General features: G+C 37.4%; 14 protein-coding genes and 3 long non-coding RNA genes across 37 annotated transcripts in view; 7 read left to right on the top strand and 10 right to left on the bottom strand.

The window, feature by feature from the left end:
- Positions 1-1445: 1445 nt before the first annotated feature.
- px (MAP7 domain-containing protein plexus) lies at positions 1446-95400 on the top strand. Of its 3 annotated transcripts, none has more exons than XM_011060772.2 (16): positions 1446-1861; positions 3531-4416; positions 5951-6207; positions 6291-6678; positions 6766-7021; positions 7102-7293; positions 7612-8296; positions 8415-8511; positions 83887-84137; positions 86090-86334; positions 86504-86662; positions 86836-86981; positions 90006-92537; positions 92612-92818; positions 93006-93389; positions 93475-95400. In XM_011060772.2, the coding sequence occupies exons 2-16, from the start codon at positions 3642-3644 to the stop codon at positions 93672-93674; spliced, it is 6774 nt and encodes a 2257-aa protein (XP_011059074.1). In that variant the 5' UTR covers positions 1446-1861; positions 3531-3641; the 3' UTR covers positions 93675-95400. The 3 variants fall into 3 exon arrangements, with proteins under 3 accessions (XP_011059074.1, XP_011059075.1, XP_011059076.1); XM_011060773.2 differs by lacking the exon at positions 1446-1861 and adding an exon at positions 1942-2276; XM_011060774.2 differs by lacking the exon at positions 1446-1861 and adding an exon at positions 2301-2691.
- A 1125-nt stretch (positions 95401-96525) lies between these two features.
- Positions 96526-109214, bottom strand: LOC105148828 (putative peptidoglycan muropeptide transporter SLC46). Its single transcript, XM_011060771.2, has 6 exons — positions 106740-109214; positions 101717-101818; positions 100405-100542; positions 100200-100283; positions 99255-99411; positions 96526-98773 (listed from the first exon to the last, which is right to left on the bottom strand). Exons 1-6 carry the CDS (start codon positions 107737-107739, stop codon positions 98569-98571), a joined length of 1686 nt encoding a protein of 561 aa, XP_011059073.1. The 5' UTR covers positions 107740-109214; the 3' UTR covers positions 96526-98568.
- Positions 102491-118417, top strand: LOC105148831 (DDB1- and CUL4-associated factor 13). Of its 3 annotated transcripts, XM_087413607.1 has the most exons (9): positions 102491-104177; positions 104569-104766; positions 114289-114385; positions 116527-116918; positions 117004-117175; positions 117265-117412; positions 117488-117788; positions 117881-118044; positions 118125-118417. In XM_087413607.1, the coding sequence occupies exons 1-9, from the start codon at positions 104148-104150 to the stop codon at positions 118210-118212; spliced, it is 1590 nt and encodes a 529-aa protein (XP_087269733.1). In that variant the 5' UTR covers positions 102491-104147; the 3' UTR covers positions 118213-118417. The 3 variants fall into 3 exon arrangements, with proteins under 3 accessions (XP_087269733.1, XP_087269734.1, XP_011059078.1); XM_087413608.1 differs by lacking the exons at positions 102491-104177; positions 104569-104766 and adding an exon at positions 112053-112185; XM_011060776.2 differs by lacking the exons at positions 102491-104177; positions 104569-104766; positions 114289-114385 and adding an exon at positions 116073-116272.
- LOC105148830 (pfs47 receptor) lies at positions 110871-114383 on the bottom strand. Its single transcript, XM_011060775.2, has 4 exons — positions 114305-114383; positions 112841-113040; positions 112015-112158; positions 110871-111140 (listed from the first exon to the last, which is right to left on the bottom strand). The coding sequence occupies exons 1-4, from the start codon at positions 114309-114311 to the stop codon at positions 111054-111056; spliced, it is 438 nt and encodes a 145-aa protein (XP_011059077.2). The 5' UTR covers positions 114312-114383; the 3' UTR covers positions 110871-111053.
- Positions 118330-183219, bottom strand: LOC105148897 (EGFR adapter protein). Of its 5 annotated transcripts, none has more exons than XM_087413604.1 (10): positions 182420-183219; positions 175278-175358; positions 147472-147546; positions 140390-140536; positions 126213-126359; positions 124850-125032; positions 124122-124558; positions 123783-124001; positions 123340-123511; positions 118330-121486 (listed from the first exon to the last, which is right to left on the bottom strand). In XM_087413604.1, the coding sequence occupies exons 1-10, from the start codon at positions 182456-182458 to the stop codon at positions 121277-121279; spliced, it is 1710 nt and encodes a 569-aa protein (XP_087269730.1). In that variant the 5' UTR covers positions 182459-183219; the 3' UTR covers positions 118330-121276. The 5 variants fall into 5 exon arrangements, with proteins under 5 accessions (XP_087269730.1, XP_087269731.1, XP_087269729.1 ...); XM_087413605.1 differs by lacking the exons at positions 175278-175358; positions 182420-183219 and adding exons at positions 132054-132218; positions 161518-162796; XM_087413603.1 differs by lacking the exons at positions 140390-140536; positions 147472-147546; positions 175278-175358; positions 182420-183219 and adding exons at positions 132054-132218; positions 136303-139118; positions 139278-139891.
- A 6401-nt stretch (positions 183220-189620) lies between these two features.
- LOC105148898 (cadherin-88C) lies at positions 189621-207023 on the top strand. Its single transcript, XM_087413600.1, has 25 exons — positions 189621-190737; positions 194530-194790; positions 195658-195809; positions 196709-197089; positions 197551-197680; positions 198641-199008; positions 199163-199301; positions 199434-199689; positions 200023-200297; positions 200366-200691; positions 200850-201161; positions 201221-201494; positions 201622-201922; positions 202138-202333; positions 202529-202686; positions 202827-203008; positions 203186-203409; positions 203495-203683; positions 203774-204067; positions 204158-204397; positions 204488-204673; positions 204853-204989; positions 205313-205704; positions 205996-206260; positions 206519-207023. The coding sequence occupies exons 2-25, from the start codon at positions 194592-194594 to the stop codon at positions 206628-206630; spliced, it is 5688 nt and encodes a 1895-aa protein (XP_087269726.1). The 5' UTR covers positions 189621-190737; positions 194530-194591; the 3' UTR covers positions 206631-207023.
- A 99-nt stretch (positions 207024-207122) lies between these two features.
- On the top strand, positions 207123-225922 carry LOC105148899 (uncharacterized). 2 transcript variants are annotated; one of them, XM_087413598.1, is made up of 17 exons: positions 207123-208814; positions 212021-212226; positions 212328-212569; positions 212754-212837; positions 212913-213038; positions 213127-213267; positions 213453-213576; positions 215302-215494; positions 215760-216003; positions 216222-216380; positions 216520-216846; positions 216958-217342; positions 217464-217689; positions 217887-218127; positions 218542-218761; positions 218945-219311; positions 219679-225921. In XM_087413598.1, exons 2-17 carry the CDS (start codon positions 212022-212024, stop codon positions 225173-225175), a joined length of 8781 nt encoding a protein of 2926 aa, XP_087269724.1. In that variant the 5' UTR covers positions 207123-208814; position 212021; the 3' UTR covers positions 225176-225921. The 2 variants fall into 2 exon arrangements, with proteins under 2 accessions (XP_087269724.1, XP_087269725.1); XM_087413599.1 differs by lacking the exons at positions 207123-208814; positions 212021-212226; positions 212328-212569 and having other exon boundaries at positions 212755-212837; positions 212923-213038; positions 219679-225922.
- Positions 225923-227734: 1812 nt separating this feature from the next.
- Positions 227735-236355, bottom strand: LOC147907414 (uncharacterized). Its single transcript, XM_087413612.1, has 3 exons — positions 235996-236355; positions 228310-228464; positions 227735-228181 (listed from the first exon to the last, which is right to left on the bottom strand). The coding sequence occupies exons 1-3, from the start codon at positions 236149-236151 to the stop codon at positions 228106-228108; spliced, it is 387 nt and encodes a 128-aa protein (XP_087269738.1). The 5' UTR covers positions 236152-236355; the 3' UTR covers positions 227735-228105.
- On the top strand, positions 230392-234728 carry LOC147907415 (odorant receptor 85c-like). 2 transcript variants are annotated; one of them, XM_087413610.1, is made up of 8 exons: positions 230392-230499; positions 231897-232319; positions 232639-233014; positions 233089-233160; positions 233405-233516; positions 233633-233761; positions 233894-234088; positions 234647-234728. In XM_087413610.1, the coding sequence occupies exons 2-8, from the start codon at positions 231932-231934 to the stop codon at positions 234707-234709; spliced, it is 1335 nt and encodes a 444-aa protein (XP_087269736.1). In that variant the 5' UTR covers positions 230392-230499; positions 231897-231931; the 3' UTR covers positions 234710-234728. The 2 variants fall into 2 exon arrangements, with proteins under 2 accessions (XP_087269736.1, XP_087269737.1); XM_087413611.1 differs by having other exon boundaries at positions 230393-230499; positions 233633-233740.
- Positions 236356-237456: 1101 nt separating the features above from the next.
- On the bottom strand, positions 237457-337735 carry timeout (circadian regulator timeout). The gene is made up of 28 exons (XM_011060778.2): positions 337464-337735; positions 336957-337072; positions 336721-336874; positions 336373-336553; positions 336174-336305; positions 335989-336084; positions 335651-335814; positions 333331-333448; positions 332797-333059; positions 332015-332147; positions 331786-331940; positions 330637-330770; positions 330394-330544; positions 330201-330281; positions 324031-324128; positions 247805-247876; positions 247582-247678; positions 246958-247156; positions 246402-246639; positions 246019-246119; positions 243675-243774; positions 242338-242472; positions 240019-240243; positions 239195-239479; positions 239034-239135; positions 238286-238468; positions 237987-238079; positions 237457-237900 (listed from the first exon to the last, which is right to left on the bottom strand). Exons 2-28 carry the CDS (start codon positions 337054-337056, stop codon positions 237674-237676), a joined length of 4017 nt encoding a protein of 1338 aa, XP_011059080.1. The 5' UTR covers positions 337057-337072; positions 337464-337735; the 3' UTR covers positions 237457-237673.
- LOC105148833 (uncharacterized) lies at positions 297107-302511 on the top strand. The gene has a single exon (XM_011060777.2). The coding sequence runs from the start codon at positions 297866-297868 to the stop codon at positions 300614-300616; it is 2751 nt and encodes a 916-aa protein (XP_011059079.2). The 5' UTR covers positions 297107-297865; the 3' UTR covers positions 300617-302511.
- A 50-nt stretch (positions 337736-337785) lies between the features above and the next one.
- On the top strand, positions 337786-340662 carry LOC147907416 (uncharacterized). Its single transcript, XR_015547506.1, has 4 exons — positions 337786-337880; positions 337961-338120; positions 338598-338847; positions 340107-340662. It is a non-coding gene; the product is annotated as an uncharacterized LOC147907416 (long non-coding RNA).
- Positions 340663-364542: 23880 nt separating this feature from the next.
- Positions 364543-371486, bottom strand: LOC105148900 (mitochondrial sodium/calcium exchanger protein). Its single transcript, XM_011060934.2, has 8 exons — positions 371239-371486; positions 369434-369759; positions 367400-367480; positions 366882-367001; positions 366098-366424; positions 365539-365657; positions 365251-365404; positions 364543-364998 (listed from the first exon to the last, which is right to left on the bottom strand). The coding sequence occupies exons 2-8, from the start codon at positions 369723-369725 to the stop codon at positions 364637-364639; spliced, it is 1455 nt and encodes a 484-aa protein (XP_011059236.2). The 5' UTR covers positions 369726-369759; positions 371239-371486; the 3' UTR covers positions 364543-364636.
- Positions 371487-371501: 15 nt separating this feature from the next.
- On the bottom strand, positions 371502-378206 carry LOC147907417 (UDP-glucosyltransferase 2). Its single transcript, XM_087413129.1, is given in 8 exon segments — positions 371502-376608; positions 376611-376749; positions 376751-376790; positions 377492-377552; positions 377555-377602; positions 377605-377791; positions 377824-377952; positions 377955-378206. Coding segments are annotated over 8 exon segments (1014 nt in total). The 5' UTR covers positions 378090-378206; the 3' UTR covers positions 371502-376333.
- Positions 378207-379654: 1448 nt separating this feature from the next.
- On the bottom strand, positions 379655-390969 carry LOC147907418 (uncharacterized). Its single transcript, XR_015547329.1, has 2 exons — positions 383176-390969; positions 379655-382835 (listed from the first exon to the last, which is right to left on the bottom strand). It is a non-coding gene; the product is annotated as an uncharacterized LOC147907418 (long non-coding RNA).
- A 7506-nt stretch (positions 390970-398475) lies between these two features.
- LOC105148835 (uncharacterized) overlaps positions 398476-576716 on the bottom strand; it is a 231977-nt gene continuing 53736 nt past the window's right edge. For 4 of the 11 annotated variants that reach the window (XM_087413062.1, XM_087413063.1, XM_087413061.1 and 1 more), the window contains 6 exons: positions 536860-536940; positions 488450-488573; positions 439513-439729; positions 433472-433626; positions 428164-433206; positions 426758-427969 (listed from right to left, as the gene is read on the bottom strand). In XM_087413062.1, coding sequence (XP_087269188.1) covers positions 427079-427969; positions 428164-433206; positions 433472-433626; positions 439513-439729; positions 488450-488573; positions 536860-536940 — 6511 coding nt within the window. In that variant the 3' untranslated portion in view covers positions 426758-427078. Of the gene's footprint in view, positions 398738-415959; positions 422028-423434; positions 423685-425240; positions 425446-426150; positions 426299-426757; positions 427970-428163; positions 433207-433471; positions 433627-439512; positions 439730-488449; positions 488574-536859; positions 536941-576716 lie in introns of those variants that run through there. The other 7 variants (XM_087413066.1, XM_087413065.1, XR_015547299.1 and 4 more) reach the window with 7 other exon arrangements.
- Positions 481043-488117, bottom strand: LOC147907419 (uncharacterized). The gene is made up of 2 exons (XR_015547300.1): positions 481323-488117; positions 481043-481241 (listed from the first exon to the last, which is right to left on the bottom strand). It is a non-coding gene; the product is annotated as an uncharacterized LOC147907419 (long non-coding RNA).

A 576716-nucleotide genomic window follows, 5' to 3' on the forward strand; every position in this document is an offset into this window, starting at 1 on the left:
ATCCTGCTTTTTTTGCATTTTTCAATCTAAAATCGGGACACAAGATGTCTTTTAGACAATTCTCGCAAAACTTTTAGACGTCTTCCGATTTCGAACTTTGTGTTATCTGTAGTATTGAATAAAAATGAAGATACATATAAAAATAAATCAAATAAAAATCAAGACGTAGTATCGAGATAGTCGTATTTCCACGAAACGCAATTCTTTCGCAAGACTAATCAATAAGTTCTACGGTTTATACTATCGACATGAAATCGCAGAAAAAGGGACAACTAATAATAGCGAAAGAATGGCGAGTGTTATTTTTACCGTTTCGATATCATATATTTATCCTCTCAGTCAATACATGTTCTTATTGAAAGTAATAAATTTGATTGATCTTTGAAGCACAATCATTTCCAATGAATGCAAAAAATAAATGATCATATTTATTCTGAAGATAGGATTAAACACAAAGTACATATTTTTTCTAATTAATCTCAATATTAAATTCTCTTGTTAAATAAGTCGATGATTCGTCTTTAATAATGACAATCGACGAAAGGAACATTATCTTGATCAAACTTTATGTTTCAAAAAATCAGTTTTAATAAAAGAGAAAACAGTTATTAATGATAATAAATTCCATGGCGATTGTTATGAGAAGAGATTATAACAAAAAAGATTTTTAACTCATCAGTCAGTTTTCGAAAAATCTAAAAGTTCGAGATGTAAATCAATTCGCATACGGCGAATATTGTAAATCAATTCGCATGGATATGAGATAGATGCGATTTTACATCAGCATGTGATTAGGATTACTATTTGAATTACAAGAAAATTGTACGTTAAAAAATTATCTGAGGATAGAAGAGAAGGGGATATATTTTTTTATACGTTAAATGTAAGTATTTAATAAAATAAGATTTCTAATAATAATTTTCCGAAATCTCGGATAGAAAAAGAAATTAAAAATCCCATTTGATCACATGATTGTGATTAATCACAATTCTTTCTTCATCCGAAATCTTTTTCCGATCGATTTCTAATATCATTAACGCAAGGCTTTAAATACAAAAAAATTTAAGCAGACTAAAGAAATTAACATGTTGGAATTGTTACTGCTTATGTTATCGTCTCTACTGATTGGCCAGTTCGCTTACTGTTTACGTTATAAATATTTTTGCGTGCCATAACTAACTCTAGGGACACGATTGACTTAACGCTACAAATGCTCCTGACCAATGAGAAGAAAGAATTTTACAAACTGACCAATGAAAGAATGTTTGAAAATATTTTCAGCGTAAAATGTATCATCGGCCCGATCGCAATGAAGCCAAGGTGCGATGTAAAATTCAAATTTCGCGCTGCTCTTTCACTGGCGGCAGTTCAATCGCTAATTCGCGACGGCGCGCGTGCACCGCACGCTCCCATTGGCCGTTCCGGCGGCGCTGTCATATGACGGAGCTGCGTGGCATGATGGGACGAGCGGATCGCGATTTTGCAACATGGCGGTGAAGTGAGGGCGAAGTCGCGGGTGCTGTGCCATCGGAAAATGTATCTTTCCTAGTCGCTCGTAGTAGCGATCCTGTCGTTACCTCGCAGTCACGCGCGACAGTGGAGATACGTGTTCAAGTGCCCGGTATCGGTCGTGTACCGGCTGCGTTAGCGCGTGTAAATATGAAGGGGACGGCCGGCAGCGCGACGACGAAGGTGACACCCCGCGGCATCGTGCGCCGCTCGAGCACGTATGGCAGGGACTAGGGCTCGCGATAAGGGAGTCCCATTTTTATCCGAGCAAGAGCGAGCCGCGGCAGCCGCCGAAACAGGAGCAGCGATTAGCGACGCGATGTTGTGGCCAGCTCTGCCGAACTGTGAGAACGTGAGTGTCGTGCGCCGCACGCTTTGGGCACAGGCGAGCGATCTTCGATGTACGGATGCAGGCCGCGCAGCGCGCGTGCCAACCACGGCCGCCACTATTGCGCGTAATTTCGGTAGCGAGAGAGGTTGGTCGCGGGCTCGCGCGAATCGCCGAGATCTTGGAATCGGCGAGACTCCGGATCGCGCGGTGCGGCGCGGCGCGGCGCGGCGCGACGAGACGAGACGAGATTCATTCGACGGACGCGAGTCGCGATGCAACGCCGCACCGCGCCGCCCAGCTCGTGCTGGCTCGTCCGCTCCGTCGTCTCGGAATCTCCGGAACACCTCGTACACGCCGTCCTGAGATCGCGAACGCCGTCGGCTACGTGCGATCGCCGAGGACGTGCGACGCGACTCGCGAAGGCGAGCTACAAGCAGTAAGCTCATCACCACCATTGTGTGCGAACCACGTTTCGTCGATTCTCGCTGCGAGCATCGCGCTCCGCTCCGTTCTGCTCCGCTCCGCTCGCCCCGCTGTCATCGGCGGCCCGACCGCGACAGCGATCAGCTCGTCGAGTTTGTCGAGACGCGATCAGGAAACGCTTCCACGCCTACGTTTGCGTTTCGCCCGCATTCCAATTTCCCTTCTCTTCTTCCCCGCTGCTGAAAACACACACGGGTGACACACACGCTTCTCCTTGAACGACGATTCCTTAACACTTGCTTACCGATGTACCGAGAAATTGATCTCTGGTCGGGCTCGGTAAACGTCGATGCTCCAAAAATATACCACATGCCTGCCGGCGGTGGTCTAAATGCATCATATATAGATGCTGTGGATAAAATGCTGTGGTATCGTCACGATTTTACGAATGGTTCTTTTCAACGCGCCAGTTGATCATCGCCACTTTGTGGGACTGTCTGTTTACCAGATGCTTGCGCACGAATTACTGCTCTGTTCTTGTATGCTGCTTGATAATGAGTTATAGACGTATTGATATTGAGAACATTGTGCGCGTGCAAAGGAATTGAAAATGATAAAGCTTACTTTCAAAATGTATTGCAATTTTATTGTTGCAGCAGTGAATGCAACTTATTATCAAGTAGTATAAACAACAAATTATTCAGTGAACCGTGGCAGTGATTACAACTAGACGGTTTCTGAATGTGAAGAAACTAATTCAAAAAATTCTTGTTCTCTCCTTGTATTTTTACAGAGAATTCTTGTCGATTGTGCTAGGATTCTTTGAATATCGTAAATAGTTTACTGTTCAAACCAACAGTTATGCTTAAAGCATAATTACTTTTAAAAGTTTTGATGTTATTGAAACGAGACTTACTTTATGAATTTTAAATATATCAATGACTGTTGCAAATTTGCTGTTATTATTTCGTAAGATATTTAGTGATATAATCTAGAAAATTATGTCACATTTGCACTCGAATAATCTTATTTGCATATAATGTGCTCGATATGCATTTGTGTAAGTTGACAGATACACAGAGAAATGCATGATTTCCTAATTTATCAATCGCTTACTATAAGTATATATATATATATATATATATATATATATATATATATATATTTTATATATATATATTATATATATAGATTGATAAATGATATATTAGAATCACAAATGTACACCATATATAATTTATTTATAAACCTAATTCTGTATTTTCAGATATACACAAAAGATAAAAGCTCTATCAATCACTGTGATTTCTGATCGTACATGCGTGCCAAACACGAAGATATAAGAGGGCGTTAAAAAAGGATCCAATGGTTTCCTGACATGATGGAAAGCAAATTATATGTGAAGAATGATTCGGGACTTGAGGGGCAATCGCTCACGAATGCACAGCCTAATCCGCTCGAGGACGGCGGCGGAATAAGAATCTGCTTCGTCTGCGGCGCCGTGGGCCACAGCGAGCAACATTGGTTACGAGTGAAACCAAGTACAGGTGGTTCACCCAATGAGCCCTATTTTCCGTTTCTTGAATCACATGAGCCGCCAAATGGCTATCGCGGCGATGGTGTTAGAAGCGGTGCTGTTAAGGCCTGCAATCTATGTTACATTCTGCTGTTACAACAGTGGGAGAGCTATGAACGAGAAGCTAGACCTCACAGTCAGCGAATTTATTGGTTGAAGAGATGTGACGGTGGGCCATTCACAGGAGCAGAAATGGCACTTCAGGGCGAGTACGCTGCCCAAGTCCTGGGCTTGACGAACGATCAGACGCCACAACTCAGACAGGAAAGTCGACCGGTTGGCGTCTCACCTCGATTACCACCCTCGCCCTCGCCGAGAATCGAGCAGACTAGACCGCCATCGAATTCGATTGTCGAGGTGTCAAGGCCGCATTCTAACACGGCAGAACATAGGCACTTGGAACAAGCAAGACTCACAATGGAATCTCCCCACCACAGATTGCAATCACCTCATCAAAGGTTACAGAGCCCGCGACAGCCCGTGGAAGACGCTAGAATATCCAATGAGGCGGCATTGGATCTAAGACACGCACCTAGAAGCTCACCTGCGCCACAACCCACCTTACCACCGCCTGCAGGTTAATTACTATTCATCAAGTCACGTCTATTAATCTATATTTGAAATTGAGAGAAAGAAAATGTGTATCTAACTTTTATGTATTTATTTGTAATTTTTATATTTTGTTTTACACATTCCAAATTACAATAAACATTATTGTTTATCTGAAACAACATATTAAAAGAGTACAAATATTTTTTTAATTACAAAAATAACAAATAAATATTTTTTGTAATTGTCTAAAAATATTTTTACTTTTTTTTTAATAAATTAATTTCGGGTGATAATATTATTATCGATAAGAAGCATTTCTTTAAAGAAACGTGTATATATAAAACAAGACGCGAAAGCAACTATTGGGATCTTCCTAATTATTAAATTGACCGAGGGAGTTTAATTGGATCTTTATCTGAGGTCAACTTACTGCTTTTATTCCTAACTTTGAGAGAATCAAAGAATGTACTGTTCATAGCATGGTAAATTGTGGTATAATCGTTCAAGAAATTATTTCAACGAAAATAAAAGAAAAAATAAAATTGGTAACGAATATGGATTATGAGATTAGTATTTATTAAATAGTAAGATACTTGTCTTTTTTCTGATACTCAAATCCTCGATAAGATACACATCACACTACTTTACCGGTTATTACGATTTATTACAACTTACTGGCCATCCTATATTAAGAGACCGACATCTTTAACAGCAGTGTACTTACAATTAGATATAGATAAAGTATCGACGAGAGAGATATATACGACGTAGTGTGAATGAAAAAATATTTAGTGGCAATCGTGCTGAAGCGTTTTAATATTTATAAAACGGGTCCGAAGTGTACACTTAACGAAATAACTTGGATGAAATCACCTTGGACAAGCGCTATTTGATAGGAGTAAAAGCTGTTTTTTACTCTTATTACGTTATCTCGTTTCAGAATGTGTACGCAGTAAATATACGAATCAGGTCATTATTTACGCTGGCCTTAGTCCTTCCGTGCGCTAATGTAAACATTTGAAAGTAAAGGTTAACAGTTTTGTAGATAAGAATTATATGAAAGTTGCGGCAAAGAGTCGTCCGATTCATTCAATGTGCATGTCTGATCTGAGTGATGATTCTAGGCGATTTTCCTCCCGTGCTCCGTCCGCGTTCGCGGATTATTGAGCTTTGGTGACCTCTACAATTTCGATCCGGCCGATATGATATTCATTAGTCAGCGGGTGCCCCGATAGATAACCGGGTCGTTCGAAATGGAACTATTGAAGCACTATGTTCGCTATCGTATATGAAAGCGCGAGAAACTATCAACACTCTCCGTATTCGAATATAGCGTGAATATAACATGGAGATAAACTCACAAAAAAATACAAAAAATAGTTTCTAAGTGGGCCACGTGAAGCGCGATGATAATGTCGAAGGCGTGTGCGATTCTCGGGACAAATAGGATAGCCAGTTGTATCGCCGCGCGTTTCACAGATTTTACGCGACGTCGCGTAAATTGCATTCGTCGACAATGAACGAACTGTGTAATCAATTGTCTGACGTTGCGATTGCAGCTATCTACAGCGGTGGATCATCATCTAGTGTCGGCACGGACATCCTGGATCTATCGATGCCAGACAAAAACTCGGTCACAGAAGTCTGTTATGTATGCGGGGACGAATTCAAGAGAGGATCTCTCAGTCATATCGCTGCGAAGCCACTGCCAACTCCACCGCATCCTGCTTCCAGTCCACCGCCATTTTTTCCATCATTGATGCTTCATCCTAGACCGAGCAGAAGTCGACCCATGGACAGTGCTGGACGAGTACAGGTATATTTTCCGACATATTTATTTTCTTGGTAAAAAATTATCTTTAATATTTTTATAATAATTCATATATTTTGACTTTTTAGGCCTGCTCAGCGTGTCAGAATCATCTTTTAATACAGTGGAAAGCATATACACGGCAAGGAGTACCGCATAGTGATAGAAATTATACCCTTCGGAAGCGGCAAGCACCTACAATGGATACAACCACATTTATTTGCTACACTTGCGCTCTTGAGTACCCTTCATCCAGTATTAGACTTCTGTATTGCTGTCCTAATCCAGAGAAGGAGGTGTACTTCCCTTTTATTTATTCTCTGAGACCTCCGTCAGGAGCTAGTCCTATTAGTCCTCAGGGAATGGTGCAGGTTTGCTCCATTTGTTACAAAGCTATCCCGCAAAAGCAGCAAGTGTTTGGCGGAGAAAATAACGAGGCACAGCCAGCCGGACAAAATGTAGATTTCCGTCAACAAGGTTAATTTTCATTAATCTTGAAAAATATTTACACTTTATATTGATGTTTACAGATGTGTCTAAAATAATTGAACATTTTTGCTATAGGTCCTTCGCCACGGCCTGCTGTTCCAAAATCTCCAGCCAATTTAGCTGGTAACGATATTCGCTTTAAGCCATACGACTTAAACAAGTCAACGGTTGCTACAAATAAGCAACGAAGCAGTACCTCCGTGAAAGCTCCCACGCCTGGGCAACGAAATTCACCTAGCAACGGTCCTGCAGAAAATGGAACTGTTGCGCTTGGCCAAAATTATAGGTGCTATATTTGTGAAAGATTATATCCTCGTACTCATATGGAATGGTAAGTTCTACTATATAAATATCACTGAGATTACAGTTTTGTAGCGAAATATCGATAATTCTACATTTTATCTTTATCAGGTTATCTACGAGTCCGGAGGGAATGAATTCACATGCTATGCATTTTCCTTGCTTACGAGGAATGGCACGTACGTCTGAAAACGCTTGCATGGATAGTCATGGAAGAGTATTGGCGTGTAGTCACTGCGTAAATCATCTTGCGCAACAGTGGGAAAGCATGGATGCTGAACGGGTTCCCTTAGAACGTCGCAGGTTAGTCCGCCAATTTACATTAACTGTTAATCAATCTTAATAAATCTTAAATGATTTGCATATATTATGCATGTTAATAATACCGCAAGAAATGTTTTGTGTGTTGATTAAAATGGCTTTATCTATAATTATATCTATCACATTTGTATAAATATCTATAATTTTATCTTTATAAAAAGATGAACAGTTACATAATTCTGTGAACAATTTACATTGAAAAAAAAAGTAATTGTTTCTAAAATTAATATCTTCATTAAATGTTATATTATGAGAATTAAAAAATGTATTATAACATTTGTAATGTCTGTTAAATTCCAGGTATGATATTCCTAGTCCACATCCAAACGGTGATGTGAATCGATCAATTGCTACCCCACCGAGCTCCAGTTCGGATCGAACGTTCGGAAGCAATCCAGGCACATCAAGCAGCTCGATTTATTGTTTCTTATGCGGTTTACACAGTGATTTAACTTTAGCAAGAGTCTTATATGGCCGTCCTCAGGGTCGAAACGCGCCATTTTTCCCGGAACTGTTGCGCCACCAGTCACCACCGAACGCCGAACAGCTCCGTGAGGACGGCTCCGCCCTGGTCTGCACGTTTTGTTATCATTCATTGTTGGCGCAATGGCGTCAGCATGAATCTCTCTCCGGTGGTCAGCAAGTGAACGCCGCCGAGCGCCAATATAACACCCATGATTATTGCTGTTATGTTTGCGGCATTGTAACGTACAGGAAACGGGTACGAGCGCTGCCAGTAAAGGACTTTCCGTTTCTGAGGTATCACAGGCAACCAGAGAAAAGCCTACTGTTAGAAAACGGCGATTTTGCGGTGGTGTGCTTGGATTGCTACGAGACCTTGCGTACGCAGAGTCTCGAGTACGAAAGATGGGGCCTGCCTGTTGAGAAACGAGAATACAATTGGATTGTGCAACCTCCACCGCCTGAGGACAGTCCTGATGCGGCCATAGCCAGATTACCGTCGGGCGAAAGGTCCGAGAAAGTGGTGAGTATATCCTTTACATGTTCGCACTTCGATGGCATAACACGTACATAAATAAACAATAAGCCTATTATATCCCAACAAAAATGAATCTACAGTTATGTTTGCTTATCTCTGACAGGTTCCACCGACATTAACTGTGAGGCCAGCGCGAAAGAATTGTTCACCAAAGGCACCCGAAAAGAAGGTACCTGCAAAAATTCCGGAGAAGGAACAAGGTAAGTGATAATTCAAATGAAATGTGCTTACTGTGCAGTGAGTTTCGTATTATGTATGACGCTTACGAAAACATTTTTTTTGTATATATCGACGTTTTTTAACTTTCCTGTTTGGAGATTAAAAAACGAAATAAAAATTATTACGTTATTCCGTCTCAAGACGACGATTAGTGCACTTGGAACATTTTTAAAAGTATATTTAGCGAGTTTTAAACTTTTCTCGTCTCTTGCACAGTAATGCACTTACTACTTCTTAATTAAAGAATCGACAACAGCTCTCGGAAGATTTTCTCTAGCATCGATAGTTGAAGCATACTTCCATTATTTAGATAATACTGAATTGACTTTTATTTAACCTATACTTTTTAAACTATTCTCTTATGAAATTGCGCGGAACGATTAATCTCTTTAAACTTCTCGTTTTATAAAAATCTTTTATTCACGTGTTTAATTGAAATTATACAAAAATATAAGGTCCCTTATAACTAGCGATTCTTGATTGCTTTAAATATCATGAAAAATTTGTTTAAATATTGGTATTTATTAGATTTATTATGATTTTATATACATATATATATACACATATACAACTAAAATTATGAGTATATCCTTAAGCAAAACTAGTAATGGCGAGAATATACTATATATATATTTTTTCGTCACTACTACTTTTGCTTAAGGATATACTTGTGATTTTGAGATTTGAATTGGATTGCTTATCTTTTTCCGATCAAAAACTTCCTCTTATAAAAACTGAATGAAATAATTCTCTCACGAGTTCGCTATATCCATCGTAATATCCATCGTAATGTTTCTGAAACGCGAAGATTGCGATCGCACAATTAAACACTGTTAATCTTTGGATTTAATTAACTCATTAATGACAATTATATTTCTTGCACCCCGCGAATTCTCGTTCGTTGAAATTTTATCTTTATTTTAAAGTGAAATGAAGTGGTTAATGAAGTGCAGAGATGTGCATCGGTCGGTGCTAAAACAGAAGGCAATGTCTTTTGATCTCACTACTCCGCACGTTTAAAGCGTAGCAAATATATATGTGTGCGCGCGTGTGCGTGTGTGTGTATGTGTATACATATACTAATGCGCATGTACATTTGTACAAAGACTCGGCAGGGCGGAAGGTACGATGGATGTGGAAGGAAAAGGAAGGATGGATGAGATGCGAGTAGCTCTAAAAATCCGACAGACAAAAGGAGACTGGCTGTGAAGAGCTATAGTCCGAGAATATAGTCTGATGGTTTGCGTTCGAGCGAATTTCCGCTTTTTTTCCATCGTTCTTCTGATTTTCTCTCTTCTTCCTTGTTTGTATCTTCTTTTTCTGCTTATATATCTCCATCAACCCTTCTTAAGTGTGTCTTGAGTTATAAGCAGTATCTCTCTTGCTGTAAACATACCTTGTATACGCTCTATAATTACATCTTGTGACATTTCTTTTTTTTTACGCATATCCTAAAGATTAATTACATTACATTTAAACAATAATTTGAATTTATATGTTTATACATATTAACTGTACGATTAAATTTCAGAATGCAAAAGATTATAACGCGAGAACATTGCGCTCGAGGTGTGGTACATTTCGTTACATTTTTATTCGCTGACACCGCGCGTGTTCGCCCGAGAAAAGCTTTCTCGCCGCGAAAGGTTCCCTTGTGGCTTGGTTGCTGTTAGCCTGTAACACTTTCGCTTTGTTCTCTTCCTTTTTCGTTCTGACTTTAGCGGCGGCGTGCACGCCCCTGTAGCACGGAGGAAGGTACGTCTCCTCGAGTTTACGCCGTTGGACGCGTGAGACCACCGTGCAAACCTGCCATTTAGGAGTCGTAAACTTGCACTCGAGCAGGCCGTTGAAGTCGCCTTTTTAATCCGGTCGCTAGACAAGCTTGTAAAAAATATATTAACCAAGTAACCTTCTCGTACAGGGCGTTTCACAACGTTATCACGCCCTCTTTTATGAATTCTTTAATTCGCTCGATTATCGGAAAAACTTTATATATATATATATATATATATATATATATATAAAGAAATTTCTATTTGCAAATATCGCATTATTTCGAATCCGTAGGAGATAACTGGTGATTTCCCATTCCGCAAATATCGCGATTATTTTGAATCCATAAGAGATAATTCCATGAAAAAATTTATCATAAAATAAAGAGATTATTTAACTTTACGCTTCATTTGTTTCCCTATCGGGAATAAACCGGAGATATTGTATGTACATATATCGGAAGCACTGCGAAATATCCCGGAAATCCTATTGTTTAATGTATCAAATATTTTAGCGCTATTATAATTTCGCGCTGTGCGTGACTCTTTCGAGATGCTTTAGTATCATTATCGTGAACGATACGTTTTATGGGAAATCATTGTTGGCAAAACGATAGATTTCTTTATTTCGAATTTCCGTTCCGCGAAACTTTTGCAATAAAGCCTTGTATATAATCAAACGGTGTACCTGGTATTGTCGACAGAATGTTGTCACGTTCGTAATATCTATAATTATCATAAAAAATTATAGGTCAGGCAAAATGATATCCTTCTTAACCGCTTATAACATGGTTCAAATTTTTATACTTGAATAATGACATTTAATGAACTGGAAACTAGAAAGTAGATTTATTTAATTTGCCTACATTAAAATTTAATTGAATGCTGTTCCCATAGCTAGCTCTCAATGTTTCTGTTTTAAGTATTAACTAGTCTGCACTGCGCGTAAAAACGCAAATATTTTATATTAATTTAATTAAAATGTTAAGAATCTTTTTTTAACTACTTTCGTAATTGAAATTTATCCATTTTTTAAATGTATTTTTGTTAAAAAAATATTTTTCAAATGTGCAAGCAACTAAATTCACGACGGAAGTTCAACGCGACGGTAATTTACTACAGCTGGAGAAGTCTTGAAAATATAACAAGAAAACGCAGAAGTCATTGGTAACTCCGAGTATCGCGTTCTCGTTGAGGAAGGAAAGGAGGAAGGAAGTGCGCGCAGGCAGGTATAATACGATCGTCGAGATCAGGAGGTCGATTAAGGTCGGTCGATCTGGCTTAGAGGGTACCGGGGGTGGCGCTCGAGGTGTCAGATGGGACTTAGCGGAGGGCTTAGCGAGGAGCTTGCGCTCGTGGATGGAGCAAGGGGGTTAAAGCGCGGAAGGTGGAGTATCGTGGGTGAGGAGATGCGGAGGAGTGAAGGCGGATGACGGGTGGCGGGTGGCGGGTTGGCGGAGGCTTGGAGGGGCTAAAGGAGAAAGAGCAAACGCCCGCAGCGTGACACCGCATTGCGCCCACTTGCCAACCCGCCCAACACCTAAATTCGAATTAGGGAGCCAGCCCCATCGTTTCTCGTCAACACGCCTGCCGTCCTCGTCCCGATCCTCGTCTCCTCCTCGACTCTTCCTCGCCCACTCGCCCATCGACCCTCTTCACAGTAAACGTACGATGTGAGATATCAGCCCTCTCACCCCGTCCGTCTGCGTGCACGACGTCCATCTGCGACCCTCCTCCTTACTTTTTCTCTTTCTTGCTCTTTCTCGGAGAGAGCAATCGGCAGAAGAGTACTCGCTCAACTGTGTTGCCTGCCTGTCGTCTTCCTGCGGGAATCGATATCAATGTCATCGACGACTTACCTCTCACATTTCTTATCCCTCGATAACCGGCAGCATATATACTCGTAGCTGTTCTAGTCAGGCACGTGGCCAAAAGGCTCGATTTCGCTCGTGTGCCCACCGCTGTCTCGTGGAATCAGTGCCAAGGCGCGATCCGATCGACTCTCCAGCTTCTCTTCCAGATATTACTTTGTAACGTGTGTTACTATATTTCTTTATTAGTATTATATGCATCGTTTAACTACTAAAATATGATATACAAAGAAAAAAAAGAAAAAACATTTAATTCATTTCTTTAATTCATTTCTAGTGGATTTTTCTTTAATAGAACATTAGTTTGAAATTTATTTATTAAAATATTTTTAGTATATAAATTTGAAAAATATTAAAAAGAAATGATATCTAATTCAAGTTTAGTAACTAAAGGAAGAATTTATAATATTAGCTAGGCACGCACTATATCGCTTAAATAAGTAACGCCTTGTACACATATAGGCATGTCCAACACTAGCGAAACATTAAGCGTTCATAAGGGCGCATTGTTTCCGAATTGAAAGGGTTGAATTCAATTCGGATGATGTCGCGGTTCCGCGAGCAATTTAATCGGATATCCGTGGTGCGAAACCTACGTTTAGACGCCTCGCGAGCGGATGCCGCGAATTCATGTAGCGAGGTATACCTCTCAACGCGTTCTCTTAACAGAGTATGCTTCTGGCTTGGCGCGTGTTAATAATTAACCACCGTTGACTGCCTTACGAAGTAGTAGAACCGCTTGCAGGCGGCTCCATGGCTCGTTTCACCGTGAATAAACCTGCCTTCCGGTTAGCTCCCCTTTTCTGCTTTCTGCTTTCTCGTACATCGGTCATTCCTTCTTTTGCTTCGATTCGTCCGTCAAAGTCTACGTGCTCGACAAACGATTCTTTTCATGGAACGATGTTTCTATCCGTTACTATCGGCACATGACTATATTTTAGCTTTCGTTTTCGCAGAAATTTATATAAGGAAATTATGTTTCGTGAAATGACGGAGAGAGAGAGCAAGAGTATAATTTCCCAGAGTATAATTTAAAAATATAGCTCGACTTTACTGTTAGATATCAAAGGAACAATGGCAATGCAGTCTCTTGAATTAAAAACCATTTTGTTATTTTTAACTTCCATCTGTGTCAAATTATAAATCAATCCATTTCTGTAATTAGTTTCAAAGTAAACAACGTTTATATTAACGTATGCACTTAGTAAATAATAAACTAAATTTGAATCAAATTTAATGTATGTATTTTGATTTAACTTCATTTAACGTCAAATTAACGATATATTAAGTAGACGCAGCGATGACCTATAAAAACATTAAAAACGATAAAAAATAACTCAAATTGCTTATAATTTGACATTATGAATTTAACAGAGTTCTTCCAACATAATATTTTTAGTACGCGGTTAGACATGGTTATTTTTTTCTTTATCACGATCGTTAAGGGTAAATTGCGTTCCGCAGCACTTGCGTATGCGGGGTTACTCTCGTTCGAGCGCGATAAAAATAATACAGCTTATTAACCCCCTGGAGAATGTCAATGTGCTATTATAGAGAGTGGGTGGCGGTTGTGAATGACGAGGCAACGAAGGCATGGGGGCGAGTAGCGAGAACGCGCATTCGTTCGGCGGTGGAGCGAGAGAAAAAGTGAACGGCACCCCGAAAGAGGATACGGGGAAGCAAAAGAGCTCGTCGACCGAGACGCGGAGGTTGGAGATGAAAGAGGATAGTCAAGTAGTCTAGGGTAAAAGGAAGGGACGAGGGGAAAGTTCCCTGTCGCCGCCACGTATTGATTTTGTCCGACAGACAGTCGGCTGTTGGACTGTCTGCCTCATAAGCCTAACTCACCACTCTGTGGGATGTCGCGTGGGCCCTACATGGGTAAACTGTTCCCATAGGTCCCAGCTCTTTTTTGCTCTTCTTCCTCATGGAGTGGGCGATGACACGGTTCCGAGCGCATGGAGAGCACTCCTGGTGTGAAGGGCATTTTCTGTTGATCGCTGCAAGGCGCCGCATATTCTTCGACGACAGTTAGAATAGAAACGGTTTGTTTAAGATAACGGAGAATTCCAGGAATTTTTGCGTCTTTCAGAAAACTGACTTTTGCCGACTGCTGATTGCTGTCTCAAAGGATTTCCTTCGCGCGATTTCTGAGATGCGTGAGTTTATAATTAGAATTTACGTTCGCGAGGAATACATAGATTTCGTAAGGAAATTTCTTTTAGACAGCAATTCTTTCATTTCACAATTTCACGCGCGCCTACTTGAGCCTAGTAAAATGTCAAAGCGTTACGCGGTGCCGTTGCGTGTTTGTCAGTTATGCGCGGTAAAATATCGCTGTCAAGGCTCTCAGAGAATAATGTTGCTGTTGCAATAAGGAAATAAACGAAAAAAAAAATAAATCCAAACACGCAGATTAATATCTTTTTTTTACTTATTTCCATCTTGTTTGTTCTCACAATTTTTTTTTGCTGAACATCAGAAAACTCAATTATAAAATCCATAACAAAGTTCCGGATTTCAAGTCTTTCTTTTTTCTCCATTTTATCCTTTCCTTTATTCGCTGTCAGTTCGTCTCCAAATCGTATCCGTGATAGACGTGTGTCCTCTTCGATATCGATTGCCTGTTACCCTGGCTTGCACTCGTCGAGTACGTTGTCACTTGGTCGCAGCAATTGGTCGGCTTATCTACATCGCGTAGTCCGACTCTTCCGGGGAAGTCCTGAGGAAGCTATAAATATCGTTCACCGGCTGGTACACTGGAGCTGCTGAACACGCGGTATACCAAGCGTGCGGTAATACAACGGCGGGTGAGCAACAGATATATCGGAAACATTCGTCACTGCGTGAACATCGTATACAGGATTGCGTCGACTTACGGGCTAATTGATCATTGAATATGGAACACCGTCCTGTCCGCGAAACACTCATGCAAGCTACCATGACAACTGCCGCCGCCATTCATCGCTGCGGTGCTCCTTGCGAGAAGCTGTTTCACACGACTTGCATCTGCAATAAATCGCCCATCGCGAATGATGGTGTAACGCTCCCTGAGAATTCAGTGACTCCGGAGGAGCTCGTTTTGCCATCTTCAAGTTCGTACGTCCACGAGGATCGTTTATCATTGATAGACGATAGTTTAATCGAGGATCCGCTGATTGATTACGTCCAAAATATAGAAGATATGATATCGCAGCTGTTTGAACGAATTTTTATATTATCATTCTTACTCAAGAACTACAAGACATTCATCAAGATCGCGATGATCTTTTAAGTGACTCTTTTAAGATGTTTGAAATTATATCAAATTATTTTACGAGAATTATATATTATTATAATATCGACTTTAAATTGTACTGATGATAAATGAACAATAACAGTTTTATTTTTTGTCCATTCAAATCAGGTATAATATTAATTGCAAAATAATAATGTAAAGAATTATTGGTATGTAGTTGACATGATAAAAATTCGCGCGTTAAATACGTAGAATTTTTCCAAGTGTTAACGGAAACTTGTTGCGCCTAGAGTCCTAGATACTGAACGATCGATAGCTCTCAGCTTGAGTTCTTTCTCGGCAATTATTTTAGATTGATATTGCGAGACTAGCGCATTTTGCTACCGAAGAAAGAGAGAAAGACCTTTTAATTATTCCCTTTCTTGCGTCCGACACGAGCGTAATTTGCAGCAAAATCGATAACGGGGGTATATTGCTGTAATCGACATGGACATAGCGTACGCGTTAATAGTTAATTATCAACCTACTGCGAAGCAATTAATGCAGCAAGCGCTCGCAAATGCACAAAGCGTGTACATGCGCTTGACGATATTTGCAAAACAGTAAAATTATTTCCGAATAACTCGCATTTCAATCTGATGTTTCGATATCGTATCAAATTACTTCGCACGATAAATCCCCCAAGTTCTCTGTTGGAATAACTACGACTCGAGCGCATATTTCTGTATATAACTGTGCACGTGGTGCAAAGTACACTCATTATTTTACTGTCGTTACATATCTATACATGAATACCATCCCGATTCCATTTACTTGCTGTTAGCGCGAGGCAAATGATTTTTCATCGCAAAAATTGAGTCTTATATTATATATTGGTCGGATCGATTGGCGCGCTGCTTTTAATATACACATACGTGGCTACTTTGAAAGAGTACGATACGTTGTTATCGGCTTAACGATCAACTTTAATGGCCACATCAGTTTATTGGATTGCTCGGCTACAATAGCCGCGAGTGTGTTCCCCGCGAAAAGGGGAAATTAATCGCATCGCGGATACGTGAAACGTGTATCGTGCACGCGGCAACGGGAGGATATTATTGCGGGAACGTATTTTGTCGGTGGCATGCCGTAAGCCGCGACGCGAAGTTAATTACCCGTTTACAAGAATTAGCGTATCGGTAATTTTGGCCTTGGGATCGAAATAGATCGATGGCGGTAATTGTTCCCGTGGCTAATAGCCACGGTAAATTATACGCGGATAAGATAATCGTGCCAAGCTATCTTGTAACGACGAATAGACATGTTGGGTAAATATTGACGATGTCGTTGCGTTGGAGTTCCTTCGTTGGAGCGATACCAAGCAATAAAATGTGTACGAAGACTTTACTGACAGTGTAAACGGCACGTGTCTAACTGTCTCACATTTTCCAACGAAATGAACAATTTTACACTCTCTTACATTGTTAAATTCATACTGTCAGTTGTATTCAATTTGAGTTTTTTTTTTTAATCATATCTGTAGGAGTCGTTGCTCCTACTTATTATTTCGATTAAAACTAGGAGTTCAATTTAACTCAAGATGGTGTATTAAATTTGGCTCAAATAGTTTATTATTTACCAAGTATACGTTAATATGAACGATGTTTGCAACTAACCAGAAATGGATTGATTTACATTTTGGCACAGATGGAAGTTAAAAGTAACAAAATGTTATTTAACTCAACGGATTGAACTGCCATTGCTCCCTTGGTATAATGTTGTAGGAACATTAGCTTGAATATTTTCTTGTGGAAATATTTAGTGTTTGCTTTCTCACACGCTAAATGTTGTAACACACAGCCTCAGGATCGTTGCACGCATGACCTCGCATAAATGACTATCTATCTTTATTTAACAACGATTGACCATGACGGTTTCACGGATTGTATTTTGCGACTTCGGCGACTTGTGCAACTTTCATAACCAAGCGATGACACAGGGACTCTAATCTTTCCGAGTGACGTCCGTTAAAACCGCATTTTATGGAGAGCTAAATTACCTTCGTCCGAGCGAATAACAACAGCAGCCTTGACCCCGTAATTAAAACGCAATGGGTACACAAGAGAGATCGTAAATATTTTCTGAGAAAATGCACGAATGATATTTCATTTCACAATAAGAATGTGAAATACTAATGTCGTGTGTTTACACGGATCGATCAAAATTTCTGTAATTGTTATTAAAACAGTCTCGAAGGAATATCGTGTATACGAAATTATATATTTGTAATAAAATCTATGCAGTATTCGGTAAACTGCTGGCGGTTGTGAACGGTCTTGCGCGACGTTTATAAGAAATGAACGATTAAATAATTTTCTGAATGATAATAGATGAATCTTTGCATTATTAACCTTTAAGTAGGTAAGTGGGATGCTTAAAACACCTCAAAAAAATTTTATTTTTATAGTTATATTTTTTAATGGTATGTATAAAATTATATTTACATTATTTGTGGTTCTTAAAGAATAGAGGAATGTAAAAATAATGAACTTTAAGACTTCTGGACAATACTTTTTATTTTCCTTTCCCAGAATAAGGTTTTTAAGATAACTACACATGAGACGCGCTGCAACCACCTATCTACTTAAAGGTTAAAATATAAGATAAACCGTCTGGTAAGTCAACTTTGCATAGCATGTGACAATGGAATTATACGTAGCAGCCAGACTAGAGGTAGACATGCGTCAAAGGGCTAAACTGATAATGGCACACTGAACGCGCGGATGTCGTTGGCCGATTTCGCCGAGTTATCTTGCTTCGCGGAAGTCAAATTATACGATAACGGCGACGGATATAGACGGCACAGATCCGCATGTATGTCAAAGTGACGACACGCGCGAATTATTTAGGAAGCCACCGACTTCGTAATCGTTCCATCCACGTCAGGGCTTTCGCCCTCACCGTCATCCTTGCCACTCGCCCACCTCTCAATCCGTCTCTCGCGCTTACATCGTTTCGATCCCTTTAACGTTCGGGTTTCCGGGTGAAGTGGCAGCGACGACGACGACGACGACGACGACGACGACGAGGAAGGGGCGGGGGAGAGGATGACGGCGGCGTCGGTGGCGCAAGCGGAACCTCCGACGGAGTGCAGAGTGGTTGGATTTCAGACCTCGGTGGAGGGTAGGGGCGTATGGCGAGGAGGTGGATGTGACGGTGAGAGCGACTGCGGTGGTTGAGAGATTGGCAGAAGAGGGGGTGGCTTGTGCTGGTTGAACAGCGCGTGCCGCTTCAGTGCCAGATGGCCCCGAAAGGACGAGCGAGCGAGATAAAGAGATAGAACGAGAAAGGGGGAGGGAGAAGTAGAGATAGAGGGAAAGAGAGAAAGAGACGAAAGACTCCGCTCGTCTCTGGCGTTTAGCTCGAGGCTGCTGGTTGCGTAAGATGAAAAGAATGGCAAGGAGGAAGATGTCGGGGACAGCACTCGGGGCCTGGAATGAACGCGGAGTCGTCCTCTTCTTTTTTCCTACCGAGGGGATTTCGTGAGAAACGTTTAGCCCTATAGATTTCGGGGTATCCCGTTCTTGTATAGGGGCGAGGTGGTCGCTTTCCGTTAACGTGGGTGGGCATAGGGATTGCCTACTCACCGGGATCCGTTGAACTCTCAAGTGGAACGAGTTAGGCCCCGACGCGACGATTATATTTTGCTTATCTAGTTTCTCGTGACGAAGAGGCTTATTTTGCAAACGATCGATGTTGAGAGAGAGAGAGAGAGAGAGAGAGAGAGAGAGAGTCTGTGGCGATAGCTCGCGTGGAGAGATGCTAATGGGAAACGTGCTGGTGTGTCCATACGAAGCGAGTATTGTTATGGGTGCACGCGGTGTAGGAAGAAATAAGGCTGACGTTGGGTTCTCAGAACACACGGGAACACACAGAGGGACGGGGCTAACATTCGTGTCGGGAATCATTTATTCATCCGCAGCGTCATATAGCGACCGTCGGTTACGTGCCCACGTTCTCCTTAACACTATCTTCTTATCACATCGAAATGCATTTCGTCGTTCCGATGCAGCGCATTTCCATGCTCAATCGAGTCTTATATCGAACGAGAGTTGTATATTTAGATATGCGAATAATTTACGTTATATTTTCAAACATTTACAAAAGGTGGAATTCGCTGACGGTACATTGTACAAGGCATGAAATACGGATCTCACATGATCAATAATGCTGTCAGTGCCAACAAATACTGGTTATATTATTGATCGTGTGTTAATATTGGTGCATTGAGGTAGAATATTGACGATAATTCTGATTTCTTCATTTCAAGCGTTACAACGATGATCGAGAATCAAGAAATCCTGTTCATAATGTTAAATTATGTCCAATTTGAGTTATTATATTATTTTCGATCATTTCTAGAGGTCGCCATTGTTCTCCCAATATGTCATTAATTTGACTAAAACAATGGAGTTAAATAATTTAACTTAAGAAAATGTATTAAATTCGAATTTATTTATTATTTAATAAATATGTTAATTTAGACGATGTTTACTTTGGAACCAACCACAGAGGCTTAATTTATACTTTGACATACTGTGGAAATTATGTAACAAAATGCTCTTTAACTCAAGAGATTGGATTATCATTACTCTTTTGATATCTAACTGCGGATTACTGTCAATAATATTGTCAGCATTTGTTGGTACTGCAATATTATTCATTGTAACTGCAATATTATTCATGTAAAGTAGTCTGTAAATGAGTAAACTTGCACAATCATATACACAAAACTAATCTGAAATATTGGATGCTTCCATTTGTAACTATTTATAACCACTGTAGATTAAATTTAATCTTGATTTAACTTATCATGTTTTTTAAATTCTAAGAATTCAAAAAGAGTAAAAAATAAGTTAAAGTTAAACAAGATTAAAGTTACTCTACGTTGGTAAAAATAGACATAATGACACAAACGTTTTATCTTGACACTCCATGAGTAACAAAGAACGATAATTATGTTGACTTGTGTCACCTAAATGAAAAGAATTCATTATCAATAACATTGTTCGTGTAAAGTTGCAAAAGTATTATCGCGTACTATACGGATTATCGATTCAATATCATTGATCCGTATCATTAATCGTGTAAAGTCCGTATAAGCATTTGAGTTTGCAAAAACGAATAAAAAAAAAACAGGCACAATTGCTACTTCTGAATTATGCAATATCGTGAAATTATGCAAGATACGATTACTCATGTTTCTTCGTAAGAGATATCCGATTGAGAGATTCTTTTAAGCTCAAGAACAAAAGAAAGGAAAAAAAAAGAATTCTACATGATACGAGAGTCGATGCATATCGAGCGTTATTATGTGACTCAAGCGGAAATAATGAACGGCCCGAAAGCGAGAGAAAGAGAGTCAGTCGTCGTCGCTGTCTCGCGGTGTGATTCGCGAAGATGCATGTAATAACGTGTGATGGCTCGTCGCTCTCGCCGAAAGCGAGCCGTCGTGAGATGAGGGTTGCGATGGGGAGAGGGAGGGGGGGGGGAGAGAGAAAGAGAACTGCCCCACTCTCTGTCCCGGCGGCAATTCGATCTTGGTCGAAGCGCGGCGGACGCGTCGTCGGCCGCAGGTGGTAGGGATCGACGAACACGGCGAAAGCGGGCGAAGATGAACGAAGGGCAACGACGTCTCGCCGCCACCGCACTGTTCTTCAGTCCAGTGCTAGCCGCCGTCGGTAGTTGATCGCGGCGGTCGTTACGTTCCGTGTGCCACATGAATGAGCGGGAGAAGGAAACGGAGAGTGAAGAAAAGGAAAAAAACGCGCGTCTCGTATGTGTGTGATAGCGGCAGGAGCAGGCGGGACGTGTGCCGGCCGGGGGACGTGGGTCTCGTTAATGATGGATTTTCTCTCGTACGCCGCGTAGGCGGGCCAGACGGTGTACGTGCAAACGGGGCGCACGCGCCGCACGGAGGAGAGCAACGTTTCAAAAGAGAAGCTCTCTCTCTCTTTCTCTCTCGTCCTACACCATCGTGGCATCGCTGGAACCCATCCGGCGCGGTGTTCGCGCGCGCGCGCGCACCCCCTCGGCTCCGGCTCCGCGTGTCGCGCTGCGTCGTGTCGCGTCGCGTCGCGTCGCGACGAAAGACGCGCGCGTGAAAATACGCTCTCGCCGTATGGCGGCGGCGCCGAACCGTTCAGTCAATTAGCCGTAATGGCACGACCTGCCGCGTCGGTCTCGGTCAATTAAGTGGTAATTAGTGCGCGGGCTGTGCCGTCGTTCGTGCTCCTCCTATCTCTCTTTCTCTCTCTCTCTCTCTCTCTCTATCTCTCTCTCTCTTCGTTCCACAGGCGCGCATATACGTGCCGCTTATCCATCGAGTCGCTTTTGGAGTAAACGTGGAGTAACGTAGTGGAAAAAAAAGACTCTCTCGTCATAAGGACGAGGGCAACGCGCGTCTCGGTGCGAACGTTACCGTGTCGCGAGGTTGGAAGGTGGACGACGAGTTCGACGGTGCCTCTGTTCACGTCGGTGCGTGCGCGCGCGCGCGCCTGCGTACGGCAGTAGAACGAACACCCGCGGCGGGCCCGAGGCCGTAAATCACGCGTGGACGAGAAGAGACGAGGAGAATAGTCGGTGCACACACCCGGCGAGAATGTGCGCCGGCCGGTGATATTCGACCGATCGGTTATCGCTCCGGAAGGGATTCCGCTCCGCACACGCAGCGTTACACGTCTCGTTAGGATTCACGCATTTCGACAATTTCGGTTTGCATTTCGGATGGTGAGCGAGAATCCTCGTCGTCGAACTTGGATCCCTCGTCGCGTGGATTCACGTGATTTTACGAAGTGTATGGTGTGAATTAGTGAATTTGCCGAAGATCCGGAAGAAACAAACTTCGCGGCCTTGCTTGAAGGACAGAAGGATGCCACGACTCGCGAAAGAAACTTGTCGGCGTCGTCGCGCCGCCGGAACTATCGCCGTCATTGTCACCGTTGTTACCTTGGTGTAGTTTATTACGCAAACCGCGTCCGCGTTCGTCGTGTTGCCACCGCGCGGCGAGAGACCAGCTGTCAAAATGGACTTCCGGGCGCCACATCCGCTCGTGCACCCTTTGCACGTCGGACACCCTTATTACTATCCAGGTATACTTAGTGTTTTTTATTACCAATTCTTTTCCTTCGGAAAAGGCTCAGTATTTCTCTTTTTTTTTTTAAATATAAATTTAATATCTGCGTTTTATATAAATTTAATGTCTGATTTAATATTTTTTGGAGAAAGAAAGAACAAAATTTTGACCGTTAACCTTTAAAAAAATAAGGTAGCTACAGGTATAATTTTCTTGAAAAATTTTGTTCTAAGAAAAAAAACGGAAAACGTTATCCAGATGTCTTACAGTTCGTTATTTTTATATTCTTATATTTTATAAATGTTCGTTTTCATTGAAATCGGATTGTGCCGGCATACTACTTTCTTTTTGTTTGTTATAAAAGCAAAAGAAGCCAATCGATCGGCTTTAATCCAAACGAACCTTTAGGGTGTAACTAATCAAGGATAAATTTACTTGTAACATATATAATGTACTAGCAAAAAATGTAACTTTAAAAGTAGAATTCTTTTGAGATATTAATCAAGATTTTCAATTGTTTAGATCGTTACGAATTTCATGATATTCGTAACAATCGTATAAAAAGTATCTGAATTATTTTTATTTGTCGGATCGAAAATTATTAGAAATTGTTGGAAATGTTTAAATTATTCTCTTTTAAAAAGGAAAAGGATGATGTAAATTCTGAGTACTGACTTTGATACTTTTCGACCGCTCGGCTCTTGATTTTGAAAACATGAATCGCAAACTCGCGCGAAGACGTTACGAGTCGCGAGAGCCTCAGGACGCAAAGATCGGCGACGTGACGAACGCCATTCACGCGACACCAGTTAACACGCGATGCACGTTTAATGCGCGCGTGATGTCGAGATCGTGTCGCGCGTGCAGTGCATTGTGCGCGAGAATGGTTTCGTGCATCGAGAATACGCGATTAGGCTCTAACGGAGAAATCGATGCTGAATTATTTCGATCGCGTATTCTGAATACACGTTGCAGCTTCCTCTGAAATTAGTGATTTTGGAATCGGTAAACGGAGCGGGAAAGCCGGGGAACAAATCTTGGGGTAAAATGCTTGACCGCCGACATACATCCTATTTTCTTTATGCAGCCGTAAAATTCGTTCGTTCAAGCACATATAAGGTCGCATCTCCCGAGTTTCCACTTCATTCCCTGCTGACAAAAATGTGTTTAGAATTCGTCTCGCTCTCTCAAAGCGGTCTATTCTCTTTTCGGCAATCTGTTCTCTTCAAATTGGTTTTCCGGGGCATTGTATTAAAAGTAGGGTTGACGTATCATAATTTTTAATGCTGGAACTTTATGAGCCAAAAATCTCGGGCATTTTGCTTGCAACACCGACATTGTAAAAATACGAATTTAGTATAATTGTTCGGAACAATCAATGAATAATTATTTCACCTTTAATTGTCGATTATTCTTCTTACCTTCGATTGTCATTAGTTTCTCATAGCTTAAGGATTATTATACTAAAAAATTGTAAATCAAGACTACAAGATAGCGCGGGAGGGATCAAAGAAAAATATTTAAAAGTTCCTTAAAACCCCGAATACTCCTAATTATCCCAGACATCTTTGGAAAATTCCTTCAAATATCCCTGGACGCCTCTAAGAAAAAGAGGACGGATGGCAACCCTAAAAAAGATAATTTAAAGTGCTATTTCCAGTTTCGATCACTCACTCGAAAATAATCGAACTTATCGAACAGAATCGAACGTATCGTATAAATAAATTCATAAATAATCGTCTAAAGTAAATTCATGTCTCGGCAAATTTTTTACCTCTTATCTCCCGGAAATCCTCCTGTCTCGTGATATGTCGTTTCAAAAAATAATCGAACTTATCGAACAGAATCGAACATATCGTATAAATAAATTCATAAATAATCGTATAAGTAAATTCATATCTCGGTAAATTTTTTACCTCTTATCCCCCGGAATTCCCCCTCTCGTGACGTGTCGTTTCAAAGTCGAGATGCATTCCTTTGCATATTTCGTATCCGAACGTCCATTGCGTCGAATCCATTTCGCGTCCGAATAGATAAATACCGAACAATGTTTTTATATATAATGTTTATTATATACCGCCAATAAATTTGTCGGCGCGAGTTAATTATAAGCCTCGTAAGTAGCGCGTGGATAATGCTGCGTCGGAAAAACATACTCGATTAAATTAACCCCGTTCTCGCACCTTCGCGTGTGCACTCACGTGATAAGAAGTTGCAGCACCGCGTTGTTGCATTTACCAGGATTGGCCTTCCGCGCGCGCGATGTCTTTTTGCACGGTAATGGACAGCGTTGATGAGAGGAGAGCGGAAAGGAAGATGAGGAGGGATGCATCGCGACGCGGCAAACGCAGGAAACGAGCGTGCAAACTTGACTCGCTCACCGCGCATCCAACCGAGTGTCGGCAATTTCCTTAACCACCTCGCTGCACTTCGCAGGCGCGTTTGCTTACGCGTATAATTTCGATATGCAGCAGAACGAGCAGTACGACTCTGCGTTGTCCCGCGATTTACCGATCTACGACCGCGAAGAGGAAGTATCCCGCACAACGTGACATCTTCCCCGACTGCATCCGGAAAAGCACCCGGTGACGCAGCGTGTTGGTCGACGTTTGGTCGCGGAAATATTGATTTGTTATTAATACTGCGTATGAACAAACAATCGAAGATGTTCGGTATGTTAAAAGATGCATTGTATACGTTAAGGACGCACAAATCGAAGGAATAGGAAATAAAGAACAGAGAAAGATTAACCTATCAAAAATCATGTACCGGAAAATACAGTTCCTGCCGTTTTATCTTTCTTCAAATTTCATGAGTAGGTATATAACAAAGACAGAACACTTATGTATCGACTTGTGTCACCAAATGTGAAGCACTTAATGTTTCCTCAGATCCAGATGATTTTTTTCGCTAGAGATGTTTTAGAAAGAGTCGAAGCGTACAGAGTCCGCTATGGTTTACCGTTTCACGTCTATTAAGAGAAATACCAGTCAATCCCACGAAATACCAATAAATCCACGTAGTACGTGGTCCTTTACCGAGCGGAAAAAGAGAATCCGCTAAGCGTCTGCCGTCGATAGCGTGCCAATCTCTCGGAACATCCTCCGTTATAGTCACCAGGTTTTTTCCCCTGACACACACACACACACACACACACACACACACACACACACACACACACACACACACACACACACACACACACGCACGCCATCGTCGTATCGATTGGAAGGTCGATGGCTCGTTTCGGAAAAAAACGTGCGAATTAACTGCTCGGTGCTTATACCATAGCACAGGAAAATGAAAAGCGACGATATGAGTAGAGCCGGCCGCGATTGCAATTTCCAATTCTCTCTCCCCGCTTCCTCTCGCTCGCCCGAGGGAATCGGTTGCGAGCTAGTCTTTATTAATGCAGCATAACATCATTAATTGCGCGGGTGCGACTTTTTTATCGAACGTTCAGAGATAAATATTAACGCTGCGAATTAGTTATTTTGGCACATCGACTCGCGCCACAATCGTGTACATGCGTGCCTGTGTATTCATTCTCATTTATCAGTTTTTTTCTCTCTCTCTCTCTCTTTCTATCTAATCCTCACTTTAATATCGAGAACCGGAGATAACAGCTATACGAGTTGTTTATTAAATCAAAATCGAAACATTTCGGCGTCGAGTGTTCTCTTCAAGTTTGAATCAATATATTTTTAATGACATGATGACCGTTTGACTTTTGCAATCAAAGGAAGCTAATATCAGGGGCAAAACTAACGGATAAAATTATTTCGTGCGCCATTTCGATATTGTAACAGGTTTATGCTTCGATATTACAAATTTTCCATCGTGATATTTTCTACCTCGCGCTGTTGGAGAAGCAGAAAAAAGTTTAGCCTTGGGTTACGACGAACGTTTTTCCTATACGTATTCGCATGAATCGCTATCTCCGTGCAACGCATGTCGATTTGAATTCGCTACCTTTGATACCGCTCGCATATTATCACATACTTACGTTAGCACTGAAATACTTGCAAGTATTTAGGTAGCATTGAGAGAGAGCTGCATCTATTTAACGCCGAACCGATAACGTCCCACGTTTATTTATGTAACACGTCAATATCTATGCTTTGCAACTCCCACGCATATTTGCCATGGTTATTATTTCTATATAAAAATTCCCACGCCGTTAGAGCGAACGACGGTTCGCGGAAATCATCGAGATTCACTTGCGTGATTACAATCCTCTTGCAGCTGGTTTGTACAAGGAAATATTCCCCGTATATATCGAAATCGCTCTCTCACGTCGGAAAAGGTTAACTCCACTTTATTCGAGATTTATATCTTTCTCGATGATCGTTCAGCTTGCACGGCAAACGACATCGTTTCTTGCCGGTGAGACAGCCTGTCGCCTGAACCGTAAATCACTTCGCAGCCGAGCGACGGACATTGTCCCTTTGGCAATAATAAACGCTTCTTCCCTTCGCCATCTTTCCTAACGATTTTCGTTCTTCCGTTATCTACCCACCACGATCGATAAAACGATCTGACGTACGAGTGACGTCATCTTTTTCGTCTCCCCGCTGACGTTTCGCGCGAAAAATTAACTATTTATCAATATACCGAGATTTTTAACGGTTATCTAATAATAATAAAGCCTCTCTCCGTTCTGCGTCTAGTCGTTTTCACTCCCAGCATTTTCTAGCCCAGCTTCTCGATTATCCGTGGACGAACGATAAAATGAAGGACGTTCGAGTGACGCCGCCACTTTTCCCACCGCGCGAAAAATTAATTACCTATCAATACGGCTGGACAGTGAGCCCGCATTTTTTGCACTCAACGAAGCTGCGATATCGTATTCCCAAAGTGGAAGCTGAAAAAAAGCATGACTGATTACAATCCGGATATCGCATGCCGCTAGATTATCTCGGATTCTCCACGAGCGCGATGTGTTCGCTTCGGTTTAGATTAACGAAAGTAATTCTACCTGCGATTAAAACGCGATTAACACACGACAGTTGTTGATATTGCGTAATTACCGTGATCGGTATGGATATTCTTTTTCTTCTTCCTTTCCAGTATGCATTACTGTCGTAACTTGTTTTCTCACGGTCGTTCACGCAGGATGTAAAAGCTATACCTTTTAAATACGCGTTTAGATCGATGGGTCATTAGTGTCCTGCGCATTTTTTTTTTATGCTAAAATCTAAAATAATGATCTATCCTTTCCTTTTTTTTATGCATTTTTTTATCCATTCTTACAAATACTCAGGATGTTATGTGAAATCACTTAATAATTTTTGTATTCTGATTTTTCATTTTCTGGTTAACTTGTGGTTAGACTTAACTCGATGATGATGTAAAAAAATTATTTTTTCTAGTTACGTTTAATTACTAAACTGATGGGTTTTATAATGGTAACTTCCAAAGTTACTACAAAATCATTACTTTAGTAATTAATTATAGATAAAGGAAACAATTCTTTTATTACTATCAAATTAAACGAAGTTAAAATGATCACTGTGTCTACATACACAAATTAACTAGAAAATGAAAAAGCTGACCTAAACGTGATAAAAATTCACCCAGATATAAACGACTCATCGTAGTAAAGGATTGGAAATTCATCATTTATTTAGATTTCACCAACTTCTCCATATCAATGGAATAACAAAGTCTGTAGAAAGTAGACATTTTTTCTGACGGACGCAACGTGCAATGATAATTTGCGTACGGTTTAACAATGATGGAGCACCGGTCGGTACTTCCAATTCCGCGAATGCGGTCGTAATCGATCCCCTCATTAACCTCGTGCAATTGTTTAGAGATACGCGCACGCTTCTGGCCCGCCCGCAGGCTCGCTCTGCAAACCGTCATCGTGTTTAGTCGCGTCACGCAACTGGACGTGTGTGCAATCGTCACGCTTGCTCGCACGCTCGCAGGACAGGCCTTGTCGTTAAGTGACCCGTATTGATTATCGAGCGGCTAATTTAGCTGATATTTGCGCGGCTTCTCTGTCCGCGTGCATGCGTGCGTGCGTGCGTGCGTTACGGCTCACAGCCCGTCTCTTTTATCGCTCGTCATTGTGAACGCGGTCTCATGCCGCGCACGATGAAAATAAATAACTCGTTCTTAAAGGCGGCGACATTTAACCATGCCAATTCTCGACACATGATCATCGTATACGGTAATCGCGTATACACGCGTGATCAACGGGTTATCTTTCCGCTTCGTTATTAATAATGCATAAAAGAAACAACGCTGTCCATTAATCGCCGCTCCACGTGTTATGCGGCCTCGTATGAACCTTTCGTAATAACGGAGCTCCAAGAATGAACCAGAAGAGTGACAAGTGCGCACAAGAAAAGATTATCTCTTACCGGAGAACGATCAGAGTTCACTTCAATGATTCTTTTTTTGTAATTAAAAGCCTAATCTGGCTCGTCTACTCGCGTGAATAATATTCGTGTTCGATAATTAGCGGAGGGTAAAGAAAGCAAATAACTTTCGCTCCGAGTTTAACACTTTGCGAGTTAATCCTTCCTGAAAGCCGTCGGCGGACGAACACTGTTCGTGCGTTAGCTTATTTACTGATGCACGGAGCGCCTTACCGCGAGATCGGCTGCGGGAGTCTCTCGCATGGTATGAAGAGAGAGAGAGAGAGAGAGAGAGAGAGAGAGAGAGAGAGAGAGAGAGAGAGAGAGAGAGAGAGAGAGAGAGAAGCCCCACTGACAGACCCTGGGGTTAAATCCAGTTCCATTACGGGATCGCCGATCCGGGTGGTCGACTAACAGCGTCTAACTCGGCTAATTCTCATGTCCTCTCTGTACGCGCACGAGTTCTCTCGCCACACTAAGTAATACCGAAGCGAAACACGGTTTTCTTCGATCGCATAGGAGATGCGATTCCCGATCAGAGCCGATCCGCAGTAAATTGAAGACAAGTCGGTTCTGCAAAGGCATTATTATGACATGGTGTTTTTCTTGCGACGTATTTTTGGCGTTTGAAGACGATATCCTGAGAGAAATTAATTTTTTGTTGCACACATTTATTTTTATGTTATTGAAGTTTTTTTATTGTAACCGTTTTATTAAATTGCTACTACGACAAACGCACAGTATATACGATTTTGACGGGTTTCTTTTTGCAAAATGTCCTCAGAAGCGACACGTTCGGCAAGGCACGAACGCAGGTACTCTTCCGCTTTTTCCCGTTCTTTTTTTCCGCTATCCTTCTCGGCTTTTTATCCGGCCCACCCGTGCGGCACCGCAAATGTCTCGCAAGGCCTGCCCGGCACTCGGACCGTAACGAAGTGGAACGGGCGTAAAAATGAGTGGAAGACAATTAAGGAGGGGACGGAGGTGGGGGAAGGAATACACAGTTGGAAGGAGCGGCGAAGGATCAGAGGAAGTAGTGGAAGAAGGAAAAGAGGAGGGGAGAAAAAAACGGAAGGTCGACCACCTAGCGGCCTGATAAAGTCCATTACCTTCTCCTTTGGATCTTGCGAGCGATTCGCCTTCTCCTCCTCCTCCTCCTCCTCCTCCTTCTCATTCTCGTCCCTTTAGCCTCACGCCAAATTCGCATAACTGTTCCTTTTTCCCCCTCCTTCGTCGCTCCTCGTCTTACGATGGGTTGTACCCCTCCCTCCCCTCCCCTCCTCTCCCCTCCCTGGTTTCTTCGCGGTCAGCTTCACCGCAGTCGTTTATTTACGCTTATTTTGATCCTTCTACCTGCCGCGTCCGACTCTCCGTCGTAGGAAACCACTTCTTTCTCTGCCCTCTTCTCTGCCCACCTTCTTTCTCTCTCTTTCTTTATCCCTTCTCGGCATCATCCTTCCCCTCATTCTGTCCCGCTGGGCCACTCTCGCGCTCATTCTCCACAAGTTCGCTAAATAATTGCGAACCGGCGGCGTTACTTTTTCTTCTTCCTGCTCCGCCGCACTCGACAAAAGGCTGTTAAAACAACCCTTTGTGCTGCTACCCCCGACCCCTTTTCCGGTTCTCCTTTTCCTGGAGGGTACACCACGCGCGCTATCCTTCTGGCCCGGCACACGATGAACCGACCGCGTACATCGCCCCCTCCTCCCCACCCTTTCCCATTCCCCCTCCCCCCCTCTCCCTTTCTGAGAGTCTGCCCGTACCCCGCTTCGCTTTGGTGCACCCTTTGTGTCTCGGCGTTCACGGTATTTACAAGCACCATTCAGCATCTGTCGACTCTCCTCCTCCCTCTCCCCCTCCCCCTCCCCCCTGCTCTTCTCCCATCTCGTTCCAGTCGCCTGCCTCCCCCTTCTACCTTGCCTCTCTAAATAAAAAAATCGTTATTGATTGCACGTAACCTGTGGGATTCCGCTCCCCATTGACTTACGTCGAGTTTCTTTATCTGTTTATTTTTACGCTTGTGTTTGTACACTTTCCTTGTACACCTGCGTTTGCACTGCTTTCGCATTCTCTTCTTGGAACGGACTTCGTAAGCGCGTCGGCTCTTATTACTGTTCCCTTGCAAATTACGTATACGTATCGTTTGTTGCGTGTCTTCGATGGCTTGGCCGTGAAATAAATGTTCTCTTCTTTTCTCTTCCCCTGTTCCTCTTTAATTCTTCTTCGTTCTTCGTACGTTTGCCTGTGTACGTTTTGCAGATTCTAAAGGCACGTTCACAACAATCTTCGATGGGACGATGGGAGAACGTATTCCCATCCCTTTATTTCTCTGCCGTGGCCGATGCCGCGTATACCCGGTTTCTCGCGTGACAAAATGCACTCGTCGCCACCCTCCATCATCTGCGCGCGCGTGTACCTGTCGCCTCTCTGTCCTTTGACTGCTTCGACGGCGACTACGTCGAGGGTTCGAGCACGCTCGAGAGTCGCCCTCGCTTCGACCTTTCCTCCATTTCCTTTTTCCCTAAAAAGGAAGGAAAAAAAATGCGACGCAGCTCAAAGCGGTATTCCTTTTCTTTTTCTTTCAGGTCTTCTCGTTCGGGCCTTTTTTTACGGTATGTAATAATGAGGACACGCGTTATATAAAGAAATCACTGCGGCGTAAAAAAAAGGAAAGTGTTCTCGCTTGAATAAATTTCGAATATAAATCTGACGTTAAATTCAAATAATTAAATTGTTTCCTTTTTTTTTTACGAATCAAATTACGAACTGTAAAGTTGAAGTAAGAAATTGCGAGTATTTTCTGTTATGTAACTTGCGTTGAACCTCTCGAAATTATTCCACTGGAACAGGATTGTTTTATCGTTCGAACGCGCGTTTATCCCTCGCGGGTGTAAAACATTTGTCTTCCGATTATTAACGTGTCTCATTGATTTTATTTACGTACGAACAGAACGACGTTGTGACGGCTGTCGCAAGGTAACGATGAATTTTACGGAAAGCGCGAAGACGCACGTCGTAAAACTCGCAAATATTACTCCCAGGCTGTCATACCTCGACATACTGCGTTTCGTCACGAGAGTGCCGAGCCGTGTATCAAGAAGTGAATAAAAGAAATAAGAAATAAATTGCGCGAAATATATTCACATCGGTGCGATCAGAATTTTAGTTACCTTGGCACTTTTTGATGATGAGAAATTTCAAATACTGCGCACAGAAATAAACAAAAAATTCTTAAATTAATCATAATATGCTCATAAATAAGCAAAAATATTGTAATCTTGCTTCAAAGATTTTAGTCTTGGTTTGATTGAATTTTGATTGATGTAAGATTTTTGATTGAACAAGCTTTGAATTAAGTGCAAAGTAATATTTGCATCAATAATTAAAATCTTTGAAGATTACAATATTTTTGTTTATATATTATTAGCATATTAAGGTTGATTTAAAGATTGTTTTTTTTTTCTGTGGAAGCTGTAAATTAGAGAAGTGATGCGAATTGTTTTTAAGTATTTAAGAAGTAAATCTTCTCTTACCTGCTTGAACGTGACCGTGACGCGTACTACGTTGTTCTCGTAAAGAAAAAAAATACGAACATAATGACAACAGCAAATAATGAACGGTATTTGCGTGATTCCGCGTTACATCATCACTCGACCAAATGTTAATATATTCGTCGCATTTGACATTCGCGTTTGCGGTACAACAATCGGCGGTGCAATCTTACGAGTTAATTGAATATATGCTAATGATGCAAAATACCGCTAATACGATCGCGCACGAAAAAGAAATTACGTCGTTGTGTGTTATATGGGATGTTTTACATAACTACTCGCAATCCCGCGTTCATTCAGTCATGGTGACGATTTTCAGATTCTCGTTATTTTCAAATACAGGACACATCGTTGTTCGGATGCACTACTCGCTAAGTCACGCGAATTAACGGTTCTCTTTGATTTCTCAATCGACTTAATTGAATGTCAGACGTAGTCAAGCACGAGCTAGGATATATCGCCGTCGTTAAACCGCGAGCCCGTGCAATCGGAAGGGATCAGGTGCGAGTTTTACCGGCTAATCGATAGCGGCGCGGAGTCGTAAATTGCCAAGGTTACGGAAACCATGGGCAGAGGAGAGGTTAAATCGTCATAAATTGCCGCTACATTAAGCACTGCCCCGACGGTTTTTGCTTCGTCTCTCTCTTTCTCTCTCTCTTCATCTCTTCCATCGTTCCCGCTTTATTTGTCCATTAACGACGCATCGATAGCTGCCGCCGCTGTTCGCCAGAGACACCATTCGTATCGCGTGTTGTGCAAGGCGGAAGAGACGTTTTCTTCAACAACTGTCTCCACCTCGGGATATCTGACTTGTCCGGCTGTATCATGTTTCTAGTTCAAGAATGAAACAAAGCACGATATTTTCTTTTGTTTCTCAATAGTAATATTTTTTATTTGTATTTATATGTGATATTTTTAATTACAATAATATTGAATTATACTTTTAAATTATGAAAAACTAAAAAAAAAACTAAATTTTAATAAATATTTGTTTGAATTTTCTTCTAACAATAACTAAATATTTACTAAATATAAATATATTTGTTTGATACAAAAATCATTAATTTGATTTAACATTTCATTTTTTTATAGTAAATATTTATTTACTGTAAGAAAATGTTTACTTGGTTCTATTCAAAGAAATATGTATTGAGATTTAATAATTTTTTCAGTGTATCTGAATTAAATTATATTTTAATCAACATTTGAATTCTGTTTTTTTACTGGTCTTGTGTAAAACATTGAAAGAAGAACCCACACTGTTAAATCTATAATATCAAATTATTCTAATTTAAGTTTCACTATTACTCAATATCGTTATTTTATATATACTGAAAAACAATAAACAAATTTGACACTATAGAATGTTAAATTGACACTGTAGTATCAAATTTATTCATTACTTCAGTATAAAATAACGATACATTGTGTAGGCGTAATGGCAACTTAAATTAATTAAATTTGACACTAAAGATTTAACAGTGATTGAAATGTTAAATCGGGAAATCCAAATAGGTGGTCTCTCATTTTGAAAAATTGAAACGAATACAAGATTGTTAGTTCGTTAATTTCACTATCGCCATAGTGCCATAACACATAACACACGGTCGTCAGAAAAATGTTACGGGTCGCGTTTCTCGCCGCGAGGTGAGTCTGCATCGACGCGTGTCGACACGATCTGTTTGGATCGTGAGGTTCTGGACGAAACATCGATTTCCGGAGCGGAGTGTGTGTCGTTCTCGTTGTCCTTTCTCTTGCTCTCTCTCTCTCTCTCTCCTTCCTATAACCACCGTGTTGGACCCTCCCGTTCGCGGTGAAATAATCGCCGCGAGGGGTTGGAAGAACCCGGGGACCATGAATTAGGTATGACCCAACCCCGCACACATCGGAAACTCTCCCCTTCGATTTCGATCAATACACCAGGCGTGGGCAAATCCAGGTAGAGGGGATGAAGTGCTCCGACACACAGCACTTTCTTTCTCGTCCCTTTCGGGACGACCACTTGAGAGTGCGAGCATCATCCCTCTCTCAAGGCTTCCTCCAAGCCGACCGGAGATACCCTCCGTAGGTCAGAGGTCGGTGATGTCGGGGGCATAAATCAGGAGGACGTTCTTGCCAAACAAGGGGAGGAGCAAGTTCGAGATCCCCTCGAAATTAATTTATCAATGTATTCTGTGTACTGGCTTCGCTCTTTCGCACTCTTCCGTCTGCCCTTTTAATGCAAAGTAATAATGTATAATCTTCATATCGCGTGAAATTTTAACGAGGTATAATTTGATATAAACTTCAAGTCGATCTCCTCTTGAGAAGAAAATTCTTTCACGAAACACTGAAATAATTATGAAAGTATTTAACTTCGAAAACTCGAGTGACGTTAACAGAGTGTAAATAATTTCCTCGGTTATAAGATCATTAATCTAACATGAGTTTTTAGAAGAAGTATACAGTTTGTAATGTAATTAACAAGATAGTACGCATTTCATATATTTTAATAAAAAAAGTTATATACACACGTATATATCAACTTGTACCCTTATATATTTTCGAGATCGATTAAGACTCGGTTAACATCGCGTGCACGTGAACGGCTCATGTTCTTCCACCTTTTTCTCTCTTCTTCATCCCCTCGTCAATAGCATCCCCTTTCATAAGCCGGGCACGAGGAAACTGCCTTTCCGACCAGCAGCTGCGTTACGTCGCACGCGCGTGTGCGTGTAAAATAGTGTAAGGCGTGTAAAACAGCCCCCAGTAAAGCGGCGCGATATAACTGGAGTCGTAAAGCGGCAGGTATATCGCAATCTCCTCGCTTTTTTTTTAACCACTATCGTTTCGCGGCGGCTTCGTGCACCATCGAACAACCGCACGTTTCGCGTTGATGACAAAAAATCGCATTCCAACAAATGGAATACCGCTCCTCTTCTCTTCGTTCACAAAATCACTTTTATTCACGATCCTTCCTAGCCATCCGCTTTATGAAAAGCGACGAAGATTCGCTGGTTGCGCATTTAAATCGTTGATTTCTCGCTAATTTGACGGTAATGCGATTAAGTGATTATGCAACGAGAATGAAATCGGGGACTGCACGCTATCCTGCTCCACGTCTCTCAAAGTCGAGATATATACGTGTACCGCTGACGCAATTCTCTTTGTGATCGCTACCTGGTAAAAAGCGTGTCGTCCGTCAAAATAGGGTTAAACATCCGCTCGCGCCCTCGCAGCTTCCGCAACGTCGAGCGGAACGCGCGCGTGACGCGCCCGATGCGTGCGATGCACCGTCGCACTCTTGGTCTCTTTTTCGTTCCTCCCGCTTTGTAGCCTCGGTAACCTCGCTCTTTGTGCAGTCGTCCATCTCCTTCAGCGAACCATTTTCTAACGTGCGTTAATTAAATTCCGATCCCCTTTCGGCCCGTTGTGTGTTGGCACATTCTTTTTTTTTTTTCCTTCATCTCTCTTTTTCTTTTTCTATTCTCGTTCTCAGTCTCTGTCGCTTGATTCAACATAATTTTTTTCAGCTTTTATTAGAATAGCTGGAATCTCGAATATATATCAACACTTGAAAAATTTACGTAAGTTAATCAAACAATTCACAGCTTAATTCGTTTTTACACCGGGAAAATTTATATTTTCTCCTATTATTTTTGTACTCGTATTATTTACACGCACGTTCGTCGCTACTAACTATTCTGATGTCGCTTGTCCCAGAATAGTAAATAGATTTCTCTCGTTCGCTTTGCATCTCAATCGTCGAGCGAGTGACGCGAGCTTTCGAGGGGCTTTCAAACCGGCTGAGGACGTGCATTAACTTTATTGAAGAGGGGGATAACTTCGTTCGATCGTGATGCGGTCGAAATGCGAGACGCGCCTCTTTTTGGCACGCATCGCGCTGCTGGATATATATCGCGTCTTTTTTTTTTTCCCCCGCTCTTCTCGCAGAGATACGCGCTACGGGTTATATTGCGGTAAATCGATTTTTAGACTGAAAATAGATCAACCCAAACCTGATTTTCGCCCGTCGCATCACGTTCCACTCCGCGAATCAGCTACGGTCGTGATTAAATGCGTTCGCTCGACACTTCTCCACACGTGAGCTGCCTTCGTACGCGAACGCCGTCCGAGTTTGCTATTTCGATACGCCGATAGCTTAAGTGATATACATAGCGCGAATTGCAGAGGTGTCGACCGATAATTAGGTGCCGGGTAAAGAGAATTTTCAAGGCACCCGGGGGGCTGTTATCAAGATTTCCTTCTCGCACGTCACCTCTTCGTTCTCGTTCCTCGTCTATTTTCTGGTCGCCGCTGCCGCCGTCGCCGATCGCAGGTCGCCGCTGTAAATTACCGGGCGCTTTACATGATCGCGCGATTTATGGCTAATTCGTAACCATTAGAGTCACGCGAGCTGTTATGAGGAGGATGGGTGGTGGGCCCCTCTCGCATGCGGACTTCTCGCCGCGAGCTGATAAACTCCTCGCGCACCCCTCGCGATGGTGACAGTAGTGGTTTACGGAAGAGAGAAGCGGACGGTAGTCACGGTATATGGCGGTCGTGGAGGCAACCCCGCAACGAGCTGTATTTCATTGGATTAACGTAACTGGCGAACGGCGTTTGCGTTTCAATTACCGCGTGAATTTACGTTTCGATCGCGCAAACGCGTCGCCGGTGGTGGCGGCTCCAGTAAGGGGAACGCGGGAGGGAGGGGGAGAGGGACGCGTCGCGGCCCGACTGGGAACGAAATGGATTGGAAAAATGGGGAGGGTGAAATCATTGTAATGAAATTAGCGCGACTCCCGCTGTCAGCTTTTATGGGCGTCCTGCCGGAGGGTCGGTGCTCGTTGCGCGCTTTTCCATCGTGCCGATTGTTATTGGCTGATAGATGTCGATAGATTTTTTTTCCCTCGCGACATTTTCGCCTGCGGTATTCGATTGTATGAGAGGCGTATGCGAGATATTGCCTTTGAACTTGTGCTCGATTGTGCGCGCGGTGAAGATCGACATCAAAAAGTCATGTCTGGCCGTTTTCATCTCAGTGATCATGGTTGATCGAATACTGGAATCGATCTGAATGAATCGGATCGTGAATAGTATACTATACTCGGCTCAAAATAAGATAACGGTTATGACATGAATCGTAAAGTACTGTCGCAGTATTAATCTTTCGTTTGCAATCATACTCCTTCCGTCCAGTTCAAGTTCTTTGTTGTTTTAAACTTTGAAAAAATGTAAATAAATTGAGAATTACTTGTCAACATCTTTATTACATTATCGAATATTTTTTTAATGAGATGTTTTAGGGAGGGCAACCAAATTCTGCCCTCCTTTGGAGGAATTTAGGAAAAATGAAATTTCGTTTATAATAAGAAAGATCCAGATTGCAGATGAAGAGTGATAAATGCAACTTTATTTTTTTTTTACTGTTATTTTAGTTCTCTATTTATACATTTATTGTTTTATTATCTACAGTCTGAAATTGCAAGGATGTACGTCAGGAAATGATTAACATTATTGTCAACAATGTGCAGATTATACATCACATTGTTGCGCGTATTTTTAAGCGTCTCATGTTTATACAGGTGAAGCACACAATTCGTTGTCGCTCCTTATCTCCGTTTTTACATTCATATATTCTTTAAGCCGGCATACGTGACACACAACGAATGGATAAGTGTTCGCTAATATACCAAGGAGACTTGCATGAACGCTATTGTTTCCAAACCGTATTAGCGGATAATATCCTGACCTGTGACTTCAGCATAAGATTAATGTTTTGACAATCTCGGATGTATTTACAAAGTTAGAAGACACTTGAAGAAAATGTATTGCAAAATGAATCGATTAATAGTGCGTATAATTTTATCAATGACTCAAAATAAATTCTGTATTTATTTTTATATTCGAAACAAGTCAATATGAAGAATATGAGGTAGATACTAACTTCCGTTGATAACTTCGCGCGACTGAAAACGCTTTTAGTTGCGCAGAAATCTGCATATCTCTCCGACGTAGATAATTCGACGTGAACATAGTTCGTGTTCTTATGCGAATAATATGCCGATAATGCGCTAAAACGACGATCTTCGTGTCAGCTATTGTCTCGCAAGTATGAGGAGGGCAAAATAGCTGGCGAACTGGCTCCCTAACTCGGGGTATAGGATTTCTCTTATAGCTATAACTTACTAAGACGATTTGTGTATAGCAGAGAGGAAGAGATGAAATGGAAAGCGTAATAAAAGAAAAAAGGCTATTTTAACAGATAAATTTTCTATAAAAATACAGACACGCGAAATATGACATTGTAAGCGAATTTTTGACATTGTAAAGAAATAACGAGAGATATTTTATTTCATATACCACAAACGTTCTGACGTTCTGTATTAATAAAATTGGTATTTGTGTTTTTCATGCCAGAAAACAATAGCTCCCATTAACTTTTACAGGATGGGAAAACCAGTCGCTATCTATTATTATATAGTGGCACTGAAACAATATTATATTTTGAGGCAAGGAATACAATGAGTACATATGTACCCAATATGACCTAAATACATGTTTCTCTCTCTCGCGTTAAAAAAAATGTTAAAAAAATGGAGAATGATCCAATGTTACTTTTACAAGATTATAAGTTTAACATATTGACATGCTTATCGACATATAAGAATACATAAAGAACTACTTCGCACAAACAATAGACTTATCTATCTATTTACTTATCTACTTATATACTTATTTCCACGATGTTTAGCAGGTAAATTAGAATCTATTATTTGGAATAACAAAAGTACGAAAAAAAGAATCGTTACAATTAATACGTGTTTTTACATTCAGTATATCTAAGCTGGCCATATTTTCTAGCTGACGAAGAGTTTTATCTCTTTAATTATAAATAAAACGTTACGTCAAAGATATAAATTAAATATATATGGTGTTGTAAAGTTTGAATGTAGAGCTACAATAACATGGAACTACTGAAATTAATAATCATCTTTTATTATAGGAAACAATTATTTACCTACGAAATATTGCAACCACGACATTCTGCGTTTTGCTTTATTGGCGATAACAGAGTGGACGAATTAAGCGATAAATTGATGCAATCGAATCAGACGAACAACCCGCACTACTACTATTGCTATCTATTGAATTAATCTGTAATTATCTACAAACAGCCGAATAGGGTTTTGAATATACGTCCATATTGGCTCTAGTTACCTTATTTCTTCCACTGTATGCAGCCCCTTTAGGCTACGCATAACAATTTGGAATAGAACCATTTTGCTGTTATACCGACGAGATAGATATTCATATATTGAAGCAAGTTATTTCACAAAGGTAATTGTTTTCACACGTATCCGAGTCATACATATGTGACTTATTAATAAAGTACTTTAGCGAAGATGAGTTCTTTTGCTTCGTTTCAACAAAATGTTTAACGAAAGTTTAAAGAACTAGGTACTTCGAGGTACTTAAAGAAAATAAAGAAGCGATATGAGAAAAAGAAAATTTTAATGTTTTTAATATAACAATCTAATTTCTTCAAGAATTTTCATAGAACCTCTCACCTTTGGCGCGCTGATTTCAGCAAAGGTCTTTCAACCACGACTCGTTTTATCCATTGTATACTCACTCCTTCTCACTTTCTTCTCATTTGCGCGACTTATTAGCCGCTTGTAGCAGCAGATGCAACGTGTCTCGCGGCTGCATCTCGGCACCGTGCCAATTTTCGGCCAATTTAACTTGCGCGGGTGCACGCGCAGATGAAAGAAACGCCGCGTACAAAGTAGGTGACTTCAAAGTCGCGGCAATTAATTAACACCACTGATGTGTCGTCCGGTTATTTTTGCTCTCGCAGATCGTGTCCCTTGAACCCAATGTAGAAATGTGCAGGTGTTATTTAAAACAGCTCAATATTTCACGATCATCGATTTCTTCATCTATAAGACTTTTTTCTTATGCGCACATCGTTATCGTCGCGATAAGAGGCGATATACACAAGTGGAAGATAAGAGGGAAACAATGTTAACAGCTTGTTGCATCAATGCATCGACGTTAAACCTACAAAAGCGCATTATCTAGGAATGTATTAGCGAATACGTATGAGGGAAATACTGAAGATAAACGCACGTCGCATGTTAATGAGTTCTTACATGCGACATTGTTAATAAGCCACTAAAGCGAAGTAGAAAATAGACAACTGCGTCAATAGCAAAATATATCGTACACGATGGCATAGTCGACGATCATCAGGTCAATTGGAATCGATTGATTGCCCGATCTCGAATCTCCAATTTGAATTCTTTAATCCAAGTTGGATTATACATAAGCATAAAATATAGCTTTGCAAAGAATATAAATAAACTTAAGATAAAGTCAAGATTGGAAGATTGCAAAAGAGTGTCAGAGTGTTTGCGCCGCCAAGATAGGAGCACGCAAAAAGACGACCGGTTCTTTTTTTTTTTTTTTTTTTCAGTGTTCAACGACGGCGTATGAATACTTATGACTTGATCCACTCGAATCGATTTCGACGAGAGCGCTGCATCTCTTAATAGATCGTTTTCCATTACTCGAAACCGGCCGCGAATTGAATGTGTGACGACGGATCCTCATTTTCTAGATTGGAAATTGGAATATAAATGGGAGCTGCGCCCCGGTGTGACTTCTTTTGATTTCGCGATCTCGTTTTTTTTTTTCTCTTTTTTCCTCCCCCCTTTTCCTCAAGACCTTGTATATCCAACAGCGAATAAACTCTTGACTGACGACTACACTCCTCGACTCGAAGCTGCAGCTTTCACTCGTAATGAAAATTGATAGCCCGGTTAACCGCGTTTCGCGTCGGTTGCAGCTGCAAACGATGCTTCCGGCCGCTTCCTACCGACATGCTGCTGACTACTCGTTGCAAGGAGTCGCGTAATCGTCTATCTCTCGTCGTTGCTTTTTATCGCTCGTCTTTACGGCTGTTGTCGTCGATAACAACGATCGCGAAGTACGCCCTGAAGCGTAGAAAGGACGAAACACCATGGAACGTTTACGTAATAATGTTTCTCGATCATTATTGTTGAAAAAACACCTTAAATGGACAAACGTCCATTCTCACGATAATCGTTTTCGCTTCCTTTCTTGCCTAATGTATTTATTCCGAAAATATAAATGTCGAATCGATAATAAAACTTAAACTCGACGGTTGTCGCTTTTCTTTCTGGAACTCTATTTTTTTTTTATCAGACTTATTGGGTCTTTTATTTTATAAACTGTATATTTTTATAATTAAAATTCTTCTAGAAATATATTTTTTTCTTTCTGCAAAGAATCTAAAGCCGCTCAAAAGATCGCATCTTTAGCTCGTTTTGAAGTCCTCCGTGCTTAAAGATTCATAGCTAAGATATCGCGTCGCTCAAACGCCGGCTATCAGCTTTCAAGAAAGACTTTACTGCGCATCGAGGCGTTAAAAGTTTCCTGCGATCGCGGATTCCTATCGTAGAAGTCGGATATCGGCGGCGATGACGGAGCTGAGAGAAAAAAGGCGTCGAGAGAGAGACATTGAAAAAGCGAGAAATATCAAGAAGGCTCGACGGCAGTTCGATCTTCGATCGAAGCAACAGCGTGGGAGAGTTGTAGGGGTTGCACACCTTACGTGTATACCCGTGATAGTGGTGTCTCGACGTAGGGTGGACTTTTATCGTTCCTCGAACTATTTCCGTCCGATCCGCTCGCAATAGTCAAGTGAAGTAGCCGTGGATACAGTGAATGTATAAAGGCAAGAATCAAAAAGGGATTTGTTAAAGGGACAGGTCTCGAAAGGACGCTCTTCTTTTCTTTCGCGATATCTCGCTTATCCTTCTCTCTCTCTCTCTCTCTCTGTCTCTCCAAAGGGAGTTGTAGCCCTCGCCTCCGTGATCCTGCACATAATCCAATGGCCATCTGCCGTCGTCGTGTTAACGTGACTCGGGAAATAATAAAGTCGAGCCGCGGCACCCGCGCCGCGATCTCTGACGACGCTGCTCCCGCTTTGCATATCAAGTGACCTTATCCGCATAGACGTCGCCTTCGTCGTCATGGCACGCGCACGGGTGCGTGAACGGCGCGGTGCATATAAAGGCGTGCCAGGCGTGTGCACGCACATATTTCGCGATTCGGTGGGAGGGGAGGGGGGTGGGGGTTGGGGTTGGTTGGTTGGTCGGTTGGTTGGTTGGTTGGTTGGGTGGAGAAAAGAGTGGAAAGGGAAACTATCGAATGATAACTTGTATGGAAACTGGATTTCGAAGTCGTAATCGAAGAGCTCTTTTCTCCGAGGGTCGCCTAAAGAACCGATACAATTCGAATCAGATTTACCTTAAAAGGAGAATCTCAGGGATAATCACCTGTCTTAAAAAGAACGTTGAGAGTTAGACTTAAGACACAATAGAAAAGCAGGACAGGCAATTTGAAAAGAGAACTGTGTTTCAGTTTGGAATTGGGCGTGAAAAAAGATTTTCGACACGCGACGCGTCAAATGGTCACCGAGGAGAGATCTTTTTCATCGAAGACATGTCTCTAATGTCGTGGACATTTTGCGAATCACGTAGTCGGTCCTGGGAAAATGGTCGATTTCCCCAAGGGTCCTGGTGTGAAGTATGACCGACGTTAGGATAGGCCGAATCCCGCGGGTGAGGATCCGCCATTTCGGACCTGTTCGTCCCTAAAATATTCATGGATGCAGACTGCTCCATGGCATCGCCAAGCAGAAAGGAAGAAGACGACCGGGACGATTCAAAGGGAGGAAACAGCTAAAGTCGATTCAGGAAACGTTTTCTTTCGAGCGTTGTCGAGCGGTGAACATGATACTTTTACAGAGACCACATAGCTTATTTCCGGTATTTGAAAGATCATAGAAATATGTCCTGATCTTATTCGTATCGACGAGACAATATTACGTGATTTTCTCTTTTTAATTTTAATATCTTAAGTAGGAAGAAAACAATTGTTGCGCTCGCTTTAGAGATCTTTTCACGTAATGGATAACAAAATAAATTTATCATCATAAATTTATTTCGTTATATGTATATTTAAAAATCCTAAAAAGAATTGTTTGTATTAATGACATTCGACTAATTTAATTCTTCATGATGTTCTTAACTAAAAGTCACACAGGATTTAAATTTAAATTGGGATATAGCCGAAATTTTAAGAGTTTGGCTCACTTCCAAAATAAACAGGATATACAACACTCGCTTGAGAACGCAAGTGAACTTATTCCACGCGTCTGCTATTCAATCTTCGCTTCTTTTCCCGTGCGCTCTTTTATCCGGAGGCCATATGAGTCTCGTGTACCTCACGGCAGTGCCGGCGTAAGAGGAAGCTGCGAATGTATAAACATTTATGCAAAGCGAGAGGCGGTGCTTTACCGGTAAACTCGAGCCGCTTTGCGACAAAGTCGCCGGTCGTTTTTCACAGGTCGCGGCGAGTGGCGTCATGAAATTTTTGTCACTTGCCTGACGAAACGTATTAAAGACCGGAAGGTATTTTGTAGCTTTGAAAGACAGAAGTGATACTTATATAAAAAAAAAAAAAGACAGAGAGAAAAAGGAAATGAAATACCGAGAAAGCGTGGAAATAAAAGAATTTCTCTTTATTAACAATTATTATTGATTAAAAGAAACAATGAGAATTTGTCACATATTATTTTGATGTTTGATTACAGACATTTCTCTGTGATAATTACATTTTGATGTTTCGCGATTACGGCGATATTTACGGTAGCATCGCAATATTTCGGCCGCTGTGGATCTTTTCTCGCCGCCACCGGCAAGCAAATTATCGGAATAACCGGGTAGAAGGCGAGTGACTGAAGCGCAATTCCCTCGGCAATTTGCTTAAGCCGAGCGGGATCGCCGCGAGTTGGAGAGCAACGAGAGTTGTTAAAATCTCTCCTCGCCTCCTCTCGCTGCTTCTAACTTGCCTCCCATCCTCCTCGTGTCCTCGCAATTCTCTCGAGAGAGGCATTCAACCTCGAGAAGATACGAGCATAAACGGTCGGTTATGATCGCGTCATCCTTCCTCGCTTATGATCGTAGCAAGCAGAGAAAGAAGGAAAAAAGCCAAAGAGAGAAGGGGTTACAAAAGTTTTTCGCTGACCAACTAGCCCACGAGCTTCCGTGGCTTATGAAAGCTCCATAATTCCCGTATCATCCGCAACGGTCGCGTAGTTATTGGGTCCCGGTTTTATTGGATGATATAAAAGCATCGTCGTCACCAACTGTTCATCGGCGAATCCCGGGATCAGAGGTGACATTCCTGGGATAGTAGATACTTTGCTTGACCAAGTAAAGTTCCATTTATGTTATATTTGTACGATCATTTTTTCAGAAAACAAATTGGCATCAGATCGATAAATTTATCTGTCCAGTGGATCACGGATAGTGTTACATTTGATAAAATTTGATATTAAAATAAATATACGAAGGTATATCTAATTTATATATTTAATAAAAGAATTTATCTTTACTAAGGCTCTTTATTAATAAGTTCTAACAATTACTAATTTTAATGGACTTTAAATGGAGAAGACATCGCGGCACTTGGAAAAATAATGTCGTACTGATAACTTATCGCAATTCCAGCGACATTTCTCTCGTTTTAGCAGAATCCTATGTTCTATAATTATTGTTAGAGTTCCGGCTGTTCCTTTTTCAATTTTTATTTTTTGGGGCCGATTTTTGTGTATCCGTACAGTTGGCACATTTTATTTATGTGAAAAAACAATACAATTCCAGTAGCAAATTGAAAATATACGTGTTAACTTTACAGATTCTTATATATCTTTACATTGTTCAATCAACTAACACAAAAGCTGTTCTCTTTTTGAACAAAGAACGCAAGTATTAGTATTGATATAAAACGTTGGAATACTTGGAGTTGTATAAAATCGAGCATTTTTCGTTATTTCCAAAAAAGCTTTGTTGATAGAAGAAAAAAGAAAAAAATCGTAATCCTCTTTAGGAAAAAATGAAGGCTTATTTTTTATGTTATACAATGTTGATTCTCCTGAAGTATGATATTATAAGAAGGAAAATATATTCTATGCTGTCTTTGTTGTGAATCAAACTTAATTCCGAAAAGTTCCTTTAGTTTCCCGACTGTTTGTTCTGCTTTCTTGGGGCGCCCGCACCACAGAGAGCAGCTTTTCGGCTTCTCTTATGGATCTTTTCTCTGGTTCTTCTCTAGTTTTGCTCGCTTGATCGACTCTAGTCGAGAAACGCGGTCTTGTCAAGGCATGTAAATTCCTTTTCTCTCAGCTTTTCATCTCGCTGCCCTTTGTCGGCTGACAGAATTGTGGATTTCGCTCGTTTCTTGTTTTATATTTCTATGATATACACATATACGTTTATAGTATCAGATATACATATGCATATAATATATTAAAAGTTCTTTCTAAATTTGAGTATTTTTAATATGGTACAGTTTTTTATTTTTTTATATTTTTCATATTACAATTTGAAACAATTACTAATATCTGAGCTAATATTATTCTAAGTTGTTTGAAATATTTAATGAAAAACAATTTTTCCGCATTTGTTAAAATTACGGGAAATTCTTTTCGGAGCATCTTGTTTAGATCCGGATTGCAAACTAACAATAAGTCTTCACTAAACTACCTTCACTAAAGACAACGAAACTTTTCTAATTCCAACGAATTTGCAGTTCATCGCATTTCTCTCGCTCTGCGCATTCTGCTGAACAGAAAGATTCGTTTCGACGAGTCGTTTCTGCCTGGAGCGTTTCTACCGGAGCGGTTACCACGCCTTTCCGTTCCTTTCGAGCTTGATCGACTCTAGCCAGTGAACGTGATCTTGTCGGGAAGCGTCGTAAATTCTCCTCGTCGCTTTTCATCTTGCTTTTCGTATTGCAATCGTGTCATCGTCTTTATTTCGCGAATGCCGCGAGTTCTCGAATCGGCCGGACAGAATTTTAATTATCTCAGTAACTTACAAACGATCGATTTGCAATTTAACCCTTCCGCCGCCGGATTCTGCACGAATCCGACACGAAGGTCACGTTCCTCTCGTACTTCCCTTTGGCTTCGACCTACTTTCGCTCGGAAACTTATCTTCTAGTCCGGAGAAGACGTTCTCTTCTCGCAATTACGCATTTATCAATCGTCAGGATGAAAAGAAGGGAAGACGCGGCCTTGTTCGAACGCCTCGCGTTCTTTCTTTTCTTCCTCCATCATTCTTTCTCGAAAGAAGTTCTCCTTTTCGCTTTTTCTCGTTTGTCGGCCGTTAGACGCGCAGTTAGGCGCGAGTACGCGTCCTTACTTTTATGGCCTCGTAAAATCACACCGCGCGAGTGCACGCGCGATGCACTTATTAGGCACACGCGAGCAAGAAAGCAGACAGGGACTTCTGACCCGTTAAACCGGTACGCGGAAACGAGCGTGTTCTACTTCCTGTCTTCTCCTTTCCCTCGTCTACAATTCGGATCCTCTACAACTCCATCTCCGGCCTGAAGAGCTGGCTGGCTCGTCTCCATTTACCGGCCGGCCGGTTATGGATTCCTACCTGGGCGACAGATCTTCAAGGTTCTCGAACACGGCGATTTCTGTCCGGATATTTCAATCTGATGGGAAGAACCGTTGTTCCCAATCGATCACTACGGCGGCATTTTCCATCGTGATAATACCGGTCTTTCTTTAACGTCCCAGTTACGTACGTGCGATTTTTCGAATACTCACGATCATTACCGACTCCATAAACATAATTAACGTGGAACTGTTACTTTGCGTTTCTAGTTCATGAAACCCACGAATTTTTCCCACGAATAATACATGCTATTTTATTGTAAGCTGTAACTGTAAGTTTACAGTAAGTCATATTTTCATGTGTTAAATCTTGTAGGAAAGTTCGACGTTTTAATGCGGAAATTTAAAAGGAGTCCGCAAAGGTCGCATGGCGACTATTATTAAACTTTACTGCGTCCATAGAGCGGAGTGACAAATTGCCTGATTAACTGAAATTTCATTGACATGAAATTTCAGCTGGTCACGAACGTTTACAATCTGCAGAAATTGCTATAAAATCGCTAGATATACATCATGGATATCTACAACGTACTTATTATAATTTCACGAGGAAATCAGGATTTATTATTCTCGCACGGTAGGGCAATAATTACAGCCGACTTCTGGCGTTTTACGCGACGTTAAATCGTTAGCAAGTTTCGATAGCATCTTTCGTAAGGTGAGGAGATAGCTCTCGGCGTAACGGCACATTTTACGATACTTAAGCGGTCTCGCGTGCGCGCCTCGGCATCGCGTGTGATGTGTATGCGCGAACGTATACGCGGTGAACGTATACCTTGGAACCTGCCCAGGATTTGGGATTCCGCAGTGCTACCGGGCACCGTCTAGTCCGCTTCCTGAATATAAGCTCCGGCCCGTAATCTCGCTCCTTACCACCACGTACCGACGAACGTATACGCGAATGTACACGATATTCGAGACACGTTCCGCCAGTCGTCTCGCTCGTTTCATCCACTGGCGGTGCAAGTGACGCACGCTGCATCCCTGCGCTATCTGATCCTACGAAACGATTCTTTTCGTTACGTTTAACTTTTATTAGAAAAGTAGATCTGATGAAATCAGGATGGTAACGAACGTTGTACACCGTGTGTACCGTCGAGAATCTTGATTATTCTACAGGATGTTTCATTTTAACCTTAACGAGACGAATATTTCGAAAATATGCAATTTTGCCTAAAAACGAATAAAAATTGCGAATAAAAATTGTATGGTATAAAGGGGTATGTACAGTGGTGATACACAACTTTGGAATGTTGGAGTAAAATTGAATATTTTTGAAATATTCGTCTGTTAAGATTAAAATGAATTACCCTGTATATATACTGCGAAGATCTTTTAATAAAATGTTATACGAATAAACTAACTTTTTATTTTTTCGTAAAAATGCTTTAAAGCGTCCCTTTACTTTATAACGCTTTTCGTAAATATATCGAGAAAAGTTTTATTTTGCTAAGAAAATTTATTAAAAATTAAGGTAGAAACTATATTTGTTTCAATCATTCATGTTTGATAATTTGTGTCAATTTCCGAGTATCTTTTTCATCGCGAAAGAGTTCGTGTTTATAGACAGGTGGTTATAGAGTTTTTGACTCAAAACACAAGTTGGTGGGAAAGAAAACTGATCTCAGACTGTACCTGCATCGAAGTTTACGCTGAAGTGGATATTCAGCGTACTTTGGCGCTTGAAGAGTCAAAGGAAACTTCCATTCGAGGTTTCCGTTTACAAACTCTACGATGTAACTCGGATACTCGAGAGAAACATGAAAGCTTGGCTGTGCATGTTCGAATATCTCGGAAGATAAAATTCGATTCTTTCAAGACTCTGTCGTTCGTGAAAAAGAATGATAGATACTTTTGCATATCTCTATCATAACATTTCTAATAATTTACTATTCTTACCGCTTCACCGCTTTGCCTCTTTGAGGCAATTTTCTTATCTATTTAAAAACGATTCATCCTCATAAATTATGAAATTAAAGATTTTATTTGATAAAATTTGTACACATCTTTGATTTTCATTATTTTTCGCATGATATCAGGTTTACCTCTTTTATTCTTCGAAGAGTTCAGAGTTAAGATTATCGGTGGCGTTTGACGCCTCGATCAAATCCAATTTATCGATCGGCACTCCTCTCGCTATCCGGTTAAGCGAGATATTTCGCGATATACGGTACATCGACGCGGCGACGATCCGCCCTATAAATCCTAAACGGATTAATTAATAATAATGCGTGGTCCTGCCCATGCATGTTAACCGGTCCCTGACCGTCCACGTACGAGCTGCGTGCGAGTTCTCGGTTATTTTAATGAGCATGAACGTGGCCAATCGATTACATAGCCAGGCTATCCGCCGAAATTAATAATCTTCCCCCTCCTCTCTCTCTCTCTCTCTCTCTCTCTCTCTCTCTCTCTCTCTCTCTCTTTCTTTTTCTCTGTATTCTCTCTCCCTTCTGAGATGTAAATGCCACCGACACGGAAGCTGCTCAACCGGCGTTAAACGAAAATGTTTCGGCTCATCCTCGTTCTCGATTTCACCGCAGTTGAGTTAGGTGGACAGGTTGTCTGGCAAGTTTATCGGTCATTGTTCAATTAAATGTTACAGTATCTATTTCAACCCGTAATTCCCAAGATAATTCTCATCAGATTTTCTAACGTACGTTAATCGATCTTATGAATTAATAAATTTGTGTCTTGACGATAATAATTTTTTATCAAAAATTTCAAGATTAAGCTTGACAGAAATGATCAACTTATTTGTACAAATATTTTTATGTAGACCCTTGCGACTTTTGGAATTGAACTCCTTCAGTGTTGTGTAGAGCATTGAGAGCCTGAATTAAAACTTTTTTGTGAAGCGCGCCGTTCGAAATGAAACGCACATTTCCTAGAAATCTCTCGATTCGCGATCAAGTGTACATGCGGACCGATCAACGAGAATTTCCGCGGCGGCCGTTGCGTTGCCATTGTGTTTGCATTCTGACGATGAGATTCGCCCTTTCGCCAATGTTTGTTGCTCTCGTTGGATTATAGCGGTTGTTATAGCCGCTCCGCGCGCAGTTTTTGCACGCGGTGATTTGTAATTTATGCAACACGTGGAAAAGCGACGACGCCACGATAATAACGCACGCATTAATCCGATATTATTTGTTACGCGTAACGATCGGATCGTCATTGTTTTGCACGGATATGATAAAAACATGGTTGCGCACCGGGATTGCATTTCATAACGGCCGATGATTTATAATAAACGAATTTATGAAACGCTTCGTCGCGAGCAAATTTTTAATAACTTTTCATTGAGGCGGAGCGTATCTCTCGTTGCGCGATTATTGTGCAAACGACTGATTGGCTCGTTTGTTACAAACTGTCGATACATTATAAAGCGCCGTTGTTTAATGGATATGGATCGATATATAATGCAAATTATTTTCTCGCCACGACTAAAATCACAAAAGTCAGAGAGGAGACAATCAACACATCGAGAGATCTTTCTTGGCAGCGTGTATTTCGTCTCTTCTTTGAACGGATCTTGAAGAGGGACAGAAGGAATAATAAACTAGAATAGGGCGCTTTGTGAAGATTCAAGGGTGAAATCAAGAGACTTGAGAGGGACTATCTAAACGAACTGTCGTTGGCAGATAAACGACAGATAATTACTTTTACTGGCTACTGGATTAATATTGGGATTCTCACGTTACGGAAGAGTCTCATCTCTCATTTCTTCTCGATTTTTCTTTTGTTTCTCGCGTCGCTATTTTCATTGCACGCTTTTCCACATTCCTTTTGATGCTCTTTAATTTTGCTCACATCACATATCGTCATAGTGCCGCTTTTCAATTAACGTATCTATAGTTTTTTAGTTTTGTATCGACAATTTTGAAATATTAATACCCATCATATAATATTACGAATACTGTATAGAATGCTTTTGAAAATGCATGTAATTAAAATATATATTACAAAAAATTCTTTCCGTTTTAAATATACATTAAATTGTATATACGGAAAGAAGAAGATTTTTCTGAATCATTACAAAATTTAGCTTTAGATACGGATCTAAAAATAATTTTTTGAATCATCTGAACAATTGCGTAGCAATCTCAAGCATGATGATGCAGTAAAAAATTTTCCAAGAATCAGTTCGAGCGTCTTACTATAATTTTAATGTTCATAACGAAATTATTTTCAATTCTGTATGGGTAAATTTTTTTTACTTTACCAAAACCATCCTTTCTATACTTTGGTGGAAAAGTAATCCTTGATACACATCAATGTTTCGCAATTGAAGCAGGGCTTGCTAAGGGTGAATTCGCGAGCCCTTTCTACCGAGCAAAGCCCTTATCCGTCGACGGGAGCGTGGAGAACGGAGTGTCGCGAGGAACCGAGCACGACGACGTTTGTTTCCCAACAGCCTATTGCCGTCGTTTGACACGGTTGGCCCCAATTGGCACTCGTTGACCCCGCTGCGCGCGTTGTCATGACTCCGAGTCATCGGCTTGCTAGCCTGTTAAACTTGCTCCCTGGCCTCATCGCTCTCCATAATCATCCGCAGCCGTGCACACGCTTGCGCGCTCGTTCGGTTCACACGCATTCGCGCGCGCGAGTCCTTCGGTGTACTCTGGAAGTGTAGCTGGAAGTCTGTCTCTTTCTCTTCTCGGTCGACATCTACCAGATAGATTTATCCACTAAATTGCAATTTTAGGCCATGAATTTGTTCGAGCCCCCGCTCCTATCTATTGGGTCATCTAAAAAGTATCCGCGGTATACTTTGTCACTAGATATATGACCAACATACATCTAGTGACAAAAAACCGCGGATACTTTTTAGATGACCCAATATTTTCATTTTTCTTTTCCATTTCGCAAATATACGCGTTAGAAAAAGAAGGGAATTGGTAGTTCAGGGTTGATTGCAATCCCAGGGAATTGTCAGGGTAGTTGAAAATCGTCCAGAAAATTTTGCAAAATTTTCTGGAAAATTTAAATTATTCGCTTTAAAGAAGTTTAATATACGTACGTCATACTTACGCTGATTTGGAGAATACTACAAACTTAACAGTTAAAAATGCAGTGTCAGCGACATTAATAATAATTAACATTACTAAATTGATCTCACAACAAAATATTACATATAAAAAAGTATAACAAAATACAATACAACAGAACGAAGATATAAGAAATTTTAAAATATTATTGAAAGTCAGGGAAAAATTGGTGTGAAATTTTATCTAGAAATTGGAAAGTTATGGAATTTTAAACTAAGGAATTTATGACAATCGTAAAATTTGTTCGGCAAACGTAAAATTAAAAATAAATGACCACTATAGTCATATCGCGTGTTTCCTATTCTATTTTTTTTAACGATATTTGGATTCTTCATCGTCTCGTTCCTCTTTCATGAAGAATAATTCGTGTTATTCGTGTAAATTTCCGCCTCTTCGTAAGTAAAAGAGTCAAAACCGCGAGCGTACAGTCCATCGAAATAAAACTGGTCGAAGACGTGTGTGAGAACGCGTTAAATTTAATTCAGTGATCCCTTTTACTCGTCGCGTATACAGCTGTTTCACGCCGCAAAACAAACGCTGACCCGGTTGTGTTCTCGCTTCAGTCGTTCCTAAACGTAATTGATTGTAAACGTATGGCTAGTTTCGCGCTTTTACGAGCGACTTGGTTTAGACATGCTTTCCCGGGAATTCTAGTCGCGTGCTGTCCCTATTTTGTTGAATTTAGCCGTGACGATCGACCACGCGACATCGGCCTTTCTTTCCGGCACATTCATGGCTAGAGAGAAAGAGAAGTTTTCTATGAAGTCGATAAAACGACGGAAGATAACGGTTACCACGCTCTTTGGGTACCGCTAAGAACGTCTCGTTAATACCAAGTTTCCTCGTTCCCAACGCTCGCCGGCCGAGTTTCGCGGACGAGTTTCCTAGTGGAAAATGACGACAGTAGTAACGATATTGCTCAACTGATAATGATAATGATATTAAATTAGTTTTCATTTGCGTAAAGTAGAACCAGTAACCTCTAATGACAACTTAAAACGAATAAATTTTTCGTTATCAATGGTACTTAAGATAAGAAATACCGTAAACGCTTCGAAAATTCTTTTCCTTATCTTCGTGTAAATTTTCAGTTGATGGGGGACAATTTAATGGTGTTGCAATGACAATGTTGTTGCAACAGCATAATAAGAATGTTCACGAGCACAATAAGAAATTCACAGTTTTAGAATAAATGACTAAGTATGAAAAGAGAGAGTTGAATCGATCGATGTATTTTCCGCTAGAGCTCAAAATTCGTCGCCTTTTCCTCGTCGCTTCGTACAGCCGATCTATCGAGTTTCAAGACGTCGCCGGATACCCCTGCAATTTACATCGGGCCGCGTCGTCGTCTTCGATAACATTGTCCTTCGCCGGAGACGTCGCATTTCCACGTGGAACGTCAACGTCGACGACGACGACGTCGAAGGGGCGGGTCTACATCAAAGGCGCGCTATATAAATCAATTACCGACGACAAAGCGTCCGCGACCGTGGCAGCGGAGCAGCGGCGACGTCCGCGCAAACTCGATTACCTCGAATGTCGATGCCTCGTCTACTACGGCCGGCGAGAGAGAGAGAGAGAGAGAGAGAGAGAGAGAGAGAGAGAAAGAGAGAGCAGAGTCGGATGCAGGATGAATGGTAGTGGAGAAAGCAACGTGTGCGCCACATAATCCAGTTATGACCAGCGCGAAATCTCTCGCAGCGAAAGAGCAGCTTAACTCGGCTGTGGCCGTCAACCCGACTTTAACCCTACAAATATACAGCGACCAGATTTCCAATATTTTCCCCATTTCACCGAAAGTGCCTGATGACGTGATAAATTTTTTAGTATATTCGGGATTGACTTTTTCCCCCCCCGCACATTTTCGATGCATCTGAGATGTTTTTCGGTTTATCTTTATGCTCGCCTCTTGTTCATTTTAAATAAAATAATTCAGTTTACTTTTAATTTCACTGGTAATACTGCAGAATAAATTTTTACTCGAAGATTTTTATTATTTCGTCGTGGAAAAGAGCTGCGTAAGGCAATGTTCTCGGGCTGAAAGTAATCGAGAAAACTCTGCTCGACTCGTTTAAAATTTCAAAGGTCCGCACGGGTGGTAGACAAGGTTTTCATTATGAAAGCTCATTCGCGCTGGAATTAAGGGCAGGATCTCGGTAAATATTTTGGTGCACGTCGCGCAGTGCTGGCAAATGTTCGGAAACGAATATTAAACTGAAGCTCTAAAAACATTAGTGAAACTTGAGAGAAGTGAATAATAAATTTCAAAGGAACATGAGACCACTGTTAAAATCAGAACGAAATCGTTCTAATTATTATAATATATTCTATTAAAATTAATTATGAAAGTATTTTGTAATTAAATATCCAACGAGATATTATCAATCACTGATCAATGCTTATTTCTACGTATTGACGATTTCTCAGTTAAATCGGCATTGTGATTATTTATTTTGCACGTGATTCGCATGCCGACGACGGAGAATTTTTCGTTTGAGAATTCTGTGGTTTCATTGATCGCGGGTTAAGTGCCCAGATGACATCACTTAACTTCAGACGTAACACGCGTAGAATCGCGTCACGCAACTGCGCTCGCCGAGTACATTTGCTCTCTAGATTCTTAACTTTGTATTGTTTCTCGAAATTGTGTATCGTAAATTCGACGCATGTTCGCAAGCGCTACTTACGTAAGTAATTCTTACGCAAGTCGAACAAAATTTACACATTCACGGCGGCCATATTCCGGAGCTCGTTATAAAGTAATATAAGAGCATTGGAAAAAACATTTGAAAAAAAAAACGAAGCACATAAATCGAATTATGCTAGCTCAATAGATCGAATACTTTAACCTTTTCTAGATAAAAAAGTTATTGATCTTTCAATTTTTTTCCTTAATAATTACGACTACATAATTATATATATGCTTGTAACATTAATTATTAATGTACGTACGACTTACACATTATAACTCTATTTTCTATGTCTATATATTATGATCTTTAGCCCCAGCTACTCTATTATGTGTATAATATACATACATATATAATACATATTTCATAACTGGCTGAAAGAATTGAGCACTTTACTATTTTTATTATTTAACTCAAAAGTTGATTTATAGCATTTGCTATGAATTTTATGCTTTGTTTCAAAAATTTTTTAAACGTATATAATAATTTTAATATATATTTTAATATATAGAATGTTCCAACATCAAAAATCGCAATTTAAAGTATTATAACAAGAAAATTGTCGAAAAATTAAGCGAAAAAAGTTGTAATTTTTCATTTTAAGCAATAATTTTCAAGTTAAGAGTTTAAATAGGACCAATTACAAATTATTAGACAGTTACTTATAAATCACTAAACTACCGCAGGCACAGGATTTCATAGATAGATGGCTATCGAAACGTAGACCTGTAAGTGTCATATTTAAACTCTTACATTTCAAAAAACTACTGTTTGAAATCAAAATTTACAAATAATTTGTTACTTAATTTTTTGAAAACTATTTTGATATACTATTTGGAATTGCAAATTTTGATACACCCTGTATACATGCATTGTTCTCTCTTATAATAACAAACTGATAATTTACATTCCGAACACGTTAGTTGAGAGCTCTAGGTAGAAGGTAAACTGTAACACACATGCATCACGTAATGAATAATGTCGTACTGTATGATGCTAATGCTCTCACCTCCTGCGAGCTGTAAAGTACGTGGCTAACAGACGCGTTAACTCACGCGATCACGAGAGGGAACACGCGTGTTAAGACAGATGTGCACGCGAGTTATATTCGGATCTGGCCCGACTACATAGCGCGTACACCATCGCGTTTGTTTTAGCGTAAAACCAACATTAGCACTTCCGGTTGGGCTATTGAACGATTATTCTCTGTGGATTGGAAGTTTTTTTTACTTGCAAGCGATCTTAGACGCGATTTAACAACACGTTAGGTCACGTCATCCCATTTGATGAAATAACGATTTTTCTTGTTTCTTCGCGCGGTCATGACATTTATATCCTCAGACCTAATCTCACTTGTATACAATTTATAAGAAATGTAATTTAGTATCATCAAAATGATTCATCAAATACGATTCTTTTTCCTAAATGAGATAAAAAATTCATGAATGAACGTTTATGATTATCAATGTTCTCCTTTTTTTGTTGCAGGTACGTAACAAAAATTCTTGGAAGATGACTGGGTCACAGTGAGTCATAAATCTTTACATCTATAATAAACATACAGTGTGTCGTTGGACGCACGTATTCTTTTTTAACTCTATTTCGACAGTTCCAAAGTATAAAATTCTGTATCATTTATTCAAAACTGATGGTTGAAAATCAATACAATTGGTTACACCGTGTGCGAAAATATCCATTATAACGTCCATGGCAGCGGCAAGTCAAATTGCAAATCGACGAGTTCGAGGTTTTTTTTTTTTGGTTTTTAAATGCTTCGTTAATTCCGTGATACCATGTCCCGGTACAAACGGCGATACTTTTTCACCCGCGTTTATGTAAATTGCGAAATATGCATTAAACAGGAAACGTACAATGTCGATCGGTTCATGATGCAAATATGAACTTTATCATGAATTTTCAATATTTATGCTAGTCATCACGGCTATCGAGTAACTTTTTGCGCTTAATGACAGTATGAATTTTTATGAAGGTGACATTTTCAAGCTTTGAATTGCATAAACGATCACTACAACGCGTCACTTTTTATGATATTAAAAAAGGGAACATGCGCGTCTGAGAAAACATATCACATTTTACATGTTGTTTACGACTCTAGCAAATATTTATGAATAAAAGATGTTGCATGTACAATCAAATGCAGCGCCACGTACAATTAATAAAGCCGTAATTTACAATTTACTTTGAGACAGCGAGATTATGATATTAAATCAAGATTTTCTATAGATACGTTTTCTCAATTTAAGCTTATATTTTCTAGATTTATCTTACAAATATCCGTATGATTTTCAATACATAATATTTCCGTGGCTTCTGGCAAAAAAAAAAGGCTACGAAAAACCGTAACGGCGGAAATCACAGTGTTCTCTTTCAACGTACGTTTATCCTATATCGCGAGATTTGTATCAGAATTATAAACCGCTTCGCAACACGCATATCCTCTCGTGCTAATCGCGTGTTCTCCAAACGCGAGTCAAAGACAGTCGAGCCGATGGGAATTAATGAAGGGATTTCGTCCGCGTTAAATACCCAGACGTAATGATTTCACGGCCGAGTAGCCGCTCGCAAGCTTGCGCAAGCTCGCACGACGATCTCGCGTTACTGGGGGTGGAGGTGGTGGAGGTGGTGCGAGCGGCACGACGGTAGAGTCGTCGAACAGGGTGCTCTCTCGCACGCACCGTCGCCCCGTAATCGTGGTTAATTAACGACTCGGGACCAGTAACGAGGCCGCCGATTGCTAGCCGAGAGCAACGACCATGATTATTCTCGCCCCCTGGGTCGCTTCCGGTTCGCCGATCGTCGGTCCGATTGTCATCGTCGCCCTGAACTTCGCCCTCTGCATCGTTCCCCCCCTCCTACCCTTCTCGTTTCCACTCGGCTTTTTTTTAAATCGCCGTTTTCATCAGTTTTCCACGCTTTTTCCGACGTATCGTCTCCGAGGCGATTATTGTTGGCAAATTATCGCCGTTTTTTCTTTTTATGGAACGATAACGGAACGGTAATGGGCATTGGTTACGATAACTCCTCGGAAAGATCGTAACTCTTTAAACTAGAACGTTCAATAACATTTGGTAGTTTGAAGCACGTTCTATATAGATTGCGCATAAATGACATTATTGCTCTACTTCTCATGGCAGAACAATGTTGATTGTTCTGATTGCGAAGTACCCGATATATGCTCGGTGTATGTACCGTAGAAGAAATTGGAACGCGATATTTGAAATACAAATTAATCGCGCGCGACTCTCTGCTCGCGAATATTGGCGGTATTGAAGCCTTTAAAATGGTAATGAAAATGTTACAGAAATGTCAAAAGGTACAAAATGTCATTTTGAAAGCTTGCGGAGAGGGAAAAAAAAAAGATAACATAAAGTCGTAAATTGAGGATCACGGGATAGTGTGCGCGAGCGGAAGTACGGCGCTTAAATTTCCAGATGCGGGATAAATGCCGGGATTTCCTGCTGGAGTTTAGCGGATAAATGTGTTTCCCGGGAGCGCGCGACGACGAGTGATTAAGACCTCGCGTTCCACCCTCCTCCGCCGGCGCATCCCCCGTCGCATCCCCGTCGCATCCCCGTCGCGTCGACGCGGAGACGCGAACGGAGCTCTTCTCTATCTCCCCACGAAATGGAAAAAGGAGCAAGCTTGAAAAGGATCGCGAGTAGCGCGTTTTTCTTCTTGCTCGCTTTAAGCAGCCGGGCCGCTTTTCTTCTGCGGAAAATGCGGCTTTTAAATCTCGATCCGCGTCGTTTCCCCATCGGAACAGCAGCAGCCGATTTCTCTTTTTCTCTCTTGAAAAGAACGGGTAGCTGAGAGAACGAATAAACGGCGATGTGCAGAAGATAGGAAGAGTCGTGGAAGGGAAAAGGAAAGAGCACGAGGGCGAGGGTGAAGAAGAGATGGTCCTGGAGTGTTGTAGGCATTTACCTCCGGTCGAAGCGGTGGATAAGTCGAGGTGGTCTCAGGCGGGATTCTTTATTAAAAATGTCTTTTAGAAACAGGGGGAGAAGGAAGGAGAGAAGGGTCTTCGAGATGTAGGATAATGCGAGAGTTCTCGCGAGGGTGCGATGGAGTCGGAACAGAAGTTGAAATTCTTCCCGATTTGCCTCGTCTCCGGATTAATCTCGCAGAACGACCCCTAGACCGTGCTCTTTTCCTCATGTTCTTTTGTCTCCTCACCCTTCTTTTGCCAACGGATCAGACGTTATTAGAGAGCATTAGAACCCTCTCAGCGTAATTATGTCCATCCCTATTCTACTTTATTCCCGCCTTAAAAAAAAAAATCTTATCTATATGTTAAAATACGATATCTAAAGCTTTAGATATTTAAAGCGATTATTCGTGTTAAATTAAAAATCATTTTACTTTTCTGTTCGTTTACTGATCTATGAGAAGTGTAAAAGAGAAGAATAAAAAAAAATTATAATCTAATTACTATTAAAGCAAGCTCTATTAAATCTTTAATAAAAACATGATGTTCTCGTAAAAATTAATAATTTACAGAGATAGAGTTTTTAGTATCTATTTTATGCTGTGTTTCTTTTTACTGTTTTTGCTGGAAAGGATTTACTTTGGTTGAATGGTCTTTGAATCTGCGATATCTTTTTTTTTTTTTTTGAGAAATGACAACATGACAAATTAGAGACTTAAAGACACGAGTCACAGCGAATCACTAGTTCGAGCTTCCTCGTTCTCTCTGAACATTCAGGGTCGATATTTACTCAACGTGAGAAGTTCTCGTGGCCGTTAATCTTCGCCCTCTAGAGGTTTATCGTGCGTTACTTGGAAGCGGAGTGAATTTTCCCGCGGGAAGAGTGTCAGGAGAGGGTCGGTGAGGTCTCAGCGGTTTCTTTACCTTGCCTATCACGCTGCTAGCGCGAAATGACTCGCAAGCGCACGAAAGCTCTTTTTAGACGAGCAAAAATGTGGCGAAACGCGAGCGAGAAACGGAGAGCTATCGTACGAGGGCGGACGAAATTCACACGAGAAATATTTTCCGACAAGATTTTTCCCCATGATCGTGCAATTATCGTAACGTTGAACATCTTGCTCGCGATAATCGGAAAATACCGATTATCTCTCGTGGTCGTCGCGATGATTTATTACCCGCAATGGTTTAACCAAATATTTCGATTTGTCGAGAGAATAAATCTTTCGTTACAACGTATAGTAAAATACACTTGGCAAGCGTTTAAAACGAGCGTGTAGGTGTATACAATGATCCGACGATATCGATTGCTCGGCACTCGAGACGCGGTCGAGTGCCTTCATTCTCAGTCGACTTTTGTTATCGAAAGAGCAGCGCTTGGCCTCATATTTCTTTCTTTCACCGTAGCCTGCATCCATCCACCCACATGTGTGTCAAGATAAGCACGAACGCTGACACGACATCGTGTCGCGAGTGTATACTTACTTTGTATGCGTCGTAAATTGATGTCAATTTGAGCTCAAGCTTTCAGGCATGGCGAATGCTCTTCTATCGCTTACAGTATGTTTTACATATTCATTGCACGCTGGCAACACATCTCATTATCATCTTATTTCTAGACGGTCCTTTGATAACGGACTAATTTGCGATATAGAATTTCTACCGATCGAAATCTTTTTATTTTAAAATTCCCTGGCAATGCACGAGATATTATCTATTCCCACGACGGATAATGTCAGTATTCACGTTTGAATTAACAATTCAATCATTCTAACTATAAAAACATGTGGGAAAGATTATTGCGATTTAAATTCAGTTATAAATCTTTAAGCGCTCAGTACTCGCGTGCATTTGTTCGTGCAAAATAAATAGATACATTTCAAGATGTATTCCATCTCCGGGGAGTACGAATTTATTCCGGGAATTTATAGCGCAGCATCGGTTAGTCTGTCTTTCTCGATGAGCCTTATCTCTTTTCTGACTTTACAAATTCACGAATAGTCGGAGGAAGATATACTCTATCCAGAACGGAATAATCTATCTTCAGCTTTACGATCGTTCGTACAGTCCTCGACGGACTCTTCGAGTCGAGGGAACTCGGAGAGATCGGTTAGTGTTTGCAACCCCGGCGACACACCGGATCGTTAATATTAATTAGTGTCGGTGACATCACGGACCACCTAAATATTTGATTACTCGGGATAGTCAGTGAGAGAGAGAGAGAGAGAGAGAGAGAGAGAGAGAGAGAGAGAGAGAGAAAGCGGAGAGAAGGGGAGAAAGCTTGCTCTTTGGCTTTTCCAGATCATTAGTCACTGCTAATCACCCTTTAAATTCGTTCCAACGTCGGAAAATGACCTTCCTTCATTCGAGGTTGCCCTTCAATTAAGCGTGAAATAATGAGGTTAATGCGAAATTTTCAAAAATTATCTAGCTGGCGCTATCTGCGTCATTTTCGTAATTCGGTATTAAGTCATCTCGCGAACGAGAATTACACAATTTTTATATAAATTGTTACGCAAATAATTCTTACAATTTGAGATTTGTAAAAAATTATTTCGGTTTTATATATTTGAATATTTCATTATTTCTTTTTTCAAAATCTTTGAAATGCGAAATATTCTTCAAAAGGGAAAGGAGGAAGAAAGGAAGTATCTGTCGGTAGTTTCCAAAACGCGGATGTCATGACGGGGTTGTGTGAAGGAAATTGGAGGCTTCTCGGGAACATATTGCCCTCTCAATCCTCTCCAACTACCCCACATCCTCGCACAGAGTTCTCTTGTTGGAGGGGATGTAGGATGAAAAGGAAGGAAAGCCAGAGGTTTGGCACGGAGATCTGGCTGAGTTTAGAGCCGGGCGACTAGTTTCGTAACCTCTGTATTATGCTGCAGTAAAAGGAGAGAAAAGAGAAAAATAACTTTAACATCCTACGACAAATTTTTTCACATATAAAAGTATTATACGTATAAAAATATTTTGAAATAAAACATTGACTGCCGTAATATGCCGTAATATTATAATTTATCAATTTGTAAAATTGTAAATTTATTTGATACAAGAGAACCATCAATTTCATTTAATTATTTTTCTGTTGAATAAATATTTATTTGATGCTATTGAAAAAAATATATACATTATGATTTATGCCCAATTTCTTCACTTTCAGATAAATTGCGAATAATCTTATCCAGGAGATATTCTGAAAGATATCTCTTGAATAAAGTCATCTAGAGATGAAGAAATTGGGCATTAGTAAATTTTTTCTCAGTGTGTATATCCTGTTTAAACAAATCCAAATAAGAGTTATTAATTAAATAAATAAAAACTATTTGGGGAGTATTATATAAAAGAAGGGAAAATATAAATAGCGCAGCAAAGTGAAAACGAGTCGACTTTTCTTAATTATATGCATTAAGCCCCGTCATGGAATTATTTAATCGAAACTTATTAAGATCGTTTTCGCACGAAACGGATATCGGGCTACGGAATAAAATAGGTGAGAGGAGGGAGTACCGTTTAGCTCGTAACTTGAAGGGTGAAAGCGTGTCGTCGTCGGCATCGACGACGGACCAGAATTGCGCTATCGGAAAAGGGTATCGATCCCACTCGCTTCCGGCTCGCTCGCGTACGGAAATGAAACAGGTCGACACGCTCGTATTCACCTAGCCTCATACCCGCGACGCGCCGCGCCGCGCGCATTGACTCGATCGGGATGAACTTTCGTAATGAAAGTTCTCGAGACTATATAGCGTGAAGGGGGAAAGAGCGCCGATCCTCGGAAAATTCGCCAAAGGTTTGTTCTCGGGTGCAAGGATTCGGAGAGAAATCTCGGATTGCTGGCGGTGGCGTTAATCGATCTCGGAATTGAATTTGTTTTAGTCGGAATTAACGTTCGTAGATACGGGATATTTCGCAATGGTGAAATTTGAATAGTCGATGGTTCAATCGATATCTTTTTCAAATTTTTTTTCCTCACGAAAAGCTCAAAGAACACAAGTCTTCCTTTTAATTTGTATTTTTATTCCTTTTTGTACCGCATGTTATCATGAAACGAAGATTTTAAAGATAATAATTGTGTTACTTAACTAAGACTCAATAAATTAATTCCTTATTTATACGTTAATTAATTTTTATTTTGAATTATATATATATAAAAGGAATTTTTCAATGATTTCTTAGTGGATTGGGTATTCTAGCAAAGCTTCAGCGCAGCGCGTTCTTTATGGCAATCGCCGGTGCAACAAGGAAGGCACACGGTCATAAAATCGGCACTTCGCCGTGACAGAAGTGTGAAATCGGTCAACCGGTACCAACCGGTTCCCAGCTCCCTCGTCCGACAGAAAATTGCTAATGGTTTTCGCTCGAGCGGTCTGGAAAGGGCGGAACCAGCGGCACTGCTCCAAGAAACGTTACTTCCTTCCTTAGAGAGAGAGAGAGAGAGAGAAAAGAAGAAAGTAGCAGTGGAGAAGGAATAATGTCGTTTCCCGCCGTTCATCCTCTCACCGCGTGTCTCCTTTATCTGCCAGCGCGCTTAGCTTTATCAGGAAATCCCTTGCACTGAAGCTTGCGTCGTAAAAAAAGGAAAACTTGCAAAGGAGAAAAATTATCCTTCCCTTTTCGCTCGAAGGGGCCGAGCACGAATCAACGAAACCGAGCAGAGACCTTTCGCCATATTAAATAATGCTGGAGCCGGGGAATTCATTCCCTGGATATCGCGGCGGTAACTTCCAATTTCATTAAATGATTTCGCAATTGTACGAATGCTGCTGCAACTAATTGCCTCGCGTGACAGGATGTATTTTCCAGGAATTGCCACTGAATGCAAATTTAACGCGTCTATAAATAAATTCACAATGGATTGATGAACAAACAGTGAATCAAGTTTCGAGACTTGTCTCTCTCATTCAGCTAACTTTTCTTATAGGATATATATATAATTTATTTGCTATAACAACAGTACATGTAAAAAGAAAACAGAATTTTTTCAGAAAATAATTTTAAATACTTTGAACCGTTAGAATTTTGCAATATTAATTTGAAAGTATTAATTTTATAATTTTACTGTGATAACTGATTGCAAGGGGGAATAAAAGTATCATACATATCTTTCTTTTTTTCTAAGCAACTCCAAAATGAAAATTTTTTAATTATGTCATTGTGTAGTAAATGACCTATATTAACAAAAATACTGTGCCAAATTTTACCATATCAATTTTTTCATTATATATTATATACATTACATTTTATGAATTTCGTTCCGCTCGCATCAGACCTATTCAAATAGAAATGATAGATACATCGGCGCTTCTTTGAAGGTTTCCAGAGTTTACACACACCTGATGTACAATATGTCGACGGAAACGTCGATGAAAAGTGTATGGAAAGGATTTCTTGGAAAGCGATGCACGCGCGTCGCGAATAAGATCGGAACGTAACAATTACATGAAACAAGCGGGTGTACTGTCTTTCTTTCTCTTTTTTTTTTGTTTAAGTCCCGATGAATAGTATTCGTGCACATAGTAGCGACGTAGTCCAATGAACTGGCCCCTTCAATCTGGTGCCGCCTTCGTTGTCGAGAGCACGTCGACCTCGAGGGGGGGAGGGGAGGCCACGACAGTATCATTCTAATAATGAGACAGAACGGAAATGTCGCTCACGTTCGATTCGTTCGCGACTGCGATACGTCGTAGAAAATAGCGTGCGACGGAATCGCGAGATCGATGATTGCAACACCGCGAGCGAGTGTATGAGGTTCCGTGATTCGCGTGACGGTTAGCGTTTTCGCGAATTAAGCGGATACGGATTTGTACACAACGGAGAATCATCAGATATTATCTCACTATTTTTAAACTGCATGGAGCGAAATGATCCGTCGGTTCTCATTATGACTCGAGACTTAAGCCACGTTTGAGTAACGTGCGTTTTTGCTATCTTTCCAAAATTAATTACATGTAAAACTCCTGAAAAAAACAGGCAGATAAAATATGGTACTTACGCTATTTTGGTCGTCACTTTTCGGGAATAATCGAATTATCTCTAACAATAATATTTCTCTACACCGGAAAAAGTCTTGTTGCTTCAATTAAAATTCTAGTAGATTCAAACAGAAAGGCACAAATGAGGCACTTATGGTTTTAAATCTATTAAACATTCTAATCGAGACGATCAGAAATTCACTTCAAGATAATCATAATTCTGACTCATGTGATTAAATTAATTTGCACATTTTCTTCGAGCAGCCAGAATATTTTTTCAGTGTAGATATAAAAGAAGCGATCCCGGAGAGAACCGCACTGAACCTATATAACCGGTTTCGATTTCTAAGACCGGAGTCTCAATCGATTCGTCTTTGTCTCGACTCGGTCATCGCGCATAAAAAAAAAAGCTATAAACGAACGTCATTCGACATATAGATACATGTATGCGTATGGACGATTTGCATCGTCAGTCCGCATTCGCAGGCTCCGAAATGCCGTTGTTCGCAGCGTTTAACAGCGGATTGACCGGCTACCGTTCCATCACGCCGGGATTAAACCTGACCGTGTAAAACGATCGGGGTCCGATCCGGTGTGTAAACATACGTGTAGACCCGGCGCGCGGACCTCTCGGGTACACGTCACCATACGTGTTCCTCGGCGGTGCACGCGTGCACGCGTGCACGCGCATTCACACGCGCGCGAACATCATCGACGCGCCGCGTCGCGCCGTCACTTCACAACCACATTGCCCGTATCATCGACACGCTATCGTCGACTGCGACAGCGGCTCTTAACTGACGGGAGAGTAACATGACACTTGAATTTTTCAATTTCAAAGGCCGTTCGGAATGTACAGCCCACCTCTTTCGAAGAGACAGAGAGAGAGAGAGAGAGAGGGGGAGAAAAAATAATGATTCGCAAGCGTGTATAATATCGTTTTACGAAGTATGCATTCGCTTCAAATTAAAACGGCAATAACGGTAATAACCATTTATCTCTTGCGTTTTTTTATACTCGAAAGTGTAATTCCTATCGTACGGATTCTGCCCCGTCCGAAATAATTTCGGAGGTAATCAAATTATACTAAATGAATTTCGTATACAACGGTTACGCGCGCATCGATGCGAAATGAAATCGCGTGAATTTCGAGGCTTGCCGGCCGATCGCGCTCGACCAGAGAGATAAACCGTATTTCGTTCCCGCGAGGTTTTGACAGAAATAAAGCGTCGCGATGGGAATTTCTCATAAATCCAAAATCTGTTTGGCTCGCGGATCACTCGCGAGCCTCGAGGGGGATTCGCGGACGGATTGTATGAATGGAGAACCTCTGGGTTCTATATACAGCCGTGGTTATCCAACACACATACACACGCATACCCAACGGCGGAAACCCTCGAGGGCAGGCAGGAGTGCAGGACGAGAGAGAACCATTCGCCGGGGATCACAATCAGCTCGCTCATGCATCGCGCATTTTGGCCCCTCTTGCTTCGATTCGCGTGGCGGTGAATACCCTGTATTTGTATGTGCACCCTGCGGGGGAAACTAGACAGTAATAATGCCTACGTATTAACTGGTCGCTGCATTATGCAAGCATATACGTCCGACAGCTGCATTAAAAAGAAAAAAAAAGATGCAACACGTGGGATGTTATCACCGAGATTTTTAGGCGACTCGCGCGAAAGCTGCACGCGAAATGCACGCGCGGAAACATGTAGATGTATTTTCAGCGTATATACGTCAGCGTTAGCCGAAAGTGTTTACAGTGTAGGAGCAATCAATAATTATACAAGGGGTGGAATGTTGGTGGAGTGAGACGGTGAAACTCCATTGAAATAGACAGACTTCGTGCAGTTTGCCACGTGTTGCTGAAAATTGCCGGGTTCCATTCGGTTGCGCGGGAGAGAGAGCGTTTCGATGGGATATTGTGGGAGATAGATTCTTTTGTAATATATTCGAGAGCCATATCGAACCGGTCCTATTATTGCCACGCGACCACTTGTGTCAAGTGCGAGCGATAATGAACGAATTTTGGACGATCGTTACGGGTATGTTCTTTAAAGCGAGCATGATCAGTCGTTTTGTTGGGAGGGGCTGCGTCTACGGACTATGACGGTTACCCTTCTGTTTCTACCTCGCGAAATAACGTTCGAATGAAATGGTTTTCGTCGTGAGATATTGAATCGCGAATGTTAAAAAGCCAGCATAATTATTGTCGCGTTAATGTCGTGGAAAAAGCGGACTCGCGACCGCAGCTTGGAAAGTGCGCTTTACTCTTTATCCGCATCGCGTCTGAGGAAATAAAAAATTACAAACGAAGCCGCGAGAGCTGAAGAAGGAGGGAAGGGGGGAATGGGAACGAGAGAAAGGGAAGGAAGTTGCGCGCCGTCGGTATAAGGTAGCCTCAACTATTTTCCGCAAAGAGCGTGGCGAAATGAAATAACGGGAATCCGGGTGGTCGCGCGAAATGGAATGAAAATTCGCGCGGAAACGGAGAAGCGAGAACGCGAAAAATTAAACTCGGCCTTCCCGTCCCCGTTCCCCTCGTCGCTTTCCATCCGTTTTCCTTTCCGACTACTCCACCACCACCGCCACCCCCGCCGACCGCGGCTTTTTGTCCCGTCCGGATGGGAAGGAGAGAGGGAGAGAGAAAGCCGATCTGTGTTTGCGAGCCGAATGTGATTGAAATCAAAACGCTGCACTGCGCCCGCGGGGAATGGCAGGAAAATCGGAAAAACGGCCGATCCGCAAATCAACTATGTACGTAACGTCGCCGCAGTATCGGCGTATATTGTTTTGCTTCTCGCTCATCCCTTTCGCGCTCGGTTAACCGGCGACCGGTTGCACTCTCAATCGAACGAATGTAAAAGCTGAACTCTCGCGATCTGTGATTTCTTTAAAATCGCTATGTTATGAATTTCCCAAATTAATTCGCATTTCGGAAAATTTTGAAAATTTCTTAATGTTAATCGACGGCTCGCGCAATTTTTATTAGCGCTCTAAAGGATTATCCTACGAAATTATAATATTGTGTCTTCACTGTTATATATCAACCAATATTGAGTTGATATTTTATCATCTTCAACTTCCACGTGTGTCAAAACGTAAATCAATCCATAACGTATCAACTATGACTCGATAAATGGACTAAATTTAAGTGAAATTTAATACATTTTCTTGAGTTATATTTTTTAATTCTATTATTTTAGTTAAATTAACGAAGTATTAAGTACAGAGGCGATCTATAAAATGATGAGAAATAACTCAAATTGGATATAATTTAACTTTATGAATTTAAGTTTTATTACAAAATTTCCAATGTGACTTTGTTTCAAGGTTTACGTTTCAGCGAGCCGTAATTTGTCAGCGCGACGGTTTTTCTCGCCAAAGTATAAACTCCGTAAACGCCGTAAAGAGTCGCGACGGTAAATTTAAACGAATAACGCGAGGCGGGAAGAAGATTGCGAGCTGTTAGGCGCCGCGTGGGTATACATTGTTTCACGAGCGTGCGCGGCTCGGTCGGTTGCAATCACGGCGTCGTTAGGCGATCTACAATTATTTTCGTGGCGTGTTATTATTGTGTTCAAGGATGAAAGGGTGCCCCCGGACTCCCGCGCCACCCCCCCATTTCACGGCACGAGGAATGCCCGGGCTGTCTTCTCTCCGCGACCTGCCTTCCGACTAGGCGGCGTTAATTACGAGGCCGGTAAAGTGCGCCGTGCATAAACTTTTATCGCCCCGTTAATGCTCTCCAGCGTTTATTTTCTTTCTCGTAATCCCGTAATCGACGAGTGCGATTCGCATAATCGTGAGGGCACCTCACGATTATCGAGAGAAAATTCACGTTTCTCTTCTCAAAACAGTGGTTCGATGCTGCTCTTTATAGACTCGTTTGAAGTCTAGACGAATACGATTTTGCTAATGAATATGAAAATTTAGCTAGATACAAAGCTGGAAATAAATTTGTTGAATTATTATAATTTTGTAGGTTGCTAGAATGCTCAAAATTATTCGCAGTATCGTTCCTCGTGCTTGAACTTCCTACATTATTTCGAGGGTTCAATAACATTATTTTAAGATATGCATTTACTTAAATTTTTAGATACTTTAACAAAATTGTTTTTTTTTTTAATCTAGAATCCAATCTTCATATTATTAATAGTATTGTTTTTAAAATTAATTAATTAAAGAGCCGTCACTTGTACATAAAACTTAGAGTACACCTTGTACACATTATCTACAACGTTCTATCGCTGATCTTTTCTACATTTCGCGACATCGAGTATGTTTGATCCATGGGGACGTGTCTCGAGGAGGGAATCTCGGATATCTCAGTAGCAGCAGTACGTCGAGAACTCCAACAGGTACACGGCATGGTCCCTCGGGACGCCACGTACACGGCGAGCATAGGGACCAACCCTTTTAGCGATTTTCTCACCCCCGTTGTACACGTTTGGTGCCGCCGACCAGGGAGGGGTGCGCGCACACGAACGTGAATTACTCTCTCCCGAGTCACGAGCGTGGAAACAACGTGAGGCCTCCTGGCAGAAGGGCGGCACACCAATGGGGGAAGGAGAAAGAAGGGGCACGAGACGAAGTCGATAGAAAGGGTGCTCGAGAACCATTTGCCGATACCGGGCGTCGGCAATTAGCGCGCCCCGACGCAAATCATCCCCTAATCCGAAGCTTATTTCCTTTGCACCATTGAACTGCGAACCGACCGAAGAGTCCCGTATAGGTATGACCGGTTATTAAAAAAATGTACAAGACGTACATTACGAAGCGAATGTTGCTGTGTCGATTCGTAAACATTACTCACTTTTAGATTGACTTACAATATTTTCATTCTATACGTAGAATGCATTCTGCAATAATTTTCCTGGTAGAAGAAATTCGTGAAAGATAAACGAGAACAAAATCAAGTACAGAAATAAGAATTTCAATCGGAAAAAGCTTAAAAGGAAAGAAATACTTGATATTGGAGACTGAGAATCGATATCTCTGAGAAATTAATACTAAAATATGTACTAATAATGTACGAATGCCTAAAATACTTGGATATCGATCGTATGCCAAAGTATCGTTTCCCAACATATCCTTAACTACTTCGCTACGTATTAAAGAGGTAAACGTCCGGCGCGTATATTCGCGCGCACGTTCACGCTCACGTTCACGTTCGCGGATCATGTTGTACGTGCGTGCAAAGGCAGACGACGGGGAATATTTTCCATGGCGTGCGCATTCGTTATTCGACCGGTCGATGCCGGGTAATTGAATACGCGGCTTTTATACGCGGCCAGAGGGTGGTGTGTGCGCGGCTCATGTACAAAGCGGGAAGGGAGAGGGTTGATTTCTCCCTCTCTCTCTCTCTCTTTCTCTGTGACGGGACAAAGGGTGGGTGGCGGAAGTGAGGTACGGGGAGAATTTAGCACACGGCTCGTACCGAAACACGTAGGATGGCGAGTAAGCGAGAAGGATGGGAATCGGCGGCAACGAGAGGGGATGTAGTAGTGAGTGTAGGGGGTGAGAGACCGCGGGGAGAGGGATGGCTCGCTCGGTGTGTTCCGCTGTTCCGGGGTTTTATAGCGGCGGTCGGAATTAATGAGGGACCGTGTTTTCACGGCGACCGAGTGGCGGTGCAGATTTCATTTTACTATTTACCCCGGGGAATTTATTTGGCAACGAGCGGCGGGCAGGGTGCGGTACTGCTCGTGGTTGTTGTCGAGGTGGGATACTATGGTGCGCGACACGATGCCGCGTTTGACCGGCTATTTCGACGATCATCCTGTTGGCGATCATTCTAATTAGTGCAAATCTTTTTGCAGGTTTTAAATAAATTTGTTTCTGCAAAATATTGTTTTTGATGGGGAAATTTTTTGGAAAGATTCCTCGTCACTTCTTTCACCAAATTCTCTTTTTATCAACTGTTGAAACGAATAGAAAAATATTTCTAAAAAAAATATATATATATATATATCAAAAAATCAAATAGTACAAACAGGGCTCTATGCGCGATAACGCTAGAAAGTCATTCCATCTAAATACTCCTTTAGTCGCTACCACGTTTTCATCCGCTTCCCGTTCTCCCTTCACCCTTGCCATAGCGAACGGAGGGCCGACCATGGGGGTCGTTGCGATCCCACCGGTGCCAGCGAGCAAAACGTTATTAAATCGCGGATTCGCGTCACGTTTCACGATCTAACGAATTAATATGGAAATTCCAAAGCACCTTACGAACGAACGAACGACGTCGACGCGAAATCCCACAGATACTCCCGGGAGTAACGGGAGTAGCAAAGAGATCGTATCGCATTGGCGTCGACATCTCGAATTTATTCGCATTCTCGAATTTTTTTTTTGTAATTTTAAAATCTACATTTTTTGTGTTATCATCAAGCACACGTGGAGAGAGGCGAAATATGTAATTCCATGAAGAGAATGTTATATACGAAATATGACATGCACACAATTACATTACATGTTAGTAAAAAGCTAATGTTTATAATAGTAGGGACGTCAACTGAAGAGTTCAAAGCGAGAATTCGGTAGGTTATCATTAAAGAGAGTTTACTTTGAACATAAAGTATTGTATTTGAAAAATTATAGATTTCTAGCTCGCTGATTCTTTGAACCCATTAATTGACACAGTACGACGGTTTATTATCGACGTGCACCAGCATTGGGGGTTTATATAATTGTAAGTTTTCGGTGGTTAGATTTGAATCACTCGGGGAAAGTGTACAGACGTAGTGAAATTCTACGCCCATGATTACGGGACTAAAATGAAACGTATATTTGGGGTTAGGGCGGATCAGGGGTTGGAGCTTGGCGGGCCCTGGAGTCGTTTATATGGTGATTCAATGGGGGTGCTTGGCAAAATGTCAAGGGACCCGTAAGGGCGGCCCTCGAGTTTCGACGCCGCCGCCCTTGCCTAGTGGTTATTCGTGCAAAAATTTCACGTTTGCAACGTTTCATGCGTTTCGCGAACGTTGGAGAACGAACTTTTCGTGATAACACCGACGAACTTTCCAAGAAGTTTCTCGAAAATAAGATTCATCAACAATACGATATCAAACGCGAAATAAGAAACGTTGAATATCACGTTTTATAAACATGTATTTATAATAACGTATCCATTGCGCTGTTAATCGTTCAATTTATAACAGAAGTGGTAATATTGAATAATAATTATTTCACCGTGCGTTTTAATTACGTCCCGCGTACATAAAATGGCAGATAAATATTTGATGTAGTAATCGTTCCGCCTTTCAATGCGCATTAGAGGTTTAACGCTAATCAGTCGAAGCTTTCTATCGTTTGCCGCGGTATTGTGTTCCTGACGTTAATTGATGCGGCTCACGATAACGGGAGCACCATCATGTTATGTGGTGCGAGCAATTTAACGCCGAGATGCTTTCCAACCTTGATACTATCCGAATCGATGAATCGGCTGCCATTCGTACCGCACGTAGGACAGATGTTCGTCCAACCACGGTGGCCTTTGTCAAGGCTGCAGTTTGCACACGCTTGTTACGCAACGAAAAATATGGACGAGCGAGAGTGGGTGGGTTGAGTTCTGACGGTCGATTGTTCCCGTACGCGTACAAAGCGTCATCGAGAAACGAAAGCGGATTGCAAACGGGAAAGATTGCGTTGCCATCAAAGTAAACGAATGCAGGGGAAGAATCGATGGGAAAACTCGTATGATTTTGGAAAATCATAATTCGATACCGCTTAAAATTCGATGGCGCTTAACCCTTTGTGATCACACCTCTTGAAAGTATAATGGTCATATCGGTTAAAATAACCGCAGAGCACATTTAACCGGTTGCCGTATTCATATTTTCGTTCTTTGAAGTAAAAGTAAATTACTGAACGTACTTTAAATATTATAGAACATAAAAACACAGCGGTTTTATAAAGATTTTAATTTTAATATATTTCTAAAAAATCGCGAAAGTATGAGCTTTTTATTTAAAAAATCATAACTTTGTAAATTTTTTAAATAAAAATTTATGACTATACACGTATGGACTCTACGCATACTTTTAGAAAAAAAATAGTGCGATATTTCGCATTCCAAAAATAGTATTTATTTTGAGAGATGAAGGAGACAATATTTGGTGGGAAAAAATTATTGTATAAAATATTGATTATTATATTAATCAGAGATATATAAAAGTCGGGTTGTATTTATTTATTTGTTACACATTTATCTATTAAAATTCACAGTCAAAGTATCGATGCCTTCAAGGATCCTAATTGCCGGCGGAGAGTTAAAAGGCATTGATAAATCAATTCGTCTCGAGATAAATGCAAGTGGATGCATAGAATCCTATCGCTATCCGCTACTCGCTTCGGCGGAATTTTAAATCGCGGTTTAATCGCCGCGAGATTAACAATCGCAGGTTAAAAAGGTGCGGATGAAGATGCGGCGTACAATCACAGTCTCGCTAAAAAGGATCGCCCTCCGAGCTTCTCCCGTCTGTATCTCGTTCGGCCGCAAATCGATTGGAAACGGTCCGCGAATACAAATCGCCGGCACATATAATCCGCTTTCCTCGCGAACCGCAATTTGTCTTCCCGGCCCTTTCGTCGTTTTCTGTTAGACGCTGCCGAGCCGGTCCTTCTCCCCTTCGGCTAATCCGCCGCCCCGGTTCTTCCGGCATCGATTTTTCACGCGAGACCCCGACTTCCGTGCGACTGAGGGTGCTTCGTACATGAGAAGGAGAGAGAAACCGAGAGGGATAGAGGGTTACGCGAGGAGTCAGGAGATTAAATAGGAAAAGGTCAACCACACGATCTGACACGAAGGGCGGCCACTGCTGTGTTACATCGTTCTCTACTGGTCCTTCATTTTTCATACTTTTTCATGCTAGTGAACTAATTCTTATATTTTTTTGCTTTCTATTTTTATTTTATTTTTATTTTTTTTTTTAAATATATAATAATTTTTGATAATTTTATGATTTAATTTTTTACGATTCACTTGTAACAAATAACAAGAATATATGACTACTTGCAATCAAACACTCTATAACACTGAGTGTTAAATCAATTTTATTTGTCAACATATATTTTTATGTTAACTTTATGTTTCATTTTTTGTTTGCTAACGGTATTAATTTTTACACGTATTAAATAACCCTTGTGTTCTTTGGGGAATATGCCAAGAACAAAACAAATTTTCTCTTCTTTTTTTTTTTCTGCCATCCACGTTCGCTACTGTAAGGCACGCGAGAGGGAGAACTGCAAGCATCGACCAGAACGCCCCTCTCTACATCCGCGATTCTCTCCCCCAAGGGTGTTCTCGACTGGTTATCGAACGTCGACACGACAACCACCGAGTTACGGAATCACGTGAGACACTCGACCTGGAGCCTCATCGAATTATCGGGGATTTCGCCGGCCCTTTTGCAGCAACTTGCGCTCGATGTCCCGCTTCTTCCACGAAAGTGTGGATCAGTTATCGCCACGTGCAACTGACCGGATAAATCAAACAAAAACTAGGGGATTAATTTTTTCTATATTTTAATTGAATTATTACTAGTTAGTTTGTTATCTTTATTCAATTAAATTATTTTCTACATAATTACATGTATTTCATATCACGATTTTTTTTTATCAAAGATCTTAATAATAGTTTTATGTGTGTATGGAGGTTAATAATATATCCGTTATATGAATTAAATTAGAATTTTACATTTGAATTATTTCTTTCGTTTAAAAAAAAAGTATTTGAGAAAAGAGATGGAAAAAGAAATATTTTTCTAATATATAAATTAATTTTACACTTAGATTATTTCTTTCGTTCAGAAAAAGTTGGAAAAATAGAAAAATCTTCCTAATAAATCATAATAATTTTGTATAATATAATATACATATATAAAATAAGAATGAAAACGATGTACTAATGTACAACGTTATTACGTGCGATACTGCTTGTTTTTTTAAAAGCAAACATGGATACCAATGACATTTTTTCGCAAACCAATATCGGTCACCGTGTGTGTATACGTTGCGTAGGGTCGATACCCTTCCGGTTCTGTCCGTAAACTGGTAGCATCGTCGCCGGAAATTTAATATCATCAACGACAACCCCGGCGTCTCGTCGGTCGACGCGCATCGTATCGTATCGCGACGCTCGACGACAGGGGTGGTTAAAGGGAAAACTTTGCCAGGCAGAGGCAGAGGCAGCTCTTTCTCTCGACTCTTTTTTTCAGCGCTTTAATATCGAGGGGTTGGTCGCGCTCGCGACATTCCCCGGCCACAGAGGAGGCCTTCTTGCTCTTCACCCTTGCACGCCGCCATGTTTTCCAGCCACCCTGTATTTACGGCGCAGATGTGCCCCTCGAAAAAGATTGCCGCCACCCCTCGTGTCGAATTTCTCCTGAAACTTATCTTAATTTTGCCTTGTAATTATGGTTGGTATAAGATTGCGCCAAACCTATTCCTCTCAATTTTCTTTGAAACTCTTGAAGAATTTTAATTTAGCAATTTTTATCTTACAATAATACCTAGAGTGAAGTCAAGCTCTAGTCACAATTAATTATTGTTTCATGTTTATTGTGCCTTTAAATATTCTGCAAGATAAAATTAAGCGGATTTTATCGAACGAATTTTATTTTCAATTCTTTTTTCCAGTCCTTGTCTTAATTGCATTTCAAAGCTAGTATAATTTCTCAAGATTGTGTTATGTTACGTATCGATTTCTTCGATACTGTTTCCATGTACAACCCTCGGCGATTACCTCGTCTTACAGACCAATAAAAAGCGAACGTACGTGATTAACATTTCATAACGTGTACACGTGTGCCAACAGGAACTAAGTATACGGAGTGACTTTTATACCCCAAGGAAAGGGGCGAGGGCTCGTATAACAGCCGACCAACTGAGTGTACGTCGCAGAGTAAATCGCCCGACGATTTGCCGTTAAAAATAATGTTAACTTTCGCCTCGACGGCACGCGATTTCGCCGCAGCCGGCTATTATCGACCGTGTTATTTTTACCCTGAAAGCTAGACCAGTCGCCACGACCCGCGTTAAGATTTCATGGACGACACTCTCCGTAACGTACGGAAAGTGCGATGACATGTACGAGGACCGTGAAAATTTATTTCAACAGTTTCCGAGGTGACGAGGACACGATCGGCAGACAAATTGTTCGAGAGGCGAGAGATGAGAGAGCAGGTGCTCGTTTCCGATACGAGTCAAATTTCTTCACGAGGGGATGTTCGTAGCACGACTGACTCTAAAATCTTTCGAGTGGAATCTAATTCTTCTGTGGAGTGACAGAGTGACAGTTGAGTCAGTGTTAAAAAAGAATGGTTCAATCGTCGATTTTTAAGTAAGATAATTCTACTTTTTAGAATTAGATCCCACTCCAAAGATTTTAGAGAATAGAGGTTTAAGCACGAATTAAAATAATTTAATTACAATAATATAATTTATTATATACTTTTCAATCAGTCGTGAAGATTATCGCGTATCTACGTCCCATTGAAACTTCATAAGTCACGTACTTATATATCATAGCTTTCCCGGTGTCGGACAACGACATCTCTTCTTCTCTCTCATACCTTTGTTTACGTTTCCTTCCCTTTCGATCCTTCCCAGGCATCCCCTTTCACGCGTCGCTTGCTACTGAATCTCAGTGAGCAATTCCGACCCCGAGCACGATCTCCGTCAATGTTTTACTGCGCATACCGGAAGTACCCTGGGGAGTTGGACGTCGGCGAGGAACATCTCCTCTTACTCGGTTTGAGTCATGTCTTATGCATAAAAGTCTCATGCATAAGACGCAACGCCAGCGTGATGATAGCAATGCAGCGGTAGAGCACTCAGCATATACCGTTCGGATGTTTTACGCAAAGTACTCAAGGTATCTGGTTACAATGGTGGCTCGCGTGAAATAGTCACATTGTTCGCCAAATACCGGCCAGTGAGCTGCAAAATATTAGGAAGATCGATTTCGTGGATTTTACGATATACCAGACATCTTCCTAGATAAATCTTGAAGTCTCTCTCTCTCTTTCCACGGAGTTTTCGATAACAGAATTAAAGCGCGAACGAATGCGAACATTCATCGTAATAAAATTCCACTAAAAAATTATAAAGCCGAGGTTAACCTTTAAGTAACTAGATGGTCATAATATCTCACACATAATTATCTGAAAAACCTTGTTCTAGAAAAGGAAAATAAAAATTATTTATTGCCCAGAAGTTTTAAAGTTCATTATTTCTATATTTTTCCATCTCGCGAGGATGTAAATAATGTAAATTTAACTCTATATTATTAACTCTATATAAAAAAATATAACTACAAAGATACAATTTGTTCGAGATATTCCGAACGCTTCACCTACGTAAAAGTTTTTCTTTGCGCAAAAGAACGTTGTTACACAAAAGTCGGAAGTCGTCGTATTAATAGCGGAAAAGGCTTTCCCGAGCCTCGTGGGCGGGAATACAATTGAACTATATATTTGAATCGTTGAAAACTATTTGTAATTCATTAAATTCGTTGCGAATTATGCCATCGCGTGGCGATTGGAATTTATCGAACGCGCGAAGGCGGCCATGAATAAACGACAAGTCACATCAGGTACACAGCGTTTTAAATAATTCATGTCGCGCGAGGCATCAGGTACGTACACGCGCTTTTCTCGCGGTCCAGCATTTTCGCGACGAAACCGCTCTCTCACGCGACGCCCGGCGTCGCGGCGCCCCGACTCTCGGCGGGGATTTATGCTCCCGCCGTCGGAACGATACCCCGTTTATCGCGACGCGAAAATCGATCGAACGTTCGTCCCCTCGTGCGAACCAACAGGGAGAGGTACAGAGAGAGGGGGAGAGAGAGAGAGAGAGAGAGAAAGAGAGAAAAAGAAAAAGAGACGAGAGCCTGTAGGATGGTCGGGATTTTGCTTCGCAGATGGTAACGACTACGACGTATTTCCCCTGCCCTGGCGTCTCCCGTTATATTTCGTGCCTGCCATTCGCGTCGATGATCCTGTCACCTTACAGAAATCGCTATCCACCTGTTGTCTATCTGTCTCTCCGGCTCTTTATATCCGTGAATGCCAGGTCTGTATATTTTCCGTCGCGACTTCATTTTACGCTTTTAACATAATTAAACACAGAGTAACTAGGAAATACGAACGCGGCTTATTAATTAAAAGTTATTATAATTAGCGATATATTTAAATGTGATAAGCAAACTCGCGCTGATTTTAATACCTGAAAATTTATATAAAAAGATTTAATTTAAAAAGTTATTAGTTTTAAAATATTAATGGAACTCAATTTAATGAAAAAAAAAAAAAAAGATTTGACATGATCATTTTATGCTTTATGTTTAAAAATTAGTTTAATGTAGAATTTTAATAGATTAAAAAGTAAACACTTAAAATTAATATATTTATGTTATTACTGTGTAGTACTTTCCAAATATTTAATGATGTTCCACGTACTGAAAAAAATAATGCATCAACAGCATTATTTTAGTTGAAAATAATCTTATTGATTCAATAACAGTATTAATGAAACAAACAAAATTTTATTAAATCAAGAGCATGATGCATTTGTTTCGTTAATACTCTTATTGAATTGACAAAATTATTTTCAATTAAAATAGTGCTATTAATATATCATTTTTTTTTTGTTCAGTGTAAAATCAGTATATTGATAATACATTTTGCGGCGGCTGTCGAACGTTTAATTCGCGTCGTTGCGTGGTTTATAAACACCGTATCCTCCATGATAGATCGACTATGCTGCTTTGCTTCCATGCCTCTGTGCTCGTAATGAACCTTTTATTATCGTGACCGGTCCGTGACTCTATAAACGATATAAAATGATGATCGTTTCGCTCGCGCTCTTTTCAACGATGCGACAATTATCTCTTTGTTCGGTGCATCGTCGATTAATATCTGTCATACGAATGGAAGTATTTACTTTATCGATAATATTAAATTGTGGCATACCTCTTCTTCGGAATAATGTGGCACACGCACAGGATTTCCTTTGATCTGTACAAATATTTTAACCAGGACATATTTTATCCACCCAGCGTGTGACCTCGGCATATTTTGTATATTTTCGTTCGTTGTGTTTGAACAAAATTTCATGGCGTAGAAAAATAAATGTTATTTCGCGAGTACGATTGTAACGCGTTAAAAGCGATTCGCAAGAGGGGAAGACGTTTCATTCTCCTCGGGCGAGAATCGCCAAAGTCGACTACCTAACGCAACGTCGCAACTTCGTCGTCGGCTCGTTAACATCACTTGTACTCGTGATCCGGGGACTTCGTGTTCCTAAGCACTTGCGGTGAACTTCCCGACAAACATGACATTCGAGCCTCGCCGAGTCTTATCGCGCGAACCCCGGCTACGCCCAGCCGCCCCTTTATAATCCAGGATCTGGCGTGCGTAATAGCCCGGTAAACGCGAATCGCAATAACTTCATCGCGACTCGGCGCGACGAGGTGTCGCGAGCGACACGCGAGATGAAACGATATTCTCTCGTCTGCGCGCCGCCACACGTAATGCTGAATACGGATCATGCGAACGAACGCTAATAAACATGAACAGCTTTTCTTTAAGAGCACAGAATCTTGCATAACTCATAATACGTAAGAAAATGAACAATCGAGTCTTCGTTTTTATTTTTTCCGTGAAAACAAATCTGGTTGGCTGATTTTTTTACGCTTTGTGGATTATGCAAAGGTCCACGTTCTTATCCTTATAGACTTTCTACTAATAAGCCGTTGAAATTGACCAATCACAGTCGATTATTTTTTTCACATTCGATTGTGGCTGATCAATTTCTTACAGCTACGAGACTTAAAGTTTTAGTAATGGCTCATTATAGAATATGTGTTAGTATTTACTCATATTTATTTAGGTAAGTCGTTGCGCTCATACGTCTGGTCCGAATTGATATGCTTTAAACAATATTTCACGTTTTGTATTAATATTAAAATTATACATATTCATTAATTTACTTTCCATTATTATTATTATTATTCTCATTTTTATTCGCGTCGCAGCTTATCTCGACCATTTTATCTTCACTCCCACGGATATCTTACTTCGAGAACTAAGAAGCGCTAAGGAGAATGGCAGCGGGTCAACTTTCCGCTAGAAGAAGATCCTTCGCGACTTGGAAGATTTAAGAGAAAGGAAGGAGGGAAGGCAGATGCGATTTACGCGACGACCCTGTATATCGGAAGCGCTCGGTGAAAACACTTCGGTGTAAAAACAGAGTTAGTGGCGTAATCCGGTCGCCACCATCCCCGTCCACGCGCCGCTCGTCTTCCCCTTCTACGATCTCTAGCCCTCTCGTCGTCGTTCTCCTCCCTTTGCTCTTTCGCGGGGATATGAGAGAGCGCCGTTGATGGGGTGTACTGAGAGAGAGAGAGAGAGAGAGAAAGAGGGGGGGGGGGCAGGGACCGTAACGGGCCGGATTCAGGCTCTCTTCCTGTCTTAGTGGTGTGGCGTTACCATGGTAACAGACTGTAAGCCGCTTAACACCCCCTCCTCCCAGTAGCCCCACTCTGCTCTCACTCTTCCTCTCTCTCTCTCTCTCTCTCTTTTTCTCTCCTGTCGCAACCTCCTCTTCCTCCTCTTTCAAGCCCGACGGAATCCTCGTGGCACCGACACACGGAGTCAACCCACCCCGTAGTGATACTCGTGGCAGAACGGGCGGTAGTAAATGTCGTTTTCCCCTCTCCATTCCCTCGCATCCCCTTTTCGCCATTCTCATTCCCCGCTCTGCGACCAGGCATGTTTTCGCACACCCTCATCCGTAACGAGCGGGCGAGAAGTCCCTCGACTCGAAGAGGATATCTCTCGTCTGTCATCGACGACGATCGCTCCTTCGTGAAGATGTATATCCAAGCGATGAGGAGGTGGAGAACGACGATTAGCGTGATAGAGTGTCATAGAGGATAGCGACGGGAAAGGAGGGATGGAAGAGATAAGTTGGCTCGTGTGAGAAACGGGAGAAACTTGCGGTCGGAAGTTTCGGCGACGAAGTGCATGAACGCGGATTCTGTCCGGACGCGACATCTCGCGGTTTATTCAAATGAGAGCAGGGGTGGGTTATGCAGTAAGGGATGAAGGAAAGCCAACTGTGAGTCCGTGAGAACAAAGGAGGCGAGAAGAAAGAGAGAGATACCGCGCCGTTAAATGAGAGCACTTTTCGCAAGAGGACAAACTCACCCTTCCTCCGAGGGTGGCGCGCGACATTCTCCGCTGCAGCATCGTGGAAAAAGAACCGATGATGGATACTTCTTTTTTTGTCTTTGTCTTTAACGACCAGGAACGTGACATGCGTTGTACTTACGTTACCAGTTGTTCCCCATTAACTTTTCCCTTTCCTTGTTCCCGCAACATTGACGAGTAAGAGATGGAGGATTAAACGGACACCGAAATGTGGTGGAAATCGAGCGACGTGAGCGCAGCGGGGGTGAACAATACGAGCGGAAAGGAATCTGATTCCGGTTTCGGGGATGGGAACGGCAGAAGAAGGGGATGCAGAGAAGATGATAGACTGAATAGAGATGAACAATGAATATATAGCCCGGAGAAAGAGATAGGGAGGACTGGGCGCGCAGAGTAGTGCGAAGACGTCTGCATTCCGTTGATGAAGAATTCAATGGCGGGATAGACTACTCTTCCTTCGAGAGGGAGGCGAGGGCCATCGGGCATTATCTCTTCATTTTTTCGTTTTACCTATAGACTTTTTTTTCGTGCGAGGGAGGAGAGGGGTGATTTTCTCGTTCTCGGCCGTTCTCTTTGCGAAGACAAAAGACCGTTCGCATACCGACGTGCGTCGCTAACTATGAAAGAAGGGAGCTTGAAAAGAGATAGCCACAATTCTTCTCCGTTAACGTCGCTTCACGATTTCTGCCCTTTTTACATGGCTTTTTTTATTCTCGTCTCTCGACTGAGACTCCGTGATATCGATATCTGCCTGGTAAAATTCTCTTTGATTTCCTGTGTTTAAATTACGTAGGTAGTAATGATTCATACTGCTCGAAAAGATAAAATTAGGAGTGAATGAATTTCATCAATTTTTCTGTAGCAATTTTTGAAATGTATTAGAAATTCTATAACTTCTTGGAAGAATCACTTCAATTGTAATTTGACAGCAGTGTTACACTGTAGTATTTATGAAATGATTTCGATTAACCTATCGAACTTGTTCTGTTTTAATTTAAATTTTGCAAAACGGATATTGAAATATCGATGCTTTATGCGATATCATTGCAACTTTATATGCAGCGCTATATACGCGTGCATATGTATATATATACTTATAATCAAAGATACGCAATACTGCTGGGTCAAACCTAGAAAACAATGTCATGAAAATGCAATACATTCGGGAACTTCATCACATTGATGTCAAGGATAATGTATCATAACGCTTTAATTAAACTATGGAGAGGCGTGTAACATTTTTTAACACAATGAAGTACACAGGTCGCACAAAATATTTCTGCACATGTTAATTGAAAAATGTTTTAATTAATAATACTAGTTAAATAGTGCAAAAATATTTTGCGAGTTTACTCACGTCGAATGGTGTTTTTGTAATACGCTCTAGATTATCTAAGATAGACTATATAATTCTCTTTTAATGATATTAGCTGGGGCTATATTTTTTAGTGCATTACTTCAACATTTGCTTTCGATACACGTTTTCCTTCGCGTTGCACCTCAAGTTGCGGCACAAGTTAAAGCTTAAATTAAAACTTGCATTGCAGCTTAATGCCTCCTCGCTCGTCGCGTGTATTTTGATAATAAAAGTACTATTCGTTCCATCTATTATTATGCGCTTATTTTATCGAAGCGTAACATGATCGATTTATAATTATGTTTTGAAATTAAAATTATGTCTACTTTTGTCGATTACCCAGCTCGCTTTACCAACCGCGATTAATTGTCGCCGTCGGTTTGTCTAATTAACGAACGCTGGTTCGCGCATAGCTGCCGACGATATTTTATTACCAGTGTTCGCTCGACACTCTTCGCCGTAAATTCTAATTATTGCCGCCATTACAGCGGCCTAACGCGCATCGTGTTTTATCACTCGTCACTTCCGTCGTAAAATCAGAAATTCGAGAAAGGAAAACGTACATATTTTACATTCAAACATTTTGACATTCAATCGCATTTTGTCAATGATAATCGTTTTTCTCGTTGCAATTGATCTCTGCAAAAAAAAAAGAAAAAGAATGCAAGCATTATCAGCGACATTAATAATAATTTATATCACTACGTTAAATTGGTGTCTCAATAAAATATTTAACAAATTAGGTTTTCAAATTAGGAAATACAAAAAAAGTTCAAAACATTATCGAAAGTAAAAATTATGAAATTTTGTCTGAAAATTTGGGAAAAGTTACAGAATTTTAGGATGAGGAATTTATCATAATTAACAATCCTGAAGTAATTCATTGAATCCCTGAAAATTTGTATATTGATAAATTTGGGGTCACAAGTTAATCAACCTAAAGAGTACCTTTGGGTCGATGCGTCTGGTTTGCGTGTACACGTTCGTTGATACTTATTCCCTTTCTTGCCTTACCTCTCGCCGACCGCCTCGCAATTAATCTCCCACGAAGTCGATCATGCTCGGCCGACCTCCCCGGCGGGTCACGTCAACACGAGCGCGACCTTCGATCCCGCGAGGAGAATTATGAGGTACGCTCGTTACCGAGCACGAGAGAGAGAGTGAGAGAGAGAATGCACGTGTGTGGAGACGACGGGATCGCTCGTTAATCTTCGCCCGATAACGCCTCTTCCAGAATGAGAGTATGAAACGTACACGTTTATCGAAAGTTTGTTACCGCAAGCTCCACGTTATGCGAGATTCTCATACGACATCGATAGGTAGATTCGAGTAAATGGCGCGGTTAATCGAATTCCTATTCAGGATAATTAGGCATGCGACATATGTATCCTTCAAGCGACACACGTGTATCCCTCGAACCATCACGAACGGAGATTGATTCAGCAAGTCGCTACGAAAATCCGAGCGAGAGAAGATCGTTGCATTTCAATGACATTGCGATTACATCTGACGCGCGACATTTATTCACGTCAAAAACGATCCGCGCCATGTTGACGTGTTTCCGACCATCGAGGTCAAGATCTACGTTCGTAGATCTTAAGTTAAGTTATGCGCGAGCGTAAATTTCACACGAACCCGGACGTTGACCTCTTCCGTTCTCTTTTCAGGTCTACAGCCCGTCAGCACCAAAGTTCAGCCAACCTCGATTGGCAAGTCCCACCGACCCAGTTCCGGCGTACTACCTCAGGGTCACACCCCGGGACCTGGACCGGGCGGGCAGCAAAATAGCAGGAGCTTCGCCGCTGCCTTGAGGAACCTGGCCAAGCAGGCAGGTCCGGCACCTCAAGAAGAGGAACCGCGTGCCAGCCCGAAGAACCGGGCGCCACCGCCTTTGGTCAGAGGTCCTTCCCCTGCTAAGGTGAGTAATTGCACCAGCCGCGTTATACCTTATCCCTCTCCCTCGGCCTCTTTCGCTCGGGACAGAAATGCATCCGTCTCGAAACGCGAACAAAGGTACCCCTCGACCTCAGACTCGGTGGTCCCTATGATCGGAATAATAAACGACCGCTTAGGTACATAGCGGGCGCGGCTGAGAAAAATCGTTGACATTGGTCGTCTTGGCTTCTTCTTCACCTTTGCGATGTGACGATGCGTTTTTTTCCCCTTTTTTTTTCCTTTTTTTCCTCGTACGGTTGGGTCGACGAAGAATATCGTAAATAGATGTAGAAGAGCATGGGCCAAAAGAGGGTGCATATATTTGCGTTCTCTTTCGAATCTTTTGGAATTTGCTTCCATTGATGACACGATTTATTTTACGATATTACCGAGACTATTGCGTTCACGATATACTCAGGAAAATTGAAATTGCACACCTTTTACGATTCTCGTATATTATTAGGTGTTGGAATTAATTCGTAGCGTTTTACAAGTGATGGGAAGTACTTTCATTAATGTATTTTTTAATGCTCATGTGAAATAAATAACATTCTTTCATTAAAAAACGCTACGAATTAATTCCAACACCTAATATAAATCGCACGGGAGAAAGAAAGACTGTGTACGTGTGAAAAAATATTTTTTTTTTTTATTCATTCAAGACGGAAATTCAATTCCAGGCTTAACGATCTGAAAATGCAATGTTGGAAATTAGAAAAGATTTTAATAGATGACTTTTCATCCGATTTTTACGGCGGAGAGTCTGCAATTAAGAGAAAGCGTGTGAATTCTGGAACATCTTGCGCGTGATCGCGGTTGATCTCGGACTATTCTTTAAGAGTAATTGCTACCGGAAATTAATGTCTCGTCATCAAAGGTGAAAGTGTCGAAACGGGATGAAATTACCGCTGCCGAATGGCGCGGTAGGAAGAGAGAATGATTTGGAAGGCATGCGAATCGAACGGCTTCGCAAGATTGCGAAGTGTCAAAGGTTCAGAAATAGATGAAAATGCAGCCAATCTCGGTAACGAAATGAAAAAGGTGATTATTCTAGCGGAAAGAGAATAAGGTAGTTCCAATTCTCCAATAATCGGAGAGATCAAAGATCCTTTTCCTATCTCGATTGTATATCGCCCGCGCTATTGCATTGCAAATGCGAAACTTTTCCGAACTTTGACTCCCGCTGACAATCTGGGTTAAGTATTCTGAACTGAACCGTACGTTTCTCCTATTTTATTTACAATATTAATAGAAAAATTCAAATTTCTCATACATCATCGTCAGCAGAAGCGTCTTTTTTCCGATAAACAGAAATAAGATTTTGCTAATAATTGAATAAGTCAATATCGTTTGAGTTTAAAAATTTTGCAAAGCCCATCGGACTGATCTTCTTAACAGTACTTAATATTTATATCTATAATAGTAAATTCTTTGTCTTGACCGGAGGTACGCGTTCCTATCAATTTTCATGGCAAAGTCATCCGAGCGGCAATTCATTGCCGGTTCGATGCACGACTTCGTTACAACGCCCGGCAATAAACTGCGAGACCGCTCGTAATATCTAAGTGGCGGAAGAGACTATAAGCTGAAGAAAATTTCAGGCAATTTGCGTCTTCGGCCAGCGCCTTCCAGGAAATCGTCTTGGAAATATTATTAACTCTCGGAACAGAGCCGTACCTTACTCTAGATTTTTTTTCCCACGAATCACAGTATTCGCGCATTGCCACTTTTTAAACTCTTGCCTCAATGATGACGCGATCTACTATTTTGAAGATTAGAAAACGCATTAAATTATTCAAGTATATTAAAAAAAAATCGGTGTCACACATCTAATGTTATCGATTACCGTCCATTTACCGTGTAAAAAAAAAGAAAGAAAGAAAGCGTATGCATTTGCCGCATGGATTAAGGAATGTCGTTTATTTATTTTTCTAGGAGCGATCGACGCACGAACGAAGACCTGAAGAGATTCCCTCCTTGTACACAACTGCCAGACCTGTTGAAACCAGCAAACACAGCGTAACTGCCGCGGCTACCGAATTGCTGGCTCGTTCCGGTTTTCAGCCGTACCGGCCCGAACACCATCCAGCCCATCCACCGGCATTCGCCTTGGATCCCGCGACCTATAGCGCCTACCATCCCAGTCTTTATCCACCACCGCACCTGCCGCACGCTTATAGGTAAGCCACAATTGCTTTATTAACGGTTTAGCATTAAAGAAATCAAAGCAGAAAAGAAAAAAGAATCTCATGTTGAAGAATTTCACATTCTATTATCACAATATCTAAATCTTCTTTTCAAAATAATTAGCCAAAGTTTTAACTAATTTTTCGTGTCTTCTTATTACAGGTTAGAGGAACAGTTGTACTTGGAGCGATGTGGAATGATAAGACCACCGTTGTTTCCCGGACTGCCATCGTATCCTCTGTACGGATTGAGATACAGTCCCGACATGCTTCCTCCGCCGCCCGCTTCCCTGGGCCTTATGCCTCCCGCGATACACGAACGGTAAGTAAAAAGATTCAGAGAGAGAGAGAGAGAGAGAGAGAAAGAGAGAGAGAGAGAGAGAGAGAGAGAGAGAGAGAGAGAGAGAAAGAAAAAAAAGAAGAAGACTCATCGAGCGAACGGTTAGGAATGCCGAACTTCTTCATTAACGCCGCATCGCGCTTCTCCTTTTTCAGACTGAAGCTGGAGGAGGAGCATAGGCTACGGCAAGCACGGGAGCAGGCTGCGTTGCGGGAGGAGGAGGAAAGGAGAAGAGCAGTGAGAAATTCTGCTCCCGCTGCCCCGGTACCCGCGCCTGCCCCTGCATCCGCCGATACTGCAGGTGAGCGAGTCGCTCCACCCCCCACTGCCTTTCATTAAAAAAAAAAAGAAAGAAAGAAAGAAAGAAAGCATCGATCGAAGCGCGATCGTGATCCGCCTGCGATCGCTCGTTAAAGCGCGCGAGCTCGTTCTATCTCCTTTTTTTTTTTCACTACTACGAAGTTTTCTGCAGCGTCGTCATAATACCGCTGAAATTGTCGCGTATTTCTTTCTTATGGCCATATCCAGTAAATTTAGCTAGCATCTTCTTGAAACAGTGCCGAGAATAATAGTATATGCAATATCTGCATAAATCGCGTTTGTCACGACTCCGTAGTCCCGCGCGTTGTCTTATTTAGTTTTAATTCCCTCCCCCTGAAACCGAAGTCGCCAAACGAGATCGTATTCTCAGCGGTGATCGTTGTTCACTTGGCGTTCGGATGACCTGTATTGCGAGCCAAAGTTCTTCTGTAGATAGACGGACTGGCGGCGCGAGCGAGGAGAAGTCGTTGTAGAAATATGACTGTGACCCAGTGAGAACTCGAAAAGAAAAGAAACAAACGGAACAAACAACATACTACGCTTCTAATTTTAATCTAGATTTAATGAAAATTATAGTCATAGTTATACTCGTTTCTTATGCAGGTAGCGTTGATATCTTTTAGGTAAGCACGCGATTTGGTGTCTGAGCGGAGTCTAAAGATGGATTAAGTATATACTGCGAATGAACGAACATTAAACGAGCAGTGATTGTATATCTTTGGAACATTCGTAATGTTTGACATATATCAGTCCTGTTCGATCGCAGAGTGATGCATTGAAAAAGTTATTTTAAATAAATTGATATGTATAAATTGAATGAAAATAACTTGATTTCAAGTTCGCTTTCCTTTCATTGTTCGTTCATCCAGTATATACTATGTTAATAACATTATCTTTTGGCTCGACACTCACCGAATTGTCAAAAGTGGGCTTAGCGGCAAAAAAATTAAAATCCTAATTTTGATCTAGAAACGCGATCCAATTTTTCGAGATTTAGCTGTTTTTATTTATCTATTTACGGACCGAAGTCAGACTCTGATCTTCTGCTGTCGCCTTTTGTTAATATCATGTTAACATTAAGTCGGCCTTCGGTTGGCTATTACCACTGTTGTGTACACAATATTCTTCGCATACGTATTTCAAATTGTTTCTCCATTGTTTTAGTACTCGAATGTGAAACTATTTACTGTGCGACGACAGGTTGGTTATGTAGTTAATCGTTTTTGTAATTAATAATAGCGAAACTTAAACATAAGAGTGCACGCCTTCTAAACGAAAGAATTTGTTGAACTTCGACATTAAGTTTCGAAAATGCTTATAATTAATAATGGAAAATTAAGTGTGAATGAAATTGGTGATAATTTTCAAGAAATTACAGGAGATATATTAAATAGAGAGAGATGACTACTGTTATATGATAAACCATACATACAGTTTAGATTATTTTCAATTTTCTTGTAAAGTTATATATTTTTTTTATATATTATTATTGTTAAGACGTATGAGCAAAAATGTATGTTTATTAATATTCTATGAATGATTTGAGCGTTCATTTATTTGTTAGTGTTTTATTTTTATTAGATATCATAAATTACATTTTTATTAATTAGAGTCGTTGAACAAATAAAATATATTTCATCATTTGATGAAACGGAAAATATATTTTATTATAAACATATTTTGTTAGAATGTATAAATAAAATATATAATAATTCAAGGCGTGGACTTATATAGATGCGTGAATGTTATAATTTAATAGATTAATTATTTCGATACCAAGTGTTCTTTTGTCAGGCGCAATGCACTCTTGCGTTAGTTCCCGCAACTGTTTTAGAAATTTTGCAATTAACCAATTAATGTCAACATAGTTTCCCTTAATTGTATAGTAAACAATGTTGCTCCTCATACTGACTGAATCAACCGATGTATATAAACTATCATACATGTTCTTTTGTCAAAATTACACCATTTTTATATATATAATTTATTGTAAACATGTATATTTGGACTATAAATGAAAATAAAACTTGCAGAAAATGTGATTGCAATTCTAGTGGACTTGGAATTCTTGACCCTCGAATCATTTTCTGAAACAGTTTTGGGGAAGATTCCGTATTCGTAGTCCGATTGCTTTAATATCTATTTTACTACAATTATTATGAGAAAAGTCGCTATATTGTTAATACATTAAGAGCAACAGTGATAGCTATTGCCCCGATAGTGTAGAGAGAGACAATTGGTTTACTATTTATTTAATTTTTTTTCGTTTAGCTTTATTAAAAATATGACAGTAATCATCCCCAATACTTCGATGCGAATATATTTAAGGATTTTTTTTTATAACGCTGGAATATATAATTAAGCGAAACGAAAGGTAAGTTGGAATAGATAAACTAATAATTACGAAATAAATTTTATATTGCATACTGTCATTGTGCATATTAATTGCGTAGGCGTTTTTAATGCGATCATTATTTAATGCGTAATAATTTACAATAAATCTATTGCGTATTAATTGGAAGTATTGTTAAAATGCGAATTAATTTAGTCGTAAATCACACATAACATTATACTTTATGAAACTTATATAATCTCGAGACAATAGAAATAAATATTTTCTTAACGCTTCTCCTCGCGCGCGAGCTTGTTATAAAAGCTTATCTCAAAATAATAATAACAAAACATTTAAATCATATGCAACTGTTTTATATTAGATGTGCTGAAGATATATCGAGAATTTTGGCTTATTTATACGAGATGGCGAAATCTGGCTATAGTGATATGTTGGGTTTTCTTTATTCTTAAAAATATCTCTCGAAATTTTTTATTCTTCTTGGACTCATTTTAAACTCCAAAATTATTTCATAATTAATACTGAATCTTTATGTATATATAAAGCATGTTATAAACAATACAAGGAAAATTACAACGTATCGCCATTGTCAAGATTTCTTTCATTGTAGAGTGGAAGATCACCAAGCACTGTGTTCGGGATTTGTTCCAGCTAGGAAGCCGCCCATAGCGATTCAGTTGCATAGCGACCGGGATCGAGAACGCGACGGGAGAGAACGACAGAGCGGTAGCGGCGGTGGCGGTGGTAACAACAGCGGTGGCAACGCTAACAACATCTGTGGGAACAACACTAGCAACTCTGGTAACTGTAGCAGCAACATTAGCGGATCTACCGTTATTATTGGTAGCAATCATCATCAATCCCGAAAAGAGGAGCATCAGTCCTCTGTTCCGCCAGCTGCACCACCGCCACCGCCTTCCGATTCAACAGTAGCAGCGGCAGTCACCATCTACCATCCCCGTCTGGCACCTTTTCCCAATCCAGTACCCATTGGACCGACCTTAGGCTCCACTTCTATATGCTCCGTTAGCTCTGCGCCCATTCCACCCCCTTTGGGTTCTACTTTGCCCCCTTTGAACCTTGGGCCGCCACCACCGGCGGTTATAAACTCGACGCCGATCTGTCCAACACCGATACCCGCTATTCCATCCTTGACGGCTGGTGTAATAGGACCACCGCCACCTTCGTTGTCCTTAGGTATGTCCCTTCCATCTATCATCTCCATTCCCTCTTTACATTTACCCTCCATGTCGTCGAATACCATTTATTCTAGTCAGCACACAGCCACGATAATGAGCAGTGCGACCACCACGGTCAACAGTTCCATTTACCACCAACAACAGCAGCAACATCAACAACCCCCGTTACAACAACAGCAACAGCAACAACATCAACCACGTGCGAATAGTACAAGCAGTACAACGACTACGAGTTCTTTGTCCGGTGCGATGACTACGCACACGACGCCAACGCCGCCAAACAGTTCCTCGTCGACATTGAACGCCATGAATCACATGGCTCATAAGTCCCCGCCATTGTCTCACAATGTTCATGTGCCTAGAAATAAGGAACCGCCAATAGCCACGACGACAGCAGGAACAATGCCTACAACTGCGACATTGACTACTACGACGAGCACCACGACAACGTCGCAGCCGGTTTTCGTCAGGCCGTTTGAGGATTCGTTCCGCTCCTCCTCAACGAAGACACAACAGAGACAACCGATAATAAACAGTCACAATCATAGTATAGCCAATCAGATCGGCCATCACGAGCCATCATCCTTGAAGACTTCGTCAATGACGCCAATTGTTTCTCAACCTGTAGGTAGTCAAGTGGTGCAAGAGAATTCCTCGACGATAGACAACAAGTCCATAAGCAGCCAACAAGTGCTTTCCCAACCGATTCCTTATCCACCACCTCAACAGTACCATCATCCTCCTATACCCGTTTCGCACGTGCCAAGTGTCACCAAACCGCCACACTTTTCGACGTCGTCATCATCGTCGTCGTCGTCGTCGTTATCTCATCAGCAGCATCATTCTCAATCCAAACTCAATGTACCAACGATAAACATCAGCAACAGTAGTCATAGTAGTAGCAGCGGCACAAGCACCATCAATTCAACTAATTCAAATATCACAAAGCAGCAGAATGCGCATCACATTGCCGAATCTCATCAAACGACAACCACGACGATCTCACGAAACGATAGCTTGACCAACAACTGCGTCTCTAGTGAGAAGACAATGACCAATAGCGTCATTTTCAACGCTAATAATCAAGTCAACAGCGGTGGTAAGATTGCAAATCATACAAACGCGCATCATAAAAGCAACTCGGATATCGCACCGAAGGACAACAAGCTGAACGCATGCAACGAAAAGACCGTAAGCGAAAATATAATCAGGCAGCCACAATTGTCGAATCAGAATCACGTCGCAACGAATTTAGTTCAGGAGAAAACCGCAATTCCACATCTGCCTTGTGAACAGCAGGGAAAGAATTTGAAATCCTTTCACCCGGTGAATCATAACGTTGCTGAGAAGGAATGCGAGAAGAAAAATGAAATTGATTGTACTTCGCAATGCGATCAGAATAACGTCTTGTCCACATTACCGTTTCAACCGAGCTTTAAGTTTAGCATAAACGATATTGCACAGAAGCCCATGGACACGACACAGCTGATGCAAAGCATCCAATCTGAGGAAGTGTTGCGCACTTGTCAGAATGTCTCCAATGTGCTCTTGCAGATCCCGAAGTATCAGGAAAAACTCTTGAACTTCTCGACAAGCAACAACGAGTTGAAGACGACCGCGTTTTGCATTACCGACAAGTGCAATAATTTGACTGAGATTTCCGTGAGGTGCGAACCAGCGGTACTGAACGTGCCTGACCTCAGTAAAGCTTTGAGTAAGCAAGATGTCACCAGCAACGAAAAATCCTTCTTGATGCCTGAAATACCGAAGGAAATATCGACCCTTGATTTAGCCGAGAAGAGGCGTAAGCGAAGGAGGGAAAAGAACACAGGCGTCATATGTAGCTCCGACTCGGAGGGCGAGGAGGAAACCAAAGACATGGATTTTTGGATCACGAAAGGTCCACCGGCTAAATTACAATTTTCGGAAGACAAATTAGCCTTCCTAGCCATATTTGGACTGACTACACTAACTATTAAGAATGGTAAAAGAATAACGCTATTTTGTAATGTGTTTTAATGTTGATTTACTGAATTGACATTGTCATTGTTTTTGTAGACATAGAATTGTCCAAGGTCGAAAAAAGATACAGAATAAATCCCGATCCACCGGAAGTACCTTTGGAAGTAGAACCTATGATAGAGTCTGTCTTACCGATTCCGCGTGAGCATCCGGACTGTTTGCTTCACACGCCAGATTTCGAGCCAAAAGTTGGATTTCTCAGGAATATAGGTCTCGATATTATGCCTCCGAAAAAAAGAGATGGTAAATATATCATATCAATCAAATTGATATAATATTTTATAATTATATAGATATAAAAAATATCGTAATTTTTTGTCAGTTATAATAAAATACACATTTCTATGTTGATTATTTATTGTAACAATATTTCTTCTATGAGACATAATCTAATAAGACAATAATTTGTATTGCTATTTTGTGATTGCAGAGGCAGAAGTGACATGGCAGCACGTTCTGGCAGATCGTAAGAAACGGAAAAGCGTGAATTCCGTTACTGCCTACTGTGAAAATAGAGCCAAAGTTTATTCTAGGAATCCTCCAGCTTTACCAAAACTTCCGAAAATGCGTCTTTTAGACAAAGTTAAAGCGAAACATATTCCGGAACGACCATCACCGCTACCACCTTTAGTTCCTGGTGAGAATGGTGTGAAGCAATATTATAAAACTACAGACATCAATGAGAGTACAGACATCAACGAGACTACAGACATCAATGAGAATACAAACACTGATGAAATACGTGAGAAAATAAAAAAGCCGAGATGGACTGGAATCGTGGATGTTATGTTTGCCTACAGCGAGTATTTGAAAGGTGAACTTTTTGTTACATATTAGCATATGATATTTATATGATACAATATAATAATATGAACACGTATTTTTTTTATCTTTTACAGAAAAGAAATTGGAGAGGAAAATTCTGACAAGCGAAACATCAAAATTGATGACACAGTCCAATAACTTGCGTTCCGAGACTGCTCTATTAGAACGGAAAATCTACGATCTCCTGTGCGCCAGAACAGCACTTGATTCCGAGAGGCGAAAGCTCAGCGACAAAATTGAGAGGATCAAGGCACTTGTTAGAAACCTTAGATAGCGTTGCGTAACGCACAACACGGAAACTCATTCATCTGTGATATTATCAGCGGGTTAAGGGCCGTTAGCGTGTATATGCATTGCTAATAAACGTAACATTTAGATAAGTAATGGTTAAGGACAAACTCTTGAGTGACCAAATGTACAGCGATCGTTCGTATTATTTTGCATACTTTATTATATAGTATAATACGCCCCTTTTTTGCCGTCGACGATCGATCGTGTCGAGAAAACGGAAATCTTCGGCTCTTAGCTAGTGCATAAGAAACAGCGATCGCGTCCGGCTTGAACACGTTACCGCACTAATTAATAGATATTTTTCGCGCGCATTGTTTAACATCGGCGAGCGTGCCGATTTTTAATTATAAACGCGGAGTCATATCAACCGTACCTTCAAGGATATGTATAAAGCTCTAATTGTACAAATCGAATTGTAACCCATCCGTGGAAAGACAGTTTTTACACCACGAATAAAAGGACGAAGGCTTTCTAGTTTCACAACTAACGGCTCTTACACTCCAAGCATAAATAATTGTAATTTGTATCATATTTTAATGAGAAAAAAATAGACAAATCGTGTAACTTATTTTATTCTGCGTAATGTGGACTTTAACGTCGAGTACTTGGGGGGAAATAAAACAATGATATATCATGCAGTTTGTATGTCGACCGATTGATAAAGTGATAAGAGGACATTTGTAATAAGATCGAAAGGTGTGGCACCGACTATATCGGACTGACAGTGTCGAGAAATCGCTCGCATACAACAAATACTACGTCCTTATTTGTACGTTTAGCACAGTAGCGCGTGTGGTGAAACGGATTTAATGGATTGGAATTGAAATCGTGTAATCGTCGAATATTGCGAGCACCGCGCCTACGGATATGAGGAGGAAAAAAATTCGGACGATAGGACGTTTTACGCGAGTTTTACGTTTTGATTCAAACCAACATTATAACGACACGGGAACTCTAGTCTACCGACATGCCCAGGTTATATGGGAAAAAAAGATCGCGCGTCGATACGTGTAAGATCAGAGTATTGAGCAGTCCTTCCTTTCGAATGTGTCCACGCCGTTCACCGTAACGAATATGAAGGCCAGTGAAGATACGAGGAGGAGCGTTATTAACGTATAACAACACTGCGGTACTTAGATAATGCGACTTAATTTTTAAAGGAAAAAAAAAAGGAAAAAATAAAGATAATCGTGAGACTTCGCGCGGAGCACATTCCACATAAGAGAAAATGCTTGTTGCCCGACCAACATTCCAACACGTCATTTCACCGCGACAATCGGATCTTGGGACTCGATGCAAGTCGAGTGGCGAACGAAATTTGAAGAGAAAAAAAAACAAAGAAGCCGATCGCACTGTTGGTTTTTCTTTTCTGCCGCGTCTATGTCGCGTAATTGCGCTCTATCTTTCGCACTTTGGTATCCTTAAAACTTGTCTCCCGCTCTCTGCTCTCCGAGCGCATCATATCTCATCGATATAAAAGTCGCACATCGTAAAAGAAACACCATCTGCCCATACGGTGTGCGCGACAAAGCTACCATTTATAGTTTCGCCGTTCTGTTCATTGAGTGCCTAACATTTCTCCCTACATTTGTATATACCATTATTTTTATGTATTATGTAATTAACAAAGGGGGGACCGCGAGTGCGCGCCGGTCTCAGTCTCAACTGGCCAGAACAAGAGCCTAGGAGTAAATTGTTGAAAATATGAACTACATGAGTATTTCTTTTCACACCTTCCATCATCCAAGCGTACTGTCTCTCACGAATCCAATCTTTGCAGGTAAGCAAAGTATACGCCTTTGTATTAAATTTTATATTTTTTCTCATTATATCTTAAAAATATTGTTTTTTCATACTTTTTTATATCTTGAAATAATATTTTATCGAATCGTAGCTTCTACTTATTGACATGATATCTTCATGATTATTTCAGTGTTAAATCCATCTATCAAATACCTGTTTTTTTGTTAAATCAACGCACACTGTTATTAATCGCATTAATTTAAATTCATACTTTTTAATTTTTTTAAAACAAATGTGAAGATTGCTGATAAAAAATATCATGCGGACTTATATATATATATTATATATATAGGTAAGTATATTTTTTTATACTAATATTTACATCTTAATGATAATTTTATACTATATAAAATTATATTAAAGCAAAGCATTAAGAGATTGTAGAAAGACAAATTCTTACAAATTATTAGGAAGTTATTAAAAAATGCTGAAAAAGGACAAATTTGAAAAAAGTTAATCATCGGAAATTAATCACGCAGAAGAATTATTAGAGTTAGAGCATTAGTGGATTTGTGAATTTATCAAGAGAAACGAAAGTTCAATGATTTATTCTTTCGATAAGAGGAAAAATATGATGAAATAAAGATGATAAATTAAAAACTTCAACTTTTATAATTGAGTTTTAGCTTTATTTGCTTATTTCTGTTGCACATTATGAGCAAAATTTAAAAAGAAAGGACGAGAAAAAAAAATTATATAACTATTGCTCTATATTTACAACACAGTTTCAGTCTTTACAAATAACTGTTGTACAATTTACAGCTATTCACAAACGTAAAATATAATCGATTTACGTTCTTAACTCTTTGTTTTGTGAAACTATGATTTTACGCTTATTACGATTAAAAAAATTGAAGAAGGATAAATGAATTCATATAGTCGTTGAGTCCATTAAAACTTTGTAATTTGTGCGATTAGTATGACGCATATACATACATGTATATACACATCATATGTATATTTATATGCATTAAATATAATTTTACTTAAAACAAAGTTACGTTTTTTTATTAAATGCATAGAAAACTTGCTGCTTTTATTTTTCAACTTTATTGATATTCGTAGAATGTAAAACAATATCGAGCAATATATTTGTTTTTTGTATTACACAGCACATATGTAATAAAGTTAAACAAAATATTCGGAATCTGACGCGAATTATAGATCGCCTAAAATGGGCTTAACCATTAACAAAATTGTTATAAATAAATAAATTGTGTCGGAATGTGTAGACGTAGACACGGAGAGCAATCAGTTTTTTATTTATTTAGCATAATCAGTTTATTATTTAAACAGATTTATGAAATTAACGTACGCAACCGACTTTTACATTCGTGTTATACAGGTAATAAAATTATCGCACTTAAATTTATCACACATAAAATTACAAAAATCTGTGCAACCTGTGTAAAAACTTAATAGGTCTCCATACAACACACTTTATTCGAGAGATATTCTGGGGACGTCCTTAGAAGGTTCAGAGGACATAGAAATGTCTTCTGGAACGTCTTTAGGACGTTTCTTGAAGGTCTGTGTTGTATGGAGTCGTAACAGCTGCTAAAAAAAAACGTGTATATGGAAAATATTACGCTATCGGTACAACAAATACATTGCTTTATCAATTTTGAATTTATATTGCATATATGCGTGTACATGAATTACATCTCAACATTTATAGTAAACTCTATTTAAGATTGATAAAAAAACGATTATACGCTGATGTAAAGCTTTCTTTTGACAAAATTCCTTAATCATAATGTTAAATATCACGCGATCAGCATGCTTGTTACGAAACTTGCGCTAAAAAGAAAGTAGGTCACATTTTGAATTTTTCAGAAGTTTTAAATATTAAAATAGAGAGATAGAGAGAGAGAGAGAGAGAGAGAGAGAATTAGAAACTAATCTACCCAATAATGCAATATGAATATCTATAATGCGCATATTCTTTTCACGCTGTCGTCGTAATCTGTTTAAGTACGGTTTCTACTAGTATACCCGAAATAAAGGATATATATGTATATATAGCTTTTTTTTTTAAATAAAAATTTGTATATCGTATTTGACACTTTGTCCAAATACGATGCTTTTGTTGCATAATGAACGTTTTTAAACAAATACTAAATTAAACACGGCGAAAAAAATTACAACGAATTATATGTATATGTATATATTACATACACACACACGCGCGCGCGCGTAAATATAATACACAAACACACACACACACACACGCATGCACGCACATACATATACAATATATATTACATGTAACTAAATTATTCATTTAGAAAGGACTTATAGCAAAGATATTGAAGAGAAATCTTCATTGTACGTATTTCTAAAAAATAAGGTTCTTAAAATAATGTCCTTTTTAAAATGATTGCATTAATTACATGTCGTCAAAATCTTAAAAAAAAAAATTCTTTTAACTCTTTTGTTGGATACTGTTTTCATCTAAAATTGTTAAATTAGAAATAAACTGGTAGTTACCCTTTATTCGGAGTATCTCTACATCTTGAGAATACTTGAAACAAGATCTACAAGCTGCAGTAAGTGAAGTCATGGATGGCAAAGAGGAAGTCTCAATAAAGTGCACCTTGATGCAGTATGAAGGTGATAACAGTTAGCAGTTGCGTAGGATTTGAGAAATATCATAATTTAGAATCCTAATTCATTTCTCACTGGATACTAAAACTCCGGAACAAGAGTTCTGTTTTGCACATTATTTTGGGGAAGCATTCTCTACATCTCTAATAAATCACTATCATATTGTCATCTTTGCTAAATATTGAGATTCTCGATCATCTTGAAATGTAATGAAAGGTGATTCACCGGAATCTTCGTACACTTTGAGTTTCAACATACCGTTTAATCAGTATTTGATAATGAATACCGATTGCCTTTGGTATCCTACTCGTAAAACAAATTCGCTAACGCCTTTATCAGCAACGTGACCAGCATTTATCGCAACGACTTTAAGGTATTCTTTCAGTCCTTTCTTTTTGTGATGAGGTATTATTGATGTATCATACGACTTTGTATTAAAAAAAAAAAGGATCACGTAAATCGTGAGATCACAACTGTTCAGATTCAAAGGCCGCGTTATCTATGCCGTTCATCATTTCGGTTTTCTGTGCGTTCTTCTGTGTGTCCACGATCCGAGGAGTTGATGCCTTCAAATTATAATCTGTCGCATCCTCGCTTTTATGATTCATCATAGCTTCGGGTTCTTTCTGCTCCTTCAGCATGCGATCCTTTCGATGTTCCGTGTACAACCAGCTGAAACAATTAAGAAATACTTAACGTCATACAATCGCAATTCGCAAACTTAATTCAATTATCATTAAAATTTGAATATAATGACGTATGAAAAGAAGAGGATAAAAAAACCACCGCACAAGATATTGTTTGTGATATTTAATTATCATTAATAAAACATTAGACGTTTCGGCCAAAATATGGCCATCTTCAGTAAATTCACAATATTCTTAAAACGCAGAATTACATATAGCTGACATTAAATTCATCCGTCGTGTGATATAATTATATATAAAACGTGTTCTTTCATCATGTGAAGGTGCCTCGTACAAGGTGAATTTTTATGCTCTTCTTTTCATACGTTTTGATTTATAAACCACGTTCGTTTTTATGATGTATTTTGAATATAATGTTTCATGGGAAGATCATAGTGTTTGGCAAACGTAATATATCATTAACGTAACATATCACATTATAATCGTGACTTGATCATGCTACTCACAAGAATGCAAACACCGCGGGCATTGTCATGCATCCTCCGGCGATGAAGAACGTCCCCGGAAATGTATTCATGGTCGCCGCGTAAATGGCGCTGTACATTGGCCCATAAACAAGCGGCATCAGGGACTCGCATACGCCAAACAGCGAATTCACCTTACCTACAAAATTACGTAACGTGTGTATGTCTTAGCTTCGGATAGAGAATAAAAATTGCGTTGAATTTTCCTTGTCGTTAACCGGACAGGAAGGCCTCGTTAGACTTTGTTCGTGATGGAAAAATTAGTAGCGTTGCCACGTAAATGTAATTTGGTGTCCAAATTATCCGATTTACGCGGTTCCGCGAAACACGCTGTTTCGTAAGGTAAAGACTGAGCTCTCAAGTCGAAAAACATTTTTAAGTGGCACTAAAGTATTAATATAATGATCGTAATGATGTAATTCTTTTGTTTGAGTTCATTTATTTTATGCGCTTCTACGAAGAATTCTTCTAAATATGAGAGATATATGCATGTCCGTCTGATGTTACGACGTTATCACAGCTGAAGCATCTTTTCTCTGCGATTTTACACAGGAAGTGTACGATCCGCAAATTGAACGCTTCTAAGAAACTTGTATGATATATATATATATATATATATATATATATATATATATTAGGTGTTGGAATTAATTCGTAGCGTTTTTTAATGAAAGAATGTTATTTATTTCACATGAGCATTAAAAAATACATTAATGAAAGTACTTCCCATCACTTGTAAAACGCTACGAATTAATTCCAACACCTAATATATATATATATATATATATATATATATATATACACACTTCAATCATGTACATAATATACGAAGTTTTATAATACTTAATTTTTTTGAAATTATAAAATTCTGAGATATAAAAATATAATGGCGTAAGGAGAATCATTTTTTTATTTATATTCTCTTACCGAGCTCATCGGTGGGCACGAGTTTAGAAGCTATCGATCGCATGGCGATGAAAGATGTGCCGTTCACGATCTCCACGATAGCGGCTGAAATAAGTAATTGATCCATTATTAGATACACTCGCGTCGGGACTCGGGCTATACTGTGATATATATATTTTATATACGTAGTTGTTACCCTGATGTTAGCCGTTTTAAAAAGACTGACCTACGTAGACCATCCAGGCGGACGTGGCGAACGCGTAAACGAAACTTGCTAAAATTTTACTCGTGCAGCTCATGATACCCACGATCGCGTCGTCTATCTTGAGAATGTGACTGAAGATACCGACGGAGATCGCGGTACCTGCGTATTAGAGGGAAAAATCTTTTACTTTTTCATGCGAGACGAATATCGGACGATCGCACGAATAACGATTCTAAAGGATTAGTAAGCGGACGAGCGCTGTAAAATTCCAGGTGATCCGTTAGTCAAAAGAAAAAGAATATTAGAAAGTCGTATTTTGCGCGTTTGCAAAATTTGTAGAATAATCTACATCGACAAATAGAAAGTTTTTGTCGACGAATAGAAAGTCAAACGAAGACATTCATACGGTATTCGAATTAGGGCTGATGATTTGCTTCGAAGGCTTCGACAATCGTGAAGATTGAAATTTCGAAGCTTCAAAGAATCAAAATTATATGATTAATAGTAACAAATATATTTTCATTAAAAAATATGTAAATATTGCTATGAATAAATTTTTATTTTTACTATTTACACAAATATATTTTTCGAAACTTCAACGCTTCGAAGTTAACTTCGAATTTCAAAATTTTGGCATCTTAAAGTTTTAAGTTCAAAATTAACTTTGAAGATTTGAATTCTATCGAAGCTTCAAATTTTGTCAAATGTTCAAACTGTCAAACGTAACAGTCCTAATTCAAATAGGGCGAACATTAAAGTGTCACGTTCGTAAGACACAAATTCTAATAGATTTTATCTTGCATGCACACCATTGGCAATCTGCCTTTCTGTTGCAAAATATTCTTCTAACGTTTTCTACTTTGTACTACCAGTTGACTGCTGCAACAAGCAATTGCATTTTCAAGGCAATTCCTTCTATAATCAGCTAGAATAAAAGCGACAGTTGATGATTCCGCTTAGCAACGATATTCATTCTTACATAAGATACGTCTCCCGTTTGCTTTCATCGACCCATGGACACAAAAAGCCTTGATTAACCCGATGTATGTACAGCATCATTACGAGAATAGAGCTAACGGATACCTTCGATTTGCGTGAAACGGCAATCGGAGGAGATTATCTGCTCCGACCGACTCGTATGCTGCGTCCGCGTTTCTACACGAAGCAGAATGTACATTTCTACTTCAAAATTAGTAGTTAGAGTCAGTGAATGAACCGGAAGAATTCATTGCGCACAAACGTTTTTCACGAGCGCTCGCTTAAATTTCTATTTTTCTTTTCTCCCTCTCGCTCATTAATTAACGTGCGAGACATTTTCAAGTGATTTTCTTACCGATCAGATTAGTTACCATGCCAAACGTGGAGAACATGCTGAACGTCACTTCGTTCCAGTTGTATCGGAACCGCATGTAAAGATAGAGAACCGCCATTTCGCCTGTGAAAGAAACAAACTTGATAAAACCTTCACTCGCTCTTGTTGCATAATCGCTGTCTACCTCTATCGAGTAATTATAAGGTACAGGCACGATGAATCAATCAAACGTATGCAATAATAAAAACTTTGACCTGACTCGCAGTAAATTGTCCTCCGATCTATAAATGACAGCTATTAAGTTTTATACTTAATGCTTATTCATTAAATATACTAACGAGTATATTCTTATAATTCCTTTGATGCATCTAAGAATATACCTGTGCACAATAGATTATCTCTCGGAGTGTCAGTTCTTAAAAAAAGATTGATTCGTGATAGGCTCGCTATTGTGTTACTCATTATTGAATATTTATAGAATTCATTAACTCAAGTTGAGTTTAATAATTAACTCTCGTCATGAATAACTATTCTTCGGCTCGTTTATTTACTTAAAGATAATTTTTAAGATTTTTAAGATTTTATTTTTGCTTCGGCTCCAAGTATCTTTTCACGATTTTAATTATAATTACTATTAGTATAATTTGTATTATTAACACGTACTTTGTCACGGTACGTAAACAAAAACAAACAATCGCTCATACTCACGGTTGACTTGAGGTAATATATCGTATTTTGCGAGGTCATTATTGTTAAGTTTCATGCTGTATAGGTATGGAGATATTTTGCAGATTCACCCAAGCGCAACGGTTTTCTGTTCAATTACAAACGATTTTCACGATTACATCGGCTACAATTAGACCGACAATTGCTTCCTGTATAAGTAATGCCAAGTTAACTACGAAGGTCAAACGTTAGTATTACGTAAAACGAATTCTCTTTTCCAGAAAAGAGAAGACATATTCAGTCGAGAAGCGTGCAGCTGTCGAAGATATATCTAAGTCCTTCAGCCTTACGAAATGCACGCGCGTGCATTCTGGCGACGCGCGTTCTCCCATGAAACTGCAATGACACGTTTACACGATTGGTACGTAATGTGAAAAGTTACGGATTCCGTAATTCATCCCGCATTAAAATTCGTCGCATGTTCTTTGTGCCGATGCGGTATCCTCGATGCCGCACACTTCACTTCAGGATTATAACGAAGATATACAACGTACTATATAACGTAATAGTCGCTTTCACCACGTATATCTCTGACAAGCAAAGATCTGAAATTACATCGTGAATATACAGCCACGTTCGCGAATCGCGTTGGCATGCTGAAGGAAATTGCATACAAATAAGCGTGTAATGTTGCGTGCGTTTGTACATTGATATATTTTACGTATATACGTCTATAATTTGGAAATTTCAATATTAAATTATCATAAAGAAACAGGAAAAAGTAAATAGATAAATAAAGCCTCTATTAACGTTCTAGAGCGAGCTCTTTAAGAACGCACAAAGCAAACAAATAAAAGTTATAATGATTACAAAGAGAGAAAGTATAATTTTAAAATTATTTCGTTTGTCAATGTATTTTAAATGTATGTAAATTTTATGTCTGCTTCTTTTTTACGATTGCATTTATTATGTATATTGGAAATTAATTTTACGTGTGCGTATAAATTTGCGTATAAATTTTTCTTACTCTTATCCGAATAAGTAAAATGTGTCGAATTACGTAAATACTATTCCTTCTCGTTAATAATTAACATCAATTACAATAAAAAGACCTTAAAAGGAATGATAAAAACGTGTAAATAACTGAATAAACCTCTACTAGATATTTTTTCATGAACTTAAAATTTGAATTTTAAAAAGTTTTGCTTTAGTTTCTATATTTGCAACTGCCAAATCTACATGCCGATCTTGTATACTCGTTCGCGCTGCAACATTAAGTCGTCAGGATAAATTATCGCGCTTACGAGACGTCACCGAGCGACTATGACGGCAATGAGAGAGTCGAGAAAAGTAACGTCTCAAGAAGAGTCTTACAGGTATATCCGCGTTACAGCATTCGAAATCAGGAAGACGCCCATTACACGAAATTGTTATAAGCGTGACGACTGCCCGCGTCACTTAGCAGCTGGGGTAATATGTGCTAATGCGTACCCAGACATTGTAACGACGGGGCTACCTATATAATTAAATTGTGACAAGGGCATCTGCGAAATGTGCTGGAATTGTACGTCGTCGCTGTACGAGCGCGCACGATCGCATTAAAGTCGCGATAGCGCGCTGTAACAAATGCACGCTAATTGAAAAATTGAATGATTCGTGTGGTCGCGTGCTTGCACGGGCTACTAGCAGAAACTGGAGGCTTTATTGTTGCCGATACCGTCCGGCACTGAGACTGGATGCTCGTACTAAGCGCTGACGTCTGTATCGATATCGTAAATTTTTATTTATGTGCTCCCCGTCTAACAAACTCGACGAGGTATGCGTTTGTTAAAAAAGATCGTAAGAATAGTTCCCGTCTTTTAGAAAAAAAACTCTCTCGGTACACTGAAAGAAATCTACTTAACATTTATTTGTGAGATATATAATGTTTATTTTGTTGAAACAAATATTTATTTAAATACTGCGTTCCTAATAAAGAAATCATTTTATTTTTTTGCAATTAATAAGATACATTTCACAGAAATGTATAGTTTGTCATCGCAATCAAATTTTTTTATGACCAATAAAAGGAAATATCATATGTAACATTTGCTTGCAAATATTTTGACTTTTTTTCAGTGTACAAAAGTTAACGATGTAATAAATGTTTGTTGTTTCGCTTGTTGAACTTTTGGTCTTTGCAGATTTATAACGTCCATATCTTGTAGATTACGCGCAATATCAGTGATTCCGAATGCCAAACAAATGCAGTTGCAGTAAGATATTTTATTGACGCTTTAAAATACGCGGATTATTTGGATACCTCAAGCAACGCTACACGTTCGCGTTCGTATAATGTGTGCCTAGTTTTACCATATCTTCTCTTACTTTCCCTTGGCATACGATGTATGTTCACACCGTCGGACGTAAGTAATTACTGATGGAAATGCGCACAGTTACCGCAACACGGTAGCAAGATTAACGAGAATTACCGTGAGTTTTTATCGTGCTACGAATGCACGTGAGAAATGATGGCTGCCTTTTATTTTCAACTGTTTTCCAGCGGTTTTACCAATTTTTTTCTTTATTGTGTGAGAATTAAATTGTTTGTATATTTGAGTCATTATATGTTTATTTTTCATGCATTTATGAGCTTTTTCTGGTTTACATAATGCGAATAAATAATAGTTGTAAAAATTTTCACTTATATAAGATCGATTCAATGAATAAATAATATCATGAATATTATATGTATACAAATATACAGGATGTTCCCAAAAGGTGTATATTGTTATATACAATGAATATATATATTATACAATAAATATATATAATTTTAATTGAGAATAAAGCTTTATAAGTTTTTAAGGATGTATTAAGTATGAAGAATACATGAAGTATATAAACACTTTTTAAAATAAAAAAAATGTGAAAAAATTACAGATTTTTTAATGTTAAAATTCAAAAAATTCGGCGACAATTTAGAACTTGATTCAACAATTGTTTCAACAAGGGGTAAACATGTTATAAAATAATAATTAAAATAAAATTTGAGAAAAATTTTATGTAAATTATAAAATTGTATTATTAAATATAAATATTGACCCTCTTAAACTATATCATATACATAATATTTATTTTTATGTGGAAGGTATAAATTTCTTATTTTAATCATATTTTGCAGAGACTAAACAAAATGATACAATAATCTTTAACAATAATAGTATTATTAGATCACACACTGTATTAACAACTCATTATTTACGTATTTGTAAAATTGAATATTAAATAAAGTTATAATTAAATAAAGCTATATTAAATTAAGTTATAATTTAATTAATGTGAAAATTAAAAATAATTAGAAAAATTACTGAAAGAAAATGCCATGTGAGTAACATGTCTGAATTAACACCTGCAATTATAACATCTTGAATTATATAGAAGGTCTATTTTAGCCTCTTTGTAATTCAGAATTCACACAGGGGTATTATTCGGTGTGAGAATTCAAGATTTTAATTATCACAATTAAAATCAATTGTAGAGTTAATAATAAAAATTCAATTATGCAGCTAATTAAATACAAAAAATATTTCTTTTCCATTGAAACGGATCTTAGTACTTAAACACATACCTTCTGTGTGAATTTATGTACACTCTGATTCTGCATACCGCGCGTCGAAATCTTTTTGATTGGTCTTGAAATGCACTCATGAACAAAACCAGAATAGTAATATTATTTATTAAATTGTATAAATAGTTTAATAATTTTTGGTAATAAACATCTTTAATAAGAATTTATAATCAGATGTTAAAGAAAATCTTAAATCTGCGAAAGATATTAAGACCTCGGCCGGGGATTGAATCTCTTGCATTCCGTGCGAGCGTCCTCATGATTAGACCACCGAGGCTTCGACAACATTCATCACAATAACCAATAATTAGTAAATAAACGTCGTGTTTCAAAGTGACATATGTTAATATATATTGAGAAGTAGGATCAATAAGGACAAATCAAATTAAATATGAAAAATTCTTATTTTCAATCGAAACGGATTTTAATGCTTAAATACATACTTTTGTGCGATTGAATGAATTTGTGTGATTAAATGAATTTATATAAATTCACGTAGAAGTTAATAAGAATTAATTAATAAGTGTTAATTTCTCAATATATATTGTTGTTAATATACATCACCTTGAAGCACGATGTTCATTTACTAGTTATTGTGACAAATATTGCCGAAGTCTCGGTGATCTAACGATCTAAGAACAAAAAGTTATTCCCATAACGTTATTGTTGTAAATAAGACACGTTACATACAACTGTCGAATAACCTTGCTTAACACTTGGGAAAACATTTCTTTAAAGGCTCTCGATTTATTCGGGCCATTTACTCACCGTAAAGGGGCCCGATCACAATCATAACAACGACCATGAGCACGATGACCCTTTTCTGGCGATTGTTCGCCCCTTTCTTGAATGCCACACGAAACGTTTCCTTGATATGTTTCAACGAGAAGAAGTCCAAAACAAAGGCGCACAACGAGGTCCGCTTACCTTCGCTTGGAAGGGACTTTTTCCGCGCGCGTTCCGCGAGCACCCTCGATGGTTCCTTGATAACCACTAGACCGTACACAAAGCTCATTATGTAACACACCATCGCGATACTAAAGACACCATAGAAACCCAGCTTTGTGTAAAATATCCCTGATAGGGCCATGCCTATTGGCACGCCCAAAGACAGGAAGACGTTGGCCGCGCCAATCCTAAGTGTTCTTGATTCCACGGTTGTGATGTCCGCTATATAACTGAAGATACCCATAAACATGGTAGACCAACCGCCAGCTAATCCAGGCCACACTGACTCCAGTACAACCACCTCCATGGGTAACTCGTAGAACCAGTAAGTGCAAGCAATGAGGGTAACACTACTGAAGAACTCGCCGATGATCGGAAGTAGCATGCAAGGCTTCCTTAGACCAGTGCGATCGCTCCACGCACCCATAAACAGGATCAGGATGGTCGGCAGGGCGCTCTGCAGCGGCGTTTTCCAGGTCTGCATACGCGCCACCATCTGCTGAACTGCAAGCTCCTCCGCCTCGTAACCGGTGGTGTTCCTGGCGGACAAAGCTGAGCATACTTCATCTGGATAAGCCAGGTTCACTCGGCAGGCCTTCTCGAGGATCAGATTCTGGGTGGCCAGCTGGGAAAGTACGCTGGGAATCACATAGCATGCGACCATCGGCTCGACGGTGATGTTGCTGGTCAAGAAGGACCATTTCTGCCGGATGCTCATGGACTTCCAAGTGACGGCGCTGTCAGACTTTTCGGGAATTGATTGTTTCTTCTCCGATGTGAGCCCCGCGGGCGTGACGATTGTTGTCGTGATCTCTGACATATTTCACGTCAAAGAAGAAATAGGATTGAACTGATTTCTTTTAGAAAAATCACAGTCTCTTTCTATTGTCCAGGTATATGATCGATTGAAGAACATCAAGCTGCCTGTAGCAGTCCAAGGAATAGCTCGCGAAATGCCTCGAAGGCGTCCAGATTTTGGTTCAGATCGTTCGGTGCGCGCTCGAGAGAAATCGCACGGTGGTCCCGCGACTCCCGGCTAATGCAACATCGTGCATTACGAGACGCAGCGGTGTTATCTGTCTCCTTCCTTCGCTGGTCACCACCAGCACCAGCACCAGCGTACCTCGTACCACCTCTTTCCCGGGCCGCGCTGTCGCCGCTCACTCACCGCTCTTTCCTATGATCGGCCTCCTGCAGCGCGCAACGAGTTGATCCGCCTTCGTGTACATCCACTTAGGGACTAAGCACACGCGGTGGCCCCTCGGGGCAACGTCGCCGACGTTCGCGCTTAATCGGTTCCTCCGCGGTGCACGACACGCGGCTAATGCTCCACGAGCGCGATTATCAGCGCTCCCGCGAGTCGCTTCCGATTCCGCCCCGCAGGAGTTTTCGGGTCAAGGTCAGCCCCCGACGACGGTGCCCGAGGCCTCCGAGGGTCCTCCCGCCGCGCTACCTGAATCCTATTCTTCCTCGGCGATTGCCCCGCTTGTCCCGCTCGTTTTCCTTTCTTGATACGCGAAAAACATGCTGATCACCTTGACACGCGAGTGTCTTCCGCGATGGAGCATAACGAGCTACCTTATGTCCGCCAAATCTCTTCACGTAGCATAAAGTCTAATCCAATGGTCTCAACATTGACATGTTGATGAATGAACGACGTGTCATGATTATCGTGTTCATTTTCCTACCCAGGGAGTACTTATTCTTACGTCGACGAATGATGATCTTTTTCGGTTTTATATACCTTACGATTCGACGAGACATTGTTCCTCTTGCGTGAACAATTTAGATTTCCGATGACCCGCCAACTGCGCGTTACTATGTTGAAGGCTGTAGAAAGCCGCTGATGGCTTAATTCACTCAAGCCGAGATTCTCAAAGTTTATCGCCTCCGGTGCAAATGTCCTCGCGCCCGGATGATGTCAACAACTCGTAACGGGTTACTCACGAAACCGTATGATTACCTCTTGCGATCTTAGTGTAAACTTCTTTCACCAAACAATCCATTCGGATTGATCGATCACGCAGCCTTCGATTTGTCCTTGACACGTTCCTCTCGTTGCGAAAATTCTTCCCTATTATAGATGATGATAGTTGTTAGTTTGGCGTTATCCGAACGTATTTCCTCTTCTATCGACAATAGCGAGCGAGTAACTCTGGGCAGTCGCGTAAAGAACATCTTCAACCTGCCGCCCGTGATTTTATTAATAAGAAATTCGAGAAATCTGTTTAGCCGAAGCGGAAACGGCTACCGGCGACCGCGACGATGTCGAACGGATGGCAACTGAGCGTAAACAGGCAGCGTCGTCGAATCGCTGCCGCGCGTAACTCGACGAGGCGCTGTTAAATGTGACAATTCGTTGATAAAGTAATCACTACTACGCACGGTCCCAGCGTTCTACAGTCGGAGCCTATTTTAGACAGGGCCGTCCAAGTGCCATTATCTGCGACGGTGAATTCAAAGCTATTCGCGCGACTCGGCCGCTCGAGTGACAGGCCGAGTCGCGGTTGCACCATCGCGGTTTTTTCATCGTCACGCGGTCGCGACTCGCAGATTTTTCGCATGTCCTGCCATCGCTGATTATCATCGTTGTCACGTCGAATTTCTTGCGCCTTTCGTTCAATTTGTTCGCTCGGATAAGCGCCATGTCCGTTTCCCAACCGATCGGACGTCGAGTCCAGTCCTCGTGCGCGTCCAATCCTCATCGCGAAATCTTTCAAGTTCGCATGGCGAAGTACTACAAAATCGAAAGGACGAAAATCCGCAAGGTCGCGTCCGAGCGACGAAAGACATCTAGAGGCGGCCCTGGCTCTTAAGTCTGACGTATGATGCCGTCAAGTGAGTAATGCTCGCAATTCCACAGCGATGCTTATAAAATATTCGATGCAGAGCTGTCACCGGCACCTCTCCCTCTCTCTCTTTCTCTCTCTCTTTGCCTCCTCTCTTTCCCACTCTCTGTCTTGATATCCGACCGACGAGGGTGCGTCTGTGGTCGTCATTACTCAAGAGCCATCCTCGTCGGCCATCATGGCGGCCGTGCTTGCGGCACGCGAGAGGTATGATTCTTTCGCGGTGACCAACTGGTTATTCGGCGTACGATCGGAGTTGCCGATTGACAAAAGCCTACTAATACATTGCAATAAATCATCTATTGGCAGGCAAATTATCAGAAAGGTATTTTATTTCGTTGCATTCTCGCTCCGCTGAACCGCTACTCGAGAATTATGGATTTTCAAGTAGCAGCCATGAAACTATAGTTAATGATTTCAATTCCGCATTTAGCACATAAAGCAACTTTCGATTTTTTTTTTCGCAGCTATCGAATTTAATGGACAGAAACGATTTCTCCTGTTACACGTTTCTATCGGAGTGACGTAATCACTTTTAGGTCACTAGTGTATTATTTATTTGCTCGTTTGCCTTGCAGATGATTTTTATTTCATTGTTCATTGATAACAATTTAACTAGGTTACTCTCTTTGTCAACATGTTATATATTATTATATATTTTAATTTTGTGATAATGCAAAAATGTAACTAAAACGAAAGGCATTTAAATTAGAACGAAGAAAATATCACAATAGTATAATTACAATTATAATATTTTTGATAATACTGATTAGATTATTCATATACCTATATATTTAATTTATGTAAGTGTTTAATTAATATTTAAGAAATATATCTCGATTAATATTAGGTGTTGGAATTAATTCGTAGCGTTTTACAAGTGATGGGAAGTACTTTCATTAATGTATTTTTTAATGCTCATGTGAAATAAATAACATTCTTTCATTAAAAACGCTACGAATTAATTCCAACACCTAATATAACAATTAATAAGCAAATAATCATTAAAATAAATAAGCAATACGAATTGTTTGTTCAGTAATAGTTTATTCTCGATACAAATTATTTATTACTCGTCAAAAGTAATTAAAAAAATTTGAGATTATTTTTTTATCAATCATTTTATTTCAATGAATTTTTACAAATATTTTAAAAACGGAGCATTTTGTTCACAATAATTTTTCATTTACTTCGGCAGTTTATTTGGAAATTGTTTTGTTTGATTCAATTAACTTCGATCGTATATAGAATGCGTATTACATCTTTGGGTGCATCCATAATTGAATTAATGTACAACGAGTACTTCGTAATCCTTGAACGACAACTCTTCGCCTTCATACGGAATGTATAAGCATCCGTGACTTGGTTGTACCTAAGGAATTATTTTTTTTTAATATAATATAATCATACATATATAATGTAATCATCTGTTAAAATATATCAAAGACGAGTGAAGATAGTGAATGTTTAGTTAATGAAAATGTGAATTTAATGTATTCAAATTTAACTAAATAATATGTAAGCAAAACAATTGTACTAATAATAAGTCTTCTTCAGTTGTATAAATAGATATTATTCCGCGAAAACAATTAAGAGAAAAATTGAAAAATCGTAATCATTATAGATGATTAACTAAACATGTATTTATATCTGTAATGACTTCGATTTTTCTATTTTGCTTTTAATTATTTTCACGGAATAATATCTATTTATACATCTTAAGATCTTAATATGCAATTGAAACTTATCTCACCTATATTTTGTCAATTTTAAATTAACATAATAAATTCATATTTTTATTATCTATATCTTGATAGTTTTATTAATTACTCTCACATAAATCTAATTTATTATGCCCAATTTAATATTAAAAAAGATAGTAATTAATTATTTATTTTAAATATTAAAAGCACTATTTTTAATGTTTCAATACTTAGTAACATCGTTAATATCCATTCTTCTTTTTGCTCGTCTTTGTCTCATTCTAACACATTATTATATTATTTTATAATGACGAGCAAGATATTAATTTTAGATTTTAATGTATACTTTGAACAGCTGGATTATATCTTGTCTAATAGTAAAGATAAAGTCGCACAAGATAAAAGTGAGTTTTGCTTGCTGAATACAGAGAGGTTGGAGAATGTTTTGGCAAATCAAGCATGCTTCGATCAAGCTGCTATTCCATATTTTATGCTTATCATTACTGTCGAACTCTGAGATTAATAGCTGCCGAAAAGACCGACCTTGCCAATTGTTTGAGATCCACTATGAAGGGCACGGCCAACATACAGAGGTTCTCCATCAGCAGTTTGACCTGCGATTATTGCATCCTCTGGTACTTCACCGTTGCTGCAAAACTCCCATGCAAATTCCCCTTGGACAAGGACCTGACAAAATCGTAATATTATTCTATGGTATAATTAATTAATTGCTTATAAATATCATCGACAATTAATTTTGACGCGTTTTTTTATTCTTATCATTATTCATTTATTCTTTGATCAAACATTATCAGATAACGAAATATAATAATCTCGTGTGAATCTTTGAGACATCTATATCGAATCATATCTTTATCAAATCAATAGCTATTTCCGAAAAAAATTTGATATCTCAAGATCATCTTGAGTCTAATAAAATTGATATAATTAATTTTAGTAAATCTTGTATTATGATTGTTATTTCATGTACTTATTTACGGAGTATTATATAAGTTATGAAAAAATGATGTAACCGTCTTTAATCATTGTTGGAATCAAAGGAAATCGTTGTTGGTTTCTTAGATGAGTTTAAACCAATGAATTCGTATTTTTAATGCAGCAAATTGATGATAATCACTTCTGTGAAACAATTTTAATTAAAGCTAATCTATAATTTTTGTATTAAAAATGCGATAGAATATATTTAATTAATAATATATTAAAAATAATATATTATACTTTATAATCAATTTTGGGCGATCTTATGAGTGTCCTGATAAGATGATTAAGTAATGCAAAGCTTAGCATGACTCGTAAGTGATCAGGTTTCTCGTAACATAGAAAAAAATTCGTCTGGCTTATTTGTCACCTCATAATTGTCTTTGGGATGTTCCTCGCCATTGTGACAAACATAGGCGACACCCTTGTCAGGAATCACTTTCGCTGGTATCATATCACCATCATGAAAAGCTCTGCCGACGTAAAGTTTGCTTCCATCAGAGTCGCGACCGCCGATGATCGCGTTTTCTGGCAGCGATTGATTGCTGGCACGGCTTACCCATCTGTAGGCTGTAATAATAAAATTATTAGGAAAATCGATATGTTGAATATTATATTAACATATTAGTATGAGTCGGATCTATCGGGATTCAGTTTCTCGACTTCATTTTGTTGGCAAATGAAAATTTCATGTAACTTAATACTTAATAAAATATTTAACTTGATAAAAAATTTATTAAAATAAGGAAAAGTGTAAAAATTTATATGTTTTTTATATTAAACATTTTCTTAAATTTAAAATAATATATATAACAGTATAGATTATTTAAAAAAATCATTTAAAAAATAATTTTTAATAAAGTTGTTTTAATATTTAATTTTGTTTGATTTTAATATAGAAATATTGTAAGAAATATATGTATATATTTACCTAAGATATATATATTTACCTATGGTTTTCTAAATTTTGCGAAGAAAATTATTAATCTGTATTTTAATAATCATTTAATCCAATTGATATTCATCATGATGATTTTGATATCTAATAATGAAATATTTAATTCTATCGAATGATATAATCTTATTTTGAACAATTTCATAAAATACCGCTTATATACCGCGAATACATGTGTTACGTAATATTATAATACATTGATACTAACACATGCTCTTTGTCATCGATATGATAAGACTTCTAGATGGTTCTTGTAATCGATGACTTCACATGCCACATACATATTATCTTTATAATTCATATGACTCATATACTTTAAAAATAAAGTAACTATATTTAATGATGGATTTCTTCGCACTGATAAAAAAAATAAATTATGTACAACTATTTTTACACTTAACTTAATATAGCTATTATCGTAATAACTACTTAATAGATAACGCAATAGAAGTATTACACGTAAGCATATGTTTATTCATGCAATACGCCACAGAACCTGATTTAGATTAATCTGCTCATAATTAAATTTCAGAAAATTAGTTTCCAAAAATAGCAACATCCTATAATTATAATAGATTTTTAATTAGATTTTAATAATCCAGTTTTTTTTAACTAGATTTACCAGATTATCCAGACAAATAGTAGAATTGTAATTTGAGTTTTAAAATTCAATATTTGCAAATTTATTTTTAGTAATAAAATAATAAAACGCAAGAAATGATATTTAGTAAAACATCCTCAATGCAAATGTCGATACAAAATTAGAGAATATAAAGTGAAATAAAATAAGTAAAAAAACAAAGATCTTATAAATACCAAAAAATTAAAAAAAAATTATATCTACTTATTTTAATATATTTTAGAGAAATCTTTACCCACCTGGCATAATGGAAATCGATTCGGCACGGTCGAAGTCTGAATGCAAGATGATGCTTGTCGTACCTGTAGACCGAGTTAAAAGTTCGTGTAATCTTATCGCTCGTAATCTTATTTGTCGAAATATTTCACTCTCTATCTCTTTTCTTTACTCTTCGTATATAATACTTAGCGTATATAAAACTTACTTAGAATGTATATATAGCGATATGATACTGTTATGCCTTCACACCTTTCCAATTGAAAGTATCATATTGATTGATTATAATGATTACAGTATAATCGTCATCAGTTTGATCAAATATATTTATTTAAATATTTAACGTTAGTTGTAAATATACGTATAAAGAGCAATTGTCTTGTTCGTTTTCATTTTTTAAAACATATGTTACATCTATATCTCTGATGAAAATAAAAATCGGAGCGTAAATTAGATGTAAATGGGAGAGAACAAGCGTAAACACTGTAACAGAAGCGTAAACAACATTTTTAGGAGGCAAAAATTGAAACATTAAAATATAAAGGAAGCGTAAATGCTTTTTACTCTCCCATTACATAGAATTTACTCTCTGGGAATCGATTCTGTATCTTGAAACGAGGTGAAAATTACAAAAGTGAGCAAATTTACTAGAATACTGATAATTTCATTGGTCAACACCTAGTAAATTTGCTCACTTTTGTAATTTTCACCTTGTTTGAAAATATAGAATCGACCCCCTGATTTTTATTTTCATCAGGAATGTATGTATAATTTGTTAAGATATATTTTGATAATTAATCCCAATGACAAAAGAAAGTTATAGTTATATCATAATAAAATCATGTGCAAATGTTTGCTTTGTCACAGGTGATATCGCTATGATATTATTATGAAACTATGATAAAAATTGCACCTCACTATGACACGCTGCTTTGACATAACAGAAATTAATGCTTATAGCATTCGATTTAAGTGTTTTCCTGCTGGATTGCTTGCGTTTAGTAAATTACTAAAATTGTATCACACAAAACGCAGAATTTTTAATAATTTACCAAAACGCAAGCACTCCAGCAAAAAAACATGCATCGCGTGTGCTGCAGACTTAACGTAATATTTTTTGCAAAAAGGAGAACTTCAATGTCTGTATCATTTTGTTTATATAGCTAGAATTATTAATCTTTTTTGTTATTTAATGCGTAGCAAAAAATTAAAATAAATTTTTCTTTAAGATTTAATATTATTTTCTTTATTATTTAATCGGCCGATTATTAGTCCATCGAAATTAATCGATCGCATCGATCGTCAAACAAAATGACACATACGATTGATCAATTCCATTGGACTAATCGGTCGATTAAATTAATCGGAGTTGGTGAAACCGGACCTAATTGTCGATTGAATTAATCATCGATTAAGTTAGTCGGAGTTTGCCTTTCAGGACACTTTAAAACAATATATTAAAAATATAAAAATTAAAAACTTTTCCAAGTAGGTGTCTTTCTTATGCCCGTCCACCAATTTAGATTAACTTTAATTTTCCACCAATATAGATTAACTTTATAGATAACTTTAATCTCGGTTCAACTTATTCTTCGTCTTTTTCTAGAGATTAAAAAAAAATAAAAAGTAAGTTGAACACCGAGATTAATCTGCGTTGGTGGAAATGAGCATAAGAGTTTTATAAACTTTGAAATTTTTTAATATTTTTCAAAATAATGTTAATCAATTTACATTGATCAATCATATTTGAACTACACAGTCATTTTTAAATACATCACTAGTAGTTGCCACAGAATCTTCATAGATGTCGCATTCGTCACTGTCTTCTGTTTAAAACATCTGGAAGACAAACACGTGAGATCAAGAGGACAATCTTTTATGAATATTTTGATAAAAAAGTGTGCGTAGTTCTTGCTTAAAAATGAAAGTTAAAGTATTAAGTAGGAATCCTGATGAGTACTTACGAGAGACTAAACGAGACATTCATAAAAGTAAGTAAAGATATTTACCGCCAAGATATTTACAGATCTAACCTGATCATGCGGAACATAGCAATGAAAATTATATTCAATTATATCGAAAAGCTGAGCAAAACTATTTAAAAGACAATAACACATTAACATAATTAATGCCCAGTTATATAATTTCAAGAGAAGGTTGAAAGCATATAAGTTCTATCAATCGATGAAAATAACCTAAAAAAAAAAAAAACAGCAATAATCGAATATCGTTTTATCATTTATAGTTCCACGAAATTTCGATCCCTCTTTACATCCCTTCCAAGCGGCCAGGGAATACACAAAAGCACTGAACGCTGTTAAGTTGGAAAAGGTATTTGCGAAGCCTTTTGTAGGCAATCTAGAAGGCCACAGAGATGCAGTGTCCTGCATATGCAAGCATCCCTCTCAGCTGTCCACAATTCTCAGCGGTGCTTACGACGGCGAGGTGAGAACCTGGTCTCTCAGCCTGGGTACGTGCACACGCGCGTTTTTGGCTCACAATGGCATAGTTCGCGGTATTGCGTACGTGCCAGATGGAAAACACTTCATTACAGTCGGTGACGACAAAACGATTAAAACTTGGGACGCAGTCTCTGCTAGTGAAGATGAGGAACCTGTGAATACTATTGTCAACAAAGTATGCGGATTTTGGATATAGTTTTCCTAAAATTTACCAAATGTAAATATATTTAAAACTTTTTAAGCAATTTCTTTGTCCATAGACAGTATTAACTGGCATAACTCATCATCGAGCTAACTCTACATTTGTTACTTGTGGAGAAGGAATATGTCAAATGTGGGAGGATACTCGTAATGAACCACTTCGTACATTTAAATGGGGTGTAGATAGTCTACTCGACATAAAGTTTAATCCTGTACAAAAAGATCTTTTAGGTACAACGTTTGATGAAAGATTATATTTCTATATGCATATGAGATATCAATAAAATATATTTTATATTAAATTTAATTTTAATTTCCAGTCTCTTGCGCCAGTGATCGCAGCATAATTTTATACGACACTAGAGAAACAGGACCTTTAACAAGGATAATAATGAAATTACGCAGCAACAAGCTCTCTTGGAATCCTATGGAAGCTTTCATCTTTACTTGTGCCAATGAAGATTACAAGTAAGATATAAAATAGAACATCAAAGAATGGCTTCCTGCAATTTCTTCGCATCATCTTAAATGTATTTGTTTTAGTTTGTACACATACGATACCCGCAAGATGAAAACACCGGTTAACATACATATGGATCACGTAGAGGCCGTGATAGATGTGGATTATTCTCCGACGGGGAGAGAATTTGTTTCGGGCAGTTACGACAAGTCGATTCGTATTTTCGAAGCGAATAAAGGTCACTCACGAGAAGTGTATCACACAAGACGCATGCACAGACTTACCTGCGTAGGATGGTCGCTCGATAACAAATTTGTAATTAGTGGCAGCGACGAAATGAATCTTCGTATATGGAAAGCTAAAGCATCGGAAAAGCTCGGCATTGTAAGCATATAAATATCACGATTCTACGAATTTATAAGCAATTTTTCAATTACCGATAATACTCTCCATGTCTCTGTTCTTAACTTCAATAGCTGAGAGCTAGAGAAAGAAACGCACTGCTTGTCAATGACGCTTTGAAAGAAAAGTACGCGGCGCATCCGGAAGTTCGACGAATTGCACGTCATAGACAAGTACCGAAACACATATATAATGCGCGAGCCGAATTACGAACGATTCGCGAGAAAAGTAAACGCAAGTAAGTATAATGAAAAATCCTAGTGTTTGAATTTTACAATATACTTTTGAATAGTGTTATAATATTGTTTTATCTCGCAGGGAGGCTAATAAACGTTATCATTCCAAGAAGGGAGCTATACCGTTTGTATCAGAAAGGCAAAAGAATGTTGTGGCTCACGAAAGCTAAAACGGCACATATTTGTATCTTTTTATCTGTCACATTTCGACCTTTATTTAGCGATTCGTTTTAAATCATTGAATTTGTACTGTTGGATTCTACAAGATGTTATACAGTCGTAAGAAATACTTTGTATTATATTTATTGTAATAAATAATTTCTCTTGACATTATACAACGCATTGCGATAATAAAAATTCATGAAACATTACAAACCTCAAGCAGTGATTAATGTCATGCGTAGCGTACATTACAACAGTTAATTATGCTGTTTTTTGCGCGATTATCTTAGCACGCATTAATCGATTTAATACAAACACTTCATTTTTCCCTTGTTATTTTTAACTTGATATTCCAAAAACACTATTTTAAAATGTTTGCACAATCCATTAGATCGCGCATGTGCGATGAGATTAACGACATGAGACACATCACTGTCTCAGTGTTTTTACGCAATTGCGGCTATGAGTTTAAAAAATGATTTATGGTAGATATAATGAAGTTTTACAGATACAAATATTTCTGACGAGACTTGTTACAATAAATTTTAGCAATTCGCGTTGTCATCGCGTTATAGCGACACATTGTATTATAGAAGCAGAAAGTCACAATCGATTCATATTTGCAGAAATCTATTATACATATCATACATACGATTTCAATGCACTATATGCATAATTCTGAACTTTCTTTAACACAATGCGTCACTAGATACAAGTCTGAATATATACTCGTCGACAAATTATGATGCAATCTCATTTGTCGTTCAGGAATCGAAACCGTCATCATTTTAAAAAATTTAATATTCAATGATACAAAAATGTACGCTATATTGTCTTTATATCCCTATAGCATAAAAATTTAATCACCGAGACTGTTAATATTAACAGCTTAATATTTACTCTTATTTTTTTTAATGAATAACGGTCATAATGAATGATTTTAATGAGATGGCAGTTTTGTAAATTTCGATGTAGCTTGTACATCCTATTTAATAGCCAAGGAATCGCTAATATGTGGTAATTATACTCGAAAAATTATTTTCTGGTATGTAAAAAAGTGCAGTTTAGTGTCTGGTCGACGCTGACAATATTTTAAATACGATAGTTATCTACGCATCGTATGATTTCATTGTCGTAACTATGCGCGAATTTCTGTACAAGACTAGGATAGCTGAGAAACTAAATTATCGCCTATTACAATAATTCGTGTTTCGTCGAGTCGAAATTTCGAGGAAGTTCTGTGTCCTCTCTTAGGCGTAATTGCATTTCCAAGATTCCATGCCGTTTACTAATCCTCTTTGACGTTTACTAATTAAATATACGTGTGGAAATATAACGTGCGAGTGAGAATAATTATAACATATATATATATACATATAAACACATGTACATCAATATTGCGATCAGGGATCAAAGTGAAAAATATTTCAGCCGTTTTTATTCTCGTTTTGTAGTTTTATTCTACATATATCTTGTTTTTATCAAATTATAATGGAATATTTTCCAATAACTTCTTATTATTTCATTCGTTGTGAAATGAGAAATAAATCAGAAAATTTTCGTTTTTCATGTTATTCTGTACGAGATTATAATTGAAATATATGGCAATCAAAATTATTCCATTTTCAATACTAAAAGAGAGCAAACTGTTTCTCTTTTTATCGAAATTTCGGTGAATATTGTTTCATTTTTGATCCCCGATGCATCGGATTGCGATATACCATCGGGAATGCGATTAAATGATAAACGAAAGAATCTAACTCCAACATATATAGGCTCGATAATGGATTATATATCTTGATTTTGCTTCCAAGCTCGAACATTTTTTCAGTGATTCAACTCACTTAGCTGAACCTATAGAATATGTGACGTTTCTTTGTATTTTTCGCATTTCAAAGATATACTTTTTGATTAACTATAAAGTCCAATCATAAAAACGGAGGAAATGATTGCATTTGTCTATTATACAATAGCCTTCCCACTTCCGGAGCAACCATAGAATATATGTGCGATGGTAATACGAGCCTCAATTACATCTTACGAAAAAATAGATGATTGTTCACTGTTCAGTCGAATAAAAATTACTATATCACTTTTTGGACGCCGTGAATAATCGAGAGAGGAATTAGATGGAAAAATATTTTAATATAACGCTATACCGGAAAAAAAAGTTATCGATTTTTCTCTCGGAGAACAATATCCTTCACATATCACCTTCGAAACATTTTTTTCTGAAAACATTTTGACGTCCTTTCAACGTGTTTTTAAATTTTATTTCAACTGTAAATCAATCAAAATTTACTCGAAATTTTTTAAGTTCGTAACCTATCGCAATGAATTAATTAATTCCCTTATCTTCTTAATGCTCCAATTACGCGTCTATTACGCGTTTTGTAACAAGAATATATTATACGAATCGTTTGGTATTGTTGCAACTATCGAGAGCAATCCAAACGATAACAAAATTCGATTTCGACAGTCCGTTTAACGTAGAGAAACTTGCAAAAATATAATAATCTTCGTAACGAGCACTTGAACATATATTACGTTTTGTGAAAATAATTTATTCCGATTGAAGTTCCGACAGACGTCAATTGTTATAGCATATGTTTAAAACTAACATCTGGCTAGGCGCACGTGCTGTAATACAAAAAAATCGAATTGCTATTCCAGTCACGCGTCCGTATACAACACTAGCAGTTATTAAATTATCTACGCTACGTTTCTTACCGTTATTAATGACTTATGAGTATGTATCACTGGTGGCTGTGCGAGTCTTTCCGGAACATAGATTCGTTAACTAAGCGTCGTTTAAAGTGCGTTGCGCCGATGTCGATTACCTTAGGCAAAATCTCTTCGCGGATAATGATCGCGAATAACGATCGGCTTTTTACATACAATACAAATGGCACAAAATCGATCCAGGTACAAATATACCGAACGGTGCCTCACGTATCTTCCATCTGGTTTTAAATGAATCGACAAACCATAGGAAAGTGCAGAAGAGAGAGAGAGAAAGAGAGAGAGAGAGAAAGAAAAAAAGGAAGAAAAAAAGAGTCATTGTCGATCGTTCTAGACATTCAGATCGGCCATCATTTTGCGAAAATCCGCTAGGGTATTGTAATCCGGGTCCGAATCGATGTCCGCGAAATCCTTGCTGGAGTCAGTCTTGACGAAGCTCGGATTGTATCGGCTTAGCGACAATGGGCACGGCAATAATTCCGGCATAACCGAATGGTGAGTGATTAGCGCAGTGAGCGTCGTGAATTCTTTTGTGAAGCCCTGAAACATACAACATTATTGATTTTACAGGGTTCGTAGTGCTGTATCGGCATTAATTCTAACGCTTGTCAAAGTTTACCCACCGTTATCTCGCTCGTAATAATTCTGCTTTCTCTCGCAATTGTAAACGTTGTCGAAACTAAATTTTATTCAGTCCGTCGAAAAATAAAAATGGAATTCATTTTGCGCGTTATATATTTTCGCAGAAACAATTAAATACCTTTTGTTTTTAAATATACAGGAAACAATTTCGTTTGTAGAAAAAAATTAGAAATATTAAATGAAAAAGAAAGTAAAAATATAATGTTTTTTTTCAAGCCAAAACTGGAGATAATTTAGTCACAATCGAATTTCAACAGTATTTCAACAGAGCTCAAAGGTTTAGTTGAAATAATAAAGAGAAAAATTTCATTTGATAAATAGCGCAGAAATAACACAATCAGCTTATCGTTTTGGCTATTATCTATATATGCACATTGTATTATGCAATATTATGTACATTACTGGGCATTGTTGTAACACACATTGCAGGACAATGAAATGCGATATTAGTCGGTCGGAGATCTTTCTTCACGTTTTCAGTCGTATTGCGAAACACGCCACATAACGAGATAATATGAAATGTATCATATATACGGACGCGCTGACACGAACCTCGGCATATCAGGGTTATCGTACACCGGCATTCATTCGAATCTGGCGTTGTGCTTATTACAGTGCGATGCAATTTTCCGCGTCGTCGTAGGGCGAGGGAAAGAGAAAGCAGAGTTTTGATTTCCCAACGGCATCCGCGGCATATCCAACAAAACTCATTTATACTGGTTTCGGAGATTATCAAAGTCCGCGTACTCATTTAATCTATCCTATGAGAAGGGGAAGTTCGACCATTTAAATACCGAATGGCTAAATGCGCGGTAGCTTTGCACCAAGCGTAGTAGTCCTGAGTATAATGTTCAGACTACTAAAAGCTTCGACCCTTCACGCATTAGCATCCTGCGCGCAGCTTATTTCAATATTAACTTGCGCTTATACAGGAAGATTCCCTCTACCGTGGGTATTATTTCGTGCGTTAAAAAGAATTTTATCCCTTTCACTAGAACCGACTGTCTAAGTTCGTACAAATGCAAAGATCCAATAAGCAAAATGTTGATACGCCAACAGTTTTGAATAGAATATCACGATTGGCATCAATTGTATTAAATTTGTATTAGATACACAAGAGAACAATTTCGTTGGACTACCAAAATAATTGTGTTGGATCCACAAGCATAATGAAAAATGCTGTAAAAAGTTTCGACATTCTAACAATCAACTTACTTTTATAGGCCAACAAAATTATTTTCAGATCGATATCCAGCTAAATTTATTCACAATTTAAAAAAATTCTTTTCGTACTACCGACTTATTCCAATAATAAAATTGGTAACAGAAAACCAACAGAATTTGTTTCGTGTTCATTCATTTAAATGTCCTTTTTAAAGTTAAATATATTTATATTTCTGCAATTATTCCATTATTACATTTAACTAGCAGATTCCATTGTACTTTCGCTGATATTCTATAATTTATAGCGAACACTGCGAAATTTATTGTCGATACATTTAGCTGTTTAAGAATCGTCATGATTCTAACTGCAAACAGCATCGCATCTATCAAAACAATCAGCGTTATTTTCGGAGAGAAACATTAAATAAATTGCGTGCAGATTTTTCGCTTTACAATCCTTTGATGGAAACGCGAATGCTGTTTGGCCAACGGCAGATTCACTTTGACTTTCGCGAGCCATTTGCAACTACTTTGATACCCGATACTCGGTAAAGAATGGCCGAAGACAAAAAGAGAGAGAGACTTACTTTGATTTTGTAACCTTTGTTTGTACGCATTATGAGATAATGGGCTATTCCGCTCGGCTGAAATTCACGAGGCACACGGAGGGAGAGAGCGTAACATCCGGGCTTGCTGGTACTCTCGCGCACCATGAACGCTCCTTCCGGCTCTTGGCTCAATACTTCCAGCGTTATCTCTCTGAAATCACGATTCGTATCATTAATGATAAATGGTCAGGATGTCTTTTCTTGCAGAGAGAAAACAGAGAAAATAATCGGATTTGCATATTCCATTTACAAAGTTACTGGAAACTGGAACTATAGACTGGATCGCCCGACAAATATTTAAAATTAGCCAGAGGCGACGAGGTGCTATTTCGGCTCACCGAGAAAACACCGCGTGAGCGCGAGCTTGCGTGTGTGCGTGTTTATATTTTACTCCGACATGCAGTAATGTCGCGGAGACCAACCTGGGTATTCCAGCTTGAAACCAGGGCGCCTTGCGTAGCTCGGCCTCCTCACTTCGATTATTCAGGCTGTCTGTTCTCTCGGGTAAAGGCGGCGGGGTTGGCGTGGAGCCATGAGTGCTTCCGTCAGCGGGTACCGAGCTGCTCGACGTGCTAATTTGCGATCTTCTTTTCGACTTGAATTCCGCCTCCGTACCCGAGTCTGGGCAATTGTGCCCTATCCTGAAAATGAAAGAGCTGTCGTTCACGATTCGTACCGATCCTTCGTCGCTACCGAAAAGGCGAAAGAGAGAGGCAGAAGGAGAGGGAAGAATTGGAGAACGGTCCGGCTATAAACCTTACCTGTTGTTCTCGATGTTGAAATTCTTCACGTTAGTGATGGACGCGTTGATGGTGTTATCGAGGCTCTCGGACGGTGGGATCTTGTTGTATGACGGCCTCGTACCCTCCGAGTCGATGATCGCCTCGTTTATGTAGCCTCCGGAATGGGGCCTGTTCGATGGGCTGGTCGGCGTACTGCTACCGCTGACGAGCGGGCAGCTGTCATCCTCACCGTTCAACCCAAGAACGTCGCGTCCACCTGTCAAACCCATCGCCAGCCGCTTTATCAGCGGCGGCTTGTCCGTTAGCCTCTTGTATGAGTTCAACTCTGTTGGCGAGTTGCTCTCATCGCTGCTCGGCGTGCTCTGTTGGGATAAGCTCTTTGGCTCGTCCACATTCGTTATGGGACCGAGAACGTTCGTAAACGACGGCCGTAGACCTGGGATCGTGTTTGGTGCCTGGAATTATTCAAATTCGTCGTTTAAGCGCGGCCAAACGTTTCACTTGACGAGGTAAACGCGTTCTGCAAACGTGTTCTGCAAACGTCACGCGAGAAATGGATAAAGCCGCGATATTAAAAGAGCCACTACGTGTCGCCTAGCCGGGATGACGCGGCGTTCTACGAAGTTAATTTACTCTAAGTTGCTGCCAGACTGGCTAATTCGCTTTTGCGTAATAGCGCCCGAGTGTAATATAATAGCGGCCACAACTCCGCTGACGGTGGATTTGTTACACTTGTATGAAATCACCTTTACGCTGGCGAGTCGCAGCGTGGGCGAGCCGGCGCTGCCGAGTTGCACGTTCATATCCGCTGTAGACGGACCCCTTCCAGTCTTGGAGGTGGGCGACGTTCGACTTTTCAGCCACGAGTTCGACGACGGACTCCTGCAAGCGCCCGCGGCGATCGTGTCGTCTCCGGGCAGCGATTTGTTCTGCAAACGAAACGGCGGTCATTGCCAAAATTGCATCCCCCGTCGCGACACCGTGTACTTAAAGAGGACCTCCGATTATTTCCTCAACATCGGAGGTTCCTCTCCAAACGCGCAATCATTGCCTTAAATGCGGGCTCAGTCTCTCTTGGACGAATCGTTGATTAGGCAGAACCGTCGGAACGATTCAATCTCTTCGAGATTCTCCCGGGTTGAATATTTAATCGGCGAAATCACACACAGTTCCTAAGGCGATTTTGCGGCAGGGACCATCGAACGGACCGTTCCGTTGGCGGACTGACCGTTTACTTGGAAACGCGAGCCAACGCAAGGCGATGCAAGGCGACGCGAGACGGTAAGCGAGAGACTTGGGTCGAATTTATAATTAACGCGGCTCGTAAACGGGACACCTACTGGAATCGGTGGCCCTCGTGAGACGGAGAGGACACGGTTGTCGTCGTTGTCCCTTTCGTCTCGCGCTTCTTGGATATTTAAGAGGCTCTTCCGCGAGCTTCTCCAGCAGCTTCCTTATTGCTGTACGTGTATATGCATCCCGGTACGTGTATTTGCTCTGCTTCCTGGCATATAGCAGTCGCTACCATCTGCTCCAATAGCCTCCAGAATATTGTGCTTGCGCGACAGGAAAAAAGAATTCGATCGTACGATTTGGACGAACAATCTTATATAGTGATTTCGACTCATTTTGTGAGAAAAGTTTTAGACGAAAAGTTATAATGATCGCGGCGATTGAGTCGTTCTTTGTTACGTTTCCCGGATAATTAAAGTATCTTTTGAATTTCACTTTCTATATGTCTCTATTTGTTTCGTTTGGCAAAATAAATTGCTGCGATAGAACTCAACAAGCGTAATCTTTAAGAAGATCTCGGAACTGACTGTCCGCTAATTGCTAAAACTACTTAATTGCAATCTACGACGCTTTTGTGAGAAAACTAGCAGATGGCACGATACCGAACCGGCCTGTAAAGTTTAACTCAACTAACTCGCTAGCTGACAGCGGCAAAAATAAATGACTTCGTTAGCACTTTAAACTACACGGTGCTCCTTTTATTTGCCAGCAAAGTGCGCTGGTAACAATTCTTTTGTGTCTCGCGTAATTTGCATTTTTTTTCGGTCATTTATTCAAATGGATCGGATCTATTATTTCGATATGTTTGAAACATACCCACAACGTTCGATGCTCCTGCTTGTCTTTGTGATAAGACGATGTCGATCGTGATGAGATTACATCCTGAAGGATCGGCTGGCGCTGAAGCTGCGCCACGTACGCCATGCGGAAAGCATTGCCAACGATGGTGTTCAACTCCTCCGCCTGCAAGCAGACAGGAAAGCTCGAGTTCCGACACAAATTTTATTAAACACAGCATTTTGCTGTTTCTTTCGTAATATTACTGTTGCAATCCGATTGTGGCCGCGAACGCAGTTCGTTGCTTTCAGTTTAATTACAAAGAATATTTCCGTGTTAGTGCTCCACGAAATGAATTAATTATACGTAATTGATTCTTTTGAAAAAAAAAAATAAATATACGAATTACGTACTAAATATTTACGATTAAAACTTTACTAAGCATAACTGGATATTTCACGTGACATGAAATATATTGTTCAAAGAATAACTTTTTTCGAGCGGAAGAATGAGGGTAATTGTTTCCCGTAGTTTTTTTTAGCGCTAAATTATGATTCCATTTATCAAATAGATTATCATAAACAGCATTGCATTCAATTTCTAAAAATTGTGAGAAATGATTATGGTATTTTCATTCTTATGCATTTTTTAAAATCAAATAATAATAATTTGTAAGACAATCGAAAAAGTTTGAAATGTATTTTTTTTTTGGACAATTAAAAATTGCAAAATTTTTTGGACTAAAAAAGAATACTATTCAAACTAGTGAAAAAGTTGCTTCGATTTAAAGAAATGTTTCTTTGTTATACGGTTGAAGAAAAAATTTTTTTTATTTGTGAAAGAATTTCTTTGATTTAAATATTATTTTTTTAAATCAAATAAAATTTATTTGATTTAAAGAAATTACGCTCAAATTCAAGAAATAATGATTTGAACGTCATAAATTTATAAATTTTATTGGATTTTAAAAAATAATATTTAAATCAAAGAAATTTTTTCTAGCAAAGAAACATTTCTTTAAATCGAAGCAACTTTTTCTCTGGGTGGACAGTCATACTGTCAAAAACTGTGCAAACTAAAAAAGAAAAGAAAACCGTATTGCTCGCGTCGTCGAGAAACATTATAAATAAACTTTAATGCAAGCTTAGAAAAATTTACGTTGCACAAAAATAATACATCGTCGGATCAATTAGATTTTTTTCCGGATCCGCCGGTGGCGGAGAAGAAACGCGCCGCCGACCGCACGTTGAAGAGCAGTGACGTTGCCGCAGCGCAAAAACGGAGTCTGAATGTGTAATAAGCACTCGCAGAGAAGCCGCAAGCTTTCGGGGCTCGACTTCGCTCGCGTATGCGTTTAGAAAGCTCTTGACTGCATACGCTTTGCGTTTGTACGCGAGCCAGATACAGATGAATTGCATGTGGGCGCGCAGACGTATATATACAGCCAGAAATGGGAAAAAAATCGGCGAGGGCTATCTTTCTCTTTTCGGAAAGCCGTTCACCGTTGAAAGCCGCGACGCGATGCGTATTAATGAACACCGGGTCAACCGAAGGGCTAAGAGTCTAAAGAGAAGCATTGTACGTACACGGAGACGGATGAAAGTGACGATTAACATCTCGTCCGTCTGACTTTTCCTTTCACGATGCAAACCGTGGCAAGATCTGGGGAGATATTCAATCGTTTCGCAGGGGGTATCTATGTACATCTCGGATTCTAGCCTCGCATACTTCGCCTATGTAGTACTTCGTCTATGTATCCCCGTGACATTGTTACGACATTGTTGCAAGCGATGCGGAAATCCCGGCTTGACTTCAGCGTGCCCCGTAAAGCAAGGAAATACGGCTCGCCAGTGGAATCCACGTATGAGAGACGAAAATACAAAAAAACGAGAGGATTGCAAAGCCGAACGTATCGCGCTGTATTTTCCAATGATGCTACACATTGGTTTGCACGAGCTTTCCACCGTCCGCCTGCATTGCTACAGAAGCCTGTAGAGGTGCCACGCTTGGATCAGTCATTTGGCACGTAGAAAGGCGAAGCGAAAGAAATAATGCAAGAAAGTAATGCGCTTTAATGAATACGCACTCGTGCAGGACAACGGCGCGGCAACGGTTGAACTTTTGAATTAAAACGCGCAGCAATGCTCGCTCGAATAATTTCATGGTTTGTGGTTTGAGGTCAGGTCGAATGATTCCACTAGTTACGAGATATTTCAATTATGTTTGCGCGCGGGGTAAGGCGATGACTTGAGCTATAATTGCGTACCGGACGCACGGTTGCTCTGCAACTCGCTAAGTCATATCCGAGCGCTCTCTTCCGTTGTTCCATAAGTGCCATACGAATCTCCATTTTAGTAAATAAATCCATTGGGTTCGCCATACTATGGATGTACAGAAATTTTTCCTTTTGAGAGATTTTTCCTTGTGAAGAGATACGATAACATCTATATTAAGTGATCCCCAATTGTTCAATGTTATTGTACAATTATTTCGAACAATATTATTGCTCACTTTAAATTGAAAACAAACAGTTCGACGATGTAGATCAATAATATCGTGCAGTAACAAATATTGTACAATAATTGTTGATCGCCCAAGAGTCGCTTTAGAGATCAAATTGTATAAGTTTGAATAATTTTTAATCATTTCTATAGGTCACTAATATGTTAATTTAATTAGAATATTAATTAGAATTTAATTTAAAAATGTATCAAATCTAATTCAAATTTAATTTATTATTTACTAAGTGCATACATTAATATGAACATTGTTTATTTTTAAATTAAACGATTCAACCACAGAAATGAATTAATTTAAATTCTGACGTATATTATGGAAATTAAAAAAACCAAAACATTACTTAAGGGATTTACTTAATGTTATTATTGCTCATTTGATATTTAACAGTGTATTTTATAAAAATGAGAGATCACTTAAGATATATTGATGAACGTATATTCAACCTAAGTTATTTGTGATATATCGATTAAATAATTTTTCTTTCATCGTTTGGGAAAAAGGAAATTGCATATTCACATATGTATTACTTTAATGATGCAAACAAATTATTCGCAACTGTTTTAGTTGTTGGATTAGAAATTTAAAACATGGTAGAGTCCATGCATTCAATCTATTCTATTTAATTTTTTTCAGCAGCTCCTGCTACTTTTATTAGGCGCGTATATTTGTGCATCAAGCGTCAAAATGCAAAACGGCAGATATTATCAATGAAGTAGCGCACCGCGTTCCACAACGTGGGAAAATCTGAGGACTAATTTATCGCAGGAAAGAACACGTTCCTGCCATTAACAGTACGTTTCACAGAAATCGTGAAGAAAACCGTCCAAGCAATGGAAGCTCGCTTGCTCACCGCGAAGAGCAAAGGATCGTGTCATAGAGGAGAATTTATCGCGTTGTGGGCGGAACGCTGGACACGGGCTGGATCCCTCGACTTCGACCCTTCTCCTCCGTCCCCGTGGCCGAGAATCGAAAATACGGCCCTGAGATTCCCGCCCCGAGGTGGAATTTAAGCGCGATGAAATCATCACCGGCGACTCTTCTTCCTCTCCGCTCTACCCTATCCTGGACGTTGACTCGAGCAGGCACTGACCCTCTTCACCGCGTTTTGATTCAGGTCCATTTGATCGATCGTGATGATCGTACCGCTGTTACCGCGGTAAATCGCGACACTCTGCAACTTTCTGGAATCGCAGACAGAAGGTTTCCGTCAGCGAAAATTCTCAAGATGAAAAGAAAATTATCAAACCGAAAAGAGACATCAAACTCCTGGATCAAATGTCACGTGGGGATCAAATAAAACGTTACGCAGATTTGAAGAAAGAAGAAAAAAAAAGAGCATGACTTCGAAAGAGCTATTTTAGCTTGCTTGAGTACAGACTGATTCGCTGTTTGCGCCGGTGGCTTCGACAAAAAGACGAGGGACACCGGAATCGAATGGGAAGGGAACCGAAAGGGCGATGGATCGCGCCGTGGCTTTGCGCCGGTGCAGCGTGACGGGCTACATTCCAGGCATTCCGCGCGGTCACGGCCATATCTCCAGCTCCTCTAGATTTCCCGTCCCGCATACACCCGGTCTACCAACACCATCCCGCGGATGCGGAGTACACAAGCCGGTACTCGCAATAATGGCGCTCGGATGGGGATCGGCCCTCTCGTCGCACCACTGAATTTCCCTCGCTTCGGTTTCTGGTTTACCTCGACGTCGCGATCCTCTACCCCCGGGTGTAAATAGCCGGAGAGGAAAAATTGTAGAGTACGAAGTAAACGGACCTTCCTTGTCGCGCGTTATTATTGTGCCGCACGAAGCAATGCCGACTCAACCATCTTGGTACCATCGCTTCGCTACCAACGCCACATAGTCATCAGACTACATTCAGGAGAAAAAGAAGCTTTACAACTATTGTAAGATCCTTTAATATCATTGGCTCTTGCTCTTATATATAATTCCTCGCTGGATCTTAATATAATGAACTAATCATATTATATTAAAGAATCTTACAACAGTTTCAAAGTTGCTTTTTCTGCTGAACTTAGCTATTGACGGTTCAACCATACTTTTGCATTCACATCATTATTCTAATTCTTTTTCTTTCTTTATTAATAAAATTGTTATCGTAATAATTACGCTTCTTTCATCCATTTGATTGATCCATCGTTCTTTCGATCTGCCTGCGCGGATGTTTGCAACTGTACTCGCTGAAGATGACAACAAATACGAATTTGTGACAACCCCGCTGTGATATATCGTTCCCACAAACGTTAGTTAAAGTTAACAGAAGTTTAACTAGTTCTCTGTCATTTTCAATCTCTGTTTGTTTGAGAGAGAAAGGAGATCATGTGCTCAAGGACTGTCAAACTCGTGCGATCGACGAATCAGGTTGAAACAAGCATGAACAAGTTCTGCCTTCGGTGTTATGGGCTTCTGCTTATGACAGGCACGGTAGTTTCGAATGTCAAATATTCAAGTTGCACCGTTACACGCCGTTATACCGATACGATCGGACTTGTGCGTTAGACTCGTTGACGTATAATTGTTACAACGTTCGAGGCGATTACTCAATATCAGAATTTACTCCGGAAATTGAATTAGAATATATTCCAGAAAAGAATATTTTTTTTACCTTTTTGAAGAGAACGAATTCATTCAACATTCGCATGATAATAAATATGCGAACGTACCACTTATCTTCCCTTGATTGTATTCATGAATATCAAGAATCAATCGTTTCTGCGAAAAGAAATTATCATTCAAATAACAGGCTACGGAAGGAGACGGAATGTGGATACATTAATAAATACATATTAATCGATGTAAATGACACAGAATAAAAAAAATATTTCGACATTTAGTGCGAGATCTCTTATGCCAAAAATTATTATTAATAAAATTATTATTAATATAAAATTAATAATAACATTAATAATTTTTGTAGATTTTATGACACTTTGCTTTTGTTTTTAATTCACATGCTGATTAATATTTAAATATTTTTTATTATTAAATGTTATTTTATTCAAATGTTTATTCCAAAGCTGGGCATTTAACAATATTATATTATTGAATCAATATTATTAAATTAATAATTAATAATTAATTTAATATTACTGATGCTAATAAGTATTTTGTAAACTTACAATAAATTTATTATAGAAAGCATTATCCCATTAGTTAGAATTCAGATCTGAATCTCCCTGCAATGGAAGGCAGATAATTAGCAACAATAATTTTGGCTCTGTGCTTTTTAAACTAGAGGCATTATACATCAACAAGGTTGTATAACTGTAAATCCATAGGATTTGTGGCTGTACAACCTTGTTGATGTATAATGCCGAAATATCGTTTGACTGTATGGCGAGTACTTTGTTCGATGTAATGTGAAATCGGTCGAAGATTGGATCGAATATAGTTAGAGAGATGCATCGGTCAGGAAGCGCAGATGAAGCACAACCGTTGCATAATCTGACCCTTTGATCAGCAATTAACGTCACTGGAGTCTGCTGATGGTCGCTCCATCTGTTTCGTATCTAAAAGACACGATACCAAAATATTATTAATATTGTAACTCGATATAGAACCGGTTGCTTTTGCGTTTTTCCAAAATTAATATAATCCCAGCTAATTTAAAAGCTTAAGTCGAAATAATATATGACATTTTTAGAATATGTTAAATTAAATTTCAATTTAAATTTAAATTTAATATTTTAAATTTTAATGTTTTAATGTTCCATCTCTTTGGATTTAAATTATGCTAATAAAATTGTCAAAAAACCATTTTTTAAAAGTTTTTTTTAGCATGACAAATTCAAAGTAATTAATTATAAAAAATAATACTACTTTTATACTATTTAAGATTCGCGATTATCCTTAATAACGTCAGATTAATAGAAATTTGCTCTCATAATAATGTAATAAAAGCGTTTATTGCTACCGTGTAACTTGCTCTTATTAACGGATTATTAGCGTGGAACCCACGTATCAAGTCGGCTAAATGAGCGATGTAGCCTTGATTGGCTTTACTGTCGCGATTCATCGGTCTGGCTCATCATATGAGGGCCCTTGACAATAAGCGGCGAGTTTAAACGACGTAGTGATGCGTGAATCGTGCATCACGGATAGGACAATACGCCCACTTTGTGGCCCGTACAGTTTGCTACTGCACCCTTGAGCCTCGTCATTAAACCTATTTCGGTGCCTCCAGAAATGCACCCTCGAGAACGCATGTGACGCGCGAGGAGAACCACACTTCGTTTCAAATTTCTTGTAGCTCGAGTTTCCTCCTTATCGAACGCGCGGTTCCGGAAGTAATTCTCAGATATGGACGCAAACATTCTCAATAGAGAATGGCATGTATTCCTAGAATCGTTATCAATGACCAATATTGAGTCATCGTGCTGAACCATCGAACCATCCTAACATAATAAATAAAATTTAAAAAAATATAAAAACAAATGAATAGTTTTATCGATGTACTCTATCTATTCTTCCTCTAACTGTAATATAAGAATATAGAAATTATTTTACGTTCGAATTTACTCTTCCAATTGGGGTTAATATTTTGCAACTCCTATGTTTTTCACAGTTGGAAAATTATGTTTCAAAACTGTTGGTTAAACGGGAGAGACACAATATTACTGTTATGATTGGTTTTGGCTCGAATCGATTAAGTCATTATACATTGTATTAATCCGCAATACGCATTTACGCAGTATCTATTAGATTACAGAGTAATCCAAATGTTCTCCGTTGCGTAAGTCAATCAATCCGTATTATCTATCGAGAATGCTGTGTTTGTATAATACTGAAGAATATAATTGTATATATGTATATTAATCCACTTAATGCATAGACTTTTTGTCAGAGAATATTGGATTTTTTTCTATGTTATATATATTTTAATATTAAATGTTTAATAAAAATACAATTAATATTTAATAAAAATACAATATAAAAATTTTATTCTCTTTCCTGGAAAATATTAACACATATTGTTAAATTTTAATTATAATTAACGTTAAAGTATCAATAGCGCAAAAATATTAGACTTCTCTTAATAACAAATAACAATATATAAATAAGCTAATAAGACATTAATGATATAAAATATTCATTGGCAAGCAATTGAAAATATAAAAAAATCTAATTATATTATATAATTAGTTCTATTTAATTATATATGAGAGTAAATGTGCGGCTCTCAATCTCCGCGATGAGTAATCGTGGCTCTGTCTCGGCAGTGAAATAAAAGGCAAAACCCGGAAGCGGGTCTTGCGAAATCGAACAAAATAAAGCACGGAGGTAGTAACGCATCATGGATGAAAGGGAGCCGCATTGTCAATGATAAAAATAGTTAACATGTGCGTCCAATGAGAGGAACGAAGCATTCGATTTGCGTTCGATTCGAGACCACGGCGCATGAACATTGCGCAAACCTCGCGATGTCATTCTCGACAGGAAGCGAGCCTAGTCATTGTAAAATGGCACTTTACGGCATTCCCTGGAATCACCGTGGAAATCTCAAATTGTAAATTGCACGAGTGGCCGGCAATATGTCGAGCACTTATAAAGAGTTATTATAGATTTTCCGCGACCGTTTGCCGTTTCTGCGATAATAGGCTAACAAAATTGCGCGGTCATGGCATAAGGAACCTAGGTAATATTCGTTACCAGAGCACTTTGCGTTTCTCAAAGTCATTGCGTCAGTTGTCCAATCTTGATTGATATATTTTATGAGAAAAGCAAACGTTTCGTCGGAAACGAATCATACATATGCGTGTGAGAAAATACAAGATCACATCTGCTCCGAGGCGCTACGATGACAAAAATGGAAAAAGATGAAGCAGCCGATACGAATAGTACGAAAAATCGGTGACGAGACCATTACAAAGTCCTTCACCGGGGAACTAACATATTATTAAGAAGCTACCAGGTATAACTTATGCCTGCCTCCATCTATAACTCGAGAGTTCATATTGTATCCGAGAGCCCTTACGAGAGATGCCTCGACGGTAATGGACCACCTTTTGTGCGAGACGCACTCTATTGATGTTGAGAGAAAATCCGTAACGTTTGCGCAATGCGATAGATGACTCGTTTCCTCTCCGTCTATCTCTTTTTTTTTTCTCTTTCCGCCGAAAATATCTTCTCGACCGCGTCAATCGCGCAGGAGACGGGAATTCGAGGACAAATATCCTTACGCGGATTCACCTGGCGGCTTCACGGATAGTGAACTTGCCTGGGAGATCATTGGAAACTCGTCAAATTCGGACGTAGCTTTGTGAATCAGCGTTACGAAGGACTTTCGGCTTTTGTCCGCGGGACGTAGTGGGTCGACACGAATTATGATTTTCCATTGTGAAGTCAAGAGGAACTAACGGAGGGATGGCAGTTGTCATACGCGGGTCCTCGAAGCTTCTCGCTCGAATCGGTTTGGCGACAATGCGAGATAATCCAGCTGCCATGCCGGTGTGTACTAGCATCTATAGAGTACGCAGCATTAACGATACAATGGAAGCTATATCACGTTGTTAACGCTCACGTTTCTATTATTTTCTAGTACCGACGGAGTCCTTCATTTCTAAACGCTCGCGGTGCAGATGAATGCTGGCTAGAATAATGACGGGTTCGTATATCGTCGCTAAAATATCAATGCTGTGTAGACACTCCATCGGTAAGGAGCCAACGAGCGAAGCAGCGAGGCATCTCGCGCTACAAGCAGCTATATGAAGCCGAGGAATGCGTTCGTCCGATCCCACGGCTTATCCCCCTTCACTCTCCCTTCCCTCGTTAGCTCTTTTTCTTTCTGGTACGCGATAGTAGTATTACCGGGCTTAGTCTCTCTCTCTCTCTCCCCCTCCCTCTATCTCTCTCTTTCTCTCATGTTCTCTCAGACTACAGTATACAATCTACCGACTCGATGGCTCTCTTTTAACAAATCTTGGAATGTGAATATCAAACTTGGACCATTTTTTTTCAAATCTTAAAGAAACGGATAAATACGTTTACTAATGAATTAAACAACTCTGATCGATGAACGTAGGTGTTAGAAAATTGAACGACTGGAAATTAGAGAGCAATTTCCATCTGAAAAATTTAACTAATTCTTAGTTGAACTATATCTCTCTCTCTCTTTCTCTCTCTTCCTTCTCCTCTCTTCCTCCCACTCCAATTTTACTTTTGCATCAGACATGGTATTTTCGTATTGAAAAGATACCGAATAATTTAAAGAACTATGCGACTACTAAATGTTAATGATCATATTTTATAATCTAAAGCAATAGAAGACCGTTTCACTTCTTTTTCTTTTTTTTAACCGCTGCATCGACCACGTCTCCGAGGTCATGTTGCGGTACCGCGACCTAATCGCGATCCGTTAATATCGCAAGAGGTAAAGTCTATGCCATGAAGTCGATATCCAGATCGTCTTATTATGCATATCGGATCAGTTGAAACTGGTATTTGCAATCGTTTAGAAGCGGAAATTATCCCATTAGATACATGAAAACGAATTATTCAAACTTCTATTACTCAAAGAGAAAACGAATAAATGGAGCAGACACGAACGTTGCATGAATTTTAAATTAGCATGATCTGGTTTCAGATAGAACTCACTTTGAGCTTTTGAGTGTGACCACATCGGCAACAGCAATACGACATGTAGTCAGGTAGCGCGGGCATAAACTTCAATTGTTCCTGCTGCGAATATTCGTCCACAAGTTTGCGATAATGCACCCTGAAAATGGGCCTCGTTGTGCTCTGCGAGCCTTTACCAAGGCGTCCCATAATCGCAAAGAATGCGGTCAGAATATTGCGTCTGCGTGCAAGCCTCCTCATGCCACAGCGACCGTTGTACTTTGCACGTTGTCCTTTCCAAATAGCATCTTCTGGCTACCCTTAACTTTTACGAAAGAAGATACTTTTTCCCCAAAACACAGACCGCACCCGAAGAGGCAATCGGCTCGGTTTTTATCCAGATTTAACAATTTGATATTGTTGTCACACCCAAGAAGGATTGTACCGTCACACAGTTCACATCAGTTATTCGCATTTCTAACATTTCTAACATCAACATTCCATACATTTCCGGTCACACATTCACGACACTATGCAGTGCACTTTCTAATGTACGAGGCACCGGCACGTCGGCGCGCTAAAATGTATGCCGCATCCAACACCTTTCTCCGAAGGTATCCCTTCGACGATACCGACACCTATCGCGAAGTCAAGCGCCTGTTGAAATTATGAAGTTTCAATCTATATTTTGTAGCAGCACGTGGATGAGCACCACTCGATTCTCGGACAGCTAACACGACTGGAGATGCCGATATCCGTTTGGTAACGGAAATACAGTAGCACCGAAGGTACCTCCATTGCGCAAAGCTATCGAGAGTCCGATGTCGACATGAAACTGGCTTCTTCCCCTGCGGCAGCAGATCTTCCGTGTCTCCCGTGAGGAGATGTGATATTATTAGCAAGTGACGATGATCGTGATGTCGTGAGACCCTGTGGGATTCCAATCCTACGTGCGACACACGCACGGAGGATCCAAGAGCCACTCTTGATGGCGTGCGTAGCCCCGGCTACGTGTCGCTCTGCATGCCGACCCGCGGAAACCGGTTAACGAGTACCGCGTCGCTTCTCGCTTCTTACTTGTCGTCTGTCAACCACACACGCAGTCGTTACGTCCCTCTACATTTTCCGATGGACTTGCTGCGAGGACGATATCGACCTCTGTTACCGACATCGCGATCGTACCCGACATATTCCGCACGAACAACTCCCTCCTAATTGTTCCGGAGTCTGGAATCGTGACGCCGAAGGAAAAGCTACGATTGAGCAACCGTTAGAAAGTTTCCAGATGGAATTTTATGTCTTTTGTTAATCCTTCCCTCTTTTCTTTGAAACTTCCGATTTATATATTTTTATAGAAATCAGGCCAGTGAAACAAATACACTATATCCATAAATAATACAAAATTCTATACGCAAATTCGATATCACGGTCTTTCACTATTTCGCCAATCTATTAAGTCGAGCCAGCATCATTGCGGAAGTGGAAACTCACGCAAGCAGGGAGCAGTGAGTCATCCGTTAGGTTTGGACCGTTCAAAGAGGCACGAGGCCCGGTTCACGCGCGTTCTTTTTGGTGTCAACCGGATGAGATACCACCGGGTGAACCTTCAGTTGGCAAGCTCCTCGTTCAGTTCTCTTCTTGTCCTTTTCGTTGTACGTTAGCTGGTCCTGGTACCGTCATCACTGCTGCTTTTCGCGAGGTGGGAGCTCGCAAAGCCGCAAAGTGTGGATACTGCCGTGCTTAACCGGCCCGGCGATGGCAATATCTCCCGGTACGTATAGAGAAAGACTGAAGTCCACGAGGAACACGAAGCGAGAGCACCGCTCTGGCCGGCCCACACGGTTCCATCCCCACCGCGATTTGTGAGAAGCCGAGCGGTGCGACCGACCGACCGCTTTCTTGCTTCAACCGCGGCATTGAACACGTTCAACGGCAGCTGTTGAATACCACGTGTCCCCGTTCTCCCTCTCACCCTCGCTGTCCCTCGTTCTCTTTCTCTCTTTCTCTTTCTCTCTCTTCCTCTTTCTTTATTTCTCTCTGAGTCTGCCGGTCAGTCTTTCCCGCTCTGCCTGTCGCTCTCTGTCCCTCTCATGATCTTGTCCATGGCTTCTTACTCTTTTTACCCTGCCACGACCGAGAACGCTACTCGACAGAGAGCCAGCGCCGTACGAAGCGCATGAGTTTGCGATTCGCGTTCTTTGACCTGCCGTCAGCGCGACGAGTCGCTCGATCGCAGACTTCGGTTCTGACTCGAGGCTCGCGTCATGTCCGGTGAAGTACTTAGGAATAAATACCTCTATTTTTCACACCTAAATACATTTTGGAGTACTCTGTATCTCTTCCTAGATATTTCTTGCAACGAGCACCTATACCTGGAATGCTCGTATACTTCCTTTGGAATGTCTGTACCTGCCGCAGGTACCTGTATCTACTTAACGTATATTTTAAAGCGTTCTTCAAGGTCAGTTAAAGGAACGAATTACGGAATCTCGAATTAGTCAGACTTTCATAAAATCGTTAGATCACAGAACGACAGTTAGGATTACAGCCAGTTGTGTATTGGATCTAGTCTTTTTATATTTTCAATAAAAAGAAAATATAAAAAGAGCTCACACACACGGATATACCTTTTCTTATTTTCCTTTAAAAAGATCATTTCAAACTTTTATATCCCCTTCGATGTGGATCATATGTTGACAAATCACCTGGCAGAGAGCGTAGAAATTGGTTGGAAACTGAAAAATGTGGTGTCAATCGCTTCAATGAACGCGGAAACCTTCGAAGTTCTTCATTTTCCGCCAATTCTCGCAATCTCCTCGACTACGCTATCAGAGTAAGCATACTTGATCCGAGACCTTCAAGAATGATGACGTTCTTAATTCGGCGGAAGGTATTTAAAGTTTAATCCGAAGAGTTCGCCATTAGGGTTGACAAAATGTCAAGGCAATGGCAGAGTGCAAAGTTCCAAGTGCAAAGTCTACTATTCTCAACTCACTAAAGCTCCGCCAACTTACGGCTCTATCCTTTCTGATATCGTCGACGGACCTCGAAGCCTCGGGCGATGTTATCTTCCAGACAACAGAAAGAGGCTTTTAGATCCTGGGATTCGGTAGTTGTCAGTGTATTGACGTTCGAGACGATATTTCCCCGTGTATTTGCTGGTCTCAGTACTAAAGCACGTTCCTCCTGCTTTATACTCGATTGTTATGACTTTCGATAAATGCGATGCACTGGTGAAATTTGTAATCGTATTAATAAGTTAAAGCAAAGATGAAATACATTGCTCTCGATGCATGAATTCACAGATAAATCAATCGCATTGGAACATTACAAATATTATTAATTATTGTGTTACGAATATAAATTTATTTTATTTTACGAAAATTAGAGCAATGAATATAGTGGATTCATTAATTCGTGTAGAAAGAATTCTCGACACTTTTTCATAGGTATTATCTTCAAAGATACAAGAAGGTTTGTGGGTTATCGCCGTATTTTTATCCATTGCTAATGATTTCCTGTGAACCTTACCGTTTACTTCATCAGGGCGAGGAGTGCACTGATACTGAGTTATAATTAAGACAAGAATCTGGTTATGTATTTTGTAATTTCAATTTAAATTTTGTCTATTAAGCGTGCGGCTTCGCTCTAAATGCTGGCAGAGTTGTCAAGTGTAAAGGGAGCGATCCATCAGCTTTAAACGACGCGACTGTTTCCAGTTTCCACTTGAGACGCACGCGGTTGTCCACTGGGAAGGGTCGAACTGTCACGTACAATATCTTGAACGAAAATCCCAGTTTAGACGATTTATATTAACTCAATTATGTAAGATATTTTGCGGACGTCAGTAAAATATTTTAAAAATATTTCAAACACTGTATGTCCTCCTACTCGTTCTATATACGTCTGCATTAACGTATATTTTTCGTCATTTAGATATTTTTTAATTGTTCCAATCGTTTATTATTGCTCCGTTTTTAGCAATTAAAAATCTATCTCTTCTTATGAACATTTCAGTATGTGACCTACATAATTAATACGTCTCTCAGATATTCCAATCTTCCTCAGAGACAGGAATATGCCGCGAACGAAGGAAATATTAAAGAGAAAGTCGCATTTTACTGACCTGTTCTGCAGACTCGGTGATAAAAGAATGACAATATTGCAGGCTGAAATGGGCCCCGGGCTCTCGCGCCAGAAAGCTGAATTGGGCGTGCTGCGGCTCACAAGTCGCGTAAAAGATGCGTCTTAACGCGTGCGCCATTTGCACGCACTGCAACAGAAATAAAAAAACCAATTGACATCTTGAGAGACTGCTCATAAAAACGTTTTGATATAGGGGCAAAAATAATAGTAATAATAAATATGAGATATACTTAAGAGAGAGAATTCATTTTGAAAAATATCAAATTTCTTATTTTTTTTAAAAGAAAATGTATTATTTCCTGCATATTTTAGAACTAAAGATAAGTAATAACTTTTTAATTCTTTTCTGTTAAATAATATATAATTACTTAAACTTATTGATATAATTACTGCTTAATAAAATGCACTTAATAAAATTACAATATTTTATTTATATTTAAATTCATCATTTTGTGCAACGCAGTGAAAAATAATTCAAATTGTCTCTGACTGACAATTTCCGAGATATTTTCGAGAGTGAGCCTTGTGTTGAATGCAAACAAAAATGATTTATGAGCATTTTATTGTTGCTCTTATCCTGTTGAGTGATTTAATCGTTTAAATCAATTCCGTTGTGAAATGTTGCGTATGTGAAGACCCGTGCAAGAAACTAGCGTCCTCATTAAACAGGATATCATAAATATCACTTACTATATATGGCTTGTTAGCAACCGCAGAGAATATCGCGTGAGCCAAAATTGAGGGGTGTAGAATGAGATAATTAAATGATACAAATAGAAGTGTAACACCGGTAGAAAAATAAATAGGTACAAGATGATATCAATTAAGGTATTAGTTCTACTTTAGCAATTAAATAAAATATCTATACATTTCTAGCTTTTTCTTTCTAATATTTTTACGTGCTTTTACGTGCATCAAAGTAGCTTCATAATTGCATAATATTGCCACGTTGGATGATTCGATCAAGTAATGAGAATTAAGAGAAAGAAATTGTGTCCAATTATTGGCTACTTGAAAAACTTGCGAGGTTTTTGCTTAAATTTATGTTCTGAAACTTTTAATGATTTATTAAGACTTCATTCGCGAGATGCTTATAAGTTTCAACATAAATTTTATCGTTGATTTTATAAATCGGCTCCGATCATAATTTCACAGATACTGTTTTTAAACTAACCTAAGTAGAAACTTTAAAAAATTCTTGTTTCTCAGAATTGTAAAAAAAAATTTCATCAAAAATAAATCCTAATTTAAATATATCGTCATAAAATACGTATAGATTTTCTTCAATAATAAGATAGTAGTTCATGTGAAGCAGAGTGTATTTTCGCCTCAACTCGTTCTGAATTTAAACACTGTTCTCATTCTGGGATGTAAATTTTTAATGTTGTCTATAAATTTGGCAACCAATACAAAATAAAATTCGTGAGCAAAATCTTCGTATCTTCGTCTCCGAAAGAGCTTTCTGTGAAATTTCGCCAATATTTTAGCAAAGAATTTTATATCCTCGCAATGACACTTTGTGAACTTTTGATATTTTATTACCTAGTCCCGTAGAATTACATCGAGCATGTTTACAGTTTCCGCTCGCACGTTCTATTAATATTTATATGTCCATTGTGTCGCGACACCATGCTCTTGTGCATACTACATAAACGCAGTACTGATTGTAAAGCTTGTAGAGATTGTAGTGTTGCTTCAGCATGTATAAAAGCTTTTCTGTGTGCAAAAGAGGCTATGCATTTCTGTACAACGGCAATTTTTTTGTGATTGAGTTATTTTTACAACTTAAATAAAAAATTTATTTGAAAAATAATATCAAAAATGTTTTCTCTCTTAGCTCACATTTTTTAAACATTCTTGCTCTCTCTCTCTCTCTCTCTCTCTCTCTCTCTCTCTCTCTCTCTCTCTCTCTCTCTCTATTGGTCTTTAAAATTTAAAACTCTTATTCCCAAAGTAGCGTTTTTGGCTTAAGTCATTATTGCACTTCAATTCTCAATCTTAAAGAGAAACACGATTTCATCCTCAAACTTCCAAGATACTTGTTTAAATTCGTTCTCACGCAGAGGTAAGCATGGCAGAGCATGCGGACGTAGAATGGTGATTGAAAAGATGATCGTACTGTAGGAGCAAATTTTCTGCCAAGGATACTCCGCGATTCTATCAAGTTTCGTGCTGAATTTTTCATGGTGCCTGCATTTGCTCCAAGTAGCAAAGTTCTACGTGAGAAAGATATAAATGACTCGACTCAGTGAAAAAGCTGCTTGCTATACTTATGCTTCTTGGATGGACATTACTTGAACAGGCCTTCTTACGGCTATTGTTAAATTGTGCTCAACGAGTAGAAAAACTCTTTTAATTATTGCGCGAATAACAGTCAACAAATGTTCATAATGAATATAACAACAAGAATTTCGATGATATTAACAATCGTGTTCTCATTGCGAAACACTTAATGGAAAATTATATTTTTGAAAAAAATAATGACTATAATGCAATAATCGTTGACGTAAAAGCTTCAAACATAAAAATCGCGTATATATTTGACTAATCGGTTATTGATCTAATCAGTTTATTTTAGCTTGTACAAGTGCTTGTACAAATCTAATTTGTTAGCAACTACACTGAAGCACACCACGCAAAGTTACCTGCTCGATTTGGGATTTCCACCCGGAAGTTAAAATGCAATTCGTTAAAAATTCGATTGAAGTACGTTACGCGAAGTTTCTGACTGTGCCGGTCCACTCGAAACATAGTTGCGTAGCGCAAAGTTGTTACGGGCCGAGAATCATCCTGTAACACGAGAAGTGAACCAACTATCTCGAAGCAACTATGCGCGTTACCAATCGCTTCTGATACGACAAACGACATCCTAGAGAGGATTTCGTCGAGTTTGTCATATTCCACAGGAAGACACTGACGTCGTTATTCACCCGCTCCCGTCTTTACTCGCTTTTGCGCCTTTGCAATAGGATACGTCGCTGCAGCACTTGCGTCGGTTATTTGAACCCCTCCCTATTGTCCCGCTCCGAGAATACCTGGAATCGGAGATTTCCAGCAAATCGCGAAATCCGATTGTGAACGTAAAAGTATCTCTTGCAACGAGGGAGTCATCCGTTGCAAGCCGAAGATTTATTTATGACAAACGAGTGCATCTCAAAAGAATTTTTCCGTCTTTCATTTTCAATGAAATAACCGTAAAAATAAAGAATTAATAAAATAAAAAAAATTGTTTGTTATCCTAAAGGAGAACCTCTCGTCGGACTTAACTCTTTACCGTGGGATTCTGTTTTTTCCGCGTAATTCTAGTCAACAACGCAGATAAACGCGCGTTGAACTTCAAAAGTTCACCTGCGCACGAATATGTACATGCTTATAAATAATAATAATGCTCCCCACAGACGGTACTAAATGTATCTTTTAGTCGTATTTGTAGCGCAGATGGGAAACCTCTAAATGTTTAAGTGTTCGATTTTGCGGTGGGCTTCAGTAAAAATTTTAAGGCAGGGTTGGGTTAAGCTCTCGGTTGTAGTAAAAAATTTTATGACCCCCCCCCCCCCAGTTTCCGGGTGCTGCTCCAGTTTTCTTTCCTAGAGATTGCACGCGAACGAGTAATCGCTGTCGAAGGAAGGAATTGATAATTTTTCTTCACATATGTGATCTCCTATCTAATTCACGTATTAAAAATTCTGAAATAAAATATAAAAATCGCATCTTTATTCTGTCCTCTCACTTTCTGTGTTCCTTCTCTCTCGTTTTTAGAGTTAAAAGTAAAAATGGAAATTTTTCTTATATCCGAATGAGCGATGTGTGTTGTCCGTTTTATGACGAATATATCGTGAAAGGATATTCCCTATGGATATCAGCGGGAGGAGGGAGGGAGATATGCAAAAGAGATACGCGTTGCAGCGTGAGTGCTGTTCCGTGTATGCACGAGTAAATCCGCAGGTAAAGGATAAACATATTCTGTGATCGCGGCAAATGTATCAGTTCAAAAATTACACGATCCGTTCGTCGTTGATCTTCCGTAACAATACGCGCGTTTCCGCAACCGACTCGTTTATTCCCCGGTTTACTTTATCCAGCGTGGCGTGATTTTATTCCATGATAATAAAAAATTATTCGAAGAATACAATACGTATATGAGCGAATTTTTAATTTACACGTGTCATTACGGTGATCCGCGCGCGCACGTAAAAATTGTCCGAAAACAAGTGTTTACCAAGGGACACCTCGTGCTCCTAAAATAACCGTCGAAGTCAAACGCGTGTATGCTGAAAACTCGTGTAATCTAAGCAAAGCGATACCATGGTAACCGGTTGGCTTGACGTACAAAGCGTAAGTTTGGAGCGTTCAAAGCCACTCGAATGTCGCGAAATCACGGGAGCGCACACTTTGAGGGTACATACAGGGAGGGATCGTAGGAATTTTTTTAACGCTTGGCGAGGCAAAGGGTTTAATGGGGCTAAAGGAACGGAGGATTATTAGCAGCGGCCGTACCTCCTTCGCGGCATCGCACCGGTGAAACATTGGTGTGGACGCTGTTCGACGTGGGTAGGTGATATGGGTGAGAGAAATGCGTATCATCGTGGAGTGCTCTTCCATGTATGCACGAGTAAATCCACAGATGGAGGGTAAATACATCCCTCCCGATCGCGGCGGAGTATACACATTGCTCTTTCCATCTCTCTCTCTCTCTCTCTCTCTCTCTCTCTCTCTCTCTCTCTCTCTGTCGCCTCCCTCCCTTTTCTCTTGCATTCGCAAAGATTGGCAACATTCGTCATCGTATACGTTTACCCAACAACCCCAACTCGACAATCACCAAATCTCTCTGTGTGCATTTCATTGACATCTCACTCCCCCTGTAATTTAATGATCACCAGGATGTCGCGTCCCTTTCTCGTCACGATGTCGAGAATAATCGAGAATGGTTTTCGTAGATTGTCGATTTTTCTAATGAATTATATACATGACGGCGCGTCCATCAGAGAATGAACCACTTGCATGGTGCATGAACGATTTGGGATAATCGCGATTTTGTGCAATAGGAGCTCGAGCGTAAAGAGATACGCTTGACATGAATTACACGGTATGATAAACAAATTCAGCGGGAGAACAAAATGCAACATTTAAATCAAACGTTCAAAACATTTTTTATAATTAAATTGTGTTAATTGAGTTAATATAATTTTTTTCGAATAAAGCCAATCTCGTATGGTTTATCTAAACGCGTTGATCGTACGTAGTTTAATTAGACTCTCCAAGTTTCCAGTTTCGCATCTTAATCATCTTATACAGTTACGTGCATTCGGCGTGGTCGTGGAAAGTTTCCTCATATCTTCCAGTTCGTAACATGAAAATCGGCAATTATTCCTTTTTGCTGAATATGATTGTTCGTACAAGTATTAATATCATTTTATCATTATTAAATATGTGTTACGCGAGAAACGTACAAAGCGTATCTGAAATAACTGGAAATTTTGATGCATTTTTTCGTGTAATTACTCGACCTTTGTTATAATGTCAATTTAGTAAATAATAATTTAATTATTATAAAAAATTTTTCACTTTTACATACATACATTTGTTCCTTTTTTTAACGTAAAGCATCTCATGTAAAATATCTATTTAAGTTTTAAACAATTTAGAGAGGCTTGGATCACAAAGAATGACCGTAAATTCTGACGTAATCGACGTGAGCGAATCGAGATTTTCTCGAGGAGGAGGTAGGACGTTCCACGTTTCGTTTCTCATCCGCCATGATAAACGTTCCACGAGAGCTCTTTTAAGAGGCGCTTACCGAAGATCGCGGATAGAAAGTAAGGATTTTTTCAGGTAGAAAATTAAAGCGGAAGCTTAGGAGAAGCCCTCGAAATAAAACACTAATTCGAAGGATCGATATGTTCTGTACAGTTCGTGAACACGGCGGGTACGGATCGCGCGAGGGTGGTCGGTGCATGAGCGAGCCAACTTCGAAATATTACTGGCAGGGATGCGATAAGGATTACGGGGCCCCAATTAAAGTCCGGAAAATAATAAAAGACGAACAGCAGCGAGATTACTCTCGTTCTGCCCCTTCTCACGATGTGACGTTTTATATCTGGTTGGATTTGGAGAAGAAATATCTAGATATTTTTCAATTTAATCTTCGCGTCAGAGCGCAATGAATTTTGATTTACAGTAATCGGTGAAATTTTCAATTACATTAAGTTTACTGTTAACAATTAATTTTGCTTGCTTACATTTGTATTACACGCCATGAGGATTAAAATTAAAAGTGATTGAAATAAATAATTGAGATGTCTCGCGTAATCACAACTTTCTTGCTTTTATTTAAGTCTCAATTTAATTGTTTTATTATTCCTTTCCGATCGTTTATTATTCTCATCGTATAAATATTTCAAGAACACAGCGAAAGTGATTCATTTGAAAGAGCACAGCCTTCTCGTTATAGTATTGAAAGATTGGCGTCCCAAGATCGGACTGAAAGGGAGATCTTATGAGTATCACAAGGATTATCGAACTCGGTGCTCAAGAACGCGGAAAATTAGACTTCTCGCATCGCAGTTCAACTTCCGTCCTACCATTCTGTGAAAGCTCAACCCTCTTTTAACGAGGACCTTTATGAAGATTCGTTTATGTTTCTCAATCGTTAACACGCAACCCAAAAATGTACGCAAGCAATTCCCTTTTCAAAAATTCTTCTTCCCAATCAATATAGGGAATTATAGCGCATTTTTTGTAACGATCTTATTTTTTTCCACTTAAGAATCGTAACAAAGATATTTAGAACTAAGTACTGTTTAAACACAGTGGTTTATAATTAACAACGAAAATAAAGGTGACTGTTTTTTAATATCTTTTTTCTATTCCGGCATCCAAAGGTAAAGGGACGCAGACATGAAAAAAGAGGAACGAACTTTTCACGCGAAATTCCAAAGGATGAAGCTGCGTCTTGGAAGATGCCGCAGGGCAGCAAGACCGTCTCTCTATAACAACATCCATGCACAAACGCGAAGTATCTTTTTCCGCGGAAGTATCTGTATGTGCATCTCTAGTACTCACTTTTCCATCTGGACTGCATACTTTAATCCCCGCAAGCGAGACTATCAGGAGAACGGGCGTGAATCGATCGCTGTACTGAAACAAACAGATCAGAAATCGTGCATGTAGCAGTAGAATAAAATTTCCACGAACACAATAATATCCATATGCGCCGCGTTTGTTTCATTAAAATACAAATCCGACGCTGATAAAGTTTAAATCCAGGGTATATATACGTAGGATGCACTCAGCTTTAGAATTTAGGATTCATATACGGAATGTATCCAACGTACGCACGTGTATAGACTCTTACGTAATAAAGCAATCCTTAAAATGAGATGAAGATGAGATTTCTTGATGTATTTTAGCTATAACATTTAAATAGTTATTAATTATTATTACGTGTATTAATATTTTTTGTTTTAACAAATTATATAAAATTTTCGTCTTATGCAACATCGTCATCGGCGACAAACGTATTCACTACCGAAGGAAAAATGCAGTGAAGCAAAAATGCGATGATACGTTTATATACAATTTCGTTCACGTATTTAGAAGGGGCTAGCATCCACTTCATCCGAGTTCTCTCTATCGGAAAGATCGAGCCTCCTGCAACTTTGAAGCGGTCGTCCAATTTCGAAATTGAAAAGTTGGCAAGCTACGCGGTATAATTCAGAGAGCGGACTCCACGCAAGAATGTTTCTCGTCGGAGACGCGGTTCATTGTCTTGAAAAGGCAAGGTTGATGTGGCTGGAGCCACAAAAGGGGATCTCCGGTATAATTACGGTAACACACGGGGCGTTGTTCGATAAAGGACGCTAGCGCAATCTTTACCACTTTCCCTCTAAGGACCAATCCGTAGATATCTCTGTGTGGTCTAGAAATTTTTATAATTGTACACGGTGCGTCGTAAAAGTTGCATTTAGAAAAAACATGTTCCAAAATCATCAAATGTCCGAGTAATTATAAATTAATAGTACGAAGGAGACATGTTATGTCTTCGACTTCGACGTTGACATTTTCAACGTATGCGGCAATCTTATTTGCGAATGCTCGTAACAAGGCATTTCAATACGATAACTTTAAGGAAGCAAACGACGGCGAGAGGGCGTAATTTGATGTAATGTACTTCGTGCAGCTTCAAGCAGTTTAAGAGCCTTCGCTTCTCGAGAGATGACAATATAATTATGCTTCCTTATTATAAGAATGCCCTACAATAAGAAAAGCCAACCCGATGTCTGATTTTTTATGTCTTTCTGTTTATAACTGGTATTTTCTTTCAGATATTTATGATGAATAACAGATATTCTGAATATAATATCCTACTCTTGATGTTGCGCTTTCTCTTTTTAATGTATTTACTTAAACAACATTATAATCAATATAATATTTATATTCTTTTATTATTTTATACGATTATAGAATTAAATATAAATAGACGATATTATCATATTTATGATTAATATAATAATTTCTCGAAATTGCAAAACTGCTAAAATTAAAATTTTTTATTTCATATTTTTATTAAATTTGAAATTTATTAAATATAAAAAAAAAATAATATCCCATCTAAAATAATTTATCGAAAATTGAAATTTGACAAGTAGAATATTCGCATATCAAACGTAATAGCGTGGCATTCTACGAGGCATATAAAAAGCGGTCGATTCGTTCGAAACAGCTGCTTGTTCAAGCGACTTGCTTATACGTTCGTCTTCCCATTCGATACCCATCAGGAGACTACAGATGTAGCATTCATGGAGGTTTTTCTCTTTATTTCATTTTTTCTTCTTTTTTTCTCGCCACCGCTGCTGCTGTCATCATCAAGGAATAACCGAAGCGACATCATGACGAGACGAATACGAAACGTCACAGCTCTCCTCGTCGTCGCAGAGGTACATCTTCTTATTTCTTTCGGATGACAAGATGCATTGTAATAAGATGTCGGAGAACGTGAAAAGTGCGCGGACAGATATATGATATATCATAAAATATATTCATTATTATTGGTCATATTTATTTATAAATTAAATGTAAAAGATTCTTACATTTCCATTCGAAAAATATATTGAAAATTTAAAAAGAAACGTTCCAAATTGTGAGTAGGATATTCAATATAATATCTTCTTCTTCCAAATGGCGTCTCGACTTCCAGGAACGTTAATGATGAGGAATGCCAATTTTTTAAATGAAAATCTTTTTTTTTTTTTCTTTCAGAGCAATTCAAGGCTTCTTTCCAAGGGAAGCTAAATAGCAGAGATGTTTTAATATTTACGTAATTGCCATATCGCGATGTTTCCTTTCGTGCTTCGTGTCTGCGTGGATGCGGACTATATGTATTTGCCGGAGTTGACATTGGTGTCATTACTGTCCTCGCTGAAACGATACCCGACGAAAGTTCGAGCATGGTGCACCGCGCAAACTTATGGTTTGCTTAAGGAAACTGCCAGACGCGGTTACGAATACGCGGAAAAGGCGTGGTGGAAGACTCGTCGTCCGACCTTCGGTCTGCTAAGGTCTTGAATTCCAACCCTCGTTGCCATACATCCACCGACATGCCGGTTGCACTGAATAGTTTCGATCGACACACGCATGCGAAATTTATTCATTAACCGAAGAACGACGCGCGAGAAATTGTGCACTGCTCGAAGCTTTCAGACCGTCTTACATTAGGCTGTTCTTAAGTCGACTTAAGGAATCGTCCTTCAGATAACGACGGATCCAACGACGTCTTGGGCGTCATTATGCCGCTTGGATTTAACCCCGCTCTTTATTCGTCAGCAGATAACCGTGGATAATAATGATTAAGTGTGTGAGACAACAGACGTTTTCTAACTATAATGTCTCTCAACAGTCTTTATTATTAGAATTGCCGTTAGAATTGCTTTCATTCCTTGCCGTGTCGCTTCCCTTTCTCTCTGATTCTCATCCGTTACGCGTTTATCCTGAAAGCAATCGAATTACGCCCGACGTAAGGATGTTATTTAATTATCAACGTCGCTCCCGGACGTGGAAAGCAATTTGCAGGCCGCTGCTCGATTATCTTTATCACGGCTTGCTATCGGCGTGCTAATTACGCTTTAGCGACGCAGACACATGATGATGACGGCAAAAACGAAGACAAGATATTATGGCGACACTCTGGTCCCACGATATTAACGCGAAACAAAAAAAAAACTGAATTGCTCTTGACAAGGTGAGATTAAAAAAAGAGAGAGAAAGAAAGAAAGAAAGAGGGAAAACTGGAATAAATAGTTGCTGTACAGTTGCGGCAAGATAATGCAGGTATACACGTCGTCATAAATGTCTATGGAAATAACCTGGAATTTCATAATCGTTGTGAGGAATGTCTTGTAGCGTAGTTTTGAAACAAAATTTTCTTCTCGCGACGTGGAAGATACCTAAGTGGCTAATAAGATTGTAAACAGAAAACCCACCTAAACAAAGTAGATAGAGGTAAGGAATAACGAGGAAGACGTCAGGAAAGTACGCCCGCGCATTTCCCGAGCGCATTATTAAGGGAATCGGTCCCCCGTCTGAGTATTTCCGCGACAGAAGCTCTCCCATCTCACCCTTCAGCCGTCGCACGTTTATCTCTCCGTCTCGTCCCGCGCGTTTCTGATTGTCCAGAAAGGGTACGTTCCCATCCCACCCCATCCTGCTGACGCAATCTCTCCAGCTTCGATCTCTCTGTGACGTGTCCCGAAGGCAATGTCAATGCGATATGTCTTGGGCATAGCGACGTTCTCCGGAAATGACAACGCTTTTATTTTCTTCATCCGTTGCGTTCGTCATTAAAAAAAAAGGATGTTATTAGATTTTGCAAATTTAATCACGCAAATGCGAATCTAATCACGTGTGTTTAGAGATTCTTGTATTTTTGTTATATATATATATATATATATATATATATATATATATATATATAATATTCTTCTTCTGAGGCTTCCATGGCTGTTTTCTATATAAAGATTATGCCAACGTTCTTGTGAACCTTGCCAGTCCACTTCATCAGGGCGAGGAAACAGCCTGATACAGTATCAGGCTGCTCCTCGCCCTGATGAAGTGGACTGGCAAGATTTACGAAACGTTGATATTCCAAGAATGGATCTGGACACGGAGGAAACCCGCGAAATGCATGATTTATATGTATTTTATAAATGCATATATAATATAGGGGAAAGTGGCAGATTGCGGGGTAAAACGCGAACGATACTATTGCAGTATATTAGAATAATGGCAATCTCATTTCTTGTATCCGATACAGGCGATTTATCAATTATAAACATTTTTATTTAAAAGATATTGGCTTTAAATTACAATAATTAACATTTTATATCATTAATATAAGCTGTAATTTTAAACATACGAGTAAAATGAAATTGATTACAACATTACTCCGCATGGTGGTGGTAATTCAGTAACAACAAAGTTGTCCGCCTTTTGCTGAAAATTATAGTTTATGTTGATAGTACAGGAATGTTGATTATTGCAATTTCAAACTAAATAACTAGAATATCTTTTGAATAAAAACTTCTATTAACTGATAAATAATCATTGGCTTTATTTAATCTTACCCTTAGATATATTTGCAATTTCTCTCTTCCTTCCATTTAACAGTTTAATTTATGAGTATTTCTCGACAGAAATTACGAACTCTGACGTTATTGATCGTCAAGAACCAATCGATTGCCATTCGTCGAAGCCAACCAAGTCGAAAGATTCCGATATGACTTCAAAGTAATCATAGCAGGCGCGATAGAAGGTGGTTCTACAAAAGGTGCGTGAAGGCTTTTTTTTTAGCGAATCATCCAGTTTCAATTGGTCGTCAATGTAATCTGTTTGGGCTCTGGGACTTGGTACTACTACTTTATTTCTGAGAAACAAAACGTGCATCCACAGGATGGATCTTACGATCGTAGCTTACGCAGATTCGCCCATTCACGTTATTAACAAAGACGCTCGCCTCATCCGCAAAGCATCAATCATTCACCCTGTCATTGAAAATTGAATTCTACACTTTCGGTAATTCGCCAATTGTCTTGCCTCCTCAAATAAAATTTCACGCACTCGGAAATATTTGACTTGGCGTCAATTTTCATAAAATTTCGATCGTAATATTGACTAATAATATATTATATTATAGTACACCTGTAAGTGTGTATTCGGTGCATACCCCTCGTATATATAAGTACTCTCGTCGAGGAAAGAAATCTAAATATCTTCTTTGCCACAACCCGGTATAATCTGGGATCGATATTGATAGGCGCGAAGAAGCCTAAGCGGCACACACGCCGCAATTTTTTTCGCTCCGACGTGACGTGACGTGATGGCTGTTCCGCGAGAAATCGAAAGGAAGAGTGGCCTCTTGGGACGGAGGCTCTTCATCGAATGGCAGAGCAATTGACATAATGAATGCAATTTCATTCAATGCAACACGAAGGACGAGGAGCGTTGTTGCCGCTCGCGAATGTCTAACAGGAGATGTGGAGGGAGTCACAAGAGGATGGAAAATGAAGGTACGAAGGAAAAGAAAACATAAAAAGGGGCAAAACGACCCGGTGGCTGGTCGATTGCATTCGCATTATCAAGACGTCGCGATGATGTTATTATTTACGACGTCGTTAACTCAGACGCGAACTCTGCATCGCGTGTGTACGCGCGTATTAATACCATCTCTTCCATTAATCTTTATCCCGCGCTCGATAGCGCCCTTATAAATATGGATGTGCGGAAATGCGTATCTCCCTATACAGTCCGCGATCCGTTGTCCTTGAAGAGAAAAATAATCGGTTTCGTTTCCACGGAAATAATTCCGACGTTGATTTCGATTGTCGTAGCCGCCATTCAATCCGAATAGCTCACAATGGTGAGTCAACGAGTACCGTTGTGTTTTCCCATAAGACTAACTCACCGTTCGCCGTTCGACGGTTTGCAGCCAGGAGAGGTACCGAACGAGTAACCGTGATATTCGGAGAAAGCTTCGGGGTTTGAGGAGCTTTTGAAGGGCTGACCAGTACCCTCCAGTGCCGAGAGGGTACGACGAATTCTACCCCTTTCCGCCCCTCCATTGAAGCCAAAGTCGAGAGCTGGTCTAATATGCTTTAACTCTTCGCCGAGGAGAAACGAACGAGGAGACCAATGATGGCGAATGCGACGAGGAGAAACGAAGCGGGAACGGCTGATGGAGACGACCGATGATAGAGGAGGAACACATGGAGGAACACAAATATTCATAATAGAAAGCCGAAGAAATAAAGCTGACCCTGCAAACAGGCACTCATTGCCATCGGCGGGTATATTCTGTGCTCGTTAGAAAAGATAGAGAGACAGGCGGCAGAGATGCGAGGAAAGGGGAGGATACTGAAGGGGATACGGTTTTTATCTCACCCCTCCACTTTCTCTTCCTTTCATTGAATCGGTCCCGAGTCGGACCAAGGATACATTGAGTTTCTCTTCACGGGTGAATTTCCGGGAAAACAATACTAAAACGTTTATAGTCAATTAACAGACGGAGGAGGTTCGCTCTTAATACGCCTTGCTCTTCACCAAAGCTTCGAAAATTCCACGAGTGGATAAAAAGGATGAACTGACGTCTCGAGAAGACATCGTCACGGTAACGATCGTTTGAAGCTTTTCTCGAATATTTAATTCGTATTCGCTCGCGAAGACTGTTGGAAAACGACATAAACGGCTATAATCACGTTTAAATCCATAAAATAAAACATTTTGCTCTTTTTCTGAGAGCGAGATGTTTTTTTCTTTCGGAATAAAGTATAATATAATAAAGTTGATATAATATCATAATAAAATTAATACTATAAAGTGGATTAAAATATTCTCTTCGGCATACACGATGTCACTGTGAATAATTTTCTACTGAACAATTTCCTTAATTATTCAAAGAACGATGACATAAAAAGTACATCTTTCCTATATTTCTATGACAATTAATGGATTCTTAATTACATAATAGATTTTTAGCTATTATCTTATTTAAGTAGTAAAGTAAGTGATCATACATTCCAAGAAATATATAAATCATTAGCTAGAAAATGCTATTAATCCCTACAAGAGCTGTATCTAATATATATATTATATTTAGCAGCGAGCTCCCCTCGTGCGTGTGTATACGGTGGCTATTAAAACTTGGTAAAGACTAGTTATACCGCATTACATACTTCCAGGGGATGGAGAAACACCGAAAGGAATTCCCTCGGAAACGGGTTGAACATGTCCTTTGATTTATGATCCATTCGAGCCGAAGTACAATGATGAAAGATATGCTCTTTGCGGCAATTTGTCAGTGAATACGAAATCCGAATAAACTACACATATTCTTCTTTTGAATGTATGTCTACTTTTATATACCTTTGCATGAAGTATTATATATGCATACTTTCAACTGTCTCATTCAAGCGCGATTCGCCCATTCGCTTGATCATATCTGGTTTTATCTAAGCATTTCGACGACATAAGTCAATTAACTCGCTCAATAATTTTAACTAAAAATAAAATTTGTGAAATCTAATACGTTGTAAAGTTAATACATATCTAATTCTATTTCTAGTATTTTTAAGCTCGTTAAAAAATGATACCTAATGTATTCGAGCAACGCTCGACTGCTCATAATATGAATACATATCGCAGACAAAATCATCTTAGCATGTTTTATAGACGCAATTAGTAATATCGTCATTAACATCTCTCAGCTTATTGGGGCTTGATTATCTTCGCGGAAACTTCGTCGCGCGAGTGACGGCCGCACCCGTAGATTTATGATCCCTTTTATCGAAGTACAATGATGGAGCATTCGCTCTCAACGACGACTCGTGCAATTCGAACTCCACGGAGGCCAGAAAATAACTCACCTCACCTACCCACCGATCCACCTATCCCCCTTTTTTCTGCGCTCTTACGCTTGTTACAAGACACACCCTCGTTTCTAGAATGGACGACGATCCGCCAGCGTGGCACGCGTTATTTGTCACCCGCAGACAATGTAAAAATCCCAGAAGCTCGCGCGTCTTTTTTCCAGATGGAATTTCGTCAAGCAAGCTTGATTTATGAACCTATGCGAGCCCACCAAGTGACCATAAAGCACTCGATGTCCCGGTTATACAGCAATGGAAGAGATTCAACGTGATAAACGACGATGATCGAAAGCCATTAACGTTTTCGTCTCTTCCGATTTATACTGAAAGAAACAAATGCATTGTCGAGACAACAAAGATACTTTAAGATAACTTATTTAACTTAATAATTTATCTTGCTGTTAAAGCAAAGAGCTCGATTAATTAAATGCAAACAATTTGTGCACAAACAAGGTGCAATTTACAGTAGAAAGCTTTATTTATGCCCTTTTATCTCGTACTCTGTGCGCATTCCTATATTTATATTCAATAACTCGGAAAGAACAACAACAGCAATTGAACAATATTAATTTATCAATTCGCAATAAACAGCGAGTTTATTAATGCTACCATAAATCACGATTTGAATCAAAATTCTCGCTTGATTACTTCGTTGACTAAGTAGAGTATTATAGGATCCGTATATCTTCGATAATCTGCAGGATGTTCTCCATTTAGTCGGCACGAGTGCTCCCCTGGGTCACTCTATTTCGCGATCTTGTCCCTTTGGAACTTCGTCTAATAACGTGAGACCATCCTGTAATTCATAGTTCATTGCTCCAAGAATCAAATATTTGAAGAAATCCGTCGTGGCGCGTGATCGAGATAAATGCGTTCCACTCGAGAAAAAATGTCTTATAGTTATGTACTATCTAGAACAAGTTTTACTTTAAAATCTGTCTGTAGCAGATCATCCTTTTTAATTGCGTTTTACCAAAGTTTTTCATTTTGCTTTAATTATATTATTACTTGTTTAACTACAAAAGTTCAAATTAGATTGTAATTTGTATATATTTAATGCAACTGTTAAATCTTCTCTTTTTATCTCGTTCCCTTTCTTTGATAGGATTAGAAATAAAGTCTACTCTATATTGATCAGAAAGCAAGATTAAATTAATTGCTAAGAAGGACAACAAGCTTTACGCGTTTACGAGTCTCCTTCCATGACTTACGATCACTTCCATCACACAAATCGACGATTGCGTGTCCCACGTTTTTTTCTCGAAAACCCTCATGTATTAAATCGAGTCGTAGTGTTAATCAAGAACAGAAACTTTTTACGAGGGTTACGTCGATGAACGGTGGTGGACATGGGAGATGAACAGCATCGGGACTCAGCATGACGATAGGAAGTCCATGCGTAGGAAGTAAAGTGACTGTGCCGTGGTATGGCGAATGATAAAACAGAGAGAGATGATCAAGTGAGTGATCGACTCGAATAGAGGACAGAGGGTGGCTGATATCTCCTACCGTTGCTCGCGGCAAGATTAGATTGGCCTACCCTTCGTTGTCGTCGATGTCGTTGTCGTAGTCGTCGTCGGAGATAGCTCCGTTCCCAGCATCTTCCTCCGAGATGCGAAAATGGTCCCTTTTTTTGTCGTCCTCCAATGGAGTCTTTTCAAAGATTACACCTGTGGCTCGAACCACAGTATAGGGTATCAACCGACGCGGAAAGCGTAGGCCGAGGGCTTTCCAAGGGCTCCAACTTTAATTTACCTTTATCTTCTTTACACATTGCGATCTTAATACAAATCCGTCAAAGATCTCCAAGAAAGAAAGTAATAATATGATTGTGAGGAACGAGAGCTATTCTTCTTGCGAGTCAATGACAAAATTGGAAACAGTGAGCTCGAGTGGACATCGCTCGCTGACAATACTGTCTATCATTCAAATTTTTCGCGCCAAAATGATATACATGTATATATATTTAGCAACCCCAATGTGTCCATCGGATTGTCATCGTAGTTCGTTAATTTGCATTAATGCGCTCTGTCAATCGTCGTTTTCATTAACGTGTCGTTGTCGCTGGCTGTCGTCGTCCTACTTGTTTGATGGAAATGATGGAAATGTCGATTGGAACGTTAGTAACTAGCACGTGTAAGTTTATACGCGCTAGAATTTAACGTTTGCATGTAACTTGTAATGAAATGATAGGAAAACAAAAAAATTATTTACGTATTTTATACCGCCTCTCAAACTTTACACAATAAATCTCGAGGGGTTTAGACACATAATTATGTTTAATTTAAATCTAAATCAGAACTGCACGAAACACGTTCTATTCATGTTATGTATGACTGATAATTGATAAACGCATGTATCGTTGAGTTAATGAAATGTTTTGTTTTCTAAATACGAAGTGTTGTATAATGAAATCGCTCTAGCAAAGCGCGTCCAACTCGTGACGTGAACCGATGGCTTTCGTTTCGTGATCCACGCGCGTGGAACAGCGCGCATAGCGAAACCTATATAAGCTGTGACTGTTTATCGAAACGTCACGTACAGACGACCTATCAAAACCAGAAGCGCGTTGCTTAAGCTCTCTCCCTCTTCTTTCTGTTCTCACAGCTCTTTTACGTTCGGCTTTGGAAACATATTAAATATACGCGATAATACATTTGCACGAGATATTTTTGGCGGATGTTCCAAAAATCGCACGAGCAGCAATCAACTCCATTTATGCAAATCGGATTTACAAAATTCACACTTCAAATTGCAGATTCTAAAAATTCGCTTCATATTTGTGTTGCATAATAAATAACATTTTGTTATTTCTCGCGTTGTTTCGATTTTCTAGAATCTTCTTCTGCACAAGTTGACTTTACGAATAGTAATCCTTTTCCGGGGGTGCGATATGGTTAACCGTAATTGCAAAATTGAATGCATACACTGCCGAAGGTTTGAAGTGTATTGTTTGTTGTTTCGACAAAACGGTCTTGTTGCTCGTGTTTTTTTTTTAACTATGATACGATATATTTGTTTCACAGACGGATGGTTACGAAACCAATCAATGCAGCTCGCCCGAATGGAAGGGCAAGTGCACAAAGAGCTGAGTATTCGAAAAAAATTTCGCAATTCTCGAAAAAGACGATATAAAATTGGCAATTGTGCCGTAATTTCGAAATGTATTTTATGCTGTGTAACATAATGCGTTTTCATATTGCGCGTTTCATATATACATATATATATATATAAATATATATGCAGCACTTCTATTTTTGATTTTCATTACAAAATAATTCGTTTTAATTATTGCAATTTATAAAATATTGACATGGAGAAAACGATACGCTCTTGTGAAAATAAATACATTATTGATAGCTTATTGATTAAATTGCGCATGATTTTCATTAAATTTATTTTCTAAATTGCTTTTTAGTAGCTTTCGTACATCGTTAATTTATGTACAAATTTCTCTTGACGTTAGTTTTACGGATTAATTTAACAAGTGCTACGTAACTTCTATAAGAAGATTTATGGCCACATAATATTCCTTGGCATGATAAGAAAACAGTTTTAGAAGTAAAGTTTTCTTGGAAACCTCTTCTCCATAAAATAATTCCTTATAATTAGATAATACTGTACATATGTTTGCTAATTTGGGAAATGTACTTAGATATCATTTTAAATGAAATAACGCGAACAGATAACATAACATATCGTATATATGTACAATATTAAAACTTGGCACGGTAAAACTTGAAGCAACTCATACCCAAATCTACATTTAATTATTTTAATAGGATGAAACAACTCTACTGTTTTCAATCTCGCGACAGAATAAAAGAAATTTATTTAAATATTCGCACGTGTTTGCCAGTAACATAATCCAATGTTAAATATCTAATTTCACTAATTGTTAAAAGCATCATTAATTATGAGTGTAGCTTGGGCAACTCCCTCATTCGACTCATTTTATATTGGCAGAATTGAATTAATATAATCTTACACATTGTAACTGTAATTCGTTAAAACATTTTTACGAAATAAAATATTTCACGACATATTATCAATATTTCAATATGTAAGTTTCTTATTAATTAAAATAATTCTGCTGCTCGAAGAAATGGTAAAAATAATATCGCCGTAAAATGGAAAAAAATAAGATTAATTAATATTGTTTGTTGTGCACGAGAAAAGTGAATCACCATTGCACAGGCAATTGTATCAGAAATAAGTTAGCGCACAATGCTTGGAGCTTATTAAATAATGCTATTGCGTAAAAAAACAATGTGCAATATGGATTCTACATAATTCAAACGGTACCGAATATTAATTTCCAGTAATTTATATCAAACTTGAAATTAAATTTATTTCATAAAAGCTCTATTGAATTGGTTTTGTGGCAGGTTAATTCATTCCAGTATAATACCGTTCATATGTTTTCGCGATGATATCGCATTTACTGAAAAATTGGAATGTAAACTCTGATTACAAACCGGTAACGAATCTCGGTTTATTTTATTCCCGGCCGTTTTGACGTTTATCTGCATTTAATGTATGTACAATCGAGTGCATTTAATGGCGTCCGGCGCGTCCGCATTCACGAGGCTATTTCGCAACATCGATTTTTCTTGGTCATTGCAAGCGTGATATTAAACCATGCAAATACAGCAACCAAATAAAGAGAAGTACCTTTCACAGAAAATATTACTGACAAGTTAGTTAATACTGCAGAGAAATTAGCCGTCGAATGCGAACGCGTTGAACATTAATTCGGCTGTACGCACGAAAAATTCATACACGAATGACTTACGTTAATAGAATATTTGAGAAAAAGTAATTTAATTTTCACTGTATACCACATTCCGGGCTCGCTTTTACGAGAGAGTAGTCATATTAACGAATCGCTGAACGATCGCGCAATTGTACACTCGGTGGTGTTCGTGCGAGTCTTTCATTTTTAATTGGGTTACTCAAACTAATTAATTCTCGCTGAAACGAGAGGGTAGAGCGGCTCTCATTAACAGAGACGTGACACAAAGAAATTAACGGTGCAAAAAGTTATTGACGGACGACAGCACGTCGGTAATTTATAGTAAACGGGCGACGCGCGCAAAATACTTTCCCTGTCTCTCTTCCTCTTTCACTTTTATCGCGATGCTATTTTTTTTTTATTTTTTGTTGAACTTCACTCGTGGATTGATTAGTTTCGTTCTCTGTTCGCACGCACGACACATTCGTCTTTACACGTATTTCGTTTCTAATAACAGACGCGTTGCTATTTGTTAACAGTCTGCACAGATTAAAGCCAGATATTTTAATTATGCATTGAGATACACGATATAATTTATGCAGTTTGCATCTACAACGGTTGCAGGTTGCAGGAGCGATTGCGTTTTATATTGCAAATTATAGTAATCTTTTTTTTTTTAAATGGATATCTCTTGCAAATCGTCTATCGTTTCTTTTCAAAGAATCTCTTTTTCTTCTGGATATTGTATTGCAAAATTGATAAAAGTTTTTACTAAAAGGAAGCATTTATTAACCTGTGTTGTTTTACAAAACAAGTTTCGCATTTTACAAAGATTAAGATTTTGTTTTAACTCCTCCCTCGAGATCTTACGTTACAGGCATTCTGTATGCAAAGTAATAACTATGTAAACGCGCAAAGGAAAAATTTCACTTTAATGTAAATCTGTATATAAAGGAAAACAAGAGACATATGAAAGGGCGTCGTGAAGTCATTATTATGGATCTTGAAGAGACAAAGCTGAGTAACAAAGGAAGGTTAATTAAAGTTGCAGTAAACGGAGTAGCATGAATAAATCCAGAATAGCGAGATAATTAAAGTGTTTCGATACCTTTTATGTGTAATCCAAATTATTATCGATAATATAGTATAAAAAAAAAAACAATGAAAAAGCTTTTAAAAATAGAAAGAAAGAATTACAATAAAAACCTATTTTATATACACAGAAATTTGTACCAATTTTTTTACAGGCATTTTTTTGCTGATGTATCAAGAAAAGTAAAAACGTGTAGAATCGTTTTTAATATAAATTACAGATTTGAGAAAGAAAAACGCAAAACTAATTGAACGTTATCGGAGGTGCGTCAATTGTGTTTTCCAGAAATATTATTCATTATTATACGATTAATAATACACGTATCGAGATTGTACAACACACAATTAAAATGGAGCGTTTCTTACCTCTTCGAATTTTCGTGATATTACGGCACGATCAATGAATACAGCCGATCGATCGACGACGAAAATAGTCGAGAAAGTTGACTATATTCACTCTTATCGGGAAAAGCGATCGCGAAACGCGTCAAATCAGGCTGTTCTCTAGAACGTGATACGCGTTTGGCTTGTCGGACGCGACTGACAGCACCGTGTTGCGCCACGTGGACCCCAACCACCCCTTGAAAAGCTTTACGAGCACAGAGGGGGTAGAGGATCATGCGCGGTGCTCCATTCCGTGTGCTTCGAATCAATCTCTTCTACTATATTTCGCTTTGCTCGTTTTGTCTCGCTAATCGCGTAATTAGCAATATTTCGTTCTTTCAGTCATCGACTTGAAGCTACCTTCTAATAGTCTTCCTAATGTATTCTACAATCCCAATAAATATGGAAGACAATCAGAGATAAAAAAAAAGTCGCCTTCAAATAGAAAAAGGGTGCAAGCTTAGAAAGGAGTATTAGGAATAATTTTTTTATGAAAGGCTTTTTTGAACTATTACAATATGATTTCCTTTGATATAATTCAGATTACAATGGCTTCTTGTCCGATCGTTGGGAGAGGACATAAACATAGCCATTATCCTAATTAGGACTTCGTAAACCCAAGCGGCCAATAACTGTCTGGTGGCCAATAACTACGACCCTATTACATTTACCTTATATACGAGCAGCCAAATAGTTCCAATATTCTAAGAACTCGCTATTATTATAATATATTTGCATTTTGCACAATCATCTGAAAACAGTAGACATGCAACGTTTAATTATATTTAAATTATCCGTCCTAAAAAGATCACGATGAACAATCACGCTTTTCTCTTTGAAGAAAAATTAATTGCGAATTGTAGACAAAGGCATTTACGATTTCGGGATATTCCGCGGAAGACTTTGAATTATCAAATATTATTTGTGCGATGTGAAACAATAACGCGAGTGTAGCTGAATTACGTGGCGTGTTCCGGAGATTAATCGTTCCGCTTGTCAGTCTCGACGCGTCAAAACGTACGTCTCTCGTAAACCCGGAAACCCGTATACGCGCATGTTACATCACTGTTCGCTTCAAGACTTGGTCCCCGACAATCTCCCCGTCACCTCCTTCCCAGTCTTTTGCTGGTTCTGACGTTTGCAGCATCCCGAGCCCGTAAACTCATCCCGCGTCTCGCCGATCCCGCCAACAGGGGTGCATGCGGCGCGATGTTTACATTTCAATTATCCAACGTTTCACTCTGCGCCATTATTAGTATTTGCATCATTTAGCAGGCGCAGGAACGTGCCTCAGCAACGACTCGAGCGCTTCGTCTGGTTTCAGAATAGTTAGAAGGGGGGGGGAGGGGGGGAGGGGGTTGAATCCGCGAGCGCGCGCGTCGAGGATACGAATCGGTTGGTTATCCAACGATCCGCGCGAACAATTACCCGAGCGTGAAAGTGGGGCTTGTGTTGAATTTGAATTGGTTATTTACAATCGACACGTTCGAGTGTAAAACTGCGGCGGCGGAATCGCAATAGCAAATCGAATAAATTTCTCGAACTCTGTGATTTTTTTTTTTTTTTTAAGTCGGATTTCGTACGCGATGTTCAAAGAGTAGGTCAAATATCGAGTACAAATTCATAATTAATTTTCCACGTTAAAAAAATACTACCGATTGCCTATTGTAAGAGCGACAACACGAAAGAAAGTAAAACGCGAGATCGCTCAATATCCCACTGGGGAAACTAAGGTTTAAGTTCATGAACGACCGGAAGAATCTGTAATGGTGGAGAAAGATTGGTTAGTTCGAGAAACTCCTGGGAATATCGGTAAGATAAAAGACACGTTGTTCCCTCTTGTTCTATCAGCGGAAATAGGATCCTCGAAAACTGCCGTTAGCCGTTCTATCAGCGAACTTTACGACGACGTCAATGAGGTCACTATTCTGATATCGACCGGCTCTTTATCTCTCGTTTACTGTTGGCCCACTGCCGAAATAAAACTTCGTCCAGCGTGTCGACAATTGTTCTCGTCTTTCTTGCTCAAACGAAAAAAACAGCCCGCGATAACATCTATTACATCAAGTTGCTAACCGTAATCGATATCATTAGATACCATATCTCTTTGCAAATTTTCTTTATTACAACTGTATGCTTGTGTTATTTTTATATTTTAACAATTGTATAACAATTTCTAGCGGGTCTCACAAAAAATTTGTCATCAAGAATTACGCTCTAAAAGTCTAACGCACGTTTAGGAAAGTGGACTCAACTGAAATCGTCGACCTCGCTGTCGTGATCCTCGGCAGTGACGTGATGCAATGACTTCACAAGGATGCAACATTGAATCGCTGTATCATCGATCGCCGTCGTCTCTGAAATTTGAATGGGCAAACTTGTCCTCTTCGTCGCAGTTTCTAGTTAGACGTCTTCTTCCGCAGCCACTCGTCTCTACTCAGAGTTCGTGAATATCTGATCATCGAAAAGACGGATCTTCCGCACGGCCATTCAGTAACTATACTTTGGACGGTCTGAAGTCTGATAACGTAGTCTGGACAAAAAGGAACATATGCATGGAAAGGATATGTTTACCAATGCTATCTCTGCACAATACAAAAACGAATCTTCTTGCTATTTCGTGATATAAACTGAAATCACGTATGGAATTGCAACAGACGAGATCGTGATGTTTATATACGGTGAGAATTATATTTATTTTAATACGTACCGCTTTTGAATAATTCTTTTACTAAACCTTAATTATAAAGAACCTATTATCTTCCTTTGATCATTATTGATATATGTATATAATATGTCAGAAAAAATAAATAGTAAAAACATTTCAAGTAAACTGATTTTAATATAATCCTTCTGATGTGTGTACAACTTTATTAATCTAATAACACAATTTTTAATAAAAAAATTTTTTTTTTAAAATACGTGTGTAAAATACTTCTCAAGGACAATGGACTGGTTTGTGTATCACCGTGCATTCATCGTGCAATATATATTGCACCGGCGCTCTTTAAACCTTTTAAGTCGGCAACATGCTGTCGTACCGCCAACTGGAATGGAAAGGCTCTTAGCAGGTGCTTTAGGTGGGCGTGTTCAACCACGATATAGTACCTTTTAACCGCGGAAACGGTAGAAAGCACAACTACGACCTGTCGACCTCTTTCCTTTTCTTTTTATCCACACCTTTCCTTTCTTTCATTGCATCGACCACAAAGTGAGAGCAAAATTTCCAATTCTTTTTACATTCGCAGATGTAATAAATAAATTTCTAAACATCTTGAAACAGAGACAATTGTGGTTCACCCCCAAGAGTTGGAATATATTCCACCGTTATGTTTATTGTCTATCTATAATATGCATTTAGCATTTTTAAGAAACATGTGTGTTTATCATCTCGTTTATAACGTATGCAGACACATATAATATTTCTTGAATACGTGCCAGCTTAAAAGCCGGAAACATTCTGCGAAAAGGCCGAAAGCGAATCGCATTTGACCGAAAGAAATTCACGAAAAAGTCAGTGCTCTAAATATTACAACCCCTTTGCTCGAACGAGAGTCGTCACGTTGGACCCCTTGCGTGCGTACAAGGCGTTCTAGCCATGATGCGCTATGCGCGGAAACCCCGTGGCTTGCCATAAAGAAAATCCGTGACGGGTCTAGCTTCCGGCTTTTCTGCTAGAAATGTCCCCTCCTCTTTCGCCACCCCGTACATCTTTCTCCAAAAAGTATCGCTTCTGGCACCGACCTGCTTGCCGTAGCCACTCTTGCATACTGAACGTACGTACGTCATCCCCTTCCGCTCAGCGGGATGCGAGATACGCCCTTCGATCGGTTTGTCTTCGCTTTCTAATGGCAAAAATGCGCCCTTGGAACAGCTTCAAAGGACGTATTTCTAAATTTTAATATCGAGATCTGCCACGAAACAAGCATTTCCATAAACTTCTTAGTTTATATTCTCTTTTATGGTATGTCAGAATTTTTATAAAAGAATCAGCAGGGGAATCAGCTTTTGTGTTTTGTGGATGTCATGAATTTTTGTTGTATTATTAATAGAGTCTATTTACAATACTATTATTATTGTAAAATAGAATCGAGATGACCGGACCAAAATAAGTAAACTGGCAACGCCACATTGCATTATCAAGAACGATGCGATTATTTAAAGCACACGTATGTCACGTTAGCCTTTCGTAAATATTTAATGACACGTTCCTTGCATCCATGGCCAATCAACTAATAAGAACTGGTTTAGTTATGGCACGGCAGATGAGATAATTATTGGCGATGATCAGTACCTACTGCAAGACGCAATGAATTTGCAGTAATCGCTCAAATTGCTGCTGTGTGATCAAGGAGGAAAAAGGAAAAAGACGATTGCATTTTTATGGGCTTAATTATACTGATTTGATTGTCTAGAAATTATCACAATGTTGATTGAACTGCTACTTCGATCGATCAACGTCGTAATCACTGTCGAATAATACCTCAATTTATCAAGTAGAGAACCGTTGAATAACACCTTAATTTATCAAATAGTTATAGAAAATTATATTAAAACTTTCTTGTTCGAGATACAAGTTATACGTATTATTTGGTGTTAGAACTTTATTTATATACTTTGGTGTAATTTATATATATATATTTATATCTTTATGTTCTATAATTATGTACGTAAAAATAATAAGAAAATAATTATGATATTGCAATTATGATATTCCACGATTTAATAAAAAGGATATTTGTTTTCGAAACTTATTAGGGAAACTTATTAGGGAAGAAGGTTATTTTAACGATATTAAATTTTATAATCTTCTTAATTATCTAGATATACATTTACAAATTTGCAAAATATGAAACGCCGCGAATATATTTGCATATACAACATTATATAGAAAAGCTATTGGAAACGGAATGTACCAACAGAACAAATTAATAACATGCATCGCTGCGTGAGTATGTATCAATATCCGCAGCAATCCAATTTTACTAATCCATTATATATTTAAAATTCAATTACTGATAAATCACATCCGCTTCCGAAAAAGTCAGAAATTTATTATTGATAATGTAAAATCGAATCATAACCCAAGATGAAATCATAGTTCTGCATCGTCACGTGCACACGTGATTCCGATATTGGAGCCCGCCATTTTCATCTTCGCTTTCCTTGAAACTGCACGGAGATAACATCGTGTAAGAAGTTTCCTCCTTTCCCAGACTATTCGGCATGAGTTACAAGAAGAAAAGCGTACAACAGAACGGACGCGAATGGAACTGCCGCAACGACGGGAGAGTTTCACTGTAATATCCGAGATCATTTGAGATAGTTTCAAAGGACGGACTCGTGTCCAGCAAGCGAAAGAGAGAAAGGAAGGGAAAAATAGTAGAGACATCGCGTCCCGATCTCCATTCCAACGGAGAGAGGCCTTCGGCCTTCCTATGCGACGGAATCACGTGGTATCTTTTTCGCGTCTACGTATCCTATCTTTCGTACAAATACAAAATGCAAGTTTGCAAATCGATCCGAGCTTTATTCAAAAAATACCCGCCGGATATTTTTTATCGAATAATATCAGCTATTATCGCTCTGTTCAATAAAATAATATCGCGAATTCTCTATTATGGGCGTTCGTACCATTAAAATAGAATTCTATTTTTCCATATCTCGTATATTTCAGTGCATATTCTGTTACCGCGATTCCGTGTCACTCAAATGATTTTTTTCTTCGATCAAAATTCATAAACGTGTTTGCTATAATAACTCATTTTCGAGTTACATTGTAAACTAAACATATGATATCGTATTATATGTGTATTACATTTTTTTGAAACTTTTCTTATTCATAGTAATATCGTAAATACATTATATTTTTCTTCAATTTAAAAGTTATTTTTTTTTAAGAATTCAATATCTTTGCAAAAGTGTTTAGAAATAAGAAATTTTATAATGTTAAAATTATATAAATAGATTAAGAACCTAATTAAACAATTATGATAATAAAGAGGCAATAAATAATTAATTAATATTTGCAAGAATAAAGAAAAGAAAATTTCAAAATGGTAGTTTCACTTTGTCTATGCTCGCTTTATCCTCGCCTTATCCTTTAAGCTTCGCCCTTCTGAAACTCCGCTGCCTCTTTGCCCGGCTTGCTGTTTCTCTTTTCGCGTTTGTCAGGGGCAATGACAGGATATTAAAGTAGGAACAACGCGTAGACTGCAGACTGTAAATATCCGGTGGTGCTCGGCTTGCCTGACGTTCACAGTGAACAGGCGGATAAACCTGCGCCAGCAAAAGGATTCCCAACGAGCCGGACATGGGCGGTCGGGAATCTCCGCTGTCCGTATGGAAATGCACCGCAGAGTTTATTGCACGCTGGCTATGAAGCGCCGGTCGAGATAATAGCGTTGATGAGGAAGATATAAATTACTTGATGCTGTGAATAAGTGACAAAGACGGCACGCGGTTGTTCTCCTTCTCTTGCGTTGGCGTACACGCACTGCGTGAGTTACTCGAGCGACTACTTGATTGATTGAATACATTTCGCGATAACGAAGTACCGTTACAGCAGTAACCGATGCAATAATTATTTTAACCCTTCGGCGTAGGTCGTTATTTTTTGTAACTTTAATTTAGAGCCCGTTAATTGCGGATTTAAATGACAGACTAAGAAATTGCGAGATGATACTTCAATGCATTATTAAGAAATGCATTATTAGAGTATTATTTTGAAAATGTAAATACAGATAAATATTAAATCTTTTTTAAATAAAAGAAAAAATAAAATGTATGTTACCGAGTTTTCTAGGGTAAAAGATATTTTTAAATTGTGCATTTTCTTATTATGTTAATTAAAAGTTTTACAGAAATTTTATATTCCTTGTCGGAGTAACCACAAAGTATAACTTCTTGAGAATTTAGAACTCTAATATAGAGACTACGGAGAATTTATGAATCTCAATGATGAGAGAGGCAATATCACATGGCTATTCTTTATTGTAGCTAATAAAGGAGGACTTTTGGAACGGCCAAGGAAGTTTATACGGAAGTCACTTTTTCTTACTCGGGATTAAATCATTTTTCTTCCTCAGAAATCGACTCGCAAATATTCTAATTGTTGAAATCTGATACCGAAAGCGCGTAATTAAAACTTCCTGAGATAAATCCTTAAAACGACGAATAACTAAAATTACGAACTCAATTATTCTGATATGATTAAATTGACCATTTCATTTTAGATTTTCAATAATAATGCAAATAATAAAGACTACGATCAATTAAAAAATTAGATTCAAATAAACTCTTAATAAATATGCTTGTGGTAAAATATTTGGAAATAAATAAAAGTGATTCTTTATCTTTAAAAGAAAATTTTGTTTCTCGTTTTAACTTTTTTCTCTTTCCTTAACGGCGAAAAATTTTGTAAAAGAGTGTTTGCCGTATCTATAGAGTTTACAAAAAATATATCCATCTTTAGACGAGCATATCCTGTTATCTATATCAAACAGAATGATTTCTCATACATCGTTGAGCGAAACGCGTAACTGATGCCAGGAATAACTGAAACCACATCGAGTGTGAAAATATTTGGAACCATGGAAAGGCTCTTTGACTTTGACCTGAATCGAAGCATCTCTCGATTTTCTGCATCTCGGAAGAAAACCTTGCTTGCCGTGAAGAAGGAAAGGAGTAGGAATGAATGGGATATGAGAAGAGCGTAGGGAAAATAGAGTGTGAGAGAGAAAGAAAGGGGAAAATACCATAAGCGCTGTAGAGACTCTATCGGTAGTCTGGCTGGTGGATTCTCTCATAAAAGTGAGCCCGGGAGAGTAATAAAAAGAGCGACAGATAAGCCGCTTCGTATTGCCTTTCGATCGATGGCGTGTTGCATTGACGTACGTGCCGAGCTCGCTCGCGCCGAACACTTCTTGGTGATAATCCTCGAATTCCTTGCCAATACGTTTCTGTAATCTACGACTGAGAATATCCGCATGGTGGGTGTTTCGCTGTGGTAGAGCGAGTTAACTTCGCGATTCTTTTTTTCCCCCCTCTTTCTTTTCTTCTTTCTCTTCAGTTTCTTCCAAATAATTGCAGGCAGCGGCAAGCTTTTCAAACCGAATTTACTTAAAACTTTCACTCTGCGGATTAACTCATTTTTGCATAAACACCGTCCATTTAAAAGTATCTCTCGACCGACGGTACCCGACGGTTGCTAAACTTTTTGCGTCAAAAGCCCACTCTCGTCGCATCTGCAATCTACAACACCAACACATTGCTCGCGCGACAGTGTTTCACATTCACGCACTCGCATCACGGGACCAAGAAACGAAAAAGAGGGGAGAAGGACGATTCGCGCACACGTTCAACGAAGGAGTTCAACGACCTACGGGAATGCCAGGGCACCGGCAGGCTATCGTTTTAAACCGTGTTCGGCAATCTCGTAAGACCCGCCGCTGCTGTATGCGGAGGCGCGTACTTTTGATAACGGCGACCCCACGGAAAGGATTACGGGAGGATCGGTGGTGAGCTCTGCAAACGGGATGTATAGAAACGGTGGATACATAAAACGGACACAGAAACCGATGTATAATTTCAACGAGGTTCGATGCTACGGGAAGCGGAAAAATGCACTTCGTCACTATCGTCGCGCTGCTGTCATGAACCAGCAGAAAGATCATGTTCGTGCGGGCGTAACATCGAAATTCACGCCTGCCAGAGTTGTGCAGATGTTTAATCGGTATTGTCGGTTCGTTGCGGATTGTACATGACCTATATGTAACATGGCTACATGTAACACGGCGTTGTCGACGTTGTCGACGATTGTCTGGTAAACCAATGTCGAAACCGCATCGTCGTAAATGTGAGAAGATGGAGGTGTGGGTGCGAATAGATCGACTTTCCACTATTCCCTGGTGGTTTCGTGGTGAATCGTAATTTGAGGATGAACCGGTTAAACGTGATTTTCGTTCTTTGTTCTTTATCGATCGTGAATCGACTTTATCGCGCAAAGTTACCAAGATTTGAAACGATTGAGCGGTGCACCTTCCCGGTTTCATCCTTCTCCTTGTTTTCACAAGGATCACACTTCTACAAAACAATCGGTGGTAATTTAGGTTAGAACAACGGCGTTAAGAGATCTCTGGTAATTAGTGTGTAGCGCGAACTACTGGAAGATTAGACCGTTGTCGTTTTTCTTTATTTTCAACCCTCGCTAAAAGAGCATCCCGAAAGAGAGACTCTCTACCAGAGAGAGAGAGAGAGAGAGAGAGAGAGAGAGAGAGAGAGAAAAAAAGCCAGTGAAAGAGGTCGGCGGCTACGCATCCCTGAAATCAATATGAATACCTACACGTATTGTGATATACCCTATACGTGTTCTCGTGCGTTTCAGTACCTTCCATTGTCGCTGTGTCTATAGGGTGGTCAACGTGTCAAGGGTGGAAAGATACCCTCCTTCGTGACAAACTGCCCCATTCGTCGTGATCCACGAAACGAAAGTGACGCTTCTACGTCATTGACCACCATGACAAATTTGTATTTGCGTATATATTCATTTTATTTATTCTCGGCTCGCTAATGCACGATGACAAAATTATTCCATACGTGTGCAACGATACAAGAAAAAAGATGATTTTGGCGATTCTAGGCGTTTACAAATTTATAAGTTTTAAACGCATTCGAATAATTAAATTATTAATGATGTTTAATACTGGTATCATCATAGGAAATACGTAATCTTAGTGAATCATAATTAGATCAATCGATTTGAATGGTTTTAAAGAACTTAAGTTAAATTCAGTTTAAATTCTAACGTTGTGTTCTTAGTTTTGTAGAAATAATTTCCGATTGTTTGCTGTCACAGGTACTTTCGGATGCATACCTCAAGATCGTATTTCTTTGACACGACTACCTTTGTCATAGCTTTAATAACTTGGCAAGACAGAAACCTGAGAAAAAGAAACCGATGGTATGCCAATACATCATGCCGCTGTAGAATGCGTTTATTGGATTTTTCCCGATTAAATTACATTCCACGATGGCTCATCGATTTGATTTTGAATTTTAATAGCGCAGCCGCGATTTCTTTGGACCTCATCTTATACAGTAACGCAAAGTTAAGAGTATTTAATAACTAGTAGGTACAATATAAAGAAATATTTGACAACTAATGTATAAAAATATTAACAATTAATTAATAGAAAAAATAGCGCAGTATATTTATGTTGAATAAATTTAATACAATAGGAAAAAAAAAACATATATAAATTGAGAACATTTTGACAAAATATTGTACAATATTTCAATTTGTAACGCGATATAATGTTTGATGAAACAATAATGGATATTTCAAAATTTGTGCGTAACTTTGAAAGAGCTATTTCAGGTGAAACAATTTTTTGGTACGACGTATTTCCGTTAACCGACCGTATCAGTACAATGTGCCCCAGCTGGATATCTCGCGAAAAAAATTCGGACCACTGTTTGACACCCCGTGAAAGCGTCTCATGTAATTGGCAATTAAAGCAGATGGCTTTGACAGCTTATCCACCCTGCGACACTTGAAATTCGTACGTGCTAAAGAGAACGACGAAATTGTCCACGTGAATGTTCTAATTTCGTCAAATAAATTTCTGTTCGTTCGCGCTGCCATTTTTTTTGTCTCCCGCGAGAGAAATACCATTGAATGATTTTGTTTCAATTTAAATTCGAGATAAAGGCCCTTCGCAAGTCCCTTTGAGTAACTTCCACTGTGAATTTTCGTTTTGCTGCGGAAAAATGTCCTTTGAGCAGGAAACCGAAAATAGGATAAAAACTCACGAGATAACTCACGATAAACTCGTTTCAGTTTACTACCGATTTAGACATACCAAATTTTTCAACAAAAATAATCATGACAATTAGATTCTTTAAAATAACGAGCAAAGATTTTAATATTTAAATATTCGTGTAAGTTTAAAATATAGAATATAAAAGCAAAATTAATTCGCTTTAAATTTTATGACTGCCTCGCATTAAATTTCATAGTATATTATAATTTCACGTACTTTATCGCTTTTCCAACTTCAAAAGTACAGCAAAAAGGAAACAATATCTCCCTTCTCTTACCATTTTAAGTTGAAAGATTTATTTGCGATGACCGTGTAATATTTTATTACTCTCAAATTTTTATGACTTATAAAAAGTCAGAGCAGATCCGATAATTTGATCACATTTCTTGATTTTCTCATTTTCTTATAGACATATCTATCCATTCTACAGAGTAGACTACCATTAAACTCAGCTAAACGAAACTCTGTTACGGGCTCTCGTGCTAATACGGGCATTACGGACATTAACTATTCACGTGGTGCATAAAAATGGTTGATATCGACGGTGTATAAATTTTTTAATAAATCTTCATTATAAAGATCGATACAAACTGTTGGAGATGCTTAAATTAAATATTTTCTAATTTGAGAAAAGTTAAACACGATTACGAAAAGGTTAAATTTATCAAATAATGCATTATTTACACAAAAAAGTTTATAAATCAATTATCACATCAAATTAATTTTATCTCTCAATTAACAAATAATGTTTACGTAGTCAACAAGTAAATATAAATGTATAGTTATTAAAATACATCAATAATTTAATAATAAAATTTTGATTATATAAATAATAAAGTTATAAAAACCAAGAGCTTGCATATAAAGGGAAAAAATATGTCTGCGAAAAATGTAATTTAATCTTATAAGTTGGAGTATTTTCTTGGAATAAAACAAATCTTGTCAAATTCAATAAAAAGAGGAATACGTGCTGGATTAATAAAGTTGCATTAATAAAATTTCATATCTTACATATTGTTAACGATTGTACCACAAAACATGGAGATACCGACACCCTACTGGCATCAGTAGGCCGGTGAAGCGTTTCTTAACCAACCGAGCGTGATTTTCGCCTCATTTACGGCGGCCGTATAAATATAAATGTTGCAGGGGCGAGACGAGATATACGTGCATTTACGGCGTGTTACACTAAACGCTTCTTTGAAAGTCTGATCTTCTACGATGGAGTATAACAATAGGGACGATTTGCGAAAGTGCGCATTGAGTGGGAACGATCACTGAACACGGACAGGCAAGTGACTCGTCGAATTTACGACTCATTACATTGGAGATTGCTCGTATCCTTTGATTTCGTTACCACAAATCTACAATTTTATTTATAAGTAAAAAGGAGTCAATTATTATAGAAAGACCATAAATAAATTTTTATATGTAAAATAAGTCGGAAATCTATTATATTTATGTTTCATCTTTTTAGATTATTAAACTACTGACAGTATCTCTAAAGATATTCGATTTCATTTTTAAAGATTTCTGTGTAGTAAGTGACATTTTAAATGATTAATTAAATGACAATTCATTCAACAATTTAAGCTCTCTTCTTTCTATACAATTTTTACTTTTAAAGGTTGGATACATTAATTAAAATAATCTTAATTAGCAGAAAACATAATATACTTCTAGTATACTATCTAGGTATATACTTAGGTACCAATATAATACGCTATCTAATACTCGGGTATTAGAATTCTCTCACAATAATCTACTTATGTCTATATTGGAGTCGGCTAATTAACAATTAAGCGTGTCAACACAATGTATCTGCTCCCTTATCTTTCCATTCAAATTTCCAATAAAGTTATAATTAGAATTTAATATGACATAGATACCGGTACAGTTGATTACTTCATGACAGTTTACATCTCTGTCATTCGTAGGAAAAAGGAAAGATGTGTGTCAACCAATGAATCTAACTTTAATCGTCGGCAACTATTCAAGTAAAATTGATGAAAACGAGCGCGTCGTACGTATACTTTAATGAAGTAGTATCACAGGAAAAGTAGCAGCGTGCGTTCTTATACACGCAAGCTGCTCAACACGAATACCTTCGCACACGTACGTTGGAGATTAAGTAGGAACTTCCTGGCACGAGTTATTCTCGCTTGTAGACAAATATCCAACTCCGATGAAACTCAAAGCCGAAATTCTGCTGATCCATTCAGGTACGGTCATTACTAGATTTATACAGTAATAGCGCAGCTTCAGAATAATAATCCCCTCAAACATGAGAACCGTTTTGATTCCTTTGCCATATGGTACTCATCTATTCGGGCTAATTACGAAATGTATTTGCTGTTGATTGCAATTGATGTCAAGCATTAGGACGGGAAATAAGCTCCCATCAATGCGGGCATCATTATGTATGCGTCGTTTTATTTACGATATTACATTATACATGGAGATGATCATGATTTGTAAAACATAACAGATCGAAGGTAACGGTTTTTTTTTTAAGTAGCATCTAAATATCTTAAGAGATTGTGAGGGAAAATCTATAGTTTTATCTCATCTCGTATACACACATCTACATAATGTCGACCATTTGAATATAAAACTGGTGAATTCATCATGCATGCAAAACGGGAAAACAAACAGAGTGAAAATGGGACCGCTGGTATATGCCACGCTATTATCCTAGGATCTTATTGCTTCTTATTATGCGAAGAGGCGCGCTAGAATAATTCGTCTTGCCACGCATTACCGGAAGAAGCAGGTTTTGCCGTCCCCGGAAGGAAAACAATGTTACTTCGCAGGCATAATTTGTCATTTCTTGTGTATAATAATCATATTCCCTTAAGAAAGGGATGCTAAATTAGAAATAGTTTTCAGTACACAACAGAATCAAGGGAAAGCACTTACCCTAAGGATCTCCAATTGGGAGCGCACAAATTCCGCGCGGCTGGGAATGTCGGGAATCGCCACAGGAAACGAACCCATGTACTGTGACAGAAAGAACTCGGTGTTAGAAGCAATGCAAAAGAAAAGATTTTTCGGACGTACAGATGCTGCTTTCAAAAGATTTAAAAAAATTTAAATAACGATTACGTTACAGCTAATCGACCTCTAAGAATTTGACTTCTTTTTTATAAAAGCAATACAAATAAAGTTTAAAATTCTTTCTAAGAAATGCACGTTTTGTACCACTATAATCAAATATTCTCACAAACAAATTGCTATTACTCTCGCATGCTTAATATATTTATTTTCATGCTCTCTTCGATATACGCTTATTATACGCTCGAGAAATAATTATCAGATCGTCAATGCAACCGTGCTTTGAAGGGTCGCAACCCACCTAACCCAGCGGGTGGCTGCCAGACGGTGACATCACAGTAGGAAAACTATACCGCCACGCACACGCCGTTGGAAAACAATAAAGGCAGACCTGGCCTACGACAAGAATTTAATTTCCTTTTTCCGTTTCGAGGACATCCGTACCCCGGAACGCGATTCCCCCAGACTCGCCATTTCCTTTCAATAGTCAATTTGGCTGGCGATCATCCCTGCCCTCACGCGCCGAAATGAAATTTGAAAAATTTCGTTTCTTCCCTCAATCGAGAGAGGCAACTGCTTGTCTCTCGGCTCAAAGAAAGACTGTCCGACTAAGGCTTACCTAGAAAATTTTTATCGACTTTCCTTTCCTTCTTTTATGGATGTCGTAGGAAGCAAATATTACAAACGTAATTTAAATATTACAAACGTAATTTAAAAATATATTTGATTGATAGCAGCGTTTTATAGTTTTGACCACTACGAATAAATTAATTTAATGTGTGCTTGTCCATTTTTATAATATTTTTTTGGTATTAAAAAGTCAAACCGAAAAAATATCTTTTTATAAATAAGATCGAAAGACTCGTATTTCCGGTATAAGGATACCTCTCGCTTGGTCAAACGTGTCTCGCCGATTATATGGCCGATAAAAATAGCGACCCTCCAAACACGACGATAAATAAAAACACCAAGGGTGGGACGTACTAAATAACGACACCTAACGCAATTATGTCCTTACAGAATGCGACCATATATTTCTTTTTCATAATCCACGACAAGAATATTGGCGAAATATTTATAAATAATGAACGACAATTTAATTTGATAAAGTTTCAAAAATGAATCAATACGTAACAGTGGGAAAGTTTGATGAAAAGAAACTTACGAATTAAAAACGTATCGAAATACAATGCGTTTAATTTATAATTTCGCTGTGATTTCTGTGCTGGTGAATTTTTTCGAGCTGGAAGTATGAATCGGAATTTTGATCGGTAGATTCGTACCGCAATATAATCCAAGTTTTAATCCTCCCGGATAATTCTCATTGTTGTGTTTCATCGAACTTGTCTCTGGGAGGATCTCCTCCCGGAATCGCTGGGATTTTCCTGAATTATTATGCCACTGCGCAGAAGGGCGAATGCTCACTGAGAGAGAATTCCAAGGGGGATGGATGGTTTATAAAAATATAGGGATGGAATAGCTATTATTATTATGAATACAAAACGTAAAATTATCTCTTTTCTCCCAATTATTCTTAGATCAGTATTAGAAAGCAGGGATACGAAATCATTCTGGTATATTCAAAAGAAATATTATCTTCGCATGATTATAAAATTATTTTATGTGATGAAAATGTTACTAAAATAAAAATTTATTATATAAATTCATTATAATGTGTATTTGTTGCATGTAATATTAATAATAATAATGTTATAAATTATATAATAATTTTATATATAATAACATATAATAATAATTATATTATATAACAATTATAAATTATATAAATTACATAATAATTTTATATAATAATATAAAATAATTATGTAATAATTAATTCAATATAGATATAATTTTATAATTATTAGAAATATTATAATTCGAGAAAAGGAAGTTATTAGTAAATTTGAAAAATGTTGTTTTTAAATTTAACGATTAAATTTTTTTATCTTAATGTACTTTTTCTATATAGGTACATGTATATTAAGACGCGTTACCTTGTGTGTCTATAATTTCTTTTATCATCGCCTAGTTTTATGATAAAAACTCATTCCGCTGCGCCGCACAAGCATCATGCTGTACCGCAATTACCGCATTTCCACCAGCGCAAGCAATCGGCCGTGCTAATATCTCGCAGGCATTAAAACGAGCGTTAAAACGAATCGATTGAACGATCACGACAATCGAAGAATGTAAAAGCCCGTTTCTCTACGACGCTCGCAGCCGCACATGGCGCTGCCGCCAGCGAGGAATCGCTACGATTATTACGGCACTATAAATCCACGATATATTTCACGGTGGCGAAACACATCGGTTATTTTATTCGATCGCTTATATCCCACTTGAGCTATGCGCTTCTCTCGTTCGCGTCGCACGTAAGTATCAGCCAAATGACGCAATGACACCAATCATCCATTGTGAGGCGCACCTGTTCTGATACGTGAAACCGGGATTATTTTCCTCTTCGGTAGAACCTTTTTAAAATTAAATTAATAAATTGATAATAATGATCGCATACATATTAGGTGTTGGAATTAATTCGTAGCGTTTTTAATGAAAGAATGTTATTTATTTCACATGAGCATTAAAAAATACATTAATGAAAGTACTTCCCATCACTTGTAAAACGCTACGAATTAATTCCAACACCTAATATATAAATAAAAAAAATCTCATTTCTCTCTTTTTATTCTAAAAAGAGATTCTCAACATTGTTCTTTTATGCCACGATTTCCTCAGTTATTGTCAATTATTCTTTTTCGCAGATTCTTTGATAATTCTTGCTTGTTCTTCCTTGCAATATGTATATACACATTCCATTAATTGCACGATATCTCATACGCCACCAGTATTTAGAATGTTGGACGGAAACAATCGCAACTCTTCTCATGTCTCATCATCCACCAACGAAATTGCGGCATACGTGCGGACTAACAAGCTTGTTGACAGAATTTTCGTCACTCTAACATCATAGAGTACCTAATTTTGCCGGATACCAAGTACACTCTCGTTGAAGAATCACGGTTGTTCTACTTTTGTTGAAGAATCACGCCAAACCGCGGAAACCGACATAGTTTTATTCTTTCGTTGAACAATTACAATTACAATTGTAATCTTTCATATTTAAATATTATACATATTGTATATTACATTGCTAATACCGGCCAATATAACAGTAAGTTTTATGATAATACGTTAGTTATCAATATATTTTTTAATATTACTTCAGTTCCAATTTTTTACCCTTTAATAAATCTTTAAAAACTAGAATGCTTATTTTCATTAGAAATATCTTTTCTTAGAATAAAACAAATATTTTTTTCTACTTTTAATGAATATATTTTATCGGTACAAAGTCTATAATATAGATTGGAAAAACATTAAATCGATTTATTACTTGCGTCGTTGAGTAACAGAATTTCGCATCTGCTGATTCTTTCAACGGATGCTGTAGAAATTGCTATCGTAACCTTTTTATTCGTCTATTTTATTGCGAATGGGTCACCCATGCTCAACAGTAAATCCATTTGCTGTAAGAGGTATATCGTATATGGCAAAGGATACTTTCACCGATCGTTGAATTTCGCGAAATTATGCGGAAGTTGAGAGATTCGATTAATATCGCAGATGCCAGAAGCCAGAAACATATTGTGTCACTATCGTATAAGTACACTGTCGTTCTCATGCGGTCTAATCCGAATACTTTCACGCTCCGGAGATGTCGATCCGCAGGCGATTTCGAGGAAGCCTATCAAAATGTACAGCTATCTGTCAAGATAAGTATCTAAGCACGACGTAAGATGGAATCGGCTATTATTATGAAAAAAATGTTTAATTAATATTAAATTCCTTAATTACTCAACTAATTCTTTTCTGTTCTTTTCTTTTGTTACATAAGGACAGTTTTAAAGCCTTAATTATTAGGTGTTGGAATTAATTCGTAGCGTTTTTTAATGAAAGAATGTTATTTATTTCACATGAGCATTAAAAAATACATTAATGAAAGTACTTCCCATCACTTGTAAAACGCTACGAATTAATTCCAACACCTAATACATTACAATTATATCGCAACTATTGCATTCTGTCATAATTACTCATAGACGCGTCAATCGCAAGAAATATGCTCTTATCTGATATCGATATTAAACAGCTTTGTCTCTCTGAAGCGAAAGCTTTGCGGGCTCCGATTAGATTCGAGCTTATCCCACCGGAAAGGACCGAGTGAGGTGAGTGTCAGTTTCTGGCGATAATGGGATATTCGTTACGTTATCGCGAACGAAATTGCATCCGCGCGCAAGTCTGCATAGTTCGCCGCGCTTACCAAGCGTAGTCACGTTGTAACTGTTGACATTTTCGTGCGCTCCGTCACGAGAGTCGTGACGGAGAATACCGACGCAGGATAGAAAGGACGTTGCGTAAAACGTGCGCAGCATTTAAATGATTCAGAATGCTATCACAGAATGGGAATCGAATCATCGCGCGTAAGAGTCGACCGTATTGAAAATCGATGACTCCCGATTAGGACGCGTCCCAATAATTATCATAGATCGGCTATTTTAGAAACCAAGAATGCCAAATCTTGAATCAGGTGACGTTCATCAAGTCTAATTCGCGAGCTGTTCTATCTCCAGAATTCTGACAATCGACGAGAATTTTATCGATTCTTACACAGTTCTAAAATTATCCTCCTTTCAAAAATATTATTGCGGATGCAAAAGCCGATCTACTTACAACTCTCGAAAATCAGAAAAATAAAACAGAATAAAAATAAAATCAAATGTACGAGACAACGAGAAATAGTAATAATAGTAACTGATGTAATAATTTATTACGTCCGCGCAAGATTGGTTAATTTCTTTGAAACGAGAAAATTGAAGTCAAGCAGACCGGTAAAACAACCCAGAGATTTTAACAATGGTTAAAACGTAGAACAGAAAGAACCGAATATTTGTTATTCGAGTGGGTGAACGCGTCGCTATCCGGCTTTTACCATCGGCTATGCGCGTCGAGAAGTTTTAAATTACACCAGCATTGTACGAATACAATGTGCTGTCAGTGTATCGAGTGTATGACGGGAACAATCGCGCGTACCTCGGGACAATTTAAAACGCAATTTATAATAACTACGAGATTAGTAAATCCGTTGAACGTAAATTAATCTCAGCCGCGTTTATCGAACGGAAACGATAGATACTTGGGATGCTGATAGAGTACACTGATAAAGTACCCTGATGGCGCAAGATTGTTTCACAAACGAAAACGTTTTTACTTTATCGCGATCGAAATTGCCTTTCCGTGTTTCGCGTTTTAATAGGATTGACGCCGCGCGTTGCAGAATAAACGACAAAAAGACGAAATAAGAACATTTCAAAGCGGAATGAAAACATAATGGGGCGTATCAGAGAGTCGCGGTGCAGGGCATGAAAAATTTCGTACACGAATAGACACGCGGGATGTTGTCGACGGTCCATTATTTATTTATTCACTTGCGAGCGGTGCCAATCAAGTGAAATTTTGAACTCGTAAAATTGAAGCACTTTCAAATTAATAAATCACGTTATATTCGATATAGCGTACTACTATTTCTATTGTATGACACTTGAACGCGTGGTCGTTCGTTAAATTAATAAATATTGCGTTTCATTTCCCGATGCCAGCCGTCGCAAACACAATGCTAACGTATTCAAAATCAACGCATCAATTCGCTTCGCATGGGATCCGCATACTTTGCCGTACGAGGCTGTGCAATCTTTCTTCCGCTCGAATGTAACATTCTGGCACTTGTTCTCTAACTTCTTAGCGATTGTTCGAGTGTTCGAGGGTATACGAGATCGTTCCGTATCGTAACGCAGTTTCGTAAACAAAGGAAGCGAGGCGAGATACGCGAGGGGAGAGATTTATATCCGTTCACTTCCTCGAAAGGAGGAAGATGCGATCGTAAGGAAGCGCGAAGAAAAATTTCTTACAGCATGCGCACGCTCGCACCCTCCTCCTTCCCCCCCCCTCCCCCCTCCCCCTCCCCTCCCCTCTGGTACGGAACAAAACGAGACAAGGCGAGATGCGTATGATGCACATTGCACACGCGCGAGATTCCGTGCGAAACGCGTGCGGCCGCGTGCGTGTCACGGCCGTTTTGCGCTTACTCGCTTAGCCGCCTGTCGGGAAAGAGAAGAAAAGGAAGAAGTGGAAGAGAAGAGTCGTACATGAAAATTACATACCCCGTCTGACTTGCGCTTAAAAGATCTCTCGGACGAATAACTGTAGTCAGCTAAAAGCCTCTCGTACGTCAATGCCACATTAACGAGATTTCGTGGCCTACACGGGAGGATAGTGATACCTTTCCACGATCTTTAAGCCTGTTCTACAATGTGCCTTTTGTTTCTTACCTTTTGTTATTTTTTTACATCTTTGTCTTTTTTGCTTCTCATCCGGTTTTTTTTTTGTTTTGTATCGCCCGAGATAAAAGTTAACGAACTTCGAAAGAAACCAGAAATACGTAGCAAAAAATACATTTGTTGATAAAACGGTTGCCAAGGAGAAAAAAAGCAAAAGGTAAAAAACAAGAAACAGGAAACAAAGAGTACATTAGAATAGGCTTTAGCATTCACGCACGCTTTGTTGTCGCACGGTTGATCTTAGAAATACGATCATCGAATTAAGATAGATACGTGTAAATAAATTGATCGTTGTCGTTGTGATAATTAAATTAACGATTTCTTATTTCTTTGTTATTAATCCATTTCTCTTTTCATTGTCCTATTCATAGGAAAGCATCTTTTTAATTTTTTTCTGTATATGAGTACTTTATATAAAGCATCTTTTTAATTTTTGATATACTCGTATACATGTGGAGAAAAAAATTGTTTATGCTGTCCTATAAATAAGACAATGGAAAGAAATAGGTAAAATATCGATATATGATCATATTATATTTTCCCATCTTATAATCAATCTAAATATATCGTTACGCTTAACTATAGTTAATGAATTGTGATAAAATTCACCTTAGCTGCGACGGATCTCTTTGAGAACGTTTCTGCCATAATAAGTATACATCACTTCCCATCTGGTCGGCACCGGTTGCGTTTTCTCAGGAATGTATTGGATACTTTTCGGGATAACTTAAAATATATAGAATTGTTTTTCAGTTCACATAAAAAACACTGCGACACATTTTTACTGCACTCTTGTTTTACATCGTGCGAATTCGAAAAGTTTTTACCATCGCGTTACTTTTATCGGCACTTTTTGAAAAAAAAAAAAAATCCACGATGCATCCAACTGCATTCTCGATATAATCCTTTTCAAGTATAAGCTAATAGCTTCAGTTTTGTCGTCGAAAAATCGATAGCACTTTTAAAGGACTTTTAACGTTGAAAAGGGATATTCTTACATCAATTATAACACATATTTTAATAACACGAGAAGTGGACGCGGTCATCGATCTGGATATGTTAAATTTACGAGGCTAAATTTCTCAGATATATTTAAATGAGGTATTTGTCGCCGATTGGAAAAGAAATAAAGACTGGTCGACCTTTGCGCGTTCATGTGATAGTCGGTTTACGACATTTACAACTGGAATTTCAACTGGTTTGGTTTGTATCGTCAGATAGCTCGGATCGTAAATGCATATATACGCAAAGGAACTAAAGAATTAATTTGTATTACATTATACACACTGATGTATACGTTTAATTAATGTTTACATCGGGTACACAAATAATAACAGATTTAAATTAAACGGATAACAGCCAATTAATTATTAATTTATGGTTTATTTAGGGGATGGACTCGAAAAAGTAACACGAGAAAAGCCAAAGTTAAATTGTAGCGCATACCTCTCTCTTTTCCAATTATATATAAACCATTTTTAAATATATTTTGATTAAAAAATCTTATAAAATATTTAAGAAATTTTTTTCATTTGAGAAACTTTTGAGAAAGAGTATCAGTTTTGCATCTTATCCTTTCAATCTATAAAAGTAAATTAATTGCTTAATTAGAGAGACTTAATTACTCGAAATATATAGCATGAATATACGAGAAAGAGAATATGTCAATTGAAGCTTTTACGTATTACTTTAAAGCTAACTAAAGCTACTTTGATTTTATATCGAGTTCCTCGTGAGAATGACTGTAACCAGAGAGACTGCCACTTTATTCGAATACTACGTCCTCGTACGCCATCACGCACGTCACGCACATCTTTTTCACCTCAATTGTCAAAACAAATATATCACATTCAAAAAGTCACTCAATATACGAAATTGCGCGCGACACAATTTTCAGAAAAAAATGACAAAGAAATACGTGCAGTAGACACTATCATTCATTGACGGTGCAATGTTCAAGGTCGAGAGATTCAATCCTTTTAAAATCACGATTCCATCTATAACAATTGCGTATCTAGGCCAACTACCGATAAATCACCGTGGCATATGCAACTGAAGTGTGAAATCTCTTTCACCGCGATTGGATTGCCCGGATCGTCGTTCGTTTGACAATATTGACGTAAAATTCAACGGAAAACTATAACTCTTAATACGCGCGCAATCGCAATATTATCGTCGAGTCACATTAACAGGTAAAATGAGAGCGAGTATTGGATAGTGAAACGGTGGAACGAGCCACGTTGAGTTTCTCGATCGCGCATATGGAGCTATCGTCAATTGTCGGCCATGTGCACTCACAGGTAGTCATCGTAGAAACACGCGTATACCGGTATAAAATCATGGCACATGGCCGGATCGCCGAGGAGGCAGATCATCGGCCGGAACGCGAGGAGGCCTGAGGAGGCCGGAGCACCGGTGAACGCGCGACGAAAGACTGGCCCGCGGGACCCAGTAAGAGGGGCCCTTTACCGCGCCGGGGCCAGCCGGGGCCTCGATGATACGGACGGCGGTCGGCGATCGGCGCGGTCGCTAATGGCCAATGGCGCACGGATAAAAGTAAAGAGGTAAGGACGTATAGAGAGTCCTAGGAAGGATCGTACGTTGTGGAAAAAGAGGAACTGACCGACTGGTCGTGACGAGTCGAACAAGTCGAAGAAGAATAACGGAAGAAAGAAAGCGAGAGAAAAAGAAAGAGAGAACAGGAGAAAATGAGAGAAGGGGTGGAGGAGAGTTGCGAGTTTGGCAGAGGCCGGTCGAGTACCTGGGCGACATTGCCACTCTTCTTACAGTTCTTCGCGAACGTATTATACTTTTGTATACCCCAATTCGCGATTATTGTTGCGCGAACTGTCTCGAATGCAGTGGCGTGTGAAAAATTTTTTCTAACTTTTTTTAATTCTCTAGCACGCTGCTAATTATTCCGTTTACCAACCACTATTAACATCGCTACGGATGAAGCAGTTTGCTGCTTTGTTGTATTATATTTACATAATAAGATCAATGCGATTAAATTCATCCATGCTATTCCTCAAAATAGTAGTTAACGAATTTTTAAGTATTTCGATTTATGCGGTTCTTTCAATCATTTTACCATCAAATTTTATTCCAGAGGCGATATTATTGTCAGAATACATTTTTTTTTAATATAAAAATAAAATTCAAAAATTTTAAATCAATTAGTTTAGGAGATTACAATTGTCTGCACAGTGTTTGTACATTTTTTTAATATTCTATGAGAGAGAGATTGCAATCAATCTCCGCGTCATTAGTGAATCGTAAGTTATATTTATGTGCTATTTCAATTTTGATACGATATCCTGTTGGAGGACGCGCCTTATTTCGTCACGGAAGATCAAGCGCGCTTCATCTCTATGAAGATCATTAAATGTAATAAGCTGAGCAGTGCTAGGCATGATTATCCCAAAGCTCCTCGTATCTTCCGTCACTTTGCTGCGTTCATCTACTATGACTGTCGCTCATTTGCAGAATATACGGAAGTTACTTACATTCAGGTAATTTTACAAAACTCGAGATACTACCCAAATAAAACGAAGTCCAAAATTGAGATATGAGACATCTTATAATATATTTTTCATACGGTTTTTAGATAGTTCTCACAAAAGTGTCATAGAAACATCTTTATTAATTTATAAGACGTGTTATATTTCGAATTTTGACTTTATGTCTAAATTGTTTTCTAGATAATAATACTCATTGTATAAAAATGAAGCAGTAGTTTGTAGTTTGACAGTTTAATTATAAAATTATAGGAATAGAATATAAGTATATGTATTAAGTCTAAGTTATTGAAATAAAGGTAATAATTATCCGTTTTTACTTCTATGAAGAAATTGACTCTGACAATAAACGCGATGTTGAGTATTTTTTGCCAATTCCTGGACATGCTGTACAATGTTCGTTTTGCGTTTCATTTTCTTCACTTTTTGCCGCCTCATCATAATCTCATGATTTGCGGATATCCTTCCTTTATTCTTTTGGAAAGAACATTCGGTTAAAAAACTTCCGGTTTAGAAAGAGCAGATACTTTAATAAATTTCACACACGGAACGTTCATCGTAATATCATGACAGACATAGAGGTTACCCTTGCATGAGAAGTATATAGTAATAATGAATAATATAGAGAATTTTTAAAAATAGATATGCGTTGTGCATTCCCGCTTATATCTTAATATATTTCTACTTGAATTTAGCAACAACACATGTCTATGAGTACCGCGAAACAATGCAACCGTAATAATGTACTGGACAGAAATGTAGATAAAAGTTAAAGGGATCGATACGTAAAATTGCTTCGCTAACACTATCGCGACGTCAGGAAACGTTGATCTCGTCGTGTTCAACTGTTTCTGATTTCCTCATAAGACAGACTACCTGCTGCGTGAATCTAGGTCTAGCTTTAAACCTGGACTGCCGTTTATTATTCTAAAAGAGATTGCGGTTTATCAGATTTATATCATTTTTATGCTGCACTTTCTAGCTGGGGGCATAGGCTGCTATTGCGAAAAGGATTAACGGAGGTTTTCGAGACAAGATAAGGAGATGTGATCGTACGTGTCCTTTCTTGGGACCACGGACGACGAATCCGTTCCTGGCGCCACGGTGTGTGCCCGCCAGTTGCACACCGGCCGATACCCAGGTCTCCAGACTGGCTGCAGCTGCGAACCGGTTATATACTTTCATCTGGCAGTCTTAGCACGGTCCCTAAAAGAGAATCCGATGACTATAGTCTGCGGTGCGCGAGGCGCGCGAGGAAAAGAGAAAGGAGAGAAAATGGTAGGGAGGTTAATGCCTGTACTAAGGCACGCTTATGCATCGGAATAAAGGACGTCTTCCCCCACTCTTTTGTTTTTTTTTTGTTTCCTTTCCTTTCCTTTTCTCTTCTTTTTTTTTCCTCCTCTTTTATTTTAACCCTACCACTTCTTCTGGTACCACGTCTCGGCAACACTCTCTACGGCGCGAGTCGCATACTTAGTGGAGGCCGTTCAAAAAACGCTGCGCTTGGAGCTGCGCGAGGCGGTCCGGAGGCAATATTTGATGAGATCGTATGACGGTCACCGCCGCGATGAAACGCGCATCCTGTTTGCCCGGTAATACATCTGACGCATACTTGCAGACTAATTGACCGTAGACCAATAATTTGGTCTTGTAGAGCGCCGTAAAGCGAATATTGAATTAAGCGTTACGTTTGAGAAGAAAAAAAAAAAGGTTAAGTGTATCGACCTGCTTTGCGTGAAATTGAATTGAAACGTACGACGGTGCAATATCGATCAAACAGATTTCTTAAAACTACCTTAAATTTCGCGAATTATACGGCGGCGATCGTTGAATTAATGATATTCGCTTCTCGAGCGCATGAGAAATGATAGGGAAGCAGAACTTTGAGAACCGCGCTACGCGTTAATAGTTTATCTTTGTGCTTATCTTCTGCGACTGTCGTTTGAAAGAGCATCCGATAGCTGTAACGGTAAGCGCTCCAGAAGGATAAAAGCGAAGAGGGAGAAGAAAGGAATGAGAAAAGTTGCTGCGTATACTAAAGCACAGTTACGTCTTCTTTTCGTTAAGCTGCGCTGCGCCGTCAACTAAATGTCCTTTTCGGCGAGGCGCGTATCAAGTCGGATATGCGGCCATCAGTGGGATCGAGATTTTGACGTGAACAAAACGATGTAGTTAGTCTTTCAAACAGTTGTTAAAACTCCAAAAGAGTAATTGAGTTTTCTGTAATCTACAATCGATACGTGATTGAAAGATACCAGAGAAATCGTATAAATGAGGCAAAAGACATCAACGGGAAAGGAAAGAGAAATAAATCGAACAGATAATAGTAAATTCATTCTCTTTTTTTTTCTGAAGACAAAGCCTTGAATTAAAATGAAACAAACGTTGAGAAAGCAATGGTAATGATACTCGAATTAATATGCAGTGATATGCGGGCACGTAGAAACTTTAATTAATTTGCGAAACTTTATATTTGTATTCAATTTGTTGCCACGTAAACCTACGCGAAGACATCCTTTCTCAGGATCGTCATTGTGTCCCAATTTTATCTGTAGAACTTTTACGCGCTGCTCACCGCATGTAGGCACTTTCAAGGTCTACTAGCTTGATTTCATGTACATAAAGATCATATAACTGGCGACAGATTGTCATGACCGACTGAAACGAGGGCCTTGAGATATGAACGTACGATGAACGTATCGATATGTAAAAAGAATTTGATGATAAATAATGCCCGCATGACGATCGTAAAAGTGTTTAATATAAATTATAAATCAATATGAAAGAGTGTAATAGATGTTATTCGAATAAATATATGTGACAGCAACTTAATACTTTCTTAATTATCCATTAAAAAACAATTAGACTATAAAACTCTGCATTTTTTCTATTTTTGTATACAAATTAATTTTTTTACATCTATATTAATTGTTTCTCACATTTTTAATATATAAAGCTAATGTTCATTTCTTTAACTCTATAAATACAAATTGTAGATAATTATTTTCACATATTTTTTAACATTTCCAAAATATTTTGTTTTTAAAAAATTGGTTTTGTGTTCCCCTTTACAAATCCAATTTTATTGTTATTTTAAATGTCAATGTATATACAATATAAACATAAAAAATGATTTTAACTTCAATACTTCAAATGCAATAAATAAAACATAAATTTCAGTTTTTGCTGTTTTACTACATCATCTAAATCAAATATATGCATCTTCTTTTTAATCTTTTATTATTCATTTATTATAAAATGCTAGTTTAAAAAATTATATCTATGGATTTTTTATTACATTTTTTTATCAATAATGGTTTCTAGAAATAAGACTTTTTGAGATAAAATCAAAATAATTAATTTAATACGCTTTAATAGTCTTTTTCAAATACGTATATCTTCTACTAACGTATAACTGCAGTTTCAGGTTTTAAGAAAACAGCATGCGACATCTGAGGTTCGATGTTGAAAGTGACTATCCTGGCCGGTTAGTCAGGTTCAACGAACTTAACTTACAGTAGGTACATGATGATCCGGATATTAAAACCCAGTAGATCATTGAATTTTTTTGCGTTTCAAGCATTGCACATAGCTACACAACTTTAATTCGTAACTCTATATTTGTATTGATAGCATCTCTAGCGGATAAAGCAGAGTTTTGTAACTCTGATATGCTAGATTAACTAGTTTATAAACCAGTTTCTTCATACCTTTATAAAATTTATACGACTTAAAGTATACGTAATATACCTCACATAATATTAGTCAAAAGTATTAGGTGTTGGAATTAATTCGTAGCGTTTTACAAGTGATGGGAAGTACTTTCATTAATGTATTTTTTAATGCTCATGTGAAATAAATAACATTCTTTCATTAAAAAACGCTACGAATTAATTCCAACACCTAATAAAATATTATTTATACATTATGTATTACTAACAAATAAAAATTCTTTCCCTATATCTTTCATCTTCTACGTATAATTCAATTTTCTTCAGTAAAATTATAAACTTCAGAATGTATATATAAACTGATTTCCCTAAAATTGATTTATTTAGAATTTATTTATTCTTCCTGACATTCTCTGTATTCTTCTCAAAACTTATGTATTCTCTTCTTAAAAACTTTCGTTCTTCTATATAATTCTTAGACACATATTCCTGCAGTATATTACATGCAATTATTTTTGTTCTCCGCAAATTTAACTTTCTTTTAGTTTCACAAAACTAAAAGAAACTTTGTTTCTTCATTACAAAGTTAGCCGCATTCTAAGGGTTTAACAAATGTATTATACGTCATTCGATTCATTTTCATGCGTTTACATCTGATGTGGAAGATTATACCATGACGTCCGTTAATAACCGTCCTACCGTTTCTTTGCCATTAACAATCGGCGGGCCGCAGACCTAGGCGGTGCCCCGCTATTCTCTACAAAATATAAGTATCTTCCCCTACGGGCGGTGAGGTGGCACAGGTGACCGGAGGTTGTGACGAAGTGGGAAAGCCCCCTCGTGCACGCCTCGGGGAGCACGACGGGCTGAATTTAACTTGGAACAACCGTACGTTTTGTGGTGTTCTGTGCACGGTCAGTGCTCACGCCACAGAACGAATGCCAGGCAACGATCTACGCTCTCCTGACGGGAACCACGCTGGCTTCGTCCGTACCTTCAGTTTACTATCGTAAGCTCATTCGGACAGGTGAGCGCGCCGCGCTCACGGTCGATCGGCCGATGACACGGTTCTATGCAAATTTGTTTGTCATCACCTTAATCTCGCGATCGTGAACAGAATTCGATTTTCGATATTACTTCGACTTAGTCTTGCCTGCGTTAAATCTAGGAGTAGTGAGAAAAGTGCTATTTATGATTTAAAAAGGAGTTTAAAAAAGAGTTTTTATTCAATGAATTAAATTGTGCGAATTTTCGTTTTCGATTAATGGCGGAAAACAAACTTGAGTGAATTCTAAACACAGTGATTGAAAAAGGAGAATTTAGATTTTTAATTACAGTGACAGTAATTTGATAATAAAAATTATAATAAAGTCGTCGATTCCTGTCACTACGTGCAATTATGCAATTAATCAATTAAATGAATAATGAACTGAAAAGAAATATCAATTATTGTCAATTCAATGTCGACAATGTAATGTGGAAAAAAATTAAAAAACAATTGAAAAGCGGTATTAAATTGATCAATTTAATCTGATTCCTGGATAGAGTTTACTGGCACAGTTGGACGTATGAATACATTTTGCATGCTTTGCAATCACGCTAACTCTAGCACCGACAATGTGTTAAAAGCTGCAGTTACAATAAGACAATTGTGTGAATAAAAACATTTGTTTTCATCACTGAGACATACAAAACAAATCTATTCCCGCCATTGTATTATACATCGTTAAAAATTCTGGTGAGTACAAAGTACTTTCGAACACTAATATAATATTTGTACTTACGATGGTAAAACTGATCTAAGCTTTTGTTCTGTTGCATTTAGATTTTTCATATTTTTTATTATGAATGAGTATGTTGAAACTACTGAATACCTTTTAATAATTAGCAACAGAATATACTTAAATTATACGTTATAACTTGTTAATTTCTGACGTTAAAATTTTATGAGTAAATTAATCGATCGATTTGCAGGATTAAAAGATTTGATATATAAAACCTACGATTATCTCTTCATTTCTACTTCATTTTTTACATTTTAATAAATTGTCCCTTTTTATCGGATTTGATTGGCCGTGGAAAGGCAGCGGGTCGCAATTTTTTAGAAAGTTCCGTGGAACTTTTAAAACGTGACATTGACAGACAGCACGTCCATCACAGTCGACATCCTGGTACGAATTATGCCGGTGTGGAATCTCACGTATCTGACGTGCAATTAATGCTTATCTGACACCACCACTGAAAGTTTAATTCATGGAATCAATGGTATTGTTAGCCACTCTTTGATAACTGGCCTTGCAATCCTCAAAGAAAGACGTTTCGTATACTTGTTATTACAATCAATTTTCAACAAACTTCAGTAAAGAGTGAAGGTCTCTCTCTCTCTCTCTCTCTCTCTCTCTCTCTCTCTCTCTCTCTCGCGGTTGAAGTAGAAATTGAAGTTTAAACTACGTCATCTGTACTAAATGAAACACGAAAGGGCGAAAATGAAATATAGATTTCTACTAGATTTCCATTATAAAATTTTGACAGATTTTAGATAAATGAAGGCAACATTTTTTGTAAATTAAATAAAAATTAATTTAAGGAAGTGAGTGAAAAAAGATGTAAATTAAAATTAATTTAATAACACTTCAATTTTATAACATATTATTTGTAACATATAAATATATTTACATATTTCTCCTGCGTAAGATTTATCTTTTTTTTAATATGCCATGATTTCCGTTTATTACAGAATTAAAATTAAACGTTGAAGCAAAGCTAACCACTGGATACTGATCGGCAATTGTTAGCACTGACCCAAATTTCCATTTTATAACGACATATTAATTATATTAAACGCGAATGTTGATGACGCAAGAATGCAATCACGCTTCAACTCGACTTATGTATTCTCTTTATGATGTGTTATGAAATTATATCTCTTCGTTAAATAATCGGACGCCATTGTATCTCATCATAATTATTCGTACGATGAGATAAGACGCCATTAATTTCACTCCCACGGGTAACATTTCATCGTGCCACAGTGAAAAGGAAATTCATTTTGCTTATGTACTTCGTTCGCACAGTAGCATCTGTTTATTGTTGTAACACCAGATGTAACCGCAGACCAACAAAGGGAACTTCGGAACTCGGCGAATTTTTGCTGGCAAAAATTGTCGAATGGCTAACAATTTCTGCGTCATACATTTTTCGAGAAGTTAATTTGTCGGATCCACGCAAATAACGTTAATTAAAATAACGGAAAGTTTTGTAATTTGTTTAAAATAATTTACTTTCTCTTAATTAGAATCAAAACATTTAAATTAAAAAAGTGAAAAGCTTACGCGCGAGATGATTACGATTTATTACAAAAATTATTTTGTTCTGTTCGTTTCTTCTTCGTAATTATCCTACCTAATTTTACAGCGTCGTGAAAAAAATACGTATCGATATCACAGACGACAACCGGCGGGTTCGCACCCGCCAAGATCCTTTACACATATGTTCATGGTGTGAGGGAGTCCGTCACGCAAGGAAATTCTGTATAGGGTTGGCCGGGCAACAGACAGTATTATAGGTGTATGTCAATATCCCGGACGGTGTTATCATTCGGAAGCATGCATGGCAGGTGTAGGAAATGACGTCACGTACCTCGGGACAGCCCCCCATTGGAAACATGACCTTATTGCCCCTTTATTCGAACCAGCATGCATAGAGGAAACTTCCTTTAGATATAATATACAAGTTGCTCTATTCGGTCAATGCTCACGAGGTCTCCTGCCGTACAGAATAGCTTGTGTTGAAAGTAAAAATCGACGATTGTCGAAGAGAATAAAATTATTCTGAATTTAAAACGTTCTATCGATCAATCTTATCGAAGAATTTCACGATGCGCGAAGGTGAAGTTGTAAAGAAGCCGGAGAAAATTTTAGTCACGCAATCTTCTTCATGCTATGCATTCGAACTTTACACATTCAAGTATTATAGATAAAAGATTAGATGAATCATTATATATAATTAATTGCATTTGATAACTCTCAACAGCAAAGAATCCTTGCAGCAAAAATACGTAGAATAATATTCTAGAGATGTATTTGAAGGAAATTGTATATACATATACATATATACTAGTTTATTATTTATCGTGCACTAAATAAATAAATAAAAAAGTATATAGAAATCACAATGTGATGCTTCAGAGTAATCATTTTGAAAATAAAAATTGCTTGAAGCCGGAAAGGCCTGGTTTACATTATCGTAAATGAAAATCATGTTATCCGGTACAATTCTTATCAATACTCATCGGAATAAGAAGAGATTCGTTTCCTGTGTAGCTACAGTCTTTATTCGCTGGAAATCAGATAGCGCACGTATACATCGTACACATTTGAATACACGGGTATCCGCACATCGAGAAGCTTCGCACTAGCCTGTTATTTAGCAGAGTCTTAAAAGTCAAGAGCGTGGCCGATACACTCTGTTGGCAAGAAGAGCACCGTTCGGTGTGTTCACTCAGTGTTCCTTAAGTGTCAAACTATTTTAAAAAAGAATTCTTACACGAACACGGGTCAATGAAAGCTTCTTCCGTGTACCTGGTTCAGGCGTTGTTAAACAGTGTCAACTGTCGAATATTTTTAATTATGGATTTCCTAAACAATTTCAAATTAATTTACCTTTATAGAAAATCGTTATTTTTAATAATTTTTAAATTTTTAAAATTGTACACCATTTTTACTGAACTTTTTACATCAAAATTTTATTAAAATTAAGTTTATTTAAAATTGATCTATTCAAATGCAATTTAAATTTATTTCATGAATTTTTGAAAACATATTTTTTATTGATAATCGGAGTTGCAGCTCGTTTTGAATCGTAACACACTTTCTTTCCCAAGAATGCGACATTATATCATCGCTTCGTAAGATCCTAGAAGAATCGAGCAATGAAATATATCTTGCATAATGAGTACTAGCGGATTTTTGCCGGGAGACGCATTCTTTTAATTATCGCGTACCGCACAATTTAAGAGCCGTGAGAAAACGTTTCTTCCGGTAAGCTTTCACTCCAGTTTAATCTCCGTGATCGTTCGCGGTGAGATACTCTTGACATTGCATCAAGACGACGTTTTACCGAGGAGAAAGCAACCGCTCAGCGTGAATATACCGGTTATCAAACTAAATGCAGCAAGTAAATAGACTACGCGTGTGCAAATAAAATGCATAAAGTTTGTAAATTATACACAAAAATTACGCGATAAAAGTACTAGAAATACGTAATGTGATGTCTTCTAAATGGGTGTGTATCTATATCGATGATAATATGTCGCTCTTAGTCTACATTACTATATACATTAATGCTTTCGATCAATTTAATAATTTCTATTTAATTGTTCAATACATTATTCTTTTAAGAATGTATTAAATTTTATACAGAATTTACTTATAACTTATATTTATATTTATATTTTTACTCACACAATCTGTTATTTATTTATTCTTCCAGTATTCTTTATAATAAATTAATGTTTATGTATTAATTTCAGAATACTAAGAAGTGAAAGATTCTACTAGCAGGAATGTCGATTATAAATATCGTTCGATCAAGATGACGTCGGATAAGCAAACGAGATCGTCTTCCTGGTTATTGCGATCATGTAAAAGAAGCCGATTTAAAATAGAATTGTACTTGATATTTGGATATTTGTTAACGTATTGTTCAGCTAGAAACAATCCGCCTAGATTTCTCATAGATGGACAAACAGAAATTGTCCTTAGATTAAAGGAAGAGTCCGAGACTCCGATTGGTAAGAATAATAAATACATCATTTTCAAAAAAGATTATACTATTCCCTTAAGGAGATCTTAAGTGATAGAATTACTGATATTACAAGTTAGAAAGTACTCTAAATTGACTGTGCAAAATCCTTTCACATAATTAAAATACGTACAAAAAAGATACAAGACAGTTGATTTAATGAGAAAATCGAAAATTACATTTAGTATGACTATTAAATTTTTAATAAGACAATTTTTTAACTTTTTCGATTTTCTTAAATCGATCGTCTTGCATCTTTTTTCGTATTTTAATTGTGTAAAAGAATTTTGCAATTTGTACAGCTTATTCAGAATACTTTCTAATCTGTAATATCGATATTTGTGTCATTTTAGGATGTCCCCTTAAAAAGTGGACATTAGTCGACTATAAATTTTTATATGTATAATAAGCAAGTTTTAATATATGACAGTTTCTACTAAGTAAACAGTCAAATGGAAATTTATGATCGATTAATCTATAGTGAAAGAACGCGAGAGCACTTTCTATGCACTTGTGCTGGTTGGTGATCGCAAAACTTATTACTAGTTACGTCGATTTTCAAACATCATTGTATAAACCGTTGCCAGTTTGTTTTCAACATGTGAATAAACTTGCGAAAATTAATGTGTTTCTTTATGGCTCGTCTTTTGCTCTTAATTCTTTCTTCTTATAAATATGTGTATTTAGATAATATCTAAGGAAAATCTTTTATAAAATTTATCCTTAGATATCTTCTATTGCTTTAAAAAGATAGCAATTACTAAAATACTTTTCATTATTTTCTTCCATATGACCATTACATTTTTCATTTTTATTGTACATGAACCTTATAAATATATAAAAATATTACTTACAGGTAGCCTAATTTATAAGCTCAAAGGTATCGATCCAGATAATGATATATTGACATTTGGCGTTCGAGAACAGCCTGGTAGTGACGTGATTCAAGTCGAAAATTTCGGTTTTAATGAAGCCAACATTTACTTAAATAAGTTATTGGACAGAGAGGTAATCTCATTCTAAATAATTTTTAAGTTACTAAGATTATGAAAGTTATTAAAAATATTTTTTAAATTTTACATCAAATATCGCGAAGTAAAAACTAAATCTTAACAATTGCTCGTCTTAATAGTCATAAATCGTCAAAGTAAGAGCTATTAAACAACATAACTACAGAAACAAAGCTAAGACAGGAAGAGATACCGCAATAATTCTTATGTTGTCCCACTGTTATTTCTGTTTTGCACGAGTGATTTACCTTGTCTTCGGATTGTGACTTCAATATTACAGTCCAACAAATCATTAAAGAGAAATTTAAGTATCAGCGGAGACAAACGTAATTTACTCATCATTTTTATGAGGATCCACTTCGTAAAGATATTATTTGTAGCATCAGTGCACGCGTAAAATAATACGTTTGTTGTTAACTTTCTATCGTCGATGATGCTCGTATTTGAATCATAATGATTATCGCATGATATGTTACAATTTTAAAAAACTTTATATCAATTACAACAAATTTTATATCAATTAACTTCATTCAAATTTAATATTTTATCTCTTGCATTTTGATCTTCACCTATCTCGATATTTCAAGCAATTTGTATATATCTTTCAAATATATTAATAATTAATCCACTTTAAATAATCGAGAGTTTACTATCGAATTCTATTCATGTTTCAGAATAGAATTCTATATAATTTTTTGTGGATTTTGGTATATTTATGTATTTCAATATAAATGTTATGTACATATATTTTAATTCTTTAAATATTATATTTTATTTACACGACAAAAATCAAAAATATAAAATTATAAATAGAATTCTTATCCTAAATTCTGACACAAATTATAAATCGTCTAAAGCAAACTTAATTTAATTTTAATGTTATTTGTATTTTATCAGACAAGAGATGAATATGCACTCGTGTTAACATTGACGGATGGAAGATTGGGGGAGGGAAATTTTATCACGCAAAGTCTGCTGCTTCTGGTCGAGGACATTAACGACAATGTACCAATTTTCCGTCCACATCCTACCTCGTTAACTCTTCGGGAGGATTCACGCCCGGGTATTTTAACAACGGTGGAAGCTACCGACGCCGATTTGGGTGCTCATGGTCAAGTGGTGTATTACCTTCAGGAATTGGATGGCGATAACAACGTTTTCAGCATATCGACCGTCAATGGCAAGGGCGTCATACGCATAGTGGGTTCTTTGGATTATGAACGAAAGTATCTGTATCAACTGCGGATCTTGGCTGTAGATCGTGCAATAAATGAAAAGGTATTTTATTTCAGTGTTATTATTTTTCATTATATATTTTATCAAATTTATTTATTTCTTTCAAGTGTCATGAATAATAGGAAAAATGGACGCGAATTTATTTTTATAACTTTACTATTCTGCTATGTACATTATTAATTCGTATATATATATACATACACTTAAATAAGGTGTGTGTTTTCTAAAAGTTTTAAAAGTTATAAGGGTACTATTTAACAAAATGCGATATGCGCGAACATTACGTAGATAAAAACCCGTACGATCCATAGTTACTGAATAGTTCAATGACTTTTCCCTATAAAGTTATGCGCAGTGAAGGGTGAATAATGCCAGAAGATAATCATCTACATAAGTAATCGGTACAGTTATTCATTATAGCCATTTCTTTAAGGCAACTTCCTGTAGAGTTTACTTGTACTTAATTATTCAAGATAAAATAGTTAATCTTCCTTCCCTTTCAGGTAAATACGGGAACGACAGCGATTTTGATCAAAGTACAGGATGTGGAGGACCAGCCGCCTGAATTCATAGCCATGACGCCTGTCGCAAGAATCAGCGAAAATGTCAGGATTGGCACATCCGTTTTGCAAGGTCAGCATTATTTCGCAATAAAACGAAGTTCAAAGTTATTTCTACAATTTGCGGGATTTAATTTTAAACATAACTTAATATATTAGGTGTTGGAATTAATTCGTAGCGTTTTACAAGTGATGGGAAGTACTTTCATTAATGTATTTTTTAATGCTCATGTGAAATAAATAACATTCTTTCATTAAAAACGCTACGAATTAATTCCAACACCTAATAATAACAGAATAAATGAATGAATAACAAAGTTCATTTATAATGGATGATGCTGCCTAATTAAGACAAGAAATTAACTAAGATGTTGTAATGGGCAATTTTCAGCTAATTAATTTAAAATTTAATTTTGACATACTTTGACGCAGGCGCGTGCAACAATATATATGTGTATATATACAAACGTATATACACGTACGCAACTTCTGCCTTCAAACATTACAACAATTACAAATCAAATCTAAGCTATCTCGCTCTAATAATCGCACGATGCATTCTTCACTCTATTATGACGGAAGAATAACGTAAGAAAAGTACGTGAAAAGCTATGATCCGTTGTTCCTTTATTACTGTTCTTTAAAACTAGAATAATCATAAACATCCTTAGGCGTTAGATAGCTAAAGCATCGAGAAGCTGTGATCGTACATTGAGAAAAAAAAGATGAAGTCAAATAACTATATTTTTTAAAGCTTTTTTATTATTTAATCTTATTCTTTTATTTATTAAAATCACGTTATTGTTTTTAGAATATAAAGTGTTTAAAAAATAATAAATGTTTTTTATATATAATATTTATATAAATATTTTTCGTTTAAAACGAAAACAAATTTTTTTGCGTTTTATTGAACGTCAATCGTTTTCAAAAATTATTGTGATCTCGATATTTTTAGTGTGATTTTAGTGGGATATATTCTGTATATAAGAATTTGTGGCTCTAATGTGTGATATAATAATAAATCTTGTTGCAGTTCGTGCTGTGGATGGTGATAAGGGGATAAACAATAAAGTAACTTATAGCATCACAAAGGGACCGAGATATTTGTTTGATATTGATGCGACTTCTGGCCTCGTGTTTACAAGAGCGCAATTGGATAGAGAGGCTGAAGAGAATAGTGATGGCACTTTTATTCTAGAAATTACGGTGAAGGAAGTATCGAAAATTGTTCCACCACCGTCTGTTAGTACCGAGGTGACCATTATTCTTACTGATGTAAATGACGAAACGCCGACATTTAGAAGTATGTTGTACCGTGCCGAAATAAATGAGAACGCGCCGGAAAATACGCCAGTTAATTTCATTGGCGATGCTGTACCAGAAATATTTGATCATGACCTGGTAAGTTGAGAATAGTGAGAAAAATTATTTTTTTAATAAAATTTTAACATTTGAAAAAAATCAATATTTAAAAAATGCTACTTTTTTAATAAAGTATATAATTTTTTTTTAATTTTGAGAACAATTTTTACAAATACAGTAAATTTTTTTTCAGGGTTCCAACGGCACATTTCGAATATTTATTGAAGGCGATGGTGGGATGTTTGATGTAACACCGTTTCGCGGGATCAATGAGGCACCGTTTTTAATACGCGTTAAGGATTCGAATAAACTCGATTTTGAAAAAATATCTGGTAAAGTTGTACATTTTTCTTCGTTAAATAATTAAATGAACTATTATAAAATTAATGTGTTAAAATGAACGTTATACATTTGTCTTGTATTGTGTCACTTACATATACAAAACTTATGTATCTTTCTTGCAGTGGTGAACTTCACTCTCGTTGCGAAAGAAATCACGCCAATTTCGCCGAAGTATAGCGCGGTACCAGTTACGGTCTTTATAAAGGATCAAAATGATAATTATCCCGAATTTACGGAAGATATCTACGAGGTGTCGATACCAGAAAATTGTGTCGAGGGGACAACTGTTGCTTGGGTGCAGGCCTTAGACGCAGACAGCGATAATCTTGGAACGCATGGAATACGATACACAACTTTAGGCGGTAGCATTGCACATGCGTAAGATAATAAATTAAGACTCACATAATTATATCATAATTTTATATATAGAGAGATTTCTATATTTATGAATCAATAAAAAAATTATATTAAAAAGAAGAGGAGACTTTTTACTTAATATAATTAAGAAAATTCTATTAGGTGTTGGAATTAATTCGTAGCGTTTTTTAATGAAAGAATGTTATTTATTTCACATGAGCATTAAAAAATACATTAATGAAAGTACTTCCCATCACTTGTAAAACGCTACGAATTAATTCCAACACCTAATAATATCGATAAATTATTAATGAAATAATGAAAGCATGCTATAGATTAAATCTAATTTCGTAGATTGACGATGGATCCTCTTACCGGCGTAATAACAGTTAAACATCCCGGGTCCAGTTTTGATCGAGAATTAGTTGCTCGGCATTATCTCACCGTCGAGGCGCGAGATAATCTTGGAAAAGGAAATCGCAACGCTGCGCAATTGATAATTAATATTGATGATGTTAATGACAACGCTCCTATATTTCTGCAAAATAAATACGAGGCGATGCTGTTGGAGAATGAGGATCACTTTGAATCGCCTCTGATCGTCGAAGCGTCCGATAACGATTTAAACGGTCAGGCAACGTTTAACAAATAAATAAAATATATCTCTATGATGTGTCATGTTTACATATGTATACAGGAACGCGAAACAGTGAGATAATCTACGCTCTCGTATCAAGTGAATTTTCCCGAAATTTTACTATCGATCCAAAACGCGGCATTGTTACACCTACCCGTCCTCTGGATTACGAAGCTCTACCCATTAATCAAGGACACAAAGAAATGATTATACGTCAATTAAGATTAACAGTGAGAGCCAGAGATATGGGCACGCCAAGTTTGATTTCTGACGTTCCTCTAATGATTTATTTGAGAGACGTTAATGACAATGCTCCGGTTTTCGAAAGAACTTTGTATAAGAGAAATATTCCTGAGGACTCGCCAGGTGGCACGAATATTGTACAAGTATGTAATTATGATATAATATTATATACTTTACGTAAGACGTCGTAAAGTTGTAAGTTCAAATTTTTTAATTGTATAAAAAAGTAAGGGATAAGAAAAAGATAAATAATTAGGTGTAATTGCTGATAAACGATGAATGAAGAATATATATCGTATAGGTAAAAGCGTGGGACAAAGATCTATCTTCGCCGAATAACAAGTTAGTTTACCGAATTCAGAGTGGAGCCGGAGACAAGTTCGTAATTAGTCCCGAGACAGGCGTGATCCGAGTGGCGCCGGGTTCCAACTTAGATCCGGATCTTACGTCGCCGAAAACCACGAGGTATAATTTGAACGTTATCGCCATCGATAGCGGTACGGAAATTCAACAGACGGCCGAGGTTCTCGTGAATATCACAATCCTAGACGTCAATAATAAACCGCCAGTTTTTATCGATCCTGGAACTGTCACTATCAGAGAAAACACTCAGGTATGTTATCAGACGCTCTGCTGAATTTCTCAATTCTATAATCAACAAAATGACTTTAGGTCGGTGCTTACGTTCATCGCATAGTGGCGCAGGATCCGGATGTAGCTCCGATTCTGCGTTATCGCGTAGATCCCAACTCATCGGAAGCACGAAATGAGGAGGGTACTTTAATCAAAGTGCAAGAGTATGACTATCTAGCAGCGCTAGAGTTAAATGCATTAGATGGCTTGCTACGTATAGTGAAGCTGTTAGATAGGGAAAGAGTAGAAACTATCAGACTAGGACTTGTAGTCGAGGATTTGGCCGCAGTAAGAGGCTTGCAAACTGCATCCGGTTAGTTTTACTTTTGTACATGACAAGGTCTTACTTCAAATCTTTTTTGCAAAGTTTTTAAAATGTTTTTGAAACTTTTGTGTCGCAAAGATATTTTATTAAAACACATAATACAAAAATTTTGCAGCCACCTTGAGTATAATTATCGAGGATGAAAACGATAATAATCCGAAATTCCGGAGACCATTTTACAGACGTTCTGTTACGGAAAATAGTAAAAATGGAGTTAATATCGTGAACATTGTTGCCGATGATGCCGATAAAAATCGTAGCATTACATATTCTTTACAAGGCCCGAAAGAGATCACTGACCTCGTCCATTTAGATCATGAAACCGGAGAAATGGTCGTCGCTAACAAAATCGACAGGGAAACGTACTCGTGGCTAAATTTAACTGTCAAAGCCACAGATTCTGGAATTCCACCTCGGTAAGAATGATGCCATTTACTAATTTATTATGTTACGTAAATGGATTTGCATTAATTTCTCTGGACAATTCCCATTTCATCTCGTTATATTATATTTAATTTTAAAAACAAAAATTTATAACTAATTAATTTGCCAACATTAAATAAATAATAACGTTTTAGCATTTTTTTTTATTGAAATATGTTAAGGTGTTAAATTATATTCAATTTTATAGATCGAGTTTATCAGAAGTATACGTTCAAGTCTTGGATGAAAACGATAATAATCCGTATTTTGTTTCGAACATTAGTAATGTAACTGTTATGGAGAATTCAAAAATTGGCACAGAAATTGCTGTAATACAGGCGGCAGATTCTGATAGTGGAGATTATGGAAAAATCACTTATCTTTTAGACAGAATATCATCTCAGGTAGGAAACGTAACAACAAAATTTGCATTTTCATAATAATACACAAACATAGACATTTTTTACAATTCTATATTTACTTTGCAGCGCAGTTTAGTAATATTTAATTTTATTGTTCTTTCAAAACAATGTAATGTAATAATTATATAATTGTTGTATTTTATTAATTTATTAATTTACAATCGTTATTTTAAATAGGGAACTTTCGCTATTCACTCAGAAACGGGATCACTGACAGTAGCTGATGTTCTCGATTGGGAGATCAGACACAGTTATGTTTTGGTCATAGAAGCGTGGGATAATTACCAATTTGGTTATACCGCGGGGGAGTCTCGAAACGCATTTAAGCAAATCCAGTATGTTTACGAAATTTCAAAATAATAATATAATTTCTCGGCTTATTAATAATAAATATAATTCTAATTTAATTCAAATTGAATTTTACACTGTAAGTCACTTAGACAGTATTATTGTAAAACGAAGCATATTGTTTTAGAGTTACAGTCATTGATGTGAATGACAATGTTCCGAAAATGGATATACCTCAAAACTGCATCTCAATATCTGAATTTCATGACATACGAGATTTAATTTATGTTATAAAAGTGAAGGACGCTGATGACCCGACTACGCCGAATGGACGCGTTGTAATTAGAATCACTTCCGGCAATGAATTAGGTGCGCAATTAACTTTTAAATATTACCTAAATATAATATATTCGATATTCGATATCAGCATACATAATGCAATTAAGTATATAGTATATATTATGAAATTTATGAAATTCTGCTACAATTGATGTATTTTCTTAAATATTAAATATAATTAGTTTTGAATAAAATTTTGGTCAACAGGTTTATTTCTATTGGAACAAACCGATCATTGGACGGCAAAAATAAAAGCTGCGCAATCATTAAGAGGAAAATTCGGAAATTATACATTAAATGTTGAAGCACGTGATCTGGGAACACCATCCAATAAGGACAAAGGAATTTTAAAAATTTGCGTCACGGATTACAACGATAATCCTCCTTTATTCATCAGTCCTCAGCACAACACCACCATCCGCGTTCCAGAGGTTCGTGTTTCTGACTAATTTGCATAATGCTGTATTTCTAATGTACACGCGAAACGACATTAATAATACAAAACGAATATTTTAGAACATAACAATAGGAAGTCCGATTATTCAAATTGAAGCGAAAGATGCCGATACGGGATTAAATGGCGATGTGCATTATCGTTTAAAACAGGATCTCGCGGGCCACTGGAAGACTTTTCGTATCGATGAGAAAACCGGCGTAATATCCTTAAAATTACCGCTCGATAGAGAGACTCAAAAATTATATGAGGTATGCAAACGTATATAATTGTGAAATTTAAATTGTATTATATTTCTTGTTAATTACTTTATAAATGTTTTTCAAATAAAATTAACATAGATACGTGTCGAAGCATACGATTTGGGTACCCCGACGCCTTTAAGTTCAGATCTCGATTTAATTATTTATGTGCGGAACATCAACGATTTCGAGCCGCAGTTTTCAGTGAGCGTTTTTAATGTTAATTTCACGGAGGAACAGCCGCCAGGGTCAGAGATGGTGTTACTCCCAGAAACATTTGATAATGATGACGTTGACGAGTTGGATGATCCTCCCACTCAAGTCTGTTATTTCATAGTTGGCGGAAACAACGGTGGATTATTCGTTTTGGATATTTATAAACACGAACTTGGGGTAAGTCACTTATTAAATTTTTTTTTTCTTATTTTTCGTATTTTTCATCTCTTGATGACTGGAGAAGAATTGATATTATTTATTGCTTAGACTGCTAAATTGCTGGATAGAGAACAGCAAGAAGAACACGTATTGCTTATTAAAGCAACGGAGGATTGCAAGACCATGCCGGAAAATCAAACAATGTTTGACAAAACTGATGCTACTCTACTACAAGTTATCGTAAAAGTTGATGACATTAATGACAACGCACCCCAATTTATTAAAGATGTTTTTACGGGTGGCGTTACTACTGAAGCCGACTTTGGCACGCAATTTATGTATATAAAAGTAGGTATTATTCTCTAAAAAAATAGTATTAATTAGTATTTAATTTAACTTAATATTTTTTAAATGCATTTATGTAAATGTGTATTACAGGCAATTGATGCGGATGCTGGCAACAATGCCATACTCAGTTATTATCAAGTAGGCAAAATTCACATGACGCTTACTGAAGGCTTCGAAGATATGCAAATGCAGCCTTTTCTAGTAAATGAAGACGATGGAGCAGTGAGCCTGAATTTTGATCCTCAACGAGGAATGAAGGGATACTTTGATTTTATGGTATACTTATTTTAATAATATAAATCGTTTTGATAAAATTGATATATATTCTTGTATAAATAAATATAGAATATCGCACTTTCAATTATTTTCTGTTATAATTTTATATCTTATTTTATTTAATATAAAACAATAAACTATATAAAACGTTATTTGTATACAATATTGTATAAATACAGGTACTCGTTAACGATACATATGGCTTGCAAGATACTGCGAGAGTTTTTATCTATTTATTAAGGGAGGATCAAAGGGTTCGTTTTGTTCTCCGTCAACATCCGCCAGAAGTCAGAAGTCGAATTGAGAGTTTCCGAGAGTAAGTGTAACATATTTTGCACGTCATCGTAATATGTAACTAAAAATGATAAATTTTCATTAAAATAGAAAAATATTGAATGAAAAATTATTTAGAAAATAGATAATTTCAACAAAAATTAATAGTTTATTAATGATATTGTACTATTGTAATATATACGTAGATCTTATGCAAAATATGACAGAGTAAAATATTTCTGATTATGTTTCAAAAATTAAATTTAAATTTTTCAAATTTTGTAGAGAGTTTAAAGGCATCTATTCTCACTTCAAGTAAGATCTAAAAACTACTTTAGCTAACACATCTAAATTTTCCATTCACAGAATTCTAGGTAACGTCACTAGCGCTATAATTAACGTTGATGAATATAAAGTGCATGAAAATCAAGATGGTTCCGTAGATAGAACGAAAACGGATTTATATTTACACCTTGTAAATCGTCGGGACAATTCGATTCTCGAAGTATCCGAGGTTCTCGAGTTAGTCGACAGGAACATCGAGAAACTCGATAATCTATTCAAGGAGTTCAACGTCCTCGATACGCAGCCAGCAAAGCCCGAACCGATTATACAGTATGAACAAGCAGGAACGACTTTCTGGCTTCTCACGTTGACCCTATTTCTAGGAGCTCTACTGATTCTGTGTGTCGCTTTATGTTTGTCTCAAAGGGCTTCTTTTCGAAGGCAATTGAAAGCGGCGAACGCATCACCATTCGGTAACTTGAAATGCAAATATTATAACTATGTTTACCAGTTTCTCTTCAACTCCTTTCTCTTTCTTTGGCTATTGTCCACTCATTAATGCTTTACTTTTAGAATTTCAATATAATTGATAATGATTTTTTTCCCATCGAAAGTTTTAGAATTTATGAAATTTAGAATTTATTAAAAGACACACTTTCGATAATTAAATATTTTTTTGCAAGGAAATAATTTTAATCATTTTTATCACAACATTGTTTCCAATATTATAATAAAATCAGTTTAATTTATTATCAATTCCAAAGGTGTATCAGACTCCGAATTTATCAGAAGTCCTGGTCGCGTCCCGAATACTAATAAACACAGCGTCGAAGGATCGAATCCTATATGGATGCACGCTTATGAAAACGAGTGGTTCAAGAACGACGAGTCGTTCAGCCATACGTCCGAAAGAGATTCTCTCGACGAGAATGCGCTTAATAACGAAGAGATGATGAATGAAGCCAATACAAACCAAAGATCTGAGGATAAACCATATTACATAGAACCAAGAATTTCAACTATTTCTAGGTATGAAGCTACTTTTGTAATATTTTGCCACTTATTTCTGATTAAAACAAATGTAATTGGACATATTAATGACATGATTACGAAGATTGAATTTTTTCCATTTTTTTATATACATATACATTATGGAAAAAATTCTACTCATCAATATTGTGTATTTTAAATTTCAAATATTTTAAATTTACAATACGATATCATTACGTCTAATGTGTACAAAATGAATGGCACATAATCTACATATATATATTTTTGCTATTACAGCGTGGAGAGTATCAACATTCAAAATAATTTTGACAGAAATTCACCGATTTACTCAGGACAAAATACAATCGTCAATCCTTTAGGAAAAAAAATCGAAACAACGGAATTATAGCAAATCAATAAGTTTTGAGATCACACGTGATTCATGCTATGCCACTGATTATTCTTTAGATGTATGGTACAATAAAACCAAGGATTACTTTGTAAATAATAACATTGCACAAAAATAGAACGACTCGTCATCGACTATTGTAATTTTAAATACAAGATTTTCTCAAATTATTTATTGTAACATGTATATTTAATTCATAATTCATATGCCTTTTATGAATGAATTGATATGTATGTGTTGATACAAGATATTTTATATTATGAGTGCTGAGTATTTTGAACGATTTAATTTATAATATTAGTCAACGTTGACTACTTGCACAACGATTTATCGTACAACAAACTTTTATACACCTTCGTATTTTTTATAGACAAATAAATTTTTTTCAATAAATTCTGTTTTCTTATTTCCTAAACGAAATTCTGTTCTGTTTAGAGAGAAGAATGTGAAGCTATGTACTAATAGTTAATCGCGTTAATTATTCTTGCGACATCTAAGTAGTCGAATAGCTGACGTACATATATGACCAAATAATTAAAAAATCCGAACTGCGATCGAGATTATAAGTTTTATACGCACAGAATAGCAGGTCACTGGTTGAAAAGTTAGGTAGCAGAGGAAACGGTTACCTATTCTCTTATCGTCTTCCTGAACGTCAGGGTTGCGTGCAACCTCATGCTAATCTAAAGCAGCTATATAACCGACTGGTCAGTGGTCGATCACCTAGGTACAAGCCTCTTTAAAGCGTTATGGCGTCCTTTGGCCTTTCCATATTACATTCGCTATTATATGGCGTACATTCCACCGTACCACGGTGAAAAGTTTTATCGTCCGACAATAATACTATTAAAATGCAAAAATGTTTTATAAAAACTAATACACTTGTTCACACAATTCATGTTTTTTTTTTATTTATAATTGGTAAATAAAAGTTGACAATAAATATTTGCAATAATAAGATATAAGATATAAATAAGTTTTATAAACGTTCAAAGTATTCTAGTTTAAAAATTTACAATTAGTATGTTATCATGACATTTTCTCATTATTGTTTAAATTAGTGAAAAGGTGCGCACTAAAATTCACAATTGTGACCCTTAAAGATTAGATTTCAGATGTTTATCAATATTCCTTTTCCAATAAACACGCAAACCCACAGTAAAAAAACCTTTAGAGGGTCGCGATTAACTTCTACTGTCTGATTTATCGAGACACTGAGTGTAATCAAAGATTATTTTTTAAGTTATATTTAAAAGTAAAGTTTTGGCAAAAATATAATATTTTTTTTTTTATTCTATAATATTTCGAAAATAATTAAAGGATTAAGTGTGAGCTGTCTAATTTATCTTTAAAAAATTTAAAGAAATTAAAATTCAAAGAATAACCAGATATATTAAACTTCATCATACTTTAAATAAGATCTACATATTACAAGAAAAATGTCATTAAACATGTTATTGAAAATGTCTGCTTCAATTTAGAATTTTATGATATTTATATGCCAGTAATATGACATTTATCTCTTTAGATAATATATCTGTATTACTTGATGATATTACTTTATGTAAACACAAAAAATAGAAAAAAGTAATAGTTATCATTCATGTATTATAATTATGTGTATCTCATTTGATCAATTTGGACAATTCCAACATTCAAAAGCCCGTTAACAGTTACTAATAGTTAAGTACACCTTTGATATCATGATGGAGGGGATGATTGTCGAACGTGACGTACACGTGACTCGTACAACCGCATGAACGTGGGGGTTGAACAGTACAACCCCTTTCACACGCGCGGAGTACGCGGCCGCGTGAAGTGTGCTTCCACGCGATCCTCGAGAATGCTGTCTCTGGATCACAAATCTGATTGTTCGCTGTTTATTTCACTAATTTCTTACAAGTATGATTTTTGGAACAAAATAATGAACGTATGATAATTCGAAACCTATGCGCGAAAATAATTATATGACATTGAAGCGAACGATGGAAAACACAATGCTAAAAATGTCGAAACGAAAGTTAACTTATTCTCGAAAATTGTTTATGAAAAAAATAAGAATTACGAATTTTTTCGTTTCGAAAACAAGTGTGTCACTGCCGAAGAAACTATTTGATCTGTGATCGATAAGTATTCGCGTAAACATGAACTGTTCGACGATCTCGTGATTATCTGTATTCTCAGGTAAGTCTATGCAGCTTTTCAAACAGTTTTTTTACTGATATTGAATTACGCTTTTAAATTACATGATAATAATATTATTTATAAATAATATTATAAATTTTCTCTTCCGCGAAATTGTTTTGCAAACTAATAACGATGCAATTCTCATAGCACAAATTTTATAATCATAGTGTTGAACTTCAAAGCAATACAAAACATAATAATAACATTTTTTATTTCTCAGTCGCAGAAAAAATCATTAATCAATAAAGAACATTTCTCAATTTTTAATATGAAACAAAAAATCATTTGTAAACTCCATATTTAAAAAAATATTTAATGCAATATAGTTATTGACTTTTTTTTCTTTACTATTCTCCTTTAAATGTGTATTATCTTACAATACTATTTTAAAATTAATTACAATACTATTTTAAAAGTAATTTTTCTTCTAATAGAATTTCGCAGAAGATACAAGAGAAGTAGAAGGTTAATGACTTCTTTATTAATTTGTGATAGAGATATCGTTATATTGTATATGTATAACGAAATGTCGATGCAATCGACAAGACATATCGACATCCCTCACGTGCACTGAAACTTCGCGGCGTACAATATATATATCAAGCATGCATTTATTTATTATATATTTATAAACTCAAAGGCTTAAAGGTTCACGTGGATTTTCAATCTCGTCCACGGATATCGATTCTAAGTATCCAGCAATGCTGGCACATGTTGTGAAAAAAGAAAAGCCTATCGATCGTTCTAGCGTGGACACTGACCGGTAAAAATATACAGCAAGACGGTATGCGCGATGGGTTAAAGTCCATTTCATCCTTACACAAACAAGACTCATTATAGATCTACGTAGGAAATCGATGCTAAATATTCTATTGTCTTACGTTCACCTAGAATATTTATGCAATGTCAAGGCATGAGTCATTGACGAAGGATGTTTCCAGATAGAAATACTAAATGCATATTGTATGAGAAAAAACAATTTAAATAGCGGTAATTACAGCTATATAATAAATTCTATATATGCATACACGTACTATGATCGCATTTCTTTTAAATGTACAGAAATACTTCAATAATTAAAATGTAATATACATAGACAACAAAATCAAAAGAAAAATATACGATTATCAAGTATTTTGGAAGATCTCAAATATAGATACATATTTTTGTGAAATTAAAAACGTAAAAAGATAAATAATCAATCAGCGATATCAAATAATTTGATAGGTTTATCTATATGTTAAATGTTCATTCAGTAGTATCACGTACACTACTGAAGCAATACACTAGTCATGCTCTAGTTCCTTTTATTTTTCCAGTAATTTTTTTTTCTGTTCTGTTTTTCTTATCTCTCGAAACAAAAATATAATTGATGCATTAAAAAATTATATATAAAAAAATCTAGAAATATTTTTTAAAAAACAATGATTTAAAAAAATGCATTTTCAAATTTTATTACATATCTTGAGTCATCCTACGCATAAAAAACATTATATTACTGTTATATATTTTGTAAGCCTGAGGTCGGAGAAAAAATACAACTGATAGGCGGTAAAATATGTCACCATAAAGTTTCTGTGCCACGGATGTACTGGACATAACAATATATTAGTTCTGTTGTGTACGACTGATGACCCACATTTCTGCATTCACTTTAACAATCGCATGTTATACTACTGACATACAAAAAAATTACTGATGAAAAAAATCTTATTGAGGATAACAATAAAATACTATATAAAAGATTTGTAAAATACTATATAAAAAGTAATAGAAAATATAATGTTGTAAAATAAATAAAAATATGTTACTACAAAGTTAATGTAAATTTAATATGAACGTTTTACTATAATTATTTTATTATAATATTTACTTATTATAGATAATATTATATTAGGTGTTGGAATTAATTCGTAGCGTTTTTTAATGAAAGAATGTTATTTATTTCACATGAGCATTAAAAAATACATTAATGAAAGTACTTCCCATCACTTGTAAAACGCTACGAATTAATTCCAACACCTAATATAATAATTAGTAAAATAATTTTTCATTAACATTTCATTATAAATATACACTTATAAATATATAAATATTTTACATTTTATATATTAGATCGAGAAAAAAATTTTGTTGCAAAAGTTTTTCATTTGTTGCGAAATTTTCGTTACAGTTATATCATTCGCTAAATAAAGTTTCAGTTTTAAGAATTTGTTTTGTAATTGCAGTATGTTGATTTTTATCGAAATTATGAACAATCGAAGTCAGAATGCTCCTTTACTTAATTCATGAATAACTCAGAAACAAAAAATCATAGGAACATTTTTAAAAAACGATTTTTTGTAGGGAAAGCTTCAAGCTTTCATGATAGGTAGTCGAAAATTTTCGTAAATTTTTTGTGGGCACGTGAGAAACCCTCAAAGTAAAAAAAAAATTTTTCATCTTTTTCAGCTCGTAATTTTATAAATGTAAAAATTACTAAACTCACAGAAACTCAAAAAATATATAGTAACTTTTCGAAAGTAAAGATTTCAAGTTTTAAATCCTTTTTTAAATTTAAATTTTGTTGATTTTTGACGAAGATATTGTATATACAATTTCGAATTAAAAAATACGAAGAAATTTTTTCCCCAACCTAATATAAATATTTCATATTTACTTATATTTAAATAATACATGTTTTTATAATATATTTAAATATGTGAGTTTTAACATATTGACAAATATTTTTATTTAATTGTATTATACATATTTTATTCAATTTAAGTAAAAAAGTTTATCAAAATTTAAATTAACTATATTATGACTGGATGTATATAATTACAATATTATTAAAAAAATAAAATTCCATTAGGAAATTAAGATTCCATTCATTATACGATTATATCGATAATATTATACTTTATAATATGAATCAAAAACAAGAACACTTAATATACTGTTTTGAGACGCGACAATGAATACTCACGACCTCATTCCATGATCATAAAATCGATATCTACCATCGTATCAAAATTTACCATCTTTTCACTATTAATGTCGATTACACGTAGATTATAGATATATAGCATTACCGATTTACTGTTACTTGCATTATATTTAACAAGGACTTAAAAAATTATAGGTTCGATGCCCTCTACTTTTGAATGTCTTATGTTCAACGCTTTATATATGGCATAAGAAAAAATATTATCTTCTTTTAGAATGCTCTTCGTAGGAGCATGGTTTAAAGCGTGGGTTTATTTGGGGCTCGTTTGCGGTTGGAGCAAAAGTGCACGACCACGTTTCGACACATCTACGGATATGGGATTGGTGTTGGTTCCAGCTGATGCCGAAGTCGATTCCGTCATTTTTCGATTACGCGCCACCGATCAGGATGCCGACTTTCCTCTCGTGTTCGAAATAACCGGTAATTAAAAAGAAAAAAAGAAAGAAGAATAGTGAAAAATCTTAATTGCTATTAAAATTCGATCAGGAATTAAAAAAATGACTTCTATATTTTACTTGCAGCAACAATTACACCCGTTGTAAGAATCGACAACTTGCCGTGCACATTGTACAACAAAGTCTGTCAGGCTAATGTAATTTTAACGAAACGCCTTATGCCGGGACGCCTTCACGATTTCGCCGTCAGGGTTCGGGATACTAAGGGAGACTCGAATTCGATGCAGGCTACCATTTCCGCAACGAACGCCACGACCTCGCGTGATAAAATATTTCCTCACATTCCTTCCCTGATAATGGTACCCGAGGTGTGTAATTATTAATGGCTCTTCTAACAACGTTAATTAGTGCGTAATTACTCCGACTTTATAAGTGTAACTCTACGAATTTTTGCACGTGATCATTAATCATCGGTATAACATATCTACATAAGTATAAAATCTATTATTATTGCAACGAGCAACATTAAAAATTAATGCAAACGTATTACAGGATGCTAAACCAGGCAGAGAACTAGATTATCTTCTCGTACGAGCGAACTCTTGGAGCGGCAAGCCAGTTTATATCGAATTATGGGTATATATTTAATGGTTATTTTGTATTTATATAATATAAATTAAGAAGAAACATAAAGATACAACGTCGTTTTAGCAACCGAAAGAACTTTTCACTATTCGGCAACGACAAACACCTACGCAAACGCGGGGAGTCATTACGCTAATCGGCGAGTTGGACTTTGAGACGCAATCGATGTACACCCTCACCATTTACGCGACGGTAAGCATAATTGTCCTACGAATAAGCATACAATGTTATTATACGCTCGTAAGTGTGTACGTCACCGATAGAATATCATATTTCCAAGGATCCTTATACGGAACCCGGAAAAGACACTAGGAACATCGCGGGACTGAATGTCGTCGTTATAGTGCAAGACGTACAGGACGTGCCGCCAATTTTTACCCTAGCACCTCCTTTAACCAAGCTTAATAATTCTGTACAAATCGTAAGTTAAATATATCACTTTTCAACTCTTGCTTGATTTATTTTAATTTAATTGTTCATATAGAGAAAGATATATTTGAGTGTTCTGTTTTATCTTACATAAATAAAAATGATATGCTTTTTCCGTATCATTATTGATATTATTATTATTTAATCACAATAACTTTTCTAAATCGTTTGTTCCAGGGGGATGTAATATTACGAGTTCACGCGGAAGATGGAGATAAAGGAGTACCGCGTGAAATCACATACGGTCTGGTGTCCGAAGGCAATCCTTTCATACCATTTTTCAACATTTCGGAAACAACCGGTGAGAAATTGTTGAATTTTCAATATCTTCGACGAAAAGTTAAGAGAATTGGGAGAAAGTAGTTTCTCATCATCGTTGTACTACATTTTATCCTGAATCCTTGGTTGCGTGCGTTCCAATTATGCTATTCGAGTCGAACGTGTTCAAAGATTAAAGGACTTCTTCTATCGTGCAGATGCAAATTAGTATTGTAATTAATTTACTCGACGAGTTGAGTCATCGTTAATTCCTCGATCTATCGCACGTCTCGCGTCTTTTCCACCTGACAACCTCGATGACAGAAAGAAGTAACGGTGCTGATTCATATATGCCTCTTTGGTATACAAAGACTGACCTCATTCCGCGAAAAATGCCGGACAATGATTAAGCAGGGAAATTTGTTCGCTACCGTTCCACCGATGTCGATCTTTTATTTCTTGATAGCGAAGTAATTTGTTCTACTTTCCGCGTAAAGTCCGCGGAAGAAATCACATGAATTCTTGTATTCACTGACTCACATGACTCATTTTTTACATAAAAATCTTATTGTTAGACAAAAATCTCGTAAAACTTTAATAAAATTCATAAAAAAAATGTTATCGATTCGAAATGTATTCTAAATTGATAAATAATGACGTACAAAAGCAAAATATTTAAATATTTTCATTAAGAATCGACAGAATAACAGAATTTTGACAAATAAACAGAATTTTATTTTTTTTTATAAAATTAAGATTTTTTTTTTAAATAAAAACTACGTTATGCACGAATGAAAGATTATGCTGGCAACTTTTCTTACTACTATCGTTTCGCGGAATATTAGATTTTTCGTAGAAATCCAAGTAAGCCAGATAAGAACGCGAAAAATTGGCGAGAAGTAAACAGAAGGAGCTAAAGGTGGTCGGAATAAGTCTGGACAGTCTACGGCCAAGTATCGATCGTTCTCAGGGGTCACTCTCTGCTTTTCAACCTGCGATGCTTATCATTCCGTGGCAAGGAGCATGCGATACGTACTACGACTCCTTGCGTGTGCGGGTTCTACGTACATCCAGTGGTATACACATTCATCCGTCGCTGCGAACGATTTCTTAAGTCGATTCCGCGGGTACATTATGTAAAATTATTGCCGGTCAGCGTGCGTGTACGATACGAGGCGAGACGGAGAAGTAACAAGGATAAGAGAATTCGCGTCCATTATCTTCGAGATGTTTTATTCATATTAAAAATAATCTATATATTATAACATCATTACAGTGGTTCTCCAAAAAATAACGAAATCCAACATAGAAGTCGCGCGCGTGCAGAAATGAGAAATTGTATACTAACGTTATACGATACGTGAGATATATGTGAAATGTGATAAATAAATGTTGCGCAAAATACTAATTTTAAGAGAAATTTTAAGAAATGTATAGAATGTTGGTGAGTAAATAGAAGTAATAATAATGTGTATAATTTGATATCGAATAATAACAACCATTTTTCAACAAATATTTTTCATAATCATTAACCCATTAACTGTCAAATTTTTTTTTTGAAATTTTTGTGTAACAGTATAATTATATTCAAATTATGTTTTGTTATGAAAATATTTGATATTTTTGAAAAAGTTCCAAATGGGGATGGTGGCAGCTAATGAGTTAATACATGTTATCAGTATATATTAAAGATAATTAGTTGAATAAAAAATTGGTTGATTATTCAACATCATAAATTACACAAATATAAATTACTTGCGATGTTTAGGTGAGATTGTTCTCGCGAAGCCTTTAGAGGAACTCACGCAAATTACTCACGTTGGTGCACCGGTCGTGCTCACTGTTGTCGCCGAGGAAATACGAAGATCTAAGGACGAGCCGCCAGCTCAGGCAACGGTTGTCGATGTCGGTTTTCTTCTTGGAGAACCAGGCAATAGCCCGCCATATTTTGAGAATGATAAGTTGGTACCCGATCATTTTAAGCACCTAAGAGTCAAGGCAATGTCTTTTCGTGATTACTTAAACTATGATTTATAAAATATCATGACTTTTAATACCGTTGCTTTAATATACTTTACAAGTTATTAATGTCATTGCGCTTTTTTAATTTTCTAGTATTTGCGTTATATTGTTTGTAATAAATAATGCAATTTCTTGATAATATATTGAATCGTTACGTTTATAATATTTATTTATACTTACAATTAATATATTTTATTTGTGCAGCTACGTTACATCGATACCAGAGAATTTGGACCCAGGTTCTGTGATAATGTTCCCCGAACAATATTCGACTAGAGTCCATGATGAAGATATCGGTAAAGCTGGTGTTTTCGCGTTAAAACTACAGAATAATAATGGTACTTTCGAAATAAATCCAACTGTTGCTGAAAGAACAGCAAATTTTATTCTCATGGTGCGAGACAATACACTCATCGATTACGAGATGCATGAAAGTTTATCTTTTAAGGTATGTCTAAATAAGTAAAATTGATAAAATATCTTTCAAGGTATTCCTAATACAAAGATAATAAATGAAATAATTCAATTTTGTCGTTTAACTTGTATTATATTATTTTTATGTAGAAGTAACTGAAATAAGCATAATTAATTTCAATAAATAAATCTTGTCTAAGTTCAAAGTAAATGCTTAATTCAGACACATATATATCTTTATGTGTGATACAGATTATTGCTCAAGAAGTTGGTCCAGCAACAAATCTATCAGCATCAGCAACAGTCGTAATATTTATACAAGATGTTAATGATAATCCGCCCGTCTTTGACGAAGAATCTTATGAAGTTACATTATCCGAAAATGTCACCGCTGGAACACGGGTGATTCAGGTAACATATAATTAATGCTTGTTTCAAATAAACATAATAAAAATAAATTTCTAAACTCAACTTTACTATTTTTGGTTTATATAATTACATATTTAACAATTTATATTATTTCGAAAAAAAATTATAATTTTACTGATAGGTGCATGCAACCGACAAAGATACCGGACTTTTTGGCAGTATTCGATATACAGGCATAATAGGAGAAGGAAGTGATGCTTTTGCAATAGATCCTGATACGGGATTAATCACGGTTGCGATGGGATCGTCTTTAGATCGTGAAATGGCAGCGCAGCTACAATTAACTGTAATTGCACGTGACGAAAACGGTAAAGGTAACACGGGTGAAGTACCTTTGATAGTAAACTTACTGGATGTAAATGACAATGCGCCAATTTTCGAGAAAAATGCCTACGAATTTACATTAAATTCCGATTTGACAAATTTTTCAACACCTGCTATTATCAAGGTAATTTTGAAATTTTTTATAATTCTATTTTAATTGATTTCCATTTGTAAGAAGATTTTCAATAAATATATTCGATATTTCTATGAAAAAAAAAAAAAAATTTTAATTCAGGCCACCGATGCTGATGCCGAACCGCCAAACAATGAAATTCGTTATGAACTGATTCACGGAAATTATGAAAATAAATTTTATTTGAATGAGATTACCGGAGAACTGACGTTACTGTCACCCGTCACGAAATTCAGGCGAAAGAAGCAAAGTAATTACGACAATTTTTCAAAAAAATTACATAAAAAAACACAAAGTCTTCAACCAAAACACATAATACAAGAGACTATAAAAAAAACAACAGTATTTCTGAATATGACAAATTCAACGGAAAGCGTTCCGAATGAAATCGAATTGAAACATCAAATTGGAGAGATAAAAGAGTATCGAAGAAAACGAGCGGAAACTGATATTTTATATACTTTAACTGCCAGGGCATATGATCTTGGTAAATATTCATATAATAAATGTAGTTCTTGGCGAAATAAATAACAAAAATTGAAAGTTTTGTAGAAAATTTAAAAAATAATTTTTACTATTCTCTTTTCTTCATTAATGCAATATTCTAGGTGTACCTCATCTCGCAAGTGAGACTGAGATCTTCATCGTTAGAGGCACTGCCATGGAAGCTCGCATAATGATGTTTGTGATTTCGGGAGATCATCCAAATTTAACGACAACTACGGAAACATTAGCCACTATTACTGGTGGACGAATTACCGTACTAGAGACACGTCCTTATGTATCAAATAATAAAACCGTAACAAGTAGTCCTGTCCCAGCGGGAGAAAAAAGGTTGATAGAATTAGCGAAATTTATCGGTTTTTTTTTATTAAAAAAATATATGTTTAAACACTAAAAAACAATTTTCAATTATTTGCGAATTATTTCTTTCAAATCGACAATGAAAGTTAGAAAAATTTAAATTAATATTTCAACTGTTAATCAATCACAAAGCTTTCATATTAATTTGTATTTTCTTCTGCTGATAGAACGATCATCGTAGCCCGCGTCGAACAAACCGAAATCGGCACCCCTCTGGTTGACGTGGAAAAAATTCGTAACATATTAGCCGCGAATGGAGTGGGCATCATCAATGGCGTAGGTACCACCAATGAGTCTATGACAGACTACGAGTCTACCACGAAACTTCCAATCGATGGAGTAATTCACAATGGGGGAGACGGTACGGAGACCTATGTAAACAAAACGATCATCGGTGACGACGAAGTAGTGAGTAAACGCTAATTGCCCACATTCGTTAACTTCATCACGTAACACGTCAGTTTATATTCAAAATTATACTTGATGCACTTTTCATAAAAAATTGTATTCCTTATTAATTTATTTTTTAATCAGTTTAATTATTAATTACTTTTAAATAGTTTTAGATATATTAAAAAATATTTTTTTAACTTTCTATATGAGCAATAAATTGTTTATAAATGTTATGTTATTATTTTATTCATTTCAAGGATCAGATTATCTTGCAAGTTATTGCAAGTTATTTATATAATATAAAAAGATTATCTTGCAGATTATCTTTTAAGTTTTAATAAATAGCATTTTTATAAATTATATTTTTCTTTTATTTCAATTTGATAATTTTCTATTTTAGAAAAATGAAAAATCAGGGTTCTTTTTCAGACTGTGTACAAAGCGGAGAATAAGCTACTATTGTGGTTACTGATTATTCTGGGTCTGTTAATGTTGTTGGCCATAGCGGCGCTCATCATCTGTTGTATATGTCCAGGTTGCCCATTTTACATGGCACCTAGAAAACGTAGAATTCATTCATCGGAAACGCTTATTGCTCGATCCGATGGTCGACCGAAACGACATCTTCATCGGAAACCTGCAATTGACAGTAACTATTCTTTATCAACTTCATTTCATTTTCAAGATAGCGTTCAGATAGAGAATTCCCTCAAAATAATTTTTTGTAAATATTATAATCACATTCAGTTTTATTGTATTCTATAAAATTTAGAAAATTATCTCTATATAAAGAAAATTTGTGACTTATTAACAAAATCAATATATCAAATAGTAATTACATCAAACGGAAGAAAACAAGCTTGGAGCGCAGATCCAACTCGAAGAAACTGGCAATTCAATCGTCAAAATACAAAGAACGATGGCTTAGCATCGCTTCCTGGTGACGTTGTGTACATATCGGAGCGTCGTCCAATCGACCAAGCAAATGTGGAATCATTAAGGCTACGTGACGGCCCAACCTATGATCTCTCGAGGAGAAGATTCGAAGAGCAAGAAAGAATATACGTACAAGATGATACGTACGAGAGGAAGGCTCGAGAGCTCAGAGAAAGAGATTACGATGCTACGGAAGCAGATTCTTTGCAACGACACGAAATCGAACGTGGTTCGGATATTCAGCGTCAAGCTTATAGACAAAGGTAAATAGAACGTACATTATCATGTAATAATAATAGACTTTTATTATTTCAATTTAGTTTATTAAAGTATTTACTTTTATCACCAAAAACTCAAATTCAATCTCAAAAAATTAATTTTCGTTAAAATATTATGTCTACTTTATAATTATTTTCTATTTTGGAACAGAAATTGATAAAAGTATCGATTAGGGGATGTCAAGGTGAAGGTCATTGGAGAGGCTTGGTCTCTTAATCGATACTTTTACCCAGAAATTTTTTACATATTTACATATTTAATAAAAAATAAAAATTTAAAAGATATTGCAATAAAATTTCTCCAGAATAAAAGATGATATATGAATATATTCCATATTATTTTTTATTACAGATACGTCGATCCTGAGTTAAGTAATGAGACAGCAATAAGAGAGCAACATTTTTATCGCGAGGGTAACGCAGAGGTGTTGCAATTAGTAACACGCGGAGAAGTGGAGGATAGAAGTCAACATCGTCATTATCCAACTTTTATAGTGGATGGCAAGGATGTACTTCTGCAGCGATTCATGCAGGATCAAAAAGCACGGCATGAACTACCTATACAAGAACCCGAGGTAGTGCGCACCATCGACTCTCATCAACGTTCGAGAAATTTATATCAACACAAGCAGGAAATTCTTCTCCTACCGGAAGAATTGGACGTTAGACGTCGACGCGCGGAAGAATTAGAATCTAGTGCGCAAAAGCTAGCGATGGACGATAAATACGCGACGCAAAACATAGATGCGGAGTCGCAAATGCGGGACGTTCGTCATCAAGAGATCTCAACAAATGTACCCGGGATATCGCCCAAAGATAAACCGTCAATCGTCAAAGACCAAACGCAATCCACTACGATGCAGTCATACACGTTTCACGATATGGAACTGGCGAGGCAAAACGCTTTATTGACAAGAATACTACTGGAGAGGGAATCTAGACATGCTGGTGGCGTAATGATGGATGCCGCAAGTTACTTAGAGACTCAAAGTCTCCCCGGACAAGTGGCAATCGGGACGCAGACTGACAGAGCCGCTGCGACACAAACGGATCGACACGTCCGAAGTAGAAGTGACAATGACGAGTCCGACGAGGATATCCGAAATCGAAAAAGGATAAAGAAACGCCACGGAGAAAGCGAATTGAGAACGCGAACTTTATGGATGAAAACGCCTATCAAAGAAGAGGAAGGCCCATGTTTTGACAAACGACTGAACATTCTGAGAAAGAAAGTACAAGCAGTGAAGGAGGGACGAAAGGTATCCTTGGAGCCTGAAGTGTTGCGGGAAATCTCAGATTCTCTCGACGAGAACGGAAGTACTTGTCGCGAGAAAGCAAGAAAGTCAAAAACTCGTCAACAGTACACCGAAGAGAGCAGTATTGGATACAAAATACTAGGCGAGAAAAATGGTTCCTCTTCATCGACGGAAGCAGATAAGCAACATGATAAATCTTCTGACGAGAAAAGAGTGAAGAGCTTGTCTTCTCCGGAAATAAATATCGATAATGGTAAATATATTCGCGAAACGATGGAAAAGACAAGTACCAGGAAAGAAAGTAGAATAAAGAAGCAAAAGAAGGTAGAATCCGTGATAAAACCCAGTTTTCGAGTTTTAGAAAAAGAGATCACGATGCTGACGAAGAAACTAAGTAAACTCGCTGATAAAAAAGTACAGCAGACCACTGGGTCTGAAAGTACAAGTCAGGATAAATCGAAAACCTCGCAAGACTCCAAGAAAGATTCAGGTAGTACATCGAAGAAAACAGAGGACTCCAAGAAGCACAAACGGTTTGAGGTTTCTCCAAGTACATCGAAAGAGACGAAGAAAGAAAAATTTAAGTATCAGCAACCGCAGATTATGAGTGCCGGTAGTTCCGAAAACGAGGATGCGTTTGAAAAAACGAAGAAATCAAAATTAACTTCTCAAGAAGCTGCGAAACACAAACAAACAAGTAGCCATACGAAAGTGAAGAGGCAAACACTTGAACGTAAAGAACGCAAGAAGCAAATCATACAACAGGATCGAGAGCTCGAGAAGCGCAGAAAAGCCGCGAGTAAAGAAAGCGGCAGGCCGAAGACTGATAAAATAACGTCGCGTATGCAAAAGTTAGCAGCGATTGGTCGTAAGAAACATATCTCGGAGGAACTAAGCACGAGTACAAGTTCCGATCATATGAATAGTAAAAAGGATTCGTTCATGAGTCGCGATTTCGACAAAAGCACGGAGTCTTCAGAAATTCCATCGAATCACGCGGATCAACAAAAATCAAAACAGAAACTACACGTAAGCGAGAAATTCTCTGATGACTTCGTGCCAGAACCGCAGAGAAGAGACATCGATCAGCCAAGCGTGTTTCTTCCAATAATGAACAGAAACATAGATAAAGAAGACGTTGTAAATGGTAAAGAAGATATCGAAATAATACAACAATTTTCTGACGACTTCGTAATAGAACCACAAACAAAAAAGCTAAAACATCAAATGCAAGCTACGGTTGAAAGTAAAGTTTTCAGTAGCAATAAAGAAAATGTGTATCACGATTTTGACAAAGAATATTCGACGTTAAAGGAAACTATTGAAGATCTCGCAATTGTTCAAAATGTGGAAGATACGCAACACAAAAGTGAGACAATATTAGACATCCCAAGCAAAGAACAATCTGAATTATTTGAAGTCTCTAAGAGAGAATTGAAAGATAGTAGCAAGAGAATAATGCCTTCGGATTCTCTTATCACAAAAGCGTTAGAAGAAACAGAGAAAGTGCCATTTTACAGTGAGAAAAGAGCTGTTGAAAGAAGAATAGCTTATATGTCTGGAAAGCATAAAGAAATAGCAGAAGAATCTTCCTATGAAACCGAACAGGAAATGTCAGAAAAAGAGGAAGTTATACCAGAAAAAGAATTACATGAAATACAGAGATCGAAAGCTGTTGAAGAGATTGTGAGTGAAAAAGCGATTGCATTGGAAAAACATATAGAAAGTTTGACCAAATCAATTGATGGAACAGAGTATATAGAAGAAGAAAAAGAAGAAGAACATAAAAACGGATATACGTCATTATATTCAAGCGAAACAGATAAAACTGAAGAATTATATAAAACTGAAAGTGATCAAAAAGAAGAATTAAGTCTTGAATCAGAGAAACATGTTGAAGAGGAAATTTCTTCAACAAAAGATGCAATAGATAACGGACAAAAGATGGAAGAATTAATGCAGAGAGAAAACGAAGAGGACTTGTTACGTGAAATTAAAAATGACGTAGAGAGACCAAAAGAATATGAAATTCAGGAATCTGATGTAGAGAAAAAAGAAGAATCAACAATACACACTACAGCATCTGAAGAATCGTTCGATACTAGTCGACCTTTTACAGATGATATTAAAAATTTAAATGGTTTTCAGAGAGCATTTGCAATCGATGATGATACATTATTATACATTGATGAAACGTCAAATAGTGACGAAGCGTCAAAATCAGATCACGCTTCAATTCGATCTGAGCTCACCGAAGTATTAGATATTGTAAAGGAAACTACTGATAAAGATGAATTGCAGCATCTAAGCGATGATCTTACTACAAAGATAGAAATTGAAAGCCATGAAATTAAGAAAGAATCGCACATATCTCCTGAAAGACTATCTGACAGCCACAAAACAAAAGAAGAGGAATTTGATGAAGATAAACTTCTCACATCTTTATCGGACATCACTACTTCCAAAAAAGAAGTTATTAAAGAACAATTACAAGTTGAGCATACAAAAGAGAAAGAAGAATCACTGTTCCAAGAAGAAGCAGCAGATGAAGAAGCAGCAGAAAAAGTATCTGCAGGAAAAGAAAGATCTGACGAAGAAGCTTTTACTATTTTATCAAGTACTTCTTTTGAAGTACTTGATAAGGAATCTTCTATCGAGTTGCCGAAGGAGGATTCGAATCTACAACAGTCAACTGTCAGTGAACCAGATATGGTGGAGAGTTTTGTAATAATTTCTAAGAGCACAGCAGTCGCAGAGCCACAAGACAAAGGAGAGCAGCAAGCAGACGTAAGCGTTCCAATTTTTAGCAGCTTTATTGATGATACACTTGATGTTTCGGAGGAGAGCGACTCATCCAGTGATGTTTCTAGGAAAACAACGCTGACCACGAGACCCTATGATACTCCGCGTCATCGACAAAAATGGCAGCAGCAAGAAAGCATTGAAATAGCAGGAATGTCTGATGTAAGAACTTTCAGAGATGGAGAAGACGCAAGAACGGAAACCGAACTAGAAGAGGATACAGATAGCAACTTATCGCTCGATGAGCTTGAGAAGACAGAAGATTCGATCACAACTGAATCAACGAGTGAATTAAAAGAAGATATTGAAATCGCTGGTACATCTGAAAAGACTTTTTCTGACGAAAGAATTTCGCCTATGTCTCTTTTAAAAGAAGGAAACGATAAAGATATAACAGATAAAGATTTTGAATCGAAAATCGAAATTGAAGAATCAGAAACTGATATAAAATCGGAAATAAAAAATTTATTGACAACAATTCAAGATATAGTTCCTTTGACTCTAAGTATTAAAGAATTAAATGACATACCAAAAGAAAATATTAATGATGAAATTCCCGCAATAAAGGAAGACGCGGAATCTAAAAGCGAGATTGCTACGCCTCGTAAAAAGATCGAAAAAATGTTCGAATCTGTGAAACAGGATGATAAAAGTAAAACTAGATCGCCTTCAAGTAAATTTGAGCAAGTAGATCTGAAAAAAGATAAAATAATAACTGAAACCATTGAAATGGATAAAACTAAAAAAATTGAAGACATTGAGATAGGCAAAATAAGAAGTAAAGAAAGTGATGTATCATTAACTTCGAAAAAATATATTACGAAAACTATACCTTCTGAACGTTTCGTAAAGAAACCAAAGAAATCTGAACGAATGAAAGTGCCTTCACCCGGGAACAGAAAACGTGTTCTTGATAAATCAAAAGAAAAAGCTACGCCGAGTTATTCTCAGCGTCGACCTCGTAAATTTATCGATGATGATTCAGTGAAGCAAACAGAAAGTAGTGAATCGCAGAAGCGATCGCCACAAAGGGAAGAAGAACAGCATCCTCGAAAACAGCAGGTATTTAAATCAAAATTTAAGACAGATAAGAAAGCTACAATTCCTCCGAAAACTGGCGAAGTCGATATAAGTAAAACGCAATCAAAGTACATGGCTTGGTACAATAAAAAACGCGAGGAAGCGGAGAAAAAGAGATTAGAGAAGAAAGCAACGGATGACGAGGAGCAGCTACCACGTTGGGTAAGTAGAAATTTGAAGCAAACGACAAAGCAAAGAGAGAAGCTAACAGTGGAGCGCAAAACACCAGAGATGACGCCGCGTACCAAACGCAAGATCAAACCTCTGGTGAACGTCGAATCAGAGCAGTTGAAGGCTATTGTGCGTCAAGGACGACAATTAAGAAAGGCCGAGGGTAATCTCAAGGAAGATCCGACGATTCAGATATTCGCCAGACCACCGCCGGCTTCTACTTCGGACACGCAGCATCGTTTGCTGCAGCACTCGGAATACAAATATGAGAGAATACCACCTCCATTTTATCTTCATCCACCCCCGGTTCCGCATCCATCGCCACAGTTATCCCCAGAAAGATGCCTCGAAATGCAACCGTGTGGATCGCAATACGAACAATCCGAGAGTGATCTACAGTCAGAAAATGCAGCGTCATTCCAAAGTGGCGGTCGTCTACGCCATCAACAACTTCTCGAGAAAAAAAGCGTCTTCGATATCGCATACAGCGAAGCTGCACCATCGCAACTTCGATCTGATAGCACAACTCCGCCGTCCTAACTCAAGACGTTATTCTCCGTATTATTTATATAAAAAATAGATATACAATTATTTCTATAAAAAATAGATATACAATATATTGTAATATTGAATATAGTTACTTATTTTGCAAATATTATATATAAAATTATTTCAATGCATTTTTTAATTGTGTAATTATCCTTATGTAACATAAAAAAAAATAACAATTTTATACATACTTATATACAATTAAACTTAAAAAAATTAAATGTCTGTACATATATTTTATAATGTTTTTTTATGGACTATTGATTATTACATAGCATTAATTTTTTTAACTACTCTCATTTCCTTTACTGCCGTTAAAATATTATAAAATATTATAGATTTATCTTTAAGGAAATGTAGTGAGAATTGGTCACCAAAATTTTATATTAAAGTTTATTCCAGTATATGTACTAATGTTTATATTAATACTTGTAAATATATATATATATATATGTATCAAAATCATACATTATATTTAATTTATTCCATTTTCTTTCTATTAATTTCATTTCCTACTCCTTTGTTATTTAAAGTATAAATTAATAATTTAAAGTATAAATTAGCATAAAAAAATAAAAATTATTTCATAATTACTCCGCTGTTGCCCGATGTCACCTAGGATTCCTTCTCCTCTTGTTGTTAGATTCGTTTCATACAAAACGAACGCAAAAAATATACGCAAAACGAACTCGCGAAAAATATGGTTAATCACAATCTCGCAATATTATTTCATTTCAAGTTTTTATATCTCGAAAAAAATAAAAATATGTAATTATAATAAAGAAAATGTTTTAATTTTTGCGAAAAAAACGATCTTTTCATTTATTAAAATTGCATACTTTTTCTTTTCATAATATAAAAGTTAAAAAAAAAGAAATAGTAATAATAATAATAAGCTGTATATGCTTAATTTTTCAACCACAGGCAAGTATAAACTTTAATTAATCTCCAGAATATGCTTTATTTAAAGTTATACGAGGTAGGATGAAGAATTTTATATCTAAAATACATTCAAATTCTTCCGAAAACAAAATGTGCATAAATTATTCTCTAAAAGTTTTAACAAGATTCAATTTTTAAAAAAAAACATCACCGAAGAGAGCACGCTTGCAAAATCCAATTGACTTTTAAATTTAATTTAAAAATTGCTTTAGGCAACACAATTACAATTATAATGTATAATTTGCTAAGAGTTACATTATTTAATCAGAATTTATTATGTCTATATACACATGGCCGACATTGCAATAATCATATGCATAGAAGTCCAGTGGAACTAGCTTCTGCCATTTCTGCTTTGCTGCTACAAAAATATCCTCCACGTCGACTTTACCAGCTTCTTATCTTTTGCTAACCACAATTTATCTACATTCGATTGTACCGTTTATATATCAAGCGAATTATTACCAGCAATATCAACCGAATGATGATATAGTCGACGAAAGAACATTCTTCATTTCTATCATTATTAATGATAGAAATGAAGTAACAATACATATAACATTAATATTGCATTAAATACCATTATCATCAAATATTAGTATCAGCATTTGAAATAATAAAAATATCATTTTTTTTCTATAATAAATTTAATATATACATAAAAAAAATAATAATGAGAGTCGTGCATACTATAAAAGATTCGAGAATTGGCAATTCTCGAAATATTTTCAGTATTAACTACAGTATACAGTATATATATATATATATATATATATATATATATATATATATATATATATGTATTAAATATTTATTAATAACGTCATGCATATGTACTACATTATTAAATTATATATGAAAAAAATTACATCTAGAGGAAAAACGATTCTTGAAATACTTTCCTTGAGCCTCAATCTAATATTCTGCGCATATTCGGCAGTCATTAGTTACCATTCGTGTCAGAAACGTGTAATCAAAGCGAGGGAGAAAAAAATTATTTCCTCATAATGCAACATTAAGTTCGCCGAGAGTTCTTTACATAGTATTATCATGTAGATCGATGACAGTACGCGTGACGAACAATTACGTGCTTCAATAGTTTTGACGTATCGGAGGTGTGTTGCTGACGACAGAGATGACGTTACCGATGCAACTAACCTACGGTAATCGAAAACATAATGGTGCATCAAACATAACCGGAGACTGGTAAATCTTTGGAACGGGGAAACACGACGGACAAGCTGGTTCGTGCCGGTTGAGCACAACTCCGAGGTCATAGCTCGAGATTGTCATTACGGCGCCAATTATCTTGCTCGCGGGTATACTCGCCTGCTACCCGCGAACCTTATCAGCCGGCCTTCAATCGATCCTCTATGGATTGACAATTGGGTCGATTATGGTAAATACGTTACACTCACACCAAATGCACTCAAGAGATCTGCCCGTCTGATATCACGAGATAGAAAACGAATTTGACTAAAAAGAAAAGGGATCGTCAATAATAAATGATAATTAAAAACATAATAAGCGCAAATGTATTATTACATAATTGCAGACCAGATTTATTACCAATTATGATGATTAAAGTGCAAATAAAGGTTAATAAAAACGCTTCTGTAATTTAAATGTATTTTAAGTCAGGTAATTAAATATGTTAATGTTTTAACGAGAGTTTTATAAAATACAAACTGAGAGGTAAATACAGCAAAGAATAATGCACTCAATACACTTACACTAAATTAATTATCTTATAGCATTCATTTCTCATTTCGTCTTGCTATTTATCAACCCCATTTACGACGTAGTATTACTGTACAATAGAGACTACAGGAATATTCGTTACATGCAAAGTCAGAAGTAGCCAACATTGATGTTTATTTTACAACGTAAAATACGTCATACTTTACCATTGTAATAATCTTGCAAAATGTCAAAATTACTGATTTGCTCAATTCCGTCGATGGTATTTCACAATTGCATCAGGCCAGAGACCAGGTCCACGTTATTTCAACTGCGACAGCTAAGCGGTGTCGCTCATTGTCAACGAGAGATATCCTTGTATGAACAATGGACCAAATGTTAATTGTTGTTAATAAAGAGTCATGTATGTTGCTGTTGCAACGGCAAGCAGAGCCGCGGAAGAGGCTGCACCTGTACCAGCCGTGCGCGAAGCGCAAACACACCTGAAACCTTTGACCTTTTCATCGACGCTCGCCTCTTCTGCCAGCGACCATCGATCTTTCCCTTCGTCCGCCCCTTCGAGCCCTTCGTCAAACTGCAATCCCATCCCCAACAAGCGTCGTTGTGCGGCACTGGATATAACGGCGTCCCCTGAAAGCTAGATCGCGATCAGTGTACTTGATTTGATTATACGAGGCTGAATATACGTTAATATTTGGCAATTCGTAGCTCTCAAACTTCGAGTCCGAATGCGCGATAATGGGAAAGAGGAGACATTTCTCTCTCTCTCTTCCCCCTCTCTCTCTCTCTCTCTCTCTCTAATCCTACTGAAGCACTGAAATGAGCAAAAAAATAAAATAATTGAAACTGTTGTAACGCAACTCGTAACACAATTTGTGATGAACAATACATAACAATGTATAAAAATATTTTGTCTTTATGTCGCATCATTCACCTTCAAAGAACTCAATATAATTTCAATATAATTTTTATGTACCAGATACGCGCGTATCTTTTACTCGCGTGCAACATTTTCCAGACATCCAGTAACGTAATAAAAATGAGTAGCACCTTTGTGGCTGACTTCCGAAGTGAGAATTCCCCGCGGGTGCCGACGGAACGTTGGCCCAGCCCTGGTGGTTTCACGAGGCGCGCTATTTTTGATTTAATTGCGAGATCTCGCAAATATAGCGGTGCGAGCGCGTGGTACACGCCATCGGAGGTACCGCGCGCGGAACAAGCGGAGCGGGTTTGGCCCGGTCCCTAATAGCCATCAATCATTGCCAAAATTCGGCAACGCGTCGGACAACACGGGCGGCAGGATACTATCACCAAAGTAGAGTTCTCCGGGACCAACGGGACGCAAGGAGAGGCACGGGGACAGGGGAAGGGGCCGTGAGTGAGACACGGAACCCGTTCGATACTTCCGAAAACTCGGCCCGACCGTTCCACGCTCTGCTTGCGTTCACACGTATCCACGTATTGCCAGCACGAACGTGCGCGAGCACTAACACGAATAAGATAGTTGAATAACAGGAAAGTGAATGGAATCAATGTAATGCGTAGGATGGTGTTCATAGTTCGTTCCTATTTCAAGATCATCTTAAGTAATGTCTTTAGATATTGTTTCTGTTGATTGATTTGTGACACCTTAAAACTGTACTTAAGGCAGGTCTTAAATAAGAATTAACTATGAATACGGTATCATTCCATGGAGACTTATTCGTTTTGAGCGTTGATTCAAGATTACGACAAAGAAACTTGCCCTTTATGATTAAAGTTCCATCACTGAAGGTGTGCATAATTTTTGAAATTCATTCAACCAAGAGAATTTGATTAACCGAGAAATGATTCTTCCCATGTAAATCTTAAACTAGATATACAAACCTTTCTAGAGTATATCCGATGTCTCTCGAAATTATATTTCTGTCTAACAGCATTAATTACATTTCTCTAATCTTCGTTACAGATCACTTCCATGTTAGTGCATTAAATAACGGCTTCGATGTTTTCCTGTGGACATTCGTTCACTGACGATGAGATACAAATCGAAAACGCGTCGATAACTGCAAAAGTCCTCGCTGATGCGTCAGTGGCAGATTTCAATTAGATTAAAAGCGAAATGCGTTTATACGAGTCCGCCTTTCATCGGATGTAACGACTGATAGAGATGATGCGATACTGGCGGCAAACGGAAGCCAGGCAAGCTATGGCCCGAAGATTAACCAAGGGAGGTCGCTCACACCCATCCACATCCCGGTCACAAACACGCGTGCACAGAGGAGAACCAATGATCCTGCTTCGGGTGGTGATGCTCGGGGGATGTAATTAGATATCAAGTTTCACGCTCGGTCCTACGGCGAATCTATATATTCGACTTCAAAGTACTCGCGAACTTCCTGCGCGGCCACCCGGGCCACGGGAAAAGTTTGCGCGGACACTTAATTGGAGAGTATATCCGATGCGCGCTGCAAATGCTATTTGCATTTCAAACGAACCGATCTAATGACACGACGGAGACATTTATTTGCTTGCATAAATAATGCCCGAGACCAGAGCGACCGAGACACGCGCATTGCGATTGCCGAGAACGTCTCACGATCCCGGAAATTCCGGGGTAAGTTGTCGCTAAGTACAAGGATCGCCTTGCAGAATGAAAATTGCTTTCTTCGTGTGCAAATAATAAATACGAGGTATGGTATGAACGCCGAGAGAATTGCTGCAGACACGAGTCTGTCACGTTAAAGTGTTAGAAATGCTTCTCTCTCATTACAGTATAATTTAAATTAGTAGTATTAATGAAAATTATGCGTTTCGCGAGTTTTCGCCATGTCCAGATCCATTCTTGGAATACCAACGTTTCGTGAACCTTGCAGTCCATTTCAACAGGGCGAGGAGCAGCCTGATACTTTGTAGAAGTGGACTGCAAAGATTCACGAAACGTTAGCATTCCAAGAATGGATCTGGACACGGAGAAAAGCCGCAAAACGTATAATTTTTATATATTAGGTGTTGGAATTAATTCGTAGCGTTTTACAAGTGATGGGAAGTACTTTCATTAATGTATTTTTTAATGCTCATGTGAAATAAATAACATTCTTTCATTAAAAAACGTTACGAATTAATTCCAACACCTAATAGAAGGCACTCGTGGAAGCCTCAAGAATAGTATTAATATAACGCGATGCATAGAGAAATATTTTTCAATATACTCGTGAAAAATTTATATTAATCATCGGCTGTGTAAAATTTTGTCAGCATGTCTTTAAGCTTCAGTGCAGATTTTTATAGTTCTCGATTGTCTAAAAATCTAAAAAAATACTTGCAAATTTGTAAAAGCTTTAATAATGAGTTTTTACTAGAAGTCGAATTGCATTTTACTTCCTTTTTTTATAGATTTAAGTCTATCAAAAATTACAATCAAAATATTAATTCTAATTAATATTTTGATTATCTAATATTTAATTAATATCTTGATTAATATTTTGATCTTCAAAGTCTAACTTGATCGACCGAAGGTTAACGTTCATTATAATACCTGCCAAATATAATAGTCAAATATTTTTTATATTATTATATCAACACCAGCATTACACAAAATAATCACAAAATTAGATATCGAGTGCATAAAGTAGTCGTCAGAAGTTATTCGTCAGAAATAAAAAAAAAGTGTCTAAAAAAAAAATCTTATCACTATTTACGAGTGCTTATCATTATTATATGTCATCTGTGATAATTTTCTCGCGACGAAATACTTTTACTTACAAACGGAAACGAGAACCTTTATCTTCTGTTTGCCGATTACACGAACGTGTTCGCCGCATGTACAATCCACCGATAAAACTCACCGCCTCGTGAGACTGTCCGTGAGCCGGACCGTGTACGTACATACGCGAGTCTCAGGTCGTCTGACGTAACGTACGTAATTGTCCGGTGTACATGTATCCGGGGAATATGCGAAACAAGAGCCGTATTATGTTCCTCGCGTACTTGCGCGAAACCGAGTTATCTTAAGTATCTTTTCGCGCGAATGAACCGTAACTGAACACACATCTCCAGGCAAAAGATGATTCTCGTTTCGATTTTTCAGATATACATCCGCCCACCCCTCTCCTCTTTCCAAATATGAATCGCAAGAGCGAAGACAACAAAGCGTGCAAAAGAGAAGATATAATATCTTTAGAGTATTACATTGCGAATTTGCTCTCGGTACTCGAATATGCCTGTATTTGGCCCATTAAATCATTTTCGCCTCTTAAAATATTACTTTCAACGACAGCGACAATTGTATTCATATTGACAAACTTCCTGCTCCTGTTCTCGGAAATAGTGGCGCTTACGATGAGCAATGATCTGAAATTATTTGCTAACATCATCGGAGTAATCAGCATGCATGCAGTGGGTCTAATGAAATGGTGTTATTCTATATGGAAAAATAGAGAAATCATCGATCTTGTGAGAAAGTTAGAAAAATGTCACGTATTTTGCCAACAAATCGATAACAGCAAGGAAGGTAGGTCAATTAACTATTATTGCCAGAGTAACTTGTATTTTTCAGTATAAAGTTTTTAAAATATCGCGGCAGCTATATTTTAAATCACTTTCCGTCAGAGATGAGTAAAGAAAGATTGTGTTATTAATTACGTTGCACCGTATAACTTTTGATGCTTTAAACTTAGTGAATATTTATGAAATAATTTTCCACGTTATATGTTAATATAAAAAATGCAATCTACATTCTTTATGTAATATTATAGTTTTTTTTGCAAATCATTAATATTTAAAATTACTATTGTTATATATTGAAATTGTTAATGAAAAATTTTTATTAGGATATCGAATATATAGGAATGAAATGGAATACACGCGTAAATATTCTAATTTCTTTATGTGCTGTTGGACGTTTGCTTGCATTTACGGCGTTCTACATTGGTGTGCCAACCCATTGCTCCTAGAATGGGCACCCAATCAGATAAATTCAATTAATGAAACATTAAAAAAAAGAAATTTACCGTATATCGGGTGGTATCCGATAAACACCAACGATATTTATAATTATGTTTGCCTGTATCTTATACAGATAATCGGCGGAATATCTTCTGCGCTTGGAATTATTTGTTACGACACTTTTTATGTCACCATGTTGATGGTCATCTGCGCACAATTTCAATACATCAATATCATATTGATGAAAATCGATTTTGACAAGTATTATTTGTTATGGCGATTATTTTAAAACAAACTCTGTAATTGTGAAAATAAAATATTTTTGGGAATTACAGCGTGTCAGAAGCTGTCATTGTTCTCCAGAGCAAATTAAAGAATTGCGTGGATTGTCATACGGAGATTATAAAGTAATATTTTTAGATTATTATGTTGCAAAAATTATAATATATTTGTATTATTATATTTATATATTACGTAATTATGTAATATCTCATGAATCTAAAATACCTATTAATATTATATTAATAATGATTTACGTTTTCATTCATAATTTTGTGTTTCTCTCTTTACTAAACCTCTGACATTATTTGCATATCGTAATTCCGAAATAATTTTGTTAATCGCATTTAAGAAATATGTATATATTTCTAGATTTATAAAGATGTTGCAAACCTTTAGCGGTCCAACAATGTTCGTGCAATGCATCGAAACATTACTTATCATTTGTTTAGTCTCATTCGAAGCATCAATGATTAAAATTGCGGTACGAATTATTTTACAAAGTATTCAGCGACACACATATTTGACGCACTCGAACATTCTGTATATTTAATGTTGTCATTCGAATTATTAAACTACAACGTTTGTACATCTCGACAGATTGACTTGGAATCTATTTTGAAATTATGGTCTTTGTTTGAATATTTTTTATGCTCCGCCTTGCAACTGTTTATTTTCTGTTTCTCTGCCGCTCAAATCGAACATTTGGTTAGTTTCATTTATGTCAAGGTACTACAAATTTTCTCCTACTGTACTCTTAAGAACTTTAAAATGAGAACAATACACAGTAAAGAACAATCCAGAATTGTTAAAAGCAACAGTATTTTATTACTCTTAATTTTAATTTTTATACCATTCTAGGGTTTGCAAATTGCGCAATCAATATATTCTTGTGGATGGGAGTTTGTGGTCTTTGAAAAAAGAGAGCAAATGGATTTCGCAAAGCAATTAAAAGATGTCAGTCGATTAGTACAAACCATTATGGTACGGGCACAAAGGCCGATTGTTTTAACCGGTGGCCCATTTTATATTCTCTCATTGGAAACTTTCAGAGTTGTAAGCAACGTTATATGCGACAATTTTTATGTATTCATTTAATTCATTTTATATTATTCCTAGAATTCTATATGTAATTTTTAAAAATGTATAAATTTCCTTTTTGTAATATTATTATAAAAAAATGTTTTATTATTAATAAACATTATATTTTATTATATCATATATATTTTTGCATGAAGTATTTTATAAAAATATTAAAATTATGTATAAATATAAAACAAATGTAAAATACTTATGAGTTTCCGCTTGATTGTTGATTGGCCAATAATATTTATAAAACGAAGTATAAAAGTATAATTTAAAAACAATAGAAACATATTTTCCAACGAAATTAATTCCAACTATTTACGAATTACATCTTATTGTTTTATGTTATTTCCGCATCAATAACCATAAAAGTTCATATAAGCTTTTTATATTTGATTTATTTTTGGATTTATTTTTATACAAAATCCTTTTTATTTTTATTTTAATGGATTACAATTATATGTTAATTCATGCGATAAAATATTTACTAGTCTTTATTTTAAAATAAAAATATAAACTTTGTTACAGATAATAGGTTTGGCGATGTCAAATTCTATAATGTTACGTACAATTTCTGATGTAAATGAATGAATTAAAATTTATAACTCAATATCTCTTTGTTTTTAATATATAAGAACCTTGTAAATATTTGATAATAACAGTTGAAATAGAATATATGTATCGTATAATTAATTACAAATATATAATACCTATAATTCTCTATATTTCTATAATGCAATATCAAAAAATGTCTTATATAAAAAATAAAGCTATTTTCATACAAATAAATAAAAAAATTTTCTTTTATCTAAATATTTAAACATCATGGAATATAAGTCTAAAATTGAACATTGCTCATATGAGATTAGATATGGCTGTGACAGAAGCTTGTATTTATACTTTCCTAATAAGATATTAGGTGTTGGAATTAATTCGTAGCGTTTTACAAGTGATGGGAAGTACTTTCATTAATGTATTTTTTAATGCTCATGTGAAATAAATAACATTCTTTCATTAAAAAACGCTACGAATTAATTCCAACACCTAATAGCAATACACAACCGACAGATGATTCGTGTAATTAATATAAATATAAATACAGAATGTCGATTATTCAAATAATTTAAAAGAAATATATAAATTTTTTTTATGTAAAATATATATATATTGAAAAACATTTTATATCTCTCATTTTATTGTATTATCATTCATTCTTAATATTTTAAACTTATTATTTATTATATTATAGTGTATTAATAATGTAAAACAATTTTTTTCAAGTGTTAAATAAAGTTAATTAAGATTTAAACGTCTCTCTCTCTCTGCGATCTCTTTCTCTGGACACAAAATTATAAAGATTAATATCAGTAAATATTATTAACACAGTCGCTTGAATGTGTCTGATTCTTTATTATTTTAAGTTTTAGATATAGTAAAGGAGAAAATTAATTTCAACAATTTTTTATTATTTAGATGTTTAAAAGAGATTGTTATATACTTCATTTTAGATTGATAGTATCATTCGTTGTATATATCCAATTTCTTTTTGTCTGATCCCTGTTTGCTTTTAAAAATCATCTCTCACAATTTCAATTTTTGGCTAAAGATATAGAACGTACGAGGAGGGGAAAGAATGTGGAAGAATCCGCCGATGGAGTGGGGATACCGTTCACAAAGAGAGAGGAGATACCATCCACCTACAACCGTATAAGAAGCCCGCGCTTCTACCCGGAGATCATAAGAACCGTGTTGGCTGCAGTCTACTAACTCTTTCGCATGCTATCTTATCACGGCAGCTACATGTCCTGATCGAAGCACCTCGGATTCCACATGGAGTGGACTCGCCGCAACGGCACTTCCTACTATGTCATGCGTACCTGGCATCTAAAAGTTGAGATTAGAATGCATGTAGTCACCCTTCTGGAATCTGGTCGTTCTATAGTGACGAAGATGACGGAACGATGATCGGCGCCTCTAGTTACCACTGTAGACATGTCCCTCTCGAGCGTAAGTGATGCTGCTCGTAGATGCATTCAGACTCTGCTTACTGTTTGCCAGCTACTCCTGGTAGGTAGCGCTGATACTTTCGCTGAGGTTCGATTCCATATTACAATAACAATAATAAAAGAATCAATAAAGATAAGAAAAGAAATATATTCTTATATATATATATATATTTTATATACGTAAGTTTTGTAAACAAAATAAAAGTCAAAAAATAAAGTAAATCATAAAATAATAATAAAAATATAATAAAAAATATAATATTATAAGAAAATATGGACAAAATAAAATAATGTAAGAAGCAGAAATATTGTAGAAGGAAATCAATGAAGGAATTTTGTTTCTTTTATCATTAAATACATATATTATTTAAATGATTTAGATATAATAAAATAATAAATGATAAAATAATAAATATGAAATATAAAAAAATAATATAATAAAATAATAAAGTAATATAAGAATCAGAAATAGAGGAAAATAAAGAAACAGATATCGACGTCTTTCATTATCAAATTGGCGATTATTAGTTATGTATATATATATATAAATTTACATAGAACTTGGCGTCTTTTACGTAACGACATATTCGCGACTAGATTCACTAGGCGTTTTTCACGATTCTTGACCCGGCATGATCCCCTGATCGTATATTCGCGAGTCCTGTTGTATCGACCCCTTCGAGCTGGACGGTCGATAGCCATCGAAGCCACGTGGGCATCGAAAAAGGTGAGAGCTGGTCTTTCGTCGCACGATTACGTCTCGATGCACACGTACGTATCGTTAACACTCGCCAAGACTCCTCACCTGCCCATCAAAAGACGTAAAGTCAGCCGCATTGACCAACCGCCGAACCGGGAAACACGTGATCAAGGAGGTTGATCGCACGACGCGAGACTGTTCCGAGTCGTCACGTGACCAGGGTCGATAACCTAGAGCCAGCGGCGCGGTAACAAGACACCTTCACCAGCCGGCACCGCCGCGCTCGCATGTTCTCTTCGTCGTTCCTTGGCGAAATGTGGACGCCTTTCGGGAACTGTTTTTCTTGGCACCCTGGAGTGTGTGCTAGGTGCTAATTGTTCGCAAGGACTTACCACGAGGAACACGTGGGACCTTGACGAAGCTTACAACGCCTAGGATGTATGCTCCAGTACGAGCGCTCGCGGATAAAGCCGGTGCCTGTAAATCTCTCGATCCTCACCTTCCCAACTGAAGTTAACAATGTTAAAGCTGTGACATTCTTTTCTCAAAATTGAATTGAAAATAAATTTAGCTCTCAACATATTGTATAGCATAATTATGTTAATCATGATTTTTACTCTTAAAACTGAATATTTTTAGATTTTTTTATCGCAGCAATTTTTAATCTTAGCAAAGTATGTTTGTTACAATAGAATAATCGATAAAATATATTTTAATTTAATTCTTGTCTTAATTATTATTTCAGTTAAGGGATTGAATAAGAGAATATATGTTGTGATATATTATAACATTTTAAATATTCAAGAATATTTTAAATATCTAAAATAACGAATATATAAATGCATTCTCCTAATCTTCTTCGTCGCTGATTATTACGCGAGATAACGCAGGCCGCTCAGATCGCACATTGGATAATAATTCTTCATCATCGCTAATTATTACGCGAGCACCTTTTGCCTCGATATAATTACTCCTTAGCGGCTCTTCCTCCTCGTCACTATCGACTAGTCGACGTTTCTTAATAGCCGGTTTATCCTTATCAGATGAAGAATCGGATCTGTCTCTCTTTATGTCGTCTGTAAAATTTATGGAAATTTACGATTAATGCGTGATCAATAATAAAAGGATCAATCGATTTCTATTTTTTATCAGCAATACTGACCGTTTTTATCATCGACATCTCTTTCAATTTCCATTTCCGATTCAGAGGAATCGTCGAGCATCCTTATTCGATTTCTTACGTTGCTTATGCTTTCTAAAATTTTGTATTATTGTGAATATTATGATTAATGTCTAAAAATTTAATCCGATAAATTTATTTGTCGGTAAACTCATGGTAAAGGAACAGTGGTTCACTAGCTCGAGTAACAGAGGGCGAGGAAATGTAATTCTGTGTCCCTTGTTTATTAGAATATAATAATAGTTAAATAATAATAGTTAAATTATGATAGAGTAAAGTACCTTTATTTATTTTCACTGTAAATTTCGCTTCGTCATGTTTTTCTATAATTTCTGCTTCATCGTTTTTTTCTGTAACTTCTGTTCCATTACTTTCTTCGTTTAATGTCAATGTTTTAGATTTCTGTGATAATTGAATTTTTTTTGTGGATACTTCCGACTGTTCGGAAGTTGACGGTATTGGTTCTAAAAATGATACAATATATATATTTTTAAATAGATTTCTATACATTATATACAAGAAAGTAAAAAATCGTAATATATTTTAATGCTATAATGCTACACACATTTTTTTACATCTAAAAATTCAGTCACATAATTAGAAATCTTTTTACATTTTTTTTACTTTATTCTATAGGTTGCAAAGTGTAGAATAACTTGATTGAACTAACACTATTTTAATATAAAAGAAAATAAATTTTTATTAAATATTACGTTAAACTATCAACATTTTAATGAAAAAAGTTAATACTAAATTTGAATTAGCACTAAGATAAAAATTCATCCACAGTAACATTCCAGGATTAAATGTACGCGCGCTGTCATGATAAATCTTAATTAAAAAAACTTTTGGAATTAGTTCATAAAGAAGTAACTCATAAATTTTAATTTAAATCAATAATATCAATGATAAATTGATTGTATTTCAGACAGCTCAGAAAATATTTTATGATAACGTGTAAAGTTTTTCAGCGAATAATTTTTATAACGATACACATTTTTCCGACAAGATTACCAAAAAAGTACTGACCTCTGGGCGCAAAGAACTTTTTAACATGTTCGAACACATCGATATCTTCTTCACTGTCATCATCCATCTTTTCATCAATATCGGAATGATCTTTACGCGTTTCTAAAATATACTTCGGTAAATGATCGTCATTCGAACATCATATTTGCTAAACCACTTACCCTCAACAATGAATTCGCCGACTAAAGCATCTTCGATGAGTTTGTAGCGTTTTTGAAGTGTGGTTGTAAGTATATTCGCTGGGATACGCCAATAAGATTCCTGGCCATCAGCCGGTGGCACAAATCCCATGGCGCGAAGGAGCTTTTGAAAACTCGGTGAATCCATCGCGGCCAACGAGTAATCTGTCAGTGGCACCAAGGGTATGCCCTCGGAGCTCTCTTCGTCACGATCGTCCAGAACGTCTTGTAGGGATTCCTTGATCCATTCCAATGCCTCTTCCATGTCTGATTTAACGCGAATTTTTTCCGAGAGATTTCCCAAATTAATTTATTTTCTTTCCGTTAATAAGTTCGTTTTGCTAACCGATAATGGTCATTATTATTTGTTAGTCCTTACGTTGATTAATCGAATAATACTTAAAAAAAATGCAATATTTTATAATTCTTTTTTGGACTTTATAAATTATTATATTATTTGCAAATTATTCAGAGTAGATTTGCATAACAGGATTAGAATGATAAATCTTCTCTAAAAATAACTTCTTTTCTTATTATAGGATTCGCGAAGCTCGCAACGTGACATATTCCAAACAGTGACTTGAGAAGCTGTTTTTCCGACAAGTCATCTCTTTTTTTCCGTGTAATGGCTTCTGCAAATCATCGTTGTCTCTTTTCTCCGGCAAGGAAAACATTTATCCTGCGTGAAGAAAGCGAGGGATATGTTGCACGCGCCGTTCTCTTGCGACAAGTACGGTCTCATTAATCACAAAAACGCGGATGCACGTCAGAAGAGAGGAAGACCGTGAGAGGGCAGCGATACTTACTCCTGTCGATGACGTCCTTCAAGAGACCGGATAATTGTGCATCCGTGTAAACGATCGTCAGTAGCTTCTGCCTGTTCCGTTGCTTCTTTTTCGTCGGCTCCTCGCTTCGCCGAGGCGCGCCGCGCTTCGAGGATTTTCGAGTTTCTTCGCCGTCTTCGTCGTCGGTGGCTGAACTTTCGTTCCCGTCAGAATTACTGGCAGCTTGCGTTTCCCACGACGATTTACCTTTGCGCACAATGCATGGAAACGATGTGAACCTTTCTCGAGCGAGCGTTCATCAGCGTGTGTAAAGCGCGTCGTGCAATGTCGCACGTATATGTGTACGCAAGATATTTCACGTTACATTAAATAAATCTCGAACATGATATTAAAGAAAGTATAAAATTAAGAAAGTATAAATTTAAACTCTTTCTGTAGATCTTATACGAAAGTATGACTCTGAAATATAATTTGATATGATCCAAATTTGTTTTGAATCTATATCATTTATATTATGCACAGTTCTCTTAAAAAAAAAAAAATGTTAATTTAAAAATATTAATTTTTCAAGAATTTTAACTGATTGAAAAAGAAATATATATTTTTGTAATCCGAATAATTTATGTTCCGGTATTCTCTTGTCTACGTTGTACGCACGTAAAATATATCATGCTTGGTGTTTCTTTTCAGAGAGAATGTACTATCAGATTTGACATATCTCTGTATATATTCAGAATATTAATTGAGTATACCTATTCTGTTTCCTACGAAAAACAATCATATTTTCTATACAGAATAGTCCCATCTGGGTTAGAGAGATTGCATCAAAATACGACATTGAAGAAAAATGTTATTTCAAAGACACATACGGTGAACCAAAACTTCTCAGCAATGCTTCATCTCTCTGCAGTATATCTATGATATGAGCTATCTCAATGCATTGAATACAAATAAGGGGCATGAGAGAGGAAAACAATATCCATGATAAATATGAAATTCCTTCCAGCACCATAATAGGAAGCTAAGGCGAGTGATATTGGTCCAAGAACGGCGAAAGTGCGGCTGGAATTCGCAGCCAATATTAAATAACAAGATTGATATTCCGTGATGATATCGTTCAAATATGAGCAACAGAAATAAAAAGATAACATAAATATTATTGCGAGTATTTGAAAAAAATTGGATTGGAACAAATTTGCTTGAAAAGCACATCGCGTTTATGTGAAAAAAAAAAAGATGAAATGTAATGTTCGAGTCTTATATCTAACATTTTTTTTAAATAAAAATAAATAACACATTGAATATTTACTATGATTTGATATTTATAATTTTATATTATACTTTATAATTTGTTACCGCAACTATTTTCTGTTTTTGACAGAGGAAATATACTCTGAATTCTGAAATATTAAAAATTGTGAAAAAAGTGGCGTTTATTATTTCAACTGTAAATAAATCTACGCGAATGTTTTGAAGATTGATTGTTACATGATTGCAGAATACCACATGATAGGTATAAATGTTTAGTCGTTCGATAAATTTAGATCACCAGAATAGTTCTCGGTTAGGACCGCGCATTCCGGTTCCATAATAACTTCGTGCTAAATCCGTAATTGATGAAGGTATAACCCGTCAAACAAAAGGATTTAAATTTGTAATAATTTAATAAAAATACACAATAATGCATGTCACGATTTTAGAAATTACACACAACATCTATCTGTGATATAATTAAATACCTGAATTTATAAATTAACATTCCTTGTTCATAGCTGAAACATTTTCTGTTATAATCAAGATTTTTTAGGAAATATTAATTAAACTAATCTGCGAAATTTAACGTTTTCTCATTTCCATAATCGGGATAAAAAGTGAAACAATTAACATACATAGGTAAAAAAATTCTCGTGGAATCGCACTCGTTTCACTTGCGAATAATAAAAAAGGAAAACAGAAGCAAATCTCACAAATATACGAGCGGACTTGTCTTCGCTGATAATATCGACGAAAGGTTTTTTTACTCTCCCCAGTCTGTAAGAAATCGGTATAGAAGAACGAAAAGAATCCTGTACAAATTGATCTTTAGTCCTTCTCGCTTTCTCTCTCGCGTTCTCTCTCTCTCTCTATCGCCACGTCGTTTCGCTTTCCCCGTTGAAAGCGAGTCGCTCTATGCAGTCGCTGGCAATCGCGTTACTAGAAGACTGATCGAATGGGAATAGTCGCGGAATCGGAGGATAGTAAGAAAGACAGATGCGAATGGAATAGGATGGGATTGGCCGGAACAAGGGATGCTCCAGACCGGATCGTGATGAGGGAAGAAGAACGAATAGGTATACTCACCCTGGTTGCTTTTCCTGGATCGCTTTTTGCGCAATTCCTTGCGATCCTGCACCAATCCTAATTCCAGAAGCTTCTCCTTGATCTTCGGCTTTGGTCGCTTTATTCTAAGATCGGTGAAAATCAAATCCACAGGATCTGTCAAGGACACAGTAATTTCGATTTTTATAGCGCCGTCAGAAAGCTGAACGAGTGATAGGGAGGCTTCGTAAGAGAATCGTGCGCGAGGGAAAGTCGAGACGATTGTCGGAGACTCGGAGATTTTGAAGGGATTTAAAGTTAAATCAATTAGAGCTTACGAAGGGACACGGGAGGACTTTATTTCACGTCGAAATGTATTTATAAGTCAATTGGACGTCGCTCTTTACGTACTTATATTTAATTTAACTTCTCGAAAGATTATAAGATATTTTACGTATAAACGCAATTCTGATATTAAGCGTAAATTCGTGTTCGGAAGATTTGTAATGGAACAAATTCAATTTGAAAAAGAATTATCTCTCTTTTACGACATGACATTTTGTGAATATTTTTGTCTGCCCGTTGGGAGGCTGGCAGTTCTAAGGTTAATAACCGCGGAGTAAGAACACAGCAGAATATAAAACACTTTACGGAAATTTTTTAAGAGAAGGCAAAGAAAAAAATGCCCTTGACATTTTGTGGACATCTGAGAATTACGTTTGGCGTGGAAGCGACTTCGGAGATTAAAAGTTATGGAGAGCGGTGGATTCGTATGAAAATGAAACAAGTTTTACAAGACTTCTCTGAAAATGTCTCTGTCAGGAAGGATATTATTCTTCGTTCGTCCCAGTGGATTCGAAATTATTACTACAAGCAGCCAAGCGTGTCCGATGTTCGGAGCTTAATTAAATCCTAGGAATCGTTCCAGTGTTAACGAATTCTCGCACGAATTTCGCATTCGCGAAATATTTCAACAGTTTCGGAACGCGAATAACCGGTTAGAATTAACGCTGAAATTTACGGCGAATTTCTATCGCGGAAATTTATATCGGGAATTGGGTTAAGGCCATTTTTGGCGCGTATGATTCGCAGATAAATTATAAATTACGATAAATGGCAATTACTACAATATGCTGCCAAGTTCTCGAGAAATTTATATTATTGCCGTCGAGTTGTAAACTTCATTCTTTGTTCCATTTACCGATGATTAATAATTGCAATTAACTTTAATAATAAAAATTAACGGAAATATGAATAAATGAAGAAACATTCTGAAGTCAAATCAATTGTCCGATAAAATTTATACTTTTAAAAAATAGAAAAAAAATTAAGAAATATCATTGGAAATTAGCCTGAAGAAAATAAATAAAAAAAATTACCATCATCGTCTTTGAACTGTGTCCAAAGTTCTGTAAGCTGGGCGATTTCTTCTTCAGACCACTCTTTAGGTAATCTCTTTTGCACTTCAGCTCGCACGCCCTAATTAATTATGAGATTTAAGAAAATGGGTTAGATTACTTACATCGTTCGTAATGGAAAAAGATTAAAATATTTTAAATCTACTGAAAATTTCCGTAACATTAAACACAATCATTCTTAAACTTTTCTAGAAAATGAGAAAGTTACCAAAATATAATAAAGTAAATTTTGTACTCAATATTGATTCGGCGATTCTCTGATACTGTAATTAACCGGATGCTCGATTAATTACAGCAAAGGCTTGATAAATATCGATATCTTTATACATACATATATATAAATTAACACCCACACACAGCTATTCAACCCCTATATATAATCTTCTCAGAAGGTACTTTGCGCATAATCTCCAGACTTGATGAGACAAAGCGTTCCATGTATAATCTTTGGAGAAGCTTCTAAGTCAGTAGGCGTATTTAAAAAGAAGAACTGGATCGCTCGTTTTCCAGCGATTACGCTCCACCCTCAGCGAAACGAGATCTTTAAATGACCGTCGGAGCAATATTGCGATTTCCACCGACTAAATGAATGTCAAATGAATACTCGGCCGTAGTTTCTACTTCGACCGTACTCTCTTCGTTCAAAGAGACGAAACGTACTCACGCATGAAATTATTTAAATGAAACGCTTCCGTAGCTAAGCCTTTCTATAGGAAAGTCTTGCGAAGAAATCGATAATACGGTGGAAGAAATGTTTCCGCCGACGTAGCCACCCTCTTTTCGCTAGTGACTGCACGCTTGTGATTAATAGCGAATTAAGGCCGGAGGGGAAATAAATATTTTTTTTCTCTTCCCGATCACGACTGGTTAATGTCGTGAAACATTATCGAAAAATTAATCATACTCCATGCTACTCGATTTTTACGACAAAACAATTACTTACGTCAAATATATTTCGCTTAAATAAAATTTCAATAACATCTGGGAGGCGTATAGTTTAATAGATTGCACGGTCGACAGCATTGTTTTAAATAGCTTTGTTTTAAAATAATGATTATAAACTGCACGCGCCAAAAACGTCTTCTGAGTGAGCAAAATTTTTTGCTAAATCTCTTACGTTTCATCTACAAAAAGCGTAGCGGAATGAGATACAGTATTGTGTATTGCATCGCTTATCCTTCGCTATGCTTTTTTCCCTCTCTTGTTAGAAGCTTCCCTACAAACTCAATTAATTTCAAGTTTTAAATAAGCCGGTAACTAGTTAGTAACTCCTCTGCCGCAATAAGAAGCTTGATTAACGCATTCCCTTTATCACCGTATTGCACCGTGTATTTTCAGAAGAAAAGAGTTATAACGAAGGAAAAAAGGAACATTTCCAAGCTTAGCAAGATTAATATACTTCTCGGAACGTTTCTTTAGGAAATGTTAATGATTCAAAAAAATAACATATTAAGTTCTAAGGCTAATTAAACAGCAAATATTCCTGCGATTGTAATGATTCTATTGTAAGTTTGTGCTAAACTCTTTATAAATTAAATAAAATGTTTCAATTCGACCTTTGCTATCGAAACAAAAGTTATAGAATACCATCTCATAACACGCGCATTTACAGTTCAACAAACACAACAAAACGCTTGAATCATGTTTCCTTCGCGTTTTCATAGCCCGAAGGGTGATGCAAATGTTTATACGTATGTTGTAAGGTAGAAAGCAAACAAAATGATAGCTTTTCTCAAGGAACCAAGTTTTAGGGTCGCCAAAGTTGACGAAGGGGTCGCACACAGATATTTTCCATACTCAGAAAAAGACTCTGGTAGAAGGAACACGCAGTTCGTGTCGGAAAGCTCACGCAATGGTGGAAGAAAGAGAAACGAAGAAAGGAGGGTAGAAAGTCTCACCCCGTAGAAAGGTATTGTCTCCGGAGAATTTACAGTTCCTGCAGCAATTCCCGGCTCCATTTTTTGCATATGTTCACCCCCGTCAACGCGAAGGCAGTCTAGAAACTTATTTTCGAAGCCGAGCAAATGGTCCCTCTCGGCCCTTCCAAAAGATTCTCGTAAATCATTGATCTTGTCAGACAAAGCGCAACGAGGATTGCCGCAGGGCTCATGGATGAACCGTTACTTTTTTAAGAGGAGGTACAGAAATTTGTTTACTGAATCTTTTAGAGCTGTTTCTCCGAGAAAGAAATATTACGTTAAAATAAATAAATTATTATCAGAAAAGATTCGAGATTCATTGCTTACCTTTAGCGTTTTACGTTATAAAAAACTACGTTATATTTGCGAGAAAAAAGTGAACTGACCTTAGAATTGACGATCAAGCACATCTCCTTGAGTTTCTTAATGATGATACGTCGTGTTCTATTTTCATTGATGATATGGTCCAATAGCCAATCGATTAAATCTACAAATTTATAATAACATTATAGTTATCGCATGAGTGATCCAGTTTAGAGTAAATAGAAATATTTTTTATTGATTTAGACAATAATAATTAAATGTAAAAAAATGTTAATTAAACAATGCACTGAACAATTACTCATTCCTTGCATCCTTGTCTTTTATTTATTGCGTAATAAAAAACTCTGTATTTTGGACACGTTCTCGTAAAGGGCACTAATTTATCGAGTTCAACGATGTGTGTACGAGACTTCTCCGTGAGAAATGGACGATATAAAGAGTTTACCTTGAGGATATTTGTTAGTCTGATGCTCCATGAAGAGGGTACGTAGCTCGTCCTCTTCCGCCTCCGTCCAGGTCGCTCGTGAAACTTTCTTGTTAGTCGTTTCCGCGTTGTAACCATCCACGATTTCTGTCGCGTCGCGGGTAGTCTTCCAGAAGAGTAGCTCCATATACGACTTCCGGTTCTTCTGGGCGACTTCGATGAAACGGCGGATTATGAAGACCGCGAACTTTTGGAGCTCCTAAAGCAAGAATCGATTTTTCTGCTGCTCAACGAGTCCACTTCTGTGGACCATTAAGCCCGATACAAGGATGCAATAAAAGCTTGCTGGTGAAATTTATTGCGCAGTACAAGAAAAGAATTTTTATCACTAAGAAACCATCTTATCTATTCTTATATACGAAAGGCGATAAAGTGTGACATCGCAAAGAAAAGAAAATTTGTCGAGGAAAATATTGGATTGAATAATATCAAAAACGTTAATGATTTGGCAAATTTATAAAACATATACAGTGTAATTATTATAGTTAGTTACGTGATTCATTCTACATATCCTTACCTTATGTGCAGGATCCTTTGACTCGAGGATTCTTTGAAAAATTCGAAATATGGATGCTTGAAATATCATGCCCGGCATTTTACAATCCCAAGCAATCCGATGTAGCATTTTTACAACATAGTGATTAAGTTCGATTGTGTTGTTTTCGAATTGTTGCATTAGTAGTGTTAAAGCCTTGACGATCTTCACATTGGCGAACCTTCGAATAATATATCATTTTTATAAAGATGCTATTTATGTTTCATCGCGTACAGAATCTTGATTCACTGAATCAGAATTTCTTTTTAAAAAATCAACAAAAGAGTTTGAAAAGCGCAAATAAATAATAAAACCTTATTTTTGTTCGATTTTAAATAAAGCTTTAGACAAAACTTTAAGAATTAAATTTAAAAAATCAAATTTTTCTTTGAGATTTATTTAATCAAAATAATTAATGTTGAAAAATAGATTGTTAAAAAATGAATAAACAATCTATAAGTAAAAGAATCGATGATCTTTTACTTACAGATTGTTTAATCAATTTTTTTATGTTTTTAACAATTTGTTTTTTAACATTAATTATTTTGGTTAAATGAATCTCAAGGAAAAATTTGATAAAACACTATTATTACACTATTATCGCACCTTTGAAGAAATTCATCCAATTTAAAGTTAATTTCTTGGACAACAGTTTCTCTTTCTTCTTCTTCTTTTTCTTCATCTTCATCCTCTTCTTGCTCATCTATATCAAAAAGTTTACGTACATATATGTGTGTGTGTGTGTGTGTGTGTGTGTATGTGTGTGTGTGTGTGTAAAATATGTAAACTAAATGTTAATATCTTATTAAGAAATTTGATGTTTATTTACTTTCTTGATGGTTTTCAGAATTTTCGATGTCTTCATCCACATTTATCGTTTCTTGAATTTGCTCTTCTATCACTAAAAATAAGATACTTTTGTTAAAAAAAATATATCTAAAAAATTCTTTTGCTAACTTAATTGTTACTAATCTACTATTTATTTGATCAAGACTTTTTATCTTTATTATAATCTGCAAATTTTGAAAATAATAGGAATTTCGATATGTAAATCAGAATACATAAAGTCCCTTAAAAATACATTGCGAAACATTTTAAATCATTGTGAAAAGTTTCCTCTGAGCACAAGTTGTTGCCCTAAAGAAAGCTTCCCACCGCCCGAAGAATTCAGTTTGTCCAAGTGACGGTGACGGTGGTGCTATTTCAGCTTAAAGTTTTAATTGTCTCTTCTCCGCGGTCTGCTCAACTCGAAACAGTAATTTGAGATAAAATAAAGCGCTCGTCCGACCTGCCGTGTTTTTATCTCGGATTTTTAAATGCTTCATCCCCGTTGATGTATTAAAAGTGTTAAGGAAACTTTTGATCTATCAGCATGGAATATGTATATATACATACATACATATGTACAAAATACATATATAAATACACACACACACACACACACACACATATAGATGTATATACATATATACATATATTATTAAATATGTAATACGATTTCAGTTCGCTGATAGATTTTTTAAAAACTTTTTTTTCATTCTTACCATTAGGGAAATTTTTTCTGAATAGCATAGAATGACTCGCAATGAGATAAAAATTCTCATGGTAGAAAATATATGTTAAGAAAAAATTTATTTTTTTCTTCTTACAAAAAAAATTTTTTTTTTTCTTTTACAAGCCTCAAAAATTTCATAAACCTTGGACAAAGTAACAACACCTATCTAGTTTAAAACTGGTTTAAAAATGTGCATCGCTCGCTTTGTAAGAAGATGAGAGTAATCTTAAGTTTATGCATCTTAAACATAACTTGGGTTCGACAAGAAGCGAGAGAGATAACTTCTTCCATGATTATATTAGATTGGCCGAATCATCAAATATACCCAAAGGATTGTGTGCTAAACGCGAGAATTACTGATTCAAGCACGACCAACCGTAGAGAAGAGCTTACAGCAGCTCGTTGCGTTCAACTATCGATCGTCCTCCGCAATTTCTCTACGATACATTCCTACGCACAATGTATGCGAGAATGCATGTACATACGGTCATGAGTGTGTATGTATGTGTGCGTGTGTATGTGCACACATATACACGCGTATGTACAAAGAAGCCCTGCAACACGTGGTACGGTCGCACGAGCTCGTTAAGCGGTTAATACTCACGTTTCAACACTCTTCAAGCATGCAACTTGCATATTTCATGAATTAATTAGCCACACACTTATCAACCGTAATAATCACATGGGAGCTAAGGAAAAACATTGCATTTCGATTTTGTTTTCAAATACCTGTGAATAATTCTACAATATTGTTAAATTCTGCAGTTGTACTCTCCGACCAATTTGGAGTTGATTTTTTCACGCTCTAAATCCGTTTTTTATACGCAACGGAAAATAGTTGCACGGTAGAGAGTCGAACTATTCTATACGTTTGTACACGATTCTTTTATTTTCGAATTTGCAGGTTGCCAAACTTTCCTCGTTAGTCACTCTGTCATCAACTTTTTACGTTGAACATTTTTATCATGTTAAGGTAAACAAGCATCAGAGACTATGGAGCTAATATCGTATATATTAACAAGTATACGATGAAATGCGCGAGTAGATAAGAACTTCAATTTAAACGAAATTTCAGAAAAATATTTTAGTTAAATCAAGTTTTTACTAATACATAGAACTCGAATACACGTATCTCGAAATAGTGCGTTTACTTTCCATTCTAACTTAACAGAAATCTAAAATACAATAGGTATTGCAATAAGTGTGTAAGAATAAGATTTTAAACTCGAATTTAATTATAAACTCGTCCAACTTTTTGAAGCATATAGATAGAGATCATAGCGACTAATATAAATTCATGTTTCAAAGCGAAAACACGCTTGGACAAGCGATATCGCTATAATCATAATTGTAAATTAATTCGATCGACGATGCGTAACATCCGGATAGTAATATCTCGTTAGACTCGAGACTGCGACGTTCCTCCTTGCTATTAAATTAGGCATTATCGTTGGCGCGAAGACGAGGGGCACATTATGCGATTGTATTACCCAGGTAATAAGTGTTGTCTAACGTACATACAGTAGCTAGGTAAATGAGGTTGCAGGTGGTATATCAGAAGTTGGGCGGTTGAAAATAATAGAGTCAGGGGTTGGGAAGGCAAGGGGGGAGGGAAGGAAGGATGACGGAGGATAGGAGTGGATGGGTTTATCACGGCTGAGACCAAAAGCCCTAGTACGCTACCTCGATGTAATTTGTGAAGAGATAATAACCATCGTCCACGGGACTACCGTCACGGTGTTGAAGAATTTTTTTATTTGTATTACGTATTGCATTTAAAAAAGGTAGTCTCCGATGGAATTAAGGTCTCTACTCAGCGATTTTTCACCGAGCCCGCACATTCGATATCTATTGTACAAGCGCAAAACGGTCGAAAATTAAATACTAGAGAGAAAAAAGATCTTTTCCATTTTAATCTTTTTTATTATTTTGTGTATGTATTAAAAAAAAAAAAGACAAGTTTTCAACGATATGGAAATCTGCACTTATGAGATTTTTTTAGCACTTACGAGATCGCAGACTTTACCGATACTTATAAGCGATCAACAATTGTCTCGAACGATTGAAAATTGTATTCTATTGAAAAAAAAATCTTATCCATTTTTTATGACGTTCCATATTACAATTATAATTTTTTCTTGTAATCTTTATGGTACCATTGCTTCCGTATAATTTTCAACCGTAAATGGAAAGTGATATTTCGGACATTCACATTTACCGAGATGTATAATTTTTTCACGAAGGATGAAAAGTTAACAGTGGAATAGAAAATGGAAAATTAAAAGATAAAATTTTCAACGATGGACGTATAAACCGACTTCCTTGGCAGGAAGTTTCAAATTTAAAAGAACCGCAAACCAGTCTTGTAAACCACTGCTTACTTATAGTTTGATAAGACTCGTAACCCACTGGATGAATCGATGAAGAAGTAACTCCTTGGAATCGAAGAAAAGCTATTCCGATGTTTTACTGGTTCACGACGAATTCATTATTGTGAGATTTCATGTTCCTGAGATTTATGATGCCATGAAAATTGCGGAAATTATAACCTTGATAACCTACGTTTCGTTTCTCCGTCGCACGGAAATCCTTGATATTTTTGAAACGAAGAGGAAATGTCCAATGTTCATCTTTCTGTAATTTCAGGAAAAGGAAAAAGAAAAGAAATCTTATTCGTTTCCTTAAATCTTATCCGCGTTCACTTGTTTCTTAGATCACTTTGCTTAGATCGATGAAGCAGAAAATATTCATGGTGATGGTTGAAAAAAAGAATAAAAAAAAATATTTTACGAAAAGAAATGCATTTGAAATTACATTGCTAGTACTTTATTCAATAAACTTTAATGGAATATTAATTTCTTCGTCTAATATTTTATAAGATAAAGATTTTAGATACATTTCTCTTAAAATACAATTTTTGTTTTCTATAACAACTATTTGCATCATGCATAGAATATTTCGTAAAGAATTCATTGAAGAATGGAATTCATTATCGATAAAGCCTGATTGAGTTAGTTAAATAAAAAAATTGCAATAATTACATACAATACAATTCCTCGCAATAAAATATCGTTTCTCGCGTATGAAATTCAGTGGCGAGAGAAATCTATCTAGTAGTTTTATACGAATTGAGGTCACTTGCGGTGTACATTTCGAAAGTTATTTCTCTATACGTGATGGACAGGGAAAAAACTGACAATTGAAGAGGGCGATGACCGGTCAAAGAGGGAGGGCTTTATGTTCGCAATGGCCGTATACGAAATAGTAACAAGGATCTCTATGAGGTCGATTGAGGTGTTTATAGCGGTTTGACGTTATAGATCTAAACTAAAGTCCGCAAGCTGTGCGGACCCGGCAACCCTCCTGAATTCGTCCCTTCTTTAACCAATCTGCTCGTGACTCGGCGTGCCTGGTCGAAATTTTGGTATTCAACGATCGTCACAGTCCGGCGCTACTATTAGGCCGGTAACTACTTATTCAAACCGGATCGCTCGAAACGCCCACCTTTCTCCGGCAGTTGTTGTTAACGCGATCACGTCTCCCTGGCGAAGTCCCCTTGCCTCAATCTCCTCGCCCATTCTGACCTAGCCTTTTTCCGTAACGATGCAGCTCAGATCTCTCCTCTCTTCCGTGCCTTTCACCCTTTTCTTTTCTTCTACCCTCGTACCGCATTTCATCCTACCCCCGTTGCTGACGTTGTTTAGATGCAGTTTTATTGTGCCCCTAGGGTTCGTTGCCGCATTCCCCGGAAGCGGCATGACGTAAGCAATTCCTGAACTGGAGAAATAGCGGACGGGATCGCAAATATACAAGCTTTGGACGACGTATCTCTACCGTATTTCGAGAGTTTCATTCGTCTCGTAACGGGAAGTAAAAGAGCGAAAGAGAAAGGAGGTGAACTGCGCGCGTAAGCAAAACGCCTGCTGATTTCGTAATTCGTAATTGTTGATGAAATGTCTCATTTATTATAATATAACGATGTATTATGTATATATCTTATTAATCAATTTTTAATCATTACTAATTATTAATTATTGGTAACATAATTTGATAATAAAGAAGCGTGTTATAATTTATACTTTTTAATCTATGTAATTTTATATGCAATTAAAAGCATTTTTGTGGTACCGTTTGTAATATAACATCGAATTCAAGTAAATGTTTTGTTAGAGAAAAGCACACGCAGGAGGCAAGCAAGAAGTGTATAGCATGAATATAAAAAAAAAGAGAATAAGGTTCGTATAAAAATAAAATTTTCCGTGAAACATTACATTACATTATAAGTCGTTTAAGTTTTCATTCAACGTAAATCCGGCAGAAAATTAGGATAGCCAGAAGGCACGCGGCAGGCATAGAAGCAGAACCATCTATTAATAATTTATAGTAATGTGATATTGATCCGTCTGGCTACCTTCCACCGGATTGACCGCTACTAAAGCTCCTATACCAGCATCTCTAAAACATATGTATATATATATATATATATATATGTATATCAATAATATTAGTACTTTGGCGATGCGTATGATTATCCAATATTAAATCGACTTAACTGTTGGGATAAACATCCAATTTATCGATTATTTAGCACAACAATCTCAAATCCAGAGCAACAAACACGATGCCAATAACATGAATTTTAGAGAACTAGACACACAAAATTTAGAAAATTAAATAAACAAACGAAACGTGATTTTTCAAAAGCTGCTGTTATTGCTAATAATTGTTAATGACAATCGATCATTAAGACCGATTAACAAATTTCGTGAATTTATTTTCAAACGAAAATAGAAACATAAAATCCATTTTTTATATTTTCAGGTATCAATATTTTTACGGAATATTTACCTTAACTAATGAAAGTTTTTGCGCTTTAAAGTTGAAAGTTGATGTTATCTGTAATCTAGCTATTCCCTTTTTCGTTTTTCATTAGCACTGAATACGTTCATTAAGTTAGGTAAATAGAATTCAAGCTCGAGTAGCTATGCGAACGGTAATTCTAAAATAGATCGCTGAACATCGCAGTTGTATTCTTTGACCAATCTGAAGTCAATTTTCCCACGCAGTATTTGCTCCGCATTTCGAATCGTGACTTTCATTTCTGTTGTTTCAGGTGCGTTTTATCGTCAAATGTTTTTACATGAAAAGCGTTAGTAAGAGCTGCCGGGATTACGGCAAGTGATTTTAACGAGGACGTTTCTGCTACTATACATAGCTGCTAAGTAATCACGCTGCTGTGAAACCCCCCTTTCGCTTTTATCTCAAATTAAAACTTCGCTTCAGATGGCATGCCAAACTAATACGTCAATGTTGTCACTCGTCCTAGAAGCTATATTTTCTCTGCGTTTAGTCATTCTTTTTTAACTTTAACGTAGCATCACAACTTTTTATAAATTGTGTAAAGTCAAACATTTTTCTTGTGCTTCGTATTTCTTGTGATTCGTTGATATTAATTTCAAGTGTTCAAATTATAAAATATGTTTTTTTTAATCCAATAAATTATTGTTCCTAATATCATTGTTTCTATTTTGTTAGGTTCATATAAATATAAGACAACGTAAAGCGTTAGAAACTAACGATTTCAAGAACCACATTGTTGGAATAGCGACAAAATTCTTTTATAGTTGAAGCCTTTTATGGGACAAATGGGATACTACTGCGGGATCCTCTGAAAGAGCAGAGGGACAATTTCCCTTTGTTTTTAAACGAAATTTTCAATTCAGAATTTCGAATCGTAAATCAATTCTTTCTGTAATTAATTATGTTTCATCATACTATATATAAAGATAAAATTGTTGAAAAAGTGATGTAAAGTGTGTTTTGAATATTTTATCACAAATATCAATCTCCGAAATAAGACACATCAGAAATAATAATATATAAAAATAATGTAAAATATTCATTTTCCGATTACTTCATTTTTATATATAGAATCATTCCCTAATTTCATCATTTCCTAGTTTCAAAATTTGAGTATCTCCGTTATTTTAATCTAAATCATAATTTTGATCTAAATTTTTAAGATGTTTACTATAAAATAATTTGCAAAAAATATTTAACATGAAATTTGGAAAATTTTTATATTTATCTCTTCCTCTATAAGTCTATATCGAAATTTACATTTACACAAAGTTAAATATACTAGCTTTTCTCACCCAAATCATCAGCGATAAGTCAAAGGTTAACAATTTGAAAAGATTACGGGCATTTCAGTATTTTCTAAATCCAGAGCGTCGAAATTAGAATGACCCATATTACAACACGTATTCACAATTTGCACGATAATTTTCAGCTATTAATTGAGATAATTAAGCGACCTGACGCAGACGCGAACTAAACTAAACGGAAAATACACTCGAGAGAGAGAGAGAGAGAGAAGTACTCGGGAAATACTCGATGGCGAATAGTGCCGCACCTCGTATCTTGATAATGACCGTGGCGTGTCGTGCCGTTCGCCGTTGGAATTTCCTGAAAGCCTCTTTACGACTTTTAGTGTTTACTGTTATATTAACAGCGGTTTGCAGTTGTTGCGTAATAGCAGATTAACTTTTCGTAATGTGTCATTTTTCTCTATTAAGAAGAGATTCACGAAAGCTCTTATACGCCGTCAATGAAGTGCCTGTATACATATATATTTTATATATATATATATGTGTGTGTGTGTGTGTTTTGTGTGTGTGTGTGCGTGTGTGTATACTTGGCTGTTCATATTACGTTACATTACAAGCAACATTTCGCGATGACGTCGTGTATATTGCATTCCATGCTTCAAAAGTGATACAAGCAAAGAAACCAAGACTGCGTTATTTCATTCAGTTAGTTACAGAACTTGACATATATTTGATCTACGTACAAAAATGGGATACAAATGGGATGTGTATACTCGATCATCCTGGATATTTGCTTTCGAAATTTTTCAACTTGTTTTGTCGCTTTTGCTTGTCGATTGTTATTAATTAATAGAATGCATTGTTTCGAATATAGAACTCTCTCTTCTGGAAAATATAGTAAAAATTTCATACAAAAATAGAACTTATTTTTCTGTCAAGCATATTTCTTTCATAGCCTATTACGAGCTGTAAAACAGTAAAATCACCAATGAAACGTCCAATTTCGCGTTAATTAAAAAACTTCGCGGAAACCAGAATGTCTGCCAACACGTATTGTCAGGAAAAGCAAAAACGCGTTATTCTTTTACGAGAACGCCGACTGTTATTTAATTCTTTCTTTACATTTCTATCTCTCATACATTCAACAAGATCATTATTCAACAAGATCATTACACTGTAATTGTAACAATACCTCTTATGATACACGTTATGGTATACATAACAAACAGAATTTTCTTTTAACATATGACAACCAACTTATATACCATAATTAAGAACAGTACAAATGTTCGCAAAATAATAATATAGGTATATATATATATATATATATGTATATATATTATACAGAAACGTTGCTGTCCAACTTCTTGCAGCATATGCATTTCTATCGTGAGCAAGAAATATGCAAAGTCTGTGATAAATCGATATCGAGTTCAGTGCATTCGCTCGCATACAAGAGGGAAAGAATGGAAGTAAGAATTGATTGCCCTTCGGAACGGCATTTCATGTTGACGGAGGTAATTTTGTTGGGCGACATTCGTCCTAGCTGGTTTTGGAATTGATCCAGAGAACGGGAGTCCGATAATATCATTTTAGTAACATGAAATAGCCACCCATTATAGTGAGCACGCGGAAATGAACTCCAGGCCAAATGCTATAATAAAGAGAGTTTGGCAAGGATTTTTTTTTTCGTGCTTGAGGGTCGACCCTATTCTTAAAAATCATTAATTCAATACGTTGTACAATCTTTTCTTTTTTTATGTGAGATATTGATCACAACTCTTGTTACACGTCCTATTTTGAGTTTCTCATTAACTGAAAAATTGAAATAAACATTTTATATCATCAAGTGTGACAGTATCATTAAATGTGTAATATTTATTTTTAGAATATAACGGATTTTGCACAAATAATCGCACGTTTTTCAATATATCTCCTTTTTCTCGATTTAATTTTACATAGGCGCGACAAAATAAAACAAAACTTGACCGATCAGGGACAGAGAAGAGCACTTTTCTCCCCAAAATCAACAGAACGTAGAATGAACAAGCGTTTGCAGCGTAACCTCGATCGCTTCGAGAGACTATCGAGTTACGGCGGCGTTCCTCGTGTCCGGCATAATCCCAGCCAAATCTTGATACTGTATGCCGAACGTAAAAGGGGTCTCTGTGGTGTCGCGGTTGCGAGATACTGGCAAGGGGTGAAATTGACCGGTGTCGTTGCCACTTGAGAACCGTCCGGCAATTACAAGCTATCCCTACGGCCCATTGCTATTGCTGGCTGTAGGTTGGCGTCGCTGGTTGGTTGCCCGGTTGTCTGCTCATGGATATACATACCTCAGCATTGTTCCTACAGTGCCACCCTCTCAGCCCGATGCTCACTCTCTCTCCGTCTTCCTCCTTCCACCACTCTGATTTTTCTCCTTCCCTTTACTCGCTATCCCAACGTGTCCTACGTTCAACGTTCTAAATCACGGCTATCTCTTGGCTTAACTAACAATGCGCTCAGCGACACCGCGCTCATGCTCGTTCGTCTGCTTATTATCTTTGGACCTGCTTTATCTGCGCCCGCATAAATGGAAAATTTTCATTGCGCCGCGCGCGAATTCCCATTCTCCCAGATTGTTAGTCAGAATGCCAACCGACGCGAACGGCTATCCAGTAGCACAGTTACGTCATCACCAAAAATTGTGTGCTTTTATCATTTCAACTATTATATTTTACGAGACGACGCGACGAGCGATTTAATCAACAAATTGCTTCGTTTAAGATATACATAGGGATACACAAGGAAAAAAATTTGATAAGATATATTTTGCAATTTTTTTCAGTAAGAGAATTACATATTAATTTAAAAACATTACTGCTTTAGGCTGCTTTTCTTTTAGAAAACACAATCGATACAAATCGTTCGATCTTTATTATTCATTGAAGGATAGAACGACGTTGTGTCGACTGTGTCTCCTAAAAGAAAAGTAGCTATAATGTAACCTTTAAGAATTATTATCAAATTAATTTATATATAGGTATATATTTTTTAATTTAATTATAGTCGTACAATCTTTTCTCTCACAGCTTTTCTAATGTGACGCTCGTGGTAATAAGAAAAAAAATTGTATAAAGATCAAACAATAATAAGACTTGGCGTACATGTCCTATCATGAGAAAAAAATTCTACCCTAACATATATCCTAATATTTTCAGAAGCCAAGAGTCGCGTATAATATAATGTTCAATATAATGACTTTAATAATAAAACTTTACGATATCGTAAATATATCATCCTTCTTTTTTATATAAAAACAACGTAATATCACGCGGAAGGTAGAAAGCTAGCTTTTATAGAAGAATGGCGTCCTGCGCGATATACGAGCCGTGGTAGACAAAGAACACACTCGCATACAAGACGTACTACAATGAGATTACCTGCTTATCCGTACCTAGCTTCCAGCAGCTATTAACCAGCACGACATAGAATCTCCAAGTATTTACTCCATATATTTACACCGGCCAAATTTACCCTAAACAGTATGCAACGGTTGGCAAACTCGAGGTAAATCGGGAATGTAATGTACTCGAATGTTAGATAAATTTTACGAGAACACTATTATTCCCGAGTGCCGCCATACGTGTAAAGACGAGACTCATACCTACATACAGTAATTACATTTCGTTTCGTTACATTTATAGCAATAAATCTTGATAATGACAACGTTTAAATTTTATATTATTATGCCGAACGGTTGACGACGGATTGTACATCGACCGACATTCTGGTCATAATAATTCTAAGTATAATTATCGCTTGTATGCAATATCAATGCCCATTTTATTCCCCTCATTACTTTAAACGATAACAGGGTTTCTATGGTAACCGATGCATTCGCAATATCGGACCGCGTGGTATTGTTAATTACGCCGCTTAATAACAGTTGTTATCTGTTGGTCGCTAAAATTATTGGCTCTTTACAGATAACAGTAAACGATTTCAGAATGTTAAAAAGTTACGGTTAACAATTACGTTATTAACAGACAGATAATACAACGCTTAATGTTCTCAACTGATCATGATATGCGAAATAAATAAAAAAACGGTGACTATTGATCCATGAGCAAACTTGTTATACATCACGGTAGAGTGAAGGATGCGAGAAAAGTCCGAATCGTGAGCGACGTAGGTTTTCCCTGGGTTTCTCAGACAAGAACAAATAACGTCGATCCCATCGCGGTGAATCCAAGTCGGACAGGGTTTACCATGTCAGTAAATGGCTGATGGATAAGACTGCTCAGGCCTCCGTCGTAGATCAAGGAGACGTTTCGGAGTGGAGAAAGATTTGGATAAAAGGTTCCTAACAGGCCGTTAAGGACACGGTTATCCCGTAAAAGAAAACGCGACCGGTAAAAGAAAACGAAAGGCGGGGATACTGTTGAAAAGCGATTTCAACGACTTCCCATCACTCCTAAATCTTCGCGACTTACATTCATGCATCTTTTATGAACATCCGGCTCCGCTTAGAATGTTTGCAGATATCGCAATCGCATCTACTAGGTTTTTTTATATTGGATAGTTTTTTTTTTTTTACATCGGATACAACATTATTATTGGAGTAATATAGATCGATTCAAAATGAGGTAATTTTTTTCGGAATGTTAATTGTTATAACTCTTGGTTACTTTAACTGGAAAGGTTTCGCGACTATGTTCGTTTCATGAACGTGATCTATTACCGTGATTCGGTAATAGATTGATGAAATGATTTATCATTTTAGTGAATTAACGAACCGTTGACGGTGTACAATACCGCTGTTTCGTACGCTACATTCGTCTCGTTGCAGTTGCACAGTTTCGCACGCGGTGTACAATGCGCGGTGTTTAATTATTGACGCTTTTAGCGAATACGCGGTATGACTAATGAAACGATAAGTACGCCGGGAATTCAGTCGACCATGACTTCCAGCTGCGTTAGTTTGAGCTTTGTCCTTCGTGGGTTACGTTGCAAACGAATCGTTATTAATTGTTGCGACTGATCGGCGAAATACCGCAACAACCAGCATGTTATGCTACCGTAACAAAATATCGATTTCCGCTAATGAACACCGGAGTTTTGAGTTACAATGTTTTTTGTGGTTGACGACCGCATTTAAACGCGAATCATATAAATACTAGATAATGATTTATTTTTTTAAAAATATAAATATTTTGCTAGTCTTAATATTTCCTATTTTCCTTTATAATGAAAATGTTGTACTTTTTATTTCAGTAAATATGACAGAAAATCAATTTATAATTTACGCTACATATATACGCCGAAATAATTCCGCATTTTCTATTTTGTATCCCATGTCAGTTTCCTCATGGTGCGAAAACGTGCCAATAAATTTTTATTGCTATTTTATGATAACATCGCGCGGATCTTGGTGAACCGATCCGTTTTAGTATAATGGTATCATAAATCACATTTTGCGATAACCAGACAGTATCGTACCGCTGCCCTCAATGTAATTGCCAATATCACGTTGATGGATTTTTGTCTAGAATGACATATCGTCAATTTTGACCTAATTATTCACTGTTTCTAAACAGATAGTTTGTAGCGCATTATAAAGTTTAATAAATTAAATGCTATACTACGTCTGCAATAAGATCTAACAATTATTTCGAAGTGTTATATATTGCAATTGAATAATATTAAAAAGAACTGTCACATAATTCTACTTTTTCTTTTAGTTTTTATTTGTACTGAAAATGAATTCTGTGTCTTGTTGAAACTGTGTCATTAGGACAAACTCATTAATTCACACAGGAAGAGTTTAAGGAATAAAATAAGACTTTTATACAGCTTCAAAGTTCTCTCTTTGCAGAAAGAACAATAATTCATGCTCATCTGCAAAGAGTGGAAATGGTAGGAAACAAGATCATTAAAGACAGAAGAGGAAAGTTTCTTTTACAGAGAGGTTTTAAGTTTTAATGAATGTTGAATCATAAAGTATGTCATGTACATTTTAATTCTTGATATTAAATGTATGAAATACATTTGCATATACATATATTTGTTATAAAATAATTTATTACATTTGTAATTATTTTATAATTCAAACTAAAGCGTAATTAAAATAAAAGAGTATGTATTCATGTGCGTTCAATAGCATCTTGATTATGGATCTTTTCCAATTCGATGCTGCTGGAAATTTACAATAACAAAGCATCGGGATGCATTTCATGATAAAGTTAAACCCGTCTCGCTACCCGGGACGAATTTTATTTCAAAACCATCCCATATGCAGCAATTTAACTCCCCAACGCGCGATATCGCCATTTTGAGCCAGCTGCTTCGACGTTCGTAATCACGGGCGGTAAAGCGTACACTCGACTGGTCATTTTAAAACACACTTTATTTGTGATACCGTCTCGCGACTTTGATTACCAGGCTGACGGGATATTTTTTTCGATTGTGTAAAATTTTATTTATTGGCAAAAATGCCGCCGCTCTTTTTTTGCGTAACGCACAGTCCGTTTTTTTTTTTTACTGATTCTCGTTAAATCGGATTACGGCTATCATTGCCGGACGTTGAATTTAATCCGCCGCAGGTTTATACAGCTGCGCTTAATCAGTTTTCTTTTTTTTTCCAGCGAATACATTTGCGCTTAAGCAGCATAAGTAAATTGACCGCTCGTTGATGTAAACGAAAGCTCTGCATAGAATATGTACGATCATGTATATTAACTCTACTTCATTTATTATGATTCATATTATTTTCGATCAATTTGTGATTTTTGCGACGTAACGCAGTATTTCTATTTTTTTTTTCTACAAATGGTACATTAGCTCGAAACGTTGAATTATGCCATTTTTACGGCGATAACTGATTTCTATTTTGCAGCTCGATTCTATTATAAGGATTGGCGTCTAATTTCGATCAAATTGAATAATTTAAAAAAATTAATTTCTTATAAGTTCTTATAAAATATTTTCTTTATTAATTTTCTTTCGATAATTTTGTTAAAAAATTAATTTGCTACAGACCATTAATTTTTTTACAACAAAATAACACATTTTTATTAATATATAATTTGAATAAAAAATTAATTATTATCATGTATATAAATGCAAAGAAAAATAATTTAAATAACTAAATATAACTCATATATCGTTGCTAATAAATCTATTCACTATTCAACTAACTAAAATCACCCATTTACTAAAATATACAACTGAATAATTAGTTTTTCATTAAACATATAAATAACCAAATAGATTCTGTTTAATATTATTAAGCAACATTCTGCACAATTCTTTTTTTTTATTTTAAGGCTACCCTAAAGTATTGTCAATTTTTATTCAAGATTGAATATCCAATGATTCCTCATAGAGAAACCAAAAGAAAATAGTAGAACAATTTTTTATATTCATACGTTAATAACATTGCAAAATAGTCAAGGTCAGAGATCAGATAAGACGACGACCTAACAATAGTGACCAACGAGAAGCTATTTTCGTAGAAGATTACATAGCCTTTGCACGATATTGTGATGCAAAGTGTCCAGTGCAAAGTCGAGGGAGATTCTGGTATGTACATGTTCCGTTGCAGCCATTCCCGTTCATGTTCGTGCGTGTATATGCGAGTGTATGCGATTAATATGCGTGGAGTGGTACAGGGATTCTGCTCAGTATGCGGGACATCATCGCCTCTATGATAGTATGATTGTCGGGCCACTCGTGGCTCAATCTAACATTCCCGTGTTCCATTTCTCTCTCTCTCTCTCTCTCTCTCTCTCATTCTCTAGTTCACACTCAAGCCATCACATTTCACTTCTCACTCTTCGTTCCTCCAACTTTGCTACTCCCTGTCCGTCTCTGTCTTTCCCCTTTTCCTCTTGAACGAGAACGGCAGTCAAACCCATCCGGCTAATCCCTGGAGAACCTCACTCTCCATCCCTTATCAGTATTCAATGCCCCTAAACTGCTTTTTGACACTACCAGGACCTCGAGAATTCTATTTTATAACTCAATTCTCTGATCTCACCGTCCTATAGATGTATTGGTAAACCGCATGACCACACAACGTGAACGGAAAAACAAAAATAAAATGCTCTTTAGGTATTTTTATAGATTAGATATGAAGAGAGTAGATAGATAGAAAGAAAAAGAGGGAAAAATAAAAAAAAAACTCTAAATACAGAAAAGAATCTGCAGAGAACATTGAAACATGTACTTTTAACGCCGATCGATTTTAATTTGCTAATATAATCTTTCGCGAACAATGAACGTTTTCTATGAAAGAATGTTTCATAGAAATACATATATATATATATATATATTAGGTGTTGGAATTAATTCGTAGCGTTTTTTAATGAAAGAATGTTATTTATTTCACATGAGCATTAAAAAATACATTAATGAAAGTACTTCCCATCACTTGTAAAACGCTACGAATTAATTCCAACACCTAATATATATATATAAAACAATAGGTCTGGGTTTTTGTTGCTGAATTTTAGTGTACACTTTTAAAACTTAAAGTGAGATATATAATATTTGGCAAAAGCGAGAAATAGTTCTAGTGCAATCTAGTTAGGAATAAAAAAAAATAGATATATTAATAACAATTCAATAACAATTAACAAAAATAGATATATTCATAACAATTTATGATTATACAGTAATATCTGATGGTTCATTAAATTTGGAACTTAATTTACTCAAAATTATTTAGTAAACTTCCTGATTTCAATATGCTAACAAATAAATAATAATAATACGCTTTGCAACCAAAACGCTAATGAGTTAATATTAATTTACCAGCGACGTCGAATTTTATAAAATCAAGTTGCTAACCAAATAACATCGACTCCGCGAGATCGCCTCGGTTTAATTCATTTAAATGCTTTATCGTGCAAGCGAAACAGAATGGCGGCTGGTGAATCGGACCATTTATTCCACAGACCACGATGAACCATTCTATCCCAAACCCTCTGTCTATCTTTGTTTCTCTACAGTTGCAACCAACTACCATACAAACCCGTACCCTGTACTAGCTGCTCCCATGTATGTGAACTGCTTCCTGATGTTGCAATGACAATTTGTAGCGAGAAACACGTGTGTGAGAAACAACTGAAAATTTAAACGCGGACAAGCGCAAACGCACAGAGGGACCGATAGCATTATCGTAATTAATAAATTCGATGCGATAATCGTTCATTTTGGAAATGTCAATCGAATGTTGATAGCTAATGTGCCCTGTTTATTAATATTGTTGAATATTATCAATGTAGTTAATGCATTAACGGGAAAGTGATTTCGCCGCAAAATTATGAATCTTGGTATAAATGCTGCGTCTGTTTTGCATTCATAATGACATTTTTGTCTCTGGGCTGCACGAACTCACATTGTAATGCAGACTCACGAAAAATGAGATAATAAATTACTGATTCCGAGAATTCCATTAAATATAACCGAAACATAAAATTTAAAATTGGTTCAAAGATTATGCAACAGAAAGAAATTTAATTAAAAGAATAAAAAATGTACTATAAAGGAAAATAGTCATATAAAATTTCCAGAATTTATTTCATGTTAAAATAAAAGTCACCTTTATCTACTATTTAACGATTTTCTCGCATTTGTTCTTACAGAGAATAGAAAGATTACATAGCAAAGTGAACGCGATTTGATTCACGATTAAGGAACTTGCTGTTAAGAAACGTGAGCTGTTCATTGGCATCTAAGAAAAAGCGAAAGGAAGTAAGATTGGAAGGACACGAGAATGCACCTTCCAGTGTTCCTTCTACCGGAAGACTCGTGATCGTTTAAAGGCAGAACGCGCAGCACGTAATCTCTTGCTCGAGAAACGTTCTTAGTCAATTTAGATCGACGAGTTGTTATAAAAATTTATAGGTAAATAATAAAGAAACAAGTATTACTTAAATAGTATTATTTAAATAGCGAGTACAATGAATGATTAAGAAATAATAATGATAAGCATAAATTAAGTGATAAGAATTAACGATAAATTCATGCTCGCAACATTTTATCTTTATGCAGAGTCCTCAAAAATTGGAAATGGAAATAGGGATTGTGATATACTCACTCTATAAACAATTTTTATTTATTCTAACATAAAATTGTGTGTGTGTGTGTAGTAAATATCTATTCAATATAAAGATACGCATTGCGTGCAAATACGGTAAAAGAACACCTTATATTCGCAATGTTTTCTGCGCGCATATTCGTGAATAATACATCACGTCTTTTCGCGTTGCGTGTGTAAACGTTCTTCTGATATAAATAAATAATTGCAATACATCGTCAGTTTCCACCAGGTGTGGATGAGTATTCTTGGTGTGACGGCGTCGAGTACCGTATCACGTTCTTGAATATTTCAAGATACAACTGGCACGCCCTCGACATGAATTCTTACGGTCCGTCAACGGCGCTTGGAAAGGGTTTGAAAAAGATACGAAAACCGTGAAGCACGTTCGAGCGATCACAATTTGAAGCACGAGACGATGTAACTATTCATGTTTCCGAGCATGTATGCATCAGAAATAGGCTAAGAGGTAAACGTCAAGAAAATAACGATATATAGTTCTCTTAGCCATGTACGAAGCTTTCATGTGAATAGAGAACGATTGTCGGAAAATTAAAAATTTTCAAAAAATATTTCATCCCTTCAGAAAATATATCTTCAATCTTTAAAAAGTCATTGATTTTTATACAAAATCCACAATTTTTTTTTCCAACCTGCTAATATAATAAAAAATATTACATCGATGAAAAAGCTCAAGCATATTGACTATTAAAATGAAAGCGACAGCAAAAAGAATTTATAGAATTTTCACCTTCACAGTCAAACAGCATCGAGATCCGCCTTTAATAAAAGCTTAAGGTGAAAGAGAACATTCCTTCATCGCTATCGAACGTTCGAAATAGTTCACGCACTCGGCCGCGATAATGAGCTTTTAATGAGAACGCAATCGGTTATGATCATGGCGAAAAGTTGCTGTAATTACTGGTGCGTGCGCTTGAATAGAGTTTAATGAAAAGCAATATCGTGAAAATTCGATAGACTTTCAGAGATGCAGCTTTATGCCGCAAGAAGCGAGGTGAGAGAAATATTGATGAAGACCACACCCGCAATAGGGTGGTGCGAAGTAGTTTACGAGTTTGCAAATATGTTTTTAATAGATCTAAAGTTTATCGTAGTAACATGAGAAACATATTAAGAATTTATCCAATATTATAGAAGCACGAAAGAGCATTCTATTGTTGAACAATGAATGTATGAAAAAGAATTTCAATATCGTGTATCTTAAAACTAATATATATATTTATACAATGTATATACAATAAATTTATATTTATCTTTAATTATTAAAATAATTTTAGTAGACTATCCGTGTTTGTGTTTTTATTATAATTTCGATGTCTTAATCGTTTGAACGTAACTAATGATCAAATTATGATATTTAGTCTTCGTTTTTTCTTTATCTCATGTAAAAAAACATTCATTGCTAGCAGACAAAGACTCAGACTCTTATAAATTACGTAACATTTTAACAGACATCTCCTCCGTATTGGAGGCATTAAAACAAAGTGCAACTAATTACACGCTTATAGCAAATTCCAAAGGCATCGCATCTCAAAGGGTAAGATCTTAAAAAGCTTTGTTGTTGGCAAACGTTTTCCCTGAAACGGTTCTTCATAATTTTACTCTTCAATTATTTGCGAGTTTCCCCAAAGCTTAATGGCTCGTTCGATGCGAAGCTGATTAAAGTTTCTCATTTTTAGAGATATCGATCGCGTAAAAGTACAAAATTGGAAGCGATTGTCATGAATTTATTCAAGAGAAAAATCACGTGCAATTTCAAAGAAAACAAATTTATAGCCGTTCGAGAAGTAGAGAGTCTAACTTTAATAGCATGTAAAGTAGAAAATGTACTATCGTTTCAAAGATCTTCAAGTAATATTAAACAGGTAGTTTTACTCTGAAATTGTGATTTAGTATTCACAGATATGATAATAGAACGGTCGTTCTTTTAATAAATTTAAACTTGTACAAATCGACAAAAGAGACGTAAAAAGAACAATTTTAATTATAATATATTCGAAGTGTTATTTTGAGAAAAATTAATACGTGCTTACATATAGATCAAATCTCTCGTTATATAGATTTTTCTAACTTTGTCACGAATCTTGAGTGAGAAGAATGTGAGTTCTACTTCTACCGTCTATTTTTCTTATTGCTTCGGATCTTTAGGATTTTCTTTAGATAAATTTTACTTTTCAAGTTGCGACAATCTTTCTGGCAATCATGCGATATGCATAAAAATAATATTAAACGCGAAAAGAACGTGAAGAATATACGTGAAAATGTAATCAAAATATGCATTAATAACATCCAAAATAATCGGTGCAGCTCATGTATTATACGAAGTGAGTCTCACTGCCTTGCATTTCCTTTCGTTTTATCCCTCTAGGGTAATCTACTTCTTAGAGCGACTCTCTCTCTTTCTTTCTCTCTCTTCGCCCTTCGTCCTGGTTGCTTCTTAAGCAACCTGCGCGTATATTGAAGCATCTTAATCGCTTTATCGCCCGCGTGGAATATAATCGCTCGGTTAAGAGAAGCACCAAGCTTTCCTCGAAGGGTATCCGACCGATTCACCGAATCTTTCCCTCTACGAGGTATCGGCAACGGGTCTCTTCCGGAGGATCCACATAGTCTACCGGGAATACTCTGAGAATCTATGGTATCCCTGAGATATTTTCGCGTTTCAAGATTGCGGCCTCAGCAGTTTCACGTGATGTCATGGAAAGATGAGCGTTCCGTATAAGTTATAAGTAAGAAGCAAAAAGAGGACTCGTGAAAATGATAACAATGTATTCAATAATATATTTAAAATTTTATTGTTTTGGCTAACGCATAGGTTAAATTGTAATATCACAGAATGCTTTGATTGTCTGTCACTTGGAAATTTTACTTTAATTACGTAATTTTTCTTTAAAAAAGAAATAACGATTTTTTAAATATGACTACTTTCTTTCTGCAGTCGGTGTATTCGATATACCTGGATTTTATATACGATGACTAGTATGAATCCCCAATCTCGACAGAGATAAGTGCACGATTCACACAGAATATAGCGTGACCATTTTTTTGTGTACAGTTTAGCTGACGTGAAAATATACGCTCTACCCGCGCAATATACTAACGAAAAATGGCGGTTCTTACGTGAATAGTAAAGTAGCAATGGAAAATTGCTCTTGCTTATCTATCGGGAATACATACACGGTATGTCGGTTATGTACGTATATTGGAACATGTGCATTGTTCGAGTCATATCCGAAGATTGCTAGTGCATTTTTGTCTATTCCCAATGCAATAGAGCAAAAACTTTACCGTCTGTTTTACAAAGAAGGAAACAATTGAAACTTATAAATACAATATAAATATAAATCTTTGTTTAAAACAAAATTGAATATTTTATGTACATACAGTTACGCCATGTAAAAGGTGTTTTCTTTATAAAATAACATAAATACAAACTAGTTATGGTTATAAAAACGAGAAATGATTTTAAATCATTAAATACAACAATCCAAATATATTAACATTTTCATCATAATATACAGAATCTCGAAAAAAAGCAGCAGATTTCAGCTTTTGGAAGTAGAAAAACGTCCATCAAGTATCATGTATGTTACAATATTTCACAATTTTTATTAAAAAAAAAGTTTAATAATGTATTTTTGCTGTAAAGTGCGCGATCATTCATTTTCCGCCGAAGCTTTAAAATATCGTTTTACTTTAAAAGTTCAATCAAAGTGTAACGAAACGGAAAACCTTGTACAACAAGAAACAAATATCGACATGTGTAATAGGAGACCGTTGTTAAACCCTTCTATTTCAGTCGCACCTTGTAGATCCGTGTGCTTGCTTTTAGTTTCTGTTACAACTTTATGCTGCCAAACTTGCACAGAATGCCAAATGTAGAGTAGAGGACAACATCTATAGAGCTTAAAGTAAGATCTCAGCGAAATATTAAATAATTAAAGAGGGACAGTTGAAATGGCAGTAGTCATCTTACACGGAATACGGCAAGAATTCGCAGCACGCCATATACTCTTCTGACAGAGGCACTCCTTTACCTTGGCAAGATTCACTGAATAGTAGAGGAAAATAGGTCACTGCATTCACATACATGGCGAGCCACTCGAGTCATGCGGATATGCAATTAATTATACAAAGAAAATAAATATGAGATCAGTGAAGAAATCTACGGGCGTCAAGCGCAGAAGGAATTTGAAAACGCTTTAGAGTGAAACTCAACTTCTCTACGGAGACATTTTTCTGCTAAAAGCTTTTAAAAAATATATTCTGAACTTACTTTACTTTTACTAGATATTGTGCGAACGCGTACCATAAAAGTTATGATACGCAGAAAGTATTATCTTGAATGCAAATCTCAAGAACAGCTCAAGAAAAAGATGAATATTCGATTCATATTTCAAATATAAATCTTCTTTTTGCAAACAAAAGTGTACCTTGATGTACGAGCTTTTCAACAAAACATCTGAAATCTGTGATTTTAATATTGATATAAATATTGAATTAACAAGAATGACAGATATTTGGATTGGAATTTGAAATGTTTAACGATTGCTGAGATTAAAAGAATTATTAGCAATTGAAAGAAGCGTGATAAATGATAATCATATATCACTGAAGTAATATAAACTAACATAGATTATGAAATAATATAACTACATAAATTCTGTATATAATAATAATACATAGATATAAAAATGTATAATCGGGATCTCGATATTCTGATACGATAAAATTTATAATCTATTTTTACATTTCTCAACTTACTTTTCAGCCGAGATATCATTTCTCGACTCACACCATTATTATACTCCACTCCATCGTTATCAGTGGAAAGCACTGTACATGCACGAGCGAACTATTAGTTGCAGAATGTTCGCGCCAGGGCGACCTCGTCGTATAGTGACGTAGGGATTGTACCTTTACCCCAAGCTGGGGCGAAATTCTCCTCTCCGTTTCGGGAGCGGATTGATGGTTTTCATTGTTCACCAGGATAGGCGGATTTCAGTGCGGTGCGAGCATGGTAACACCGTCAAGCGCGCCCTTCGCGTCGCATAGAAGCCCTTTGACCATCCTTTGCATTCGGGATTCCGGAATGAAGGAAATAGAGCGCCGTAATACCACGATAGCGTGGCTACGTTATACGACAAGCGGCCGTTACCACAAAATACTACAAGCCACGCATGCATGCAGCTGAAGAATTTTAACAGGATGCTGCAAACGCCAACTCGAGGAGGCGAACTACATTATAGGGAGATAATAGGTGTAATTACTTTACTTTGATACTGAGTCAATAGATATTTACGATCATTTTCACCTGGTTTGATCCTAGTTTCTGCATTGTTCTCAAGTTTCGGATTTAGTTATTCGAGAATTTGCAATTATTTTTTAAAAAGAAAAATTCTATCAAATTATGATAGTGTATCGGTGATTACATTAAAATACATTGTGCAATTCGCCGACAGAATCAGATTTCGTAATTCTTTTAGAAAATAATCTAGTGCGCATTCCACTTGATATAATGTTTCTCAAGCAGGTTCCTAGAAAGGAAATTGAAGCTACATCTTGCATTATCTTTCTTTCGTGAATCTCGGCAATACGCAAAAATACGCGCCACGTATACATATCCATATATATTGCACACTTCGTATATAATATGGATATTCGCATGGTACTTTATAAAACTGGATTACAGCTATCCAAAGAGAAAAACAAAAAAAAAATCCGCTAACGTTATTAGATTTTCTTTCATCCCCGAGGACAAGACAATCCGCGATAGGGAGGCGAGAGGACGAATAGAAATGGAAGAGGGATAAGCGCGTTGGTATAGCAGATTCTGTCCGCTCCTCGATTCCGGCAAAACAGGGACATTTATCAGGATCTGCCTGATAAAATAAATAGACAGGAGGAAGAGAGAGTGACGTTTTAATTATAAGGACCGTCGGTGATGCATGTTCACTAAGTTACTATCAGTGCCGAAGCAAAGGCACTGACGTTGCCATCACAATATTATCGCTGAAAGTACTTGAAACTCTCAATCGTTTAGAAAATATAATAATAATTACTCAATGCGAAATCCATCTCTTCTTTCTCCAAATATAATAAGAATAAATCTATATCTTCAATATTTCTACAGATTGTTAATATTCTTAAAAAAATATATATATAAATCTCGTAAGGAAATATATATACACAAAGAAATATTGCACGACAGTTGAATTACAAACAAAAAATTACCTACATATCTCTGTCGTATTTTTATGTTGACTAACAAACGTATTTAATTTTTTTTAATTTGAAAAATGTGCATCGAGTTGTTATGCAATCTAACAATTACTTGATTTTTTTCAAAATTTTGAATCGAGAATCCTTTTATTTCGAAATTGTTACAAACACATTTGTAACGGCTCATGACTGCGTATTTTGCCGATAGTGAGCAGCAACTAGCTAGAAAATCGGCAAATTTGAAATTCAAATTCATGGATCTCTGTGAACGCAATTTTGCGTTGCAGGAATCTCTGTACAATGCGAAATAATGAATTCCAGTTAAAGTAAATGTAACAATTTAGGCCAAATTTTTGAATTTTAATAATCTTTTTAATGACGCTTGATTACATAGATATTCAATGTTAAGAATTAAAATGATAAAATAATAAAATATTTCTATGAAAAAATTCAATCAATTTCAAAGTAACAAAAATATCCAAAATACATACATACATTTAATTGTATAGATCAAATATGTTGTATAAATTGCTCGATGAAATTACTATCAGGAGACACGATAATGTCTCGGTAGACTGAAACGCAATCACCACATCGTGAGTTATAACGCGATGATCAACGTTCCGCCGAGTTTCCTTGTATGGCTATCGATCCTCAGAACGTTATCTGTACATTCTCCGAGCTTAACAGCTAATCCTTGTGATATGTGACGGACATTTGTCTCTCTTTCGAACACGAGCATAACAGTCGCGCAGCGTCTTTACGACGTGTAATAAATACTTGACGAAATTGTCGGAGGAGACGTTACACGAACGTCACAGAAAGGAAAGATTAAAGAGGGAAAAAGCATCTTGAATCAACTAAAAATGTAGAGTCAACTAAAACTAAAGACTGTATGATAAAGAGTAACTTTTGATAATTGATAATTGATCATTTGATAATTGATTTAATTGTAATTTTATTATAGTTGCGATTTTATCTTCATTCACAAATTCAATAATGATAAAATAATTTCCAAATATGGTCAGAAGTACTTTTAAAAATTTATTTTAATATCATATCGCGTTATTGATTACTCAACAGTATACGATATACGAGCTCGAAAATAGATCAAAATTCGCGGATGGTTGAGCGGATGGGCAGTAGCTCTCACATTCATTTAATAACTTGCTACGAATATGTCCTCTCACATATAAAATTTTGATAAGGCAGCTTTATTTTAAACTCATAATTCGTATGATTCATGCAATTTTCCAGATCAATTCTGATGTTACATATTATCGACAAATAACTAAAAACATTCCAACGTCTCATGGAATTCATAAAAAATGCTCTAATTATAAAAAAACTGTTATAAATTAGTAAAAAAAAAAAAAAAATAATAGATAAATAATTTGTCGAATTTGAAAACCTTCACAGTATTGAACGGGCGACAGTGAAATATGGCATGATTGATTTTACAGCGTTATATATATCTTGTGAAATAAGTTTAAAGCGCTTTGAGATTCCAAAATGGCCCATCTCGATCCTGCGCCGAGCAACGCTTTTGAAATTGATCCAAATAGTTCAGTATATTCGCGCTAAGGAGCCTAGAAATAAAGCAGGAATTTCATCATACCACTTTTAATGGAGCCGAACGAAAACAAGCGCCATTAACCGTTATCAAATTTCCTTCGACCGTTTTCCCGCCAGTTTACTATCCAACTTTTCCATTATCCCGCGCGCGACACGAGAAGCGGAAGGAAAAGCGAGAGAAGAAAAAAGGAGAAGGAAGGGATATTTTACTCGCGAAGTCAAGTCAAACTACAATCCGTACTTTAAGTCTATGACTCCCTAGCAAGCAGCAGCAGCAGCAGCAGCAGCAGCAGGCGCGGGCTTGAGAATCGAAAGGAGAAAACGAGAAGCGACATCACGCGGTCCGAACTTTTCTGAGGCAATGAGGGCTGCTCGAGAACCGCTTCGTAAATCGGACGATAAATCTGAAAGTTCTGGCTCCCTATGTCTCCGAAAAACCGTCGGAATCGGCTCTTTTCTGAAAGAGCATCCGTCGGAAGATCTCCATCGGGATGGTGAGAGACGCGCCACGACAAGATACGGTCAAGAGGAAGGGGAATCAATATAAAAGTCAGCAACCCCACACTAACCAGGTATTTACGGCGAGTAAATACTAAAGGAGGCACCCCAAGCTCGTTCTTTTTATCCTCCAAAGGTCGATGGCTCGAAAGGGTGTCGTCGCTTTCAAATGCAAATTCATCGAGGTAATGTCAAGGTATCCGTAACATACAGCATGATTGGTAATTAAAATCACGTTTCTTAAATCTAAGGCGCAAAACGAGAGAATATATTAAGATATAAATAGTTTCATAAATTATAATCGAAAAGTAAATAATCAAAGAAAAATATATTTGCATCTTTTCGCAAATATACCTTTAAGGAACCTTGTATCCATCATTTATAAAAATAAAATTCAAATATAAGTTTTACTTTAATACAATTTATTGAGATATTTTAAATGACTAAATATTTGTAACGAAATAAAAATTCCCATTTCAGATTTGAGTAAAGCATCAATCTTGAATGGTATCTTTCATGCAATAGTCACAAATCACTCTATATCGACTTGGATGAAATCATCTTATTTGACAATTCATAGATCGAAGGGCTTACACGGAAACTTGGAAAATACATGCATTGCAAATTTGATAAAAGTAGAGTAAAGTCTGCAAAGTGTGCTCTCCTGTCGGTTGGTTGACCTTAATTTGATTATACCAGTTACCCTCCATATCGCATGAGTGCTTCAATAAATTTAAATAACTATATATATATATATACGCAAAAAACTTATATATATATATATAGAGAGAGAGAGAGAGAGACTGAGCTTAAATTATTGATTTTTCATCTCATGCAACTTTTCTCAGATTCCCTCAAATTTTCGGCGCAGCAATAACAATCTTATTAAAAAAGTTTTTTAAAAAATATTTAACATTAATTAGACAACTTTACCGTAGTAATACATAATATTCATTGAAGTAAGTATGTAGTTATATTATATGTATACATAGAAAATTTTATTACTTAATTATTTATTAATAAAAATTATTTAATAAAAATTTGTTCTTTTATTAAATGTCTATTAATAGAGATTATCTTAAAAATGGTTTGAAAATAAAATGCGTTTTCATCGGTGAACATCATATATTTCATATATATAGTTTGTATATTTTTATACGTCTCTTTGTGTATGAATAGAATCTCTTATTCGTTTCAATATGCCAGACATAATATGTACACCGGGAAAGTTATTTCACTTCCTTGTATCGTGATATCTTTATGTGCACACCCTCACATACAATTGAGATATCACAATATCACATCGCTGGATAATGTCATAAAATAAATAAGATATTATGGAAAAGCGAGGAGCAATAAAAGAGAAAAATATTAAATGAAAGACAACTATAATACTTCAAAGCAACCTTTAAAATTTAAATATGTAATTATCTCAGCTTAGAAGATGCAGTTAAATTAGACTTAACGAATAGCGTGAAAATAATGACATTTATTATTCATTTCCTTCATGAAGAAAACCCTATTGTTAAGTATTCCTGAGCCAAATGGGACCGATTTATCAAAAATAAACTCATAATGTCGACACAACCGGAATGGTTTTCAACTTCGAATATTCGTCATCGCTGACGCGATCGTTCCACGGCGAGAGTGCAGTGATAATTTTTCTGTTGTCGCAAATTTATTTGTCGCGAGAACTCGTTTGCCGCGTGACCGCGCGTACGGGAGGAAAAGAGGGGTTCCCGATAATTAACAGTCCTTTTGGTCCTCGTACCCGGCAAAGTCGCGGAAGGATTCAAAGCGCATCAATTTCGTTTCGTACGTGCGAAATTGCTGGGGTTGAGCCGAGGCGCCGCTAGTCAGCTCCGACTGTCACAATGAATTCAACGTCTGGCAGTTTTCAACCGCATTTAGTCACCCGCATTTCATTCGCGCTGTCGCTTATATAGCGTCGTCGAGATGAGGCCGTGGCCATCGTCATGATTAAATATGCGCGGAAATAATTCTCGCTATTCCATCAAGTATACAATTGTGGCGGATGTTCCAACCGACTATCGCTTTAAGATAAAAAGAAATGTTAAATGCACGTATATCGAAATTATGTTTAATTAAAAATGTTTATAAAAAAAAATTTTTTAATTTGCAAAAATATCGCCCGTAAAACGTACTTTTAAAAAAATCGTTTTATAATCACATAAAACTGTGAAATATCTACGAGGGAAAAATTCCGGATTGGCGATTGTATGAATAATTCTGCGGACAAATAGGAAATATTTGTATCTACTTTTTTAAATATAGATTTATATTTCTAGAAAAATTAATAGAACTGAAGTTAGTATATAAAGCTGTTTATAAGGGAATGTTCCGTATCACGAAAGAATGATCAATCGCGGTTTAAGATGAATTTAAATAAGCACGGTATCGAGCTACCGCACTTTAGCCGGTGTGATTTCATTCGAGACTTCTCTTTCCTTCTGTTCTTTCCTTCCATTACTCCATCGCCGTCGTCCATCCGTAGCGACGTCTCTTGAATGAGTTTGCCATCCGGTGTGTTTCCAGCCGGGGCATCGGCCGGATTTGAATAATCCGTTTCTCCGGGCTTTAAGTGTTTTTCAAGATTAGGCGGGCACCGCTTTGTAGACAGCTCCAAGAGTCAAGAAGTAATTTATCTTCGTTTGAACGCCTCGCGTGCTTGTGACTAAAGGGGAACAATGAGCGTCTACAGGTTGTACAATGAGAATATACCACTTCACAGATTATTCGAGACAACGCCGTGTTGCTCCGCAAAAATAACACATCTTATATCTTCCAAACTGCAAATCTATAAAATTTTTTAAATCCCTTTCTTCAGATCACATCACATAGATTTGATTTTCCTTCCATTTCCGCATACAACCACATTTTTATTTTCTAACCGTCAATTTTTCCAACATTGACGACATATATATTACTTTAAATATTTGAGTTTGTTCTTTCTTTAGACATTTCGCTTTGTTTTCCACAATCCAGTTTAGTTTAAAGGACACTTATCCGTAAGTGCAGAGCGTAAAAGACAAAGATCTCGGCGGGATTTTGCTCTGAGCAGAAGACTTTACTTTCCCATCAAGTCTGATGGCAGCCTCAACACAATGTTCACATTTTCTGCGATTTTTCTTTCGCTCCCCGTTGTGTTATTTATCAGCAGGATAGAGTCGTCCATTTCCTCATTGGTAGATGCTCGATATCGATACTTCGTAAACGGTCCAGCTTCGGCTAGTTTGTCTTCGTAAATCAACTATATCTCTCTTGACTCGGTTAGGATAACATACAACTTTCATGACAAATATATATTGCATGAAAACAAATTAATACGTATTAGAGATCACATTTTGGTCAGTTTTCTATTTAAGTTGTTAATTCATCTCCCTTCGGCGCAGCCGGAGTTTTGCTGGAATACAGGTACGGATAACAGGAAGGAAATCTCGTTTGATTTATAGGAACGAGGGTGCCTTTATTTTGCCATGGTAGAGCACTTATTCTTTCATGTTTTGACATTTTTCGATCAAAAATTGACGGGGGATACGGGACGGCGCGGCGCCCAATGAATTTGACGGGTTATAATTCAATCGAGATGTCGGGAATGCGGGAATTACGTGTCATCGAGAAATGAAGTCGATAGAAACAGTTACGGAGTCGAACTCGATCTTATTTCCTTCTGGATTGACCCTTAAGCACTAGCATCACATGTATATACGATGAAACCGCGATTGTCTGGCCGCACCAAATGGCTACGGTCGCCATTTCTGGTGTGCCACATTCTCAACAATTTATACTCTCTTGTGAAACCACCGAAAGACCGTAACTTCTTGAACAAGAATTCTAAAAAACAAAATGTGTAAAATAAAAACGCTTATGAATTAAAACAGTGGAAATAATCTTATCCCATAAATTTTCACGTTGCACGAACGATTATTCTACAGAGCAGTAACTAAATTAACAATGTTATAATTTGTTCACTTTTACATTATATTATAGATAAATATTAACACGTTGTCTGCTCAGCAATTTTTTATATCGTGTACGCTACAGTAAAATTTTCATTATAAACATATAATGATAAAATATTGCATAATATGATTAAATAAAACTTTATCCTCACGGGCAGTATGGATTGTGTACTTTATACATTGTTAACTATTTATATCAGCCAAAATTTTATAGTAAGTGATATTTATGTTTTACAACCGTTTTAAACATTTCGATAACGCATCAGTCAGCAGTGATCATCATCCAAGATACCGATCAGGTACTGATGACTACGACTATCAAAATATTAAATAAAAAATTTTAAAAATCCACATTTAGATGATGTTATATTTAAGTTTCTTTAATGTTATTAAAATTACTTATATTAAAAAGTTTAAAAACAACCAAATATGCAAATTAAAAAAAAATCATCTCTTGAGATATTCGCGCGTCAATGTATAGAATGTGTATTTTTTTCGAACAATAAAGTATGACAAGTATTTTGTTGAAAAGCTGCAATCAATTTCCATCGATCAGCGATTGCAATTTTATTAACACGGACAATACGACACACTCGCAAATGTTATCACAACCTGTCATGCGCAGAAATGGTGGATGGTGTAACGCGTACCGTCTCGCGAAATCTTACTTCACGAAGACGCAAGTTTCGTAGAGTTCTGCCTATTTACATGTGTCAATAATCGAAAACTTTTGACGGATCTTGTTATCGGCGTCGATCTGATAAGTCGTTGGTAGCAGATCCACGAGCACGTACTTATTATAAATTAGCCGGTCCAAGAATAAAAACGCGGTGAGCAACGTCAGTAAAACAGATTATAATTTTAATTTAAAAACGTTGTTGTATTATCGTTTGTCGTAATTAGAACTGAATTAATTTTACACTTTGTATCAAAACATGGAGGTTTGTAATTAAATCTAAGATAATTACCGCCCGACGGAATCCGGAATGAATAAAATGCATTTTAACGCATACATATTTATGTCCTCAAACCCAGCTTTAAGACACCTTATCTTAAGCTTTAATTGAAAAAAAGCAGACCTAATTGAGAAAAATGGTAGCGTCCGACTTCCTTTTACTTAGAGTAACTCATTTTTCGCGTCATAGTCGCGGCACTTTTTCGTTGGTTAAAGAATAAGAACGTCTGGCAAAAAACGCGCACCTACGAGATGGAAAGGAAAGATTTAACGATTTTAAGTATCGCGGAAATCTGAACGCAAAGCACAAAAAATAACAAACTAGCTTGGTGATTATTCATGACAAATTTAGATTTTTAATAATTATACGTTAGTGATATGTAAATTGTAAACTATCTAATTATAAATATATTTTCTTTTAGTACCTAATATATAGTAGGCACTTGTTATTCTTCAAATACCTAAATATATAAATATGTTTTTTTTCTCTCTTCTAATTATATGTATGTATATATATATATATATATATATATATATATATATATGTGTGTGTGTGTGTGTGTATATATATACATTTATATCTATATCTAGATATTTTTAATAACAGACATACGTGTCTCCGCACGCAGATAAACTATTTGTGTCTATATTCCGTTCTACTAAAAATAGCTTTTACGTTACAATATACATCCACGCGGATTTCGAACACGATGGCAAATCGACTGGTCTCAGTGATGGAATAGGAAAGCGAGCAACTTTAAAAAGGAAGTACCCTGGGGATCATAAATCGAAAAGCTTTTCCCTCCGCAATAAAACTGCGGCAGGCCGTTTTTCAGGAATGGATCGTAGATCGCCTATTGTTACGGGTACGCGTTTCAATACCTGGCTTCATGACTCCCGTAATAACGCCAGCATCTCTTCGCCGGTTATGCAAACACACCCCGATGTTCAAACGAAGCACATCGGTGGAGTTGCACCCGAGAAGTTGCGAGATCATACTCATTCAGGCTCTCTTCCTCCTTACGCGTCATCTCACTATCGTACTTTCACCGTTGTTCTACATAGTGTCCTCGAGTTATCTTTCGTTTATAAGTTAGTGTATTTTATCGCAGGGACGTGTTTCTCTCGTAAATTTCCAACTTCCCAACGTATTCTCACCAATGTTGGCAGACAAGATGGTATACTTGCTCTACGCGACCGGATAAATGCGTCCCTGTAATCCTTTCGCTATACGTGCGCTCGTAGATTCGACGGAAGAGACTAACCTGACAGAGCAGATTTTCCGTAGTGCTTGGTAGCATTCACCTAAATATTCGAAACGATCAGCACACTGAAACGCAACTGACGCGCAATCCGCTTTCGCACTAATCAAACATGACAGTTACCGAGAGCTTGGAAAAGTATAAGCAAGAATTTGTTAAGCTTGAAAAGTTAAAAGTATTTGTTTGCCCATTGAGCATGGGCTTATTTTATATTGATAAAATAGTGAAAAAAATCTTATGGCATAATTAATAATTAAAGACAGATTTATATACTCTTTCGACTTTTAAACACTGCAGCTTAAATTCTGAGAACCATATACTTGTAGATTCATTCTCAGCTAAGAACTTTCTTAATTCTTGTCACAATAAAGTCAGCGAGACTTTCTTTTATTACTGCTCTTATAGTAAGTAAAATAAAAGAAGGCGGAGTTTTTTTCTAGGGACCAATTAACTTTTCTTTTATTTTCCGCATTTTTATGTAATTTCTACATGAAATATCCGTCCCTGTAGAAAAGCTTGGAAACGTTTTTTGCGCGTTTTGATTAATTTAGACAAGAAGATTTGTCGTTACATTTAATTTCCTATTACGTAGTTGAACGGTAACGTCGATATCGTAACAAACTTGCATGAGCTTCACCAATTTTACAATGTATGACAAGTGTTTCGCGTAACTTTTATAGGATAGTTACGCGACACTTTTCAGCGACATCGTAAAGTTGCGAAGGTAATGCGCTTTCTCCGGATCTGTCAGACAACGTGCCGTAACATACTGTAAACCACGTTGAATAACATTTTCGTTTCTTATTTGCGAGATACATAAACTTAAAAAATACGCAAACAATACCAATAATATGATCTGATATCGGAGCGCGATACAATATTAAATTATTTTACTCTATCGACTTCGTGCTCCCTTATACTTTGGCAAAATCGCTGTACAGAGACGTGATAAAATATCTGAACAAACTTAAAAAGCAAAAAATAAAATGCATAGATCAAGAGAGACTGAAAGAAAAAACATTTCTTATTTTTAATCAAAGTGCAAGTAGACGATCGATTGCAACAGATATCAAAGATACGGGCACAAATTAAAAAAAATGTCTTTGTTTCCAACCGGCTGATAATGTTAATTAAATAGAGTAACGCGTTGTTGGATTAAGAAGATAATTATTTTGAAAAAGAAACGCTTGCGTGCACGTATCGACACAATTTTTCCTTCTTCGTTTTGTTACAGAGCAATTCATCTCGAGGTTTATCTCAAGCGTTTTAGTAATACCCTATATATTCGTTCACAGGTAACGCTCAGCGTCGCGAGAAAAGCGATACGCGTTTTGCGCGATATTCCTCGCTCTCTCAGCCTTGTCATTCAATTATCTCGCATGGATGCTACCTCAGTGTGGCGTTCGTCCGGGGTGTCGAGCGTGGTACCGCGTGCGCGGCAGCGAATATAATTCGTCATAAATTATTAAAATGACGCACAAATATTCACGGCACTTGATTTAAATGCAACATATTATTTAGTATATACGTATTGTTTAATGTGCATGCTCGGCATAAGATAAATCGGACCGTGAAAAAAAAATGTTAAAAATAAATCTTTTAAAAAAATAATATTAAAATAAAGCCGGGCAAATGAGAGCTATTATACGGTTATTGTTTGTGTTATTTGTGTATTACTATATCAATTCTTATTTATTCTTAATATATAACATCGACATTTCGGTTGCTTTTTCCCAGCCATCGTCAAGATAATAAAACACGTAAAAAATATAAAAATTAGTCTCTTTTTTTTTATTAGGTGTTGGAATTAATTCGTAGCGTTTTTTAATGAAAGAATGTTATTTATTTCACATGAGCATTAAAAAATACATTAATGAAAGTACTTCCCATCACTTGTAAAACGCTACGAATTAATTCCAACACCTAATAATATAAAAAAATCTATTTTTTTATATAATCGTATAACTTCATAAGTAAGGTGCAAATATGATTTTGAATATTTTTAAAGCACTCTCTCGGCATCTATAGGTGCATTTGAAAAATCGAAAAAAGAGGAAACGCGCGCAAAATGATTCTATTCAGATAAGTTTGCATTTTCAAGTTTCTCGCGCAGACATTTCTTTACCGACAAAAAGACCTCGGACCGGGCATAAAAACGGCCAGACTATTTCGTCGTATTCGAAAGAAATAGTGCAGCCAGAGTACAAAAAGGAAGCATGAGCTTTTCACTTAAAAAGTTTCGCTTAAGGAGGATCTGGGGACGTGGAAATCGGCAGGCGGAAGGTGGAAAAGCGGCACCGTCAGAATTAGATTTTAGAAGGAGCGCCGTTTTGTTGGCATGGGAGAAGAAGAGACTTTCACAGGAATGAAATAACGTTATCGAAGGTGGAGGTGTTTCGAGGATACGTGGTCGAAAATAACAACGCTTGCTGCGGACGTAGTTACGGACGGACGGATAAACGGCCTCACGCGTGTACATGGTGTTACGAAATTTCACGTTAGACCAAATTTTTTTTTCTAGACAAACCTTATGGACCTTTTAAATTAATTAATTTTTCTGAAAATGTGATTACTTGTCAATTTCTTTCAGAACATATATCTTTAATTTCCAACATTAATTATTTTAATAAATAATGGGCAAAAATTGCAATTCTACGTTAAAATCTACTTAAAATTGTACAAGAGATATTTCTCTTTTTTAAAGTACATTTTATTCGTGAATTACTTTCATGCATTTCTCGATTACGTCTAACTTAAAGTATTGACGTTTCGACATTCTTGTTCATGCGAAATCAATTCTAAACTTCGCTTTCAAAGTTTGGCGACCCACTTTGGAATCACCCTGTATGAACAACCGCACATACATATGTGCATACATAGAATGTATTGGTAAACCGCCAGTGAAAACTTCGAGAAAGCTGTTAAGCTCCTGATCTCCTTTTCGCCCGACTAAGTGGATACACCTGGCCGAATGGGCTCGTTTCGGATATACAGTGGACCTTTTAAGTTAAGCTCTACCTACAGCTTCATTGTGCTAGGAAAAGGCCAGGAGAGGAGAAAGACGAGTAGGGATGAGGCCGGCGTAAAAGGGGAAAATGGAAGATGTCGAGGGAGGATACGGTACACGAAAATCTACTATACCAACAAAAAGCGCGCGTGACTCTTTCTAAAGTTACGGCGTTTTAAAACGGCGACTCCGTAGAGCCGGTAAAAAATTCTGAAGGAAAGAAACTCACTCTCGGGAAATGTCACAATGTCGTGTAAAACACTCGAAACCTCATTGTCGACTCCGACTACTTAACTTCAGCCCTTGTCGTTGCGACAAACTAAAGTTTACCCACTTACTGAGAATTCCCAGGCTAGATTTAGAAAGAAAGATCTAAGTGCGATTGTTCGACTTTGTTATATGGATAACAAGACCGATCATTAAAAAAAAAATGCACAACTTTCGAAAGATAATCAGTTTAATTGTTGTTACCGTAACATATATAAGTGAAGTACGCGGATTAAACTGCCTCTAATACTTTCATATTTTGCCACAAAGCATTTGCAGCCCTTTCGAATAACGTCCGGCAGAAAGGCGCTTAAAAGCCAACGCAGTTGGCTCTAACTGGCATTGTTAAATCCACGTAGATATATTCGAACGTGGTCATGATGAATCCACGGACAGATGCGACCCTAAGCTACGGATCGGTCGTAGATGAGCCCATGAACAGATTTACTCGACTCTGACAGCGAGACATGTTCCACCTGCGACCAGGCGCGTAATCTCGCCATCGGAGATGGTCATAATAAAATTCGCAAATTCGTTAATTAAAGCACCCCTCGAAACGGTAACGCGATACGCGTCGAAGTCCGCGCCTGAAGGGCGGATGTTAGTGATTTTCATTTGTCACAAGATTTAATTGTAGCGTGCCGGGGGCAGTTCTCGTATGCAGATCAGATCGATCAGCATGACACAACGAACGACTGCGTGTAAACTGGTGTAAACTCGGTATCGCGCGCCGTTTGTCTGCTGTTGTTACAGAACAAAAATAAAAAAAAAAAAAGAAAAAAGAAAAAATACACGCGCGCATACACGAACACGTTGATGGCGGACAGTCGGCCTATTTTATATTCCCTACACGATCTTGTTACGCGAGTAACAATCCACATCGACATACCGGACAAAAATGCAATACGGCAGCTCGAAACTGCGCAGAAAATTGTTCATAAAACATGCGATCAAAATATCTACAGTGGTACTGACGTAACAAGCGAAAGAAGTTTTTCTTCGAACACATGTCGAAAAGAAAAATTATTGTCGCGTTATAAAGTTTCCGGGTTTCAATATGTACCCCCTTGGTGCTGCACATTGTTACTGGAAACAACGATAAAAACGATATCTACGATATTACGTAAGAATACTATCCATTAAATACTTCTTTAGAAACAGGAATTGAACTCGTAGTCGGGAGATTCCTCCGTGCGTCAAAAGCCCCGTCGGGGAGTATAAATTAAATTTTACAAAGAAGACTAAGAACTAAACGCTCGTACCGTTTCACGGAAAACAGAAACTCAAGACTAAAAACAGAAGAAGCGATGACTTCTCACTTCTAACTTGTATAACTGATTCTGCAAACTTGTGAAAAATCATTTTAAAATGGTCAACGTTTCATTAAATTTATAAATGGGTTTCGCAAAAAAAATTCAATCGCTGTCATAATACAGCATGTATTATGATAATCAGTATATTAAAAAAATATAAGAATATAAACTTTTCAAATTCGAAATTTCCCATGTAAGTAACAGTACAGATGATGATTAAGTTGGATTTGCTTCGAAAAGTACCGGATGAAAAATATTTCTAACGTAATTTCACGGATCTTGCCTTGATTCAAAGATCGCAGTAATACGAGTCCGGTAATGCAATAATAAATCATCGCGTCATGACAGTGCAAAAACATTGTGTCGCACACGAAATGTACATGAAATACTTTGAGGTGCAAATCAAGCAGGCATGACTTCGTAATAGTATCTTGCAACGCTGGCACCTCGTTAACAATTGACGCGTTTCTCTGAAGAACCAATTGATGGTTCTGTGGCATACTCCGACGAACTTCGACGCGACCGCAATCAAGCCTAGGGCATGTACGTGTGTCGAATGCAACAGAACGAATGTGTGACCCGTTGGTCTCCACACCCAGAGTCTGCATCGATTTCGTCAACTCTTCGTAAACGTAAAAGTAAGTAGTAGATTTTGAGGAAAAACCTGATTCAAAGCTGAGCAAGAAATTGCTCGGTAATGTCCGAAAATCTTAGTAACACATGTGTCTCTACATCTAATATTTATCATTTAAAAAGCCTGTTTTTTAAATAATATCTTAACATTCTCAATTCTCCGTTGGCAATGTAAAAATTTCACTTTCTATCAATTTAGGTCTTTGAACTTTAGTGCAGTAATTTTTATATTATATAAAATTATAAAAAATTTTAAAAAAATTTAAAAAAAATTCTTACATATTTAAGAAAGCTTTAATAAATTTTTACTATCATAAAAGATTAAAATTGTACTTTTTTTTACAGATTTAAATTTATCTACCAAGATTCACAATAAAAAAATCGACTGTGACTTTGAAGTCCAACACTGCCGGCAAAGAATTAATAAATTATTATAATTTGAAGTATCACTTAAATAATAAATTTTATATATTTAGTAATAAGTAATAAATATTATTAGGTGTTGGAATTAATTCGTAGCGTTTTTTAATGAAAGAATGTTATTTATTTCACATGAGCATTAAAAAATACATTAATGAAAGTACTTCCCATCACTTGTAAAACGCTACGAATTAATTCCAACACCTAATATTTAAATAATAAATTTGTCCAATGTCTCATTATTTGATTGTTATATACATTACTCGATTCAATGTTACGTATCTTACATAATTTAAAGAGTAATACATTTTATCTAAAATTGTACAGCAATGTGTCGCAAAACGATAATGTAATAAAACGAATATGTGGATGAAAATGAGAACTATCATCCATATCATAAAGCCGCAACTAGAGCACAAAATGAATTAATTTCAACTTTACGCCCTACATTCAGAAAAGCTTGGAGGAAATCGATGTTACCGCTACATGCTGTGAGAAATTTACGTACATCTATTATTTATGCATATTACCATATCAAGCACCGGATATTCCTTATGCCCGTGTCACACTACGCATTGGAGACTGAGGATTGCGCGAATTGAGGATTAGAATTCAGCCAATTAGACCGAAATGGATTAAAATTAAAACTATCTGATTGGTCGAATTCTAATTCGTAATTCGCAATCCTCAATCTCCAATGCATAGTGTGACACGATCATTACGGTCATTTACGTGGACGATCGCATCTTTATCATATATATAAGCTCGAGAGATCATAGAGATTCACATAAGATTCTCTTTTTTTCGCGATATATCATAATATATCTAATTATTATTAAAACATAAACGGTTAATAATAATTATTAATCAATTAATTATTATTATTTATATTACACGTTAGAAAAGATTATGAGGTAAGCGCCAGTTTTAAAATTAAGAGGAATATTAAGATGTAATCAAGAGAAAGAGTAAATAATAAATGAGACGTTTTGAAATATGCAACAGGGCAAACGCATAACGTTTAGTGCCTTACGCAAATTTTCGTTTCCGCATTCGTATCCACAGATAGGGTTATATTATAAATGGTTACGCTGAGAGAAACAGGAAATTGCTATAACGTTGCAACGAAATCCTATTGCGAGGGTGCGCGTCTTTGCTTTAAGCTGAGTCCTGAGGTTTGGCGGTGGGATTTGCATAAGGGCAAGGGTGGATGTAGCGCCGTACAATTTTCGTTTCATCGTGGGTGTTTACGTATTCTATAACTTCGCCCAGAAACTTCCTCCGTGTGAAATTATGATCAGCTGCAGGCCTGGATTCACTAGCAGTATTCCGTAAATATTCATATAAAGCGTTAAACATATTTGATTCTGTCAGAAAAGATACAGTAATTTTTAATTTCTTCAACTATTTAATTCTCTTCAATATTATAAAATAATATTTAATTCTCTAAAATATGTTCGTTGGAGCACTGTATATTTTCAAATTTAGATGATTCGCGCTCTACAAACGTAGAAATAAAGAGAATGATCTAAAAATCGCGATAGCGTGTACTATCTATCGTATGAATGCTGAATGATTTTTTTTAACACCCTATATGTATGTATATATAAAATTATTCCAAGTATTTGTATGTCGCAGCGTATCGACTGACGTTCTACTAACGAACAGACAAGTATCCAATTCCATTACACGTAGGATTTCCAATAACTGCCGACATATCGGATACGTATGTTGATCGAGTAAGTTTGAATATACTTACTAAAAGCACTGGAAACTAGGTTGGCATTCAGGCTAGGTAATAAACGGCCGTGTATCTGTGTAAACTGTACCACCGACTATCTGACCATATGAAATTGTTATTATTGTCGAGGGAAAATGCTTGTTATAACTTAGACAATGCGGCAACAATGAACGAAAGTCAATGGCATGCTATATTATAAACGAATATTACATTTGATAACACAAGTTTATGATGGAAAAAATATATGCACATAAATGCATATATATTTAATAATTTAAATCATTAATATATACATATTTAAAAAACAGTATTATAATTGTTAGATTATTTTAGAATTAATTAAATAAGTTAAATTAATCTGAATAATCTTTTAAGACATTATGTGTTCTAAAATGTGATAAATAAATTAATATATTAAATGCTTAAATAAAGATTTATTCGTATATTATTCCAGGTATACAGATGTGTTTCTTGGAAATTTTTGTAAATATCAAACTTTATTAAATACCAGTTCTCTGCAAATTATGTTTAAATTTTTACTATTTTAGCAATGTTTTTGGTTGTTTTATTCCAGAAGCTCTATCTAATATTCGTACAATTAATCGCGTTGTAGTTTCCAGAACATGGCGCGAAAAATATCGGTATCGCGTTTAACGCGTTTTAATTTAAACTCGCCAATGTTCTTTCAATGATCGACCAGATAATTAAAAAAGCTTAACGTTTCTTTTCTCTCTTTTACGTGCACCACGATCTCTACGATCTCGTTATATACGGACGGAACATTATATTAAAAAAATTTTAATTAAAAATTTGACCCGCTCGGATGGATTATAGATGAACAAAACATCTTCGTCAATTAATTACAAGCACCGACAAGCTAACGAAAAAAAAAACTTATGCTCAGATAGTCCGTCAGCATGTCCTAGTCTAAAAAAAAAAAGGATAATGTATCGCGAAGATGGCTGCAGTCTAACAAGGAGGATGCAGAACTAAGTACGTTAAAATTAATGGTCGGCGGAACTTCATCCCTCTGACTTGTCGGAAAATATGCGTAACAAAACCGTGAGCGCGGCTGCATCCTGCTCATCGTCGCATGAAGCCAGCTTATACATTAATACCATGCAATTTATTAAATTGTATTTCTGAGGGTATATTTTACCTCGCACGCGCGATATTGCTCAAGAAATCTCCAACGTCGTTGCGCGAGCTAACGGACGGTTTTATTGCTACAAAACGCAGAATAAAAGCGTAATCCAAAGTGTTGAAAATCGCGTCCCAATTCGATTTCGTTGTCGCTCCGCATCTGTTGGTCCACATTTAAAAACATCACCGACCGATTTCTCTGAAAATTTATGCATAGGAAATACTGCGCAACGTTGTACACGATCAAAAATTTTCTCGAGAAAAATATTGCAACGAAACACTCTCTCTCTGTTGTAAGGAAGAAATGTGACTATTTGAAAACTTGATCCGACTTATTATCTGACTTATTATTTGATTTATATTTGCATAACTGCGCTAGACAATCCAATAATATTATGAAAAGATAACCATGTAAATCGATTTCCAGAATATCATAAACAACAATATTATTCACTGTGGCAAAAAAAATAAAAACTTTGCTTAAAAAAATGTAAAAAAGAAAACAGATTGCTCGTGGCAATAAATTCTCGCAAATTGATGTTCATATCGTTTACCAAACGTTTTTGAATATTAATTTCGCTGTACCTCACTCCGAAACATTCGAGTCACTTAGAGCTAAGATTTATCTGATGCTCGAACAATTCTGCCTCACCGTGCTCGTGTTCGCCTATTTGGGGACTAACAATGCAGAAATGTTGCCGAGCGAATTGCATGTTACAACGACATCTAGTTACAACATTCCCGACGTGAGTCGGTTTCGCTATCTACGTATTTCCCAACGACTACCGATAATGTTTCCTCGGGATGTATTAGACGTAGTTTAGTGTACTGTATTTGGCAAATGCACACTTCCTACATTACACAGCATGTTCCATTTCTACCACATTATATCTCAACAACTGTCCTCAATCGAAAAGCATCGTTAAGATACATGAAATCGGTTGTTTATCAATGTTTATCAATCAAATGAAAAAAAACTTCATGTAGGTATTGCACGAAAATCATATTTGCGTAAAATTGGTGAAAAAAATAGTTTTATCCTTCTTGCATTTTCTTCGCAATTTTAAAACTAATATTTGAAGAACAATGGTATAATTCATAATTACGGAAATTAACGTGCAAATTCTTTGGACGTGGAAGAATGAAATTTCGGTAAGTGCGAACGATCTATGTGCAGCACGCTCATTAATAATTTGTTTTTCGTTTTCAAAATGTTGTCCACAACTATGAAATACAAGGCAATGCAAATAGCGCAATCTATGTAAATGCGTGAGAACAACGTTATACGTATTTCCATGTGTTGCAATATTTGCGCACTGCCAGGTAACCACCAATGACGCTTTCTCTAAATTGTTCTCGACGTAGCAATTACGTAGCGCCAAACATCATGTTTACGTTGTAATTTTCTGCCTATGCATGCACACACTTGTGGTAGACACGTTTAGATTAAATAAAACCATTTTTTAATTAAATTTCATTTAAAAAACGCTTAATTTTCTCAGCATGTTGTATGAATCAAACAGTAATTTAACTGCAGTTCTTCTCGTAAATATGACTAATAAAATTATTATGTAATAAAGCAACATTGAAAAATTATGACATATTATGATATCATCAAACTTATAAACTAAGTGAGATTGCCACTTTATACAAGCTTAAACCGCCAGAAACGCGTCCCAAAAGATCCATCAAGTAACTGAGGACCGCGAAATAGCTCTCGACTAATCTACCACTAAGATCAGGAAATATTTGAACGAGAAAACAACAAGTAAAATGCAATTTGTAAAATTTGTCTTTTTCCCCTTAGAACTATGTTGATTGTATTGCAGAAATAAAAAAATATGCAATAATACCGCGACGTACTAGGTAATTTTTTTCGAATGTACATATTTCTAAAAATCATAACACATAGTTATTTCCGAAATGGAAACACGTTCACCATTTTTCCAGTCGCATTACGAAGAAATTTATTTTTCCAGATCTTTTCCGCAATATATCACCTGCGTTATATAACTGTCCTTTTAGTAATACTATAATAATGCAAACCTATTTTTTTAAATGTTGTACAAACTATTTTTATAAAAACGTAAATTTAAAAATAATATCGAAATGCGATATCTTTCAATGCAACTATTCAGATTTACAATAAAAACAAAACTGGATAGTTTCTTTTTCAGAGAACATCGAGCTGTACTCTCGTATTGCAAAAAAAAAAGATCATATGCTCGATTTGCACCACAAAAAAGTTTTGTCTCTCTAAAATTTTCAGTATGCAGCAATTATTTTTCAACCGTTAGATTTTTCTCACTACATTAAGAATTTTTCTTCTCTTTTCTTTACAACTTAGAAACTATAATAATTACAAGTGTTATAACTGCTATCGTTATAACTGTTATCATTATTATAAATCATTCGCTACATTTTAAAATATCAATGAATAATAAATGAAAAACAAAAGCGTAAAATTTATGTTGGATAAAATGCACATCTTGCCAAAAATACGGAAGTATTGAAAATGATAAAAGTATAAAGCGCTGTTAAGTGCACATAGGGCAAAAAAAATAGTGCTATCAAAATCCATTCCAGGATTTACTGGACGTAATATTCGTCCATGTAAAGAGCCAAAAGAAAATGCCTCGGCGTGGCAAATGAACATAGCAATACGAAACGAGAATAATACCCAGTCGTGAGAATTCGATGCCAGCGGCAGCACTGCATTCAATAGCATGATTCACCCGGTGCTCTCAATTCTATAGATTCTGCCGCGGTTGCGCGAGCCGCAAAAATGTAAAATACGGAAACAGCGAACGCTCTTGCGAATGAATAAAAAGAGAAGAGATCACGAAGCTTGGTGCAGAAACAGTAGGAACACATTAAAAATCGTTATATATTATATAAACGCGAAAATCATATGTAAATCTATAACGTCTATATATAAAAGTGTATATAAAAATATAAAACAAATATAAATAACATATATAAAAGCTGAATAAAATGTAAAATTCTATTAACTCAAAAAACTGTATCCTGTAAATAAAGATATCATGTAAAAAGATAATTTCAACGCGCGTGAAAATTAAGATATTGTATATTAACATTATTCCAGTGTGATACGGGTAGCATAAGTAGAGCTCTTACATTATGTCTCTAAAAATATTCTCTATGCATTATTTTAAATACGTAATTTCATTTTTTATCTTTCTTTTCATCAAATTCTTTGCGACCGTATGTATTCATGTTATTTTAAATACGTAATTCCGTTTTTCTATCTTTTTTCGAGTTCTTTGCAACCGTATGCACCCTTTACAACCACCACAGTTGGCGTGTCCCTGTGGCATATAGAGAAGATTCAACCTGTACGCGCGTACACGTTTAGCTGCAAGAACAACCTTATACCTCCTGACACACATCTCTCTGCGACCCACAGTTTTCCTTCCACCTTTACCTTTATCTCCGAGCTATTCTACCGCTCCTATTTTATCTAGAGATATCAAATGACCCCCCAGACACCTTTGTTCTCTCTTACTCATCTCCGGGCACATTTATATCTGTCTCGCGTTCTGGCTCCTCCGGATCGTTCATATTACACGTGCTAAAATCTGCGCTCGCTCGCGTAATAGCGTTACATTTATTAACGTTGCGATCTAGCTCGCCGGGATAGAAGAGCGTCGCAACACTGATTAGGGATTCAAGATCTTATAAACTCCCAAGGCACCATCCTGTAGAGTTTCTGATACTTCAGACTCGATTAATGTTTTTTTAAATCAAGTTTTCACGCTAGTTACTGCAAGGTATAATGAAGCATTAGACTGATAACTAGATTTTACGATAATAAAATTAAATTTAATATATTGTATTTTACGTACGTAAACATGCGGTCTACTGATGCAGCTGTAATAAGATTCCTTCTTTCGTTATTTACGTTATAAAAAGCCTGTTAGTGTTCTTTTAACAATCTAATAAGAATCTAGCGATGCCGGAATTTTATGCGTGTTGTACGAAACAACGATCGTCGTTACACGTCGTTACATGTTTACGACTTTGTGAGGCTAGCTTACACTTGCCAAACTGCGACTTGCTATTCGTCGCTTAGCGCTTCGTGTTTTTTGTTGCATGACATCGTGCATCGAGATAGTAGAGGTGACTTCTTGCCTTGTAGAATGTATGCATTAAAACTCCATTTCGGTTACGACAGAAGATCTGCGCTCGCCGTATTTCATTTGAACGAGATCGAGACTGCTCTAAAGAAGAATATACGAATATATCTATCTTTATGATAGCAAGATGTAGGAGTCATTCGCATTCGATCCTTAACAATGGCCGAGCAATTCGAACGAGAACGTCAGAAATTGTATGAGCGAATAACTGCAGTAGCAGGTATAAAGAGTACGTTGTGAAGAAGTCAACATTTACGAGTCCACCCGTTATCGTCTTCCACCGTGACTTCCTGTTACCACGTAAACCTCCATCCAAAAAAAGAGACCTCGACGTGTTCGCCACCACATCGTTCCTTTCGTTCCCGCCCAACCGCGTCCTACTTTAAGATCAGGAATTTTCTATTTCCTTGGGTAGCGCAAGATCAACGCGAATTCTTGGAATTGATGCCGGGAAAAGATGTCCCCGACTTTTAAATTGTCTTTATCAATCCTTCAGCAGGTGAGGCATGTGAGAAATTGATATCAAAACAACAATCAATGACACAGAGCGAAAACGTGTGTTGAATTCAAACACATTGTAACATTGAGAATTATTCGCATTTTTAACTTTTTGAGTATATACACTACCCGGTACAATTAGGTCTTTACAGTACAAGTGCTTCTTTAAAATAACTAATGGCGGATTAAGTGTTCGCGGAAAAGAGGAGAAAGACTTTCTCTCGGGTGATGAATTGTACGCAAATATCCTGAAAACAATTTGCAATTTTTTTTTCCCTTTAAACACTGTCGAGTACTTTAAATATTTATAAAAAATAGGTTGCAAATCTATCTCTAAATATATATATATATATATATATATATATATATATATATATATTATATATATACAGAAAGAATTTATATTGAATGTATTTAAGATCGCACTGAGGAAATACACTAAATTTTCTCTCTTATTACAACAAAAATCAACGTAAATAAAATTTTACACTTTACAAATTTTTATTATAGAAACAAAAATAGTCTGAAAAAATTTTCTTTAATTATAACGAGACAGATATATTATTATTATTTCTGTCAGAATAATAATTTGTTTTTTCTGCACTTTCAAAATTTAGAAAAAATTATCATGGCATAAAGAATGATATGTTTTATATTAACAACCAAGAGTAACATCTTTTTATTAAAAATTTTTGTATGTATTAATAAGGATATACAAAACTTCACTATTTTGTTACGACTTTAACTGAATGAAAAAACAAAAATTTAGCAATCAACAATAAATAACATTTTTGGAAAAATAACCACAGTATAAGCTGTGATCAACAAATATAGCTGCATTATTAAATTTCAATGTGATGCACATGTCGATAAAAATACTATAGTTTAGCTTCACAAAGTCGTAAAATAAACTGGTATTTATAAAAATATAACATATAAATTCAATTATTAATGAAATTTAAACAAAATAAAATAAATCTTCCGAAAATAAATATACGTCAATTTTTTAAAATTGTTATTACATTGATATCTTTCTCTCTAAAAACTATTCATTAATAGATGCTTCTCATCATAAAAAGAGAATTTTGAGTTTAAACTTTATATGTCTATTTTCAAAGGATTAGATTAATGTTCAAAATTTTCTAATATTTTGCGAGAAAAAAATTCTGTCAATAGGACAGAAATGAGCATACAAAATCGGTGACAGAGAAAACGATGCAATTCCATGTGTCTCCGGAACGTCCCTCGGTGTCTCTTCGAATACTCTTTCTCTCGCTTCTCTCTCTCTCTCTCTCTCTCTCTGTCTCTCTCTCCTCTCACAAGAAGAGACATTTGGTGCAGACCATTACCCCAGTCCCGGGTGCCATCGGCCATCAGCAGCGCGTTAAAGCCGCTGCAATTACAAACTCCGACAGTCTCATCCCCTTTATTCCATTTCGCGCTCCTTCGTTCTCCTTTCGCCGTTCGTTCCCACATCACCCCTTCGTTCCTTCCACTCTTTCTCTCATTTTCCCTTTTCGATCCCTCGTTCATTTCTCTCGCTTTCTCACTTGCTTGTGCCTCGCCGCTCACCGGCCCCATTTACATTTGCCCGCTACTCTCGTAAAAGTAACTTTGTAACCCGTGCGGGCAGTATCCGAGCCAGGATTCCGTCCTCTATTCCGGGGAAATTACATGTCGGTCGGCACCGCAGGCTCGAAAGAAGATTTCCCTTATCAAGCGCGTTGCTTCCTTCTACCATCCCGACCGTCCTCTACCGCATACTGGATGTCCACTTACACCCAGCAATCAACCCCTTCCGCGTAAAATGACACGCACACAAGAAACACACACGTTTTAGGGACGTATTGTTAATTCTATGTCTCACGTAGCTAATATCCTTCATGAAAGTGTTGCAGACGAAAATAAAAAAAATGTGACTAACACAAAAAATTCAAGTGACGCTACAATAAAACGTAACGTATAAAATATTGTACATTATGATTTTGCTAATAATAAAATAATTTATACTTATTTATTTTTCAAACATTTTAAAAATATAAAAAGAAACATTAAGTTGTTTTACAATTTAAGAATATAACATAACTTTATATACGTTTTTGATAACTATTAGGTGTTGGAATTAATTCGTAGCGTTTTTTAATGAAAGAATGTTATTTATTTCACATGAGCATTAAAAAATACATTAATGAAAGTACTTCCCATCACTTGTAAAACGCTACGAATTAATTCCAACACCTAATATAATTATAGTTTTTGATGTTTATATTCATATAATATTCAGCCTAAAAAATAACAAAATACAAATTACTGAAAATTTGCGATTATTCATTGCAAAGTTACGTTCCATTATATTAATGTTTCATTTCAATTCTTGACTGGACTAAAATCTTTAACTGGGACAATCATATCGGTTTTCGATAAGCTTGAAAAGCTGTACATTGAATATTTTGAAATATTGGGAGGTAGCAATAAAAAAATTGTAGAGATACGTCATACTTAAATGAGCGAAGAAGTTTGAATGTCCCAGCGTGCATCAGATAGAGTGCTTCGTGAAATCGTTCAAAAAGTATTGGAATGGTTGCATGATCGCAATGTTTACTCGTACCTCTCGAACGCGACGTATCAACCACTCTGAAAAGTCGGAAATTTCTGGTATTCGGTGAAATTGTCGCATCGCAAATGTCCCATCGATATTCTATGGCCGCTTAGAGCGATTAAATCATTGCGTACAACTACCAGCACCGAAGTGACGTGGATTTTTCAGGTCAATTTACAGAGCACTTAATCGCAGATGAGCACGTATATAGTCAATGTTGGCGCGTGTAATGAATCGTTTACATGTGCGAACAAGAAACAACGTGTTTTAAAAGTAAACTTCTCCGCCAGATTATTTTTTAATCCGAGGCAATTAAGAGATGCACTCATAAAATAAATCTATAAAAATACTCTGCCAAACGCAAAACTCTCTATCAGAGAAAATTTTTAACGTAACGATAACTGATAACTAATCAATGAAATATTTCATTTTTATTTATCCAATATTATATTTTTATTCTTCCAATATTTATCGTATGTATAGGACTCTTACTATTAAAATAGCATAATCCATTTCTTATATTTCTTTCCATATATATATATATATAGAGTGCAACTGTATAGTCTATTCTTTCTGTATATAGTAAATTCTATTTTCTTGCAGTACACAATATTTATATTTTTGATACGAAATTCTGCGGATTGAAACCTATGTCGTATTTTTGTACACTGAACACGTTTATCCTAAATCCATCTATAAAACGAATCATCAGATTTTTCTAGGGATAGGCATGAGGCGACGATTATTATTCCGTCCCAGAAGATCACCTTTAATCGATGATTTATCCGCGGGTTCTCGTGAGGTCAAGCAGATAACCGCTTTAGCTTTTGTGCTTCTTTCTCACCAATATCCCACGATAGTCACGGTCGCCGTTTCATCGGACACCGTGGAAATCTCTCTTTAAGTCTGGCGGCTCAAGCATTTAACCCCGCGGTAATGGTAACAGTGTCAGTGATCGGCAAATCGATATACTATATCGAAAACGCCGAGGCTATACTGAGATCATTGCGGTTCGATTGCTCGACTAGGTCCAGCAAGTAATACGGTAGTGCCGCAGGGATTACAGACAGAGAGAGATACGAATTTATAGAACCCGAAAACGTTCGTGTTCTCAGCAAACTAGACGCTGAATACTTGCACGCATGTTGCACATCAAATACATATATATATGTATATATAGATATATATACACGTATGTATATCACACACGTGAGGATGTATATAAATATATAGGAATATGTTATGTATATTTGCCCTCTTTCATTAGGGATATCAGATATATAATCAAGTCACTGCGTTCGTATCAATATTAAAGAGAACGTCAGAAATATTCGCGAAAAATGCACTAGTAATTAAAGTTGTCAGCAAAAAAAATACGATCGTATTACATATGTTATGATATAAAGACGATGTTACACTGTGCAATAATATTAGCAAAAAAAGCTTGAACTTTTATCCTTTAAAATAATGAAAAAATAATTTGAGGATGAAAATGGAAAAAAATAACGGACAGATGTCATATCACATAATAATAACATAGCTTTAGGACGTAGTATATGGAATACGTGCGAAGAGATATTATCTGACCTTTTACCTTATTCCGTGAGAATTGCATCTTTGCACCTCCGTAACCTCGGCACGCGAATCGAATCTAAGAAAGCCCACCGGCAGCTGAAACTCATGAAACTGCCGGCGAAGTTTTAGTTGGATTAGTAACTTAGTGCGTGCTTATTGTCTTAACGAGTATCTATAATATTTCCGGGAACGTGATCTTCGCGGTTGTTCCAAGGATGAGGGTAAACCACATGCACTAGCCACTTGGCTAATTGTGTTGCATTAAATATTCAAGCAGGCAGCAAGATACAACGCAACCACTCTAATTTGTGTAGTAATTTGACGTACTGTTTTACGATATATCTATACGAAAATAATAAAATGACATTCGATAACAATATTTAATCATTCCAAAAATATATAAAATAAATAAATGAAAAATTGTTTCTTTTTCAAAGCTTGCTTCATTAACGATGCTAATACGCGACACTTTATACTGTACAATTGTTGCAATTTAAAAAGCGATAATAGATTAAACTAGAATGGAATAGTATAAAGGAAGACGAGGAAAGTTCGCAGCAGCTAGTCGGCCGGTAGCAAGGGTAGTTGGTGAAATCGTAGGATACCGGCTCTACGCGTCACTACGCTGTCAGAGGACGCAAGCGCGCTCGTGCCCCTTATCGAGTTCGAGAGCAAAAGCGACGGCTGCCGGTAGTGGTGGCGATGGCGGTGGTTATAGTAGTGGTGTTAGTGCTGTATACGCTATATACCGGTATATAGGGGGAAGATACGGCAGAAGGGTGGAATGGTTGTAGGTGGCGGCACACAACCGAGTTCGGAGACAGAGGGGGATCGGCGTTGAGGGTGAGAGCGCAGTGAGAGGGAGAGAAGCCGACGGAAGGGTAGGAAGACGAAACGCGGGGTAGAGGAGAAAAGAGAAGAGGAGCGATGTGGGGGTGGCGGGTGCAGCTACGAGTCGGGCGCCGCAGTGTTTGTCAGTCCTTCGTATGGACATCACGTTCGACGAGACTGATAGTATCCGCCGGTATTGGTATCCGTATATAAGCCATAATAACGTTTTTTAGTGACATCCATCATCATCGATAGCCACCAACGTCGGTCGTGCGTGCAATTCAACACCGTAGATGAACCCGCGGCTGCGGCACGCGCATCCGCGATCCCTGGTACCGTCGTTTCGCGCGTTTCGTCACTCTGTCCACGAGCGGACGAACGGCGCGGCGAGATCCTTACGGACAGTGGACGAGATGTGAAGACGTCGCCTTGGAAGCGATGTGGCTTCCGTTGGTGCTGCTCGCCTTGATGGCGAGCGGTTCCGCCTGTCCGTATCTCTGCGAGTGTCATCAGAATGATGTCGAGAAAAACGACGCGTCAACTTTGTTGGACGTGACGTGTCGCGAACGCGTACCCGGTCTATCGGAGTTACCCACGGTAGTGAGAAGTTTGTCGGTGGACAGCGCCGAGGGACCGGACGTTGATATCCTCCTAGATGAACTGGAAGCCGCCGACTTAGTGAACGATGCTTCGGATAATCTCAAAGCGAATGACACCTCGAAGACGAACGACACGTCGTCGTCGGAAGAGCCGACAGGTACAACGGAGATTCTACCGTATTTGGTCGAGTTCACAGTGACAAATTGTTCGTTGGTGTCGTTGAATGCGTCGTGGCACGGTCTCGAGCGCTTGAGGTCATTAAATTTGTCGTGCAACAACTTGCCACGGATAAGAGACGTGCTGGTGATCCGTGCGACGAATCTAAGCGAGTTGGCGTGCCTAGATCTATCGGACAATTCGTTAATGGACATCAGTGTCGATTCTTTCAGGACGCTCGTCGGACTCGTGCGACTGAGTTTACGTAAAAACGCGATTAGCACAGTGGACGAGGGCGCGTTTCGCGGTCTCGATCGACTGGAATTTCTCGATCTATCCGACAACAGGTTGGCGGACTTGCCGGATAACGCGCTCACGCCACTATACTCCTTGCAGAAACTCGATCTCAGCGGTAACCAGCTGCAAGTTCTGGGCGCCAGGTGGTTCGAAAGTCTCGACAGATTGAGGGAACTCGATGTTTCGCGAAATGGATTAGCCAGAGCGGCTTCGGGAACGCTGCAACCGTTATCGGGACTATCTATTCTAAGGCTAGCGGAAAATCCGCTAAAAGAGAGAGACGTATCTCTATTATTGGGTACTGGAAGGAGATTGGAGACGGTAGACGCGTCCCGCACTGGATTAGCGCGAGTTCCAGCCGCTTTAACGAGATCGGTCAGAGCACTTAGACTCGCTGGTAACAGACTGACTACCATTCGCAGCGGTGACTTGGATAGCTATCCTCTGTTGCGTATGTTGGATATTGCTGATAACCGTTTGGTGGATATCGAGAATGACGCTTTGGGACGACTGGAAGTTTTGGAAGAACTCGATCTATCAGGAAATGTACTTTCGAAGGTACCGGACAGTTTACCGAACAGCCTGGTGATGCTTAAATTGCAGCGAAACATCATAACTGCATTGAAATTCGATGATCTCAATGGTCTATACAATCTGCGATCGTTAATGTTGAACGATAATGCCATCAGTGAAATCGATGTGGGCGCGCTCGGTCAACTGCCTTTGCTCGCCGAGCTGGATTTATCCAATAATCCTATCAAAGTGTTATCAACTAATACTCTAAGTGGACCGAGTAATCTGACAAAGCTGCGAATGTCAGGACTAACGGCGCTTCAACGACATCAGGAAGAACAAAGCGACATGGCGTTTCCGGTACCGACTCCAGAACATTTGGTAATGTTAGATGTGTCGCGTAGTCCGGTTCTTGCTAGGCAGTTACTGGCGGATGATGCTGCACTATCTGCCTGCAAAAGTCTGACAGAGCTGAACCTCTCGGCGACCAACATCAGCACCGTCAGATCCGACGTCGCGTACATGTTGCCGCAGCTGCGCGTTCTTAGACTCGGTAAGAACAATTGGAACTGCACGGAAGATCTCTACTGGTTGGGCGAATGGATCAGACAACACCGCGAACCGAATCAACAATACCAAACAGCGCGATGTTCAAATCCGCGGAAACTGGCGGGATTATTTTTGCACGAACTGCCATCGCCGTCAAATTTCGTTTCCACAACCGCGGGAATCATCGCGACAGCGGCTGCAAGCACCTCGGTTACCCTATCTGTCGTCTTCACGCTCGAACATACGTCGAATACTGATCAGCCAAACGTCACGGTGTCTTCCAATATCGACGATGCGAATTCTGACGGTAACATCACGGATCTTCTCACGCTATCTTCCGTAAACGCGAAAACCGAATCAAAAATGGTAGCTGACTCAGATTTTCTCTCCATCTCGGAAACCGTCACCGCAACGGCGTCATCGAAAAAAACGGCGTCACCGCGAGTCTATGAGGCGCCAACATCCTTCCGTAACGTAACGTCGTCAATCACGATGCGGACGAGCGGAGAACCGGATCGAAAGAGCAATAAAACAAATCGTATCTCGATGGATCAGAATTTAATCAAGCACATCGTCGTCCCAGCCTCTCGAGCACCAAACGACCCCAAGCTATCCATTATGAGAATAGAAGACGCGGAGTCGCGTTCGCAAACTTTCGATAACCGAGCCGACGGTGGGACGCGAAAAAACGATAAGATGAGGAAAGTTGCCGCGTCAGGCGTCGGCGAAATCTTCTCGTCGGGCTCTTCGAACGTGGGAAGGAAAACGATCGAGAAGCACACGAACAGCATGAGTAATGTGACGAAGGCAAACGCAGTGTTGGACGAGCGCGATTCGAAAACGATAGCGGAAGAATTGAACAGTCGAGTGACCGATTCTGGTGCTAGAATATCGGAAGCTTTATCTGCCGGTGCCCATCCCGGAATGTTGGTGTTAGTCGGCGCGGCCCTCGGCGCCGTCGCGGCGCTGACCGTCGTACTCTCACGAAGAGCAACGGTGCATCGGACGGACAGGTATCATCGTCACGAGAATATCGAAGTGCACACTCTCACGCCTACTGCGGAGCTTTGGTGACCAGAATCGGAACACGTCCGATTGTTTGAGAGAGACAGGCGACTGGACGTCGAGAATCGTGACCGAGAAGCATCGATGCTGCCTCAACAATCGACTAGTCCACGGTTGATCGATGTGTGTTTGAGGAAGATTCTCAAGTAACCTACAGTATCGACACGCATCCTATTATTGCATCGACATCTAAATGGATATACCAAGGAGAGGTACAATAACTAAAGTATTAATAGAGAGTTGGGAGAGAATCCCTCCTGACTATGGAAGCCATGGGGAGAGGACGAGCGACTAAACGTCGAAGTTGGGAACGAGATATTCCGAGCTAATCCGTATCGCTTCGGAAACCGCCAATACGTCGCGGATTACTAGGGGACAATATCGGAAAAAATAAGAAATTATTCGAACGTGACATAAAACTTCTACAATCTGAAAAGGACAAAAGGAAGGCGGACAACTGTTGTGAAATTATCACGATTATCGTAAATCTGCAATACAATAATTAGGGACATATATTGATATAAATTCTATCAGATCTAAAGTTTATACAGATATAAACAAGTGTTACTTATAAAATCAATCTCTGTAATCACGTATCTGGCTTATCGAGTTCTTTGAAAATCGCGTGTGGCTCAATATGTAAAGTCATCCAGATGTCGATAAAACGGTATAATATCTACTCGATGGAAAGAATACTCGACGACACTGTTCAAACTCCATCAACGGCGGAGATGTAGACGTGAAGTACTGTAACCAAGACGTTAAAAGCACGAGCGAGAATCACCGCGTTATTTCATATAAATTCTGACATATACAAACACATCTGGTGCTGTACATGTCGTCCGTCGGGAAATACTGGACGCGTACTACGAACGAAAAACTCGGGGGAAAAGACTGTAAAAAAATTCGAAACTATTTCGACATACATCGCGGTGGATCAGCATCGCGCAAAACCTCAATCTCCTTCGTAATAAACACGAATTGTAGAAGGAAAAGTACGAACAAAAAATTATATACGGAGTTATTCGCGTGAGAGAACTCTAAATCCGTCAAAACCCTTTGAGATTGGGTTTGATGTTCTTCTGATTTCGGTATCGCACATAATGCAATCATTGTAACGCGTCATAATCGAGTGGCAATAACCACAAGCGAGCGGATTTAACAATTAAGCTGATTGACTTGGAATCAGACCGATAAAATGGACATAGTGACAATAATAATGGTTACACGCCGCGTCTCAAGAGTTTCACTCTTTGCGGTACGCTCAATTCCTGAGAAGACTATATTGTGACTGAAATGAAGTGCGAGTGTAATAAAAGTAGGAAGAGAGTATAAGGCTAGCAAAAGATAGAAAAACATGGACGTGGTAGAAAAGCAGGTAGGGCAACGCCGAAATGCAGAATGTAGGAGATGAAAAATTCGCGGTGGCAAATAGTATGCTTGAATGATAAAACCAGACGGAAAGCCAGAGAGAGTGTTAGACGGAAGAATTTTTATCAAATGGCATGTGCGTGTATGAGAGATCGAGAGAATCGAGCGTAAGAGAAAAAGAGAGAAGGGAGATTAATTCGAGAAATCGTTCTCGAATGCAGCAAAACGGGATGTACAGAAATATTGCTTCCGTACTTAATTTCACTAAGCTTGATGAGATGTCAAGACTTCTCAACAAATACAAAAATGAAAGAAAAGATGCTTGCGAGACAGAAAGAGAGAGAGAGAGAGAGAGAGAGAGAGAGAGAGAGAGAGAGAGAGAGAGAGAGAGAGAGAGAGAGAGAGTGTGTGTGTGTGTGTGTGTGTGTGTGTGAGAAAGCAAATAGACAAAAATAGCGAAGAGGCTAAATATTATCTTTCTTAAAATAACCAGTGTCAAAGTACCGCTATAATAATAAACCAATGTACAAAGATCCATGTTCATCGATCTTTTTTTCTCTTTACCTGCGTCATATTATTGTCTCCTTTATTTCTTGTGTAAACGTTCTGAATATACATATATTTCATAACAAATAGTAATAGAATATTCATATATATATACGTAAATGTTATTAAAAAATTATTTTTAAAAAAATATACGTTTTACTTTATAAAATTATTAACATGTACACGAATATTAAAAAATATACATAATATATGATTTCTTTTTTATTCTAAATAAAATAAACAATTTTATAGTACACACATTTGAGTATGTTAGACTCGTATTTTCATGTTAGTTTGATTATATATAACTTAAATAGCTCTCGTCAGAATTTAATAATAAAAAAATGGACGTCAAAGAAATTTATATTAGGAAGAAAATATCAACATATTGAATAGGTAAGTAAATTAATATTGTTATATATAGGTGCATCTATACATATTATTATAACGTGCCTGAAATTGTTAATACTGTCAAAAATGCTTCTCTAAATTTTAATGTCAGAGATATTATTACTGTGCCTGACATTTTTTAATTAAACTGTATCGTTACCATTAAAGTAATTGTTATAAAAACAATTAAAATTATTAACTATTCAATACATCAAAGTAAATTTAAAAAAAAATTTAGTAAGTTTATTTTTTTTTCTCTTATAAAAAATACTGTTTGTAAATTTCCTTTTTGCTTCAACAAAACTCAATCTCAATTATTAATTAAATAAACAAATATTCCACATGAAAAATATTTACTTTTTTTCTGTCGAGATAAATAAATAACTCGTCTACATGAATTACATATTTATTTTTGTTCTTGCAAGATTTCAATTATAATCAGATTCATATCTACGTCCCCATAATTTGCCACACATTAATTAAGGCCACGCGGAGAAAGACAAATATTTACCACATTAATTATAATCTCATTAACTCTAGCAATAACCACAAAAATACTCTTGCTGTATATTCCACAAGGTTATAATTCAAATGCATTGAACAGAATTATTAATTAATTAAATATAAGTAAATTTATTTTGATAATTAATAATTCCTTGTAGAAAAGGAAATGAGTATAGCTAAGTGCGATAGTTACTTCAAAATATTAATGGACTCTACAAGATTACAAGATTATCTGAAGACACTAAAGCTCCGTTGTTAAATTACAGGATCTCGAAATGACGCAAATGTAATTTTATAGATAATTCGAAGCGTTGGCGCTTTACTATATGCCTGCCGGGGAGTTTCTGAACAACGATAATAATGAGTTGGGGCGGCAATAAGGAAAAACGATATCTACGAAGCATATTGAATACAGCGATTCTGGAAGACGGGCACCCTTGCACTGCAGTTTAAATTTCCTACAAAATAACTCGTTGTAAGGAGTGCAACTAGGAAATTTAATCACCGTATAGCGGCTCTCGGTTCACCCTACGGGCTACGGAAGTGGCGAATTCAGTAACATCTTGCAGAAGTTCGTTACCCCTACTCTACCTTGTACAACCATCGGTTTACCAAGACGCCTGTACTATTTCGTAATATTGACTTCATCGATGAAAAACAGAATCCAGTTTGGAACTCATCTGCATACCGATCCCAGCGCAATTACTCTCTTCACGCGAATATTGTATAGCGTGTGTTATTGCACTCAAACAGCATGACGAATGGTCCACCAGGAAAATATCAAAAATAAAAAGCGACGAGGAATTTTCAATATGTCGCGTATAAATAGAGAATGCTAACAGCGTGAACTACTGTAACACTACTACTGTTTCTTATTAAAAAAGTTAAACGATTAAACAGTAAGCGAGAAAAATGTATAAATACAATAAGGTAGAAAAAATAGATAAGAAAAAAATAGATAAAAATCTATAAGAAAAATCAATGATATGATTAAGATGTATCATTTAATGTGCATAGAAAGTTGTTAGAACGGACATTATCCCTTTATAATATTTTAGATTTAAAATTTTAAACTTGATTAGAGACAATTATATTTGTATCAATTTGTATTGACATATGCAATAAAAAGCGTATTGCAATTTCGAACTCAATTGCACATCGATCCCAACACAATTACTCTTTTCCCAGTGGGAGATTGCAAGTTGAGTTGTTACACTACGATATACGCCAATCATTACAGAACGAAAAATAGATGCCTGAAAAGGCTGCTATTCATATTTTACAAGAGAAATCATATTACATGGCGTGAAATACGTAATAAGAGTGAACCATTTCGCAGGCAAATAAAAATCTTAATTATTTAGACATTATTTTAAATCATGTGTCTTTTGATATACTTTTGCAAAAATTCGCATTACTTCAATTACTTTCTTAAGCTGTTAAAAATGAAGATTGCTTTAATTAATTAACGCAAATTTCTTTCTGATTAATATTCTTGTAAATGAGTACTCATTTATCATATATACAAAATAATTCATATAATAATATGGCGCTATGCACTTTGCACACAAATACTCTTGACTAAATGTAGGTAGTTTTAGTCGCTATGGTGCCAGTGCGTCACACAAATAAGAGACATTCTGCTACGCAAATTGGCCTACAAATTCACTTATGGAATTGTTTGGCAAACGGCGAATTCAATCAACCTACTTACCGTTCTAACGTCATACCGAATTTATTATTCATAAAGTCAACAAAACTATCTAAATTCATATTTTCTAAATTTATGCGCGCAATATTGCTATATCGTAGTGTTTCTATGCAGCATCTCCCAAATATCCATACAACTAGTTCTGTATATTGAGCGAATCGATATTTCACTGATACACATAAAAAAAAAATATATATATATAATTAAAATCAAATTAACTTTAGAAAGTTATAAATCAACTTTTTATGCAACAATGAGAAAAGCCTCAAAATAGCCTAGTTAAAATATATATTTTTTCGTACCATTCGTATTATTAACAAAATATATTTTTATATATTTTATAATAAGCATCAATCATTTTTGTTAAATTTGTAAATCTCAGTCTTTAACATTTTCTTCATCTCGATGACAATAAGTCACGAAACATTCTGTACATAGATATTATAATAAAAAGTACTTAACTCGAGCCAATTACACGTTATTAGAGATAGAATTAACTGAACTAATCTCTACAGCCGACACAGAAGCGTTGGATGTTTGCTATTTCAGCTAGATAGTAAGAGAAACGTAACTCTCCGAACACAGTAGCATTGATCGAGAGCCGCTATGACTTTCTGTACAAAGGAGAGAGCACCGGCGACGCCAAGGTAAACTAGGTCTTCATGGTAGGAGAAGCAGAGATCCTCTTCATCGTGTCTACGATGGCCGCAAACCGCCGCCCTACTCGTTGCGCTCTTTCCGATCGCACGCTTCGCAAGCTTTGCAGTCTTTTTATTTACCTCCATCATGTCCGCCATGAAATTTTAGCGACGATTTAATACCAGCTAACATTGACTATCCAAGTAAACAAAAGTATTTCAAGTTATTTAATTTAAAAAATGCAATTTTCAATTTACTGTGTATGTATCTAATTTATATAAGCAATTTCTAAGCGTCTAATTTATGTATAGATAAATAATTTTTATTTTCACTTGAAAAGAAAACGCGTTATACTGCAAATAATTATACAACTTCTATATCAAATAAATTAAAAAAGAGAACCATACAAAAAAAGAATTTAAAGTGGATTAGAAAAATTTTTAACAAACGGAGTTTTATTTTACGGAACAATTCCGAGTATTTCTAGGAACTTATGGTTACGTGTGTTTCAAATAAAGTACGAATGAGACAATCGGAGAAGAAAAGAGCAACGGATTTTTCTGCCGGGCCGGTATAAGAAATTTCTGCCACGATACACTGGGAACTTCACGCCAGTTTTACTAGTTTCACAGACGTAAAGTTTTTTTTATGGTTCCGTTAGTACTTTATAAAATATTACAAAAATTTGCAAGCCTGGTTGCGAACCAATGGTATACCTTAGGGAATTATTGAAATAACTTTTGTTCTCTCTAGAGAGCTGCCTACAAAAAGAAATACGCGATTAAAGTCGCGCTAATAAATTTAAAGGTGGAAATATCCGCCTACGATAGCGATACGCTTTTATTAATGTGAAATAAAATTGTAGAAATTCTAATAAATAAATTATAAATAATCGCATGTTTTATCACGACAAAATTATTCAGAAGAGAGCAAAAAGAAATCGGACTTCTGATATGATTTCACGTATCAGACTTTTGCATTAAAGCGCTCTGCAAGAGAGCCTAATTAAATGAATGTAATAGTAAATAACTTTTTGTACGCATATTTATTTTTGTATATATTTGCGGGTTTGCGTGTGGCAGATAAATGTAAATTCTTCCTTCCTGAATATGCAATGTTTCAAAAGCTCGCTCGCGCCAACAACCGTTATTTTCTACCATACTTTTTGAGAATGATTGACGAGTTTAAGCGGCGGGAAGCGGCGGGACTCTGAAAAATAATTAGCTGCTCTAATTGACTCCATTATTTACGTGGAAATAACCTAGCCATCCCTGACGTAAAAATTCGAATTACAATGACGGCCTCGAAAGCGAGAATATCATATAAGCACGCGTAGACGTTCGCAGTTTCGCACACATTCACACGTGATGGTGTGATTGCTAAGGTTGCTCGACTGCTGGAATAATTGAAATTGATCGTTGTGGAAATGCCTCTTCTATATCCTTCCGTTTCGCTCGTTCTCCGCAGTCCTTTTAACTAGCACGTCCGAGAACTATAGCTGTATAAATAACGCTCTACTAATTTTTAAAAGGTTTAAAGCTTTGTGATTAATGCACGTAGCTTCATACTAATAGTACTGTTAAAATATTTATCTTAGGAAACTTTTCTGTTACCTTTCATTTATTTCAATCGCAGTTAATATTGTTAGTGTTAACAATATTATAATATATCACCGTGCAATACAATAATCATATTAAAACTCTTTAAATATTAACAAAACGAAATAGATAGATATATATATATATATATATATATCCCGTTAAACGCTCAGTTAAAATAAAATAATCCACATTTTTCTGCAAGAACATTCATTATATCTGAACAAATAGCACGATTTCCCGCACTCTATTAATGGATTACCATTACTGTAAAAGAGAGTACGTCGTAACGACCATTTCAACAATTCTACACATGCCAGTAATTCAAATGGCGACCACGTTTACAACGGTGATCCCGCTAACCACAGATTTACTGTCACGTACATGGTTTTATCGGACAGAGTGGTCGATATACACTTTATGCTTTTGACCTTTGTTGTAATATGTACACTCGGTACATTCGTATTTTTTATTGCATTTTTAAAACATGGTGTAAATTATTGCTACGGATTAGATACCGCTGTTTTGGAATATTAATAGATGCGCGCATGTAATACTAAGGTAAATAACGCTTGAAATTCAGAAAAAGATAATCACTATTGTCTGGTCTAAATAGATATCAACGTCACACACACTCGCAAGAAATAAAACACATACATTAAAAATTTCTGTTTAAAAATAGATAATTTCTAAATATTAGTGATTGCACGTGATAATAAAACAAATATTCGCGTGCCATGTATTGTGTTCAGATTTAAATACGAAAAGCAAGAAAAATTTCCGGTATAAATAAACGTTGCCGGCACTATCAGGATAATTTCACGCCTTCAAGCTGAGATTTGATCCGGCGTTTTTTTTTTTCTGCAGCAAATGCAACTGCCGTCTGTTAAATTGCGGCGAGCCACGAAAAATACGCACGGTCAATCGATTTATTCCCTCATATATTTCAGGATTACGAAAGTCCGAGGTCGGAATCTTCAGGAATATTTACGACCTGACCTGCCCAACGATACATCAAGTGATAAAACCAAGCGAATCGACTTTTTTTTTTAATATCGAGCACCGAAGAGTAGCACACAAATAAAGATTGTGCCAAATCCCGGAATGATGCACATGACATACGTACTTGCATACATGAACCAAAATCAACTATGAAATTATATATACATTCTATTGAATTCGCGTTTGCATTTGAAGAATACGTTATATGCATGCGAAATTGTACGTAAAATTTCATATTAAGGCACATTTTAATTTGCATTTTTATCAATGCTTTAATGGTTATATTATACCGAACGTAATAGAAATGTATAAAACTTTATCAATTAATATATAAAAAAAACACTCGCAAAATTTAATTCTTTTCATGAAAGAGTGGAAATGTAATTCACGGAATATAAAGGTATATATTTATCGTTTTGTAAAAAAATATATAGTATTTTGCAGAAAGAAAAAAGAATCTAAATAAAATTATAATCACACCGAATTTCCATTTAGGGCTTATAACATTTGCAGAGAACTTGTGATTATTGCCTTAATCACGGAATTCTTGAAATGACTATTCTCGTACATTCAAAGTATATTTCCAAATTTAATGATTATGTGAATGGTTTTACTGCGGCTATAACCCTGTATTTCGGACTGGAATGTGTATGAAGAAAGAAAATTTGAAATCGCAGAAAATGCGTTTATGTCAAAAAATGTTTAAAAAGATAATCGATGTATTAGCTCTTAATTAACTCTATATAATCATACGTAATTCAATTAAAGAAATATTATATTATATATAAGTTTACTCATTAGGCAAATAAATGTTCCTCAGATATTTTTTTCAAGTTTAATATTCTCGCGTCCCGTTTTGTATCCCTTTCTATTAAATACTTTCTATTAAATGGAATTAGTTACGTTTATTTTTGGTAACAGTTGCTAAATGAAAATGACAAATGTTCCGCAAAAAAATTAAAAACTTAAAATTGGTCACACGTTTCAGAAATCACTTTTAGCGCAAATTTAATTGACGTCCTGCCATACGATTGAAGCTGATTATTAATTATTCTGCCGCGCCATTTGCAGAACAGCAAAATAAAATAAAAATTATTGGAAGATGAAGGGGTGAAAAGCTGGTGAAGGATACTAATTTTCGTCAGCAAACGATTTCTCGCGTAACCGTACAAAAGAAAAAAGTGGAACATGCTGAAAATTAATTAGTTATATCTACCGACGAAAAGCGAAAAAATCGAAGAAACAAACTTTCATATAAAATATATCAAAATAAAAAATAATTGATTTGTCATATAAATATAATACATTTATCGTATTAATGTACAAAATGCGTAACATTCACACATTTTTTTTACAATTTTTATACATAATACACAATAAATTCTCATTCTTAAGAAATTATTATCATTAAGAAGATGCTTCTAAAGAACTAACTAAAATTCTTTTCAAAGAATTTTTTTATATAGCAAATAATTACCAAAAGAAAAGATTTAGCAGATGAAAACGATTCGAACCCTTCTTTGAAGAATATATATTATGAAGATGAGAAACGCAATATTTAAATCTTCTTATCTGATCATTCTTTGATGCGGAAGGACTTGCGTTTGTTTCTGAACTAAAGAAGTAGGAAATGTTATTTGTTACTAGAATCTATATTTCGTGAAGATATTACCCGCTAGCGCGTCTCTCGCGACAAAAACGAGTCTGCCGAGGACGAGTATAAATTCGATGCAGAACTACACCGCGAAAACGGGCCACGAAGTAAGTAAAATATTCGTACACACGACATCCACGGTACATTAGATATAAAGCTCCGAGAGATACAAACGTATTTCCTATAAATCACCATGGAAAAATAAAGCGTGGAAGTGTCGAATAATGAGAGACTTTTTGCAATTCAATAGCTTTATGACTCGCCTGGGGAAAACCAAAAATAATTTTAATAAAAATATTATTTCAAGTGACAATTGTATAACACAATAATATTTTTAAATGATTCAATGATATTCGTAGAGCAATAAGTAAACGTTAAATTAATATTAAATATTAACATGGTTCACATTCCCTTCATTTGAAAAAGTAATAAAAATGTTTTTTTTATTTATTAAAACTTATTAAATTTATACGCGGTTTTTATTTTGTGTATATATATATATATATATATATATATATATATATATCTTTTTTATGTAGACTTTTGTTTTGTTAAATTACATTTTATCAATCGTGAAAGGACATTCGTTCGTTTGTTGATTGTACAAAAATCACGTTATATCCTTTGTTTATTTTTTAAATAAATTCACTTCAAACTGTGTCTAATACTATTGATTCTCTTACTATTTATCTTGCAAAAAAACTCTTGTAAATAAATAAAGTGCCTATTTCGATCTATTCATTTAAAGTAACAATTTATATTAGGGACACATATAATATAAGAAAATCATCATTGAAAGTTATTCCACATTTATTTCTCTATCACAATTATCTGGATTGACTCCACGTACGCTCACATGTGCCATGAAAGTTTATAGTTTCTAAGCCACCAAGAATAGCCGTGGCAATGAAGAAATACGGGATAGAATCTTGTCAAGAAAAATTTTCCGTAACGGTCGCGCTAACGGAAAGCCGCGAACCTTCATCCGTGACTTCGTAACTCTCTCACGTCTCTATTTTAAGCCATCTCCGTAGCGGACGGTCTTTACGATTTTCCGAACCGCGGATCAGATGAAAGTAAAGCTCTGCAACAGTTTTGCAGCTTCTTCTTTATCCTTAGCCGCTCTTTCCTCTGTCGCGCGATTTTGCCTCCGAGCACTTATGCGATCCGGTCGTACAAAAGATTACGTAATTATAAGATTGATTCCGTAAATTTTAGTGAATTCCGTTTCTATAGAATTTAACCCGTAGCGACGATTTGATTTTTTGACGGGTACGAACGACAAGTGACGCGGCCGTAAAAATTTAATTAATATTTTGCGCGCTGTAGAGTGACAAATTTCAATTTGAAAGCGGCTCTTTGATTCTGCATTCGATTACGGAAAACCTTTAGAGAACGAAGGGGTACGCGGAGTGCACAAACAGCTATTGAAGAAAATGGCGGATGAATGGCATATACTCGCAGAATTTTCAGAAAGATCCTTTGTCAAGGAGACCCCGGCACTGTTTGGCGCAAACATCCGCGAAAGGTGGGCGACATCAAAGGCAACACAGATAATTGGTTCGAGCTCTGCCAAAGCGGCACGGCGCGACAGGTGAAGATTGCGGGATTACGTAGGTGCAGCCCACAAACGCAATCACGAAGGAGAAATTTCGCTCTGGAAACTACCGGTATCGTGTATGTGTGTTTATTTATAGGATGTTGCTCTTAACTGACGCCGAGTATCTGATCCAGCCGGATTTTGAGTAGCGACGGAGCGGTTACAAAGGATAACCGATGACAAAAATCAATTTCTCTGATCGCTCGAGCATTATCTTATTAATTACCGCGTCTTTTCAAAGAATAAATCGAGAAAGTCGATAACGGAAGTTTCCCTCACAAGTTCTTTTTCGAAGCAACGTCATCAATTAAACTTTTCTAGCTTAGCTATTGAAGCTCTGAAGGATACGACCTCTTTGAAAAATACGGATATTCAATAAATGAATTGGTAAGCTGTATAAAAAAATCTAAATCATAATTAGTGTAATATTCGATCAATATTGAACGATTATGGAAAAAAAAATTCAATTCAATTTGGATAAAGATTTTGTGACACAATGAAATTCATTAATGCAATTACAAAATAAAATAAAATAAAATTCATATTTTTTACCGTTTCTATATCGTGGAAGTCGATTTTTTTTCGCATCCGAAAATAGCGGATTATCTGACCAAATCTACGCGAAACGAGTTTCTTTTTCTCCTTTTCATCCCCTCTTCGACACTGCGTTACTATCTCGCCAGACTTGACTTCTAACAGAACTCCCTAAGTCGCTCGTTCAATCTCGGAAGCCCGATGCCAATCCGACTTGCCTGTCCTCCAAAAACCGCAATAACATTTTTTATGTCCCTCTCTGCCTTTCCCTCTTTTAATTTACATACAATTTCGCAGTGAACTTGTCGTGCTTTATACAACTTCTTTCAGACCTCGGACGTAATCAAGGATCCTGATAAGTAACATTGAAAAGAGTATATTTAGGTTTAACGTTCGCTATAATGATTTTCTCTCTAGAAACGAAAAGGAGAGAAAAACTTAATAAAACGGATACCACACATTCCCTACTATTTAATACTTTCCTGTATTCTTCGCTGTTCTTTCTTAAAATATTTGTTTAAATAAACCCGTCAAATTGTAATAAGAAATATTTCCTCGAGAATGAAAGAATTTATTCATTACATGTATACAAGAAATATTAACATTTAACAGCTTGTCAGATGCAGAACAGTTGAGAGTCTGTCTTAGAAAGGATGAAGTAGCTTTCGAGTATTTGTAAGTTCTACAAACGTTTAAAGGAAAAGAATATCTACATATATTTATCGCTAGAATTTCAGATATGAAGAAAATTCATAAAAAAAAAAAATCTTTGAATGATACACCGATATGCTTACTATGCAAATAATAATATTTTCGATGCGCCAAACGCAATATCAGAATACTCCATGATCCCGTCGCAAACGGAGTGCGGGATGAAATTTTAAGAGAGACAACCGTGCGTCTGTGCCAGATTTCATCAGATTCTCTTTTTCTCTCTATATTCTACAAAAAGGGAGCCACGCTTTATTCGACCCGCCGCACGAAGATTATGGAGGATAGAAGCGGAAAGCAGACGTCTGCTTATTGACAGGTCGTCATTGATTTTCTGCCAAATCGGACGAATCACCGTTCGTCGGCTTAACGAGCTGCCCCGGTGACTTTCGCTGACATCTCTTCACGGTTCACAAAAGCGTCATTTTCCTTCTTTTAGTGCCGTTTGCGAAAATCGCCATTATTTTGATCCTTTGATAAAGCAGATGATAGAAGACGATTTGCGAAAAATAATAAAAATAAAATTATACTGCTGAAGAGACGTATATGTGTGTTATTGAAATCTTTTCACAGAAAGAAAAGATTTCTTCAGTTTCTTTAAATCCTATCAATTTTCCTAATATTAATTTTCCGTTCTATGTCGTATCAATCATTATACGATTTTAATTATCGTTAAATTGAAATAGGAATAAGTCGTACAAGCGCATCGATCTGAAATCTTCCAGCATAATGAAATTATTCCCGTGAGAAATGAGGGAGGAGGAACACGTAAAGAAAGTGAAATTACCGTGCCAGGGATGCGCCTATCGGAGATTTCTTACTTTATGGATCAGGTCGCGTACTTCCAGGAAATTTATTCCACGCAGTAAAACCGCCCTCGCTAAAGTCCCGCGCGATGGCAAGTATCCAAGATCGGAAAGTCGTTATTCAGCCCATAAATTAACATCCGCGGTCACTTACATACGATGCATCGTGCTTCTTGAAGAAATTCTCAGCAGATAAGGCAATGATACTGTCTTGCTTATGAAAATATATGATCGCATTATCCGATAGTTAATGATGAAGTTTTTCCAGGGCAACGTCAGCTTTTTACATTATACTTATATATTTAACGTAGATGTATAAATCGATAATATCATAATGCTGCCTTGCATATGTTAAATATGTATCAACAAAATAATGTAAATACAACATGTACATAACATGTATATAATGCAATATAATCTTTAAAACTTTTAAAGTGAACCTCACTTTAAACAATGAAATCTCACTCTTATATATAGATTGAAAATTGAGCCACTCTTTTTCAAGACTGGCTCAATTTTCACTCTTTAGAATGAAATTCCACTCCCAAGAATTTGAAAGAGTAATATATAACGTAAATTCAGATCAAAAAAATTAAAAAAAATAAGTTTTACGATAAATCCTATTTTTACATAGTTGCTATCATTTAACACAATTTTTTTATATATAATCAAATAGATTTAGTAGCCTATTTTACATTAATATTTTACGATAAGAATATTTGGAGCGAAAATAATGAGCTCGTTTGTTTAAAGTATAATAAAAAATAAACCAAACTTCTCATCTTGTATCGATTCGAACGATATTTCTCCGATATCATTAACTCCACAAATATCTTTCGAAAGTGATGTTAGTGGTAACCATGCTCGAAAGGAATGTATTATCTTTTTGCGATGCAATTTCGTTTCCATATAGATCATCAAGGACGAAACTCACATTTACCTATCTACACTTTGCTTTTATTACCAGACGGTGGATCGTGATAAAAAAAAAGCACAGACCTGTTTCACTCTCGTATCAGAACGTCATCCTCTCGCCGGCAACTCTCTCGCATTTGCTCAAGTAGCATCGTGCTGAACAGATACGCATTTAAATTTATCTCACGTCATTTCATAAAAACGAAAATTGTGTCGCCGAGAATTGTGTCATTAAGACGTGCTTGCCGCAACCGTTTTCTTTTGAGATGCAGCAGCTAGTAATAGATGTGCACATGGAAAGAATAATTTTGTTGAAATGCCTATCTAAAAACTTAGATAATGAAAATAATTTTGTTAACTATCAAAATAATTACGTAGGATGCTCGAACTGGTTGTTAAATAAATTTTTTGCACACTGGTCATTACCTGTGTTTGAATTTCCAACATAAATAAAATTATTTCCATAGAGATATCTACCTAAATTTTTAGATATTTCAACAAAATCATTCTTTCCGTTCAGTTTAAATAATATCACGTATTATTCTAACGATTTTAATTTAAAAATGTAATATATGTATAAATGATTCTAATATCACTTAAACGTAATCCAGCGTTCGCATTCTCAAATGTTTCATTTCAACAAGAATTAATCCGCGTTATTTAAAAACATACATATACAAACACGGAAAAACTTTATCCTTATTTTTTCCATATTTTTGAAATTTTATCTAATTTGCATTAAGTATCTAATTATTTTGTTTTTTAATTATTAAATTTTAAAAGTAAACTCTAATTTACATGCTAAAAAATTGAACTATTTTCATAATCTTTTTTTCGTGCTAATTACATAAATAAACAAATTCTGTTTAATATTTTTAATAAATTTGATTATTTATAATTTGAAAATTGTAATTTCTACGTTTATTAAATTTTTTCAGTTTTAATTAATTCCGAAAATATTTAAATGTATAATTGCTAGATATATATAAAATAAAAAATAAAACAAAATAATATGTACTGAAAAAAAGTTACAAATTACAGACTACATATTTTTTTAAAGACAGAAAAGCGTAAAAAAATAACTGACCACGTGTTATTGATTTTTGACAATTTGTTGAGCTTTAAACTGGATTTACTCAAAACTATTTTTTTTCCTTTTTTTGAGTTAACTCATTTTCACACAACACTGTCCAATTCATCTCTTTGAACAAAAATTTCTCTGCGTTCTGGAAATAACTGGAATAATCTCGATAGCCTGCCGAAGTGCATCAATGGACAGTGCCGATAACGAAAAATCGTCACCAAATTCCCAGGCGTAGTTTACGGTTTGCCAATTCGAAGGAGGATTAAGCTTTGCGCCAATTTGCATACATATAGTCGATCACTTAGAATGTCGCGATAAAACGTTTCAGTTGCAAGCCGTAAAAAAAAACGATAATTGGTTATCGAGTTCATTGATTTCCGAGAACGTGGAATCGTCTACGCGTGCTACCCTTCACGTTTTTCTTTTCATCCCTATACGTACATCTCATCATGAAATAAATAAATCCGACGCATTCAGCACATAGCGTCAATCTGAATTCAATTTTCTGGCGGGATCTCGTGAAGGAAGGGTAGGGGGGCTGCAAAATGCTAAGAGAAATGGCTTTGGTAGCAGCGATAGTTCTATCCTACAGCAAATACACACGTTTGCAGAAAATTCATCTAGATAAAGATATGCAGTATAATGCTTGCAAATATCATACTGTTTTTTAAACTAATTTTTCAATTGAGAACTACAAAGCTCAATAGAATAAATTAATTAACAGCAAAAATATCTATAAGAGCTTACACAGGATGTATATGTAAGATCAATTTATTAAGATCATTTATTAAGAATAACATAAAAAGTATATCGTTCATTCCAAGTTTTGGATCCTCCTTAGCATATATAAAATTAATAAATGAATTCTATGGATATAGACGTCTGACATAATCGTCGTAGACTTAATTATGTCAAAGATCTGCCTATAAAATTCATTTATAGTTAACTTTATATGTACTAAGGAGGATCCAAAATGTATATGAAAAGATTTATTCTATGTTATTTATATTAAATATTATATTGATATTATATTGATATTACATTGTATGGACTCTTATTGACATTCTTAATTTTAATTGATTTAAATAATTGTTAACACCCTAATATCATTAAAAGTAAGATACGAAGTATCTTTTTATTTTCCAAATAAAAAGATAGTAATAATAAAAATGTATGTCACAAATAAATATCAATTTAAAAAAATAAAATAAAATCCCTACGACAGACCGGACGCGTAAATACATACGTTAATCGAAATACCGTATCGTGGTAAATATTGTCCCATGTCGCGCGGTCTAGAGTTGAATGCAGACATTTTCCAATTTTCCAATTTCACAATATTTCGTGAACCACGAAGACTCAACGCATTGGGCTTTAGTACGCCTCCGTTGCGGGGTGAGGCATACCTACGCGAAGTCGGGAAGACCGGTGATGAAACCGTCGTGACCTGGCACGGTCTCTCGAATTTCCGTGGCAATCGAATAACCCATCGCGAAATCCGTTAAGCAGTTATTAAAGCCCCGTAGAACTTGCTCGTCTCGCGGTGGCTTCCGTGCCCTGCAGAAATTTCAGTTATTTCTAGTAGGACACAAATCCGATTTGGATATCCTGCTAGGAACGCCTAGAATGGCCGCAAGTTAAAAGCGTATGCAAGATGGAACGTTGCCGGTCCGATTCGTCGTAACACGACCGCAGTAACTCTGTTTCGCGGAACATTACATACGCATTCCCGAAGGAACATATTCAGCTTGCGGTTGCAGCATGTTGATTGAGGAAGGATACAGAAGGCACACGAGAATTGCCGGATACGTGTAATTTATGAGATTTGTGCAGTTGCGTTTGCTATTACAAGGATCATGCTATCGAATAAACACTGTAAGATAAATACTATAAGATTCCTAGATTCAAGTGCATTCTCAGTTACGTCCCAGCTATTTGAAATATTCTTGTCACAAATTTACGTAGCATTATATATTAGTCGCGCTCGAAGTCCGATAAATTTTTTTTTGATAAGTGCTAAGACGTTCATAAACGAAGAAAAGAAGCGATAGGAGATACGATAGAAAAATCTGAAATCTCGGTGATAAAAGATACTATGCGTAAAATGTAACGGAGCGCAAGGAAATGTCTCTGGCAAGAAGAAAAGCCGGATAAAAGGATTCGTACAAACAATAAAACATAGAATCATGGAAAATACTTAACGAGCGCATAAAACGGGAACTCCGTCGTAGACGAACATGAAAGACAAACAGTGCAAGGAGCAGGCGGAGGTGGAGGGTAAAGCAAAGATGAGAAGGAGGGCTGGTTGTAAGAATAGGTGCAGGTGAAAGCCGATAAATGGAATACGAAAGAAGAAACGGTAGAGAAAGCGAGAGAGAGAGAGAGAGAGAGAGAGAGAAAGAGAGATTCAGAGCGTACCAGAGTTACAATATAAATGATCCCGTCTGCACCCTCGCGCTCACCCCGAGAGCTCGATCCCGGGCCAGCCTCCATCCCGGCCCATTTACATATCTGTATTATTCAAGCACGACTGTTATTCAATTTCTACGCAACTCGTAAATGCATTATTATTTAATCGAGTCGCACGCCGCTGGGCAAGGCTCGTCATGTGATGCGTCGCAGTCGCATTCGTCGCGCACAAAGGACATGAGACGAGAACAACGAAACACGGAAAAATGTCAGTCAGCGATCTATACAATCTGCGGTAATTCGTTTGCGGTGATATCAATCAATTATTAATGCGCAATTTATGATCACAATTTTTTTCGCGTATCAGTTGTAAAGGAATATTAAATTCTTAAATGCATTTAGAAATTTCAGTCACGTGTACAATAATTTTTGTGTCAAAATTCATGTAAATATGACTTTGTCATTTCCAATTCTATGTAAAAATTAATGCGGAATTTACATTTATAAACAAGTTGGTATCGTTTTGATCGCTTGGTGTTTTTATGTTGAGTAAATCTTTTACGTTTTTTTAATCCGTTACATACGCTTTTATATTTGCCTGACAAAGTTTAAATTTCACTGCTAGTGTTAATACAAATATTCAAATATTTTCGAAGCCATATAATCTCAATATACACATTCCCTATAGCTGCGACGAAACGTAAAAATTTCACAAAAATCTCGACTATGTTGACAACGTTCGTTACTTCAGCGCCAGATTTTTAACATTGATTTGCATTCATGGTAAAAGCCATTAACTGAGGCAATTTCATGGAATTTAACCTTCAATCATAACTTCATTAACTGCCGCCGGGGGAAAGCTACCATAGGAGCTTATGTAGGGTTAAAGTGCCCCCTGCATATCATTTGTATACCTATAACACAGCTTCCGATACTGTCGAGACTAACATTCACCCTCTTGATTATCTTTCTTTTTAACTACTGATTCTCCCTACAACAGAAGGGTTTAACAGAAGAAAGAGAAAAGCCATCGGATATATTTCACATGAATATCTCCCAAGTTATACCCGAACAAGAATAGCAAAGATAAAATATCTACCGCCAATAAAGAAAGGGAAAGGGAGAACGAGAGACAGGGAAAGGCGTGATAAAATGAATGAACTCGTCGAGTACCGCTTTTGCATATTAATGGTTATACGTCGTTAGGGAAGAGGCTATCGTATCACCGACACCGAGGAAAACGACAAAAAAGAGACATTAACGCGCCACGATCGTCTCCTCGATACTGAAACACCGCTAAATGTCGGGTTGAAGCACCCTCTGAACGCTCCACTCGATACTTGAATGATTCGAGTACAAACGTTTGTATTTGTTCATAAGAAGTCAATCAAAAAATTCTTTAATTGGTGTATAAAATATTCATTTTTTAATTTATATTACACAAAGTGACAAAAGCTGTAAGTAGAAATTGAATAAAAATATAATCATGACAAATACTTAATGGTATACGATCGATTATCCAAGCAAGATTTTTCTCAAAAAGATATACAAAGTTCACCGAATGTATACTGCGAGCAATTAAAAAAAATAATTTTTTATATCCAATCTTTCTTCGAAAAGATAAATTGTAGATTTTATTGTTTATTAATTTCAAAAATAGAATTCTACAATATGTTGGATATTAAATCTTGTATAAAACTCAACAAATTCAACAAGCAACATTATGCTGGTTTGTTCTGAAATCGCACAAGGTTACGGTATGTAATACATCACAATTTGATCGAGGAGAGCGGATGTAGCGAGCACTTCTGTCGGAATTACCTCAAGGACCAATGTCCGGGGAGGAGGAAGGACGTTACGAGAATGCAAACATATGGTAGAGCGATCGCTCGAGCAAGCACAGGATGTAAATTTCAACCCTCGCTTTGCTTCAAATCCTCCGTAACGTCGATCTGATTATTGTTCACCCAAGTCGGTATAGCAAAGTGAAAAAGGATAATTCCACGATGCGAAAAAAAGTATAACAAAATAATCAATCGAGCTTAGTATGCTGGTAAAGGATTCAGAACTGAAGGGATTTACACTCTAAATGCCAATCTCGCTATTGCTTGTTAACTTCAATTCCTACAATCGGCACGCAACACAACGCGAAGTGTAAGCTGATTGCGAATAATGCATATTTTCCGATAACATCTTCATTCTACCAAACGTAGAAGAGGAGAATCGTCAGAGGGTCGCTTCAGAAGTTGCTCGAAAAGGAATAAAAGTCGGAACAAATGTTGGTAGTACAACTGTTGTTTACCCTGCGTCTTGTACTAAATAATTCTCGTTCGTTCCTATGGCTTCACACCGCTCGGAAGGAAGACGAAGTTTCCACCCCGATAAAAGTTCTTTCATACCTCTCGAAGCCACTTCTCCTCTTCCTCGACATGCAGCCGAGATCCGGCGCCTCCAATCTACGTATTTTAGGTACACGGTACTTTTCCAGGAAATGTCAGAGATGACTTTCTGCCGCATTACGGTAAATAAGGAAAGTTATTATGGCAGGACAAACTCGATGAGTAGGGACAGTGAAAAGATCTATGGAGCTATTCGAGTGTTCGGTATATTTGCGAAATATAAGAAATCACGCGAGCATTCCTACGAGTGGAAAAAAATTTTATGTAATACTTCATTTCACGGAAGTATAAATAAAATAGCGATGTTCGTGATAGTTGAGTTTATTTTATAACGAGTCTTTAAATTAAACATTAATTTCAGTACGACAACATCGTAGATTCGAAGATACTGACGTAACAAGAAAATTCGAAATCCTCGGCGAAATGCATTAGTTAACCAAATGTGTACCAATAGAATAGAACACAAAAGAAAACTCGCTTGTACGACCGCAGCATGCAAATTTCGTCGCTACGCTTCAGACGTTCCGCCAAGACTTTTCAATTCGACCTTCATTCATCAAACCTTCGACTTCGAGGTGAAAAGAACACATGGGCTGACTACACGCGAGCATCCATCACCTATTCGGTCTAACAATTTGGAATCAAGCGAAGAGAAGAGAAAAATCATGCCAAAGTACAGCACATCTTCTGTTCTCTATTCTCATACTTTATACCGTATAAGTCGATGAAACGTATACTTTATACATGACAGCAGTATCGTTCTACTCGCAGACAGACATGAATAAATAAAGTCTTCCGGTATGCTACAAAACTTTTTCGATATTGATCGCGATTATTTATAAATGCTGTTGATGAAGTATCCCTGTCACGGATGACAAATAATCGTTTGTTCCTCTCTCAATCTGACCTCTCTGACCTCCTTTCTGCAAAGTTATCGTAAAGCTATTTTCTTTCTGAATCATTAAAAAGTCCAAGGGACAATTTACTCGAAGAGCATCTAAACGTTCAAGTTATATATCGCGCAGAATTTAGAAAATAAAATTTTTATGGCGACACTTAAATAATAATTTTAAACAAAATCGATATAACAGTAAAAGAATTACGACAATAATAATAACTAATCAGTTCTACGTATGTATTATATAAATTAAATGTATTCTGGCAAATCTTATATTTTTTTGTAAGGTAAGTTAAGAAAAACTTGTCGCGAATCATCCGCCAATTTTCGTGGAGTGTTTTATCAATGTGAAACAAATACTCTATTATGTACAATGTATGTAAAACTATCAGAATATAACCGAATCGCAAAGTACAGTCATAAAGTAGGTGCCGATGCAGTCCAAGCGGAAAAACAACTTCAATCGACGAAGTTAACGCTTCGGATCGACTGATCTTGCTTCCGAAAATCCATACACGCGTCAGACACCGGAATACATTTATTTCTCTACAGTTAAACTTCTTTTGATTACTATGTCGAATCACCGATAAATATCATTGTAATATCAAACGCGATATTTTTATGTCACAGGATAAAAACAATTAAATAAAAATACAATGATATAAGTTTACAGGGTATTAATCTATTTTGTGTATGTGTGTGTGTATTTAAAAATCTATTTTTAAATATTATAAACAAAAATATAAAACAATAAGAATCTTACTAGACCGTATATTTGAAAATTCAACAATAAGAAATAGAAATAATGGTGAAAATATAAAACTTTCAGGAGATAACAAACTAGATTTAAAATAAATTATTCTTTAGCAAAATTATATAATCTCAAACAATGGTCATCATAAATCCTCAATTTTTAACATTAGATATTTATAAGTTATTGTTCTATATATTTGTAAGTTGTTCCAATGCACTAAAGTGCACTTAATAAAAATAAATAAAATATGAGATTTTTCTCGCCCTTTTTAAAAATTATTTCTCTATAGAAAGAAAAGAACAATAGGAATCATTTTCAAATCAGTAAAGATTGCGCACGCGATTCTGACGCGTGGACGCGTGGTGAAGATAATGGAGAAGTGCTTTAGACGTACTCATGTCGTAAAATAAAACAGTCTGGATGTCGGCGTTGATGTTTTATATAAAACACCCTCTCTAGGTGAATACTGCACAATGACTACATACAGTACGTTGGCAGGACATAAAGAGAGAGAGATTAACATTTAACGACTTTGTCAGTCCGCTGCCATCTATAGAATGAGGCGCGCATGACAGTATTGTCATATCGTATAAGTTGTGGAATTCAGTGCAACGGATTGTAATTTATGCGATCGTAAACGTTCTTTATTACACCAACATTCGTGGCGGGGGATCAACGTATGGAAGGAATATCAACGGAAGGAAGTCAAACACGTATAATGTCTAACGAGACATTACTAGTATATTCGTAACGGATAAATTTAATAGATTTATACCAATTTTTTATAAGTCAAACAAGTCTCAGAAACACAATGTGAAATAAAATATTATAAAATAACCATTCTATCTTAGTGTAACATAAATTTCATTTTAAAAAATCATTAAAAATTATAATTTTTTGTTCTTAAATTACCTTAAAAAATTTTTTTAATTGTGGAAAAGACTCCGATTTATTACACTTTACGTACCTCAATCTGAATAAAGTATTCAATAACAGTGGCAATTTTAAAATAAAATAATTTACATTACAAATTAAAACATAGAGAAGTTTTGCAATAAATGCAACAATTATCTTCTTTCATTAAAATAAGCACTTGTTTGTAAAAGTATAACATTAAAATTAAAAGATTTTAAACGTCTATGACTACTATTATTGTGGTGGTAATGTACAGAGATAAATACATGGCGAGCTCGAATTGTCGCGAAATCTCAGCACTGAATAGCGTAGTTATTCACACATAAATTAGGCGCGTGAAATGAATACCAACGGCGCGTTTAATTAAATTTGTGTCGTGATATATGCGCCAGTTATTACAAATCGTCTCTACTAAAGCCTCCAATAAATTCGTATATTTAATATATCTTTCTTCTCTCGTGATGCTTTCTTAACAAAAAATATAGAAAAAATGCAATTATTAGTACACTTTCGTGCACGTCCAAGTTTTTCTTCCAAAATATTGAGCAAACTTTATAATTCAATAAATCAGCAGTCGTAACGAACTCTCCTTCGTAAAGGAAGGAAAACAGCTCATTACTTTCATGCTTTAACTTAATAACAGACTTTGCTCTTTATAATTAGGCGGACGTAAAGCAGGAGGCTACTCTTTTCTCACAGGGTATATATGCAGAGAGGATATAAGTTTCTCGATAGACTGAAGTTGTACTGGCAATCCTCAGAAGAGCAAAAAATGTTAACAACCCGTGCTTTTAAAGAATTTAAAGTACTAAATTTTAAATCCATATCGCGAATGAGTTGATAATAATGTCAATACATATTTTATTTCCTATCTAGTTAATACGTATATTGTCGCAAATTTTATTTATATGATCTTAAGAACATTATTAAGAAATGCTTATGTTCATTATCAAAGATATAAAATTGAAAATAAAATAACTCACCACCCAGATCTGTAAAGAAGATTTCGCGAAGAGCTAGAAATTCTTCCTCGGGAAGTATGTCCACTTTTCCGAAACAGTCATTCTCAGGCCAGATTTCTCTGTAACATAATTTTATTCAAATATTTATTTTTAATATCCTTGCGTAAATTATTGATAACTATATTAATAAGTTATAATTATTAATGTAATTACATTAATAATAGCTATAATGTAAGAGAAGCTTGGCAACAACTCAAAAGCATGATAATGTTACGCCATCATAAATAGTTTACTAACTCTAATGTTCAGCAATGTAAATTCTCATATATAATATGTATATATATATATATGTATAGATAATATATATATATAATATATATATATATATATACATCTTATATATAATATATACATATATATACATATATATATATATATATATATATATAAAACTTATTACAAGGTGCACAAACTTTATATTATATTTCATAAAACTGCGGAGTTCGATATATTAAATATTGAAAATTATTTATAGTTGAATCTTTTTACCGTGGACCGCGCGAGATGAAAACATTAATTATTTTATAATATTATACTTAAAAAATACATTATAACTAAAAAACACATTAATTTTTTTGTAGAAAACTAAATCACATTTGTTAAATCAGACAAAATTCTTTGTAAAAAGTTGTAACACTTTTCCTAAATTAGGATATCATTAAAAGTTCCAATAGATCAAAATGTGCAAAATTTCTAATCCTATAAATAATGCATGAATTCATAAATTGTTAATAAGATTGATGTGATATATTAAATAAAAGAAGTTCATTATCTGAAAATATACGACTAAGGAAGATTCGGTGCAAAGTAGCTACGCGATGAGAAGTCCGAGTGGCAAACTCAATGAGTCTCATAGAAGGTTCCTTTGAGCATGAGAGCCTCACCACGATCTACACCAACATCGGACTCCTTGCGTCAAGTGCTCACACCCAACCCTTATTCTTCGTCGACCCACCTATCTACGCTACCTACGCTATCGTTGATACTGACACACATGCATCTCCTTTACAAAGTATCTGTGTATCTTAGGGCCACAAAGCGGAAAGTGCCACCGCCATCGGACGAGGAAATAGTGAAGAGGCAAGTAAGAGAGAAGAAAGACTTTTGAAGATGAAAATAGCAACGAAGCAAGCCAATCTATATATTTAAATTTTGTTAAATTTATCATTAAAATTTACCATGACATGCGTTTGCGATTCAGAATTTTTGCAAAATTCACTAACTACAAAATTGATAAAAATTGAGTTATATGACCTCATATAATACTAAAAAAAAATAATATAATTCTCTCTAAATAAGACTTTTAATAATTTTATTTTTGGTATAAAATATTTTTGATTTTACTTTGTATGATATAACTGTTTCAGTATTTATTTTCAATCCCTCATAATTTACAAATCATTGGTCTCTCTACATACTTTTATTTAAAAAAAATTACATCCAAGACATATGAAAGCTGGCTTAGTTGAGTGTGAGACACCCTATATACTTTATGAGAACTCAGAAAAAAGAAAACAGATGGTCATGTGCGAACGTGACTAGGAAACAAAGGTAAAGTCACGTTTTCAGGAACGCCCCGAAGAAAGGTGTAGCTAATGGTAGAACACTTTTTTAACCTTGCATTACACGATGGTATGATTCTCAAATATCACTTCATTCGTTTTAAATGTATACTGAAGATATCTGTTTACAACTTTTTAATTGCATAAAAAAATATATATAGCTTCAAAAATTATTCTCACGAAAAAAGAACTTTGTGCAGTTTCTAACTTATTTATTACATAAAATTTGTTTTTAATAATTAAGAATTATTTTCTTGCAAACTTAAATATCTATAAAATATTTTGTCAATATATTTTATTAAATATCTCTCTGTAAGTATGTATTGGTAAATATATAAAGATTATAAGATTATTAAGATTGTTACGATAGAGAGAGAGAGAGAGAGAGAGAGAGAGAGAGAGAGAGAAAGAGAGAGAGAAAGAGAGAGAGAGAGAAATTATAATTATATTAATCAATTCCAGTTTTAAATACATCAAATCAAATATAATCAAATTACAAAAATTTGCAGCCACATAGTAACAACGGTTTTGTTGAAGTATCCAAAAAGCTGATTTAAAAATAATTTTGTTGAATCATCAAAATAATAACGCTCAAGCATGATAAGCAACGTTGCAAAAAAATTTTGATTTTATCTCAGTTTGAACATTCTACATAATTATTTGGATGGTCCAATAAAATTATTTTCAGCTCTGTATATGTAGCTAAATTTTTAGCTAATTCAGCAAAATCTTTTCGTGAAAAGATTACAACTATAAAAAAATTTTAATTTTATAGATGATTTAAACTCAATATTTGCATATTCAAACAGAAAAGAAACAAGGAATCACAAACTATGAAGAGTACAATAAAAATTATAATATTACGATGATGGATTTCTTTATCAATACTTTTGCATTGTAATCATATACCTTTCAGCTGTAAAAATAACAATGGCGATAAAAATCTTTTCTTCTTCCTTCCATTGTCATAGGATTGCGCGATTGATAATGAAAATCGTTTCTACTTTACTCCGTCCTAATAGAGCTGGAGTCGCATTAAAATCCAGAGAATTGAATTTGGTCACTTGACATGAAATCGCACTTAGTTGCAATTGTACTATATAAAAGCGAAGCGTATGGACGATTCTAACGCGGATACGTATGCACATAGAACATAGTTCGTTTTATGCGTATACACGCGACACACAACTATACGTTTTACAATATACGATTAGGATTGAAATCAAGTTCGGACATGATCCATCCACGTTTACACGCGAGCAAACACGTAATCCATATAGTGCACATTAGTCGAATCGCAGCTAGTATATACAAAATACTAAAAATAAAATAAAATCTAGGACAAAAATCGAATTATGAAATTCGATTGTAATTGATGATTCCAGTTGTATTGAATATATATTAAATTAAATTAAGTCTATATGATAATTAAAGCGTCTATCTTTGACTAAGTAGTAATACCAACTTAAAATTAGAAAAATATATTTTCTCACTATTGATTTTTATTATTAAAACTTAATTATAAAAAAATATTCATTAATTTTTATAACTACCATTTGAATAAGAAATTCAGTCTTATCGTTTCATACGTTAATCGCGAGTCGCGCTGTATAATGATTTTTTCGCTGTATGCGAATTTTAGGTTCACAGGTCAAGAAAGTCCGGTCCACTTTCCAAAATTTTCTCCGCTGGAGATGAATCCAATAAGCTGACGCAAAGGAAGAGGACGCAAAAGAAGAGGAAGGGTGCTGTCCCCGAAGCGGAAGAAGTGGCTCGTACGACGCTGGTGCTGGTTGCTGGCTTCCTGAATAGAAATTCAGCAGCATACAATCCCCATTATCCCTCGATTTGAAGTTCCGCGACAATGGAATCTCTCAGACGCGCCGCGCCGTGCCCGTCGTCGTCATCATCGTCGTCGCCGGCATCGGCGTCGTCGTCGTCGTCCTCCGACTCAGCGTTCCGACATATACAAGCCGATACCGCTTTGCCAGACATGAAATAGATAATTTCGACACGTCCATTTTCTTGGCAAAGACTCAAAGTGATGAATCAGCCTTCGGACTTGGATATTAAATTGTCACAGAAAAGCACTTAAATGTATTTACATTATTATACTTCTGACAAGTTCTCCTTAAGGATTCTCTCCAAGATTTTTCTCTACAGATATTCTTCTCTTTCTTTTTTAATTATTCTCCTAACTATACGCAAGAAGACAAAGTTATTCTAGAAACAGATATTTCCAATGTTCTTGAATAAGCTAGATTTTGTTTCAACATATTAATCACAATATTCTAAAATATATAGTGAAAGGAAGTTTCAAGCTGGTGCTTCGCAAATAATGAAATCATTACTGCACTGCGATTAGATATAAAGAGAAAATGATAAATTAAAGCAGATTTTTTTTCATAGTAAAAGTCGTAATCGTCTTACGCAATTCGTAAGTTAAAATCACTGTACGGGTTGGAGGGTCGCAGACGGTGCAAATGGAAAATTAGAGGGCTAAAACCAGTAGCCAGACGACGGAGTATTTGCTAGGCAAACGAAACACGATTACCAGAAGCACTACACTCACTAACTGAGAAACGAAGACGTGTACGCGAAGAGAATAAGGGGTATTACACTGTTTGTCTTACGTACCTACGTATTACCGTAAATGCCTTATTAACAATATTGTCTGCGCCTAGGCGTAGTCTATATACGGCATAGTCAACAGTCTGCTACTTTTATCCCCTTGTGTGCACAAGGTCGGCATGGTCCTACAGACTACCATTGTGTACCGGCCATAGTAAACATTACCTCCATAAAATGGACGACGGAATATTACGTACAATCTCCCGAAGTAGTTCGCAGCGATGATATCACGTAAAGAAAAATCGCGGAAGGGACTATAATTTCATAGCTTTATGATAGAGGAAGGCGGTGACGATAAACCCGACTTTTATCCCCGCGGTTATATCACGGCACTCCAATCTGATAGAACTAATAAAGTTAAAGATTAATGGTACAACGCCTTGTATCCGGTACTCTCAGTTAAAACTAACGTCTTAGCGCACAACGGTGTTATTTTTAAATGTCACTGATGAGGTAATTTCAGATTGTGAAATTTAGATGATAAACGTTATTTTTTTATATTTACTCAGTCATTCTGTATAAAGAAAATTTAAGACATATACGATCTGTGTACGCGTTTATAGCGTAAAAGCGAAAATGCTTTGAGACAAGTCGCGTAAAGAATCTATTTACACGTCGACGGAGTTTATCAGCGAAGGGTATATCGAATCTCGCGGAAAAGCATCGAGGCAGCGATTAAGCCTTAGAGGGAGAAGGGTTGGCGAGGTAGAACGCAGAAACAAGTTGACGAAGGGACATGACTCATAGGCACATTTAGAGCTGGAACACTTCAAAGAGTTGGTTGGGTACCGGTTCACCCCGATGAACCGGTGTATACCGACGCGTTACAAGAGCGCGGTAGATCCCTTTCAGATTTAATGTAATGTAAATATCTGCGGCAGTGCAAACGCTTGGCTTTTCGCCAGTTAATTGGCCGTATGACTGGTCGGTGCACAAAGCCAAAAAAAAATCTCAAATAGCTCAATAAGCGTAATTAATATATCACAGGAATTATGATCAAAAGTCTAACAAAAATCACAAGAGAATAATAAGTTTTTTCACCAACCATTTTTTATAAAACATTTTTGAAGAATTAATTTTTTAAATAAAAATAATTAGATAATAAACGAACTTTGTGTTAAGTATATCATATGATTTTATATATAAATAATTCAAGAAAATAAATAATACATGAAAAAGAGAATCATAACTTTTGTTATGTAATCAGAAAGTATATTAATATTACACGTATTTACGTCATAATTATATTACTATCTATATTTTACTTTTATTTATGTTATATTTCATATATATTACATACGCTTGGCTCAAAGGATCCAAAATTCATCAAGTTTACGTGAATAAATCCCATGTTCTTACTGACCCTCTAACCCTAACATAATGAACGCCTTTGTTTGACAAAACAAAGCCTGCACAATACCTGTAATTAACTGACTTACCTCGAAAATATATCTTTTGTAATTGAAAATTGTTAAATTCCCTTACAAAAATATAAGCATTGTAAATGTATAAAAAGATAAAAAACAAAGATATTTCTATTGATACATTATTGTTAAAAAATAATGTGAATTAAAAATTAAACGTTGTAAAACTCCAGAGATAGGAAATAAAAGATTTTTTATCGCGACCGAACTAAAAATTCCATAAAAATTTACGTATGTATTAATCGCCTAGAACATAAATTATGATATTGCGAGCGAGATATTATAATTATATATGATATTTTAATGCAAGCAATCTGTCGCATTTCAATTAAACAAAGTAACAGAGACGTCGTTACTTTGTAACTCACTTGTCGCATTGCATGACAATGGTTTAGGTGCAAAACTGATTCTCAAAATAAATAACAATGAACAACATTGCCATCGCTCCAGCACGAGTTTCATGACAACGAGCTACTTTCTAGAAATCACTTCTCAAAATAAACAAATCCCTTACCTTGCTGCACGTAGAAGACCAACTGCCTGTTCCAAGTTTCTTTGTCGCATTAATTTCTGGATTCTTTTCATAGCGTCCGTTCTACAATCAGAACAAAAAAAAAATTGTAGATGAGTATATACTTTCAATCAACAAATATATCAATAATAACGTAAATATTATTCTACTTAACCATCATAATGTTAACACGTACTTTTGATCGTCGATAGGCGTGTCTAAGGTTGCGTCAAACGGCACCACTACAGGTATAATGGCATCGCGCATAACAGCAGATAATTCGGGACCAATAATATCCCAACGTTCTTCCAAAGTAGGAGCTGTAGTTACGTTTTCCTGAGTAGACTCTGATTAAAAGAAATTAGACAATTTTAAATTAAATTTGATTAAATATTATTTTTTAATTCTTCTAAACAGTCAATACAAGAACAAATCTTACTTTTTCCCTTTTTAGCTTTTTTTCTCTTTAACTTTATTTGTTGAACTACGAGATGTCGCTGGCCTTTCTGACAGTAGTGTTCAAGCATTTTCAGAAATGTATGAATAGTTGTGATAAGATCCACTAAGTACTGCCTAAAAGATAAGCATATTCATGTAATTACATTGTTTTAAGCCGATGGTAAACTTAAACCGCTTTCCTTCCTTCCTTGTGACAAGAAATTAATTCAATCCTGCTACTCGCGCATTAATTTGTCAATTTAGTTCCGGCAACGCGCGCTACCGCCATCAAAGCTAAAGTTTGACGGAGCTGTCGTCCTGTTTTCGTCAGCGTCCCTGTAACGTCAAAGTAGCAGCAACGTGGCATTGCGGTACGTCGCGCCACCCTTACATTTCCGTCGTGGAAATCCGCGCAAAACCCGTCAAACTCGTAGCAAGTTGAACGCCCACCACCTTTTCCCATTTCGCCGGCCGGAAGGTCGATAAAAGTTGTTTATTCCGCCGAGGAATCGTAGAAGGGAGGAAGAAACCGGGTGGGTGCGAGCTACCGAGACCAGCCGCCGAAGAAGAGAAATAGTCGAAAAGGAACAGCATCGGAGGGAGCCAGAGTGGCTTCCTGGCTGGTCGAACCGATTGATCCGAAAGTGAATCAATCTGTCTGCGGTAGATAAAACTTTCGGTAAAGAGTTCTCCTCCCCCCTTCTCTTCCTCCCTTCTCTCTCCCCCTCTCTCTCTCTCTCCTCTCTCCATGACGCGAATTTACTCGGTAGAGACGTGCATTGTTCAGCGTAGGATGACGCGTCGCATAACTTTTTGTGATATCTGCATTACGTTACTACCTGCTAAAAATTCACGAGAAATTTACGAGGGATTCATGAAGGATTAGCAACTTATTCTGTCAAATTAAAAGGAGAATGGCTGACAATTAAAAACAATAAAAGCGCAACTATGAAATCAATTTTTTTTCCTTTTAATAATTTTTTTTTCCTTCGTAATTTCTATTAGTTTCTTTTTAAAATGTTTCAAGCCACTTTCAATTTTTTACTTTTGTAGTAATCAAAACGATAAAGTTACACAATTTATTTATGCAACGTTTACAATTTATTTTTGCGATAATAATAATAATGATGACGAAGTTCTATTAACTCACCGTGACATTTTAACTTCATCGAAGCACAAAAGCTGAGAGAGTATCGTTTCCCGATATTCCGGGACATAAAAGATATTGCTTTTAATTATCTTGCTAGATTCCCTAACACCATCATCGCTATTCTTATCCATTGCCATAAGAGTGTTAAGAAGTTCCTAAAACGCGAGATATATTTTTGTTAGTTTCTCCAAATATTCACACATAATACTAATTATCATAAAATTCCTACCTGATACGCCTTTAATGCCAAATGTAATCTACGAGACCAAAGTGGTATTTTTTTTTTATCAACTATTATCATCTCATAATATTGGTCCATTTGTCTTTGCACTAAATAAAACACTTCTGTAGATATAGTTTCGCTAAATAGTAAAATAAAATAATTCATTTTTTGAATTTTTTCGTGAACTTACGATTAATAATACAAAATATTCAAATTTTAAATATGTGCAAAGAATGTATAAATAAAAATAACTTTTTTTTTATTTTTATGATTGTAACAATAATCGATATCGGTGAATCAATCTGCCAATAAAATTTGATCCAACAAAAATGAAGAATTATATACATTGGCGTATATCGCAGCTAACGAATTGTAAACAAAATACGAACTATATAACATACATACATTGTTTAATCAAGAAATGTGTAAATATATGTATAGGATCAGTACAGATTTAGCTTAATAAATAAATTTTAACAAAAACAAAGCCTTTGATACAAAAAAATAATTTAAATAAATGTTTATCATTTCAAAAAAAATTATATTAATGTAGACATTCTGTGACATTTAATTCCATTCAAAACCATTGTAAAAATTATTCTATGACATAAAGTTAGATGGTTCAGCCTATTCGCGCGGATGCTGGAGAATTTTCTTTCTAGACAAGATCCGAAAGAAAGCGACGATCCGTAAAACGAGTTCGTAAACTGTCTCGCTTTCTGCCTCTTTAGCCGAGGTATGCGACAATGTAGACTACGCTATGAGAAACTTAAAACGCGAAGATTTACCTTACATATTTCACTTGAAACTTGTAATGTCGATTGAACTCCATGAAAAAACGTAAAGCCCACAGATAGACAGCTGCTTCTACTGCTTGGCCATGAGGATCATTGATGAAGCAAGATCGAGTGAATTTCATCACGGGGTTGTAAGCTCCGCTTAAAAATTCTACACAAAATTCTTTTAGAAAGAGCCGTACGCTGAGGACAGACGTGCGCTCTTCCTTGGCATCTTGCAGGCTCATTTTATCTCTGCGTCGCTTCACTCTTTTCTATTGCAAAAGACACGTGCCTTCTATTCATACTCGACAATTTCATTCAAATAAAACTCGAATATAACACACAATAAGGAGCCATAATCTCGAAAAATATTACGTACAAAAATACTAAGAAAATCTTTAATATATAACGCATACTATAGTATTCTTGAATATTTTTGTATGCAATATTTTTCAAGAATACGAACTCTGAGCTATCTCTATATTGTTGGAAACAGTAGAAAGATAGGAAAAGATTACAAATTAGTCAACTTGCAAAATTTACCTTATCGTGACCAAATTCCACTGCTTCGATTTTTTGATACGGTTTATGGCATATCATTTGATTTTCTCCGATAGCTTTCATATTTTGCACGACGTAAGTACCGCCGAATCGTGAGTGTCTAATTAATCAAATAAAAATATAATATCAGAGATTGAAGTTGTTCATGAAACAAAATATTAGGTGTTGGAATTAATTCGTAGCGTTTTACAAGTGATGGGAAGTACTTTCATTAATGTATTTTTTAATGCTCATGTGAAATAAATAACATTCTTTCATTAAAAACGCTACGAATTAATTCCAACACCTAATATATTCTTGAACTTTTCAAATGTAAACGTAACGTGTAATAAAATACGATATACAATGTCGGAAGAATAATATGTACGACTCAAGTAAAGATTGGATTTCTTGTTTAGCTTTCGCGTCTCCCTTCCTTATCGTCTCTACGAATTGAGAAGCGAATATAATGTGGTCCCTTGCTACTAAAAAGAGAACTGATCATTCGAATTCAATTTCAGCCATGATTCCATGAGCGATTCAATCAATAGAATAGAAAGCAGCTGTCAACAGCAGATAGTTTCCTAAATGACGAAGACGCGAACCCTATCCATTTTCTTATACTTTTTTCTCACGAGAGAAGTTCACGTCCATCATTCTCCTCTATTTTTAAACAAATAGCTAACTGTTCGAAATTTATCGATGGTATAATCATAAATAAAATTTAAAATAATTTTAAATTTGCATTTAGCTATATAAAAACATTACAAATTTAAAAAAAAACAATCTCAAATAATAAAATACTTATAATTTCTGTACGAGATTGTGTATATATTATATATATATTGTATGTATACATATATATATATATATATATATATATATATATATATATACACACACACACACACACACATACATACATATATATATATATACAATATGTGAGAATATTGTGGGAACACAATAAATAAAAATAAATAAAATAATAAAAATGCGGCGAGCACGTACACTAGCTGCTATCCAATTTTGTTCCTATGTTTACTATTGCTATCAAAAAGAGATCTGTGTTCGTGACATAGCTAGGCGCTGCTTTATCGTTTTCCGATCAAATTATCTTTCCATCGATCGATTGAGAACACGCGGAAGGCGGAGGGATCTTTTCACCGCACATCCAGTCCCTTTCAACTCGTAAAAAGCCTTTCGCGAAGACGTGGATGCGCGCATTCACAGGCTTCTGGAACGCGCTCGTTACAAGAATACGGCTCGCTTCTCTCCAACAAGTGGATAAAAGCTTCTATTCATGCTTCGGGTGGTCCTACCTTAAAAACTAGGTCATATTCATTATACGCATATCGTATCGCGAACACACCGCGGTAACTCCCAAAGGCATCTGTCAAGTAGCAATCGGCGCCTTTTAGTCATCCCATTTTTACGATCACAGGCTTTCAGCTGTGGCCGCTCATTAAAATGGTAATTACGCGGTAGCTATCCGTATTAAATGCATTCTCTCGTGTATCACGTTGAAAACGTACGGATAATTTAGCTAACGTATGAATAGAATTGAATTAAGCTCACAGACATTGTTATAAGACGTTGTCATATTAAATAAAATTAAAAGTACATATTATGTATTTAAAAAAAGCAATTTTAATTCGAATATCATTAATTTTTAACAAATTTTTTTCAAGTAAACGAATTTTTAAGTAAATATGCGTCGTATAAATCCTATTTATTTCACATAACTATATTTGTATTATTTTATATCAAAGAAATTATTTTAAATTGGTTAGAGAAAAATTAATTTGCACAATATCTCTCTCTCTCTCTCTCTCTCTCTCTCTCTCTCTCTCTCTCTCTCTCTCTCTTTTTCTCGGTTTTTAATTTATACAGCTGTATAGCAAGTAAAACGAATGTAATTTTATTTTTAACGTTATATAGATTATATATAGGATAGTATCCCAAAATTCGCGCATATGAAATACATAACGCAATTCTTTGTGCCAGATATCATGCAGTTGTTATAAAAATCTTCAAAAGAAATAATAAAACAGTGTATATATGTTCTGCATGTAACGTCTCTGATTCATGCGTAACTTATTGTTAAAGCGCTCATTTGTCAGTTTTAAATTACTCTCATTTAAAAACAACTTGGATGTAATTTAGTGGAAAAGTGTTTTTTTTTTTTTTTTTTTTTTTTTACATAAAGAATCGCAATGTAATGTCTATGCGTATAAATTATGTAGGATACTCAATTACTCATATTATTTTATCAATAAATTTCAATTTTCTTATTAATAAATAATAATACATATAAACTCACCTTGACCCAGCGTACTTTTTTACTTTGTAAATTTTTTCACGTAGCTCTTTTTGTCGCAAGGCTACGAGACTAGCTTCGTCATTTTCTCTTTCAGCGTTGCTACGTTGCAACCCAGATGCAGCCAACAAACTTGCATTTTGCTCACGTAACATTAAAGATATAATCTAGCAAAGTATGAAAATATTATTTACGAAAAACAAGTTCACAAATAATAAATAATAAGTTTTTAGTAACAGTATCTTTATAGAATTATGTTGAAATAAAATATAATATATAAATAAAATATAAAAATAGGGTATAAATATAAAAAATAGATATAACTAATATGCTGTATATACCTCTAAAATTTGCATGTGGTACTGTTGTTCATTCTTGTTACTGACAATAAATAATATAATATCCACTATGCCAGATGCATGAAATGCAAATAATAGCTATAAAAAAATTTATGTATGCCACTTAAAACAATATTCTATGTAACACATTTTAAGAATAAAAAAATTTGAATGTAGACATAATTCACCTCATCATGAACAGTGGCATCATTATCAGCTCTTTTATCATTGTCATTAGGTGGCACTTGCAATACATTTCTAATAAAAGCAAGAATTCTTTCAATTGTTAATTCGTTTTCTTCTTCTCTTTCTTTATTATCCTATAAAATAAAAATGATCTTAAAACTGATAAAATCTGTTACAAGGACATAAAATTTCCCCACTTACAATGTTAAATAGAATCCCCAAACGACCAGCCACTGCCAACCACACATTCTCATCAGTTAACGCTGCTTTATACTCTTGTAAATATGTAACAATTTGTTGATAAAAACTACGCATTGTTTTTTCAGTAGGTATCTGTTCATTGTAAATTACAAACGCAGAGCTCGTCAAATTAATAAGTAATCTGTTTAAAAGAAATAGATAAATAACATAGAGTTATATTCTTACATGAATGTGATGATGAAGTATGAGAGTCATAATGTTTCATATATTGAATATATTCATTCAACTCTACTTGAATAATGTTCCATATGTTCAATATATTTAATTCTATTGAACACTAACACGTACCGCAACAAGACATCCCAAAGTTCAATATTTTTAACATGATGTATAAGAATCTTTACAAGATCTGTCTGAAGTAATCTCGTTTGTCCAAGAAAGCGTCTTATAGTATGTGTATCATCATCTCTTTTAAGATATCTGATAAGATCCTTTATAACTTCTATTAAAAAATTGATATATTATCAAATATTTTATCTCACTTTAATATGTCATTTAAAAATAAAATCAAAGTAAATCTTTACCTAAGCAATTTTTATCTAAATGGTAAGTAGTTCCATCATAATATCCAATTGCAGCACAAGTGGCAGTGAGTTCAGCAGAAAGATAATCTAGCATTGCCATGCTTGAGCAATATGAACTGTAAAAATTTCAGGATGTAATATTTATCTCTCAAATTCAATCAAGAAATCATATCGAGTAATTTTTATGTGTACGACTACAGTAACTATTGAATAACAATGCACATTATTTCTTTTTTAATTTCGTTAGTCTATTCCCTTTTTATTTAAAATAATAATGTCTAGTAAATAATGTAAAAATAGAAAAAAACGTATTTAAATTGACATTCTTGACATCTCTCAATGGGAAATTAAAATATAAAAGTTGCTACTAATCCTTTTTCAAATACACGGCTTCTTTAATATCACTTCACAAAAAGCACTGACAACAGCCAAGTTTCTTTTTCCCAAAATTAACGATACGGCTTTTATTCCAACTCAATTTAATGACGACAAATCCTTTATATTTACCTTATGAAATATCCAGCACCGGTGACAGTGCCACAATTGTAGGTTATGTCGCGACGCGGAATGGAATAACCGCGCGTAAAGTAAGCACTCCGCACTTCTCGTAATGAGACATACACATACACTCAAAACGCCAATACAAGACTCGTCACGAAAAGTGTTAAGCTGTCACTGATTTTGGTACTCATCTAAAAAAATCGAAACAATCGACACACGACGCATTTCCCCGAACGCAACAGGTGAGGAAGGAGAAAAGCGCGCGAATCAAGCAGACGCCAACTTCGTTCGGTCACGTGATCAGTTGATCGCTCGCGCTCGGTAGAACTCGGCTCTTTACGCCTCAGTTCAGACCGAAGCGGTCGCGATACAACGGCGACGGCGGCGGTTGGCTTGTAGTTGAACGGCGCGACGGAGCGCCAGGTAAATTATTGAATTATTGTTATTTGTTTCATTGTTCAGTACGTTTTTGTCCCTTAGTCACTTTTCGTGATTGAAAGCAGGCATAACATACATCTGGCACGAGAAAACAGAAGTAGGAATGCACGGAAATGCGTAAAGAATGTATGAAGTGGTTCGCAAATTCAGTATCGCAAAATGGCGTGCCGGGCAACATTTCGTCCAATATTTCAGAATGACGCGCCAAAGTAGTAATTATTTTAGGTTGGTATTTTTAGTTTGTTTTTATTTTAAAACCGTTTTAGGTAATATTTTAAGATACTAATCTTAAAATTCTGTGTCCCAAGACTTCTTGAGACGGTCTTAAATATATAAGAATCGACTAGAAAACAGACTTTAATATCGCGCTACGTTTTACGTTTTACGTTATTTATAGTTTATACATATTTATTCTCAAGAGCTGAAACGATCCTGCAGAAATGTCGAAATATTAATAGATCTCGTACTTTCGTGATGGATGAAGATTTCCAGAAATTACATTTTCTATTTTGTGAACGTGAATAGAAAGCGAGAGCTCATCTTTTAATCAACAGGCTTTAGCGGAGTCTTTGGATTTAGATTGTAATTACATCAGAACCTGAACGTAATATAACGTTCAAATTTCGGAAGGATCGTTTCAACAAGACGGACGTAGGAAAAAAAGAGAGATAACAAAGCGTCCGTTATCGTGTTTGTGTTTAGGATTTTTCGATTACGCTACGCTTGCAACGCGGAAGGTCGCACGGGACGTCCATTATGTCGTCGTAATACGAAGCAGCGCTTTCAGCGAGCAATCTGCTGATAGACGTCGTCCGCAAAGGAGGAAAATAAAGCCATAAATCCAATTTCGTTGCGCAGCAGAGACGAGAAGGGATGTAACCGAGGGATGGATGGACGGACAGGCCGAGCGGTTGAGCGAGAAGACCAGAGGAGAGACGACAGGCGAGGTCGGGTAAGTACAAGAGATACAAGAGATCGAGTATTACAAACTATATAGTTCGAGGGACGGACGACGGTCAGAAAATAGCGGGCTGTAAAGGGAAAAGGGGGTGACACACACGAGGTGCCGACGCGTTTGATGGTCGTGGCTGCACGAACATTCGACGGTTAATCGATATCATCCAAGGTATCCGGGTCATCGGGTTATCGGCCAGTCGTCCGCACCTGTCCGCTTATTTCGTCAGCGCCGTGTCAGTGTTCTATGACAGCACGCTCTATACATTTTACGCTTTGTGACGCGCACGCGGCGGTTTTTTCGCCCGGGACGCCCGGAAAATTGCCGTCGGGCTGCTCTTTTCAAATCGATTCGCGTACACACGCGTCGACACTGCGTGATTTGATTTTTTTTTCTCTGTCTGTCTGCACGCAACGGCAGACTCCTCCATTCCAAACGATATCTAATTCACACATAATATCTAATAGAAAATAACTGGAACATAAGAATTGTATATAAAATGTTACGTAAAATGTTTCATCACGCAATGCGAATTTTGTATTTTAATCTGTGTACCGCGTATTAAAAAAATCAATTGGTGCAATATGCAGTTATGTACATATATGAGATTATTTATATTTGGAAAATCCTGTGGTGGTGTACATTATTAAATTAATTAAATCGGAAATTAACTAATAATAAAATTCGTTATTATTTGTTTCTCTCTCTCTCTTTCTCTCTCTCTCTCTCTCTCTCTCTCTCTCTCTCTTTCTCTCTCTCTCTCTCTCTCTCTCTCTCTCTCTCTCTCTCTCGACCTTTCTCGTGAGCTGAAAAAATCCAAAAATTTACAAAATATGTTGAAATGGCAAGAGAACAAATATTGCGATTGATGTGACGTGATTTTATGGAACGATAATCAGTTCTCTTTGAAGTTGGAGAATACAATTGAGAATAATTGACATGTTTTGCGGTTCGCTATATAAACAGGGATGTTTGATCGCAAGCTCGTACGATTTTTGATGCGGTTATATTAACGTTCAGTAAATGCAAAAATTTTAAGTTAGATATATTTATCGCGAAAACGTGTGCGCCGATAGCGAACAAACCGCTTTTATACGTCACGTTAATAAGCAATAACGTCTATAGCATTAGTTTGTGAATGAAATACAAAATTGTGTAGTGTGGTGGTGAAGGTATTTATTGTTTATCCAAAGCATTGTTTCGACGTTAAACGCAATTGCTATTTCATCTATATAGCAAATGATTTCTCATTACAGGAAACAACGGACGTCGGATTATAGATTATTTCAATTATATGCTCTACTAAATTTATTACGCATTGAATATACGCTCGATGCATCGAAAAAATTTCGAATTTTTATCAAGGATTGTATTCCTTAGAAAATTTAATATAAATTTTTTACTTACGTAAAAATTTAATTAATATTAAAAATTAATATTTATCGATTATTTATATAACAGATCCATTATATAACCTTTATTATGCCAATATGCCAAATGGAATAAGAAATATTCAAATATATGACAATGAAGAAATAATCAATTTGAGATTGTATTTAATTAAAAATCTTTCCTTTGTGTGATAATTGTTTATGTATAGCGCATCGGAATAAAGGATTTTCTTTTATGAATATTTCCAGAAAATTATTCTCGATTTTTCATGAAAAATATGTAAAACCAATGTATTACAAAAGGATGGCTTTTTCATGGGCACCGCCGCGCGTAATAATAATTCGTCGCGTGTTAGCAATTGTGAAATTGTTGGTGATTTATACTACTACCTGTATTATAAAACATGGGTACGGCTATGGTAATAATTAAATAAAATCGTAAAATAAATTATATTCTCTGCAATCACATACGTGTGCAGTGTACATACGTACTAGTTATATCGCGAGACGAAAATATCTCTCGTTCAATAGTTAGGAATTTCATATGTTTCCGCAATATTTTTTATTTAATAAATATTTTAATTCAGATATATTGTTTTTCATACAAGGCCAGTCAGTCTCTTCTGGATGAGTAGAAGTAGTACAATTTTTCAATCTTTCTAAAGAGAAACGGGATATGAAATGAAATATGTCGGCAATCTTTTCTGGGATAGAAGAATACCTCAACGTGCATGCGTCAGAATTAACGTACACAATATATATATACGCGAAATATAGCTTGTTTCACCATAAATTCAATTAGAACATACTAACGGCAGAGGTTAATGCAAATTATTAAATAATTAATCAGACATCCCTATGCTCTTTAGACGCGGGTATAACAGGACGTAGTTTTGCTTCTAATTTATGGCGAATTCCACGGGTTACTTCGTATTTTGATACGGAAAACTGTAAGTCTGTCGAGCTCAACGAAGTTGGCAGCTAAATGTCGTGTGCATAATCTACTTGTTAACTAGTTAATTCAGTTAAGTTTTGTAAGTTCCGCCGCGCGTAAACATAACTGGCGGACGAGGCGAGTTGGAAGCGGCAAATTTAGTCAAGCCGAAATAAAGCGATTGCGTTCCGCGCTATAAATTACGATCTCGAATACTCCCTGCGATTTCCTAGAAGGCAAACTCAAGAGTTTGTTGCACGGTCGTCTTTAAAATATTTCCTGATACAATGGGTCACTCCGTGGAAATTCCAACGAAAGCGCATTTACACCGTCAACTTTCTTATGCAAGGCATGAATTATTTCTCGTTGAAATTTAGAAATATTACTTTACTCTTATGTTTTTACCTTTGTACAGATTTGTACAGAACGAGAGAGAGAGAGAGAAAAAGAGATTATGTATTTAAAAAAAATAAATATAAATTGTTAAATGCAATCTTTAATCCTCTAAGCATTGTTTTATCAATAGAAAAAGAATTTTTTAATTGCTTTTGCTTAAAATGATTAGTAAGTAAAGAATCTATCAATATTTACCTTAAAAGTGATAATTTAATATATAAAAATAAATAACAACGCTATTTACTACAGAATAAATAACAACAGTCTTTATTTAAATGTCGTATGAAGTGCCACGTGATTAAAAGTAAATACATAGACATCTATTACGTTCAGTAATTAATTTAGAAATCGTACAGCAGAAAAGTTTATTTGCTTACCGATCGATTTAGGGCTACTCGACACTTATATCATGCTAATAGGACTTTCAATTAACGTTTCCAATTATTAATGAGACTTTTAATTAAAGAGATTTATTCGGAAATCGGCTTAAAAGCAGCCGGGTGTTCGGATCAAATCGTCGCGGACAAACGGATTAAGCGATAGAAATTAAACTCTTGATTACTCAATTTTTTTATTTCATACACGAAACACGAAGAATCATCCATCGGTAATTATTTCCGCTTGTTAGAGCTAGTATAATTCTATGCAAGCATACAATACCTTTGTATGACGTTGCTCTTTAGTAAGGTATGTGACAAGGGTAGTTGCTGTATAATTTGCGGTAATATACAGGATCCCTAATTTGCGGTATACATAGGATGTTCTGTACTATATTTAGATTTCAACTGAATCCAGATTAAAAATTTTCTTATTTATTTTCTTAACCTATCTTATAAATTTGAATTGTATGAAAACCGGCCTCCCTTTCCACCTCCCTTAGAATTATTTTTTTCCGGTTTTGTTTGTGCTATTAATTGTCTATAATCTGACTATTAGTCATCGTTAGAGAAAAATACTGGAGATATGCGATTGATTTTTTTTTTCTTCGCGAGATTTACGATATGTGAATCGTCAGCACGAGATGATTGGTCGCAAACCCATACATTTTAATTTTCATGCAGAACCCATGATAAATATCCCCACGGGTACCTCTGCTCTTTTTCGCGCAGTGCTTACGCTTATTAAAAAATTGCGTGATATCTCCAAACTACTAGCATGGAGGTACGTGCATCGAAAATCATTTTTATTTATGTTCTCATCTATATCGCGCGCACGCTACACGGACTGCATCGCGCGGTCGGCGTTGTATTTTGTCGGTGCCCAGCTCTATTGATTTTCCTCGAGTTTCGTCACGATGTTCCCGCTTGAATGAGGTGACTGATTTTCAATGGCTCGCAGCCGCCTGAATGACCGGCGCTTGCTCTCTTAGCGAATTCTACATTAAACTTAAATTCAAACGTCGTCAAACGTGCGACTGCGCTCGAAATTCGAAGCTTCTCTCGAGTAGTCGCAAAGAAAGGCGAGTATTACGCGCAATATCCACGTTCTCTTTCCGACCTTGTTATAACTTTCAATCATTAAGATACAACTTATTTATATATAATACGAATAGGTGATTTTATATGTACGACTAAATTCTAATATGATAGTGTCATCTTTTCTTGCTCGATTATTTGAGTATTTGATGCTGAAGTAATTGTAATAGTATTCGCCCATTCAAATATCTGTAATTTAAACACGACCCAATCATCCTACAGCAATATGATTTATCAAATCCGTCACCAAACATTCACTTGATTAAAATCGATAAGTTGTAATATTTAAAATGAAATTACATATCGCATTATTACGCCTTAATATATTATTGTAATAAATATTTTCTATCCGCATTATCGAAACAATGTAAATATACGAGTTTTCGTTATTTATATAATATGACGTAAGCGGATTTCTCGGAATCGCGCAAATACGTTTCAAGTGTTCATACGTACATACACATTCATAAATAATTCACAGTGCAATTTCGAAAATTTTCAATTTGTAATTAAACAGAAAACAGTTATACATTAGATAAAAACTTTTGTTAATATTTCGAGCGATTCGAAGGCTCTCTGAGGCCGGCAAATGTATATCCTATACAAATTTGCAACCCTCTGACTATGCTTGCTCATATCAGGGTGAAAACAGTTCCAAGCCAGACGGAAGCAAAACATGATAAACAAATACCGCGCATGGATGACGACAAAGGGGTTCTTACCCTTTCGAATTAGCCATTCGCTTATTCATCGCGCTCAGTTACGATTTTCAATTATATCTCTGTCACGTACACTAGTAAAGTTATGACATTGTTGAATTCATATCTATCTTGTCTCAGATGATCTCTTAGACAAACAATTATTTACTTAGCAAAATGAAATTTTTAGTTTTATATTTCGGAAATGGTACGTGAAATATAATTACAACGAACGAATCTGTCGTTAGCACAATGATGTGGAAATTATCGTTTCACTTTAAGACAAAGTGAAATATCTCGATTTACACGAAGAAATAATTTCAGCGACACCGCGGAACAATCTCATCACGTCGCGCATGTCAGAAAGAGATCCGTGAGATAGATTGTCGCTCGATAAATCTCAGCTCCTCGTCTGTCAGACATCGTGCCTGGCGTGATGTTAATTGCTCGGTCTGAAAGCTAATTTGGCACAAGAGCATTAAAGCACGAGAGAGCAACGGGTGGTTTCCTCTATTGACGACACAGCTACGCTCGGATTCCCACGAATTCTGTCTTTGCAAGACCGTTGGGTTTCTTGTCGGTCTCAGCATGTCGAGTCGCGTCGAATGACTTCGCCGTCGTTTCTTACATCGTGAATCTCCTTCCAATCTCTCCTCACGATGACAACGACGTTCTCGTGCCTCGCTAAAAATCGAAACTGAACGGAATGGCAGAAAGGATGTTTCGTAAATATTGTGATAGCGTGCAAACGCTGTGTAATTGCATTAAGGTATCTTTTGATCCGCCCCAACGATGCGTGAACTCTCATTGCCTAGAACGTTCCTTTTGCTAAACAGCGAACCTGCGGAATCTGCAACGATACCGACAGCAATCGTGCTCTTGCACACATACCTTTTTTATCACGAATCGGATTTCTTTCGATGGGAAAAGAAAAAGAGACACTGCCAATAACGATACCGTGAATGAAAAATGAGAAAATAATGTTAGCTTCAATATGACCTGTTATGCAGGTCATATTATGATTTTTTCTTAATATAATTTCTTTTATTTCATAAAATTACAATTAGAATTTAAATAGCCATAACATATTAAAATCATTCGAAGTAGGATATGTAATATTTTAAATCCTGTTCTATAAAATCATAAAGGACTTGAATTATTAGCATTACATATATATATATAGATTGAAAACGGAAAGATATGAATGAGCCATATCAATTTGATTTACAAGTAATCTTAAATTTTTATTTCAAAATTGTAACTTGTTGTGTGGATAAACTTATGAAATTTATCAGCAACAGTCTCTCTTTACAGCTACATGTCAGCTTCATGTGCCCATATTATCCGTCAGATTAGCCGAGAAAATCGTTTGAAAAGAAAACTTTCTAAGAGCGTTCCTGTATCGAACGCGATAGAGGGATTTTTAAACTATTTTATAACCGTTAAATGAAGCGTAACTATTATCCGATATATTGCGTCGTGATTATAAATTGTATTCTCTTTTGAAGGTTTCACTGAGGCAAAGCTAATTTACAGGTATAGTCACTTTTCCCAAGCTCGTACTTTAATTCCGAAAGAACGATAATTCATAGTCATGGTTTATTGAATTTTTCAAACCTGCGTATTCATTTTCGCATTGTAAATTTTCAAGTTACATAATATTACGCTACTTGCGTAAAACGTTTTATACCTTAACAAAAGGTAAGCAGGTAAGAGGAGAAATCAATGCTTCGCAAAGTGATTTATTGTCTTCCTAGGATAAATAATTAAAATCCCGAAACTCGATAAAACCGCTCTTTTTCCGTGAAACCTAGCTAGCCGGAAGAGAGGGACGACGATTTATAATCGCGGTCGGTTAAAGTTTGCGAAACTTGTACGCTCCTTCGGGTGTGTAAGTATAATCTACTTTCGCACGGCATGTCGCTGGTATCAGACTTGAACGTGTAAGACCACCCAGGCGATGTCTAATACTCTAGAGAGAGGAAGGTGAGGGGACTAGGGAAGGACGTAGCATACAAGGTATTACAATAACAGTGGCTGTTGAGCTCGGCATAGTAGACCCGTATTACAATAGTATCGACCATGGTAAACGTCACAGTAGAGCGGAAATCCATGTTTTAGGAGCAATTTCATTATGATACAAAACCGTAATATCGTAGGAAGGAAGAAAATCATCACGAGTCAAAGTTCAGTAATTTCCAGGTGGAATATCTAACTCCACGGTACACGGACTTTTTACTTTACTCGTTATATATAATTGGAAAAGGTTTACGAATGTAATAATAAGTAATAATATAATAATAGTTTTTGATTTTTCTTGAGATCATTACTACATTTTTTAAAACGTTTAGTATCGAAATTGCAATCACAGTGGAAGCGGAAATAAAAATTAAATGCCAACGTTACGATTTCCTTTTATACTGAGATGCTTATTCATTCCGTATTTATTAACAATCAGATCAGATAAACAATAAAAATTCTATTTTATTTTGTATATTATATTCTGTCAGCATTGGAACTAGTTGGGAGGCAATACATAAACGCTACAACCTGCAAGAAACTTTTATGCCGTTACGTCATCCACGGGATAATAAAAGCCCTCGTTAAGCACTTGTTTACATGCCATTGCAATTCCGGAGCAGCTCTATTTACGCACAAATAAACTGTGATTTGTTTAAGGAAATTGTATTTTTTTGCATTTTCATGATATTGTTACGACACGCTAATACTAGGTTTTTTTTTTCTTTTTTGTTCTCATTATTCTTCTGTACACATATGCACACTTTTTGACTCCAGAAAAATGCATATAAATGATTTTAAATCCATAGTAACAGCTGTTGTGAGCATAATCTTAATTATAGTTGATAATTATACTGTCTTGCATTCTACTTAACAACTTTAGATAGTTTAGGAGAAAATTAGGAGCTTATATTATGGTTACTACAGTCGCTATCACGAATATAATGAACGCTACAAATTACGCGAAATACTTTCATACTCGGAAAAATTAGATTGTTTGAGCTTGAGACAAGACACGCATAGATAAAAATTATAAAACTATTAAAATATAAAATTGTTAAATAATTTTGGAATTTATTATTGATAGATCATAAAATTTTAATATTAATAATACGCATATGTAGTTAAAAGAAAGGAAAATAAAAAATTCAATGTCTTTTTCGATTAATTTGAAATTGTTTCTTTTTAGTTCAAGAATTTATTCGTAAGTTACAACATACATAAAATGAAAGCTTATATTTGCAGGAAAATCTTCTCTTAGAGATTTTGAAGCACAGGTTACTAATTGTAAGAACTACTGTAAACCACAAAAAATACTTCTCATAATTCTTTCTTTTTACCAGAGAAAAAGAGAGAAAGAGAAAAAAAGGGAGAAAGAGAAAGAGTCGGGCACATCTTAGTCTGAGTCGTTTGCAGTTTCCATGTTCAAGAATAATGGAAAATAATTAATTGTTGTTGCTGTGTTAAATTATCTCTTAGAGAAAGTTTTTATGCAACGCATAGGATTTTATTCGTAAAATGAATAGTTGTATAAAAGCATACAAAAACATAATATCTTTTTTATAAAGATAATCTTTAAAATTGTTTTTAACGGATAATAATAAAAATGAAAGAGTATTATATTGTATTTAAAAAGAATTTTTTAATTGTGGAACATAAATAATATATCATGTATCACGTGCGTGCTCATGCTGTACTGATAACTATGTCGTCGACTATTTGTTTACTTAATGTATCGTTGCTCTGATCGATGATTGATTGTATCAAAGGTAGAGGGTTAAACTTACGTTGTTGGAGAGAGAAATTACGTTGTTGTACAATTTGCTATGCAACATTTGCAATTGAACATAATAATAATGTTACATGTGCATATAACAAATATTGATTAAAGAATTTAACGCAGCAGTAATCAAATTCGATTAAGAAAAATTTTTTTTAGTAAATCTCTAAACTCTCTCTCTCTCTCTCTCTCTCTCTCTTTCTCTCTTTCTCTCGAAAAAAAGAAAGAAAACGTTTAATTTTATAATAATCTTTTTTCTCCTCTTTGTATATAATAAAATATCAATTTAATTGCAGTTTTAGAAAAAAAATTAATTTGTTGTGTATTAATATTTTCTTAAAATTTTTAAAAAGTTAGCTAGATATACTTTCATAAAATTAATATAACTTAATAAAATTTCAATATAACTTAAAAAATTCTGAAAAATTAACAGAGAAAGAAAGAGAAATGTCAGAGACAGAGAGAGAGAGAGAGAGAGAGAGAGGGACGAGAAATTCTTTAATTTATTATCGTTAATTTATAAAAATAGAATACTATTTCTTTTCATTAAGGAAATTATAACTCGTTGATACAAATATATGAAAATAATAATAGAAGTTCGCCAGGATGAGCCTTTTTCGCCGTGATGCAAAATAAATTAACAAGTAGTGAATAAGCACGATAAATTATTTTGTGGTTATAAGACGGTTATTTCTGCACGAGCGACGTGAAGCCGCGATTAATCGTTACCGGTCGAAATATTTCATAACTCCGTGTCTCAACGCTGCACACCGCGTCTGTAGATATATGTAGTTATGGAAGGAAGATGTTTCACGCATCAGTTATCCGCACGAAATAATTTTGTAACGGAGAAAATAATGGAGAAAAAAATTAATACGTTAAAAATGTTCTCATATAATTATTTAATTTGCTATAATTTCGTAAAACTCTATCTTTTTTCTTTTGTTTTCTTTATTATATGTATATATATATATATATATATATATATACACATATTATTTAATAAATCATATACATTTTTTAATAATTTTTTTTTCTTTTGTATCATTATTGTTATTATTTATTTTACATAAAGGAATTTCTAAAAATTTGTTATTGTTGCGTTGATCGATATTAAATAATTTAATATTAATAAGTAGTGTGAAATTGTGGTATGTGTTGACATGACGTACTTATTGTTCCGTTCACGTACCAAGAGATTGCCTGACTATTAACGGCTGCGCGCGTTAAATGCACCAAAGTGATGGACACTGATTTAATATGCGATTGACGGGGATCGAATGATTCAATGATAGTAAAGCGAAGCTTCGAAATTCCATCCGATGACGTTGTCTGCATTTGAATTCACCATGAAAATTGGATTAAAATCCAGCTCTAGAATGAATTTATACATGTAAACTACTTTTGGCTGATAGATAACTCATGTGTTGTTAACACAACACATCATGTTAAGATAATATTTAAATATACTTATTATTTTTTGAAAATAATTTGTAAAATAGCTTGTATTTTATTTCACGACATTCTAATGCATGATGGTCTGTAGTTTATATCTTTCAGGACTGTAACGAGATACAAAGATTAATGTCCTTTTTGAGAAGATTATCTATTATCATACAAATTCTATTAATATAAATCAAACAAATTATATATCAAACGAATGAATTGAACTAACTTCTTTTGTATATTACTTTTATTTGTAAGAAGGATACTCAGTATACAATTGCAACTGAATAGTGATATTTGCCAATCGCGAGATATTTTTATCATAAAAATAAAATAAAACATATGTTACAATAAACATATGTTATTTCTTACAAGAGAAGAAATTCTTTAAAATTTTATTTTTCTAGAGTACACGTAAATTTTATGTAGCTCTTTCTGCTGTTTCAAGTCGCTAAGTTCTCTTTACGTGCTATATATCCACTGAAAACCGCAGAATACCTTAGCGGAATCAAGATTCTTGATGCGACCCCAGGCACGAAACAAAATTCTACTAGTATCCAACAAACTGCATCGAGCAACGTGGAATGCATAGATATATTTCTCGTATTACCCGTAAGAGAGAGAAAAAGAAGTCGTACTCTTTCTCTCTCGTATTACCCGTAAGAGAGATAAAGAGAAGTCATACTCTTTCTCTCTCTTGTTCTTTATCTACATCTATCTATATATTTTTCTCTCTCTCTCTCATTCGCTCACTCACTGACTCTCAGCACTGTTGAATACTCGATGCGCGTCGCACTAAATCCCATTGAACATTGAATGCAATTTGTGCGACCTGATATTTAGGGCTTTCAGTCATGGGATTCCTTTTGAGCATAAAGGATAATACAGGCGTGCGGAAAAGCCTATGCTGACGCCTGCCGCATAGCTTCTATGGTACTGGTAATATACACCTGTCGTCTCTTTTGCAATATATCCATATCTTTTCTCATCCGTTTTCTCCTATCCATCTCTCTGACACTTGCCTTCTTGCAGCTGTATCTCGCGCTTACGTTACACATCACTCGCGTCGCGTACGTGTAAACGAACAGCCAGATCGTAATAGCGCACCACGCTTTCCTTTTAAAGTATCGCGTTTTATTGCTGCAACATGTTGGTCGTTTTAGATATCGCGTTGGCAGATATTGAATATATGCGGCGATAAGGGAGAGGAGAAAATTATATAATTCATTACCTCAACATATTATGCAATGCGAACGGTTTAGCTTATTATTAATAATGTAAACCGAGAAAGAGAGAGAGAGAAAGAGAGAAATTTAAGCGAGAGAGCGATATGTTATAAATTTCGAATTGTAATTATTATTATGAGATAGAAATGCAAAATTATGATAGCACAACTAATACAATCTGTGTGATACAATATAGTATGAATATGTAGCCAAATTTTAATGTTTTTATTCTATAATCTTCCAATGATATTATTTTTTTATGATATAATTAAAAATTTTTATTTCGATGAAATCATAAAAATACTTCGTAGAGAATAACCGAATCAAAGACAGGATATATCAGTCTGTTCGGGCCAAACTCTTTGAGACTTGAAGAGAGAATCCCGAAGGTACTTTCACTCTTATCTCAGTCTTCGAACTTGTATCGCGTCGCTGATAACGTGCGCCAATGAGTTGATATCTCGAGAGGTCAAAGTTACGATGATGGGAGACCGTAGTAAGATAAATATCTTTCGCTTCCCTTTCGAGTAGCTCATCACACGAATTAATCTTTAATCATATTTATCGGATTCTTCTGTCGTTATCTATTTCCCAGAGAAAAGTTTTTTCTTCATACACATATAAATACATAAAAAAATATATATATATGATAAAAGTGAATATGTGCGTAAAAGTCAATAGCTTTTCTAATGAAATAGCTCTTTTATTATGAATACAATTTTATATTTAAATCGAATTAAATAGATTTCAAATTTTATATTTTATCAATGACCAGTTGAATGGAAAAATCCTCGTATCACTTTGTCTAATTTCGATCTGATTTAAATATGTATATTTTGTGTGATAATTTTATACGATAGTATGTGACTGAATTTTACATTGAACTTTTATGTATATTAATACAATATTAAAATTTCTTTAAAAATATTTATATGTTTGAAAAAGATTAAAATTGTGACTACTTTAGTGTTAGATTCATATGTGATTCCGAGTATTTTAACATTGCATGCCATTTTTATTTTTATAATAATTTTAAAAATAAACGTTTTATTGAAATGTTATATTATATTATATTATAAATTCTTAGTTTTAATATGATTGTATTTAGCACACGCAAATTAATTAATTCTTTAATTATTTATAATTTTTTAATACATTTTATACATTTAATATTCTATTTAGAGAGTTTAATTATTTATAACTCATTCGCGTATATCTCTAGGCAATGTATTTTATTCATAATACTGCTCGTTTAATGAGACTTACAGTTTAACGAAATTCATAAATGATGAAACTTAACGAATCTCCGATTCGTCACGTCCGATTCGGATTTCTCATCTGTATATCATATTCCGTTCGTTGATCATTATGATAATACACGAGGCAAATCTACTTCGCTACTAAACCGCGCCATCATTATTAACTCGCTGCTTCGGTACGCCCCGTGCCAAAATCAACACGCCACGCGATGCAAAATCGAGGACGCACGTTCGTCCATCCGTTAACTGCCGCTCTAGCTGCCTCTACGCTCGGAGACATCATACGACAAACGTTGGGACGTGGCGATTTGTCATGCTATACGTCCGTACGTACCGTGATCAGTGGTCGGGCACAGCCATCATCGGCGCGACATCATCGCCAGAATAATTCAGGTATAATTGACCAGGTCGGCTAATAGCGACTGTTAATTAGTAGGGACTGCCTGGCACGACCATTGTACGGGTGAGATATGATCGAGAATACGAGCGTCCAGGACACGAATCCGTGTGTACCGCAACAAATACTGGTCGTTGGTCCTTCCTTTGTCGCAGGAATTCTCAATGCTTTCCGATTATTTCATGTCGCACAACGTAATTAACATGAGTAAAAATATCTGAAAAACTAGCATTTTTATTCTTAAATAAATATTTTCGTATTTTTTAATATACGAAAATATTTCTTTAAGAATTAAAATATATCTAACAGTACACCCACACATTTAATGACAGTGTAGATGTATTCAAAATTGATTACCACATACATTGCAGACGAATAAAATGATTCATATTTCTATATCATTTAATAAACGCGTGTGTCTGAAATAAATTATAATTAAGAAATATTCATATTTTTATCGAAAACGTTATATATTTTAATTCTTTATTTTAAATGTCGTCGAGTACAATTATTAAATTATTACAAATTTTGCGTTTCCAAATACTTATATTTTTCGCATTTAAATAATTTCCGCTAAAAGTGTAGGGAGACCGAGACTAGTAGACTCGTTTTTCAGTTTCGAATGTTTACAGGCGAAATTAAGAGACTTATCGAAAAAATGAATTCTACACCAGTTACTACATACATTTGACTACTTAATAATATTTTAATAATAAGGGGAAACTGATAACTAATATGAAAAAAAAGGCATTTTTCTAATGCATCCCATCTGATTTAACTAGCCTCGGGACCGGAGTAATTCGATTAAGATTATTAAAATAAAGATAATGTATTTTAAGCTACATCTTTGGCTATATATTAATAAAAGTTTCATAAAAATATATTTTAAACACAAACATTCACTTCTCAAGGCAAAACAATGCTTCTTTTTGCAAAATTTGTTCATTTTGTGCAAAAACACGTGGAATGAGCCTAGTTTTCGAGATTGGACATGAGGGAACTAAACTTATATAACATTTACTGAGGAAAATCTCTTTAAATAAAAAAAATATAATAAAATTTTGAGTAAGTACTATAAGAGTCGTCACTAAATGAATCATGCTAGTCCATGCTATGGTTAGTCTACTATCCCCATCCGTTTATTTTTTAAAAAAACATTAACAATATACGATAACAAAGACACATAAACAAAAAAAAATCTGTTGAACTTTATTAAATAAAAACTATATTTATTAATAATTTTATTATCTAAGTAGAAATCAAATATCTCAGACAATCATATACGATTGTAAAACAAAAACTTTAAGAATAAAAATATTTACTTAGGTGTACGATTTTTTAAAATTATGGCATAACTTCTATAGACGTCTTCGCAACAAGATGTTACGGCGGTAGTCGCTGCTGTGTGCTCAGACATCTTTACGCGTGTTTTGTTTTTAATGTAGTCTCGATTATTCTACTTACACCTATATAGTCAACTGACCCCGGTTTTTCCTACTTGTTTCACGTGAGAAGCGAAAATGCTTGACATCATAAAACTTAGTTTTTATCGTTACTCAACTCGTAGCGAATCACATTAAACGGATCATAATTAATGGTATTTGGAAACATTAACTGTATAAGAAATTATATTTAAAAAATTGCATTTGAGAGATTTACAAAGTTTTAAAAAATCGTCTTAATGAAGTATGACAAAGTGAGCATTTAATTGTATTATTTAACTATCTATTATTTAACTTTCCTCTGTTTACGACAAATAGATAAATTATAAGTTGAGAAATCCTGCTTTAACGCCCACACATATATGCGTATATGTCGGTCTTATGCACGCATATGGAGACAGTTGCGCGCGCATTAACGCGCTGCAGATTGCGTACATGCGAACGTTCTATGGTAGCCCGAGGGAATGTTAGGTATCCACTCGCAAAATAGCCCTCTCGATAGCATCCCAGTGCTTTCGCCTACTACGATGGGCGTTACGGGAGAGAAAAAGCACTGGATTAAAGCTGAGGCTTCAACAATGTGTATCTTTTGTTATTACACCGTATAGTATTTTAATCGATAATTTAGATCGAGAGTTTCCAAAAACAGGCGCACATGTATATAGATCAATTTATAAATACTTATCGCGCGTATAAAATATTAATAACAATTTTTCATTTGAATCTACGTACTCGAGTATTATTATGTATACACACACACACACGTACACACACACACACACACACACACACACACACACACACACACACACACACACACACACACACACACACACACACATATCTGTAATTAATATTCTGGAAATTACAACGTTTTCCTATCATGTGATTTTTGTCTCAGTTCGAATGTATGATAAAGATTAATTTTTATGAGTTCTCATATAATTGCAAAAGTATATGTATATTCAGTATATTACCTTTATACATTTATGTAGCGTATTTAATTGCAACCACACTTAAAAAGTGATTGTTTAATCTGTGATATCATTTTAAGCAATATTAAGTAATAGATATAAAGGCAGTTGGACGAGTTTACGACACTGCACTTGAGAGATTGCACCACAATTCTGATATTCCACAATAACTAACTACAATATTATCAATGTGGTCAGTCATCTTTAGACAAGTGGTTACGAGCCATTCTTGTCAAAGACTTATGAGGTTATATTTCTATGTCCTTTGTGAAAGATATTCAGAATTTTCGAATTAAATTGTGATGTACAATTGTCGAATACTTAATCTTGATTTTTGTAATATTAACTATTCTTAATATTACATCTTAATGACTTTGCGTTTATTTTTATTTAATTCACTTAACGATGACGGAAAGAAAGAAAGAAATTTTATTAAATTTTGAAAATAATAAAATTTCATATTCTCTGAAGAAAACTTCTCTTTTTACATATGCATTTAAAAGTATATCTTTGCCCGTCACTCTTGACTTTCAATAAGAACATTAATTAAACTTTTACTAACGTTAGAAAATAACTTAACGGAGAAAGTGTCTCGCGATATATTATTAAATATCTTAATCCAATTTCTCAGTGACTACATAAGAAGCGAATAATTTGTGTCACGTCAGCGCGATTGCCCTTAATTAATGCTAATTAAGAACAGACTTTGCATAACGCTGAATGTGACATAATTAGATGGGAGCAAGCAACGTTAGCCGTAAGTGACATTAATACGTAGCCAAGTTTTGAGATTGCAGTTGAGAACAGCTGAACATAACGCGAATTAATTAACATTATAATATATTCCAATTTAAATAAAATTGCAGGTTTCAATGAAAGTATGCATATCTTTTGTCTTAACTCATCGCGTTAGAACCATCGGTTACCACAGTAAAGCTACCACAGAAATCATAATATTTGTTGTACCACAATAGCAAGAGCGGTCGTTATTAAAATCAATGTACTTACCGAGTAATCATAATTTTCCGGAAATCAATATTACGCCGGTGAAAATTACGTTGCCCGTAAAATATCGTCGAATGATTAAGGCACCGTTCGGAATATGAAAAAGAGAGCTGAGTGCACGAGGAATCACGTCGGAATTCAACTAGCATCTCAAGTGCTGTATAAATTAGCAATTAACGCGACTCGGACAATTCATATTTCTACGGGAATCGAAGAGAACGGGGCGGCCAATTAAAAATTCATTACTGGTCCTTTCCCACGGAGCCTCTTAGACCTCCTATTGAGCGTCGCTCGGCTGTCGGCACAAAAGAATTCGACGAGGCTCGCTTCTCAGAGGTGGCTGCGATACGCACGGATTGCATCAAGACGTCGACGTGCTCTGAAGCGATTCCTGCCGGTAACGATCACGCGTCAGTTGCAGAGAATTTATTCGTCGACGTCCGCACGAATATACAATTTAATTAAAAGCCGCGCGCTCAGCGCGGAAACGATATTCCCTCGAATTGTATGCGGGCGAGAGCCGCTACAGTTTCGTAGAGATAAATCTTATGCTCGAGTATGGCGTACAATATTCCCCCCCCCCTCCCCCTCTCCTCCCGGCACGATTCTACTCTCCGCATCTCTTCAAACCTATATATACGTATAATAATCTCGTGACGAAAAATTTTCACCATTCCCATGCGTATTCTCGTCACTTTCCACAAGAATACCACATCTTCTTTTTCAGCACCCACGTTGCCTTTTTAATTTTTCATATGTCGTTAAATTTTCAACGATTTTGAAATGAACGCTTCCGAAATACATGAAATCTTTTGTTAATGATAACTTATTATTATTATTATTATTATTATTAAAACAAAATAACAAATTAGGAAGAAGCAATTAAAAAGTTACATATTAGCGACAAGATGGGTTTACGCGAATTCTGAACTATATATGTACTCTCTGATTTCTTGGAGTGAAATCTTACTCCAAAAGTTAAAATATTGCCACTATTGAAAAAGAGTGAAAAATTTGCACACTTTAATAAAAGTGACTCTTTTGGAGTGAGATTCACTTCAAAAAAGGAATATTATTTTCCTTTTGGAATGAACCTCATCTCCCTCCCTCCTCCCAAAAAAACAGTGAAAATCTTATTCAAGAGTGCAAATTTTTCACTCTTTTTTAATAATGGCAGTATTTTAACTCTTTTGGAGTGAGATTTCACTCCAAGAAATTTAGAGAATATACATTCTTTTTTATATATTATATGTATATAGAGAACTACTGAGAGAGAAACGTATATCTCTTCCTATAACTAGTTTACAACATTAATTAGCTTTCGACCACTGTCTTGTGGTCTTTAAACATTTGTGTATCTCAGTGTTCCGTAAAATTTCCAAAGTTACATCCCACCGACTTGGGAAATGCGAACACATCGACGTCTCCGTTTACCAGTGGCGTCGACTAGTCGTAAAAGTTAGCGAATCTGATAGCAGTCAGCTTCGTAAAGCGTTTCCCGATTTGATTCCCGTAGCTTTTACGATCGGACGACCTCCCCTTAGCATCGGTCCAATTTCGAATCTTCTCGATGACTTCCGAGATACGGGCGAAGAGAAATTATCGAAAAATCACATTGCAAAATTTGTTTAATATTAATGTAAAAAAAAATATTTGAACGAAATAGTATGCCGAATAGATACCGAAATAAGTGTTAGATCCAATTTGGAATGAAAAATATATATCTAGGAGAAACTTATGAACATAATATTTTAAAATAAGAATTCAACTATCATTAATAAATTACACTAATCGCCAATATTCCAACCACATATTCTTACAAGAAGTAATAATAAAACTATTGAGTAACTATAAAACTATCGAGAGCAGACTCTTACAGTTAATCTGATTGTTCTTACGATATTTTTCGCTGAATTGGGGGCTTCTTGAAACGTTATGCTTGCCCTTATTCTTTCTCCGAGACTGGGGATCCTCCTATCTCGCTTTTGTTCATAGCGTTCTCCTTTATTCGAGGCAATTAATACATCCCGCTCGTTTCGTCCCAACTGTCGACTTTCACCGGCGTCGTATCGACTTTCCTCGTTTATCTCCGTCATGAAACTATAAACTATAGTCCCCGCGGCAGCAGTGAAAATTCTATTTCCCGGTGGAAAACATGAGCATCCTTAGCTGACGCTGCAGCTCTGTGATGCACTCATTGGCGAATCGCGTTCCGCGCCTTTAGGATTACCGTATTAAAACCGACATTTACGTAATCCGCGATATTTCGATAGAAATTATTCTTCCGAACATTGAAAATGAAAAAGCCAATTAACAGCAGTTATTAATGCGCAAATAAAATATATTTGTACACATATAATTAATAAAAAATGCAAATTGCTACGTTAAATTTATTCTCAGAGCTCTCTCCTCTTTATTTTATATTTTTATTCTTTCAAAGTAGTTTCGTAAACGTGTATCATTGAGAAATGCAAGACATTGATATATAAATGTAATCAAAAGCGTGCATACATCAAACTGAAGTATGTGAGTTAAGTGCTTATAACATACACGTAACACGTAATCTCAGCAAATCTTGGAACTCTTTCCTTAAAGTTATTACTTCGCTTGCTCGTAAATATATTTCCCAATTTACTCGCTTGATATAAAGGGTCTTGGAATTGGCGGAGAGTGAACGCGTAACGTTATTCGCCATGAAATTTGAAGTACACTTTTGTCAGCGAGAAGCGGCATTAGTTCACATCGGTAATCTCTCACATTCCCACAAAAATAAATTGATTATATTTCTTGCAGAGCATTGCTTTTTGTCAATTATATATTCATATTTTTCAATTAATTTAATATATATATAAATTGAGCATCCTCCATTTTATCCTTTTTTTTTGCTTACTGTAAATTGCGCAGTTTATTCCAGGTTATCTCGTGCGACGTAAACAGTTTATCATAGAAGATTAAAATTATGTCAATAAAGAATATTCTTGTGTGTGCTAGTTTCATATTAATTAATATCGAATACAGTATTTATGTTATATATTATCCATTTCACGTTGCTTTCGTCAGAATTAAATGACTAAATTGTAAATTATTTTACATTTTTTATTATTTACCATAAATAAACAGAAAGCAGAAATGAGAATTATAATCCATAAATGTACATTATTGGCAATGCAAAATTTTAAGTTATAAAATGTTGTTATTGATTATCGATGCATATTTGCTGCTGAGTTAACAGCGGCTATTATTGTGTTATTTTTCGTGAAGCGCGTGGGCACGAAAATTAAAATGTATTCATTCGTTACATATAACGACATACGAGATTTTTCGGGAATACAGAAACGACGGGATAATAAAATCAGGAAATAGCAATGTTTTTTGGACAGTTAGCGGTATCGAGCCGTCAGAGCGATAAGCCATCTCGGTCCTCTATTAAATTCTACTGCGAGTCACAAGAATTTATTTCTACTATTTCAAGTACTGTTCGGTCGATTTGTTTTTGTTTAACAGCAATACGACCGATTATCGATTTTTGTATGCGTCAACGCATTCAATGCCCAATTATTTCACGTTATCCTGATATTATTGCTGGGATTGCGATTCTGTTCAAAATTAGCTGCGATTGCATTAATTCTGTAGCTTAACGCATAGATACATTTTATATGCACATAAAAAATTACGGATATATCTTCAATAAATTTTTACTTATGCACATACGTTTTCTCTTTATTTTGTTCTGTTTAAGAACAACATAACAAATTTTTGATCTATTATTTAATTGAAATAAAAAATTGTGCATGCAAAATGGGAAATAATTTTGCTTAGTAAATTATGAATTAAAAACGATTTTATTCTATCATTTATCTTTTTATTTTAAGTCAATATGTATTGAGCATTTCAACGACTAGTTTCTGTGACAACAAGCGTAATTTCGTCGATCTTTGCGATCAGACCTAACGATCACCTAAGTATTTCTCGATTTCACCATTTCTCTCCAAAGTAGTATTTGTTACTATGGCCTTAAATGCCTGTTCCCTTGAGCTCGATATCGTTAACGCTATTTTTCTCAATTCTTCGCATTTTGCGCAATGCGACTACATTGCATAAAATGCAGATGGAAATTCGCAATTCTTATATTAACTTTTACGTAAAAAAATCATTTTGTCTTTTATTTAACTGATTCATTCCATATATTTTAATTAACTGAACAAAACTCGATTAAATATTAACGAATATAAATACAGAAAAAAATTAATCTTAAAATAATTTAAAAATATATTTGCAAAGTTTGACAATTTATTTTAGAATTACTCTATATTTTTGTTTGTCTTTTTAACAAGTATAAATATGCTATTTCAAAATACAATATATCTGCCTGTGTTCGGCAATTTTTGTTACATTCTGTCCTTTATATCCATACTTATTCATTGACGACGATATTGTGTAGTGTATTGATCTTTCAGCAAAGAGATTAATTTTTCCGGATATCGGACAGTCGAGCTGTGTCATCAACACAAAACATTCGATACATAACGCTTGGAAATAAAAAATGTTTGGCGAATACGATACCGCTGCTAACATCAGAAAATCAATTTCCAGTTCAGCTATCGTCAATAATTCATGAAATCGTGATTCAGCAGAATCCGGACTACCGTCTCAACTCAAACGTACCACATACATGACCTTCGTACATCGAAGCTAAATTTCTTGTAATGCCTGAATTATAAATTCTGTCAACGTATAGAAAGTTGTGGCGTATAAGCAGCAATGCGCCATAACTCGTCATAAATCATTGGCGTAAATCGATGTAAACCGTAAAAAGCCTAGCAGTATTGGTCTATCTCATTCGAATTACGTATAAGCATGCAGTTTATCATCGCCATTTCCTATTTGGCTGGCGCAAGTAATATGGGCATAATATCTCACAAGTGTAATATATTCTATCTGACTACAATATATATTTCCCGGCAGAATATCAAACTTCGCGAAGTGGAGGCTGAGATCATTTGGCGGAGGCAAATGAGAAATGAGATCGTTGCAATGTGTATGTATCGTATCGACATATCAGTTAAATCTTGTTCACGTGGGGGAAAATTCTTTAAACATTGCATATTGCACTACGGTGTTATATAAACACGTGAATAAATATGTCCCAGCAATGTACGTACAATTTGTGCATTTTATTTAATTTTTGGACCGAAGCGCACATTTGTGCAAATCATTGAAATGTATATGTAACAAATGTCTGCAATGCTGTAAAACGTTATCGTTCGTAGCACGCATTAACGCGGGAGTTAAATCGAGCGGAGCATATGCGACATCGTCGTTATTGTCGTTATTTTTAACTTCGTATATCCGCAAATATATACGCAAGAGTGCATGAATAGCGTAATAATTTTTGTAAATCCAATATGTAATAAAACTTAGCTCGTATTGCAAATTTAATATTTTAAAATTAAATTAGCATATATACTGCATTATTACATCTCTACTGATGATTCTAATACTAACTTCTCATTTATTTAAACATTTTTTTAATTATTTCCACGAAATAATTTATTTATATTTATTTGTATTTATTTGTATTTTTATGCGCGCGCGCGTGTGTGTGTGTGGACACATATATCTGTTTAATTAATGAAGTGATAGTCAATTCAGAAACGAATTAATTAATCTAAGATAAAAAGTGAATTGGAATTGTTTCTTGTCATTTTATTTAAAATCTTCTTAAAAATTCAATGAAATACGAGTTATTTAGATTAAAACGACATGTTATAAAGTATCTCTTTTAAAAATGGGACTTTTTTTGTACGAAACTGACGTTATATAAAAGTGCTATAAGTGGAGCTGCAATCGAACATATCTCTCAAAAGTTATTTTGCGGTGAGAATAAAAACTTGAACGACGGCAAACACGAGACAGATATTACAGCGGCGTTTCCCTTTAAAGTCCTCCAGTCGAATTAATGACAGAAGTTTGCCGGAAGTAATAACGGTGGCGCAGATACTTTATTTAGTCTTGATATCGAGCATCGATTGGAGGTTTCATAGACCTCGATGCCATCAAAATAAAAGTAATGTTATACATTATAGTCGGGCATCCGAGCTTTATTGAGTTCCCGAGCGTTTGAGAACATTCAGCATAACTAGATAATTTATGATGAACCACGATTATATCTATCGTACACTTTATGTTCGTATGCGAATTAATCACATATGTGTGTATATATATTATATATATGTATATATGTATACACACAAAAATATTACATTTTACGTAGGCACATGTTTAATTTTGATTAATTAATCGTCTGTTAGCTGTTAATTCCATATCCGTCCATGATTAAACGATACCTGCGCTGTCGGAGAGTAATATAATACCATAAATGTTACACGAAAGTAGATAATTGATATGTCGGCGAAGTGTACTCTGGGCAAACGTTTAACATTAAACTACATTAGAGTTCACTGCCACGAGTACTATTTTAATATGATGTTTTAATACATGTATAAATTGATGATATTTTTTAAAAGAGGAGAGAGAAAGGATTATATACTTAAATAATTTAATTTGTTACAATTTATATTTGTGCGTTTATTAATACTTTTCTGTCTTTTTATATTGAAGCAGAATTATTTTTATGCTTTTTTTAAACATTATGAATAGAAATCGTATCTATAGACGTTACAAAAAAAAAACGATAATGTTTCTTTCTTACGTTTCTCGATTTAGTAATGTTGAATATTTTCTGCGTTTGCTACTCTTGAACGAGCGATCCGGATGAGAGGGTCGTTAGCTCGCGTTGGCACGGAAGAGGCTAGACAGGAATCTTATCTACGGATGCTGGGCACCGATCCAGTCTTTCGTCTAGACGAAGGGTCGACTCTAAAATATGGTTCGATAAAGTTTTCTTTACTTTCAAACAAACTTATTCAATATTCGTCAGCAAATTTTCGTTTCATTAAAAAGTAAAATACTTGCTATGAAAATTTATCTTCGGTATTGTCAATGACTAATATAACACAAAAATAATTAGATAAAATGCGGTAAGAAATAATGAGCTAAATATATAAGGAAGTCTGTATCTCTAAAAGACAATTGTCTGCCAACTTAATTTCTATAATGGATTCTTAATACTTGTTCATTGACTTTTGAATACTTAAGAACGATGAAGGGGAGGGAGAGAGAGAGAGAGAGAGAGAGAGAGAGAGAGAGAGAGAGAAAAAAATATAATAATGCTATGGCATTATGCTACAATCTGATATTTCTGATACTTTATGTTTTTTAAAATATTTTTTTTTATGTTTTTAATAGAACATTCTGTTGCATAATGCTAGTAATTGATAGCTTTTCATTTTAACGAAATGATTAATTTGATCAAGATAAATATTTAACTAAATCCTTTATGTATACTTTTTGGTGACTCTCTTCAACAACGTTCAACAACATACACTTCTGGCAAATGTTAAATGGGGTGTATATTTTATATTGATGAACATTAATTGCACACAATTAAATACTATTTATGTATATCGGGAACAACAGGTGTTGTCGCGCCTACATTCTGTGCGACAAATTAATTGAGAATAATGAATTTGTCGGATGCGCACATTTTGTCACATGTCGACCATGCTGTAATCAAAATTCGAAGCACAGAAACAAAGATGATACTCATATAATTTATTATTATAATACATTGAATTGGAAAAATTGATTTAAATGGTAAAGATAAATCTCTTTGTATTCTTCCAATATACAATATCAAAATTCAAAGCTTAGAAACAAAAGTGATAACAAGTATATAACTTGAATTCGGTATATTGACTTAAACATGACATTGACTTAAAGATAAATCCCTTCGTATCCTTTCAATATACATAAAGAAAACTATTTCGTGAAGTCTTTGCTAAAGCTTCTTCTCAATAATAGGTTCTCTTTACGTACGCAGATACTAACATAAAGGAGATCCAAATTTTACAATAGCAAAACTTTGGTCTATCTCTCTCCTTGTTCATCGTTCTATCGGTACTTTGATAGGGCAAAAGGGAAACGGAAGGTAGAGGTTCGGAATTAAACTTCGCGTAAAGACAATGGAGATCTATCTTGGTACACACGTTGAAGGAGACTAGCAGGAGCAATTCTCCGGCAATATCTGTAGCAAAGGAGACAGAAAGTGGAAAAGGTGTGGAAGAGGTCGAATAACGTCAATGTTACATCTGTTACTCTTGACTCCCTTCTATTTTCTATAAAAGATATTCAATGACAAACATATTTTACGAATAGAAAACTATTCTTTTATGTATGTTGAACATGAAATTTTTTAAATTATTAAACTAGTATTATGTGGCCATAATTTTTAATTGTTTAGAATTTTGAAATTTGTTTTATAATTGTGTTTTAAAAATCGATGTTTTGTTAACATAAATTCTATATGAGATTAACTAAAGAATATTTTATCATCTATTTTTTTTCTTACAATGAGAAACTTAAGTGACTACAAAATTAAATGACTAATTGTTGCGAGAAAAAATATGGATTATTTAATATTTCTATTGAAGATTATAAATCGACGATAAATTTGTCAAAGAAGAGTTATTTCAAGACAATATGACAGAAGTGGGACACACTCTTCATGATATGATCGATTAAACGGATGTTTATGTATAGGCGAAGGCAGATATGAAAGGATAAAAATAATTTAACGTCCACTTCTTTTATTGCGTTTGAAAGAAAATGAGAAACGTGTAAGAAATGTTTGCACATAGAAACTATGTCCCTCACCTAATAACAGATTCAATTACGAAGGTCTGTGTAGCACTCGAGGTTACCATGATATACGGCGCAATGTAAAATTTAAAACTGACGCGTACCAAGACTCCTAACCGCCTCATGACTTGTGGTTTCCGTTTCGGCGTTATGGTAGCCATACTAACCGGTTTCGGTCGGAAACGGGACACCTCGTTCTCTCTAGGGAAATGTCTAAAAACGACCTGACGTCGCTCGCCAGCCCGTCTTTTCCTTCGCGTATATATCTGGTGCCCGAACGTTTTCCTACGAAGCTTGCCTTCCGCTCTATGTTAAAAATGCATCTTTCCTCTTATCCATATAATCTTGACTCATTTAACATAATTCATGAGAGATGCGCTTTTCCATATTTTTTACTCTTTACTCTACTTTTACTCTTTTTACTCTTTCATCTTATCCTGCAACACTAACGTTGTGAAAATAGAGAAAAATAGGGGATGATTCTCAACTAATTGCAAATAGACCTTTTATTATTTTGCATTTATATATATAATGATACAACTATATGAAAAGCAATACGTTAAATGCCATAGATAGTAGTAGCTTTATACATCAGGTCTGTGATCAGTGCCAAGTGGATGTATAACGTGGAATTCACTTAAAAATTGTATGAGAATGAAAGCAAAGTAGATTGAATATAAGAGACCGCCGTAAGAGTAACGTGCGGTAGCTCCCGTGATGTTCAGGTAAATTATAGTAGCTATTAGTGAGCACAGGAGAAAAGCTATACAGCCAGGTGCCATATTGCCGACTCTAATCTTGGTATGTTGTTCAGGATCAGTGGCTGCAGCGATGCCATAAGTCAGTCCAAGTCCCAGTAGAGTGTTAAACATTGGCCCGCCGAAACAAGCTGCATATCCCATGCGTGGAAATCCCCGTCTGGCAATAGCGACGTTCGCTACTAGATCTAAGCAGTGATTCAGCTGATATAAATATTTCGAATACACTATTATTAACGAACGAAACATTAATTGGAAACTTTAAAAAGATATAATTATCGAAAAATGCCATAACGATTATTACAATTTATGTTATATTGTTTCTTTTATCGTATTTGAAAAGTTAATTCAAGAAAGTACAATCTTGTCAACTATATTTTGGGTTATCACATACACTTCTTTAACTTAAAAAAAAAAGAAACATTTTTCATGTTGCTCACCTCCGATGCTGTTTCCCCATGCAAGAAAAGTGATTCCTAGCATGGCATCAGATATACCGCTTGCGTATCCTATGCATTGAAGTACCCCCATGACTTCTCCGGCCACTAAATAAACTGTCAACATGGCAGCCAAAAATCCGAGAAATGCAAATATCTGGAATATTATTAATTCTCAACACATTTGGCTATTAATAAATTGTCGAATATGGATTTTCCGTATTTTTGAATATAATAATAGATGCTTAAAAAATTCCTACTATCCGTACAAGAAGAAAGAAGAGTACTCACATTATGAAATTTTGGAACACGATCCACGTGTGTCGTTAGAAATACAATTACACCAATTGTGGAACCGACAACGAGGACTAACGGTATTAGCGGCACATTGCCAAAAGTCGTTTGCCAAACTGCAATAAAACAGTTAAAATGAAATTGAAGTTGAGTGGTACCGGCTGTTATGCCGGTACCACGTCAAGTGTCGATATGACGATTATGCATTATTGACTGCTCATCTGGATTTCATATCTATCGTTTTGCAATGGAAGATATTACGGAGAATATTTCTATAATATCATGGAAAATTATTCACAAGAAGAGAATGCATGGAAGAAATATTAAAAAATAATAAATAAAACCTTTAATATTTTAATAAAAAAATAAATTCCGGTTATATCTTTTTATCTTCTGTTTTAAATAACTTTTCAAAAAATACATACATGATTATCAAGTTAAAACTTTAAAAAGCATTTTTACAATTTAATTTATCTTAAATAGCTTATTATTAATGTTGATTTATAATTATCTATATATTATATTGTTACGAGCAGTATAAATGAATGAAACTAACCATTTAATAAAAATAGTGCTATCGTAGGTGTTATACATAACTGGAAGCAATTTAGTAGCTTTGACCAGCCTCGTTTTTCAACGGTAGGATTTACGACAGGTATAAACAACTGTAACAGTAGCATGACGGGTGAACGTATGATCAAGACAATCTTAAACAATATTCCCGATTTCTTCCAATCTTCTTTGCTGATTGGATTGACATCATATAAAAATTCTCTGAAGAGACCTTTCGGTCGGTCGGAAACATAGTCACTAATTTCCGGGCTTAACTGGACAGAACCTCTCCGTAACTTGGCTCTTTCTAGCTCCGTAGCGATTGCGATATCTAGTCCATACAAATATATATATATATCAGTACAAAGAAAAATTAAAATTAAATCATATATGAAAATTTCAAAACAAGAACAAACTAAATCCACAATACTTAAAAACTTAAAACTTTGATTTTAAACAAAAAAAAATAGAACAAATATCAAAAATTTACTTCTCATATATTAAAAATATTTACACATATTTGATTACAAACTATGAGCTAAACGTGCAAATGCATACAGTGAAGATAATAATTGTAAAATAATTGGCAAAGAATTAATGTTACAATTCAAGCTTTACTTGTAAATGATTGACAACATCTTAAACATGCGCGAGTAGAAGTCAGAACACTTTACTTACGAAGCGGAAAAAAACGCATCGTTCCGGAAAAAAATTCGACTATTGAAAAATTCAAAAGAACTAAAGATATAAGGATATGTGCGATGAGTCGTAAAAACGACGCTTGGTACCTAGTTTGGCATGTAACCCAAAAGGTCGGCTTTTACCGGGAATCTTGGGAATGGCGCCTGTGTCTCTGTTCGCCAAGTAAGTATGCAGGACGTCTGGATCGGGCACACTTGGGATTCTGGCTGAAAGTACATAAGAATGTTCTCGGGAAAAGAGATCGATACTTAGTATGGTGAAAATTTTCTGTAGGCGATAAGGAAGGAGCTAGTCATCTTTTTCACATTGCAGCGAATTCATGGGTTATGAAGAGAGATATTTCTCGTTTTAGAATAGAAATAGAAGTTCTTGAACACTGATCATAAAATTTCGAGCATAGAAGTATCTCGGGAATATATCTCTCCTCGCGAATTAGACTTCCGCAGAGAGTAAAGTTTTATTTACATTCGAAGAAAACATTGTTAAATGTAAACTTGTGTGTACTTTTTAAAAGTTACGAGTTTTCGAAATTTTATTGTCTAAAATAAAAAGTAAAAACTAAAGACTCTTCGTGATTCGCGAATCGAAGAATACTGTAACGTACTTTTTAGAGTCTCCTCTCTGGTGTCATATACCTGCATTATCATGACCACCACAATGAACAATATGTAGATCAGAATAAAACCTGCAATTAAAATATATCAGCATTAAGAAGCATTAATGTCGCTTGGCTCGCAAGATTATTTCCCTACATATACCGCTAAAATAATGAATGATCCACATATATAATATTACGCAAAAAAACTTGATAATATCCGCCTTTTCATGTTCTAATTAAAGAAAAAAAATCTTAATTGCTCCTTCTTTTTAATGTAAAAACAGAAAAGTAATAATGCCGGGAAAGGAATCCATTTAAAAAATTTTTAATGAAGCAAATAGTAAATAGATACAGCGAAAATTTTTTACGTGTCATTTATATTTAATTATATATTAAAATTGCTCGGGCAAATTGTCAAGCTAGATCAGTATTTCTCAAAGTGGAAACTTCTCTTGGGATTATTTGATTTTATTTAGAAGAGAGAATTAGGCATAAGAAGACAACAAGAAAATTGATGAGATTGTTTGTATATCATTATCCAACAAAGTTCATTAAGTATATAAAATATATTTAATGAATTTTAAACGTACATAGATTTTTTTTTAATAAAATATTTTTTATATTATATTGATAAGAACTGCGTGTGTGTATATATATATATATTGCATAACTATGCAAATAATTGGAATTCTTATTTTGTAATTTTTTAAAAATATTGATAAATGTATAAATTTTTTTTATTTTTTATTGTATATAATATAGATTATCATTTTATTATTATATATATCTAAGAAGTACGGGAAATTAGAAATAATTTGATAGAGAATTAAAAAAGTAGTGGTCTGAAAAAGTTTGAGAAATACTGATCTAAATAAATAAAAATTGAATTTCTGTCTGTTTATCTATTTACTATCGCATCGTGCAATATGAAAAAAGATGAATCATGATATTCGACGCAGCTTTATGCGTGGCTTAATAATAGCTTCCGTCTATTCTGCTTTGTTCGGGCGCAAGATTATTTCCATGGACTTTATCCACTGCAACAATAATCCCTGTTTTCCCGGTGAAACGAATTCCTTGCCGCGGAATCCCGCAAAAATTCATCGACAGTCAGATTGCAAGCCCAGTCAGGCAGGTGGTGGAGAGAAACTGCGGCGTAGCTTAATTAAATTCGCCGAAGAATTATCGTTATTCCAGAATGAAACCACTTATGGCTTCCCGCAGATAAACTTTCTCGCTCATGACGTAATTTGATACGTGAAATATCAATTTTGCCAAATACTGCTCTATATAATTATTCCGATTTTTAACAAAATCAATATCACAATTTAATCACTTTGTTTAGCATTTAATTAGCATTTAAATGTTTAATTTGAATAATATAATATTATATTGTATGTGTGTATATATATATATATATGTGTATGTATGTATATATGTGTGTGTGTATGTGTACATAAATGTAAACATATCGCAATACTCAGTATTATAAGTTTTTCATCTATTAATAGTTCGCAAAAATTAGCTTAAGTAAAGTTTGGAACTTATTACTAATATGAGTTAATCATCTATTCAATTGACATAGGATGGAACAATCGAGATCATATTTATTCTATTCAAGTATTCATGCATAAATTACTAGCATTAGCATTCGAATATAAAGTACGAATAATAATTAATCGTGTTTCTATGTACCTTCTTTTACATGAGATAATAATCGATAACATCTTATAGTAATATGAACAAAAAGACTGTATAATTTCTTTTTCGCGATATCTTTTTTGTGTATAAAACATTTTTTTTCGTAAAGTATGTGCTTGTTACAATCTTCTATCAATTGTCGAGTTATAAAAATTGATGAAAACAACAAAGAAAAAAGAAATAATTTAAAATTTATTTTATCGCATTTATGAATGTGATTGTATGATATAATCGATTAGTATCAAAATGGCAAATAGAAATCGTAGTATATGGCGGCAAGAGTGAGAAAGAGTCAACCAATATTAGCTTATCGGATTCAAATAAAGATAGCAGACGTACTTATGGCTTCCCAGAGGTAAACCATCTCATCCCACACCACGTAGTTTATCCAGCATATGGAAACGATATAAAAACAAGCGTCCCTCATGAGAGACCTGAGCGAAACTTTAAAGGGTTTAGTTATCGCGACAGAACCAGCAATCAGCGAGGTCACGAAGACACCTGCGCCGATTAATTCGGTGAACATTATTATCACTTCGTCGCCTCTCGACACGAGGGACGTGAAGATGTCAGGCGCGCCGTTTCCGAATGCCAATATTGTCACCCCTGCTATGCTATCCGATAGATGCATTACACTGGCTATTACTGCCAATGCTGGACAAAAACTGGAAATAAAAACGTCGTAATGAATCTATATCATTAATGCTACTAATACTTATGTCTAAAGTATTTCAGTTTATCCCCTATAATGAAGAATTTATTGATAGATTAACAAGACTAAGAATAGTCTTGGAAAGTCCAATTAAATTTTCGATTTAAATATTATTAAAATAGACATTCCTTGTTTTTATAATTGTAATATATTTTTTATAACATTTTTTCTATAATATGTAATTTCTCGGTTTGTTAAATTTTATTTTTTAGTCATAACATTAAAATCTATACGTTGAATGGCAATTTCCATGTAATTATATGTATAAATTATATGTATTATGTGTATAACAACTCTATTTGAAACGTTTGGAACGTAAAGTACGTGAATCAATTAGCTTGAAAAGGAAATGACATTTGAAAGTCGCTCATTTGAAATGCATATATTATTAAACTAATCCTGTATACATTTAACATTGCTATTTTACTGCATGCAGAAAGTATGTTATTTACAGAAAAGTAAATTTACCTTCTTTAACTGAGTTTTAACTATTATACTGATTACACACATCAAAGCTGAACTCCAACAAATTTAATAACATAAGAACCGTCATATTTTTATCATTAAACGCAACAAAATAAATGCTACAAAAATCTTAACAATTTTTAAAGATATATGGGATTTAAAAGCTGCCAGCATAAAAGCAATCGAAATATCGAGTACATCTTTATAGTTTGGTAAATCGCTTTATAAATTTATAGCTTATATTTTATATTATGTTGATCTTACTGACAATATATTATTATAATAAATTTTTGTACATGTTCTCATATAATTTAACAAATTAAAAAACATTGAAATGAAAGCTAATTTTTACAATAACGATATTTAAGTGTTTAAATACAACTAGAAAATTACGGTTTTCAGGATTCCAAAACTTTGTTATTGGATGCGATTCTACAAACATGGCAATTTGCCATTTTCCCTATATTTGTATAACTCGAAAGAATAGAGAAACTTTCATTTATCATTTTATAAGAAACCACTCCATAGAACGTAGACGTTTGAAATACGGGAAAACATGAATCTTTCGGTTATTGGCTTGGTTAGTTGCCAGAAGTCAAAATTCGTTGTAGTTATGTAATCATCTATATTCGGTAGACGGTAACACGTTTTCATCGAGATTGAACTTGGCCAAAGTTCTCAGTTTCAGTACCAAGAAAAGATGCAATTTTATTGTTACTCGCTTTTACGTCTCATAATTTGCACTCGTGATTGAGCATTATTTTAAAAACCTTACAATTTTACAAGTATCTACATTTAAATATATTTTATTTACCACTTTGTTTATTTCGTTTTTTACAAAAATACGTTATGACAAATAGTATACAAAATAATTTGATAGAGAATTTTTGATATGCAGAAATTCATCGATAATTTTGTTTCTTAATAAATGATCTACAAACAGATCAAAATAAATCTTAAAACTTACAAATTATCTGCTGTAGTCCCCAAGATTAAGAATAAATAAAGTAACCAAAAAAGTACAGGAGCCAAGCCGCCAACAAACTCTGCCACGTTTTCGGATCTGAAGTAGCAGAATAACAGTATCGTGTACTGAATCACCGAATTTGAATAGCAGTCTTCAGTGTTCCTCACCCACTCACAACGTTTCGCGGCGGAAATTTGCCAAACGTACGAGCAATCATCCTGAAAAAAAGATTCGACGAGGAGCTTGACGAGAATGCAAACTGTGGAAGAGACATCGATAACAATTCACCTCTCGTACGGGTAGATGCCCATGTCTTAAAAAAGGATTCAATATTTGCGACCTCATGTTCGATGAGCATAAAAGCGCAACGAAGCGATATGTAACCTATATTTTGCGTATTTGCCTTTCACGGATCCGCTCGATCGTTGCCTATTCAAGCAGAAGCGAGCGAAACTTCAAGCGATATAGACAGAAAGCTGTCACATACGTAGTGCATACTATGCGCACAGTTCGAAACGTAAATTCAATATGAAGCATACATAAAAGGAATTCGTAACAATGACATACCATATACACAAACACACACACACACACATCCACACACGCGCACGCGCATGAAATAGGACAGTTTATATGTATTGATAATTGCAAGGAAACTTAATGAACATTACAATAATCTAAGACATTGTTCCGTGTCTGGTTTTGTTTGCGAAGCAATATAAAAGACAATATCAAGTATAATAACATCAATTGATTTATTAAAATGTGATTATTTTAAGAACTAGTGCGAATGAATTTTAGTTGCAGTTAGAATAGTGTGATGCAACATATCTTTCTTTGTGGAAAAAGTGATATATAGTTGTCGATTTCTCTTAACAACAGGAGTGCGCACTCATCTCGCTACTTGATGTGAGACTAAACAGGTATACTCATCCGCACTCTCGTCTGATAGCAACAAGAGGCTCATTAGATGCACAGCAACCGTTCTGTCCCATTTTTGCTCTCGACGAGACGATGAAAAAAAAAGAAATGCTATGTAACGAGTACGGAAGGAAGCGTCTCCGCAAACGGATACGCTGTCATTCAGCACGTGATATTATATCGACATTTACTCGATATTATTGTCAGTTTACAGATAATGAAAATTCAACGATGTGTCGCAAACCGTCAGTTCATTAGATTTGTTATGACTAATCAAGAACTTTCACGGTTGTTATTAGTTTGGCACGAAAATATTCTGTAAGGGAACAATGCGAAAACTATTTCTCTCGAAATGCTTGTTAAAGATAATTCAACGAGCTAGAAATCGATATTGTTATTGTACAATACTGTACTTTCTCATTTAAAATATTACAATGCGCACACAATACGTACATTAAAATATTAATAACTGGAAACGCGTATTGTGGTAATTTTAAATTTTCCAATGTTTTATCAGATATCCGTTCGTTAAATTTAAACTTAAACTAAGTTTTACTAAGCTTATTAAAATAATTACAAAGATTACTGAACGTTCTTTAAACATTGTTTAAAATTAAAAATGGTACTGCATCAGATACGCGTTTTTCATATTATGCTTGAAAATTAAAGCTAGTATTTTAGTATCAACGAGAAATCTTAACTTTATAAATCATACACAACCGATTTGTAAAAACGATAAATCATTTAGATCGGACAGAGCTTGAATAATGTAACAAGAATAAATTGGGTTTAAGAGGAATTTGTTATTTTAGTGTAAAATTGTAGAAGTCACTAGCGAGCACTTGACCATGCAAATTATCCTGGAAAAAATCATAGAGGAGTTCATACTCTGACGTCTCTCTATCAGTCTATCTTCTATTGTTGCCTACTTCCTAACAACTTTCCATTAAGCCCACCTTTCAGGAGCAGCGTACTTCACCGTAATTGCCAACTTCAGCAAATTGTCATTTATCGCCAGACTTCTTTTGTGCTGCTTTCGCTCTAAACACTTTATTGAATTGCATTCACAGAAGGCACAAAGGAGCCAACGGCTTTACCCCAATTTATACTGCGCTTTTATTCTCCCTACGAGAGCCAAGCGCGCTCGCTTGGCTTTTCCGGTTTCCTGTTTTGGCTCTCTGTGCCACCTGCACATTTATAATAAAGCGTGTGAGTGATATAAGGCTAGAATATGCAAAAGCTTCTTTCCGTAGTATAAGATGACTCTTACAATTAATGTAATGGCGTGGCACTATTGTGTTGCTGAAACCGAGTATGTACGAGTGTACACACTCGGTTATGCTTAAGCCATTCGCCGTGTGTTTTGTAGAATAACTCATATTAAAGATAAAACAAAGGGTCGTTGTAAATGTTAAAATAACGATGCAATTTATCTCAATTAAATTGGCTGCTTCAAAAAAATGGTAATGAATCTTTTTCGTGAATACATGTACCTCATTTTCGATGAGTCCATTTTCATATAAAAATAAATGTTATTGTGGAAATTTATTTAATTATTGTACTAAACACATCTATTTAAAACCTCACGTCATACGGTTGCGTAGTTACACCAGTAAATACAATGGCATGACAGTTCGTTTAATAATATCCACATGCAAAAGAATGAATAAATCGCGTTCTGATATTTTTGTCAGTTGCACTATTCCGCTTCACTCAGGGCGGTTATATGTTTGGGATAAAAACTAAAAATGACAAATGCATTGCGGACGCATAGATCGGTTCAAAAAAACTGATGAATCGAACGAATGTATTGCTCTCTAATGATATAAAATATCCACTTCTCCTATCGAATGTAATAATGTTCACAAATCATGCTTTTTTTTGAAGATATAATTAATTTGGTGATGATTGCAAGTAAATAAAGAGAATCTCATTATAATTCCATCTTACGGAGATAAAATAGACTAAAACCTTTTGTACTTTGAATTTGTAGAAACTTAATTTTACCGTCATCGTCTTTCTACTGTGTAAAAAGCCACGTCTCAGCTGTCTTTAGTCTTTGTCGAGCTATGTTAAGCTATATCAGGATTTCCAGTAACGAGGAAGAGGTTCAATTAATCTGAGATTACGGTCGTTCATCTGACAATTACCGACGGACTTCTAAGAACTTGTTGCAACAGATGCTTGATAGGTCCTGTCTACTCATTGAAGCAGATGGTTTCGATAGATGTCCGCGGTATCGATAACTTTTTTCTTCTTTTGCAATTTATTAGAAGATTTTTAACACTTTAATCAGTGTGCACAGATAACATCAAATGTATTATAAAATTACAAGAATTTTTAATAATTTACACAAGTTTTAAATATAAAAATCTCTAGAATTTAAAAAAGAATCTTAATTCTAGAACTAAATAATATTATTATTATTTAGTTCTCTAGAAGAGAACAGGATGTCCACTTAAATTTTGATATAATATATTACGAAAAAATTACAAATAAGGATTGAATTTGATTTTTAGAAATGAGAATTATTTGCCCTTTAATTTCAACATCCTCTTCTGTTTGAATTTCAATTTTTTTATATCCATTTTATTTCTCTAAATGAAACTTCATCAGTTAATATCAGTTCATAACTAATTAAAATTTTAATAGTTTTCTGCAATCTTTTATCTCAAAGTGGAGAACATTACAAGTGGCAATGACTCCTAGATAGCGCATTTAAAATTTAAACGCAAAAATGAAGCTATAATAACGGATAAAACGACATAATAAGGATAACGAGGTTGATTGCATAATATAGCGAAAATGGAATTCCATGAAAAGCGTTGGTCATGCGACAGTGGTTTAGAGGAAAAACGACTGAATACTTGAAAATAATTTGTTCCCTTCAGGTGTATATGCGAACGGCACCCTCACAAAAAATTTAAAAAAGCAAAACGAATCAAGTGTTTCTGCGCTTGAATATAGTATGAATTGTGCAGACGATATGTATATGCTATGGATACAGATGCAATTATTTTTGCATTTCTAAAGCAATTGATTATCTCTTTCAAATCATAAAAGGTCGAGAAATAAAGTTGTATAATTGCTATCGAAAATCGCGCGACACTCATTAAATATTTTCTCTGATTCGAAAGAGAATATACGTATAAATACTTAGGTACATGTAGAAAATATTTCATACTAGATGATTTTGAAATACGAGCATTGTGCTTTGCAGAATATATATTTTTTAATCAGTTTAAAATCGATTGTTTTTCTTTTCTGATTTCGATTTGCCTTGTATTTTCGTAAAGGATTTATCTCGCGTATCTTGATAGACGCATCGTGCTACTTTAACAAGAACAAACGGTAAATTTGTAATAGGCATTAAAAGCCGTTCAATATTCGTGCAAATTGACCTGCGGATTATTTAACGATAATGCAAAGTTCGAATGGGTTTTATGCGATCGCCGGATAATAATATCGTAATAAATAAATGATTTGCCCGATGGTACGGAAATACGCATTATTCTCTTTGCGTATATATGAATGTGGGGATTTATTGCTACCAAATACCACGCTGTCAATAACGCAATCGACGAAGAGTTGAAAAGAGCGATCTTATTAAAAAATCTGAATCATAGAATAAAAACAAATCTCCGTGTAAAATTAGTATAAACTCTACTAAAAATTGTGCAATTTCTAATCAATCGCTATCTTATGATTAGATTTAAATATTTATAATTAATAAAAAATGTATGCAATATATCTAAATGTTTTTATTTCGTCAATCATTTTATGGAAAAATTTATGATAACTCTAAGAAAAATTAATAGTTGATATAAAGAATTATTAATAAATAATATCTACATTTTACATGAAATTTTTAAGATAAGAGACGATATCTCAAAGAGACGATAAACTAGAATGTGTGTGTCTTTCGTGATATCTTTTAAGACTACGCTAAAGTCCAAATTTGAGTCTATCATAATTATCAAATTAATTAATAGAATTTTTCATTTGTTCGTAGATTTCAAAGAAATATATATGATAAGAAAAGAAAACGAAATCAGAACACTTGAAAACTCTTTCTATCGACATCCACTCCATTATCAAGAATCTTCTTTGGTTTATGCTATAGCAGGAGGGAGTGCTCTTTTCGTGACCTTCGTGGATAAGCTTCTTTCGACATTTAATCCCTCACAGAAACAAAAAAGCTATACGTACACAATACGGAGAGCCATGGCACCCACCCAATGCACTTAACGTTCCACGGTAGCGGAGGCATTCTCTCTTTGGCGCACGTCCACAGTATTTGCTGCGGTACTTGCTCGAATGCTCGGTAAAGGGCGGCAAACACCTGGTTCGGTATAGTGGACGTGTCTATTTGCGATCCCAGACTAAAGTAAATAACGCCGTTTCTGCTCTGAGAGTCCAGATAATCCTGGAGATCCATGGGCAGTGGCCCGATATCAGAATATGAATACCTCCGATTTCCTTAACTCCTGACGTCAGAGAACGTGCCAAACTTACGATCGGATGACTGCTCGTCAGGATCAATGATATCCTGAACTGGAAAGCGTCAAAGTCGGACAAATCGTGCGAAAAAGTATTTTCTTGCGATGTTATAACTCCAATCGGAATGTATTCTGGATTTAAGTTAACTTGCAATTAACTTTCAGCTGACATCGATTATGTGACGTAGGCCGATGCTATTTTTAATAGATAATATTTTAAAATTCAGCACATGGCTTTGTGATGATAATCAATTTAATTCTATTTTTGTCTACATTTTTATTATATATAATCAAGATTGGAAATAAGACCGTTTATGTCGTGTTTATTTTAAATACATTACTTTAAATACAAAGCGCCACTACGGTCTGAATGTTAAGATGTTGAATTATTATATATATTCATTTAAACGAATTAATTTCAGAAATGATAATTGCGTGCCAATATGGTTGTCGGACTTTCAATGCAATCAATCTGAAATAATCCTCCCAAATTTCCCAAATTTAATCTTAAAAACTTATTGCTAAATTTATTATTTATTATTACATTTATATATTTTATTTATTTTATATATATATATATATATATATATATATATATATACTTAGAAAGTTAAATTACAGCGAAGACGTACATCATTATATTAAATTATTTCGATAACGCATTTATCCGATAAAGTAGATACTTGTTAATCTCATAATTCTGATAGCACTGAATGGAATTTCGAGCATCTGTGTGGCGCATACTTTAGTTGATAAAAATAGTAATATCGATAGACATTAATTAATTCCTAACAACAATTTTGAGGATAAATTGCGTGCATCTGCTTCCCAACCTAATAACCAGCTTGACGATCAGTAGAAGTGCCATATTAATCGTCCTTTCAAGTAAATTTATTGCCCGGTATATGAGCTGAAGATGTAGCTTGAATTCTCAAGATTCCTAAGATCTCGTTCAACCACGATAATCCAACACAGCTGACAGCACTTACTATTTCAGATATATTTAAAACTTGGGTGATATCCAAAAAGCAAACCTCGGTAGCAAAAATTTTGATCACTAGTAAATCCAAGTGTTTTCTTATATTGATAATCTTCTTCATTTCATGGCACTCAATATAGGTTCATAAAAATCTCTACGAACTGTTAGTTCTTAGATTTAGAAAACCTTGCTAAATCGGGACATTAAGGGTAGAGTATTGATTTGATTCGATAAAGTGAACCAAAGGTCCACGTTGGTGAAGTTGACCAAGCAAATTCTCTGAGGGAAGTGCGTCACTGTGACAATCTCGTAACCTAACCTCTCGCATTGAGTCTCTTCAACAACGGTTTGTACACGTTGTAGTGACTCTTCACATCATGCGAGGGAAATACCGCCAGTATCCTGGCCTCATCGATCGCACTGAGCAAACAGACGATCATGATCAATGACATCACTGTAATTTTTATTGTATGTTTAGGGTGTACGCATCAACATTGGATCTTTCTACGCATCAATTATTAACCCAGATAACAAAAAATGTTTAAAACCGGCTTAAAAATGTCTTATGTCACAATTTTAGACTTTGTGTTATTTGGAAATATGCTTAATGTAAAATTAAATCGATTTACATTTGTGGAAAGAACGTGAGATTGTTCTATAAATAATAATACATATACTTATTTTACACAATTAAAATATTAATAAAAATTATTTTTAGCATATTTTTGCAACTATAAGAAAGTTAATGGTAAACATTTCAAATGACTTTGAACTGAAAAATTGTATGGAAAATGTATAAGTATATAAGTATAATGTATAAGTATATAAATTCGCGTAATATTGATTATTATCTTGTTTTATCAACGAAATTGAGAAGCTTCGAGCGCGAGATTAAAGTGATTCATTTATTAAGAAATGCGTCGCAGAGAGAACGAGAACAGTGTAGTGAAAAGATTGGAACAGAGGCAAATCGAAAAAGAAAATATTTTAGCATTCATACCGTTCATCCATTCGGAAGGTCCCAAGTGTGCTCTCGTTCCTAATTCGTTTGGAAAATTTGCCAATTTAAAATCACGCGTATTATCGTTCGTATCAATCTATCGAATGTACTATTTTCTCTATTTATCGAATTACCTAATAAAATAGTTTTTGAAATGTCGAACAATGACGAAACGGACAACGGACACCCGCATTTCTCGACAATCAAATTACATAGAATTGAATGCAATATGTTTTAAATCTAGTTGAATTGTGGAATTACGTACATATTTGTGTTCATTTACACAAAGCGATTGCTTTCGCTATTTTATGTGATTTTCCAACTATCTAAACGCTGAATTAAATAGTACAAAACAAGGTAAACTTTTGTAAAACTTAACATGTTACATTATTCTCATTTCAAAAAAAATTGCGTTGTTCTTATAATATTTAGTGATTTTGATTTAATTCTTTATAATTTCAAATATCACTTTAATAATATTACTTTAATAAAAGAAAGAAGAATTCAAAGTTTCTTGTTATTCTTATTTATTTCCATAATACTTTTAAATTCAAGTTATGTCTAACATTTTAATATAATATTTTTCTTTATATAATCTAATAAATTAAAGGTTATATCTTAAAAAAAATTTTGCGTAATGTAATATTGATAATTTTTATAATTTTATATAATTCTATACCTTTGAAAATTCCCATATCTATCTTTTTTGCGAAATATCGATTTGAAATTGTGGATAAATTACGTCCTGGTGCTGTTTATTATATTTTCTATACCGAGGTCTTTATTTTCTCGAAATATTTATTAATGTATAAAATATAGTTGCTATGTGTATGCAAAATTATAAGTTAATTTAAAAATGGAAATATGTGCGCAATATTTATGTGAGGGCTGATTTCGTTTCTTCATTTCTTCATATATTAAATGGAAATTTGCAAAATATAAATTAAGTGATTAATAAATTAAGTGATTAATAAAAAAATAATTTGCAGATGAATTGTGAAGATCATAAGGTACAACTTTTTTTTCTTTTCCATTATACAATTTAATTTAACTTTATTTTAGAATGTATACACTGTATATTAACGTTTATTACAAAGGTATTTTGTACTATAAAAAGCCAGTACCTCAAACACACAGAGTAATCACGACTATAATATACAAAGTGGAATGGTATTTTACTGAATTCATTTATATACACAATTTTTCGCATTGTACTGGCACTCCCATTGTTCCCGCGCATTGCGATGTAGAATATTAAAAAATGTCAGAAATACCACGAAGTCCATCAATGCATAATTTTATAAATTGCACAAAGTTAAAGTACAGAAAGTAATAAAAACAATCTGACAGAAATTCTTTTCCGATTGAATTTTTGTGACAAGGTATGTTCTCAAGTGATGCACAAATTTATTTTACTTACATTGCGATATGCGTCAATCTATTTTAATATAATTAAAGACTATTATAATATAATATTAATAAAAATATAATTGCTTTAACTACACGGTAGTTAGATTAAAGATTTAATATCATATAAACACATTATTTGAGAAATAATTTAAAATCATTTATAATCATCAAACATATCTAATCTAACGTTTTATGGCAAAATATTTCATTTGCATGTAATTTCAAATTTAATTACTTTTTAAATATTTTAAATTTTGACTTAAAAAAATCGCTCTCATTTTATATATTAATTTAATAAATTTTTTAATTCCATTTAAAATCTCTGTTAATGTTATGTATACACACTTACTTTATTTTAATTAAATATACTTTTTTAACATTTCCAGAAATAACATATAAGAGAAAAAAATTTTAGTGGTAATATAAGGGATGTGCTTTTATTTTTTATCTTTTTGAATATTTAAAAGACAAGAAGGATTTGAGTTAAGTAATAGTTTTTGAGCTAATTATTCGATCGGATCGTAAAACAGATAATCATGGTACAACAGCCGCGCGTTAAACTCGTTATTGCAACCAGAGGAGAGCTTAAGTAAAGCCATGCTAGCGCGTTCAACTTTGCGAAATGATATAACTTAGCTCCTCGTAACACCAATACAAGTGTATCTACTCTCGATACTCGTCTTTATTTGCTTTCAACGTGTTTGCGTGTTCTGCCTCTCCCTCCTCCCTCTTCTCTCTCTCTCTCTCTCTCTCTCTCTCTCTCTCTCTCTCTCTCTCTCTCTCTCTCTCTCCCACTCACTCACTCACTCACTCACTCACTCCCTTTCTCTCTTTTTCTTTTCTCTGTATATATACTAACTACGACTATACCACCGAAACCCACTACCCGCAGATTACGATCTCTGTTCGAAAATCCTACGTGTTCATTCAAGTTTCTATGCGAAGGATCACTAAGCCGCTCGCTCTCCGGATTTTCCGAAAATTCGAACTCAAGCCGCACGCAAAAGTAAGATCTCAACAGAATACAAAGCTTTTCAACATGATAAATTGTTTTAAGGAGCTTTCTCAATGAAAAATAAATTTATATTTACTTCTTTTTAAATATTCTTGTTTTTTTCTTGCATAGTGGAATTCTATTATTACCAACAAAAATATTAAAATTAATTTTTGTAAATAAAAATATCAAGACAGGAATGAATAATCCTTTTTGTAATTTTACAATTTTAATTATGTTAAAATTGCACAATTGAAGAAATTACAAAAGTTGTAAATAAAATGCTAAATTGTTTAGAAATGCTTGGAAAATGTTAATACCGCAATCAATTTATATAATATAAGGAGATATATAAGTACACATCACAAGCGTATTATAGCAATGCACTTAGATTTCATGTTAATTAATTTACCATTCTACTAGGGGTCGATTGCGCTTTAACAATGCAGCTAAACGTGAATCCGCGATGCGGCAATGAGTAAAACGTGAAGCACCATTAGCAATATCATCGTAAAGTAAAGCTCTTTCATAAACTCGTCCTAAGCGATGTCGATGGTAAATTACATTATGCAGTAGCAACATTTATAACGTAGGACAGCGTTTGTGCGGTGCAATCGTGCGGAAATACCAGTAGAAAGCCGAGAAGAGCGAGACGTGACTTCTGAAGAGTGAGATAAAAAAACTAACGCGATGTCGCATACACGATCGTATGCTAATGTCCCATTCCGCGACCCACTTCCACCTTAAGCGAGCCTCGAAATTATTCTGCCTCCGAAATTAAATGGGGCCAACTCGGTAATTGCTCCCTCTTACAACGCGCATTAATTAGCTCTCGACGATATCGTGAAAGTTTCCTACAACTGGCTTACCACCACCGTTAGAAAACATACTTCTTACATTCTGTAGTCCGCTAGAAATTGAGATAAGAGACTATATCGGTGCACCCGCACGACGTAGAATAGTTGATAGTCTTAGGGACGTGCACCACCAGCTAAATGATCACGAATTATTGGAGAAAATAAAACGGATTTGAACACCATAAGTAATAGTAATGGCACCGATTCTGATACGATTTCGTTAGTTAAAAGTATTCTTTAGAATACATCGACATATAAAATATTGATGCATTTGTTTTGATGTTATAAAATTTAATGTATGACTGTAGAATCAGTATATCGTACGATTATATCGGAGATATATTGGAAAGGGAAAAGATAATTTGTCGGAATTATCTAATATTTGTCAGAAAATAATCTTGTTTGTGATGTATTATTTTCTACCTCTGTGTGTTTATTTTACGTACAGCATATATCTCTTGAAGATAACAGCGCGCTTAAATCGGTGCATTAATTAATCTCGATGGCATCACGAAAGTTTTACAAGCTGTACCACAAATCTCTGAGAAGACGCGAATGTTCCTCTCACGGCATGGTACTTGAAATTCAGATAAGAAAGCCTTCACTCTCGTCTCTTCCTTACCTCCTCAGATCCCCAACCACTTCTTCTTCTTCTTCTTGTTCTTCTTCTTCTTCTTCTTCTTCTTCTTCTTCTTCTTCTCTTCTTCTCCTATGGCATTGTCTTCGCTTACAAGTACAAGCATCGCGTGACTCTCCATCGGTCGAACTTCGTCCTGACTTTGCCGAGTGCGTCGTCGACTTTCTACTAAACACTGATGAAACACTGCCCGACAAATAATCTGACACACTCGTTTAAAGTCAATAAATTATTTATGCGCTAAGCTTCAACTTCCTAGAAACATCTATCGCAAGATATAGGTAACACAAGATACTGAAACTATAACAGAGAGCATACAAAATCGTAACTTTCTCAAAGTTGCATGAAATTCACAACTTACAATTAGTTACGCAGTGTATAAAAAACGATTCTCAAAAAACATTTTAGATACTACTAGATTTTATAGAAATTAAATGTTAACACAAAAAGGGATTAAAGCTGACTTTCGAGAATCTTTTTCTAAAACTTAGCGTCATGTGTATATATTTCTATAAATTTAGTGCATCATTTTGAAAAAAAAAAAAACTCATAATCGAGATAATTATCCATCATACATTAACGATGCAACGCTTTGAAAATTCCTACAAAAAAATTTCTATTTGTGTTTCGAGTATCTCACTCGCTGAATGAAGGAACGCGTGGTTGACCTGCTGTGGCAAATTAGCTCGCAAAACGGAAATCGGCCGAGCGAAGGATATCCGACTATATTCGCAATGAAATGGTAGCCATGCGCGAGTCTCGTTAGAGTTTGTCCGTTGCTCGTTATATGTCGCCGCCGGTGGATAGTAACTGGCCGAAGGGAGTCCGAGAGAGAAAGATGGTCTCGTTTTTCTCCCCCAGCATTCCCGGTATATGGCGATGTCGGGCGTCCGACGTAGAAGTGTCTGATCTGTCCATTTCCGCGACCAACCGACCCAACCGTATACCAGCTTGGTTTCGTCCCACTCTGAGTGTCGCGCGTCGCTCATTACCAGCGACGGACAAAAGGCGACCCCACTTCTATTCACGACGAGTACTCTCTTGTAGGGGACGTCTAAAAATACGAGTACTTTACTACCTCACCGCCTTTGTACGAGCCCGGCTTGGTGTACGTACATGCGGCGATAGAAAAGTTCTGGATCGTAGTTTTCAGCGCGAGGTATTCAGAAAAGGTAAACGCCAGACATCAAGATTGATTAAATGAAACGCTTGAAAGAAATGAATACACGCTCGTAATCTCTCTCTCTCTCTTTCACACACAATTATATTTCATCTTATTAAAAGCTAAGAATGAATATATATTGATTTGAATTATGAAAACGATAATAAAACATCTCGCATAATTACACAAGCACAAGCAGCATACGATATTCTTTGAGTGATTTCACTTGATAATAAGGAAGCCGGAAATATTGGAAATACCGATTATAATCAATGATCTATTTCACAATCCTCAATATCTTTGCGAATATATTGCTTCTATAATTAATGCTGTAATTAGTCGCTGTGCGACGTTATAATTAACAGAATGATAGCGATATGCAGAATTTAACTACCCACCAACCTGCATTGCAGGTTTCGTTTAATAATGTTCAGTAATGAAGCATCGTGTTGAAACACTTGAAACAAAAATTGTTAATTTCCGCTCATTTGAATTACAAACGTACGCACGTGCACATTGCAACGTAACTAAGTAACGTAATAGTTTTGTGAGTTTAGCTTGATAAATGTCTTGTTATTTTTATTAAATACCGAAGGGACTTAATTATCATATAATTTGCTTTGTATTATAAAGCTATTTATTTGCATGTAGACATATAACGGTAAATTATTAAATATGAATAAATACAAATAATTTTATCTCATTTAGCAGACTTTTTCAACAGCTCCAAATAGTTAAACTTTAGATTTATCGAATCTTTTTTCATTCTCTGCGTCGAGGAATATATATTTCTCCAAGTGACTCAAATAGGAGTCGTTAGTTTGCTATTTAATTCTTCGAAAGAAAACGTCGTGTAGAAAGTGGCTCGTTACTTCCAAACCATCGCGGTCGTCTAATTGAAAGAGACCACGATCAGGCCACGTCTCGCCAGTGCCAGAAACTACAGCGCCGTCGGATTTATACCCGACTTTTCCCCATACATGCGCTTTTGCATGCCAATACTATTGCGCGACGCATTCGCACGAGGTTTAAAGTTACACTCGCCAAAAATGATTAAAGTTAACGAGCCAAGAAATAATTAAAAAAAGTTTTAAAAATCATACCCTCTCATTGTATGTACCGATATGAATGGTTTCCGTGCTTCGCGTCATTTATTTCAAATTAATAATTCTGTAACTTCAGAGGGTTTACATTTTGTACGGGGTTGGATGAAAATCCAACCGAGACTAAAACATCAGAAAAAATGATTTACAACATTAATAAAATAATTACATATTTCTTTTCTTTTGCTTATTGTATATATGTGCGATTCCACTTCTAATCAATTAGAATATAACAATAAAAAAAAATTATAACTCGCTTTTATAACTCGCTTTTCTATTTGTAATTTCCTTCTCGACATTCCTTATTTTTAATTTATTTTCAAGACTTTTAACGTCAAAGTGCCATATTATAATCTCACTCAATTTTTATGCATAATCAGCAAAATATAAGAAATATCATTCATTTTGAGTATATCAGCGTATTTATTTAATCATGTTTAAAAGAGGATTTTATGGTTTCTCAATTAATCTTTACGAAACGTAACACTCGTGAAAGCTTCCAAGTTGTAATTAACTTTAATTAATCATCGCGAATTTGTTTTGCGACTCATCCAAGTTTGCAGACAGTTTCGGAAGACCGATAATACGAAATGAACAAGGATTGTAAGACAATTGAACGAAGCATCTGTTCTTTAGAAAGATGAAATCATGAAAGAGATTACTGAAAAAGTTTTATACAGTTATCCTATCGATTGCACCGAGCTAAATAAACCATGATCGAATTCAAATAAAAGTATTACAAGACCCAATGGTTACTCAAACTTTTTATGATTTATTCTTGTCTCTTTTTAAATAAATTATTTTTTTAAATTTAAAATAAAAATATTCTATTACGAACATATTACAATAATGTAATTGAAAAATTGTATGTAATACATACCATTAACGATTAAGAAGAATATAAAGGAATACAATTTTTTCTTTTTAAAATATAATACTTTATCTAAAAATTTAAAAACATAACCAATTTAGAATCGATTCTGCAAAAACTTGCGTAAGATAATTTTCTGATTTAGATGTTTTGATAAATCTAAAATTTAAATTTATTTGAAATTAGAGGAACAATGTTCTGTTAATATTTTTCCCTCAAAGATTTAACTCGCGAGAAATCTTTTATTTTTGTCTGTAAATTTCTGAAACTTTTTTTTTATAAGCTCTATAAAGTTTTTATAGAGTATATATATTGTATATTATTGTAAAAATTATCTATCGGTTTTTTTTTTTTTTTTTTTTTTTGGAGTAAATATTGTCTATAAGACGTTGAAGTGTTCACTACTCGTACAGAGAATTGAACAGGAATGCATTGCAAATCACAGCTTGCAATTTGTTAGACACTAATGGTAAATTCAAAGGTGTCTACCCAGCGACAGACATTGCGCGTGTAATGAAATTGACCATGATATACCAAGCAACGACGGACGTTCCTTTGATTTGAGAGGAGGCAACGAGCGAATTGCTAAGCGAAGGGCTCGTGGTAGCATGGTAAACGAGGGTGAATCCGCGCGCGCAGCAAGGGTGGCGATGGATGTTTCCTTAATTACGGCTAGCACGTAACGTTGGCGTATACATTTCGGACTGGACTTTCAAAAAATAGATTACATAAAAATAGATACGATGTCATATACAAAGGATCGGTCACATGTTTTACATATTAAGAAATCCATATACGACAAAAAAAATCGGATGATACAATTAAAGATTTTTTTGTTAGACTAAAATATTTAAAGAATGACACTTCTATTTATTTTATATAAAAGCTTATTTTTTAATAAAATATATATGTCTTTTATTAATCTGAAGAAACAGACTGAATTTTAATTTGTATATGTGACATTTTTTTTATAGAGAAAGCTTTTTACAATCATACAGTTATTAAACAACAAAGATGTAATAAGGCTTAGATAACACTAAGTTGCTTGATATTTCACATAGGCTTAAAAAAGCTTTACGTATATAAAAACCTTGAGGCTTGTAAAATAAATATCTACATATAATTACATATAACTACTACTATTGATGGGAATGTACAATTATCAGCAACGATCACTTTCGTTGCATTCTTCGGTCACTCAAATACTTCGCGGATCCAACAATTTTTTTCGGACGCTGTCCTGTCGTCGGCAGGACGTACATAATAAAATTGGCTGGACGAGCGTGCCGGGAAGGGGCATCCCTTTGATTCGCTGGACGAGGCAAAAGACCGGGATAAAGGGTACCCCGAGATAACTCGCCGAACGAGGGTGAAGTCCGTATCGTTGAAAAGAAGAACGGGGTGAGTGGTTAGCGAGGAACCGAAAAGAGAGAAGCTGGCTAGCCGGGTGAGGGCAAATTTTCGGTCGGCGCTGTTTCTCCGTAATTCCACGTGTGCTCATTCCAGATAACCCTGGTTAAGCAACCCTTGCTAAAACCTTAATGATGCAGTCCCGACCGTGCGATTCTATCGGAATATCGATGATTACACACGGAACACGTTGAACTCAGTAAGCCTGGTGGTTTAAACGAATCGTTCTACCGGCTTGGGATAATACGATCCTTTATTATCGTTTAAAAACACGAGAAGCATTCTTTCTCATAAGAGACTTCGTAATTACATAATGTATGCAATTTATTTTATTTTTTTTCTAAATTAAAGATTCGTACTTTAGACAATTGAAGATCGAGCTCTTTAGATTTCGCTATTAATGATCTGCAAAACACCGTTATTATATAAAGGTTAATCACACTCCAGTCTGGCGTCGAAGTGCCGACCAAAAACTTCCCTGATGAAGATATTTCGCTGAACTAAGCGGGAATTAATTGCTGAATTCGGGTTCCTTCCAGAACACCACCCGTTCTCCTTACGGGCGACGGTAAAAGCAATCTCTCTTTAATAACTTGCTGGAAAGAGGGTTTGCCTTGTATATGCTGTATACATGTATTGTGACTATATGGAATATTCGCATTATATAATCTGCTTCCTGCTTTTCTCAGGAAATCTTTTGTATAATATTAATGTACATAGAAATGAACGAAACGAATTTTTTTGTATACAGAAAGATTTTTATATCTCTTTGTAATTCTACGTAATATACGAGAAAGTCTTGCATGAGATTTTATTTATTATGAAGGAACATCATACATATATAAACGTACTTATACATTATTGCAATTGTTACATTATTATCATTATTTTATTATTTAACTAATTTTATATATGTATAAACATTAGATACAATTAATTATACAGTTTATTTATAACTTCAAGGAAAATGCTTTTATTTTTTTTTTTTTGTATAAAGTGCTTATTGCAATATTATTCACGATTATTTTTATTCAATAGCAAAAATTATTTAAAAACTGTATAGGAGACATAACAAACACTTCAAAGAAAAACACTACTATTAGACTTATATTGTTCTTTTTTTTAAACTTGAGGATAAAAATGCAGATCCATACATGCAGAATTATGAACCGAATATTCATATTCCGCTCATGCCTATGAACTTGAGATAACTTTTAACGACAGCGATAACTATCGGCTCGAAGCCAACGGCGAAATATCGATATCCGCATCTGCCAACGACTCCTTAACCGAAGACAAAGAATATTTCACTCGGTTAAACGAGAAATAATAGCCGATTTCGTATCCCTTTGGGAGCAACGCGAATCTTCTTACGATGAAACTCAAAAGGGATGAAAAAAGCGGGCTTTCCGAAAAGAGAGGTCATTCACCTTCGAGTTTGAAATACGATCGAAGTAGAAAGCTGTTTTCGCAAAGGGAAACCTATCAAAGACTTTGCAGCTCTTACAAGATTATCCTAACGGAAGGATTCTGCGCGAAGAAATTTGTAGTAGAGGCGATCGATAACATCATGGAATGTAGAATACAAAGTATTAAATTTATGTGCACAGTAAACAACTGAGGCACTAGGATCGCGAATTTTAACGTAATGCGTAATGACATTAATACGTATCTGTGTATTGTGTGTGTATAACTCATCATGGTGGAATATAAATTTTTCTAGTGCTGTTACACTCGCACATCGAATCGCACGGTAGTCTCATTGTTTTCGTTGCCGTCGAAATGAAAATTCGCGAATTTATTGCGATGGTAGAATGAAATTTTTGAACCGCGTCAGCAGGAAACGCGACGCTTGTGGTTTTAATATTCCATAGGTAGACGGCGAAATCTCCAACCGAAGTAATTGTTTAAATCGTATTATACGAGATAAGAGCGAAATCCATACATTAATGCTATACGGAAATATAAGAAGGTTTAAATATTATGAACTCATAAAGAATGTAACATGTAAACATGTGCTATTTAAAATTTATATTTATATGTACACTCACAATGCAAATATAAAGCTAAAACAAATTTTATTTAATAATTTACATGAGTTCAGATTTTTTTTAATTAATTGATAATATAATGCAAAATAAAGTTATTTTGTATATTCTATAGCGGACACTAATAAATATAGCGTTATTCCTAATTAAAAATTGAATCAAAAAGTCCTTTCCAATTTTGCAATTTTCGCAATGATTGACGAAATATTAATTTCTAAATATTGCTAAATAAGCGCGTATCCGGCTGCTCAACCATTAACTATCAATTGCAAAATGGTAGAGGACTTTTTGATTCAATTTTTTATCAAGAATAACATTATGTAATTCGACAATCGTTTACTCGGTAATCTTTTCGATTTTTAATCAGGAATAATGCTATATGATTAGTGTCCGCTATTTAAGAAACACTCTGTACAAATATACATGACGAAACCTCGAATTTTGTAGATACTTTACTTTATTCTGATATTGAAACGGAATATACGCAAACCTACAGTTAATTAATTCGTACACGTATCAATGGAAATCGTACTACGATTTAAATTGACTTTAAAACCAATCTGAATGCAATTTAAATTATAATTAGTATTTTCGTTTGGTTTGATTCGTGCAGCTATATGCCAATTGACGTGAATGAATCTTAGACAAAATTTCAAGTCATGGTAACGTCAGCTTTTCGTCTATTATAATCTCTCAGTTGAGCTTCGACAAGTCACTCTCCTCAAGAGAGTAATAGTTGCTTTCACGATGTTCATCATTTAGATATACGTTTTACATCCCCTTTAACCGCGCTCCACAATTGAATTCAATTAGTATTGTTTCGAAGAAAGATGGTGCCTCTCTCTACGAAAAGTTTCTTTTCTCCCAAAGTTTACCTTGCCCTTTTTGTTTCCGTCCATTCCCCCCCCTGACAAACCTGATGCCGTCCTTAAAATTAGTTCGCATTGGCGTGATGCACGATAGTAGATTGCTCCGCGAGAAGTCTTTCTGGCTGACAGCAGGATTTAAATCGACTTCACCTTCACGACCCTTTACGACATTGCAAAGACTCAGACGAAATGGAAAAGCACTTTTAATTTTCTTTTAATTACATCCATTAATTTTCCACCAGACAGATGGGCAGCTGCGTATGTCCGTTGAGTAATTATCAAATCAACAGTCTAACTTGATAATTTACATTCACACTCTCTAAATATTTTTCTTTGTAAGAGATAGAAAATAAATAAATACGCTACTACAAAAAATCTAAAATAATTTTTTTAATTTATCTAATAAGGAATTTTATAATTTTGACTTTACATAAAACATTATTTATTTGTTCTTGCATGATGCCTAGTTGTTTGTTTAGAATGTTATATCAATTCTTTTCAATGTTTCAAAATTACGTGTTCTCTTGGAAAATTCCCATATCGTGGAGGCATTTATGGGTGCTCAGTGTAGAGATCTCGCAGAACGTTGCACTCATTCCGATAAAACAATCGGGCTAAATGGTCGATCGCAGGACAATGCGCGATACCGCGCGTTTCCTGTGCCCAACTGCTTTTATCAGCCATTTGACATGTTGGTACAGGAGATTTATCTCATAGCTGTGCAATTTAGTTTCTACCAGTAAATTGTCGCTATTGCCGTACTCGATATGGTCTATGATGCTTGGCACGAATGAGAGAGAGAGCGAGAGAGAGAGAGAGAGAGAGGGGTATCAACTTTTGCATCCTGCAAAAAAATGCGAAATTGATTTAATGTTATCTCACGCTTTATACAATCAAGAAAAATTTGGCATATATAGATACGTACCGTTTTTCTGTGATAAATAATATTATACGAATACTCGTTGAAAATCTTGACCGCATGGAAAAAACTCTCTTTGAATAAATATTCTCTCAATATTAAAATATATATATTATGTGCATTATGAATATCAATTTAATATTCATGCAAAGAATTTTCCATACAAAAGTTTCAGCGAGTATTCGTATAATGTGCATTGATATAATGTATGTAATATATTATATATATATATATATATATATATATATATATATATATTATATGCATTATCTCAATGAATATCAATTTAATACTGAAAGCTAATATTCATACATAAAGCTAATATTCATACATTTTCCATACCATCTCCAAGATACCATTTTCAAGATTCTCAATGAGTATTGTGGTCTACTATTAATATTATTCATCACAGAAAAATGATACCTGCGCAGAAATTTTCTTAATTACCTAAATTATGAGACAATATATTAAATCAATTTTTGTTTACACATTGGAAAAATTAATGCGCATCTCTTCGTTTCGATTAGTGACTATAATCATATCAATGAGAATGAAAAGTGCAGAAAAAAGTGTGGAAATATTCTTTGTTTGCATTAAGCTTTTTACAAAATATTCTTACTTTGTTCATAAATTTTCTGAAGCCGAGGGCTCTGATTTTCCTATCCAATAGGTTTGAAACTTTACTTTCTTTTTACCCTACTTACGCAAAGACATTCCCGCGACTCATAAAACAAAACTTTTCCCTTGATTTTTATGAAGATTATGAAGGTCTGTAAGTTTCCGCGTAAGAACGCTCAGTTTCGACCTCATTAAATTATTTGAATATTATTAGCCGCATAAAACGATCACGTGAATCACAAGAGAATATATATCGTCTTCATAAATCATTTGAAATCAGAAAAGTAATAAATAAAGTTGAGAAGGAATTTAATATAATAAAGGGAAAAAGAATTTTTATTGGCTATATCAATAATTTAATTAAAAGTTAATAAGTTATTTAATGAAATATTTTTAATCTTTTTTTTCTTTTATTATATCATTTTTAATCGAATAAGTTTTTTATATCCATATCACTGCAATTTCTTTATTTTAATAAGCAAATAAGTTTCAGTTTGCTGATTGATTTTGTGAAAAATTAAAACGCACACGAAACAAATAATATATAATATGATAAAGGAGCCCGTCAACATTTATTTTAATCTGGAGGACGTACTGACATTTTAAGGATTGTCGTGAATTTCCGCACGCAGCACATTGTACAAACTTTAATGTCATATAATTGTTAATTATTATAATGGTTATTTATTTAAGGCACATTCCCCTTTCAGTTTTCTTTCCACACATATTTAATATTCCACATTTATTCACACACTAAAAATGAAACGAATTTTCTATTGAATTAATTAAATATGTATGATTCTGTTAATATTGTTATTATTATTATTAATATATTCCTCTGAATATAATAGTATTAATATAAACCAGAATCAAAAGCGTATATATTTTGTACAGATAGTTACTTAATTAAATATTTTAATTAACATATACCTATGTATATGTAGATACATCAATTAACACATTATGTGATAAATCTGATCAGGAACGGTCACGAAATGAAAAGTAAAGAGTAAAATTATGATTTCGCATTCTCTTATTTGATTTAACTCTAATGATAATTAGTTTGTGGATGCCTGCTGATGATTACGGTCATCTTAATTTCACAGTTAAATTCGTTGGACGAAAATCACGGCGAGCTCTCCTCATTTTGTCAACGATCTCTACTTAACGCCAGTCTCGTTTTTTATTAATGAATCTGTACGGACGCTGAGAACTTTCCCAGTAATCCGCATGATCTTTGCGAATGAAGTTTCCACTTGCGACCTCGTTAAGATTGGCGGGGAAAGCGTAGACACGTGAAACGACGGTGGATAGTTGAAGAGCAGCTAGCCGACATTTGGTTTAATCAATGAGACGTGCAGACAGTTTAGGGATTGTCACGAGGAAAGCTTCTGCGTTCTCCCGCAGAAGAGATTGTGAAGCGCAAGCGGAGACATTGCACGTCGAGAAGAGAGTGGAGAAGACAGAAGTTTAGGGAGACAGACCGCGCGACTGAGGGGGATGTTATCGTCGCTCAGACTAATTAGTTAGGATTTACTACACACCCGTCGCATCCCCCATCGAGATCAATAGCTCGGATTGTTGGCCGTATTTCTTTCAATCTCATGTTCTTTTCATCCTGACTATATAGAGCGATATCTTTTATAAGAGAAACCATAAGAGAAAATGAATTGTTATAAATCAAGTGCGTGCCGAATCGATTAAGAACTTAGAACAAATTGTTACATGTTATCCGATCTACATACTTTGTGTTTTTATTGGATTGATCAATTTTTTCCTGATTTATCAGAATACTTATAGCAATATCTTGCGATACTCCACTTCTACATACTTTGCGTCATATATCTGACAAATAAAACATAAAAAGATTTAATCGTTCACAGTTGTACAAAATCTTGTTCATTGTAACTATCTTGTTCATTGTAACAAAAACGATGACAGGAAACTCTAAAAAAAAAATCACGTCATGCAAATTCACATATATTCGACTAGGCGAACAGTATCCATCAACACGGCAATTTCACGCGCTTGCATCCAACGAGAAATCGATCGGCCGCTACGACATCATACGCCGCTGCACAATGGGAAACAAATTACGAAATTACCATACTAAGCGACTTCCGGTTCCCAGCACAATGGCGTAACCAAACCGTGGAACAGATTGAACGGTGCAAGCACGATCGCGGGAGACCGATCGGAGGCTGGTCGGATACATCATTTGCATCCGTCGAAAAGCGCATTATGATTCCAATCCGGCGCTGCGGTATTTCCGTACTGATGCTTTAACAAACGCCTGTTTTCGGCCGAGCGGAAAAGATAGCTGCTGTACATTGTATGTTCGACCTCGTTCCGCGCCACACAATTGCGCGAGTAACTATGAAAGCAGCTTAAATCACTGGAAGTATATGGGAAAATTGAGTTGAAAATCTGCTTTAGTACGAGAAATCACGTTCAAAGTGGATCACATAAATTATAAGCGCGATCCACATCAGCTCCGAACATCTTAGATATTCTTAAATATTAGTTGATGAGATTGGATACTCTTATCCGTTGCTGAATATTCTCATCGCATTATTATTCTTGATTGCAATGAATTTCGAATTTTAAGAGACTAATGTGTGTGTATAAAGTAACATATTCGCAAATTTTAATGCAAGCACGCAATTTTATGCATGACATATACATCTCGTTAGACTTTTATTACCAGGCTAATGAAAGTACAACACAACACCGTTATAAATTCTTGTGCCGATCGCTGAAGCAATAATTAGGCTGGAGCTTGCTAGCAATCTAAATTTTACACGTGGGAGTTTGAGCTCAAGCAAGATCAACACAGCGTGGAGTGCAGATCGTGTTTGCGTTACACGAGTGTAGTTTAACCGCTGCTTCGCCTTCGGTGACGATAGAACGGAAACAGCCATGAGAAAAACACTCTCTCTTTTGAGAGAAAATAAATAAATAAGCATAAATAAAGTTACATGATGTTTTTTACCGCGAATATTTGTATAATTATATCATCCTAATAAAGTACAAGTTAAACAAAATGCTAAGTGAAATATACAAATTTTCTATTGCGGAGCATTCGTACATTCAAATCGCCCAAGTCTCGAATATTAAATTTCATGGATTGCACTATTCATTGAATCTCTCTCTCTCTCTCTCTCGAAATAGAAAATTTTCAATATTTGATTATACTCTGAATCATATTTTTTTTTGCACAGCTCGAGTATTTTTATATAATTTCGAAGTAGGATAACGCTTTAACAACTATTAGCTATTGCCATTACTTTCCCAAAGGAATTCGAGTTAATTCTGTCTGTAAAAACTTGAATTATCTAAAATCGATCGCACTGTTACACGTGCAACACACCTATGCACAACAAACGTGCCAGGTTTGAATCGGCAAAGTGGATATATCGAGCACGTGCTGCACGCAAACCGACGCGGACGGATTCGCGGAGCGTGTCTCGATTCGGTTTCGGAGTTCGCGCAATTACGGCCGGAGTGTGTGCCATTATTAGAACGACATTAGCGGTCGTCGGCGTGTGTCTTGTGATCAAAAGGGATAATGACAGGAGCGTGCGAATTAACGCATCGCACTCCCATCGATCGTGGATTTAATTAAAGGATGCGAAGTTAGGCGTCGCATATTTTCACCATGGTCGCACGCGCGCCATGTGCAGCCGCATCCGTTGTGAGATTTGCATGAATAATCTGTGACGAGTCGCCGAAGTAAGCCTAACAGACGACCGTGGATTGTATGCACGCCGCGGGAACGTAATGCAATTAAATGGATACGGCGCTACGGTGGAGTGTCGCGGCTGCGTAACGACGTTCCTGTAACTTTTAGAACTTTCGTTGCTATGAGCACGTTACGGAAAGCGTTTCAGTAATACCGGGCTAAAAGAGATGTCACTGTCGCAAAGCACGTACTATGTAAAAAAAAGGGGGTGGGGAAAATAAATTTATGCAACCTAGAAGAAATTAAAAAACCATGACAATATTGTAGAGCATTTTTCAATTTTTAGCAAGAACATCGTGATGTTTTTATATAAATTTTTATAAGGGAGATTTCCTTTATTTAAAGAAAAGTGAACTCATTCATAAAATCGATGTTAAATATTACAAATTATGCTCTATTATAATAATTCTGTTGTATTAAAAATATTAAGGACATTTTTTATTACTATTATTTATTACTATTATTTTTTATGTAAATTTTTATAAGGGAGATTTCCTTTATTTAAAGAAAAGTGAACTCATTCATAAAATCGATGCTAAATATTACAAATTATGCTCTATTATAATAATTCTGTTGTATTAAAAATATTAAGGACATTTTTTATTACTATTATTTATTACTATTATTTTTTATTACTATACATAGGAAGGACGATTTTTCTTTTGTGAATTTCCACATGAAATCTTTGAGTCGTTACTTGTTCTTTTGCTTTATTGTTTGAAACATATGTGCGTCTACCGTTTGCGGCAACCGTAGCTGCCTCGTCAGCTAGTGGATTTGCATGAGCAGTCTGCTAGGAATCGTTGGAGTTAGATGAATACACGGCTTACGTCATACATATATCGTAAAACGTCAGTTGGTGCAACCACGGTGATTCGTTTGTTGCCAACGGGATAAAATCTTATTCGAATTTCTCCTCTGCTTTCGAAGTTGAGTGATTCTGGAAGAGGAGTGCTAATCTAAAATCAATTTTGACAAGGAGCAAATTTAATCGAGTTTACAAAATTATTATTAGTAGACAAAATTTTATGATTTTATATATATTATATATTCGAAATGAAACAAACTAAATAAAAAATATTAATTAATTAATATTTTAACATTTGTATTTTTTTAATTTATTAATTTAATTAATTTATAATGTATTTAATTTTTCGATTGTGATATTTTTCTCTCCAAAGATGAAATATTTTATCATATTGAATACCGTAGCAATTTTTACACACGTATAAATCAGTGATTTCTATATAAAGAGTATAATTTGAGAAATGGCAATTAGAAACATGTCAATCACGAATTGCAGTCAAAGCCGAAATTAAATCTAGATCATGTGAATATGCAAACAGAGCAAATATACTCCCCCTTTACCTTTATGTAGAAAAATAAACAGTTTGCTGCAAATTAATTGCGGTCAATTTCGCTATTAAATTAAATATAACACAGTATACGAACAATAAATGTTACCTTTGAATTATTACGCGAATATAGAACGAGACATAATAAAACATATTAAATCATATTTTGTAGCAATTTAATTGTCAACCATTCTCATTGTCAATGTAGCAACGCTATTTCGAATTTAGCTTTCGTCGGCGTTTGCACTATCATTTGATAGGATCTGGTTCAAGTTTCTAACACGACCTATATAGGATAGTTCTCCACTCCGCAAATTACTCCCAATGGTGACGGTGATAACATTTGCGGATATTCTATATGCTGTCGTGCATGTTACATATGTTATTAACCATATTACTATCTTAATTAAATGAACTAAATTTGCCTATAGAATATTTAAAGCTCTAAACGTTTGAGTATGAAATATGTCGATCAAAAATGTTTCGTTAAACTCTATGTCAGAAAATCTTATATATGATACGATAATAGGAAAAGGCCAAGTATAGTATTTATCACATCTATGAAACAGCAAAAAAATTACAAGAAACAAAATTAAGAAATAAATAAAATAATGAGAAAAAAGATCACAGAATTATCTTATTCTTATTAAAAATAAAATTTTTTTCTCTCATTGCAAGTCAGGAAATTAATAAGAATTATGGTTGCATAAGAAATATTCTTAAATTATTCATAATAAATATAAAGAGGCGTTATAATTAATGCATCGACAAAAAAAGATATTCTTGATAAGACTCGAGGTATAATTATATTGATTCAGCGCAGATTAGTTTTGCTCTATTACACCAATCAACCAACAAAGTATAAACGACTTTATAATAAAATAACCACGAAACTTAACAAGAACAGGCAGTGAAAGGCATCAACAAACTTACGCTAGATTAATTTTTATTACGAGCGACGTGCACTTCCGGTGTAGTCACAGCAAATTAAAATTAGTACCTATATTGTTGTGTTGAATTGTGTGATAGTGTTGAAATAATTGTATAATTTTTTAAACTGTTAAATAATCTTAATAATACAATTCATTTTCAAATATATGTATATACACAGAGTGAATCAGAGTCATTGAATCAGCTTTTTACCCTATGAAAAAATTATTGACTGCATGCATGTTATAAGCCAATTAGCTATGAAGTCGATAATTTTCTCATAAGGTAAAAAGTTGGTTCAACGACTCTGATTCACCCTGTATATGTATAAATATATATTTGTTGTAATGTAATATTTAAAATTAAAAATAATCACAGTATAGTATACGCGTAATTAATATACATATATCCAAATTTCATTCGCATTGAAAAGAGAATTTTATTAAGCTACTTATTCTCGTCTATATAGCATTCCTCTCACGTTATACTGTTTCATAGGAAAGGCGTATTAGTGTTCAAGTTTCTCTATAAATATTAATTTACCTAGTTTATATAGAAGTACTGATACACGACATGGTCGAGAATTTACGATTATCTATAATTATAAGGTATGTACGAATACACGCATAACAAGAAACGTAGATTCTACTTATAACACAAGGGAAACAATTATATTTAACTTTTATTCTAATTATTATATCTTTATAAATCAGTAATACTTAACCGTAAATAAGAAGAAAAGAAAAGATTAAAAATTAACATGTAATTAAAAGATTGTAATAATTATATTACAATTACATATAATTTAATTTGAACGAAATTTCTTGATTTGTAATTTTAAATCAACGAGATGTTTTTCTTATTCTTATATTTTTTTTATTAAAATACAATTGTTTTTATCTCAATTTTGTACATTTTACTAAATCTACTGTAAGATATAGGTATTGAAATTGACAGAAGTTTAGTTATGATTGTCGACTGCATTTATCGCCAAATTGATCAATCCCATCAGTGGCACGGTAACTGGATATAAACTGCTCTGACCCTTATGACGCACGTGACTTGAGTTAACGATTACAATTATCGCAATATCTTTCTCATTCCACAATCGCCATAAATCCATATTCTACATTATCACGTAATATCACGCAATATCACGTAGAAAATTCTTTTTTCTGAAACAAAAATTCAAAAATATTTTTTTTTAATTAAATAATTCTATAATAGAAGGAAATGTATGCAAAGTTACAAATGAATTATTGTTAACAATTGGCGCGTCGTTTTACACACTTTGTATGGTCATTGCAAAAGCGTGTGTATCTACTTGTACGTTTAGACGAGATAATTAGCTATAAAGGCAACTAATTTCGAGCATGGGCGAACTAATTCGGAATCGTACGTGCTACTAACCGCGATAACGAGAAATTATATCTGGTTATTAAACTCTACCCCTCAGAAATAAGGATCGAGTTAAATTCAAACGTTCTCAAATTAAAATTCCCTTCGTGCGTAAAACATTAAGATAGAACTTCTCGAAACAGGACTCTATAAATCAGCACGCAGAAAAAGAGATGCAATAACGTATTTTAAACGTGCCGGCATCATTAGGAATTACGTAATTCAACAGTCATTTAGATTTATAAGATCATAATTAAACTCATCAAAACTTTGTGCAACAGTATTTTCCATGCGCGTTCTGCTTTACACTGTTGCGTTGCGATAGCTATAAAAACAAAATTTTGATTAAAAATACTAGTTAAATAATTTTATCGCGATATTGCTACCGCGCGATATTGCGAACAATCACACTATGTGGCTACACTTTTAATTTTCAGTAACATAACTCAACAATGCCCCATTCAGTCACTGTTATTAGAATGCTAATAGCATTGGTTACACGAAACAATCGAAAAAAATTTGATTAATGTATTTTTAATGTTCGCGAACCGCATACTACCAACCGCGATAACAAGAAAATCTCTTTTATTTATAATCCTTTCAAAATCTTTTTTATTTATATAAGTTGCCTTACAATTAGATGAAAAGTATTCCGAGTGTTTCTCAGGAACGTGAAGTGGATGAGCAATTAACTTCTTCTACGTTTCATTGTAAAGCATTCACTTCAACTCTTTTAGCATTTATATTGTCTCCGCATCACTTTCTTTCTTCGCACCACGTGCCATTCTTATCGACAGCATCGATTGTTCGATACTTTAACAAAGATCTGTCTGTCTGCGCGTTTATCATTATCTTCCTAATGTAAAAAGAAATCGTCTTTTAATTAACAGACCCTCGAAGAAACGAATTGGCGTAGCACTACGCGATCAATCACACGATACTCCGCTATACACAAAGGAGAGCGCATGCCAAAGAAGAAAAGCTCGCGCTGGATTGCAATGTTTTTCATTAATTGCCCGTCTCTTGCCGTCGTTTGCCGATCAAAAGAGAAAGTTAAACAAGGCAAGGTATCGACTCGTTATCGGATCTCAGTATCCGTTCGCGTGACAGAGAGAAGAGACCCGATCGTAAATCCCCCTGCCTGCAAAATTAGTTCTACGTCCATTTAGTAATCACCCAGCCGTTTCCCTTGATTAGCCGAACTTGCGCTCTCCCTGCAACCTCTTTGCCTCCGCGCTGGTTTCGAGACGTGACATTCGAGGCTGCGCGCTTTAATAGACGATTTACCTTCTCGCCTTCGCTTGGCATCGTGGGATTGCAGAAGCATTCTCTCGGAAAGATCGCTCGCCGAGGCGCGTGTTACGGCGAACTCTAATCGCCCCGTATCGACTCTTGGCCGAAGGGTTGTGTCTCGGGATTTGGCCGAGCGCTGCTGTGTTCAGATCAGTCACTGACGATTTTATCAAGAGGAAGCTCGCACCTTGCCGTAATGAAATTATTTAGCAGTCGATTAAACACGGAATGTTATATTTAAATATAATTCACGTGATCTAACCCTGGATGAGAAAGGATTGCCAAGGATTTTCTACGTCGGGTCAGACTGAGCAAATAAAACGTAAAGAAAAAGAGATTTCCGGATACTTTTTAACGCATCTGAAATCCCGATTAATTGTCTTTCAAAGTATCCCATCGTGAAATGCTGATAGATAAATTTAAATAACATCGAATGCTGTCACTCTTAATATCTAAAAAAATCTACAATTCATGCGCTTTACAAAGAAATTGAAAATAGTTTTAACTTCCAAATCTGCTGTCTCTCAGTCTTTACCCATAATAATAATTGCGTTTCGATCTTCTTACTTTCAAAAGATTTCATCTGATGGTTTCTCAAATAACCAATTAATCTTCGTCATGCTTTCGTTTTTTACTTCCATCTGATCGAATGTCGAATGGGGCGTAGAATATTCTTATTCTCTTACGATTTTCTACAGTACGCTAGACAAAGGCTGTGAAAGGTAACCGGACACCCACCCTCCGATTTCCGCGATTTAACGAACAATTTGCATGCACCTACTGGCTTTGAAGCAGGAATAGGAAACGAAGCTTCGAAAGAAGGTTCTCCGTTTTTACAAGTAAATCCTACCTTTAATCTTGCCGACGGCATAAAATAAAAGGAGCGCTCTTCGCGCTCGAGCACGCGCTTTCTTTGCTTTTGTAGCGCCATTATGTGCCTAGTTGCATCCGTTCCATGCTTCATACAATCACACTCGGCCACTGTTTCTTGACACTTTCCGCTTGCTATCTAACGCTTGGCTTCAGATTCCCTTCCTCCTTCTGAGTACATGGAACTTAAACTCCTTTAGAGGCACCCCTTTTTTTTTACTGCAAATTACTTTTAAGTGGTCTTAAATACCCCATTACCTTTAAAAGTGGGTTATAAATGAGCTGCGCGTTACGGTACCACAGTGTTACTATCTCCTGGGACCGCTTCATGAATTCCTGGGATTGTACCTAATTACATTGTGTTTTAGTAATAGATGTATTTGTTGCACATGATGATAATTCTCGCCACAAAATAAGAATAGAATTTAACAAAATCAGCGTTTGTAAAGAAAGGATTTTAGATTAATGAATAAACGTAAATGACAAATCAATTTTTTTGTTTTTCTTTTAATTTTAGACGGATATATAAATTCGCGAATTAAGACATACTTATTAACTTTGAAATAATTATTCATAATTAAGTGAAAAAATAAGAATTTAATTCCAAACTTTATTTTTTAACAGAAATCATCGTGTTTTTTTTTTTTTTTTTTTTAAACGCGATTACTAAACCATGTTATATAATCAGTTAAATAAAAAGACATCTGCAAATATTATGACGGCAGTTAAACCATAACGAAGTTGTGTTATAATTTTCACGTAACATCGTATATGCGCAAATGTCAGTCAAAGTATGACACAAAGATGATTATAAAAACGATGCCACAATTTCTTTATGTTGCATAAAATAACATGCGACGTAGATATACATGACACAGCGATAATATGTTTCCACATTGTGATATATGTGACGTAACGAGTCGTTCCAGTTTTACTTGTTGCGGTATGTAGGTGATGATACTGTGCTGTATTGCTTTGAAGTTATAAATCAAAGTTGAGCGAGCTTTGAATTTCTCTCTTTCTCATTGACAGCCATCAATTTTCATAAACTATTGCATGCTTTAATTGGCTATTGATTGATTGACCTATTTGATTGATATTCTCAAATGATAAAATTGATGGCTCACTTGGTAATAATCTCGGTCTCTATTAAATTAGTATTTATCAGTATTAACAAGTATACAATAGTTATTAGATTTTGCAATAGAAAAATATAAGTTACTTGTTATTTTTAATTCCTTCGATAAAACAGAACTTTATTTTCTTTCGATCTATCGCTTGTTGCTTTAATAACGAATTTAATACGCCATTTACTCTGGTACTATATAATTAATGTTATCTATGTATAATTTTAAAAGTAAAATTTACTTTTGAAAATGTGTCTGCTAACACTTGGATTTTAAACTCTGTCTGATCTTTAACACATTTTACTACTGCGAAGTTTATAACTAATAATAATAAGTTCACTCCAATTTGTAATTTAGTTCATTTAATCGTAATCTCACTTTATCGTATCTAACGTTTTTGTCAAGCACTTGGTTTTACATCGTTAAACAGCTAATCTTCATTCCTTCGTCGGTGCAATTAATATTGGCCTTCATCGATCACTTTGGCATCGAGCCAGGATGCGAACAAAATCTTTGTTGATTTTCTTTTACCGGTCGTTTTTATGAGAACAAAAATTGCCTCTTGTTAACGCGACCCCATTAACGAATACTAATTCATTTACTTGCTAATATACTCGAAAACAGTAAAAAGGTCCCTGGAGTAGAAAACACCCTAGCGCGTATAATTCAAGGTTAAACGCTTTCCACCCCACTTCCTTTCCATAATTTATACACGCCATGCAACAAGAGCTTATAAAAGAAGAATTCAAAAGAATAATAAATAAAACCTTTATACATACACCTTCCATGCATACTTCGATATAAAACAACTTTTATATTCTAATCATATTTCTCAATAATGCACAGACTTCTTTCTATTGGTTAAGAAATCTCGTCATTTATCTTTCAGCCTTGTTCGATAATCTGAGTCACATACACGACAAAAATGAAATCGAGTATCTCGATTGCATGAAGACGGATGTCACGGTGACGTGAGTGAGATAACAGAGGTCGAAGTTCATGGATTAGGGCAGTATACTTTTGACGACATATCTTGCCTTGGGACAGCTTCATCTCTGAGATATCAGGCACGGACAAGAATGACGGACGAGAGTGATTTGACGTAAATCAATGGAGATTCACGAGTGGCCAGTCGTAATTCCAAAAATAAAACGTCCGGTCCTTTGTCTTTCCTTATCGTCCTCGTAAACCGGATGAGGTCCTTGCGCACGATTGCATGCGATTTTCATAGCATCGTGATAAGGTGGACGATTTTCTTTGCTCCAAAAATATCTTTAAGCTTTTAAGAAAATTGTGAATTATCGTGACACTTTGTTAAAGTTGTGCGACTCTCGCAAATTCCTCAAGTGTTCGGCATCTCGCTAGCATGCGTTTTCCTAGACACGGTAGCGCAGCAGCATCACGGCTACTTGTATATTTCTTATAGTAGTCGGCACTCTGACGTTACGAAGCAATAAATCAGTTTTTCCATCCCGGACGACGTACATGACGGCGGGTCTGATGCTTCTTCCCCCAATGCGTTATCATCAGCCAGTATACCCAGGGGAAGACGCTGGGTGAAACAGCAAAGAGCGAGAAGGCTGGGAAAGCAAAAAGTGCTCATGAGCTTATAAGAACCTTGAATGTTTCTCGCTTCTTATTACATCAACTATCACGACTTAGCTTAAAGCTAAATATCGTATTTTCGTGCAACCCTCCCATTTTAACTTAGCCCTCCGAGCTACTTTAATAAAGTAAGTTCATCGACTTGACAATCAGTATTAAACAGCGTTGAAGACATTCTGTACCGTTTGAATCTACATTCCGCTCACAGTAATTTTCTGTGAACAAACGAGAGACTCCAAGTCTGCAACTGCAGTCAGTTTCTTGGCTCGTCATTACAATCCTTTCTAGCACGACTAACTGATTCTGTTCATTTATAGACGAAACGTTACAAACGATCGTGCGCTGATTAATACGAGAAGACTGAGACGAAAATCATGCCGCGGAATACGATGCTGATGAATAGCGCAACGCTACGGTTTGTGCCATTAGATCTAGATAAAAGGCGGATCAGATCTATGTGTATAAATGGATACGTAGATCCAGCCAAAGGCAGAACGCGAGGGTAGAACAGTCATGCGGCAATCTCAATAAAGTGAAATCTGCTTCGCATGTGTCTGCTGGATGGCGGGCATTGAACAGCAGCGCGCGGGCGTCGACTGGTTTTCTCTCAGGACCCGGAGAAGCGAGGATTCGGAGACGTATATAAATACAAATGTCGTTCCACAGCGTGCAATGTACATACCCTCTTTCTGCTCTCCTCCTTGCCATATACATGCATATCTGCATTACATGAATTCTCCGTCAAACAGATGCACTGTCAGCCAACAACATTCTATCTATTGTTGTATGTGTGTATATTTATATCGGGCTTCTTTTTCTCATTATTCAGTAATATGAGTTTCGGAAAGAGGAATGTGAGAGAAAATTGTTGGACACGCGATGAACTGTTAGCGATGATAAACGAGTGTTATAAGTGGGAAAATTAAGTTATCAGTCTTATTGTAAGAAGAGCGATATAATGCATGTTGCATTTATTGCATTGCATAAAATCCTTTTTCATAAACTTTGAAAGTGCTAATATTCTAACATAATTTGATTACTATATAGCATCGTACACTAAAATCATTATCGATCTCTATTCTTATTCTCTCTTCCTGAAAATTTTTTAATTTAAAACAACCAATATATCTACTATACACGTCTTGACTTTATCGTCTCGCGATAATATTGTGGAATTGGTAATTGCCTTTATAACATTCAGACAGAGATGACAAATGATGTTTGGACTTCGGAACAATAGCCGCAATTACTGTGACGGTTATGTCATGTTTCTGTATTTCGTAGCATTGTCATTGTCACGTAGCTGTAATAATCGAAGGCATCATATACGTAGCTAATAACTAAATCCGTGTAAATCAATGGAAATAGCAATCATTCTTTTCTCTTTAATCCAACAACGATAACTTCCAAATGTTAATCTAACGAGACGTATAAAATTAATGTGTGTGCTAAAAAAAAGTGTTGTAATTCCTGTAAATGAGGAAGTACTCCTCAATCAATTTCGTCATTGCGTTGTATAAAAGAATAAATCTGTAGTAAAATGTCGCAAACGATATCTGATAAAACATTGGAAATTTTTTAATTATTGTCATACATTGTTGATAAAAAGCTTCAAACGCGCGCATTTTGTTAATTTAATTAATATTTAGGGTCAAGTTACATAACTAGGGATTATTGAAGATAGTAGATCAAGAAGAAAGGGCATGGTAGGCTAATAGATGCACTTTGCAAGATAGTCTAACGAAGCAGCCACGTGGACAGGCGAATTCTCGTCCTGATAATATGGCGGACGTGAATTCATTCCGTCTGCATGCACCTGCTACCAGTAAATCAATAGCAGATACCCGCTGTCGCGTAATTTGTGCGCGTGGTGGTGCATGTACGGTGTGCTACACCCTGTCGCCCCTGAGGGGACCGGCAACCCCCATGGCGCGATAAGATAAATTCTCTTTGACAATAATAGCCGTTAAATATTGGTCATACACATTCGGTGGACCGCACGAGGAAGAATATAGACGTATTGGAGATCGTATAATTTATTAATCCTATAGAAATGATCTACTTTTGTAGGTGTAATGCCAGATCAAACGAAATGCGCAAATTAATTCTACGACTTATACGCACAAAAGGGAGGGGATGCATGCTTTAGTCTTTAGTTATCAAAATGTTGCATTTTTTATATGCATTTCGCGAGCAATGCGCGCGACTCATATAATATGCCCAATTTCATTTTAATTTATTAGTTCAATTAAAACAGTCTAAGAATTGTTATTGATTTGAAAAATTTTATTTATTTATTTATTATTTTTACCACATGTTACATAAAATGCAAAACAACATAAAATTTCACATCAGATAATTTGTTTGGACAAAAAAACTCGATCAATGTTCTGATTAATCCGCCGATGTTGTTGGTGCCATTAACGATTTTTATAATGAATAACCAAAACGTAAATAATTCAATCGATAAAAATATTGTAATTAACTCAAAGTAACGAACCGAATTAAAAAATAAATCAATCAATGCATAATAACATGCTGCAACGGTTGGATTGTCAGTAAATCAGCAGTTAATGGACAGCTGGTTAGATTGAATAGCTCTTCCAATTTTAATTTGTAATTCCGCTCGTCGATTGCATATTGCAACAGCAGTGTATATAACTGTAAAATTTACCAGTAACCCTACTGCGAAATGTATATAGCATTAAATCACGAATGCGAAATAAATTGATATTGAAATGAAGTATAATTGACTTTCAATAAAATTCAACAACGCAGCATGATTTTTATGTCATTGTGTCATTGTGCCAAAACTCTTACATTCGACTGACATTCGAAATTCATTCGCGTTTCCACAGTTCACGTAAATGACGCCGAGCCTTACGAATGGTACCAACTCCTTTGAAGATTCTGCGGGTGTGATTTTGGCTTCGCAGACTCAAATTTTCTAAATTAGAAGAGGGCGCAATTCGATCCCTTGTTCCTCTCGGCGTATTCAAACTACCGGAGATAACGGTAGATGGTAGGATTCCTGTAGTTCGAGAGCCAAAGTTCCGAACGCTGCGTTTGCACTTAACATCAAGGAGCATTCGCGTATATAGCGTCCGCGTACACATCTTGACTGGAACCTCCGTACCTTCAAATCGACTGAAATCAAAGTACTTCACCTCCGTGAGCTTCTACTCGCAAGTCCGAACTTTTGAGAAAATTACAAGCATTACAAACTTGATATATTACCGAATAAGAAAACCGCTTCGCGAAGAGATTGAAGATTTATACCTACAAAACGTTCTTCTTGCAAACTATCTCTTCGCTACTTAATTAGTAACGTATAACATTCTATACTTACTTTGCATACTCATTTCTGTACTTACGATAATTACTTTGCATTTTGTTAAACGATGCAGTTTCTCATATTTTGAACCCAATTTCTTCATCATAGAAAATGTTACCTAGAATCTTCTCAATTTTGAAATAATATGTATCAGGTTAATTTTTTTATTTTCTTTATATATATAAATACAAAACTGTAATAATTTTTTATTACAACAAATTAAAAAAAAAACTGATACACAACCGTATTTTATTCCTCGTTTATGAGATATCATAGGAGATTAATATTTCTAATTTTCTTTCAATTGTTTTCGAAATTATTAATTTTCATATATTATAATTTACTGCATTGCTTGAAGCGGATATGCATTTCAGGTTTCACATCATGTCGTGTTGCACGCGCATCAGGAATATTATTGCGTGGAAGTCAAAGGGTCTTGCAAAACCATGTTCTTTGAAAGCATCACCACGATCGTGATTTCCACGCGGAATTTTCCGGATTATTCCCGACAGCCATCATACCCGCGTTGCGTAGTATTGGAATCTATTCAGGACGATGGAGCATTTGCGAAATTGAAACAAATAATTCTCTGCAAATTGCACAGGACATCTCTTTGTTTTTACGTGAATCGAGTCGCGTATAATAATCATTTGAATTGCAACAGCCTTGTTACCAAATTCGTAAACGCGTTCGTATACCAATTATATACGTGAAAAAAAATAAATATTTACCATTTTTGAGTTGAGCTAAATATTTTTTTAAGAGAAGAAATATATTGTAAATAATAGATTTCTTCTTTACTGTCGTGTAAGAAATTTATTGAATCCCCATTCATTCGAGATCTGATCTGCATGTTAAACAGCCGAACAGGCTAACGGATTTCAAATTCAAAAAGGATTGTACTCTTATGCGAGTCAAGGACTCTCAGAAGGCAGACAGTTTGAATATATTGTTGGCATGTTCTCGATTTGTACGCTCGCAGGCGGAAATTTTCGTATTAAGCGTACTGGCTGGTTCAACTTCCGTTTACCATTGAAACTCGTGCGGGTCGTGCGAAGAGAAGAAAGGTAAAGGGGAATTGACTCACACAATTCGAGGGCCAAACTTCCGAATGCTGCGTTCGCATTTAGCATCGACGAAACGGCAATCGTGCGCAACGCCGGATTAAGCAATTTTAGAGCCCACCGCGCGAAATTTCCGGGTCCTCCTGCGCTCGCTAGCAAAATACTTCCGACTTAATTCGATTACCGACCTCTACAATCCCATTCCAATCCGATTGCGCTCAGATTCAACGTAATCCAAATTTATTGCGTAGGTAGCAACCATCTTATTACAGATAAAGGCCAAATGATTTCCAAATAGAATAATATTAAATTACAATCAGTGATTCAATCTCGAAATTAGTCGAAATAGGTACTTTAGATAGCAGAAGAACGAAAATTATTCATTTATATGTACATCTGTAGATCCTGTCTTATATATCTTCCTTACATATATATATATATATATATATATTTATAGGAATTATCCCTTATTTAAAGGGTAATACAATATCATGTAAATAGTCCTTTTTAATATCTCTATTATTAAATAACGAATTCTAATGATTATTTATGGAATTATTTATTCAGTATCTCGTCGTTACATTATAATCAATTGAATAACACCTTAATGAATGTAATCGTTAAATTTGGAATTGAAATAATGGTTATTAATAGAGTTATTGTATAAATTGTAAATGGCGATTATAATATTATCTTCTCTACTGATATTGAGATTATATGTTTAATAACCGATATAAATATCTAATCTCATTTGCTTATGGAGGAAACAGTTAGTTGAAATAAATACCTATACAGTCTTGTCATTTATAAGTGTTGTAGAGAAAATCAATGCTCAAAAGTAAATCGAAAATTAAAAATGAAGACAGAAATTGAAAGTAGAAGAGATGAAAGACGGAAATAAAATAAAAAGTAATCGAAAAGACAACTTCCATCATTTCAACGTTAATGAAGTAAAATTGAAGATTTAAACGTATCGCTTTATACAGCTTTTCTAGCGAAAGTCACTTTCTCGACCTGCACCGAGAAATATTCCGTACGCGACAGCTTCTTCGTTGAATCAGCACTCTAGGTACGAACCGTCCGAAAGCATCTTGAAGATGCTGTCTCCCTATCGGCCATTTTGAAAGCTTCGTCTCGTCTCTTCCCTTCCTTCTTTTCAGTGCCATCTTTCGGCTCTCTCTCTCTCTCTCTCTCTCTCTCTCCCTCCCTCCCTCTCTCTCTCTCTCTCTCTCTCTCTCTCTCTCATTCTCTCTCTTTCTGTTTCTCTCCGCTGTTCACGTTGACTCGCAGCCGAGGCTACCTCCCCATCGAGCTGGCTGGCCTCGTTACCACTCTAGACGCATAAATTGGGAAAGGTGCGAGCAAAAGAAACCCACCCCCTACAGCGATGCAGCGCCGACGCCTCTTCTCCGACATTCATTAGATACCTTGTACCAGCGCTGCGGCCGCGGTGTACGCCCTGCCGAGATACGCCCAAGCCCTCTCGTTTATGAAGTAATTTGCTTCCCTGAAAGAGCAAAGTTCTGCAGGTAGTAATAAGCTTACAGTCGCGTCGTTGCTGTGCAACGAAAATCGACGACGAATCGGCCACCCCTCTCCGACGATGCATGAGAGTCGCGGAAAACCGCTGAGACAAAGGCAAACGTAAAGGGTTACTGTGCGCTTTTTCGGGAATATAAGTCGCAACTTCGGGCTAGGTTATATCAAGTAAGTGAAAGTCAACTGAGGGCCTGGGATGTCAACATTTGCTGATCTACAAAGTGATACAATCTAGAACTAACTAAAATTAAATAGCTATTATCTTGTAATGATAATAAAATTAAATGAATATTTTATTACAAAAGGAATCCGTCATTTTTATTAGTGCATAATGTTATTATTATATAATTGGTGCATTTTTTTTTAGTGCAAAAGAAATGTACACATATTAATTTGTAGAAATAAATATTAGATTTTGTAATAATTGTAGAAGAATAAAAGTATATGTTCTTTTAAAGTATATTTTTTATATTTCTGGTTTCTTTCTACAAGTAACTAAAAAAAAAGTCAATTTTTTAGTTATGTCTCGTAACAAATGAGCGATTTTTTTGAAATGTAACTTCAAAGATCATTTTTTAGATAAATTTCTCTGATACCCACTCATATTGAGATCTTATACATCACTAAATTAGATGTTCATAGCCAGCCAAAATATTTATGTTTTTTATAATATTTATTTTCACAAATATTTCTATAAATATATTCTTTTTGCATTGTCTATTAATATACAAGTGACAGTTTTCTTCTACAAAGTAGTATTTAATTTACTTTGTTCTGTCCACTCTTTCATTACATAGTAACAGCTATTTAATTTCAGCAACTTTCTGATTGTCTCTCTGTACGAGAAGTTGCGAATGCATTTAATTTGCCTCGGAACTTCACTACTTGATTTGACAACGTTAAACGGAATCTATGTGGGTATACAACAACGGCGAAAATACAAATCATTTGTATGCATTAATTACGAGTTGGTGTATCTTACTTGCGAATTACTGCAGGTACACCGTTGATCGCGTTATTGTGAAACAGAAGATTTGCCTCGAAGCAAACAGATCGGTTCCTTCTACCGCTTTCACGTGAGGCATTGAAATCGAATCACGGAAACACGTATTGCCGAAGGGGAAAAAGGGACATTGCTTCTTTTATTGTGGACAATTAAACAGACACCGATTGTAAATTGGCGTCGGGCCACTTCCGTGTGACTTTATCAGATCAGTTCCTGATTTCCCTTCGGGAATAGCAAACTGCGCTGGAAATGGACGGACAGACTGGACAGCTTCGAAGGGGGGTCCCACGTAATACGTTCATGCAGTTAACACACGTGAATACCTTGCAACTTGTACAACCCGTATAGAGGGAGGAGGAGGAGAGGGGTGGAGAGGTCTGAAACGCCAGCTCGTCAATACAACGGCTGTCTCGAAACGTAATATTGATCACGTTAACGTCGTTTTACGGTTGTCGCGCATTCATGCCATCGGTACATTTCGCTTTGCGCGATTCCAGCTTATTAAGCATGGCGCGAGCGAAAAAAAGGGTGTAATTTACATTGATCGTCGTTCCATCAATCATCGTGCGCGTTATAATGGAATTACGAAATTGTTTAAACGCAGTATCTATGAAATCAATATTTATTCGATAGAAACTGTCGTCCCAATTAACGACTTTACTTTGTAACTACAGATGTATAAAACATTAGAACGTAGTATTTGCTATCGGAAACTGAAGAGGCCTTCGCAAAATGCAACTTTATTAAAAATACCAAGTTTTCTGAATTACGACTCGGCTTGATCACTCAGTTATATCGTGAAATATTGAAACGAAAAAAAATGGAACTACAAAATTGATAGAATTGATTTTTCGAGCGTGATTGCTACGATGACTAATGGCGCATCGAATTTGTAAATACGTTTCGTACTTATTAGATTGTCTCGATTGTAATTCGATTTTTTCCTCCGAATGATGTACAACATAGTGCAATTAATCCTTTTAGATCGCGCATCTACTGAAGCAGAGGTACACTTTAATTTAATATGATCTGATTATCCACTGATTACCCATCAAACACGATACGCATGTAACATGTACGTTATGCGATTTGTCGGAATGGAACCAACAAATAACAATACGAAAGCATAGCTGCACTATGCACATCGTGAATCTGTGCGAACATGATGCATGCATTACTTTCGTCGTATATCTACAATGTTCGTTTTCGTCCTGTGCAGCGAGTAGCAAATCGGTTGGTGTTAGCGCGAATGGAACAGATAATTTAATATAATTCTAGCCAGTGTGTTTAATAATGAAACGTTAATTATAGAGTAAATGGAATATTAATTACCGTGCAAATTGCACGACAATCTGATAATGTAAAACTACTAATCAGTATAAAAGACATATTGTCTTAATTCGCAATTATGTATAGCTACTGATATAATAAATTTCAAAAAGTAAACAAAATCTGCTTTATTATATTATGATTTTTAATATCACGAGAGACAAGGAATAAAATATTAGAATGAAATTAATAATGAACTAAATTATCTCTGAAAGGCTATTATTTAGTAATAAATAATACAGTGATTAGCAACCTCTATGTTATTACATTGTTAAAAGTGATAATTATTTCAAAAGATTATTTAAAATTTTTTAAGATAGGAATTAACATTCCTAATTAATCTCATACCCATGCTCTCAGACCATTATGATTGCGAAAGGAAAGATATTCCTCGACCTGCACGAGGAATACCGTATAAGCTTCATTCATATTTCAGCCAATCATACGGCAAGAACTCAAGAGCTCGTGGGAGTTATATTAGGCTAGAATATTTCAACTCTCGCGGACTGAAGCTCTCATCGATTTCCCCCTTCGTGAATACTTTATCTAATCATACGATCGCTTTAATGGAACGGCGATTTACAGCGGAACGCGCTTAAACATTTCAAAATAAAGAGACTTTCTTCATTACTCATATTAAAGTAGCATATATTAATATAACGTTTTTTTATCTGATCTCACGTCTTTGTCGCGCATACGTGTCTACGAGGAACAAAGCCGGTGAATCGATACTCCTAGATAACGTGCATGCGAATTATTCTACGTCGATTTCACGCGCGGAAATAGACACTTTACATGCGGCAGCATGTATCGGACACGATAAACGCGCTAACGAGACGTCAAACCGTTAATCTTGAGCTTAATATTAGCAACATGTGTTGCTAATATTAAGTTCATAGTTCATTCAAACGGAAAGAGATTGATTTTCTCATCGTCTTTAATTAAAAATTAATTAACCAACAATTTTAATTGATAAAAGGGGCAAATTAAATATGTGTCAAAAATTTTTACAATTAGAATTAATTACATATTTCGTAAAATTTAACCCTTCGTTTGCAATTTGAGTGTTTTTTGTCCCTATCCAAGTTTTTTTTATTTTCCTAGACCTTCAAAAAATAAAAAAAATGAAAAAATTTAGAGTTACTCTTCAACATCTCTATTACATTACCAAATAGTTTTTTAACTCAAATATAAAAACGTTTGTTTAATAAAAATTGAATTTGAGCAAAAATAAGGGTGAAATTTGTGAGTGAAATTTTGTTTACGTCAAAAAAGATCCATATTGTAGATGAAAGGTTAAAACTAGCGGGTACCAGCATGTCGAAAAGATCTTTTCATCTAAGGATTATATAAAACCAGATGTATATAATAAAATATAAATATAATAAAAATAAATACAATAAAATTATCACGACAAACGGACGTATCGTATTTAATATGAATTTTTACCTCAGTACTCCAAGAGCTCAAAGCATCGTAAAAAAAAACTCCCTATTACTCTATTATACTCTCTGGAGGCACTCCGTGTATGCGCAACGTGGCCGCTAATCGTATTGTACAATTTCACGCCCTCGGCATGGCGTGCCCGTACAATAGCGCTGGTCCCCGATAGGGCATTATTACGAATCTCACGATCGTACCGCCGTGTGCGATCCGCTCATTACGTTTCATTTGTTCGGTGCCATGAGCGCCATTTACGCATGGCAGGCATCATTAACCCTTTTAGCGCCGGATGAGTGAGCATCGATCGAATGTGCCATACGTTATGGATATGTACAGAGATGACCTTAGTGAGCACGAGGTTCAATTTCAACCCTTTTTCGGCGAGATTTTTGAAACCCAAAAACAACTGCTTGCAATTTCGTAACAAGTTAACATTATGCCAAAAATCTTGGAGGCTGTATATTCACTGCATGTTTTTAGGGTTGCATTGTCAAATCGATAGAGTTCGAAACTAATCACCACCAAGATTCGATTTCAATTCTGATTCTTGATTTCTCTCTCTCTCTCTCTCTCTCTCTCTCTCTCTCTCTCTCTCGTTTATTTATAACAATAAGATGTGACAATCAACGTATTTATTCTTTTCAGCGGAAATCGAGCTTGTACCATAATTACTCCAGTTTTTCTACCCTTGAAAAGTCGATCGTGAGGCACGTCCATGCATATTGATGTACTCGGAATATACGAATATACGCTTGGGCACGTTCTCGAGAGGGAAATAAGCGACGAAGCGCGTCTCGTTTCGCGTATCTCAGAACCGGCTTCTGCGTCGCGACGCTACGCCTGTAAGGCGAGGCAAGGCGACGCGACGCCGTGCGCCGTTTCAATGCCGATCCATATACCCGTCAGGTTCACGCAGACAATCTCGGATCTGGCGCGTTTTTCTTTTCTGAATACGCGAGCGATTTACCCTTATATCCTCGACGCCGTGCGATTTAAGAGCTGCCGATACTACGGACGCGTGAAAACGATAACCAGATGCGAGGGAAATTTCACAGGAAGCGAATCATAAATCCCCGATATCGTTCAATTGAGAATCAATATGCATATGTATTATTTGCCGATTGAAGTTACCTTCTTGTTAAGAGTGACGATGAAATGGTGTCGTTTCACGTTCATAACTTTTCTAAGCGTCTCTTAATTCAATGTAGGCGCCTTTCTTGTTCCAATGAACTGTAAAACCGTATCGTAACTCTATTCTTATCCTCCCTCTGTGCAGCTTATAAAAAAAAATAAAACCGATAAAAAACCTATTTTGTGTGTTTAACTATATATTTTTCTTTCAATCAAAAAGAGATAGAATATATATTTCTTCATGCAAAATACTCTTAAAATTTAATGATTTGGTAACCTTAATATTTTTAGAGTAATAATATACGAAAATTGATAAAAGGGACATTCTGTAGTCTTTTTATATATCTACAAGAATTTTTCATATCCATAAAAATCTATTTTATTATCAAAATAAAAGTTATATTCTCTCTGTTAAATAAATCCGACATCTATCTTTACTAAAAAGCTGTTACTTCAGATAGAGACACTGCAACTGTCGGAAACTTTCCTTCCGGACTAAAATCAATAAATACTAAAAAGTATATATTTTTATTATATTAATAATATATTTTTTTTTAATACTATTTAAATAATATGTCAAATTATAAACCTTTTTATCGCAATAATTTAATAGAAATTGATTATCCGAATCAATCCTCATGTGAGTTCAACTACCCTTCACTAGATGGCGATACCTTTTTGTCGATGCAGAATCAGCTATATTTAAAATTAATAACAATACGAAATATATAAAATGTTATATAAAAAATTGAATAGAGAAGAATTATTAGATTGTAAACTATATCAAACAGAAAAGATGTCATTGAATTATTGCATTGGAAGCTGTTATCGAAAAATTAGATATGAATAATCTATAAATATAAATAAAATGTCTATATGAGTCTCTGCGGTTTTGAGTTAAATAATATATTTGTAAGGCAAAGAGATATAATTTATAAACATAATTACTGCAATTAATTTCATTGATAAGTACATTCTAATTATTTGCAAATTATATCTTATCACATTATAAACATTTATTATTTATTATAAATATACATTATTATAAATATTTTTATTATTGATTTATATACAAACACATAGAAGCTCATATAGCCATTTACTTATATTTCATTTCTATTCTAGAGCCACAAAACTACTTTTATTTTAATAATCAACAATTTGCTAAGTTTTGTTGTAATATAATATCATCTTTTAAATTAAAAAAAGGAAGAACAAACTTTGTTCATAAGTTATCGACGAAATGGACTACACAAGATTCAACACTTCACATGTTAATGATTTATTAACTTAGTTTCACATACAATAGTATTATGCGTGAACGATCAAACATTGTATAAACAAAATTTACAAAATAAAGTATAAGTCTTTACAGCTAAAAGCTACTAGTAGTAGTGGATCACATAGCTTTATACTTTTCCTCGGGTCCGGCAAATATTGCTTCTCCCGAGACTATCCATTTTTTTTAATTTTATGTTCTCTATCTCTCATGTATATATATGTATTTATATTTATATATATATTTATATATTTATATATATTCATATTTATATATTTATATTTATATATAAATATTATGCCAAGTGTTAAATAGGGTAGCCTTTAGCTAATTCGTCCTAGCGTGGAATTTGGGTGCGTGGCATGGGGAGGGAAAATCGGGGGGAGGGGGAGTTTCATTGTATATTATATATTACACTCATTTAATTTAACGATCTCTCTCCCCCTTTCTCTCTCACTCTCTCTTTCTCTCTCATAAGCGATTCATTCATTCATATATATCTCTCTCTTTCTCTCTCTCTCTCTCTCTCTCTCTCTCTCTCTCTCCGTAAATATAAAATTATCATCTCTTATTGTGTAATACCACTGATAATTGATATAATACGTATATAGCTATGTTATTTGCAATAATATTTATATTATACATCGAAAGTGCATTCGGTCGTGTTTCTCGTAAATTTATAATGCGATCACGATAAGTCATTTGTTCCTACTAACAAAAACTGCAGTCCCGTCTCATTTCCTTCTTTTTGGTGCCGCTTGCAATTACATTCGTTCGCTAAAAAGGATTTCATTTCTTCGTTTTCATCACGATTCTTTCGCGCATGTACATCCTTTCATCATATACATTTTTCGCGCGTACATACTCACACTGTACATTCCATTACAAGGGACAAAAAGTGGCCCGCACGCTCGCGTTTCTTCGTTATATTTCTCTCAAAACACAACAAGCGAACGAAACCGCTCCGTAAATACTCTACTTTTGATAAATAATAATAGAGTAATAAATATCTGCCGAAAATCTCGTGAATCTCACTCACGCTCCAATAACTATCGGTATATATAATTTTCCAAAAGATTCGTCGCACGCGCCTAATAGTTTAATAGTCCTCCGTCCGATTAAACCGTCAACCATACTCCTTATACTACATCGTAATACGTCAATATTCTAACAAAATTATCTCGTCCAGTCGACGCGACGCATACGGGTTTTCCAATGATGTAGGCCTTTCGTTAAACTTACGGTGTCAAGCTGACTGAGCCATCGAGGAAGAAGTTCGCCCTTCTAAAAAATTCTATTACCTTCGATTGAAGTAAATTTTCTTCGCGACACGAAAGAATTAAATAATAAAAATAAGACAGCATATTGAAAGACAGGACACAGTTGTATGCGTAGAACATATATCATGATTTAAGAACTATTTCTCCCATTTTTTTTTTTTTACTTTCATGTTGTATAAAAACGTGTGGCGTGTATTAAACGTACTCTACTTACGTCATATAACGACCCGTAAAGAATGTTCTTATAAAATAGCCCTATAAGTATTTCTTCTCACTTTTCATTACGACGTGTCAAATAATTAGAAGCCACAATTTTCGCTGTTGGAGATGCATTATTACACACACACACACACACACACACACACACACACACACACACACACACACACGCCTGACATCGTTCGCTCGACGGCTCGTATACCTAATTGATACCGTCCGTCAACATTCGCGTTTTAAACAATCGTACCCGTCGACTATCGCACGGCGTGATTATTAATAAGGCGTGTATATATATATCTATATATATATATATATGTATATATATATATATTATATATATATATGTATATCTATTTACAATATTATGGAAAATATACAAAGGACATCGGCACTACAGTATATATTCTCGATTCTTTTTAAGACGTTTGATTCTTGCGTATATGTCACTGAGGTAAGTTTTTCACTGGTTTTTAAACTACGGTCACTCTCGCATTGCATGTCCGAGAGAGCGAGGAGAAAGTGCTCTCAGCAAACTGGTTCACATCCCAGAGGAGAAAGAACTAGCGAAGACCTACGCGCCGAATTGTGAGGACCGTTTCTACAAAAGTCAATATCCTACACAACGCTACTAAACTTTCGATACATTGTACCGCCTTACTTTCGCAAGTGTGCACTTGTTGGAAGAAATGATTGTAGAAAACTTTTTCACGTAACAATAGTCGAAACATTATCTCATGCGAAAAATAGAAATACGTGTTGCTGAGAAGTGAAAAATTGTATGTTGCAAGCAATAACTAAATTACACGAATTACAGAACAATCAATTTATACAATACGAGAAAAATTGAGAAATTCTAAACGTCTTGTAATTGTTAAATTTTGTAAAAACAGCCCTCGGCTATTCAATTATGAATTATTCGAAACGAAAATCGAATTAAATTAGAAATATCTTAACTTTAAACGGTCCCGTTGTGTATGTGAATGTGTTTGTAATTGTGTGTACGTGTGTATTCTGTACAATGATGCTAGCAATTTGCTATATTCTCCCTATTATCTCTTTCTTTCCTTTTTGCACAGTATACTTCACCGAAAACATGCAGATTTCGAAAAATTGTCATTCGCGGCCGGTGATATGTCTTTCGCCATTTATCAAATGAAACGTTGCATTGCAACGCACTTGGTCATGATAAAATATTACGAACCGTGTCACGGGAAGCGATTCTCCTCTGTCGAAGAATTTTTTTTTTTTTGTGAAACTTAGCAAGTAGTATGTGATATCGCGAACTTTTGATTTACTTTGATATAATTGTCCTTAAGTAGAGACGCGCACTGGGAGGAAAACCGCTCGTATCTACGAGCTTTACATTGTCTACGATATTTGTGATGATGAAAGTGGCCCAAGTCACGATCACGTGGAAAAATTTAACTAATTAATGTTTCTCGTTTTATGTTTCTCGTCGCATAAAACGTATCTTAAATCACAGAAAAGATATAGCAAAGGTAAATACTCTATATTTAAGCTTCATAAATATGTTGAAAAATATTTTCTCATAATCTTCTCCCGAAGTTCTTATATATGCGTCACAAAGTAAAAGATATGACTCAGGCAACTTCCTGCTTCACGAAAAGACAGAAAACGTACAGTTTAGATAAGATTTCGCTTGCAGAAAAACCTGTCTTCATGAATGGTCTGTGGTTTCCCGCAGATATATATGACGTGACATCAAGCAGTTATCTTTTGATATATGTAAGAGTAGCTCCCCGTTTTAATCTCAGAAGCAAATATTCGCTTACAGACTCGTCGTATACGCGATTCTGCGAACGATAATTTATTCGTATGTAAACTAGTTGCTTTATGTTGGCCTTCCTTACATTTGAATTACATTCGTTATTATGACGGTATTATCATCATAGTTGACATATTTACAGCCGTAATATAATATTAAAAAATCTGTACGCGGACCCGTATAGTTAAGTATTACGCAACCGGTGCATTTATAGCGAAATTTTTCAACACCGATCATACACGATAATTAATGCGTTCCTCAAAGAAATCCAGATCGTTAGTCGCAGAAAATGTAAAATCAAGAATCGCACGATCTTTTTTGATACTTGCATCTTTTTTATTGTCTATCATAATATTTCCGAACACGCCGAAGTTATGTCTCGATGATGTAAATGCAAATTCGAGATCTTTTAACATATCTTTGAATTCGCTGTTCGTCGTAGAAAACGATTGTTTTTAATTTTTGAAATTATGAATAAATTCTGCGCATATATATGCGCTTTAATCTCGTTTCCATTACAAATATAAATTAACTTTAATTTTAATTCAATTCATTCTTTATTTTAATTCTTAAAAGTAGAAAAAGATAAAGAGTAAGTTGAACCGAGATTAAAGTTAATCTACATTTGTGGGAACAGATTTTACAGAAATATAGTTGCCAAATTAATGCGGCATCACGCAATTGTGAATACAATTACACAATATTTCTTAGAGACGAAACATAACCGAATATTTATTTCAGAGCCACTTTTTCCCAAGAAATTCTAAATCGATAGCATATTTTAACTCTTATTACAAAATTTTATTTGACTTACATTTACTTGATTAAAATTATATGACTTTTCAAAACAATCTAGGAATTTCGAAATTTGTTGTACGTTCTGAAAAAATCTAAGTTAATTTAAAACGTCATTAAAGAACAATCATCTTATGTTAGTCGTTAAAAACACCGGATGCCAAACTTTGCAGCGATCGCTTCATCACCGTAAACTAAATCATGAATTATTCAGTCGCAGCGTGTTTCAGGTTAACGTTGTTCGAGGAACATTGTTTAAGAAAAAAATGATCGCGCAGATCAAAAGCGTCCTGTGGACGCGTATAAGTTTAAAATGGTTCAACGAGCCTGTAGCACAACATCGTCACAGTAAAACAATAATCCACTGTGTATAGCTTTCTAAAAAAATGCATTATTCTCTATGGATAGTGTAATGAAGGTTCGTTCGCAAAAATATCTTTTTAAAACTATACACGTTTGCCTATACGATCGCCCGAATACGTGGGCGAGTACATATTTTCAGGAAATATCCATGCCTCCCAATCGCACGTGTAAATTGTAAAAACCGCGCGCAATAACCGGGAAATCGTTCAATATGCATTATCATAAAAAGTTTGCGTTCAAAACGCCATTCTTTGTATTATTTCAATAAAGGAATCGATAGACGAGCGTTCGTCGAATAAAATAATCATGTGACAAATTATTCGTCTGTGTATTGATAAGTGTGATCTTCTTCCCTACCAATTCAAAAACGTCTGTGAGAAACTATTGCTTTTCTATTTACTGTTTGTGGTTACATACATGTGTGTTATAAATCTAAGAATGCATGCTGTAGGCCTATTTTTGATGAATCGGCCGTAGTATTTCCTGTATGTCACTATTGATTATTCGAATTTGCAATTTTACATGCCTGACCGTTTTTTTTTTTTTCTATTAAAAACGGATGTTATTTGTTACAAACGGAATACGCTAAAGATGTTGCAACAGATGCTACGGCTTAGGCTTTGTATTGATAAATTTACAAGAAAGGATACTTGCGCTTGTCACTATCGCAATATAGTTCTATGTTTAATGCCACGTTTTTCTGTCGCTTCTGCATCCAAGTAATCGAAAATTCTTTTCTCGATTTAATAAAATCATCAGACGAGCCTTTTGATTATGATCAGAGACAGAATGTCCCAAAGCGTATTGATTAAGCTATAAGAAACAATTTTAACATGTAGGAGTAAAATTGTATATTTTGGTCTAAGATAAAAATCCTCGTAATGATTTTAGAATTCCGATTGCTCGGATGCAGCAGATCACAGCAATCACCGAGATTTAATACGCGTTGTTTTAAGATAATTCCTAAAGCGACGCTTTTATCGTTCGTATCATATTAACATAGCATCGTAGCATCATGTATTTCTGCACCAATAGATTCAATTTCATCTCTCGTGTTAGATTCGTTACATATAATAGAATTCACATCACAGCTGCACTAAATTGTACCCGCATTGCAACGCGGGCACTATGTAGGGTCACGATTGTGATTTATAGTTGTTGACTGAAGCAAAACAGAGAAATGTATCGATAAATTTATAGGACGTGTAATTTTCGTGTAGATTTGTTATTTAATTATTAATAATTTATTAAACTGAAAAAGCTGACTAATTACATTGCTGCGCGAAGATTATCGATACTTCGCGATTTATAACAGACGAGAGTTGTTGATTGCGGATATTTATCAAACAACCGTAATCGACACGGATCACCGACATTGTTTCTGTTCGGTTTTGGCATGGTCCACAGTGGCCACGGCTCTCTTCGATGATCTCTTGGCCTCCGATTTTCCGACGCCGACACTCTTCGAGCTGGTCGCCGGTAGTGATGTCACCTTGGGCGACTTTTTGGTATCTTTCTGGTCGTTGGAGGCTTCCGTCATCTTGTCCAGTTCCGCCATCGCCTCTTGTATCGCGTTTTCCAATTGCATATTCAATTTACGACTTCTAGAAAAATAGGGGAGGAACGAGAAAATCGTACAGTTAGTATAGATGATTACCAGCGACCGCGCGTGCGATTCGATCCCGATTAGAACAAGAAAAATTAGGATCTAAAAGCTGAACAAATCGCGATTAAATAGCTTCTGTCAAGCATAATTAAATCACTTATCAGACAATAAATAGCTAAACATTAATTATAATATATTTCTTGGCAAAAAGAAACCACGTAAATATTAATTACATATAGAAAAATATATATATTTTTTTTAAGAAAATTTTTATGGATTAAATATTGTTAACACTTATATTTACGCGAATATATCGTTATAAAATCATAGCTACACATTTAAGGATGTATCAAGTATAATTTATGCAAAAAATGGACTAAAATTAGAAATTTATACTTTCTAATTTCTGTATAAAAATAAATGTTGTATACATATAAAATAGTTTTATAGGTCAAATATTTATAACAATACAGTTTTATGATTTAAATGAAAATTTTCTCATTTTTATCTTAATTTTTTAAAGATATACTTTTTGAAATAATTATTCAAGTTCTATAATTACCGCCAAATTTTTTTGTATTACTTTCAAATATATTATAGAAAAATCTATTCTTTCATATTTTTTTTGTTTTATTATTAGACAATACATGTAATACATCCTTAATACGAAGAGGAAGGGGAATGAGAACAAAGATGACTGAGATTGGAATAAAACCACTTAATATAATAATATCCAGTACATAAAAGTATCAATATTCTTTGGCAAGTTAATAGAAAGAATATTGGACTGCTATGCAATAAACTATGCAGGATAGATTTAATTGGCTGTTGGCTTGTTAATAAATGCTATACGATCACAATCATAAATAAGAATTTCTTATTAAAAGAAAGAGATTTATTAGAAATGAATACATTATTAAGAGATTCTGTGAAGCATGATTTGTCTCTTATTTCCACCATATAATATGACACAAAAAATGGATGTTTTGTATTAAATTCACGGAGATCTACCTCGTATAGCACTTACCATTCTTTACTTTTTCTTTAAAAATATATAATATAATTGTATTTAATCAAAATGTAAAACTAAAATTCATATAACACATCACGTGCATCTTACGCAACCCCAGGAAAGCGACATTGTGCTCCACTTTATAACATTTAATAACTCTAAATAAAACGATAAGTTAACGTGCCTGTGTCACAACTCTAGGATCGAATGCCGAACGTAAAAAGGAAAAAAAAATAATATAATGTAAAAAAAAAGATATACTCAAGCATCTCCCGTTCTGTTTCCTCCTCGATATATTTTTGCGTTAACGCGAATATCTATTAAAGATAACGAGACGTCTCTAAGAGATTCTCATCTTTCAATAGTTCATCCCTATCGGGGTGGCTGACTCACTTCCTAAACTTTTTACGGGCGCGATGATGCGTCTCGAGGCCTTCGGAGAGGGACTTGAGAGCCTTGACATCGACTTGGGTGCGACCACCCCCGCCCCCGTACCACCGAACCCAAACCGTCATAGTACCCGGGGGGCCCAAAGACTCGACTTTCCCCGGCCAGGCCGGACTTCCTCTTGCTGCGCCCCACACTAGGTCACCGACCATCAGTTTCCATTGGTTTCCGTCGTCTACGTCCTTTGTCTCTGCTACTGAAGGTTCCAAAGAAGGCACGGTGTTTTTCAGACTTTAATCATCTCGGTTGATTTGCGCGATATTGAAAAGAAGATAACATAAAAAAAGCCCATCTCCGAAAAAAAAAACTTTTGTACAGACATATTAGATGGGAAATTATGTCAAGCAGTCGTATAATTTTGAAAATGTAAAGATTGCAATGTTATTTTATTAATTAATAAATCAAATTTAATAATATAATTAATATTAAATTATGGATTAATTAATAATCTAATATATAATAATATAATAACATATCACTGTGTTTATCTTTTATTAAAACAAGCTGCTCTTTTACTATTAGCTTATAAAATTAAAAATTCTATTTCGATATGAATCTGATATGCATTATTACGCACAGAACTCATTTTTTAATTTTATTCGAATCTTTTCTAATATAAAGATTAATCGAATATTTTAAAATGCAGTAAAATTGAACTTGCAGTATTGATTATAAATGCATTTGGCATAATTTACAAATTTACCATGATCGAAATAATTGATGAATTTTTGTTGCTTAAAAATGACTCAACTTTATTGTAAATGATGAATGTAAATGTACGCGTAAATATATACAACATCGCGTAATTTCCCTCTCCTACATCTGTTGATTTTGATTAAAATGTGCAACGCATAACAGCAAAATGTTCCGATATGCTTATGGTGCGTGTCGCAAAGGAATGTTCGAAACTGATGGTTCAACTACTTGTCCAGTAGTATCGCAACAATGTGCTTCTTGCTCGCATGTGTGTGCTCGTTAAAAATGATTAGTAGCTTCATTCAATGGTAGGCGAGATCAGAGGCAGAATGAAATATCAGATGGATCGAGCACATGCAATGATTTTATCGAATGAATATTGTTCATTCTATAATTCCCTTCTCCATTATTTGTTCGCAAGATATCTCTTTATCTGTACATATCATTCGAATGAATAGCTATTTGTCGGAATTAGGTTTTCAACATTCATTATTCTTAATTCCGTTAGTATGGGAATAAAAAATTCAAATTTTATGGTAATTTATACAATTTTGAACACGATCCCATATTAAATAGTGGAACAATTGGATTTTCTACGCTATTATAGATACGTAAACCGACTGCATTTCAGTATTAATACCTGAGTTATCTTTCATACTATATTTTCGTTATTTTAACTGTAAATGCTTCCTAATCATTGCAGAACAATTTGGAAAAAAATTTCCATCCTCGGAAATATACATATGCTGCTGTACGTAAAACATGAGGGTGTATATATGTACAAGGTATGTCGAAATAACACACGGTAGTGAGCCACACCCCTTCCGAAATGAACGTATGATTTAAGCCCCTTGGCCACTCGGATGAGTGTAATTGCGAGGATAATGGTATTAACAAACCTGACAACCAATTAGTAAACGCAAAAAAAAAAAACCATCGAAAATATTATTTACAAATATCAGAACAGTTATTTCTTCATTTCCGCAAGCGATTCGTTGGAGACTTGTACGTAATGAACGAAAAGTCTCTGTTCCTTTTAGTGCTGACGCCACTTACCTGCTGTCCTCGACTTGTCGTTAACATGGTTAATAATGCGATGTTACAATGAATAAGTCGATATCATAGACTGATTCGGAGAACTCAACTCCGATTGCTCAATTCGCACAAAATGGTACATTCTTCCGGCTTAATATCTCGCGATATGAAGAGGGAAGCGATTTTTCTCAGCCCACTTTTGCGCCTGCGTCTAGTGCGCAAGATTCTAAATATTGCGAAAAAAAACTATTACCAAAGCAATTACGATGTAGCAAGCGTGTACTTCACCATGCAATGATATTACTAAGCATGCATATAAGCGATATAACATATTAATAAATAAACTACTACAGCATGCGTGCAAAAAATGATGGCATAAATGATTTTCGATGAAAGCGGCAAGCAAAGTTGAATAATACAAATGATTTGATAATTTACAGCACGTTTCTAAATTATTGATTCTACTGATGGCGAAGTTGTATAATTAAAGCACTCTTAATAGTAACATTCGTACGATAATTATTTAATGACAAAGAGCAATGGAAATCATCGTCTTTTTCTTGTAGGTAAAGTAAAAAATCAATACGAATGAATCAGCAAAACAACGATCGACGTTTCACATTTCTCACTGTCACAAAAATAGCAACTAATAAAAAATATTCTTTCAAAGAAACTTTGTTGCGAAATATTTAGCAAAATAATATAATTAAATAAAATATTTAACGTTTCTTCAAAATATATGAAAATATTTAATCATAGTATATATATATATTTTATTAAAAAGCTTTATTTTAAAAGCTTGTATTATTATAAATCTATGCTGCTTGTTTTGTCGCTGATTATTGTCAAAGTTTCTTTGCAGAATATTTTTTGCTACTAAGCGAGACTACTCGTATATGATTAATATCTAAGAGTACCATACAATACTGACCATCTTGGTCTTCATGCAGAGTAGAATGCATGGAATGGATGGAGTCCAGCTTTCGCTTGATTCCGCGGCCGAGGGCATGTTCCCTGCCCTCGCACCTCACCGTGCTCACCACACCTTCGGCTTGCTTCAATGTCTCTGACGTATAGATCTGTCAAATACAACTCGATCAACTCAGGCACAAACCTACCAATCGCATGCTTATATCATTTCAGTGTATCATTCAATGCCGCCCTATTATCGTTTTTCTTTTTTTTTTCAAATTCCATATCACGGTCCACAACTTTACAATTTCTTTCGGTCAAGCACAAGAGACAAGAGAAGAGAATTTTTTGCAAAATAATCTAGACGAAGAAAAATAAAAAAATAACGATAAAAGACAAAATTAAAAGAAAAGAAATTTACTTGGAAGATTAGAAAGTTATAGTATTTTGGTCTTTGTCTCCGATGCTTTTAATGCAGAAATCACGCGACAAATTTAATTTATCGATACATGCAAATGATAATGATACCAAAAGAGACAAACTCAAACTTTGTTTACGCATGCTTATGTTGCAAGGTAATTTTTCATCAGGTATATGTTCAGAATCATATAACTTTTATCAAAAAATACTGTTCAGTAAAAATTTATTTTTTCGTTGTTATATAAAAAGGAATAATTTCCTGATTAATCCGATCAACACACGATTAATAATACAATTACATTATTGCAATAATATACGATTTAAATAATAACGCTACGAATAAACCAGCGTATGCGCTCTCACGCCACAGCGCGGATGTAAAAATTATTAAATACAAACTAATTACAAACTTAATATTACCAAATATAAACCAATCGCAACTTAATAATGCCACTGGTATCGTTTGAATTCAATTTACAAAATTAATTAATGAATTTTATAGCCCGCGCGAAAAGAAAGATGTGCGACTATTCATCCGACGACGAGTCACTCTCCTCAGCATCATCGCCTTCTTGCGCATATATGAATTGATTGTAAACATATGGATTAATATAGGCTTGCTTATTAGATGTGTAATTAACAACAGCAATACCATTAGGGTCAGACCTATAATTATACAAATGTGGATATAAGCCGGATGATCCGATGTCAACGAATTTTTGCGAATAGTCAACATTCTGCGGACAATAAGGAACGCTAGTATTTGATCGTTCCAATGATTTCTCTTCGGAATTTTGCTCGATTTCGTCTTGCTCTATGACATGTTGCACGATTTGAGTATCAACACGATTGCTATCGACGCACGATTTGTCATCGAACTTGTCGTTAATTTGCGGCAACATAGTGTAATCAGAATGATCTGGCACTAAGGCTTGCTGTCGATAAACATTCGCATTAGGGACATAATGTTGGCCGTGATAAAGGATTGGCTGGTAATGACCGTGACCTATAATTGGTAACGGATTGACCTCGATCTCCGAATAAGAAACGTCCGTCATTTCTTTACTGACGTTTAGTTGATCTTCCACGGTAGAGTGATCCATTGTGTCTGAATTAATAGAATGATTTGGTGATGAAGTGTCCATATGCTCCTGTGAGTCAGCGTATGTGTTTTCTGGGTGTGTCGTATCAGCCGGCTGGTGCATGTCTATTACAGTTAGATGACGGTTGACCTGCTCTACGTGGGTACCAACCTGGATCCCAGTTGTCACTGTCGACTCTACGTAGGTCTTTCCGTGCAAACTCGGTTGGTTTAACGTAATTTCCTTGGTGCCGATACCCTGCATTCTCCAATCCTCCGACGCCACCTGTGTGTCGCCTGAGTCCGGTTCGCTGCTCGATACGCAATGAACCATAGGCTGAAAATAAATTACGCATGATGTGGAAATCAATGAATATGATTATTCTTTTATCGAGACAAAAATCTTGTTTTTTGCTACAATGATAAAAAAGATGAAATAAAAGTCAAAAAATTTTTTTCTTTTTTCTCAAGAAATGAAATATATGTTTTAGATCATTGACTAAACTACTTTTGCTTTAAATTATTCTTTACCGTAGACGATGAATGATGTCTAGCGGTAATTGGAGGCGCTGGCGATGCTGCACCGTGTGTAGTAGTGTCCACAGCCGGACTATTAGACCTCTGACTGTTTCCTGGACTATGAGTGGTTGTGTCGGGAGGAGATCCTTGCCGCATCATCGTCGATTGCGCCACGTTTGTTTGGTTCCCTGCGGTTTGCGTCGATACAGAATGCCTCGCCATCAATGGGCTGTGCTGTTCGTTTTGTTGAGCCGTTTTTTCCACGACGGTCGTACTACTACTAGCGAGCACATATTGTTGTTGTTCGACATTTTGATCGGATGATGGCGAATTTACGCCGCTCTTCGGAGAAGATGACGCCGCTTTACCCTGAATCATACCGGAACTCAGAATATACGACTGGTTATCGAGATTCAAAGAAGGATCGACAGTTTGTCCGCCATTAGAAGCTGCGCTTTGAAAATTTGGTATCTGATTATTCGAGACCATAGTGGTCTGTTGTTGTACGATCGTCGTGTTCTGTTGAACAAAAGTTGTATTTTGTTGATTCGACGCTGATGAGACAGCTATGTTTTGTGCGGTTGCGCAAGGTACCATAAGTGTTTGTCCATTCATCTGTATGAATTCCTGCTGACCTTGCATGTTTGACGGTCTTACTTGCGAGGTGTTAAATGTCACTTGCTGATTCGGACTAACATTGGCAACTATCGGACTCAATTGATTCCCAAAGGATGTTGTACCATTCACTAGGAACTGGCCACTATTCGGCGAAAGAAACTGCGCTCCTGGACTGTGCTGTTGAATTATCTTTCCACCAGTCGCTTGCGGCGCTCTTATGACCATACCGGCTGGACCAGCGGCCAATATGCTTTGACTCGGATTGAATATACCACTATGACTTTGTATCGGCGTCAATACGTTCTGGCCATTGACGTTCTGTATCTGAAACTGCATCCCAATATTACCCGTATCTTGCAATAACGTGGCCGTTCCGTCTGCAGACATTACCATGCTACCCAAACCAGGCACGATAAACTGCTGAATAGTAGGAAAATTCTGAACCATCCCGGCCGCGCCATTTAATAAGTTCACCGGTTGAAGAAGATTTATCTGCTGAGTTGGTTGAGGATTCGTGATTATTTGTTGAGCGTTGAATTGTGCGGATGCTGCGCCGGTCTGACCATTCATTACAAGCTGCGCCGGCGCCCCGCCTTTACCAGGCACAATAGTTAGCGCCTGGAGCATGGGTCCGCCTATGCTCTGAGTTTGAAAGTTTTGCTGGGCGAAATTTGATTGCGACTGCATCAACATACCAGCATTCTGCTGGGACGAAGCGATGTGTAGCATTGACGCCACGGTTTGTGGATTCGCTTTTCGTTTCTTATACGCCTTTTTCTTGGTCATCGTTGATTCCGGCGATAAGAGCGCTGGTTGTCGATTTACCGTCATGCCTTGATTGGCACCGACCGTCCTAGATACGTCCTGATTAGCGTCAATAATCGACTGAGTGTTTTGTATAACATTACCGGTGGCCACTGTCAGATGTGGTATCTGCACGTTTTGGCCTATACTGTCCATCGTCATTACGCTAGGTTGAATCAACACTGGAGTCTGAATAGTATTCACAAGCACCGTGGGTTGTCCGATCACTTGCTGAGCTACACCCACTGCGGGGATTACTTGACTGACAGCTCCGGTCACGCTGGTAACCATCGGCGACACTGACAGCGGTGGCATAGAATTAGCATTAGAAATGATTTTCGGTGGAGGAGGCGCCATTACACCATTGATAGCCGACCCAGTACTCGCCATTATAAGTTGACCACCGCTGGATACCAATATGTGACCAGGTGGTAGCGTCGATCCAGCAGGATGTTTCAATATACCACCTGAAGTAAGGACGTTATGAACTTGAACATTAGCTTGAGGATGTTGGTGTTGCTGCGGTTGATGTTGCTGCTGCTGCTGAAGCTGCTGCTGCTGCTGCTGCTGTTGCTGCTGCTGCTGCTGTTGAAGCTGCTGTTGCTGCTGCTGCTGCTGCTGCTGTTGGTGCTGCGTTTGCGACTGCAACGACGAGTTTATGCTCGTCTGAGGTACTTGTATACTACTAACAACGCTCTGAACCATTTCAAGTGGTGATTTAGACACGTTCATCGTCGAAGATTGACTAAGTGGAATAGAAGAGTGAGTCGTAACTGGAGTACCCGGCATATTTGTCAACGCCGTAGATTGTACCTGATGCTGTACCTTATTCGGTAGAAGACTGGGTATAGCAGGATTCGGTATCGCAGATGGTGTGTTTATGGAAACAGTGGCTGTGTTTGCTCTTCCAGCTAATACAGATGTAATCGTATTACTGCTAACTGTATGACCGCTTGCCATAGTTGTTATCACGGATGATGTTCCACTAAAAGTATTTATGGGTATCCTGGAGACCGCATTGACGGTGTGTGGATGAGGTTGATAGCCATCTAGAGAATTTTGCCTAGTTATTTGCCGTTTCACTTGTGATGTTAAATTATCTGATGTAGAAGAGGACATTTGTGATGGCGACGTGCTAGGTGGAATGCCACTGGAACTCATTGTACCAGAACTTGGAGTTTCTGATCTTTGTTCTTGAATGCTGCCGATTAAGGATTGCGACAACTGCTGTTGCGCTTGTGGAGTTAGTGTCTGCGATGGCATTTGGCCCGAGACATGCGAATGAGGTGTCGGCGGTTGCGAATAACTATGTGGTGTCGCTGGTTGCGATGAAATAAGACTCTGCGGAGTTGCCGGCTGCGAAATTCCAGGTGTCGAGGCTGCTGGTGTATCCGAATTAGCCGGGCTATTCGTGCCGATAGGAGATCCATGACTGGTGCTCACAGTACCACCTTGTATCGGTCTGGAATCAGCTTGTGGTTGATTATTTGTTTGATATCGCTCGCCGAACGTCGACGAAGTAACAGGATCTTCACGCTGATCCGTATGCATCAGGTACTGTCGCTGCATTTGCTGCTTATATTGATCTTGAATATAGGATTGTGTGTCGGCACTGGTGACACAGCCTTGACATGGACTGCTCTCAGAATCCGTGCCACTGCTTGATGTCGGTGTCATACTGCTATGTACAACAACCGGTGAAGTTGCGTGATTTTTTACGGAAGCGAATGACGAGGTACTCGTGGGACTGGCGATACAGGAAGGCTTTGGTTGAGGAATATAAGTAGTAGACATATGCATACCATGACTGGTCTGAGATAATGCTTTCGAGTTATTGTTCAACATGCCCACTTGGGAACTACTGACACCGGTCTGTCGTGATATTGTGCTGTTTAGCAACGCCGTTTGCTGAGCGAGGTACCCGCTGGGATCCTCTAGGAACGAAGGGCTGTTGCTGTTGAATGTCGAACCTATCTGTCCGTTATTTTGCTGATTGTTCTCGCTGAATTCATCTACTGGACTCGGTGTCGAGTGTTCTAATCCGTTATTCGTTCTCGACAATTCGGCGACACCATGCTGTCGCTGTTTCTTCACTGTTATTTTATTCGACTTTGCCTTTTTCCGTGCAGCCTCATCCGTCCAATTAGAAGGCTGTGGAATGTGATGATGGAGCGGTGGTACACGGTCAAACGAATTGCAGGTAACATTTTGACCCGTGACAACGGACGGTTGATGGGATGCAACCGTGGCACGATTTTGTTGCCACGGTGGTGTTCTATTGTTGAAATGCATATTGCCGGACTGCCCGTTTGGTCCCATACCAGATTGCTGCACCTCAACGGTGTGACTGGCATTCGGGCTTCGTCCCGTATGATTGGACAGAAACTGTTGTTGATGTCCCATTTTGGCATCCGTATTCGTTCCCTTTGAAGAATCAAAATTCCGTACCGGATATTGTACTTGATTCTGAGCATACATCCGCTGAACATTCTCATGAGGATTATTAGGCAAACCGCCATTTTGAACTACATGGTGTCGCTGCATAGAATGATTATGTAATAAAAGTTGTTGCTGCTGTTGCTGCTGCTGTTGTTGCTGCTGCTGTTGAAATTGTTTCGCGTTTAGATCTTCATCAACTGATGACGTTCGATTGTGCCTATTTTGAAGGTCAATAGTATTGATATTGCTCATGACAGCAGAACCTGTTTGCTGTTGCATAATGTCTACGGAGTGATGATTCAATTGTTGATTTGAATATTGCGGCTGGATGCACACTTGCGACATTTGTTGCTGATGCTGTTGTTGTTGTTGTTGCTGCTGTTGTAACTGTTGGTGAATCTGCATCTGGAAAGGATCCGTCGACTGAGATTGCATAGCATGTTGACTTTGTTGCTGCTGTGGTTGCATTTGATGTTGGTGAAGTTGATGCAATTGCGGATGAAGGACGGTTTGATTTGATATTTGTGACGGCTGCATGTGATGCGCATAATTCTCAACAGAATGTTGAGTATTGTAATTTGCCGATTGTTGTTGATCCACTTCCTGAGCTAAATGCTGCTGCTGTTGCATATTGTGCTTTTGAATTTGCTGCAAATGCATTTGTTGCTGTTGTTGCTGCTGCTGTTGATTTAAATGCTGCTGCTGCTGCTGTTGCATTACATGTAATGACTGTTGATTTAACTGATTAATATAGTGAGGAGTCTGCTGTTGTGCTAATTGATTTACCACAGTATTCTGCTGCTGCTGCTGCTGTTCTTGTAAAATTTGCATGTGTTGTAACTGTTGCTGATGCGGCAACAACTGCTGCGATTGTTGCTGTTGCTGTGATATATGCTGCTGAATGAGCTGCTGCTGCTGTTGCTGCTGCTGCTGTTGTAGTATAAGTTGTTGATGTTGCTGCTGTAAAAGCTGCTGTTGCTGTTGAGTCATATTATTAAAATTTGTACCCTGTTGATTCATAATCAACGGGTTACTCATCAGCATGCCTGACATATTATGTTGATTTAACCTCTGCTGAGGATTTCTCGCACAACTGCTCACGTCATGATTCTGAGAAGGCGAACTTAAAGACTGATGACAGATTTGTTGTCCGTTTTGTTGGACTTGCAGATTTGGGACCGTGATTGGCCATACCTAAAAATAAAATAATTGTATTTAAATACTTGAATAAATGCTAATGATAATATATATAAAGATAATAATGTGCATTGTTTAACAGATAAGATGTTTAATGATTCGTATTACAATTGAACAATTGATTTTTTTAAAATTTAAAAAATGAGTGAAATATAAATTTATATTATTCAATATTGTATCAAACGTTCAGCAAAAAGCACAACTGCTGACTCAAAAAGGAGGTGATTAATTTACGATTCAATTAAAACTACGACTCAATTACCTGCGATCCATTAGGCACCGGTGAACCTTGAACTCCAGATGCCGCAACCGCGGCAATAGCTCTCTCCCGTTGTGCCAGAAGTTGCGAAACCGAGACGCCGGAATAAATGCCGCCTATGCCTCCTAGTTTCCTCTTCTTCTTCTTGCTGAGACCATCTGCGCACACCAATAAAGTATCTCTTAATAAACCGGAATCCAATTACCTTCGATTCGCCGGCATCTATTTGAAATTGAATCGACAAAGGCTTTTCCTGTTCGGAGCGCAATTGTGAAAGACGATAAGTCCTCGGCGCGCTGTAGAAATTAAAATACGACTTATTCGCCCTAATCCCGCGCCGCCGGCTTTCTCGCTTATTATTCAGACGACGTTCCAAGCTTCTTAATGAAGCAAGTGTTCCATTTGAAATCCTGCCGCAAGGTTAAATCGTATTTAGCCCGACATTTCCGTGCTTTAACTCCCCATGCTTTTTGAAAGTGTCGGCCTTTCCTCAGTCTCATTATCATTCCGGAAAACATCTTTTGCGAAATGAAAATATCCTCGGTAATAGATCAAGAAGCGTGACAGAATATCAATTCAGCCAATGTAATTAACTTGTTAAATAATTAGAGCAATATTATAGCAGTAGTATTAAATATTTTTCATATAATAAAAATTATTAATTATCACAACAAGCTATTATTCTGCAACAGGTACAGATAATCGGATTCATAATTCAAATTATAAATAAATTTATCTCCCTAATTAAAATTCCTTCTAATCAATACATATTTGAATCTATTCTATTTCCGCGCATAGCTTCAAAATTGTTCAAAAATTGCTTTAAAAGTACAATAAATTAATAAAAAAAAATTTGTAATAATAGAAGATATTGATATTAACATATTAATAATTAAACATAGATTTAAAGTACAGTTAATATATATTTTTATCTGGAAAAAGTCTGGAAATTACACACTAAACTTTTGTAAAATATTAAAATTAACATTCGGCGAATAATAAATTACATAATAATAAAATTGATATAGAAAAAAAGTGTAATAATTTGCGTTAATGATAAATACTATTATATGTTAAAATATCAAGTAAATTCATATAAATACAAAAATTGAAAACATTTTAATTTCTGAAAGATTTCTCTGAAACGAAACTTCATTTATAATGCTTTTGAAACGCTATTATCCACATATTCACGAAGAACCGCCGCAGGGGCCATCGACACTTCCGAATTACCGTGATTTACGAGACGTGTTAGAAAGCAGGAGGGATAAGATATTCAGCGGGGCAATAGGCTAAGGGGATCTTTATCTGTAAGCCTACAGAGAATAATTATTCTCCATGCGCGTCGATTGATGCAGGGAAGAGGGGCCGAATAATTCTCGGGAAAAGGGAGAAGCACGAAAACGACGAGAAGCGAAAGCAAAAGAGGAGGGTGATGAAGATAGTAATGAATCTACGATGGCAGTAAGGTAACTTGTCCGTCCTGACGACGGCAGTTTAACCCGATTTTCAAGGGGAGAACGGTAGATTTGCGTAAAATCTTTGGATCTATTTTGTGGCTTCCGGGGTTTTCACGCGAACGCGTAAAGTCTCCCCATCGACTTGGAATGCCTGCAGTCAATGGCTCGAGCAATAAACGTTCTCGTCGTTAAACCCCGCTGAAAGAGGGCGACGTAGTAATTGGAAGACGTAGTTCGTCGTTTGTGGCTATTTCCAAATGCCGCCTTACTCACTTAAGCACATTCGTTAAGACATTCGCTGCTTGCTCATAATAAACGACCAATTTTATGAAACTCAATTTATACTGGCGATGAATTTATCTGTCTGTCTTTGTCTTCTTATTATCTTAATTAAAAATATATATTTTTTTGTTGAAACATTAAATTCCTAAAATTAATTGTACGTAATGCAATTTATTATCACATAACGCAGAGAAAGAATTTTTTTAAGTGTAGGTAAATAATTCTAAATCCCCTCAGGATTCTCACTTAGTACCGTACGAGCTAGAATACTGCACCTGTAAAGGTGACATTCGTAAAATTGCAGGATAGATCCACTCCATATTGGTCTCACAGACGCAGCATCATTAAGAAGGAACGCTGATGGCATCGTCGGTCGTTGTAACTATGTCTACAAGGCAGACGAATGTTGTAAGTCTATGTTCTCGAGTTCTAGCTTCAGTCTCGCGAAATGACTTTTTTCAATGCGAGCATAAAAATCCGTCGAGATCACGCCGTTACGTTACGCCAAGGCGTTGATGCGGACTGAGCAGAATGGGATCGAAATGCGCTTGCGCGACCAACCGACGGAAGTGGGTGCAAGGGTGGCCCCGAGGGAAAAACAGAGAGAAGAATAAGGATCCTCCACCGAGGCAACGAACATCACTCCCGGGGCAGGCGCAAGAATCACAACCGGACGCAGTCGTTGGACCGCAAGGCTGCCTCTACTCTGTCTTTCTCTCTCTCTCTCTCTCTTTCTCTTTCCCTGCTCGCGCGCAACCGTGGCTCCGCTCTCCTCCCGTACGAAATTAACCCTTATCAACTCGGTGTCTACCACCACCGTGTTCTCCCTCAACAACCCCTCCAGAAGAGGGGTTATAGCCTGGCTTCTTTTACGCTTCTTCTTTTTATATATCCACCACCATCGCTACCTCTACCATCAGCCGCACCCGGTCGTGGTAACATTCTCGTTCTCGTCATCATCGTCGTCGTCGTCATCATCGTCACAGCCAGCGAAGGGAGAACGGATTCTTTCTTCTACCCGGGAACTTTATTGATCGTCGCCACGATAAGAAGGTACGAACCGGCGGATTGATCTGAGATGGTCGCGTCGAATCGCTACGACGAATATAGCCGAAGATATGTCTTAAGATTTATTATCTTTCTTAATGCAATTAGACTAATTCATGTTAATTCTTTACATAAAATTTCTACAAGATCTTTCTCCGCTTTCACTTCCCCATTTCATTTATATAATATCTTAAATTGTAGATATTTCATTACAACCGAGATTTGCCTTTTCATCTTGCGTGGAATGAATTGTGTTGTTATTTCATTTCACCCCTATACTTACTTCCTTAACAGAAGATTATTTCTCGTAGGAACATCCTATGTAAACAGACGTCTTCAGAAAAGAATAGAAACCCAATAAACCTGTCAAACGGGTAGTACTAATCTGTTTACACAACAACGATATCCTCAGTAGGCAACAAAAACCAACGCACTCGCGTGCAGCGGAATCCACATTGAAAGAATTTTTAAGTGTTTGCCACCTGCAACGAAAACTCGGTAGAGGGTGGCTGTCGCATAGGGCGGTGAATTGGAGTTCGTCGCCCGTAAAATCGCTTCTCGGTGCTCTCGGGATGTTACTGTAACTGCCGCGTACTACGTCGACGCCGAGGACAAAAGTGATCGATTGAGCTCCGGGGGAAACTATTTACGGAGGAAATTGTTTAGGGCGACAAAAAATCGCGTAAACCGCGCCCTAGATTTGAACAGACTGGTGTTTACGATCAATTTAACAATTACATGACGCGTGTGATGATTCTCGTTAAATATCCCTATTGACATTTCCAATCGAGTAATGAGGTTGGATTTAATTATGTTAATTAAGCCTTGAACGACTGAACTATATTTTACCTAATAGCGAAAACGTTCCGTTTAATATTTTACTTGCTCTTATTTAAATGTGATAGAGAGCTTTTAAAATGATTAAAAGTATGTATTTTAAATCACCGCAAACAATTGCTTAAACATTTCTATCAAAAATTTACATTTTATCTATTACATAGTGAATGTAAATAAATTAGAAATCTGAATATTTTGTATTATGCGAAAGAAATTAATAATGCAATTAACGTATTGCAAAACTTTTACTTTTGATAAATTACCAATTTCGAATAATTGCAATTTCTACTTCGCTCTCGTGACCGATAAAACTGAAACAGACTTTCAATCATTCCTACTCCCAACGCGATATATAATCCATCGTACGTAAACGAAGACCCTCCCTCTTAAGTCGGCAAGTCAAACTGAAAATCAGAAAAAGGGGGAATTAAATCGGCTCCCAGCAGGGAGTGAGCGCGTTATGAAAACTTGGAGCTCGACGTTCAACGATAAAGATTCATTCGAACCTCTCCACTTATTCCCTTCACCGTTCTTCTCCCCTGTTGCAGGATGTGTGTGTCTGTGTGTGTGTGTGTGTGTGTTTGCGCAGATCGCGAGCCCGAATGCGAGCAACCCCTGACGGCGTGCCGGAGAAAAAGTCGGGAAAAAAGCCAACCCTGCCATCCAGAGCGTGTCGTTTTATATCACCGGAGAATTGGAATCGAAGCGGCGCGAGCGCGCGCGTCGATGTTAAAACGACCCTATAAAGTCCCATAAAAACACCGCGACCGACGTATACGTATTATTCTACCTCGCACACCGACCGTAAACTTGAGTTAAACTTCAACCCCAGATTTCCAGATGCAAACGCGAAACTGCTAGGCCCCCCTGCAACGCTGCAGACGAGTCCATATCTAACCAAATGCATCGTACTAATCTATAATATTTGCGAGCGCGAAAGCAGCGAATCGGTCCTTTTTGGTTACCGAAAAATATTCGTTATTTATCATAGACTAAGCTTTCTAAAAATCGTAGAAAAAACAATACATATTATTACATAAACATTCTAATCGGTACTAAATATATATACTATAATAAGTCTATAATATTAGAGAGAGAGTCGATTGATATACAAATTAATTTTTTTTTTTTTAATATATTTATGGTTTAAATATATTCGCGTTGTATTCGAATAATTCGACGTCGAAGCGTGTTTCCAGCCCCGCTGTGAATAATATTAAAACGCGCAGTTACGACGCGCGCAGGGTGAAAGTTTAATAACCGTTGGTCGCCGACACGGCCGCGCTCGGCTTTCAATCTACAAGCGGATTATAATTTCTAGCCGACGCAATTTGGAATACAGGTAGAGGTAGAGGTACGGCCGGGAATGTGGTACGTCGCGTCCTGCAACAGCCGCTTAATTAACGGCGCGGAAAGTAAGGGAAAAAGGAAGATGGTGGATTGGTGTGGGATGGGATGGGGTGGGAAAAGAAGTGACGGCGCGATGGGATGGGATACGTCGGTTATGGGATTTGGTAATGAAATTCGGTGGAGAGTTTGGCGGCTACGGTGATACATCATTCCGCTCTGCCCTGCCCTGCGTCCCGTTTTCGCCCTCCGTCGTACTTCTCTTGAGCTTTAATGCCAACGTAGTGGGTGAAGAAAGGACGATTCTGAAGTGTGGGAGAAGGGGGGGAGAGAAGCGAAGAAAGAGCAGGAGTGAGTGAACCGACTTTGCTAATGCCGCAATTTCGTCGTCCTTCTTATACCGTCGACTTTTTTCCTTAATGATCACGGCTCACTTGACGGGGTGGAAAAACTTTTGGTCTTCCTCCAATAAAAGTTGGCACGTGTTTCCGCGCGACGGTGAATAAACGTCTCGGCGATTATGGCGCCGGTTCAACGTCCGACTTGACAGAAAACTTTGTTAATACGCCAGATCGATAGAGAAAGTTCCGCGACATGTGTATGTATGTGTGAGTATGAGAGAAAGTTTGCCCTGTAGAATTTGACCTGTCGAAATCGTCGGGATTATGAAAACGAATGTTGAGCGTGAAAGAATCTTGATTTTGATCGATCACAGGATCATTCGATTGCCTAACTCGAAAGAAAATTCAGAAGTTTGACGCAAATACTTATTCTATAGAATATATAATCATTGTAAGTGAAAAAAAAAAAACGACGTACTTATCAAGACATAAATATTACATTAGCCATATTTCACATTTACAGCTTTCATTATGTTTCTGTTTCCTTTACTAACAATTTCAAAAAACTCATTAAACTCACATGTTATAAAACAATAGCTTTCGTCTTCCGCTTTTAATATACTGTACCATTGTATATACTTTTTCATTATATTGCTTTTTGCCCGGTAGCGATTTCTTTCGTTCGAGCCGGAGTATAATTCGATTATTCTGGTAACATTCGTGCTCTTACCTTTTCTGGTTTTATCCGGCGACGTGGGCGAGTCGGCGTTCGCGTGAATCGAGGCCGTTGTCGGGCCAGAAGATAAAGTCGACGACGAGACCGCCGGCGTACAGGACGCAACAGGACTGGCGGCTGCTGCCGGCAGCAAAAGTTTTCTCTTATGGTTGCAGAGCTTGGTCATCTCCCGCGTCTTGCCCTGATCCGGGCTCCAAGGTCGCGTCGCAACCTGAAACAACAAGAATGTGCATACCACTCGTTATTCGTCTGATCGTATCGCAGCCAAGTGCAATGAGCTAACGAGCTAACTTTGAATCATTTCAAACGCATGACGAGAGTCGAATGTCTCTCAGAGTTTTGATATTCTCTCGAAACTTAGGGGCATCAATTTAGAATATTGTCTTGGAGGCGGAATCATCAAGGATTTCATCTAAGAATCTTTCATCTGACTAACCAGTGTATGGAATGTGGCTTTTATTATTCACATTTAGCATATTAATACGTATCCTGCATAAAATAAAGATGATTTCCTTTGTGCCTCCGTCTGATTTCATCGAGCGGATCGCTATAATTGGCGAAGATCGATACCAGTGAGCGAGAAGGAACCGTACGAGGCGAAAAGAGGAGAGGTGAGAGAAAGAAAGGAAGACTTAGAGAGTCGATGGCCTCAGACTGACGACGCTCATGAATCTCATGATCGATGCGCGACGCTATGAGCGAAGTTAAAACGCGTCCGAGTTGGAAGGCCGCAGGCCGATGCCCATAATGGCCGTGCGCGGGCTCCGTGTTACTTGTCAGCTCGGGAGACGTTTCTCAGCAATTTACGACCGCAAACACGATGCCATTACCAGTGCGTCGTAAATAAGATCATACCGCTTGATACACAAGAAATATTCGTAAAACCCGCTGCGCGAAATGTTAATTGCCGTAGAGTTTTTCCGGCAATCGTCGCAACGATCATCGATCGTATGGCGATCGAACTAATTAATAATAACGGAAAGGCAGCGTGGCATTTACGGTATTACTTAAAAATTCAAGATTAAGCTAAATGAAATTGAATTATAAAATACAAAATTAAAAGCTCCAAGTAGAGGAAATTAAATACATATTTCGTGACAGAAACTGGTAATATTCGAGGATACAAGTGAGAGAGACGGATGCGGATCACTGAATCTTGCCAAAAGGAGGACGCGCGCGAATTCGTCGTACGAGAGGATACCTGGCAGGTTAATTAAGAACGATCCAAATACGGCGATGGGATTATAGCACTTGTGACGGTGCGGCGGTCGGCCTTGTATCATCGAGAATCCAACGAGTCGTCGCGCCGATGTAATGACGTACGCACATCAGCGGTTAACTTAATCAGAACGTGTTTTCTGCGACTGGCCTATTATTCATTCCTCTTCTGGTGAGACGTTCATCAGCGACGATCATTTTACCGGCTAATTACGCCCACTCGCAACATCAAGGAGCGAAAGGGGGGGGGGAGATCTGCGTTGTAACACAACCCATCTTACAAATATTGCAGATCAAAGATGTATCGTCGTGACAAACACACGGAGGCTAAAGAATTATAATTTACTGTCGAATCGACGAGACTTTTTTTTTTATTGAGAAGGAGGAATAGCAATAATTATTTGTGACATCCACTGGAAAGATAAATCTTTTAAGGACCAAAAATTATGGATCATGTAAATAAGATACCTACAAAAAATTACCGAGCACCGCACAAACGTACATACGCGGTGTGGTGGAAAATAAAGTTTTTTTTTTTGCTCCGTTCGAAAGTCATCCGCATTCTTTGCAAAACGAAACCCCTGCAGGCATATATGTATACACGCACGAAAATTTAATCCCTTTTTTTTATTCACGCTCGCGCTCGGTGCTTTCGCGAGTGTACCGTTGCGGTTACATCGGTTACGTCGTACGATTATACGTATGTGTGCGAGCGAGGCATGTACGCAAGGTGTTTGCGTCACTACCTAAATAATCCTCGTCACCGAGAGAGTGCATACACGCTCCACCGCCGCTTTCCACGGCATTATTTCCCGTCACACGCCGCCCGTTGCACGCGAGGTAATCACGACCGGCGACCGGCGGCGGAAACCGCGATTTAATCCTTTTTCTCGGACACAAAATGAGACACCGTACTGCGACAGCAACGACTTTAATACGATAGCTTTTACCCGTTCCCTTGTGCCCGGATGAACGTAGCGAGAGAGAGTCTATCTCTTTCTTTCTCCCTTTTGATTAGACGATCTCGAAAGGGAAAATAAAACGCGCTGCGCGCTGGCTGTAATTACCACGCCAACGAGCCAGCTAGTACACGTAATGTTTCCACCGGTTTTACATAAAATTATTTTATATAATAGGTTACTGTACCGCGCTATATAATCGGACGTATTATTACATCGGGAGAAAATGAAATTAATACCGCAAACTCTTTGAAATGTCCAGAAACAGATACGTCTGCAATAAAGTGTTTTTCTTTTTCTCTTCCACGTGGCTGGCACGCAGGAAATAAAGTACAACGAGTTATTATAAAATGCAGGAACACTCTTTATTCTTTTCACATACATAGCAATGATTTTAATTATAATTATAATTATATCTCCGATAAAATTTAATGGCAATCGGACGAAGAAACTAGTCAGAGACGTAATAAACCTGTTGTGCAATCTATTCGAAGGCATAACATTTAAATCTCCTTATTTACCAATTAATTATCCGCGTAAAACGAGTCAAAGGGGACACAATTCGTACATGGTATTTGCGCTCTAACATCGTAAATCGATATATATCCTCGTAACCGATGCTCGAGCACATAAAGCCTCGTACAACTCACCGAGGGTATCCCGCTCTTCGATCGCAAATACACGACGATCTTCACGAGTCTTATTTCAAGAGAGGTAAATCATCGGGTGCCACCACACGTCCGCCAACCTCCGGATCTCGGGGCCCCAATCAATTCCACGGGCGCATAGCAAGCACAGAGCCCCTATTCCTCTCCCGATGAGACGCGACGCGCTGACCTCGAGGTCGTTAAATTAAATTTATGCCAGCCCCGTCGCACTTCCCTGCCCTCTCCCCTCCCCCTCCCCCTCCCCCACGCGAACGTTCTTGCATACCTTATGTACCGTACACGTTTATCGTTACAGTGCGACATTACACTGAATTAACGTAACAAGGCTATTAGTCCGCGATTTTACGACTTTAATTGTGACAGCGGGACCAACCACGCTCATTCCCGAGCCTCACAAATTGACTCTCGAGACAATCGAGACGTAGGGGGCACGTCGTACCGTACACGTCGTACGTACCTGTCAACTGCGGATAATTAAACTCGCGTATGTACGTACGTACAATGTATACGTACGTAAATATACGATTGTTCGCAGGCGACGTTCCCAGGGAACGTCGGCTCACGGGCTGAGTAACTACGTCGTCTCTTTCGGGTAACAAGTGGCAGCTCATTCGTTACCAGCCAGCAAAAATGTTTCACCAAACGCCGAACTAGATATTGTATAATTGAATGAAACGGCGAACACGTCGATTACGTAAAGTCGCGTCGTTTAAAGCGAGGCCGAATCAATTATCGGAATCTCTCACAATTGTTCAGTTATTATGAATTTCCCGCGCGACGAGCGCAGTGGAAAATAAAAGCGTGCTACGCGTAATTTGATTATATATGCAGCACTTAAGTATGTACAGCTATCATTTGTATTTATTGCAATAAATTTGTAATAAATGGTAACGGTACATTGGTAAAGTAAAGCTCAACTGTTGTGTTACGCGCGGCGCAATCGATTAACAATAATTTTAAGATAATTGATTTCAAACCCATTTTCACGTTACGACGTTGTACAGCTTTTTCATTTTACGGGCATTCTCGTGACAAGAATACATAAAATTTTATAGAGAGAAGAAGAAAAGAGATTCGCGTTATTAAATTCTGCCACTATTAAAAGTCTCGTGTCAAAGCCGGTAATATGGATCGACAATGAACGTTCGTCGACGTCAATGCGAATATCTAATTTACGATCGACGACGCTGTGTTCCCGCATTAATATCGCCATTATTGAACTGGAGCAATTGTCGGGCGTAATGAAAGGTGCCTCCGTGTCTACAAAGAGCATTTGGCGCTCGCTGTCGTAACGCAACATTATGAAACAAGATGTGCAATGACGTGCAATTTAATCCAATTCCTACAATTGTACACGTTTTCAAGAATAATACGAAAATCAAAGTTGTCACTCTGTTAAATATTATCGTTTAACAATGAAAAGTGAATCACGTATTAATTGGCAATTTAAATAATTTGGATTGTGTCAGATTTAGAAGCATGAATGAACTAAATAATACCGGCACTCTTCGACTAATGAATCAATAAATTGGCGACTGAAAATAGACCCGCTCGTATGAAGAGTCTCGGAGATATTCAGGTCACTAGATACCGGCAGTTAATTAATTCATTAATTAGCAACTCTTCACTGGTAATTGCGTGCCCGCCTCCATTTCTCACAAAAGGTGCTTACCTTGATTACGACACGTATAGATGTATATACGTATATGCATGCATGTACGTATACGTACCCGCTTCCGAATATTCAATTAATCCCCTAATGAACGACAATTACATAGTCTGCGGTATTACACGCACAATGTGCACCCTAGTCTTATTATAGATCGCAGAGTCAACAGGGGAGAGATGATAAAATCGAAGGTACCCGCACATCACGACAAGCTCGGTGAGCTGTGACAGTTTCAGAAGTCAATCGTCGGCAACGTGGGCGTCGTCGCAATGTCGCATCGAGCGATCTGGGAGATTATCATAGAGAGGGAAAAAGAAGCGCGATCTATGGCTTGGTAATCCATCGATGATCATCTGGTTGGCTAAACTGATAGTGATTCATTACGCGATAAGTCATTCGCGTAGGATACAGTGGGAAGGAACGCTTTATGTCAACGTCGCTCGTGGCAGGAACGAAAGGGAGCGCGTGCTACGTGACGCTCGCTTAATTACCACTTGTTCATGAACGAGTGACCCGAATGATCGTGCCTCTCCATTATAGTCTATCACATGAGACACCGATGAAAATAAACGTTACAACGTAACAAAATAATCCACAATCGCAGCGGCAAACAGAATTACAATCGAGACAGATGCGTTAATGAAGGAAGACAGTAGACGCGCACCTCCCTACCATCGATTGTAATTTCCGTGGATAATAAAATTGACAAGCTGCGTTTAACCGTATGCGATTATTGCTCAATTGCCGAATAATCACGAATGATTCACTCGCTCATTTCGTTAACGCTCTTCCCGTAATAGCAGCGTAGAGTACTTATTTGAGATCTCTTAACACATTAATCAATTAACAGCCATTATTGCTCGCAACAAGAGCATCCGCGTTTAATCACCGCCTCTCTTTAATCCGTTTCTCCTGGGACGCAATAAAGGAACGCAGAAACGTTACGAGCGAGTCGAATATGTAATTAAAGCTTTAACATAGCGAATCCGACAAATAGGTATACGATCATTTAATACCGCGCGCAAGTCGAGACACACGTACAAATACTGAGATGGAAGTTATAATAGAAATAATAATACTCATAAATCATAAAATAGATAGCTCCGTTCGATAATTAACATCCGCTCGACCTCGTTTTCCGTGAAAGCAAGAGGATGCTGCGCTCATCGAGCCAAAAGGATGGAAGGAGGAGGACAAAAGGTCGTAGATACGCGTTGTCGACGTCGCCGTCGTGAAAAGCATAAACGAGGGACGATAATTCAGAAGTCGACGGTCGTTGTAATTTTATCTTGGGCGGCGGCGAGAGAGAAACCCAAACATAAACGAGCGGCGCGCGCGGGGGGGGGGGGGAGGGAGGGATGAGAAACAGAAGGAGAAAAACGGAGGTGGTGGATGTGCCGTAATGTTTTACGATTCTCATTTATAATGTCGGGTAATGTTCCGCTCAGTATGCAGTGCGTATTCGCGGACGACGCAAACTGCATCGCCGTCGTCGTGCACGCCGGAATATCGTTCCGTGCGGCATTAATTTTCGTATCTGGAATTTATCGCGTCCTTCTTCCCCTCTGTCACCCTCCGTCTCTTCTTTCTCGTCGACCGCGAATATTTCGCGAGTTGGAGATTTAACCGGCAGTTTTGCGAATGACGCCGCTTTTTCGCGGCGCGGCGGTTCTTCTTTTTCTCGGAGAGAGGAGAAAAAGGGGAAGAGAGAGGGGGAAGGGGGGGGGGCAAAACAGCGGGCGATGAATTATTTTCATTCCCACTAGGTTGTTCATCTCCCTCCGTTCGAGCGATACGTATTTAAAGCGTAATTTGAGGTTTGAAACCTGCGGGGAGCGGGATAACAAATTCCAGAGATCTTACATACTTAATTATTAGAGTTCATAAATTTTTAGAGTAACGAGAAATCGTACGACAGTAAGATACATTCCGGTTTAAATAATTTTAAGGAGAAATCGTCGCGCTATGATAAATTGATTACGAGAGAAAGTCTGCAAAGTTAGATGACTTATCTCCGAATTACTCGAGAAATACGTGGGCCCCGTCTTCAATGTTTCATCCTGTATGATAAATATTTCCACCTAAATAACACAGGGCGAAGGGGAGCAGATGTTTTTAGGTGCATCAGGAAAAATTACTAACGTAACTCCGCCTGGTTAGAAAGAAATACGAGATCTCTCCGACCTTTCTGCGATATTGCCGTAATCTATCGTAAGTGCCAGGTGGACCGTTATAAAAGTTGCGCGTATAAAAAAAAAACGGGGGAAATAAATTATAATTGCATCCATCACGGTCGCCGTAACTCGATTAAAAAGGACGCAAGTCCGTATAATTCAGCGTAATACGCCTCAGATAAGCGTATAGCACTTAGGTGAAATTAACATTAATAAAATTTGCCCGCGTTCCCGCGAAATTCCCAGAAGACTACGCCGGAACCTTTATAATGGCCGCGTTTTACGAACTTCGCGGCGCGGAGGCTCATTTATAAAGCTTGAACGAGGAAGACGAGCGGTTCCGCGAATTCAATAAAAGATGCTCGAGTGGGCGGAGTGCTCACTTTTTCACGATGTTATCGAACGAGATGCGGCTGTACGCCGCTGTTCACTTCTCGAAGAAAAAAGGACAATCGCGAGAATAATACGAATAATAAATGATAAATTTATGGGCGTGGAAATAGATTTCCTCTTAAATTTCCTCTATGTATATTTTTCATTCCCAGGTTTGGAAAACAATTATATTATTTATTCGGAAATTTGCGAATTTAACGAAATTAATTTAAAGCGTAGAATGTCACAAAGCAATCGATAATCCACTGCTTGTCGAAATATTATTAACACAGCACAACGCGAAACACCGCGCTATATTTTTAATAATAAAATTGATATAGGTGTATATACATATATCATGTTTCATCGAATTGGCCAAATATTATGGTACAAACATAACTTCATATCGCGGCCAATTACCTCAGAATATAAACGGCGTGCGCAATCTCGGCAATAATTAATTTCGTTTGGATTATTATTATTACAGGAGGGAGGAGCAAAACGATCCTTAATTAAATGTACTTTGATTAAGAAGAAATTATTAATCGTTACGTCGATCATGGAATCGAGTTCTCAAACAGCTTGTTTTCAACAAAATATTTTTACTTTTATTATACGTCGACTATGATGCATAACAGAAGGCAAAAAAAAAATTGAGAGACGCTTATTTATTTAAGTGAACCTTCAATTAATATAACACAATTGTGTAATACATATAATCCATATACGATTACGTTATAATTATTATATTCCATCATTTAATGAGCTTAGCAAGAATAAAATTTAATTGTTCTACGTAATCGTTGTGCAATAACTATGTAAAACTGACAAATGCTACTTTTACATCTGCTCAAGTTACACCAGTTCAGCTATACCTACATATTATATATAATATTCCATAGCAGCACGTAATACAATATTCATGAAGAGCACACGTTTCATTCTCGTTGAAGACTTCATTCGAAAGAACAGGCTTCTTACGAACAAACAACGTATAATATATGTTAATATATAATCATTAATTAAACGCTATTGACGCATATGAACAGCCAGGACGCAATCTATGATAATTTTATTAATAGCGAATTACCACCATTATATTACGAAGCGGCAATTAGACTACCGATCGTACCGGGTTACGTGTTTCGATTTGCGTTACACGTATCGTACCATATAAAGAGTTGCCCCAGATCGTTTAAATTAAGCTTCGACCGACACGTACATACGCGACACTTATAGGCAAATGAAGGGGAATTGCAATTTATTCGGGTCGAATATCTGAACGGGCATATTAATATCCGCTAATGACAAGCAAAATACACGTTTCGATCGTCTCATAATATCACGTTGTTGGTACGATAATCGCATCCAGCCGTTCGACGGACGACGAAGATCACGTGCACACTAGCTCGATCCTCTTGTTTTATCACTCGCATTATGTCAGAATATATAGCACGTTGTCCGCCATCGCACCTTGGAGCAACCCGACGGAGTAATCGCCGCGTATCGATTTTCTGTGATGACTTCTATGGAACGGTACTAAAGCCCCCTTTTATCGCCGCGGGACTGGTATTGTCCAGCAGAATCTTTACGCTTTCCCAGGGAAGCGAAACCTTAATTTGTCTCCACGAGATCGAGAAATGTGTACGATGCACTTGGAGGATCATTTGTTCAATTACTTTCGCATCTAAGTAACAATTCCGTAACAATATTTCAATTTGATCGACCGAAAACTTGGAATTATCAAGTCCTCACCGTTATTTAAGAGGATTGAAAAACTTGTTAATAATTTTAACGGAAGTTATATATAATCTCGAATCACGATATTGGAATCTATTTAAGTTTATTCAACCAAGACATTCGCTTTGTCGAATTTAAACGCGAGAGATAAGAAGATAAATTTACGCGCGCGAGAAATAGATGGGGAACGACTTACGCTACGAATGTTTTCCATTTAGGAGGGGGTTACGGCAAGGGCACAGCGACATTAAGCCACGCAAAACGCGTCGATGACACGCGTAAAGAGGAGAATTTTACAACTCGCGCCTAGCTGCATAGGCAATAATGCAATGTAAAACGGACGTCGGGATCCGTACGACACTACCAATACGGTGCGCTTTAAGCCGCGACGACGAGAGGAGAGAATCCGCTGAAAGCCGGCGCCACGACGCATCCGTTTAATTAAATTAAATCTAAAATCAATTACCGCGATATATACGTGTAGCTTCCGCGGTAAGACTCGCGCTTAGACGAGTCGTTCGTAAAGAGAGAGAATTCGCTTTGGCAAAAACATAAATTGTCGATGAATCGACGCGTGTGAGCTGGCCACGGGATGCAAGCAATTATGTAACTATCCCGCGCCGATGCTCGACGATTAAATCTTCTCGCAACTATGTGCGCGTGCATACATATGCGCGCGTGTGTGTGTGTGTGTTTGTGCGCGCGTCAGCGGCGTGACTGGTTATTTTTGCGTCTGAGAAAATATACTTAATACGTAGTCTCTCTAGAGTAATATTAAAGGTCGCCACTAATTTATAATCCCGACAATTAATCATATTTTATTAGTCATATTTCGTAAATAATAGATAATTAAAAAGAAAAGAACATTTATTTTCGCAGAGTCAAAAGAGGTTGATTTTTAAGCTGAAAATTAATGTTACTGACATATCCATATTTATTTCAATGATTATCGTAATAACCTTTAATAGTTATTTTAATAACAGTTAACAAATGTGAACAAATATAATAATAATAACAAATTTAAAAAATCATAATAATTTAATTAAAATGCGTTTTTAAATTATTTCTGTAGAGATTTTATGTAAAAAAAATCACTTTCACAGTATTAAGATTGCATGTACGGCCTGTATTCGCATTAATCTCATAATGATGTCGATATGTACGTACCAGCATGCCACATTCCCTTGGAAGAACCGCGAAGCAAACGCGACTTCGACTTGGTAATAACTGGAAACACACCGGGATCGTCTCTTGGCGCGGCCGGGATGTAATGTGAAGAATAAACCGCCGACGGCATGGTTTATTTATCTGTGCTTTTAATCGATTCCGAATAAAGGGCCCACCCTTGCCGGGACACGCTGATTGGCAAGAAATCCCGCGCCACCCTGCTCGCCATCCGAAAAACCGGTATGAGTTACGGCGCCGAGATAAAATCATCTCTCTCGTTCTGCCTCCCCCCTTTTCCCCCTTTGCTCGGTCGGGATCGGCGATATTGCGCCAATCCTACGAGACGACAGCTTTTTCTTGCGGGTTCTTATGGCGAACGTAGGGCGAGCATGTATTCGCATGGAGAAATCCTGCATGCGTATCGATACGATCGAGTTGTCATACCGCAAATCGCTTTTTCAACCGTCCCGCTCGCAGTCAAGGAGAGAAAGAGAACGCATCATTCGTCTCGGTGATATTAATCTCGGATGAAAGTTAATTTAGAATTGATTTACAGGTACATGGGCACCGATCAATACATCGTGGCTCGTTGCAGATTATCTTTATTAACCAAATAAATTACGCAGGGTGTTTTATACACCATGTGATGAGACGTTCTATAATTAATTTTCATCTTCCCCCAACGAGAATTTCATTGCAGAGGCCTTTCCAAAAATTATTCAATATTCACCGTTTCAGCATTCCGTTAAGAAACTTGTGATATTCTCTCCGACAAAAAAATTAATTGAACGATAATTTAAATAAATTATTCTTTTTAACCTTTCAATCACGATACAAGAAAAATATACAGAACATATATATTTTGCTCACGATAAGCAAATCAAAAGAGGAACTTGAAATGTCAGACGTAACAGGAAACTATTTGCGTCGTACGTGCACGCGATGGATTACAAATTCCGTAACTGGAGTAACTAATTGTATGTGTATACGGCATTTAAATGTCGAAAGGATAAGCACGAGTATCGCGCTGCTTGAAAATATAATGAACCGTGAGTTACGGTCGCGGCTAAACTTTGTACAGTGAAACGTGGAATGACGATGCGTGTAAACAGAAGAATATTTTCTCAATCTATCATAAATCGCAACTCACGAGTTATATAATCGACCGCGCTCGAATGTCGAAAGACTAACAATAAATTGTTTTCGCGACCGCAGTTGAATGTGTCTTATGTACACACACACATATATATATACATATATATATATATATATAAAATCAAATCGCTCGGTCTGTAAATATAAATTATAAATGTATAATTGCTCGAAGCCTTCGTTAATTGAATTTAATCTCGATCGGCTTTTTACGCCGATTTTTATGTCGCCGAATGATAATTGCTGATCCGAGACGATTTTACGAAACTGGTCAGCGTAATGGACTTCGCGTGCAACATGCATGCGCGGTAATTGCATCCCGAGTGACGAGGTCGCGAAAGAGATCGTCGAGCGATCAACTCGCGTCGTATCTCTTGATTGCCTGCTATCTTGGGAGGAAAGAGACGCCAGTTATCGCTTTATAGAATATACTTGAAAGAACGTGACGCGTACGATCTATATAACGATTACGAGAGCACGTCGACGTTTATACGGGGTACTTTCAACGTTAACGTTACGGTGGCTAAAGCAGAAAACACATCGACGACTTCACGGCCCTTCTCATAAAAAGTGCTTTGAACGTGGCTTCGGTAATTGTTCGGTCGCTGCGAAGTGCGCAAAAAAATCTTTATGGTTTTATTTTCCGCCAACGGTGCGAGAAGGGGAAGCAGGGCCCCTCGTAAAAGCAAAGTCGAATCGTTATTTTCCGGAGGCCGACGATGACCCACGGTCTTTAACACTTATTATTAATAACGAATCCGCACGCAAACCTGTTACTAACTTTTTTGATAACATTCGCTCCAGCATTTCTCGATTTATGCATATAAAGTTGTAAATGACAACCTCTCGGAAGCTAAATTGATCAACTCCACTTTAAAAAAATTTCTTAATTTTAATATTAAATAAATATATAATTACTTTAATTTCGATTTTTTTTTCTACTTTTTACCTCATAGAATCAATTAAAGTTAATTGGCCTCAGAGTACAAAGATAATTGAAAATTCAATAAACAGTCGCGAAAGCATTTTGCGCAAATAGTTCTACGAGACTCTCAAAATCAAGATTTTCGCGCGTTTGAATGAAAATTGTCCTCGATGTCTGGATCCACAATAATTACGCCAGCCTTGAATGTCAATTTCCTTTCAAAAGAGACCGGTCGTCATCCATCCGTACCTATATTCTCAAGACCTAATGAGTAATAATAAGAAGACAGGGCGAATGTATAATGTAATAATTTTGCTGGTGGAAAAAGTCGCTTGCGTGTCCAAGTAATTACTGAAAGAAAGCCCTCTTCGCATACGCCTCTCCGACGTAAGTAATGACTATCGGCGTGTAATTCCAGACCTGCGAGAGTCTCTCGTAAAGCCCCTCTTCCAAAAAATAAACGAAAAAAATAATCGGATCCATTATACCTCCGTTTGACATCTATATGGATGTATTGGTAATAATCAGTCGGACCTTGGAGGATCGATAGGATCATTTATATAGAATGAAACCGGGAATGTTGGAAGGTGAAGGGCGGTAAATGGCACCTCAAGGCGAAATACTAATAGCGGGGCCTGCGCACAGAAAATGAATCGATCTCAATTATCGCAGGAGATACATCGGAGAATTTAAAACACGTTGCTGCGGGTAAATATATTTTATCATTTGCTAGATCTATGCATTACGCGCACTCTCCTGTTTTTAATTCCTCATTCCTTGGAATTCGTATTACTTCGCCAAAGGATTAATCTCAATTCTCTTAATCTTCGTCCAAGTAACTAAGCGATAATCCTTTTAATACGATCTAAAGATACTTGCTCTAAATTTACTACGCGTGCACACATATAAATATCCACGATATCGCACAGATCTCCCTCGCTCCAATAATTCATCTCGGTAGTTCTTACGGCCTTCCTCCTGCAATAAAATCCCGCAACAATGGCCTCCGACATTTTTTATCGTTTCGCTTAATAATGATAGTACGGCGAAGTTCCAACTGACACTAAACGTATAGTCGGGGATATTCATGAATCCGATAATTGTCTCGACCTTGGGACAGACGGCACGATCGCGCTCCACCGATAAAATTCATCGCATCGATCCGCGCGATTTCGACTCGTGTTACTTATTTAACAACCAGCACAATGGTCGGCAAACCGCAACGTACGTCCGGATTGAAAATAAACGACCCGCTAAATATTCCGGCTTGACATACACACCAGCTCAATAATTGCGGTGGCCTCGAAATACCTCGCGTACTTCTTCACTCTCGAATTGCAACGAGTATGGCCGATAAATTGAATGAAACGATTGCAGCACAAAACTCGTTATCGAAATATGCAATCATTTTGTGCATTATCGTATTATTTATGATGAAGATTTATGAGAAGTTAACAAAAAGTTAAATTAAACATGTGCTATCTTTTGAAATATTAAGCTTCTATGTCGGATATAAAATTAGCAAAAAGAGAGTATTTGTAATCTCAAGACGTACATTAATTAAAGATAATTTCTCTCCAGGACACAATACTATAATCAAAAATCCAGCATTTTAGAAAAAGAAAATTGAAACAGCAAATTCTAAATCTAAGTGTCTGGAGATATCTATTAGACGTTCCTATGAAACGTCATATTTCGTTCCACAACTGTGGCCACAACTCCACACTAATAATCGCGTGACGATATCCTGCATCACCAATAAAAAGGGCATTGCGTCCAACCGCTCATGACTCTTCGGTGAATTTTATTAATGCCCATGTATAGCGGACGAGGAATACTTAACAAATATCGTTACAAAGCCGCTTCACGCGTGGAGCTCCGAAGACGACGTGAGCAGTCACTGCGAGGATGCTCGAATAAAGTATGACGGCATAAATATCGACGATGCATGTCCCGAGGAACGAGTGCAATTAGAGATACGAGAGAAGGAGAAGGGAAGGGGCCCATTGGAGGAGAAGGGAAAAAAGGAGGAGGAGAACGAAGGGAATTCTATATGAGCGAGTGATGGGAGGAGAGAGAGAGAGAGAGAGAGATGGAGCGAGGAGAGCATCTCGAAGTCGTGACCCACGTTGCGATGGAGTTATCGGCTATGAACTGACGGGCACGAAGGGCCCGTCGCGTACCTCATTGTGGTGTGGATCTTGAAGGCGTAAATTGGTCAAAGGGAAAGGGAGGATCGTTTTATTACGAAGAGAGGAGAGCGGAGACGGCACGAACAATTCCGTAGATACGCCGCGACCTCCTCTTACTCGCAGCCTCCCTTTTTTGCGCGTGCACACACGCTTCGTGTTACTCGTTCTTCTCCCTCGCCCGTCGTTGTCTCAGTAACTTTTTTATTTCGCATTGCGCAGCACGTGGACGACGAGAGAAGTCGAGACACCGCTCTGTACGATGTACCTTCCTTCGTATCTCCGGCAAACCGTACCGAGCCACGCCACTCTCTGTCTTTCCCTTTCTGCATCTTTTCTGCATCGTGTCTTCTACATATAGAAATCTCGCGCGTTTGCGATGCAGTGGTTCTCCGTGAGTACGTATACACAGTGATCGCAATACACAAAACAATGATGATGTGAGCAGCTGTCGAAAGTATGAAAATTGAAATTTAATATAAATTTGATTTAAACGTAGATTTTGCAAATTACTAGGAAATTCTAGCACATCTTATAGCGTTTAAAGTATATGATAAAAAAATACGATGGACTTTGTTGCTTATAATAATAACAACGAATTGATTCCTTCAAGTCAGTTCGAAATTCGAATTGATTAGCTGATCAAGACTAATGGTGACATCGAAATATATATATTCGTGCAAAAAGAAGACGCTACTTTATACGCCATAAATAGTCGCGAGGGCGGACTCGCTTCCGGGCACCCACTGACTGCTGCCGCACGCATCGCTGAATTCGAGCTATGTTAGAACGTGCTAATAACAAGCCGATTCCACTCCACTGTGAATTCCGTCATTCTATTACACGGCGCACGCCTGCCTCCCCGGGGATTTATAGACCCAGCGAGCATTCCGATGCTGCCGTCACGCGTCACAGAGTCCTCCTCCTTCACTCTTCCTTTTGTTCTTGTCTTTCTCGCGTTTGCCTCATCGTACCGGAAGCCGATGGAGGAAGTCCACGAAATTGAAACCCGCAGATTAATTTCGCAGAGCGCAAATCACGAAATTGACTTTGCTCCACGTTACCGAAAGCCTCTTGACAAAAAACGATGACAACGAATAATTGAAACGCCAAATAGAAAAAGAGAAGCGGTGAAAAAAAAACTGTTATTTTACCTCGCGGAATAATCACAACTCTATGAATGAATTATGAATACAATTGCGGAGTTAGAAGAGTTATATATCTTCAAATGTACATAACTATAATATAAATGTACAGATATATGTATGTATGTAAAGAAATTGAAGTCACAGACTTCGGCAAACAGAATGTGAGCGCATTTGCACTGTGAAGGATCCGCAGGGCAATAGACGTTTATCCTGTACAGATCTCAAGCGGATCTCAAGGTCCGGGGGTCTACTACGTCGGATATTTCATTACTTCGTATTACACGGCAATAAGAGATAAACGCGCAATGCGACGCGTCGCGAAAAATAAAGAAAGGCCAAATGCGCTACAAATCAAACGGAAACGAAACGGAAACGTTTTGAGCGAGCAAATCGGCGTGGTGCATCGTGCGGAATTTACGATGCAAACGAGCGGCGTACAAATAATGTAGCTGTCAAACTGGCAACACCAGTCGACGGTGTTGGGCCGAGTAACACAAACGGTCGAGCATTTGCATAATCGGAAACGATATGCATCGATAAACCGCGATCGTCAGCGGTATAGTAATCGGCGGAGTACGGACTAGAAATTATCTGTGCTTAGCTACGACGATATCTCGTTGAAATATGCTAGCGAGAGGAAACGTCCCTTCTAGAAATGCAAAATATACGTTGAATTTTTAAGATACATATATATAATAATTCGTTTAAATATTTTAAAATAACCTTTCTATCTCTCTGTAATATATTTTCGTCAGTTCTCGATAAAATAAAAACTAAAAAAAAAAGCTATAAAATTTTTGTTATTACTCTCAATAGAGAATATATAATACGTCGTCGTTTAAAATAGTTCAATCACTTCGATTACATTATCCATGGGAAAGAAAAGTAAATGACGAGCAATGTAGAGATATACCTAGGTGACAAGTATTTGGGAAACTCCCCCGCTGCGAACGACTGTATTTTACAAGCAAAGAGCCATTATAATGACATTTAAACGCTGCGCACCACGGATTGCATCGCCACTGGCATAAGCTTTCCTAACCGGATGATTTATTTGGCATGGCGTTGAGCCGGCGGCATCACGAAGAATTACGAGGGCGTGATGAATCTAATAAAATGAGCGTGCACTCTGCCCTCTAATTCGCGGAACGCTCTGCCAAGTATTCCACGCGTTATGAAAAATTGCCGTCTAGTATCTCGGAAACGTGGCATCGCAAAATCTGCGCGCGATATAATAAATTTAATCGTCCGTTTTAATGTATCTAATCTTATGTAGTTATGTTTCACTCGGGAAAAAAGAAAAAAAAGAAATAGAAATTACAACTTAGAAATTGTAATTGACAGGAATTAATTAATAACAAAAATTTTTTCTTAAATAAACGAATATAAAATTTCATATAAAAATCTCGTTAAAAAATATAGACGTACGTAAAAAATTATCTTACTGTAACAATAAATATCAATCTTCATATATCTACAATACATTGAAAAAAATACTAAATTTTAATAAATATTTGTTCGAACAGTTTCAAGTAAATATAGAACTAAATATATATTTATTTAATATAAAAACCTCTAATATGATTTTTTTAATTTTCATTTTTTTTTTATTAAATAAATATTTATTCACTGTAAATGTTTACTCACTTCTATTCAAAGAAATATCAAGACAAACATTGTCAGCAATTCATTAAAGCAGCCTGTGAAAAATCGAATTTTTCATTTAATTTCGTTGAAAGTCACGATGTAGCCGATCCACTGGCAACCGATCGCTCGCGTACCGGCGTTCTGTAAGCTCTGCATAAATGCCGCGCGAGTCGGTGACCTTGAGTCACGCACGATGGAGCAGTCGTTCGAGTAGTGGACGAAGGAACGAAAGCAAGGAACAGGGAGAAAAGAAGGAGGAACGACGTGGAGGAAAGCGAGAGGTCGCGACCGAGAAGGGCGGCATGGAGAAGAGAACGAGGGAAAAAATCGTGCGGACGGCGAGAGAGCGAATAAAGGCGAAAAGAAAGCTCTCCTGAAGCGAATCTCACCGTCCCAGCTCGCAAGAGCATATACTTGGAGCAAGCAAGGAGCACGCAGATATGTGCTCTCAGGTTCATCCTCTCGCTCCTCGCTCGATGTATTTACGAGCGCTGGGGGAAGCAGGCGGATTGCACGCACGAAGTCGCGAATACTCGCACCACGCCTAGAGCTCTAGATGTACCGAGTAGCAAAGGGTCCACGTATATTTTACCTAATCACATTATATTAAAGAATTGCCAAGCTTATTTATTTATGGGATCATTTACTAAGCTTATTATTTACTACTTGCTTATTGGACGATGGACCATCAGGTCGAAAATAGAGGTTGAAATAGTCAATAGAAAAGTTATCAACATTAGACTCGGATGAAAGAATCGCGCTACTCTGATACATCTAGGACACTACACTGCGTTTCCGTTGTACCGCGCAATAGAACAGCGGATGCGTCCACCCTCTTTATCACGATTTGACATTTATTTTCGTTCCACGAAAAAATGAAACTCTGATCGTTTAAACGTCTGTGTCTTTAGACACGGGCATCTTCAACATGAAAGCGTTCGCGTATTTTAAATCAAGGTAGGATCGCTTTGCCCTTGAATAATAGACGTGTCGTTCGACGACGTAAGCCCTGTCGAAGGACTGTTACTTTCAACATTCTTCTGCTCGTGGCACGAGGCTGTATTTACACGCCTGCACGTGACACCGCGCTCTCGTAACGAGACAAGTGTGAGACCGGTTGGTTTCTTCTTCTAGCTGGTTTCCCATCCGGTCTCCCTTCGAAATCGAGAGTCCATTGGTTCGCGCGCAAAACCAGTCGCGGAGAAGAAAAAGATGAGATGGATACAAAGAGAAGATAGGAGAACGGGAAATTCTATCTCCCTTAGCTGTCGAGAGAATTTACAGCGAATCGTGTTTTCCCGCAGTAATTCTCTCCCGCGATCGCTTAATGTGAACGTTAAGCGCACGATTCCTAATCCGGGATAATGCCTATTGTTATACCTAGTATTCATCCGTCCACTCGGAGCCGAGATCGATTTCAGGAGTCGACCAATTGAAACCGATTGAATTAAACAATAACGCTTCGTCCTCTCGTTATCGTTTCAACGAATCGTACCTGTTCTATTCGATTAGTATCGATTAATTGTACAATCCTTTCATTAAATTCATCAATTTCGAATTATTATTAATATTAATAATTCTGAGCGATTTTTAAAAGTTGCACAGCTGTTATAAATCCTTAAAAGTAAAAAGAAGAATCGAATTAATATTACAACGCCGCTCATTATTCCTACACTTTAGCTTCATTCTTTACTTTCTTATCTCGTTATTTCTAGAAATAACGGCGTTAATATATTTCTATCTTTTTGAAATAAATTCCGTTATCATGTGAAACACGTTCGTAAGAATTGTACTCTTGTCAGTAAGACACTTTAATATCACCGACAGAGCTGATTAATAAAACTGCCGGGATGAGTAATAAAGCGTATCTCAAAGATATGATTTAACAATGAGTATTATCCGCGCGTTAACTTGAATAAAGGGTAGAAACTGAAAGGTATAATGCAGAGAAGTTAACGCAGTGGCTCGTATCCCCGTCTACGCTTTTATATATGTATAGAGCGCGGACCATGCTCTTTCCCGCGGCAATGTGCTTTCAAGAGCACTTAACAGCATCCACGTTGAGTGCTCGGGTTCTAATCCGAGATTGCTGAATACCTTCTGCTAATTGAATGCACAGCTCATCACGATTAAACTTACCAGGGTGGCATACGCTCGACGTTTCAAACGAATTCATGGCTTTCGCTCGAAAATCAAGAATTCGCTCGATGAATAAGTCTTAATGAACTACTCTTCCGCGGCGATATAAATTCCTATATACACGTGCAGATACTGGACTGTTAATCCTAATTATACACGTATCACGCCCAAAAACTTTGTGAAGAGCAAAATAAATAATAAATATTCGATGTGTATCGAGAATCAAGAGAGGAAATTACTACGGACCTCACGTGTGGAGAATAAATTATTCGGGACACGATCTTGGCCAGTTCAACGGTGAGAACGAATTTGGAGGATCCTTTTTCGGGAGGCCCACCATAGAGGATCGTATCAAATCGTATTCGAAGCGGGTTGACGTCTCGGAAAAGGTCGGCTGAAAAATTAAACGCCCGCTTCCACATAAATTTACCATTTCGCGGCACGATTTATCGAGACCGTACATAATAAATGTTGACCGAAGGCAAGCAATCGGGATCGAACGTAGAGATCAGAGCAGTAGGGTTTATCCTTTCCAATCTGAGTAACCTTTCTGTAATATTTGAATTGGACGCAAAAAAGGTTTTCAATCTCCGAAAGAGAGAGAGAGAGAGAGAGAGAGGCGCAAAATGAAGTCAATTTCAATGTTAAGTCTCCGAGACTTATCAGCAACAGCGAGCCCCAATCGCTCAGAGATATTTGCAGCGATTCAATAGCATCATGAATCATTCGATACGAGTGAGCCTCGATGCTTGGCTGCCCACGGAAATTCACGATGAGCAGCTTATTCGATTGACCGCCGCGAGGTAATAGTTTTTCTTCTCGCAACGCTCGTCGATTTCTGACCGTTTTATAAGCAAGCCGTGCGATTTCACAGCGATTCGATCAATTGATCACGCTATCTGCAATCAGGTTCGATTCTTCGTGTGCGGCAAGGTCCTGGTTTTACCAGTCAACTGTTGGACGTATAGATTTTATATTTGATATTTAGAAAAAAAAAATCTTGTATACACACGACGCACGCGCGTTCAATCAATATACTTAATATTTATGAAATAAAATAATTTATTATATGCAATTAGAAACCAGTCAGATAACTGCATGTTTTTAAAGGAAATTTGCGCGTCGTTTTGTATCAAAATCTTGACGAGTTAATTAAGCGTGACTACAAGTTGTTGCTGCATCTAGTCTTACTTGTCACATAAACAGCGAGAGAAAGTTTATTTAATCAAAGCTGAAAGTGACGTTAACTTGTAACCGGTCCGCGATCGACTTATCGGTTGCACGGTGGCAAATGGCGAGCGCCACGTGCGAATTAAAGAGGCGAGTTGAGCGCCACTACGACGGCATTCCACGATGTGCTGTTAGCCCGTTGCACCCGCGAACCTCGTGGTGCATGTACGTTCTGGACATCGTACATGCACGTAATACATGTGCCTCGCATTCATCATATTATTACGTGTTAATAAAATCGATGCTGCTTTTCATCACGCTCGTTACACATCGCACACACGATGATGATGATGCGCTCGTGAACGAGTACGGTGTAACGAGAGATTGTCAAATGACGCTCAAAACCGCACAACGTGACACTTTATTTTGTAAAATCAGGATCACGTATGTCACGCCGATAATCACACGTAATTGGAGGAACAAGAACGATTACACTTTTCACACGTAAAAGGATCTAACTAATTTATAATTCTTTAGCTGATCGTCTGTGAAATTTTCTCCCGACAGCTTTTCGACTCAAGCTTCTCAATTCGAGATAGAGTGTATTACGTACACACTTTCGTGTACATTTGCCGGGTCTCGAAGCGACAGCGACTTTGAATCCGATAGTCACTACGGCGACAGTGAATTGCCGCCGAATAAGATTCCTCGCATGGATATCGACGAGCGGAAACGATTTGCCTGCCGGGCAAAGAACCCTCTTTGCTTCGGCAGGAAAATCGATTACCACGTACCATCGTTTTTCTTCTCCCCGAGGCTGTTTCACAGTTTCCCTACGGCAGATTGGTGTCGAGTTCTGTCGCATATAAATAGATAAGGAACTGGTACGTTATTCTCGCGCAATGCTTCGACCACCGTAGCAACGACAACGGGAAGGAAGGTGGGAAGGAAAGGGAACGAATCCGCGTTCCTTCCTGCATACTAAGTGCCGTGGGGCGAGCATCCAGATACTCATGTCAGCTCGAGTGCATTCAACGCGTTTCTTAAGTGCCGATACGTCGATCAAAGTTGCCAAAAATGTCTAACGTCGAAAATGTCTAACATTGTTCCGCGTGATACCGAAATAAGAATTATTACAGTTCGAAATCACATACAGTTGAATAACAATAGAAATATATTTAAAAGAAAACATGACAATTGAGTAAATTAAACAACAATAAAATTAAATACTTGTTGAAATAAAATATGAAACACTAAGCGCGTGAGTTTGATTTTTATTCACTGACCTATTTTCTTATAACATACTTTTTGTATGTATGTTGCGATTGTAAATACATGAGAGTTTTACATAGAATGCACTGGAACAAAAGATCTTCAGTACATGCACATTGCATCAACAGATTTTTAATAAAAGCACTAGTTTATAAGGACGCAGCGAGGAATGTACAAACACCACGTTTCCATTGTTTTCCTGATGCATACAAAAATTTCCCAATAAAATCGAAAGCCAATCTGGCGTCCAATTCCACTACGAAGCAATAACTCGCAGACAAACTTAATTTTCTGTATCTGTAGAATCGAAAATTAAACTTATTGTCATATCAATATTGATCTCCATAGCTTTACTATTATAAAAGAAAGATTGTTATGAAAAAAGACTTTGTGTGTGTGTGTGTGAGTGACTTCATTGATCTGTCAAAAATGTAACAAGTGTAAATCCGCTAAAATTCCACCTTTACTGAAAAACATACAGATTGGATTAATTAGAGTTCTGATTGAGAATAGACGAATCAGAATTTTCTTAAATCTACGAAAATTCTAATTGCGAAATTCTGATTGATATAATTAGAATTTTCTGATTCATCCATCTTCATCTAGTCATTTTTCTCAGTGTTCTTATAGATATGCATAAAATCAATCGCTATGTAACATAATATATAAATATGTTTCATGTCTTATTTTGATCCGGCTGATTATCCGGTTGGACCCTGACAGCAATAAGTAATGCGCGCAGAAAAGTGTCAATGGATTTTTCGAAACAGTTTTCTACACGGTGAAAAGTCGCCCTTGTTAGGAAACTGTCCAGACTGCAATTTCTCGCGGGATAACGGATACAACAGGTAACAACATGGTTTCTCACAGATGGATATCTACTTTTACAAAAGTGGATACAGTCGAATATATTTGCGAGGTATATCAGCTCGGTGCACGCGTCTGCGTATCGGCGTAGACGAACAAATCTAATTTAACCGAATAGAATTTCATACAGGGGATGAACCCCCGACTAACCTGTGGCGCATCGTTATACGCGATACGCGCAGAGATCGTCTCCCTATGGGCACAGAGAAACGCCGGTTCCTGTCGCCGCGCGAGAGATTAATTTCGCACGCCGGTGCAGCCTGACACCGTGCTAATATCACGTAAATGGGATCACAATGGCGGACCGCAGTTTCCAATCATGTCGCTCGCGCCAGCCGCGTGTATATCCGAGTAATCGTTACCTCGGTGCTACATATATGTATACACACACACACACACATATATATATATATTTATATACACGCTCGCCAGACCACGTCGATTAAGACGCGACTTGCACTACGCACGAAATTAGTCTTCCAGAATGAGCTATGGCATTGTCGTAGCTCGGGGTCTTCGCGAGAAAACGATGGGATCACCATGATGGGAATATTGCGCGATAAAATCAGCAATAAAGTGATGTTATTAAAAATAAAATTGATATCATGGTAATATAATCGTGATATTACACATAAAAAACGTTCTGGTATATAATTGAAAATTGGATTCCAGTTACAAAATTTGTAAAAATTCAGATCAATAATGTTATTTTGTAAACGTATTTTTTTACTTTGTTACTTATTAATGAGAAATATCTAAATATAATATTATTATAAAATAATTCAGATTTTCAAATTAAACGAATCGTTTATGAAAAGAATAAATCTGAACTTAAAAATAAATATTTAATGTATTTGTTATAATATAAAATTATCTCGTTCATAATTTGCAAATAATTTGCGTAAATAAAAAAAATTGAAATGGATACAGCGAGTCGAGGAACATTTAAAAAAGTACTACAAAAATATTGTAGATATCAATAGGAAGATTATTATGTTAACATAATATTTAGTAATAATATATTTAATGTTCAATTAAGTATTTCTTCTTGAGATTGTCAGATTCATCATCGTCAAGTTCATCGTTGAAAAATGTTTCAATGTAATACCTTTAATACCTTTCCCCCAGTGTAATAATCGCTCAGTTCATTACGGGAACTCGATTCGTCAGTGTTTCTGAGCAAGCGAAAAGCATCTTGGTAATGTGCGCGCTTATTCCGCGGGAGAAAAACGATCTCGGGGAGAGATACATTGGTGCGGCGGCCGTCGAATGATAATGCCTAAGTGGCAAATTGCACGGCGGCAAAAGGGCCAATTTCACTTCTCCGCGGGAATCTTGAAAGTACGAGAAGCAGGTTAATTGCGAGGTCGTCGTCGGGAGAAGAAGAGAAGAAGAGAAGAACGGAGCCACTTTGTATCATCCGTACATCTACCGACCGCTAACACTTCCTTTCCACTTGCATCGCTGCCAAACTGCGCGAATATAATTCTTCGCCTGTGTATCCCGCGATTCTCGATCGTTTGCCGATCACGGGAAGATCGTGCAAATTGCCACGGTAACCGCCTCTTACCATTCCCGATATATCCGTATGTTTGCCTCCTCGCGTGTAGAGTTCGCAGTGGCGAAACTTGATTTTTGGCGATGAGTCAAGATATATTTTCACTCATCAAACTGCGAAATCTTCTGCACGCGATACGTGAAGTTACAAAGAATTTAGAAAACAGAATGTAAATATCTTACTCTTTCGACCTCACACATTTTACGTAAAATTATTGATAATAATTTGTTGAGTAAAAAACTTAATAATGTACAATACAGAATTCTAATGTATAATACATAATACTTTTTCTTGCAATGTGCATATTTTTTTCGCGCATACGAGGACTTTAATTGCGCGATGAAATTCAGCGGCAAATGAAAGTAATTGGATAATGAGCAGTTTTGTGCGACAGGATAATAAGAATAATCTCGAAGCTTTAATAAAAATCATTCTATGATGCCGAGGTTGCTGATCTGAAATTATGTAGATTCGATCAGGTCGCGTCGATACTGGGCGAGATGAGGCCGCGCGTAAAGTCGGCGGAGTGCTTTTATTATTCATCGCTCTTGTCGAGAGAAGCCCGAGGCGATTCGAGGACAAAGCGAATATCCGTGGCATTTTTCTACGCTTCGGCTGTGAAATGAAGGAGGAGATCCGTTTGGTACGAAACACGCTCTTATTGAACTTGAGATTTTTCTCCGGGAAAGGCCAGCGGGTCTGAGGGAAGAGAAGTGAAACGTCACACGAACGGTAAACCTCTTATTGCAGTCTAGTTCTGAGAGAGATAAATTCCTATTGGAGCTTACGTTGACTAAGAATATTTGAAGATTTAGAGAAAAATATCTGATTCCAATCGTAATATCTAAATGACGTCGCCGGGTTTATTTCTTCCTATTCAATCGAGCTATTTTTTTGCATTCTAAAAAAATTATGTTTTTGTGGAGTATCCTTGCCTTTCGTAATTAGATATTAAATAGATTAAATATTTTCGTAAGAGATGCGATTATTGTAATTCAATCCACAGCTTATTGTAATTCAACTCACATCAGAAAGTCAAGCGAACATTTCTTAAATCACAAGAGTGTTTTTTTCTTCTTCCTGAGATAAAGAGATACGATGACGTCAACGAGGTAACATAACTAAAGTGACTGACAAGCAAGGGCAAGGCGAGTCGAATAATAGATGTTCGTATAAGAAATAAAAAAGCATTAATTGAGCTGTTTTTTATTGACGTGAGAATTGGCTGATATCAAAAACAGAAAGAGGAAAAAAAAAGATTGCGTGACATGCGCAACAAAAAAATACGAATGACATAACATTTACTACAATTCTTAAATGTGACGTAATTCCTTATCAGTTTACAATCTAGGTTACGTAAAAGGTCAAATGTTCACTGGAAATGTTTAACTCGCATACATTCGAAATATTTAATCTGCGATGAGACATATACTTTTTGCGAGTATTTTCGCATGAAATGATCGTAATGAAAAATTTATATGATAATTGTTGTAAACTGCTCTCGATATTGATTTGACAAAATAATAACGGAAGAAAAGGCTAACGGCACAGCTATTGGGACGCTGAAATTCTTCGTATAATATATTTACTTGAAATTAGTTCTCTAAATGGAATGTTTCGAAAAATTCACGATAAAAAAGAATAATTAAATGGATTTATTGAACGAGAATATTTGCAATAAAAGAGATACTGCAGAAATACATTGCTAAACAGAACGAAACGACTAATCAATATTTAAGCAAATAAAATTATATGTTGATGTTTCATAGAAATACTCGCACCATTCTATTGATAAAAAAATTCTATGACTGTTTAATCTGATCGATGAATTCATCGCTGGAACAGTAATTGTAATAATCAGCAATGGAATCATAATTAATAATCAAACGGAAGATGATTGCGCGATTTGTTCCTTTTTCGAAAAAAATAAATAAAATGAAATGTAAAATGAATGTATGTGGTAGAAAATTATGGTGCAGCGTGCGATTGACAGAATCGAATTTTGAAACTGGTCTACAGTGGAGGAGTCGGACGAATTCTCATTAGCAAGATGCATCGTACGGTACGGGCGAGCTGCAATGGGGATCCGGTAAATCAATCGAATAGTAATTAACTGGCGCGGGTAACTCTGACTAGCGCGAGTTTGAGTTTCGTAGCGGTGATACGATACAAACGAGATCCATACAACCATACCGGACGATTTCAGCGAAATATTTGCGTAGCTACATTTCCGGATTACCATCACCCGGCTGGTATAATTGCCCGCCATTAACGAGACATTAATTACATTAGCGAACGCAATGAGTCGACGTATATTACGTAAAAACGCGATTTAACCCTGAGATATACGAAGAGTAAAATATAGGCTCGATGTATCGAAACATTAATAAAATGAGTTAAATTAGAAAAGTTCATACATTTTAATTCGTCGTAACGTTTTATCGTATGTCTTTTCTTGCAAAATTATTACACATACAAATTAAATCATTACAAAAAAAGTGATCAGTTTTATATTTCTTATTATACAGCATTACGTACATGTGAATATTATTAATTTTAATATTTAAAACATTTCTTGATGCATTATTAATTGTAATTAATAAAACCCTTGACAGACAATTAAATATTAATTTAGAGAGAGAGAGACTTTCACTCTTATACAATTTCTATTGCTAACAATGCTAATGAAGCATCTGATGAATCTGGTGACAAATACCCTTTTGTACCTCGAAAATCGCTTTTTATTTAGCTTTAAAAATTTTCGCGCAACGAATGAAATGTTTTGTTATGTAATGCGGAAAACGCTTATTTGTGGAAAAATATGAGTCGAAAAATATTGTGATTTTTTTTTCCAAAAGGTTTGCGTCGGTTGAAAAACGATATTTGCATTAAAATAATACAAAAAATAACACGGAAAGTGTGTACGTATGTGCGTCACGAATGAAAAAGAGACTAAAATCCGTCCTGTCAAAATAAAAGCGCGAACAAAATATTCGTGATTATTCTTTAGCGTTAGAACGAGTTCGTGTTTAATCTTGCTGAACCCACAGCGACGAAGCGTTACTAACGGCCAATAATTGCCCCCATGACTATGTGAATTGACGCATATCCGGCTGCGACTCGTGCCCTCGCGATGAAAACACGAGAGGCGAGATTCGGTTGCAGATAATATTCCGCGCGTAAGCAAGTAATTTCATTATCTAAATGCTGATTGCTGGCGAAAGTTTAATGCGGCGTAACCACTAACATTACCGCGTTTGCCAATGAAATTTAATCTTTTCCACGGCAAGGGTATGTCGTTGTCCCGTTACATGAGAGCGCGTTTTCCACGACTCTGATGCTCTTAAGTGCTTGCGTCTCGTTTATCTAATCATCTCACTTGAATAGTACTTATAAGAAGTTCAAATAATAATTTTCTTGGGCTCACGAAAAGTGACGAAATATTATCTCGAAAATCTATATAATTATTTAATAATTGATGATAAGTAAAATATTTACTTAATAAAATTTAAATGTAATTATTATCTCAATTTTTTATAAAAAGCAAAAGATTTTAATTAATTTAAGAAATTAATTTCTTACAAAAACCGACTCAAGTCAGAATTGTGAAAATTTATAACTAATACACGTAATTAACATTTCATAATCTGATCGAAGTTTTAAAAATATTAAAAGTTTATTAAAAATTCATTGAACATGTATTTTATTTTTACCTATACCTCCACACACACACACACACACACACACACTGCATTTATTTTGTGCCGCTATATCGGTTACGTTCATGTGCAAATCAACGAGGCGGAATGTCAAGTTCAACATACTGGAATTCGAGACGCATAAGACAGAACACAGATATCGCTTTGTAATGCAACGTCAAGGAGCGTGACCCAAGCTTAAGACGCGGGATCACGAATGGAAAGGCAAACCAGCTTCTGTAGTCAACTCTGAAGCGGCTTCAACTCTAATACCACATTCAGACCTGTTCTCCGGCGCTCAGTAAATCGTTCTAATATGTATTCAGAGCGGTTTTGAATGGAGAATCTATTTCAGCGCGATTATAACCAGCCCGTGCTTCCAATATACGTCGTACGAAACTGGCATTAAGGATTTCACCGCATCCGTGAATTCTGAGAATTTCGCCACGCTTAATAAGAATCCTCCGTTAGCAATGAAAACATGTGATCCGTTCAAACGTTAATCATCGCTGTATGCAACAACATCGAGTATCGTATTCATCGTGCACAGTAATCAGCAAAACGATGAATATTTAAGTGCTATTAAATATAATGTACGAGATATCTTCTATATGCGGATCTTTAAGTGTCTAATATTATCTGCACAGCATTAAAATCGAATGAAGTCTAAAATGAGCGATACATGGCAAAGTTGAAGAGATTAATGTTAAATACAGTTATGAGATATACACCTCCTCTTTCCGAGCAAACAAAGGGATGAAAATTCCTACCGAGAAGACTAATCGCGTAATGTGTTATGAAAAGAAAGAATATGAAAGTAAAAGAAGACAAGGGAGAAAGACTCGAGAGAAAGTCAGATGGTAGTAACGGTGTGGCAATCCTCTGATCCTACTTGGGATTTCATTGTCTTACTCTACTACATTACCCTCAAAATTTTTTCCACGTGTATGTATATTTGCGTACCACCCGTGACGTTTCATATCTCTCGACGAAAAAGAAAGATTGCTCTTACCTGTAACAGAAAGAAAGAAATTTTTTTAATGTATGAGTCCGATTCAAGCGACATATTCTCTCTTCATATTTTTACATATTTCATAGTCATCGATATTTCACAATTAATTAAGGGAATAATCTTTCAGTCACAGCGAATCATGGTGCTTAATAACATAGATAAGTCATCTTCAATAAAATTGAGTTGAGAAAATATAAATTTATAATTAGGAAGATACGATTAGGAAAATGTTCTCAAATAAACGTTTTTAATCGACATCAGTCGCAGTTCGAATTCCACAGAATGTTCTCAAGATAAATAGTTTCCTTCATATCTCGCAGGGGTCGCGTAATGAGGACAGGAAAGTATAATTATCGGAATAGCTGGGCGCTAAATTGACACGCGTTCAAATTATCATCAAACGAAGGTCGAGCATCCCGCAGAGTGATCTTATTGTTAGTGTACCCTCTTCATTTACAGGCCTCCGCCCACCCGCCTTCCTCTTTCTGGCAATTAATCTTCGCTCAATTGCTACAGTTAATTAATGACGTCGTGCACGAGCGCGAAACCCTCTACCACGCCACTTAGCTTATTGTCTTTCCGGTGAAATTATTCGGCAGCCATGAATCACTTCCTCCACACCCGTATTACCCCCACTGCTATTATTAAGGCGGCTTAATGATGGGATGATTAAACTGATTAAGTTGGGTAGCTTATCGAACTTTGAGGCACGCTTGAACTTCAGGCGTTAGGAAAAATACCGTTTAATCTACTAAAACACCTCGTTAACGATAACAGATAATATTTTACAGAAATTATAGTAAATACTATAACAACTATCACAACACAATATTAAGATTTCAATCGATGAAGTAAAACGAAGGAAGGAAAGTTTTTCTTACATTATACACGAAACTCTCCTTAATTTTTATAAACTTTTCCACAATAATTCGCAGTTGTTAATATGAAAAGTTGTTAATATGAAAAGGTTCTGTCGAGAGAGGGGAGGAGGGGGTGGGGGGGGGGGGGAGGGGAGAGAGAGATAAGCGCATTGCAACTCGTTATGCCGTAAATATGTAAATGATTAAGTCGCGAAACTCGCCACGGTTTACCTGGATTTTTTCTAATTAAGCTCACCCTTTCAGCGGCGGCGCATAAGAGGCGGCCCGCTTACATTGCGTCTCACGCGAAATTAACCGCGCTCCAGGGACTAAACTAATTTGTCCATAATCGAATATTCCGCGGTATATCGTGCAAGTTTAATTAAATGCGGACTGACCGGATGAGCCGACGCGCACCCCGCCCACCTATTTGCCCTCTTCTTGTGTGTGCTCGTATCGGCGAGCGAAATGCAATACGCTCGACGCTCGCAAACGGCGATAATTAATACGGGAAATTTTTATGTTGTACGACCAATTATGCGCCGTGATAATACGTAATAAATGTATATGTGTTTGATATCGCATTATCCGCGTGCGAGCCGTCGATGAAAATTATGATGCGTAATATACGCACAGTACATTTCAAATAATAATCAAAGAAATGCTCTTTAACAATAAGAGAATATAAAGAATGCACGTGGTGTATGAAATATAGAAAGAGATTTCGCTGAAGCAAAATCATATTTTATCAAAAAAAAAAAAAATAAATAAATAAATAAATAAAAAAAAAAAGAAAAATCTCAGAAAAATAGCGAGAGAAAAACATCACATTATTAGTTAAGTCAATTATCCGCGTGCAATTAGCACACTATTAATCGACATTCCAGCGTCTTAACGGTAATTTGCGTGGCGCGGACGTATAAACGGCAAGGAGAGACGGCAGTTAACGCGTCGACAGAAATTACGGAGACAGGCGCGTATACAGCAATGCACAGATACGTCCTGATAAAGTCAACTGCGGAGTAGTCCAATCGACGATAAAAGCACACCGACATGTAAACTAGAGGTATGTGTTTAACTCATACGCGCGATCATCGCCGAGCGAATTGGTCGCCGGAAGAACGTTGGGGCTTCTCCTCCATTCGTCCGCCCGTCCGTCCGTCCATCCATCCATCTATCCATCTATCTATCCATCCAGGCAGCTATCCCGTACACACGTACGTCCATCCATCCATCCATCCATCCATCTATCCATCCATCTATCCGTTCGACCGTCTATCAGTCTATCCGGCCTTCACTATGGCGATTCTACCTCCACCACCATAGAGGCGTCGTACTCCCAGCACAATTTCCACCGATAATTAGATCACTACCATCGTGTTTCGCCGCGATATACGCAGTGAAATTTATCGTTCAAGCGGATAATGATCGCCGACAAAGCTGGTCGCTTGTCAGGAATTAAATTTACTTGAAACGGAAAACAATACAGACACGTGGTTCGCGCGATTTAAAGTGACTGAAAATATCATTTAAAATCGTTTTCATACACATTTCATGTTAATTAAATATGGCAGTTTCCAAGGCTTTACAATCCTAAGTAAAAAAAAAAAAAATATATAAATACTGTAAAATGATATACAAATAGTGTTCAGTTAAGAAGCCCATGTTACGATGTAAGCGTTTGTAAGCTGCAATGTAGTATTATAGTATTTATAAATCAGACTAGCACCTCGGTAAAATGTACGTACACGCGAACGGAGTAAAAAGAGGAGAAGTCGAATATGTACGCTGCAAAGTTGTTAAATCGATTTATCGGAAATAGGATCTCAAACGTGGCAATTTCGTCCACTTGACCATGAACCAGGAAATGAAATGATCGATCAATAAATTCATTAATCCCTGCTGCCGCTAGTTGAAACACTGTCTTTCTTAATGCTCTCCTCGCGTCGATTTGTGCAATTCGCACCGTCGCGATCATTATATTGCCGCATTCGAAACAATCATCCAAAGCGACCGCGAAGGCGTTCTCCCAAGGTCGAGCTGCTGCAATTTCCTTCGAAACAGGACAAGGAGTGAAAGCTCGAGTTAATATATACTGTAAAAGCCGCTGGATATTTTCATTACAGCTCCGCGACAATGTCGGTTTTACGCCTCCCGAACGCGAGAGAAACTACGAGATACAACGGGATACGATCAGACTTCGTCCTGTACCTACTCCGAGCGGCGAATTTCCCTTTCGACAATAAAGTTCTCGAGCAAACGCGCTCGAGGCTGATTCGCGCGCGAGTCTTGGTGAAAATTTACGCGACAATACCGCTGGGAGTATATCGCGAAAATAGGAATGAAACAATTTGCGGTGACTGAGAGTATCGTAGGAAATTTGCTGGCAAGATACGATGTACCTTGTAATGCATAAACAATGAGTCATGGTGCTGAGTGCGTTTGCTTAATGGTTCCGTCGCGATATCCGTGCGCTGTACTGTGAGACAAATCACGTGAAGGAAGACTTTGTTTCAGAGAGAGAGAGAGAGAGAGAGAGAGAGAGAGAGAGACTAGTCCCTTTGAATATTTCATTCCTTACAGTTTTTCAGAAACTAAGATCATTCCTTCGATCATCGAACGAACAACATATACATAAAAATGCGAAATCAATTTCTTCGAGTCGACCTCCTCCCGAGGGCACAATGTATTTTCTCGATCGTGGATGAAACCGCGCGCGTGAATCTCTCCGGTATACTTTCTTCCTCGGGCTCTCTTCTCACCTGCAACGGCAAAAAGGCGAGGCAGCGTTGCATCGTTAAATTGGCGCATCGAAAACAATCGAGCCATTCCTCGAGGAGCGAAACGGAGCGGGAGGAGGAGAAACAAAAACAAGAGGAGCAATAGGACGAGTAGGTGAGCGAGAGCGCAGGCGGGCAAAACGAGTGCAAGACTCACCGAGGCCGTCTCGTTGCGCTTTATAGCCGCGCTTGACCACGAGAGGAGAAAAACGTCTCAGGGCCGACCGGTCCTTCGCTCTTCCCTTCTCGTCCGCTCTGCTCTTCGGCCCTCCGCCGAACGGCCGTTTACCCTCCTCCTCCTCCTCCTCCTCCTCCTCCTCCTCCTCCTCCTCCTCTTCTTGAATGAGCATTTATTATCAAGCAAGACGGTGTGGCAGCTTGCCAGGGCGCGCACTTGATCTTACACCGCGCCTTGTAAAACACCACTTCCATACGACTGAAAAGCAATTTAATTCCCTCGTTTCTCTATTCTCGCGAATCGCTATTCTCATCCCTTCCCCCCCCCCCTCTCACTCTCTCTCTCTCTCTCTCTCTCATCGTTCGTTTCCTAATCTGCGCGCCTTGTATCCGAACCCACGCACCCTCCGGCCACCCTCTATCCGACGGGTATTATTAATCTCGCTCGTACAATGTAACATTGTGCGCGGGTATCGTTCAATTAATTCGAAATGTGTGTACGCGAACACCAGATTGGAAACCAAGAGCCGATGAGAATACACAAAGGGCAGAGGTATACTAAGAGGGTGACAAAGGGATCAAGTTCAAGAGAATCAAAATGTCGATACAAGTCGAATAAAGATAAAATAAGTCACATTCATTAAACATTAAAAAAAAAAACAAATTTACTTGCAAAAGTAACGTATCTTTTTTCCTACGTATTTAATTATTTGCAAAGAATGCGACGAAAGATACTAGACACTTTCGGTTCATTGAGTGATATACAGTGCAGTTTCAAATGTGAAAAAATAAACGGAAAGGATCGTGGAGATCCGGGAGTTCATGGCTCGGAAGAGTTCCATTCTAATATTTGTATTGAACGCATTGAATTGGAAATTTGTGTAAATCACTACTGCCAAGTGCTAGCAAACGGTGCATTTAGATACGGCAGGGATTCTGTAGAGTGCGATCAATTTATATTCGCAATGACTTTGCATGCGTTACAATTGAATGCGAAGTATCAAAAGCTCGCCTATCGGAAACCGATCTGAATGGTGATTAATAATAGATTACGAAATAATTTAATAGGATTGTCGAGGAAAATGAAGATGCGAAAACAGATTAATCGGACTACTATTATTCAAGCTTCAAATAAACTTCAATTGAGTATAAAAATTGGAAATTAAAATATATACTGATTTTTATTACCCAATCAATCTCACAAAATGCAAAATCACATGAATTAATAAGGATATTTGAAAAATAAATACATAATATTATGAAATATAATAATTTTTTTAAGAAATAACTTGGACTATCTTCTTCACTTAAGATTAATATGTAATTATTTTTATTATTACTCTCGAAAGAATTAGATTTATATTTTATAATTTCTATTTAATAATTTATAAATATTAATAGTATCATACTCTTTTGTGCTATTTACGTATCACCTTGATTTAAGAAAAAAAGGATTAAAAGTTATACCATCCAATCTGTACATCCAACCTGTACCCGGCCAAATGCTGACAGTTCAATCGCTTCTCGAGCACAGATCTCAACGGCACGTGACGAGAGCTCAACATGTTCACAAAGCAACATTGCGCGCCGTCGAGGCGTTTAAAGTGCCATTAGCTGCACGCTACCGGGGATCAGAGAAAGGGGGAAGGACGGGGTGGGTCCGGGCCAGAGGGAACGCAACCCCGAACGCCGAATTCAAGATACGGCCCGTTTGCACGACGGGGCGGAAATCTCTCGGGGAATGGTGTAAGCGCAGTGCAGTATTTCCGGTACAACGAACTAGTCAAATATACAAACATATTGAAATATTCTGCCGCGTCTCGCAGTCCGCGAATAATGCCGGTCGTACTGGCGGCTTCATTCCGATACGCATACAGGATGTAGGAAATTCAACGATATTCCGACGTTATATTCTGAAGGACCTCGAGACGGAGCGGAGGAAAGGAATATTTGCGATGCGTACCGAGTTTGACAGATATTTATTGATAGTAGATTTACTCTTGGAAGTGGAACCGCGCTTTGATAAGTCAGTCTCGCGAGAAATTGATGCAACGATGGTCTCTCTCTCTCTCTCTCTCTCTGTGATAAAAAGAAAATATTCTTTAAAAATAATGAAATTTATATAATAAAAAGTGTAGTAATACATATGATTTAATATTCTATTATTTCATTTGAGAAGAACGAACAATCTAGACGAACGATCTCCTTTTAAAAATATATTCTTCGAAATATTTCAGATGGCAGATCGACAGAAATATCGTGAAGAAGGCTCAAAAATATTTCGCTCGAAGCTTTCTCGGTAGAAGAAAAATCCTGAATGCAAGACGTTATATGGTGGTATATATGAATGCCTGCATCTAGCGAGACATTTGAAAAATTCAACTGCGAGAAATCAATAAGGTGACGGGTAAGCGTATAAGGAGAGAAACTCGAGATTCGATGTGATCTTTACGATTTTAAAACGTTGAACGATTGTAATAAAATGGTTTGCAGCGTTAATATACGGTATATTCAACTTAAAGAGAAATGATCATGAGAAAAGAAAGCGAAGTACCGCAAGTTCTGTTGAAATTTATCGTAACGTAGAATCCGCATCTATTACAACGCGAAATGTATTTCCTGACGCGAGACACATTTTCGTCCAAGATCGTTCGTCTCACAGCGGGGGACTGCACGTACGCGACATTTTTTTCTTATTCCCACAGCAATATTGTAACGCGTACCGAAGCGGAAAACGCACGACAGACGTTACGCGTCTACGCGTCTATCCGTGTGCGTATCCACGAATATGGCGCATCTCTCACACGTGCCTGCCAAGAGGAGACACTTGAAAAGCCGACATGTGTACGCCACTTGACAATACGGAGTCGCAATGAACAAAAAAGGAACCAGTACGAGCGAATGAACGGAGGACATACAATTCTCCGTCCCCTGTCCGTTCCTTCTCTCACTTTTTATCCGGTGCAATCTTCGCGCGACTCCGCTTCGGCTCACAATGCACACGGCGCTTCGCTCTGCTCTTCTCCCTGAGATACGACAGCTTGTTGCGAGCCAGTTCCGGATTACAGCTTTTACGAGTCTTACGATATCCACTCACGATGCGAAAAGCTCGAATAGTTCGTAGAAATTGTGGAAAAGGCATGACGGTCGAAGCGCGGATTTCTTGCCTCAGAATGAGTGTCAGTCAATTCGTTTCAATGACATAATGTCAAGCAGGTAATCATGAATCTTGATGTTATTAGGTGTTGGAATTAATTCGTAGCGTTTTACAAGTGATGGGAAATACTTTCATTAATGTATTTTTTAATGCTCATGTGAAATAAATAACATTCTTTCATTAAAAAACGCTACGAATTAATTCCAACACCTAATATTAACAAACAATTATCATTGTAACTACAATATCAGTTGTTACAGTCTGGACGTTTTAATCTGATCGTCGAAAGATATTTCAACGACTAAGACCCAGTTTTATCAATGTAGGTTAACTTTAATCTCGGTTCAACTCACTGTTTATGTTTTTCTAATTGTTAGAATTAAAAAAAAAGATAAAGAATAAATTAAATCGAGATTAGAATTAATCTTACATTGGTAGAACCAATCATTAGGTTGGCCATTTTAATTGCTGCTACTGACGTAAATATCGAACAAAAATGCAAGTGTATCGCGTATGACGGAGACAAAGTATCAAGGGGTGTCACACTTAGGAAATAAATTTTTTAATCAAACGCGAGAGATCCGTGGAGCGAGATGTAGGTATATCGATCACAATGCGCGATGTGAGGTTGATCCATTTGACCGCTCCAGGTTAGACGGGAGTATCTCTTTCTCTCCGAGAGGGTGGATACCGTCGACCGAATGTCCCTGTGTACGCGGCATCTACGAGAGAGGGGGGGAGGGAGGGAGAGGGAGAGCAGCCCCAGCGTGAAATCATTTGTCCGGGACGAGTCGGCGCGAAACGCCCGCAAATTGAATAGCTGGCGGAAATACCGGCGAGACGAACCAACGAATAACCCGTCACGTGCACCCCCCGCACACCCCCGCCATCCGCATGCACTCGCGCGTATCCACCCTGGTCTCTGCCTGATTTATTAGGAGCCAACCGTCAAAGAAAACGGCACCGCCTCTAGTTAAATTACCGTACACTGCTGCCGGAAAATTTCTCCGCCACCGCCGGCAAATAAGAAACTTCTATTACAGAAATTTCACGAATCCAGCAAGCTTTGTAGGAACACAGCAAGCTAGGAAAAAATGTACTTCAATGATGAAGATACTTTAATGAAAAATGATAAACAGCGCGTGAATTAAAAGCGCGCGATCGGGATAATCAATAAGACTAATGAGATAATCCATTACAAATATCAATTTTCTCCAAGACTTGATAAAATATTATAAAAAAAAAAACAAATTAAATAAAACGATATAATGAAATTTTAAAAAATCAGCTAATATAAAGTCATATGTCAATATTAACAAAACAAAATTAATTTCCTTCATAGATCAATAATCGCGCTATCGTTTACTTACTTAATTTAATAGAGCGCGTTCTTTCACGTCGTGGACGCTAAAATTAATGTAAGCATCGCGACACCCAAGCCAATACGGCGATATTAATGAAACGTCAGTCATGTCGCGGGTCCCATCGTCCGATATCACGAAGGACAGGTTGGGGGTGGGGTGGGGTGGGGGGGGGGAGGAGGAGGAGAGGGACGATGAGAGAGAAGAGGGATAGAGGTCGCGGTTACTGGTCACGCGATAAAATAATTAAAACGACCCTCTTCTATTCTTCGACCTCGCGTCGGTGGTGAAAAGGTAATTATTATTCCCTGTGCCTCACCGTCAGTGGAGTGGGATGCTACAGGAAACGACGAAGCGAGAAGAAAAGCTGAGAAGGGGAAGAAAATTGAATACAATGAGTACAGCCAGTCAACGACGAAGGTAAAGAGCGGAAAAACGACGTCGATCGGACAAAAGCGACGTGCGATCGCTTCTTCGAAGGAAAATTGAATACAACGCGATTCGCGGTATCTACGATCGCCTTAACGAGATCGAGTTGACTAGAGGATAAAGAATAGGGTAGGTAACTAGCGCACAAGTGTCATAAATGAAAGGGAGAATAAACGGAAGCGAAAATCTGAGTGAAATGGATGAAACTATGCAGATAGACATTGTGGAAGATTCCAAAGAAAAACAGGGTCGAGAGAAAAGAAAGATATAACGCGCGGGCGCTCGGTAATTATTTCACGGCAAACGATAAAAACTCGAAGAACGAAGAACTGCGAAAAAATGGTGGGTGAAGGGAAACAGAAAGAGAGAAAAGGAGAAAGGGAAGGAGACAACCGGAAAGAATAGCGAAATGGCGAGAAAGGAAATGAAAATGAAGCGGGCACGGTGGCCAGCGAGGTATAAAAAAGACGACGAAAGAAAGGGCTTAATACCGCGTAACGTAATTTAAAAGTGTAATTGCTCTTGTCAGACTCGACGCTGAAGAGGACAGCCGCGAGAGCGGAGAGCTGCGCGAAATGGAAAAACGGATACAAATGAAAGAAGGGAAAATTAGAATAGGGAAATGAAGGCGGACGAATGAATATAGTTTGAATGCAACAGTTTTAGCGAGGCAGCAAGATTCCGCACGGAGTGGCAAAAACAGGGCGAGAATGAGAAAATGGATACTGGATATACCAAAGACAATAATAAGAAATGAGAATCAGACCGAGGGAAGCTGGAGTAGCGGCGGTAATAAAAGTTAAAGCAAGAATTTAATATCGTATAATGCAATTAACCAACGTAATTATTTCTGCTTGACACTAAATAGGGATGAGTAACGACGAGGAGAGCGGACTTTTTCAGAAGAAAACAAGGCACATTGTTGAAAACAGTCCGTCGGTACTGACATATCTAATCGTTATAGCGATAAACGGTCTCGTTAAAACATCTGTAACGTCAAACGCAAAATGTTAATTTGTGTTTTGAAATGTTTCTCTCTGTTTTCACGGATCATTGACTAGTGTTCTTCAGCGACCATGATGAATGAGTTCTTCAATTTGATGAAAACAGAACTCGGAACACAAAATCTACGATGAAGAATTTGAATGAAGATAATAGGAAAAAGGGGGAGATCTCGGTAGCGCGGGATCGAGTCGGTGAAATATTCGGGAAATTCAAGAGGGTACGAGGGGAAGAGAATGAACAAAGCGTCCAGGAAGGAACGTGGAAAAATGAACGAACACGGGCACATACGTACGTATGAACGAATACGAGAAAGAAGAAGAAGAAGAAGAAGAGAAGGGGCTTAATATCGTGTAACGTAATTTAAAAGTGTAATTGCTCTTGTCATGCCGGACGCTGAAGAGAAGAGTGGAGTGGAGTGGAGTGGAGTGGAGTGGAGTAGAGTGGAGTGGAGTGGAGTGGAGAGAAGCGGAGCAAGCGACAATGAGTCTCGGGACCAGCCGGACGCTTGCTCGCGCGAAGCGAACAACGCGAGCGGGCGCTTACGTTACCGGGAGCGTAATAAGTTTTCATGCAAAGCGAACGTGGATTATCCAACCGTGAATGTGCGCGGGAATTATATTTCACAGGAGGAAGCAGACTGTTACCGTTCCTATCTGCGTCCTTCCACGACAGGCTCTCTCGGTACCTCTCTCGGACTCGCTCGTCATAAATTACACGGACAAGCCGGGGCCACGGCCAGGATTTAGCAGTCCTCCTCTATAGCTAGTACCTTTCCACCCTATCTCGTTCCATCTCGTTCCGTCTCGTTCCGCCCTTCCCTTCTACTCCTCCCATCCCATTCTCGTTCAGCCTGTCTGCTGGCTGCAGGTGAGCCAACGTACCTGTCGACCGTAAGGGACGGTTCTGTACGGACCAGAGATTACGGACAATCCGACCGAATCGTGATTCTCACGCGAGGCTGCCGGACCGGAGAGGAAACCACCGTCTGACCGAAATTGAATCGCGTCCTAACGAAGTTGCCTTTGCAGAGAAAGCGCGAAGCGACTTAAGTAACCCGCATGTTCAAGCCGCGACGTCATAATCTCGGATGCGTTACTTCTGCTCTCGTTACTTTTAATTAGGCAAAATCTACCAGTTTTCTCGCTCTCTCTCTCTTCCTCGTAAAACATAAAGTGAAGTTAATGTAACACTGATACAATCATTTAAGAAATTGACCTGATCCCTTCAATCATAGTTTACGTTGCAAAAAGTTGCAAAAACTAGAACGATAAAAAAATAATGCCAAAAGTTTGATTCGAATATCGTAAAAGTAATATATAAAAAAAAAGTGGATGGTAAGTATAAAAAATAAAATGTATACATAATTGAATTTTGTAAAATTAAATTTTCGAGCATATGAAGATCTTTGTCAGAAATAAATTGAATAAATTCGTGACTCATATGCCAATTTCATAGAATTTTCACCGTCATAAGGCGAGTCAAAAGAAGGAGCAGGAAGTAATTTGTTCGCGTCTGGATACGAGGCTGCGTTAAATTTTCACTAATCAACGCGAGAAGGACAGTAGGGAAACAGTCACTGCTTCCACGTCGTTGCTTTCAGTCGATCTATCCTAAAAGCTTGACCCGTCCTATCTCTCACCCCCGAGGCGACGCGAGGATTCGTCGAGAGATGTGTGCGAGTTACGTCCGACGCTGAGCGACGCGTCGTAGCGCTTTTTCCCCATCCCACCGGAAACTCTCTCTCGCTATGGAACTCGTATCGTCGAGCGGATGGGCGAGTGGATTGAACGCGGAGCCGTTGCCGGAACCCAGGGATGAGAGGCGTAGAAGCAGCGAATCGAGGCAGGTAGGGTGAACGATCTTCCACCCTACCCCCCGCGAGAGACGAATTCGGAGGAGAAAGGCGGCGGACGTGCGCGACGAAGATGAAACGAAAGGAGGAGGAGGAGGAGGAAAAGGAGGGTAGCACGTTCTCGCCGGGAAAGGGGTGAAGTAGACCGTCGAGTCCCGGGACGCTGCGAGAGAGAGGCTAGATCCCTCTCATGGGATAGACAGGGCCAAACAAAACAGAGCGGCAAGGATCGACTAACGGAGATAGAGAGACATGAAAGTGGGGAAGAGTGAGGGACGTTGGGTGACGAACGGGAGGTATGTGGGCGCCAACTGGGAGACGCGGAAGGAGAAGGCAAAGAGCGGGTCGCCTGAGGCTCCCGCGGGAGCGAGACGAGAAGCTGGAATCCGTGATGGGACGAGGTGAGACATATGAAACGGACGTGAACTTTGAGCGGCGCGCGAGAGAGGTGTATCCGCTGCTGGTGGTGGAAACGAGCCGTCCTGATGGCGATAGTGCCGGTGGTGGTGCCGGTGCCAACGGTGGTGGTGGTGGTGATGGTGGTGGTACTGGTGGTGGTACTGGTAGTGGAGAAAACGGTGTAGAGGGGGTCGAAGGCGGCGGCTCCAGACTCGAGACCCAGGTCGATATCAACCTCGAGCAAACCAGACATCTACCGACCATTCGCAAAACATTCACCTCAAGTGTCCCCGGCGGTGCCCTTCTCCGTTGCTCGCTGCAATGCGGCCCTTCTACAACTGACTACGAGGTGTGTAACTACCCTTCGATCCTCCTCTTTGCGCCTCGCTTCGCCTCGATCAGCGGCAGCAGTGACGGCAACGGCGGTGGTGGAACGAGTCGGAAATCATATTAACGATGCCGCGGTTTTCGATCTACGGAATCGGTAGCCACCGATTGATGATCCCCAAAGAAACCTCGGCTAGCGCTTTAGCGCAACGAGCCGTGAAAATGTTTCCACGTTGTCCGTCTATTCCCCGTATTTCACGATAAACGCGCGAACACTAAGCGACTGACAAATCGAATTGCTTCGCGCCAAATTTCGACCGTTCAATGAATCGGAAATGCTGCGTCGCGAAGCTGAAATATGTCGAGTACGTAGATCGAAGGATTGAATATGCTCTAATTCATTTCTTCAAGAATTCGCATGAGGTAATCTGTATTTAATTTTTTTTCCGCTTACAAAATTAAAAACTTCACAAGCAAACCCTGCTGTGCACAAATAAACTTTCAAATTGAAAATGTCGATAAATTTATCCATTTTACTCCAAAAGTATATACTAGTTGAGCTACAAAAAAACATATCATATATTTAGATCCAATTTTTCATATTATCTGATTAACTTGTGGTTAAGCTTAACCTGATGTTTTATCCAATGGGCTTCATCTATAATAATTTGATGGATGAAGCCTATTGAGTGAAACATCAGGTTAAGTTTAACCATAAGTCAAGCAGATAATGAAAAACTGAACCTTAGGCACAAAACGTGGAGGGTCCGTCACAAAGCACGATCAATTGTTCGTCGAGCAATGACCCTCGATATCTCGGCCGTAATCTCGACGGTAACGGATACACGACGGTCATCACGAGCGATATCCTTCGAAGGCGATATTCGTCGCAAGGCGCGCTGTCGAGCTAGATTTTCTTTCGGGATTGAAGCGGGACTGGTCGCGGCAACGCGTTTCACATCGCGTGAGCAACGAGCCGCGCGCAGTCTTATTCACCGCGGTCGCATTAACGTTCATAAACTTTGAACATACCCGATGCCATATTTCAACTTAATGAGCGCAATAAATTTATACGTCGCGGTAGACTGGCAGGGAGACAGGGAGATTGAACGAGCGGGAGGGAGGTTGCAAAGGGAGAGCGAGAAGCGCAGAAGGAGAGAAAGAATGCGGGGGATGTGAAGGCGGAGAAAGAGAGAAATCCGAAGCTGCGGCGAACGAAATGAGAAGTAGGAAGGAAAGAGGCAGTATGTGTGTATTTGACAAGGAAAGAGATCGAAAGAGAATGTACGCAAGCGACCGATATCCCGCCGTTTTTATTAATAGAAATTCAATTTAAGCGAAGCAAGCCCGGCAATTCTGAGGAAATCAAATTATCCCAGTATTATCGGGAGCGCACGATATCCGCATCCTGCTTGTATTGTACGATATGTATAACCGAGAGTTTTACACATTAAACCACGGACTGCAACGAATGCGAGAGATCGCGATGTCTCTCGTCGCGAATAATCGGAAACAGTGGAATATTATATTTCCTACGTTTATATACCGCAAATAGAACCTCCTTTTCTCATTTTCAAAATTTAACAGGCTCGTTTTACCGTCCCAGCAATATCTTTGCAAAACTCGACGAATTTATAAAACACTTTCAGTTGCAATTCGGCGATCTCCAACGGAAAATATAGAACGCTGAACATTATCGAACGTTATTATTTCCTACGATATCCTTAAATCGCACATTTCGCAAGCTCTAACGACGACCGAAAAGGCAAGGGATAAAAAAATTAAGTCGAACGAGAATACAGGAGCATAAAACGACAAGTAAAACGATAAGTTCTGAACGGCTCTTTGGTGCATTACGTTGCGTGTCGAAGTTTCTCTGGACGATCACAGTTCGACAATCTTGGTCTCAGACCGTTTGGCAATTACAAAGGGGAACCGAAATTCCGTCCCCTCGCTACCCACGATCTTGGATTCGCTTCTTTTTCTCGGCGAAACTTTTGAGGTTCGCCGGAATACGAGCCGAGACATCGTGCAAGATTACTTTCTTTGTAAGAGCGAAGTTTGTTTCCTTGCCGATGGCCCGAGCCGATTACAAAAGAGCATCTTTCGAGGGTACGCTCTTTGACGGCACTCTTTCACTACCTTATCCGCGAGATTCATACTTTGTACATTGCTCAAGTAGTCAGTCCTTTGTACCGTGAAATCGGTATATTTACGAGCGTGTTGGAGAAATCACGGAAGAAACTAATTGAAAAGATGAGAAATTACTAGCTATCGAAAATATGATATTCGATATATGCTCGTGTAGTTATTTTCTATGGTTTATGAGACGCGTTAAATCTTGTCGTACAACAAATTTATATTCTCAGACGTCGATATCTCATCGTAATGTTAAAAGATGCAACCAAAAAGAAATGCTAAATTGACGCAAACCAATAAAAAAAATTTAGTGTAAGATGATTACTTCTTTAATTCATATATTTTTATTTAAAAACAAAAAAAAATTAAATTTGTCTACCTTAAAATATTTTAAGCATTATATCGTCATCAATTGTAACATTATATTATTAGCAAGCGTTAAATATGACCATCCGAGTGTTAAATAAAAGCACTACGGAAACTAGGGAAGAGAAAAACGGGAAAAGACGTGTATTATAATTAATGCAAAGGATTAAAAGCGTATTCTCGCGAAAGCTGCTGGCGAGAAGTTGAGTAGCGGTTCCGAGAAAAATGTTTTCATTGAGATTTTTCCGAGACGGAGGTAACAGCCGTTTAATTGTGAATCAAAAATGCAGGCCGGAGGAAACGAGACGGAAGTAGAGAGGAACGCGATGGAAAGAGAAGATGCAAATTCATTAAGGCAAATTACTTTACGCACGGGCTTAAGCGAGACGGGCTTGGTGTAATAAAAGGGTACTCGCTTGCCCTTTGTTAACGTCACGGCACAACTCGTACGCGAGCTTAAGCGCTCGTCTAATACATTCGTCGAGACACACCCGAGTCATCCTGCCGTTCCTCTGAAAGCGATAATGGATAGCAACAACTCTATAAACTAACGCCTCGAAACCCCCGCACAGACGTGAACGGGGACTATAGACTTGCGACAAACGAGAACTTTATGCTGGCTTCTACTGGTATTCCGAAATATCATTACGATGATAAGAAATTTCCTTCGTTAATTATAACGCTCATAAAATCTTATCGCTGCATAATCATTCCTTTTTCATTATCCATTTAATCCCGATTAAATCTTCCACTGTTAACCGAAGTCTTTAAAGGCAGAGTTAAATAGAATAAACAGAGGATACGTCTCGAGAAAAAAAAAGTAGACAAATAGATAGAATTACTCCGTATCGCGATTGGAATTAGCTGTTCTTAAAAATGTTTCCACGTGCTGAACCTGACACAGAGTTCACGGACGCTCCGTCTGTGCGATAGCACTTTGAGGATAAGACCGCGAGAAACCGGAGGAATCGTTCCTCGCATCGCCGATTCTTCGCGCCGTTGTATGCGCAACAATAGGCGGAAACGTCGGCAGTTACAAAAGGAGCATCGGGAGAAAAGGCAGAAAGAAGGGAATCCGGCTCACACCCGGCTGGCCAGTCGGTCGCCAGTAGCGCGGGTGCGATAAAACATCGAGCCAAATCAAAGATCCGTAGAGAGACGTTAAGGCTGCTGTCTCCGGCAGATGGTATAGGCCGTGAGAGATCGTCCCGATAGTTACGGTACCTGATTAATGCAGGTGGAGATACTCGGGAACACGCGCGCATGTGTGTGTGTGTGTGTGTGTGTGTGTGTGTGCGTGTGTGCGTGCGTCGCTCATAAATACCCCAGGAGTGAGTCGCTTGAGAAAGACGTATCAAAGTTCGTATCGCAAAGTCGATCCATTATCGCAGCGTGTTCTTGATATTACCCGGCCTGTGTCAGGTCCATATTGAGAAACGCGTCAGATCCGCTTGCCGTAATATTTTGCCAGTATAACGGTAGTTATACTGTGTAAGACGTGAAAAATATAGTTATTTATCGCACTGTGTCATTAACTCACAAAGATCGAAATCAATTTATGAGTTACTTCGGGAAGAGGACGTTCGACCAATCAATATATACGTCGTTAACGTTTAAAGATTGAAATGATCGTATTTGTACTTTCTTGAATATAATCTTTATTCACGTTCCAGCTACCTATTGTACATGTAGGCGTGATATCGTTTTGAGATCTGAGATCATTGAGATCTCAGGAAAAAAAGCGTAGGAGGCCTCGTGACGGGGCCATGAGCGACGCTGCTCGATTACCATAATAATCTCGTGTCGCCGTGTTCGCCGTATGTCGCGACTTGAGAGGCCGACTGCCGGGAACGAATGCGATGCACTTCGAGATGCAGCGCAAAGTGCCCAAGCATCATGCCGATTTCACTCGACAATCTACATACTTCTCCACCAGACTCTCTTCCCCTCTTTATCCAAGACGAACGAGCACTCGAGTACTATTGTCCAGGTGAGTTTGCATTGTGGATGCCACGATACCATCTGTACTCGCTGGAGAATGCCAGAAGATAGTTCGCTTTGCTCGAGCGAGGCATCGTGGAAATGCGTCTAAGATATCTCGATATAATCGCGCCGTAATGGCTGTTATTTCAAGCCTTTCAGTATCATTGAGACGTACGCGCCAAAGAATTGAAAATTTCAATGAAAGCTTCAATGAAAATTTTAAAGAAAGTTAGTCGCTTCAACCGATTAAGATAAATATAAACTGATGATGATATTTCGAGTTATATTACCTTTTATGAATTATTTTGGATTTGTTATCATTTTAAAATATCAAAAGCACAACCCAGAAAGAGTGATTTTTTTACAGTCGTGAAACGAAAATGACAAAAATAACACTTGCCGATATTATTTTATTAGTTAATAATTTTCTGTTAAGTTGAAAAATATTTTCCCTTTTCCAAAAAATTTAATTTTTTTTAATTCTGTTACTTTTGAAGTAAGGGAACAAAATATAACATAATATAATAATTAAATCTTTTTTAATGTTATTTTTAAATATTTTTTAACTAACAATGGCATTTAAAAATTTAACACATATTTATAGAAATAATTTATATATATATAATTTCCTCTCTTTAAATCGGAATGTAAATGACAGTGATTATCGATTCAATCATCGATCTCAGATTTCCAAAGAATCTAAACGACCATGTAGGGATAGGAGCGACAAGAGATGTCAACAATAATCATAAACTATAGCCGATAAACCCGATACGATTCCTATCGTATTCATGTTACGGTGTTAGAGATATGCAAATGATTATTAATTATTAGCGTGTTGATCGCTATGTCGTCAACACGGCGGACCAGATCATGTACCTATGCCCGGAGAGTATCCTCAGATCGGTGAAACACGATAAACTTTAATTAGGGAATGTATTAACGCACTGATGGTGCACTTGGTATATGACGGCGAGCAGCAGCGGTTGAGTGAGTGGTTAGCAAGCAGGTGCACGGATAATTATACGTTTTCCTCGTATATCGTCGCATGCTACCGGAATAATTAAGCAAAACTGATGAGCGTCCCCTCCCCCTCCCGCCTCCCTCTCTCTCTCTCTCTCTCTCTCTCTCGCTTTATGTTGTCTCCTGCTATCTACCGGCGCGGCGCAACGTGTCCAGTACTTTCCTAAAATTTTAATGTATGCACGGAACATACCCTTCCCTCCTTCTCCTCTCCGGCATGAAATTAGCCTTATTATACCCTTTATCTCTCCTCATCCTCCCCGAAAAACCGGTATCCAAAAAAATTAACCCTGTAGAATCGAAAGCGTGACCGCGATCGATCAATCGTCACGAGACGATTTCGACAAACGTCGGCCGAACTTTGGTGCACTAGAGAGTTTTAGACTTGTTGTTGTTGTTTCGCGCCATAAACGCAAGATTCAGCACTCTTTTTTTCAAGGGAGCACACATTTCGTTTCAGGCGAACAATAGTTACGTGCCCGGGACGCGATATTTCTTAATAAGCCGCGATCGTTGGCACGCACGATCGCGATATTTCTTCGGGATCGTTGGCGCGGATCGAGATACGTGCCACCGCGTTCTCGCGAATGCACCATAAATATCTAAATAGCGGAAGTAAGAAAAATTACGTATTTACGGCAGTCGTGCCGACAGAAATAGCGCCAGGACGCTCGATTGTGTTTTGTTCGCGGCGATGTTTCGTGAGAGGTACAATTTTCCGGGACTGCTTTACCAGTTCCACGGACGTGATTCATTGTCGTTTCTACGAATTCGAAACGAGACAGACAGAAAGAGAGGAAACTTTCGGTGGAATCGAGAGAAGATTAGACCAAGAAATGATAACACTTAAGATGCTGTTGTTCACGTGCACCACAGAAAAAAATCTCTTCCCGGTACTTTTACGTTCCCATGACATTTACGTTGATATCAAACAACAAAGAAGAACAATAAAAGCTGTTTTCATTATCGTTATTAATCCAAAATCGATTTGAAATATTCTTTGACATTTTAACAAAAGATTATTTTTACTAATCGCGACATTTCTTTATTGTTGTCACTGAGCATTTGTCTAAATATCACTGAGCATTTGTCGATTAAAGATGATATGAACCACACAATGAATGTGTAAAACGTATACATTTTTCCGCTTAAATGCATTTAATATTACTAACTACTACATTGTTAAATAATTGTATAATTATAAAATAAGGAAATTGTCACATTAGAATTATTAACCAAGAAAATTTTGTTAAATATAACAGAAAGAAGATTCTTTTTCAGATACACACTTCGAGCCGCGCGCTTTGATTTACGGTAACGCTTAATCGAACGCTTTCATTTGGTCACGAGAAATAATTTCTTCCTAGTCGTCACGAGAAAGAATTACACTTCCTAATCGATTCGAAGAGAAGGTGAGATCGGCACGGCGCGATACATTCTCGGCGAGACGCCTCGTCGTCGTCTGCACGCATAATGGCGATATTTTATCCTCGGTAAGTCACGAGCCTCGGCTGCATATACACGGAGAACGCGAACCAATTACGGGCGCACGATAAATAAATAAACGGTGCCTAACTGCCGCCGGCGATTAAGCGTGATTATACTCACGCGCTCATGACGCGTAGTTATAACAGGTTGTACCATGAACTTTCGCCGTCGCGACGCGTCGGAATAATTCTCTCTCGACGGTGCAAACGTAAAAGGATAAAGCATAATGAACGTCCCTAATAAGCGCGTCACCGACTGTATCTACATAGTCTGCAACAGTCTGTCTGCTCGAGGCATCGCATGTTCGCATATCGGGTCATCGAGCGACAGTCATTGTACTGATTGACTCGCTATAATACTAATTCCGGAAATCTCTTTTAGTACTGAGATATGGCAAGAGAATCAATATTAATAATGCTCATAAAACGAGAGATTGTAATTAGAACGTGAAAAATTATTCAACTTTATGGTGCATTTTAGAAGTAGTATCTATATGTATGTGCATACATTTATATATATATAAGTCATTTAAAAAGTATCCGCGGTTTTTTGTTCAATTTTGAATGAAAAAACCGCGGATACTTTTTAAATGACCCAATATATATATATATATATATATATATATATATATATATATATAGAATGTATATATTCATCACAATTGTAACGCGTAACTTTAAATTAAGTAAATGTGGAAAACATTGGCTTTAGTCTAACAGTCCTTAGAAGCGAAATCTTTTCATTATGTATAATGAAAATTGATGAATTCTCTTAGGATTAATTTCCCTTGGAAATGTTAAACAAATTAACATACAATTGTAACATTCGGTTGCGTATTTACCTTGGGGTCGAAGTTGAACACCTGTTCGGGTCTGAGTGGGCACTCGAGGCCACATTTGCAGGTTCCCACTGTCGTCAGATATTCCTTCAGTTGGTCCAGCGAACCCAGCGCCGTACTGCTTGGACTGAAATAGAGAAATGGACAGAATTATTCTCTAACTTTCGCCGCGGCTTAACAACGTGCAAACAAACTATGATGCGTACGCGACGTGAATTGCACAATGTTTACCGAGCTTAGCGTACGTGTCTTGGTCATTCCTTTTCCCCGCGGTACTAACGACTGCATTTCCATTATTATCCAGTATGTATTGTCTGTGTAAATAACGCACTAACCTACAACCTACAATTGCGCGCATTTCGTAATTTATGAAATACACGCGATTCTCTAGAGCTTCTCTTTCGCGATACCTTGACAGTTTTAAATAAATGATGATTTATTACTCATTAATTTGGCATTAATTTGGTTAATATTAAAATAAAAAATCCAAAATTGCAAAAAACCACAAAAAAAAAAATATATATATATATATACAATGTATATACAGAGCGTCAAATTAAAGGGTTCAGAACAGCAGCGGTGTAAAGCTATAATCTGCAAGATTTTACAAACTTCGGATCTTAAGCAGACCTTACAAATTATAGATTCATTCCACTCTCGCTCTGAAACTCTTGAATCGGAATCCAATGCACTACGATAATTTTACATTTCAATTTAAAGCGTAAATTGCGAACGCCCGACCGTTGCCGGTGGAATAAATTACAGGTTAAACACTACTTAATCGAGGCAGATGCTCGCCAGACATCTGCAAAAATTACCGGGAAGTTCGAAACGCATCAGAAGATGCTGTACTACGATACACGTACTTATTAAATTCTACAAAAAGTACAATGCACGAGGAAGATTGCGAGTTTTTATTTTTTATTTTGTAAAACGTTTCTAATGCAAATAATTACATATTCTCTGTGTATTTAAAAGAGCTTACACAATTAGTGACCTTTTCTTTTCCTTAAGCATTAAATAAATCGGCATAAAAAAATTGAACGTGTCCAACATGGTTAACCACTTTCAAATTCTATCTGCCCCTCTAATAACCGTGGGCTATCCAATTGAAAGCACATTAAGCGAGCTGTTTACGGGAAAGGTACTGTTGGCAAAAAAAAAAATGTTCAAGGATGCCGGTCGCGTAATCGGCTTCATGATGAAAAGCGATCAAGTCTGAGAGCATTTCAGGGGAGAAACATGAGGTAGGCGTATTATAATTTGGTCGGCCGCCCCTTCATAAGGGAGGGGAGATGAAGTAAAAGGGGATGCTTTATTAGCTAAAGATACTGCTTGTCTGCCGGCTATGCCTGGAACGAACAAGTAAGCCGGGATTCTCGCCGATGGTTCAGGATAAACCGACAAGGTGAAACGAGGCAGGGGTCGTCGCCTGTATATTGATTACCTGGTGGAGAGATAGAGAGAGAAGAGACTTTGTTTCGGGGTACTTTGCAGCTTCCTAAACTAATAACCGCGAGCGGCTCGTTCTCAGCATTATAACCCCACGGGAAAAGGCGAGAGCCTCCCTTTCGTCCTGCGGGAATACTCACGGCAATAATTTCTCATGACAACAAGACGGATTCGTAAACCTACCCTGGCGCTAATTTCTGTTGAATTCAATTTGTTCACCGAGAAATACTCTCCTTCCGAGTCCTTATCATCCTGCCTATGTGCGGCAACAGTTTGCAAATTATTAAAGTTTATATTTTCATTCAGTTTCACTTAACAATAATTATTGTTTCAAATTTACAGTTTTCTTTCAATAAATAAAAAAAGTTTTCTTAAATAAATAAAAGTTTTTTAACATAAATATTGCCTTTCGAATAACAATCGTATTGCTCGTTACGTTAAAGAACTCAAACTTTCGGGATAATGAAAGAAAAGTAATTAAATTAACAGCTAATAGTTCATTAATTATTTTGAGAAATTTAATAACTTTCCAGTTCTTCTGCCACGAGAATGCCTGGGAAACGAAGTTAGCAGACAAGCGGAGTATATCGATAATAGTGAAGTTTTCGTCGTAAAATTCACTTTCAAAAGCGCCGCTTACGTACAATTATCTTAACCGCATAAAGCGTGCAATCCAAAACTGAATTCACTACTACCAAAGGAATGAACTTCAACGAGGGCAGATTTGGGGATCGTCCGAGCAACTAACCGGTGTACTTCATCTCGCATATAAATAATTCGGTAACGCCTTGGCAAAAGCCATTTTCCATACATGGAGTGCCGCCGCCGCCGCCGCCGCTACCGTGAAACAGCGACCGAATCTGAATGTACAGTCGCGTAATACCATAAATAAGAGCAGGGAGAGACTTCCTCCCGTTTCCACCGTCCGTGCGAAGTGCGTTGGAACGTGTTGTGCCAGTAACGGAGAAGAGAGACCCCGAGTTACACCGGATGAATTATGTTCACCGGCATGGCTGGCTAAGCCGCTTGTCCCTGTAAAGTACATGGCCACCACCGCCCGCGAAACTGGTGTCAGCTTTTCCTCCTCTTCACCGCCTTCCTTTCGCGCGCCCCTTTTTCCGGCCCTTTTCGCCATCCGCCACCGCGAAATCACGTAATTATTCTTGTTTTCGAGAACTAGCATCTGGTGTGTAACGGCGACTCTATTTGGAAATACGAAAGGTCATCGCGTGAGATGCGTGTTGGAGGACTACTCTTTCTCCAATTGTCTCTGGTAACATACCCCGTGAGTGCCCAGAATCGCGACGAAAATTATATATATATATATATAATAAAGTACACGCTTGGATTATTTGAATTTACGACACACTCGAGGATAACGACCTTTTCACTGTTATGGAAATATTACGAGGACACGAGGGGCGTGGATGGATAGCAGAATGAAAGTAATATCTAACAATTTAATTGAGTTAATTAACAAGCTGTTCCCGCTCGTTTCAGACCATTGCTCATTCTGCCAACGAGAAACGGTGTTGCGGCGATGTGCGTTGCGAGGGAAGTAAATCAACCCCCGGATAAGTAGGCTCGTTTACAGGGACGCGGCAATTGCCACCGGCTAAAGAGGCCGCGTTATACCTGAAATATCATTGCCGGGGACTGAGATCGCATCTAAAGACAAATGCTCGATTAAGAGGGTAGCTTTTCAGGGACTGTTATTTTTAGGGGAAAACTGACGACTTCGCTGGGGAATTAATTTCTTAATTAGAAAAAAATATCTCTCGGCGCGCGCCGAATTTGCGATTGATCTCAAAAACTATTCTTTACTCTCTTTAATTGAAAAAATTACATCCAATTCGATTATAACATTGAGAAATTTTAATGTGACCGAAGAGACAAAAAAGGATCCACATCTGCATAAGCGTACAAAAATAATAATTTTGCTGAAGTACCTAAATCCGAATAGAAATAAATTTAGTCGATCTGATTCAAGACTTAATAATTCAAGACTAGCACCGTAGATAAGTTTTCTAACTCGTGACTGAATATATAGTCGCTATTTATATATTTTTGTAGAGCATAGAATTTTACTAGAAATAAAAATGATTGTAATCATTTTTAGAATTCCGGCTGCTACTTCTTCAATTTTGATCTTTTAATAATATAAAAAATGCGCAACTTTTTTTTTATTTTTGCTAAAGAATTATAAAACTGTAAAGTATTGAAACAATCATTATTTTTTTAATAGAACCACGTGCTAATTTCCCTATCCAAATTTCTGTAAAGTTAGTTAACGACATTCTGTTAATATAAAGAAAATAATGACAGGATTCTACATAATTACAAACATTTGCTCGATTGTTAAAAATAATTACCGTTCAATTTTGTTCAATTTTTATACTAGTATAATAGTCAACTTTTTCTTCGTTGCATCCTTCGACAGACAACATTGTATCTGCAATTGATTGCACAACTACAACGGTCAGGTTCCCATAACCCTCGACACCACGACTATACTTCTCGAAGTTGAAAATGATGTTGGCGCCTGGACTGTACTTATCTACGATCTATGATCGCTCGCTTACCTTTCGCGTGAGCTTTACAACCGTTCACGGTAACTTGCACGCACACTTAATTGTGTCCACCCGTTAGATACGCGCCGCCACGATACTAATTTCGACATCGATCGTGAGAATAGCAAACGTAATCTTTTATTTGTCATGTCTCGCGTCTGTCCTCTCTGCATTGTCCGATTGCAAACAACAAATTAGATTCTCCCGAGAGTACAATGGTGCAATTTTGTAGCTGCAAGTAAAAATTGCGCAATAACGAATGAAAACATCATTATTGATACGTTCACATGTGGTGGTAAATTAATAAAAAGCCTCAAACGCTGAATACGTAACGCTTCGAGAGCATTTGTAAAACAAACTTACGGCATCATACCGTCTCGCGTTAATCTCATATAATCGCATCATGTACAAACATTCGATATCGCAAACATTAATTATTATTGAGATTTTAACGCGCTTCACGGTCCACGTTTGCGTCATTAAATGCGCAAGGGGACATCACACCAGCGGGAGCGAGCGAGAAATACGAGAGAAATAGGTAGATAGAGAGATCGCGTTGAAAATGCTGTAGCGACTCGATGCAATTATAATTCACGTTAACAATGCAGCCATGTTCCGCGCGATTCAATCCGCTGTGTAGCTATTATCGGCGAGCTCGCAGTTACCGCAATTGCGTATCGTCCGCGTGCGGCGGATAAGCGTGACGCCGTAATAGGAAATTCGCGAAACGCCCGAAATTGTTAATCCGCCATGCGCTTTAAACGTAGGTCACTGCAGTAAATCGTCGAAGTCGCCTCCCGGTAACAATAACCGCCGCGTCGCCGTGCGATAGAGAGTGACTGAAGCGCCAATTGGAATTGGCTCGTAATTCGCGCCCGTTCCGGCGGATGGCTCGGACCGATAATTACCGATCGGGGGATAAATTTATGACAGCAATAATTTACGCGGAAACTGCGGCCGACTGGCTCGATAAAGAGCGATTAACTATAAAATGAAACTGCCGCCATCGGATGCGTCGCGGCATTTGTCCGATGTTGCCTCGTTGCCGCGGAGTTGAGCGCGAGTGCTTACGTGCGTACACGTGCGTACACGTGCACGCATCATCGAATATGCAATCAAAATTGAACCGTCGTACCCTGATAAGCGCACCCCGATTCGCGCGGTGCTCCGACTCATCGCGATAACAACACAGCGGGGCATACGTCATATCACGGAAAATATTACGTCATTTCACTCGATATCTAAATATTTTGCTAGCAGCATAAGCGTGTTTTTTTTTATATTATTATAGATTATATTGATACTAAAAATCATTAATATAAGAACGTAATGCCTTCATCGCTAGAAATGTTTCCATGCCGCAGCCGCAAGCGGAGAATGATCATTCGTGATAATCGTATCGAGAGGAGCGACTACGAATTATCGCATGAATAATGACCCATATACAGGGGACGCGTACAATGTATCGTAATACGCGGGAAAAGCACAACGTTAATATTAAATCACAAAAGTCGAAGTGAGAGAGATGATTGAAATTAATTTGACCATCGGTTTTCATCATCCATACTTAAAACACGTTAAAGTGAATAATTGCATTCAGAGTCGCTTTATCGGCGGCTTTGTGAGAGGCAATTAATCGGCGTGCTCGCTCGCCATTTTCGACCGATTCATGCGACTACGCTATCAAAATCAATAACCGATCCGTAACGTGATTCGTACCGCACTACCCGCTGGCGTTTTGCGCTGTACGCTGTACGCTGTCACGAAATCAATATTCAATTCGCAAGATCGTCGTTCGAACGGTGTTCTGCGCGCCGCTGAAATCGATAATCGATTCACAACATCGCTCGCACACCATCGCATTTTGCTTCTCACCGAAATCGCAAATGCAGATCATGATAACATTGGTACCCGATCGATCGCGACATTCATTAGATTCTGTCGAAACCCGATACACTACGAAATGTATGGCCTAAATAATTGAAGGATATTAAACGTCATGCCTTAATGACGTTAGGGTAATACCCGGTATCGATTCAAACGCTTTCCATTCGAATAACAAAAGCGGCAGAGATTTTAACGAGAATATAACGCGATATGTATTCAGACTAATTTCATTCTTCAAAGCACACATCACGTATCGACTACGATGCTTTTTTACTACAATTTACTACAATTTTACACGAATCCTGAATTAAAAAATATACTATAGTATATGAAATTATTTTCTATTTTCTGGACAACAGAATTTTCTAATGTTGTGTAATAATATTATCATTTTTTTAACATACACTAAATGGAGAATTGTGCGTAAAAAATAAGAGAAATATTTTGACAAGTTGCATTTTTCAAGAATTAACACCAGAGTTTAAATTGGGATCGCTTCAACATCTTAATTTCTTCGCATCATTCGATTAGTCGTCCACAGTTATGACTGTGTTATATCTGTTCGTATCCTCGAATTGTTTATCAACGATCTATTTGTGTCGGTGTACCTTACGCCTCGAAAAACGATCTCTATCCGCGGGCGAAGCAGCAATACGATATTATCGAAAAGAACGTACGCGCGAGTCTTCGGTACATAGCTGGGGGAGCGAATAATTTTCGACCACGAAAAGTGAAACGTTAACGGCGTCCGATCACGAATCGCTCGTTTCCTCCGGGTGTTTTGCACTTTTCTGCATGCGAGTGAACCGGACGAGGCAGAGCCTGAGAGACGGATGGGGGAGTAGCGGAGGACGAGGAGGGTCGAAAGTCGAGGTCGAAGAAGAGAGAGAGAGGGAATGTTTCACGAGTCGGATCGAGCGCAGATTGCAGTCATTTGCCAACATAAATTGCACGACCGGATAATCGGCCAGAAACGAAAGCGGTCGCGGGCGCGTCGGAATCGCCGCGAACCGGCCGAAATTCCGGAACGAGCGAGCGAATTATTGCTTTCACCGAGTTGTAACACATGAACGAGCACTTTCCGCCTATGGGGAGCCTAACCGCGTGTACCTATTTCCAATGGCGTTTGCAGTCGCTCACAACTGTATCTTCATCGATGCAAGATGATAGTTCGAACCGCTGTTTGTTCAAACGAATGACCCCCACGCGTTCCATCGTCTTTCTCAGTAACGAGTTTATCTTGTATACGTAGCTATGTGTGCCGTAGACGCCCAGTCTACAACTTGTAATATTTTATTTAAACAACGAACACGTGTGGGAGTCGGTCACTTACGGTACTTGGTTACTCGCGGAAGAATATTATATTAGGAAGGCAACTTCTTCTGCCGGGTGAAGATAATCGATATTCGACGACGATCGATCGGGAAATTGTAAGTGGGAAAACGTACTTATGTTACTTTTTCCACCCAGTAATGAATGCGTCCAGTCTATGCGGACGTTATTGTGCAGAAATCGTACGTGCTGAGATATCGGTTGGGTGTAATGACTGGGGAAAAAAAAAAACGCTGTACGTTCCCGCTGATAGTGCTGCTCGGCGCAATGGCTTATAATGTCATTAGCAACAAAGTTTTGTCGGCATATACGCAATAATAGCTAAGTATAAACATATATATACATCAGTAGATAAGGTTATCGCAACAACGTGGCAAATTTCGATGACAAAAAGACTTTTACGACCATTATCATGGACATTGTTGCACACAAAATAAAATTCACCCAGTTATACGTAGTTATTCGTTAGTCAGCCACTTAACCTATATAGAATATTATCGCGACATTTGATGTACCTACTGTATCCTTTCTCGTTGAATATGAAACGTAACAGGCAATACTTATCAAATTGGTCAAATTGGAGAAAAATAGTACGAATAAATTTTGTAAGTAAAATTTCAGAGACGTATCTTCTTCCCTGATTTATCATATCCGACACGTTATTTGGCAAATAAAATAAGGTCGTTGGGTAATTTTGAATAAATATTTAAAGCTTATTCATTCATCGCTTCTCAAATAAATCCATTCAATTAACCGAGAACATTCGATCGCGCGCATCGAAAATGTAATTTTATAAGTGGTCAACGCGGCGCCGTTGAAGCGCGAACGAGGACGTAGACATATGAACGATCGATCAATCGTGCAACCCAATCGACTATATCCGCAAATTGCAACTCGTCGAGATTGCAACTCCAACTCCAACTAACCGCGCTTGCAAAGCTCCACATGATAGTTCGTGACAATTTATAGATTCACCAACTTTGCGTTTGTCTTTCCACACTATATGTCACCGCCGAGTAATTCCAACAAGTTAGAAAATTTATACGCGACGGTAATTTTACCGTCTATGAAACCTTTTAACCTTTTTAACTCATATATCGTCTCTGTCGCAAAAAAAAACTACGACATCGATAGGTTCCACCTCGCGGTTCCCATTTCCGTCCCTCCATGTCTGACCTTCATTCCAGAAACATATACGAGTTAAATTATCGTGGCGAGGGCGCGCCGTAAAATTGTCCTCTCATTACGGCGAACTTATTTATCGTACACGCGGCGAGGAGGCCACATTTTGTTCCGCGGAAGTTATTTAAGATGCCCTGGTCGGGAACGCCGATAGGGATTCGCGCCGCACGCGTGCTCCGTTATTTATTCACGACTAAATGGAATTTCCCTACTTGCTCAAAGCTCATTCCTCAAATAAAAGAGATCTCTCCGTCTGTGCTCGCGGCCAATAAACAAGGCTTACCGCCAACTTTACGAGCGTGGTCCCAGGTGGTCCCCCCCCCCTCTCTCTAAGATCCAAGAAGCTCCGTTGTTCCAAAGAAGCTTATCAATCGTCCGAGACGCATACCGTATCGTGCTCGCAACCGACGAACTGTATATACGAAGTCACTTCTAATTGACGCGTAGAAGAGACGCGAATATCCCGAAACGAAATATCGCGTTTGGTTTGAAATTATATCGTGCTGTGCCGTATTGGGGAGCAACGGTGAAATTATGTCGCCACTGATATGGTGTCTCGTTATTCATGCACCTGCCTTTGTGTATATATACGCTTTGCGCAAATTAACTGTTGACAAATCGACTTGTTATACACGTCGAACGTACGCCGCAGTGTGTCAAAATACGTTCATACGCATCAGAGTACACCGCGACAAGATACGGGGCATCCAAATATACCACTGTATTGCGACGTAATTTGGCATATTCCGCTCTTTGCGTTGCACAAATATAACGCGCTATTCTCTAGTAAGATACACACAGGATTGCCTTTGAATGTTATTTGTTTCCGAGATAAATTGTTTTCCCGGAATGATTTGTCGCTCTTAAATCACTCTTCGTATATGCTTCGTTGTTACTTTAGAGTCCATCAATTGTTCTCATGTTGAAAGACGGAGGGGCACAAAGAAAGAATAATAATTACAATGACTTGAACGTAGCATTACGCCGGTTAATTAGCCAGCGACCGCTGATTTCTCGAAAGTGTGCAAATTAGGCCCTTCTCGTGTACGTTACATGACGGATAAGAATCTGTAATTAAAACGTGCGTGTAAAGGGATTGTGAAGAAACTTGCGAAGAAATATCTCATTATTTTTAGCTGCTGACCGCGAGGAACATCAGGGAAGCCATAATGACACAGTAAATTAAATTTAATTGCGAAATATCTCTCCCACGACATGTAAGAATATAGCCACGGTATCATGTAAAAATCGATCCTGAGAATCATTAAATTATGCAAATATATTACTTTTACGTGCAAATGAACGAATATTACGAAAAGAGAAATATCGTTACACGTTAGTTACGATTGTGTGTTCCCTATACTTTAGTCGTGTACCTACGATAATCGACACATCAATCGTCAACGAACCTGAACGGAACAACGAGAGCAAAGTAGATAATCGCGAGGCATCACACTTCACTAATTTCACGTAACGACCGACGAGCTTTTGTCTGTAAAACGCCGCTCTCCAGGGATGCTTTAGCGGTGCAGCATCATTAAACACGTGAGAAAATGAGCGTGCTGACGAACGCGAACGAGCGAATATAATTACAACCGAGATAAAGGAGTGCGTTCTCTTCGCTTCTCGTAATCATACTCGTAAAAAATAATTCCATGCACCGAATCATTATTTCTTATTATACAGAAATTTAGATTAAAATGCATTTAGATTAAAAACAAACAGACCGGTATCTAGAAAAACAGTTCACCGCGTATAAATTTTTGATATGATTGAGAATATGTGTTGAAATAGAGAACTTGGCGATAAAACAAATATTATAAAATTTAAATAAAACAAAAAAAAAGTATCTTCTTCGTTATATATAAATTTTACATGCTGCAAGTTAAATAAAATAAAATCCATCTCTCAAAGTTACCAGTTCAGTAAATAAAATGAAAACCATTGCGCGCCCATTCCGGGAAAGATGCACCGAAATCATCTCGCAAATTACTTGCCAAAGCTGACAACGGAGTGGCGCGGAATCGTGTACCATCGCACTTCGCTAATTTCACGTAATGATCAGCGAGCTTACTCGCGAAGCGGTTGCCCTCTCGAGACGCTTCGCCAGCGCAATGTGATTTACGTCTGTAGTCGAGAGGGATGGATGGCAGCTTATAGGGGTTACGAGAAACGGAGGTATAATTATTATCGAAGGCAGGTAGTAGTAGCAATAGTAGCGACTGTGGCAGTGGCAGCAACAGCAACAGCAGCAGCAACAGCAGCAGCAACAGCAGCAGCAGCAGCAGCAGCAACAGCAGCAGCAGCAACAGCGGCAGCGGCGGCAGCAGCATCAACAGCAGCAGCAGCAGCATCAACAGCAGCAGCAGCAACAGCAGCATATGGCGAATGCGAGGAGTCGGCCTCCTCCAATTTCCCTCCCTCTCCTTCGGTCCCGAGTCGGAGGATCACCATCTGTACGTCCCGACAAATCCCATGACTCTGCGTATTATTAGCTTACATTATTGATTTATTATTTAGCACTAGGCAGCCGCGCAAGCGCCCGCTAAATCGGGGTTAACCGCTCATTTGCCGACGGTGCATTATGGTTTCTGGCGTTATAGCGCCGTAATGAGGCAATACGATAAAGGAAGATAAAGACCCTTCGGACTTTTTATCACCGTCCTACTTTCCTCGAACCTCCCTCGATTGAGAATTGACGCGACGCTCGACGTGACGTTTATCAAATTTGAAATTAAGTACACAAAACATGTGGACGGATATCTAATGTAGTGACAAACCGCACAAAATATCATGAAAAAAGATCAATATTTGATATACTCGATGTTTATAAATTGCGGAGAATGCAATCAATACGTTTCATTTTAAAATACATTAATACATGTATATATGTATATATGTATGTATGATTCAATATTGCAAGCGCAACTTTTAAATAAAAACAGTTTCCCATTGTAAATTTGATCTTTTCAATGTGAGATGCATATGTGCAATGGAGTTATGAATAGTGTTAATCATTGATAAATCAGCTTTTTAGTATAATGGAACAGTAATAGGATGTTGTTGCAGCTGCTGTAATTACTCGTGCGGTGTCGCATATCCGTTTCAGTGCCAGCTCGAAAATCTCGTCGAGCATGCCGTTTCAATGGTATATCGCGATCCTACGAATACCACGTGCGACACGCGCTTGTACAAAAATAATTCTAATTACTACGCGGGCGAGATACGTTAATGAAACGTTCCGGTAATTTCAGTGCGGGACGATGCCGTCTATTTCTCGCAAAGCTACGCATCTCTCGATTGTCATTGTCCATGACTAGGTACATTTCGATTAACATCAAAACGACGCACCGGCAAATTGTTGCTCGCGGTGCCCGATAACGTGCTCACTGATAAATTAAACGCCATGATAAACCGGTAGCGCCTTTATGCATACGCACATATGTACATACGCGCGGTTATATACTTATATACCTATATACGCGTGCGTTGCGTATACACGTGCATGCGTTCGCACAGATACGTGCAATCACGCACACGCAAACTTCAAATGGAAACCCGTTCCGGAGCGAGCCGCTTATCGGAATCGGCCGTATCATAACTAGCACCGGTGTAACATAAAATGAATTTTCCATTAAACGCCACTGTGATTCACGATCTACATGCGTCACGCTGCTGGTTTGACCCATATATATGTATATACGTATATATAATTTACTACATAAAAGTATCTGATTATTATGATTACAAGGGGAAGAAGCATGGTTGAATTAACGCAACGTGTATAATTAAGAGAGTTTCAATAAACAGAATTTTTTATTATCATAATTAAATAATCTGGTATTTTTCAATAAAAAGATATGCTACTTTCTCCAGAATATAATGGAATTTTTGTCTAGTTAGTTTATTTAAAATTACAGATTGTTCATATTTCATCAAAGTTTGATTATATTATACATGTATTAATTCAACTGATTTTCTTTCAGTGTGAGACATATAATTGCGGACTTAGCTGTGCGATCTACTACGCCTGAGACTAATCCTACGAATCGACAGCGAGAAGCGGGTCGGCGTGAATGTGCAGTCGAGGTGATCAGCAAGAAAGGGATAAATTGCACGGTAGCCGTTGTCGATATATCTTCTATACCGCACCACTCTAATTAATTCACAAGCGCGCGATTAGCAGACGCAACACTTATCGAATATACGATGCACCAACTATCTGTTATACTCCGCTTGCGGCGATATAAAGCATTTCGCATTTTACATATTTTAGCGAGCGTACTACTAATCCGTTCGCGCGATTAGAACGCTCTACGCTCGTATTTCGACCGTGCAACACCAATTATTCTCGAGATCAATTATCAACGTGGACGCTCGATCTTATCGTGCCGTGCTTTCACAAAATTTTTTTATATCAATCGAACGTGTATTTCCGCCTCTCGTTATACAGTTTCACGTTTACGTGATGCAGAACAAAATACCGTGACGCGACGTTTTTCCTCGGGTTTTCCTAGGAAATTTGTTAATTTCCAAGAGACACGTGACTGAGCGTGTATTACTCGAATTATAAATTCGTTCCGTAGGAGGTAAGAAACGCGTCACGAGTAACCGACACACTTTTTCCTAAATAAATACACCTACGACGAGATACAATGACGCTAGCACGAGCGATGTATAATGACAATTTGTCAAGCGTGATTCTCTTAAAAAAAATCACACAAAGTGGTAGTCAGGCCGGCCTTGAATACCCGACAATTACGTGTCTACTCCGCAAATAAGCGGAGACGATGCATGACATCACGCTGCATGTGTTAGCACATTTACACACGAGACTGCCATCGCAGATTTATGTGCTCCGGATTACAGGCATCGATTCGATACACCTGCGATTAAAGCACCCGTCCGCGTAATGAAAAACTATGTGTACGGATTTGCATAATCCAGAAATCATCAAAATTTAACGCGTCCTATATCGTTGAAGTGTTTTTATTACATTTCCACATATGATTCACACTTTATATATACATGGTATAATAATATGATTATGTAAAGTGTATATTTTTCTCTCGTTACAGATTATATCCTCTCGCGTATTTATTAATTTCATGTAAATTAAAAAGTAGAATTATTAAAACACACACACACACACAGACACACAGACACACGAGGTTATAATAAAAGCAGCGGTTATCAACTCACATTTCTACGAGCACCGAAGATACTTTAAACAACTCGTCGAGTGATTACTCGACTCGGTATTACGTAACGGAAAGATACGACGAGAGGTGGAATAATGGCAAACTATAATCGTCTTGTTTCTTCGTGCGGCGGAGGACGCGTAATCTGCGATTGCGTAAGAATATTGAAATTAAGTATTTAAAGGTAATCATGAAGAAATTACGAGGATATCACGACGAGACTTACAATCACGTCGGGCGGGGCTAATTGTTAGCGAGTTAACGATGATCGATGATAACGGGTCGTGCTCCCTTATCGAGTAGCCGTGTTGCACGTAACAGGCACTTGCATGCAACGCCGAGCCGCTTCTGCATCGTTACGTGTTTGCAAATTTCGAGAAGGCTCGCTTGTGCGAACTATTATGCGTGAGAGATTGCTTTTTCAGTCTCACGAAGCACGACGGGGCAATCTTGGAGGTAATCGCGCGCCGAATAGGGGAATATTTTGTTCAACAAGCAGGATATTATCTGCGAAGATAAAGCTCACTTTAGACGATCGTCAGTTCAAATAGGTCCCCCTTGCAGACATTTCAATATGTATACACGCATATAAACAAATATGCATATTCACTTTCTGCGTGCGTGCGTGCGCGTTATAGATTTAAAAATAAAAGATTAGCGAAGAGTCGTTGAGTTTAAAGGTGGGGTGCAGCGAAGCTGCAGAGAAGCACCGCGTATTAAAAATAAAGGTGGATCAAAATAGCTTAGAACGTAATAATACGGTGAGGAACGCTTCATGGGATGCCATAGATTCTCCTGTTATGTAGCGCACTGACGTGCGTAGAAGGATAATACCCCGAGCGAGCACTCGACAACGTTTGCTCCGCAAGCATCCGTAGCGATAAAGCGCTTTAACGAGTGCGTCGAGTGCCTCGTAAGTTCTTTTTTCCCGGCGCGGATCATTAATTAACTCCGGCGAATGAAAAACAGCCTCTCTCGCCCATCCAGCTGTACCCGGTAATAATAAAGCGGGGCAATTAGCCACTTTTAATAACATCGTTTCACCGGACGACTTGTTTGTACTTTTCATCCTCCCTCCTTCCCTCCCGCTCTCTCTCTCTCTCTCTCTCTCTCTCTCTCTCTTTTTTTTCGTTTTTGCATCGCTTTTTTGACGTCCATGCATCATAATGATTCCGCACGCACGTGTTACGTGCAGCGGTGGCAGATCCTCGGGTAAGCGCATTTTAATTGACCTAAATTTCGCGAGATTCGTACGGTTATAGTGTTGCAGTGAAATAAATGGAAGCCAGAGAAAAAGAGAGGGAAACCCTCCCATGGGGAGGGGATATCGCGATGGCGATTTTTATGTCGGCGCGCTTAATTGCATATCCAAGTGCGATAACGAGAAATTTTATTTTCAAACTTTTAACGCGTCGCTGCTCCGTGATTCATTGTATTAATATAATTACCGAATACTGCGCGTCGCAGCTTTTCATATTATCTGCATTATACCAATGTCTATTTTCCAAGCTAACAATAATAATTTTAATGCGCTGCAAGCTGGCTTATAACCGTGAATAAATATATCGTGAATTGCGTCTCGCAAATATTACAACTTACGATTTCTCGCAATAGCCACGCAATCAACACGGACAATTCCAAAAAAGATAACACGAGCCTACTAATTGCAGCAAAATTAATTTTCATTTCTCCATTCGTTCGTTATCGTGAAAATTGGGAAAACTGATATTTTTCCTTCGAATATTTTGTATCGCGAAGCTCCCGTATTAATTCTCCCGTTGTAATCTGAAACACCGTTTACAATTACAAATGAGAATAGTAAAAAAATGTTGCGTGACCGCGAACACGAGGCAATCTGAAAGACCGCAAGAAAGGGTAATCGAACGTGCCTCGTGTCTCAATTCTCAATCCCGAGCGGCGCTCGGAATTACATCAGCGCGTTATCAGGAGGGCCGGGAGGGCCAGGAGGAAGTCTTCGGCTTCCTTTTTCGCACGATGCGATAGCATTCGCCGAAAGCGTTGCAAAGTTGTGCCGTGAATCCCGTAGAAACCCACTCGTAAATATGCACGTCGCTTCATGAATATGCATTCTCATTCGCGGTGCACACGCGGGCTGTGCAACGTTCTATGCAACACGCCTATTCGCGATGCCCCCCTTAAGACTTCGGTTAAGCGCCGGCGAGCGAGTTTCCAGCCGAACGCCAGTTGCACGAAATATGACAGCCACCGTTATCGCCATAGCGACGGAAGGATAAAAACAAAAATCCGACGAGCGAGCTTTCTCTCTTTCTCTCTCTCTCTCTCTCTCTCTCTCTCTCTCTCTCTCTCTCTCTCTCTCTCTCTCTCTCTCTCTCTCTCTCTCTCTCTCTCTCTCTCTCTCACGCGGCTCGAAACTTTGGCTCCGCGGAAATTAATTTGGAAATTTATTCATTACGATCGTTACCAAACTTCCATTTAATGTTCGTGATTTTCATAAATAAATGTAGAAGAGATTTCTGAAATATTGAATCGGATGTACACACGGCACAGTTCGAGTGTTTGTTCGGCTGTTTATTCCGCGGGCGTAATTCTAAACCGCCTTTAACCAATCCATCGTAATACGATTGATTGATATGTTAATAGCTGCACGTTTCGTAGAAGTTAATTGAAATTATGTATATCGAGATACGTGATGCGTTAATTATCTACGAGGTATCTGCAAACAGTATGAATTAATCCTTTCCTGTCGTCCCATTAACATTCTACAGCGTATTAAGCGTATTAATGCTGGTAATACGATACCACGATAATACGCGGCCACTCGCCCAATAATGAGCACCACCGTTACACGAAGTATGGATTATCGACGCAACGGTGGTTAATGAATTTTCCAAGAGCCCGTCACCCGTCGCCCGTCGTCATGTCGTCATGTCGTCACTCTCACACACGTCCTCGTCACGATAGTTCCTTTCCTCCCTTCTTTCATCCTTCTTCTCGCGCCATGAGGAAAACTTTTTCTTTCCTTTTTTCTTCTACAATCTACCTGGCGCATTTTTAAGTGGCACAATGCATATTTATGCGCCAGCGCGCAGGCGTGAGGAACGAAAGACAAACGGAACAGATTGGTTTCCGGCAGTGGCAACGTTGACGAGGTGGCAGAGGTGGCAGCTGCGAAAGGGGGCTGCCCAGGTTTGCCATAGGAGGCAGGAAACACTCGCACACCCGTTAATAACCCAATTAAAATGGACAGGAAACGTACCTCCCCCCGCCCCGATACTCTGTTCCGACTGTCCGCCACCATCGCCACTATCGTCGTTATTATTGCACCGCCACTATCTCCGCTTTACGATTATTACATTGCCGTCGCAATTGTACGACGGTATTGAAATGATGTAACTGGTGGTCGATCCAGAGTATATTCAAACCCTACGCCGCCAGTCGTCCCTTATCGATATCTCGCGCACACAAAATTGTCTGATTAGCTTAGCTACTCGGTACTGATATCACAACGTTCGATAAAGTACAATTTTTATAAGAGAGTTCTCAATCTTATCGACTGAATATTTTTTTTTAATCCGAAGAATTAACAATTGAAAATTGAGTTAACCGGAAAAATTTCTATACATAAATATTAGAGCGAATAATTTATTTCGAAAGGGAGAAAGCGTCCCGTTCTTACCATTGAAATCCACGGATTTATCAAGATCGAGCCGCGTTTTATAATACGAAGCAGCTGGAACTGACCGATCAATTTCCTCTTTTAGCGACCGCTGCGCAATTACGCGCGATTACCTTTTTCCCGTGGTATAAACAACAATCGCATCATAGGTTGTTATACGCACACCGGGGTTCGCTATTTCTTACCTGAAACAGAGGAGAACGAGGAAACAATTTAATATGGCAATCAATCGTCCGAAACGGGGAGAAAATAGAAGAGGGACACGATATTGCACCGTGCTGTGAAACACTACTTGTACGATCGATCGGCAATATCCGACTAACTCAAGAAAGTATTTATTTCTCACGAAAATGTTGAAATAATTGATTTCTCATAGACATACTTTTAATTATCTAACCGATTACATAATTATGTTATCGTATCCTGTAATTCTGAAACTCTGAAAGAAATAAATTGAAAATAAATTACCTTCCTTGGCAATAATATGATATATTTTTATAGATAAACTCGATTGGCATTGATGAAAATCGCGCATAAAGCTTCTTTTTTAGCGAGAGCAATAACTTCCGTTGTCGATCAATTTACGACCGTGAAATCAGCGCGATCCGAGAAACGAGTCGAGCTACGGATATCGACGATTCACCTGGATTGCCGGCTGCCGGCGTGAGGGTGGTCGATCGAGGAAACTAGTTTGAAAAAAAAAAAACAAGACGTAAAACATTAATTACGTAACTTCCGTTCGGCACACTTCGTGCCGGGGGATCGGTATCTCTTGCAAGCGTGAGCAAACGCGAACACATGCAGTTGCACCGTCCGCCGGTGCGTAAAGACTGTAAAGAGCCCGAAGTGAAATAGCCTTTCAGTTCCCTCGCCCTCGCCCTCGCCGTAAACAAAGTTACAAACGAGATCGGAAACTCCTACGCAATTTATGCAACGCCTGGAATGCATTTAATAGAGTATGATTCACTTCGTTCGCGGAATTTGCTATCTATCGGATGTATACGCGCGTATCAAAATAGAGCGAGTTTCCTGATATTTAAACGAATGGTGGCGCGGTACGAGGAAACAAATGTTAGAAATGGCAAAATTTCGATCCTCCGAGTTCCGATGTCTCCAATTAATGTTGCGATTAATCGAAAGTAATCTTAACTTTCGGCGGAAAATAATAATAATTTTCGGAAACGCAAACTGTCGGTGTCGATGAAATTTTGCGAGTCAACTCTTTCTCTACTTCGCTTTAATGACCGAGACGAAATGCTCGAGGTTGAACCCTTGCGCTTTCAAAAAAAAAGAGAATTCGATAATAGCTTCGATAACAGGAAAACGCCAACGACGAAACAGAAATGCATTCCGCACCGCCGTTCTCCAACTCCGAGTCGGTCTACACGCGAAAACGCAGGGTGACACGTTCGGGAATAAATGAGTGCGGCTGTTGAGTCAGGAAGAGATCGACGGTGACGATAGCTGGCAAATAAAAACACAATATTAGGAAAGAAAAATGTAAAGCAGCGTCATTTAAATGCGTGTAACGAAAGGGACCGTCTGGTGGGAAGTCGCCGAGAAGGAGGGTCGAGAGGCAGACGAAGAGGGAGACCAAGGCGACCGGGGGTCACCGGACACGATGCGATCGCGTGAGATTAGGCTCTTTCAAGTGTGACTCATGCCGGCAGGGAAAGTAAATGAATGCAACTGCGCCGGTTACTCCCTTTTCTGTCCTACCACTTCTTCGCCTTCTTTTTCTTCCTTCGCCTCTCTGCCTCTCTCCCTCCCTCTTTTTCCTTTTCGCTACCGGTACACCGATATCCCTCGCCATTCCCGTGTCCGGCAATCGCTGTTAACTTATCGGTACACGCACGGATACGACGCGACGCGTGGTCAGATCGAATCAGTAAAGTTCACGTCAGTCACGAGCACTTCTGGTCTAAAGGGATATAACTTGCTATCGAGAAATTAACGTCAATGTCTCGTTTTAGCGAAACTATTCCCGTTTATACATCCCGTAGGTATTCGTAAGTATAGCAAGTACACATGCACCGCAACACGCTTCTTTCGTGATGTAAAAGTATAAGCTAATGCCAATTAGCCACTGTTTACTCTTCCAGGAAAATTTAAATACAATACAATTATCAAGCTTTAAATCTTTTGTATTCTAAGCAATACTATTCGTTCAAGAAATGTTAATAAAAACGGCGATATTCATATTTTTCTGACGACGTACAATTTCAAAGAGCACACATATAATTTCTGGCTAGTCCACTCGTGGCCGCATTAACTGTTTTATTGATGGGTATCGAGCCGTGATGCGCAGCGGAAAGAGTCCAAGTCGAGGAACGTCGTCGTGCCGAGAAGGCACTTCTCATTAGAGAAGAACTCTCGGCAAGACAAAGCCAAATCGCTCCCCTCTACCGTTCTCTCCTTCGATCCGGTCGACTGTCGTCGAATCGAGGGCTTATAATTCTGTCCGATGTCGAGCGACGATCTGCGCCAGGTAAGACACCCTGTCATCATCGTCCGCTACCGATGTTTTTCTTCTTTCCTTCCATCTGTTCTACGCCTCTCAATGCCCTCTCGCTTTATCTTTGGCTCAACGAGAGATGGCCTTCCACGTTGTTCATATACGTACGAAAATAGCCAACGCCTTTGTTCGACGACCGTCCGCTGTCCGTCTGATCTCTTTCTCCTCTATCCCGCGTCGCCGCGACGACGGACGTCTTGTTCTTCTTGTTCCGGCCGCAACCTTCTCTCTCTCTCTCTTTCTCTCTCTCTCTCTCCTCTTTCCCCGTCCGCTTGCAGACGCTTAACCGCTGAGACGTGTATCACTGATTCCTCGAAATTGCTGCCACTGATCGCTCTCCTCGGAGACATAGTGGAATCCTGTGTTACCGTTTTTACGAGCGACCGTCGCGGCGGATGCTATGAGTTATTTAAATCGTTTTATTACGCGATGTCTATATTTTATATATTGTACATACACATATATATATATATATATGGGATGTCATTGATTCAGAGGAAAGACCATTGCAAGTCGAGAATTATTATTTTTCAGCTTTGATGCAGAAAAAAAAAAGGAAACTGCAAACATTCAGGAAAAATATACCAACGAAGTAGAGAGAACTCGCTAAATGATTATTATTCTGTATTATGCTTTGCTATTCCAATATTTCATTCGCTGTTTTCTGTTATATCCCATGTTTTTTTTTTTTTTTTTAATGTAGAAGCTAAAATATTTCTCCTGTTCGCGGATTATCTTCTTTTTTACGAAATTGACGATGTGACGTAATTAATCCGAAATATGAACGCAGCGTACTCGACTTTCTGTTTAATACCCGAGGTATTCTATACGTTTGCTGCGCGCATGCATTGAAATCAACTGGCGTCGCGATGTGATTGAATTTCACGGCGCGCCAGACGTTGGCGAGCACGAGTTTATTAGCCGACATATACGTGTCACTGTCGCATTACCATTAGCGGCCGGTTAAATCCGTTTCGAGCCCGAAGCGGCTTAACGTCTGCGGCATTGCACGCTACTGAGGTTTATCTAGTCCGTTCTGACGCGCGAAGAGAGACGAGGCGTTTTTCTCCACAATAATCCGTCCCCCGATGCTCGGATACGACGGATTGCTGTCGTAATTTCTTCATTCGCGCTGCTACCGGCATGTATAGAATCTGATCGTATCTGCTTGTTAAATGCGAGACGTAACAGCTACCGAATGCGGCGGCCGTGATAGGCGAATGAACGAGATTTTCATTCGTTGTTTGTTATCATCATACGGCATTCACCGTAAACATTTCAATATTAATATAATGATTGTTTGTTTAAGGAAATTATTTTTATGCTGGGAATATTTTTATGTAATAAATTTATGTAAATGAATTAATTAAGACAGCTGAACAAATATCAGTACATTTCACTGACGTATTGAAACATAATTAATTCAAATCACTGTATACACAATATACTTGTGAAGAATATCTCTTTAGTTTGATAGAGAAATAAAATACAAAATTAAAAATATGCATTACTAATTACTAAATATTCCGCAGCCTTCAATAAATAACGTACTAACATGGTGTATCACGTGAACGGCATAATTAATCAAGCCGAAATATTTTACCAGTAATGAACAGTAATTTCAACATAAATTCGATAAAACAAAATGTTTATGTCTCAATGCAATTCATTGCGACCGTACGTACACATCTAGTGAGGCGAAATACGCTAATGGACGAAAGTGAATCTCGCTTCTGTTCTCGCAATTTATTAGCTCTTTTGCGCGATGCGTTACCAAAGCTACGGGCCGTCGAAGTACAGTTGAGAGCGTTAGTCACTCGTCTCATAATTTGTTCACTCCTATATTTAGGTACGACGACGACGACGACGACGACGACGATCCCCGGGCTCTCCTCGTCGACCACTCGCGAGGACACTCGCCTCGGCGCCAGCGACTCGGTGCCTCCGTGACAGTGACAACGTGAAACGGCGGTCGCTTCGACGTACGAAAATAAATCCGTCGATGGGCCGCGAAGACTCGCGCCGCGGAATCTCGAAGCACGTGTACAAACAACACGTAAAATCCTTATTGCACATCGGCGTCGCTGTCGACGCCGTGTTTTTCGACGCGCACACGCGCGTGCGTGCCTACGTATGCGCCAGAATTGTTAGTCTTCTTATGAACTTCGAAACGCATTTTATTTGTTTTTTTAACACCGTAAGACTTTTACAAAAAAAAAATATCTTGATTAACATAGTCTTAGATTCTCAATTCTTTCTTAATTCGAATACCTGAAATCTTTTTTTTATTCTCGACGCTTAATGTTATTTTTATTCCAAAATTGTAATCTCTCCATTATTAGAGCTGAGATGTAAGAATTTGACATAAGAATTTGAATATAATGTTTACAGCTTGTCATTAATTTAGATTTTTTATGAGCAATTAAAGATTTTTTTCTAGTAATTTCGCGCATCTCTTTTTCCACACTGACTCCCAACGCCCCCTACCTGTAATTAATTTATTGTTGGATTATCGAGAGTTCTTAATTGACTTTTAATTATCGTTATCCGATAAAATTATATAATTACCGCATTTACAAACGGTAGTTCGCAAACAGTCTACTAAGCGGTTAAGAAATACGAAACGGCCGAATTGCGATACGCAATAAGAGAAGGGCAAAAGGAAGAGGCACTTCCGTGGCAGGCAAAAAGAGACGCTATCGCCATACAAGCCACAAAGAAATAACGTGCTGCCGAGGAGGGAACACGGTGGCCGGGTCTGTCACACGGAGCAAAAAGAGGCGCAGCAGTTTCTTTGAAGACAGATCGTTCGGGGACACTTGTCGAGTAGTGGCGGCGTCTTCTCCCGTGGGATTAAAGCTCGTATCCCTCCTTCTCCTCGTCGACACTTCGTCTCGAGACAACCCTGGAGAAGAAACGGGCCTACGGAGAAGAAAACTCGATTCAACCGTGATAATGGTCCGCCGCGTCTCGCCGATAAATCTCATTGCGTTAAGGTCTCCTTCGTAGTTTTTCCACAGCTCCTTCGGGACAAAATCGTCTCCATATCGTCGTTCTTACGTCCTTTATGTCCTTTCCCATCGTGCAGGGCAAAAGATCTAATTTAGCAACGTCCAAACAATGATATATAAAACGACGATTCATATTTTCGATGCGCGTTCGACGCGTTAAACGCGCCGTCCGATTATCTCGAAAATAACTTGCGCTTCTCTCTCTCATTGCTCAACGCTGGGCTATGCCAAGAACACAGAGACTGCCTTTCTCCGACATTATCGGCGAAAAGAAGAGAAATTCAATAAAGGAATTGCCAGCGCCGACAGCTGATAAATGAGCGACCAAAGATTGAATATCGGAGATAAATGCCTTCAGAATGACCACCAACTCTTTTACGGACGGTTGTTTTTGCACGATGAAAAATAAATCACGGGCAATATTATTCCACTTCAATATGTCGGACCAAATTGTCCCAAGCGGCCCCGCCACCTTTTTCCGACGAGTCACAACGACTTTGGTAACCTCGACAAAAGTTTCCGAACATCTCGAGGGATCGGTAAACACAAAAACTTACCCTGGCTTAAAACAATTGATACCTTTAGATGATATCAAACGCCTAAACTTCTTTTCGATACACTCAGCTGCTAGTCGCAGAATGACAAACGTACCAGAAGAATAGATAATAATAATAAAATATTTATTTTTTAATTGTTTTTAATGACGAAACAACGAATTAAATAAGTGTCTTATAGACTTAAATAAATAAATAAAGCTTTTAAAATTTGTTCTCGACTTGTCACAATTTTGTCTGGAACAATTTCCAAGTTGCAACGCTCTTCCCTCCCAAGTCGCGATATTTTACATTTTCATCTTCTAAAGTACACACCTCGTTACTCGAGGTTTTAAATGCGTTTTCGCGTGAAACATCACGATGAATAAATGGAAAATGGAAATAAAAAGGGCTGCAAGCTCTCGCTTCGTATCGCATTTACGTCGCCGTTTTACAGCCATTCACAATCGTCAAGTGCTTTATTATATCTGCGAAACGCTCTCGTTGCATCGAGTCCCTGTTATAGAATCTTAATCGCATACAAACGCGCATAACTTGTGAATTAATCTTGTGTATTAATAATAACAAATGACCGAGAAAATGAACAAATATTCTAATAATTATCAAAATACGTGTCTTTTAAATTAATTAAATCCATCTGCCCTTGTGTTCGCGTGAATTACGTATTATAATATTCTTTAACAATTTAACGGAACAAATTAAAAATATTTCCCTTCGCAGTGTTTCTTTTCCGTAATAACGTCGAAAATTTCACGAGAGGAGAATCCCTGGATGCGCAACGATATCGAACGGAACATCCTATTAACTGAATTTTCCTGATATTCGCGATCCAGAGCCACTTATTTCATAATCACCGATGCGAATTATTCCCGGCGCGTAGCGCGAACGAGCCACGCGAACAGAGACCACCGCACCGCCGTAACGGACAAACACATGCTAATGTCCTTTGAATTCCAATTAACGCGAATTGTTTAATTTGGAGCGACGGCGGCGCGGTCGTGTCCCCTTTCGCGGCGGTATCGTACTCGAATCGCCACGAATGGGTTTACGCCATGGGCGTTGTACATACAATGCGCGAGACAGGGGAGACAGGGGGGAGAATGGGGGAACGAGAGAAAGCCAAAGTTATCGTGACGCATTATCATCGCATTCGTCGGTGCACGCACGCGCCCGCGTTGCACTTATCGGCGCACTATCAGCCCGCCTGCGTAGCCGCTGACGAAACACACGGATTTATCGCGGACGTCGATCGGACGTCGATCAACGCGCGTTATAAACGATTCCTGTTGACGTTTTACGCGAGATACGCGCGCCGCAATTACACGTCGGCAAAGAGCTCGATGATTTAAAAAGCTGCGTAGTCAAATTCTCCAAATGGTTTCGTCAACTTGTATTAAGAAATATTTAAATCCCTCGACTACTGGCAATCTCAAGTCTTTTCATCGATGCATTCTGACTGTGAGTTATTTTAGTAAATTTAAATCTGCAAAAAATAATACAATCTGACTTCCATAATGCGTGGCAAAAACTTATTTTAAAGCTTTGAGCACAAGCACACCAGAATTTTTTATCCGAAACAATAAAAAATTGCTCTGTCTCTCGAAGATCCCTGTTGCTGATGGAAGAATTAAAATTCATGCTGCCGTCTTACAGGGTCTTAAGTATCAGACAATAAATATTTGCCAATCAGATTTAGAGAGATTGAGATTAAATTAAATCAATATATATTAGAAGAAAATCAAGTTACATTAAGTTTAATAATTTTGCTTTGATTGGCGAAATTTAATTCCAAACTCTGGGCATTGCGGATTTTTCTTCTGGAAAAATACGCACCTGTGTTTTATATCCTGTATATATATATATATATAATTAACAGCCAAATGTATCGGTATATCGAATTACCCCTAATTGTGCTATTTCTAATTTAACAAGTTTACTGCTGATATAGCAATTCGCGACTGTCGTGCCTCTTGTTGTCAAACAGATGCAGAGGAGTAAATGCGCACAGAAGGCAACTGACGAAATATGTCGCGTGCGACCGCCATGAGCGAGCGATAACATTTCGCATCGCTTGGGTAAGCACATTAGTCCCCGACTGCCGTAATTAAATGTGTTACGTGACAACGGCACGCTGACGGGTATCGCACGCGGCTTTACATCGTTCGACAATAACCATTCTTTTTCGATGTCGGCGGAACAGGAATCGCCTGACTTGGATTTACTTGGATGGACGACCGCACCGCGAGAGGGTACCGTCAAGGTTCTCGCCGCTCGGCGAGCGAAACAACTAATTTCCATACTTGCCAAATTCTTGCCGAACCGTCCGATCATCACATATTCACGTAATAATTTTTTTCTCATAAACACCACGTCCTCTCTCATTTTATATGTTAAATATATTTATTATAAATAATAGCCATTTATATATAAGATTTATCACCTCAATTTTAGTAACGATGGCAATTTAAAATAAATCACTATTCATACCCCATACACACGTACAACGATCCTTGTGCGCAAAAAGTAAATTAAGCTGCAACAATTTAAAAAAAAAATTATTAATTTCCACTGAATTCGAATTATGTAGTTAAATTGGCAATACGAAACTTTACATGTATTACCTAATTAACTTAAAACTTTCATACTTATGATTGAGAGATAAAAAAATTACAACATTCAATTAATTCTCACAAAAATTCAACTTCTTTTTATTGAATTCAGTTCAGGATGCAATTTTCCAGTGGTTACGCGTATCGATATTTTTAACAGCCGTGGATACAGATATGGGAGAAAACGTGCACGCTCGTAGTAGCATGAAGCCGAATGGAAGAAGCGATCGTCACGCGTCGTAACGCGGAGAGACGGTGGAAAATCGCTGAATAAATCTATCCCGACGCTCGTTATTCTCTTTGCCGATAAAACCGTCTTCAGTCGCGTAGAAAAGAGACGGTGTCGCGTGCGTGTGTGTGTGTCCTCATATATCCGTTAAATCGTGCGAGTGCCACGACGGACTGATTCACGGCTCTCTTGAGCTTTGCACCCTTTGCGTGCGTTCGCGAGTGTTAATGCCACGTTAGCGGCGCACTTCTCTCCTCCCCCCCCCCCCCTCTCACCTCTTCACCCCAAGTTAATGCACCAACAAATTCGCATTTAAATTACCCATTCACCGCCGTAGCCAGTTCATGCCCGGCCATTTAACAACGTAATCCAGGTACTCGAAGAGAAAAAGTTTCGTGCTAGCGACCGACTGGCGAGCCACCGATCGAGTGTTACCGATAATTGAACCGAGTTGAAATTTTTACAATATCGTAAAAAATGTCTGTTACCAACGAGAGGTAAAAATATAAGAAAATTATAGAGAATTTCATAATTGTGCATTATTGCACACGCATTAGATATGTAAATTAAATACGCATCATTAAATGAGAGATAAACGCCATGCTAATTCTTTTTCACGCGGAAAGAATGATTTTGCTGAAGTATAATATTTAGAAATTTAATAGATACGGTAATAGATAATTTCAATAGATACGGTTCTGAAAACAATTTTGTTGAGTCATTCGAAATAATTATATTAGAAACTCAAGCGTTATGAAAAACAATGTTGCGAAAAGTTTTGATACTCCAGCAAGTCAGTTTTTTAGCGTCCTACAATTATTTTCATAGTCCAACGAAATTATTTTCAGATTTATATCTATCTAAATTGTTACTTCAACAAAACCGTTATTTCTGTGTCGTTCAAATTGGAAATGAAAAGGTACACTGTACGTTACATACGATGAGAGATATACGTCAAAGTCAACTTAATCAATGTTTGACTGAATTAACGTCAAGAGCACGATGACCGATTAGATATCTCCCAATATAACGTGTGTCACCCGGATCACTCGTGAACGTGACAACGGAATAACAACAAGTATGATCCGATAGGCTCGTTAACGGTGTATACCGCGGTTAGATTTTAACGATTCTCGTTATGATGATCGTGATCCGAGGGGCGCCACGTAGCCATTATCAAAGGCTGTCGAAGACGTTCTCGTGCGAGCAAATAATAACGATTCGACGTGGCGATTAATGCCCTCGTCGTGGCGCACGGAGAGAGGATGATTATATGCGAGAGCGGAAAAGGGGAGAGCGAACGAGAGCGAAGGTTAAATCGGCTCGATGGTCCATACGTAACGAGATATATCGCGAACGAGCGCGGCAAGCAATAATTTATCACGTAAAAGGCATCGCCTTTGGCGTACGGTAAATGCCCGCCGATAGGTCACGCCTGTCCCAATGAACGGCAAAATTGCATGGCAAGGCTGCGTTCACATGCGCCCGTAATAGGCTTAGCCGCTAAACGCCGCCAGAGATTGTCAAACGACCGTCCGTGAGAGCGGACGCGATACGTGCGCATATACCACGCGGAAATATTTTTCGTCCTTTGCCGTTGCAACGTTGCTGTATGCCGGTTTTTTTTTTTTTTTCCAAATGCGATCCCCACGTGACGAGATTCAGACAAACGGCGACGTAAAAGCAAAAAAAATCTTTCTTATTTCCAGTATTTCCTTGTTCTAAAAAAACACTGCGATGCATAATTTTTTACTTTAACGCTTAATGCGAGAATAATAATAACTTGACTCGCGCATAAAAATGCCGGATTAGCATATAAGTACCGTGAGATAATGTCAAGTAGGTATATAGAAACGTGTAGGCTTTAAGTTACTCGTACATTAATAAAAAAAAAAAAATAAAAAGGAATTTAGTTGCTACAAGTATTATTCCAGGATCTTGCTTGTACGTGAAATAGTATTTAGTCTAATTGATCTGAGCTATATCAATTATATAAATGCAAATCGAGTTTTAATAATCCCCATTCGCTAATTACACGGACCGGTGCGGCAAGTCCACCTAGCAGTGAAGAAAAATAAATCGAGCGATTTACGGTGACTTATAATGTCGCATGTACGAAAGCAAAACTAGTCTATTCATCGGAGAAAGTATCGCGCACGACTAAACCTGTTTTCTTCGCCACCAAACGTCAAGAATTTCGGGTGTGTCGATAACAACAATGTATACCTATGTAATAACTCTCCTTTAAATAAAGGAGTTCTGAACTAATTTCGCGTTTTACATAATGCTTGTAAAAATATCAGATTTAAATTTTAAGTAATTTTTTATTTAAGCAAAAATAGCAAAATAATTGTAATAATGTGTGCGTGTAACGATAAAAATCACGTTAAACAATATCGAAAAAGCAACAAAGTATAATTCTCGAATGTGACTGCAAATCAATCAGGTGAGAATATATATGGAATGCAACTAAAATCCAAACAATTTGAGTAAAAAACGGTTTCAAAAATCTAAGGAAAAGCGAATAAAGTTTCGGTTGAAATATAATTGAATCAATCATTGAGCATCCATATACATTTCGCAATCGATATACGTGTCGCTCGATTCCGAAGAATGTTGCTGCTGCAACGTCTCTCGGTGCGTTCACCTCAATAATGGCGCGAAAGAGCGTACATGAGCGCGAGGAGGGCCGATTGCAAAAGTGACGAAAAAAGTAGCAGAAGGCGCTGCAAGGGCACATCCCCTCGCGAGATATAATGACGGTGCACGTCGCGTCGTTCCCGAGAAGAGGAATGCCGTGCAATTACAGCCGGTGGTCCTCCGCGGTGGTATTTCGCCGTCGCCTCTTGTAACGTCCGATGACTTAAGCGGCATTTAGTGGTTTTCGGTGTCACGGCAACCTTTACAACGTTGTTGCCCAGCCAACAACGGACACGCAGCGCCTGTCCGTTGTTGGGTAAAAGGGGGAAAAAAATCGCTTCACGTACGCTGGGATGGCCCCCCCCCCCCGTCCTCAAGGCAATGAACAAATTGCGCTCTTCGTTGAGTGTAGAACGTAATCACCCGATTCGCGCGAATAACACGTCCTGAAGAAAAATTGCACGTGACAATGCACGCGAGAGAATAGGGCTCTTGTTCGTTTTTCATAAAAAACACACCGGCTGCCGCCGAGTCACGCAAGTCTAACTTTGAGCTCGAATATTAAGTATCAAACCACCCATGATATATGAATAATTGTAAAAGGTGTCTGTTATGACGAACGTGGAATTTCAAATCGGTGGAATTCTGAAATAATGAAAAATTAAAGAAAATCAATTTGTTTACTAGTGAAAATTCCATAGTCACGAGCAATCAAATTCGACGATACGATTCGTAGATATCGTTTTTCACGAATAGATATTGCAATCGCTGTGAACTTGTCGATTCGATCGACGATAGATATTCTCGCAATTACCATAACGATACCGGTTTGCACCGTTCACTCGATTCCCAGAACGACAGATCGCATCTGTCGCTGTAATTAAACGAATTCCATTCTGATCCGTTCGATCTAGTTCGTATCGATGATTAAAGCAACGACGAGACAGTGAGGCCCTCTTGCCACGATCAATTAGCTTCTCCTCCGGCGATCTCGTCCGAAAATGATCTGTGCAGTTTTGCTCGCGTTAAATTCTGTGCTGCATAAATTGCTCATGGTTTACACGTTTTACAGCTTCGCTCTGACACTTTACAGCGCCGACGGGACGTGACTTTGAAATAGCTATTCGAACGAGCTCATACGTATGTAATTAATGCCGAGAGAGAGAGAGAGAGAGAGAGAGAGAGAGAACTCGACATCGATAAGTTTCTACGCGAGCTCGTCGCCAGAGAAACGACGGCCGAAAGAAAGAGAGGGACAGAAAGAAGGAAAGAGACAGCATGAAGAGTCAGTCAAAGTCAACGACCCACGTGCCACGAAGTTGCCTGGCGTGGGCAGAGACTAATGGGAAGATATACTGGCGACCGAACGTGGATGGATAGACGTAGGTATTACCGGCGTCAGTATCATCTGGTACATCATGTACGGACTCGCTCGCTCGTTGGCGCGCGTGGGAGTCACGCTTGTTTCAGTTCCATAAAGCAACTTTCGAATATCTCCGAGAGCTACGGCGTTCAGGCGGCGTGTGGGCACCAAGAAAACTGTGTTACTGACAATGGGTGTCTCCTTAGCATTGGCAATGAAAAACAGGCACGCTAATCCGGCGAGAAACCTTACCGAGGTAACGACCGCGTGAACCAAGACACGCGCCGCGGTAAGATACGGCACCGATTATTTCTCACGGAATGTAAAGCACATCCGACACTAAGGCTCAGAGATTCTAAAATTGGAAAGAGATGAGAAACAAGTTGAACCTCGGTCAAGAGTTAACCGTTATGGAACTGGGCCTAAGAAAAATGATTAAAACGAAGAGTCCCAGAAACCAGAAGAGATCTGATTATATCAATCCGGTCAGAATTCCGGTTATCTCAATTAGAATCCTAGTAGATTTAATAAGAAAATTTTCATTCCATTTTCAATCGGAATGCCAATTAATCCAACCAGACATTTTTCTCAGTGAATAGATGTAAAACGAAGAAGGAGGGCGAGACAAGCGAGCAGTCAAGAAACATTTATTTTGTAGGATATTACATGGCCAGTTTATGGAGTCGTCGATGATAAGCGGAGAATAAATGCCGGCATACCGGGGTGCGTTTGTAACAAAACGCGTTACTTACTCGCCGCGTTGCTCCGACGAAAGAATCTCAAATGGGAGACGACGGAGCGTCGTGTAAGGCCGTCGTAAAACCGACCGTAACATGCGCTATCTGAAACCGCTACCGCATTGGAATAACAATTAGAACACGCTCGAAGTAACGCAGGAAAGATTTCTTTAAGCGGCTGAGTATGCCAGAACACGCGCTTTTATACGCGTGCGGCGAAGGAGTTTTACGACGCGTGAGTGGCACGTTATTAAAGCATGAAGTAGTAGAACTGATAAGCCGCGGTGTTCGTAAAATGAAAGCGTTCCGAATAACTTTGAGTAAAAAAAGGAATAGGTTTCGTGGAGAAGCGGAGAGCCAGCTCTCTAATCCAAGTTTCATTTCAACGACGTCAGTCGCGTGGGAGTGGAAGTTCGTAAAGTAACCTTCGTTGCTGTAACCGCTAACGCATATTTTCGAAGGACGACAGCGTGGGCATCGATGAAATTATTATATTATTCACTCTTAACAATGAGCACCATCTCAGCCAATAAACAACGCATGCTGCTGAAAGGAAGATGAATTCATTCAGTTAAAAAGCGTGTGAAAATATTATAGAGTCCCGAGAATTATCGTAGATGGCATCTGTGAGTCTTATCTTCAAACTCTAAAAATTAAATTTTATTACCCTGGAACCCTTTCATAAAAAGGAACATATTATAAACCATTTTTTTAATCGAAACGCCATAATAACGCAATAGAATAAATACCAAACGTATGTAAGCAAATGTATGTACGTTTATTAATTAAAAAGTTACAAGCAAGGAAAAAAATATATTAAAAGTGTATTCGAAAAAAAAATATCGAAATGGCGTTTAAGAATTAAATTATGTTGTTCCATCGAATACCTATCGAAGTACATCACCAATATTCACATCACCAAAGTGACGATGTGTATTCCTCACTACTTGCTTCGCCTCCCCTTCGTATCCGTTCGGTCGTCCTTGAATCGAAAAAAGATCTCTATCTGTGCGGCATCGGGAGAGAAGGCGTTAACTTGTAAGCGTAAGCTTGTATAGCAGGCAACCCGAGTCGAACCACTTAGCGGTGGGACTTTTCAAAAAGCGGCTCTTTTAACTAGCAGGTATATATCGATGGAACGTACTCTCAGATTCTGGCGGAATGTCATCGCTGTTAGGAGGATAGGGATAGGTAGCGTCGACCCCGACTTTACAATTTCCGGCGATGCATAACCAATTAGTGGCGACGGACCACGTCGCGCGGCACTAAGTCCCCGTCTGTCGTCATCTATGCGAAGGAGCGCTCGTTAATGCCACTAATGCGAGTCGTGGAAGGCGACAACAAACGTCCCCTAAAATTGTCAACGCGCATCGGATATTACGAGCACTCTGAGCCGAGTTAAACCTCAAAGAAAACGGCAAAGTGTTGTTTTGAGATTCTCATTCGGCACCGCGTGCGGGTATCGAAAGCAATGCGTGACTCATAAACGATCGTAAACCTCACGGCGAGCATCAAATTCGACGAAGGGCAAATTCGTTTAAAATAGATGCTTAAATAAAGAGAATTAAGAAACGTGTCTGCTTTTTCTTTTCACGAAATAATTCTCTTCGCACGCGAGGAGAATGGATAATAAATATTCGTTCCTCGTTCCCGTTGACGACAGGGTTTAAACGACGGAAGGGTATGGGAGCGACGACAACGTTAATTATCGTGGTCCACGTGAAACGAGGAATCAACCGACGCGACTTTGCCTCTTCGGCGTCTCGACTTCTCGACTGGGCCGAGCCGAAAATGGAGAGCTAGGAAATTATGAGCTGTACGCGCGCCGGCTAGGGTAATTGAAAATAATTGGCTGGCCGGTTATACCGCGAGTCGAGACACGAAGCAGGCATAAATCTCCGGTAATTCGTTGTATAAAGGAGAGACCGCTCTCGTAATGACGCCAGTCGTTCTGCGAGAGACAAAGAGATCGAAGGCGAGTTAACGGCAGGGAAATCGATTCTTCCTTTCTCAACTTTGCTCAATAATCTCACTAGCGCATTCGATCTTTTGTAAAATGATATAATATTGCGCGAAAGAATAAAAATTCTATGTAAAATCAAATAGTAATCAATTATAATTAAGACATTATATCTGAATGTATAATAATAAAAGCCTGAATACAAATTTATTGTTCAGTAAATCATCGTTAATATCAAAGATGATTGGACTTGATTAACTTGACCAATTAATAAATTACACAATTAATAAATTAAATGATAAATATGCTAAACTCGTGCTAGTAAATAGCACGGTCCAACGCGACGGTGATAAAGCGGAGGAAATAACACGCGAAGGAAATGGCGCGTGTACTTAATTCGAGAATACAAAGACGGAAGTGAGCGAGATTGGCAAACTTGTTCGCGGCGGTAGACCAAGGAAATATACATAATATCTATAGATATGGAGTTACGTTAGAAGCCGTTAATTAATTGAGGGAGCGAAGATAAGCGATACGTTGGGAGAGACGGAAAAAGATATTCGATGAATATCTAAAGATTAAAGTAAATATGCTTGCGCGTGCATCGTGCGTATATACTTGAAGAAGATAGATCTATTCATTATAATAAAAGGATTTATTATGATCTCGTCGCGGAGTATAATGCTTTTGTTGACTTAACATGCTGCGCGCGATGTTTGAGGTGGAGGTAGATGGAAATAACGTATATACAAAGGATCGTTTGAAGTATAGCTTCGAGCGTGTTGTCTTAACACTTAAAGGATGGAAGATCCCACCAGCTATCCTTCACCCCTCCCATCGGTTGTTGCACTTCGATTATTAAGTAGATACCGGAATGACAGGCTGTGTGACAAATATATGCTTCATTGTATTCAAATCGCTTTCCAGCTTTTTCAACAATAATTACGTCTTCTCCCCGTTTCCAGTGGAGTTGTCGGTGGTTAGTAAAGCTACGTCATCTGTCAGAGGATTTTGCAGATAAATGACATTAAGGAAAACGAAGTTGAACTGTATAAATCGCGTATGAATCGCGTGCAACAGTACGTGCGTGTACATCCGCTCTCGGGAGTTGCGTTCTTGGATCACAGCCCACACTGCTGCGGCTTGTTATTCATATTCTCTCTGATTGAGATGGAATGCTGTCGTGGCTAGGACTTGTATCTCCACGGTGCCCTGTGCGGTCTTTCTCCTCTCGCCATAGGGCGTCGATCGTCTCCACCAGTTCTGCCATTCTTCTCCGCTAATTTCGAGCGCGAAATCAATCTTCCCCTCCTCACCTCTCCGCCAAATCAATCTAACCAAAGTCCAAATACCGAGTCATTGTTTACATCTTCAAAATACCTTTCGTAATATCTTTCGATTCGCCGTGCTGTGACAATTTCGCAACAGCAATCCCGAAAATTGAATTTTAAGGTATAATTTGGAAACAGGATAATAATATAGCGCAGTAAATTAGAAAAATGATCTCAATTTCGTATGACAATGATAATAAATAATACCGTCCCCAGTTTTTTTTTTGTTTTTCGTTTCTCGCGCAATTGATTTCTGACGCGCTTTTCATTCCGTCATGCGTTAAAGATCTCCATCGTAAGACGAATGGCGCACGTATCGAGATAGATCGAAAGAGCGATAATTATTTCGATAAGAACTTAATTAACGCGTGATGCATCTCGCAAACCGGTATACAAGCACGCGTGCGACGGGCAATGGCTCGGAAAAGATACTGCCAAGATTCCACGCCGACATGCGTGTCCTGCGGCGCGTTATCCGCTTTTATGCGTTACAATCGTGTGCGCTCTTATTTTTTTTTCCTTCCTTCACTCTCTCTCTCTCTCTCCTCCTGCCTTATCGCCATAAAGATATCGCTCCGATTATTACCGTATTATCGGGGGTTCACGCCTGGCGTATAAATGCCGGTAGCGCGACCGATACTGATCGTTCCAGCATCTATAATCGTAAGCAGCACTAAACCCGACCCGCGTTCACGGTTATTCTTTCGAGAAGATCGAATATTCATAATCTCTTTCGCGTGCAGGCCGTAAAATTCTTTAAAATTGAAAGAAGACGAGAATAAAGTACCGCTCGAGGAAAACAGCTCTCGTTCTCTCGAACCGATGCTTTTTTTTATCAAGATATAACGCGAAACACGATATCGAAATACGATACAGCGTTGTAAAGAAAAAAAAGATTCATAAATTAGCGTTATTTGTTGTGGATGGCGATTGCTATCACGATTAGAGAGAAACACCGACGGCGACACCAGTGCAAATGTTAAATTAACTATATCCAACAATAAGAAGTTACAGTCGTATGACAGCTGTTGTAAGCGATAATGAGCTGTTCTGACTGCATGGACGTAATCTCGGTAGGATCAAGCAACGCATGGCAAAATAGTTTTCTACAACTATATATATATATATATATGTATTCCGCAATATCGCGTGCATCCGCGGTTTCCATAAAACAAAGATCACGCACGGGAGTCGCTGTCGGTTTCCCTAATATGTGTGACCACGTCGCATTTAATCGATATCAAATACTGAAAATAATCCCGCCTACAAATTTTCCTTGCACGTTGCCTGCTACGTTACCTTTAGAATATCGTTTGCAGTGTCTATTAATCAGATTTGACAGATTTTCACACTATATTTATTAATTATATTTATCACAATCAATATCTATTTTCTTTTAGAGTGAATCTCACTCTTTCACTCTTGCAAATTGAGAATTGACCTTCTCATTTTCAAGACTAGTTCAATTTTCACTCTAAAAATTTAGAAAGTATGTAATTTTATAGTATAAATCTTTTTACGACTGAGAAAATTTTGGAATCATATGATATCGGAAAGCACAGGCTTGAAGAAAGAAAAAGGGTAGATTTTTCAGCGAAGAGGCATTAATGTTCAAAAAATGTGATTAACATTCCAGAATGAAAAATGTTGCGCCGCATCGTGGCTATCGTGACGTGTTGCGACGCGGGACGACGGGCGGCAGGTTTATATTACACCGTCGGGACAGCTATAAGTATTTCAATCAACGACATGCACGCGATAATTAATCACGGCTCGCGCGGGGATGCAATTTCGCGCGGTCGACGACGAAAATAACGTTGCGGATAATCCGACGGCGATGACGACGACATGGCTGGCAGGGCCATCTTCGAAACCGCGAACGATCTTTCCGATCGCGCGCGAGAAGGCCTGCTTCAATTAATTCCGTCTTGACCAAAAAGAGAACGATGAAGACAACGACGACCACAAGATGATCTCGCCGGGCATATTTTACCGAACTGACTGCCGGCTTTATTCACCGCGGCATTACAACGCGGCAGTTCATTACCTTCAGGTTAGTAGCTGATCGGTATTTGACGTTGAAGCGCGTATAAGATGTCTCATCTCCGTTCTTTCAATTCGCAGAAGATCTGCATCGCTTTATCAATAAACGATCTTCAAGATTTTAGCTCGCTCTGAGAAGCGAGAAACGAGGCGTAGCGAGCATAGCGTGGGAACTGTTTCGCGTCGATCTTAATTATCTCGCGGAGATGCGATCGTTATTTAAAGGAGCCGTCCGCATGAGCATTCATACCGCGTGCTCTCATCCGATTCCGTTCAATTTATATTTAGATCGAGGCGTCGTCGTCAAAGTACAAAACGGCTAATTTAATTTCGAAGCTATGAAAAAATGTCCATATCATGAGAACGCCGCGATAAGTCATAAATAATTCATCCCGCGCGCTCGAGGCTATGCAACTCGATGAAGAAGAACATCGAATTTTATGCGTTGTTGCATTTTAGATAAGTGTGCAAAGATATCGGAAAATTAGTAATTAAATGCGGAAAAGATAATCTTGATCTTTATCTTATAATTATTCCGGTAAACAATTTTCCGGTAAACAATTACTTTTAAATTATTAATTATAGCTTCTAATTATTTCATTTAAAAACTAAGGCAACATTTTATTAAGAACGTTTTATTACGTATATAAAAGAATTTTGACAAATATTGCTATATAGATATTGCAATAAGTTTAATTTTAATAAAATAAACATTTTCCGAAAGAGATATTTTATAACATTCAAAAGATAATCGATATGTTCACGTTATTATTTGTACATTACGAAATAAAATTTAATTAATTTAATGAAATATATTCAGGAATATAATTTTTTGTTCTTTTAATATATTCTACACTTAATATTCTCCGTTTTAAAACGTAGTCATCCAACATTCTTTAATCGCAAAAACTTCGTATCTTTGGTTAACCTATTTAGTCATCGACAAACACATGTGTGCTCAAAAAATGTTATTTTTATATCAGACCAGAAACGACGAAGCGAAGGAACCATTTAGCCTTGACTCTGTCAAGTTACGAGCTTCCCCGATTATTAATGTGAGCATTATTGTGCCATTACGTAACGCGTGGTTATCTTCGACGAGTAACAAAGGAAACAGTGCCTATCTTAACGGGCCATTGTTACTCGAATAATGGCTTATGAAACGAATAGCGTAATCCAAAGGTAGGCGCATATAACGACGAAAAACTCGTTGTGGCTGTCGTAACTCGTTGCCAATTCTCGCCGGTGTGCATTGTGTACCGGAAACTCGTGCAAACTCTAGGGATTGATTTTATGATTAACAAACCGATCCCTTCGCATGAGAGAATGTATATCCATTTTGTGCAAATAAGTAAAGGATTTTCATATTTATTCGAAATATGTAGACATTGAAATTTAAATTAAAAATAAGTAAAACTGATGTAATAATTTTTCTCAATTAAAAAATTTTCTTCAATAAAATCTATTTAAGCTAGACACTTTCGAGGAAAAATCTTTTTTCCTCAAAAGACTTCTCTATTTTCTATTTTTCGTGCGAGAAATATCTAACCCTCGAGATCTGCAGAGTAATTTAAAAGAAAAAAAAAAAAAAAAGCCTTTGATCGCGTGAAAGATCCATAGAAATCACCTCTCACTCTACGTACAAGGAAATCATTTGTCAACCTCGCACCCGTACTTTCAACAGAGGCATTCGTCCATTTTTCGGGTGGCCTTTTTTATTCAGCCTCGACGCATGTGTCACTGCCACGTGGCGGATCCCGCTGACCTTGAATAGTCAGCGAGACACGCCGGTCGATGGAGATGTCCGTGGGATGTATACGTGTATGTATAGCGGGCTCGAAATGCAAATGAGACGCTTCCACGAATTCATCGATGCTAATGGTATGATAATGTATGACGAGATTCGCGAGCCATTTCGTCAAATAAAAGTCGATTGTTGCAAATAACACCTTACAAATATACATGCAGCGCAATATGTAATATCCGAAATCAAATTGAGCTTCCTTTTACATAATCTCTTTCTAAAGAGATCACCCTTTCTCTTGCAAAGTCCTATCGATTGTCCGTTACGTCATCGACTGCGTCGATATAATAAGATTCTTTTAATTTACTCGTCGGAAACATACAATACAGTAAAGTATCCCCGAATACGTACTTATTGTTCTTACCGATAACCATCTCGAGCGGCGTGTATAACACGTTGAAAATTGCGAGATAAAACGCGCGACGCGCGGACGGAAGGCCGCGTGACGGGAATCAGACCGTGAAGGAATGAACACCAATGGTGTTTGCATCTATCCGTAGATACCGTCATCGCAGATTCAACGGAGCAGCAAGGAGGTAGCCATCTGATATACATCGAGACCCTGATGGGCCGTCTGAAGGTTAAATCGTGCGTCGTCGACTGGGAACGATACAATATCGGTGCGGTGAGCTGGTGAACTCGAGATGTAGCCTGATGATGGCGTTAGGTCAAGGGTTCGCTGAATTTTCATGAGAGTCACGCCGGTACGGGGAATAAAAATGTTCCGCGTGTCGCGCCACAAGTGCAAAATCTGCATTACGATGAATAACAACCGTATGCATGCGAGTGATAATGGACGAACGTCAATTTGCGCCGCAAAGTTGTAATTTGCAATTTCTTAAACCTCTTCTTTACGTCATCTTATAATTAAACATTAAAATCCTTTTACTCGTAGAAGTTTCTTTGTTGAAACATGTTTAGTTTAAACAGTCGAACGGCTGAATATTATTTTAAAATGTTTTTTTTTTCCTTTTGTTCCATTTCCACGAATTTCTATTATATAAGCTTCAAGAATCAATAAGCGTAACTAAATAGAGATTATTATTTCTGTAAAGTGCAAAAAAAAGATTGCTAAATGAATTTAAAAAAACTTAAATCATTAAATTTTTTTTTATCAATTTTGAGATACGAATAGATGAAAAAAAATGTCTGACGAGTTAATAATACATAAATCTTAAGGCGGTGGAATCGGAAATGGTTAAGATCCTTTTCAAACGAATAGGATTAAATTTATTGGCTTCATCGTAGCGACTGGTGGAATAAGAGAAACATATTTCGCAATAGCATGACACTGAACATCGAATACGTGACGCTGAGTCATCTGCGTTGAGTCGAACGACGTGTTCTACGGACAATAAACTTATGCCGGTTGCTACGGACGTAAAATGCGGGTCCATCGTGACAGCACGAGCGTAAGAATAAACCATGGAAAATAAAAGTCACGGATACAAATATATTCTATTTCCAATTTCACGACTTATCAAGTAACGACAGGAGCGCAAAGTCATGCGAATACAAAAATTATATAACCGTGGATTAAAAATTAATTATAAATTTGGGGAAACAGAAATCAAACCGTTATGATTTTGAAACGAAAATCACCAAATAGAGTGACAGCTATATGGGTAAACTTTAATGACTTTAATGACGATAGTTACAGTTTCGAAAAATAAACGTCTCTATTACAATTTATGTCACTGATATTAATTAAAATGTATTAATTAATAGAATTTCACTGAAATGAATTGAAAAATATTTTGCGGTCAAAGCAACCGGTTCGATTGTATTGCTGCTGCTAATTAAATTTCTACAAAGCGATGTTTCTCGTAAATTGCGAAAGCCGCATGTAAACGGCATATATGTCCCAACGATTCCACAACGTGACATTAATTTTGTCCTCTATACGTAACGCGTCGGGGTCGTCTAGAGGTTGGCTGGAGTGGAATACCGGGGCCGATAAACACACTTCCACCGGCTGCTCTTTATCTCGCTCTTTCTCACCAATATAAAATGCGGGTCCACGGTGTTGAGTCAAGGATACGAAAGTGATGCACGACTTCCAGCGTGATGTGTCTCACCTTGAACGACTGGCGGAATTATGGTTACAAGCCACGCGTCGGCGGGATAAGTGCGTGGGAGTGGATCTCCGATCGACGAGGAATGTCCCAAGATCCATTCCAGGAAATAATTTTTGAAAAACTGATACGCACCTTCGGGGAATGCGAGGAACGTGGTGACCGCCGGAACTGGTCACGTTTGATTTATTTATACTGCGATTTATTATACTGCATCGACAATTATAGAAATACAAGACGTCAAATATACAAATACTGGCATCAAGTTTCGCAAAATGCATCAATCCTCGGGATAATTTATTTCTTAAATAAATAACGCAAGTTGGTAATAAATTACGACGCAATAAAACTGAAAACTACATGTAACTACGTCGTGATTTTTCTTGCGGTAGAAGTTTTTTCTGAAATTAAAATAAGATCTCAATATGACACTTGATAACGAGTGAAGATAACTTTAATAATCTCGGTGAGAGATATGATTACGCTAAACTATAACAATTTGTCAATGTTAAGAAACACGATCCGCGTTATCTCGAAATATGCTGATCAAGTGTCGCATCAAAGTATAATGCTCAGTATCAGAAGATATTACGTATACCTGTACGATAACCCGTATTAACCGACCGACACCGTTTGCGGTGACGACGACCGCAAGACTCCGCGTTCGTGCATCGCCGACTGAAACGGATCGTTCGTTTTTTCCGTAGTCGTAACCGCACCGCGAAAATCATGAGTCAAAGATGAGGGCAAAAGGGTAAAGGAACCCGCGCGACCGCATGGTCCGCAACGGAAAGGGTGAACGACGCCGGACTCGTGGGTTGAATTATGACCGTGGGAGTCTATAATCGTTAATTAAAGGGCCCGGGTGTCCTTGGCCTGGCCCTTCAGCCCTTGAGTTGAACCGCGGCACGGCTTTCCGTGTGGCGTGCAGAAAACACAATCTATTTCAAGCTGCGTGGCCGAAAAACACGCGCGAGACGACGGACAAATTCAACGGAAATTCTCGCAAGTTGGAATTTGTAATTCGCCTAATTTCGTATCAGGCGCGACACAAGCAGAGACTGCCGTACTCGAATGCAAACGAGGATGACGAACGACGGATCGAATGAGTAATCCGCGCGCACGCTTTTCTCGATGTCGTCAATCATCGCGAGTTAAAAGCACAATTTGTATCCGACGATACGATACCGTGGATGGGATAAAACCGAACGTCCTGTTTCCAAACGGGCGGCCGCCCGTTCTGGCTATTCGTTGCTGTACAAGCGCGCCCTCCGTTCGACCGAGATACGATCGTCCTAAGTGCCAAGAGATATACGGCCTACGATTGGCATGCACGAAGCCTTGCCACTTACATGTACGCCGGTATCCTCTACATCGTCCTCCTCTCTTCGTCTTCTTTTCCTATCCACCGCCTCTCTTTGTCGAGAGGGTTCTCTTGTCGAACGTTGCTTTGCGACGTCACGTGAACGCAAAGACCGATCTAGAGCGATCGGGAAAGAGGTAGATAAACTTTTCTAGCGATTTCTAAATCGATCCGAATAAAAATCTTGCACATTCCAAATAAGATTAAAAAGAAAAACTGTTGAAATAATTGAAGAAAGAACTAGTTGCAAATTTTCAAATTTTCGAAATTTTAATTGTAAATCTTGATAGATGAATTCTGTGAAAAAAGAAATAAAATACAATCTGACTTCTACGATCGTAAAAACGATCGTTGTCACAGCTTTGGACAAGTGCATCGGATTTGTTTTCAGATTTTTATATAATCAGGAATAATAAAAAATTTACTTCGTTCCGCAAAGACTCCTACTGCTTGGAAAAGAGTCGTGTTGCCGGCGAAGAATTAAGATAAAATACGTAATGAAAATTATATATAATCGTGCACACATTCTTCATTCCAAAAACTTCATTTCGACTGAAATTCCAAAGGCAAAAATATTTTATCTACGCCACTGGCGTTGTATCGTGTTCGAAGCCACCATGCGGTTACTGAACTCTCCACGAAATTAACGTCGCACCTGGCCGAATTAAATTAACGCCGAACGATAAAAGGAGGCGAGAGGACGATCAAAGGAAGTGGCGTGAGAAGAGGCTCAGAGAAAGAGAGAGAGAAAGAGGAAAAAGGGCAAAGTTGTCGACAGAGGTCGATACGCGGCCGAGCTATACATCTTTAAAATTATCATGCAACAAGACTATGTTATTTTAATCTGACTTAGCATACAAGAGCTTATTTGATCTCTAGTAGTTGAATTGATGGAGTTCGTGCACCTTTAAATATTTAATACTCAGACATTTGTCTCTTCGTCGAATTTAGCAAGATTTATAATTAAATCAAGAATTCGTATTTAGCTTTTATCGACATCTTTCAGCAGAATCATCAACGACGGTATTATTGATACTGAACATCAACCGTCACCAATAAATTATACAAGTTAATTATATCTAAATGTCAGCATCGCGTGTTCCAGCGTGTTTTAATAATTAATTAGAAATCATAGTAGATTATAGTATAAATTTAAAACATGATAAAAATGAAACAACCAACATCTTTAAGCTCGTATTTAAAGTGGCCCTTACAAATTACAGTTCGGTTCATACTTGTTCTAAAACTCCTTCTGTCTAATCATTTATGCAAAGCTGGATTATTATTCGCGTGTTCCGGAGCACCCAACACCCTTCACACTCCGATCATTCTAAATTACGCACGAAGCACGCACGCGGGCGATGAACTCATTGCGGAATTAACGTCGCACCTGACCGAATTAAATTGATACCGTGCGATAAAAAAGAAGCACAGAGAAGGCGGAAGAAAAGAAATGGGCGAAGGGAAAATGATGGCGCCGATGTCGTACTGACGTCGATGTCGTACAGCCCTTACGCAAGTCGATCGGGTTTGGGGTGGCTTTATACCGACGTTAACGCCGGCATCGTTTACCCAGGGGGTCTCATGGCGGCGACTCACGAAACAAGGGAGAAACGTCGCATAATGTGACTAACGTAATTAAGGTATAGCGACAAGGCCTATCCGCCCACGCCCTTCCGACTCCCTTCGTCGCGCTCGTGCTCATTCTCGCTACTCGGGGGGGCGAGGGGGGGGGGGTTATGAACGAGAACTTGAAAGTCACCCACGAGGCATTGATTTCGTCAGCACTCCGCGCGAGATAAGAGCTCGTGATGAGTTTACGCTCCCTTCGCGCTGCGAAATATAAGTACCTCTAGCGATGATTATTAAAGCCACCGTGACCAGTTGCACCGTTCACGAACCGTTCTGCAGTCATGAATATTTTAATATCTCGCTAATTCAAAGTCGTTCCATTCGTCACAGTGTCGAATGAAACATTGTTCAAAATAATAATGCTTATTATTATTCTAAATCATGTATTTATTTATACTAATAGAGCACTTATTTGTGCCATTAGTCGAAAAAATAAACTGATACATCTGTAATCTTTAATTCTTACTTATAATTTGATCCTTCGTTCGAAATGATTTTTTATGATTTTTTTTTTACCAGTAACACTCTTTTCAAGGTGCTGATATTCGAGAGGGGAATCAGACCTTGAACTAAATTTCTTCCGATATGCGATAGCGGATATCGGTTTAAAAACTATCGCCATGGTCGAGTTTGAAAATCCGGTCGGCGGGGCGGAGGCTACCGGTTGGACCACTTTGGCTGCATCGATTCATGATCAGATATCCCGTCGTTGAGAAAAAGCCTCGCGAAAGTGATTCCGGGCACGCGTCTGTTCACGTCGCCAATTAATTTCTGTCGGCTGCTGGCCCACGGGCACGACTAGCGCGATTTTTATTTGGCCCATGTTTTAGCCGGCTGATGCGTGTTCGCTGAGCAGGTGCACGATTTCCGCACAAACTATAACGAATCGCAAGATGGACGTAGTTGGAACGACTACATTTCGGCATTATGATATCAAGAAAATCAAGAATCATTTGTAATTCGTAGAAGAAACGTAACTGAGACTTCTTAAATACGTTTCATAACACTTTGAATTGATATTAATAAATTCACTTTCTCTTGAAATACGTGAATATTTACACTCAAGTTTCTAAATTTAAGTTCTAATTTAAGTCAGATAGAATAATCCATAAGAATTTTGGATTAGCATCCAAAATTTTACATCGTCGACGCTCGAGAATTTTTAAAATTTTTATAATTGTTTAACTTTTTAATGCGCGTTTTATGCATTAACAATTAAATTACCTCAAACTATTTTCTTTCACTAATTAATTTCTTATGTATTTTTCTTGATAACAGACGCTCCTCCGTCGCGCGGGACTTTAATTTACGATCCGTGCGCGGCTAGATGAGAACGACGTAACAGGTCCTATCGTTTTATCGCAGTATTTACGTTCTATTATTCTCGATGTTAGCTCGTATATCGTCGGTCCGTTAAATTCCAAGATCGGAGAGGACGCAAGAGGTGAGAGAGGAAAACGTGGCGCGGCGATGAGACGTAGTATACCAGGGACATCGTGGTAAAGGTACCCTCACGACCAAGTAATGGGCCATTTATTTTCACTCGTTGACCCTCGCCGAGACTAATGTGTCTCAGCAAGCTTTTTCGCATCCCTTGGCGGTGCGCCTTCACGTTCCGCCACTCAAGTGGTTTTTACAAGACGTTCCATACACCATACCGAACCAGCTATCCTCCAGACTATAAAGCACCGAAACAAAAGCGCGCGAGAGTCCGTAACCCAAAATAAAATACAAGTTTTATCATCGCTGTCGCAAAAGCCAATTACACCTATAGATAGACATGGGCAACGAGATAAAGGCGTCAGCGTCACAAAAGATTCGTAATTTCTCGAAACCTATGTCATACGTTGTCAATTTGCAATTGCGCGAACGGTCGTGCGAATTGTGAACATTGTGTTCCCAATCACCGCGCCAGACATCGCGCAGAAACATCGTCAAGAATTCTATCAGGTTTCCCTTACGGCAAACGTTTATACGAAAGCTCCAACACGATTTGCAGAAACCTTTACCATCGCGGACAGACAACGAGCGGAGTTTGAACCTTAGCTTAGGGGATGACGGCAGAGACCGGGGGAAACTTCGAGGGAATTGAACGCTAGAAAGACTCTCCTACGATGTCTCAGAACAGTGGCTTTCAATCTTTCTTTCATCGAGTTTAAGAATCTCAAACGTATCTCTCGATTATCAAACACGTTATCGCTACCACTTAAGACAACAGAATTTTCGAAGAACCTCAATATCGATGAGTATCAGTTTAAACTGTCCTAAATAAATTTTAAAACTACAAGCTGGGAAATTGGAAAATTCTTGTACATTCTCCACATGCTATTTGCTTAAAGGCTGTCAAATCGATATTCGGGATGTAACGTTATTATTTCTGACAAGATAAAAAATATTCCTTTCAAAATGTATTAAGGCTCGTTTCCATTGAATAGTGTTATTTTTTATAGCAAATATTTGTACTGAAATAAATGAATATGTAAGATGGTATTTTTCTGTTTATAATATGATGCAACGTGACATAGAAATTATTTTCAAAAAAAAAGTCCGAATGAGTACCACTGCGTCCTAAGGATGGACAAGAGAGTGAAATCGGCGGGTCGAGAAGAGGAAGAAAGAGGGCAGGTGACGTGCAGGGCGTACCGACGCGAGATGAGGCGAAACGAGGCGAGAGGGTTCGCCACGGTGATTTCCCGCTTAGAAAAGCGGCGCGCACGGTTCGTCGTTCGGCTGGAAGCTGGCCAAATGCACTTAGCCTTCTATCAGGAGCCCTTCTGTAAGTGCCCTCCCGTCCTGCAGCACCGACACCGTCGTCATTCGGAACAGGCTAGATAATCCTCGTATTTACTGCCGCAGATAACGGTTGGCGTATCTCTATGGCATCCCCATGGCGTGCGAGCCAGGCCTTTCTGCACGAGCGCGATCTCCTCTTCTCGCGCGTAAACACAAAAACAGGAAAGCTTTCATAAAAGCTTTCGCGACCGTTGGCTGCGATCCGGAAGACTCGCCCCTTTCGGTGCCCATCCCCTTCCTCATTCCCTCGGAGAAGAATCGCCGACAAAAGACGGGCAAACACGAGGGACGCTCGCTCGGTCGCGAAGGGAGTCGGAATAAAAGCGCTTCTTAAAAAGGAGCGCGTGAAACGTGCATTAAGTATTTTTCCTACCTTGCTTAAAATAAAAACCAACCGGGGGGGGGAGATTCGCGTAAAAATCTTCTTCAAAGAAGGTTTCAGCATTTGTTAAATAAGTGACATCCATGCATCTCGATTATAATCATGACGAGATTGCGTAATATTATATGATTCAGGATTAAAGTCAGAAATAACGAGATACATTACAAGGTGTTTTATGAAATTCGATAACTACACATTTTTTAAATATTCAGTTATCCAAAATTAGTTAATTAATATTTTATATTATTTTTTACCGATAGCAGATTTAATAATAAAAAAGCGTAATAACATTGTTTTTTAAATTATTAGCTTATTTCTATCTTGTGAAAACAATTCTAAATTAATTATGAAATATTTGTATCCTTCCTTCTCTCTCTTTCTCTCTCTCACAAATTATCCAAGATATTTCAAGACTTATCGAAAGAGATAATGTCAGGATAACGTCTCGCTTGATCGAACGAAAAATTCGAGATAAAAACTTTCCGTAACCGGAGAAGACAATTCTGTAGCGGCACGCTATAACTAGTACAGGGCGTTATGTTTCCGCTGACGTTTATTTGGCCGATTTAGATGTTTACCAAACGAGGGATGTCGCGTGCAGCGAGGACGGATAAATATTTTTGGTGCTCCGACGATGATTTGTTTTCCAGCACGGGAGGCGAACCAACGGCGTGCCAACACCCTCTGGAAAAACGATGTCTCTCTCTCTCCGTGCGAGACGGCATTGCGACGACCGCCAACGATTCCGAGTGGGTAAACAGATAGGGATACAGATAGATAAGGACAGTGACGATATGTAGTCTCACATCAATCGGTAGAGAAATGTAACTCAATAAAATACAGTATTATAGTTGCTTCAATTTTCTTGTTTCGCCGCGAATGTACATTTTTATAGATAATCAATAATATATTTCCTGTGAATGGATATACCGTAAAACAATTTCCGGATGTAAGTACCGATTGAGAAAATGATAGAATAAATCGCGCTTTTTATTATCCGCCGTTCTATACGCGAAAATCTTCGCGAATAATGACAACGGGAGTTTTGTCTCGCTATATGCACGCTTTATCTTAATTCTTGCGAACTCCAATTTAAGCGGAATCACCCCTTTTTTTTTTACAGTCGATCTGTTTAACGACGGGCGCTGCAATGGGGCTGCATGAGGCACCGGGAAGAGACATCGTTACGGATATTACCGTAAGAGTCGAGATCCGAGAGTAAAAAGCTTGCTCCTCCACGCGAGGAAAAGGGCGGCAAATGAAACGCGACGCTTATAATCTTCCTATCTCGCTTCTTAACCTCCATCCACCTGGGTCATCCACCTCACAATGTCTTCTACTGTGTCCCACCTGCTTACTTTCCGCCGACTGTAATTCAACTCGACACTCGCGCGAAAAAGCTTACCGCCGAAAATAAGCGCACACGAAGGATGAAACGACGCACGGCGAACTGATAAATGATTCAAGACGAGCCCCGACGATCCACGATGGTAAACTTTATTCTTCTGATAGACAATCCTTCGGTTAACGTCATCTGATCTTCACGAACGACCTTGCGCGTGCAATCGAGAAATTCAATAAGTCGAAAGGCGCGTCGTGGTGAACAATAAAATTAGCGGCGCATAGAAAAACGTAAACGGTAAGACGTAAACAATAAACGAGTCGGCCAGTCACGATCAAGAACGTAAATATACAATAAAAAAAAAATAAAAAGCAATACGAAATAAAAAATATTAATTTGCTTACTGCTTATATTTCTTCTGCGTGTGCCACTAATTTAATCTGTCTTCATGGAAGCTAATTGTTTTGAACAAGCGAGTGATTTCAAAGCACGGCTCGAATAAAGTGAGATTACGCGATAGTGAAACTCCTTTTAGAAGCGTGAGAAAATACGATTATATTAGAAACGTCGCGATACAAGAATGCAAGATACGCATGCTAATTTGTGCGGACAAAATATGACGTAGAATTAATATAACTGATATGGGGATGACGTGTGCGAGAATTTTCAACGGACGGAACAAAGCGGTATATGCGCGGCGACTTCATTCATTATTAATATCGATGTCAGTGTACACGAAGATACATACGTGATCAAAATAGAAATAATGCACGATCGCAGAACAGTCAGTTGCGGCATACCAGTTGATAGAAAAATGCAGCGAACGTACCTGTAACAAAAGAAAAATCAAGGATCAAATGATCTGTCCGTAACGCACGCAACGAGCTTCTTTTGCATCTTTTTTCTCGAGTCAGTAATTACAATAGCGAATGCAAAACGCATTGTAATCATTTGCGTATAAATAAGAATCTGAGATAAAACCGTCGTTTCATTTTCTGAAACGTAATAACAGTGATAATAACAATTTACGTGGAAAAAAAAAAAGATACTAATAATTCTAAAACAGATATAGATATTTTTTCTCCTTATTTTTTCGGTGTTTGTCTTTTTATGTTTTTGCTTCATACATTTTTCATCTTTCTTCCATCAAGATTATTGCATAACTTTAATCGAGTATAATAAGAACTCGATATGAAATGAGATAAAATGCTAAACGTATCATATAATTCGCAATTCAGATTCCGCGATATGCCGTACAATAAGCAGTAATCACATAACGCTCGATTCTAGCAGTTTCCCATTAGTGGCTCTTGTGCGTCTCTTTCATCCTCTACCAGATCAAGGATCTCGATCAGCACAATCGAAAGCATATCGACACTTTCCTGCATCGGCGACATAAGTATATCTCATACCGGAAGCGAAGAGAAGACGAGGGAGGAACTTGTCTGGAAGGGAGAGAAGGCGTGAACAAGCATCTCAATGTATATCCCTTGATGTATTTTTCCTTCACTTCTCCATCCAAGTTTCAGCGGGTTTGCTCTACCATGGCAAAGTGGAAAATCTCTTTTGTAAGCCCGCGCGCGCGCGCGTTTCCGCTTCTCTCGCTCGCTTATTTTAATATTTGAGTAGGCGAGCGAGCTTCCGCGGAAAAAGCGTTGAAAGCACCGAAAGCACCGAAAGCACCGAAAGCACCGAAAGCTAAAAGGGACTTTGAAGGGACTCGTGCTTCTGGCTTCCAGCAACCGACTGTTACTGCTGGGAGCTCCACGTGTTCGTATACGCGCGCGAGAGGGTGTCTGGGGGTGTACCATGTGCGACATGAATGCCCGTGACATCGCCACGTGTAATTCCGAATTCATGAAAATGAGGCCGTGGATCGCGTCGGAAAGCTGAAGCCACCTTTTTCCATCCTCTCTCTCTCTCTCTCTCTCTCCCAGATCGAGTTTTGTCTACGTCGGTATTTCCGAACGCGAGCGTGTCGAAAGGACGTGCGTTTGCATGGCGGAGAATCGATTCTAACGCGGCAGGTAAAATGTCACGGCTTTTCGACGACGATATTGGTTTTCCAATCGTGCACGGCGTTTCCATCGGACTGTAAAAAGTGACTGAGCGTGTAATGAGCCCCAGACCAGCCGAGCGTATTGCCCCGATAAATGTATCCCCTAAAATTCTGAACGCGGGAGAGAATAGCGGGAATGCCACGTTCGGTCTATTACGTAGAAATGAAGGTACGCGAGGATGTGAAAAGCGTTTCACCGAATTGCGAGAATAAAACCGCTTTATTCCTGAGAGAAAAGTATTTCAATTTAGGAATATAATTCTCTCTAAAAATAATCTGACACTAAAAGCACAGACAGAGATGTCGAATAATAAATCTAGATGCAAATCAGAATTCGAATATTTTATTCATTTATGTATTCCAGTTCATAAATCCATTATCGAAAATATCCCATTGTTTACATTGCAACATTGAATAATCCCAGAGGAAACAAATGATAGCCGAAGTGGAAAAAAAAAATGATAACCAAGGCGAACGACGAGTTATCGAAAAACGTGTGATTCTCCAGGCGCGCTGACACAATTTGCGAACACACGTCGCGTTATCATTCCATATTTTCTTCACTTTATTCCCCATTGCATTTGCATATACATATTTATGCCGGCGCGGCGTGCCGGTGGTGCGAGCACGAGCAGGCGCCTTCAACGCGAGCATAAAACAGCGTGTAACTCTGTCGAATAATTCCATTAAATTACGGTCGGGAGTCGAGAGCGGTTGGTTCCTTGGATGGTTGCTTGCTTGGATGGTTGGTTAGTTAGTCGGTTGTTTGGGAGCTCGCGCGCGAATGCAATAACATTTATACGTCGTCTGACGATGGGGATAGACTTCGGAGATAAGGTTACAGAGCAACATCGTGACTTGGTCCATTTTCTTCCCGCGAATTCGCGACCGCAGCGGGGAAACACCGGATCTGAAATACAAGATGCTAATTGCTAAACTGGGGGATGTATACCAGATTCAGCCAGGTTTATCCCCTTAGTCCCCTTAGTCGGTATACCGAGGCGCGTTTCCTCTCGAGGATCTATCCTTTTCCTCCGACTCTCATTCGAAATTCCCCCATCGCGAAACCGTTGAATATTCAAACTTTGTCGTCCTCGTGAAAAAGCGCGATAAACGCGAACTCGACCGACTGCAACCGCGTCTCCTTTCCCCTTTATGCGGAAAATAAGAGATCCCCGATCCCTTGTTCGTCGCCCTCCGGATGCCGCGATGCCACGGAAGTTTCGCATCATTGGCCCGATTTGCTCTTCGAACAATCAATGTCAAGTGCTCAAGATCAATACGCGGCGCAGTTTAATCCATTTGGATAGTCCGCGCACGATTTACCTTGCACGTTGTATTGGCTTACTGCCTGGTAGCACATGCTATCGATTGAAAATTCGCTTTATCCGGCGTAACAATAGACGGTATCACGATAATTGGCTGACGTTTAATGGGAGCGTTCGATTGTATTTTCGGTTGCTAACAATAACTGTCCGCGATGGTACGATACGGTGCCGCACGTGCATAATTAGGATCGTTATAACGATACACCGATAACAACGGTAATAATACTAATAATAAAAATAATAACGGCACATTCGGTATAAAAAGAAATATGTAGGCAGACGAAGTAAAACTAACGCAGCGATAAGTTATATTCTGAAAAATTATTTCGCTTCTTTAATAGCGAAGGTTGTAAAAAAAAAAAAAAAATTGTTGAATGCGCACCGCACAATCCTTTTTTCCGCTTAATTAAACGCGTAATTCTCCTTTGCTCTTTCATTTTTTTTTTTCTCAATGCGCTGTATCTTTTGCAAATAAACAAGGCTGTTTATTCCGTATTTCGATCCATCCTGCAATATTTTGCCGCGTAACGAACGACACGAACAAAAATGGTCACGGTGTACCTAATGGTCGGCGGGCTTCGAGCGTCGTGCGTTTTATTGTCGAACATTTTTCGGTGCTATGGACTCGCGTGGCCTTGCCAGTCGCAAAACAACGTTGGCCGATCGTAAGAAAACCACGGCCGGTTATATCCCCAGCGCGAGAACACGCATCTCGTTAAGTGAGAACAAGCGCCGCAAAAGGTACGTACGATTCCTCTTACGGCCTTCGGGAATGAAGCCCTAAGAGCTTTAAAGGACTCGCAGGCTTCGTGGAAGGCGTTGCAAGAAAATAATTTCTTGCCAGCTGCGCGACCGGCGCGAAGAGAGCCTCGTCGTAATTTCCACCGTAACAGAGTCATTACTCGTCGTACAAAGTGAACCTACTCATTCCACTGCTGCCCTGCACTGCGATAAAAATATCACGCATGGAAATCTGAAAAATTTCCATCGCTGTTCAATTCCATCCATTGAATTTCAATCGTCCAATTATTTCATTTTCCTAAAAATCACTGACGCGTGATTATATTCATAATCCCATTAACTTGTATATATATATCAATATATGTAATAATATAATTCTTTCTCTTACATGAGATGAATGGAGCCAAAAGCAGTTGCCGGATTCTAAGAATTATCGCTGTGAGTCATTAGATTAGATTAACGCGTTTCGCCATCGTAGACAACTAACGTTCGTTACGGGGTAAAATTTTCCGACGATTTCGCCACGTGCGTGTGAAGCTATCGCGCATTCGTGCGCGTAATTGTATTTGATCGTGTCCCGTCGTCGATCTAACAAATTATCACTAATAGCTGGTATGAAGCGCGAGGGTTCTCAACCCGCGGCCGATACGTGGGCGTTGCGTAGGCGTCGTATTATGCAAGCAAATTACTCGATCGTAGAAACTACCGCTCCCGGTGATACAAGACGACGTCGACGTCGTTTAGGATCAGATAAACGACGCGGCGAACTTAATGCCCGCCTGTAAGAAAGTCGCGTTTACGTCAGAAAAATTTATCGATTCGAACGTGCCTCGAATAAGATACGCGAGACGTGATATAGGATTAAACTAATATAGGATGTATAAACGTCCCGAAGAAAATTCGCGTTTGTCACAAGCGAAATTACGTTCGCGTAATGGCAATCCTATAAGCCTCAAGAAAATGAATACATCAAATTCAAATCACTCGTTTCATGAGAAACGTCAAAAGAAAAAAGATTGTGATTCACGATGTATTTTATACACGCATTCACGTTATTATGATATCACATTCTCCCATGATTACTTTTAATAACTGTACGAATGGCATAATCCAAGTTAAGTTATCGATCGAAAACAAGATTGGATATTCATATTGGATGTGTGAATTCCACTTGATATTCTTTCCTCGTAAAGTTGCGCAAGTAATTATTTATACGTCTCCGTGTCAAGACATCTCTCTTGCGTCTCATCGCACGCATTATCTCTCGGAGAGACACTTCTGCTAAAAATTAATAAACTTTAAACTGGAATATCGTGCTCGAGATCTCTATGGCAGCGCTGATCGGGGATGACGTTACACGGCTGAAACCGCTAATCTGGATGAAAATTGCTTCCGAGACCGCAGATAGAGTAACGCGCGAGCGCAGGAGCGGGGCGAGCGGGACTGTCAACGGCAGAGACCGGCCGGTCTCACGAGCGAGGAGAGATTAGTCGCAAACGCGTTTGTAATGCCATGTAAATCCCCGCGATTCGTCGTAAGTCCATTAACAGCGTCGGTGGAACACGACCGCCGGCGATGCACCGGCCGGAATACCATTATCAGCGCGGTAAACAAGTTTCTCGACGTCGTGCTCCTCTCTCCATCTCTCTCTCTCTCTCTCTCTCTCACACACAACGAAATCGAGTTGTCTACAGATTTCCAGGTATTGCTTCCTGGCCGCGTTCCAAGTCTACGCCACGTTATCCCCGTCGAGTTATCCGAGTCGTCCTCACGAGAAAAGGATCGCCGATCTTCGTCGATCGACCGCGCGAGAATGTGTACGTGTATACATATATATGTAAGTATGCGCTCCTTCGATCGATTACAATTTTTCAACGCCCGTTTCTCGAGCACCCGTGGATCGACGACTTTCCTACCTGTGCCTTTCCACTCGTCGAGGTTCATTAACTTTTTGCCAAATCAGATCTGGCACGAGGATCGTTTCGTTTACACTCTACGCGTGAAAGAATAATTGCGGCGAATAAAAGCACATCGGTGAGACGGAAAATAACTGTAAGAGATTTAAGAGATTTTAAAAATGTCGGGAAGCAAATATTTGCAGCCACATCTTCTTGGCCTCGTACCAAATAAACACGAAATGAATACTTTCCGAGATAATAATTTCCACTCACGGCCGCGCATCAAGATAATTTCATTGTGATCTGTACCTGCGTCTCTTATAATAGAGAATAGATGGTACACAACCATTTCTGAAGATTCCGTAAATATTTTTGCTACTTTGTCGACCGTTTGCATACGATCACTTATCAAAAGCAATTTTCCATTCCGTAGTAACGAGATTGAAATTAAAAACATTTTATCCTCGCAGATTGGCACACCGTTCTATATCGGAAAAGTTATAAAACGAAACTTCTATTCTCTGCCGCGTATACGAAATAAAAATAAAGCGTGTAACCGGAGGTAAAATAGTAAACCATTGAGCGCAAGAATCTCCAATATCGCGAAAATAAAAATTTCGACTTCCGTGAAATCGAGTTGTTTCACGGATTTTCAGTTATTGTCCCGTGGCATGATTCTAAATTTTCTCGTCATGATATTCTGATATTCTTACATAACTGTCGTTTATAATCTCATCGCGAAAGCAAGCACTTTTCCATAAAGATTACAACAATAAAATTATGTCGTCATGTTACTCTCGTTTTCAACCGTAGAAAAATGTCGGACCACCGAAAGTGTTTCGGCGCAGAAATTCCGAGGATGCTTACGAGCATACAACTCGAGTGATTAAATTACTATTTTAATGAGTCACGTTAAAAATTTATATTTTCGCGCTGCGAAAGAGCGAGCCTAAATTGCTCTTGGCGTGCAGAAGATAAAAATAGTCTCGCTAATTGCATTTACCGAGCGGAAGGCGTAGCCGACGTGCTGTACCGCGCGAAACATACACATCCGACAAGCTGGTCGCGATTTTCCTGCATTACGGCAAATACGAAAAGTAAATTGCAGCGTAATTGCGTGCGTTATTAAACGGCGACTTGCGAGGAGACGCCGCCGCCGCCGCCGCCACCGCCGCCGCCGGAGCTCGTTTAAAGTTTCTCTTTCCGTGCAACGATGACGTCTCGCTCGCCCGACCAAGGAACCACTGCATCGCGTTGTCTTCGCCTCAAGGTGTACACACGCTTCACCCAGAACGACGCAATTACGCGGCTAATGAAGGAACTTTCTCCGACAAGGTTATCTTCTACGGCCGCAGCGCGAAGACGACGACGGCACGGCCAATGACAAGAGTCGCCCTAACTTCTTGCCGCCTTATCGAAACGAGGCATCGCCGCCTCTATGCAGCCAACCCTTATTTTTACGATCATGCCGCCGGTCATCCTCCTTTCTTTAACTGTCATCAATCCTCGGGAACGAAAAATAACTAGTTTTATCAGAAATAATAATCAATTTCACTTCGTGTTATTATTTAGCACTATCTCCTCCTATTTAGAGAGTTACTTGTACTACACATAGTCAGTTGACGTACATCTCTTAAAAATTCATTTTGTGTACTATCATATGATGAACTCTATGAAGAGAATTAATAGAAATCCACAAAGCTGCGTATTATCATTTTAATTTGTACGATCACTTTGATACCGCGGTTGCGATGAGAACCACTGCTTGAAACTGGCAGGCTTAAATGGATGTAAGAGCGACAGTACAGAATAAGTCTGACCTTGTGAGTGAGGAGCCAACCTGAATTTAATCCTTCGGGGCCGCATTGCCCCGAGATTACACTGGACAGACAAATAACAGTAATAAAAACGCGATGCAGTAGCCTTCGCGTTTTCTGACACACACACACACACACACACACACACACGCGCGCGCGCGCGCGTACACATATGTTAATCCGCAGAACAGCAATTAAGCCTCTCGCAATGGATTTTCCATTTAGACGTCCTTACGAGATATTACCGTTCGCTTATGTTAATTTGTCAATTCTTTTTTACTTTATTGCAAAACGTCGGGGTAATGTCGTAATATGTAACTGACATTGCACATAATAAATATAACAAAATGAGAATTGCGTTTCTGTTTTTAAGAGGAAAAGAAAGAAATTTTACTCCCGTTCCTCTCTTTTTTGCCACTTCGCATGCATTTAATATTATTATTATTACTTAGAATTATTACTTAATATCTGGATGTTGTAAAAAAAAAAAAAGATTAATACGCAAACGTTCAGTGATATTCGAGTAGATTCACGATTGTAGAAAATCTTCATGTTGCTTGTCCTGTAACGAGATGCGTTTAACATAGTCCATTTAGCGGCAATCTCGACTGAGTTAAGAAATCGAGTGAGCTCTTGGCTAATTAATACAAACGACCGCCTTGGCTCATGAAGATAGGCATCGCGAGCTATTACATCCCATTTTTGTCCAAGACCGGGTAGAGCCGCCGTTCCCCCCCCCCCTCCCCTCCCCCCGTACGTTTATTCTCATTTTGTTCATAAAATGAACGCCACAGGAATGACGTAACGGTTTCTATTTTCTCCAACGTATGTAGTTTTGATTTTATTTGAAAGCACGTATATACATATGCTTTAAAATATGATACGATAGTGTACGATAGTACGGGCGATTAAGTTTACGTACAGTACATTAAAATAATGAGGGTCTGATGCTAATTTTACTGTCGATATTGCGACACGATAATATGCGCTACGAAACTAGTTCCAATTACAATAATAACGTCAAGTAGAAATATGTATATATAACGATTGCACGAATAGTGTAAATTATGCAAGAGATGGGCGAGAAACCCATCTCAGTATTTAATTTGCAATTCGAATGCAATGTACACAAATTTGTATTATTAGATTAATACTTTACGTGCAAGGCATAACATAACCCTGCTCGTTTTACGAGCACGGTTGTAAACTGCTATCGAGATTATCCTGCGTTAATGAATAGCGATCTTGGTCGTTGATAACAGAAATGTGAAAAACATTTGGCAATCTTATCGCTACAAATTTTAACATTCGATTTTATCGTGTAAAAAAATTTTTACATTTGTGGTGATAAATAGCAAAACCATAACAACTAGTTATACACCAATCCGCTAACCGTGAATATTTAATTAATTAATACGAAGTAAATGAAAATAAGATTGGCAAACGTCCCACGCATGCGAATATTCTCGAGACACATTTCGCTCCTTTAGATTTTTCATTAAACTAATTCCATTCACCACCAACACTGACTATAAACAACTCTCCGAATAATTATCGAGAAATATCGATCTGAGGGGCACAATAACGCTGTAAAATAAAACAATTGCGAGATAAATCGTGAGATATTCAATCATACTAAAATAAGATCATCATCATGTTTTATCAACTTTCCGCTCGATACCCCGAATAACAAATAAATGTGTAAATATAAAAAAAAAAGTCAGTTGAGAATTTAATCGCCGCTGGTCATTTCACGTTAAATGTCGTAACGGATTTCAATTGCGAAAGCCGCTGCACGTTTGCAATGGAACAATTTAAATTCTTTACATAGCGGATACAAAGATCCACGTGTGCTCTGTAATTTATTCCGCGTGTTAACCCCTTTTTTATGCCCGCGACGGGCAAACGTGTAGCTTTAATAACTAGGTATCTACGGTGTCTAAACGAAAGACCACTTTCGAAATATTCAAATCAGGCTTCGTGGAAGCGACACGCACGGTCGATGTATAAATAATTATAGCAGTGACGAATAATTTATACGTAAACGCGCGAGCCTGCGGCTGATCGTACGTTCGTTCGCCCCTCAATATTAGTATGATAATCTGACGTTATCCGAATCAATCGATAGCTTTCCCTGTCCTATTGGGGGGGAGGAGGGGGGGGGGGAACGCTACGATCGCGAGAGAGCTGCCTGTAATTATCGATTAAAGTCAATCAAATTGCGATATAACTAGAAGATTAAGAATGTGTATAAGACAGAAATTATAATCACTTCATTCAACCTGTACGTATTCATACAGCAAATTATCGATTACGTCGATACGCAGATTAAACTACCATCACAAATAACTCAGAAGCGTGTTTCACGTCAGTCTTTTTCTCAATCCATTAAATAAATTATTCTAATTTGATTTGAAATCTTTCATCGGAAAATAAACGAGTAAAATAATAAGAAATTGCTATCTAAATATTTTTTCATACGCCCTGTGAGAAAAAAGTGCATTAAAAAAAATCTCGATAGGAAATATTTACTTGAAATATAGTAATTGGAAAATTGTACAAACATAATAATATAAGCTGTGAAAGTAGTCACGCGATATTATAGATAAATCAGATACAGTATAAGGAAGCGGATTAAACTATCTTTACGGTGTGTGGAATTGAATGCTGCTTGGGTTATAAGCATCCTCATTAGATAATCCGTCCATTATGGTGGATCTCAAACACCGTGGGCGGTCTTGGGAGATGCACAAAGCATAAGGAGTAACGGAGTCTGGTGTTGAAAGTAAGGAAATTAAGGGATTTTCGTGTCAATGTAATAATCGTAAATTGTACGATGCCTATCGTTAAATTACATAGACAATAATCCCGACAATAAGATACGGTAGGGTTTCGAGTTTAAATTAACGGGATATTTTTACAATTAATTTCGTTAGGACATTATGAATCGAACAACCATCGACCATTAAACCTAAATATATTTAAATTTATCAATAGCCTAGAGTCACCACATGCCTCTCAATTAAATAATTAATTAACTAAGAAAATAATTATAGTAAATACTGTGATATTATAAATGTCAAGTATAATAAAATATTTTACATTTTTAACTTAATAATTATAAAAGTGTGAAATTTCAATATCAATAAATAAAATAATAATGCTTTAAATTATTGGAGCAATATTAGATTGCCGCATGGAAACTGCCGGTCACAATGAAAACCGGTTTGAAATGTCGAAAAAATATTATGACAGTCAAATCTTTTTAATGGAAGCAAATCCTTTAATCGTGTTGTAAAAACATAGTCAACCATGTCAAAGAATTCCGAAATATAATATTACGTCAATAGAATTACTCGGTGGCATAGAAAAATGTGTCCAAGAAGGTGCTTTTTTTCGACGAATGGAATTGATTTTTCAACAAGATGTCTACGCGCGGCCTTTTATACACGGCCGAAAGGTCGTATAACGAAGTTACGAGGGACGAGAGTAGGATTAGACAAAGGGCTAAGTAGTTCTGGCGAAAGACGAGTTGGCACCAGACTAGATTGTTCTGCACAGGGGTTACAAGAGGGAGAAAGGAATGAAGTGGACAGGGGTGGACGGATCCAATTATACCCCCTACAATAGGATTAGCTCACCACCGTGCTCGTCGTAACCTCAACGGGCAAAAAGGTGAGACGGGAACCTATATACCATGTGCACGAAACCTTGCCGTAAGGCAGCGATGTCTTATCGAACTGTCCGTTGGGTGCCATTATGTCCCTGATCTCTTCTATCACGACATTAGCCGGTGATCGATCGTCAAAAGGGAAGAAAATCTGATCCTCCAACCCATGGACATCACTTTACTCATTTTCTGATCCATCATCCGATTAAACCTCTTGAATGCATAATTTTCTTCTAATGTCAGATAAAGAATATTATTAATAAGAATCACAATCTTTCAGTATTGAGAAAAACAAGAAGAAAATCTAAATCATGTTTTACGATCTACATTAAATATTTAAATCTTCATTAAATGCAAAAGAAACAGTATATATACTGCGGCTGCAAATCCGCAGCATCCCAAAATCAATAGAGTGAGAAAAATCAAGAAACAGGGTCAACAGGTTTTCCATGCTCATGTCTTGCTTGATGCGAATCTCTTCTAGATAGACGCGTATAAAAAAAGAAGAGAAAACTTTTAATCTTCCCCACTGCAGACTGCAATGAAGAAAGCGAGGAGCTGTTTCCCCCTCAATTCTTGTCGCGCCGCACCGCATCATTCTCGGCGTTGCGAGAGCAAAGAAACCACTCCGACAGATGTTCGACTGCTCACGAGATGCTCCAGAAGAACTGGTAGTCCTTTACAGCCAATACTCTCGTGTAGGATTCGAGACTCTCAGGAAGGGTCTTGTAGAGACCTCGGAGGATAAATGCGAAAATAATTATGACTTTCTCTTTTTCTTTCTTATGAATCATTCAATATCACGAATTTATTTTGAAACAGACTGCTATATTTTAATAAAAGATGTCATGAAATATAAATAATGGATATAATTAGGTACAAGTTAAACATAGAAAGATTTGACTTGATGTTTTAAAAACGATAGAGGATTTATCTTTTTATTAATTTTTCATTCTAGATAATTTGATGAACAAAAACGTTAATATATATTAATAAATTTTCAAATAGTAGAAACTTTCGGGAAACTAAATATTATATCAATAATATATTCAAAGAAAATGTTAATTTTGAAGCGCTTGTTATCAAAATTGGAGTCAAGAGATTGCTGTCGACAGAAATAAAGTTGCATTAAATATTCATTGAAGAAAAAGATATTTGTGAAAGGCGGAATCTATTGTAATAATATATACAGGGATTATTTTTAATCAATGTCACATTTCGATTTCGCGCTACAGATAGGAACACATGTATATGATCTCTCGCTCTCTCTCTCTCGCTCCTTAACGTGCAGCTAAAACAGCCATGAAGTCTATAATTACCACGGAATCTCAATGGATGAAACGCGATATTCTTCGAATTCAACCGGTGGCTATATTCGACCGAGTCTAATTTTCGTCCATAAATATGAGACACGGATCCGGTGACAGTTCCAAAAATGAGTTCCGCCGAAATTTCTCTACGAAAGCGAAACGCGAGGCAGATTTTGCGGGAAATCACGCGCGCGGATACAAACGGCAGACGTTGCATTTTTGATACCTTTTTTACGACTGGAGGAATAACCGAAGCGGGAGACAGTCGTCGAAAAGGAATAAAAAGAACAAAAGGGATGATGGAATCCTCTCTCTCTCTCTCTCTCTCTCTCTGTACAGGACTTGCCGATTGGTTTAGTGGTTGGACCAGCGGCGAACGTAGACCTGTTATTAAGGTCAACGTGCTTAAAATGTTTTAACCGTCATGGTCTTTACGACGTAGCCACTCTGCATCGCGCAAATTCCATCCACCTTTCAGTTGATTGCTGTCTCCTTCTCTGCACAAGCTTCCGTGCTAACTCCTTCGTTCTTCCGCCAAACACGACGTTCATCGATCTCTACAAAGGCGGTCGCCCGGTAATTGCACATAATCACACCCGTAGTCGTTATAAACGCGAGTCGGCAGATGCGCATTTTTTCCCCTCCCTGACTGAAGAGAGTCTCTTCACTCGACTCTCTCCGCAGCATCTGCCCCGTCTTCTCTCTTTCTTTTCCTGTCCAGGAGCGACTTCATAAGAGGTATGTACTTCTTAAGAGGAGACATTGATATGCAATCGATCTGCATCGATTTAAAAGGAAGATAATTTTATATAAGATAATTTTATCGCATTGAGTAAATGTAAAAAGATGTACAAATTAAAGTGCATATTGCAAAGATGAAACAAAATAATCTCGAATCATGCGAACAAATGCGCACAGCAGTTAAGAAATGCGAGTGATTTGTGTCAGAATATTGAAAATTTCCTTTCGTCATTATCTTTCAAAGGTAACAAAAAAAAAAAAAAATAGAAAAAAATATTATCAATTTTCAATCAATTTCACGTCAGTTTGATTGGTCACTGTAATTCTCTTTTCAAAGCTACTACTGCCTTCGTATCGTCCTCCTGCACAGAACACATTCGCAAAAACTGCAGAAATGCAGCTCGATCGAATAAGAACAATGTAGCAATGTAAAGAGAAATATAATAAGCGAGACGATACGCTGTGATGGCCATTCGCGGATTCTTTTCCCTTGTCGCAAATAAAGAAACGACTTCTTGCACGTTGCGACCCTTTTAATTAAGAGAGATTGTCATTTAATCGTCACTGCAGCCGTGACAGAGCTAGATTATTAAAACTTAACAGATGTCTGACGCTTAATGTTTACGACAATTGACGCTAATTAGTCACTCACTGACTTCGATAGATCCCTGATATCAACTTTGATAATTGTCGACTAGTACAATTTTATATATCCCGTAACACCATTCAGTGAAACTCTTCGCGCAAATTTTTTAATTGTTTTTTAAATTTCGTTCACCGTAATAAATTAAAACATCATAATATTGAATATATATTATATATAAAAACGTGCCAATTTTTTTTTGCACGACTTTACTTCGTGGAATGTTTCCAATTGTCAATTACACGAAACGAGATTTCCGTTGACAACTGCTGACACTGTATGCATTAGATACAACGATAGAAATTATATATCGTCGGGACGACATTTAATATCCAGCTGATTATTAGGTCCTAGATCAATCGCTGTCAACCTCGAACCGGTACCTGCCACGTCGGTTGTCTCGTTGGCAGATTAATTATCGGCGCGGATTATTACAGTCCACCGACAGGTATTTGGCCTGTTCCGCAAACATTGTTCGCATGTTGCCCGATGATGTACGCCATAGAGGTATCGAACCATTGATTATGATAACATTGCAGAGCGTAAATCAAAAATAAATGTTCACAGTAATAAACTGAACCAGGATCAATTAAGTGTTACGTAATCGACACAATATTTAGATAAATGTCATTTATCAAAAGTGACACTTTCTGATTTCAGCCTAAAAATAATTCATGCACGCGAACATGTTCATAAAAATTAGATTTTCAATTTTACACAGAAAGAACAGTTTTGTTGAAACATCTAAAAATTTAACAAAGCTAGATCCGAAAAGAATTTTGTTAAACTATAAAAATAATTACATATAATAGGACGCTGTTAGAAAATTTTTTACAGCATTACTCATTATGCTTAAATTTCCTACATAATTATTTTGATGGCCCAACAAAATTATTTTCAGATCAGTATCTGGCTAAATTTTTAAAAGATGTTTCGATAAAATCGTTCTCTTTCCATGTAGTTACATTAACTCGTAAAAATATTACGATATAAATTAAAGATTTCTAACGCGTAAGAGAAACAGTCGTGACATAATACTGCGGATCTCACAGTTGTGAAACGAGGTCTCGGTTTTAATTACTAGTGAATATTCATATCTACTAAGTCGCTCGAAGAAGCGCTCGCATGTAACGTGACGCGTGTCACGCTGAGGACATTATACGAACCGCGCGACTCGCTGGTCATCTCTCGACGCGCGCAATTAATGTAACGCCATCCTCGCCGTTACGCCGCACCGCTTGCATTTACATACGCGAGCGTCAAAGGGTCAAATCGAGTTACAAAGCCCGGCAGCGTTTTTACGCGCGCATTCCTTTTCTCGCTGCACGGTGAAACAACGAAACTCCATGTCGAGTTCATAAAGACAGAGAAAGAACGAGAGCGAGAGAGAGAGAGAGAGAGAGAGAGAGAGAGAGAGAAATAGAAAACCAAGAAACTCTCCGGCGTCATAATTCCTGGTTCTGGTGAACCTCCCTCGGAAACTGTGTCCCAACACATCCTCGTACTCTACAGTACTGTCATTACCACCCCACCAAGTCCACTTTGCGCGTTCCTCCGCGCACCCTCATCCCCGTTCTAGTGTATAATTGCCCCATTTAGCGCCCGCTTTATCCTATTTTCCTTTCGGTTACATGCGGAACGATCCGCAACGGGCCCGACAATTTTGTTCATTAGCAAGGATTCGTTAATTGTTTCGTTTCGGAGAGATGCGCCTGGCGAGTCCATGAACGCGAAAAAATTGCGATATTACGTGCCCTGGATGATATCCACATTTTTAAAAGCGATCTCTTAATTAAACGACATTATGCACAAATGAGTTAATCCATTTAAACAATTTTTTAAAATTAAGTTATATGTATCCAGAAAAGTGAGCCAGTGATATGAAATGCATTTTTAATTTAATCTACTTAAAATTGCTATATACGTTAATTTTCCATAATATTATACAGTTTTCTATCAATTTATTATGATAAATGTGTAGCTTCATGATTTATTACATCAATTACATGTAACTAATTAAATGGGTACATATAAAATATAACAGCTTTTACAGCTTAAAAGCGTGTGTGTCGATATATTTTATCAAAATTTCACATTGAGCTAAACTCTCGCTTTTCACAAAAGAGAGCGCTTCTTGCGTTCCGTTGCGTTTTGAAATTGCAATTCGAGCGATCCTAAATCACTGATTAAATCCAGAGAGCGAGATTGGTTTTAATCTCGCTCTCGCGTAATAGCTTTATTTATACCGCGCGATCATTGCGCGAGCCGTTTAATTATACTTTCGCTCCGAAAGGCTAGGGAGAAAGGACCCCCCCTCGAAATCCCGAGGGGCCGCTGCGGCTGTTATTTCTTACTCCGACTCGGTCGAATCGCATTATCGACGGTATAAAGCGGCGATCCGTGTGAGTTTCGTTTAAGCAGCGGCTTGTCGGGGCGCGCGCACGATCGTTCGTGGGGCATCGTGACAAGCCTTGGGCGTTGATCGTCGTCGAGAGCAAAACCAGTTCCCGGCTCGCTCGGCCTCCTCGTGTCTCGACGCCGGTATGTCTGTGAACGTATACGCGCTCTCGCAATGGTGTGTGTGTGTGTGTGTAAGCATCAGGGTGGTTCGCCGGCCGATGAGCTGCCCCGCAGCTTTATTGGGCTACCAGTTATTATGATAATGCCGCGCGATGCACGCGGACCCCCGAAAAGCAGAAAAGGGAAGAAAGATGCATCTCCTCTCGTGTTTTGCACCGCGCCGCTCGACGGCCAATTTTCTGCTTGCGAGGGACAAAAACATTCTCGAGCGAGAACAGCGGTTGGTGGTCTCACCGATACGTATTCGTCGAGAGGAAAAAAAATCGTTCGCTTCGTGAAGCCGAAAAATACAAACAAACACGGACTTGATAGTAATTCGATTTGTCTCGAAAATCATACTTTATCGTACTCGCCATGCGAAATATTTATATGTGCTTGTACAATCCTATTGTATGTTTGTACGATTATATAATAGCATACTAATTAAATAATAATATAGTGGTAATAAAATATCGAAAAATAATATTATATTATATTATGTTATATATTTAAATTTATACTCATATTGAATAACTGTCTTGAACTGTCTACTCATTGGTATGACAGGATCATTCCTTATTTCATTTCTTACATGCGAAATAAGCTTGCGATTAAACGAACTGCAATCATCTCGAGTCAAAATGCATCAACGACAGCGGCTGCAATTCATCACATCGCACCGACGAAAGCATACGAATTAATGTACATGCTGTTTCGAAATATTACTGTGTTGGTCGTCGCGGACAAATGAAAAATTATTCACCGACGACGTGTCAGTGCAGCGACATACGAAGGACATACGAAAGCTGAGATCGCGACGGCGCGGCGAAGGTTCCGCGATGGCGAAAGAGACACCGAGTTCGCCGCGTAAGGATGCTCGACGACTGATTTATGACCGAAATGACCGGACAGACGCGCGCAAATTACAAGTCGTAAGTCATAATTTAGGTATCCGATCTCTCTCGACATCGAGATCGGCAATCGTGGTGTCGGCAACCGTGGGGTGCTCCGATTCGTGTCCAATAACGAGTCGTACCGATGACGATTATTTATAAAGCAATGTGTGCGCGACGAAGTTGAGTCTCGAGGAAATTGCATCTTTAAAACGAACGCCCAAGCAATTTCGCTCGCCTCAGGATACACATCTCGCCGCCTGTCGATATCTCGACAATGTGCGAGCTGTCTCTCTCTCTCCCTCTATATTGTAGCTATTATTATTGCAATGCTTGCGTAAATCCGTATCGAAGAAGCAGAAGGAATTGAATCCGAAGTTATTGGTTTTGATATATTTATATCATTGTACAATCGAGAAAACAGGCTCCGTAAATTATGGGATGACATAAGTCCAGTTCTCCGAGGCTTTAGATTATTTGAAAATCTTGACGCAGAATTCTATTTTTCGAATAAAAACGTATTTGAATGTATCGAGGATTACATCGAGGACCTCTACTTATCTTGTAATAGTTGTTCCGATTGGACGTTCAAACCTCTTTCTACGAATAAAATTCTGAGAAAATATCTTTCTCTTATCAGACAAATAATTCTTATTTATTATCTTATACATTTTCGAGCCAATAACGTTATCGGGGAGAAAGACACATAATAAATTTTACGAGATTAATTTTCGGTGTTAGAGATAAGACACTTACACGCTCTTACATAAGAAACACACACACAAGGTTTGCACGAGGAAGCTCGAACCTGTGTAATCGAGTTTTCCGCGACATTCCGGCCTCGTCGATGGTACTCGGTACCAATTATCCGATTTCAATTACTCGTGAAATTCAATTTGCCGATTAAACGAAGTACGTTTTCCAAATCGAGTTTATCTGGAAAGTAGCCGGGTCTCCATTATAGTTAGAAATTCGAAACTTCGTAATTCAATTTGAGCAGCAATAAACCTCATTTAAGTAAAATGTGATATCTTCGATACTAACGTTTAATTGCTTTAATGGAGCTCAAGTACCGATCTCTTGTTTGATAAATTCGTACTCGAGCGCATACAACATCTGGTACAAAAATAAATGAACTATTATTCGCAAAAATAACATCCAGAGCTAATGAAGTGGATTTAAACTCGCGAGCATCTATAAAATCGAATTAACTTGTATTACTATTTTATTTCATCGCGATGATACTGTATGTCGGAATAAGAAAGCGTGCTTAACTCAATATAAAAGAAAAAAATGGAGAACACGAGTTTCGCTTCTTTTCATGTTGACACGATCCTCCGGTCTCTACTTACGACCCCTGAATTCATAAGGTCATACGTGACAGTTGCGAAGGTGAAAGGGTTTTCGTCATCTTCGTTGTGTAGCTCTATCAGAAACACACGATTACGAGAGCTCTCCTTCTTGCCCGCGCCCGAGGTAGATGGCTGTAGAATTAGGCCGAGGAGAGAGATCGTTGGGTATGCTGTTGGACGGGTTATCTTACAAATGTTCGGCCGAAACCTGCCCGGGTAGGTTACAAACATGTTTCTGTAACGCCGAGCCCCGAATTCTCGCCTCACAAGGCGCTCCTCTCTCCTGTCTTCTCTCTCTCTCTCTCTCTCTCTCTCTCTCTCATCCTTTTTCTCTTTTCTACCTCGCGTCGAGGTGATGCTCGACGACGGTCGCCCTTGCACGATCAAAAGTTTCAGGTTTTATGGAACAGCTATTGTCGGCGTAATACATGTATATAGAAATACGTTACGTGCATTATGCAGCCAGAGAGGCTTTTGACAATTGAAGAGCAACGTAAGTCTACAATTTGTAAGTCACATTTCAAATGTAAAATCTAAGAAGATCTTATAAATTATGGACTTGCTCCAGTCTTGCTTAGAGTCCTTCAATCTCTCGACAATACAATTCAATAATAAAATAAGAGGCTTCTACCAGGTCATTACAATAAACGAGCTTTAAATTATGTAAATAGTAAACCTTTATTATTCATTTTCTATCATTTCACGGAACAATTCAATAACAACTCAATAAGATATTTTATTCGGCTGATTTTATATATAAAAACAAGTGATATAAAATAGCTTGACATAATAATACGTAAAACCCTACTCTCTAAAATCGCTTTTTTAAAAAGATATTATTTTTCAGTCGCGAAAGTCGATATATAAATATTCTCTGTTTAAAAAGGTACAGTGGCTGGATTGATGCTTGGTTTTCCCATTCGTGATCACGTCTCGTCGTAACTCGTTCTCGTCTACTCGAAGACAAAGACCGAGGCAAGCGAAACAATTAGTTGTCCGCATTGAAGCCACAGCTCGTCCATTGACTCGTTTCTAGACGGTTGGTCGGTATCGCGCGAGCTTGCCGACGCCGACGTCGACGTCGACGGGTGCGTGTGCGTGCAGAGACGAACGTGCGCCCGGATACACCGTGGTTGTTATTGACACAAAGGCCCGCGTTGCAAGACGGACTGCAATGGTGAGCGGCTCACGAGGAAAGCGTGGAATTGAGAACAATGTGCATCGCGCGGCGCCATGACCCAAATTCAAAACGGCCGCGACGTGTCGCGACGCGACGAGTGGAATGAACGAAACTGCGACCTCGCTCGAAACCTTCGCTCCAATGTCATCGCCGGAATTAATCGCGCGTCCCGATTTTTATCATTAATATATATAATTTACTGCTATTTTCGCGTCCGATAGAATTACTGTCGGATCCTGATCCACAACTCAGAGACCTCGCTTAGTATCTAAACACTGAAAAAAATACTAAATTTTAATAAATATTTGTTTGAGTAAATATTAAGTAAATATTTATTAAATATAAATACATATATTTGTTTAATACAAAAACCATTAACTTGATTTAACTATCATTTTCTATGGAGTAAATATTTATTTACTGTAAGTAAATGTTTACTTTGTACTATTCAAAGAAATATGTATTGAGATTTAGTAAACTTTTTTTCAATATGAACTCATTTTCCTTTAGGTACCTAAATATTTACCGATCGGTAAAAGTTCTAACAATGTTTCCAAAAGGATTATATCACATTCTGTGAGAGTAGTTACGAAAGACAACATCTGAATAATGACGGCGTCATGGAGAGATCTTCGGTTCGAGAATCCTCGCTTCGTGGCGAAAGAGGCATGGGAGCATAATTTATTCCGCGTGCACGAAAGGCAAGTTTCTAAAGATCAGGAACGACTTCCTCGTCCAACGAAACGGAATCCATTTAACGATCGGACCGTTAATGATCCGTTCGCGAAACGTCCCGGCTCGCGCATCGCGAGAGAAAGAGCGATGGAGATTCAGGAACAATGTTAAACCGCGGTTTAATCTACGGTCGCGGCCGACATCGGTGCAGCACCGACGGTCGTAAATTTCTTTTCGAGTGCGCTGACCGGCAGTGTGCCGATAAACATGGGAATGCGGAAGTGCACCGCGCGTTGCGCTTCGTCGAATACCGAAGTGAAATCGGCGTGAAAACCGCAAAAATTTTATTTAACACTGTGAAAGAAGACGGAGATCGATCAAAATCAAACTGATCGCACTCGCGCAAATATTTTTTTTTTTACCATCACGCCAGATAGTTATGTAAATCTTACGATAAAAAAAAACTTACTGGCACAACTAATAATAATTGTTAGGTACCGCTATACTTCCTAACAATATTATTAATACATTATTACTTTCCCAACAAATTTTCCTTCTCTCTCTCTCTCTCGATGAAAAGAAAAATTTATTTTTTAACTTCAATACACGTTTCATTGTTAGAGAACCACGATTTGAAATTAATCTCATCGTAACAATTGTTCCGACTGATCCTGTGCAAAGTAATTAAGGTCTTTTTATGGACGACCTGCATTCGTTAGCGCGACGAATAGCGTAGAAATATCGGCAGAACAAAAGCGCGTGCTACGTAAGCACGTGCTTTCATCAAGTAAATTGGAGTCAGTGGATGGGACTTACAACGATAACAGATGAAAACAAAAGCCCCGGGGCTTCCGTGGAACGAAACCGGCGGGTGTTCACGAGCGCGGCAGCTTGCATACATGCACATGCAACGCCGGGTAAGTGGGACGAAAATGGGCCAACGGGCCGTTGGTAGTAAACCCAGATTGCAAACGTGCATTTATTACACTAGCGCGCGGGCGTCGGCGCGGCGTCGCGGCGTCGCGGGGCGAAACGCAGCGACGCGACGCCGCGTACAATAAGAGCCAGGAGATGCGCCATTGCCGATGCATTTTAGTATCAAGACGACGCAACATCGACCCGACCCGCTTCACAATACCACGTCTATGTAAAACGGGATTTATTCTCGGCTTCTAATTACGAGCGATCTCCGTATTTAACGATTAATACAGGTTTCCGTTCGTAATAAAAGACGTAGAAATTTGCAATTGTTATGTCACAAAAATGTTTCGGTAGAAAACTCTAATTAATTAAACAAAATTAATTAAAACTTTATAATTAAATAAGTAATTAATTCATCGTTAATAAATGCGTCGTAATTTTGAACTTCCCGTAAAAATATATCAACAATATGAAACAGTAACTTCAATCAAGAATTTCTGTTAAATGCAATTGCGAAAAATCGCAGACAAATTAACAATTGTTAATATTTTTCGACGAGACAATACGAGAAAGAAACGATAGGTGGAAGATAACGGTATAAGAGACATACCATAATAGTTTGGGGGACCCATAGCCAACTTGTAAATGGATATATAATAGCTGTTAAGTCGGATAAGCCTACACCTTGGTGTTTATCTCGCAGCTTAGGGTGGCTACGTCTGTTTGCGCCACAAATTAGTGTTTGCCTCCGTGCACCTTTGCTTTGTCGCATAATTGTGTTTGCTATCGGACCGGCGCTAATTTCCTGGCATTACCGACCGCGCTTCGACGGTGATGCTGTGGTGCTCCTTGCGGTCGATCGAGGTGGCCGAGAATGCCGTAGTCTACCTACGGTATCCTCGAAACCGCCGAGGCGGCCGATTTTAGCAGTGACTGTCGATAGTTGCGAGAACTAGCGCGCGAGAGCACGAGATATCTTCGGATGAGCAGCATGCCGGACAATTCCGGAAGTGATTTCCTAGATTCCATCAGCTATCCTAGTGGATAAAATGTTCTATCGGGCCGTCGGGATAAATATATCTCACGATTCTATCCTCTCATCTGTAATGAAGTTTTAATCGAAAAGCATATCTCGTCAAGTCAAAGCTGCAGTAACGTATAGTTATGATGCCGAACGAGCAGAGATTTTCCGTGTGTTTGCGATATGCTAATATTATTTTTCATAATCTATACTAAACAAATAAAAACTTCAAGCTTTGTCATAATTTAATTTCGAATTTTGCATTTAATTAGACAAAAGGATACATTTTTTTTTCTTTTTTTGCGACTTGATAATTCTCTTTAAACTCGATTAACAAACTCTTGGTATTTTGAAAAAAGTTTCTGCACAAAGTTAATTTAATCCGTAAGAGAGACAAGCTCGCTTACGGCACTGCACAAGTCTGATGATCTTTTACACGTCAGCGCGAGTTTGCGCTCGGACATACACAAGTATTTCCGTCGGGATCTCCATGCGCGCCGTGTTTTACCGTTACCGCAGGCTGCGGCCTCGTTTCAGCGTGTCTCTCGCGGCGATATCGCGCGTATTCGCGTATGCCATTTCGCGGAATCAGAAAAGAACCGTAATGTACACGTCGCGGAGCGTCGCTCGTCTCCGTCGAAGACCGCGAAGTGACGCGCTGCTCTCGGCGTCGCGTCGCGTCGCGTCGCGTCGTCGTCTCTGTCTCCTCCGTCGACGGTGACGGCAATCGCAATGTCACAAACGCCGCATGCCGGCTGGCATGCCGTTAGGTTCACCGCAGGCCAATAACCCAGCCGGCTAAACTTATTTAGAATAGCTGCACCCACACCAATCTAACAATCCTTGCGACAATGAAACGCGCGATTGCCTTCTCTTGTATATATCGACGGGATATCGGTGATCTTTCAAATCTAACTTCTATTAATCGACACGTGAAGGTGATATGTAATTTATCATATCTTTTTATAACACTGTGCTGTTCTTTTTTTTTAAAGATTCATTAATGTCCTCTTTGCTATTTATCAATAACTTTGGTTCATCAAATTGTAGTGGTATTATATAATATCGAATTGTTAATCGTCCACCGACAACAATTTTAACTCTTTTGCATAGCAATAGAAGTTTTCGAGAAACAGCAAATTTTTTATTTATATTCCAGATTATATAAAAGTCTGAAAAAGTGCAGGTATTATACTTATCAAACTTTTACAACGAGATTTTATCATCGTAAATCAAATTGTATTTCACTTATTTTTCACAGATTTAAATTTGTTAAAATTTACAATCAAAATATTAATATGCCTTTAAAGTCCCTAGTTGTCGGAAGATTAATTATGTCAAAAATATCTCGCTTGAGTCCTATGATGTGATATCGGTCATGTGATAACAAAACAAACTTCACCTGCTGATAAACTTATTCGATTCGATTTACTCATTCACAAATAGCAACTTGTTAACGATAATCTTTTCGTTAATTACAAAGATTAGAGTAGGGGGGGGGGGAATCACATTATCAAATTTTCACTCATAAAATCATGTCATAAAATAAATGCGATACAAACAATAATTTTAGACAACAAAATTAGATGATTTTGGATAGCAAAATTAAATTAGCTCATAAAATGCAGGATGATAATAATTTTGAATAGAATAAGTTTAAAAAGAAAGAAAAAAATCATGTTTTATATACATATAAAACTGTACGTACAATTCTTTTAAATTTATGAATTAATTAAATCAATTTTCACACAATTTTTCCGCTCATAATTTAAAAAGTATAATAATTTTATTAATAAAATTTTGCGTTGTAACATATTCATCCTGCAAATTCCTTCCGCAGGGTGATACATTATGTATAAATGTATGTAAATAGCTGGAATAATATGCTTTGACGTTTCCCATTGCATTTATAATAACAGAAGATACTCTCTCTATTATATATTTATCACAATGACCAACTTCCGGAAAATATCATTCGCATAATACATTTTCCCATTTCCGCATCAATCACACATACGTTCACAAATTTTTTCCCCATCGACTTCACGTCAATCATCTCTTGAATATCGCCACTTCCGGCTGGAGACTAACGCCAGGTTGATCGTGCACTTCCTGCACGGACGGCATTCCGATCTCACTCCTTTCGCCGACCGAATGCGCTCCCGCCAAGTTATTAACGATAAAGGAGAGGGAGTCAGCAAAGAGGGACAAAGATCGCATTTCTCGACTTCTGAAGTCTCGAGGTCTCTGGACCTTTTTGCATGCGCTTGTCACGATTATCACGGATAGGAATATCATTTCGCCATGAAGCTCTCCAGAGTCATATATATTTTTTTTTTATCACGGTGCACACGTAGGTTTCGTTAATGCGCCTTCCATTAGACACGAAAAATCGGCGATTGTTTTCACGTTCACGTTTCACATCGATTTCACACCGTCCGCGCGATAAAAAGACGCGACGTCCTAATGAAAACTTTACACGGCTCGATTAGAATGCAAATCGATGGATCTGGAGCAAAGGATTTTTATCACGACCTTCGCGTTGGTGCGAAACCTGCTTCGCTCACTCGTCACACGCGATAATGCAAAAACTTCGCGGTTACCGCGAATGTAAACCGTCAAGATGAATAGTTAATCATACTCTTATGACGAAAACACGCGATTAACGCTTCGTATATAGGAAACGTGATCATCTTATAAAAGATTTAAATAGAATGCCACCTTTCACATACATGGTATCATCCAAATTTTTTTAACAACTTGACAAATCATTTAAAAATCACTATATTGCATAATGAAAAAATGTGTCTATAATATTTTTCTAGAAAAGAAAAAAAAAAGGTTTTTTTTTTACCGAGATGATAATTTACGACAAGTTTCACTTGACGAGTGAGCAGCGAACGATTATCCGGTTCTCGTGCTTTTTTGCGTATCGGATTTGTTAATTAGCACGTTTGTTCGATTTTCCTATGTGATCGTTCGCCATCGAGTCGCGCGCTCAAGTCATGATCGGGGTTTTCATTAGGAGTTTCATGCTGGGCTTCGTTCATGTTTCGCGACGAGTTGACGGACGATCAAAGGAGGCGAGAGACGTTTCGGCGCGAGAGGAGCGAACGACGGGATAGGAGCTAGTATGAGGAAAGAAGCTAGTAAGGAAAGCGAACGGAGAGCAGTATGTACGCTGTACAATAATATCGCGCGATACCATCTCGAGATGCCTCAGCTAGGCCTCTTAGGCATGTCACATTGCAAACAGTGGACAATGAGGCTATTGTTGCTGCATAATGGCCGCTCGCTCGCGACCTTACGTGGCCTCTTCCTCCTCCTTACCTTCGTCTTCGCCGATCTCACGAACACCACCTCTGGCGCGGCTATAAATCCACTCCATTTCCTTCCTCGCCTCGCGAGATATCGAGTCGTCTTAAGATCAACGACGACCAGGAATATACCGCCGATGAATGACGAGAGTCTTCCAACTCCGCTCATCGACAATTGGAATTAAACTTTAGTTAATAATGACAATCTTCATCACTTTCGCAAAATAGATAATAATAATAAAAAAGTGACTAATTAAAGGTTAACAGCGTATAAGTATCTAAACATGACGGTTGAAGAAACTGGAAAACCAATCGATCACAGCAAAGACAACGTTACAACTCGTACCGAATAGTCCCGAGTCTTTTGTGCTGTCTTAAGAAACTTTGAGGTTTATTACGGTACGCGTCGCGGTTTATCCAGATAATAGCACCATAATTACCATCATAATAATGGACAGTAAGTGAGCGAGGTACAGAACGGTCTTGCACGCCGAGCACGATACAAAACAGCGGCTGTGAGAACCCCCTTAGAATTCCTCGCTGATGTCTGTCAGTCACTCGTAATTTACGACGATAGCGGAACGCTCGAGTGCTAGAGGATACCTGGTCACCATACTCCAGGTGACCCTCCTCGTCAAGGTGCGGATATGTCGTACAAGTCTCGTCGCTTCTAAGCGACGAGAACAAAGAATTGGAAAGACAAAAGGAAAGAAACGGAATGCCGGCTGTGCCCGCGCATACCTCGAGCATGAAAACAAATTTCAATAATATACGAGATGTCCAAGAGCTACGAATAAATGTACAAGTATACCGAATGAAAGAGAAAGAGAGAAAAATGCGTCAATTCTTGACAGAGACAGATAATCGTAATTCCGCACATGTCCAAACTAATATTTTACTCCGTGTAAAATAATATTTCTTCCGCGTCATTAATCGTTCTGAAACGTCAACATGATATTTTGCGTATATCTCTTTTATACACGCGCATATAAATTAAATAGTCTAGAAAGGCTACTTTTAATATTACATTTATGTAATGTCCACCAAAGATCTCTTCCTCTCTATTAAAAATTTTTATCGAGATTTTTATGTGAGATTTTCTTTGTAAACATGTTTATTAAATATAATTTAGTTGTTATTGTATAGGGTTGATAGTAAAAAATGATATTTCTTGGAGAAATTCATACGGCACGCATTCATATGGCAGCCGTCGTATGACGGTTCATCGCAGCAGACATCCGAAGGAGGTCGACTTGGACGAAAGTCACGCCTGGCTGCACGGCTCGTTAATAATTTGCAATCACTAATTTGCGATCATTGTCCGCACGCGATATCCGCTGCCTGGCCTGCCTCCTGCACGTGGGGTAGATAGATCGGATAGCCCCGGCTATCCGCTTTCAGTTGCAGTCCGCCTGGTAATTGCACGCGTGCACTTATGCACCGCGCCGGGACGCTTATAGGCCGGAGTACAACGTCTAATTTTCCAGTTAACTAACCAATGCAAACTCAGTTGCAGCACTATCTCGGCACTCGCCGAGGATCATTCCGCACTCGAGCGCATAACTATACACGTAATATTTGCGTAGCAATCCAGTTACACCGGTGAAAGTACCCGATTAACTAGCCAATTCCCAGAAATGTAGATCGCGTGCAATTAACGGGACAATCTCGACCGATTTCCGGACAATGTTGCGGGAATTCCTCCCCTCCCCATTACTGCCACGTATCCGTCAGAAATTCGTATTTCTTTCTCTTCCTTTTTCTTATCTCTAACCAGATAATACGAATTACGAACGCATTAGACGCATGTATTAGATGAATCGTTAGATAATTCTTAAATTACCTCCAAGAGGAGTTCGTGGTAGCTATTGTTACGATATAGCGGTGTCGTTGAAAGAGAGGATTAAAGGAGGAAAGAGGGTAACCATGATGTTCTCTCACCGCGTTGATGTTATCCGTATTTACTCGACGTTAATCGAATTCTCAACAGAGCACGATAGAGCGATACGATGAGTATCGAGCGGCATCGCGAATGCGCGCTTCTTGTCTGGTCTTAACATATATTGCGGAACCCTTCCCGACGAAGGGCTTCGTACAGCATTACTTAGGTAAGCCCGACTTGGCAAGCAGATCCCGCGGGTTACAGTTAATTGGCTTCAGCGCGTTCGAACAAGGCCCCGGCGTTATACACCGGGATTGCATTGCACTACCACCAACCATCGTCGCCGCCGACGCTGCCGACGCGCGTGCATTCAGAATGAAACGTGGCATTCTCTCGCCGTGGTCCTTCCTCCCACGAGGAGAGAATGTCCACAAATTACGGGATCGAAAGCGCAGTGAGATCGTGCCGCGCGTCGAGCAATGCAGCATCAAAGGCAATCATAACGTCGTTAATCCGCCCCAATCTTCTCTGCGCTGCTTTCATCCGTGAAATTAATCCGCGATTTCATGCACCGCGATATACTGCGCGGAGCAGATCCAATTTCGTTGCGGCAGTAATGTTTATGATCCGTTAAACCTCCATTTTATTATCGTTTACTATTTTTCCGCAGCGTGCCTCTCTCTCTCTCTCTCTCTCTCTCTCTCACTCTCTTTCTCTCTTCACCATGGAACTCGCGAGATTGAGAATCCACTCGTCCAAGACTGATCCTTAAGCGGATCACGATAAGTTATAACCGCCATGCTCGCCCACACGAATGTCCTCGTGAATTTTAATACTTATTGCGAATTTTAATAACATATTGATTAATGTGAAACCGATTCTTTCCTAACGAAAGTCTCGATGCTCGGATAGTTTTTAAGTTACAAGTGATTCCAGATTAAGAGCTTATCGCGAGGCAAGTTTCCGCAATAAAAATTGATCGGTATTTCGAACTTTGCTTTTACTCCTCGCCTGTAATTTTACGATCAAGTAAAGGAACAGTACATTGTTAGTTACCAGCGTTTGATAGCTTCGCTAACTCAGGATTCTAACGTACGCGATGTAAACGATCGTTAAACAATGTAGAAAGCGATACTCGAGATGTACAAGGGAACGAAGGATCATGAGAAAATGATTACCTCCTTTCATAAGCTGCTAATATTGCGCCACGTGGGTACATTAGAAACTCGCCACGTCGTCGTGACCGGTCGTCATCGGTACATCGCGCCGCGCGATGGAAACATTCATGATGAAAGAATCACGAGAAGGAAGATGTCATTTGACGTTAACGCCTGTGATTTGTTGTACGGAAACGATCATCCCGTATCGTACCAATGTCTCGGCAATCTCCTGGACTTTTATCGCTGTCGTTACGCTCATCGATAAAATCGATTTATTGAACTTGAAGATCGCGCACATCTTCGATCGTGCGGCTATTAACATCGATCATATATAGGACATGAAAAGATTCGATAGCTCTTTCTCTTCAAAAGTGACACAATTTAAAAATCATACGTTTGTTTAATTCACACCATTTCAGTTATCATAGCTTCAAAATGTTGATAAATGATGCTATGAACAATCTGATTTAAGGCATTCCCGTTAGTAAATTATTTAATCATTTTTTAACACATTTAAGACATTAAATAACCGAGAAGAGATAATATTTTCATTCTGTGATTTTTCATAAAAACGTAATATTAATATAACGAAGAATGGCAAAAAATTTACGCGACAAATATACTTTTGCTTCAAAGACTTCTTCATCTGGAATTTTGTATTAGCGAATGAATTTGTGAGATATTCAAATAAGTAAAAAGCTAATCAGAGATAAAAACCTGAATATTCCATGACAAAAACGTATAATCGATATATCAAAAGAAACGTAAGATAAATATGAAATAGAATTATACGCGACGCGCTTAAAGCAAGTTCGTCGAATTACGTCGCGAGAACGAGCCGAATTTCCGTAGCGATATGATAAAATCGTCCGGACTCTGGAACGGCCTCGAATGAACAAATAAAGGACGATAACGGCGAGATGGGTACCAGGTGTGCTTCTTGCCGATAAAATATTCGATGCAGAAAAGCGGGCGGCGTTACTGCGGGCGTGATTTTACCGCGAACGCATAACGACAGTGTCGGTGATATATACCGATGATCCTCTACGGACGTGCATTTCTGAACGGATACGCCGCGCGGGGAAACAATATTGCTGTTTTACTGTTATTGCAATGGCGCGTCGCCGTGTTGCTAAAACGCACAATGCCGCCCGCATCTCTCGCTCTCGCGTGTTTATACGACGTCATGAATACCTTCGTTTTCTACCTCAGTTTTTTTTTTTTAGAACGAACACGTCTAAATACTCCTGTATTACGACACAGCTATTTTTTTTTTTAAACTGACTATCTCAGTAGTTAATATAATTGAATGATCACTTTGAAAAGATAATTGTAATTTAATAATTAACTCTAAAGATATAAATGTATATATGTTGATTTAATTAATAAACTTATATACTTATTAATATATATTTTTACTGTAGAATATATATACGTGTGTAAGATTATTAAAATATTATTGCTGCATCTATCTAGATGAAGAAAGTACATTGAAAAAAAAAAATTAAATTTTAATAAATATTTGTCTTGAATAATTCTAAATAAATATTTACTAAAATGTAAACATTTATTTATTTGATACAAAAACCATTAAATTTGTTTATCTATAATTTTTTTATTAAGTAAATATTTACTCCAAGTAAATGTTTACTTAATATATTATACTCAAAATAGTATGTATTAAAATTTAATAAATTTTTTTTTAGTATATGCAATATAATTTTTGTATTGGAAAGAGGTAATCATTATATGTATTATTATACATTTATCTCGATGTAATAAAATCATTAAGCAGTTAAATACATTTTCCTGAAATATAGGCAACGATGCATGAATATTCGGGTTTTTCCCGTATAGTAAGATATAAACATTTATGCGCGGATTTGTGAAATTAATACATCATTCTTTTAATACAATATAAATAAATAATGCTCGCTCTCTCTCTATAATTTTACAGTTCCTTATAAAAATAAAAAAAAGTTGCGCATTTTTAACACTAAAAAAAACCAAAATTGAAAACACGGCGTACTTTCCGTTTTTTAGTGTAAACAATTTAGAATTCTTTTTCATTTTTATGAGAAGCTGTAAAACTATGAAAAGTGTCTCACTAAAATTATTTTATATTAAGAGAATGTCGTACTAACTTCGCAGATCCTTCACGCGCGCAGTTCACCATCGACGGAGATTCCACTACTTGCTTCTTCCTATCTTTACGTTATTGCCGAATGTTCGACCGCTCTCGCCATTCTCGCGATGATTTTCAATAGAACCTTCGGGCCGATACGATACCCGCCCGGCCATTGTCTCCGAGCTGCCACGCTTCGAAGGCGCTTCTCGCCGAAGAGGAACGGACGTGGATAATAGCGGCGCAAGGCTAGATAAGAATACGATCGATAGCATTGTCTTCGCGAGAGCGCGAGCTAGCTAGCCTTCGGATAGATAGTCACGTGGCGTGAAACGCGATTCGGTGTCCGAGAGAAAATCGGTATCTCTTTTTCCGGTTTTTATCTCTGAAGAGAAGAGACGTTTGGCAAATACTCGCGATTTACAATTTATGATTCACAATTCCCATTATAGCATTCCCATAAGCCATAATATCGTCCATTCTATTTTTCTGTTCTATATTTCGAAATATGCAATTTATCGTTAACGTTTTGATGAATAATAATGAATTTTCATTTGATTGTATATACCATATAAAAATGGAAACAATGCAAACGTTATTAATATACTCATCGTACAGTATTGGCTTTAACAGACGAATATTGTTTATGCAAAGCGTGCTACTCCGTAATTTATTCGCGCAAAAGAAGCGAAGCGTAAACTGCTCTGGATGAATAAGTGGCTGCGGCGCACGAACATTGTTGTATTGATCACTTGGACAGAAACTAGGTTAACATGGCCCGTCCACCCTCCTCTTCTACCTTCCTACCATTCCATTTATCATCAATCCGTCCTCCTATAAATCCGAGCAACCGATTCGTCAACTTGATACCGAAAATTCACCGCTAAGCGCATTTATTAGAACCTAATGTTTCAACGCATTAAAATGTTCATTGTGTCATTAATTATCGTTATTTCGTCGTTACATGAATTTGCATCGTTATCACGGCACAAAATATAACGCCGCTTTTCCAATAAATTTTTTTAACGCTTCATATATGGATAAAATTTTCATGTCACGATATAGCGTAGCATTTATTCCAATAAAGACATTCGTAATTGTTGAAGTATACCTCCATGAAGAATATGCGAAAAAATAACAAATTATCGTGACGAGTGAGATTTTGTACTTGAAAACGCGTATGGAATTACGCGTGCTCATAACTTTAGAAAGTGATTATTTCATGCCACGCATGCCTCGCATGTAAATCCAAGGGAATTAATCATTCCGCGAACGCCGTTTATCTTTCCGCGAGGAAAAACGGCCGGATGATAAATTCGGCTATCGTAATCGGATCGGTCACGGTCCATGAGAACAGCTCGCGGTGCTTTATAGCCTTGGCGGAAAATACTTATGAATTCGTCGGTGGAAGATTCCTGGCGCTTGGCCCCCTTAAAATGTCATTACCGTACCGACAGAGTTTGCCAGGATCATAATAAAGAGATGAAAGAGAGAAAGAGAACGGGAGCAAAACGGCGTTACGGAGAATCGTGGCGCGTGGTCGCGTAAATTCGCATTACCGGGATCCCATTGCGCAAAATTGCCCCCCCTCTTCCCCCCCTCCCATAAAAGTGTAGCGAGCTGTGTCAACCGTCGAGATATAGATATAGAATCCTGGAGCGAGCGGCGCCAATATCACCCGAGATCAAAATGATAAAGCCCATCGCATCTTTCGGGGAAATAAAGCGCGGCGGAATTGAAAGACCTTCGCCAAGATATATTTATGAGAATCGAATACCGATAATTTTATTGGCAGAATGTCTAAAATTTTATGGAATTTTTCAACAATCTAAAAAAATGTGTAACTTGGGAGATCTTTTTTTAAAGATGCTTTTAATATAAAATGTATTAAATATATTAATATTATAATGTATATATTAATATATAATACGTATTCACATATAATATAATGTGTGATGTAACATTGATATTTGAAACATTTTTTCTACAGATAGATCTCTTGGTCGAATTTTTTACACTGTAAGAAATTTTTGTTGTAAAAATGTTGAAAGTTTTTATCCAATGAAAAAAGTGCTGTAAATTTAAGCAGCTATGTTGTGAAATTACAATGACATTTTGTGGTATAAAAAACACGCAAATATCTAATGCGCATGCGCGGCGCATTAATTTATTATTAAAAAAATCACAGCAAATTTCTTTTGTAAATTTGCAAATAATGTGAAGTGTTACATGATTTGTAAATTCATTGTACATTTTTATTGTCGGGATATTGTAAATTCACAAGCGTTTCTAACAGTGTAGTACTTTTCGTTGAATTTTCTTTTCCTTGAATTTATTTTAAAATATACGAAAATTCTCAGAGTAAATATCTCGGTGGCGCGAGTCTGCAACATTCGCTGAACACGCTATTTAAATTCAGAGAAGCGCCTCTGACGACGAGACGCTTTATCCAATTTGCAATCCAGTCTAGCATAGCTCACGATGAACGTGGCATTAATGCCGTCAGCTGATCCGATTTAAAATTCATTATCCGTCGATAAAGCCTGAAACCATTATTTCATTTGCGCGAGATTAACAGGCGCACTCAGTTGGGCAAACACACCGATCGATGAGATTACGCGAGTGCGCATTCCGGAATTTAATAAATTAGCGACGCCACATTCGCTTGTCCGTCGTAATTTCATTTTTTAACTCCACGAACTATTACGTATATCGTAACGAATGCAGTTGTCCTAGACAAATTGGAATTTATCGCATAATCAACGTATATTCCCAAGTTTTTTGTCCTCACAAAGGCAATGTCCTTTGTAATTCGCGAAATTCGCAGTTGGATAAAAAAATTATCATAATCAACAATATTTGATTAAGCAATTTCTAAATATCAAACTATGATCTTTGAATAATTTATAAATATTTATAATGCTAATCCAAAATATTAATCCTTTGCAAATAACAATAGATATTTGCAACAATATCCGCTATTTATATTTTGTGAGTTTAAAACGTTCAATACTGTCTCGATCCTTTAAATATCCCAATAATATTTATCCAGAATCTTCGTCAATTATATTGAAATCCCTATGAAATTCGTGAGCAAAAAGCCATGGTAAAGGCATTGCGAGTCATCTCCGCCGACGTTTTATGGAGTTATAGGTAGGGGCTTCTCTTTGGTTAGGGGCGGAAGAACGAGAGGGTGACTCCGTCGCGAGGAAGTTATTGATTCCCTTGGCTTGGGCCGAGCGCGAGAAGAAGAGATGAGAACGGAGGCGTGGGCGAGCAAGAGTTCATTGCAGTTTCAGTCTCTCTCTCTCTCTCCCCCCCCCCCTCTCGTTCGTTTTCTCGCGTAGAAGTATGAAATCATAAAAATCTGATTACACAGTAGATATCCCGAAATCATCTAATAAAGAATGTCTCAATTGGAATGGTTGACTTGCGAAATTCTTGTCAGATTTCGTCGAATCTCAGTATACATTTTATCATTCCCTGTACACTCCAAGTCGCAAATTGAATTAATCGATGAGTGCGCGAAACAATATCTCGCAACGTACAAAAATCGAATCATCGCAAAGATATATATATAAAAAAAAAAAACACTCGAGCAAAATCTCGCGCCGTCGTTTTCCACCGTGTAGGCGCAAAGATCGGAGCTGAATACGCGGAAGCGAGAAGAACGGGGACGCGCCACAATTTCACCCCCTTTTACCGCCCCCTTTATGAATTCCGAGAGCAGCTCGAGTGGGACGGCGCGACCGGTTTGCGGTTATGCGAAAGCTGAGTCAAGCGCGATCGGAATTACGCTCGGGCGGCGGACGGCGATAAAGCGGCGATACAGGAATTGCACTTTCCGAAACTGCAGCAGCTAGTATTCTTCTCTCTCTCTCTCTCTCTTTGGACCGCCATTCGCTCGCTCGCTCACTCGACGGCGTAGTCAATTCGACCGCCGCTAAAAGAGCCCGGATATATACGTGATCGCGGCGCGGCAGCGGGTAAGAAGGGAAAGAGGATGAGAGGATGAGAGAATTGGGGGATGAGCCTTCGCTGTTTTCGTATTCCAGCATCGATCCCGTGCCCACCGTACTACCACGAGCTCTCTCGCTTACCCCGGTGGGTTGTGACAAGAGCGCTCTTGTCGCATTTCCCGCTGAATACCCGGAGATAAAGGATTACGCGCAACGATCTTTCATTCGCGAGCGCTTGCACACCGAGTTTTACAGGATTGGCGAAATTACGATATCGATCGCCGTATCAATCAATCACTAATTCTCGAAGCTCGTAATAATAATCGAACGCTTTATTGCGCAATCGTTCGATTTTTTAAAAAGCTCCAATTATTATTTAAATATTTTTTACAATACTTTTCTAATTTGCCGCATTATTCTATGATTTTCGATTAATTTACAAAAGATTTTTTTTTACTTTACACGATGGAAAATAATGTGATGTTTTTTTTTTGTCGATCACATATTCTTGTATCATATTTCGTTATGGGATTAGAACGATTGATGTAGATTTACGAATTGAAGCAACTTTGTTATTCCTAAAAGGCTACATGTACATGTACAGTATACGAATACGACAAATATAGACATTTCCTTTTCTGCCCTCGTTTCATCTCGTCTGAGGGAAAACATATCTACGTCCCCGGAACTTAAGGTTTATCGACGAGGTTACCTGGTTTCGGTTAGAGGGTAAGTTTTCGAGCCTAAAGGGAAGAGGAGATAAGCTCGGTCTGTTTACAAGCACCCTTCACAAAGGAACGATCCCGGACTGAGATTTCTGTAGCAATATTTCTATCGACGAGGCCGATATAATATCGTGAACGGCGGCGGCGGCGGCGACGGCGGCGACGACGACGAAGACGATGACAACGACGACGACGACGGCGTTCCAGATCGTCAGTAAGCTTTTTTTCCCGTCGTTGCTCGCCGCACCACGTCAGAATATTCTATTTTAAGAGTGTCGCCGCTGTTTTATACCGCTTAGACGAGGGACGCTGAATTTATAAAAAGAAACGATGGAGAGTTTTTCGCGTGAACTTGTTTGCTGTGCAAACTATAAACGATGACGGAGGATTCCTGTAAAGCGGAGTAACGCTTTATCGGATCTCGGATAATACGACGATTACTACGACACTGATGGAAAAGAACATTACGGATCTTTTCCTATATCTGGAAAGCTGGAAAATACAATTCGCAATTGCCATGAATTATTATCACTGAAATATAAAGCTCAAAGGATTTGAGAGAAATTAGATTGCAAAACGAAAAGAGGTAATGTTGAGCACTCGTAGAAAATTCCATTTAATTGGAGCATGTAGTAGATCGCATTTACGATATTTTCGTCGGATAAAAAAAAGAAAGAGCAATTCGAATATTATTTCATAATTGGAAACGTAGATCGTTATCGTTCTATTTTCATCAGCGACACTTAAACGATGCGCGAAGCTCTCTCGAGGAACCGTCTTTTAAATTTAAACGAGATTTAAATCCCTCGCAAGCTCCAGCATTGAATTTAAGATGAAGATTTACATCTCCACCGCACACTTTACAAGCGCTATTATATAATCTGAGAACTGTAAACGACAAAATTATTAAGTGAATTATCCCTGCGTACAATAAAGATATCTTCGACGTCATAAATATCAGCATTTATTCTTGTCGTAGACGGTAGATGTGCAATAAACGATACGTTTTCGCATGGTTAGATTAATCGATCAATACCGACCGTTTTATTATTGTCCATTTGATTAAAAACTGCCATTGTTATCCTGGCAATAGTTTTCGAGATCCTACCTATCCCACGGTCGATACACAACGAAACGAGCTGCCTTTCTTTGCCGGAACAAGCTACTTACTCACGATGAAATTGAATTTACGAAGAAAAAGCCCGGCTTCGCCCGCGACTTTCAGGAGGTTGGGCCGGGAGGGTAATTGAGGGTATAAATATTACCATTTTTAATGAACCACCTTTCACGGCTTCTTCCTCAACGCGAAATTAATTCTCAATCAATTAAGCTCGGACGAGATTTTCATCGCGATATTTCCATCGTGCCTGACGTAATTACGCGAGCGATCCGACAATATCCACAGTCACCGACAAGTTCCGCCCAATAAGAAGAGAAAAACAATTTTTAAAGAAGCAAAAAATAATATTGAAACATGATTTACGAGGAGGAAGTCGAGCCCGCAATTTGCGAACGAGGCTAATGAAATGCACTAACGTCATTTTCCACGCCTAGGCAACGTTTCAAACCGATTGAGATTCAATGGCGTTCAGAGAGAAAGATCTTCAATCCTAAATTGACTGTGTATTTTTCCTAACATCCTTCGGATCCTTTCGATGCGGATTTTATATCAAAATTTAGCACAATATTCCATATATGACACGCTAAAAACTGTGTATTTTTCGTAACCCAATATACCCATATATACCCATGTATGACGTATTTAAATTAAATATTAAAATTATCAACTTATACAGATTGAATTAATTATTTGATCTCCTATTTGAATAATATAATTAATATAATTATTAAGCAAATTTATAAAAATCATTTATAGCGGAATTAATTTGCATATTATTACTAATAGTACCAATTACAATCATTACGTATAATTAGAAATAACGGAAAAAGCAAATTTATTATTAACAAGGAAAATAATTGGCTTTTAATGCAAATATTAATATTTTTAATCGATCTTTTTTTTCTCCGCGCTATGCCACTTAAATTCAAATTCAAAATGAATCTTCAAGCAATTCGAGCCAATAAAGGTGGCCTCGTTGAAGTAGATTCACGTCTCTCGAGGCCATCCAATTTCATTGTTGATTTTACCTTTTCACCTCTGCTCAGTGACTGCAGCTTCTTCCTCTTCTTCGTCTTCATCGCATTCGCCTTGCCATCTTCTTCAGTCCCCGTGAAGACCAAACCACTCGAGATACGCTACTAACCCTAATACTATTACCGTCATCCCCCGCCGAGAGAGAATCTGCGGCTGAGTGTCCTCGATTCCAGAAACAACCATTTGCAGGTTTCCCTTATCCCGGAGAATCGCGAGGGAATACCACGGCACAGTCTCTTCTCGCCGGAAACTTTAAAACGCTCTCATTTCTGAATAATGTAGAAATCTCACGATCGAATCTGTTTCACCTCCACTTCACTTAACGGAATGCAATTACTCATGTTTTCGACGATTTCATCTGTTTTCAAAGACTCACTCGTAATTGAAAAATATAGAACAACCTTCTCTTTCCACTCAAGGATTTTTCAATATTTCATCTTAAAAATATAATTTCATAACTATACAAAATTCAAGTTTTGTTTTCAATCTAATCATAATTTGATTACAAATTCTAATATGTAAATATGTTCATAATTACTCTATAAAAAAAAAATACTAAAGTTAAATATTTTTTTTCGTGCGTGCATGTAATATTTATAATTTTTTTTTATATATCTGAGACATTTTATAAATTGCATTAAACACTTTACGGCACATGCAATGTTAAGATATATCACGTGTATTTTTAAAATTCAGATAAGAAAAAAAAAAAGTATGGAAGAAAACGCGATATTTCGCTTTAGAAATTTTATCCATTTTATCAAGCCCATGAAAGTTAGAAAGTATATTATGTGTCGCTCGGTGTATTACGCGTAATAAAGATTAGGTGACGTTGCTGAACGTCGGGTTATCGACCCGACGCCAAGTAGTGTGACTTGTTCACAGCAAAGAACGTCGCTTCGCGATGATTTTATCCTTTTCGAAACGTAGGAAAACGCTTTTATCAGTAACGCGATGTGAACGCGAGCACGACTCATATTACTCCGCCAACAGTTAATCGTTCGACGCAACCGGCTATAAATTCTATCGAGAAAAATCGGTTCCTCTCCTCCTCCTCCTCCTCCTCCTCCTCCTCCCCCCCTCCCTTTCCTCGTATCCTCGGATGCGTCGGTCGCTCGACTGCATTTCATTCTGAACAGACAGGAACCAGTCGAACGAGTATCTGGGAATCGATACGGCCGAGAAGAAACAATGGGAGCCACGAAGAACCACAGCGGGGAGGAGATGAAAACCTCCTCTCGGACGTGGTTCATGGAGGAACGAAGGATAATTAAATAATCGGTCGCCCTGGGAGAAAGAGAGACTGAGCGGGATAAACGACGCCATCCCATGTATATAAATATACATATACACATATATATATATATACATATATATACATATATATATATATATATATATATATATATACACACCCCGAGTCTAAAACAGATCTAACACGGAGACAATGAGGGTGTCAACGGGCTACGTTTCCTCCATTGTGCTCTGTTAATTAAAGGCTCCGGCAATTACCGCGACGCAACTGTTTCTTTCACTGCTCGTAAGATGCTTACCACCCTGCCCGTCCTTCTCACCCCCGTTTCTCTTTTGTCCTTCTCCGGATTCTACGAAAAGCCATTCCTCGCCATCGCGAAATACCGTGACGCGAGTTACATCTCGCACCGGTCTTTATTCCCATTGAAACGTCATTTTAATGGCGTAAGTATAAGTTGAAAGTTTTAAAAAAATTTCGTTTTTCGGTATATATCGCATAAAAGTTAAATGAATGATAACAGTTAAATAAAATGTAATTGTGTCTCTTTTTGTGAAATTCAAACTTTTCATTCAAAAAAAAAAAAAAGGTTTCATTAAAACTATTATTTTCTAAATTTATATGTTTTAACTTAATTTCTTTATGAAAATGTCTGGACGTTAATACAAGATATCAAACGGTAAAATATATATTAATATGCTTTTGTGATAAAATGAACATCAATGAACCCAGGCAATATAATTTATCCGGGAAATGTGTAAAATCATATTTTACAAAAACGATAAATCATCATAATATTCTCTAAATCAATCGCAACAGAATGGCAATCTACATTTGTATAAGCGTGTTCTTTAATTACATCGTTATAGTATCGAATCTGTTGTAATTATCAAACCGGATAATTATTAAATATGTGATGATATATTAATAGCATAATGCCAGAAACATTACAGCTAGTATAACGCGATAATATTAATTATCAGGTAATGGTCATTCTACAGCGTTAATTTACCTGTGTAGCGCGAAACATTAAATTTCAGCAAAACTCGATATAAATGTCCATAGGTATTACTTAACTTTGTCCGCAAATATAGCCTTGATCCAATCGTGGTCGATCAAACAATTAGTAGCGACAACAAATAAACGCTCGTGTTGTTGTTCGTGTCGGGTTCTCGTTTGTCGTTCACCCCAATTTTAGTACGTAAAATTTAACTTGTTCCCA

This window comes from Acromyrmex echinatior, chromosome 14 (assembly GCF_024713525.1).
Source record: "Acromyrmex echinatior isolate Ae372 chromosome 14, ASM2471352v2, whole genome shotgun sequence".
NCBI lineage: Eukaryota > Metazoa > Arthropoda > Insecta > Hymenoptera > Formicidae > Acromyrmex > Acromyrmex echinatior.

Coding starts and splice junctions, on each gene's coding strand:
- LOC147907414 (XM_087413612.1), bottom strand. CDS start 236,151: ATGCATCTACGAGCAGCATCACTTACGCTCGAGAGGGACATGTCTACA. Junction 228,465..235,995: donor TCTCAACTTTTAGATGCCAG/GTACGCATGACA, acceptor ATCGCGATCTAG/CTTTCAGGGGACGCCGTTAT. Junction 228,182..228,309: donor GAAAAGGTCAAAGGTTTCAG/GTGTGTTTGCGC, acceptor TGTTCATACAAG/GATATCTCTCGTTGACAATG.
- LOC105148833 (XM_011060777.2), top strand. CDS start 297,866: ATGTGGCTTCCGTTGGTGCTGCTCGCCTTGATGGCGAGCGGTTCCGCC.
- LOC105148898 (XM_087413600.1), top strand. CDS start 194,592: ATGACGTCGGATAAGCAAACGAGATCGTCTTCCTGGTTATTGCGATCA. Junction 201,495..201,621: donor AGGCTTGCAAACTGCATCCG/GTTAGTTTTACT, acceptor AAAATTTTGCAG/CCACCTTGAGTATAATTATC. Junction 203,410..203,494: donor CCACCATCCGCGTTCCAGAG/GTTCGTGTTTCT, acceptor CGAATATTTTAG/AACATAACAATAGGAAGTCC.
- LOC105148897 (XM_087413603.1), bottom strand. CDS start 136,524: ATGAGGAGGCTTGCACGCAGACGCAATATTCTGACCGCATTCTTTGCG. Junction 124,559..124,849: donor TGCGACTCGCCAGCGTAAAG/GTGATTTCATAC, acceptor GAATAATTCCAG/GCACCAAACACGATCCCAGG. Junction 121,487..123,339: donor ACAAAGGTTACAAAATCAAA/GTAAGTCTCTCT, acceptor TGTATGTTTCAG/GGCTTCACAAAAGAATTCAC.
- LOC147907415 (XM_087413610.1), top strand. CDS start 231,932: ATGAATCGCAAGAGCGAAGACAACAAAGCGTGCAAAAGAGAAGATATA. Junction 232,320..232,638: donor AATCGATAACAGCAAGGAAG/GTAGGTCAATTA, acceptor AATTTTTATTAG/GATATCGAATATATAGGAAT. Junction 233,161..233,404: donor TGTCATACGGAGATTATAAA/GTAATATTTTTA, acceptor ATATATTTCTAG/ATTTATAAAGATGTTGCAAA.
- timeout (XM_011060778.2), bottom strand. CDS start 337,056: ATGGCAATGCTAGATTATCTTTCTGCTGAACTCACTGCCACTTGTGCT. Junction 336,085..336,173: donor ATGCCACTGTTCATGATGAG/GTGAATTATGTC, acceptor ATTTTTTTATAG/CTATTATTTGCATTTCATGC. Junction 243,775..246,018: donor GCTTGATCGTCAATTCTAAG/GTCAGTTCACTT, acceptor ATAATTAATTAG/GGCGTGCGAGCTGAAGTGCA.
- LOC105148900 (XM_011060934.2), bottom strand. CDS start 369,725: ATGCATCTATCGGATAGCATAGCAGGGGTGACAATATTGGCATTCGGA. Junction 367,481..369,433: donor TTACCTCTGGGAAGCCATAA/GTACGTCTGCTA, acceptor TTTTAATTGCAG/GTTTTATTCTGATCTACATA. Junction 366,425..366,881: donor TGGGTTACATGCCAAACTAG/GTACCAAGCGTC, acceptor TGTATGGACTAG/ATATCGCAATCGCTACGGAG.
- LOC105148830 (XM_011060775.2), bottom strand. Junction 112,159..112,840: donor ATCCCAAAGACAATTATGAG/GTGACAAATAAG, acceptor CGATTTTGTCAG/GTCCTTGTCCAAGGGGAATT. Junction 111,141..112,014: donor GATCTCAAACAATTGGCAAG/GTCGGTCTTTTC, acceptor ATAATTCCTTAG/GTACAACCAAGTCACGGATG.
- LOC105148899 (XM_087413598.1), top strand. CDS start 212,022: ATGCTCTTCGTAGGAGCATGGTTTAAAGCGTGGGTTTATTTGGGGCTC. Junction 215,495..215,759: donor CCATATTTTGAGAATGATAA/GTTGGTACCCGA, acceptor TTATTTGTGCAG/CTACGTTACATCGATACCAG. Junction 217,343..217,463: donor TGCCAGGGCATATGATCTTG/GTAAATATTCAT, acceptor GCAATATTCTAG/GTGTACCTCATCTCGCAAGT.
- LOC105148828 (XM_011060771.2), bottom strand. CDS start 107,739: ATGTCAGAGATCACGACAACAATCGTCACGCCCGCGGGGCTCACATCG. Junction 100,543..101,716: donor CATGGTAACTAATCTGATCG/GTAAGAAAATCA, acceptor TCTAATACGCAG/GTACCGCGATCTCCGTCGGT. Junction 100,284..100,404: donor CGCCTGGATGGTCTACGTAG/GTCAGTCTTTTT, acceptor TACTTATTTCAG/CCGCTATCGTGGAGATCGTG.
- LOC105148831 (XM_087413607.1), top strand. CDS start 104,148: ATGTGCTCCCCGTCTAACAAACTCGACGAG. Junction 104,178..104,568: donor CGTCTAACAAACTCGACGAG/GTATGCGTTTGT, acceptor CATATCTTGTAG/ATTACGCGCAATATCAGTGA. Junction 117,789..117,880: donor CATCGGAAAAGCTCGGCATT/GTAAGCATATAA, acceptor TAACTTCAATAG/CTGAGAGCTAGAGAAAGAAA.
- px (XM_011060772.2), top strand. CDS start 3,642: ATGATGGAAAGCAAATTATATGTGAAGAATGATTCGGGACTTGAGGGG. Junction 7,294..7,611: donor GTTCCCTTAGAACGTCGCAG/GTTAGTCCGCCA, acceptor GTTAAATTCCAG/GTATGATATTCCTAGTCCAC. Junction 8,297..8,414: donor GCGAAAGGTCCGAGAAAGTG/GTGAGTATATCC, acceptor TATCTCTGACAG/GTTCCACCGACATTAACTGT.